The 576,716-nt window shown below is 40.8% G+C and overlaps 1 protein-coding gene across 7 annotated transcripts; it reads right to left on the reverse strand.

Moving 5' to 3' along the window:
* Nucleotides 1–9,605: 9,605 nt before the first annotated feature.
* dclk2a (doublecortin-like kinase 2a) lies at nt 9,606–353,564 on the reverse strand. 7 transcript variants are annotated; one of them, XM_073042910.1, is made up of 17 exons: nt 352,271–353,564; nt 297,175–297,506; nt 143,757–143,859; nt 134,669–134,773; nt 133,557–133,604; nt 118,118–118,212; nt 86,348–86,420; nt 78,034–78,142; nt 61,551–61,608; nt 60,485–60,604; nt 55,135–55,281; nt 38,581–38,714; nt 36,539–36,616; nt 34,963–35,059; nt 32,671–32,751; nt 29,109–29,222; nt 9,606–12,809 (listed from the first exon to the last, which is right to left on the reverse strand). In XM_073042910.1, the coding sequence occupies exons 1-17, from the start codon at nt 352,695–352,697 to the stop codon at nt 12,630–12,632; spliced, it is 2,301 nt and encodes a 766-aa protein (XP_072899011.1). In that variant the 5' UTR covers nt 352,698–353,564; the 3' UTR covers nt 9,606–12,629. The 7 variants fall into 7 exon arrangements, with proteins under 7 accessions (XP_072899011.1, XP_072899012.1, XP_072899013.1 ...); XM_073042912.1 differs by lacking the exon at nt 9,606–12,809 and adding an exon at nt 17,135–18,366; XM_073042913.1 differs by lacking the exon at nt 9,606–12,809 and adding an exon at nt 22,649–24,658.
* Between the last annotated feature and the right edge of the window lie 223,152 nt (nt 353,565–576,716).

Here is a 576,716-nt window from a genome sequence, read left to right on the forward strand (position 1 = left end):
GTGGAAGTTAGGTACAGGAAGGGGTCAATAACTCTACTGGATGCTTTTTATAGACACTCAATAGTAACAGGGACATCGAGGAGCAGATAGGGAGACAGATTCTGGAAAGGTGTAATAATAACAGGGTTGTTGTGGTGGGAGATTTTAACTTCCCAAATATTGACTGGCATGTCCCTAGAGCAAAGGGTTTAGACAGGGTAGAGTTTGTTAGGTGTGTTCAGGAAGGTTTCTTGACACAATATGTAGATAAGCCTACAAGAGAAGAGGATGTACTTGATCTGGTATTGGGAAATGAACCTGGTCAGGTGTCAGGTCTCTCAGTGGGAGAGCATTTTGGAGATAGTGATCATAATTCTATCTTCTTTACCATAGCTTGGAGAGGGATATGAACAGACAAGTTAGGAAAGCATTTAATTGGAGTAAGGGGAAATATGAGGCTATCAGGCAAGAACTTGGAGGCATAAATTGGGAATAGATGTTCACGGGAAATGTACGGAAGAAATGTGGCAAATGTCCAGGGGATATTTGCATGGAGTTCTGCACAGGTATATTCCAATGGTAGGGTACAGGAATCATGGTGTATAAAGGCTGTTGTAAATCTAGTCAAGAGGAAAAGAAGAGTTTACAAAAGGTTCAAATAAGTAGGTAATGATAGAAATCTAGAAGATTATAAGGCTAGAAGGAAGGAGCTTAAGAATGAAATTCGGAGAGCCAGAAGGGGCCATGAAAAGGCCCTGGTAGACAGGATTAAGGAAAACCCCAAGGCATTCTACAAGTATGTGCAGAGCAAGAGGATAAGAATTGAGAGAATAAGACCAATCAAGTGTGACAAGTGGAAAAGTGTGCATGGAACCGGAAGAGACAGCAGAGGTACTTAATGAGTACTTTGCTTCAGTATTCACTATGGAAAAGGAACTTGGCGATTGTAGGGATGACTTGCAGCAGATTGAAAAGCTTGACCATATAGATATTAAGGACGAGGATGTGATGGAGCTTTTGGAAAGCATCAAGTTGGATAAGTCACCGGGACTAGACAGGATGTACTCCAGACTACTGTAGGACGTGAGGGAGGAAATTCCTGAGCCTCTGGCAATGATCTTTGCATCATCAATGGGGACAGGAGAGGTTTGGAGGATTGGAGGGTTGTGGATGTTGTTCCCTTATTCAAGAAAGGGAATAGAGATAGCCCAGGAAATTATAGACCAGTGAGTCCTACCTCAGTGGTTGGTAAGCTGATGGAGAAAATCCTGAGAGGCAGGATTTATGAACATTTGGAGAGGTATAATATGATTAGCAATAGTCAGCATTGCTTTGTGAAAGGCAGGCCGTGCCTTAAGAGCCTGATTTTAATTTTTGAGGATGTAACTAAACACATTGATGATGGTAGAGCAGTAGATGTAGTGTATATGGATTTCAGCAAGGCATTTGATAAAGTACCCCATGCAAGGCTTATTGAGAAAGTAAGGAGGCATTGGATCCAAGGGGACATTGCTTTGTGGATCCAGAACTGGCTTGCCCACAAAAGGCAAATAGTGGTTGTGGACGGGACATATTCTGCATGGAGGTCAGTAACTAGTGGTGTGCCTCAGGGATCTGTTCTGGGACCCCTACTCTTTGTGATTTTTATAAATGACCTGGATGAAGAAGTGGAGGGATGGGTTAGTAAAATTGCTGATGACACAAAGGTTGGAGGTGTTATGAATAGTGTGGAGGGCTGTCAGAGGTTACAGCGGGACATTGATAGGATGCAAAACTGGGCTGAGAAGTGGCAGATGGTGTTCAACCCAGATAAGTGTGAGGTTGTTCATTTTAGTAGGTCTAATATGATGGCAGTATATAATATTAATGGTAAGACTCTTGGCAGTGTGGAAGATCAGAGGGATCTTGGGGTCTGAGTCCATAGGACACTCAAAGCTGCTGCACAGGTTGACTCTCTGGTTTAGAAAGCATATGGTACATTGGCCTTCAATCATGGGATTGAGTTTAGGAGCTGAGAGGTAATGTTGTAGCTATATAGGACCCTGGTCAGATCCTACTTGGAGTATTGTGCTCAGTTCTGGTTACCTTACTTCAGGAAGGATGTGGAAACCATAGAAAGGACGCAAAGGAGATTTACAAGGATGTTGCCTTGATTTGGGAGCATGTCCTATGAGAATAGGTTGAGTGAACTCGGCCTATTTTACTTGGAGCGACGGAGGATGAGAGATGACCTGATAGAGGTGTATAAGATGATGAGAAGCATTGATTGTGTGGATAGTAAGAGGCTTTTTCCCAGGGCTGAAATAGCTAACATGAGAGGGCACAGTTTTATGGTGCTTGGAAGTAGGCACAGAGGAGATGTCAGGACTAAGTTTTTTATGCAGAGAGTGGTGAGTGCATGGAATGGGCTGCTGGTGACAGTGGTGGTGGAAACAATAGGGTCTTTTAAGAGACTCCTGAACAGGTACATGGAATTCAGAAAAATAGAGGGCTTTTGGTAACCCTTGGTAATTTCTAAGATAAGGACATGTTCAGCAGCGCTTTGTGGGCAAAGGGCCTGTATTGTGCTGTAGGTTTTCTATATTTCTATGCATGTAAATCGCCCATTAGGATTCAGAATTGAAGACAAAGGGCAGTGGTCAAAGGAATCACTTAGCATGGTGATGATGGTACACTTGCCTTTATTAGTCAAGCCATTGAGTTCAAAAGCCAGAACGTTATGTTGCAACTTAAAACAACTCAAGTTAGCCTGCACCTTAAGTATTGCAAACACTTCTAGTTGCTCCATTATAGGAAGGATGTCAAGGCTTTGCAGAGGGTGTAGAAGAGATACTGCCTAGATTAGAGGGCATTTGCTATAACGAGAGTTTGGACAAACTTGTGTTGACTTCTCTGGAGCGGTGGATGCTGAGGGGAAATCTGTTAGAGGTTTATGTTTATGAGAGGCATAGGCAGATTAGACAGACAGTATCCTTTCCCTTGGGTTGAAATGTCTAATTCTTGAGGGCATGCATCTAAGGTGAATTGGAGTAATTTTACTGGGAGGGTAAGTTTCTTTATACACAGAGAGTGGTAGGTGCTTGGAATGTATTGCTTGTGGTGGTGGCAGATACATTAGGGACTTTTAAGATATGTTTAGGTAGGCAGGCAATGGGAGGAAAATAAAGGGATATGGGCATTGTGTAAGCATCAGATTACTTTAGTTGGCCATTTGATTACTAATTTAATTGGTTTGTCACAACATTGTGGGCCAGTTCCTGTGTTGTACTATTCTATGTTCTATGATTATTTGCCAAGTATGTGCAGTAGGTATGTTGCCGATACATTGCTTATTAGGAATTTGATTCAACTTTCAAATCTCATCAGGTATGTATGGAATTGACAGCTCAATAAAAGAGATCACTGCAGTTGATGAAGAACATTTTTTATTGTGTGAATTTCTATTACAAAACTAGCAACAGGATTGAAGAACTTAAGATGGGAACAAAAGACTGAGAAGGAGAAGGAAGTGCAAGCTTATTTCAGACATTGTTTAAGGAACCAGTTTCTTTTTTTAATGTTTTTCTACATTGCAGATGACAAGCTATCACAATTAGCTAAAATTTAACAATAAATTGCCAAGGATGGCTAGATTGAGATTTCATTCTCTACTGAAAGAATGCTTTGGTAAATATCCCAATTAATTTTTTAGCATGCCATTCATTGACAACAGCCTCTGCTCACTTGCACAACCGTGACCCCAAAACAGTCCAGCATCCTCCTTGCAGAAAAACCTTAATGCATGAGATGTCAGTCAGCATTCTCAGTAGTGAATGAGTTAAGCAGTAGACTTGCCAATGTTTGTGTAACATGCCAGATAGTTTATTCAAAACTGTAGAAGAAGAAGAACTAGGTTATAACTGCTTATTGTAAAGTCTGTAATGTAACATGGGATAAATGCTGAAAATCAGACTTGTAGCCAAAAAGAATGAAATCTTTTAGAAAACTAGTGCACTTTCTCTTCAGGCTTGACAGCTATAAATACCTTTTATAAATTACCCCAATAAATAAAACTCCAATTCTCGTATTCACATTCAGTGAGGCTGAACATGGATCCCAACAAATACTGATCACATTTCTCTGACATGCACATGATAAACATGTTCTGAAAGGCCTTTATTAGGAAGATGTTTGTACTGATTTGACTCCATCCAGGAACAGTGTTAGAATATTTCTGGAATCCCTTGAGTGTTTTGTCCAGTGCTGTATGTAACAGATCCATCCCACTTCACAGTTACAGAGAGCTTTTGTTTTTTTAAAAAATATAAATAGACAAATAAAACACACTTTGATTTACAATGTATAATAAACACTGCTAATTATGATTGGCATTTTAGTGAAGTTCACAGACTATTCATTGTTCTAAATGAGAATTTATCAACCTTTCTTGGCTGGGTAAGGGCCAATCTTCATACATCCATCAACCTAAAGGAATTCTGATCCACTGTATGGCATAACTCTATTACTTGTGCCAATGAATGGCTCATTTATGTAGAATTGTTAAAACAGTATGGTCGGTCCAATGCAAGTGCAGCAAGGCATTGTGCAAGGAGTGTACTGATAAAGCAAAACCTTCTGGCAATGAATCCTATGCAAGGACAATACACTAACACTTATCTTCTTGATATCCAGCATGTATTGATGTGTAACATTTCATGGTGATTTAATAACCCATTTAAAACATTCATTTATAACTTGTGATTTGCATGTTTAAAGCATGCGTCCCAGTTTTCTATTAACGTAACTCAGTGTTGTTTAGCAAGGTGAAGCACTTATTTTAATTGCTCTCCTTTGTTTTAATCAGGCCACAAATAGTTGCAGTGAGCAAACTCAAACCTAGGTCCATATCTGAGAGATCTACAGCTTTGTCTAGAACTCTTATGCTAGAATTTTTATTTGAATCTATTTTTAACATTCTGTATTTTTCCTATACAAAATACACCAAATCTCACTCACAAACGGCATTCAGTCACACTCAGATTTTTTTGGTGGTCTTTTCATTTTCAAAATAATTTTCAACAAGTAGGGACTTCTCACAAAACTCTCCATGCTCCAGGGTAAATTAACCACTGTTGGGAGCTTCAGCTAACTGCATTCATTGGCAAGTCTCTGAGAAAGATCTAACAATTCAGAAAGAAAAAATTTGGAGTTAAAGAAATTGAAAGGTCAGTTCTAAATGATATTTTTTAAAAATACTCTATTGTTTTACATTTGAGCAGAAACTCAGGGGAAAAAGGCACGTCGAGCAGGGTATAATTTGAGACACAATTAGCACTGGAACTGACAAGCTCAAATTTAAACTTTACTCCCTTGTATTTCTTTAGAAATGCTACAACTGGAAATAATAATTAGATTGGATTTATTGACTGATTGATAGTGAGCAAAACAGAGCAGTCAACATAACATTATGAGCAAAATAGATGGAGGTAGCTGTGGTAACGGGTGTCATCTACGACATTCCCTGTATAATGACCTAATGTTGAAAGTTTAATGATCTCACCAGGACAGCTAAACTACCAGCATGCAATAATACTGCATGAGTTGCACATATAAGAAGCCAGCGACAGTGTTGCAGCCATTTTCCTTTCATTATAAGTGACTGATATGTACAAAGAAATTGTATTAGGTGCCTACAGATTCTTCACGTTTCCTTTCTACATCTGCAAGTGAACTGTCAACCCATTGAGTGTTTAGTCTTCAAAAATCAAAGAGTAAATCTGCAGCATACTGAACAATGAGGTCATCATAGCAAAACCTAATCCTGTCTTCAACACAGAGTGTTGAGGAATTGTGCTTACAGATTTGAAAATGAGGAAACTCATTGCTGACAAAATCCATTGGTTTACACCATGGTATAAAATCAGTTTGAATATTTATTTTGATATTTTGTTTGCAATTAAGGCCTATTACACAGGCATATAAAAATGAACTATGGTCAGTGGATCAGGTTGAAAAATCCATCAGCATGCACAATACAAGCCAGAAAGTGGATAATACATACTTGTTGTGACTAATCATCTGATCTGGGTATATGATTATGTAGTTCATTGTTATTCTTGCATATTCTACTTGAACCCCCACCTCTTGCCCAGATGATATAGCAAAGGAGGGAAGCAGCAAGCTCCCAAACTCATCAAACTCCTACTTCAATTTGTATCCATTCTTCAATTTTCTCTTCCTAATCTCAGCCCAGACCTCTCTCAACTTGACACTTTCCACCACGTCTTCACAAAGAACTGAGCATCACGTGGGGAAACATACATTGAACTCACATTCCACCAGATTGAAATGTTGAGTTATAGGCTGAGAAACTGTAGCATCTGCAACAATACACTGCAAAGAGGTAGGAGGTCCATGTCAGTTTGTCCAAAGCCTCCAGTTACAAAAGTCCACCATGCGTGAACCCAAGGTCTTGCATCGTGTTCCTCCAGCAATATGCCACAATAGCCATGGATGTCAAGTCTAGTTGAATTTATTGTTTGGTGCACAAGTATGGTGAGGTACAGGTACAATGAAAATTTTGCTTGCATCAATATCACAGACATATATGTTCAGACAACATGCAGGGTGAGCATGAACTGGTGAGCTAAGGAGGGATACTAATTCAGTGATAAGGAGAAAACACTGGCATAGCTCAGGAAAACAAAATGGTATGGGAGCAAAGGGTGCATATGAAGTGACACCATGGACTCCCTGGCAAGGTGGCACTTCGATCAACAAAACACGAACCTTCACTGTTATTGTAAGGTGCACAACCACTCTTATGAGTTGAATCAAGCGATTCAAAATGTGTGGCACTTTTTTTGTCATTAGTGTAAGTGCTCAGCAGTCTCTGTGCATGTGACCTCATTTGAACAGAGGATACGGATTGAAAAGATGCTGCTAGCATTCAGTCTTAAAAAATCCACTCTCAGCATTCAGAAACATTATGCAGCATAACAGAATACAACTTAATTTTAACTGTGGACAACAGAGTTCACATTTATCGCATATTAATCCCCAAAAAAGGTGCAAAGGATCTCTCCCATTCCACTAAAATAATTCCTGCTTTCTTAAATAAAGTTTCCTTTAAAGCAATGCAGTTAAGAAAGAAGGCTTGGGAAAATGTTGACAAATAATCTTATTTAAATCTGCTATCTCCCAGCATAACAACCAGTAGTCCAAATTAAAATAGCTTGTATTGAAAAATATTCTGCTGTCCTTTACAAGGCAATGGGTCAGGCAGGGATGTGAATTGCAGCATCAGATATGTGTCATTATTCATATGTGAGCATAAAGTGTGAGTGTCAATTTGTTATGGAATGGCATTTTAGCTCATCATGTCCTCTTTCACTAAGTCTACATTCGCACTTGGAACAGTGATGATTGCTGGGAAATAAACATCAAGAACTTCAGGAGATTGTTTTCTTTCCTGACTAGAGGTGTGAAATGAATTGTTAGGCTTCCACTGCCATCTCTGCTCAGGCTAGGTCACAAGGAACGTTATCAGGACAATCATTGTGGTCCTCAAAGAACGATTCTGTTGCCTGGACTAGAGTGCATAGGCTTCCAATGCTTTGTTGTCAATCTTGACAAAACACACACATGAGCTATGCAGCAGCAGCCGGAGAGTGAGAGTGAGAGAGAGAGAGGGAGAGAGGGAATGAATGAAGAGGTGGAGAGGAGGAGAGCAAAAGAATGGTTAAGGCAGGCAGCAGTGGAATGAAGCCTTCTCTGGTGGTGCTGCCAGTTGTCTTGCTGCTCAATTTAAAGGCCCTTACTAATTCTAGAGAGGGGAAACCTCTCCAAAATCAGGTACTATGAGGATCATGCCAAACAAGTGCCAAATAATGACTAGTTCACCGCTGCAGGTAACTATTTACTGGATGGAATGCCATTTCTATCACTCACTTACCTATCACCAAATATTGATTAAAACTGCCCTGGCCCAGCCAATTAATTAATTGATGTGGCTGTAAAAAATATGGTCCTGGTTGCGTAGCACTTGTGTGGTCTCTCCCTTTACTACAAGGTGCAAGTTAAGGCTGAGGAGGGAGCTCTTATGCCTCTGTGAATGCAGATCCACAGAAGCTTTAACTCATTTAGCACAAATCAATGTGCCTCTTTACCACCCTGAACATTGGCTACAGTCCATCATTAGTGCAATGTCTGTACTACAATTTGAAGGCAACAGTTTGTCAAAGCTTCCTCAGCACCACGTGCAGACACTTTGGCCTTCACCATCTAGAAGACAAAGGCAGCAGTCATTTCAAGATCTTGGGGGGAGGGGGGTTAGCAAAGTAGAAGTCAAGATGTTTTCATTGGTGTGTAAGTTTCAAACAAGGGGAAATGACTACAAAATAAGTGGCTGATTGTTTAAAACTGAAATGCAGTGAAATTTCTTCTCTCACAGGGAAGTGAAACTCTAGAATTCTCTGCCTCTGAGAGGCCATTAGACAGTTTTAAGGTGAAGCCAGACACATATTTGAAAGATCAAGGAATTAAATGTTATAGAGGTCTGGCACAGAAGAGCAGTTCAAGCCATCATGGATCTTATTGAACGTTTGGACAGGTTTGATGGGTTGGGTGGCCTACTCCGGTTCCCACTTGTGTTCCTGAGTATCTGAGCGCAACATTGGAGGATAGATGGCATCCAATCTTGCAAATGTCCATCTCTGATCCTTGTGTTCACTTACGATGGTCTAGCGAAGAGTTCCTTCACCATAAGCAGTCACCCAGGACATTTAGCCCTCATGACTGTCAGTAGCAATCAAGAGTGATTAACACTCCTTGGCTGTCTAGCTATATCCATCACTACAGTCGCTGATTCAAGCCCAGAGCCTTCATCAGGAGCTGATAAATCAGTTAACTGATTAAGAGTCTTGGCTTGAAATGCTGACTGTTTCCAGGGACTTTGATACTGTGATGGCCCTCTAGTGATCAGACCTCCAGCAAACAGGACTACTGTTGTCTCAGCTATTAGTAATGGCAATATTCCTGGGGACTTACCCAGCATCCATGTTCCCACCAAAAAATGCTGACTCCATAGATGCTGCCCAACCTGCCCAGTTCCTCCATCTGCTTGTTCATGTTCTCCTGTGTTCATTTTATGTGTATTGTTCTGGATTTCAGCATCTGCAGAATCTCATGTTTAGAACATGAAAGAGGTAGCTGTTGCTGTTCCCACGCTACCAACCCTTGCTATTGTTTATTTTAATCTGAGTCTCCATTTGAGCTCAATCACAGAACAACAGATAAAACCACAGCAAACATGAAATTATGTAGCCACTCATGGATCAATGTTAAGTGTTCCCTTAATGTGTGTCTCCCACAGGTCTTTACTATTACTTCCATGCAATCCACCCAAGTGGCTATCTTCTCATTTGCAACAGAGGAAGGTCCAGATGACCATGAAGGACATTCACAAGCAGCTCTGTGGGGTAAGTTGGGCCAACTTTTGGCTATGCTGCCTTATAATGACTGAGAGTAGTTTGGGCCATTGCAGGGGCACTGCTGGTGCTGTTGTGGTGGGAACATGGATGCTGGGTAAGTCCCCAGGAATATTGCCATTACTAAGAGCTGAGACAACAGTAGTCCTGTTTGCTGGAGGTCTGACCACCAGAGGGCCATCACAGTATCAAAGTCCCTGGAAAAATCGATGGTGCAGTGGAGCAGCAAGTAATTCTGATTTCCTCACAGGTCCAGTGACTTGGATCTCTAGTTATGAGCAGGCAGAGTTAGTACATTGTTCCTGTGACTGCGTTAGTTTCCACTGGGGGCTCCATTTTCTTCCAAAGACAGGCTGACTGGTAGGTAAGATTGTGACTGTAAATCAGCTCCTGGCATAGGTGGGTGGTACGGCCACATGAGAGGTGGGAGGTTGCAGCTACAAAAACGTGCAAATCGGATTGATGGTATCGCTCAGAGAGCCAGCATTGACTTGGTGGGTTAAATGACCTCTTCCCGTGTCATAATGGAATATGAGACATATGGCACATTATAAACACAAAAGACTCTGCAGATCAATGCATAAAAAATGCTGGAGGAACAGGCAGTGCCTATGAAAAAGAATGGATGAAGTCCGAGCTTGCACAGTAGCAAACTGAACCTGGATGCCTACACCAGTGCTTGTGACTGTGACTGAGTCTGCTATTGCTGACTTAAAACTGGATTCCCATGTGCTCCAAATCGGGGTGTCAAGACACGCCCATATGCAGAAATGTATATTCTACATTTAACATGCCTTTTCACAAGTATCAAGAGCACCTGCTTATACTCTTGCTCCCAGATATTGTATGTGGCCATTAAGACAGCCTGACAATGCCCCATTTGTCTCCACGCACATTTTGGGGCTTCATCATAATTTTCACCCAACTTCTCTGAAGATGTGAGGCCTTGAGTTCTGATAAGCAGTATAAAAGCTACACTTCCCCACAAGTCCTTGAAACTTATCTACAGCCCTCTTGTGCTTGGTGAGATGAAGAGATTCCTGCTCTAAGCCGCCTGATAAATAGCATGGAGGACCAGATTCTGAGCTGCTGTTTGTGATGGTCAGGTTAAGGGGAAGGGTATCTAAAAGGAGAAAGGCACAATGCATACTTATGACAAGGAGAAAGCTCATTCAAACTATCTGAGGGTTACAAGGTTTCAAGAAGAAGCAGTATTACAGAAAGCACCCTGCCATCTTCTACCATCTTTGAAACACCATTGGCCACAAGCGCTTTAGAGTTTGAGGTTTCAGTTGACCACACCCTCTTCTCAATACGACATGGCCACAATAATGTCACTGTTAATGTACAGCTGCTCACCAACTTTCTCTGCTGGAGAAAATGTGTCAATGTGCATATAACCATGTGTCTCTTGTTACTGAACAGCGAAAGACAGTGAAGCAGCAGTCAAAAATAAAACCGTAACTCAGAAGAAATATGAATTTTCAAGCTATCAATTGAGGCACCTGGTTTTGACCTAATGCACAAAACATGGAAGTTCTCTGGACCTGAAGGTGCCTTGTGGTCTAAGTGGTTATAAGAGGTTTGACAGTGATACCTCTAGTCTAAAATGGTGAAATATTGGCACACTGCCCTTTGTACAAATTCAGCAGTGCCAGTGCAGAGATGCACTCCTCAAGAGTTAACTGAACTGATGCTGGACTTATAACTGTTGCTCCAAGTCAGCAGTAGGAGGGGTGTGTGATTGCTAGAGCTGTGGTAAACGTGGAGACTCTTACATGACTTTCAGGTTCGGAATCCTGGAGTCATGTGTGCGTACTGTACATTTATTGACACACAGATACCATCGATGAGTTTCCTGAACTTATCGCACTTGGGAGGTCAGTAAATACATTTAGTGGCTTGGGAACTCCTGCTTTTCATTCACCTCCTTCATAACCCTTTCACACCTTGACCCTGTGATCATCTCCCCTTCACACTTGAGACTCGTGCTTGAGTTCCCATGTGAACTGCATTAGAATAAAGTGAAGCAGGTTCCTTAAACTCAGGTCATTTGGTGTAGCAGATGATCATTGGGTGAGTTGAGGAGAACTGTTTCAATGGGTGAATGTTGGCCCTAATGAGATGAGATAGACCCATCATCACAAAGGTGTATACTGATTCCACCAAGGACCTAAGGTGGCCACATGATCATTTTTGCTGCTGTTTTATTCCCTTTCTTAAGAATTTGAAAGTTTTGTCATTGTTTTGTGACTCAATGTGATGATGGCTGTTTTGCAGCTCCTGGTTGTCATTTCTTTGGGAGAACTTTCACAACAAAAGCCAATTTGGCCAATCTAGTTTCTATAAGTTTTAGTCCAAAATGAACCAGACTGATTACGTTCTAACGTGGAATCAGGATTTCCTTTTCAATGTGAGATCATAGCCACATACATCTACAAGGTTTCACCTCCAATGAAGAATAGTAATTTAAAACAGCTCTGTGTTAATCTGCCTCTTTTAAAATTGGCTGGCTAATGAGTGACCCTGAAATTTGCTACGATCATCTCCTACCTAATTTTAGCAGGAAACCAATAAGAGCCCCAGGGGAAATAGAACCAGCACTGAGAAAAGCTCTATTTGCTGTTCTCCTGCTGAGGATTTGCAAGGAATCTGCTAAAGTTTTGGCAGGAGACTGGAATCAGTGTTACAGATAAAGCAACTCTGCCAAATCACACAAAGGGATGGTAATTATTTCCAACTACGGGATTCTCTCCATTATCCCATAAGAAAATAAAATAAAATTATTGAACAGCACAGTGTTTAAGCTCAGCCAAATTGAAGTATTACTTGCTGAGGACTTGAAAGGTGGAAGTATTGATTGACAAAATGGTATGGTAACACAACACCTAAACCGGAATCAAACCTCACTGACAGGCTCTCATATCAGTGCTCAATCTCGCTCCCACATTTGCTGCTGCGGAGTCCTGACTCCCTAGTGCAATTCACAGGTTACAGGAGAGTAGCAGAAAGCATCTTGACACAAAACCAACACTTTACAAGCAAGTTTGTTTAAAACTAACTCAATGTGGCTCTCTTTAAAACGTAGTTGCTTTAAAGAGGTTTTTTTTTAATACCATGCTTCTAGAAAGCACAATACATTTATCTTGTTGAGTGCATCTGTACCAGGCCTGCAGAGCATGCTCAGACAGGAGGTGCAGGGGCCACAACTGACTCAGTTGAATAAGGGGTTAAGGTCATGGATTCGGACACAGAAGGATCTTCAGCCGGAGAGGGTTGAGATGTTTGCACCATACCAACTCCTTCAATATCTCGCTGGGGCTTACCACTGAATATCTGACTTTCTTTATCGAGAGCTGTGTACTGGAAAATAAAAAGGGAAGAAAGAATGAGCAAATTATAAAAATATAGAATGGATCGATGTCCTTAAAATGTTGAATTGTTGGATCACATTAAAACATACGAAATAAAGGAAAGGAGAATATCAAAGGAACATCTTCTTTGTGAGCTCTCACGTTTCTCCAAACCATGAACAGTGTGCATCTGAAGGGCAATATGTCAAGTTCTATTTGATTTGTTGAAAATTATGGACCTAGTTCAATGCATAGATGATGTATATGTGAAGTACTAACAGGTTGTTTGATTAATGGAGCAGCAATTCAAAACGGTCTAGCTTCAGAGGTGTACATTATTTTAGCCATTCTTCAATAGCACTAAGATTTCTGGGCAAGCTTACACTGCAGTATTGTCACTCCCTGGATGCACAAAGCAGTAATGCTGCTTTGTGTGTGGAAAGTCTATGGTAAACTAATAGTACTGCATAGTGGAGACTGGCTGTAAAGCACATATCACTACTGGAATGTAAGGAAATAAAAGCAAAAGGAAGGAAAATAGATTACTCACCAATATGCACCAATCACGAATAAATTCCACCTATCTAATCTTGAGGTAAGGGAGGAGAATTGCAGGAATACAAATCCACTTACAATTTACACTTCTATCTGTTCTTTAAATGGTAGATAATATCTCAGCAGTTAACAAGATGTGAAAACAGCCAAGAGTGGAAATGATACTTTTGGTTTACATGATGTCCCTTCCTGCTCTGTCAGCACCACAGGGATACTCTCTAGAGCCATTACTTTCAATTCTCATCAGTTACAAGAGATATCAATTTGAGGACATATTTGCCACTGGGATGTAACATCCTCAATAATGATAACACAACTTGCCTTTCAATTGTGTTTTTGTGTACAGAAAATGGATATTGATCTGAATGGAAAAGTTGAATAGTTGTTAAGGTATGAGAAAAATATTTTCAGTAAACTTTTGTAAGCATCTATTTATCACATCACAAGATGGAAAAGAATTATACAGCACTTCATAAGATGAAGATGCCCCATACTAATAGATAACCCATTGGTTTAATATGTTATTTGAATGATAAATATTACTAGTCATCTGCCTGGAGGTAAGATAATTGAGACCCATGGAAAGTAGAGCAAAGTTTAATTTGCAAATTAAAAAGTCGACCCTCTTTTGGTCTCTCATATTCCACACACCATTTACATTAGTTGTAATCTGAGAATAAAAAGAGGCTTGTTTGGAATTTGAATGGAAGTTTAAATAACTAAAGCTCTGCAGAATTGTATGTATTTGTCCACCAAGTTCAGGGTTAAATTGTTATGGCAGGTATTCAGAGTTACTCACTAATTACCTAATAATTGAGGATGTCAATTGTAATTTTACAATACTAGTGGAAATTACTCACCAACATACACAATCAAAAATAAATACTGTCTTTACAATCGTGGTTTAGGGGAGGAGAAGCATTGGACCTCATATCCATTCTTACCAACTTACTTTTCTATCAGCATTTTACATGGTAAAAAATCTCAAGAGCACTTAAGAAGTCCATAAAATAGTTAAGAATGGGAAATATTCTTTAGGGAGCATAAACCATGTAATATCCCTCTGGCATTGCCAGTACCACATGGAGACTCCATTGTTTTTAAACACTTTATAAAGTAATGCTTCCAAAATTCTATATATTTTGACAGAAATTTAGTAACTTCCTCTTGATACACTAATGAAATGCTTTGGCATCCCAAGATTATTATTGGTGCCAATAAATTTATTTGACTTCTTAGACACTAGTTCCCAGGGATGTGATACAAATTCTCCAACAATATAGGAACCAAGGAACATGGTTGTGAGATTTCATACCACTGTTTTCAATGACATTACAGTGAAGACCTTATCAGGGCAATAACTGAAAATGGTCTGGATCAATACACTAGCTGAAAAGCAACTTTGCAATACAATAATCAGCTATACTTCATGTTTCTGCAATACTGTGATGTCTCTTTCCTCATCATAAAAACACCTACTTCATAAATTTAAATGGTTTTGATATCTCATTCATTTTATTATAATGTTATAGTATTTGAAATTGATAATAAATTGGCACAAACCAATGGGTTAAATAGTCAGGGATAGAGATTGTCAGGATTTTTATGGTTACTGAGTTGACTGTCAGGGTTCTGTGTTCAAAGGTGTGCTGAAACACAGGCATCAAATACAGAAAATGTACCATAGCAAAGTATGAGGTTTAAATATTCTAAGCTGAAAAGACAGAGAAAGCTGATTAGTTTCATGAACATGTGGTTGTTTCAACAGAAAACCCATTGCATGAAGCCAATAACCACTTGGAAGAACACAAGACTAGAAACTGGACCCATTGTCACCCATTTCCTAAGCTCAGATTGTGTTCAAGGGTGATTTAACCCTGGTGAGATCACAGTACTGGCCACTTGCAATTGAAATTGCACTTCTCTGAAAAGTGGACGTGGTGCTTCTTACGTAATTCCCCTGAATGTGTTCAACATCTTCCCAGAGACATCTGTGCATCTAGTTCATTCACAATAAAATCTGCACTTTCTGGTTGCTATTGGACCTCAGTGAAGGGGGTCTTCATTCTGACACTGACAACATGCATAGTGCATTTGCCAGTCCTAGGTAACGATGTTCAGTATCGTATATTTGAAACTTTGTCACTGGTTCTCCATTCATGATTGCAGCTTTTATATATTATGTACATCGGGAATACATCCTGTGATCTCCTTCTCATTGATCAGCCCACAGCATGCAGTGGCTTGGGGCAACACACAGCACAGGACTCAATCACAGCAGATAAGATGGGGGTGCTAGTGCTTACACATACAGGAAATTCTCCACACTCCACCCTCCACGTTCATGTTTACTTGAACTTCATGGCTGCCTCTAATACAGTTGTATTGCAGCTACCATGGGGAAGCTTCTCTCGAGGTCTGACACCCTTTCCAGTAAGAGAAAGATGTGGGAATTGGGTGGTTTTCATGTAGTTCATACTGGGAACTAAACACGAGCTCACAATATGCTGCAGGCAAACCACCACAGCAATATTTGGCCAATTTTGTGATTTTTTTTGCAGCATATTAATGTTTCATGAAGCACATTTACCACACCATAAAGGGTGAAATCCTGTTTCTTGGTATTCTCAAAAAACATCTTTTACATCATTCCTACTAGGAATAATACAAGGTGGTTTTATTCAATACTCTGCTTAGTTGAGCTAAGCATAGTGTTTGCAATACATAAAGGAAGGAAGGACTCAGTGAGGTTGATTCTGGTGCTCTGCAGATGTCAATGTCTTCCTTAAGCATAAAAGCTTAATCTAAAATCCAATGACTCATGCACAGCCAAAATAAAGTGATTATTTTTCATGGTCATTCTATGCATTGCTGTATTTGGAATTATTTTTGCCCCAGGGTAAGAAAAGATAAATTGCCATTGCATGATCATATATTGAAAGCCCCGTGAAAATTCTTTCTATCTCTGTCACACACAAAAAGTTGGAAGAACTCAAAAGGTCAGGCCTCATTCATGGAAATAAACAAACATTTGACATTTTGGGCCAAGACCCTAGACACTAGATTACAGCTTTTCATTTCAGTTGTGCTAATATTGTGCCAAAGGTATATATTTTTATACTGAATAGGCTTTCTTCCTTAGTTATGGGATTCTGAATTTAAGAACAAATTACATTTTCATAGTAGTGATATTATATGGACCATATCTTTGGAATTTGCCTTGTTAGGGGGTTATCAGATACTTCTTGAATGTTTACATTTAAAGACCTGACCTCATTATTTTGAGCTGATAAAAATGTTTTTTTATGACCTAGGAAACTCTGATTGAACCCTGCAGAACTGAAGGGTTAAAAGCATTGCAATGAATATCTTAATATGGATTGCCATAATATACTCTCAATCACCCAGTCCTGACACCCAGATTGGTTGATTCCTAAATAATGCACACCTCCTTGCACAATGTTGCTCTTTAGCATATCATCAAAAACAGAAATGCAGAAGAGTTCATCTGCTTTGTCAAAACAGTCACCAGCTATGTTTGGCTGGATTAAGGATCATGCAGAGCAGGTAGGAGTAATTCAAAACAATTCTTTTTCTCCTCTGTCTCGATTTTGAAATTGTTTTTAAGAGGAAGTAGCAGTGAAGAGTGCAGCAAAAATGTCAGCAGAGCTGATGCCCGTTAGTTCATGCCATTGCCTTGGACCAGTCAGAGAGGAGCAATGCAGGTGTGGGTCAGAGAAATGAGGGAACAAGCACAAGGATAGATAGCAACCAGTCACATTTCAGACACATCCATATTTATACAGCTAAAAGAAAACACACTACAAACGTGGCTGCAAAAGCATTTTCCAATCAGTTTGATGATCCCACTATGAATGTTTTAAAATTTACAACCTGCTGGGTACAGATTCCAATTTGGACACTTTGATCAAAATATAAAACGTTACTGTTCCATTGTAGATATCTGATATAGAGAGTTCTGACAACTCCTATATTTTGTAATGCTGACATGCCAATTGTTTGCATAGATGTGTCAAAGGATTATTTACATTTGCAGGCTCTTGTACATTGTTTAAAACATTTAAAGTGAAATAAGATGAAATAGCCCTTCTCCAAATCTCTGTCATAGGGCTGCATAACAGAACAATCATTGCAGCTCATATCTTATTGTAGCATGCAAAATACTTGGCTCCCAAGAACTGTGCTTGAATAGGGGTGGATAGAAGACTAGCTAATACTTTACTAGCTAATTCAGATATCTCTGTAATTAAAAAAAACACTTAGCTTATCCTGGAGAACCAAGCATTCACATGAACATAATACATAATGCAAAGCACTGTAATAATCAGGCTAAATGAATCATTTCTGAAAAAAAGAATACAGATTTAGTGGAAAGCAAAGAATTTTCAGCAAAGCTTTTGACATAGCATTTCTTCCAATTCAGCCTTGCTAACACCAGGTGGCACTCAAAGACCATTCTGCCTACTTAAAATAGTTTCAGGTTGTCTTCCTTTGTTGGAAGTTCTTGGTTCCTTCCATTATTTCTGGAGAATTATTAATTCCAGTGTTTATTTTAAAACCAATTCTTGTCCACGTGCAGCTGTTAATATATTTTGGCCTTTCAAATCAAGACTTCATGTGAGATTTATTGTGTGGTAGATTTTTCTGAAGTTCCTGTCAAATATTCAGAAATCCAGAAATTTTTGAGCCTCGAGTGAGTCTGAGGTGAACTTAATCCAGCATGAGCAACAGAAAAGAAAGGTATGTGCTCTCCCATATACGACACCATCAGCCTGAATCCACACCATGAAAAGTTCTGCCTTGTGAGCTGAGAAAGTTTAGAAAAGAGCTGTGAAGCATAAGGCGAGAGACCATGCAAATATGGACCCGCTGAAACTTAGTGAATGATCCCCCTGTTAGGGCACTGCGTTCTATACCATGATGCTGTTCCAGGTTTATCCAGTGTCTCAGTGTGAGGATTGGAGCTCACCCTCTCCCTCTTATACTTCAAACTGTCAAAGAAAATGAAGAATACAAAAAAAACACATCAAGTTCATTTTCATAAAGAAATGTTGGTTAGAACTCCAAACACATCTATGACTAAGTAATCTCCAGCCACTGAAGTGGAGAGTATGCTTTAAGTCCAGCGCTGTACAAAAATCTAAGTTCAGAGCAATTTAAGCTAAGCATAACTCTGCTGTGTAAGGATGATTCTACAGTATCCCAATCGCTGAATCATCCTTACACAACAGAGCTATACTTAGTTCAAGTTGTTAACCTGCCATAAACTCTAAGATGTTGCATTAACCACCTAGCGATGATAATCCAAGAAGCCATGGCCTGCCTTTTGTTTAGTTGGGTCACCTAATTAAGCTCATCCCTTTGCAAAGTGGTGTATCCTACTTCTAAGAAGGAAAACCTGATACTGTGATTACTTACATACTCTTCCTTCTGCAGCAGAAAATAGTATGGAGAAAAATGTTTTTGACTGTCCATGCATCAAGCAAGATGCAGAACTAGCTTTTATATTTTAGGGGAATCAAATGGGACAAATCTCAAGAACTTAAATTTTTATGTGTTTTCTCCACTCCTGATGGTCGAGATGTTTCCTAAGACAATGGCAATTTCTTGCTACTCAGTCAAATAATGTTCTAATTATTTGTACAAGGAGATATCCTAATTTACTACAGCTCTCTTTTATCACAAAGTACCACATCCCATGCCCACTCCCCATCCTCCCAACAACTCATTCCCTCTTGTCCCTCCTTGCTCAGGCATACATTACTTTTGTCTAGAATGTGTTCCAGTTTCACTATTAAATGGAGCCATATGCAACCCCCACCTGAAACTTCCTGAACAGAACCACTGGACCACCACACAGGGCAAATTCACAGGAAACATTAACTCCTGCAATCTCCTCAATTCTCTACTGTAACCTCCGTGGAAATTCTGACTCTCGGGGGCTTCTACCAAAATTAGGGGCTGAAATTAGAAAAACAACTTCCCCCGCACCTCCTCTCCTCTGTGAGATTTCCAGCTCAGGCACAGTTCCTGGCACCAAGCCCGCAATCAAGAAGGAAAACAATGAACGCCGGGGGTGGGGGGAAGATTTCCCTTAACATCTGCCTGCAGTCCTGACACTGACCACCTGATCAGTAGATATTCCTGGAGGGCTCCAGCAGTCAATGTAAGTGGAGATCTTGGTTAACTGTTGTCATCAGGGTACTGGACCACAGTGGAAAAATGGCCTCCACCAGCATCCCTCCCTCCATTACCACAGTCAGTAATATAACTGGAACACCCAGCTAGCTGCCGCTCTTCACGATGCAGGAGGTGTGGAGTAAGTAGAGTAGAAAGTGATGCAGTGAATAATATGTGCAGGCAAATCCTCACCCTGCCCTCCCAGTATAGAGAAACACAGGAGATGGGCAATTAGTGTCAGATCTGGCTTGAGTGGCAGCTAGGAAAGACAGGCTATGGGGGAAATAACACTTGTGTTTATAGTTCCTGGCAAAATCAAAGTGTATTTGGAAAGAATAGTGGAAAAATGACGTGACATGCATAAACTTCATCGCATGTCAAACTGGAATTGAAGAGGAAACCTAATGAAAAAAGCATGTAATATTAATCCTACATTGAAACAAACCATGAACTTAATTATATATTGCACCAATGCCTGGTTTCTGAAGCAAAAATAAATTGGAGCTCGGCTTACCGAACAATAACAATTGACAAATAACACTGATTTTGTGCAGTACAGTTGTTATCTATAATATCATTCAATGAGTCAACTCCATGGATAGCAGAAATTTGTTTCATAGCAATGGTTTGTAACAACAGTCCCCCTTCCCCATTTGCACTGTTCAAATCAGAATATTCAAAGATGATCCAAACTGCTTGTGGAGCTAGTGACTCTTAAATGGTGCAGTAATAGACAAACCTGCACGTGGCTTTAATGCTAAAAAAGTGGAATTTCATCTCTGATTCCTTCTTGTAATTATTATTCAGTGAAAGTTGCCATTAGTACTTACCTGTAAAAACTAACTGAGGACCGAATCAGCCTTGGATGTGATGGCTTTTGCTTTTGAGCAGTCTACATTATACACAGTGCAGGTGGGAACCATCACTATCACAATGCACAATAGACAGGCAAACATAAATAATTTTATCTGATATTACATCTTCTCCTTGCACTATAGTCTCTCTGTACTTCAGAAAATTTATATTTCAAGAAACAGAAAAGAAAGATTAGGTTTATTTGTTGCATTAACATTGAAACACAGCGAAAAATGCTCTATGCATCAAATCAAATCAGTGAAGATTATGCTGGGAAGTCTGCACAGTCGACACGCTTCCAGCACCAACACAGCAAGCCCACAATACACTGATTCTAAATGTACGTCTTTGGAATGGAGGGAACCGGAGCACCCACAGGAAACCCATGTTGTCACAGGGGGAATGTACAAACTCCTTAGACAAGCAGTGGGAATCAAACCCTGATCTTGCAGCTGGTACTGAAAAGCACTGCGCTTACCACTAAACTCCCATGCCACTATATAAGGGCCCTTATATGATTGTACGGCTGGTTGATTATAAAAAGCAAGAGCTGGAGCTGAATGGTGGGGTTTATTTTGATGAGATATTGGCTTCTTATATCATTTGGGACCTGGGAACAAACCTGATTCAAAGAGAAATGAAAGACACTTCATTGACAAGAACGAGAGTACACTAAAACCGTATAAATGCTATGCAAGAGCAGGCAAAAATCTTCTTGGTGTCAATTCAAAGTTCAACGTAAATTTATTATCTAAGTACATATATGTCACCACATACAACCCTGAAATTTGTTTTCTTGCGGGCATACTCAGTAAATCAAAGAAACTTTTGTCCTTTTTCTCAGCGGATGGTAATCAGCACAGGGCTAATAATAAGAAAGGAGGTGTAAATGGAGCAGCTATTGTTGGAGAGGGGATTTGTTAGAGTGGTCCGGCTTTGACTTAGAAGCTTAGGTGAGAACAGGCTTGGGTAAGCATAGGTGGAGGTTCGAAGTAAGAAAGTTTCTGGTAAGATTTCCTGTTAGTACATAGCTAGTGCACTGAGAATGGATCTGGAGGTAGTACAATGTTCCCTGTATGAGATGTGGGAAATTTGGGAGACCTCCAGTCTCCCTGATAACTACATCTGCACGAAGTACATCTTTAGCAACCATGTTTAGGAACTGAACCTGCAGCTTGATGATCTTCAGTTCATACTGTGGGGAAGGACAGGCAGACAAGCAGAGGGAGTGAGGTGGCTCTGTTGGTAAGAAATGAAATCAAGTCCTTAGATAAGGAAGTGATAGATGGGAGCTACAGGGAGGTAGTCACCCCTAAGTTGCAGGAGATAGCAGGTCCCTGGGTGACTGTCAGGAGAGGGAAGGGGGAAGAAGAACGGTGCAGTAATGATAGGGGATTCCATAATTAGATGAGCAGATAGCATGTGAAAGAGACACAGTGTGCATACATCTACTGATGCTTCTGGACACATCATCAGTGATGTTCCTGGAATCATCAGGTGTTTTGGGTCTTTCAACATCATGCACCCTCCTCCAGGTGACCCAGCCGGGGCTGATCAGACCCCAGCTTGTGTCCAGATGACTAGCTACACATGACTCCATGGCTCCCCTCTCTTGAGCCACAGCCACCTTGAGGCCACCTCTGCCGCATCGGTGGTACTGCGGATGGCTCTCCTCTTCCTCTCTCCCTCGATGCCAAATTGTTGTAGGCTCTGGCTAATGCTTTGCTAAGATGCTTTGCTGCCTCCCAGGATCAGGGAAGTCTCGAATCAGGCCCATGGCATTCTAAAGGGGGAAGGCGAACAGATGGAAGTCTGGGTATATATTGGTGCCAACGACATAGGTAGGAAAAAGGAGGAGGCTCTGAAGAGAGAATACAGGGAGTCAGGCAGAAAGCTGAAAAGCAGGACCTCCAGTGTAGTTAACTCTGGACTGCTGCCTATGCCACATGCCAGTGATATGGCAGATGAATGCATAGCTGAAGAATTGTTGCATTGACACACGCACAATGTTGGAGGAACTCAGCAGGCCAGGCAGCATCTATGGAAAAGAATAAGAAGTTGACGTTTCAGCCAAGACCCTTCTTCAGGATGGGAGAAAAAAGATGAGAAGTCAGAGTGCTAACTTCTCATTTTCTTTTTCCAGTCTTGATGAAGAGTCTCCACCCGAAACAATGACTGTTCACTCTTTTCCTTAGGTGCTGCCTGGCCTGCTGAGTTCCTTCAGCATTGTGTGGGAATAGTTGCATTGAACAAGGTTTCAGATTTCTGGATCATTGGGATCTCTTCTGGGGAAGATATGACTTGTACAAAAAGAGCAGATTACACATGAACCCAAAGGGGAACAATATCCTTGCAGGCAGGTTTGCGAGAGCTGTTGGCGAGGACTAAAACTAATTTAGCAGCAGGATGGGAACTTAAGTGATAGGGCTGAGGAGCAGGTAGTTGATTTACAAGTAGATGCAGTGTGTAATGAGACTGTGGGGAAGGACAGGCAGGCAAGCAGAGGGAGTGAGGTGGCTCTGTTGGTAAGAAATGAAATCAAATCCTTAGAAGGAAGCAGCATAGGATCAGGAGATGTAGAATCTTTGTGAGTAGAGTTAAAATTGCAAGGGTTAAAAGACTCTAATGGGAATTATATACAGGCCTCCAAATAGTAGCCAGGGATCTAGACTACAAATTAAGGAGAAGGATAATAAAGCAGCCATGATGGAATGGTGGAGCAGTCTCAATGGGCTGAATGGCCTAATCCTGTTCCTAGGCTTAATGCTCATATGATGTTATGGAATCAATGGAAGACCACACTCAACAGGATGGACAAACAACCAATGTGCAAAAGGCAGCAAACTGTGCACATACAAAAAATAAATAAATAAGCAACAAGTATAGAGAACATGAGATGAACAGTCCTTGAGAGTGAGTCCACAGGTTGTGGGAACAGTTCTGTGATGTGGTGAGTGAATTTATCACCTCTGGTTCAGGAGCATAATAGTTGAGGGGTAATAACTGTTCCTGAACATGGAGGTAGGGGTCCTGAGGCTTCTGTACCTTCTTCCTGATGGCAGCAGTGAGAAGAGAGCATGGTCTGGGCAGTGGGGGTCCTTGATGACGGATGCTGCTTTCATGTGACAATATACTGCAGATGGGCTCATGGGGAGGAAGAGGGCATTGGTGTTTCTATACCAGGCCATGATGCAAATAGTCAATATACTTTCCAGCACACATCTATATAAGTTTTTTCTAAGTTTTAGATGTCATGCTTACTCTTTGCAAACTTCTAAGGAAGTAGAGGTGCTGCTGTGCTTTCTTTGTAACTGTACTTACGTGTTGGGCCTAGGACAGGTCCTCTGAATGATAATACCGAGGAATTTAAAGTTGCTGCCCCTCTCCATCTCTGATCCCTTGATGAGGACTGGCTCATGGACTTCCGGGTTCCTTCTCCTGAAGTCCATAATCAGTTTCCTGGTCTTATTGACTTTGAGTGAGAGGTTGTTGTTGTGGCACCACTCAGCTGGATTTTCATTCTCCCTCCTATGTGCTGATTGGTCACCAGCTTTGATTCGCCCAGCAACAGCGGTGTCATCAGCAAACTTAAATGTGATATTGGAGCTGAGCTTAGACTCACAGTCATAAGTATAAAGAAAGCAAGTAGAGCAGGGGACTAAGTGCACAGCCTTGTGGGGCACCTGTATTGATGGAGATCATGGAGATGTTGCTGTCAATCCAAACTGACTGGGGTTTGCAAGTGAGGAAATCAAGGATCCAATTGCACAAGGAGGTATTGAGGCCAAGGTACTGAAGTGTATTGATTAGTTTTTAAGGGATGATAGTATTGAATGCCAGCTATAGTTGAAAAAGAGCATCCTGATGTATGTATTGTTGCTGCCTTGATGTTCCATTCAATTGATTCATCCAAACATTTTCAGACATTGACAAGCTTTTATGCAGATCTCTAGATCTAGTGATACATCTTGTCCTGACGAAGGGTCTCGGCCCGAAACGTCAACAGCGCTTCTCCCTATAGATGCTGCCTGGCCTGCTGTATTCCACCAGCATTTTGTGTGTGTTGTTGATACATCTTGTATAGTTTTGCTCTATAAGGTGGGGATATTTTAAAATTGGAGTGATTGTACCAGGCAGCACCTGAAGGTGGTATCATAAAGAGCAATGGAAAGTTCATGCGAATGGAAAAACCAACAGAAAGTTCATGCTGATGGAAAAACAAGCACAACACCACCTTCAAATAGTGACCTGAAGGATGAAAATGATATTAGTCATTTTTAAGACCTAATGGGTATGGTCATATTGAACCCTAATAATATTGTGATACAATCACAAAGCAGAACACTTACAGTCTTAAATACAGGACTAGATAAAATTATTGACAACAAGGATGGTGTAAAGAACATATACATATATAAAGCAACACACACCCAAAATGCTGGAGGGACACAGCAGGTCAGGCTGTGTCAGGATAGCATACATATATAAATACATACATATTTGTATATATGTTTGTATAGATATAGATATGTATACAAACCATTCAGTGAAGCAGTGAAGTGAACGAGGAGATGGTTATTTGTTAATGTGCAGTTTCATGGATCACAGGAAACACTTCCAGTGCAGTACAATGATTTGGCTTTAAGCACAGACTAAACTTTTAGAAGTTTATAATTACATTTTTAGGGCCAGTCCAGCACCCCCAGGTTTTTGACTTGCTACCTGAGTAAAGGTCATCAGTGGCATGTAGATTTGTAGTCCCTTGGTTAGGATCTAATGCTGTATCATTGAAGCAGATGGATTGCAGGAGGTTGTTTACTACCCGGCTGAAATCTGACCGGAGATGAATTGATACAGTGCTACTGCAGCAGAAAAGGCAATAAACCATATATCTCTCTGTATTTTCCCTTCATTTATCTTTATCTTTAATCTCAAATCCTTGCATCATCACCCTTTCTAGTTTCACAGTTCACATTTCAGGCAATGTTTTACAATTTTCTCTTATCCTGCTGCATCTAGAAAACAAAAAAAAAAGGATTTGTTGCTATTTCTTCATTTTTAAAATTGTGATTCATGGCATCCTTGAAAAAAGGACAATTTTAGGTAATGCTTCTAAGTGGCAATCCTTTATAACAGTATGTCAGAGTAAGCAGGTGTGCATTCTGTCTGATCACTACCGTAGCAAATAGCTAATGGATATCACCATGCTACGATTCCATTGCCTTCTTTTTTCAGAACAGTTCTCCTGATCTCCTGTCATATCTTTGGAACACCCACAGAAGAACATCTGTTTATGCCTTTTCTCTTGGGTTTATGGCAATTTCCTACTGATTTTATGAGGTAAGGGATTCAGGAAAACCTTGAATAGATTCTATCCCAGGATTTTATTCACAGAAAAAGATGTGTTATTTGTAAGTGACACTGTAAATATTGGAAGCATTATTTTTCTTCCCCCTCATTTAGATATGTTGATGAATTTCCAGCTTATTATGATATATTAATGCTGGGGGCTGGATGTGACTGCACCCAGTATCTTTTCTGCCGACAGTGTGTGTTTTCTCAGCTTCTTCAAACCTTCACCTACTCTTCACCTAACGATGAAGCACCAGAAAGGCATTCCTGTGACCCAATAGACAAGGCACAAAGTAGGAAATTCATTTTGCATTAAATTATCATTATCACTCATATTCACTGGTAGCTTTCACTTGCACTGTCTTCCTAAGCAATTTTTCAAACGACTTTTCCTCACCTATAAGAGGAAACCAAAGCCCGTCATCCATGGATTATTCTAGTAAATCTGTTCTGTACTCTCTCTCTATGACCTGCAAAACTTTCCTAAAGTGAGCAGATTAACTAGAAACTAGAGATAATTTTTGACGATATTTATGATAAGGCAGGATCTATGTAAAGTAAATAAAGAACATTATTGTGGGAAGGGTGAACCAAAACAAGCTGATGAAAAGTGATTGGAAAAAGAAGCAAAGGTAACTTGAAGAAAAACACGTTCTTGCAGAAAGTGGCCATTATCTGAAATTCACTGCCTGAAAGGCTGGTGATAACAAATATGGCTGTGGCTTTCAAAACATTTCATTAGCTATGTAAAGACAGGAGTAATTTGGGATGGAGCCAGGGAGTGAGATTACATGGCTTGCTCTTACAAACGAAATTATTCAGCTCAGAGAGCTCCTTGATTTTATGATCGTGATGCCACCTCCAAGCCTAGCTTTTAATGCCAATTCATTATTATCCTTGAGAAGATGGTTCTAAGTTCCCTAATTAAGACACTGAAGGCCTTCTGATGATAAATGGACAGTGACATATTCCCAAATTGAGCTGGTCTGAGGTACTTGCATGGACCTACTGCCCTTGTTCTATATGTAGAGATTGAGTATTTGGCACTCCAGAAGAAATATTGTCAACCTTCTTGCAGTGGATCAGAGATTTCATATTCAGGGTGGTGAACTGGGTGTCAATCAAGTGGTCTAACATGAACTGGGTAGTGCTAGATTCTTGACCAGGAAGCTCCAGGGTGCTCAGGAATATTCTTATACATTTACTTTATGCCTTCATGGAGGACTAACAGAGATCTGGTCTTCAAGTCTCAGAAAAGGCATGTCTGACATTATCCGTGTGTATGAGGAATTCCGAGAATCCACATCTGGCACCTCAGCTAAACTTATTCTAGCATTGCTTTACAATCGAGTTTTGCGCCGTGTTAAAGAGCTAACAGCAGAAACAACCCAATGGAGCAGAGACTACATGTGTGCTTATAAACAGGAGCGGCAAAGTGCTTTCCCTTGTTGCAGAACACTGTTCCCTTGTTTGCTCTGTCTTTCATTTGCAATGATTTCATTAGTAGGTTGATCAAAGCATTAAAACTAACCAGAGCAACTGTACTCAAGCACAGTAAATTTCCTAAAAATATTGATATGAGGCCAGTGTTCATTTTAGGCCATTGCCAAGGCAATCTTATAAAAAGACCCTGATGAGTTTGAACGTTTGTGTAAGTCAAGAACTACACTTAAGAATTGTACAGATTTGATTTGGAGTCTCCAATAATTTATGAAAATTGTTGGGCTCTGGGAACTCGAAGGCAGCTCTAGATCACTGTAGGTCAAAAAACCTGCTCTCCAGAGCTACATGCGTGTATCTGACATCACAGCTGTATGTGTGCTTTTGGAATCCTCAAGGTTTCAAAGCAGATGGACATATAAATATGTTCCATTTGAAATACAGCTGTTTGTGAGACTGCCAACAAACTAAGCCACATTGACACTAAGAACATAGAACAGTACAGCACAGGAAAAGGCCCTTTGTCCCACAAAGTGGTGCTTAAGTAATTATGCTAATGACCCCCAATCCCTTCTGCCTGCACATGCTCCATAATCCTCCATTTTCTCCACACTGATGAAAGCCTCCATTGTATTGATTTCCATCAGCATCTTAGACAGCGGATTCTAGTTACCCACCATTCTCTCTAATCCGGGCAGCATTCTGGTAAACCTCTTCTACACTCTCGCCTTAGTTCCCATGCCCTTCTTATATTGGGTGACTGGAATTGAATGTGGTACTCCACCTGCCATTTCTCTACTCATATCTATATTCTGCTGTATCCTTTGGCAACATTCTACAGCATCCACGATGCTTGCACTTCTAAGCAATGGCATTCCTTTCAAATACATTAAATAATCTCGGTTTGAAGAAGTACAATCCATTTGTAGAATACCTCCCACTCATCTGTAGCTCAAACTGCTCTGTGTAGGTAATCTGAAAGGAGCCTATTCCATCCTAACATACCTAAAGGAAAACATTAGGGATCAGATCAGCGCACCTCACTCTGTTCTACACGGTATCCATTTTCTGTTTACGTCAAGGTCTGAGCTGGAAGGCAATGAGAGAAAGAGAAAGGGAGTGATAGAAGAGAAGAAGGAGATAAAGGGATAGATAGTGAGTGGGGAAGAAGGAGGCGAGCAGAGGAGAGGGAGAAGCACGTACAAAAAAATTAATTACATAGAATTTACAGCACAAAACATGACGCTCAGCCCCATTTGTCTCTTCTGGTGTTAATAAGAGCTTTTTCACCTTAATTCATCTCAGCCTCTCGGTTCTTTGAGAAGACCAGGGCAGAAAAAGGAAGGGTAGCAATCAGAGAGAAGAAGGAAGGAGATGAGAATAGAAGAAACAGGATAGTTAAGCAGTAGAAAGGAAGGAACCAAGTAAGTAATAGCTAAGAAAGTCTACGGAGAAAAATAGACAAAAAATACAGGATTGATAAATTTCTTTTCCCAAAAGTAATTTGCTTCCTGTTTCTGTTTTCTGACTGGGCATCTTTTTCTACTGAAGGATAGTTGTTAGCTTATTCTTTTACCCAATGAGTCTTTCTGTATCTATCTAGATCAGGGATTCCCAGCCTTCTTTATGCCATGGACCTACACCACTGAACAAGGGGTCCGTGGACCCCAAATTGGGAACGCGTTCTAAAGGTAGTTATTGCATGAATGACTCAGTGCCTGTAGAGTTTGTTTCCCTCAGTAAATGACTTGTGCGAAATCCCAGGCATGTCCTGAAACTTAATGTCCTGGGATGTAAAATAATGGGAGTTTAAAACACTGGTTGATAGGAAAATACAATCAAACTGTTGAAATTCTAGTTGAAGATTTTCCTTTATGGAGATAGATCTTCATTTAGCTTAACTCACCATAATTACACTGACGCCTGCAGTAGTATTGCTCTGCTTTGTTGCTGGATTAAAGTGCTTTTTCAATTTGCCAGTTACTGCTATCTGCATGTCTTGCTCTTGTGCCATATCATCCTGCAGGAAAGAAGTATTTAACAGGTAAAATCTCCCAGCTGCTTCTGCTCTTACGACTGACCCCGGACTGTGGCAGTAAGTTTCTGTGCCCCGATAGAAGTCAGCACAATTTAGGTTAAATTTAACATTTGGTTTGCTGAATACAAAGCATCAACATCCACATGAATAGTGAATCTAATTCTAATGGATGCCATCTTAAACAAGCCCTACACTTCAGCCCTGGACTAGTCTTTATTACACAGATCTTCACAATAAAAGTAATATTATTAAAGTAATTACATCATAAACTTAGTTAATTTTTATTTTTGTAGAACATTTATTCATTTATTGTTTATATATTCAGACACAGTGCTGAATAGGCCCTTACATCCTGTTGAACCACACCACACAGCAAAGCTCTGATTTAATCCTAGTCTTAACATAGGACAATTTACAATGACCAATTAACCTACCAGCTGGTACATTTTTGGACTGTAGGAAGAAACTGGAGCACCTGGAGGAAACCCATGTGGTCACAGGGAGAACATACAAACTCCTTACAGTCAGCAGTAGGAATTGAACCCCGGTCGCTGGTACTGTAAAGCGTTGTGCTAACCATTACCCTGCTGTGCTAATGAGGATTAGCAGACTATTTTATAAAGTATCTCCTGCAATTTTCATCATTATTGAAATTAATGAAAAAGAATCACTGAATTAGGCCCCATTTGGTAAGATGGCGGCACATGTGAACACAGCAGCCTCTTGGGGGTCAACCAAAGGTGCATCTTTCTTTGTTAAATGTGTTTTATATGATCAAAAGACAATTCTACTCCAAGAACTTGGAGCACAGCAGAGCTACTCCGTCAGTGAGCTGCTCGTTGATAGGAGTAACTGGACTGATGTTGGCGAGTGAGCCGGCTGAGGCATTGAAGGGGCTGGGATGTTGGAGAAGGAGCTCGCTGTGGTGTCGAAGGGGCCAGCTGGGTTGTTGAAGAAGGAGCCAGCCGAGGTGTCGAAAGGCCCAGCCAAGATGTTGGTGAAGGAGGCGGTCGGGATATCGGAGGAGCCCGCTGGGTTGTCGGAGGAGCCGTTTCGATACAGAGAAGCTGACCTGGCTGCATACCATATTGCTGCCCACTACTTGGAAACATTGAAGTTGGTGCAGTGTAACCATGGGAGATTATCTTCACCTACAATCACAAGACTCTTTTGGACAGCGATAATGTAAGTTGCCACAGGCCCGTTACCCTTGTCTGGTGGCGGGACAGATGACATGGGAGCTGTGTAGCCTCGGTTTCAGTGAGGAACAGGCCTTAAGCCTTGGGCTTGCCTGCTGCTGCACACCAGGTGAGAGATGTGGAAGCACTACAGCGTGGCTGAGCTCGGCTGGGGTCTGATCTCATTCGGCAGTGCTGCCCTCCCATGTTCAAGCAGTGGAATAGCAGGCTGGATAGTGAGCAACTGCACACTGCCAGGAGACAGTACCATCAATTGCTGAACATCAGTGTCCAGGGTCTTGGACTATATATATAAGTTTTTTTTGAGTGATTTGCTCCTTTGCTCACTATTTTGAATGTTTTGCACCTTGGCCCCAGAGGAACACTGTCTTGTTCAGCTACATACGGTTGAATGATAATTAAACTTGATTTGATTTAAAATCATCTTTTCCAAGTTTGATCTCTATTGTTTAGTTCTGTAATTCCAAATAATATTTCTGACTATATTTACAATATACTTCTCATAGTTGCTTGGTTTCCAAACCGAAAAGCTCACTCATTGAGTTTATACCCAGACTGTCTCCAGTTTCACTTTAGTTATTTCATTCAGAAATCTGAAGTCACTCATTCTTGGGATTTACAAATACCTGCTCATTGTAGATCTGAAATAGTCTTCCCATTTACAAGGCCAGGACTTAAATAATATAAGGAACTATAAGATGAGGACTTGTTTAAAGCATGAATTTAGAAATTAGAATTCCCATAGCATATTTTTCTCCCGAGAAAAACATCTGTTCAGCACTAGTTTTAGCCATCTATCTCTTGATCAATTACATTAACAGGTCCGACCATCCCTTTAAATCCAAGCTTACCTCAATAATCAAATACAGCGGATTCCGGTTAATTAGGTCATCAGTTATTTGGTGGAGCTGCTTATTTGGGACAAAGCTTCAAGAACAAAAACTAATCACAAAAAAGATAGGATTCCCTTTGTTTATTTGGGATACTCTGCATTTTAATTGCAACAGAAGACTGTTGCCAAACAGTGTTTAACTAGCGTCACTCGTGTGCACTTGTGTGGCCATTAAACGCTGCACCATGCTTAGAGCAAACAGTTTTTAAATAGCATCAGTTGCGTGTGTTTGTGTTCAAATAACGTTGATTATTGTCACTGATAGTTGGTGAAAAATAAGTAGTAAGTCAATTCAGAAGTGTTTTGTTCACTGTCGTTTTAAGCTTTCAGGTTGCCAGAAATGTACAAGAGCCAAAATGAAACAATTTCGCTACTTCAACAAGTTAGTAATTATGAAGAATTTGAAGGTATCAACAATCATCTTGAATGTTGCAATGAAAGTGAAGATATAGAAGGTGCAATTGTTGAAAGCAATGTATGAAGGCAGTTTATTATCTGCACCAGGTGTCTGCACTGATTTTGTTCATTTTACTGTCAATCAAAAGAACATGACAGTATGAATTCTTCTGTTGGGAAATGTTATGAACTACAGTTTTATAGTACAGTACTGTAGTAGTTTTGTTAGCATTCTAATTTGTTCTGTATTTCATTTAAATACATAATTTGTTACTCAGTTAAATGGTAGTTTGTCACTTTTATACCTTTTACACTATTTCCATGCGACTTTGAATAATTGGGCCAAATTGGGATAAAATGTTTTGGTCCCAATGTATCCCAATTATCTGGAATCCACCATACTTCATTTTTATAAGAGTATGACAAATGAGTTTGGAGATTTCTGTATCTGTTTTCATCATTTATACTGAATTTGTCATCACATTTGTATGCTTCTAATCTTTTTGTAGATCTACACTGTTCACTTGTTCATAATGAATGGTTGTCTCTCAACATTCTGTATAAATGATAAATGATATCTACAGTATCTCTAGAGATTAACACATTTGAGCCCATTTAGTCTATACAGGATTTCCATCCTAGTTATAATTAAGTAATTTATTTTATTAGGAATTTCATAGCCCAAAGTAAGTGTGCTGCTCAAACCTTGTCTTTGCTACTACTCGGAGGAGGTGGGCACTGTGAACACCATTATGATCGATCCTTGGCTGCTCTGTTCTTTCCCAGTTTAGTATTTGAGTCTTGCAACAGTTTCACTATCTTACTTTAAACAGATACTTCGGCCAGGCAGAAAAGGGAACTTGCAATCCACTCGCTGCCACTGTTCATTTAGACTTTGCTCTGGTGAAGCCTATACATTTTGTTGTATTGTCTCAATACTCACAGCCACCCAGGGATGGGTCAGAACTTTCTCAGCTGTGTAGCGTGACTCAATATTCACTTGCAGCATTCGACTAATCAATTCCTGCAAAACAAAATCACAGCACTGAAGCCAGAAGCATTTACAGTTACAGACTCTTATTTACAATACAGATAGCTTAGTGTTACGTGGGTTCCATTTAACTACACCGACAACTGTATATTTTTAAGGGTAGCTGACAGGCTACAGAAACCATTGTTATTGAACTCAGAAACCAGCAGCATACATTTCAGAAGAACTCAGATTGAAAAGGGAAGATATGCACAGTGTAAGGTTTTCTTCATCTCTTATGAATGACTAGGAGATTGATGGTCATGTTATCTTCTGACTTGATCATTCAGTTTGAGTGTGGGAAAAGAGCAGCACAGTGTAGTCATTGCTCATATTCAACAATGCCTGAAGAAATGCAGTAAATGTCTTTTAACATTCATTTTAAATACTGTACCACACCTATTTTCTGTTACAACCTTTGGGTCAATGAGTTCTAAGTTCTTCTAACCCTTTGTGGAAGAAGTCTTCATTTGAATTTCTTTTTAATTACTAGTTTAATTATAAGACTATATTCCATATTCTGCTATGTTCACCATATACAAGAGTCATTCTAGTCAGACCGACTTCCCTCCACTATTCTCATCAGATTAAGTAAGTCTCAGAAGTGAGTTTGTTTCATAGTCCTGCAAGCAAAATATAATTTTTCAGTCTACACCCATCACATGCAAATATGTTTCCATCGGTTGATAAGACATGAGTGTATGCAACTACAACATGATTTAAACCATCATTCCTTTTGCTAGTTAAACTTGTCTGCCTGCTGCCCTTCATTTATTTTACAAGATGCCACAGATTGGGTCAGGATTTACTTTTGTGCATCACTAGCTAACAGCTGTTGAAGGAGCTAGTTGTTAGCTACCTACTTGAACCGTTATCGGATCGGGCAATTGGCGGTATTCCTAGTTGCCCGCTGCTGCTGACACCTGGGTGGTAATAGTTTTAGGTCTGGTAAATGCTTTCGGAATAGCCTAAAAGAATAAAATTTTACAGCTGGTACACACTTAAGGTGTGATGATGATGAAGGGAATACTCATTTAGGGTGATGAATGGGGTGCCATCCAAATGAATTGGATGGAGTAGCAATCAGAATCATAGCTTGTGCCTTTTACTTCTCATTTCTGGTTATCCAGTCTCTGACGTGATCCAGTTGCTACAGTATTTATTCGGCTGTTCTAGATGAGCCTCCAATCAATGGGACCCCAGGATTCTGATGGAATTGGAAACTGACCATCAAGTGTAGATGGATAGTTTTTTGGCAAAGGCTGTAAATTCCTTGCAGTTAGGTTGGGTGAATGTTAGTTGCTGTGCGTTAGACCACACATAAATAATACTCAGGTCTTGTTGCGTTATTATATCTCCAACTGGATCCAGTTTTGATGAAAGGTCAACCATTCTACCAGCATGAAAAGTATTACCAAGGGTTCTGGGGTGCCTTAACCCAGGTCTTTTGTACCTTTTTTTTAACATTTCTTCTGTTAAAATCTTGCAAATCTTCCCCCCCCCCCAAGCAAATTAGAATAGAATAGTTAACTATCTCAGATTCATGTAAATCTTATGTGATTAAAAAACTTACATGAAATATTCTTGGTCAACATTCTCATCCAAAATGAATGGGGAATGCCACTTCATATTTGAATGTTTGTATGAATCATTTCATCTCTGACAAATATCACATGCAGAGAGCAGATATCCAATAAAATATTTAAACATCAGTAGATGCTGTTGCTTGTTATTTTTGCATCAGGCTTTGAGATAAGTTACAAACATTGTAACTATCTTATGAACTGTGGTTTTGCCACAGAAAAGGAAACAACACACATGCTAAAAAATACGAGCAAATGCTGAGCAATTATTTAAAAATAAGCTATAATTGAAGGCCAGCTCTAGGTATTAAGCTATAATTGAAGGCCAGTTCTAGGTATGGTCGCTGCTTCTTTCAATGGATGCTGCCCCACCTGCTGAGTTCATCCAGCTTTTTTTAATGCCTTGATTTGACCACAGCATCTGCAGTGCACTTTGTGTTTACTAGGTATGGTCTTGCATTATATGGCTCATATTTACAATTTTCCACCCCTTATCCCAAAAGCTCATGTTGGAAGAAGGCTCGAAACATCGACTGTTCATTTCAATGAATCTGCCTGACTTGCCGAGTCCCTCCAGCATTTTGTGTGCTTTTCATTTGTTTATGAATTCTGCTTTACATACTTTAGCAGAGCCTGTGATATTGTCCCAGTAAGGGGATGGAAACTCCAGGCGGCCAACAAGAATCTGGTCAAACAGGTCCTCCTGCACATTGTTCTCACTGTTGGATCATAAAAATACAGTTAAGATAATAGACTTGGAGACAAGCTCAATCTAGTTCATTTGCAATTTCTGCAGTGGTCAAGGAAACAGTTTTTTCTATTCCTGAAAAAAAACAATAACCAAAAGAACACAGGAGTGAGACAAAGAAAGACATCATAAAGACTGCCATCTGAGTTGGTAATTGTCAAAAGTACTGAAAAGTACCTGTCTTTATTTCCCAATGACCATGATCAATTTTGCTAATGGAACAGCTCAACGCCAATTCACATTGACTCATATAGGAAGATGAACAGTAAGGCTATTAGTACTCTGATATTCTGGAATAAATTAGACTAACTTCCGGCGTCTACTCTGGAAGATGATGTCTGATTTGCCCTGCACCTCCAGAATCTTCGCTATGCTGTGCCTGGATCCCAATAAATGAAGATATGCAACTATAATTTTTGCCGTTGAGGTACAGTACTTCCTTAACATCTCAAAGAAAGTTGTGGTTTATCCATTAATGTATATAGAAATTATTGTTAATTTGCTAAGTCACAAAACTACCAACCTCTGGGCCTGAAAAAAATGACTATCATAAACATAGGGTTAAACATTGCTGGACTACAAAAGAAATAAATATTTACAAATTTTTATTTTAATCTTTTTTCTCTTTCACTTTTAACTAGTGTGATTGCAGCTTTTATCTCTCTTCATTTTGTTTATCATGACTTACTATGCATTGTATTAAATATTCTGGTTCAGGCTTCTTGGTTCAAATGGCTGCCTTGAAACTGGATTTCATAGTATTTTGCAGTGCTGACCATTTTCCCTTGTATGGCCATAGTGCCTAATAAGATCCCCTCAGATAGTGAAATTGGTCAAATTATATTGAAAGCAGCAACATATTGGTTTTTACCTAAAGTCAGATGGTAAAACAGGACTTTCAAAGCAAACGGTTTAGTACAGCTGTAAACACTTCACAGCACAGCTATGAAAGAAATGTGTCAGCCCTTAAAGCCCAGACACCATGCTAGTCAGACAGCAATAACAGACACAACAGCTGCTATAGAGGAGGGAGTGAGGCTGCAGCACAGAGGAATCTTTGCCTTTATCTTCAATTTGTCTTCAGCCTATCCTCTTCACCCCTCCCCTCTCTCTCCTCTCCCTCTATGTTTTTCCTCCCTACCCTTCCTCTCTCTTCTCTCTCTTTATCATTCTCTCTGCCTCCCCAGTTTAGTTGCTCTAACCTTTGCACAGGTACTTAGTGATCCTCAGCTGGGATTTGATGGCAATAGAGCAATGTGATTCCACTACCTCCTCTTGCTTCTTATTCTGCAACTTCTGCCTTTAATGATGGAACCTGTTAGAAATTGGGACGTCCACATCATCAGAAGCTATGCTTCACCTGCAGTTAATAATTTGCATGCCACCAACTGCAGCTACTAGGATTGGAAATAATTTTTGTTTTTACTGTCAGAGGTTTGAAACAGATTACCTGCGGAATGGGGGGAAGCCACACAGGAGGATGTATGTTATGACACCTGCTGCCCATATGTCAACCTTCAAGCCATACCTGTAAAGATATTGAGAACATAAAACACTTCATTAACAGGAAAACTCTTTCTTTCATTATTTATATTTGAACAATATAATAGCGTGCAATGGTAGCCAATGGTCTAGTAGGAAGGAAAGATCATCAGAGACAGTCTTTTTCACATTGACAGGAATAGATCCAGGGAATATTTATCATTGTAGAGATGTCATTTTCAAAAAGAATTACTGTAATTAAATGAAATTGAAATAGATTTTTGCTGTGCCTTGTCAAAAGATTCAGAACTATTTGAGGTGGAAACCAGCAAACATCTAACTCTCTTGCAAATATGACATTTCCACAGGACTTAACAACCCTAGTTCCCAAGACAGTATATCATTACATAAAATGTTTAATTAGTGAATGTAAATATACACAATAGAAATATTACTTACTAAGTATAGAAAATATAGAAAGAAATACACAAGAAAGAAATAGTCAAAACACAGATAGAAATCTGACCATTTAATGGATCATCCATTCATGGGAAGGGGTAGACAGATCACAGTTTGAAATATAAGCTTTGTGGATCATTGCTACAATGTGTTCAGATTTAAACTTTTAGTGAGAAACATCAGAATTGATGGGTTGAATATCAGCCCTCCATAATTTCATTTATTGAACATACTGACATCCAGAGGGTGTCATGTTTCTCCTTGATGTAGTTTACCACCTGACTCCTTAGTGTTTATTAGTCACACTGTAAGCAATAACATAATGAGATAAGCTTCTATTAGATTTCAACTCACTCACATTAAGGTTTTTCTAACAAGCCTCTTTTAGATTAATTTACCTACGCAAAGCAAATCTAAAGGAAAAAGACAGTTATATCATCCTTTAAAGATTTCAGGATGTCCGAAGTGTTTTGCAGTCAAATGCTTCTTGAGATACAATTGGAACAGTAATGTACAAAGTGAATGGCAATGGGTGAGTCATGGGTGAGTCTGGTCACCTCATTATAGGAAGGATGTGGAAGCTATGGAGAGGGTGCAGAGGAGATTTACCAGGATGTTGCCTGGTTTGGAGAACAAGTCATATGAAGCAAGGTTAGCAGGGCTGGGACTTTTCTCTTTGGAGCGTAGAAGAATGAGAGGGGACTTAATAGAGGTCTACAAGATTATGAGAGGCATAGATAGGGTGGATAGTCAGTACCTGTTTCCCAGGGCACCAATAGCAAACACCAGAGGGCATATGTACAAAATTAAGGGAGGGAAGTTAAGGGGAGACATCAGGGGTAAGTTTCTTACACAGAGGGTTGTGAGTGCCTGGAATGACTTGCCAGAGATGGTGGTGGAGACTAAAACATTAGGGGTATTTAAGAGCTTCTTGGACAGGCACATAGCTGAAAGAAAAATGGAGGGTTATGGGGTAGTGTGGGTTTAGTATTTTTTTAAGGATTATATGGGTCGGCACAACATGGAAGGCTGAAGGGCCTGTACTGTGCTGTAGTGTTCTATGGTTCTATGGTTTAAAAAACTGTTTCAATGAAGCTGGTCAAGAGTTAAATATTGTTTAGGACAGGAGGCCTCTGTCACTGTTAAAATTGTACTGGAGACCTGTGAGTGTCATCGGAGACAGGGAAGTCTCCTTTGGTCCTGAACTGCAGTACCAACCCAGATTTAGTGCTTGAGTTTAAATAACGGGAATTGAGTCACAAGTTATGACTCAGGGATGAGAGTGACTGGCACCCATAAAAGTACAAAGAACTGTGAATTGATATCTGTAATAAAAATCATCTTGGCGTTACATAAAGTTATAAGTGGCTTTAATGTGCTGAAATATTAATGCCACGTGCATTTTGGGAATCAGCACAAGTGGGCTAATCAGTCAAGAACCTTCTGCCTGAATAATCAATGAATCACTGAAAGTTGCTGGCCAATTTACAGCTACCTACCTTTAGCAGCAAAACAAGACATTCCAACCTTAGCTTCCTGATCACTACTTACCCACTCTCTGCAATGATCTCTGGAGCAACATACGTTGGTGTACCACAAACTGTGTACAGGGGTCCATCTACCACAGTTGCCAGACCAAAGTCACCCAATTTCAAGGACTTGGTTCCATCTGCATATTCACACACCTGTACAGAGAAAAAAGTAATGACTAGCAAGGTATCTGATTAGGTGAATTGGAGATTACTTGATTGGATACAAACATTGTTTCAAGATATAAGATACAGATTGATGATCCAAAGAATAAAATGCCTTTCAGGAACAATGAATCTGTCCACTTGCTGGATTTCTAGAATACACTCAATTCATTTGTGACTTATATCATGCCAAAATGAATTACCAAACTGATTATCCAGAATTTAAAAAAATACTTTCAGTGGCAGAAAATATACATAGCCGATCGCCACAATAGGTCTACAGCAGATACAATCTCAATGGCTCTCCATGCAACCTTGGATCACCTGGACAATGCAAATACCTATGTCAGGATGCTGTTCATTGACTATAACTGAGTATTCAACATTATCATTCCTATAATCCTGATCGAAAAATTACAGAACCTGGGCCTCTGTACCTCCCTCTGCAAGTGGATCCTCAACCTCCTAACTGGAAGACCACAATCTGCGTGGATTGGAAATAACATCTCCACCTCCTTGACAATCAACACTGGCACACCACAGGGATATGTGTTCAGCCCACTGCTTAACTCTCTATACACCCATGACTGTGAGGCTAGGCATAGCCCAAATGCCATCTATAAATTTGCTGATCATACAACCATTGCTGGCAGGATTTCAGATGGTGACAGAAGAGTATACAGGAGCGAGATATACCAGTAAGTTGAGTGGGGTCACAGCAACAACCTTGCACTCAACGTCAGGAAGACCAAAGAGCTGATTGTGGACTCAGAAAGGGTAAGACAACGGAACACAAATCAATCCTCATAGAGGGATCAGAAGTGGAGAGAGTGAGCAATTTTAAGTTCCTGGGTGTCAATATCCCCGAGGACCTAATTTGCACGCAACATATTAATGCAACTATAAAGAAGACTGTGGCTATATTTCATTAGGAATTTGAGGAAATTTGGTTTGTCAATTAAAACACTCAAAAACTTCTACAAATGTACCATGGAGAGCATTCTGACTGGCATGGCTGGGGTGGGGTGTGGTCATTACTGCACAGGATTGAAAGAAGTTGCAGAAACTTGTAAAATTAGTCAGCTCTATCATGGGCCTCTGTAGTATACAAGACATCTTCAGGAAGCGGTGCCTTATGAAGGTGGTGTCCATCATTAAGGATCCCCACAACCCAGGACATGCCCTCTTCACACTGTTACCATCGGGAAGGAGACACAGAAGCCTGAAGGCACACACTCAGTGATTCAGGAACAGTTTCTTCCCCTCTGATTTCTAAATGGACATTAAACCCATGAGCACTACTTCACTATTTTTTAATTGCAATTTTTTTCTGCACTGTTTATTTTAACTTAAGTACTTAATAGACATACAGTATATACTTAATGTAACTTATGTTTTTTTATTCTCTATATTTATTTACTGTGCATTTCATTGTACTGCTGCCATCAAGTTATGCTGCCGATATTAAACCTGATTCTGATGTTACTGAAATATTCAGAATGGTGCACACCTTCCATTTATTCACTGTAAAATGTAACCCATTGTCTGAAGTCCCCACCACAAGACTGTTTTCCACATTCCTGTTTCAAGGCTCCTCCCTAGTCACTGTCTGTAACTGTGACAAACTCTGCGTCCTTGCTGACCCTGAGCTAACATCCATACTACAAAGATGCAAAGGTGTGTGATGCTTTCAGTAAACCTGCAGGTGGAGCCACACCACACTTAGTCCAGAAAGGGCAGCTCAGTATGGCCTGGGATAGACTTCCTCTTCAGATCACAGGAAGTTATGGTCAGATCAATCAAAGTCATACCCGTATTCTTCTTTGACCACTGCTTCTTTTAAGCCTCTTATCACATACAGGAGGACCAGAAAGCAGGCAGGGGGATGTGGATTTGAATATCAGACAACCGACTCCAGAGGACACTGAGGAGCTGAAGAGGGATAACATCGGTAGCAGAACCGCGAAGCCCTTTTTTTGACTCACCAATTTATGGGTGGAAAGCAACCAAAGGGAAGATCATAAAGTTCTTTATCCTCAGAGATATTTAGAAAGCAAGACAGAGGCAGAGGGAATTTGGACTGTGCAACAATTTCTCCTCCAAGATCGTCTTCTGATCCAGGGTCCACCTTGTAGAGAAGGATGAACCCAATGTGCTCATGCTTCTTCTACCAAAAGATTGGCAGTGGAGTAGAAATGTCCAAACTACCTGTCAGAACGTCTTATCACCAGATCTCACCAATGAGCACCAAGGCCACACTTGGCTAGCTGTGGGAGGGGCCCTCATAGTCAGATCCTTTCAGTACAGATGACATATCATACCCAACATATGCTGTAGTGGAGAAGAGATGGTCACCCACTAATTTGCAGACTTGCTAAGAGAGCATGGAGAAGGATGCAAGGGTCCATGTCTTGGTCCATCCAGTGCTGCGTAAGAGAGGACTCTCTAATCTTAGGACTGTTCCTTAGGGACATGCACTGAGGCACACATCAAGTGCTGCTGGAAGTTCATCAACTCAGTGAAAGATGCCCAAAGCTTGTTCTCCCAGCACAATGAGATGTCTCTAAGGGAATACTGCAGATTGGCACAGTCCAAGCTACAGGAGTACGTGCCGAGGGATGCACTCAAACTTGGTTCTACCAAAGCTAAGTTTCTGTGGGCATGGACCACAGTCTAGGCTCCTTCCACTAGTGCACATGGAGGGGCAGAGTTGGGTCAGGAAGCCCCTCAAACAATGAAAAGGGGACTACATAAGTAGCATGATGCTATGTTTGTCTGCTTTTCTTTCAAAAAATTTTGCCCTACTAAATGTAATGACCGTGAATATAAATGTACTTTGGCACTGTTGCTTCCTTTGTATATATATTTTTCTGTGATTGAAGTTTATTTTTGAAATAAGAAACTTCGTATTGGTTGCAGACTGTAATGAAGTAAATAAGCAGGTTACACATTGTCTACAAAGGTTAACTGTGCATCACAACTTCGTGTTCATTTTTTGGATTGGTCCATTTCCAGCAATTTTCCTTACATTCACATATCCTGAACTAAAATTTATTCTGAACACACTGCAAATTCAGTTAATTAGTCGGGGGAGATGTTCACAGTGTTTATTGTGCTTACTGTTTTCTTCAGGGACTAGTTTTGCTATTAATTAACACTTGGCTTGTTTTTTTCAGATGTGTTTTAAACATGGCCAGGAGATCATGGTCAATTCCGCAGCAGGGGATCGTACAGTGGATTTAAGTTTATTGCACTCTCATGATGAACAGTTATTTTAATTTTTGGAGGAAGTTACACTACAAAACTCTACAAATTAGAGACATAAATACCTATTTTTGTTGCATCGTTGAACGTATATTTATTGCTTATCAATTAAATAATGAAGGGACTTTAAAATGATCAAAGTAAACACTTTTGAAGAATAAATCCAATTGTACTTTGCAACAGGAAGACATATACTCCTACATGGAATTCTCCACAACATCCTGTGAGTTTCTAATTTTTACACTTGAACTCCACACTCCTATTTTCAGTGATGAATTTTGGCAGGAATAAGTCTGTTTCATGCTGAGTGTGATATTTTGCAAAGGAATCTTATTCACAGGTGTTAACTCCTTACCCAACAACACTGGGAGAAGAACTGTAGCAGAAGGATGGCAGCATTTCAAAAGGCAGCTCACCCCCACCTCCTCTTTAGTAATAACAAGAAAGCAATGAATACGTACACAATGCTGGAAGAACTCAGCAGGTCAGGCAGCATCCGTGAGAAAAGAGTAGCCAACGTTTTGGGCCGAGACCCTTCATCAGGAATAGGGGGAAAGAGAGGACCGAAGCCCAGTAATAGAGATAGGGGAGGGGGTAGGGCCTAGAGGTGCCAGCTGGAAAACCAATCAGAGGAAAGATAAAGGGGGAGGGGGAGGGGATAAGCATGAAAGAACTGTAGAGATTCCCTATTCCCAGTTCCTCTGTCTCCGCCGCATCTGCTCCCAGGATGAGGCTTTCTGTTCCAGGACTTCTCAAATGTCCTCCTTCTTTCAGTATCGTGGTTTCCCTTCTGGCGTCATCAAAGATGCCCTCACCCGCATCTCCTCCACTTCCCGCACTTCAGCCCTCAACCCATCCTCCCGTCACCACAACAGGGACAGGGTTCCCCTTGTCCTCACCTACCACCCCACCAGCCTCCGGATCCAGCATATTATCCTCCGCAACTTCCGCCACCTTCAACAGGACCCCACCACCAAGCACATCTCTCCCTCCCTGCCCCTCTCAGCTTTTCACAGGGATCGTTCCCTCCACGACTACCTGGTCCACACATCCCTCCCCGCAGAACTCCCACCTGGCACTTATCCCTGCAAGCGCAAATGCTACACCTGTCCCCACACATCCCCCCTTACCACCATTCCGGGCCCCAGACAGTCCTTCCAGGTGAGGCAACACTTCACCTGCGAGTCTGCTGGAGTCGTCTATTGCATCCGGTGCTCCCGGTGCAGCCTCCTCTACATCGGCGAGACCTGACGCAGATTGGGGGACCGCTTCGTTGAGCACCTACGCTCCATCCATCACAATAGACAGGACCTCCCGGTTGCCACCCAGTTCAACTCTGCCTCTCATTCCCATCTAGATATATCCATACATGGCCTCCTCTACTGCCGTGATGAGGCCAAACTCAGGTTGGAGGAGCAACACCTCATATACCGTCTGGGTAGCCTCCAGCCTGGTGGTATGAACATTGAATTCTCCAATTTCTGGTAATTCCCTCCCCCATCCCAGGTCCCTCTCTGCCTCTCTCCCCTTTCAACTTTCTGCTCCTTTATCTCTACAGTTCTTTCATGCTTATCCCCTCCCCCTCCCCCCTTTATCTTTCCTCTGATTGGTTTTCCACCTGGCACCTCTAGGCTCTACCCCCTCCCCTATCTCTATTACTGGGCTTTGGCCCTCTCTTCCCCCCCCCATTCCTGATGAAGGGTCTCGGCCCGAAACATTGGCTACTCTTTTCTCACGGATGCTGCCTGACCTACTGAGTTCTTCCAGCGTTGTGTACGTATTCTTTGATCCACAGTATCTGCAGTTGTATTTTTGTGTTAAGAAAGCAATGAAAGTGGCCTTACCCAGATTACTCCCCCCCAAAAAAGTAAAAGAAGTAATAGTATGTCTCCAACGTTAACCCTCAATGTATGTCTGTCAGCATTTCATTTTATTATCTGTGCAAGCACAGTAGTTTTACTATTTGCATTTGGTGAATCTATGTATACAAGTTTCACATCTGGTGATAACCACAGATTTCAAGTCAAACTTCACAGGATCTTTAACTTCTGTGAGTGTTGAGAATAGAAACATAGAAACATAGAAAATAGGTGCAGGAGTAGGCCATTCGGCCCTTCGAGCCTGCACCTCCATTCAGTATGATCATGGCTGATCATCCAACTCAGAACCCTGTACCTGCTTTCTCTCCATACCCCCTGATTCCTTTAGCCAAAAGGGCCATATCTAACTTCCTCTTAAATATAGCCAATGAACCGGCCTCAACTGTTTCCTGTGGCAGAGAATTCCACAGATTCACCACTCTGTGTGTGTAGAAGTTTTTCCTCATCTCGGTCCTAAAAGGCTTCCCCTTTATCCTTAAACTGTGACCCCTCGTTCTGGACTTCCCCAACATCGGAAACAATCTTCCTGCATCTAGCCTGTCCAATCCCTTTAGAATTTTATACGTTTCAATAAAATCCTCCCTCGATCTTCTAAATTCCAGTGAGTATAAGCCTAGTCGATCCAGTCTTTCTTCATATGAAAGTCCTGCCATCCCAGAAATCAATCTGGTGAACCTTCTTTGTACTCCCTCTATGGCAAGAATGTCTTTCCTCAAATTAGGGGACCAAAACTGCACACAATACTCTAGGTGCGGTCTCACCAAGGCCTGTACAACTGCAGTAGAACCTCCCTGCTCCTGTACTCAAATCCTTTTGCTATGAATGCCAACATACCATTTGCCTTTTTCACCGCCTGTTGTACCTGCATGCCCACCTTCAATGACTGGTGTACAATGACACCCAGGTCTTGTTGCACCTCCCCTTTTCCTAATCGGCCACCGTTCAGATAATAATCTGTTTTCCTGTTCTTATAATCAACAAAAATGCAACAAGTAAGTCGTAATCCCTTAATGTGCAGTACGGTGGAGCAATTCCCAAATAATTTTTCAAAATCTGACACTATATCTGTATTCTCAAATAGTTAGTACTACGAATGAACGAACAGTGCTTCAGTTTCGTTTAAGCAATATGAACCAGCTATTCTTAACAATGAGCAATAAAACCCTGGCAGATAACAATTCAAAGATTATTTTAGCAGCTTTTCCCCAATGTACAGAACTGTGCAAATGCCTTAGGCATATATACATAGCTATGGTATCTCTTTTGCACAGTACTGTATTTGTCAATGTGGAGTAGACAGCCAGTTTGTAAATCTGGCGGAAACAAAGGATGTTAGGAATGGCAAGGGGTGTGGGACAGGTGACAGAGAAGGAAAGCCCGAGGTGGGGAGTGGTGTGGATGCAGACACACCAATCCCTAGGACACCAGACAAGGCCATTTGATTCCAGACAATTGGTTTATTGATCATCACAGAATGTTCTTCTAAGGCTTCCACTCTCTCCCCTCTCCCTTCCCCTTTTCCCAACCATGATTCCCCTCTCCCTACCCACTTCTCACTCTCAGTCCACAATAGAGACCCATATCAGAATCAGGTTTATCATCACTCACAAACATCCTGAAGTTCATTTTTTTTAAATTTCAGACTTTTGGATCATCGGGCTCTCTTCCAGGGAAGGTGCGACCTCTACAGAAGAGATGGTTTGCACCAAAACTGGAGGGGAACTAATATCCCAGTGGGAAGGTTTGCTAGTACTGCATGGGGGTTGGGGGGGGGGGTGGGAGGTGAGGTTAAACTAGAGCTCTACTGGGATGGGAACCAGAGTGTCAGAACAGACAGTAGAGTGGTTGTGGAGACAGATGTTGTTAAGACCTCAGACAAGGTCAGGAATCAAAACATTGAGCAAGATAGGTTTAATGTTCTGAGTTGCGCATATTTCAATACATGAAGTATTTATTGTAGGAAAGGTAGATGAGCTGAGGGCATGGATGAACACATGGAATTATGACATTGTAGCCATTAGTGAGACTTGGATGCAGGAGGGGCAGGACTGGCAGCTCAGTATTCCGGGGTTCTGTTGTTTTAGATGTGATAGAATGGGAAGAATTAAAGGGGAAAGGGTGGCATTACTTGTCAGGGAAAATGTCATGTCACTGCTCAGTCAGGACAGACTGGAGAGCTTGTCCAGTGAGGCTTTATGGGGAAATCTGTGGAATAAGAACGGTGTCCTGCTGAAGGGTCTCAACCTGAAACATTGACTGTAAGATAAGGAATGCCTAACATTCCATGTCCAGACGGCACTTCAGTAAATCTGATCACTTGGCTGTCTTTCTACCTGCATATCGGAAGAGATAAGGACAACAAAGAGGTGGTCATTGGAGGCAAAGGAATGGCTACGGGAGTGCTTTGAGTCAGTGGACTGGGCCAGGTTCAAAGACTCATCTAGGGACCTGAATGAATACACCGTGGTTATAATGGACTTTATTAAAACTGCTGTAGGTGAGTGTGGCCTCACAAAATCATTCAGAGTATTACCCAATCAGAAGCCCTGGATGAACCAAGAGATCTGAAATCTGCTGAGAGCCAAATCAGAGGCATTCAAGTCTGGTGACCAAAAAGGTTACAAGAGGTCCAGGTACGATCTCTAGAAAGCCATTTTACGGGCAAAGTGGCAATTCTGGATCAAACCTGAAACACCTTGACAGTTGTGGCAGGGCTTGAATACTATCACTTCTTATAAAGTTAAATTAGAAGACACAGGAAAAACTACTGATTCTCACATTTACCTAGACTATACCCTTTCCCACCCTGTTACTTGTAAAAATGCCAGCCCCTGGCAAGAAGCGTTGAAAGTTTCTTGTAACAGTTTCTTCCCCCAAGCCATCAGACTCCTCAATACCCAGAGCCTGGACTGACACCAACTTATTGCCCTCTACTGTGCCTATTGTCTTGTTTATTATTTATTGTAATGCCTGCACTGTTTTGTTCACTTTATGCAGTCCTGGGTAGTTTTTTTTTGTGTTGTTTTTACGTAGTTCAGTGTCGTTTTTGTACTGTTTCATGTAACACCATGGTCCTGAAAAAAGTTGTCTCGTTTTTACTGTGTACTGTACCAGCAGTTATGGTCGAAATTACAATAAAAAGTGACTTGACTTGAAAGTTAAAGCAAAAGATCTGTTTTTATTTTGAAATGGAAACACGTTAATTAATAAAACAGCAACTCCTATTTTGTGATCTTATGAAAAATAATATTATTTATATAGCGTGTTTTGGATTCATGTTGCCAAAATGTGACATATAGATGAATAAGTTGATATATCTTTTGGTTACCCTGGAGATAATAACATGGGCATGAGAAGGGAGGTATTGCAGATGATTTTTCTGGGTGTTACTGAATAGTTATGTAAAAAACCAGGTGAATTCAGTGCCACTCAACTGCATGAAGAAGAAAATGGTGTCAATAACTATGTCAAAAGGACATTAAGGGTTTTATAATTTTTATCATAACCAAATTACTAACATTGATCAGAGCTGGTTTGATAATGTGCTGAATGAGGGTGAGCATGGTGAAAATCAAATCAGGTGGTTTGGGAAGATGGTATATAACTTAGGGAGGCTATGACATTAAAGAATTCTGGAGACTGAGCCTTCACTAGTAATGTTCCCCAACTCTTTCTGCGCTACATCGATGATTATATGATGCCGTTTCCTGCACCAATGCTGAACTTGTCAATTTTATTAACTTTGCCTTCAACTTTCACCCTGCCCTCAAATCCCCCTGGTCCATCTCTGATACCCTTTCCCCTTTTCTTGAACTCTCTGTCTCCTTCCCTGGAGATATACTGTCTACTGATATCTTCAATAAACCTATTGACTCTCACAGCTATCTTGTTTTCATTCCAAAACATCTGAGATGTCATCCATCTTCAAAGAATGGGATTTCCCTCCTTTACCATTGATGCTGCCCTCACAGGTACCTCCTCCATCTCCCATCCTCACTCACCCCATCTTCCTCATGCGATAACAGAGACATAGTTCCCCTTTTCCTTATCTACCACTTCATGAACCTCCACATTCAGCAGATTATTCTCTATAATGTCTGCCACCTTGAATGGGATCCTACCAATAAGCACATCTTTCTCTCTCTCCCGCTATCTGCTTTCTGCAGGGATCGCCCTCTCCGTGACTCCCTTGTCCAATCATCCCTCGCCACTGATCTCCCTCCTGGCAATTACCCCTGAATATGGCACTTGCACTTGCCTCTTCACCTCCTTCTTCACCACAAAAAGTTCCTCAAGGTGAGCTGACACTTCATCTGTGAGTCTGTCATGGCTGTCTACTGTATCCGGTGCTTGCTCTATAGCCTCCTCTACATCGGTGCGATCTGACGCAGTAGAGAGGACTTCCTGGTTGTCACCCATTTTAATTCTACTTTGTATTCCTATTGTGACGTGTCAACCCTTGACCTCCAATGAGGCTACTCTCAGGTTGGAGGAGCATCATATTCCGTCCAGGTAGCCTTCAACCTGACAGCATGAACATCAATTTCTCTAGCTTCTGCTAATTTCTCCCTATTCTCCTTCTCTCTTTTTCCATTACCCATTCTGACTCACCTGTCGCCACTTCTCCCCTCCTCACCTGCCTATCACCTCCCTTTGGTTTCCCTCTTCTTTGCTTTTCTTCCATGACCCACTCTCCTCTCCTCTCAGATTCCTTCTTCCTCACCCCTTTACCTTTTCCACCTACCAGCTGCTCACTCCATTCTCCCTCCCCACCCATCCAACTGAAATGCCGGCTGGTTAAATCCTCTCCATTTATGCTGTATGACCCGCTGAGTTCCTCCAGCTCTTTGTGTGTGTTACTTTGGAGAATGAGGGAAGGTTGAAGATGGTGTGGTAATTTGCAAGGACAATATAATCAATAATGTTTCTTTAATATAGTAATAAGTTTTGCAATATTTGCTCTTAATACGGGGTTAATTGATTTATTAAATTAGTATTGCTTACTGGCTCTGATTTGGAGATAAATCTTTCAACCTTGACACAGCCAGTATTAAAATGTGAGCAGATTGTATCACTCAAAGATAAAGATAGCCAGAAGCTCAATTGTTCCTCTCTAAAAAGCTTAATCTCTCCTTTCTGAGTTTTCTATGTTTAAGATTAGCTCACTAAAATCCTTTCAAAACTATCAATTTGAATGTGGAAGCTATTTATCCTGTGTAATGTCTATGACAATTATATTACCCGTAAAATTTTGTTCTTCTGTGTACTCAATTAATTAAAACATTCCTACTTTATACATACATACCTCTTTAGCATATTCTGTTGACTTTACCCCTTCAATGTCTCCACGTAGTAATTATACTCAAGAAGCACAGTTTTGAAATTCTAGACAATTCACTTGAAATTATATTTTCTGTTTATTCTATATAATTTTCAAGCCACAGATAAAAATCTCAAAATGCATTGATTTCTAAAGTTCTCTTGTTTGTTGTATCTTGTCCCCATTCAATTTTGTCTTGCCACTGGTCTCATCTTTACAACCATCTATTTCTAATCTATGCAACAGCTAATCCGCACTCTATTCCACACCTCCCCCCACTCCAAAAATGATGACTTGGACATGGATAATTTCTGACAGACTCTAGTTTTATCCATCTGCAACACTGATCGCCATCTCGAATGATGAAGGTCACAGCAATGATCCTTGAGATTGTGATATCGAATTTGTTGCATAACCACCTTTGAAATATCAGTTTTCAATTCCCTACAATAATTGTTCTCAAATCTTCTCTAAAACCTTTCAGAACATTCTGTGCACTGCTCTACTAACAGATCCAAATCTGCATAAAGAATGTCCCTGAGTTCTTTTAGTCACAAACTCTAACAGAGAACTTGAACAGGTTTGACATGCAAGATCCTTTATCAAAGCCTTATATTAACTTGACCTGATGATACTCCATGTCTCTCGGTGTTACAGGAAAAGGCATTGTTTTGTTGCTGAAATACTGAAAGAAGAAGCTGAGATAAAGCTACACTCCACAGATGGAACAGCAACGCATTTTCAGTACCTTCTTTTCTGAGGCAGACCCCGTTAAGTTGAGTGAAAAGACATTGCAATGGTATGAACATTTATTCCGTAACTTTATCACAAGGACTGAAGCTACAGCAAGAGGCACATTGCAATCTTTTGGAGTCATGATTTGGAAGCAATTCCCTCAATTCCTATATTTATCCTAACGGAGAATGATAACAACCTAGAACTGTTCCATACAGAGAATGGCATACATTGCTTTAACTGGGATAAGCAGCTTATAGCTGATTCAGAACTGATAAATGAATGCTGAGTTTTGATGTCACTGGCAGCAATAATGGAGGTAGTTGCTATCTCCATTATAAAGGAAGGACTGAATTGGCCACATCAGCAGGACTCTCATAGGACACAAGTTGGACACTGTCAAACGAATCAGAATCAAAATCAGGCATCTGAAAGCATAGCTCCTGCCAAAGGAAAGGTGATTATTTTCTAGTGTGATTTTACATTTCTGCAGCTGCCTTGTAAATAATTATAGTACTGTGACTAAGTGAAAATCAATGGCTCCCATTATCAGTGCAGACATTAGTTTATTCTGCAGCTGGAACTGTTTGGGATTCTGGTCCTAGTGCTGATATTTTGGAAACCTCCATCTCTAATTTCATCTATTTTCACTGAAAACAAACCAGCCTACTCCCAACCCAACTACACTTCTTTCTGTATCGAAAAGAAGGTTCAATGTAGCACAAATTCAGTGCAGAACAAACTTCAAGTCATACAATGATATTTGTCCTAAAATTGACTGCTACTTGTGATTCAAGGCCTGGTAATAGCCAGCATTAATTACATCAAGGCTGTGAAATGGTAATTGGTTCCAAAAGCAGATACGGCTTTACTTGAATTGTGCCTATTAGGAAAAGCACACTTTACTTAAAACTAACATTGCTTCATTACATGAAATCCAAGCATGCCTCTGGAAACATGAGCAGTGCCTTTGACAATATTAATTGTGACCTACATTTTAAAACAGAAGGAGAATGGTAAATAGAATATACTTAAGAATATGATATGAAACAAGAAATGTCAGTGCCATTCAACTAAAAGACGCTGCCAAAATCCATTGCTTCACTGAAATTAGAAAGGCATTTACAGCATCTTTCTTGGCTTCATGTCGTCCCAAAGTAAACACTCAGAGGCCACTTCAGGTACACTTGTACACCTGCTCGTTAATGCAAATATCTAATCAGCCAATCATGTGGCAGCAACTCAGTGCATAAAAGCATGCAGACATGGTCAAGAGATACATCTGTTCAGACCAAACATCAGAATGAGGAAGAAATATGATCTAACTGACTTTGACTGTGGAATGATTGTTAGTGCCTGACAGAGTGGTTTGAGTACCTCTGAAACTGATGATCTCCTGGGATTTTCATGCACATAGGTCTCTAGAATTTACAGAGAATGGTGCGAAAATTACAAAAGAAAAATTCAGTAAGCAGTTCCATGGGCAAGATGAGAGAGGTCAAAAGAGGATGGCCAGATGGGCTCAAGCCGACAGGAAGGCAACAGTAACTCAAATGACCATATGCGTTACAACAGTGGTACGCAGAAGAACATCTCTAAATATACAAAGTGTTGAACCTTGAAGCAGATTGGCTACAGGAGCTGAAGACCATGAACATACACTCAGGGGCCACTCTACTAAGTACAGAAGGTACCTAATAAAGTGGCCACTAGGTGTCGTTTCTGCTGTAATGTAGGAAGTATGTCTGCCAAATTGTGCTTACCTAGATCCTACAAATTGAATTGAATTGACTTTATTTCTTACATCCTTCACATACATGAGGAGTAAAAATCTTAATCTCCTTCTAAATGTGCAATGTGCAATCATAGTAATTTATAATAAATAGAACAGTCAATGTAATGTAGAATACACTCAAATCAGCGTCAATTAATCAGTCTGATGGCCTGGTGGAAGAAGCTGTCCCGGAGCCCGTTGGTCCTGGCTTCTATGTTGCGGTACCGTTTCCCGGATGGTAGCAGCTGGAATGGATTGTGGTTGGGGTGACTCGGGTCCCCAATGATCTTACAGGCCCTTTTTACACACCTGTCTTTGTAAATGTCCTGAATCATGGGAAGTTCACAACTACAGATGCGCTGGGCTGTCCATGCCACTTTCTGTCGGATCGTGCGATTAAGGGAAGTACAGCTCCCAATCCAGGCAGTGATGCAGTCAGTCAGGATGCTCTCAATTGTGCCCCTGTAGAAAGTTTTTAGGATTTAGGGGCCCATAACAAACTTCCTCAACCGTCTGAGGTGAAAGAGGTGCTGTTGTGCCTTTTTCACCACACAGCTGCTGTGTACAGACCACGTGAGGTCCTCGGTGATATGGATGCCAAGGAACTTGAAGCTGTTTACCCTCTCAACCCCAGATCCATTGATGTTAATGGTGACTAGCCCGTCTCCATTCCTCCTGTAATCCACAACCAGCTCCTTTGTTTTTGCGACATTGAGGGAGAGGTTGTTTTCTTGACACCACTGTGTCAGAGAGATGACTTCTTCCCTGTAGGCCACCTCGTTGTTGTTTTAGATAAGGCCAATCAATATAATGTTGTCGGCAAATTTAATTAACAGATTAGAGCTGTGGGTGGTGACACAGTCATGGGTATACAGGAAGTAAAGGATGGGACTTAGTACACAGCTCTGAAGGGCTCCTGTATTGACAGTCAGAGGGCTGGAGATGAGGGAGCCCATGGTGATCTGACAGGAAGTCCAGGGTCCAGCTGCAAAAGGCAGGGCCAAAGCCGAGGTCTCTGAGCTTCTTGTCAAGCCTGATGGAACTATGATGTTGAATGCTGAACTGTAGTCCAAGAACAGCATTCTCACATAAGCATCCTTCTTCCCCAGATGCGTAAGGACAGTATGTAGAGCAGTGGTTATTGTGTTGTCTGTCGATCGGTTGTGTTGGTAGGCGAATTGTAGGGGGTTCAGTGTGGGTGGTAGCAAGCTGCAGATGTAGTCCTTGACCACCTTCTCAAAGCATTTGCTTATTATTGAGGTGAGTGTGACGGAATAAATTTGCTCTCCTAGCTCATACAAATTGCAATTTGTTAGTGACAAGGGAATCCATTTTGGTTTCATTGAGAGACTAGAAATAACGTTTTAGAAACAGCTTCTTCCCCTCCGCCATCAGATTTCTGAATGGACCATGAACCTATGAACACTACTCACTTTTTAACTCTCTTTAGGATTACTTAATGTATTTCTATGTTTCTCATTGTAACTTAGTATCTTTTGACGTATTGCATTGTAAACTGCCGCAAAACAACAGATTTCACAACATACACTATGTCAATGATAATAAACCTCATTCTGATACAGAAGAAATCTGTTCAGAGATTCAAAGAAACAAAGAATAGGTGAACTGTGACTCTCTACAAAAAGTGTAAATAATTCAGGGAAGTATACAAATCTTTGGGCTAAATTGCAAATGTCAGAAAATTGCATCATTCTGGTCACAGCAAATAGATAAAATAACTCGCAGCACAAAAGGAAACTGGCAGAGAAAGTGTTGCACAGAAACTAAACTAAATCTCCAAAAAAGTAGTTTAGGGTAGGACAAGTTCTGGAATCATTCAAGAGGGGAAATAGATGCCTTTATTATTCTTATGTGCTGGAAGATGACAAATGATTAATACAGTATAAAAAGAGGAAAGAATTAAGTTGATAGTTATTAACTGGTTACCATTAAAGGGAAAATGTTTGAATAGGTTATAATGGATATCATGATTGAATATTTAAAGAAACCATGTCTAATAGAGCCTATCTGATAAAGTGGCAAAGTTTTAGAAATAAATACATATTTTAAAAAACCTGCTTTATTGCACTGCCAGGAAATGTAAACTAATGGACAAGGATAATCCAGGGAAATAAGGTACTTGGTTTTTCAGAGACATTTGATCAAGTTCTTTAAGGAAGTATAATGTTGGTACATGACTTACAATAGTTAGAATGGGGGTTGAGTATTTGGCAGACTACAACACTTACTGCCTGAAGAGAAATGATTAGTGAAGTTGTATGTGCTTCAATGTGCATCCATTACTGCTTGTAGTAATTGTGAGTAATAAGGAGCAAAGCATTTGTAATGATATTATCAAATTTTCTGATGAAACAAAGCTCTGGGGGCAAGTACTGAGCACAACTATGACTGGTCCAAATCTCCTTGAAGATAGTCAATTATGTAGATGGATGGAGATGAGGCAGATTGATTTTAAAATTAACACATGTAGAATAATACACAAAGGAACAGTTAAGGAAGTAAAAGTGAATTTACATAATTTATTTCAGGTCCCAAATTACTTCATTGTCATATGAAAGACAAACAATGATTGAATCAGTGCAGTCTGAAAGACTCAGAGTTTGTGGATAAGTTGGGCCTTATAACTCCAGCTAGAAGACCTTTAGGCAAGGGCTCGCTTGAAATCTGCAATAAAATGCACAGGACCCAGAATCCTAAAGTATAAATAGATTTGACACATGATCTACCCCTTTGCACCACATTGAGCAGCCTCACCAGTCGACTTTAAAAGAATTACTTAAACAATTTTCAACTTATATTTTTGTGGGAAAGGAAGGAGAAGAATGGTAGTTGTATCCATCTCCATTGCCCAGCATCATGTTCCTTCTCAATCCTGCGCAGTCATCAGGCTATTAGCTTGGTGTTTAATGTGGTTCAGGGGAGACAGGATTCTGCTGACCACTTGCATTTGTGCAATAAATATTTAAATCATCTTCAGTGTTTGTATCTGCTGTGCTGAAACACCAATTTGATAGTGCTGTTCAGAAAACCGATTTTGATCTTGCTCACTTACCTTTTCATAAAAAGATTATAAGTTGCTAAATATATGTCAGTACAATATTTTAGTTATTATATCCAGTGAAATCTGGGACTATTCTAGAATTGAAGATGCCTTGAAAAACTAATAAAATAGAAGATTTTTGCATTAAAAGCTTATTTCACAATGTCACATTGACATTATCTGTTTTCTACAAAGCCTACGCTCACCCATTATTGCAGCTAATATCAGATTCACTCCACTCAGATTTTATTAACGTGGCATATCTCATACACTGCTTTAATTATAGATAAAAAGAGCACTGATACTTTGTATTCCTAAATCATACATTAATTACAGAAATAAAAATCATCTAGCATATATGTATTTAGCAAACATACCAGCAAGTTTTCTGGCTTGATGTCTCTGTGTACAATGTTGAGACTGTGGAGATATTTGAGAGCAGAAGCCAGGTTGTACATCATCGCACTGGCATCTCGCTCTGTGTACTTAGTTGATGATGTGATTGCATCAAACAGGTCTCCACCCTGTCAAGAAAGTTAAAAAAAAGATGATAAAAACAAGCTGACAAGAGCCATGTGGCACAACATGATCCTTTTAGGAGCACAAATATGAAGCCCTTGCAGTTCACTTCTGTAAGAATCACAGAATGATTACAGCAAGGAAGGAGGCTATTTGGCCTAGCCGAGTAAGTCCATTGAGACTGTATGTAATTGCAATCTGATTAACCCCACTCCCCAACATCTCCCCACATTCCTCCAAATGCTATGAAGATAACCTGCCAATCCCTTTGCTTTAGTACTTTCTTTAAAATATGCCCTCTGGATTGCCCCTTCACATCAAAATATAATAGTTTGCATTTCTTAGCCTTAAGCTTAATCTGCCACTTATCCATTCATTTCATCAACCTGTCTACATCTCCTTGAAGCCTATTATTATCCATTTGAAAACAAATTTTGATGTATGTTAAGAATGGTAGAGGTCTTAGCATCTATCTCTCTAGAATCAATTTCTACATTACTCTCTACTGCAAAATGCAACCTTTTACTATTACTCTCTTTTCTGCCATTTAGCCAATGTTTTATCTATGCTGCTACACCACCTTTTAGTTATGGCCCTTAAGTTTGATGACAAAATTATTACATGTCACTGCAATTCGAAACTCATAAACACCTAATCACTCTCACTGACCATCTGAACAATTTCACGAAAATCTCCGAGTTAGTTGGGTCGTATTTGCATTTAACAATTCTGTGCTGACTTTCCCGAATCAATTCTCACTTGTCCAAGCATCTGCTCATTTTGTTCCTGATTACTGTTTCCAGACCACTCTACTCGATTGGGTAAAAGTGAGTGGCTGCTATTTTCGGGGTTATTACTTAAACCCTTGTACGAACAAGAGTCTAACATTTGCAGTGATCCAGTCCTCAGGCACAAATAGATATTTGGAAGATCATACCAAGTCCTCTGCAATTTTACTTCTTTACTCTTACAATAATTTCCCATTGGGACTGGGAATAGTGCACAGGAAGTGGTAATGAAGTTTTAGTGCAAGAGGACTTGGTCTTGTCTCTGCACTAAACTATTGGAGTGGATTCTTAAGCACATGATATACGAGTGTTTGGGAAAGCATAGCATGATTAGAGATGGTCAACATGACCTTGTGAGGGAGAGGTTGTGCCTCACAAGCCTGATTGAATTTTTAAGGAAGAGACACAATCATTTGATGAAGATAGAGCAGTGAATGTGGTGTATATGGATTTTAGGGAGGTGTTTGAGAAGGTTTCACATGCTAGGCTCATTCAGAAAGTCAGGAGGCATGGGATCCAGGGAAATTTGGCTGTATAGGTTTAGAATTGGTTGCTCATAGAAGGCAGAGGGTGGTAGTGAATGTTGAGTATTCCACTTGGTTGGAGATAAGTGGTGCTCCACGGGGGATCTGTTCTGGGACACCTGCTCTTCGTGATTTTTATAAATGACTTGGATGAGGAAGTGGAAGGGAGAGGTAGTAAGTTCACAGATGACACGAAGATTACTGGTGTTGTGGACAGTGTAGAAGGTTGTTGTAGGTTACAACAGGACATTGATAAGATGCTGTCTGGCTTAGAGAGCATGTCTTATGACGATAGGTTGAGTGAGCTAGAGCTCTTTTCTTTGGAGTAAAGGAGGTTGAAAGGTGAACATGGAAATGGGTTAATAAAAAGCAGATGACGAGATGAGAGTGCAAGCTGGAGGCATTTCCCCAGGGCAAAATTGTTAATAAGAGGGGCAGAACTTTAAGGTGTTTGAAAAAAAAGTACACGGGAGATGTTAGAGGTAGATTTTTTACAGAGAGAGCGACAGGTGCATGGGACATGCTGGCAGAGGCTAATATGTTAGGGAAATTGAAGAGACTCTTAGATAGGATGAAAAAAATTGAAGAGTTATGTGGGAGGGAAGGGTTTGATTGATCTTATAGTAGGTTAAAAGGCCACCACAACATTGTGGGTTGAAGGACCTGTACTGTTTTATATTCTACAGTATTTCTAGTTGAGAGTGGGACTGCTGCTCCTAAGTAAAAAAAGGTAAAACTGGATATAGGCAGGTACAGAGACATCCTGATTGAGGTCAATGGAAATTAATGTCAGTCAGGATATATAACAATGAAAGATGGAGCCTGCCAGTTTTGCATTCTATTCCATAGCTAGTCTTATCCTCCAAGTCCTTCCCCTGATTCCCCTTGAACCAAGATGGGGCCAGCACCAGATGCATTAAGTGAATGCATCCCTTTGAATGCTAAAATAATAACACTCAATATGTTGAATATTTGTGGAAATAACAACCAAAAATACTCATTAGTCCCAGTTTTAAGCTTCCAAACATTTTAAGCTGTCACAGCCCTTCAATATAAGTAAGAATCAGGGTCCAGTATAGATCACAGATGAATCTAGGGAGATTAGATTTCAGCAATGGTGGTATTAACCTAAATTCAAATCAGAAATCTAACCTATACAATACAGTAAAAATTATTTGAACTTAGATTCAACCAATATTTTCCAATTTGTACACTTATTTTTGTATTATAGGGGAGAAACAATAGAGTGCGGCATTGGGAAATCTGGAACTGGTGTTTTTTTCAATACATCTCAATAGTTATACCTTGACTCTACACTTCCTATTCAATACACCCATTAAAATTACATTTCAAATATATTTTTCTTAATGGCCAATGAATTACACAAGACATAGTTTGTTCATCAATAGTAAAGTGATTAGAAAATGATTATTTTATTGAAAAGGTTGTTGTTCATTTTCATTACAATGTATCACCAGAATCATATCTCTCCATTTAGCTCTGGGCATTTTATAATAGAAATTGAGTTTAACAGTGAAAATATGAGCATATAATTGAACCTAAGTATTGGATCCTGAGGGTAATAGACTTAAACTACCAGGATGTATACTACTGCCATATTTATAATTTTTCTTAATAGACTCCTTTAATGAGATTGATGCAATTTTTATCAGTTAAGATAGACATGGTTACTAGGTGATATTTCCTCAGGTGCTGTTTAATTGTTTGATGTATTTATATTGTTACTGATGACTTTTGATTGATGGACACAATTACATTTCACCTTAACCCCCAAGAACCAGCCTTGAAGTTCAGAACAGCTTTCAGCATGGGTAATGCTATTAAAAAAAACTTTTTATAATTTAACAAGTAGATTTTGCTGCTTCAAATTTCAAAACTGAGGGGGTGGGGGAAGAGAGATGGAAACAAGATATATTTAATTCTCACAAGGTAACTCCTCAATGCTTTTCCTCATTAATACATGCACCATAGCAAAGAACATGGGGTTGGGTTAAAAAAGAGGAATTTTTTAACTCTTTCTATATTTGAGGAAGATATTTTGAAAGGATATCCATGCCTGATTTTCTTCACTGTGTTAAAACATTGGAACTCTGAGTCAGAACCAGACTCTCATAATTATAGAAAACAGTGAAAAGGGAATTCTGGATTTTCTATAATTCTCTTGGACAAAACATGTGATGGTTTCACTTAATCCTCACATACAAATGGAGAATTGTCTCAAAAGAAAAGTTTTGAATATTGTGCACATTCAGTTTAACTGGATAAAATGGAAACGAGTAGTTAAAGCTGTGTTGCAGGATATTTTATTACTGCAAATTAAATTATGAAAATAATTGCATTGAGTGCTTTGTCTCCTTTAAGATTTTGCAGATTGTAAAGAAAGGTGGCTATTGAGGAGCAGAAATCAGGCTGGAGAGGGAAGGCAATTTAATTGCACTACAACTTGTACCCAAAAGATGTTAAAGCTATTCCTGACCAAAAAGCATGTGCGTATTATTTAGATATACCCAGTGGTGACTTTATGCTGGCCTGAAATTCCTTGCACAGGTTTGAAATAACAAAAGTTCTGATAAGATGACTGTGCATTCAATTGCAGCGGTTTCTACAGGGTCCACCAAAGGTGTTATTGTCCTTTTAAAATGTATTTTTTTACAATTGCAAGACTCTCCTGGACATTAAGGACTTAAAGTACTGCAGGTGTATCCCATCAGTGAGTTGCTTATTGGCAGAGAAACTGAAGGAACTGGACTTGGTGCGGGTTGTGCTGCTGCCTACTTCAGAGAGGTGTTGGGTTGCGAAGGAGGTGCACAAGAACAACCGTGAGTGCAAATCCGATTCACTGATTTATTGATGGACAACAGGGGCAGAGCCATGTGGCCTCAGTCATAGGCTTTAAGTCGCTGTGTCGCCTGTTTACAGCTGTCCAGGAGAGGAGTCAAGAGTTGCTGCTTTCCACCAGAGGCGGTGGAGTTAGTGCTGCCTCGCCCACTCCCCACTGTTCACTTGGCAAAAGACAAGCCACATTGTATTCAACTGCAGATTTCTGCAACATTCATGGACTCAGGGCCTTGGAATATTTTTTTGTGCGACTGTATTTTACTGATATCTTATGTGTGTTTGTTACCTTATATGTGCTTTGTGCTGTGTGTGACTGTTGGTATTGTGTTTGCACCTTGGCCCCATAGCAACGCTGTTTCATTCGGCTGTATTCACGTGTGGTTGAATGACAATTCAAGTTGAACCATGAACTATGAATATAGAGGGTAAAGGCTCCTAATCCATTTAGATTATTCTATATCAAAAGCATTAAACACTACTAAAGATGTATATCATGTACTTTCAAGTGGAGTCATTTGGAGCAGTAGAGGTAAAACTTTGGAATGCTGGCAGGAATAAGGAAAAACAAGGAGCAAAGAGAAAGTTAGTCCTAAACTTCTGTAAAAAAATTCACACATCCCAGAACTTTCTCACTGATGTGCTACTATCAGCTAGTATAAAATGTCTGGTATTTTAAGATAGAAAAGAATTAAGGTGGGGAACCTTTGGCCTCAGTCTAGCACTTATATAAATGGTTCCGCATGGACTAGACAAGCCAAAGGGCCTGTTCTGTGCTGTACTTTTCTATGACTCATAACAACTTTTTATGCAGAAAAGAGACATCACTGACTTTTGTCCCAGTTTTTTTTATACCCTGCAGTTGCTTGGAACTCTAACTCTGCTGATCTAGTAAGGGCTGGCCTTCACAGATGCTCCTTCTTTAGGGAAGGGTTTGAAGTGTACCACTTTCACCAATTGCATGTATGAAATAGAAAGCTTGCCTTTACATGATCTGCTATAAAAGCTCTTAATGAAATTAGATCCATTCCTCAGTTTACCTTGACTAACTCCATTACCAAGTAGAGTTCTGTTGGAGTATCCATCTCTTCAATTAACATGATGATATTGGGATGTTTAACCTTCCGCAGCACTGCAACCTCGTTTTCAATTAAATGCTCCTAAAATAAGAGTGCAAATGGAATTTCAGCAACAGCAATAAAGAAACAAAATATACCAAGCTTCTTTTTGATAAAAGGCATCCAAATTCAACTCACACCGAGTAATCTATCTCATTTGGTCAGGCAGCATCTATAAGGAGAAGCACTGTCGACGTTTCGGGCCGAGACCCTTCGTCAGGACCGAGACATCGACAGTGCTTTTCCCTATAGATGCTGCCCGACCTGCTGTGTTCCACCAGTATTTTGTGTGTGTTGTTTGAATTTCCAGCATCTGCAGATTTCCTCATGTTTAATCTATCTCATTTATTCAGAATATTTGTGTGATCTTTTCATCTGAGTGCTTTGATGCCTGGCTTTACTTTACTGTAATATTTTCCCTTATAATTTGCCCACTAGCTCTGCTCTCTCTCGCAATCTAAGTTTTTTTTGATCTAATGATGACTGCATTTCAGCCCTTGTCTTAAGAAAACTTCGTCAACTTGACTTGTGTGCACATGGTCCTTTCCCAGCTTGTCCCTTCTTCTTTGACATCTTGCTCGCCATTGTCTACTGATCTCCCATTTGCAATAAGCTAACTGGTAGTCTGATTACACTCCACTCATTTCATTTCTTGTGAGGAATTTGATCAGTTCAGAGCAATACACACAAAAGTCTGGAGGAACTCGGCCTGCAATATCAACTGTTTATTCCCCTCCACAGTTGCTGCCTGACCTGCTGAGGTAATTTAGTGTGGGACATATCCAAAATTCCTCAATAACCAAAGGTGATTAAACAAAATTCCAAAACATGCATTGATCAAAAACCATGCACCTTTGTATATTGTGTTGTACCTGATGGTCCTGACTCTAAACTTTTTTCAGATCAAAATATCGTGAGTAACATCAATTGCACATTCCAAAATTTAGTCAGGTTTTACAGAACAACAGAGAACAGGAAATTTTCTTACCTTACCACTGCATTTGGCCTTATCAATTATTTTCAGTGCAAATTCCTTGCCACTCGACCTGAGTAAAAGACAGTTATTTAAGAATCTTTGTGGTATAAATATCATTTTCATTTTGAAATATTTTCCTCTTTCAAACTGGAACTTCTTCACTACCTGCAAGCTTTACTGTTATTACCATTCATCTGGCTCTTTTGAGTCCTGATCTGGTCCAACTACTGATTCATTGCAACTAAACGATGGGGTGGGGGGACTGTATAATTTTTCCAGAGGATTTTTACAGTATCATTTTTATAGAAGCTACTGGTCTCTGATTCCTTATCAAGTGAGGAATACTTCTTAGTTATGACAAAGGGCCTTCTTAAGATTAACAAATTTTGTGCAAGACCAAAACAGCTTTGTGAGACCTGAACTGATACTAACTGAAACATGCTACTGCATTTTACACATTTATCAGATTCAGACTGATAAACTGTGCCCCTTGTATAAGATAATACGGTGAATACTTCTAAAAATATGAAGTAGAAGGAGTATTATTTTATCATTTGGTGAACCAACCTTGCAGGATATAAATCTTTGTCTCGTGTTTCCCTTGAGTACAGCTTCACTGAAAAATCTGAGTCCCTGCACGTAGTGATGTAGGCAAGAATTCAAATTTGCTAGCTTTTGGAAAGATGTGCTAATGGGTTCTTAAGGTTATAAGGTGAACATGCCTGCTTCTGATTGATAGTAGATAGCAGGCTTGCATAAGGGGTACGCCTGCTTCTGATTGATAGCAGAGCTTTGGAAACAATAGTGCAGACAGCCAAAGGATATATGAACAGTGAGGATGGTTGACTTAGCCCACACTCCAAAAGCAGCGAAGCAATAATTCTCTAGATATCTACAAAATCAAACTTTCCTTGGAAATTAGAAAGATTATGGCTCCAGGACTCCTGCATAGATAGGAAAAACATTTATGACAAAATATGAATGTTATAGAATGAAATTCCAGGAACACATTGGGCAACTTTCAAAGAATATTGACAGCATTTTCTGAAGAAAACATCCAGTCAGTATAAATCATCAAATGTGTGATATTATAGGTAGACTGTAAGGAACATTACTTGATATTTTCTTTCAAAATCAAAATGCCATCAATTCTAATGGAAGGTTCAAGAAATGCCTATTAGGAATTTCGCTGTAGATGTTGTCAGAGTAGCAGAAAGTGAGGAAATTCCCTGGCTTAATTGAATATAAGTGAAAGAAAGGCCTTGTTGCTCAGTGACCACCTACCACAGCAGGACAAGCAGGACAAGCAGGAAGGCAGAAGGAGGGGTGGTCAGCCCATAAATGTGTTTCTTCAAACCATCCACTCTCAATGCCTTCCCTACACGCTGAGTTATATGTATGAAAGCCAAGAGATGAATGCCTCCCTCTCCTTGTCAGACAGGGGCCTGTGGTTATACTGTATTTGGGAATTTCCCTCCTCCCCAGCAAACCCATAGCTTTTCTCTGGCATAAATGGGCAAGTTTGGGGTAGATATCAATTCTGGTCCAAATTAAATCCCCAGCAGAATCAAAGTCATGTTTCTGTGGCTATTTTTAATAAATTTTACTTCTGTAAGTGTAAATTTAGTTAGCTTTTATTTTTGTAAACCAACAAACACTGCCCCTTTCCCTGGTTGTTATCTTAAGGTTTAAAAGCACACACATATCGGAAGCAAACTTTTGGAATCAAGTTAATCAACTTCATTTCCAGTGGAAAATTAATCAGATTACAAATCTGGACTACAGGAGGAATGGAGACAGGCTAACTGCCATCAATTGATCTGGGGTTGAGAGGGTGAACAGCTTTAAGTTCCTCGGCATAAACATCACCGAGGATCTCATGTGGTCTGTACATATCGGCTGTATGATGAAAAAGGCACAACAGTGCCTCTTTCACCTCAGACAGTTGAAGAGTTTGGTATGGCCCTCCAAATTCTAAGAACTTTCTATAAGGGCACGATTGAGAGCATCCTGACCGGCTGCATCACTGTTTGGTTTGGAACTGTACCTCCCCCAACTGTAGAACTCTGCAGAGAGTGGTGCGGACAACACAGCGCATCTGTAGATGTGAACTTCCCACTATTCAGGAGATTTACAAAGACAGGTATGTAAAAAGGGCCCGAAGGATCATTGGGGACCTGAGTCACCCCAAACATAAACTGTTCCAGCTGCTACCATCTGGGAAATGGTACCACAGCATAAAAGCCAGGACCAACAGGCTCTGGGACAGCTTCTTCCACCAGGCCATCAGACTTATTAATTCATGCTGACACTACTGTATTTCTATGTTATATTGACTATCCTGTTGTATATAGTATTTCTTATAAATTACTGTAATTGCACATTGCACATTTGAATGGAGATATAACGTAAAGGTTTTTACTCCTCATGGAACGATGTGAGTAATAAAGTCAATTCAAATCTGCACTGTTGACAGATTTCATCCCACCCGATTTTCAATTTGGGTGCCAGCAAACTACAGCAAAACTTTCACTAAATAAAAGTCAATTCGTGTAATGTACTTTGCCTACTACTCCTTTCACCCTTGCCCTTTATTCATTTAACATTCTTCCATTTCTCAGGTCACCCAAGTTTGCCGTTCAGAGCTGTCAAATGATGAAGTTTGAAGTGAAATCAGCCTTGACCAGGTTCAGTTGCCCCACTGTCATACCATTGCTGATCAGTTGGTTGTATTTTAAAATTGCTCTCTTTCTGTTGATACTAAGTCATATTTCGGCAAATGTTTCCCAAGAAGCAAAATCTCTGGAGGCATTGAATAACCCGGGGAGCTGAGAGAATACTTGTTCTATTTTGCAGGCGAAATGAAAAATAAAGCACTTGACCCAAACAATTTGTTTCCATCTCTGTGGACAAGCTGTGCAGCAGCAGATTGTCAATTCAAGTGCATGAGTTGTAATTCGCACCCATGATAAACTCTTGCTTATCTGGTAATGTGGTATAGGTTGGGGTGGGATTAATTAAGCATCTTTTCCAGAAGCAGAAAAGGCAAGACCATCTGCATGGCTTCCATTGATATAGTAAGCTCTCTCTTTCAATGTAGCTCTGTATATGAATAGAAACTACATCATGCAAATTACTGTTTCTATTGTCACCTAAGCAACTATTACTACAATATTGCAATAAAAACTAAATGCCTTTTTCCTCTCCAGATAAAATGAAGCAAACATAACTAATGGCAAGAATTGGAAACTATTTAACTGCCTGGTGTGTAAAGCAGTGGTCGCCAACCACTGGGCCACGGACTGGTACCGGGCCGCAAAGCATGTGCTACCGGGCTGCGAGGAAATGATATGATTTGGCGATACGAAACGATATGAGTCAGCTGCGCCTTTCCTCATTCCCTGTCACGCCCACTGTTGAACTTGAACGCACGCGAGGTCATCAGTCGGTCATTAACCTACAACTACTTGATGAGTGAAAAACAAACGTCACGAGAGTTTCTTTGGAAGAGGTGGTATGGGACGTAAAGGGCCTAACGATGATGATAACACAGAGACAGCTGAGGCCGAGGCTGCAAAGAAATAGAAGCTTCCTTCAACAGAAAATACGACCAGTCGTACATAAAATATGGCTTTAATGCGACCGGTGACTCCCACGCTCCAAGCCCCCTGTGTGTGATATGTGGAGACAAGCTGTCTAATGAGGCAATGAAGCCCTCAAAGCTGCTTCGGTACCTTGAGTCCAAGCACCCTGCACTTAAAGACAAACCCATTGAGTTTTTTGAGCAGAAAAAACGTGAGCAAGCCGGACAGAAGCAAGTGCTGAGAGCCACCACCTCCACAAATGCTGCTGCTCTGACAGCATCGTACTTAGTGGCTAGCCGTATTGCTAAGGCTAAGAAGCCTTTCACTGTTAGTGAAGAATTGATTCTGCCTGCTGCCAAGGACATGTGCACAGAATATGCACAGACAGGGGTGCAGCTATGACTGGACGGCTGTCTGGTTTCACTACCTGAGTCAAAAAGGTTGCTCCTGAATGCCAGTCTACACACTGTGTCATACACAGGGAAATGCTGGCTAGTTGAAAAATGTCACCTGATCTTAACAGCGTATTGAGTGACACTGTTGAAGTTATCAATTACATCAAAGCAAAAGCCCTTAACTCACGTCTGTTTGAACAGCTTTGTGAGGAAATGGATGCAGAGCACAAAGGCCTTCTCTTACACACTGAAGTCAGGTGGCTATCACAGGGGAGAGCCCTGGCCAGGGTTTTTGAGTTAAGAGAGCTGCTACAGAGATTTCTTTCAGGAAAAAAGTCACCACTGGCAGAACACTTCAGTGACGAGGAGTGGATAGCAAAACTCGCTTATCTGTGTGACATCGTCAACCTACTCAATGAACTCAATTTGTCACTTCAGGGGAGAATGCTAACTGTTTTCAAGTTGGCAGATAAAGGGGACGAGTGGACAGTGGCATATTTGACATGTTCCCAACATTAGCTGGGATTTTGGGAGAGACTGAAGCTGCACCGCCCTTCTCACAGCTGGTGCACGATCATCTATCTTTGCTGTCGACAGAATTCGAGTGTTACTTCCCAACCGCAAATGACCCAAGATGTGCAAAGGAATGGATCCATGACCCATTTGCGAATGTCCCCAGTGAATCATCCATGTCAGTGCGTGAAGAAGATCAGCTCCTTGAGCTTGCAAATGACAGTGGGCTGAAAAGTATGTTTGACATAACATCTTTGTTGGCATCACTATATTCATGCGAGGAAAATATGCGCTGTGTGTTTAATATTAAATTCGTTAGATAAACCCTTTTAGATACGAAATTGAGTGTATTAGCCACTTATAAGTGACTTATAGTTGACTTATCACTTATATTCTGGTCGTGATTAACAGGTCCCCACCCTCTGTTGGCTGGTCCACAAGAATATTGTCAATATTAAACCGGTCCGCGGTGCAAAAAAGGTTGGTGACCCCTGTGTTAAACAGATTGCTTGAAGTTTGGAGTTTTCATCTACTTCTCAGCTTTTGTCCTATTGTCTGTGTCCCATTAACAATTATATTCACTGATGTATGCAGCTCTTCCTGATCTACTGGACCACCCACATAAATATTGAGGCTACGGTAACAGCTGAACGAATGGGAATCTATGGTGAGCAACTTACCACTTTATACCCTGTGCGTTTAACACTATCTACAAGGAACTTGAATTGAGACTTGCAGTGTATTCAATATTTCAGTAATATTTGAGAAAAATATTGTAAATATGTTGTTTGATTAAGCATTCTTTGTCTGTTTACATAATTCATTATACGCTATCTGTAAAAATATGTGAATGGCATACGTCATCCCAGCACAACATATGTGGGAACCTCACAAAGAAAATGGACAAGTATCTTGGCTTCAGTGTTTTCTTTCAATTAGTTTCTAGAGTTACAAAACATAACAGTGGTGATGAGGAAGGTGTAAAACAAACCTGAGACAGCCACTTGTTGAAGCATAGCATACTTTTCTTTGGAAGGGGAGAGAGTCGTTCGAGTAAAAAAAGGCAGAAAACGGATGAAATTAATAAGCAACAGGTATGGCTACGGGTTCATAAATAGTGAATGCTGGCTGACAATAACAAGTTATAAAAAGCAGAAATGGCTGGTTATTTTGGAAAGGTAGATGTGTTTGAATGCACAACATGTAACATGTACAGTATATTGAATGAATTGAGCAGTATTTTGAAGCAAATGAAATAGCCAATGAAAAGTAAGTGGCAGTGTTGCTGAGTGCAATGGGTGAAAAAGCATATAGTTTGCTTAGAAGTTTAACTGCAACAACCAAACCAGCCGAAACGAACTTTGCTGATATCATGAACATATTGCAGGAAAACTTAGAACCGAAACCATTGCTGATTGCAGAATGTTTTAGGTTTAGTAAGTAGAATCAAAAGGGAGTCCATTTAAGCTTATGTGGTTGAACTGAAGAAAATGTCTGAGCAGGTTTTTTCCACTGAGATTGGATGAGACTATAATTAGAGATCATGGGTTAAGGGTAAAAGGTGAAAAGTTTAAGGGAACCATGATGGAAAAGTTCTTCATTCAGAGGGTCGTGAGAGTGTGGAATGAGCTGCTTGTGGTGCATGTGAGCTTGATTTCCATGTTTACGAGACATTTGGATAATTACATGGATGGTAGGAGTATGGAAGGCTCTGGTTCTGGTGCAGGTCAGTGGAAGTAGGCAGTTTAAATGGTTTGGCATGGACCAGATGGGACGAAAAGCCTGTTTCTTTGCAGTACTTTCTATGACTCTATTATATTGCGAGTTCAGTAATGGGGTTAAAGATGCACTGAGAGATCATTTAGGTTGTGTAATTTTACAAGAAAATTCAAAAATGGCTCCTGACTGAATCACAACTTAAATTTAAAAGAGCAGTTGAAATTGCTGTATCAATGGAATCAGCAGCCAGAGACGCAATTGAGTTGCAGTCAGGAATGTAAGTGAGTGTGAACAAAATTACAAAAGCTAAACAGAAACCTGCCTGGACAAACAAGTTGCATTACCATTGTGTCAGGGGCTCACATACACCAGACCAATCAGGTTCAAAGGTGAAACTTGCAGAAAATGCAGCAAAGTAGGACACACACAAAAAGTACGTCAGGCACACAAGAATAAGTGAACTGCACAGGGAATAGAAAAAGATAAAAGTCAACTTGCAGTCTCAAAAACAGCACCAATCTGCATACCGTTGATGAAAAATTTGATAATGATGAGAGTGACATAGACTGAGTAGCCTTGAGATTTAAAACGTGAAAACTAGCAACAGACAAGCAACATGGCTTAAATGAATACTGAACGTCAAATTAATTAAAGTGGAATTTGACACTGGTTCAGCTGTTTCTGTCACTCCACAAAATTAGTTTGAATGGTGCTTCAAAGATACTGAACTGAAGCCTGCTGATATCTAACTAAGAACTCATGCAACAGGCCACATTAGGCTTGTATGTGGTAAGAATGGGGGGGGGGCAGCATTGTGGGGTCATGACTGGTTGAGATAACTACAACTTGATTGGAGATCCATCCACCATTTGCATGTCACATTCCCTATAATAGAGTCAACTTAAAGTGAATTAAGAAAGATACTGGATGATATCACAGCTGCGTTCAGGGACGGCACTGGAGAACTCAAACATGGTGTCAGGCATAGTGATAAATAAAAATGTTACACCCAAGATTTATAAAACCTGTTCAGTTCTTCATCCTATTTGCTTTAAAGCAGCCTGTGAGTTAGATTGCATGGAGGCTGAAGGGATTCTTTCCAAGGTTGAGTGGGGCCCATGGGCAAAGCCAGTGGTCCCAGTAGCAAGAAGAATGCGTCTGTCAGAATCCGTGGTGATTTTAATGTCACCATTAACCCAGTACTGAAAGTAGATCTATACCCTCTGCCTAGGATAGAGGATTTCTTTGCAAATCATTCTGGAGGAAAACGCTTCAGCAAAGTGAACTTAGCTGAGGCCTACTTACAGATGAAGATGGAAGACGAGTCTGAAGTGCTTCTCACCATATACACTCACAATAGGCTTTATTGCTCTTACAGGCTTATCTTTGGAGTAGCATCTATACCTGTACTTTGGCGGACAGCTATGGACCAAGTGAAACAAGGCTGTCCAGGCACTCTGTGTTACCTGGATGACATCAATGTTACCACTGAGGATGACAAGAAACATCTCCAAAATCTTAAAACAGTGTTAAAAGATTAGAAGACTATGAGCTCAGATCATGGTGAGACAAGTGAGAATTCTTTAAGTCAAGCGTCATTTACTGTGGTCACACCATTCACACACAAGAATTAAACAAGTGTGTTAAGAAAATTCAAGCAGTGGGGGGCGGGGGTACTCCCATGCTGAAGGACATGTCACAATTGTGGTCCTTTTTAGAATGTGTCAATTATTATAACAGATTCCTATCAAATCTGGCTACTGTGTTCAACCTCTTGAACTCATTACCACAGATCTGGAAGAAATGGCAATGGACAAAGGAGTGTGAGGTGGCTTTCCAAAAGGCGAAGGAAATGGTGACTTCAAACATTATACTCACGCATTACTACCCACATCATCCAATGAAGCTTGCCTGTGACACCTCATCTTATGGTATAGGTGTACACTCCTATCACATTTTATGAATGATGGAAGTGAGCACCCCATAGCCTTTGTATCATGTTTCCTTACTGCTGCAGAGAAAAATTATGCAAAGATTGACAGACAGGCCTTGAGTCTGGCTTGGGGTGTAAAATGTTTCAACCAGTACTTCTATGGGAGAGAGTTTACCCTCATAACTGATCATCAACCACTGGTGTTCATTTTCAATCCACAGAAGGGTGTTCCACCAGCAGCAGCAGCAGCACAAATGCAGAGAAGGGCTCTGTTACTTGGTGGACACAATTACAAGATTGAATTCAAGAGGACAACTAACCATGGAAATGCTGATGGATTTTCCCATTTACCCTTGGAAAAGGAAATGCCTGAAAAATTTACAAAAGAAGACGTTTGTAGATATATTCTCCCTAATGCAAATCAAAAGTCTCCCTTTTGCAGCAGAGATGATCCAAAAGGAAACCAGAAAAGATGCTACACTATCTTGGTCTACGTGGCCACCCAAAATGGCTGGAATGTGCAGTAGAAATTCTAGTTCCCCCATTTTGACCAGCACCAGGACGAATTTGCCCTTGACAGGAGTTGCCTTATATGAGGATCGAAAGATGTTATACCATCCAAGCTGACAGCTGAAGTGTTGGAAGAGCTATGCCAGTCATCCAAGTGTTGGCTTGAAGTGTTTGTCTGGTGGCTTGGGATAGATCAGCAGATCGAGTGTGTGTATATATATATAGATAGCTGTGTGTGCCTTCAAGCTTCTGTACCTCCTTCCCTATCTTAACAGCATGAAGAGAGCCTGTCCTAGGTGGTGGGCATCCTTAATGATGGACGCTGCCTTCCTAAAGCACAGATCCTAGAAGATATCTTGGGTACTACCGAGGCTGGTACCCATGATGGAGCTGACTAACCTTACAAGTTTCTGCAACTTAATTTCAATCTTGTGCAGTAGTCTCCCCATGCCAGATGGTGATACAGCAGTCAGAATGCTCTCCATGGTACATTTGTGGAAGTTTTCTTGTGCTAGTTGACAAACCAAATCTCCTCAAACTCTTTGCCTACTCATAGCTGCATAAATATGTTGCGTTCAGGTTAGGTCCTCAGGAACTTGAAATTAACACCCAGGAACTTGAAATTGCTCACTCTCTCCACTTCTGATCCCTCTATGAGGATTGGCACAAATTTCTCGGTGGCAGTGGATGCAGCTACAAAGTGGCCAGAAGTTCCCAATAGCCTCCACTGCAGCCTCACACACTATTCATGTGTTGAGAAGCCTCTTCTCAAGGACTGGTGTTCCAGAACACGTAGTCAGTGACAATGGACCATTGTTCGTTGCAGAATAGTTTGTCATTTCTGAAAATGATTGGAATAAGACATATTACATCTGCACCATACCACCCAGCTACAAGTGGCTTGGTGGAAAGGTTTGTGCAGAGTCTAAAGAACGCACTGCCAGCAATGTCAGTAGAACACACTACACTGAATCAGAAGCTTGCTAATTTCCTCTTTGCACGTCACTCCACAAATACAATTCACTAGCTATGTGTTCCTGGGTCGTCCCTTGTGCTCACACTTGATCTCCTCAAACCCAAACTCAGAAGGAGTATGCAGGATAAACAGCTGAGACAAATTGAAGGCTCCTCAATCAAAGAGGTTTGATGTTTCATTCCTGAGCAAGCAGTTCTGGCAAGGGAGATTGTGTCTGATATCATCTGGAGGCAACACATTAATCAGCTGAGGGGAGCAGAGTCAATTATTAGAGAAGAAAAGGTGTCCAGAGCTGTTAGAATCACTTCCTACTGTTATGATACCAGCCCCCTCCTTTGTGAGAATCGCAAGAGCCTTAGTGAAGGGGGGGGGGTCAATGACCCAAGAGAGAGAGAGAGACGTGCTGAATACCGCGTTCCACCGGGATGCAGAATAAGGCGACCTTGACTATTGTCTCATGAAGACCACGTGTAAAGCCCTCGGGCAAAGTGGGCTGGTTGAGAGAGAGATTGACACCTGCGATCCCGTGAGGAAGTATAAAGGAGGGTCTGGGGGGGACGACCCCTCCAGACACACCAAGGAGATACGATAGCGATCCCGTCGTAGCGGGAAGCCATTTTGAAGGAAGCCACGTGCATTAGATTCCGAATCGGGAGTCTGTGGCTGGAATCACGGAAAATCGCTTCTAACTAACAACAGGAAAGCCTGCTCCCCTGATTCCACGACTTTGCTTCGTAAGGACCAGGGCAAGTGTTCCTTTTCTCACCAATCTCTCTCTCTCTCTCTCCAACACAGGAAACCCAGCGGTTCCCAAAAGGCTGAAGCCTGCAGACTTTTGAATGACTGTTATATTTCCATTGGACAATCGTTTAACCCCTAGACAATGATAGAGCTATTTCTTATTGATTATTACTATACCTGCGCTTTAGATTGAGTATTGATGACGTATGTTATCTGAATGTTTGTATTAACCTTACTTTTGTGCCCCTTTATAAATAAAAACGTTTAAAAATGGTACCATCAGACTTCAGCGGACCTCTCTATCTTTGCTGGTAAGTGATCCAGTTACGGGATACGTAACAACGTGGGAGCCTCGTCTCGAGATTTGAAACCAAATTGGGAGGGCAGTGAATTGGGTTTGTAAGTCAAAAAAAAAAATTTTTTAAAATTTGGATCTGGTACACGGGTAGCCAGACGGGAAAACAGCAAAGATGGACGTGGATGAATTTATGAAAAACCCGACTGTAGAGGCGCTAGAGGCGGCCACCAAATCAGACTTGTTAAATTTGGCGAAGGGATTGGACCTCGCAGAAGTGAGGTCGTCCATGAAAAAGCGGGAGGTGCATGGGGCCATAACTCGGTATTACATTGGGAAGAAAGTGTTCGAAGCTGAGGTCTTGGAAAATATCCCTGAAAAAGTACCAGCGAGTGGGATGGATCAGCTAGAGTTGGAGAAATTAAGGTTGGAACATGAATTTAAAATGAAGCAGCTGGAAGCGGCTGAGAGAGAGAAAGAACGGGAGCAGGACCAAGCTGAAAAGCAAAGACAGCATGAAATTCAGCTAAAAGAGTTAGAAGTAGCCGAGAACGAGAGGGAACGAGCCGAGAACGAGAGGGAATGAGCTGAGAACGAGAGAGAATGAGCCGAAAAGCAAAGAGAGTATGAGGAGAGACGAGAACAGAGGGAACATGACTTGGAGATGGAGAAGTTAAAGAAAGAGCGAAGAGATCTAGGGTTAGATCGAGAGGAGAGGTTTAATGTTAGTCGGGAGTTGAGGGTAGTACCTCCATTCGAAGAGTCGGATGTTGATAGTTATTTCTTGCTTTTTGAAAAGGTGGCAGTAAATCAAAAGTGGCCCAAAGAGCAGTGGGTGGCGTTGTTACAAAGTGTGTTAAAGGGGAAGGCACAACGAGCATATGCGGCCTTGGCTGTCGAGGAAGGGGAAGCGGAGAATTAGGCCAAAGTAAAGGAGGTCATTCTCCGGAGTTACGAGCTAGTACCGGAAGCGTATAGACAAAGGTTCAGAAATTTACGGAAAGGGTGGAATCAAACGTATACCGAGCTAGCTTATGAAAAGGGTGTGCTCTTGGACCGTTGGTGCACCACGGAACAGGTGGACGGGGATTATGGGCGTATCAGGGAGTTATTTCTGATTGAGGAATTAAAAGGGTGTGTTCCGGAGGAGATCCGGATGTATTTGAATGAGAAGGCGAATAAGTCCATCTCAGAAATTGCTAGGTTCGCAGATGAATATGCCCTAACTCACAGGATAAAGATTTCCTCGCCAAAAGGTTACCTGAGAGACCGTCGGAACGGTAGGGAAAGTCCGCCGGCTGAGGCAGAGGTCCCGCTGGGAGCTAGTGGTAAGGTTGTGGGGGAAAGGCCAGGCAGCCCGAGATCTCCGGGCTTGACCTGTTTTAATTGTGGAAAGGGAGGACATATTGCCTCTAGGTGCTTTGCTCTGAGAAAGGAGCCAGAAAAAGGAAGAGCAGCGGTCCCTATCGGGTGTGCCGTGGTAATCAGTAAATCGACGAGAGAGCCCCGGGTAGACAGAGTACGAGAAGGGTCAGAGACTTGGCTGTCACCCGGAACCGTGTCCGTGAAGGGGGGAGACCCACCCATTCCCGTCCGAATCTGGCGAGACACCGGGCGGAGCTGTCGTTGATCTGCCGTGAGATACTAGATTTCGGTCGGAGAAGGGGAATGGTCGCCGTGAAGGGGATAGGTACAAGAATAGAAATGGTGCCCCTACATCAGGTAATTATGGATTGTGAGCTGGTATCTGGACCAGTTGAAATAGGGGTGCCATCAGAATTCCCGAGAACTGACGCGGACGTCCTCCTCGGAAATGATTTAGCCAGGGGGCAAGTTTGGACAAGGGTGACACGGCTCAAACAGCCTGTGAGGATTGCAGCCCCGCCCCTCGCATCTCCAGTCTGTACCACAGGCGCGAGCATTCGCAGCCTGTCGAGAAAGGCAGCTGAGAAAGCGAGCAGTTTAAATCTGGCCAGTATTGATTTGGCCGAGACGGTCCTACCGACCCTGTACCATGAGGGTTCTGAGGGTGGTAAACCGAAGAGTAGTAAAGTGAAAGGGGTTAAGGGAGAGGAGCGAGATCTGCCCTTAGCGAAGAGAAAGGTCCTAGAGGTAGGAAATAAAGATGAGAGACAGAAAAAGCTGTTAAAAGGTCCAGAGTTGGACATGGATGATCTGTTGGGGGTGGCAGCCCTGTTTGAAGAAGTTGAGAGTTATCAAGGTGTTCCCGATAATGAGATGAAGGCAGTCCTAGATGAAAAGGATGCCATTACCTTGGAGAGGTCTGCTGGGTTGGCAGACGAGGTTGTTTCAGCCCACGGGGTTGAGTTTACTCCGGAAGGGAGTTGCCCAGAGAAGAACTGGGAGGATCAGGGGAATTTAGAATTTGTAAAGGGTACGGGTATTGAAAGCCTGGAAGAGGCAGATGTCCCGTTTGAGTGTGTCCAAGATGTGGATGCACGTGGTTCTGAACCTAGTAATGGAGCTCAGAAAAAGTCTGAGGTATTTGATTCAGTTGAAAAGGAATGCAGTCCCTGTGGGTCAGATGGACTGGGTTCAGTGAAGACAGGGTTAACCCTGGTAATTGGGGGAAGGGAGGGTTCCCAGGTCTTTGTACACGAAGGGGTGGTGAACCTTAAAGTGGAACTCGACCATGGGGGGATAAACATTATTATTGAAGGGAACGGGAAGTTTGTAGTTCCCAAATCGAATGAAGAAAATTTAAAGTTTAGATTGGTGTCAGAAGAAGCAACCAAGCTACAGAAACGAGGGCTTGGTAACACGGTGCCTGCGCATCGATTACAGGTTGATTTGGAATGTAAAGGTGCACCACCCGCTGTTGTTATTCATGAGAGCGCTGTGAAAAAGCCGAAATTTAAATGCGGCCTGAGGGAAAGGTTCGAACTGAAACCCATCAGCCTGCATGGTCCTGACAAAAGGGCTAGTCACCTGGGGAAAATTACAGAATTGGGTGGAAATGGTCTAAGTGGTGTTGATCAGATGACCCCGATGAACGAGACGGGCGGGAGTTCACCACGCCAAATTACTCAAGTTCCCCACAGGGGGACTCACCGAAAAAGAGGCGACGGTTAATGGGGATGACATTTTTAAACAGCAAAGCAGGTTGTATGGGGTTGCGCCAAAGCCTGTGAATAATAAAGACAGCCCCTTTGGAGACCTGCCGGTGAAGTGAAACGACCGAAACGATTAGTATTTGCATAAACTTTTGTAGATGCACCTAAGCTAAGATCACACCTCCTTAGTTTTGTTGCTGAAGAAAAAAAAATAAATAGGTGGTTATTGAATTGAAGTCTGATGCTACAAGATTTTTAGTACGGTACGCGATGTTAAGATATTAAAGAAAGGGACACTGTAATCGTTAACTGTTTAGATACTGACTTGAATGTATAACAGTAGTATTCTGTGAAAAGAAAAGCTTGTGTATTGTGGTAGATTCAAAAATCCTGTAAGACTCTATACCACTGTTTTTAACCGCTGGTAAAAAAACGTTTAAGAGGGGAGGTGTTATGATACCAGCCCCCTCCTTTGTGAGAATCGCAAGAGCCCTAGTGAAGGGGGGGGGTCAATGACCCTAGAGAGAGAGAGACGTGCTGAATAGACACAGGAAATGGGAGAGAGAGAGACGTGCTGAATACCGCGTTCCACCGGGATGCAGAATAAGGTGACCTTGACTATTGTCTCATGAAGACCACGTGTAAAGCCCTCGGGCAAAGTGGGCTGGTTGAGAGAGAGATTGACACCTGCGATCCTGTGAGGAAGTATAAAGGAGGGTCTGGGGGGGACGACCCCTTTAGATGCACCAAGGAGACACAATAGCGATCCCGTCGTAGCGGGAAGCCATTTTGAAGGAAGCCACGTGCGTTAGATTCCGAATCGGGAGTCTGTGGCTGGAATCACGGAAAATCGCTTTTAACTAACAACAGGAAAGCCTGCTCCCCTGATTCCACGGCTTTGCTTCGTAAGGACCCGGGCAAGTGTTCCTTTTCTCACCAATCTCTCTCTCTCTCCAACACGGGAAACTCAGCGGTTCCCAAAAGGCTGAAGCCTGCAGACTTTTGAATGACTGTTATATTTCCATCGGACAATCGTTTAACCCCTAGACAACGATAGAGCTTATTTCTTATTGATTATTACTATACCTGCGCTTTAGATTGAGTATTGACGACGCATGTTATCTGAATGTTTGTATTAACCTTACTTTTGTGCCCCTTTATAAATAAAAACGTTTAAAAATGGTACCATCAGACTTCAGCGGACCTCTCTATCTTTGCTGGTAAGTGATCCAGTTACGGGATACGTAACACTACAATCCCAGAGTCAACTCCTACAACCACCATGGAGGAGGCCCCTGAACCTGAGATTGTTTCACAGCCACAATTCTCACCTGCCAAACTTATCAGGAAAGATATTGTCACACAAGAGTAAGAAATCCTCCACAGCAATTAAATCTTTAGGCCTGAATGGGACAATTTAAAATTTACTATACTGTAGATGTCTATGTAGTAGTTGTATTATATAGTATACTGTCTTTATTGAGTTGGAATTTATAGCTAAGCGGGGTGTAGTGTATAGAATATTTCAATATTATTTGAGTAATAATGTAAATATATTGTTTGATTAAGCATTCTTTGTTTGTTTACATAATTTATTATGAATTACTTGTAAGAAATACGTGAATGGCATATGTCATTACACCACCATGTCACATCTGAACACCTCACTAAAAAATTTAAGTAGACAAGTATCCCAGCTACCGTGTTTTCCTTTCAATGAGTGACAAAACAACTTCAACGGAGTTACAAAACATAACAAGACCATCCACTTGGGTAAAAGAGTGCAGGTCCAACAACATTCAAGAATCTTGACACCATATAGGCCAGATCAATTCCTGGACATCTTCCATAATACAGGTCTAACATATGTTCCATTGACCATTAGGATACAGTAGCTGAAGTACATACTCCATAGAAAATGCACTGCAGTTACTCAACAAGGCTACTATGAAAGCAGTCTTCAAGTTCATAAACGTCCACCACCAAGAAAGACAGGAGCAGCAGGCATATGGAAACACAATCACCTGGGCTCTTCCCGAGCTGTACACTATCCTGCCTTGAGAATATGGCATGCCTTCATTATTGCTGGTTCTAAATCAGAACTGTGGAGAACATTCACCAGAAGGACTGCAGCAGTTCAAGGAAGTGGCTTACTATTACATTCTGAGGGACAGTTAGGGAGGGACAATAAATACTGGCCTTGCCAGTGAGGTTCACATCTGTAACATGAAAAAGTAAACAAAAAGCTAAAAAGAGCAAATGCTGCAAATCTGAAACACTGAAGATATCCAGAACATTCATACCCTCAAGCGCTCATTCTGATAAATGCTGGTGAGTTCCGATAAGGAATTATTGCCATAAAAATCTATCTTAAAGATGTTAGTTAAAGGATAAAGATTGAACTGGATGAGGCTTCTTTAATAAGTGCCTTGAGAATGCTTACCAGACGAGGTCTTAGTTTAAATAGTCTGAAAAAAAGGCATATTGACCATTTAATACACCATAGTTCCAGAATATCATGTATATATTTAAAGTCCTGAACTCATCATTATCCTAACAATGTGAGAATGCTACAACTAAACCCACCTAATACTATGTTAACCCCACCATTACAGATTAATGTATGTAGGCTAGATATTTTGTTATAAACAGAGATACAACAAAACCCCCAGTAGTGTTATGGAAATTTGCCCAGTGGCTGAATAATCCGAGGTGTTTCCAGCAGAGCTACAAGTATATTGGTAATAATACTTACCGCTCTACACATTCTTTAACAACTGCAAAGTTCCCATCTCCAATCACCTTCCCAACTTTATATTTGTCAAGTATAGTTGAAACTGGTAAGTATCTATTTCCATTCAGACCTGCAGAAAGAATAAAAAGAATCCTCAAACCTAACTGGTCCACACCACTTACTGTTCTGTTAGTAGTGACCCCAACCCTTCAGAAATGATCAATTTTCACATAGTACACCGACTTAGCAAACTTTAAAGTATTTGCTCTGCATGAGCTTTGAAGTATTGATATTTCATTGACTGATGTTTCTTGAAAATGACTATTATCTTTGGATATTTTCTATTATATGAGAATGTAATGAAGATTTCCAGATTCATTTCTTGGTTCCAAATATTAAATACTGAGTTGAATACATAGGACGTAGACTAGTCCAACACAGTACAAGCCCTTCGGCCCACAATGTTGTGCCAACCTTTTACCCATCTCAAAGATCAATCTAAACCTTCTCTTCCACATTGCCCTCCAGTTTTCTTTCAGCCATATGCCTATCTAATGGTCTCTTTAATGTATTTAATGTATCAGTGTCTACCAGCATCCCAGGCAGTGCACTTCACACTTTCCAGATTGAACTCCAGCTAACACTTATCAGCCCAACTCTGCATCATATTGATGTCCTGCTGTAACTTACCACAATGCTCCAGAGTATCCACGATACCATCAATCTTTGGGTTATCTGCAAACTTAATAACCCTCCCTTCCACTTCCTCATCCAAGTAATATATAAAAATCATCAAGAACAGGGGCTCCAAAACCACTCTCTGGGGAATGTCACTGGTCACCAACCTCCAGGCAGAATGCACTCTATCTACTACATGCTTTGTCTTCTATGGGTAAGCCATATCTGTATCCACACACCCAAGTCTCCTTGCATCCCATGTCTTCTGACTTTTTGAATGGGCTTTTCATGGGGAACCTTATCAAATGCCTTATTGAAAATCTATATACACTACATCCACTGCTCTATGTTCATCAATTAGTTTTGCCATTTCCTCAAAGAATTCAATTAGGCTCTCCTTAATCAGACTATGCTTCAACAAATGCTTGCAAATCCTGTCCATAAGAATCTTTTCCAATAGTTTGTCCACCACTGATGGAAGACTCATTGTTCTATAATTCCCAGGGTTTTCCCTATCATCTGCCTTGAACAAAGGAATAACATTTGCTGTTGTCCAATCAGAATCAGAATCTGGTTTAGTATCAGTGGCGTATGTTGTGAATTTCATTGTTTTGTGACAGCAGTACATTGCAATACATAATAAAAATACTATAAATTACAATAAGAAATGTTTTATATATACTGTATACAGTAGATTCTGGTTAATTAGGCCATCGGTTATTAGGGCAGACACTTTTTTTGGGACAACTCTTAAAGAACAAAAACTAATCGAGAAAATAGTCAGGATTCCCTTTGTTTATTTGGGACACTATGCCTCATAATTGGGACAGCAGACTACTGCCAAACAGTTTCTAACTAGAGTCAGTTGCGTGAACTTGTGTGAATGTTAGGCATCACAGCATGCTTAGAGTGAACGGTTTTTAAATAGAGTCAGTTGCATGTGTTTGTATTCAAAAAGCAGAGCCGGAGAGAAATGAGCAGTGATTCAACTTAGAATTGTTTTGCTCACTACAGTTTCAAGCATTCAGGCTCGGGGATGTGAGAAATGACCTGGAATGAGCATGAAATGATTTCACTACTTCGACAAATTAAGAATTATGAAGGATTTGAAGGTATTGATAACTATCTTGAATGTTACAATGAAAATGAAGATTTGGAGGACGCACTGTATGAAGGCTGTCCATTATCTGCATTATGTGTCTGCACTAATTTTGTTCATTTACAGTCGATCAAAAGAACAGGGCAGCATATTGGTTGTCTGTTGTATCTGATAATGACAGTGAGACCTGTGCAGGAGAGTTTTTACTGTGGAAAAGCCGTTGCACTAGGACGGTTCCACTCTCTTGACTTCGGAAGTCAGGGTCCAGTGGTACGAGTAGTCTTCACAAGCTGGGGTCTTCCTTGATTGCAGTGGATAACCAAGGTTACAACTATGCCTCATCATGCCTTTTGCTCTCCATAAATCAGTGCACCAATACTTTCTTGGCCTTTGGATCTCACTGTTGATCACATCCACGCAGTCTGCCAGAGCTGACTTTACATGCTAGGGCAGATTTGTCCCTATTTCACCAAGGTATGAGGCTGTCAGATACCCTCACCTGGTTTAGCCTACCAGTCGATGTGGCTGCTGTTGCATGCAAATAGTTACTTGGAACCACAGTTGAGAGCTGAGTGTCCGGTGGGACCAAAGGTGAGTGAGCTGCCCCAAAATGGACGTGACAAGCCCCTTCACCTGAGGTGCTCCCCTCCCTGGACACTCCATACATGGCAACATACATTGGATGAATTCCTCCATCAATAACTATTAGCAACTAGTAAACAGTTTTTTATAGTAGTGCAGTAGCATTGGTAGCATTCTAATTTGTTCTGTATTTCATTGAAATATATAATCTGTTATCAGTTAAACAGTAGTTTGGTTTTTTTTATATACCTTTTTAACTATTTCCATGAAACTTCGGCTAATTATGGCAGGCACTTTATTTGGCCAAAATGTATGGTCCTGATGTGCCGAGAAAACAGAATGTACTGTATATAAATTAAATTATGTAGTGCAAAAAAAAGTGAGGTAGTGTACATGGGTTTATTGTCCATTCAGAAATCTGATGGCAGTGGGGAAGAAGCTGTTCCAGATATATTCCAATCATCTGGTACTACTCCAGTGGCCAGTGAGGATACGAAGATCATCACCAAAGGTGCAACAATCTCTTCACTCATTTCTGTAGTAACCTTGGGTATCTCTCATCTGGTCCTGGGAACTTATCTATCCTAATGCTTTTCAAAAGTTCTAGCACATCCTCTCTTTTAATATTGACATGTTCCAGTCTATCAATGTTTTACAAGGTCCTTACATTTGTCAAAGTCTCTCTCGCTGGTGAATATTGTAGCAAAATATTAATTTAAGGACCTTCCATACCTCCACAAAGCACTTTTCCTCTTCTATCCCTGATCGGTCCTACCTCTCTCTGACCACCCTCATGCTCTTCACATTGTGTAGAAAGCCTTGGGGTTTTCTCCAATCCTACAAGGCAAGGCCTTCTAGATCTACTAAGTCAATTCTTAAGCTCCTCCAGGCTACCCTGTAACTCTCTAGAGATCTGTCTAATCTTTGCTTCTAAACTTTAAGTATGCTTCTTTCTTGGTCTCGACCAGATGGTCTATCTCTCTTGACAACCATGGTTTCTTCACCCTATGTTTTCCCTGTAGCAATGGGCAAACCTAACCAGAACACCATATAAGTGCTCCCTAAACAGCCCCCACATTTCTGTTGTGCATTTCCCTGGAGTATATTTGTTTCCAATTAATGCTCCCAAGTTCTTGCCTATGAGGATCATAATTAACCATGGCCTAAATAAATATCCACGTCCAAGGCTATGGTAAAGGTCAGGGAGTTTTGGTCACTGTCTCTGAAATGCTCACCCACCCAGAGATCTGACACCTGACTCGGTTCATTGCCTAGTAGAAGATCCAGTTCGGCCTTTCCTCTAGTTGGCTTGTCTAGATATTGTGTCAGGAATCCTTTCTGAACACACCTAACAAATTCTGCCCCATCTAAATCTTTTGCACTAAGGAGCTGCCAATCAATATTTGGAATATTGAAATCAACTATAACAACAATCCTAAAATGTTTTCACCTTTCCAAAATCCTTCTCCCGACTCGCTCCTCAGTGTATTTGTTGTTATGGGGGTGGGGAGAAGGTGAGTTCTAAAGAATATTCCAATTACAGAGATTGTTCACTTCTTGTCTCTGACTTTCACCCACACTCAGTGGACAATCCCTCCCCAATATCCTCCCTTTCTGCACCTGTGACACTATCCTTGACTAACAATGCCACTCACCACCTCTTTTACCTCCCTCTCTGTCCCTTTTGAAACATCTAAATCTAGAAATTCAAGCAGTCATTCCTGCCCTTGTGACAGCCAAGTCTCAGTATTGTAGCTGCAGTTTCATCACCCTTGTTCCTTATACTTCCTGCATTAACATAGACACATTTCCACCCATCCAACTGACTGCACTTTGCCCTAGCTACTGCCTATCCTTTCTCACACCTCACAATCTCTCTGTACGTTGCATTCACCTTTACTCTAACTGCCCCCACATCCTTTGACCTATAACTCTGGTTCCCATCCTCTGCCAAAACAAATGAAGTTAGAAGTAACATGTTTGTGCAAATTGACCTTGCAATTTAACCCTCTAATTCCCAGATATATTATTGTACATACCAAAAAACAGCAATATATCCTTGTTGCAATGTGCTGCCCAAAACTGAACGCAATCCTTCAGATGGGATCTGACTCCGACTTTATAGAAATGAAATGAAAAGTTTTCTCTTTGTCTCCCTTCAAAATTCAGTTAATCTTTTTATTTGTGTTTGTAGTTGACCACAAGCTTGAACTGATCTATGCATTTCCACATCAGATCCATTTGCTCCTCTGTCATTTCTAGTTTTGTGCATATAGAAAATCCTCTAACGTTCTTAGATCTATAATCTCATGCAAACCTACAGTAAACCCCATCTGTGAGTCACTCACTTAATTTATCTCTGTGCATTTTCTACTTCCCCCAAAGATTTACATGATTTATGTTCTCGAATGACTTAGTGTCATCTACAAGCTTGCAACACTACTCTTCACAATTATGATGAAAGGCTGTTGCCCCAGTAGCATCATTTTGCAAATTCTGCTAATTTGAAACCATAATTATCATTTACTTTCTCCTTCTTCCAGCTCCGAGCCACTTTCCAACTTGAATGAAAAGCATGCCTCCAATTCCATGCACTCTTGTTGTTTAAAAATGATTGAATGCCACCTGGGAAATCATGGAAGTAATATTGAAAGATACTCTCTCATCTACTGTATTAGTGACCTCCTCAACAAAATCAGCCATGTTGGATCTCTCTGATCAACTCATGTTCATAATCAATGACTCCAAATTATCTAACATGAGCTTAACACCCAATCTGCTTTCTACAGCAGGGATTTTCCAGAGTTATCCAGGTTCCAACAAATCACTGGTCCACCTAACCAGATTTTCTGCAGCGGCATGACTTGTCATTATCAATGTGGTCACTACGTACTTCTTTTCATCTAGTAACCAACATTTATTTGTTGTAGTGTGTCAAATGCTGCTGGCGCAAAGGAACAAGCCAGAACGAAGGCACTGTGACAGCAGGTTTATAGCACGTAGCATAGGGGTTAACACATTGCTTTACAGCACCAGCTGTAAGATTGGAGTTTGATTCCTGCTGCTGTCTGTAAGGAGTTTGTTACGTTCTCCCTGTGACCATGTGTGTTTCCTCAGGGTGCTCTAGTTTCCCCCATATTCTAAAGACGTACAGTTAGGATTAGGGTTGGTAAGTTGTGGGCATGGCATGCTGGCGCTGGAAACATGGCAACACTTGTGGGCTTCTCAGCACAATCCTCACTGTTTTGATGCGTTTCACTGCATATTTCAATATACATGTGACAAATAAAGCTAATCTTAAATGTGGGACGATAGCTTAGCAGTTAGCGTAATACTATTACAGCGCCAGTGATCACTGATTGGACTTCGGTTCCCACTGTTGTGTGTAAGGAGTTTGTATATTTGTGGTTAGGGTTAGTGAGCTTGTTGGCATCTACTATGTTGGCATCAGAAGTTTGTGGGCTACCCAGCACAATCCTCGTTGATTTGATTTAATGCAAATGACACATTTCACTGTATGCGGATGTTTGTGTGACAAATAAAGCTAACCTTTTCTTTTTTTAAAATTTGCATGATTGGTGTCTGTTGTTGCTCACCAGTTGGACATTATGGAATGGAGCAGTTCTTGATTCACTACTGTACATCTGTAAGTTAGCATGTCATCTGCAAAGCAATGTGCATGACACTCTAAACCCTGGAGATGGCTACAATATTCACTGTTCTAAATACTTAATATATACTTTGTCAACCACTGGCAAAACAGACTTTATATGGTCCTGAGTTGACGTTGTGGTTTAAACTGGAGGCAGATTTCAGTGAGAATGTCCTCAATTAAAGTGTAGCCAAGCAACTGATAGCTGTTCAACTCAATAGCTCTGCTCTCCCTCTTTCTTCCTCATCTCTCATCTGCTCACTCTCTTAGCCACACACATTGCACAGTAAAGCACCCATATTTAGCAGCAACTGGCTTGTGTGAAAAACTTGAAGTCAACAGAAGGTGCTGCAGCACAGAGCACACCATGTCAGTACGACATTAAGACTTAGGACTCTTATCTTTTTCAGCAGCCTCATGTGCGGCACCTTTTCAAAGGCCTTCTGAAAATTGAAGAAAACAACATCCATCTACTCTCCTTTGCCTATCCTGCCTGTTATTTTCTCAAAGGTTTCCACCAGATTTGTCAGGCAAGATTTCTCCTTAAGGAAACTATGCTGACTTTGGTCTATTTTATCATGTGCCTCTAAGTACGCTTAGACTTCATACTTAGCCACCAACTCCAACATCTTTCCAACCACTGGGGTCAGGCTAACTGGTCTATAATTTCTTTTCTTTTGCCTCTCTTCCTTCTTAAAGAGTGGAGTGACATTTGCAATTTTCCAGTCCTCCAGGACCATACCCGAATCTAGTAATTATTGGAAGGTCACTACTAATGCTTCCACAATCTCTTCAGATACCACTTTCAGGATCCAAGGGTGTAGTCCATCAGATCCAGGTGATTTATCTACTTTCAGATGTTTAGTTTTCCAAGCATTTTCTCCTTAGTAATAGCAACTACACTCACTTCTGCACCTTGACATTCTTGAATTTCCAGCATACGGCTATTGTCTTCCATAGTGAAGACTGAAGCAAAATGCACACTTATTAAGTTCATCCACCATTTCTTTGTCCCCCATTACTCCCTCTCCAGATCTCTGCAACTTGAAACAACCAAAGAAAACCAGAATAAAACAGGTAGGAGAAAGCCACAAACTTGTAATGCAGTAGTGATCTGTTTAATTAGTGCAGTTGGAATATATTTGCTGTTGGTTATCTGTGCAAGTCTTAAGCGAGGGAACTGACTGAAAATTTGTAAGCAATGAAGACAAATCAGCATTATATGATAGCTGATGTCAGGACCTTCTTACTTGTGGTGGATGTTCACTTTGTGCACATTGAATGACATTCACTGTAATTTCCCTGCTAATGTGCTCACGTTGTACAGATGTCATTTTGGAACTTGAAAGCTAATCATAGTGACAAAAAAAATGGAAACCTTTGATCCCAATTTGTCACCAATAAATTCCTGAAACTTGCATGGAGAAGTACAGACCTGAAATATTCTATCTTAAAAAATTGGAGAAAATTCTCAAACAATGAAACATTTTTAGGATTTTGGCATTTCCAGTAAGACTTAAATGGGACTACAGATACCCTTCTTGTAAGAAAAATAGAACCTAGTTGAAAGTAATTCAATGTATCAAAGCACCTTCCCCACATAATTTTGACGTCTAGTAAGAACAGTTTATAGCCTAGATTACGACTTGATATCAAATGCTAGCTTTTCTTTTGATGAAAATATATTAATAACTTTCCTTCACAAATGAGGCTTTTATTTCAGAAATAAAATGTTAATTTCAGACTTTTCGTTTATGAACCTCCATAAACACCAGTGCCCCATCCTGATAATATATAAAAATTGAATGAAACAACTTTCAGCATCCACATTATTAAGGTTAGAAATAAGTTAGCAAATATACCTTAAGACTTTGGTTAGCTTATATAAGAGCTAATGGTTGGCAAAATGTTATGGCCAAAAATAATTCAGCCGCACCACAGGCTTCATCTTATTTGTTCCATTGCTGGAGAACTTTCTGAAGTGTTTGGTAAAGTCAACAAAGCTTCAAGAAAGAAAATTAACTTGTGAAAAGAGATATGAAACTTGGCATTTTAAGCTTCCATCTGTTCCAAAGGATCACTTCTAATGGCATAATAGATTACCACATAGCTTTTCACATTAAAATATGGGATCTTTGATTTTGGGATACTAGATGCCATCTGTGCTAAAAGTGTCAAAGCTGAATATTCCAGGTTGGGTATCAAGTGGAGCAAATGCATAATAAAGCTCCTTCTACTTTTCCAGAGCAACAAGCATACCTTTTGAAGATGAGGATCTATTACACTAGTCAATACTTAGCATATACTAAACCTTGTGCACCTACCATCTGGACTGGTGCCATTGGTTTGTTGAGGTACTCCATTTACATTGGTGGATGGTCCTATTTGATGACTAGTCTGTAAAATATTAATTGATAATATTAGACAACTGCAGACTTCCCAACAGTAATATGGTAATGTTTTGAAAACTGCAAGGTTAATTGATCAAACTGATTATTTACAATTTTTCTCGGACTAGTGTGGAGTGCGGAGACAATTTAAATATCAATTTCAACATGGATGTAACATTTCCATTAGAAATAATGGCAGCGGAGGGAAGACATTAACAAAATATACTTATTTACAAAATCCCCCTAGGATTTGTCAATTGATGTTTTGAACTAAAATATAAAAGACAGAAACTGTACATAACATTACGTAACTACACTAATGTTTTCGTCTTATAACAAGTACGTGATCAGTATATCTTGGCAATAAAGTAGTCACTGTACCATCAAATTTGGTGCTATTATCTGAGTAGATGTCTAAAATTAGATTGCTTATGAAGAGCTCTGCAGATTTAAACATATTTTAGAAATCACTAGATAGTAAATACATAGATAATTACCCATATTTATCTGATATATATTCATGATGATTTTGGCTCACGTGTCTGTGCACCTTTAACACATGTACCACATGTGTAAACTGGCACACAAAAGGGAAATGAATAATCCCTAGTATCAACAGAGTATATTAAGGGAAAGAGCATTCAGCAAGATTGTTGATTTTCCAAATTATTAGTATGACTGTGATCTACACGTGAGTCTATAATCCACACAGGGAGGCTGCAAGAAATGGTAATATCCTCTATCTGTCTAGATAGTGACAATGCAGCAACTTTCTTAATTTTTTTTCATTGCCAGTACCAGAGAAAGTTTAAGACTTGAAGTCAAATATTCCTGATGCTGTAAGAAACAGCAATTGGAAGTGGTCTCTGCAGTGACAGTAGCCTCACTGGCAAGGGTCACTTTGAATGTTAACTCCAGTCTGAAATAAACTAAGAAGAAACAGTTGATCACATTATCTGGCATCTCTTGCTGGGATTTAAGGACAAAACTATGTTGCTCCCAAGTGTCTTAAGTCTCCAGCAGGAAACCCACAACTCCCTTTTGTCTATCTCAAAGATTGTGTACCCATTTGGATTTCTCTCCTTCCTATCCTCTTCTTTGGCTGGATCAACCAAGCTGAGTCTTCTTATTCAGAGGCCTCTGGCAAGGTATAACAAGGCTTCAGCAGTGACAATTCTCAGGACTTATCCTTGAGAGCTTTTGATAGGAGGAAAAACTAGGCTTGGAGCCTGGTCCTCAGTTCAAGCTGGAAATCTTACTTGAAATGTTTTTTAACAAGTGCAATAAGATTAAACATTAAATTAAAAAATGCTTATTTTCTTTAAAATAATAAAAGCAACAAAATAATTAAAGTTATGTTAAAACATCGAACAAGAGATCATTTAAAACATCAAAATAAAATAAATAAAAATAACTGGACCTTTTGTTCTATTTTATTAGGACACAGATTTCTATTCAAATGTATGGGGTGATTGGGCATATTCTGGAATTACGGTATATAGCAAACATTAACTTCAGCAACCAGTCTTTAGACCTGAGTGTGAATTGTAGATTAAATTTTAAATGCTTGCCTGGACAATAGTCTTCTGAAGCTGTGGACATCAGTTAATTGAAAAACCAGACAATGCTGATTAACATTCATTTTGGGTGTCTGGAGTGTGGATGCGAAGAAGGAGGTGTGAAAATTTTATGTAAAGGAACATTGTAGCTACATTGTAAATATAGAATTGTCCTTTGATCTTTAGCATATAAAATATAATGTGATATCGGGTTGAATGGGCTTCCTTCAGAGAGTGTCTCATTTTATTGAATAAAAGACTACTTTATATCACCTTCTGCATCTCTCTGATGACAATTTTCATGTTACAACATGGGCTCTCTGAAACAGCGCTTGATTTGGTTGTCCTCTACCTCCATCCCACCAGCCATATAGTTCTCCATAACTTCCGCCACCTCCAATGGGACCCACCACCAAGCACCTTTCCCTCTCCCCCCTTTCTGCTTTCCGCAAGGATCGCTCCCTACGTGACTCTCTTGTCCATTCGTCCCTCCCATCCCTTCCCACCGATTTCCTTCCCGGCACTTACCCTTGTAAGCGGAACAAGTGCCCTTACACTTGCTCCCCACCACCATTTAGGGCCCCAGACTGTCCTTCCAGGTGAGGCGACACTTCACCTGAGTCGGCTGGTGTGATATACTGCGTCCGGTGCTCCCGGTGTGGCCTTTTATATATTGGTGAGACCCGACGCAGACTGGGAGACCGTTTCGCTGAACACCTACGCTCAGTCTGCCAGAGAAATCAGGATCTCCCAGTGGCCATACATTTTAATTCCACGTCCCATTCCCATTCTGATATATCAATCCATGGCCTCCTCTACTGTCAAGATGAAGGTTGGAGCAACAACACCTTATATTCCGTCCGTGTAGCCTCCAACATGATGGCATGAACATTGATTGCAACTAACTTCCGTTAATGCCTCTCCTCCCCTTCTTACCCCATCCCTTATTTATTTACTTATTATTTCCCTCCTTTTTTTTCTCTCTCTGTCCCTCTCACAATCACTCCTTGCCTGCTCTCCATCTTCCTCTGGGGCTCCTCTCCCCCTTTCTTTCTCCCTAGGCCTCCCGTCCCATGATCCTCTCCCTTCTCCAGCTCTGTATCCCTTTTGCCAATCAACTTTCCAGCTCTTAGCTTCATCTCTCCCCCTCCTGTCTTCTCCTATTATTTTGGATCTCCCCCTCCCCCTCCCACTTTCAAATCTCTTACTATCGCTTCTTCCAGTTAGTCCTGACGAAGGGTCTCGGCCCGAAACGTCGACTGTACTTCTTCCTATAGATGCTGCCTGGTCTGCTGCATTCCACCAGTGTTTTGTGTGTGTTGCTTGATTTGGTTGGTTGGAGTATGAAAGTTGTGGCAGATTCCACAAGATTAGAGATGTAATCCAGTGATGCAGTGAAGTTGTGGATATGTCCCTAGGGAACACTAGCTAAAATCCATAACTCAACCCCATTTTTTTTTGTTCATTCATTTAGATAAAAGGATGCCTTTTCAACTTCCACGTGTGGGTAGGTGCAGATCAGCTGACCATTATATTTTCTATTCCTGATGTTTAGTTCCTATATGTTTTAATTAATTGATGGTCAGCAGTTACCCTGGTTTCAACAAACCAAATTGAATGCAGTGATCTGTCTCAAGGAACTCTGTTGTATCCTCGTTTGTTCGTGATGGGAACACAGGGGAATAAAATAAGCCCCATCTAGAAGAGACTGTTATGGATTTTGCTAGCTGTCAAAATCGTAAAACATTCTTCATTTTTCTAATGGTGAGAAACATTTAATAACAAAAAACAGAAATCATGTATTTTAAAAATCTGTATTAATTAATACAGATTTTTATACTCAAAGTCATTCCCTCCACCGAATTTAATGTGGAATTAAGATCTGCATGAGGTCCAGCTTTTGGACGAGTACATCGAGAGGAAAGGTTTATTTGTGTAGATTTGCCATAGCTTCCACCTCCTTTGCTGGAAATTTCAAAATTGCTAACAGTCCTCATCTCCTCACAACATTATTGTCATTAGGCTAATGCCTCTCTCCACACTTGTTGGCTAATTCATGCTCCGTTCTATTAACCTCCAGATATGATATATTTCTGAGTTGGTCACCATCAATAAATCTCAATTTTGATCAAATGAATACTTCTAAATTGTGAATGCTTTTCTAATTGCCACCAAGTACCAAGTTTAGATTTGTGTTTTGTATTCCTCTAACCGGAATCAGTTATTCAACAGACTACAAATCTTGGAGACTGATAATATGGAATTCGGAGCAAAAAAAAAGCTGTTGGAAGAACTCAACAGGTCAAGCAGCATCTGTGGAAGTAAGGTATGGTCTTTGTTTCGGTTCGAGGCTCAGCATCAGTACTGTATAAGTCTAACCCAATAACATTTTATTTTAAAACATTTAAAATAAAACAGCAACAACTTTAAAGTAATGAACTATTCAAAGAGACTTCAAAGATGATAAGTAAATAAATATGACACAGAAACACATATGAGAATATTAGATCACCCATCATTCAGATACAGATGTCCCTCGCTTTACATATGTTCGCTTTACGCCACTTCAGTTTTACAAAAGACCTACATTAATAACCTGTTTTCGCATTACTAAGAGGATTTTGGCTTTTACGACAATTTTTCCCATATAAATTAATGGTTCTTCGCTTTACGCCATTTTGGCTTAAGAAAGGTTTCATAGGAATGCTCTACCTTTGTAAAGGGGAGGACACCTGTAACTCCTTTGAGGTAGATAAGAGTGGTACAGACGTGGTGAGGTTTGAGGACAAAATTTCAGAGTTGATGGGCTAGATACAGCCACCATGATGCAGTGATTAAAAATGAGTAAGTAAGAAGCTAAAATTGAAAGGATCCCAAAGGCCTTGGGGGTTGTATGGGACTGAAGGATATTACAAAGGCAATGGAGGGACGTAGAGAAGGATAAGAATTTCAGAATATAGTATTGCTAGACTGATAGTGTAGGTTGTAAACCAGGGCTTGATTGGAGAATAGGACAGTGGGAGTTAGGATATAACAGTGATAAATGAGCTCAGGCTCATGGAAAGCATTGGAATAATTAACATCTAGAAGTAACAAAGGCATGGGATGAAGCTTCAGGAGCAGATCAGCTGAGGCAGAGGCCAAGGCAAGTAATATTACCGAAGTGGAAGAAGATGGTCTTGATGATGGATTGGAAACCTGTATAAAAAGTAGAACAAATAAAGACGCAAGCTTTGAACTTCAAATGCAGGCTCAACTTCATTCTACCAACATTTACTCTTTTGGTGCCATGTTTACCAATTCTGGCCCTGTCATTTTCATATGGACATTCTAGCTTAGGTTATGTAAATTACCCATTTATTAAACTCTAATTTACAAATCAGATCAATCCAAATTATATGTTATCACGATTTTGTGCACGGTCAGTCATCTGATGATGTTCCATTCTCTATACCCACAGAATGTGTATTCATTCCTCTCATCTTATTATATTTAACCTCCCATTATCTGCCAGCGTGTTCAAAGACTCTCACACCCTGGATATTCTCTTTTCCTCCTTTTTTTGGGCAGAATTTTTTTTAAGAAAAGCTTGAAAATATGTCCCAACAGGCTTAAGGACAGCTTCTACTCCACTGTTACAAAGCTCTTGAAAATACCTCTTGTATGTTAAAACTCTCGGTCTAACTTGTCATGACCCTTGCTCTTATTATCAAAGTCAAAACTCAAAGTCAAACTAGATTTATTATCAGAATATACTACCTTTAGATTACTTTTGTCAAGGCATTTAGAGGAAAATAGAGAAATACAATAGAATTTATTAAAAACGATACATAAACAAAGACAAACAGCCAAAATGCAAAAGAAGACAAATAAAAATAAAAAGATAATACTGCAAACATGAATTGCAGGGTCCTTGAAAGTGAGTCTATAGGTTGTGAAATCAGTTCAGAATTGAGGTGGGTGAAGTTATCCACACTGATGGTTGTAGGGTAATATCTGTTTGTGAACCTGTACCTCCCAAGGCTCCAGTGCCTGATGGTAGCAATGAGAAGACAGCATGGCCTGAATGGTGGGGCTCCTTGATGATGGAGGCTGCATTCTTGCAACAGTGCTCAATGGTGGGAAGAGCTGTTCCTGTGATGCACTGTGCTGTATCTACCATTTTCTGTAGACTTTTCCATTTCTGGGCATTGGTGTTTCCGTACCAGGCTGTGATGCAACCAGTCACGATACTCTCCACTGTGCATCTATAGAAGCTTGTCAAAGTTTTACCTGTTATGCCAAATCTACACAAACTTCTAAGAATATAGAGGCACTGCTGTGCCTTCTTTGTAATGGCACTTACATGCTGGGCCTAGGATAGATTCTCTGTAATGAAAATGCCAAGGAATTTTAAGTTACTGACCCTCTGCACCTTATCGTTCACCTGCATTGGACTTTCTCTGTAACTCACATTACATTCTGCATTCTGTTACTCCTTTTCCCTTGTAGTAAAGTACTTTTGTTTTGAAATTATCTGCATGCAAAACAAAGTTTCTTTACTGTATCTCAGTACAAGTGACAATAATGCATGTATCAATTCCAATTCCAGATATATTTTAGTTTGCCACTGTTTCTGTTTCCCTCATATAGAGATTATTCCATACCTCCTCTTCCCACTACAATCTTTTCTGAATATCCTGTAATAAATTTAATTCAACTTCATTTTCTGAGATAAACCATTTTACACTAATCAAGTTTTCATAGAGCAGCAACCCCATATTTGAACCAATAAAAACCGGGTAGATCCTCCAGATCTGCCCTGGCTTAATACATAATTGGCTCTCCATCCAATTCATCTGTGATTTTTCCCTGAACTAACTCAAATGCACAAACACAAAGATACCGTGTAGCAACATCAGTACATTACACGTTCAGTTATTAGGTGTCAGAATAGAATCAAAATCAGGTTTAGTATCACAGGCATATGTCGTGAAATTTGTTGTCTTTGCATCAGTAGTACAATGTAATACATAATACTAGAAAAAACATGAATTACATTAAGTATATATACATTAAATAGTTAAATCAAATTAGTAGTACAAAAATCAAAATAAAAAAGTAGTGAAGTGGTGTCCATGGGTTCAATGTCCATTCAGAAATCGGATGGCAGAGGGGAAGAAGCTGATCCTGAATTGTTGAGTGTATACCCCTTGAGGCTTCTGTACCTGCTTCCTGATGATAGCAATGAGAAAAAGGTATGACCTTGAAAGGAGAGGAACTTACCAATGTACCCACACATTAATCTTGGCAGAGCATTGCTTTCATGGTTCTAAGTCAATTTGGGGGAGGTTTGAAAGCAGCTTGAATAAAGGAGATGAAGGGCATCTTGTCCTATTTACCCGGGGAGGGAAGTGCATTGCATTTAAAAAAAATTGTATACAGGAATGCTCTGAGGTAATGGAAATAGAATATTATAAATGTAAGTTGCTTCTTCAATATTTATTAGAATGGTTGATAGTGGTCCATTGTAAAAAGGTGCCACACATCTCGAGGTGAATTAATCAGGTATAAGATGGTCTGAATGTAGCCTTTGCTAAACCAGCCTTTCTCAGGCAGGGCATACAGATCACCATTAATGAACCTCAATGCACTTTGTTCAGGGAAGGGGTTCACAAAATCAATCAGGATTTTCTTGTGTTTGCTTTTAGGTGATACTGTTGGGGGTCTGTATTTGTGTATGTGTTGTATCAAGAACAGACTCAACCAATAAACTATGAATTGTTGAACAGCTTGCTGTCACATAAATCTACAATGGCTGCTAAGGCGGCTTCACTTAATTTGACTGTGACTTTGTTGTAGCACATAGGGTCAGGAAAGGGAATTGAAAAGTAGATTTTTGATAGATTATGGGCACAGATGCAATATTATTTCACAGAAGGAATTCTGGTGGAAGTATGCTTGTCTGAAGTAAAATGCTAATCTTCCTGTAAAATCAGCTCTGCTGTCTCCCTACATACTGCCAATTGATTTTTCTAGGCATTTGATCTCAGGCTTGACTTTACACTCAATGGGTCTTTTCTTATCAGATTTGGTACCAGTCATCTAGCTGATTAATGACTGGGCTGTGGAGGCAACCCACCCTCTCACTTTCCAACGCAAGTTGTAAACCAGACTGAAAATTAACCCACCTTTTGTGTTCTTCTCTCAACTTGAAAGGATTCCCCTGCGACTGGAACTGGGATTTTTCCTAGTCTCTCCACTTTTTTCCCCCCACATCCCAAAAACCTTAGACATCAGCTGCACTGGGTCCTGTAAAGAAGTGCATGTGGCTGCCAAGAGAACTGGGGTGCTAATGGGCATGTGTGAGAGTATAGGTTGTGAAGAAATAAGGGGGGAATAAGATTGCATCGAGATCAGAACTCGCTCAACAGGCTGAATTGCCTCCTAGGTTGTACGAAAGTGTGATATTAACCATTTTCTTTGGCAATCAATGATGCTATTGAGGATGTAATTTTATTGAAAGCAATTATTTCTACCTGTATTGGAAAGTGATTTATCTATGATAAATCTGTGATAATTCCAAAAATATAATTCACTAACAGTATATTCTGTAACAATGAAGGTATAAATACCATTGTTTGTTTCTATATATACTGATTCACTATTGTCACAGATTTATGTAACAAGTTCACACGCAGTCTGTTCCCTTGTATCTTTTCTCAGTGATATAGGTGAATTGTCACCGATCTTGAATGAGCACTGAGAATCCACTGTCCCTTGTAGATTCAATAGTGTTTTGTTATTACTGCTAAAGGTAATAGTATATGGAATGCCCATGAAAATTACTGACAGCTCTAACATCATTATACAGATCTCTCTGTAAAAAAAAAACAGCATTAATCTCTATCTGGATTCATCCTAGAATTCTCTGTTTGTCCTGTGACCAGCAGACTGCTGTGATTTTTATATATGTAAATGGCACCATGAAGAAAAAAGTAACAATAAGCATTCCTACACACAAGCTCAAATCTGAATGCTTATAGGAAAACATTAAACACTAATACTCAGGCTTCCCTAATGCATATGGGAGCAGTTTAATCCTAGTTAAGGTTAAAAAGTAATTTTCATTTCCTCAGTTGTCTTGCTGACTAGTGCACATCATCTCAATATTTTATTGATGCCATTGGTCTATAAATCTCACCACTAATTTACTTTCTCCTTGCCCCACTATGATGATTTGTCTATTGTACTATCTGTGACCAATTATCTCATGAGGGAGAAGTGTTTTGTTAGTGAACTGAGCCCATCTGCCTTTAGCTTGCAAGATCTACACATCTACTTTACTTAAAAAGGCTTGAAAGTGTCAAATGTTTATAAGTTTTAGAGGCCTAACATTTAATTCCATTGTCCATACTCCCTCTGTTCACCCCCTGCCCAAGTTGTATGCAGTAGGGCATTTTGTAAGTCTGTGGTATGTGCCTGGGATCGTTATGACCATATGATAGGATATGGGAGCAGAATTAGGTCATTCAGCCCATCTCTAGACATGATTACTGGGAAACCCTAGGCAGTCTGTCTGCTAGCAATCCATCCCAGAAAATATGGTGTTTGAATTTCATATTTTATTTAACCACAAGATGAAAACTTAAGGATGTATACAAGTATTATAGGCCAACTATTCTAAACAGGTAGATAGTATATATAGGTATATTATGAGGTTCAGGAATGGGGCCTGGCTGCAGCATATCCATTAGTAGTCTTGATTCTAGGTTCAAAATTCAAGTTACTGGGGTGTGGCATCAGATTTTGCTCTACTATTGTTCCTTAATAAACCATAAAAGCTGGTTTGTTAAACATGAAAATTTAAACATGATCTTAGCAAAGTTGAGATGTGTTCATACTGGAGTAAACATTGCTCTCACCATATTCCGACTCCTTCCAAATATGTGCTCGGTCTACAACGGGCACCAAGATATTTTTGGAGTTTTATGCTACCATGCATCAATTAAGACCTTCCAGAATTTCGAGTCTAATGCTTCTTTAATGCAAAACAGCTCATGACCTTCATCATTTACTTTGAACACTTAATTCTACTCGAAAAAATGATATTGTCTGGACATCTTTATGTCATAGGCTCCCTTTTCTGGTTCTGGACACTGACAAATGAGCAGACACTGTACAAGTAAATTAAATAACTTCGCAATTCCCATCTTGACACTGATGGAGATATTTATTCAGTCTGCATTTTAAAATTACAGTTCACCCAGAGGTTGAAATTGCAGCAGTAAAAATAAATTGTAGCACGTGGTTTGTATTTTAACCTGAACCACCAAATTTGTCAAAACGAAGGTATGCCAAAACTTTTGTTTACTGTTTTTATTTAAAGCCAGGATCACAGCTAATGTGATTATGTGATTGGTGTTATGTGAATCGTGGAGCGGAGGACAAGCAAGGGACATATGATTCAGAACTGAGCCACATCATTTATCCTGCTGGATCTTGACAGCATTCCTACAGTAAAATCAACAGGATTAGATTCTAATCCAAGGACGCTATTAATACCAGCGACAGCATCAAAAGAGTGGCATTTAGCCGATCATGTCTATGCCTAGTAAAGCAATCCAAACTTAATCCCATGAGCTTGCTCTCTTCCCACAGCTCTGTATGATCCACTGCTTCAAATGTTTATCTAATTTTCCTTAAAAGCATAAAATAGTCTCATCCTTCAGTCTTATAACAAAACATGCCATAGTCCACTAATCCTCTATGTAAAGAAATTTCTCTTAACATCTTTCCTCAGTGACAAGCTTAAATTAATGACCCCTTGTCAATGACTCACAACTAAAGGGAATACTTGGACCTTACTCACTCTATCAAAACCCTTCATCGGTTTAAAAGCCTGTGCTAAATCTTCTCTGTGGAAACTGCCACTATAGCCTTGAATTTCTTTAGGAATGGTCCCAATTGCTTGAGTAACTTCATGACAAAATGAAAGAAACCTGGAGAAAACATGAAATAGATTAAGCATGACTGCTTATCTAGCTTACATAGTTTCCTGTGGATTCCATCGACCCATTACAAACATGCAGTCGCACAGGTAGTCACAGCCAGTAACTTAAGTCTTTCTATTACAATTATAACTATTCAACCAAGAGTTAATTCTACCCAAATTTCATTTTGGTGCATCTTAATTAGGGAAAGATCTTGCAGTTTTCTTGAACTCTTTATTATCTTAATCCATTATAGTACTCTATAGCTGGTGATGAGTAGTCACAATTGTGACTGGGATTTTTTTCAACATTACGTTCCTCAAACCTTTATCGATTCATTTTGCCTCAGTATAATTCCATTCTTAAGTAGCAGTAATGTGCTGGCTCAACATACATTGACTTAAAATGGTTGTTAGTTTGAAGGACTTCTGCATATAGTCTTGGCTAGCAGCGGTCTAATACTGAAGTAATACTACTGCACTACACAGATAGATTACATAAACCAGGGCTGAATGTTTCTGTTAATAAGGTCAAATGGTAATTTGATACAAGATTTCAACATTTTACGGAGAGCAGACAGGGTAAATAGAATGAATCTATACTCAGTGGCCACTTTATTAAGTACACCCCATTAATGCAAATATCTAATCAGCCAATCACATGGCAGCAACTCAATGCATAAAAGCATGCCGACATGGTCAAGAGGTTCAGTTGTTTTTCAGAACAAACATCAGAATGGGGAAGAAATGAATCTGAGTGACTTTGACCATGGAAAGATTGTTGGTGCCAGATGGGTTGGTTTGAGTATCTCAAAAATTGCCGACTTCCTGGGATTTTCATGCACAACAATCTCTAAAGTTCACAAAGAATGGTGCGAGAAACAAAAAAAAAATTCATTGAGTGGCAGTTCAGTGGGCGAAAATGCGTTGTTAATGAGAGGTCAATGGGGAGTAGCCAGACTGGTTCAAGCTGACAGGAAGGTGACAGTAACTCAAAAAGCTGTGCATTACAGCAGTGGTGTGCAGCAGAGCATTTCTAAATGCACAGGATGTCGAACCTTGAAGTGGATGGGCTACAGCAGCAGAAGATGACACTAGGTTCCACTCCTGTACCTAATAAAGTGGCCACTGAATGTACTTCCACCAGCTGGGGAATGGAGGATTACAAGAGAAAGTCACTAACATAGAATCAGAAATTTCAGAAGTTAAAAACCTTTGTGCATATAAAAGATAGCAGAAGCTTGGGGCATTCTTTAGCATAATTATTGATATCCAAACCGATGTTAATTTTAAACTGAGATTGACTAATTTCATTAACCAAAGCTCTTAAGAGATTTGCATAAAAGTTAACTACACAATTTGATTGCCGATCTCACTGATTGGTTTTAGGGGTTCAAGCATTTAACTATATCACCCTTCTTAAACAAGAGAAAATCCGCAGGTGCTGGAGATCCGAACAACACACACAAAATGCTGGAGGAACTCAGCAGGGCAGGCAGTAGCAATGGAAAGAAGTACAGTCCACGTTTCAGGCCGAAACCCTTCAGCAGGATCCTATATCATCCTTCTTCCCATGTTCATTGTGGCATTCTGTAATATCCTAACCGTTAACAACTACTGTAACAAATAAATCAATAAATAAATAAATAAAATCTGAAGGGTTTCTACACTTATATTAATAGCAAAAGGATAGTGAGGGATAAAATTGGTCCCTTAGAGAATCAGAGTGGACAGCTATGTGTGGAGCGGAAAGAGATGGGGGAGATTTTGAACAATTTCTTTTCTTCGGTATTCACTAAAGAGAAGGATATTGAATTGTGTAAGGTAAGGGAAACAAGCTGGGAAGTTATGGAAACTATGATGACTAAAGAGGAGGAAGTACTGGCACTTTTAAGGAATATAAAAGTGGATAAATCTCCGGGTACTGACAGGATATTCCCTAGGACCTTGAGGGAAGTTGTAGTAGGAATAGCAGGGGCTCTGACAGAAATATTTCAAATGTCATTACAAATGGGGATGGTGCCGGAGGATTGGCGTATTGCTCAGGTGGTTCCATTGTTTAAAAAGAGTTCTAAGAGTAAACCTAGCAATTATAGGCCTGTCAGTTTGACGTCAGTGGTGGGTAAATTAATGGAAAGTATTCTTAGAGATGGTATATATAATTATCTGGATAGACAGGGTCTGATTAGGAATAGTCAGCATGGATTTGTGCGTGGAAGGTCATGTTTGACAAATCTTATTGAATTTTTTGAAGAGGTTATGGGGAAAGTTGACAAGGGTAAGGCAGTGGATGTTGTCTATATGGGCTTCAGTAAGGCTTTTGACAAGGTTCCGCACGGAAGGTTAGTTAGGAAGGTTCAATCATTAGGTATTAATATTGAAGTAGTAAAATGGATTCAACAGTGGCTAGATGGGAGATGCCAGAGAGTAGTGGTGGAAAACTGTTTGTCAGGTTGGAGGCCGGTGATTAGTGGTGTGCCTCAGGGATCTGTATTGGGTCCAATGTTGTTTGTCATATACATTAATGATCTGGATGATGGGGTGATAAATTGGATTAGTAAGTATGCAGATGATACTAAGGTAGGTGGCGTTGTGGATAATGAAGTAGGTTTTCAAAGCTTGCAGAGAGATTTAGGCCAGTTAGAAGAGTGGGCTGAACGATGGCAGATGGAGTTTAATGCTGATAAATGTGAGGTGCTACATTTTGGTAGGAATAATCCAAACAGGACATACATCATAAATGGTAGGACGTTGAAGAATGCAGTAGAACAGAGTGATCTAGGAATAATGGTGCATAGTCCCCTAAAGGTGGAATCTCATGTGGAAAGGGTGGTGAAGAAAGCTTTTGGTATGCTGGCCTTTATAAATCAGAGCATTGAGTATAGAAGTTGGGATGTAATGTTAAAATTGTACAAGGCAGTGGTAAGGCCGAATTTGGAGTATTGTGTACAGTTCTGGTCACTGAATTATAGGAAAGATATCAACAAAATAGAGAGTGTACAGAGGAGATTTACCAGAATGTTACCTGGGTTTCAGCACCTAAGTTAGAGGGAAAGGCTGAACAAGTTAGGTCTTTATTCTTTGGAGTGTAGAAGGTTGAGGGGGGACTTGATAGAGGTATTTAAAATAATGAGGGGGATAGATAGAGTTGACATGGATAGGCTTTTTCCATTGAGAGTAGGGGAGATTCAAACAAGAGGACATGATTTGAGAGTTAGGGGGCAAAAGTTTAAGGGTAGCACGAGGGGGAGTTTCTTTACTTAGAGTGGCAGCTGTGTGGAATGAGCTTCCAGTAGAAGTGGCAGAGGCAGGTTCAGTATTGTCATTTAAAGTAAAATTGGATAGGTATATGGACAGGAAAGGAATGGAGGGTTATGGGCTGAGTGCGGGTCAGTGGGACTAGGTGAGTGTAAGCGTTGTCACGGACTAGAAGGGCCGAGATGGCCTGTTTCCGTGCTGTAATTGTTATATGGTTACATGGTTACTGTAATGCCCTGGTTAAGATTTTACAGCTAATGTTGTTGGGTAGTTCATTTAATGAAATGAGAGAGAAAGAGACAGAGGGGAACTTAAACTGGTAAATTCAAGGCTTGTGCCATTGGGTTGCAGACTACCAAGGTGGAAGATGAAGTACTGTTGTGCTAGTTTGTATATTCTAGCAATGCAAGAGGCAAATGCCAAGGAATGGGACGGCTTACATCCTGGAGCTCCAGATGGCTATTACAGACGAAGTACAGGTCCTCAGGAAAAGTGGAGTCTGTAAGTGCCTACTAGCCTGTGCATGGTCACACTGATGTAGAGGAGGCCATTTTAATAGTATCCAACAAAATAGGTGAGGTTGTGTAGATGCCAGTGAACCTCTCCTGATCTTCCCAGGTCCTTTCACACACCCACTTCCTTCCAGATCCCAGCCCCAACCCGCCATCACCTATTCTCTTTCCCCTCCTCCACCTATCACCCAAATACTCTATACCCTCCCCACTCACTGTCCCCATCCACATACCATCCTTCCCTTGTTTGTAGGTGTTTTATGTAGGTTTCCTATATCTGTCTCTCTACAATCTTCATTTTTTTGCTATGTTATAGTATGGTTTCCATTCACAAAAGAAATCCACTATTTTTGATAGCCATCATATTGCTCTCCACTAGTAAATACAAATTGCCTTACAATACCACCAGATACTTGCAATGAAGTTGGGTGGGGGGGGGGGGGGAGGGTGGTAGTAGTGGCTGCAGATATGAATTGCATGGGTGGTAATGCAAGTTGTCCAGGGTCATCATATGCCTCAGCAGGCAACACTCACTTGGTGCTCAGATGAAGGATCTTCGATCTAAAGTGTTTAGTCTGTTTCAGTTTCTACCGATACAGTCACATCTCTACAGCGCTTCCAGCATTTATTATTTTTGTTTTAGGTTTTTTATTTTTGGTCTCCACTAATTCAATGCTTTGCTTGCAAAGCAATGAAAGAGCATCTGTAAAATTGCGTACCACAATCTGCATGTCTATGTGATTTAACGCTTTACTCTTTTGTAAACGAATGGGGAGGTGGCCTTCAGTAACAGAATTGGAAACAGCTTAATTAACGGATAGACAGTAACATTTTAATGATCTTAATACCAAAAGTGAGAAGTGACTGTTCATAAAGAATGTGGAGGAGGGGGTGATGGGAACATGAGAAATAGAAGTTGTCGAGATGGACTTATTAAAGCAACACACACACAAAACGCTGGAGGAACTCAGCTGGCCAGAATACATCTATGGAAAAGAGTAGACAGTCTATTTTTCGGGCTGAAAGCCTTCATCAGGACTGGAAGGAAGAGGGAATGAGTCAGACTAAGATGGAGGGAGGTCCTGATGAAAGGTCTTGGCCAAAACGTCGACTGTTTACCCTTTTCCGTAGATGCTGCCTGACCTGCTGAGATCCTCCAGCACTTAGTGTGTGTTGCTTTGGCCTTCCAGCATCTGCAGATTTTCTCTTTTTTGGGAACTTATTAAAAATGTTGGTCAGGGTTCTAGATAATATTTTTATAAGTGCAATTTGCACATAATAGATTCCATTGATTGGCATTTAATTTGCCTAAGAAACCCCTCCTATGCACGGTCAGAAAAAAATCAGCAGCTCTAAAATGACTACACATGAATATAATTTCGTAAAGTACCACCAGATAACAAAGAACAGGATGTCATATTCCTTTCCCCCAGAGCAATATGTGTGTGAAGCAATCTGTACTGTAGTAACCCAAGGCTTAGGTATCGACAAAAATTGTTTAATATGTCTTTATGGATAGAATGTGGAAAAGGAAAACAGTTTAGATGGTGATGATCCAGCACGGTAAACCATGACAATCTATAACTTGTATTCAATAGGCTACAATAATAATTATGTATTCAGGGGCACAGTCTCAATTGCATTTGGGAAGAATACAAGGACACAAAAACAAAATGAACACAACATTGTCTTGAGAATTGGAATGGGCTGAGTTCAATCCATGACAGAGTAGATCATATATAATACTGGAAATAAATTAGGTGGATAAAGAGCTGTTTTCTTTTTATCATCTGCATAACAATTACTACAGTGAAAAATACTCAAAAACTAAAACCTGAGCAGAAAAGCTGAAAGGGGATAAACGTAAGAATAAAAATTAAATTAAAACCTAGGCCAATGCAGTCGGCAGCTACTGCGAGAAGAAAACAATTACATTGGAGAAATAGAGAAAATGATGTGATAACAAATTTGTGCTATTTTTAAGTTCAAATGAGAAATACAACTTTGTTATTAAGGCACATTGTGTATATGAAACAGAAATCAGTGCAATTCCTAATTTGTTACTGGAAGCACTCAGAATGAAGGATCACTTAATGTAATTATTTTTTGAAAGCACAAGGAAAATCTTTGCAGGAATGAATAAACAAGTGTTTTAATGTCTGACCAAATATATCTTAGGATACATGCTTACTGCAAGTGCTTTGTGCTGGGCTACTGCAGTACTTGTTTGAAGATCAGTTCGTCCTTTGTTGCTAACTCCCCACAGCTATCATACCCCTGTATTTGAAGCTCCGTCATATTCACATATTTTTTCAACTCTCTTGGAAAATCAACAGCGTTGAGAATGCGTTTAAAAAGCTATTCTGCACCCTGAGGATGCACTGAAAATATCAATCTCTTAGGTAGCTCATTATATCTAAAAACTCCAGTAATCTCAGTCCCAGAGATTTAAAAGGCAGGAGCTCCCAGCAAGTGAGGCTGTCACCAGACTAACAGTGATCAGTACTCAGTCCAAAGACTGTATAACGACTTGGATTCTTTGGAGTTGCATATCATGTATTAAAGACTAAAAATAAAATGAGCAAGACAATCCTTTAAGCAATGATATTTTAGTCCAAGCCAGAATTTGTGGCTTTTTAGGCAGATTACCAAGGGTTTAGGAGCTGGAGAGGGGTAGAAGCTGCTAGATTCAACAAGGTAGATGTGCAGTCGGAGGATCAGGATTGATTTTTTTTTTTTTTTTTTTTTAAAGCTATTATTAATGCTTTTTGAGTTAGTGATTTAGATGCATATCATATTATTACTGAGTTAAGTATTGTATGTAATGAGTTTTTGCTACAACAAGTGTATGGGACATTGGAAAAAATGTTGAATTTCCCCATGGGGATGAATAAAGTATCTATCTATCTATCTAATCCTTGTCCAGCTAACAAATCCTGTGTCCCAGTCAGCCCAACCCCAAACCCCTGCTATTTTCAGCCCTTTATCTTCTAATTATTTATCTGACTTTTCCCACATTGTACACTTTGGAACACCCTTTCTTTAACTACCAACAAAATTCTCCTCTGCAATATTCGCATTCTCAGTCTGACACGCCCAGCACAGCTTAAATTGTTTCACAGTACACTTGCTCTCTGTTCAACATATGTTCAGTCTGTGCAAGTTGAAGAGGGGATGTCAGCTGCAGTGCTAAACTTCAAAGCATTCTGACTGGCTGCATCAGCATCATCTAGTAAGGAAGGGCCAGTACACAGGATAGCAAAAAGCTGCAGAAAGTGTAAATGCAGCTAGCACCATCATGGGTACTAGCCTCCCCAGAGTTGAGGACATCCTCTAAAGGGGACCTCCTTCACCAAGGATAGGCCCCTATCTCATTGATACCATCAAGGACAAGGTACAGGAACCCAAAGACACACACTCAATGTTTCAGGAATAGCTTATTCCCCTCCGCCATCAGATTTCTGAAAGGACAATGAACCCATGAACACTATTTTTTCCCTCTCTTTTTGCACCATTTACTTAATTTTATATACACACACACATACATACATACACAGATTAGAAATACTTATACTTATTGTAATTTATAGTTTATTTTATTATTATATATTGCATTGTACTGCTGCTGCAAAACAACAAATTTCACCACATATACCAGTGATATTAAACCCGATTCTGATTCTGAAAATGACAGCCTTTGTGCAAAATCTGCAATGTACAGTGACTGTTAAGACCAGCTTGCATAGTTCTGGCATTCCGACCAATTCAAATGTCCTGCATGATTTCTTCTTCAAGTGTGTCTATATGTGTTAATACTAGGTAGGGTTCCAAAGCTGCCTGTGGTGCCTACAAACAGAGAGAAAAAGTCCAATTTCTCATGACATATGCTGGTTAACTTTCAAAGCTAAATAAGGATTGCACCAAGAACCATTATCTTTGCTTCACAAAAATCTTAATTATTTCTGGTTTCTAGCATTTGTTAATTTCTATTACCACTTTGTCATTGTGATCTGCTCAGATTCAAATGAGCCAAAGCACAAACATTTCCAGCAAAATTGACAATGCATTCCCCTTGGAGATGTCAATTCAAGCTCTTTACCATTCTTAAACTGAATTGAGTGGGAGGGAATGGGGTAGTTTAATCTAATTGAAATTGGGCAGCCCACAAGTTACAATAAAAACCTCCGTATTAAGAGGTTGATTAATGGTGCTTGGGGTCACTCTCCTTGTCCATGTGGATTTTTCTTTTTTGCTTCCAGACTTCCCTCCCATAATTTTAATCTTTTTCATTCTGTCTGATCCTTTCAGTCAGCGTATTTCTTAGTCTAAGAGAGGAAAACTTAAACCTGAGATTGACTAAATGATGATTAAACCCAGCTGAAACACAAAACCTTGCAGGTTAACTTTAACTACATCAATCATAAATAAGCATGAGCATCAACTTCTGTGCCTGACCTTACTCAACCCATGTCCTTTTACTCTTCAATCATTCATTGTCTGTGTCATGAATTCATACATTCCCTTTTCACAATGCTGAGAAACAAACTCGTTTGAAAGCAGATACTGTTGCCACTAAACAGGCACTCATATGAACAAAGCCAAATATAGGGACTTTGTGAACAGTTCTAAATTGGACAACATCATTTTAGTCATCCATTCAGCTGTGCTTACTATATTTTAAGAAACAAATATTTTCTAAAGGGCAGAAGACAAAGGTAATTATTAAGTGCACATTCTTCCTTCACTTTCAGTTCCAAAACTAGACACTCTGATGATTTTTTTTTACTCTTAAAAGACAATACAGGAGGTGTTTAATTAGAAGTGTTAAGGCTGTTTGATTCAGTACATGTCTAGGTGATTATTTTTCTCATATTTAATTGAAAATGTCAGTTTTCCTGTTATCTTAAATTAGATGTGATAATTAATCCCAGTTGTGCGGTGACACCTTAGTGATGCTGCTGCCACAGTCATCTTACACGCCGCATCAGTATAGAAATAACAGGATAAATATTTAAATCCAAATAATATAATACAACATTTACTTTATCACACGGCTTTGGATTACAATCCACAAAGGCAACAGCAATAAAAACAACTTGCATTTATAAGACTCCTTCAAGGTAGTAAAAAAAATTCAAGATGGTTTATATAAATATAATCCGAAAAAAAAGTGTAGCGTCGCGTGAAATTTTATTAAATAACTAAAGGCTGAGAGAAAGAAGTAGTTTCTCAACTGCAACTCAAGAGGAAGATAGATGAGGAGATGATGAGGGGAATAGCTCTAGAGCTAAAGGCAAAGTGACTCAAAGCGTAGATGCAAATAGTGAACAGGAAGAAAACTGCAATTCACAACAGGCTAGATTTGGAAGAGTGAAGAGATCTTGGAGGATGGTAGGGAGATGGAGATGGAGCAAGGTTGAACGATAAGCGGGGCAAGGCTGCGAAGGGACTAAGCAACAGGAATGAGAATTTTAAAGATTAATTCTTAAACTGGGAATGAATGTGGATTATGATCAAGAAGATTGTGGCCAAGTTTGTTTGCAATATGAAGATGGGTGGAAGGGCAGGTACTGTTGATAAAGCAGAGAGTCTGCAGATGATCCTAGACAAGGAATGGTGAAAGTGGTAGATGGAATATAGTATACGGCAGTGTATGGTCATGTTTTTCTGTTGTTGGCAACGTATGGAGATGTTTTACAAGCAGCTTACAAAACTACTAGATACTCTACAATAAACATGAGAAAGTCTAGAGATGCTGGAAATCCAAAGCAACACACCACACAAAATGCTGGAGGAACTCAGCAGGTCAGGCAACAACTATGGAAATTAATTAACAGTGTTACGAATGTGCCACAACTCTGAGGGGCCGAAGGGTACAAAGTAGCCCCCTCCTTTTTGAGAATTGCAAGATTGCTATTAATTCAGGTCTGGGACCCAGGAAATGAGAGAGAGACATCCAGAATACACAAGGCTTGGAATGTGTCCTGGCCTCAGCCAGGCGGAACCACGGATAACGGCCATTGTCTCTTGGAGACGGAATTGTGTATTGAGTACTGTACTATTCATTGAAGCCCTCAAGGGACGACCAGAGTGGGCTGGTTGAGGGATTGCATCATCCCAACCTGACTGACATCTGAGACCCCGTGAGTAAGGATAAAAGACGGTCTGGGGAACAACCCCTTCAGACGCACCAGGAGAAACGCTAGAAATCCCGTGACAGCGTTTAATAGCGACAGCCAGTGGGGCTCGCGTGCGTCCTTTTCCCTCGCCTGGGAATTGGCGGGCTCGCCACGGAAGAACGGCTTTGGCTAAAGAAGAGGCCACACCAACGGAACTCTCGAAGGTTCGAAATCATTAAAAGGAAAAGCTGGCAAGTTTCTAAAAATCTCTCTCTTGACTCCAACCAAAGGCTGCAGCCTGAATGAACTGAGTGACTTTTATATTTCCATCGGACAATACATTATCCCCTAGACAACGATAGAGCTATTTCTTATTGATTATTATAATACCCGCACTTTTAGATTTAGTATTGACGACGTATATTATCTGTATGTTTGCATTGATATTATTTTTGTGTATTTTTACTAATAAATACTGTTAAAAATAGTACCATCAGACTTCAACGGACCTCTCTATCTTTGCTGGTAAGTGACCCAGTTACGGGGTTCGTAACAACAGTTACTGTTTTTCAGGTTTCAGCTCAAAACATTGAGTCTTTATTCATCTCCATAGATGCTGTCTGACCTGCTGAGTTCCTCCAGTATTTTGTGTGGCGTGTTGTTTTACATACACTACTGGATATACTTCTTCAGAACTACGATCACTGTAATCCTAGACTGTAATTTCCCTTTAGGAAATGTACTTTTGAACCATCAAAAAGACCGAACGATTTTGCAAGCTCCTCCAGGATTCAATGCAAATTGACTCTTGAGAATGCGGCCACTAGAGGGACGGCCTTTGCTTGGGGCCCGAGAGTGGGAAACTCAGCTCCATTACTTTTTGCTGATGAAAGAGTCGAGCCAGATTAAAGCATTTGAGGTCCAAGAGCAGACAGTGAACTGACATTCAGCATTGTCTGCCTGTGTTTGACCCGTCTCCCTCTCTTCATGCTACCACCATCAGATGGGAGGTGCAGGATCCCACACAGCCAGGGTTGCAAGCATTTGTTGCCCTTTTATGTGCTGGCATTGGGGAGGATACAGAGGAAGTTAATAAGGCTGATTCTGTGAATGAATGGGTTAATGTATGAGGAGTCTTTGATGGCACTGGACCTATACTCACTGCAGTTTAGAAAAATGAGGGGAATCTCATTGAAACCTATTGAATATTGAAAAGCCTAGACGGAGTGGATGCGAAGAGGATGTGGGTAAATCTAGGACCAGAGGGCACAGCCTCAGAATAGAGAGATGCCCCTTTAGAACAGAGATGATGAGGAATTTCTTTAGCCAGAGGGTGGTAAACCTGTGGAATTCTTTGCCACAGATGGCTGTGGAGGCCAAGTCATTGGCTCTATCTAAAGCAGAAGTTTATAAGCTCTTGATTAGTAAGGGCGTCAAAGGTCATGAGGAGAAGGCAGGAAAATAGGATTAAGAGGATAATGAAGCATCCCTGATGGAATGGTGGAGCAGACTCGAAGGGCTGAATGGCCTAATTATGCTCCTAGGTCTTATAGTCTAAGATAATAGCTTAATAAAACTGATGCAAATTAGAATGCAGGCAGAATACATTAAAGGAGGTTGAGCAGAAACTGTCCCTCTGAAAAATAGGAGAAGATCTATATCACTGGGGCAGTGCAGCCCTTTTTTAAGATACTGCCAGGAATTTCAGCAAAGACTAATCTATTTTGAACACATTTTATAAGATTAATGTCCTTTATAATGAGGTGACTGAACGGCACTCAAAATAAGATACCATGCGTCTTCATCGCTTGTGATCTACACACAATAATGATGACTTCAACTCCTTTTTCCTGTGCAAAATGCAGGTACAGAGTGAGCACCAGTGCAACAGATTTAGTAGGTTTATTTGATGAATACAATTTCATGCTGTGTAAATTGAATAAGACATTGTTCAGGACCGCTCTTTGTGTCTTAACCTTTCGTTGATTAGAAAGTACAGTATATATAGTACAAATAAAAAAGGTTTATTAACTAGAAACCAACAAAGTCAATTTGTAGTTCCTACATCTTAAATAATTCTTAGACAAACTATTCAGGGTCAATATTTATTGCAAAGGCATTCTTCATGTCCAGTGTCATCAGTGGGGAACAAACACCAGTTTAACATAATCTGAGTCTGGAAAACATTGTGTGTTTCCCACTGACAGGAAGAAGATCCAGGATTAGTAGGGACCATATAAGATATCTTTTCACTCTCTTTGACCTGTAACAGCAGGGGTGCTTCTCTAAACCCAGTAGGAAATATTTCTGCCACTGTGTGACATGAAGATTTGTAGACAGAAAAACAGATAGAAAGAGAAAGGATTTCATGCCATTCTGTTCATCCTAACCACAAATAACCTAATAAAACAAAAAGCCAGCAGCCTTGAGAGGATTTCAGTCAAACACCAAGCCTAAATCTTCCAAATCAGCAATGTACTGATGGGCAATGGATAAATGTTTGGACTGGGTTATACAGTTAGTTCAAGTTCTTCTAATTGTCATTTAACTATACATAAATACAGCCAAATGAAACTAACTACACTTACACAATGTGATTAAAAATAGTGTAATTTTATCTTCATGGAATCACTCGGCTCGTAAGCAAGTCCCTCAGTCCACTGAGTTTGTGCTGCTCATTTCGCACCCATTTTACTAATGCCATTTTATTCGCTCCACATTGCCATCAGCTCCGCTCAGACTCTACCACTCTCCCACACTCTAGGGACAATTTCCAACAACTGTTTAAATACCAACCCGCACGTCTTTGACATGCGGATGTAAACCAGAGCACACAGGGGAGATTGCACAGACACGGGGAGAATGTATGGACTCTACACAGACAGGTCCCCAGCTCAGGATTGAACCTGCGCCACTAGAGTTGTGAGGAATCAGAACAGTTGTGCCACATGTGAACTTTAAAATATTCTTTTCTAATGTCAAGTTTTATGTACTAGGAATTAAGTTTGAAGCAGATTTTTATAATGCTGAGATTTGCTGTGTAATTTTAGTACAAGTTGTGGCGATCTACACTCGGCAGCAATAAGAATTATACATCCTGAGGCCCACTGGGTAAAATGGTACAGAAGATACTGGAGATACTCAGCAGATCAGGCCGAATCTGTGGGAGGAGAAACACAGGCAGCGTTTCAGGTCATCAGACTAAAGCAGGAGCAGTGAGACATTGACTCTGGTATGGTCAATACATCTTTACCCTGTAAAGCTAAACATGGTCGTCAGGTGAATGAGTAAATGGGATGGAGTAGAAAGTGAGAACATGGATAAAAGTCTGTAGGAGCTGTGAAATGCTGAGCGTGGTGACATGCCTGCAAGGTCAGGCTGGGCTTGTCCTACACTCCCCGAGAGAAAAAAACAAATAAAATGACCCGATATCACAGATGGCAACTGATAAAGATGGAGAAAGTATGTTGCTTTAAGTTGTAGACTTCAATATTATCACAGCATTTAATCAAAATTACACTGGACAACATTTTTTTCCTAAAGTGTTGCTTCCTTACTTTTTCTTTGTTTATGATAGACAGCCTGAAGCTGAACACAAATTTAATTTCAGACTACTTGCATCACGTAGGAATTTGGAGAAACAAGAAACTAACTTTTATTGAAAATAATGCATTTAATTGCATAACGGTGCTGACGGTTTGCAACAGTTCAACTATTTTGTTAATGACCATCATTTGTACTCGGTGTCTGAGGCTTTACACTTAAGTGTCCAACAATAATCAGCCAGCATTGATGGATTCCAGTTGCCCTGATACTGTTTCTCCATTACTGCAATGTCCTGCTGAAACTTTTCACCATGCTCATCACTGACAGTGCCAAGATTAGCAGGGAAGAAGTCTAAATGGGAATGCAGAAAATGAATCTTTAGTGACATGTGGCACGTAATGGTTTTGTATGCTTGAAGCATGTTGTCAACCCGCTGCACGTAGCTTGGTGCTCTGTAATTGCCAAGAAAATTTTCAACAACATCCTTGAATACATTCCATGTGATTTTCTCTGGTCCCACAAGAAGTTCTTTGAATTGCCTGTCATTGATGATCTGTTTGATTTGACTTCCGTAATCTTGCCTTCAGTTATTCCAACTTGAACTACGAATTGAAATAACAAATATAGGTGATTTCAAACAATGGTGCATAAAGGGAAATTTCATGGTGATCTTCATGATCAGCAGCCCAATATCCATAATATACACCCAAAAGTATACAGGAAGCAAAATCTTTTGTTGTCCAAAGGAGGATGAGAGGTGACCTGACAGAGGTGTACAAGATAACAAGAGGCATTGATAATGTGGATAGTCAGAGGCTTTCCCCCAGGGCTGAAATGGTTGCCACAAGAGGGCATAGTTTTAAGGTGCTTGGAAGTAGGTACAGAGTCAGGGGTATGTTTTTTTATGCAGAGAGTGGTGACTGAGTGGAATGGGCTGCCAGTGGCGGTGGTGGAGGTGGAAACGATAGGGTCTTTTAAGGGACTCCTGGGTGGCTACATGGAGCTTAGAAAAATAGAGGGCTATGGGTAAAACCTAGGTGGTTCTAAGGTAGGGGCAGGTTTGACACAGCTTTGTGTGCTGAGGGGCCTGTATTTTGCTGTAGGTTTTCTATGTTTCTGTGATTTGAGAACCCAATATTTTAAACTTCATATTTTTATTTTTCATAACATAAACGACTGAAAACACAGAAATCCACATTAAAGAAATAAAAAAAAATCAGCAGCTATTTAAATAAAGCAGATGCAAAAACAAAAGAAATGGGGGTTCAAAATGAAATGATACTAAATGCAAAAAGACTAAATTATTTAAGATATTTCTTCCACAAGTGCAATGAATTTTGGAATGGACTTCCTATGTGCACAATTGATATGAATTTGAGTATCGCTTATAAAATAAAATGAATGAAGTTCTAATAAAGCCATCGCTAATTCCTCAAGTCAGTTTTTAATAAAAAGAGATTTCACTAATTTCAACTAATATAATTCAAAAAGGCTATGTCAAAAAAGGCAAAAAACATGAATTATTCCCTAATTGAACGAACTGCCTTTAAACTAAGACTGTATGAAGTGACCAGCTACAGACCAGTCATATAAGAACACTATAAACTGAAAAGATAGATGGATATTCTAAATTTTTGCATAATTGTGGTAAGGTAGTTGAAATTTGGTAGCATTTGACTGTTAAGGACATTAAATTAATTCATTGTGAGGAGAACAATACTTAGTATAAAAAAAACCTCATCACACAGGTGATAAAAAAATCTCATTATTGCAGATAATCATAATAAATTACACCACTTTATTCAATATATCATTGCTAATCATCTCACTTGAGCTCTGATTGGATTGTAAGAATACCACACATTGTCATCCTTATGCTACAAAGTGGAAGTGATATTTACAACATAATTCCTTCTATTCTTTTGACACACGAGAGTTGTTATATCAGAGCAGTTATTGGAAGATGCTGCAAACACCAGAATCCAAATAAAATATTCTGCTATCACAATGTAAAGACTGAGACAAAGGAACAGCACATTGTTGAATGTCTCTACTAATAAATGCTCTTCACTATAATTGCATGTTTCCAGTTTCCCATGCTTTCATTTTCTAGCTTTATCTTTCAAATTCTATTGTTTTCAGCCAGATGGGTGCTACTTCTGGAAGGAAGACCATACACTTTAATAAGTAAAACAAACACGAGAAAATCTGCAGATGCTGGAAAGCCAAGCAACACAAAAAATGCTGGAGGAACTCAGCAGGCCAGGCAGCATCTATGGACGTTTCGGGCCAAGACCCTTCATCAGGACTGGAAAAAAAGATGAGAAGTCAGAACAAGAGGTAGGGGGAAGGGAGGAAGAAGTACAAGGTGGTAGGTGATAAGTGAAACTAGGAGGGGGATGGGTGAAATAAAGAGCTGGGAAGTTGACTGGTGAAAGAGATGAAGGGCTGGAGAAGGGGGAATCTGTTAGGAGAGGGCAGAAGACCACGGAAGAAAGGGAAAGGGGAGAACTACCAGAGGGAAGTGATGGGCAGGTAAGCTAAGAGAGGGAAACAGGAATGGGAATGGTGAAGGGGGGGGGGGGGGTGCAATTACTGAAACTTCGAGAAATTGATGTTTATGCCATCAGGTTGGAGGCTACCCAGACGGAATAAAAGTGGAACAAGTGCCACACCTGCCCCTACACCTTCTCCCTCACTACCATTCATGGCCCCAAACAGGCCTTCCAGGTGAGATGACACTTTGCCTGTGAGTCTATTGGGGTCATCCACTGCATCCGGTGCTCCCAGTGTGGCCTCCTGTATACAAACGAGACCCAACGTGGATTAGGAGACCACTTTGCCAGCACCAGCGTCCACTAGAAAAAAATGGGATCTCCCCGATTTCAATTCTACTTCCCAGTCCTATTCTGACATGTCAGTCCTTGGCCTCCTCTACTGTCGCAATGAGGACACACTCAGGTTGGAGGAGCAACACCTTATATTCCGTCTGGGTTGCGTCCAACCAGATGGCATGAACGTTGATTTCTCTAACTTCCAGTAATTGCCCTCCCCCCTTTACCATTTCCCTCTCTCACCTTACCAGCCCATTGCATCCCTCAGGTGCTCCGCCTTCCCTTTCTTCCGTGGTCTTCTGCCTTCTCATATCAGATTCCCCCTTCTCCAGTCCTTTATCTCTTTCACCAATCAACTTCCCAGCTCTTTACTTCATCCTTCCCCCTTTCCTGATTTCATCTATCACCTACCACCTTGTACTTCTTCCTCCCCTCCTCCCATCTTCTTGTTCTGACTTTCCATCTTCTTTCCAGTTCTGAAGAAGGGTCTCGGCACAAAACTGAACCGTTTATTCATTTCCACAGATGCAGTTGACCAGCTGAGTTTCTCCAAATTTTGTCCATGTCACTATAATAAGTAGCTCTAAGTTGAGTAATTTAGTACCTTCTGAATAACAGTAGCATTTGATACCTTTGTTGTCATTTTCAACGCAAGAAACTTTTAAACATTGGGTAATTTGCATTTTGAGACTAACAAATTTGTAACATTCAATGCTGGTAAAAAAAAAGTCTAGATTGGATCACACAGCTATAATCTAAAAGGGTCACATACTGCTTCTGAAGATGGTTTTACTGGATTTCCAGAAGAAGTAACACAAGGTGATAAATCTCAAAGCTGCAGTCATTCATCAGTATTTATTATATAGGACTTCCGGATAAGCAATTCCATTTCCTGGTGAATGGAAATGCCAGAGAATTGTTTTGCTTGTTGGTTAGTTTATAAGCTTGCCAGCCTTTGATGTTCTGCGTATCCAAATGAAGTGGGTGAAATTTCATATGCTTGTGAATACAGGGAAAGAAAATCCTGCACTAATTTCTCTATTTTTAAGGCAACTCCATAACTATAAGGTAAATTAAGACCTCCTAACCTATCCTCTTCTTAGCAACACGTACAACGTGCTGGAGGAACTCAGCAGGTCGGGCAGCATCCGTGGAAACAAGCAGTCAACAAGGGTGTCGGCCCGAAACGCTGACTGCTCGTTTTCACGGATGCTGACCCACCTGCTGAGTTCCTCCAACGTGTTGCAAGTGTTGCTTTGATCCCAGCATCTGCAGAGTACTTTGTATTTACTGTCCTCTTCTTAGATAGTCCTCCCCATCATTGTGGAGGGTTGCCACAAGAAAGCAGTATCCACCATCAAAGACTCTCACCATCCAGGCCATAACCTCTTCTTGCTACTGTCAGTAGGAGATACAGAAGCCTTAGGACCCACACCACCTGATTCAGGAAAGTTACTATCCTACAGCTAACAGGCTCCTGAACCAGTGTGAATAACTTCATTCACCACTACTCTGAACTGATTCTCCAACCTACAGACTCACTTTCAAGGTCTCTTTAAAACTCATGTTCTCTTTTTTATTTTTATTTGCAGTTTGTCTTCTTTTGCACATCGGTTGTTTGACAGTCTTTGCCTGTTTATTTATAATTTTCGATAAAATTCCATTGTATTTCTTTTTCCTTGTAAATGCCTGCAATAAACTGAATCTCAGGGTAGAAAATTAATGTGGAGTGTATCGATACATGCAATTTAGTTGAATCACAGACTGATTTGCTTGGACACATGATATAAGCTCTCTACAGCACATTCTTAACAAATAGTGAGTAAACAATATCTTTTTTGTTTGGAAAAACTGGGACAAATTAGATAAGGCTTCAAGGTGGGGCATTAGAAACAATATGTAATTCTAATTTCTCACATAACTTTCCACTGCTTTGTCAGAAAAACAAAAGCATGCCATTACAGAGAGAGTATGAAAGTCATCCTGTCTCACTTTTATGAATCAGCTGCTGCCAATCTGCTTCATTGCACAATGGTAGACAGGTGAACAGGACACCAGCATGGCAGATAATTCCAAGAAATATACTAATTTAATCAGGTATACACTTCTTTTTTCTATTAATTTTCAGCAGGAAGACTCAAACTTTCTAATTTGATGCTCAGAATATTTCAGATTAGAAATTATTTAGCATAGTAAAGTATTTTTGTACCATTCAAAGGAAATTGATTGTATGGCTATTCATCGATTTTTATGGCAGATCAAGCTGACATGTTTGTTCTTACAGGTGAGAGAACATATGCAATGGTATAAAATGGTGTTCAGCACACACTCAGACATTACCTGCCTTGGCCTTGTCAGGTTTCACAATGTTTCTGAGGGGTACATCAACATAATGTAAGAAGGTATCCGGGACACCTGCATACTATCATGCAGCATGAAGCCTTGTAGGTAAGCCTCCTTAATGATGTTTGTAGCCCTTGCATATACTTGCCGCTCTCCTCTTTGTAGCAGGTCTCATTTGGAGCTTCTAATGACATGACCCCAAGTCCCAACAGAGGACTGCAACTTCACCACCTTCTCCCCCACCAGTGCCCGTGCCCTACGCATGAGGTCCTGATCACTCCGGGGCTGTGGCTCTTACTCTCCCTCACCCCAGCCCTGTGTTCCCCTTTACACAGTGGGCTCACCCAGAGGCTTACCCGAGTGCTCCCACTTGCAGAGGATACATTTGGGATTCATTATTTCATATCCCTACTTCAGCCTCATGCTGCATCTCAACAGAATATTGAAATGGATGCCCATATTAAAAATATACACTGATCCATTGTGCAACATTGTCTTAAAATATCTTTTGAGGCAAGGAATAGTATCTGTTCTTCTGTGTTCTTATAGTCAGTCTACTCATGTCATTCTATCAGTTATGAATACAAAAAGGAAGGTAATTTATAAGGAGGTTTTAAAGACGTCTAGATCTTCTTAACCAGCTTTCAGCCAATAAAGTTGTTTTTTAGTTGTAATTGTTGTGTTTGTTAATGAGGGAGAGTGCAGAGCACACACCAGCACAACAGCATACATGCTATCCGACTGAACTTTGACAACACTGCTTGTACAGTATGTGAACTTCTCCCATGTTAATCCTAACTGAATGGCATAGGATTAACCCATTAACAGCCACAACAATAATCAAGACATAGGAGCTAATTTTCACACTGTGAGCTCCCAATGTGTTCAGATCAGATAATTCGATTGAGTACTGTTGATTAAGCAGGATAGCAAGAGTAACTTCCTTGTGCTTCCTTAAACAATGCACCTGAGAAAGCAATCTCACTCAAATGAATGTTACCATTAGAGCCAGGGCTGACATATATTTAAACATTTTTCTTGTTTTGCATATTTTATAATATCCTGTAGTACAGAATCCTTGGTCTTTCTTGCAAAAGACTTAAGCAAGAGTTGTGAATAGAAACTGTTGTGGAGATCTGCATGTTAACAGAATCCCCTGGAAAATTCATTTGTTTACTTGCAGGCAAAACAAATGGATTCTGTTCCCTGGCTAGAATTTCCTTTCTTTATTTTAACCAGACATTAAAACTGGAAATCTGTAAGTGAAGAACATTATTTACACTGGATCAACACTGGATTCCCATGGCTTCCCACTCTATCACCCAGTTATGAGCAGCCCTTTTTAACCCTCTATAAGTGCTTATTTTCCCTTTTCCAAGCTGATTATTTTGTTGTTGCTGCTGAACAATTTCAACCCCAATAGTTCGTTAAATGTGAAATTACAATTTCCTTCCAAAATCAAAATGGGTTAAGTCTAATGGTGAAGAAGCAATTTGGCAAAAATAGTTCAGGGGTCAAGTGTTTGATGCATGGATGTGAAGGATGCATAGACAACAGAAATCTAGAGAATGTCCTGATACTGAAAGAGTTAAATCTCCAGATGTATATTGATAAAGTGCCTCACTCATTCCTATATATAAAATATTACCAATTCTTGTCTCACTTAGCTCTCTTGCTTAAAAAATTTGACTTCTTCTAAATTGCTTCTTCATTCTAAATCGGAATTTCAATCAGCATCACTCGACAACACCAACTGCAAAGCTCTTTTCTTTTGTTCATTTTCCAAAAAGGTTTCATGAAATATAATCATTGTGTTTTTGGCTATACTTAATGATCCAAAACAGAACACAATTAAATGATCAACACACAAAATGCTAGAGGAACAAAGCAGGCCAGGCAGCATCTATGGAAAACATAGATGCTGAAACATCGACTGTACTTTTTTCCATAGACACTGCCTAGCCTGCTGAGATCCTCCAGCATTTTGTATGTGTTGCTTGGATTTCCAGCATCTATAGACATCCTCTTGCTCAGAATTTAATGATGATGGAAGAGACCAGAGTCACTGGGGAAAAAGCTTTTCATGACATCTTCTAATACCAGTGGGTGACAAGGCATTTCTTGCAGGATGCAAAGCAACTTTTGAAAGTCTGGGTAATAGTTCTGTACTTGGAGAATATTAGATCATGGTCCCCATAACTTCTAGTCTCAAAAATGCTAATGGTGTGAACTATAAAACAAGACTACAATTTAAGGGAAAGCTACTGAAAACCATGTCCAGATGCACAATCACCTTAAAGTCCAGGAATGGAAAACAATTCTTGGAGGACTGGGAGTGCAAAAATACATTAACATGTGGCAAACCATGCAGCTCCTGAAGAACAGAGGAAAACACTGAATGCATGTTCTCAGCTAGAGAGTTGCATTCTATGCAGGTAGTCACTGTTCGAATCTAAATGTGCTTCATCTGCCACTCTCATTGGATTTTTTTTAAACAGGCACCACAGAGAATTTCAGAAAATGCCAGTTCTTTAATGTACAGATTAATAGATTTTATTTTACCTTGTGAGCTCTTAAGCTGCCAGGACTGGTCGGTGAAGAGCTAGATGATTTAGTGGATTTGGGTGTTGACAGCTGACTGCTTGGTGTTCCATTCACTGTGTATTTAAAAATAAAAATTTAAATAATATGAAAATTTGAACACAAGGTACCAGAACATAATCTGCATGATGAAAAGCCAATATATTTTTGAAATATGGCAGATTTGATATTGCTAAATAATGCAGTAAAACAAGATAAATTTCTTTTCTCTAGGAAATAGAATATATTTACATTTGCCAACCTAATCTTTAAATTTTATACTGAGTTACAACAAAGATTTATTTGAATTTCTATATTCTTTGCATACTGCTATTTGTTTTGATCAAATAAAGGGTGGAATTGATCTTCTGTGTGGCATAAATAGGCTCCTTGGAATTGAAAGTCTATTTCACATTGGACCTAATTATCTTTTATACTAAACTAACAGAAGAAGGAGGTATGGAGTAAATAAGTTATTGATTGCTGCTAGCTCATCTTGCACTACTGGAAAAGACTATTGACTTTTTAGATCATATTCCTTGTGAATCATTTCATCTACATAAGGCAATTACCTCTGTCTGTCCATATGCTATGAAGTTGTCATTTTTAACATTATTACTCCCCCCCCCCCCCATTTCCTCAGTCTTTAAGTTACAAGAACTGACTTTGATGGTATGCCTGGGTAAGGTGGATAAAAGCAAATAATGTGCCTTGCCTTTCTAGCTTATTCAAATCCTAAAACACTCCCTTCTGAAAACTGAGCATAATTTTCTGAAATCTATAATTCCATTGAAGTTTACAACCACTGATAATGCACATCAAGAATTTTACGATGCTCTCTCCATAACTTCTTCGTTGAATCTCATGGCCAGAAACGTTCAGGAGCTGGTGCCCAAGATTCCTTTATGCAGTCATGACTGGCCCAATGGTCTATATGAATGGTGCATTTTGTAAAATGGTTTGTCTTCCAGCTCAACTGAATTCCTTAGTTTTCTGTGCCTAGCAATTTAATTCTTGTTTTCCTGTCTGTACTCTCCTTTTTATTGGGGCACTCTGACATACAATTAGTCCTTAGTTTTGTCCTTGAGCAAAGCCAATAAAAATCTATTATTGTACTATTTCACACGGTACAAAGACACTGTTGAAAAATCACAAATGGACCCTACACATATTCCATTGGGCATGTCTCCAAAAACTCCACCTTGTTTCTAAAGATGTACCATGGAGAGCATTCTGACCAGTTGCATCACCGCCCGGTATGGAGGCTTCAGTGCACAGGATCAAAGGACTCAGCCAGCTCCATCAGGGGCACCACCCTTTCCAATTTAGGGGACATCTTCAAAAGAAGGTTCCCAAGAAGGTGGCATCCATCAGTAAAGACCCTCAACACCTGGGACATGCCCTTTTCTCATGGCAACCATTGAGGAGGGAAGTCCAGGAGTCTGAGGCCCACATTCAACATTTTAGGAACAAGTTCTTCCTGTCCACCATTAGATTTTGGAATGCTTCATGAACCCATTAACCCTACCTCACTATTTCTCTTTTGTACTATTTATTTTTTGTATTTTTTTAAATTCGTGATTTTCTGGTCTTGCACTATACTGCTACCACAAGACAATAAATTTCACGACGTGAATCAGTGATGATAAACATGATTCTGATTCCTGTGAATTGGATGTACACCACTGCAACTCAACAATGCCTAAAATTATTGCACTAGTCTTGTATTGGAAATATCAAACATAAGTGAGCAGAGTCTGCCACTCATTTCTGCTCTTACAAATGTATCAAACTGAAGTAGAATGTCTTTGATTTAAGATATAGTTTAAAATAGAACATTAAAAAGAACTACATAAGCAATTGATAACAGACATGGAAAATTATATTGTAACCACTGCTGAACGCACTGCACTCAGTTTTAACTCTCATTGTTCAGCTTAATTTAGTTACCACATAAAGTGACAACCTGACTTTCATTTTCTTCATGATTCATGAAAGCTACAAAGTTTGGTCAATCCTGTAGATTTATATTGTTAAATTGTTTTCAATCACATCAATTTCCTATAACATCAATGACTTTCATTATTGAATGAAATTTATTCCACGTTGTTGATTAATGGCAGCAAATGTTGCACAGGTCAGGTTTATATGTATCTGATAATTCTCAAAACATTTAAACTAGTTTTGCAGGGAGATAGGAACTCGAACACCAGATCAGAAAGTGGAAGGATGGAGAGGAAGGTAGAAGTCCGGGCCTGTAAAAACAGGCAGGAGCAAAGTTATAGGATGGATAGTTTGACGTGTGTGTATTTTAATGCTAGTATTCTGGGTAAAGGTGATGAACTTGGAGTATGGATCAGTACATGGAACAATTCCAAAGACTTGGTTGAGAGAGGGAGAGGAAAGGGTGCTTAATGTCCCGAGGCAGGGGGTGGGGGTTCGCACTACTAACCAGGGACAATTATCACACACAACTACACTCAAAGGGGACATGATAGATGGCTCATCCACTGTCTATACAGGTAGAGCTCAAGAGTAGGAAAGGTGCAATCACTCTGATGGGGTTGTACTACAGACCCCCCAATCGCCACTGGGACATTGAGGAACAGATAGGCAGGCAGATTAGGAAAAGGTGTAAAAACAATAGAGCTATTGTCATCGAGAACTTCAACTTCACTAATATAAACAGGGTCCTTCTGAATGCAAGAGGTTTTGATGGGGCAGAATTTGTTAGATGCATCCAGGAATGAGGAAGAATTAATTGGGAACAGCTGTTTTTAAGCAAGTCCACATCGGATATATAGAGGGTGTTTAAAGACCAACTGTACAGAGTACAGGACAGGTACAATATGTTCCAGTGAAAAAGAAGGCAAGAGAACCTTGGATGTTGAGGGAGGTGATGAATTTAGTGAGGAAGAAAAAGAAGAAGTATGTAAACCTTAAGAAGCGAGATTCAGAGCCATTGAGGATTATAAAGAAGCCAGAAAAGAACTCAAGTGAATTAAGAAAGCCAGTGGGGCCACGAAAAGTTCCTGGCAAGTAGGATTAAAGAGAATCTCAAGGTATTTTATGTGCATATCAAGAGAAAGACAACATCAAGGGAGAGGTTCAAACCACTCAATCATAAATGACGGAACATTAGCATGGATGCGAAAGATGTGGTGAGGTTCTCAATGAGTACTTTACATCAGTATTTCCCAAGGAGAAGGACATGGAGGATGGGGAGATCTGTGCTAAGTGTTGATATACAAGGGCAAAGGAAGAGATAGTGTTGGTTCTCTTAAAGACTATTAAGGTGGATAAGTCCCCGGGGCTGATGGGATCTACCCCAGCTTATTGAGCGAGGCAAGAGAAGAGATTGACTGGTCCTTGATCAATATCTTTCTGTAGCCACAGGCAAAGCCCCGGTGGACTGGCGAGTAGCTAATGTTGCTCCATTATTCAAGAAGGGAACAAGGGATAATTCTGGAAACCATACACTGGTGAGTTTCACATCACTGGAGAGGATTCTAAGGAATAGAATTTATGAACATGCCTCATTTATTCTCACAAATCAATGAATCTGTTGTAAAAAAAAGATCACTCCCTACTTGTACACAGTTCTTTCCTTTTGCTTGTTTTTTCTTTCCACTCTTTTCTATAAGTGTATACCTCCGATAAATACTTTGTGGAGATTTGTGATATATATGATTATATGATATATATGTACAATGTCTGAAATACGTCTTATAGAAATGTTTGTTTGATGATGAACTTCAATTAAAAAAAAGAATTTATGAACATTTGGAAAACCATGTCCTAATTAGGGAGAGCCAGCCTGGCTTTGTGTGAGGCAAGTCATAGCTTATTAACTTGATTTTAATGAATGGCCAAGGGTGATTGATGAAGGTAGAACTGTGAATGTTGTCTACATGGATTTTGGTAAGGCATTTGACGAGGTCTCTCATGGGAGGCTCATCCAGAAGATTAAGTTTCATGGGATCCATGGTGAATTGGCTGTTTGGATTCAGAACTGGTCTGTCCATAGAGGACAGAGGGTGGTGGTTGAAAGGGCTTATTCCAGCTGGAGGTCTGTCACTAGCAGTGGTCCTCAGGGATTTGTACTGGGACATCACTGTCTAAGATATATATAAATGACCTGGATGAAAATGTAGATGGGTAGGTTAGTAAGTTTGCAGATAATACAAAGACTGGTGGTGATGTGAATAGCTTAGAAGATTGACAAATGATATAACGGGATATAGCTCAGTTGCAGATACGGGTGGAGAATGGGAGATGGAGTTTAACCCGACCAAATGTGAAGTGTTGCACCTTGATAGGTCAAATGCAAAGAGACAGTACACTGTTAAGGGCAAGGTTCTTGACAGTGTTGATAAGCCGGGGTATCTTGGGGTCCAAGTTCATAGCTCCCTGAAAACGGCTACACAGGTTGAGAGGGTGTTTAAGAGGTTACTTGGCTTGCTTGCCTTTATTAGTTGAGTCACTGAGTTCAAAGGTCAGGATGTTATGTTGCTGTTTTATAAAACTTCAGTTAGGTCTCATTTGGAGCATTGCACTCTGTTCTGGAGGCTTTGGAGGGGATGGGGAAGAGGTTTACCAGAATGCTGCCTGGATTAGTGAAAAAGTACTAAAATGAGAGCTTGTACAAAATTGTTTTTTTATTCTGTGGAGCGGTGGAGGCCGAGGGAAAATCTGATAGAGGTTTATAACATTAAGAGAGACGTACATTGAGTAGACAGGCAGTAATTTTTTCCAAGGGTTGAAATGTGAGGGACAAGTTATTTTACACAGTTAGTCTAAGAGCCTGGAATGTGCCTCCTGGGGTGGTGATCGACACAGAAATATTCAAGACTTTTAAAAGACATTTATTTAGGTAGGCATATAATGGAAGGATATGGACTGTGTATGCAGAAGTGATTCACTTAGTTAGGCATTTGATTACAAATTAAATCAGTTCAGCATAACATTGTGAGCCAAAGCGCCTGTTCCTGTGCTGTACTATATGTTCTATGTTCATTCTCTAAAGAATGCTTTAGATATATCACAGAGACATGTTATACTCTCTTTTAAGCCACTTTCTATGCTTCCACATTCTGTTTTTTGTGCCTGTACCACATGCATTGGATAGAATGAAACATTTGATTTCTCTGACTAAGTTGCTGTGACTTTCTCTCTGTTTCAGACGGCTAATACAAGTTATTTGCAGTTTGACCTGTGATAAGTTTAGCATGTTTGAGAGGAACAGGTCATTAATATACATAACATGGTAACATGTTGAGTTTTACTTCCAAAATTTGGTTCATTGAACTCAATGCAGCATGATGATGAGATACACCCTAGGGACATATCATCTGTGATATAACCTGGGGTCATTGGGTTTTTTGGGTCTTTCAACATCAGACACATCAGTTCCTCCATCATCTCCGAGGGACCCTACTACTAAACTTATCTTTACCTCCCCAGCCTCTCCACTTCCTGCAGGGATCACCCCCTCTGCAATTCCCTTGTTCATTCATCCCTCCCCACTAATCTCCCTACCGGCACTTTTCCCTACAAGCAGCCTAAATGCTACAACCTCTCCATACACCTCTTCTGTCACTTCCATTCATGGCCCCAAACAGTCCTTCCAGGTGAGGCAACATTTCACATGCACATCTGCTAGGGCTGTCTAATGTGTCCAGTGCTCCTTATGCAGCCTCCTCTACATTGGTGAGATCTTCCGTTAGCTGGGAGACCATTTTGTTGAGCTCCTCCATAACATCCGCCAGAAACGGGCCTTCCCAGTGGCCAAACATTTTAATTCTGATTCCCACTCCCATTCCAACCTGTCAATCCAGGGCCTCCTCTTGTGCCAAGCTGAGGCCACCCTCAGGGTGGAGGAGCAACACCTTATATTCCATCTGGGTACCTGATGGCATGAATATCGATTTCTCCTTCTGGTGTACAAAAGCTCTCTCCCCCACCCCTTCGACCTTATACCGCTTCTCACTTGCCTATAACTTCTCCCGGGTCCTCACCTCTGTCCTTTTCTCCTATTGTCCACTCTGCTCTCATATCAGTTTCTTTCTTCTCCAACCCTTGACCTTTCCACCCACTAGGCTTCACCTATCACCTTCCACCTAGCCTCTTTCCCCTCCCTCACCTTTTAAATTAGGCAATCTTGCCCCTTCCCTCTCAGTCCTGAAGAAGGGTCTCGGCCCAAAACATCGATTGTTTACTCTTTTCCATAGGTGTTGCCTGACCTGCTGAGTTCCTCCAGCATTTTGTTAATGTTGCATCAGATACTCTCGCCAGGTGACTCAGCCAGGGTTGATCAAGCCCTGGCTGGCTTGTGTCTTAGAAGCATTGCTGCATGGGTCACACCTCTTGGTCCATAGCCATCTTAACATAATGTGCAAGATTCTGCAGGTATGGCATGAGTGAATAAGGACAAATTTCTACCAATTATTTTTTTAAATCTATATTGGTTTCCATGCTCATGCCTTAATCAGTCATAGGCAAACTGGGAGAGGCAAATTGCTAAAATTAATCAACAATTCCATTATCCACATGCCATGTGGTTGCCAAAATGAGATAAACCTTTCTCTTCATCTTGAAAAATTTATGAATCAATGCAAATGAAACAAACGGACAGGTTTTTCAGAGTAGTTTTAGACCTCCCACTTTTTAAATTGTCCCTTTAAAAGTCTGGAGCCCTAACCTTCATGCTGGCTCCTGAAGCAAACCCTCCATTGAAACTGCTGGACCATCATCCATAATTAACACAGCTCTTACCTACCGATGCTGATTTCTTCCACCTTACTGCTCCACTCTGTCTACACTCAGCAAGATTTAGGAAGGGGAAGCTGGGAGAAAACACACCAGTCCTAACTGAGGGGAGAGTGGTGGAAAGGTTTGGAGCAGCTTCAAGTCAATATTGGTCAACATATCGGATGATCTACCCTGGGTCCATCAAACTGATGCAACCATGAAGAAGGCAAGCCAGTGTCTCTACTTTGTCAGGAGTTTGATGCGGTTGTTATGCCACCAAAGACTCTAGCAAGTTTCTATGGATCTACAGTGGAGAACATTCAGACTGACTGCATGGCAGCCTGGTATGTCGTGTCCAATGTGTAGACTCAGTCAGCTCCATAATAAGCACGATGCTCTCCACAATCAAGGACATCTTCAAGAAGGTGGCATCAATAACTGAGGAACCTCACCATCTGGGATGTGCCCTTTTCTCACTACGACCATCAGGGGGATGGTACAGGAGCCCGAAGACGTATACTCAACGATTCTGAAACAGCTGCTTCCTCTTCACCATCAGATTTCTGAATGTCAATAAAGTGATGCCTGGCACAGGAGTGACTGTACTCTGACAGGAAATGATAAAATAGAGGTGCTGGGCTGGGTTAGTGGGTGGAGGTGATCAACCTTACTGCTTGGGGAAAGTTTTTTATTCCTTTGTTTTTGAACCATTTATTTGTTTTGTAATTTAGAGTAACTTCGTATCTTTGCACTGTACTGCTGCTGCAAAACAACAAATTTCACATCATATAATAGTGTTAATTAATCAGATTCTGATTCAAACTGCCTATCCTAATGTATTCCACCCCCAACCCTGCCCTCCACATTCTGAATTGCTAGTTCTTGATTGCCCCTGCACAAGCTGCCTCTCATGTGATTCATTCACAAAATGGAAATGCCATTCCTCAATAGAATTATAGGTTTTTATAAAAGATGATTAATCTGATCTTCCAGTTCACTATCTTGGTAGTGAAGGTAAAAATCTACCAAAATGTGTCTATCCTATGAAATACAAAGCAAGCAGAGGAAAATTATGGATATTTACATCAGAAACAGATACTTGGATTGTGATCAGAGACTGCTGTTCTGTGTCTCTTAAACTACCTGTATGTGGTTAATAGATTACTCACTAACGACTCCAATCAGGGTAGATAAGTGGCTGGGCCCAAGGGAATATTGAACAACACAGGGACCTGTGAGCATAAGTCCATAGATACCTAAAGGTGGTAGCACAGATACTGTAAATAAAGTGGCGAAAAATGCTTACAGGTGACTGGGATGCATTAGTCAGGATGTAGAATGGATGAGCACGGAGGTCATAGTGCAATTTTAGAAATACATCTGAGTATTGTCTGCATTTCTGATTGTCACACCGTAGGAAGGTGATGATTGCAGTGAAGATGGGTACCAGGATGCTGCTTCAGTTGGAATGTTTTGGACTTGAGGAGAGATGGGAGAGGCTGGGTTTATTTACCCTGGAGCAAATAAGGTCAAGGGGAGACCTGACAGAGTGTAAAAATTTATGAACTGCGTAGATTGAGTAGACAGTGAAGAATGTTTCTTGATAACGGAGACATTTGATGCGAGAGGGCATAGGCTTAAGAGGATGAGAGATTTGAATTAAATTGACTTTATTACTTACATCCTTCATATACACGAAGAGTAAAAATCTTTACGTCACGTCTCCGTCTAAACGTGCAATATACAATTTATAATAAATAGTATGTACAACAGGATAGTCAATATAACATAGAAATACAGTTGCGTCAGCATGAATTAAGCAGTCTGATGGCCTGGTGGAAGCTGTCCTAGAGCCTGTTGGTCCTGGCTTTTAAGCTGTTGTACCGTTTCTGGATGGTAGCAGCTGGAACAGTTTGTGGTTGGGTGACTCAGGTCCCCAATGATCCTCCGGGCCCTTTTTACACACCTGTCTTTGTAAATGTCCTGAGTAGTGGGAAGTTCACATCTACAGATGTGCTGGGCTGTCCGCACCACTCTCTGCAGAGTCCTGTGAATGAGGGATTTACAGTTCCCATACCAGGCAGTGATGCAGCCAGTCAGGATGCTCTCAATTGTGCCCCTATAGAAAATTCTTAGGATCTGAAGAAAAACAAAGTCACCCAGATGATACTTTCAGTCTGGAATACACTGGCCTGAGAAGATGGTAGAGGAAGATATTCCCATTTTTGAGAAGTATCTTGGTGAGTACTTGAATCACCAAGGCTACATACTGCATGTTGGTAAATGGGACTAGTATACTTGATGGTTGCCATGGATACGGTGGGGTGAAGGGCCTGCTTCGGTGGTCTATGACTTTGACTTTGTCTCATTCTATAGACTGAAGAGATATCAGATAATCTAAACCTAGGACATAAGGAAAGAGATATGAGGTGACTTGACAGAGGTGTGTAAGATGATAAGAGGCATAGATTGAGTGCCTTTTTCCAAGGTGGAAATGGCTAATACAAAAGGGCACAATTTTAAGGTGACTGTTAGAATAAATAGGGGGGGGGGGGTTTACACACTGCCAGAGGTGGTGATTTAAGCAATATATTAGGGACATTTAAGAGATGCTTAGATAGGCACATGAATGGAAGAAAAATGGTGCACTATGTGGGAATAAAATGTTAGATGGACATTGAAGTAGGTTAAAAGGTTGGCTAAAGGGCTTGTACTATGCTGTATGCACTATGTTCTATATTCTCGGGAACTTTGCAGGGAGATAACATGAAATGAATAGAACACTTAACAGCAAATAATTATAAGACAAATTACCCCATTAAATTTTCTATAAAATTAGTTTTTGTTCTCAGAGCTCAAGGAGTCAGTAGCTTGATACTAATTCAAATAGACAAGTTGCAGATTCAGAGCTGGCTTTGTTAATTCTAACTGCTATAGTTAGTTATCTGTTCATATATGTTGTCACATCCTCCCCCCCCCCCACAATACCAGCTGAATAGCCATCCCTTAGCACCCCAAAGCACAAGCCTGACTGGGCCTAAGCCCACCAGCCATTGTAAACCCCACCTTGGAAAAGACCAATAAATGGCATGGTTTTGGTCTCAAAAGTGTGAACTGGACCTCAGGTTCTGCTGATGTTTTTACCATCAGGCCATTAACTGAATTGGTGATTGGTGTCCAACTACTGGCTCCATCTGGTGCACCTTCAGGAGCTTCTGAGCATTATTTTCCCATTTCAATTTCAATCTGGTCCATTATATGAAGAGTTTGTGCCATCTGACTTTAGGACTAGCACTGAGCAGACTGATGACCAGAGAGCTCTGAAGGACTCTGACAGAGGAAAAGCATGGAATATAAATCATTCAGCAGAAAGTAAAATAAAAATAGGGGAATACATATACCACTGCGTGAAAATTAATTATTAAAACATGAAACAGGCAAGGCATCAAATGTTACAGTCATCATGTAGGCAACTAGGGTTAAATATGCAATCTTTAACTTTTGAACTACTCAGAATCTAATCTAATAAAATAAACTTTTCACAACCAGATATTGTGCAACAGAAATTATGACTTAGAATGTCATGAACAGTCAGCAACTTCTCGTTGATCTGTGAACAGCAAATACTACGTAACTCGTTCATATGCATGACAAATGAGAAATTTCCATGTTGACTTACGTGCAAAAGATTTGACAGTAACTTCCAGATCATAAGACATAAGAGCAGAATTAGGCCATTTGGATGTCCAGACATACATCCATGTTTATTTTATTATTATGAAAATGTAAAGTAATTGGTGAGATTACATGGAGTAATGTTTGCAGTTCTGGCCACTCAGCTTGAGGAAAGATGTCCTTAAAATAGGAGGGCAGAAATGATTCACAGTGATGTTACTAGGACTGGAGAGCTGGAATTATAAGGAGATACTGGATAGGCTGGTGTTTGTTTGTTCCCCTGGAGTGTAGGAGGCTAAGTGGTGACCTTATGCAAAACTATGAAGAGTTTAGATAAGGTGAGTGGTCGCTATTTCCCCAGGGGAGTCTAAACTAGCAGGCATAGGTTTAATGTGAGAATAGGAACTGCAAAAGACCTGAAGGGCAAATTCTTTGCACATAATGTGGCAGCTATATAGAACGAGCTGCTGGAGAAAGTGGTAGAGGTACTGGTACAGTTACATTTAGACAGGTATTTTAATCTAACAAGTTATTTAATGTCACCATCCTGAATTAAACCTCTAGCTATGATATCTTTGGCCTCATTTATTTAAAAACCCCTCCCACCTGTTCTGGCTCTAATCACAGATTGTCCGTTTGGTCCTGCACGGGCTCTGATTTTTCCTGGTTACCCACTTGTTCTTAATGTTCTTATAAACTGGTTTGGGATTTTCCTTAATCTTATCTGTCAGTGATACTTCATGGCCCCTGTTAGCCCTCCTAATTTCCCTTTAACCAATTCCTACACTCTTTATACCCCTGAGGGCTCTCCCCTATTTTCAGTGCTCTAAGCCTACCACATGTTTCCCCTTCTCTCTCTTCATCAAACCTTTGATATCCCTGGAATCCCTGAATTCTCTCCCTAACAGCATTGTAGGTATTCCCACAAGAGCTTAAAGAAGGTAGCTCACCATCCTCTCAAGGGCATTTAAGGATGGGCAATTAAATGTTGGTTCCGCCTAAGAAGCCTGCATCCTTTAAGTAAGCTATAAATGGGAGGGCTCTAGGCACTTCTGAGGAACAAAGGCATCTTGCTGAAGAAATCCAAAGATACCTAAGGTTGGTGGCACAATTAGATAGGGTAGTGAAGATGGCAAATCGGATGTTTTCCTTCATTATCCGGGATATAAAATATCAGTGTCAGGAAATCTTGGTACAACTTTATAGAGCACAGTTTATGTAACAACTCTTAACTGCCACCCCCCCCCCCCACTCTGCTGATGCAGGAATACGTGCTGAACGTTCACAACAATTCCTGTTTACTTTACATTTCCAGCCTCTGCAGTATTTAACTGTTCATCCTGTAACTCCCACATGACATTTATGTTTTTGGTGCAAATCTGCACCTTAAGTACCTATATGACTCACGATTCAAATTTTCACACCACACATTTGTCCAATTTTGATAGCTCTGACTCTTGGCCAGTTATAACGAGTGGAAGCTGAATTCTTCGTTTGTAAAGGCGTGAATTTTCTAATTCCGTTATATGTGACAACTCTTGACATAATGCTTTAGTGCTCCTAAAGTAGATTTCACAACAATGAGTCATCACTGCCTTAAACATATTTAATGTTATTATTCAACACCTATTTCACTTGAACAAAATGGTTGTCGCTGCTTCAGATATTTTCATACACTTCCTCTCCTATAGTATCTAGATATTTATTCCATTGGTTTGTCCAGTGGGTTTATTTTGTTAACTACTATATAGTCAGTCCCAAAATGGACTCAAGCTCACTACCTACCTTGTTACGATCTTGCACCTTATTGTCTACCTGCACTGCACTTTCTCTGTAACTGTTATACTTTATTCTGCTATTGTGTTACCTTGTAATACTTTAATGCACTGTATAATGAATAGATCTGTATGAACAGCATGCAAGACATGCATTTTTTACTGTAGCTCAGTACATTTGACAATAGTAGTTAATTCCATTTGCATTGCACCATTGAGTTGGTGCAGCCACAGATTAGTGAAGGATGGCTAAACTAGCTGCATGTGAGATGTGCACCGGACTTGAGAGGACAGAGAAAGCAACACAATGGAGTTGTCGTTGATTGCTCTTTTTTACTGCATTGGAAGAATGTTTTGACATATTTTGCAATTGTTGTTTAATCCCCTTCTGCTAGAAGCCTTTAACTACAGACAGCTAGTTAATCATTACTTTTGTGCTGCCTGGAACCAGCATTCAAACTCGCCTCGTTATTAGGCAAGTTTAACTTCTTCTCTTACAGACTACTAGATGATGCATCTTATGGCACAAGAGGCAAGGAAAGTCGAGTAGAATCTATTGCAAATTGCCTGGAGTGCACCCCCAACCAGTTATGGCAGTTACAAGTACATTCCTATCTGAGGTGCTTCACTGCTCCACTAAAAGAGGAATCAAGTAAAAATATAAATGTGTACAAAGGATTCAGATCAGTAGATATAGATAAAATAGTGCTAATAAAGCTCAATTTGCAACTAGTCAGCAAACTTTATTGGATATCAATGGCTTACCATAACTTCCATTATAATGTAATACTGAACTATTAAAATTTATGTAAAAAGTCCAACTTATTCAATATAGATCAGTCCACCCATGTAAAATTAGCTTTCTCAAATTAAGTATATTAAAATGAGATTTAAATGAAAAGATATTCTATGAAAGCAGACATGACTATCAATGAATTAGTTATTCATAAAGCAGTTATAAAGCATTCTGCTCGACTCCATTCAAATCTGCAATGGAGATTCAATCCCTTCACTGACTGCCTTGAGATATATGGAACTTTGTACTAGATAAAATGATGGCTGTTGAATACGTCCACTCATTTATAGACAGGTGAGTTCAACTTGGAGTGGAATGATGCTGATTTTACATCATTATTACCGATCACAAAGCATGGCAGCACAGGTTGTTGTAGAATGTGGCCAATTGCTGGTCTATGAGATTGATGGATAATGTTCTGGACAATTTGTCCCTCTCTTTAAGCTTGTCTAGAAACAACTATTCTGTTACATCAGCACCCTGTGGCACTGATAAAAACCATGCTTTATGAGACACCTTTTGGGAATTTGTCAAATTGAGTTAATTGGTATGAGATGCCCAAAATTCAACCAAATCAGAAGCAAAGAAATTGAGTGGATACAAATCACAGCATGCCATCTTTTTACTGATGTGGAAAATCCAGCCATTTTATATCCTAAAAAAGTTCAATTTTATGCTTCAACATATTCTCCCACTGATGATTACTCATTTCCTTCCGGTACAACAATTTGGGCTATATACATCATCAATGCCGTCAGTCATAATAAAACTACCAGAATATATGCTTTTTCTACATAGTTTCCTCTATTTCTTTATTTCCCACAGAACTGAAACATTCTGCACTTAAGAAATCTGACTGACAACATGCATGAAATTTAAGGGCTGATTCAATGATTGAACATCCCACAGCGCTGCAGCATAGCCAAGGACTGTCCTAGAAAAACACAGTATGTGTCCCATAAATCTAAAGCTACAGGCTCTGTGCTTGTTTTACCAAGGAACATTCCTTGCAAGGACAACTTCCTGCTGGAAGTACCAGAACAGTTGTTACAAACCTGGCCTCTGAAAAAGTGCAGCCAAAAATTATCTTTCTGTGTTTCATTTTTTTTTCTGCTTCTACTTCATTCATAATATCTCTACAGGTCATCATTGTATCATACATTCGAGTTATGAAGATTTTTATATTCAGAGATTCCATTGACATTGCTTGCTGATTAGATCATAACCTTAAAAATGCTGTGTGTGTGTGTGTGTGTGTGTGTGTGTTGTGGACATTGGTTTTAAAGGTTGCTAAATAATTGTTAATTTTTAATTACATGTAATTAAATGTAGTGGCAAAGATACAATTCCTCGCCCCATTCCAAATTTTGCTATATTGCACCTTACAGAGATCATTCGACACAGATCTGTTCAATTGCTGATGGTGAGCTATGCACCAGACATGCCACCGCTTCTCCTGATGTCCTCTTGCTGGAGGTTCTCCGACAAGGGCTCTAATTGGTTACTTCGAGGCAGAGAACAAAGAATCAGAGGACCCTATCTGATGAACATGGGAGATTGTCCTCTGAGAAGGACAACAGTGGTTTCTATAATGCTGTTACTCAGTATTCAAGGATATATTTGTAAATGTCTTCTAAATAAAAATGTGGGTAGGATAGTACTTATTTTGCTAGCGTTGATCTGAAATAATTAATTGGTTGCCTATTATACATTACACCTGAGGTTTCTTTCTGAACCAAAACAAAAATTTAAAGAGCTGAATAATAAGTCTCAAATTCACATCAGCTATTTTATACTACAATGTAGAATTGAAATCACCCATTAGTTCCTCCAGACTATGAAATAGATTTTGTGTTCTAAGAAAGGAAATTGGTTTTGTATATGAAAAATCTGAGGCAAAGTAAACACTAAAGTATCACAACATTATAAAAGCTTTAAGCTTTTACAAGACAAAATAAAAATTAGAGAACAATTAAGTTTGTAAAATTTGCTGCTATTGATTTTATTATAGCACTGCTTAGCTGAACTGGATGAAAATGCAATGCTGTGAGAAGACACATAAGTAGAATGTGATAGAGTGTCTTATTTTTTAACTTCAGTGGAGTCTGAAACACCAATAAGTTTGTTGTGGGTTTTTCTTTTACAATGAAGTAAAATTAATTTCACTCCAAACATGTTTCCAGTATTAAAAGTTTACACACTTATTTTTGTTAATTATGCCGTAAGAGGATGAAACCAGTTAAGTCCAGATGATCATATCACTGCCCTCAATACCATGTGAGAGATACTTGTCAACTCAAAGTTATGATTTAGTTATTAAGAAAGTGAAATTCAAGCCCTTTGTGAAAATGATCTTCATTCACATAATCGTACTTGGTGGATCAAAGTAAGCGTGAGATGGGATTGTATGAAAAGAGGGGCTCACCTGGGGATTTGACTGGAGAATATGCAGTGTGGTAACCTCCTCTTTTAACTGTACTCATTCAGTTAACACACAAGCGGAAGGAGAAAACATTAAGGAGAGATGTTACCACACAATCATAAATAGAACACAGCATCAAATTCAAAACACAAGAAGGGTGTTCAGAAGACAGAGGAACCAAGGCAATAATGTACAACATTTGGTTGAGTAACAGAGACTACTAGAAGAAGATGAAGACATAGATCACAAATATACAATCACAGACAATGCATAGTCCACTCATTTGTAGGCTTAAGGGACAAAATGTTCTGTAATAGCCGAGGCATTTGTTAAAATATTTAAAATACAATGAATAAATAATGTCGGCAGACCAAATGTGTGAACATAAAGCTCTGTATTCTATTCAAAGATTTTGCAGGAATTAACTTTGAAAATATATTTGTTCAGGAACATGAATATGCTTAAACATGTGTCTTTTCTATCACTCAATATTAAAGAATATATTTGTAGCTGTCTTCTATATAAAACTGTGGGTAGGGTAATACTGACTTTGACTGATAGTGTTGATATAAAATGTTGAATTTGTGCCTATTATAAACACTTCTCTAGGTTCCTTTGAACCAAAATAAAAATTTAAAGAGATGTATAAAGGGTTTCATATTCAACTTTGGATATTTTATACCACAATACAAAATTAAAATGACCCACTAATTCCTCCGGTATACGAGTAGGATTTTATTTTCCCAGAAAGCAACTGATTGTATTTGAGAAATATGAAGCAAATTAAACCTTAACATAGTGCAAGAACTGTAAAGCTTTAAGGTTTTACAAGATAAATAAAAACTAAACAAAATTAATTCTGTAAAAGTTGGATCATTCTTTGTTTAGGAAACAATATGCATAAAATATTCTAAAATCTCCCATGGGCAGGGGATGACATATGAAGGAGTCACTCAAAAATAAAACTGAGACACGTTGGGGCAACATCCTTTTCTGCACAGATAGGCATGTTCTTTGACCACCAACAAAGTCACATACAGCTTCACTATATAAGTCCTTCACTCTTCCTGATGTTACTATTTTATTGATTTCATTGTTATTTGATGAATATGTACCTGATGCAGGAGATCTGCTTCGACGAGACAACCCAGGACTTTTTGATCCGGAATGTCGTGAAGTACTACCAGAACGTGAGTAGGACGATTTCATCACACGACACTCTGGAAGACAAGGATCCCAGTTAATCCACTCTCAGCCTTTTAGATAGTAACAAGTGAATACTCTTAGCATATTTACTTGCTGCTGATAAAGGATATTTGCTACATTATGATGCAGTCGCATATCTGTCATTTCTTCGTGAGTGTTGTCCCATTAATATGTACACAATAGTGCATTTGAAGACAGCATTAAAGATTTCTACCACACCTTACATGAGAAGGGATCATTTCAATTATCATGAAATGAACTCTTTGCAACTTACTATCTTTTGTTTCCAATTGCACCAAATGCTATAAATCTACTACACCTTCACAGCAATGCCATTACTCAAAACTTGAATGCCTAGCAATGCATTGCACACGTGGTTGGCTTTGTTCCATTTAGCAATAGTGCCAATTTAGGTTTTCCTAAACAAGTGAGGTTTGTGAGAATTCTCCAACATCACCTTCTGCACAAAGAAAAGAGCAAGAAGATGCATGAGACCGACTTAAACTCAACACAACTCATGACACCACTGCACTGCAATCAGAGAAAGTGATTAGCTCCAAGAGGTACACTCACTATTGCAGCCAGACAACTGCAATGCACACTATGGTTACCATGGGCTACTACGGAAGTTGGGGGAAGAGGAGGGGGAAGGGGGGCAGAGAGAGAGGGAGAGGGAGAGGGAGAGGGAGAGAGGGAGGGAGAGAGAGAGAGAGAGAGAGAGAGAGAGAGAGAGAGAGAGAGAGAGAGAAAGGGGAGGGAGACAGGGAGAGAGAGGGGGTAAGAGAGGGGTAGGAGGGAGAGGGAGAGAGGGGGTAGGGGGAGGGGGAGGGAGAGAAAGACCTAATGTACAGAAATGGGATGTTGTGTGATCATTATTGAGTTTCATGCTTTATTCCACAAGGGAATTTCCATGTACAAGAGTCAGGAGATCCTCAAGGACCACCACCAGAAGAAGCTTGCTGCCAGAAATTCCACCCTCACTGGAACTGCAGACCAATGTGTTTTGCTCTCCCATATAGGCACGTTTCTAGATACATATTCAGCCAGACACACATACACAAAGGCAAAACCTGTTAGTTATCCCCCACCTCAAAATCCCCGACCCTATTCTTGTCCTTAATCCAACTCTTGTTATTTTACCAACAATCCACCGCCACATTCCCCCTCCTCACCCCACCGACTCCATATGCCTATGCATTCTCAATGTCTTTGCAGCATATGAGGAGTGGATCTTTGTTTCCCCCTTGGAATAGGAGAAGATTGAGCAGGAGGAGAATGGGAAGAGACACAGGAGATGAAGAAAAAGGTCAAAGAGGAGGGAGAGATGAAGAAAGATGATGGTGATGATGAAGAACAGTAGAGGACACTCTCATCCACAAAACAAATCTACAATCGGGGACTTGCGAAGGTTGGCACTTAGATGGACCATTAAAAATGATGTAAGAGAACTCCAAAAACTCTGCATAGACAGACTCTTGGCCTATCGGTTTGTCAAATCATCTTATAACAAGACCGCACTTTGTAGACCAAATGAAGCTACTTAAACTGGAACACCTCAAAATAGTTTAAGAGTTCTTATGCAGCTTGCCAGTAAATGTGGTCTTAAACAAAAATCTGCAATGTACACCCAAGATGCAAAACTGAGAAACTAACCATCAATGCTTGCATTTAATTGTATTAATCATATATAATTGTGTTTGTTTATCTTTCTTAAGGCCAGGAAACAATTTTAAATGTGAACCCTTAATGATTCCTGTGCACTGAAATTTCACATCACATTTATTTTAAGATCAAATACTGTTTAAGAATAGGAAAATTATCTTGCAAGCTTATTATCAGGAATACTCCACTTTTAAATGCAATATTCATGGCGGTTTTCAATAAAAATATTGATAAATTATTATGATGAAGGTATTCTAAGATTTTGTCCCACAGACAAAGGGGGTGCTGTTGTATTGTGGTAGGCTGATCCCAATCTTGCTGAGGCCAGGCAGGAACTTTCAGACACCTCCTCTTACTTATCCCTTGAAAAGGACCCCAGTATGGACAATGAGAAAATTGTCTCCAACACCATCACTAACCTCATCTCTGGACTCATGCCTGCATAGCTCAACTCCATTCTATCCCACTTGGTTCAGTTCCTTCCCACCTACATCTGCCACACTTCACATGCCTTCGATCTCCTCAACAAGTTCCAGTTGTCTGGACCTGACCACTTCACCATAGATGTTCAGTACACTTACATCTGCCATGAAGAAAGCCCTAAACGTCTCCGGTTCTTTCTCAAAAAAAAAGCCAACCAGTTTCCCCTCCACCACCACCCTCCTCCATCTGGTAGAACTAGTCCCCTCTTCAAAAATATCTCCTTCAGCAACTCCCAATTTCTCCAAAATAAAGGGCAGCCATGGGCACCTGCATGGGCCCCAGCTATGCCTGCCTTTTTGTTGGCTATGTAGAACGGTCCATGTTCCAAGCCTTCCCTGGTAATGTTTCCCAACTCGTCCAGTACTATGATGATTGTACTGGTGCTGCTTCATGCACTCATAATAAGCTCATCGACTTTGCCTCCCACTTCCACACTGCCCTTAAATTCACTTGGTTCTTTTCTGACACCTCTCTCCCCTTTCTCAATCTCTCTATCTCCATTTCTGGAGACAAACTGTCTACTGACATCTTTTATAAACCCACTGATTCCCATGGCTACCTTGACTATACCTCTTCCCGCCTTGTCTCCTGTAAAAATTCCCTTTTCTCGGTTCCTTTGGCTCTGCCACATCTGTTCCCAGGATGAGGCTGTTCTTTCCACATGTCACAGATGGCCACCTGCTTCAAAGAATGGTGTTTCCCTTCCTCCACCATTGACCCTGCCTTCACCTGCAACTCCTATTTCCCGGACATCCGAGCTTACCCCATTTTCCTGCTTCCTTAACAGAGGAGGAGTTTGTTTCCTCACCTACCACGCCCTGAGTCTCCACATCCAACACATTATTCTCTGCAAGTTGCACCACCCTCAATGAGATCCTCTCACCCAAAACATTATTTCCTCCGCCCCACCCCCACTCTCCGCTTTCTGCAGGGATCGCTCCCTCTGTGATTCCCTTGTCCGTTCATTCCTTCCCACTAATCTCCCTCCTGGCATGTATCCCTGCAAGTGTCAGAAATGCTACCTCTGCCCATTTGCCTCCTCCCTCACCTCCATTCAGGGGCCCAAAACAGTCCTTCCAGGTGAGGCAACATTTCACCTGCAAATTGTTGGGGTCATCTGTTGTAACCAGTGCTCCAGATGCGGCCTCCTCTGAATTGGTGTGACCTGACATAAACTGTGGGACCGTGTTGTTGAGCACCTCTGCTCCATCCACCAAAAGTGGAATTTCTGGGTAGCTAACGATTGTAATTCCTTTCTCCATTCCCATTCCAAAACGTCGGTCCATGGCCCCTTCTTTTGCCATAATGAGGCTATTTTCAGGATGGAGGAGAAACACCTCATATTCCACAGAGGGAGCCTCCAACCTGATTTCTCTTTCCAGTAATTTTTTTCCCTCACCATTCTCTCTTCTTCTATTCCCCACTCTGGCCTCTTACCACTTCTCCTCACCTATCTATCAGCTCCTCCTGATGCCCCTCCTTCTTCCCTTTCTCCTACAGCCTTTTCTCCTCTCCTATCACAACTCATTCATCTCCAGCCTCTTACATTTCACACTCACCTGACTTCACCTATCAACTTCTAGTGCTCCTTCGCCCCTCGCCCCACCTTTTTGGTCTGATGTCTTCCCCCTTCCTTTCCAGTCCTGATGAAGGGTCTTGGCCCGAAACATCGACTGTTTTTAAGCATTTCCATAGATGCTGTCTGACCTGCTGAGTTCCTCCAACATTTTGTGTATGTTGCCACTCTACAGCTTGTTGCAGCTATAGAGTACATTTCATTACTCCAAATTGCTCCTTGATCTACAAATGTTCAACTTATAATTTTTTATTACAATACCATTGATATTTTGAGAATGTGGCTTCAATTTGTATTTTTAAAAATATAATTAATAGTGTCCCTCTCCATCCATTATAATATAGCGTACCAAAACATTCAAAGCCACTGGCCATCCTTATTAATTTTCCTTTGACAAAACATTTACTAAGAATTTATTAATTGAGGAACAATAGTATAGTCAATGAAATACTTCTGAAGTACAGCCCCATTCTGGTCTCACTGTCCTACGCTGATACAAACTAGAGGATCAACACCTCACCTTCCACCTGGGCTCATTGCAGCCTTGCCAACCTAATATCAAATACTCTAATCTTAGTTTATGTGGTCTTTCTTCCTCTCCAGATTTCTGTCAGCCATCTTCTTTCCTTTTTCTGTCTGTGTATAGTCTGGCCTGCTAGGTATGCCCAGCAGGCCAAAACCACATCAGAAAAATATTACACAGTCATAGTAACTTAACATGATCCCACATACTAAGTTTTCATTCTTTTGGAGAGATTCTCTTTGCTCTACACACATTTCACTGTTACCTAGATTATGATATATCTCTCTTTCTCAGATCTGATGGAGTGTCCCTCATTTGAAATGTTTTTCTTTCCACAGAGGCTGCTGGATCTACTTAGTTGTCCAGCATTTTCCATTTTCTGTCATGTTGGCCCAGTCTTTCTTATTCTACTCACATAAATCTAGATTTCCAGGCAGGTTTCACCACCGTACCACTAACAACTTGTTACAGACCACAAAGCTTAATATGTAGGTAACTATCACGTATAATCCATTTTGATGTCCTGTCACAGACATTTCCTTCATTCTAATCCCCACAACCACCTTTTCTCCTACTGAAACTTGAAACATCTCTCCCTTTCTCAGTTTTGACAAAGGGTCACAGACCAGAAATGTTGACTGTTTCCTTTAGCGCAGATGTTAACTGATCTCTTGGGGGTTTTCCAGTATTTCAGATTTTGAACATCTGCAGTATTTTCTTAGAGTTATAAAACATTACAGCACAGAAACAAGTCTTTTGGCCCATCTAGTCTGTGACAAACTACTAATCTGCCTAGTCCAATCGATGTACACCTGGACCATAGCCCTCCATATCCCTCCCCTGTTTGCATTTACCCTAATATAACACTCATAATTTTGTACACCTCTATCAAATCTCCCCTCATTCTTCTATGCTCTGTTGAATAAAGTCCTAACTTCTTCAACCTTTCTCTATATCTCAGGCCCTCAAGTCCTTGTAATTATTTTCTGCACTCTTTCAACCTTATTGATATCTTTCCAGTAGGCAGGTGACCAGGACTGCACACAATACACCAAATTAGGCCTTGCCAACTTATTATACAACTTCAACATAACATCCCAACTACTGTACTCAGTACATTGATTTTTGAAAGCCAATGTGCCAAATGCTTTCTTTATGACCCAATCTACCTGTGATGCTACTTTCAAAGAATTATGTATCTGTATTCCCAGATCCCTCTGATGCTACACTCCTCAGTGCCCTGCCGCTCACCATGGTTAGTCCTCCCAAAGTGCAACACTTGTCTGCATTAAATTCGGTTTGCCATTTTCCAGCTCAAATGCACTTTTGAAAAGCCCTTCCATTTGGAGTACATGAAAAACTTCAGGCAATGTGTGAAAACTGTGTTCTCACCAACAGCCAGGTATACTGGCTGCCGGATGAAATTTTTTCAGGACTCCAGGAAGAACTTAAAATACTTAATATAGTGCCATAGAACTTCCTTTATTAGCCTGATGTGACTTCACCTCAATGTCTGCTCCAAATATCTACTTTTCTGATAATCTAGCTTTCCCTTGCTGGTGCTAGCCTAGATTTTGTGCTTAAGTCTCCAGAGAAAGGGTTTAAACTACAAGTTTCTACCTAGAGGCTGGAATACTATCAATTTAGAAATAAGTTGACTATTTGAATATAGGGAACATTAATGAGATTCACAAGATTTAATAAAAACAGAGAGAATATTAAATATATTATTAGACTGTTACGCCTGTGCCCCAACTCTGAGGGGCCGAAGGGTACAAAGTAGCCCCCTCCTTTTTGAGAATCGCAAGATCGCTATTAATTCAGGTCAGGAGACCCAGGAAATGAGAGAGAGACGTTTGGAATGTGTCCTGGCCTCCGCGATACAAAGCCACGGATAATGGCCATTGTCTCTTGGAGACGGAATTGTGTATTGAGTACTGTACTATTCATTGAAGCCCTCAGGGAATGATCAGAGGGGGCTGGTTGAGGGATTGCATCATCCCAACCTGACTGACATCTGAGACCCCGTGAGTAAGGATAAAAGAGGGTCTGGGGAACAACCCCTTTAGACGCACCAGGAGAAACGCTAGAAATCCCGTGACAGCGTTTAATAGCGACAGCCAGTGGGGCCCGCGTGCATCCTTTCCCGTTGCCTGGGATTGGCGGGACTGACCACGGAAGAACGGCTTAACTAAAAAGGAAAAGGACACCCACGACATTTCGAAGGATCGACAACATAAAAAAGGAAACTCTGGCAAGTTCCAAAATCTCTCTCTCTTGACTCCAACCAAAGGCTGCAGCCTGAATGAACTAAAGGGACTTTTATATTTCCATCGGACAATACATTATCCCCTAGACAACGATAGAGCTATTTCTTATTGATTATTATTATACCTGCGCTTTTAGATTTAGTATTGATGACGTATATTATCTGTATGTTTGCATTGATATTATTTTTGTGTATTTTTATCAATAAATACTGTGAAAAATAGTACCATCAGACTTCAACGGACCTCTCTATCTTTGCTGGTAAGTGACCCAGTTACGGGGTACGTAACAAGACCAACAAAGAGAACATTGATTATAATTTATTAAATCCTACTACTTTGCATCTGACATCACAATGAATTTGACTCAGGTCTCTATCCATCATGTGGCATTGTAAAAGTTGCCATTATAAAGCCAGTCAAGGTATTTCTGCGGAATGGTTCAGAAATTTTCAATTCTAGCTGCATAATTTGAAATTTTTCCCGTCAGAAGACAAGTACATTTATTTATGCCGCAAATAGAAAAAAATTCTCATTTTCGTCGACATGAAATGCCGAACCCAAGGAACAGAAGGTCAGATGTTTCATTCTGTTTGTACGTGACATTCAATGCATCAAAACTCCAGACATTCATTTGCAAATGAAATAGGAACCAAGCAGATGACTAACATATGCATCTCTTTGCAGAAACTTTATGAAACAAAAGATACTACAGTGAACAGATTTTAAAAGTCTTAGCAGCCTTGAACAAATTACAAAAGTAAACACTAAAGCCCAAATGTTAAACATTGTCCCTCACATAATTTTACAGCTTTCCTGACAAGTTCTTAACTGCTGTCATTTTGGATCAATCCATCCCAATGTAAAAAAAACAGCTGCTGCAGGTGTCCCATCAATATTAAAACAGCAGATCCCAATGAGGGTATTCAGATTCTAATGTAGATTTAACTGCCAATTTATCAGCAGTAGAAACTAGCGATGGAACCTCCAGTTAAAGGTGATTGTGGTCGAGAGGTCCTGGTAATTTTAAACATTTTCTTTCTGGGGCCTGGAAGGAAACCTCGCCTTTCCTCTCCATTTAATCACCCTTCTTGTCCAGACTTAGCAGTTCTCAACCAAGCTAACCCACAGATCACGAACAAGAGAAAATCTGCAGATGTTGAAATCCGAGCAACAGACACAAAATGCTGGAGGAACTCAGCGGGACAGGCAGCATCTATGGAAAAAAGTACAGTCGAGGTTTCAGGGCGAAATCCTTCGGCAGGATCGAAACATTGATTGTATCTTTTTCCATAGATGTTGCATGTCGTGCTGAGCTCCTCCCGCATTTTGTGTGTGTAGCCCTCAGATCACCAGCAGTCATCTTCTGCCGCCACAAATACTGTTCTCCTTGCTTTTCCTAGTGGATCTGAACAGCAGTCCACTCGGAAGATGACAGTGAGGCTTGGGAGCAAAATTATTGTTATCATGATTGAACAGGCATTGTTAATGCACCACAAGGAAATCTGCAGATGCTGGAAATTCAAACACACACAAAATACTGGTGGAACACAGCAGGCCAGACAGCATCTATAGGAGAAGCATTGTCCACGTTTTGGGCCAAGACCCTTCGTCAGGACTAACTGAAAGGAGAGATACTAAGAGATTTGAAAGTAGTGGGGGGAGGGGGAAATGCGAAAGGTCTCGGCCCGAAACGTCAACAGTGCTTCTCCTATAGATGCTGCCTGGCCTGCTGTGTTCCACCAGCATTTTGTGTGTGTTGTTAATGCACCAGCTGGTTAGGACTGTTCTTTTTAAGGAAAAGATACTTTAACCCTGATCAAGATTCTCATCTGCTTTTTTTTTAAAGCTTCAAATGAAGAAATCATCCTTCCATTTCATTTGGCAATCTTCTTCTGCATCTCCCTGAAAGGTCATCATCCTTTTGAGTCATAGTAGAAAGACATTCAATTTCTGAGGCATCACAGGCAAGATTAAACTCAGCACATACATTAAATTATAGATATCTACAGGCCACTGGATAAATGTTAAAGGAGGTGATTTCTGGTCAGTTTATCATTTCCTATCAAACAACAGAAAACAACATGCTGGCATTTGAGAAATATGTAGCTCAGCACGAAGTGGGGACTTGAAACCGAATTATTTCGTAATAACAGATAGATGCTCTGTATTTCTAATCTGATAAACAATTGGAAATTGAACCAACCTGACACACGTAATGAGGTTTATTTGAATACACTGCAAATTAAATATTTGATGTTAAATAAAGGCAGCTTCCTCAGAAATCAAACAGTAATTTAAAAAATAATAATTCATTTATCTCAGCATAATTTATAACAAAATGATCAATGTCATTACTGATAAAAAGATGATTGATGACTCATTCAAAGTAGATCAGTGGAAAATCTCCTTGAATTTTTAGCATTCCCCTGGAGGTAAATGATATTCAGTCTGAATCCTAAACAGAAAGAGTCACGGTATCTTACCACTACTATCCAGCAAAAAGTCATCCTGGGCGTATCGATACTTTTCTGGACCACATGCAACAAAGACATCATCGTCTCCAAAAAAATCCTGCAGGCAAATGATCTGAAAAAGGAAATATTAGATAGTTGGAATAATGCACCTGCAAAATAAGAGTCTAGCTCTATACTCTATCATTGATACAGCACTTTAAGGTACATAACACAGCAAATCATTATCTATTTATTTACTTACTTACTGCTGAGATATAGCGCGGAATAGACACTTCCACCCATTCAAGCCACGCCACCCAGCAATCTCTGATTTAATCCCAGCCTAATCACGGGATAATTTACAATGAACAATTAATCTCCAAACTGGGGCGTCTTCAGATGGTGGGAGGAAACCGGAGCACGTGAAGGAAATGGGGAGAACGTACAAACTCCTTACAGGCAGCAGCGGGAATTGAACTTGGGTCAGCAATACTGTAAAGCACTGTGCTAACCACTACTGCGCTGCCCCAGCTATCCAACAAATGATTTGACTGCTTCATTGTGACTTTACGTAATTCTTCAGTAGGATGAAAAATGCAATTTGAAGGATTAATGGCAAAATTCATCTCAATCCAAGGTGACAATAATCTCCCACTTCAAGCTTATTTGCTATTGTTAGAATCAAGAAGTGATGCTCTTTTGTATTAATGGAATTTTTATATGGTAAAGGTGATACAGGTGAAGATCAGGAAGATTAACCAATGATGTGATTTCAAGAGTTGAGTTTGCAAAACAAACAAATGAAGGTGAAGTGACGGAGTAAGGTGGACAAGGATTGTCCTCATGTTAGAGGGCCCTGACACCAATAGGTCTCTAGACAGAATGTGTGGAACAAAATGGCACTAACTAACTTCATAGTGATTCATTTGAAGGCATATTTATTACATAACTGTGAAATAGCAATAAAAATATACAACACTTTACAGTTAACATCTTTCTATCTAAATCATCAAATGCATGTAGTCAAATGAGTGCAATTACAAATTTTAAATAAATAGTGGTGACCATACTGTAATTAAAATATTAAACTCTGGCTCTAAACCATCTTTGCTTTTTTCCAGTTTTAAAGTAAGTAATCCAGTAATGTATTATGTGATTTCCACTACGCTGGAAAATCCACGTGCTGATTCGGTAATCTCCATTCAGATGGCAAGTACTGCATGACCCTCAGCTTAGCTGCCTGTCCTTTTAACTCCCCATTTTGTTCCCATTCTGACCTTCCTTTCTCTTGCTTCTTATACTGTTCCAACTAAACTGAATGGAAGCTTGAGAAACAGCATTTCATCTTCTGACTAGACACAATGCAGTCATCTGAACTCAACAATAAATTCAACATTTTGTTAATCAATTCCAACCTTTTAACTCATGTTTCCATCGAGCTTTTTCTCTTCCCAACTGGTAACTTCAAATTTTTCTGCCTCCTCGTACTTAAACCACTTCAGAAAGTAATTTTGTTATTTGCCAGATTTTAATATCCTCTTTCAGCTGGCAATATTATTTTATATTCTCTTTTTCTCTTCCCTCTTTCTCTGAAATTTGTTTTATTTCCCATTTAAGATGAAAGGTCAAGAACTGGAAATGCTATTTCTTCCTCCATAGGTGCTTCCTCTCCAGCTTTTTTTTTACAGATTTGTGGCATTTACAGCATTTTGCTTTTGGGTAATAATGCTTATTTGTAATTATTAAACAGAAGTATCACTGGAAAGTTGCCAGTGGGAGAATGTGATATAAAACTGGGCGATTGTGACATTATCAACAATAAATGCCACTACAAAAAGATTATTGTTTAGAAAGGGGAACAAGTTAAACTCTATTCTTTAAAACAAGTACTTGGATATGGTCAAAAAATAAGACATACAAACGTTTGTAGATTATCAACCAAATTAATTGCTTTTAGATGAACCCTACAATCTTCTGGAAATGATGCATATATAACTTGGCACAAGATTCAAGAAGAAATCCACTAAATTGAACACTAATGAATATTATTGTCAGAAAGAGGGTACAGCACTCCATATTGAAGATGGCATTGTTCTCTACACAATTGCTCTAACACACACACAGATGGAAACAGTATTTTTCCTTTTTGCTCGCAGTTATTCAAACACTGACACATAAACCATCAGACTGAGTGTTAATTGTATTTTATTCACACTACACAGTTGAATGGAAACATAAAATCTATTACCATTCTCATATCAAACATGAACTGTAATGGGCAATGGAAGTCCATGAGCATGTCATTGACTTACAATCCCCATTTGAAGTTGCTGCCTCAAAACCAGGAGTGTCTTTGTCAAGAAAATAAAACCTCATAGTCAGAAGAGAGCATGTTTGAGCACTATCAAGAGCTGATAGTGAATCTGCCATGGATGACAATTGTGGATACTTCACCAAATCACTGTTGAAACAAGTGCACCTACATTTTGTATGTCTCACTATTAGGAAGGGGTGCAGGCAGCTCCACTTCCATTGCCTTTTTATCTGATTGCATGTCAGTGAAATGCGGTGACAAACTCTGCATCCAACATATTCTTAGCAAGTCAGTCATACCTACTCCATCACTTGCTGCAGTGATTTCAAGTAAGTAATGCTGCTTTAAGAGTTACCACATGGTAATAAAACAAATACCACTTTGTAGATGACTCCATTCCGAGTGAGTACATTTGAGAATGACTCCTCCATAAGCCCGGAAGAAATTAAGAGTGGGTCCGTTGCACTGGCTATCTCAGTATGCATTTCTTGATTGACATAAAGCCTAGTCCAGGGAGTAGGAAGGGTTCATATATAGTACAGGTAACCAGTGTAGGTTGCAGGTAGAATTAAGAACACAGTAGAGAAGTCCTCCTGATCTGCTACATTTATAATAAATACTTTCTACATTTTAAATTAAACTGCCTATGATGGAACTAACACAATGCTGAAGATTTTTCTCGACCACTGGGTTAGTAAATTTGCTAATGACACAAAGGTTGGAGGTGTTCTGGAAAGTGTGGAAGGCTGTCAGAGGTTACAGTGGGACATTGATAGGATGCAAAAGTGGGCTGAGAAGTGGCAGATGGAGTTCAACCCAGATAAGTGTGAGATGGTTCATGTTGGTAGGTCAAATATGATGGCAGAATATAGCATTAATGGTAAGACTCTTGGCAGTGTGGAGGATCAGAGGGATCTTGAGGTCCAAGTCCATAGGACACTCTAGGCTGCTGCGCAGATTGACTCTGTGGTTAAGAAAGCATATGGTGCATTGGCCTTCATCAATCGTGGGATTGAGTTTAGGAGCCGAGAAGTAATGTTGCAGCTATATAGGACCCTGGTCAGACCCCACTTGGAGTACTGTGCTCAGTTCTGGTCGCCTCACCACAGGAAGGATGTGGAAACCATAGAGAGGGTGCAGAGGAGATTCACAAGGATGTTGTCTGGATTGGGGAACATGCCTTATGAGAACAGGTTGAGCGAACTTGGCCTTTTCTCCTTGGAGCGACGGAGGATGAGGGGTGACCTGATAGAGGTATATAAGATGATGAGAGGCATTGATCGTGTGGATAGTCAGAGGCTTTTTCCCAGGGCTGAAATGGCTAGTATGAGAGGGCATAGTTTTAAGGTGCTTGGAAGTAGGTACAGAGAAGATGTCAGGGATATGTTTTTTATGCAGAGTGGTGAGTGAGTGGAATGGGCTGCCAGCGACGGTGGTGGAGGTGGATACGACAGGGTCTTTTAAGAGACTCCTGGATATGTACATGGAGCTTAGAAAAATAGAGGGCTATGGGTAACGCTAGGTAATTTCTCAGGTAAGGACATGTTCGGCACAGCTTTGTGGGCCAAAAGGCCCGTATTATGTTGTAGGTTTTCTATGTTTCTATGTTTCTCTGCCAATAAATGCCCTTAGGTTTGGCCTGGACACTAGTATAGACAATGAAGGTATTAATAGAACCTGCGGCCATCTCAGTTGATGGTGCCGTTGTTAACAGGGCTTCAGGTTATTATATCATGCCTCCTCTCATTAATGCTCACACCAAGGCTACTCAGACCTTGAGCTCCAACATCTTCTCTGCCTTAGGCTGCCTGGAAAAAGGTGAACAGATAGGAACTCTTGAGTCCTACATGGATCCTCTAGAAAATGCTTTTCTGCAGGTCAGTAGAGACACACCTACAGTTAAATCAGGAGGAGTCAACTAATGGGAACAGAACCCTCTCAGGTTGACACCATGTCAAGAATCACACTGAATTCATAAACAATCCCCACTCTGGTGTCAGTTGAACATTTCCCAAGGAGCTCCCAATAATGAATTTTGGCCTTTTCTTCGGATTTGTGGCCCACGGCTTTATGTCTAATTCTTTTCAAAAGTATGGTTATATTTGTAGTTTGCCTTTCGAGGACCTTTACAGATTCCAGAGAGGTCACAACTGATGAATTCACTTTCTTTGCAGCTACTTCCTTTATGACCCAGTCTATGAATCATCAGGGCCAGGAAGCCTGTCAGTCTTTAGCCCCCATAGATGGCCAAGTATTTATTTTCCAGAGACATTGTTATAGGTTCTGTGCCTTTGGTCCTGTCCTTTTGGCATGCTTCCTTTATTTACTGGTATAGCAGCATCCATAGGTACCCAAAGCAGTGACATATGAGCATACTACAAAACATTGTCTTTGAGAGAAGCAACAACAATCGTTTAGAAAAAAACTGACAAGTCACAGGCATACAAAGACCATCAGATCCATTCAGTCCATCCTATACAACCGTACAGGTCCTCTCCAGGTTATGAATACCTGACTTACGGACAGCCCATCCGTTAGAATGAACACTTTGGAGACCAGCGGGATACACGGTGATGGATTTGCTGGTCGCTGTGGGCATTATCTAATGGGTCAGAGCTGGGCATTTCTGTGAGCCTTCTCCCCCAGAGTTGCAAGAATTGGGGACTGGGTCCAGCTGAGCTGAGCTAGTAATGCTGAGAAGACTCACTCGCTTACTCACTGAGTTGGCGAAGCTGCCTACTGATCACTCCTCTCATCCTGTTTGCACCATCACAACTGTTTCTGCATTCCTCTTCCATACATTGGTTTTGTTCATTTCCAATTTATGAACAGTTCAGGTTATAAACAGTTCTCAGGAATGGAACACTGTCCTGACTTGGGGATTGCAGATCAACCTTTTGGCAATACCAGATCATAAGGATAATGAGAAGGGCACAACATCCAAGGAAAAATAAATGCCGATACCACACTATTACTGTTATACTTCCCATTAGTACCGCAGTAATGATTGACAATTTGTTTCCATATTCCCATAACAAAGTTCAAAAGTCGAGGTAAATTTATTATCAAAATGCATATATGTCACCATACACAACCCCGACATTCATTTTCAGAATGAACATAGTTAGAGACAATATTCATGATGCCTGTCCTTTCAAATTGGTATTGTCACCCTGGATCTTCCCAATAATTCATCAACACAGACATGTCCTGAAATCCCTAGCTCTTTGCAGAACAGGCATGTGCAGCACATAATTAGTGGTAATAATTAATTCAAAGGAGCAAATAATTTTAATTGATGGCATCAGTAAGTCAGCTAGAAAATGCATTATTTTCCTGGTTTGTATATTGAAGTGTCTGTACAGTATTTGAATGGCTGAATTAAAATGTAATAACATTTTACTAGAATGTTACCTGGGTTTCAGCACCTAAGTTACAGGGAAAGGTTGAACAAGTTAGGTCTTTATTCCTTGGAGCGTAGAAGTTTAAGGGGGGACTTGATAGAGGTATTTAAAATTATGAGGGGGATAGATAGAGTTGACGTGGATAGGCTTTTTCCATTGAGAGTAGGGGAGATTCAAGCAAGAGGACATGAGTTGAGAGTTGGGGGCAGAAGTTTAAGGGTAACACGAGGGGGAATTTCTTTACTCAGAGAGTGGTAGCTGTGTGGAATGAGCTTCCAGTAGAAGTGGTAGAGGCAGGTTTGGTATTGTCATTTAAAGCAAAATTGGATAGGTAAATGGACAGGAAAGGAATGGAGGTTATGGGCTGAGTGCAGGCCAGTGGGACTAGGTGTGAGTAAGCGTTCGGCACGGACTAGAAGGGCCGAGATGGTCTGTTTCCGTGCTGTAATTGTTATATGGTTTATATGGTTTAAGAAGGTGTAGATAATGAAAATGTAAATAGGTATATATATGTGTGAAAAGTATCCCTGTGCATTTCTCAAATTTTGTGCAAAATAAACAAAAGTGTTCAAAAGAATCACCAAAATGTAACGACAATGAAGTCTGTTTGGCCCATCGTGTCCTTGCCATTTAAGAGTTACCGAGCCTAATTCTATTTTCCAGAACCTGGCCCACAGCCTTGCATATTGTGGAGCTTGAAGTAAATCATCCAAATATTGTTTGTACATGATGAGGTCTGATGCTTGAGTGCACTGAAGGCAACATCATCCAGAGAAGCATGGCTACCATTGCAGAATTCCTGTGCAGCATGTATATGGATTCCTGTTAGAGCTATAAGCAGTAAAAGCTAAATTTATCACTGAGTCGCCAGCATTTGACTTGTATTGATGGGTCAGATTCTGGTGGCACAGGAGAACACTGCAGAATGAAGGGGGCTCCTGTCCGTGATCGTGCACCAGATGGATAATGAGAAAATGAAATCTCTTTCACTTCATTAAAATGGCCAAGATAACGAGTTGAAGAGAAAGCAATGAGCCTGAGTGAATGGCACTGTGCTCCACAGGAAAACCTGCAATCTGTGCAAATTTTAATTTGCATTTCACTGCCTGTCTCTGGTGGGAGGGAGTGACTCTGAACCGTTTCTCTTTGTGTGGAGCACCTCAATGGCATCTCTTATTACATCAGCGTACTGCAGACTGGATGGTTGAAGTCAAATATCTAGAGGCAGCCTGGAAGGAACCAGACCTGTAAAATCCTCTGCTGTGTTCTGCAGGAGTGGCTTCATTTGTAGAGGGAATTTAGACACAATCTCCTGTGTAAAACAATTAAGTTGCTGGTCTTTGCTGAAAATGGTGTTAAAGAATGGCTCCCTAAGGACTCTTGGCAAACTCGGTCTCCTGTTAAGAGCTTTTCTCTCCCTCCTCCTCCCTTCCTTCTCTAGCAGCTGGTCCTGCTGTGTTTGACCTTCCTTCATTCTTTCATTTCCCAGAGGAAGCCCTACCAATCACTTAGAAGAAATATCCTCTGGCATAGTCTTCCATAACAAAAAAATTCAGCACCACACAGACCATAAAATTAACTCACAGAAACAAACAATCCAGCAAACTAACTACAAGGTGTCACAATCTGTTTTAATGACAAGGATGGCAGCTCCTATATTTTTATTAATACTGATTTAGCTGTGATAGGTTATGCTGGGGTGTTGGCTGAAGCATATGAAGCTGTAATATGGAAGCATTGCACACTGATTTGCATGATGATCTGCCGGATATGCAAGCTGATCTTGCCACTTTCTATCAAACGTGTATCTGTGTATTTTCTTTTGGACCTCATTTTTGAGAGTTAGTCACCAATTAGCTCAAATAAAATGTATGCTTCAGAAGACAGTTTAACCTTGACCATCTCTGGGGCACTAGTCCAGCACTACATTCAGTAAACCATTACCTATCTTGAGGCTAGTCACTGGAAAATATGTACTTCTATTTTTGAAGAAAATAATGGCAGGTGAAACACTTGTCAGACAAAAAAACATGCACTTCATTTTTTTTAGTGTAACACTCCAAGTCTACATTATATACTTAGGCAGAGACCTATTCATAAATTGTTGATTTTCTTAACTGCAGACATAGAATTGTGCTATGTTGAGCTGGATCAACACTACTTGCCACTGGATATACCAGTTACGGTAAATTTCTGCTGATTATTTGAGAAGCAGAGATATTCAGATGCAGAACTTCATCAGAACACAACTGAGACATTGCTGCTATCACCAGAGGCTGCTACTGGCAGAAATTGGGCAAGATTTCATAGAAGAATATTAATGAGAGTACACCCAAAATATTGTGATTGCTTTATTCCAAGAATTAGAAATGGAGAATATAACTGGATACACCGAACAGTAATTTGCACAAAATTTCTTTCAATTTCCCACTGTGATTTGGGGAGGTCACAACCACCGGCATTAATCTGTAAGATCCAGGCCAACAAAACTAAACAAAAGGGCACTGGCTAGGAATATGATCATTATAGCTATGTATAGGTTACCTGAGTTGCAGTAAACATTGATACAAAATAGTGAACCACAGAAAGCAAGAGAGGAAGAAAAGGGATATAATAACTAAAGTATGTTGCCATAAATATCATTTAAAATTAGTTACAGTTGTACATTTCTTTAAAGATAGAGTTTCCACATGTAAAGCTGGTATTCATTCCTGGGCTGTCATTTACGGCAGGGACTGATTCATATTTTTTACTCCTTTGTTCCATGGCTTCATAGATTCCTCCAGTTCCCTGCTATGTTTATTGAAAACGATCCAGTTATCTGTTTCTTTGAAGCAGATATATTAATTTTGAGATATAGTCTTTAATATCTGTAACGGCCATGCATCTGTTCTCTATTCGCACTGTATTCTGTGTGTATGATGTTTATTTTGATAACTAGTCACATAGGTGGCGGCATGGTAAAAGCAAAGGGAATAAGTTACATATTCGTGCTTTGTTCTAGGCAGTTTGCTTCGGTTCTGGGGGCCACCGGGCGTCACAACTTTTGTTTAGGCTTAATTTCACTTAGTTATGCTTAACTCCATCGCTTTAAGATTGTTTGTTTCATTAGTTGCTAAAGGATCAAATACAGTTCTTTGACTTTTTGGAACATTACTATTGAATTGATCATACAAGGATAACAACCCCCATATTAGGTTGCCAGCAGCAGCATTGGCTTGTTAGAATAGCCGCTACAATATTGATTGGAATAAACAATTCTATCATTCGTTTTCCAAAACAAAAAAAATGGGTTGAAATGCGATGAAAAATTAGGTATCAAAGTAGCAAACATAATTATTAATGTGCCAACTGGCCAGCAACTTGTGGCAAATAAAGACAATAAATTCACACATTTTGGTCTGGAAATTGCCAAAAGCTGCTTGCACTTGCAGTCCCTGATGCCTAGTTGCTAGGCAAGGTCTCATCTAGATGAGGTTTCCAGCACACACTTCGCAAAGAAGCTGATGCAACCAGACTAACAGACACTGAGCAGCACAAGGTCTCACTGGTTCCTAATTCTGCCAAAATGCTTTGACAGGTAGTTCCACATGTCTCAAGCTTTCAAAGCAACAACACACCCATAACAAACCTAAACATTCAAGAACTATTTAGACCATAAGGTACAGGATAGGAATTGGGCCATTTGGTCTGTATAGTCTGCTCCACCATCCAATCTTGGCAGATCTTTTTCAACACACAAAATGCTGGAGGAACTCAGCAGATCAGGCAGCATCTATGGAAATGAATAACAATCAGCATTTCGAGCCAAGACCCTTCTTCAGAACAGGAAAGGAAGGGGGAAGAGACCAGAATAAAATGGTTGGAGGAGGGGAAGGAGGTTAGCTAGAAGATGATAGGTGAAGCTAGGAAGGAAAGGTAAAGGGCTAGAAAGAAAGGAGTATGATAGGAGAGGAGAGTGGAGAAAGGGAAAGGGAACGCACGAGGAGATGATAGGCAGGTGAGAAGAAGTAAGGGGCCAGAGTGGGAAATAGAGTAAGAGAGAAGGGGGAGGGAATTTTTTTTTAACAGGAAGGGGAAATCAATATTCATACCATGAGGTTGGAGGCTACCCAGACTCACTGTGGCACAAGAGGAGGCCATGGCCTGACACTTTGGAACAGGAATGGGAATGGGAATTAAAATGGTTGGCCACTGGGAAGTTTTGCTTCTTATAGGTGGAGCAGAGGGGCTCGATGAAGCAGTCCCCCAACTTACAATGGGTCTCAACGATGTAGAGGAGGCTGCACTGGGAGCACTGGACACAATAGATGACCCCAGCAGACTCACAGGTGAAGTGTTGTCTCACATGGAAGGACAGTCTGGGGTCCTGAATGGAGGTGAGGGAGGAGGTGAATGGGCAGGAGTAGCACTTTGGCTATTTGTAGAGACACATGCCAGGAGGGACAAATGGACAAGGGAATTACAAAGGGAGCAATCCCTGCGGACTGCAGGGGGAAGGGGAAAGGTAGAGGTATGTTTAGTGGTAGGATCACTATGGAGATGGTGGAAGTTGCAAACGATGATACGTTGGATGCTGAGGCTCAGGGGGTGGTAGGTGAGGACAAGGGGAACTCTATCACTGTTAAGGTGGTGGGAAGATGGGCTGAGTGGATACATTCTGGAAATGGAGGAGATGAGGGCAAGGACAGCATCAATAGTGGAGGAAAGTAAAACCACCTATCTTTACTCCCTCACCCCCCTTCCATCCTTCTGAACTCCATTATTTACAGCCCGGAGAAACCAAATTCTCCTGATATTAAACCTTTCAAACCTGGGATCAATCTTGTGAACCTCCTCTGGATCCTCTCTAGGGCCAGGACTTCTTTCCTTACATATGGGTACCAAAATTGCTCAGAATATTTAATGTACTCTTAAACACAATATTTAAATTTAAAAGGCAATCAATTTAAACCACAAAAATAAAATAATTCATTTAATGAAATCCATTAATTTGAAATTATAAACTACATGCACCAGTAATGCATTTATCCCTCTTCTACATTCTGCACTATTGAAATGAATGATGCCACAACTCTGCAGAAGGTTTAAATTGGTGCAGGTGCTGTGGTCAGATTTTCCGGTGTAAATACTGGGGAACTAAATAGCTTGTGATCCATCACTGAATCCTTGAGTAGTCCAATGGTGGAATGCAGTCGTGTGGATGTAATAACTCTTTACACAGCTATGGAGGCAAAATCCAGCAGCAGAGTGTGGAACAACTAGTGGCGTTTCTGACCAGTAATTGATCTGTTTCACAGTCCTTGTGATCTTTCTTTGTCAATTCCATAATTTCAATGCATTATTTGTTCCATTGTTCATCGAGATCCCAGTTGCTCTGCTGCACAGTAACATTATTACTTCGCACTTCCAGTAATATTTTCTCGGAGAAAAACCAACAAACCAACCTTCTGCACTGACAAATTCAGACACCTTAGTGTTTTATTTTAGCAATTTCATGACCTTTCTATGTGTCTGCATTCTTTAAGGTGAGGATAGTTTACCATTGTTGAACATTTTTTTCCTCATTCGCTCTAATTTGCATTCATGGCACTGGTCTGTCAGGAGCCTGCAGCAACTAATTTCGTTTCCATATCATTAACAAAGAGCTACAATCTATTCTTTGTGTGAGTGTGACAGAACCCTACTCTGATTGGCTAATAAAACCCCAGCCTATCATTGAGCCAGAGGCCAATAAAAATGTTATAGCAGCTAGACACAATTTGCACAAAAGAGGGAACCTGCTTCCTTGCAGTTACAAGTGATAAAATTGACTAATATAACAATTCTGGCTGTAATCACCCCTATAAAACAACATTGCAGGCCTGTATTTTATAATAATCATTTCCAGACCGGAGATAACAGAAGCTTTCATTTTGATCCATTACTGACCTCTGCTGCAGGGATAAAACAGCAACTCAGCTGTTGCAGTCATACATTCTTTTTTCCCATCCAGCTGGACTGGAGTACCAGCCCTAGAGAAAGGCATAAAATGGTATTCTGTTGCACACACAAACACAAGAGATTCTGCAGATGCTGGAAAATCCAGAGCACCACACACAAAATGCTGGAGGAACTCAGGAGGTCAGGCAGCATCTATGGAAATTAATAAACAGTCGATGCTTCAGACAAAGACCCTCCTTCAGCACTGGAAAGGAAGGGGGAAGATAACTTCTACCTAGTCCTCCTCCTCCCCAACCACTTTATTGTGGTATCTTTACCCTTCCTTTCCAGTCATGAAGAAGGGTCTTGGCCCAAAACATCAACTGTTTATTCATTTCCACAGATGCTGCCTGACATGCTGGGTTCCACCAATACTTTGTGCATATTGCTCTGCTGCACACAGACGTCTTTGTAACCAGAAGTTTTATTCTATTAGTCACAAAAACATAACTACTTAACTGATGTAAATCACTTTTACACTATTTCAGCAAGAAGTCACAAGAGCTAAAGTTGGAGCCAGAGGGCAACTTCTCCCAGCTCATCAGTGAAACAGTTAAGCTCTTCCTATTCTAATATCTCTAGTTTCCTTTTCAGGGTTGCTGGGGTCCTAACAGGATCTATGATCTACAGCAGCACTCAAAAACTGTGGTTCTGCACAACAACATGCCATTCTTGGAGCCTGCCAATCGGCCGCATTTCAGCATGTCCCGGTTTGGCCTGAAGTTGGGCGTCTTCGGGGCCTGTGCAGCCCTGTGGACACAAACTCTCACCGGTGTCACGTAATGAAACGTCGCGGGAGCTGGAACAATGAAGACAGCGATTGAGGCTGTCGGAGGGCTCTGCACTCGGTAATCGATTTGCCACTTTTTGAGTCGGGGAACTCGAAATAAAAAGCAATGCTTCAAACTGATTGTAACATCGAAATAGTGACTGTTATCTCCCCTGTCACTGTCAAAGGAGCGAAATATCTCTCCCTTGTTAGTGAGAGAGGGAGCCTGTGGGATGTCGAAATATTGGAGTGAACAGTTAGTTTTTGATGGACTCTAGACCAGGATCTCCCTTTTGGGGCTTTGCCTTTGCTTGCATGGTGGGTGGTTGGAATGCTGTTTATTCTAGAATAAATGGGAGGGGTTGATGCTGCTTGTGTGTGTGGGGAGGGGCTTTGGGGGTTCTTATGTTTTTTCTGTCATTCATTCTTTGGGGGGTTTTTTTCTTCTGTTTCAAGGATGTCTGTGGAGAGTAAGTATTTCAGGTTATATATTGTATACATTCTCTGATATTAAACAAAACTATTGAACTGTTGAAGAACGTGGATAATATAGTTGACAGTACAACCTTGATTTAGACAATGGCAATGTGTCTCCCAAATTTTACTTCTAAACCTTTACATTAGCACACAAAGTTTACATGACTCTCACTGTTTTCAGTGTCTAAAAGTCCTCCCTAGCTCACATAATCAGTATCATTGGACCATTGCTTATGTATAGAACCACACATTGCTTGTTTATCTCAGGATAGTTAATGAGAAGTAGCAGGGACATCCCAATGTGTGAAAAGTGCTTAGTTGACAAGTGCTTGAAAGAAAAGGTGTGTGCTTCCACAAGTAACTGATTTAAAGGTATTTTCTGAAGTAAGTTCAGCATGTTGGAAAGTGGGGGAGAAAGGTATATTTCATGTTGCTAAGGTCTGGATGTTAATTAAACTTCATGGCCCGGAGCTTCACCAAAGCTATGGTTGGATTTATTCAATATGACTCATCTGCATTTGACCAAACCACTGCAGATAAAATCGCAACATTTAGAGTGCCAATTACGTTTAGCATAAATCAATGTTCTTACATATTCAGGAGTGGTTTAAAAAATATTGCGCTAGAAGCAGTTTTCCACACAAAATTGACTCATGTCCAGATTGAATTAATTACCATGGCTGGTTCCTGCTAATTGCAGTCCTTTGTAGGCTTTTAAGGAAGCTCTTAAAATTAAGCTGGTTCTTTTGGGTGAAAAGGCAGCAATAGTGATATTTTAAAATATTTTTTCTTACAACATTAAGAAACTAACTATTGTGTACCATGTTATTGCCAATATGTTTATAAAGTCATATTCAGTTATTTAAAAATCTGCTTATTCAATAATGGTAAGCTAAATTGATTTAATGCTTTTTTTATTGTTATAAATCTATACTAGTAAATATTGCTCTGTTTCATGCCAAAATTTAAAATTGGCAGTATGAAAATATGTCATAGTGAGAACAATGGCCAAATTGTTAGCATTATGAACATCATTATGCTCACGATTCACAGATGAAAACAAAATCCCAAAATCACTGGCAAGACCGTGGCTGCACCCTGGCAATTTTGCTGAGAAACTTAAAGCAAGACGCACAAAATGCTGGAGGACCTCAGCAGGCCAGGCAGCATCTATGGCAAAGAGTGAACAGCAAACATTTCGGGCCAAGACCCTTCGAGGGTCCTGATGAAGGGTTTCCGCCGGAAATATTGACAGGTTACTCTTTTCCACAGATGCTGCCTGGCCTGCTGAGTTCCTCCACCATTTTGTGTGTGTTGCTTTGGATTTCCAGCATCTGCAGACTTTCTCGATGCTGAGAAACTTGCCTGGTGGAAATGAAGTAAGAACTGTTAGCCCATTCACTTGAATAGAGAAGACAAGCTGTGGGACAGAAGAGTAAGTACTCAATTAATTAAGAATGTTTTAATATTTGAATATGCATTTCGCATTTTGAACACTTGAATATGTATTTCAATAGGCTTTGAATGAGTTATAGGAATGTTCTGAAGCAATTAATGTTAACACCTGTATGGCATAACAATCCCACCAAAAAAAATCTTGCAAATCTTTTGTGGACAGGCCCTGCTGTGGTCTTATGTCAAGTAAGGTCCTATCACTTCACAGGCTGTTTCTAAGCTGTATCCATACTTAGTTACCAGGAAAATGACATCAGGACTTGATACTGGCATGATGTGCCAATGTCAAATGTGTAAGTTCTTTGTGGCTGGTAGCAATTTCTGACTCAATGACTCTCAAAACTACTGTAGTTCTACATGCAGTCGGGTCAACAAAATATTACACTGAACATAAGAAATAGGAGCAGGAGTAGCCATCTGGCCCATCGAGCCTGCCCTGCCATTCCATAAGATCATGGTTGATCTGTCCGTAAACTCAGCTCCATCTACCTGCCTTTTCCCCATAACCCTTAATTCCTTACTATGTAAAAACCTATCTAACTGTATCTTAAATATATTTAGTGAAGAAGCCTCAACTGCTTCCCTGGGCAGAGAATTCCACAGATTCACCACTTTCTCGGAAAAACTGTTTCTCCTTATCTCTGTCCTAAATCTTCTCCCCTGAATCTTGAGGCAATGTCCCCTAGGTCTAGTCTCACCTACCAATGGAAACAACTTTTCTACTTCTATCTTATCTATCCCTTTCAAAATTTTGTGTGTTTCTATAAGATTCCTTCTCATTCTTCTGAACTCTAGAGAGTATAGTCCCAGGCGACTCAATCTCTCCTCATAGGTTAACCCCTTCATCTCTGGAATCAACCTGGTGAACCTCTTCTGCACTGCTTCCAAAGCCAGTATATCCTTCCTCAAGTACGGAGACCAGAACTGCACACAGTACTCCAGGTGCAGCCTCACCAGTACCCTGTATAGTTGCAGCATGACCTCCTTCCTCTTGAATTCAATCCCTCTAGCAATGAAGGCCAACATTCCGTTTGCCTTCTTAATAACCTGTTGTACCTGCAAGCCAACTTTCACTATTTCAATATTTCACTATTACAATAATTGAGTGTTTAGAAGTTCTTTATTGCAGAAAAAGAGCTGAGAGTCATCCAGAGTTATGAAAATGCTTCATGAATGTAAGTCTTCCTATCTCAAAGTTGAGGATAATTTGTTTCCACTTCAGTTCTATGGCTGATAAAACCAATTTGGGATTTACAAACTTTGTTTCAGGAAGGATAGGAGGGATTTGACAGGGATTTATGTATAGGTTATAAGGTAATGCTTTCTCCTGGTGTTTTTGCTGGTCTTTGGAGTGCTCCAAAGAGAGTCAAAATCCTTGGTGCTGCACTATGTGTTCTCACCCTGCCACTCTCCTTTATACTGAGCAGTCATGGGCAGGATTTTCATGAGTTGGTGAGGATTACATTCTTTCAATGGGATTTGGAGAGTGTCCTAGAATCACTTCTTTCCCTTTTACAATGATGAAGCTCAGAGCAGCATACATGCTTTGGGGTCTAGTGTCAGACATGTGAATGATGAGCCCACCTAGAGTATCTGTTCTTTATGCTGGGGATGTTGGTTCAGGAGAGGATACTGACCCTGGTTCAGGAGAGGGAGCTGATGTTGGTTCACATAACTTACCAGTGATTTATTTTTAAGGTGACATTGTTGGCATACCTTCTCAATAGTCTGATGTGCCTGCTATAAGTAGTCCATGGCTCTGAAACATGCAGGTGGCAGAACATCTATCCGCCTGATATGGTGGAGCTGATGCAACAGCCGAGTGAACAAGTTACAGTGTAATGTATTTTCTGATTGGGGCCTACAGCCTTCTTGTCTCTTACACCAAAATGACCATTGGTACTGCAGAAGGTAACTAGGTCTACAGTCACATCTACAATAAAGTCAGCATAACTAAATTCTTGACGTTAGCATTGCTTCAAAGTATAGTCAATCATTTGTTGCAGCAAGACAGAGATGCACCTAGAAATTTATTTTCATTGTGCTGAAAATAATAGTCGAGTGCAGTTGGAAGTAGGTTTATTTCAGAGTTAGTAAAATTTGCAGCCAATTAAGTAGGTTGCTAATGGTACTGAGGAAATTCATCCCCTAATTTTCTGTTGGGATCTTTATTAGTGTTGGAAACCTGACATGAAACTCAGAGTTATTAGATGGCTGAAAGTGGGCATTGCATATGATTTTCAACTTCACCTATCTAAAATAAACAATTACTCTTATTTCCGTACAGAACAATCGGCTTTCACAAATGTGGTTTCCCTGAAACCTTACCATACTAAATTCCCATTGTTCATGAGAATGAGGGTCACAGACTTCCGATGCATAATTTTTAAAAAGCTTGGCTACTACTAAGGCTAGGGGCAATGATGCTAAGACTACAATGACACAGAGCTACCAACCCTTCCATTGATATAACAACTTTTATTAAGGTTTAGCTGATTTGTTTCAGCTTGTCCGAACCAATCCATATTCATGACCCTTGCTATTCTCAATCTTGACTCTGACCACATACCAACTATTGATACTTCACTCCTTGCCATCACAAACCTTCAAATGCAACCTGTCTACAGGCAAACAAGATTCACCAGCCACCACAGCGGAGGCCTCTGGAAGAACATATTATGTTTACTGACATTTCCATCTGGCTGAAACTATTTAGTGCAATATTAGGCTTTGTATGGGAGCAGCAGAGTAGTGTGGTTGAGTCCAGACATGAATGGTAGATTCAGCAGAAGATGAGCTGAAGAAGAGGTGGAGAAATTTTCAGAAGGACACAGCATTAGTAATTCAGATCAAGGTCAGGTTATCTTTAGAACTGCAGATAAAACTCCCCGATTTCAATCTCATTTCCATGCACAAAGAAAGGTGCACCGTCCAGAGATATTCACCACAAAAAAAATGGATCTTTCTGTAGATGACTTTTAAGCTTATTGACGGTATTAAATTGAATATAGAAGTCTCTAAAGCCTGGATTTTTCTGACATGTGCCCACAAACATCAATTGTCATCAATATTTGCCCCACACCTTGTTGGGACTGTGATTGAAGTCGCCAGAAAGACACTGAAGTCAATGATATTGACGTCTTTATTCATCATAACAAGCAGGTGTGCTTCAGGAAATACTCATAGTAGAGTCTCACAAAGCCAAAAGTACATCACATTTTTAAACCCTTAAGATCAAAGGTAATAGAAGGTGATTCAATGCAATTTCTATAGTTACAATGACATTGTTTACTTCAACATTTTGGGTTGGCAATGCTTCCTTTGAACATATCAACAGTGGGAGACACCTCTGAATGTTCAAATGCTCCTGCTGGGACAAACTAATTGACACAGAATGTCTAAAAGCTTCTGAAGATGGAAATCCCAGACACTCAAAATGAATGCTGTCAGGGCTGTCTCTGAGGGCAGAAATGTCCTAAGTACACAAAAACAAAACTATTGATTGCCTAGACCTGTGACCATGTTTGATCTGCTAAGTGATAACATCAGTCTGGTCTGTCAGCTTGAACTGAAGTCACAATGATGCAAATAACTTAGCCATGTTGTTTGCTTTGAAGCAGGCCAATTAACACAACTCCACTGTCTTAATGTTTGGCTGATGCATCTGCAAACCATGGTCACCATTTTGTAAACCATATCTCTTAGTCTGTGGGCAGCCTATGATCCAGAGACAGCGAAAAGACATGTTGTTAACTTCAATTTACTACTTGCTAAGAACTGAAGTCTGCTTCTTGTTTGAATTAATATCTGCTATATTCACATAACTCCTGAATAATCCCTAATATATCTGAACCTTCCTTGTCTCTATCCAGACAACATATCTTGCTGTCCCAAAGTCTCTTAGAATGTTTTTATAAGATTCTGGCAGTGAATTGAATGATACAGTAAAGAAGTACTGTCTTCAAAATTCCCATCACAAGTTTGACAGCCAGTAAAATTTCACCTTTCTTTTTGCCAGTTGTCATAGCTATTTAACTTTCAAATGCACCTGAATGCCTTCTCTTCTCCCAACCTCCAACAGCCTCCATCCTGCGCAGAATTTTGTTTGTGAAGAAGTGCAACATCTGGTCAGTAGCATCAGTGAGCCTTCTGCCCCAGGCAGTAATGCAATTTACAAAGCAGGTGTAGACTACCACATAAAATTCATTTAGTCTGTCCTTTAAGGCACATTAGAATTTCAAGTTGTATTTTTTCTCGTGGTTTATAGCTACCATTGGTTAGGGGAACAGACATGAGATTTTGTGGACAAGAACAGGACTCTCAGTTGGTATGTTGTCTCCCAGGTGACAAGGTCAGAGACTTCACAGAACAGTATTCCTTAGGGGGAGGATGAGCTGCCAAAAGTTACAGTGTACATTGACAAGGCTAGGAAAAAGCATGAAGTCCTGAAGAATGAATACAGGGAACTAGAATGAAAACGGAAGCTAAAATGCAGAACCTCAAGAGCAGTGACCTATGGACTGTTGCCTATGCCATGTGTCAGTGACGGTAAGAGTATGATGAAAATAAGAGGTGAATGCATGGCAGAAGAGTTGGTGCATGGGGCAGGTTTTCAGATTTGAGAAACCAATGTCCTTGCAAATACGTGAAGAACAGAAGGATGACTAGAGTGACGGTAGGATCAATCAGGGATTAAAAAATATGGAAATGTGCCTGGAGGTAGGGGAGGTCCTTAGTAATGAGTACTTTGTTTCAGTATTCACCAGTGAGAGGGAGCTTGATGAATGTGAGGTTAGTGTAAAACAGGCTCATGTTCAGTAACGTGTCACTTGGCCCCTCCTGTTGGTGCTGCTCTCCAGTGTTCGCTCGATGGAAGAAAAGCTGAACTGCACGATATGAGGAACTGCTGCGGGCTGTTCTTGCAGAATCGTGGCTCAGGACAACATACATGCATCATCAATCTACAGACCATGACACTCAGGAACTTGGGCTATATTAATACTTCTTTTTGTAACTGTATGTTTTTCTCATATCATAATTATATGTGCTAATTGTGCTGGTGCTCCGTATGCTGTTGCTTCTATGCTTTGCACCTCGGCCCCAAAGGAATGCACATCATAGAATTACAATTAAACTTGAACATTAAGAAAGAGTTTGTCCTGGGATAAATTAGGATGGGTAAGTTCCCGGGGCTGGAGGGGATATACTCCAAGTTACTATGAGAAGTGAGGGAAGAGATTTCTGGGGCTTTGCCAGTGATCTTTGCATCCTCCCTGGCCCATGAATAGTACCAGAGGATTAGAGGATGGCAAATGTTATTCTGTTGTTCAAGAAAGGTAACAGAGATAATCCTGAGAATTGTAGACCAATACGACTTGTATCAGCGGTGGGTAAACTAATGGAGAGGATTCTTAGGGACACGATTTATAAGTGTAACGGGGGGTTTCTTTTTTTTTGTTACTGTGTATGTAATCAAAATGGCGTCTTTGTTTTGTTAAAAGTAGGAATGCTGGCGCCTGTGTTAATAGTAGGAATGCTAGCGTCTTTGTTATGATAAGTGCTGGAAACTTGTATGGGACTGTAAACTGATTGTTGGCGGGGATTTTGGGGAGTCGGGGCGATGGAGTGAGAGAGAGAGGACGGGATGCTGGAAGCTGGGCGACGGTCCCCGGCCCAAGGTTTCGGTGATGAGAGGAGACGGAGACAGAGGAGTGTGGAGCGACTGGTCGACCACCGTGGGGGTCCCAGGAGGCGGGTCGAGGAGTCGAGGGGATCGAATGCCAAAATACTTCAGTAATTGAGCTCCAACGATTGTGCACGAAGTGGTTTGGACTTTGATAAGTTTGGCGCCTTGTCTTTTTTTTCTCTTATTCATATATACTGTATCATTAGTAATTGCTTAGTTATAGTAATCTTTATAAATTGTACTCATTTAATCGCATAAGGTGTACTGTCTGTTTTTTGGGGACATCACACAGCATCCACACCAGCTGATTACCCAGTTTGGCGGGGCCGAAGGCTGCTCCCCCTAGACGAGAACGAGTTTGAGCGATGCCTGAGGTGACCCAGGGGTTACATAAGCACTTAAAGAAGCATAGTCTTATTAGAGATAGTCAGCATGGCTTTGAGAAAGGCAGGCTATGCCTCATGGGCCTGAATGAGTTTTTCAAGGAAGTGACAAAGCAAATTGATGGAAGTGGAGCTGTAGGTGGGGAGTGTATAGCCTCTAGGAAGCTGTTTCACAAAGTTCCCCATAATAGGCTTATCTAAAGTTCAAACTTGAGCTGTGATAGACCTATCCAAAAGCCATGGGGTGTGGGATCCATGGAAACTTGGCTGTGTGGATTTGGAATTTGCTTGCTCACAGGCAGAGGTGGCATTAGAGGAATGTATTCAGCATGAAGATGGTGTTCTGCCAAGATCTAATTGGAAACCGCTGCACTTTGTGATTTTTATAAATAACTTTTATGAGGAAGTGGAAGGGTGGGTTGGTAAGTTTGCAAATGACATGATGATTGGCGATGTAATGGATAGTTTACTGTGATATAACAGAATGCAGAGCTGCTTGGAGGAACAGCAGGTGGAGTTCAATCCCGAAAATTGTGAAGTAATAGGCTTTGGAAGACCAAACTTGAACGTGTTAGCCTTCGAAAGTCAACCGATTGAGTTAAAGAGCCATTAGGTAATGATAGATAGATAGATAGATAGATACTTTATTCATCCCCATGGGGAAATTCAACTTTTTTCCAATGTCCCATACACTTGTTGTAGCAAAACTAATTACATACAATACTTAACTCAGTAAAAATATGATATGCATCTAAATCGCTATCTCAAAAAGCATTAATAATAGCTTTTAAAAAGTTCTTAAGTCCTGGCGGTAGAATTGTAAAGCCTAATGGCATTGGGGAGTATTGACCTCTTCATCCTTTCTGAGGAGCATTGCATCGATAGTAACCTGTCGCTGAAACTGCTTCTCTGTCTCTGGATGGTGCTATGTAGAGGATGTTCAGAGTTATCCATAATTGACCGTAGCCTACTCAGCGCCCTTCGCTCAGCTACCGATGCTAAACTCTTGGAAAATTACATTTAGTTTTGGTCACCTCATTATAGGAAGGATGTGGAAGCCTTAGAGAGAGTGCAGAGGAGATATATCAGGATGCTGTCTGGATTAGAGAACCTGTCTTACGAAGAAAGATTGAGTGAGTTAGACCTTTTACCTTTGGAGCAAAGGAAGATGAGATGATTCGATGGGGGTGTGTAAGATTATGAGAGGTAGAGATAGAGTGAAGAGTCAGAATCTTTCTCCTGGGGCAGCAATGGCTAATACCAGAGGACATCCATTTAAGGTGAGTAGAGGAAGGTTCGGGGGAAATGTCAAAGGAAGCCTTTTTTTCCCCCACACAGAGGGGTAGATGTCTAGAACTGCCAGGCATGGTAGTAGGCATTGTACACCAGTCATTGAAGGTGGGCATGCAGGTACCTATTTTCTATGTTTCTAGAGGCTAATACAATAGGAACAGAGATTTAGATATGCACATGGATACAAGAAAAATGGGTAGTTATGGGCTGTGAAAAATTGAAGAGTTAGACTGATCTATATAGTTTAGCACAGCATCATGGGCTGAAGGGCCTGTACTAAACTTTACTAGTCTATGTTCTATGACACACTCGAATAACATGTCAATTTGATTATCCTTTTCCTGTATGATAACTACCAACTATCTCTGATACTAAACATGACATTTTTGTTGCACACAGATGTTCTAATTATTTTCAGAGATGAATAAACTTCCTTTTTCCTCTTCTTTCTTATTTCCCTCTTTCAATTAAAGTAATTTTTCTCATTTTATTTCTGAACCATTTATATTGAATTTAAACATTCCATGTGATGCCATCTGAATCGGATTCTACACTACACACTAGTAGTTCTCCGATCTGATCCATTACTGTGATGTATAACCAGTTGACGTTTACGTGGGTTACAGACCCATGGTCGATGGCAGGGGACCTATATTTGCAGTGAATTCCAAAACAAAATGTCCTACAGATTTTGTGGACAAATCTTCATGTAACAAAATGCTGCCATCATTCATTCACTGCAGTGCAAATTCCATCCTCTAAAATGGCTGTGGTAAATTGCATTCTAAAATATTGTACTGGGAAAGATTCTATACCACACTGATCAACAGGGAATCTCATGTGAACAGTGTCAATGTTTACTGACAGTACCTGTTGCACCTCTAGGTGGCACTGTTGTACGGGTTATCAGCATCACATGACATTAGCTGAAATTGCAAAGTCAAGTTTATGTACTGCCAACCAAATTCCTTTGTTAAACTTGGTGACCACATTGCTGCATGTGATTGAAAAAGATTTTCTGCACATATTGTATATGTAGCTTTTCTCTACCCACTATGTTCTCCTCTGGAGAAATTGCCCTGCTTTTATTAGGAGATGTTACTGCGGTTTCTGCCTCCACTGCACCTTAATATACATTATCCTTTGAGTAAATTGACTTCATTTGCAGTGGAATTGACTACTGTGAGTCTCACATCCAGCTCTGTCAGGAAACACTGAAAAAAGCGAAGTAGATGTGCTACCATGCAATTGGCCACTCTGGATCATCCTAATGTGCTTCAGTCAAATTAACCCTTTGCCTGTATGGTATAGATCCATTTCTATTACAGGTTTCCTGAAGCCCTATTCAAGAAATCCATACTTCCTTAAGGCTCTTTTAGCCTATGTCTGCCGGGATAAGAGCTAAAAACACACCCATTTACTCTCTCGGATTGCCCTGCTGATATTGTTTTAGCCAATACCCCCAAAGCTTGTGCCCCCTCATGCCATCTGCCAAAAATTTAGAGCCTTTATTTTGGTGTCCGCAGGCAGTTCATCTCTCTGAGCAACACGTACAAACAAGCTGGAGGAACTCAGCAGGTCGGGCAGCATCCGTTGAAACGAGCAGTCAACGTTTCGGTCCAAGACCCTTCGTCAGGACTGAGTTTCATCTCTCTGAGCTCTGGCTAAACCTTTTCGTGTTGCCCCCTATCATTGCGAACTTCATTTCCAACTATTTGCTCTCTCCTGGTCAACTGCACTAAAATCCAGGCGCAGGTTCTCTCCAGCTGGTCAGATTTTTCAGGCCTGATAACATGATGCTGGACTGTAAGCACACCCACCCATTTTCAGGGAACAACATTTCTAAATCACCTGGCTTAAAGGGTGTTTCCGGTTGCATGTCTGGGGGCCATAATACATGAATATGAAATAAAACTGCTTAATAATCTCTAAAGGTGGATTCATTAAGTGACATTCATTCAGCATTAAGTGACAAACAATAGGTTTCACTTGAATACCATCAAAGCTGCTGTAGTACTTACTGGTCATCTTAGGCCGTCCCACGAGGTCGTGCATGACTTGCTTTCTTTCATGTTTTGTGAGTTCTGAGGGAAATTAACTGCCCTGTGTAGAATTGCCAGATGGTGCCACAGGTGAGACAGGTTTTGTTTAAAGGGAGGCTGAGTAGGTTTCTTGGGCTGTTATACCCCCCTCCATCTCTGCCCCCCACGGTTTTTGCACAACTTCTATTTGGTCCCTCAGAGACACCTGAAGTGATGAGCTTGTTCCCATGTGCTCTTTCCTCATTTGAAACAGTCAAGACATTTCTACATTCTTTTCAAGAAGACTTTACTAACATCCCTGAAAGCTTCTCTTTAGCTGACTGGAGATCTCTTGCTGTGACAGAATTTGCAGTATTCCTTCAGGGAGTCTGCAGTCACACATGTGCGCTCTGTGACATATTGAAAGTGGCTGAGCATGAGTGCTGACGATGCTGGCCCAGAGGCAAATTGTTTCAGCTTTCCGGTAAAATGTGTCACAACTTCCATTCCCCATTTTACCTCTTGTCTTCACTTACCACCACTTCCCTCTAGTGCCCCTCATCCTCCCATGCTCCTCTCCTATCAGATTCCTTCTTTTTCAGCCTTCTACCATTTCCACCTATCACCTCCCAGCGTCTCATTTCATCCCCCTCCCCACCCACCCACCCACCTTCCCCCTCAGCCGGCTTCACCTATCGCCTGCCGGCTTGAACTGCTTCCCCTCCTCCCACCACCTTATTCTGGCTTCTTTCCCCTTCCATTCCAGTCCTGATGAAGGGTCTCAGCCCATTGACTTCATTCCCCTCCACAGATGCTGCCTGACCTGCAGAATTACTCCAGCACTTTGTGCTTATTGCATTGATTCACCTCCTCTGGAGGGTTTTACATGACAATGATGGGATTACTTACCTGCTCACCTTAGCATGCCATGGAATTGCTTGTACCTGCCGAATTGAGTTGCTGAGACTTCAGTTCAATGTCACATCATAAAGGTCCTTCTCCGTTAGCGCAGCACTGGTAAGGAGTACCAGCCAGTGCTTTTGTACTCATGGTAGTGGGAAGGTAGGAGAACCAAACACAATTTTCAGAGGCAGCAGTTCTAACAAGTACCGTAAGTCATAACTGGCTTTAAAACAAACAAGGTTAAGGGTGAGCTACACTCCCTGCATCAAATCTCTCATATTCACTGCCTGGATCACTTACGAAATGTCAAGATGAACACTTGTGTCAATGAGGCATAGTAGCTTATGGACTAAGTGTGGGATGATGGAATTAATAGGGAAGGGAGCCCACTGGTCAGTTGGTCTGAATGGCCTGTATTTCTGCTGTATGATTCAATGGTTTTAAGATGGCACCACAAATCCTAACAGCAGAAGGAAAATTGTTTACAAATATCATTTAAATGTCAAAATTGTAGTAAGGACAAGGTTGATCACCTTCTTGATTAACAATCTATACAATATAGTGTTGACAATTTCAGCTGTGATAATCCCTCATGTAGATTCTGCTTATTATGGCTTACATACGTAATGAAGTTCACAATAAACATAAATGCTATTTCACACTAACAAAATAACTTCATTCAAGGAATAAAAGACTTTCCAAGAAAACAGTGACAAATAACAATAAGCTGCTATGAAAGGCTCAGAGCTGGAGCTATGACCATGAGCTTCAGTGGTTCAATAAGGCAGCTCTCTATGACCTTCTCAGGGTCAGTTAGAGATGGGCCATTGATGCTGATCTTGTCAGCAAAGTTCAGATCCTGAAAATGGAAAAGAAAGATGGTAACATGGTAAAGAAACCAATCACCACCTCGTCCTAGGTCTTCTAACACCCCCGACTCGATCATCCTCTCCACCATATGTCCACTCTTCCTAAAACTAACAGAAGGATTCTCCTGATATTGCTATGAAGTATCATTTATAGCTTTCTTCCTGACTAGAACTTCCTTAAATAGTTGACAGTAAATTCATGAAATGGCCTGCTCCATCCTTCAGCAATCAATAATATCTTCTTAATTTAACAAACATCTTTTCTAAATAATTGTTTTGTTGGGGGAAGGGTGTCAGCAAATTACGTTGAAATCAGAGAGAGCTAATCCATAATCTAAAATGGAATCTGACATGTAGAACCAGTTATCCAAAGTGATTATGTCTACATGAAGTTCAGATTTTACTGAATATCTACTGTATGTTGGAACAATGATAATTAGCGATGGACATGGACTTAAGAATTGGTCCACAGTTGTGACGGTATTCTGAAAGCATATCATTAATAATGGTATGTGAAGCTAATCTAAATCTTTAGGTTAATTCAAACATCTGTCAAAATGCACCACAATTTTGTATATGCATGATATCATCTTCACACAAATGATATTTAGTTTTGTTCTTTTTCCTCCTCAAGAGTAAACCTTAAGAGGCATTCCAATCCGTGAACAAGTTGTCTCATTTACTGCAGTGATACCACAGGCAAAATATTCTTTCCTGTGGTGATCTCTGTTTGAAACTTTGAGGCATGTCAAATAATGAACTAGCTGCCTTGTTGATGAAACTAGGCTAAATCTCAAAGTCTTAGTTGAAAAACTGACGTTTGGAACTGGATGATAGCCAATTCAGTGCCAACGTCAATCCTGCCATGACATTGAATCCTAGGTAATAAAAATATGAAGCCGTAAAACCTATTTCTAAATAAAAACTGACTGAAAAGCTATAGCAGTTCAAATAGATTTTAAAATGCTGTATGTTATAAAGAAAATAGGAAAATAAAGAACAGAAGAGTGTGATGCACATTTAACTTGGTGCCACTGCTTCAGTGAGAAGTAGCAGACTAGTTCCGTACTGTTTACTTACACAATTGCTAGATGGAGTCAGAATTTACCCAGAGTAAAGGAATTGGCAAACCAGATAAGGAGATAGGAATTGTGAATATTAAACTGATTGAGAGGTAGGTAATAAAGAGCATCATGCAGGAAGTGACTAGGTGGAAAAATGAAGATTAAAAACAGCAATGCTGGAGCTTAGGTTTGAGGGAGCAGCACAAATGCAAAATCTGGTGTGACTAAAATAGAGAATAACAATGTTGGAAAAGCTCAGAACTCAGACACCATGCATGGAGGGCAAAATTCAGACCACATTCCAGTTCAATAATCACAGCAAAATACTAAGCATCTCTGCTTAACTAGAAGAATACTAGTTAACCAAGTCTTTACACATAGTAAATATCATCATTAACTAGTTGTGCCTGGAAACAGGATCATATAATGCTGTGCTTTTAAGCACTTAACAACTAAATTTTGAAGTTTTGGTAAGAATACCCCAAAACAATGGTTGATCAGCAAGAACAATAAGCACCCAGTGCAAGGTAGACATTCTACAAGTAGGATGCCCAATGGGGATGAATAGCTTGTATTTAATGTTATCAGGTAAAACTGGGTCATCCCTTCTCATTCCTTTAAAGCAGGGGTGTCAAACTCAAATACACAGTGGGCCAAAATTTAAAAATCGGTACAAGTCGAGGGCCGGACTGGTTCAGCGTTTATTGCAAAACTTAATGAAATGAATTTATTACACATATTAACCTGGAACTAACAAAGCTTAGGTTATTGCCTACAAAAACAACATTGACCATTAAATAAATAACAAATCAGTTGCATTTATTTCTTATGGCTTTATCTGCAGCTTTTCCGGAGTAATTTCTAATGAAAACATTTTTCCACAGGCCAGCACTCTGTGATTCACACTAGTCTAAGCCAGATACTTGGCATCTCATCTTGGATGCAAGTTCATCAATGTTTGGAGTCAGGCTCTGAGCTGAGGAAATCCTCAGAATTGAGTGAAGGTGTTCATCAGAAAGACGACTCCTGTGTGATGTTTTGTTTATCTTCATCAAAGAGAACAGTTGTTCACACAGGTATGTGCTGCCAAACATAGAGAGCATTTGAGCAGCTTGGGTACGCAGCTGGGGCATTGTGTCGGGAATGAAACGTAGAAACTGTGCAGCGCCCACCGAGTCATACTTTGCCTTGAGTGTGTCACTACATTGGAGTTCAATCAGCTCCATTTGTATGTTGGTTGGTGCGCTTTCCACGTCAGCTGCAAATGGATTACTGAGCAGTTCAAACCTGCTTTTTTGGGCTTCAAAGTCAGCAAATCGCCGTGTGAAGTCGGCACCAAGTATGCTAAGTGACACTTTGCACGTGGGAACACTGCGGTAGAAACCTGCTCTTTCATAGTTTGGCAACACGGAAAATGGCTCAAGTTTTCTTGCTGCATCTGCGTCTCCCACAGGTGCAGCTTGGTTTTAAAAGCCCTCACTGCAGCGTACATGTCTGTGATCACACGACCCCGCCCCTGAAGCTGCAGGTTGAGCGCATTGAGATGGCTCGTGATGTCACACAGAAACGCCATTTCACAAAGCAACTTTTTATCCCGGAGCACTGTTGTGTCTTTCCCTTTGCTTTCCATGAACTGACAGATCTCCTCACGCAACTCGAAACATCTTTTCAGCACTTTTCCTTGGCTTAACCATGGCACCTCTGTGTGATAGGGCAAATCATTATATTCTGAACCCAACTCCTCCAGAAACGACTTGAACTCGCGGTGGTGCATGCAATATACCAGCTCTAATAGAAACATTTATTCATTAACGATATTCAGGAAATAAACCAGGGAAACCGAATAAACACTAAAAACCCTGAAAACCTGGTACCTGAATAAACTCAGCATTAGCCATATCATACGCCATAGGCGCTTCGATTACTGGGGCCAGTTTTAATAGTAATTAGATATTATCTCGTGGGCCAAAGATAATTCCACCACGGGCCGGATTTGGCCCGCGGGCCTTGAGGTTGACATATATGCTTTAAAGGGTTACTTACTCTGTTGACACTCACTTCTGTGCTACATTTAAGGAGGCTGACTGATAATTGCCATGCTGTAGCAAGATGATATTGAAACTTTGGGTGCAGTGCCCTGCTATGTTGCCACTTACCACTTGTTTCCTATGGGTTCTTCTGTGTACGCCCATCCATCCAGGCAAGGATGCCCAGCAGCCACAGGACGGAGGGGAACCAGAGCTTATTTTCACAGATGTAACTGTCAGGAGTTTCAGGGTAGTTTGTGCTTTCAACATTTCTATCACCAACTCTTCTAAGTGTCACGTAACTGGAGGGTAAGATTAACTAACCCAGTCCAAGTTTGTTCTCAGATGGCATCTCTGCTCTTGCAGTTACGTCAGTTTTCATCCAGATTGTAGCAATCTGCTCCTGCAGTTTCCATGTGTTGCAATGATGTACCAGGCATGGTCCAGCTGTGACTGTGCATGATATGTTCTTTCATCTGCGTTACTTGTTGAGAAAGAGTAAGGCACTACTGAGTCAGCAACCTTTAGCAAATACAGCTAAGCAGGGCTGAGCCAATGAAGAGTTTAAGAGGACAGCAGAATAAATGGTTGTCAAAGAGGGAATAAGGTGTGTCTCTTGGCCTGACGCAGTGACAATTTATTCCCTTTTGTAGATGCTGTCTGACCTGCTAAGTTCCTCCAGCAACTTGTGTGTTGCATAGGTGAAATCTAGATCTTACAGTTGGTTGTGTTTGAAGTCAGCATAAAGATAGTATGGTCCAAAATCTCAAGAGTACTACCCTTAACTTAAATTGGAATGCCTTGGAATTTCTTGTGAGATTATTCCCAGTTCCAGGCAGAATCATCTCAATAGCCATCTCCAGCCATTTACAGTTCATTTTCTGTGAACCATCCTTAACTTCAGCTCATTTACCAAGAAGTTTACCTAAATACCATTTAAATGAGTTTGAGTCTTGGCTAGAGATAGGGGTGGGGGTAAACCTCCTCCCTCTTTTAAAGTGAGCATATATCTGCACTTAGTGACAAGCACTCTTTAAAGAGTGGCGTCTGGTGCCAATTAACTGAGGAATGGATCAGGAGTTGCATGACTTGCGGCCACTAATGTTTGGGGCAGGAACATAAACAACCTAAAGAAAGCATTGTATATTTTAAACAATCTGGACATTTTCACAAGGATCTTTGTGATCAAGAGCTGTTCCTGAGATGTACTGGCAAGAGCAGACTTAAGTTAATGACTTGCATTACTACTTAGAAAAGATACAATCTCTAGTTTCTTTAGTTTCTTGGCATATTATTCCAGAATATTAGTTTAAATTAATTTATTAACTCATGCTTCATGCTTTTGTTTGACAAAAGAATATAGCTGAATGAAATGTTGGAGCACCGTGGTGCAACTAGGAAACTGCAAGGTCATGGGAACTTGCAAGTCAACTTGTGAGCTTAGCATACTGCTAGTATTTGTGAAGGAAATTATTACTCAATACATTTCAAATTTATCTCTACCTGGCCTTCCAACATTTAATTTCACAAGTGCCAGGTTCTTCTAGGACTTAACACTTACTTTGATAAAGTGCATTACACTACCTCTGCAAATCTACCCAAAACACTTAGTGCCCTGCTTACTGATGTCTAAATTTTAGAACTTCTCTCATTACATTCCCTTCTGAACAAAACACTCGTTTCTTAAACACTTTTTTCAACCTATTATCACATTCTCTTTCTCATAATGACTGCAGCTCAATTTTTTCCATGAGTTAGAGTTGTATGTTCAATTCCCACCTAATGGATTTGGGCATAAGATCCAAAGAAAATCTCCACCTCAGTACTGACTGAGTGCTTCAATGTTGGAGGTGCCAACTTTTGGATCAGACATTAAATGACAATCCTATCCCTTCAATTCACTGAGAGTAAACAATCTCATTATTTCAAAGAAAAAAAGCACTTTCTCCTCACATTTGTGGTATCTACAGTGTCTTGCAGAAGTATTCAGCCCCCAACCATTTATTCACATAAATTATTACAACAACCAGGGTTTTGATCAATTTAACTGAAACTTTTTATATGTGAATCACATGCTCCTTTTTTCACAGTAGAGCCTAAAAAACAGGGAAATTATGAAGTATAAAAAGCTAAAAAATTCAATAACTGAGATGTCAGCAGTTTAAAAACATACATCCCCTTTGCCTAGTACTAATTTGAACCACCTCTCGTAACTATTACCACCTGTAGTCTTTTTGGATAAGTCTCTATTAGCTTTGCACAATGTGATGGAGCAAGACTTGCCCATTCCTCCTTGTAAAATTGCTCAAGTTCAAGTTAGTTAGGCAGAGGCAATGGACAGCAAACTTGAGGTCTTACTAGAGATGTTCAATCAAGTTAAGATCAGGACTCTGGCTGGGCTACTCAAGAACATCAATTTTATTCATTTGAAACTACTCCATGGTTGAACTGGCAGTGAGCTTTGATCATTGTTCCTCTGAAAGTCAAACTTCCTCCCTAGTTTAAGCTTTCTGGCAGAGGGTAACAGTTTTTGTTTTTTATCCAGGATCTCTCTATTTAGCAGCAACCATCTTCCCATCAATACTGACTAGACTCCTAGTCCCTGCTGCTGAAAAGCATCCCATAGCATGATGTTACCTCCACCATAATTTACAGTAGGGATAGTGTTATCTGGCTGATGCGCAATATTTGATTTATGCCACATATACCCTTTTGCCACTAAAAAAAAAGCATACTCTTGCCCGTAAAGACTTCATAAAGTATCACATAGAAGGTACTGTAAAGATGTGGAAGAAGGTCTTGTGGGTGGATGAGACTAAAGTAGAACCTTTTGGCCTCAATACTAAGTGGTACGTGTGGTGGCGTACTGTCTCTAATCAGCATGCGTCTTTCTTATAATTCTTTTTTTTTGACTCAGTATAGGCCTATGCTGTAATATTTCTGTACAGTCTCTAGGAGCTCTTTGCAGTCACTTTTGTGCTTGGCTCAGAACAGTTTTCTTCAATCATTTCTACCTACATCCAGCATAGTGGAGTTGTTCTCGTCTGGTTCCACATCTATCTCTCAGATTGCATCTAGAGTCTAAAGTATCCTCAGAAATGACTTCTTTTCTGCATATGATTACCTCCCACTGCTGCCGCCTACCTTCTGCTATATTTGCAGTATCATAGCGATATCATCTGCTGAGATCCAGCCAACTCACAAGTATGTATACACTGACGACATAAAACACTACCTTCTCTATCACGTCTCTTGACATGTGCTTGTGCTACAATTATGTTCAAGTTGAATTCTGAATTAACATTTTCATTTCCACTTCGATCCTGCTTGGTTTTCTAAAAGGATTACCTTAACAAGTAAAGCAAGGGACTTATTAACTATGCCCCAGCATTTTTATCCCTCTTTTTAAAATACAGGTGATTCTGTCATTATTACACTGCTGGTTATGGTCCCTTTTGTACACAATTTGGCTGCCTCATATGTACAAGAATAAGGCAGCCAAATGTGCACAAAAGATATTTTGTTGGTAGCTTGTCGGCTGCAAAGTATATTGATAGAACTTTACAGCAACAAGTTCGACACTGTTTTAAGACATATCTTTCCTCTTTATAAGGTCCCCTTTCAAAATCTTTATTTGCCCCTTTTTTTTTAATAATTAAAGTCCGAGTCTTTCAAGGCTTTTTCTCTTGAGAAAATATACTGACATCAGAGAATGATCTTAATGTCATTGGTTGCACTTCAGCTTTCTTGTCTCATCCTTTGGTACCAGGAACAATGACTGCCCTAATCAGGTACCAGACATTTTCAGCATCATGTCCCTAGTTCTGCTTTACTGATTTAATTATACAGTTTGATACTTTGACTTCTGAGCTGAGTGTGCTTTGCAGTGCCAAGCTACTAATTCTACCAGGTCTTTCTGAGCCTGTCCTCCAGCAATTTATCAACTAAATATATGGAATACAGGTACGTGAAGCAGAGGAAATTATGTGGAAGAGAACAAGAATGAAGCAACATTTTTGTACTTCATTAGCAATGATAATTCCTGTCAAGAAGTGGAGATGGAGGCTTATAACCATTCAGACCGTTAACATGTAGAATTAGCCCCTGCATCCTACACAATGAGATTGGCACTTCAAATGCAACATCAAGCAGGATGAGGCCACATCTCCCCAGAAGGAGAACTGCCAAAATTCCAAAGAAGCTCAGGGCTAGGATCTTCTTTTGAATTTTTGATTAGGGAAAGGTATACGCAAAGGAACAAACTAACTGGGAAAGAGTTAGAAGATAATACAATTACTGAAATGAATTTTAATAAAGAAGTAGACAATTTAAATGTTGGCCCAGACTGGAGGCAAGAGCCGATTTTGCTCACTCTCCACAATGTTTGGTCCTCTCTCTAGGGCACTGAGCCTTTTGCTGTTCCGTCTTTGGGTCAATTTAAATGCTGGCCCAGAGAGACTGAAAAGACAGGGTGTCAGTCGGCACAAGGGCCAATTTCACTCGCTCCCCAGGATGGTCATCTCCACGGCGCTGAGGCTATGAAGGCTGCCTTGGCCACTGTGCTCCCTGCCCCCTAGAGAACCGATAAGCAAAGCTTTGGGCCTGCTCTGGGCTGCTCCACGATTCGGATCTGAGACTCATTTTTGGTTCGGAATGCTTTTGTTCACTTCAAACGTTTGCATGATTTGTATTTTTTCCTTCTGCTTGTGCATTGAGTGTTGGTCCTTTATTTTCATTTTTATTTAAATTGGATTCTTTTGGGTTTCTTGCTTTGTGGCTACCTGTGAGCAAGCAAATCTCAAGGTTGTATAATTTATAGATTCTTTGATAATAAATGTACTTGAATTGAACAAGTGGATGTAAGTTCTTTTCAGATTTTACTGGATGTTTTTAACCTTTTTAATGTTTCTTAGGTTCTTTGACACCTATGTGTGTGTATGTGTTCATAATTGGAGACATTGGCCAACTCAGTCCCACTCTATAACCCCTTACACTTCTCCAACTATTTCCCAGGCTTTAAGTTACTTTTTTAAACCTGGCTTTTGTTCTTTCTTTTCCAATTAAAATTTGGTCTTACCTTTGGTCTTTCTAAAGCCCAGCAACTCACACCCCTCCCCTCTGCAACCCCCATCCCTTTGGAATAATTTTTAAGGTCCCATCTAAACATTAGCTAATGTCAGTTCTCTGTCATGAAGAACTCTGAAGTGCCACCAGTTGCAGAGACTCTCTGACTTGCACTCAGTTCCTCTTCCTGTCTGGTGATATTGCTGTGACAGAAGCTTTCATTCCAATGTTTGATTTATGAAACTTGGCACTGCTGAATGCAATAACTATTGCTAGCAATAGAAACCATGGTACCAGACACAAGGCAAGGTTTGTTCTGCTTTAAGATGTAAGCCTGGGAACTTTATCAGAACATATGGTCCAATGAATACTGAGAAGTGATCCGACTTTCTAATCAGTTGACCAAATCAAAGCATAAAGAAGACATTGCAATGAATACCGCTGTAATAAGGAAGGACAACAGTAATGTTTGTGTTGTCAAGGGAGAGGCCTCAGTGTGTGCAAGGATAGGATGTGTGTGCCATCCACAGTAATAGAGAAAAAGACAGAATGCTATTGAATTCCTGATAGCTGCAGTAGATAGAGAGAGGCTCTTACAGAAATCAGCTCTTGAGGAAAATTTTGCATTAATATTTATAGGTAGCAATGATTGATATGTTTGTATATATTTTTGGAATTTTAATATAATGGGAAAAGTAATTTATAATCCCTTACATTAGAGATTCTCCTGAAAATTAGGAGCTATTTTCAATGCCAGCAAGGCCTGCTGGATAGCGATTCAGAGGCAATGAACGACAGAACACATACTAGGTGCAGAAACTCAGAGGATCTGAAGCAGGATGCTGTGCAGCTACAAGTCACTTGCTCTGCTGTTGTGCGTGACTGCCATAGGTGAGCAACAACAATGACACAGTCAAATAAATCATTTCATTTACAGGAAGATTTAGTAAATTATATGATTTTGCATTTGTCGTGCAAAATTTCCTGTGATGGCAAGCATTGGACATTAAGGCATGGGCGTCATTTCATTCAGAATTAGGACCATCTCATGATTCATCTAAATTAATGCAAGATTCTGTAAAAGTAGCTGACTAATGCTTTCTTCACAATATGTATTATATAGACTTTTTCCATCTTGTATCTTAAATCTCTCATGTACAATTATGACTTAATCACAGATTAGTTTAATCTTGTGTCTTAAAGCTTCCATGTAATTGTGGGTTAATCACAGTTTTTTTATTTAGAGGTACAGCACTGAACAGGCCCTTCTACCCAGCAACTCACCGATTTAACACCAGCCGAATCACAGGACAATCTGCAGTGACCACTTAACCTACCAAGCAGTACGTCTCTGGACTGTGGGAGGAAACTGCAGCATCCAGAGGAAAACCACATGGTTATGGGGAGAATGTACAAACTCCTTACAAACGGCACTGGAATTAAGCACCGAACTCTGATGTGCCGCCCCGAGCTGTAATAGCGCATGCTAACTGCCACGTGACTGTGGAGCCCCAAATACAATCATGATTCAGCCAGTTTAATTTAATCATGCCAAAACGTTGTTAATGAAGAGAAGCAAATGGGTTGCAGTGCGCATTGGTCATTAGAATTGTGACCTGGGTTTAAGAAGAAACAGGCTAAAAAGATTTGGAGTAGCGATCACATATCAGTTGCAAGAGGCCAAGAGTTGGAGCACAAAGCAGCCATAAAGCTGACATTAAACTTCCAATATTGTTAGAAAATACAATGGATGCTTACCGTTGGGCATGCTGAACATGACAAAAAACCATACAACATAAGAGCAGAATTAAGACATTCAGCCCATTGAGTCTGCTCCACCATTTCATCATGGCTGATCCCAGATCCCACTCAACCCCATACACCTGCCTTCTCACCATATCCTTTGATGCCCTGACCAATCAGGAAACTATCCACTTTTACTTTAAATATACCCACGGACTTAGCCTCTGGAGCTGTCTGTGGCAGAGCATTTCACAGATTCACTACTCTCTCCATACCTGCATTCTTAAAGGTTGCCCTCTATTTCTGGATACCCCACCACAGAAACATCCTCTCCACATCCACCTTATCTAGTCCTTTCCACATTCAGTAGGTTTCAATGAAATCTTCTCACATTATTCTAAATTCCAGTGAGTACAGGCCCAAAGCTGCCAAATGCTCCTCATTTGTTAACCCTTTAATTCCCAGAATCATCCTCGTGAACCACCTCTGGACTCTCTCTAATGACAACACATGCTTTCTGAGATTTGGGTCCAAAACTGTTGACAATACTCCAAATGTGGCCTGACTAGTGTCTTATAAAGCCTCAGCATAATCAGGCATATTTCAAAATCTCTTTACTCTGCTCCAACAGAGAAAGCCTTAGTCCTCTTCCCAATCTTAGTACTGATTAACAGAACTATTACAATTACAAAGATCCAGACATCAACTGCAATATAAAACAGAAGAGGCCTTCACATACTACTGATTGCATCCACAGACATTCTCATATTTCCAGTGTATCTGCTGAAAACCAAAGCCAAACAGCCTCTTACATAAGCACAAGACTTTCTGGGAATCCAGAGTGGCACACACAAAATGCCAGAGGAACACAGCAAGTCAGGCAGCATCTATGGAGAAGAATAAACAGTTGACGATTTGGACTGAGATTGTTCATGATGAAGCATTTTGTGAGCACCCTTGTTTGGGGTGTTTGCTGATACGACTGTGTCAACCAGCAAAATGGGCATACACTGGAATTAAAGTAAAGCAAAATAGCAAATTTCATGAACTTTCTCCGCGTTATTGTAGCATGTCTCCTACAAACTCTCATACGCACACCCTTTCCTCTGAATAAAAACAGAAATGTTGAAAAGAAAACATGTCAGGCATCTGTGGAAAAAGGTACTAAGTTAATTGTTACATATTCATGTATATTTTGACCTAATGGGTTGCTGTCGAGCTTCCCTGTGTGTTATGTACTGAACGTAATGTGAGAGGGCATTCTGGGTAGATGACTTATAAGAAAAATAAACAGCTGCACGATTGTCCCCATCTCTCCGTCTCTCATGTGTGTTATTCACAGCCTCCCAGCCCCACAAACATAGCAATCAGTGATGAGATGATGTCCCCATATGGTATTTATTGATTTGTTCCCTTCAGCAAGTATAGTCCACGTGCAACCCTGGCAGTGTACCGTTGTGTAATGTGGGTGAGTGAAAAGCAAATGGCCGCAGGAAGCGCAGTGAGTGAAGAATCCGGGGGAGAGAATGCGAATGAGATGGTTAAATAAAACAAATAAGAGAGGCAGAGAGATGGATAAGATGAGTGAACTTCTCTGGAAAGTGATTATATTTGAAAATAACGACAATGTTTGGAAGTATGGGACTATATGATGAAATAACAGAGCGATGGAGTTCATATACTGAAAGACTTGAATATTTTGCACTGACAAATCAAATTTCAGATGATATTTGTGTTCCAACTTTTCTGATTGCAATGGTGTAAAAGCATTTAATTTATTATGCAGACTAGTGCAACTTGCTAAGCCTGGCGATAGTTAACATTTTAAAGGGCCACTTTTCACCTACTTTGACTATTTCTGAGAGGTTTAGATTTCATACAAGGAATCAAGAGGAAGGTGAGTCTATTTCACAGTTTGTGGCAGTGCTGAAGCAACTAACGGAACAGAGTGATTTAGGGCAGTCGCTGAATGACACGTTACATGATAGACTCGCATATGGTCTACGTAGCGAGGCAATTCAGAAATGTTTGTTTACAGAAGACAGACTAACATTACAGAAGCATTTGAGATTAGTGCATCTATGGAGAAGGCAGCTAAAGAAGCATAGTGATTAAGTAACATTCCCAAGTTTATAAAGTCTTTAAGAATAAGACAGCTATTGGCAATCATTGTGGCCATTGAGGCAAACCTGGGCATTCAGCAAAAGAATGCTGGTATAAGGATTTAGATTGCTGAACCTGTGGCAAAAAAGGGACATACTGAACATGTCTGCAAAAGTAAAAAGACACTGTCAATCAAAAACATGGTATTAAAGAAAAATTATTTTTGAAAAAACAGAAAAAAAATGAACAATTTGGAGCATACAGACGACAGACAGAGTGACTCTCACTCTGTGGTTGAAGAAGGTTTGCATGTTTTATCTGTTTCTGGACATAAAGGCAGCTATTGTGTGACTCTGGGGCTGGATGGGGCCACATTGAGGATGCAGGTGGACACGGGTGCTGCAGTATCACTGGTATCAGAGATGGTTTACAAGGAAAAATTCCAGCATCTCAGCCCAGAAGGGCTAAGGTTGACTTTAAAGGCTTCCATTGGTGAGGTTGTTACAGTGAGGGGAGTGGTACATGTTACAGCAGAGATTAATGAACAGGGAACAAGACTTCCACTGTACATTCCCAAAAGTAATTATCCAGAACTTCTGGGCTACTCATGGTTGGAGCAGCTCAAACTCAACCAGCATGAAGTGCGATTGATTGGTGGGAGCACTTGTCTACAGGAGGTATTGAAGGAACATGCAGAAGTGTTCAACAAAGAACTGTCAGTATGAAAGGAATCACTATTAAGCCCAACACAACACCCAAATGGCTGAAGGTAAGACCTATTCCATATACCCTCATGTCAAAGGAAGAGGCCAAATTGGAAAGACTGGTCCAGAGTAAGGTATTGGGGCCAGTTTATAAGTAAATGGGCAACTCCAACGGTTCCTGTCCTAAAAAGGGATGGGTCTTTAAGGCTTTGTGAAACTTCAAAAGGTTGATAGATTCTTGATTCTTCAGTACATGAAGGGATACGGGGAGAAGGCAAGAGATCGGGGCTCAGAGGGAAATTGGATCAGCCATGATTGAATGGCGGAGAAGACTTGATGGGCCAAATGGCCTAATTCTGCTCCTGTATCTTATGGTCTTATGGTAACCATTAATCTGATTCTTACAGCTGAATAATACCCTCTTCCCCTCATTGATGACATTTTTTTGCCGGAGGACAGACATTTAGCAAGATTGATTGACTTGTGTTAAGTGTACTTGCAGATGCACATGGAGCCAGAGTCACAGGAACTGTTGACCACAATGACTCACAAAGGAACGTTCAGGTACCAAAGACTTCCATTTTGCATCACCTCATTTCCTGCACCTCCTCAGTCAGCAATGGACCAGATCCTGAGCAGGTTGACAGGGGTGCGATGCTATTTGGATGACTTATTCATTACAGGGAAAAATAAGAGTGAGACAAAAAACATACAAAACTTGCATACTACACTACAAAGATTCAAGGAATATGGGCTAAGGATTGGAAAGGACAAGTGTGAGTTCTTTCAACATTCAATTGAATATTTGGGCCTTGTCATCAACAATTCAGGGCTTCACAATGCATCATCAAAGGTGAAGGCAATGGTGGACGCTCCATCACTAGACAATATAAGTCAATTAAGATCTTTCTTAGGACTACTAACATACTACACAAAGTTTGTTCCTAATATGCTGAAACCACTTCCTGAGCTTTTAAATAAATCAACACACTGACAGTGGACTGATTGCTGTGAAGAGGCTCTTAATCTGAGTCACAATCTGAAGCAATTGCTGACCAGCGTGTCATTGCCCATACTGTTGGCCTACAATGCCTCACCCTATGATGTGGAGGCAGTTATCTCATACATGCCATTGGATGAAGAGCATCCAATCACTTTTGCATGAAGGACATTAAGGGAGGCAGAAAGCCACAATGCCCAGATTGAGTGGGAAGCACTCACAATTGTCTTTGGTCAACAATTTATACTAGTGATAGCTGATTGTGGCTTGACATTAAATTTTGGTCCATAAGCAGACATTCCTTCCCTGACTGCCAGTCAAATACAATGTTGCACTCTTACTATCTGCACATCAGTACAATATAAAGCTCAGGAGGTCCAAGCACCTGATAGACTATCCAGATTTCTGTTAGCTGTTACAGCTCCAGAGCCATCCCCAAAAGAGATCTTTAACTTTAAGCAAGTATCCTGGGTTCTGCTAACTGCAGTGTAAGTCCAGAAGCACCCTGTTCTGACTCTGTTCTGTCTGAAGTGGTGGATGTGGTAACTCATGAATGGAAAGGACAGCTAACCATAGAACTGAAATCTTACCAGACTCGATGGAAGGAGCTTGCAATCCATGCAGGATGTTTACAATGGGAATACCATGTTGTCGTTCCTCCACCATGAAGAAAGCAAGTGCTTGCTGAGCTACATACAGGACACTGTGGCATAGTGCACATGAAATAAATCACACACAGCTACTTCTGGTGACCATGATTAGATGTAACCATTGAAGAGAAGGCCAAAGCATGTTTATATTGTCAGTGAATGAGAAGTGTTCCTCACCTTTCTGCCTTGCATCATGGGAATGGCCTGAAGAACCACGGCAGAGGACTTGAACAGATTTTGCAGAAGGCCATATGTTCTTGGTCATAGTGGGCACGCATAGCAAATGGCGTGAAGTTGCCATAATGAAGAGCACTGCATCTGAAAAATGCATTTTGGAGCTACGTTCCATCTTTAGCCATTGTGGACTTCCTCAAGAGCTTCTAAGTGACAATGGTCCACAATCCTTGTCAAGGCATTTATGGAAGCAAACAGTATTCAGCATATCAAGTCAGCACCATATCATCCAGCCATTATTGGCCTTGATGAATGATTGATACAAACAATGAAACAAGTTCTCAAGACTTCAGTGGTAAGTAGGTCCCACAGCCAGCATCTTAGCACTTTCTTGCTGACTTACTGCAATGTATGCTCATGCCACGTCCAAAATGGCACCAGGTACTGCACTGATGAAAAGACAACTTTCCACCTGGCTTGACCTGTTTAGACCCCCAAACACATAGCAGATTCTGCTAAATGAACATAAAACCCTAGCAGAGATACATGCCAACGCACAGTACAGAGGTTTCACAGCAGGAGAGTAAGTGCCCGGAACTACATCTCTGGAACAAAGTGGATACCTGAAATGGTGATGGCACAAACTGGTCCTGTGCCATACACAGTGAAAACTAGTAACCACAACATTTGGGGAAGGCATGTTGATCAGCTGTTGTCCACTTTTGAGGCGACTGAAAACCAACATTAACTGACCAAAGCAGATCCAGTTAAAGAAATTGGACAGGGTTCTGAGACAATGACTGCAGAAATCCCATTAAGATGAAATGACACAGCCGGTGCCCCCACATCACATGTGCTTTCTGAGAATTCCCCTCCTGACAATGCAGTACCCAAGCCAATAATGACACAGCCAATACATCACCAAGAGATAAAATGACTTTGGCATCATCCCCAGGAAGAGGAAACATCCAGACAGATTGAACCTCTAGTTTAATGACTAACCCTAAGCATATGAGGCAGAAGAATCCCCAGGGTTATGTCTAGGAATACAGGCAGTCTACTCTCTTTCCCCAGTTAAGAAAAAAAAGTTTTTTTGTTGTTGGTTGAACTTGATGATCACTCCATTGAATTTTAATAGTTCAGCAAACACAAGAAAATCTGCAGATGCTTTGCTGGAAATCTAAGCAACACACATAAAATGCTGGAGGAACTCAGCAGGCCAGGCAGCATCCATGGAAAAGAGTACACAATTATCGTTCCGGGCTGAGACCCTTCATCAGAACTGGTGAAGGGTCTCGGCCTGAAAGTCGACTGTTTACTCTTTTCTGTGTACATGCCTGGCCTGCTGAGTTGCTCCAGCATTTTGTGGGTGTTGCTTAATAGTTCAGCAGCTAGTCTGTGTAAAAGAAGGGGGGAGAAACCTTTAAATTAAGAGGGTTGGGATATGTTATGTATTCCTGTATACTTTGACCCTTATGGGTTGCTGTTGAGCTTTCCTGTGTGTTACACTCTGAGTGTAATGTGAGAAGGTATTCTGGATAGATGACTTACAAGTAAAATAAACAGCTGCACTTTTGTTCCTCACCTCTCCCGTCTCTCATGTGTGTTATTCACGGCCACCTGGCTTCCCTGTACCACAAACATGACACTAATGACCTTGCACCCTGTTTCTACATTCCTTTGTTTGTACCCTCACTCTCTAATTTCCCTCATCTCATGGCTCTTGTTCCTTTTTTTTAAACTTCTGTCTGCAGCTCCATTTACCCAACAACCTGAGGACCTCTTCAACTTACCCCTAAGACATTAGACCTCATGCTATTGCTTCACCTCCCCCTCCTCCATCCCCCTTACCTCTATAAATTAAAATAGTTCTGACAAAGAATCTTCAACCATTCACTGTTTCCCTTTCTACAGTTGCTACCAGATCTACTGAGGCTTTCAGCATTTTCTGTTTTTATTTCAGTTTTCCAGCATCTGCTGTCATTTGATTTTTGTTTCCTCTCAATAATGGATCTCTAGAGTTGTATGTTAATTTCCTTCGTTCTGTTCCTGTTGCCATTTTCTGATACATATCACACACTGACTTAATGACATTCTACACCCTCTGCAAGTCCTATATTATAATTAGCTGCCAGAAAGGTATCAGTTGATCCAATTTCCCAATAGAGAAGGAATGTCCACTAGCCAATATCCCTCCATGATGTTTTGGTTAAGTCTTGCAACTCACTATGATATGTTATGTGTGTCAGTCAATAATTTAATGCTGCCAAAAGAAAATAAAACACTCAGGAATCATCAGGTACAAAGACTCTAATTTTTTTTTTCCAAATTTCACTATTAGACTTCCTGTTCAGGAAACTGCTCCTACATGACACTATGTAAGATTCCATGATAGCTGTAGCCTAGAATTGTAAACTTGAGTACCCCTCTATTACTCATCATCTTAGTTAATGTTAATTGAAGATAATTAGTTTTTGTTCCATTATCCCTTGTTAGGAAATCAATAATTCAAATATTTTTGTTCTCATTTCCTTGTGATCAGAGCAAAAATCCTGATCTCTTTTAGCAACATACCAAGTGGAAGGTTAGCCAAATGTTTTATCCCTTTTTTCATTCTTTTTGTTCTGATCAGCTGCAGATGAAGCTATTTGTCAAACCACACTGCAGACATAAGTGGCTATAAATCACAAACCAGACTTAAAGAATTTGAAATAAATCTGGATTTCATTTCTTGTGAATGCCTTAATTTCCCAAAGTTCCAATTCAAGGTGTCAAAGCTGTCAGCATTCACAATAATGAAGGAGTCATTATTATGGAATTGCTCACTTTTATCACTGGCTCTTGGTGGAATTTTAAATGCAACCATTTTTGTATGCATTACGGCCTAGGAAGTCTTTGGCACCTGGTTAGATGCATGTAATGTTGGGTATGCGGCAGACAAACACATTTTTCTGTTCAAGAGTCTGCCAATGGAAAAATTCTGTTGCACACAAGGCCCAAGGCAATGTGTACAACTAGAACAGACCTGCACGATTTATATATCAAAGGCCATAATCACAGAGTGAGTGGAGGTTCATTAACATTAGTGTCTGTTAGAGGATGAAGGCACAGTTCCAGTTGGGAGGGGCTATTGTTAGACCATCAGTGTAGGTGATAAGTCCAAGATTGGGTCTTGACAAGCGGTCTGAGCAGAACTGTCATGAGAGGCAGCTCCTATCTGAAACTGGTTTGCAGTGCTGTACTCTAAGAGTCCTACTCAGACAGCCTCTTTTATGTTCTGACCAAACAGACCTCAGTCTGCTGTGAAGATCAACTTCTTTGAGTGGTTTGCACAGTCTGCTGGTCATTATGCATTACGGTAGTTTAAGGTCCTGGGAATGCTACTGTGGACATTGGGATGCCTCTGTCTCATAGACTATCAATATAGTGAGGGTTCAGAAGGAAATGAATGCAATCTAAGATCAATGTAATAAATCCAAATCTTGGCTTGTGATCTGTTCCCAAACAATCCTTTTTGCACATAAAAACTGTGACTACGTGATAGAAATTCTAGGCCTATATGTTCATTTCCTTTGGACGATTTCTAATTAAGCAGATGTAATATGATATTGAGGTGGGTTTGCTCTGGACAGATATGATTGTAGAAACCGTACAATAACCACCACGTCAGTCCTGAGCTCACTGATGGAAAATTCAATAGTGTGACTGAACAGGCACCAAACATTCATAAAAATGTTGGGTTGCATCTCTGGGACAAATAGAGGGCGAGGGGGAGATAAGGGAATTCAGTGGGACAGTCAGGTACTACAGATAGATTCAGTTAGTTGTAGAAAAAGAAGACCAGCAATCTGAAGTGTACTGAGGGCTGGGGCTGGTTTAGCAACCAGGTAACAGATTACCAGAGAGGAACAGGTCAAGGTTTTAGGAGGCAGAAGGCAAATGAATGGGGTGGTGGAAGAGGGTTGTGGTGGAGAGAACTGATCCTCTATCATGACTGTTTGTGCTTCCATGAAACGATGGCTCTGTGGATTGGTGGGCAGAGATTTAAGATCTGGTTTAAACTAGGAGTCTCTGGGAATCAACATAGAAGTACAAGATCAGTAACTGGAATTAAGCAAGACCTGGATTGACCAAGGAGTCTGGGTGAACTTGGTGAGTAAGGTCAAATGATAAAATTTCAGTGTGTGCCTGGTTTAGCGCCGTGATATAAAGATTTAGTTCCTTTGACAGTGTCTAAGGATGTCTACTCCCTGGGCAACACTGTCTAATTTCCCCAGCAACATTCCAGAATGAGCGTTAACTGTGGAATGACATAATTTGTTCCATGCTTGACATGAAAATCTAGAAGTGCCTAGTTGAGATTCTGGAGTGATGCCAAATGACCTGAAATGGTCATTACTGCATTTCACTCCAAGCTATGTATAATAAACATTATCAAGCCATCTAACTTCAAAGCCACAGTATTAGTGACAATGTGTCGACAGTGTTAAGTCTCACCATGGATGCTATTTCTGTCAAAATCTTGAACTTAATTTTAAAAAGCATGGTTATAATTCTGTGGGAGAGAGCAAGCAATGGAAAATACTTTGAGGTTTAAAGTGCCACTTCCCCCAGCATTATTCTCTTAAGGATCTAGACTACAGCAAAGCAAAATCAGAAGACACTCACCTCCTGAAAATAATGGATTTATCCTGTTTGAAATCTAGATGGTCATGGGTGCAAGCTTTGTTGCTAATTTGACATAGCACACCAGCCATTAAACAAGTGAAAGAGATTTATCTTACAATATTTATTACAAATTTTGCGACCCAACTATCATCCTGTTATAGCAAACCATATAAGGCTTCTTAAAAAATTCTGTGAGAATGATGATACAGAACTGCGATGGCTCACCGTAAATCTTTGCGGTTTAAAACATGGCTCTGTTTAAATGAAAGAAAATGTTTACTTACTTCCAGCTGCACAGGAGAGGATAAGCAGACAGTGTGAGCATTATTTGTTTTACATGTGGTATATCATATTGTCATGTAACCTAAATTATTTGCTGTTTATGACAATCATTTATGGGGCTCTAAACCCAAAATGGATTCAACCATGAGTGAGTTTTCAATGAAATGCAAAAACAAAGTAGCTTATGCCATTTTTAGCTGGTGGTGTTTCTTTCTCACAAAAGATTTAGATCTGAAGGCCATTTGGCCTATTATAATTTGCTCACTGTGAAAATCTGTCACTTTGTAATTTAATGTATCTGATTGTTTCCTGAATGCTCCCAATGGTATGCTTCAACTAGTCTACCACAACATGGAAAATCACTGGACAGAGAACTTTGCAGTCTTCATGTTACTTTTTAATATCTTTTACCTTGCATTCCTTGGTCTAACTTCATCATTTATTTTAAAGTGGTTTTCTAGATTAATATTTTGCTAAAATGCACAACATTTTCTTCATAAAATATTTCTTAGGAACCTTAGACCTCAGGCATCTGATGCAATGTAAAGTTGGAAACTTTGGATCAAATTTGATTATGCACAGTGTATCAGGATCTTCCTTTGAATGAATGAGCAGAACGGAAAGTTGTTATGTAACCAATTAAAATTAAAATTAGCCTGTTAAAATTAAAATATACTATAGGTCAGCCACAATTCTTCTCATCAATGCCAACTACTGAAAGATTTTATTAGTGTCATTCCATTCCAGGATGATCCTTAACCTGGTTTTTCATCACTCTTTTTACTAATTCATGACCCCATATGTAATCCAGTGAGACCTTTCCACCTCTTCACTATCCGTTTTCAGTGGGCCATTTTGTCACTTGTACCATGTTTATTAAACCATTTAGAAACATACTCATCTGGGCTTTACTGATCTTTATTCTTCTAAGGGAAGTCAGAAGCACTGTTAAGTTTCTTCCCCTTAATTTATCTCTAAGAGATAAAAGAAGAATTTAAAGAAAAACAATAAACTCTGTGATTGCTGGCCTTCAATTTCTACTACACCAGGTTATTTGTGAATTCTAAATAAAGGTGAGCTCTCCATATTATGGATTCCTTTCATGACTAATGTCATGGAATACATTTATCATTTCTGAGTCTTGATTGCTTATGAATTCTAAAATCAGTTGTGGTTAAATAAAATTAAATTAAGATATTTTTTCTTTCTTTTTAACAACTTTGTAGATACTTTTAAGCTTTTTGACCTTGTGGCCTGAAACATTCCTCTGGAATCACACTTTGTTCTTGGCGTATCAGGGATTTCTATTCAAAGTAGTCTTCTGTAATTATCCCATCACTCAAAAACATAATTTATTTCTTAGTAATTGTTGTTTTTAAAAAGAAACCCCTGCTGCTACAAAAATGGCAGTCTTCAATAGATCTATGTATCATGCAGAGCAACACACACAAAATGCTGGAGGAACTCTAATGAAATACAATGTTGGAAAGTGTACAGTCGTGCACTTTGGTGGAAGAAATAAACGGGCAGACTATTATTTAGATGGGGAGAGAATTCAAAATGCAGAGATGAAAAGGGAATTGGGAGTCCTTGTGCAGGATACCTTAAAGGTTAACCTCCAGGTTCAGTCAGTTGTGAAGAAGGCGAATGCAATGTTGGCATTCATTTCTAGAGGTATAGAATACAAGAGCAGGGATGTGATGTTGAGGCTATATAAGGCACTCAAGAGACCACACTTGGAGTATATGTGCAGCTTTGGGCTCCATACTTTAGAAAGGATATACTGACATTTGAGAGGGTTCAGAAGAGATTCACGAGAATGATTCCAGGAATGAAAGGGTTACCGTATGAGGAACGTCTGGCAGCTCCTGGGCTGTATTCCCTGGAGTTCAGGAGAATGAGGCGGGACCTCAGAGAAACATTCAGAATGTTAAAAGGCCTGAACAGATTAGATATGGCAAAGTTATTTCCATGGTAGGGGATTCTAAGACAAGAGGGCACTACTTCAGGATTGAAGGGCGTTATTTTGAACAGAGATGTGGAGAAATTACTTCAGTCAGAGGGTGATGAATCTGTGGAATTTGTTGCCATGAGTGGCTGTGGAGGCCAAGTCATTGGGTGTATTTAAGGCAGAGATAGATAGGTTCTTGAATAGCCATGGCATCAAGTTTCAGGCCAAAACCCTTCGGGTTCCTCCAGCATTTTGCATGTTGCTCGGACTTCCAGCATCTGCAAATGTTCTCTTGAAGTGCATGATCTGCATCATGCAGATGCAGCTTTATGGATTTATCATTGAAAGTCCAACAACCACATGCAAACCCTGGAAACCAAATAGCTTGATTTTCATTTATTCACCAGAGGGCACTGATAACTACAATAAGATTACAGGCACAAACAAGAGAAAATCCGCAGATGCTGGAAATCCAAACAACATACACAAAATTCTGGAGAAACTCAGAAGGCCAGGCAGCATCTATGGAAAAACATACAGTTGACATTTCGGCCAAGACTGCATCCTCCCGCCACCCTACCAGGGACGGGGTTCCTCTTGTCATCTCCTATCACCCCACGAGCCTCCACATTCAGCTAATAATTCTCCAGAACTTCTGCCATTTCCAATGGAATCCTACCATCAAGCACATCTTTGCTCCCCCCCACCCCGCTTTCGCTCCCTACGCGACTCCCTTGTCCGTTTGTCCCTCTCCACTGATCTCCCTTCTGGCTCTTATTCTTGAAAGCAGAACAAGTGCTACACCTGCCCCTGTATCTCCTCCCTCGCTACCATTCAGGGCCCCAAACGGTCCTTCCAGCTGAGGTGACACTTCACCAGTGAGTCTGTTGGGGTCATATACTGTGTCCAGTGGTCCTGGCATGGTCTCCTGTATATCAGTGACACCTGACATAGACTGGGAAACCACTTCGCTGAGCACCTACGTGGGATCTCCCAGTGGCCAGCCATTTTAATTCCATTTCCCATTCCCATCCCAATATGTCTAAACGTGACCTCCTCCACTGTCGTGATGACATCACACTCAGGTTGGAGGAACACCTTATATTCTATATGGGTAGCCTCCAAGTTGATGGCATGAACATCAATTTCTCAAACCTCTGGTAATGCCCCACCCCCTTCACCATTTCCAATCCTCTTTTCCCTCTCTCACCCTATCTCCTTGCCTGCCCATCGCCTCTCTCTGGTGCTCCTCCCCCCCCCCATTCCTTCCATGGCCTTCTGTCTTCTCCTATCATACTCCCCCTTCTCCAACCCTGCATCTCTTTCACCAATCAACTTCCCAGCCGTTTACTTCATCCTTCCCTCTCCCAGTTTCACTTATCACTGTGCATTTTTCTCTCTCCCTTCCCCCACCTTTTAAATCTACTCCTCATCCTTTTTTCCTCAAGTCCTATCGAAGGGTCTTCACCCGAAATGGCTCAACTGGACTCTTTTCCATAGGTACTGCCTGGCCTGCTGAGTTCCTCCACATTTTGTGTGTGTTGCAGAAGATTACAGGCCCTAGGGATCCCAGTACCAAAGGATTTCACCCCATTCACGCCTTCATATGGATGGAAGTGTATATAAAATAATGAAACTTAAGATAGTCCAGCATTGACAAAAAAAACTTCAGAAATTCAATCTATTTTGTAATTTTCTTGCCTGTTCAGGGCAAAGCAGCTCAGCACTAGAGAGGTTAATTGCTTTGCTCATCACATGAGAACTGTAGATCATTCTCAACATTGAAGTCATTGCTTTTGATGTAGGTATCTCCATAAGAACTTTTCTCACTATTCGGGATGGTTTTTATTATTTTCCATGAATAGGTCCGGTAAACCCACTTATATCCTTGATTACGGATTATTTAACCTGCACTATGGGTTGAAAGGAATGATGGGTGCTGGATTCTTGTCAGATTCTTGACATTCTGACCTTGCTAAATGCTTCTCTATTCCAGAGCACCAAACAAAAGAATGTACTTGATTTTTGATATAACTGGGTGTATTTCATGCAAGAGCTTCAGAATAACTTCTCTTCCTACTAAACAAGTTTCAATCTCCAAAGAACCACATAATTCTGAGTGCTTGACTCCTATGTAATATGCAACAATATATCATAATCATATTTCTTTTTCCTATTCATCTGTATGTGTTTCTACACAATGAGAAGATAGGTCAATGTTTCGTGGTAGCAAGCTGTTGAGTTATCAAGTTTAAGTTCAATTGTCATTCGACCATTCATGAATAGTCATGAATACAGCAAATTAAATACTGTAACTCTGGGGCCAAAGTGCAAAACACAGTAACCAAGGTGTGTAGAGCAGGTATAATACACCAAGCACATATACGATAGCAGTAAAACACGCAAAAAAAAATCCAAGTCCCTGAATCCATGAACATTGCAGCAGTCTGTGATCGAACACAATACAGCTTCTCTTCTGCTGAGCAATTGCTAGGGGGCAGCACCGGTTCCAGCATGGACACCATGCCACACCGCCTCCAGTACATTAATGAAATGCCTGATCCCTGGGCAGCTGCAAACAGGCAACATTGCTGTTGGTCAATACACCGATGAACTGGTTTGCAGCATTCCAGACCACCAATATTTAACAGGATCTTGTGATCACAAAAAAGGTGACTAAGACAAAAATCGCTCGTGATTAGACTGCACCCCTCGTTTATGCTCTGACGTCTCTCCGTTGCAGGCTACATCATGGTCTACACCAAGTCCAACTCCTTCAGTTTCTCTGCCAATCAACAACTTGCTGATGAGGTAGCTCTGCAGCACTGTAAGTTCTTAATGTCTAGCAGTGTCTTGTGATAGTAAATAAGTGTTTCAAAAAGAGAATAGCATCTTTGGTTGCCCCTGTAGAGGCTGCTGCATTCAAGTGCATTGCCATCTTACTGGAAGATGATCAAAGCGTCGCCTGTGTTTCCAGCACTGACACAATTTCACACATCCTACATAGGGGAGCACTAAATGGCAGTCCACTCATTCTGATTGAACTCTGCACTTTCAACTCAATCAAGTTGGTTGGGCTAATAATATCCAACATTGCCTTGACCTCATCTTCAAAGGACTAGTTTTTTCTGGTTTACATCTGAGCCAGCAAAGATCTGTTTATTTTTCTGTTTTTATTAACGTCCTCGTGCTACATTGAATTGACTTTATTTCTTACATCCTTCACATACATGGAGGAGTAAAGAATCTTTATGTTACGTCTCCGTCTACATGTGCAATGTGCATTCATAATAATTTATAATAAATAGAACAGTCAATGTAACATAGAAATTCACTCAAATCAGTGTTAATCGGTCTGATGGCCTGGTGGAAGAAACTGTCCCAGTGCCTGTTGGTCCTGGTTTTATGCTGCTGTACTGTTTCCCAAATAGTAGCAGCTGGAATAGACCATGGTTGGGGTGACTCGGGTCCCCAATGAACCTTTGGGCCCTTTTTTCAGAACTGTCTTTGTAAATGTCCTGAATCATGGGAAGTTCACAATTACAGATGTGCTGGGCTATCCGCACCATTCTCTGCAGAATCCTGCGATTAAAGGAGGTACAGATCCCATACCAGGCAGTGCTCCTGTAGAAAGCTCTAAGGGTTTGGGGGCCCATACCAAACTCCCTCAACTGTCTGAGGTGAAAGAGGCGCTGTTGTGCCTTTTTCACCACACAGCTGGTGTGTACAGACCACATGCGGTCCTCGGTGAGGTGGATGCCGAGGAACTTAAAGATGTTTACCCTCTCAATCCCAGATCCATTGATGTCAATTGGGGTTAGCCCATCTCCATTCCTCCTATAATCCACAACCAGCTCCTTTGTTTTTGCAACATTGAGGGAGAGGTTGTTTTCTTGACACCACTGTGTCAGAGAGATGACTTCTTGCCTGTAGGCCACTTTGTTATTGTTTGAGATTAGGTCAATAGACAATAGACAGTAGGTGCAGGAGTAGGTCATTCGGCCCTTCTAGCCAGCACCGCCATTCACTGTGATCTGATCATACACAATCAGTACCCCGGTCCTGCCCTCTCCCCATATCCCTTGACCCCACTATCTATAAGAGCTCTATCTAACTCTGTCTTGAATGCATCCAGAGACTTGGCCTCCACTGCCTTCTGGGGCAGAGCATTCCACATATCCACCACTCTCTGGGTGAAAAAGTTTTTCCGTATCTCTGTTCTAAATGGCCTACCCCTTATTCTTAAATTGTGGCCTCTAGTTCAGGACTCACCCATCAGCGAGAATATGCTTCCTGCCTCCAGCGTGTCCAATCCCTTAATAATCTTATATGTTTCAATCAGATCCCCTCTCATCCTTCTAAATTCCAGTGTATACAAGCCCAGTCACTCCAATCTTTCAACATATGACAGTCCCGCCATTCCAGGAATTAACCTTGTGAACCTACGTTGCACTCCCTCAATAGCAAGAATGTCCTTCCTCAAATTTGGAGACCAAAACTGCACACAATACTCCAGGTGGGGTCTCACCAGGGCCCTGTACAGGTCAATCAATGTAGTGTCGTTGATAAATTTAATTAGCAGATTAGAGCTGTGGGTGGTGACACAGTCATGAAAGGAGTGGAGTTAGTACACAGCCCTGAGGAGCTTCTGTGTTGAGAGTCAGAAGGGTAGAGGTGAGGGATCCCACTCTTACCACCTGCCAGTGATCAGACAGGAAGTCCAGGATCCAGCTGCACAAGGCAGGGTCAAGGCCGAGGTCTCTGAGCTTCTTGTCGAGCCGGGATGGAATTATACTGTTGAGTGCTGAACTGTGGTCCAAGAACAGCATTCTCACATAAGCATCATGCTCCTAATAATGGATAAGCAACTTATGACACTTGCAGACATTGTGTTTTATAGGATTGCTTTTATATTTACATCTATTGTGATTATTTTTGTTTCTTTATTGTGTTCTTTATGCTTGTTTGCTTTTTGTTAGTACATACTGCTTCGCTTCCAGAGTAACAATCATTTCATTCTTCTTTCTAATTGTGAACTGAAGAACATCAATAAACAATCTTAAATCTTAAAGAAAGTCAGGCAAATTTCTGAATTACTTAAAGCTTCTGGTTAATGTTGCCTAATTTTCCGCTCACATCACTACACTACCCATTAGAGCAACATTTTATTCACAGTCTCTTGCCTTCAATGTGTACTGATTTACTGAAAAGCTCACTTTTTGCTGGTCACATACATCCTTCTTTATTTACAAAAACTGTCTACAAGAAATACAATTGGCACACGTCTCCCTCAACATTCATTGTGCCATAAAACCACAACATTCGGTTTTCAGTACATTAATGACACACATTTCTTCTTTAAACAATGCTGCATGAAGCATTTAGTCACATGACCAATGATACAAGCTAAAAGCCCAAAGCAAAACTAAGTTAAGATGGCATTAGCTATCAATAATAGCTAAAACTCTAAGAACATATCATTTCTGTTTTTCTCAATCATAAAATTATTAACTAGCCTTTTGACTGAATGGAGACAATCTGTATAATCAATCGGTCACCATCTTCTTCACCTAGTCCATGTGCCCAATAGCCTCCAATCTCTTTAAAATAGACTCCACACTACTTCATAAAATTTTAATGTTTCTAATCATTCATTATTTGTTTTCTTTTATTTTTTAAAGTAACTATTTCAAAGTTTTTGTTTATTTCATATAATAATGTTAAAATGTCTCAATTATCATTTTGTGAAGGGCCAGTGAGGAAGACCCAGCAACTCCTGAATGGGTAGACAGAAATGAAGAAACACCACAGCAGTTCCAGCAGGATTCAACCCATTAAACCCCTACCATATCTACAGAGCAAAGAAGCAACACATTTATCAATGCAAACACGAGGAAATCTGCAGATGCTGGAAATTCAAGCAACACACGCAAAATGCTGGTGAAACGCAGCAGGCCAGGCAGCATCTACAGGGAGAAGCGCTGTCGACGTTTCAGGCCGAGACCCTTCGTCAGGACATTTATCAATGTACTGCACCTCAATAATTAATCAAGGCCACCAAACAGTAAAACATATCATGTTAAAAGTACGTGTTCTCAGAGGTTAATATTACAAGTCCTTGTAGCTGGCGGTGCACATAGCCACAGAAAATGAAGAAGTACAACGATTATGAATCTGTATTGCTTTCTGATATCAGTGAACATATTTTAAATGAATTAATATCGTATGAACCCCTGAAGCATTTAGTTATTTATATATTCAACAGTAATTAAAACTGACAGATGGAACTCCATTTCCTTGAAGGCCATGCAAATTTCATCATCTTGGCCAGATTGTTCTATTGGCCTCCACAGGCCTATATCAGACCAGTTGATCTTTTAGACACATAGACATTAGGGCACCTTGCTAATAATTTTACAAGCACAGTCAAATTCTAAATAAATTCTAACGCATCAAAATACCCTGGGGATAATTGATAGAAAAGCTGTATGAAATTTATCATGCACCATAGTAATATTTTTGTGAACACTTTATCATTTCTGGTGTTTTTAACATATAGTTTACTTTTTTATCTAAACGATTTCCTCAGTCATAGTATTATTGTGTTTTCCATTTACTTGCTGAGCAATCAAGTAGCTTGAGGGTGAATACAATGCACTTTTATGATGTTTGTACAAGTCAGGCTAACCTAAAAAGACAAGATAAGTGTTCCAAAAAAGCATTGCTTTAAAATTTAGTTTAATCCTCATAAATTGTGTAACAAACTTGCCAAATGTAAGCCTTTAAGTCAAGGAACTGAATAGGATCAACAAATATCAACTCCTGACAACTTTAAATGGAGCATGCTAATACTAAGCTAGTCTTAAATGTCAAAACTGAAATATGTCAATAAGTTGTCTAATTCTACCGAGTTTAGAATTTAAAGTCATCAGAAGTTGAAAAAAAAATCGCACTCCAAATCCCGAAGTACAAGATTTTTGCATTTTAAATGACTGAGCATTAAAGCATACACATTAACTGCAAATCTGCAGTAATTTTACACCCCAGAATCACTGCAGCAATCTCAACTTCTTCTGTCATCAGTTTATGCCTGAAAGCAATCCAGTCCCACTTGTTAACTTATAAAGGGCTATTTACAAGAAAATATAACACTAATCCTGACTGATCTTGGCACTTCTGATTTATAATGGCTGCTAACATTTTGCAGTGCAGCATTAGGAGAAAGTCATCAAACTTTCAAGGCACACTCTCCTTGGCAAACAGGTTACAACAAAATACTGTACATCACGACTGTCATAGGAGGTAAAGAAAGTGTAATGAGTGCATGGAGTGGGCATAAATGTTTTATGAAAAGTACATTGAAAAACTGATGAATTAGATGCCATAAGGAAGAACTCAGGAGCAATGGAAAATACTACACTAAAAGCATGATCTCTACAGCACTGGAAATTTCGCTCTTTAATGCTCTTATACACATTCCTTCCTCCCACTCCAGTGACTCCCACAGACCCACCCTCCCCATGCAAGCACATTGATCAAACTTGTTGCAGTGCATTTAATATTTCAGTAATATTTGAGCAATATTGTAAATATATTGCTCACTTAATCATTCTTTGTTGTTTACATAATTCATTACGGGTTATATGCAAAAGTACATGAATGGCATACGTCATTATGCCACCATGTCTTATGCACGCACTACGCTAATAGTAAAACTAAGAGTAGACCTGTATCAGCAACTCTCGTATTTTTTTCTTTTGATTAGTTTTTGGAGATACAATACATAGCACCTATAAATGCTTAATAATAAACTTCCATATTTCATAATCTCCAGTGAGGCAGAAATCACTAAGAGGGTGGCAACTTGGATAGGAGACAAGTTTCTGCCAGGGAGAGCTCTTAAAAACACTGGAGTAATGGGTCTTCCTCTTTGGCAAAGGGATTGCTGTGGCACCCATCATCTGAGATCCACAGTAGATTTATTTTTAATTACTGTTTTCTACTTTGAGAGAGTTTGAATGCTTTCTCACTCTTTGAGAGGAGTTTGAGAGAGGTGTATGAACAATTTCTAGTAAGACTGGAACTGCCATTGAAATGCCATGCTGTGTCTCTGTGGATCACCCCTCGCCCCCCAATACCATGTAAATGTAGAATTCATCAGGTTGTGCTTTCTATCTTCTGGTGACGACAACAGATGACGGTAATTTTCTGTACCATTTTGTAATTGGAAGGCCATGCTTTGCACGATGCTTGATATCATTAGGTGCCGATTTGAGGATCTGTACCCTAGACAAATCAATGTGCTGGATTTGCATGGAGAAATCAGAAGCAGTGGTTTGGATCCCAACCCAAGTGTCCTTTCCAACTTCATGACTAGCACAATTTCACCCATGTGTGATCAATCACTAATGTGATTTAGTCCAGTTACACAGACTTTGAATAATCTTGGAGTGAAAAAGACAGGATTACCCAATCTAAATTCTAGGCAAAAAAAAACTTCTGACTGTAATTTATAAAATTAGAATTTTTAACTCTGCCATGGTACATTAAGGATTGAAAATCAAATTTACTCCATGGGAGAATGTCCCAGTTCATTCTGTTTTATTTTATTGCCAAACTTATTTTCTGAATGCAAGTACTTGCGGAGTATGAGAGTCATTACATTTAGATAGCTGTAGTCTTTACAAAATGTCAACTAGGTTGCTAATTAGAAAACTACTTTCTAAAATGTATCCTTTAAATTCTACATGGTCCTGGTCACCATCTTGAAGATATTAGTCTGTCTTTTTAAAATCAGGGCAATTATTTGGAACGTTTGGGAAAAAAACTCGTCTGGCCTGCAAATTGAGTTAATCTAACTACTCAAGGAGAATTAGTTAAGGTAGGTAATCTCTGTTGTTGGGAGAAATAAGAGCCACTAAAAAAGAAAACTAACTACTACAAAGTTCAACAGAATTTCTAGATGGCTAATTATTTGAAATTATATGGAGCAGTCAGTTAAGCTCAAGCTCCCTGTTAAAATCTGTTGCATTACTGCTACTACTTCCTTATTTTATTACTGTTTGATAGATCTGTTTGGTAGATAGTAAACAAAAAAGAATGCAGTGCAATGTTATTCAGCCAATTTCAGAAGCAAAAGGAGAACACAGGAACCAAATGGTTGCTTAAATAACCTGAAAAGTACTTTCTGTTCAACACCCAGATATTGTTTAACATCACTGAATACAAGCTCTACCCAATTGATCAGGATAAGCTACAGGGTTTTTAAGGAACCAGGAAGCTGCCGTTCTCTTGTTGCAAAAATCTGATCGACAGAGTTCAAAATATACAGAGTAAGACCAACTAAGTCAACTGCAAACTTAAGTGTAGTTAGGGACAGTTGATTGAATAAGAGTAAAAAAAGATCAACATGACAAAATAACTTCATGAGGAGCATACAAGACAACAACAAAATAGTCGGACTTGACCATCTAGCCCACCAAGCCTGCTGTGCTATTCATTAGAATCATGGCTCGTTGGCCCCAGAAAACAACCTATCTTTTGTGCCAATTCCCCAATACCCTAATTCCAGATCTACTGAAAAATGATCTACCTTTTCTTTAAAAGTCTCCAGTGATCTAGCCTCTGCAAAAATTCCTACTCATCTCAATTTTAAATGAATGTTCCCTTAACTTCTAACAAAATTCTCTCATTTGTGACTTCCTCACAAGTGGAAACATCTCAACATTTATCCTGCCATGGCCCATTAGGATCTTATTTCTTTCAATCAGCTCTCAATTTTCTAAACTTCAAGCAATAGAGATCCAATTTATTTAGCCGTTTGAGATGGACCAACCACTCAAACCAGGAATTAGCTGTCTAAATCTCTCCAAGTGCAACAGGACTCATGAGTTAGGAAAACCATACCAAAGCACCAGGGGCAAACCTTTCAGTTTCATGAGCCAATTCCAATATTTCAGTTGATCACAGCATGATTTCATTTACGTCAACATAACATGACTTAAACAGAGGCTATTTGACCCAACAGATCTACGCTAACTCTCTTTATAATTAAAACAATCTCATACTTCAACTTATTTTAAGTTTAATTATCATTCAACCATACATGAATACAGCCAAACAAAATAGCATTCATCTGGGGCCAAGCTGCAAAACACAGCACCAACAGTCAAACACAGCACAAGACACATAAAGGATAGCAAGTAAACATACAGTCACACAATAAAATATATATAACCCAAGCCCCTGCGAGATATGCCCTGTAAATTGATGGAGCATGGGTGTAATCAGCAGTTCCCAGCAGCCTGCAGACAAACGTACGTACACATGCAAGCATGCAATCCAGCTTGTCATTCCATCAGTCAAACACTAGAGGGCAGAACTGATGGAAGGAGCCAGGCCCAAACCCAGCATGGATGCCATGCTACACTTCCTCTGGCATGTCCTCTCCTGGGCTGCTGCAACAGGTAATCATACAGCCTGAGGCCTAGTCCTCAATACAACAAGGCCATGCAGCTCCCCTCCTGACTGTCTTTCCAATAAACAAAGCAAACAGACTAGCAGAATTTTGCATTATCAATGCCCAACAGCATCTTATGATTGTAAGAGAAATATCCAAGACTATCACTTGCATTTAGACTGCACATCACTTTCACGAACTGACGCCGATGCACTCCTGTTGCAGGCAGTAACACAGTCCGCACCAAGGTTCTTCCATCAACAAGCAGCTCACTGATGGGGTAGACCTGCAGTACCTTAAGTTCTTAATGTCCAGTATCATCCTACGATCATAAAGAGGATGTTTAAAAAGGTGAAAACACATTTGGTTGGACCCCGAGAAGCTGCTGCGTCTGAATGTGCTGCCTTCTCACTGCAAGATTTTACCCCCAAAACTAGTCATAGCGGCTGATTGCTGCAACATGTGCTACCCTGGCTTGACAATTTCAATTCACAGAAAGAATTCCAAACTACTACTAACCTTTGGGTTAATAACAAATTTCCAGTTTCGACCCCACATGGTTGAAATTTTATTTTAAGATCATACTCCAATTTATTGAATTCCGTAAGTTTAGAAGAACTCAAAGCAGATTTGCACAAACTATGCTTATAACTCACCTATTTTAACCCCATGTATCACTCTAATTTTTGATTTACTCCTTCCATTGCCAAAATATCCTCCAATTCTGGACAACTGGCTCGCTTTTGCAATCCAAACCATTTAAACTGAATGATGCCAACCCCTTTTCATTCTTTGGTATACTGAAATATTTGTTATTCCACTGCTAACAACCTCTCAACAATAATAAAATAGTCAACCTCTCTGTCCTGCCTCTGAAGTGAATGACTTCTAGTTTAAAGCCCCAAGGCATACCATTACATTTAATTGGATGTTATTGGCTCTTTTCTCATAGATAATTCTTTACCTCCACTGCTTATCTGGAAAACATTTGAAATGTTGCAAGAAAAAAAACACAGCCAAAACATCTAGTAGAGCCATTTTGAAAAATCCCCCACCAAAAAAAAAGCTCAGTTTAATAAATTTGGTAATAAGGGTTGAATTTACACACAATGCTTGAGTTATTTGTTGTAAAGATCAGGGTATTCTACAAAACGAAGATAGGAAGAATAAAAAATTATGGAGTGGAAAGTGAGTTAGGTCTATCTTTAGGACTAAATTGTGCTTAAATCTCAGCAATATAAATTGGGTATGCCTTAGTACTTGACATACTGTACTTCCTCAGACACATGAATTTTGTGATGTGTTTCACAGCAAAGCTGGGTGGCAGGATATAGGGTAGCAAATGACAGCAAGAGAGTGCTGTATAATTTAATATTTCAGTAATATTAAATATATATAGTTTGATTAACCATTCTTGTTTATTTAAACCATACATTCTGAGTTATATGTATAAATACGTGAATTGCATACTCCATCACACATGATACGTGTGTGTGGGTCACTAAACATAAACACAAAGTTGGACTCACATTTTGGACTCCCAAGTCTTCCTTTGAATTAGTTTAATGTTTTGAAATTACAAAACATAACAGTGACGGGCACTTTCTATGGTGCATCTTGGTCTGGCAAAATAATTTTTAGATTCTTAGTCCTTCCAATATGGGTTTTGGGGGCCAACTTTCTGAAGATACTGACGTTTCTTGAATGGAACAGGCCAAACATCTGGTCTGCTAATCAGTCATGAATTTAATGGATGAATCTATAATTATGGAGCCTAATCTAGATTTTGCCAGGTGCATCTGAAAAAGGCCAAACCATTTCAGAGCTCAAACATATTAGTAAAATAGGGACAGCAATTTTACAATTAATACCTTTACAATTGTAAAAGAAAATGTATAAAACAAAGAGGTTTTTATTGATCTAAAGAGGGGAAATTAAGAGTTTTTCAGCAGATTTAAAAAATGATAAAAAGTGTAGAAAAGCTCTTTTCATTGTTCTCTTGTCAATGATTTTAGAAGTGAACACAGGCTGTGATTGTCATAGGAAAAAAATCGTGATTATTGTCTCTTTGGTCATGCTTTTTCTGTGCAGGATTATTGGTACAATCAGTTGGCTGATTATTGATTAGAAAAATTACCAATAAAGACAAACCAGACTAAACACAGATTACTTTGATTGTGAAGAAGGAGAATGCAATGTTGGCATTCATTTCTAGAGGTATAGAATATAAGAGCAGGGATGTGATGTTGAGGCTCTATTAGGCACTCGTGAGACCATACTAGGGAGTGTTTTGTGCAGTTTTGGGCTCCTTATTTTAGAAAGGATATACTGACAATGGAGAAGGTTCAGAGAAGATTCATAAGAATGAATCCAGGAATGAAAGGGTTACCATATGAGGAACATCTGGCAGCTCTTGGGCTGTATTCCCTGGAGTTCAGGAGAATGAGGGGGGGAATCTCACAGAAACTTTCTGAATGTTAAAAGGCCTGAACAGATTAGATGTGGCAAAGTTAGTTCCCATGGTAGGGGAGTCTAGGACAAGAGGGCACGACTTCAGGATTGAAGGGCATTATTTAGAACAGAGATGTGGAGAAATTACTTTAGTCAGAGGGTGGTAAATCTGTGGAATTTGTTGCCACGAGTGGCTGTGGAGGCCAAGTCACTGGGTGTATTTAAGGCAGAAATAGATAGGTTCTTGATGAGCCAGGGCATCAAAAGGTATGTGGAGAAGGCAGGGGAGTGGGGATGACTGGAAGAACTAAATCAGCCCATGATTAAATGGTGGAGCAGACTCGATGGGCCAAATGGCCTACTTCTGCTCCTATATCTTATGGTCTAAACATATATGGTCAATAATTTAGCAGAGATAAGGGGATTTGAGTAATTATTCACAAGACTGTAAGTCATCAGGAAGGGTGAGACAAGACCAGATGCAAAAAAAAAAGACCAAAGTATCAGGAGGTGCTGAACTGGGTAGAGATAACGAAGTCACTTGATATCTCAAATGACAGTGACATTTGAGATAGCTGGAGACAGTACAATCAAATTGATTCTATGAGACACCATGACATTGATTAAGGGATAAAACTAGGTACTTAAAAATACAGGCTAAAGGAAGAGAACAGACTGACAACAACATCATCTCTATCTGATTGTCTTCTCAGACCAATAGTTGCGAGCAGTTGCAACCCTTACATGTACAATTTTGTATTTAATGCTCTCTTGATCTTTTACAAAAACTACTGGCTGTTGCTCATTTTATCCTAACCAAGAACTATTCCAGCTTTACAAGGTGTGTTCACTGATGTATTATATTCCATGCAGACGGAGTGGCATAGTAGGCTGTGATAGGATATGCAAGGTGAAGACAGTAGGCTGTTGCTGGAGCTAGAAGATCAAAGGATCTGGTGCTGGTGGACCATAAATAATAGCCTGGACAACGAGGAACTGGAGGAGGAAAGTAGCAACCAGGCAAGACCTCATTTCGGTCTGTAGCATCTCAGTAATTCCAAAACCAAACATTTTCATCACACTTAACAGAAACACCACCACATGTATGGTTCACATACTAGCTACACAGTTTTTACTCCTTAATGTGCTTATTCAAGCTTTCCATCTTGCCTCCTGCTTACAACTTATAACTAAGTACAGATCATTTGTCATTGACGTTCTTGCATCTATTTTTTTCTTTTCCAATCCATGCATAAAGGAAGGTGCCTAGAGAAAAGGCATTGTAAAGCAAATGTTTCATTTCATCATGTGACCCACCTCACAATTCTCCGCAGTCCTTTCCATGGAGGTGGCCATGATAACTATTGTAACAATGGAACAAATGAAGGTTAATTATGTGATGCCAATCAAGTCTGCAGTGGAATCATGCACAGTCTGTGCCAGAATAACAAGCAGTTGTAGCATAAGTTCATAACAATCTTATCTGCTGCAGTGAGGCTGTAATATTTAAGATGAAAGAATCATGCAATATCTAGCTGCCTTCAAGGTTTATTATGACATTACCTAACTTTCAGGTCGATGTGCAGCAATCTCAGCAGCTGCCACATTAGTACAACTTATCTGTGCATAATTGAGAATGTGTTTTGACAGTTCTAGTATCCTAGAAATACTTGATAAAATGCCAGGTTAAAAATTGCAAATGCAATACCATAGCATCTTTCCTAATACCCTTACCCCTTTCCTTTATCATATTGGTTTGTGGGTTTAATGTCCTAGCCCTATATCATAAGGTCCTCTGTGTGTAACTACTACCAGGCTCTCTTTCACTGAAGGGATGTCCTTTGTGAGCCCTGATAAACTCTTCAGAATAAAAGCAGCCTAGGGTTACTGGGTATGGGGATTTTCACACTAGGCAACCTTTTAAGGGGGACACGATAGGCAATGGAACTTAGCCAACCTGAAACATGATGCATGGGCATTCCTATCTTTGCTCTTCTTCCTATGTTATTTCAATATGTCTGTGGTCATGATAAACAGAAGGGTAGGTAGAAGAAGAAAGCTCTTAACTCCGAGCAGAGTCATCGGGACGCTGTCATGACGATGGTGTTTTTTTAGCAGGCTTTCTTGTTTTTACGAGGCTGAGTTGCTAGCTCGACACTCAACCCAGCACGGATGGAAAGCATGCAAGGAATCCGGCTGGATTCGAACGCAGGAGACTTCGCTCCAAACTCCGGTGCTGATGCCACTACGCCACCAGGGTAGGTAGAAGGGACGCGGAAATGTTTTGTTTCCTGCAGAAGCGATAATAGTCCCTCCTGTAATTACCCTGTCTCTTCATGAAGGAGAACAGTCTGTCCTTTGCAGTATCCTTCCATTCTAGTTTCTTTTAACTGTGATCTTGGTGAACCCTCACATCCCTTCCTTCTGCCTCCTTCTCTGAAGTTAAAAGAACTTCTTCCTGTTGCGTTTGTCATTTATGAGGTCTTTATGTCCCTTTCTTTGAATTTGGAACTTCTCCTCTTCCCTCTAGATTATTTCGTTTCCTCCATGATAGTTTATGGTGTGACACTGCTGCTCGACTGCCATGGAGAGTGTGCCCCTAAGGAGTGACACCTTTCGGTGACCGCTGCACAGAGCGGTGGGCAGCTGCGCTCATTTAGTTTGGTGCCTTCAGGGACTCCACACGTCCTGACTTATCTGTGCGTTCTCTGGGTGTAACCTATCTTAACGTCATTTCAATCACTACTAATTGCAGCTCTGTTGAGATTTTTGTTAACAGAGAGGAGGCAAATATTTCTCTCTCTCAGAGGATTGCGAGTTTGAGCATTTCTGAGGCAAGGATAGACAGATAAACAGAACAATCACTGGTAAGAAAGGGTATGGGGGGCACAAATGTGGAGACAAGGCTACTATCAGCCATGATCTTATTAAGTGGCAAACAGAATTAAGGCCTGAGTGACAGGCTCCTGCTCTAGATCATTATGCTTGGTTTCTCTAACACAGTGAAAAGCAGTGCAATGAAATTGTTAAACAAAAATTCTTTAACTTTTATTGTGAAAGGTTGGGGATGGAATTGCTTTGGTTCACTTCAGTCAAACATCCAGCACCTGCACAGTCTCAACAGCTTTCCTCTGTGCAATAACTTCTGTGATTCCAAAGTTGAAGACAGGTTGAAAATATTTTGCCTTAATGTCAAGAGATAGACAGTCACAAAGCTGTTACATAGTTCAATGAATTCCTTGGCAGATGAGCTGTTAGCCTCTTGTTCGATGGGAATGGAGCACAGAGAGGCTAATAAGCAGTAACAGCAAAGACTTCCCTGGATAAGAGGAGTTAATTGTATCTGTAAGGCTGAGGAAACTATCACCAAAGGAGAAAATATTTTCCACATACTGAGAGCATCAAAGTACCTTGCTATCTGTGGTGGGAGACGGCTGAGGTAGAAAACAACCGGCGAACTCAGTGAAGATACCAATGTCCTGACTGCTAATGACTCTGGCATCTTGAAGCTCCACATTTTGCCATACAGCTAAGTCAACCTACCTTGTGAGCGAGAGGGAACACATGGCTGCTAGGACTGCAGTTGACAAATCTGGTGTAGTCCATCTCAGTAAATGGGAAAGCTGCAGACAAAAACTGTGGGATCAGCCTAGTGCTGACAGCAACAAGATATGGCAAACAAGATCCAAGAGTTTGCCTTGATCTCCTGGACGAGCAAGGCAAAACTGATATTTTTGGCTCACAAGATGTGCTGAGAAAGATATCTACTAGCCGCTTCACCTCCCTTTCAATGAAGTTTTCAATAAAATTTCAAGTCAGTATGCAAATAGAAGTATACAACCTCAGATTAAATGTTAGTTTCCTTTTAATTCCTCCATTGCCAGTCTATTTGGTAAAGTAGAAAATGCTGGTATGCCTGAGGGACATGGATGGGGTGCCTTCAATCCCCTTACCTTTTTATTTGATTATCCTTCCTGTCATAGTTTGTGGGATTATCCTCCTGAATACAGATGATTAGACAGGGAAATTAAGATTCTCAAAGTAAAAGTACTACCGTGGATAATTAATAACCAAGAATCATTGGTTCTTGTTTTGTTCCATGTTATATGAACAAAAAGGGACTCCTAACTGTAAAGGACACTTTGGAGAGATAAGCGTAGGCCCACAGAATTTATCAAAGATAAAACCTTTTACATTGATGCTAACAGCCTGGACTTACATGGCAAGATAACAATGAAGAACTGGATGCTGATGGACATCCAATTGCAGGAGAAATAGACTAGGTGGGGCTAATCAGGAACTGGAATGTCTCCACAGCAATGGACAAATAGGATAGAGATCAGGAGGTATGAATATCAGCACTGCTGTAGTCAGAGCTGAAAGACCATTTGGGGAATTTCCTTACATTGCAATTGAGTTGCAGATTTGCAAGCAAAATAGATTGTCATTTGAAAGTGGAATAGTGCCTTATAATCATGATATGAATATTGTTAATTACCACACAGCCTGATTAAAATTATTTTATTAAGGGATCCTAGTCATCTGTCTAGTAAATTGCAAAGCCAGACTTTGTTAAGATACAGAGGGGAAGGGAAAACCATTCCACAGGGAGGAGGAATGATATCAAGGTGTACAGAGTTTCTTTGCTTGCTAAAATAAAACTCAACAAGCTGCAATCAAGAGATGAAGCTTAACGTGTAGAAAATAACTACATTACGAAAGGCCCATCAGTGAAGAACTGCAATGTTCTAGATCAAAAAACATTCTTCTCAACATCTGATATTGAAACTGGATGTGCCATCAGTTTTAAAAGCATCTTATCTGCTCTGTTAAATTTAATGAATCTGATGTGAATTTTAAATTAAAGCCAGCACAAAACTAGGATCCTTTTATTTGAAGTAGTGTTTGTTGAAGATCTCCTAGAGTTTAGGGATATATATATTAATGGGACGGATTGTACTGCTCTGTCTGGTGGTAGCAGAAAATGGAGAGTGGGCAGATCATGAGGTCGATTTGTATTATCATCATCATCATCATCATCATGTGCCGTGTCATATGATGTGGCTGATCATAGTCTATGACCAGGCTTGTTCTTGGCCATTTTTTCTACAGAAGTGATTTGCCTGGACAGTGCCTTTACTTTTATCAATACTTTTCAGAAATTGTCTGTCTGCCGTCAGAGATGAGATGTGCACCAGCTGCTCATACCACCATCCACCACCTGCTCACATGGCTTCATGGAACCCTAACTGGGGAGCCAAGCAGGTGCACAACCTTGCTGAAGGGTGACCTGCAGGCTAGTGGAGGGAAGGAGCGCCTTACGCCTCCTTTAGTAGAGATGTACAGTACCTCCACTCCTGTACCCAATTTGTGTACCACACTTATTGATATCCCACTACAATCTGAGTATGGCATGCACCGGGCAAAGTCTTAACTTAACCCTCGAATACCTGAACATAAATTCAGCAACAAAATCAGCCACCACATGAATCTCAGCTACATTATTAGAGTCATACAGGTACTTCAGCTCACCATGCCCATGCTATATTGGTACCTATAGATACTAATCCCATTTATCGATATTTTAAAGAAATCATCCACTTCTGATCTTGTATTGTCCTCTGATTACTTTTATCGCTATGAAACTATAAATGTTTGCTACTTTTTTGTGGTTATCTAAAGTTGCACATGGAGTGTAGATGCAAGAAATATCATAATCACTTCAGTGCTTCTGCACAAGGGCCATTGCCTCAATGTTTTGTAAGTATTAAAGGGTTCAGAGAATAATCAGAGGGCAAACAGTTGAAGAAGAAAGGTGCAGAGGAGAGACAGGAACTATACCCGCTTAGGGTATAGGTTTTCTTTCTAAACGTTAGGAAGATTCAGCGATTAATTACCTACGGTTCAGGTAGACTTTTCTCCCTGAAGTCTATCTCACGCTGCACTGACAATCATAACTTCAAAGCAGGGAAAGGGCCAACTTGTCAGCAACTATCAACAGGATCATGGCAATGAACTTTAACACATCTGGTTCTGTGCAGGCTGGTGTTGGAAATACTTACTACATCCTACAATTTTCCATTTCTGTTGCACAAGGAAAGTTACTAAGGCTCTCTTTTCATGTAAAACTATTTATATATCATTCCCTCTTGTTAAACTCTAATAAATGGAAGGTATATATAGTTTTGATGGGTTGTCGGTTTTCCATTTGGAAAGTTGGATTGACTGAACATACAGAGTAGTTGCTCTGGCATTACACAGGACCCCATCAGAATTCCACTCCATCTCCTTCAAATGCCAACCACTATTTCACTAAACCTTGCATTTTGCCTTCCTCTCTCATTGTGCATTGCTGTGTCTTTTTGGCATCAGCACAAAAATAACAAATTTTAATCCAAAGTAATTAACTTATACACTTCTCTTTATAAATATCAACTAATGTATTCCCTTGGTGTCTGTCTTCTGTGTGACTTTGCCTTTTGGAATTTTTTCTGCTACCCCAGCAGTTGTAATATGAACACAGATGGTCTCAATGATCACCTGCAGCAGGTCTGGAGTGAAAAGACATCAGATTGCTTCATTCTCAACCTATGTGACAGCAGTTTGGGTTGGCTAGCTGACAGGAAACAGCACAGGTACTGGCTGAGTGACAGGATGGAAGGACAAATACTGTCATCCTGCAGGTTTTTGCTCTGTATGGCCGCTTGCAATTCTATGGGCAGCATCTCAACAGTTTTAGTAAACTGTTGGAATTTGGATCACTGGACGACTGTGGCAGTTTGCAAACCCTACTGCAATCTTCAACCTACAGTGGTGGTGCAGTAGGGCGAGTTGACTCCGTTGTTGAGGGGCTGCTGCTCTGGTGCAATGCAAGTTCCACCTATCAGGCACTGCATTAAGGTTGGGTCCACCTATATTATTGCAGTGGGACAATATTTCCATATTGGATACGAAAGAATCCAAGCTCTGACATTCCTTGTGCTCTTTCACAATATACACACGTTATTTCCCAATATGTACCACACATTTCATTATTCTAGTCCCATCCGGATTTGTTTGTAATATGACCTCGTCTGAGTCCCTTACTCCAGAACTCTTCCCCCAGTGAGAAGTTCTGCCCTACTTTGTTCCTTATACTGACTGTGGCACACTCATACCCACTGTTTCACCTCACGCAGATCCTGCCTCTTGTGCCATTCTTTTAAGGTGCTACAATTATCAGAGGTGATGTATAAGTGTGAGAAACCTAGATATACGTTTGCAACTTGCAGCAGTAATTGGTGTGGAGGATGTGGTGAAGCATGTGAATGTTAGCAATAAATCCAAGACAATATTGTTGCAGGTGAGGCCTGGAGTGATCAAACCACTCTAAGAGAATGGTCAAATATACTGGTGCGGTTGGAGATGTCTGACATCTGCAGATGAATTCACTGATCTTGATCACTCATAAACTTATTACGTGAATGCATCCAGGTTCTGAGACTCTGACTCCATACAGCCCTGTGATCTCACTATATCTGAGTGTATACTTGGAGGGGCTGCCACATCTTTCCGACTTACTATCTCCTCCAAAAGAACTCCAGTGTAGAATCAGCTTTATAGTTAACAGGGTCAAGTTGTTTCACATTTCCTTATGATTTAGGTGACCACTCATCCCATGAAGTTTATGCTAGCTCTCAGAATGACGACATGGGGATTCAGAATTAAACTTGGAGCATTGGAGCAGTAAGGCATCTGCAGCACCACTGCTTAACCATGCTTTGCAATCATCTTGTTGGATCTAGGTAGTAAGTTACTAACTTCCACGGGCATTTAGGGCAGCAACAAAGGTCCTCCATCTCAGTCTGTGCCCCAAGTATGGTTCAGGGTCCTCCTTTCTTCCTTTACGGTATGGCACCAAGTTTTCATTGGTCTCCCACGTTTCCTCTGCCCTTCGGGGGTCCAGTGAAGTGCTGTCTTGATAATGGAGTTGGCCTCTCTTCTCATCATGTGCCCAATCCATCTTCAATATTTCCACATGATGATTGTGGCTATGTCTACTTAGTGACACTGAAGGAGCACGGTAGGAGATCTTCCTTGGTCAGAAAATACCGAGGATCTTCTGGAGGCTCATTGGCAACATCACTCTCTGTCATGTGTTGGCTTTGAGTGGAATACAGTTATTTCTGCATTGCGCTCCCAAGGGCCTTCATCAGAACCAACTTTACTAACTTGTCCCTTTAAATAAATTCAGGAGCTTAAGCTGACGACCTTTCAGTATCAGTTCACATGTCTGACTGGCAGATCTGTGAAAGTGAGAATATTATTCACACTCAGAGAAGTAACGGAGAATGCAAACAAGACACTAAATCACAGGCTGTGAGCCTGTTTGCCAAATGGAGGTATATCTGTTAATGAATTTTCATAGTCTTGGCAAAATGTTATTAAAAAAGCAATAATTTTAATGTTACTTTATATTTTTACCATCTGGTGCACAGCATGTACACTTCATGCCTCCACGTTAAATCAGTGTTTTTTGGCAGCTGTCTTGACAATGGTGGTTTCCTACAACAAAGTGGAATGTCTGAGAGGCTTGTCCAGACACATACCAGATATTAACCCTCGCCATCTTACAGACTTGCATAACACCCTGGATTTAGCTGACATTTATAGACAGCTCCAGAACTGTTTTAGATTTACGAACATTAGCATTTGCATAACTATTTCCATAAAAACATTGCTATCCAAACCTCCAACAGCCTCTTAATTGAATCACTGATGACAAAATTTCCCTGCAACCAGAAGCATTTGAGAAGAAAATAGTTAAAACAGATTAGTAGTCAATTGAAGTCTCAGAATGTACAAGTCCATTAAATATTTGCTGGTTGCTAATGTGCCATTCAATTAATAGGATACCCTATGACCGTGGAATATTGTTACTTGGAAACTGAAATTAATCCGTGTTGATAGCTCTAAATGAGGGAAGGTTTAGCACTAAAGCTCAAGTGATTCACTGACATAAGTTGCAAATTTGCCAGAAGCTGTTCCAATAGCTTCTATATTAAAATAAAACCTGAGAGGACTCATTCAATCTGATACATTCCCTTCTGATCAATCCAAAACAAGCGCATGACACAACACAGTCACACAACAGCAAAACATATTATGACTCGTAGGGAGCATAGAAAGACAATGCTGGAGAGGGAGGATCTCCCAGATTTATCTTGCAAGCCACCAGCTTGCTAGTGGGAGGTCCACCTTGAAGGAGGTTGGTGTTTTAGAGGCATTCTAGAGCCGCCATTCAAATGGCACACCAAAAGCTGTCCAACGTTGCTAGATGAAAATCCTAGGATGATGGACCGATGCAGGAAGAAATTTCATGATCTCATCAGATACTGCCACGTGAGCTCCTGAATCATCTTATTTAAATGATTTATTTAAATTATTTGTTTGTTCCTTTATATGAACACACATGTAAATTCACATGCATGTGCAGACATCCACATACGCACACTTGACCATGCACGCACACAAACTACTATTTCACCCAGACTCCTCACACACCACACATTCTCTGACACCATGCCACTATTGACCCCTAAAACGATCCACATTAACTCAAGCTGCCAAAGAGATAAGAATTAAACATATAATCCATGTCTTCCAACTCCTTCTATTATTCGGTGGAGATGGAAACTTCGCCAAATTCAGCACGTGATCACCATGGAGGAGACCATCCTGAGACAAAGGGCAGAGGTCACCAAGCAATAAACCACATGTACTTTTGCTCCTATCCATATTTTGCAGAGTATTCTCAAGAAGAAACATTGATACCAATTTCAACTGTGATCAGTTGTACATAGTCTCATTATCACTGTGTCCCTGCATAACTAAACAGTACTTCCCCTGCACCTTACAAATTCACTTTCCTTTTTTTGCCTTTGCATGGTACCAGAAGACACCATGTGTTCCCTCTCCAAATAAGAGTGGATCTGCAGGGGATACTTGTCTGAGGGAAGGAACAGGAGGCACATAGGAGGAAAAAAAAAGGTGGAAAAAAGCAAAACTAGGGGAAGGGTAGGAAATGGAGAAACTAGAGGAGACAGGGGAGAGGATGATGAAATTTTTGGTGGATGATCACACTGAATCATTGTAGCTGCCCGCACCATAGCACTGGTTTAGAGACAGGCATTGTGTGATATGAAGAGATTTGGTTAGAGATTTGTACTAGGGAGATGAACCAGGCACCAGCAGTCTTCACTGTGGCAGCAGCCCAAGATAATATGGTTCACAACATTAATGCTCTCCCTCATAAGGGTACCAGTTAACCCTGGGCCCATTCCCTTTCAAATACTAAGCTTACTTTAGCCTCTCTGTCAGCAATCACAGTGTTTTTTTCCCTCCACAATACAAGATACTCTGCAGATGTTGGAAATCTTGAGCAACACACCGAAATGCTGAAGGAACTCAGTGGGCCAGACAGCTGCTATAGAGGGAAATGAACAGTCAACATTTTGGGCCAAGTGCATTCATCAGGACTCCTGAGCATCCAAAAAAATATGGTGGTCATCTCTTTTCTTCAAATGACTATGTGCTGCAGCCACATCTAGGAAAAGAGCTTCTCTTCGGTATCAAAGGCATCTCTATGTCTTCTAACAGCCAGAGTGCCCACAGAGGGGCCACAATGAGCTGCATAACTTGCTTCCATTGATAAAATATGATGTGCAGACCACATCCTCAAATGAGCTTCATGCAAATTAAATACATAATAAATAAGTAGTCAAAAATATACTTCATTAACCAACAAGAAGATAAAACACTATTTCCACTTAATTTTCTTGAAGCTGTATCCAAGTGCAAACAATCCGGCAAAGGAATTGTCGAAGAGCCAGAACTTGGTTAAAGGGAGATTCTTAGCTGTATTCATAAAAGTATAATCAAACTAGGACTCCTGCTTATTTGATGAATTAACTACAAAACTGGGAAGGGAATCAGATGGACAGAATAACTGTTAAACTGAGACGTGGATTAGTTAATGGAATGGGTTGTAAAACAATGTGCTCAGATTAAAAGCCACAAAATAAAAACACCCCAAGCTTAGGTGTGGAAAGCTCCTCTTGATTCTCACTTACTATCGCCCCTTATCTAGGATGTCTTCCACGTTGAATAATACTTGGAAGAAACACTAAAACACTAATAAAAGAAACACCAAAAGTAGGACACTGAAGGCGCTCTGGATAGGATACTTCAGTAATCACCACCAAGTCTGGGTTGGTAGCACTGTAAATGGCAACTACATAACTGCAGTCACACTAAATGGGATAGACTTAAAATTGGAGTGCTAGGTCAAACAGGCAACAAGGACCATCAGTGGCGGAAGCATACAGCATTACAATCTGTAGCCTCATTATCATATATATTCCACACTCTACTTTTAGAACCAAGCCAAAGGATCAAGCCTGGTCCAACGAAGGGTGCAGAAGGGCAAACCTGGAGCAGCACTAAGTTCAACATTGATCAATGAGATCACCGATCGAGGTTTTATTCCCACCACTGTCTGTAAGTAGCTTGTATGTTCTCCCCGTGACCGCGTGGGTTTCCTCCAGGTGCTCCGGTTTTCTTCCACATTCCAAAGACATATGGTCAGGATTAAGGTTAGTGAGTTGTGGGCATGCTATGTTGCTGCTTGGAAGTGTGGCAAAACTTGAGGGCTGCCCCAGCACAATCCTCAGACTGTGTTGGTCACCGACACAAAGCCATTCATTTCATCGTACATTTCATTATTTCAATGTACATGTGACAAATAAAGCTAATCTTTAAAAGAAAAATGAGATGCCAATCGGATGAACTTCCACTGCAGACTGCATGTGTACTAATTATGTAGTACACAGCATTAAGCAATCCAACAATCAATAGATCAGATCTGATCAAATATCCATCTCATCTATTCATGAACACTAATGAACAATTGAATAGCTGTTGGAAGGGAGGTTGAGGGTCCAAGGACAACATCATCCTCAGCAACAGTATGTTGGTGCTAAAGGCAGTGCTGAAGCATTTGGAATCAAATTCAGGTAGACACGTCAACCAGATGTTTTATCTTGACTTCCTTCCTATCTTCTCCATCATCAGCAAAGCTAATCTTCAGCTAATTTGATTCACACTGTGTTATTTTAATAAAGTGCTGGGAGCAGTGGAAACAGCACACACCATGGGATCAACCAACATCCCAGTTCCACTACAGAACATCTGCTTTCTATGGCCTTTGAGGGACATAAAGGAAGCCATGGAGAAGCATAATAAAGACTAAAGGAGACATTGAAATGGCATTGGTAAACAGCTTTAAAGAGAAATCCAAGATATATATATATTTTTTTTTTTGTCCATTAACAAGAGGACAACCAGGAAGAAGGTGGAACCACTGAAGGATAAAGGAGGGAATTTATCCTTGAAGCCAGAGAAAATGGGTGAAGTACTAAATGGGCATTTTACACCAACATTCACCAGTAAGAAGAACATGGAGAGTAGCAAGATCAGAAAAGGATATACTAATATTCTAGGGCATGTTAGCAGCAAGAAGGTGGTGGTGTTAAGGCTCTCGAAGAACATTATGACTGACATCCCAAGGACCCAATAAGATCTATCCCAGGTTATTGAGAAAGGTAAGAGAGGGTATTGCTGTGGCCTTGACAAAGATTGCTGTGTTCCCATAGGCCAAAGGCAAGGCCTTAGAGGACTGAACAGTAGCAATATTGTTTCTCTGTTTACAAAGGGCAATAGAGATAAGCTAAGAAATTATTAGCCAGTGAACCTTACATTAGTGGTAAGATAATTATTGGAGAAGATTCTTAGGGAAAGGATCTACTCACAGCTGGAAGAGTATAGATATCAGGGACAGTCACATGAAAAACAGTAGCTGAAACATCAAACCCCAAACCCCCTCACAGAAAAACAACAATAGCATTAAACCCCCAACCCACTCTCTCATACACTAAAACTAACAGATTGGCTATACATAAAACGTACTATATAAACTATTACACAAAACTATGTATAAACTACAGTCCAAATAATCAGATAAATCTTAGAATTTTGAAAACATCCTCCTGTCAGAATCAAAAAAGTCCTTCCATGAAGAGCGACTGCCGCACCGCCAACCTATGGGCTTTCGAAAGCCAACCTGCAGCCTTCTGAACCTTACCATTCGGCTACCAACCCGTTGGCCCGTGGCCTCCTCTGCATTCGCTTCTATGCTTCAATCTTCCTCAACACCAAAATGGAGCCAATCATTCACCACAAGGCAGCTCTTAGTCCTCTCCAGGGACAGCAGTGTGCTAGATCAATCGATCAACCTCCAAACCGCACGTCACTGGCTCCAAAAGTTTTCAAAACACAATCAAGACCAAAAGAACAAGCAAAAGGCATAGAGAAAGTGAAATTATCTGGAAGATGTTGCCTGAGGAATCGTTGTTTGCTGGCACCAACTGATTAGTCAGCTGGTAAGGAGGTCTGCAGGTTGAAGATGATGAGGAATATTGCCAAAGGATTCAGCAGGATAAACACCAGTTGAGAATGTGGTCAGAGTTATGGCAAATGGAGTTTAATTTAGAGAAGTGTGAAGTATTGCACTTTGTAACTGCAAGAGGAAGATATACAGTAAATGGCTTAGGTGCATCAATATACAAATGGATCTCGGAATGCAACTCTACAGCTCTCTGAAACTGGCAGCGTTAGAACATACGGTGGCAAAGAAGGTATATGGCATACTTGCCTTTACTGGTTGGAGTGGTGAGCATAACAGTAAGTCATGGTCTAGATTAGGCCACACTTGGGATATAGAGTGCAATTTTGGTCACCTCGTTACAGGAAGGATGTGGAGGCTTTGCAGAGAGTGTAGAAGAGGTTCACCAAAATGTTGCCTCAACTAGAGAGCATCAACTACTGAAGTGAAGTTTGAGAAGATTGGATTTTTTTTTTCCCTGGAGCATCAGAGGGTGAAGGACAATTTGATAAAGTATATAAAATTATGAGAGGAAGAGATACAGCAGACAGAGTATTTTTGTCCTTGGGCAGAAATCACAAATACTAGAGGACATAGCTTTAAAGTATCAGGGGAACATTATAATGAGATTAGGAGTTGTCACCTGATTAGGACATCCACACTCAACCTATCTTTCCACCGCCTTAACAAGGATAGAGTTCCTCTTGTCCTCACCTACCACTCCATGAGCCTCCTCATCCAACACATCATTCTCTGCAACTTCTGCCATCTTCAATGGAATCCTACCACCAAACTCACCTTTACCTTCACCACCCCTCCCCCTCTGTTTTCCACTTCTTTTGTCCATTCATCTCTTCCCACTAATCTCCCTCCTGGCACATACCCCTGCAAGCAACAGAAATGCTACACCTGCAATTCACCTCCTCCCTTACCTCCGCTCAGAGCTCCAAACTGTCCTTCCAGGTAAGGCAACTCTTCACCTGCAAATCTGTTGGAGCTGTCTATTGTATCTGGGGCTCCCAATGTGGCCTCCTCTATGCTGGTGAGACCTAATGTAAACTGGGGGACTGTTTTGTCAAGCACCTCCATTTCATCCACAAAAAAATGGTATTTTCCAGTGGTCAAAAATTTTAATTCCTATCCCCATTCCTGTTCTGATATGTCAGTCCATGGCCTCCTCTTCTGCCATGATGATGCCACTCTCAGGTGAAGGAGCAACACCTTATATTCTATCTAGGTAACCTCCAACCTGATGGCATGAACATCAACTTCTCCTTATGGTACATTTTTTTTCTTTCCCCCTCCTCCCCCCTTCCAAACATTGCAAGGTCCCAAACTTCAATCAACCCTTTGGCTCCATGACCTGCTGAGTTCATTTGGTTTTTACTTCAGATTCAAGCATTTGCTTTCTCTTGTGTCTCAAGGCAGCAATTAACTGAGTGTGACATCAAGAAACCCTGGTAAAACTGAAGTCAATGATTATCAAGGGGAAACACTCCAACATTTGGAGTCATACCTCACACAAAATAAGACAGTTGTAATTGTCTGAGATCAATCATCGCAGTTCCAAGACATCACCACAGGAATTCCTCAGGGCAGCTTCTGAGGCTCAGTTACCTCCAGCTGATTCATCAACTGACTTATTTTGTGTTGTCAAGGCAAAAGTGGGATAGTTCACTTACTGTAGAATATTCATTTCTATTAACAATTCCTTAGCAAATAATCTATGCCTACAGGCAGCACAACCAAGACAATATTTGGGCATGGACTGGTAAATGGCAAGTAACATTAGTGCTTCAAAAGCCAGGTAGTGACCATCTCCAACAAAGGAGAGTCTAATCACCCACTCTTGATAATTTATTGATTCACCTCTTGTCATCATAAAGACTTTCCAGTTTCTACAACAGAAAGCTGGAGTTCTTACTATTTGTCTGGATGAGTGCAGCTTCCATCATTCTCAAGATGCTCGACACTACCTAGTACAAAGAAGTTCACTTTATTGACATGGCAACCATTAATCTAAGATTTGAATCTATCCACCGGCACTATTTGTCTGTTAGTTACAAAATGCACTGTTGTTAGTGACCTAGCTACTCCAACAGTATCTCTTAAGCCTATGATCACCCCCATTGAGAAGGACCAGGACAGCATTTACAAGGGACCATCATCTGCCCATCCTCCCATCCACTAATTCACATCCTTCTAACTTAGAGTTGTAATTCCTTCCTACATAACAACATTGTGGGTGTACCTACACTAGAACAATAATACTGAATCTCTGTGAGTTTGTGATGCATATTTAATGTCTATGATACCTTCTTCCCTAAACATAAATTTATTTGAGACTTGAACACACTATGGGAACATCTGATTGTCCTTAGCCATTTGCTCTCAAATCTTTTTCTTTTCCCTAACAATTCCCAGTCAGTTTCTAAGTCACATAATGATTGTAGTATTTTCAGTTACCCTTCCTTTTCATCTTAATAAAGCAAGTCATAGTTTGAAGTGCACTGCAGTCAGTCCACATTGAGCATGCATTATAGAACCTAATTAAAATAAATGAGCAAGTGGAGTTGATAATTTGTCCTATGGGAGGTCTGTTCAATCAGTATTTGTGCTAAATCCTATCCTTTTAATGGGCAATTGAACTAGAAGGCTTCAAGTGTCTGTTTAAACATACAGACTGGGGAAAAAAACAAGTGCTGTTCAATGGTTACACCACCTCAGCCACTTCAACCTCATTCTCTCCACTTATTTCACACCTGTCCCAGCCTTGCCATCAAACTCACATACAAAGACCGTGCATTTGTGGTCTGCCTGGCAGGGGCAAGATTGCTGTTCTGGGCACCATCTCGTATCTACTACTAGACAACAATCCTACTAATCAACACCAGACCACTATATCGCAAACTATCTAAAACCTCATCATACCAGATATCTTTACCAGACAGAGACCCAACACTACACTGCCCACTTTTGTTTCTTACCCGTGATTCACAAACAGGATTGTCCTGGTAAGCCCACTGGCTTAACCTGCATTTACTCAACAGAACCCTTCTCCCCATAACTTGAAACCTTATTTTCACTGTGCAAATCCTGCCCACCTACATTCAGGAAATCTCACATGTTCTCCACTATTTTGAGAAATTCCAATTACGTGGCTCCCACCACCTCTTCTACACCATGACCATCTAGTTTTTATACACCTTCATTCCCCATCTGGAATTGTCTTGGGGCTCTCTGCTTCTTTCTGGATCAAAGGTCCCATCTGCTCCCCTCAATAACACTCTCATCTGCAGGCAGAACTTGTTCATACCCTGAAAAACTTCTCTTTAGATTCCTCACATTTCCGACAAACCGAAGATGAAACCGTGGGCCCTAATTAACCTAAATTTTTGTTGGCTTCTGAATGATCCTTGCTCCAAACCTAACCTGGCACTACTCTTCACACACAAAATGTAGGAGGCCAAGCAGCATCTATGGAAATTAGACCAGTCAACATTTCGGGCCAAGTCTTCCACTCTTTCTTCAGTACAGCGACAACTGAATTGAAACAAAGAAAGAAACATAAAAAACCTACAGCGCAATACAGGCCCTTCGATCCACAAAGTTGTGCCGAACATGACCTCATCTTAGAAATTACCTAGGGTTACCCATTGCCTTCTATTTTTCTGAGCTCCATGTACCTCACCTGGAGTCTCTTAAAAGACCCTATCGTATCCGCCTCCACCACCGTCATCGGCAGTCCATTCCACACACTCACCATTCTCTGCATTAAAAACTTATCCAATATCTCCTCTGTACCTACTTCAAAGCACCTTAAAACCATGCCCTCTTGTTCTAGCCATTTCAGCCCTGGGAAAAAGCCTCTGACTATCCACACGATCAATGCCTATCATCATCTTATACACCTCTATCAGGTCACCCCTCACCCCCGGTCGCTCACTGCATCGATGCTACTTTCTGCACTCATGTGGACCTAGTACACTTTTTCATCTTCAATACTAATTTCCCTCAATTCACTTTTTCCGATGCTCCTCTCCCTTTTGTGGATCACTAGATATCAATCCCAGGGTTTGATCCACACAGTTCTCCATGAATCTGATGGCTACCTTGTCTACATCTCCTCCCATCTGGTCTACTGTAAAGACACTACCCTTTTCTCTCAGTTTTTCTGCCTTCACCACATCTGTTCTCAAAATGAGGCCTTCTACTCCAGGATATGTTCTTTTCCAGGAAATTTCGCTTCTGCTCTACTATCGTTGATGGAACCTTCTCTCATGTTTCGTCCTTTTCCTGCAGAGGTCCTCCCTAGGTTACAAACTCCTGATTCATGTACAGCCAGTATAAACAAATAGGCATTTGGACGACCAGCCACATGGATTTGTTAGCTGCTGTAGAGCTGTGGGAACTGTTTCATGCCACATTTCTTACCTGTGAACTGTCTAGGAATGGAAACTAGCTGTAACCTGATGAAAATCTATACTTCTGATCTCATCACATCTCCCCAGACTAAACAGAGGTAGAGTTCTTGAGGGAATCACCTTTTCCCCTACTAGACCTTGCATATCATCTTTCACTCATTTCCACCATCTGCAACATGATCCCACCGCCAGTCACATTTTCACCTCCCCAACCCTTTCTGCAGAGATCACTTTCGCTGTGACTTCATCACAACCCACCCACCCCTCCCATTTCCTGGCACTTCCACCTGAAACACTGGAAAATATCACACTTGAGCCTATAAATCTTCTTTTCACCACCATCTAGGGAGCTAAACAGCCTTTCTAGGTCAAGCAAAATTCATGAGCACCACTTCTAACCTCTGAACGTGGTGACCTTGATGTGGCCTCCTCTATTTCGGCAATACAAAGTATAGTCTAGGCGACCATTTTACGGAGAACCTGCTCTCTATTTGCAGTGATCATCTTCAGCTCCCATATGCACATCATTTCAACTCCACTTCCCATTCTCACACTGATCTACTTATCCTCAGCCTTCTCCACTGTCAGGTTGAAGCTCATTACAAACCACAGGAACAACACCCCATTCCTTTCTCGTTGCTTTTAATCTATGCAAGTTATCTCACCCACTTTTAATACACCCTAGAAAACTACACCCCACCCAATCATCAATTAACTGGTTTAATTCCCTGCCCTCACCTGGTTCCATCTGTCAATCACCCACATACTTAACCTCCTTGGTCTCCCAATATCTCTCCCAGCTGGTTCTACTTATTACTTATCAGACTCCAGCATGTGAAGCCTCTTGTGCCTCCACTTATCACCCATCAATCTTTGTCTCCACCTTCACCTGGCTCCATCTGTCCCTCCTTCTGTCTTGCTCCATATCTGTTTCTTCCTATCACGGGCTGCTTTTTCCGAGCTCCATCCCTCCCATTCTCCAACCTGGCTCCATCTATCATCCCTCTTCTGAACTGAGTCCGCCACCTGCTGCCTTATTGGCTCTCTCTTCACCCCCCCCCCCCCCAACAACTCTTTACGCTAACTATTCATTGACTCCGCTCTCAGTCCTGAAGCAAAGTCAGAAATATTGACCACGTCTCTGCCTTGACAAACACTGAGTTCCTCCAGCAATTTGTTTTCTTTTGCTCAATGGCAATAAGACCTGTTGAACACTCAGTGCAAAGCAAAAAATGAATGATCAGCCCCTGTTCCAGTCTCAAGCTGGTTTTCTTTTTGAAATCAAGAGAAAGTGATATTAAATGAGTTGGAAAACAGCTGGACGATTGGACATCTCACATGTAATACCTAATTATATCTCTTATCTTTTCTTTCTCAGAAGACACCAATGCTACTTACTGCATAAAGGGAGAAATACAAGATATCAAGAATAGCAAATGGTATTGAAAACTGTCCTTGCAGTCATTTTTATACATGGCTATTTAACCTTGCTCTCTAACTAGTGTGATGCTGAAATAAAAGAAAGACTGCAGACAGGGGACAAAACTTACCAAGGCAATAGCTACCACTTCTGTGAAATGCAGGGATGATTCTCGAAGCTAAAACATAAAATCATGTGAAGTAAAAGCAGAAATTAATGAGAACTCAAGGGCATTATGAGCCAGGAGATGAACAACACTGATGTAATGCGTGGTTTTCTTTTACAACAAATTGCCTACTTTCCTTTCAGTCCCTATTCATCCTTTTTAATAGACCTCACAGACATGCAGCAGGACAATTATTCAGGGTAAAAAGAAACAGTAGAATCTGATGCACCATGCTTAGGCGAGACCGCAGACGTTACATAGTGCTTCTACTTCTACACCATTCAAATTTATATCTGCTACTAGTAAAGTGAAACGAGGCATCCCCATGGTCTGATGCAGTGGATGAACGCTGGTGTTACTTTATCAAACCCAGCAAGCAGCCGTGGGCTTACATGAAATGCTCTTTCCCAATTTTGAGGGATTTATAACACAACAGGGCTGCAGACTGTCAACTATTTATTTTACTTATTTTTCACAGGATGCAGACATATCAGGCTAGCTCAACATTTACTGCTCTAATCACCTGCACAGCTTCCCAGGACATTTTCGAGGACAGTTAAGAGTCAACAGCACTGCTGTGATTCTGGGGTCATATGTAGGCCAGAATGGAGAAATACAGTATTATTTGCTGCTGAATGTTACTGCACCCAAACTACTTGCCACACAAGAAGAAGAAGAAGAAGAAGAAGAAGAAGAACTATGATAAAGTACCTAGCATGTCAGGTTGTATCACAGATAGATGGTGCTTACTTATCAGTATGCTATACGTCCAGATTTGCAGAAATAATTGGTGAAGTTTGAGGTTCCTCTTATGATAAAGAAGATAATGCTTGGTGTACAATTTTTTAGTGTGTGAAATGAGTCTATGAAAGGGGCTAAAAATTAGCAGCCAGTGTGCTCCAACTGGCCTGGCTCTCCAATGTATCAGCAACCTCTTCAGAGCTCTGGGAATTTCAATCTGGCAATGCTGATGTGTAATTCTTTTCTCTGGTTCCAGATTGTAAAGTAAAAGGATGGAAAACTTCTATAAATACCCTTTGCATCCAAAGAAGGCGGCATCCATCCATCATTAAGAGCCCTCACCATCCAGAGATGCTCCCTTCTCACTACTACCATCAAGATGGAGCTTCAGGACCCTGAAGGGAAAACTTCTTTCCCTCTGCCATCAGATTTATGAATGGACAATGAACACTACCTTGCTGTTTAGCTCCCTTGTTCCACTATATATTTATTTTTAATATATATTCTTGTTGTACTTTATAGTGATTTTTATGTATTGGTCTGCTCTACTGCCACAGAACATACATCAGTGATAATAAACATGATTCTGATTCTGATGCTGTCAGTAGTTGCATGGACAACGAATGATAATGTGTAGCACAGAGCTGACACATACAGTGACCGTAAGCATCGCAATGGCCGGGATGGCTAAGTGTTACAATGTCCATCTGTAAGACCAATGCCAAAACTGTTAAGGAGCACAAATTTCTGGCTACTACCAAAAACCATCTCCATTTCAACAGTCTTTAACTATAGGTTAAGGGAGTTCATGTTGGTTAATATAATCTGGAAATTCATATTTCTCCTTTTGTGTATTTAATATTTCAGTAGTATTTGAACTAAGTGCATGCCTTACTAAAGTAAAAATAAAACATGCACAGGTTATCCCCGTAGTTCCTGTGTTTTATTTTTGATTAATTTTTTAGAGATACAAAACATAACAGAGGCGATGAAGAAGTTTAAAAATGAACCTGACGTGACTACCTACCTGTAGAAGCGCAGCATGCTTTCTTTGCAAATGGAGAGAAGAGGTCGAGTAAAAAAAAAGAGAGCACTTTTTTTTTACTACAGAAGGAGGAGACAGAGATGGCAGAGTTTAAAGAAAAGGCAGAAAATGGATGAAGTTCATGGGTTCATAAACAGTGAGTACCAGGTGACAATGATCATAAATTTTAAAAAAGAGCATAAATGGCTGGCTACATCAGAAAGATAGAAGTGTTTGATTGCACAACAGATAACAGGATCATATATACTGAGCAAATTAAGCAGTATTTTGAAGCAAATGAAACAGGCAATGAAATGCAAGTGCCAGTTTTGTTGAGTGCAATAGGTGGAAAGGCAGACAATTTGCCTAGAAGTTCAACTGCTCCAATCAAACCAGCTGAAATGAGCTTTTCTAATAAGGTGCAAGTAATGCAGAAACATTTACAACTGAAACAATTATTGACTGCAGAGTGCTTTAGGTTTCATAAGCAAATCAAAAGGAAGGGGAGACCATTTCAGCTTATGTGGCTGAATTGAAGAAATTGTCTGAGCATTCTCAGATCACTGATGGTCCCAATGATGCACTGAGAGATCATTTAGTTTGTGAAACCTTACAGCAAAATCATTCAAAAATGGCTCCTAACTGAAGTACAACTCACATTTAACAGAGCAGTTGAAATCACTGTATCAATGGAAACTGCAGCTAGAGATACAATTGAGTCAGAAATGAAAGTCAGCATAAACAAAAGTGCAATGTCAAAACAGAAATCTGCCTGGTGGAACAAACTGTGTTACCAGTTGTGGCAGGGTCTTACATAAACCAGGCCAATGCAGGTTTAAATGTGAAACTTACAAAAAATGCAACGAAGTATGACATATACAAAGAGCATGTTGGGAAGACAAAAGTAGATGGACTGCACAGGGAATAGAAGATGATTTAAAAGCCAAGTTGCAGTTTCAAAAAGAGCCCAATCTGCACACTGTGGATGAAAGACCTGATAATGATGAGAGTGATACAGGACTAGGTAGCAAATTTACAATGTGAAAACTGATTGGAGACAAGCAATATAGCTTGCTCAAGAAGTGAATGACAAATTAACTAAAATAGAATTGGACCCTGGCTCAGGTGTTTCAGTCATGCTGCAAAATGAGTTTGAATGGTAAATCTGTAGAAATTTGAGTGTTTTAGGTGACAAACGAAATCTCCTCAGATTCCCAATGAAATATATGCGCTATTCTGCCTCCTTTATAGCTGCATGTTGGGACCAGGTTAGGTCCTGAGTTCTTGACACCCAGGAACTTGAAATTGCTCACTTTCTCCATGTCTGATCCCACTTATGAGGATTGGTTTCTATTCCCTTTGTCTTACCCTTTCTGAAGTCTACAATCAGCTCTTTCATCTTACTGATATTGAGTGCAAGGTTGTTGCTATGACTCCACTCAACTAGTTGGCATTTCTCACTCCTGTACGCCCTCTCATCTCCATCTGAGATTCTGCCAACAATGGTTGTTTCATCAGCAAATTTATAGATGGCATTTGAACTATACCTAGCCACACAGTCACGGGTATAGAGAGAGTAGAGCAGTGGGTTGAGCACATGTCTCTGCGGTGCACCAGTGTTCATCATCAGCGAGGTGGAGATAGTATTACCAATCCACACAGACTGTGGTCTTCCAATTAGGAAGTCGAGGATCCAGTTACAGAGGGAGTTACAGAGGCCCAGGTTCTGTAGCTTTCTGATCAGGAGTATGGGAATGATGCTGTTAAATGCTGAAACGAACAGCATCCTGACATGGGTGTTTGTATTGTCCAGGTGATCTAAGGTCATGTGAAGAGCCACTGAGGTTGCATGTGCTGCAGGCCTATTGTGGCAATAGGCAAATTGCAGTGGGTCCAGGTCCTTTCTAAGGCAGAATTGATTTTAGCCATGACCAACCTCCCAAAGCATTTCAGCCCTGCAGCTGTGAGTCAACAGGACGATAGTAATTAAGGCAGCTCACACTGTTCATCTCATGCACTTGCCTTTTTGAAGCAGGTGGGAACTTCTGATTGTAGCAGTGAGAGGTTGAAAATGACCTTGAATACACCCACCCGCCGGTTAGCACAGTTTTCAGAGCCTTACCAGGTACTCCATCACAGCCTCAGCCTTGTGAGGGTTCACCCGCCTGAAAGACAAACTGACATCGGCCTCTGAGACAGAGATCATAGGGTCACCAGGTGCAGCAGGGATCTTCACAGCTGTAGTTATATTCGCCCTTTCAAAGCGAGCATAAAAGGCATTGAACTCACCAGGTAGTGAAGCATCACTGCCATTCATGCTATTGGGTTTCACTTTGTAGGAAGTAATGTCCTGGAAACCCTGCCAGCGTTGACGTGCATCTGATGTTGCCTCCAACCTTGCTCGGAATTGTTTCTTTGCTCTTGAAATAGACCTCCACAAATCATTTTTCTTTATGGACCTGGGCTGCCAGACTTAAATGGCACAGATCTAGCCCTCAGCAGATGACAAGCCTCCTGGTTCATCCACGGCTTTTGGTTTGGGAACGTATAGCAAGTTTTCGTAGGCACCAACTCATCCACAGAGGTTTTAATGAAGTCGGTAACAACTGTGGCATACTCATCCAGATTTGAAGATGAATCCTTGAATTTTAAGATACCCAAATGAGAACCTATACTGGAGAAAAGTAACTCCTGTGGGAATAACATCTGTAACAATGAAATACAACAACCAACAAACCACATTGGGCTTGTATGTGGTAAAAAGAGGAGGGCTAGCATTGTGGGACCTTAAGTGGCCAAAACAACTACAATTTGATTGGAGATCCATCCACCATTTGCATGCTCCATCCCCTGAAAGAAGGTCAACTGAAAGTGAATTAAGAAAGGTAGTGGATGATGCCACAGTAGTATACAAGTGTGAGACAAAGTTTTGCAAACCCTGATTGGTTCATTATACCATCCATGATAAAGTAGCCAGTGAGCTAGTCACATGGAAGCTGAAGGAAATCTTTTCAAGTTTGAGTGGAGCTTATGGGCAACAACAGTGGTCTTAGTAGCCAAGAAGGATGGGCTTGACAGGGTCAGTGGTGCTTTTAAGGCCATGATAAAACCAGTACCGAAAATCGATCGATACCCTTTGCCCAGTCCAGAGGATACCTTTGCAAACCTTTCTGAAGAAAAACACTTTTGCAAAGTAGACTTAACTGAGGCCTACCTATAGATAGATGGAAGAAGAGTACAAAGTGGATCTCACCATAAACACTCAGAAAGGGCTTTATTGTCATAATAGGTTCATTTTGTTGGGGTAGCATCTGTACTTGCACTCTGACAGAAAGCTATGGACCAGGTTCTGCAAGGCTGCCCAGGCACTCAGTGTTACCTGGGTGACACCAATGTTACCAGTGAGGATGACAAGGAACATTGCCGGAATCTCTAGACAGTCTTAAAAAGATTAGAAGATCATAGGCTCAGCGCACGATGCAACAAGTGTGAAATCTTTAATACAAGCATCACTTACTGCGGTCACACCATTGATGCAGAAGATTTACACAAGCGTATTGAGAAAATTCAAGCGGGGTGGATGCCCCAAGGTCAAAGGATATGTCACAGCTGCAGTCCTTTTTAGGATTGGTCAATTACTACAACAGGTTCTTGCAAACCTGGCTACTGTTCTCCACCCCTTGAACTCATTACTGAAGATCAGGACAAAATGACAATGGATAAATCAGTGTGAGGTGGCTTTCCAAAAGACAAAGGAAATGGTGACGTCAGGCACCATACTCACATATCATGATAAGTGCACTCCTTACTGATGTAAAAATGAAACCTGCACCAGTTATCCCTGGGCTCTTGTGTTGTTCTTTTGATTACCATTTGGAGTTACAAAACATAACATCTCCTTCAGGTTTTTATTCACTATACCACTGCTTCATTTTTCTTTGGTTCTGTTTGCTACTGCAATGGAATAAGCTTTTGAGTATAATGCCATTTACACAAGTATATGTATGCATTGATGCAATAAAAATGTATTTGCAGCAGCATCACAAGCACGTATACTTACAGGTATCTGGCACCAGATAAGCATCATTCACAAGAAAATCATGAAAGAACACAACAAAAACAAAACAAAATCCTGTCCATTTTAGTGCTAAGTGATCATTTACTGCCAAATTCTAGTGATTAGGGTTGTAGCAATTGGCTTCAGAACTAAATGGTTGAAGGGACATAGTTGTTTTTGAATTTAACAGTGTGGAACTTCAGGTTTCTGTACCTCCTATGCGAAGGCAGCTGTGAGAAGCTGGCATGGCCCAGATGGTGGGCATCTTTGATATTAGGTATTGCCTTCTTCAGGTAGAAACTACAGAGGGTGGGGAGGGATGCAGCCATGACGTTTTTAGCTGAGCCCACGATTCTCTACAGCTTCTTACATTCCTGCACATTCAAACTACCTTATCAGTCAGGATATTTGTAGAAGTTTGTTAAAGGTGTTCAAGTGCAAATCAAACATAAGGAAGTAAAAACACTGGATGCCTTGCTTGTGATTGCATCTACGTGCTGGGCCCAGGACAGGTCATCCAGTATTTCTCATTGTTACCAACAGGAAGGAGGTACAGAAGCCCGAAGGCACAGTCAGCGAGTCAGGAACATCTTCTTCTCCTCTACCATACGATTCCTAAATGGCCATCAAACCCATGAACACTTCCTCACTTTTAAAAAAAATTCTGTTTTTGCACTCTTTTTAATCTATTCAGTATACATACTTACTGTAATCGATTTACTTTTTTTCTATCATGTATTGCATTGTACAGCTGCTGCTAAACTAACAAATGTCACGACACCTGCCAATGATAATAAACCTGATTCTGATATTTTAGTGTGCCGGAATCTACTGAGTCTCTTCATCACCTGTCTCCCTGTGTAGACTAGTGTACTATATGGTTCATCCTCCTTCTCATTCCAAAAGTCAAAAGTAACTCTAGTTTTATTGATATTGATTAAGAAGTTGTTTTTGGATCCCATTCAACCAAGCATCCTATCTCACTCCTGCATGCTGTCATCAATCATCACCACCAATAAGATCAGTTTTATTGAGTTCGTATCCAAAAAATCGAACTTCATCCCTTTCAATTTATTTAAGTGACTATTGAAATAATTTCTGAGGAATTGTACCTCAAAAACACTGATGGATGTGAAGAAAACATTTAACTTCACACACCAATGCTAGGGGAACTCAGCAAGCCAGGCAGCATCTATGGAAAAGAGTAAACAGTCAACATTTCAGGGTGAGACCCTTCATGCCCAAAACATCAACTGTTTACCCTTTTCTATAGATGCTGCCTGGCTGACTGAGTTCCTCCAGAATTTTGTTTGTGTTGCTTGGATTTCCAGCATCTGCAGATTTTCTCTTTACATTTTGGATTTTGGACAAGTTATATTGAATGCCTGCCCAGTCCTGAGAGCAGGGAGCAGCAGAATAGGTAACAGATAAAGGTGTTGACAGCACCCAAACAACAAGGATAGATTTTTCTTTTGTTAAAACAACATTTCTTTCAACGTCTCTGCTCAGTACCTGTGGGCCACCACCTTTACATCCCACAATTCCTCTCCCTCCCACACACAGACATATAACAGGGAGAGTGCATATGCATACTAAATATTTACATAGTCCAAATGAACAGGACTCACCAATCTCCCATCCTTTTTGTGTACATATTTTAAAAAATTAAAGACAATTCAAATGTCTATTTGGATATGGGAATTAGCTCTAAACCTTGAAGTTATTACAATTCTTAAGGTACCAAATGCCTTCACTAAGTGCCTCTAACAACACAAGAGCTGGGGCTCCCTGCTTTGTGAGACAGTCAGCAAGTTGTTCTTTTGTAGTTGACCAGAGCACATGATGAATTTTCTGTGCTTGGACAAGTTCTTTGATGCTGCTTATCTCTAGACAAAGCTCTTTCTCTGTAACCGGCTTGGTGGTTTTGACGGCATCAACCAAAGAGTAGATGTCTGACACAAGTTATTTGTTGACTGTCCTTCTTTTGATCACTATGGAGAAGCTTAGAGTGTGGTCATAAAAACAGCATTATCAACACCTTCAGACATTGCAAGGGTTTCTCCGGCCAGCGTACTCCGTACGACCGTTCAGATCCTTTTTGATCAGCAATAGAGAGGTGAAAATCTTTCCTCTTCTCTTATCAGCACAATGAAATGCCCCCTTGAGTTCCTCTATCAGTAAGATTTCCAAGTGAGGCATCACCGAAGACAACAAGCCTCAGTGAGCTATCTTATCAAGCTGTTGAAACTTCAAGACTACTTTTTCAGACTGAATTCTGCGCACTATCTTGTTTGCCTCATGTAAAGTTTGTACTGCGGCAGTTTTTGTGCTGGAAGCCAAGTTGCAGGCATCAAACATGATGTCAGGTCTGTTGTCTTGCCACCCATAGAATCTGACCTATCTTTGGCCTTGGTTGCTCAGATTCAGCTTCACTAAGGGGTGCATCCCATTGTGTTGTATGTGAGGATTCCAAGCGGATTGTCTGAAGATTCCTGATGTAGCTTTCTTGGTCCAGTTGTACAGCAAGGATGTTTATTCCTACAGAGCAGTATCTGTCATCCTCCCGTCCAACCTGAAAGCCTGACTTTAGCTGACTTCCCCTCCCCCACCCCTTGATCTTTCCTCTTGATTGGTTTTTCACCTGGCACCTACCTTCTCCTTCCCACCCTCTTCCCACCTTCTTTATAGGGCCCCTGCTCCCTCCTTCTTCAGTCCTGACGAAGGGTCTTGGCCCGAAACATTGACTGCTCGTTTCCACGGATGCTGCCCGACCTGCTGAGTTCCTCCAGCGGGTTTGTACATGTTGATTTAGCTGAGGGATATCTGTTGTGGCAAGGTTTTGTCCACCTCCCCACATTAAGTTATCTACATGACAGACAAGTATTACAAGCACATGATATCCTGAATCTTGCCAGTAAAAAGCAGTGGATCCACTTGAAAATATTGTTTCACCTGATTTCAACATTATTTCGTTGACATTTCTACACCAGCAGAGTGATGCATTTGCTAGACCATATGCACACTTTTTGAGTTTCCACAGTGTTCCTTCACTTCTGGCTTCAGGTGGGGATTTAATGTAAATGTCACATGACAGCTCCATTCCCTGTAAGAATGCGGATTTTATGTCCACGATATGCCAATGCTTCTAGCATATCACTGAGAGGAGTGGGCAGAGAGACTCTGATGCACATGTTGGCAAATATTTTCGGGGTTCTTCTATGTTTGGTTCCTCTAAACCTCTAGCCACCAGATGTGATTTTGGTATAATTCCTGCCGGGATGTTTCAGGGTGCACACTCATCTTGTAGACACTGTATTTTGGCCAATGTCTCTAGCTTCCTCAAACACTCCACTATTTCTCCAACTTCTGATTTCATCCTGTTTTCCAGATCCAACTGACGCTTCTTGATTGTATACATAATTGTTTTGTATACATGTGTGTACAGTCAGATACACAATCAGATCAATGTACAGTCAGGTGTGCAATCAGATCAATGTGTACTGATAAATCTGATGGCCTGGTGTAAGAAGCTGTCCTGGAGCCTGTTGGTCCTGGCCTTAATGCTGTGGTACTGTTTGCCACTCAGTAGCAGCTGTAACAGTTTATGGTTGCGGAGGCCGGTGTCTCTGATATTCCTCTGGGCCCTTTTTACGCACCTGCTGTTATAAATGTCCCGAATAGAGGAAAGTTCACATCCACAGATGCGATGGGCTGTCCGCACCACTCTCTGAAGTGCCCTGCAATTGATGGTTCTGTTACTAGGCGATGACACAGCCAGTCAGGATGCTCTTGATAGTGCCCCTGTAGGAAGTCCTAAGCATTTGGGGACTCATGCCAAACTCCTTCAGCCGTCTGAGGTGAAAGAGGTGCCATTGTGCTTTTTCACCACACAGCTGTCAGACCAGGTAAAATCCTCGGTGATATGTACTTGAAAGTCTCACCCTCTCAGCTACAGTCCCACTGATGTTGTAAGGGCTAGCCTGTCTCTGTTCCTCCTGTATTCTGTGATCAACTCCTTTGTTTTTTCAACATTGAGGGAAAGGCTGTTTTCTCGGCAGCTCTGCATCAGGGTGTTGACATATCCGTAGGCTATCTCATCACTGTTGCAAATAAGGCTTATCAGTGTCGTGTCATCTGCAAAGTAAGTGATTACCGTAGATTCTGGATTTTAAGCCGCTACTTTTTTCCCACATTTTGAACAGCTTTGAACTTTGCGGCCAATAATCCGAAGCGGCTAATGCATGATTTTTTTCATGCCGCCTCGTAAACATTTTGCCTCATAACAGTAGACCAATAAAATTGATGAGTAGTTCACAGAGGTCCAATGAAATTGTACGATAAATCAAGCGCACTTTCACAATTAAATTATTGTAAATCAGTCATTTGTACTCACCCTCATCAACATGGAAAACACTCGAAGCATTGTGCTGCCTACTTAGTTTAAACTATATTTGTTTTCTGTACTACATCGCGGGATGCTATGACGTCACACCCGGTTTCGCGGTGTCTTGTGGGAAAATGCCGGTTTGCGATGAAACGGGACGGAGGGAGGGAGCGCATTACGCGAGCGGCTTTGGATCTGAGCGAACTCTGCTTTTAAGTTAAAGGTATCAATAACTTTTCCTGGTAGGCTGCAATATATATATTTTTTTACCAGTCGTTAGGAGATATTGGAATGTTGTTCAGTAAAGAAGTATACGCAACGTATATTTAAAAGTAGCCGCTTACGGGCACGGTTCGAAAAAAAGCATTTGCAATATGTATTTGTTTTTGTTACCATATGGATTTAATTAAAAGTTAAAAAAATCCTCACGTGTAATATCTTTCTGTGTAAATATCTCATATTACAACGTGGGACACCTGCGGCCGAAAATCCGGTGCGGCCTAAAATCCGGTGCGGCCTAAAATCCGATGCGGCCTTTACAATTAAAAAATTGATTTTATTTCTAAAATTAGAGCCAGCGGCTTTTAATCAGGTGCGCTCCGTAGTCCGGAATCTACGGTACTTGGCAAACAATGTGATATGGCACTCTTCTACATCTTCAGATTTGTTATTTTCTTCAGTTAGTTTAAGTTGTTCAGTTCTGTGCAGACAGTTTCTTGCCCAGTGGTAAATACTTCGACATACCAAACATTTTGATCTCCTACCATACTTAATTTATTGGATTTGTGCCAGGTAATGGTACCCTTGTCTGGTCCCTCTAGGATCTATGCTTGCTATACTCTTGTTTCTGCTCAGTGAAGTATGACATTTCCTGACTCAAACTAATTCTGACTGTTGTCTTAGCGACCTTTTCTCCAAAAATCTTCTTCAGTGCTGATTTCATAGGTGCAAATATAAGTTCTGTGCATGCAGTTAATGCTAACTGTCTGTCCTTTATGTCTAGACACACAGTATCCAACAATTTAGAAGCCTACACAGCATCAGGAAGTTCCATTTTGTATTTATGTATGCGACCGTACTTTTGTTCAAAATCAATAATATAATCAGCCATTTTTTTAGAATTGTCTCTGTAAATTTTGTCAAAGTCTGAATATGCCTCATACATCTGATCTTTTTCTTCCTCTAAAAAAACAGTCAAGGGTATATATTACTGTCATCTTTGTTCAAGTCTTCCCCGGAAATTCCCATAATCGTCTCTCTTGCTCTTCCCGAAAGTGACAACGCAACAGCTAAGGCTTGTTTCATCTTCTCCAGTTCCATAACATAATTCATATTCCAATTTCATTCTTCCAGCTTTTTTAAGGCTGGCAGAATCCTATGATTGGAAGCCATCCTCTGCTACACACTGGTTACACCCAAACAACAAGGGCACGTTCTTCTTTTGTTTAAACAACTTTATGCATTAATGGATTAATTTAAAATGTTTAATCAGCAGTGTTTATCTGCATATTGTAACCCTCACTTTCAATGCCCATGGTGGACATACTTGAGACTAAGATCATTCTGTAACTATGAATGTAAGCCTTCAAGATACTCTTGCTTCTGGAAATATTCTATCCATCCCATTTTGGTCAGAATCAGTTCTCCTATCCGCAGACAGGTGAGGGTTCATTGAGAGTTGGCACTGCTCAGACCCTGGTATTAGGAATTGTGTCTCATACTCAGAGCTGGCCATACCAGGGAAGCTGGTGTAAGCAGCCTTCAGGTCGAGAATTAGCTCAGGGAAGATGCTCAGGTAAGTAAAATAAAAAGTGATTTTCCTTGTGCGCTAGGCATTTTTGTCCCATATGCTCTAGTCTCACAATGGTGAGATATAAAATCACCCACACTGAGTTGCAAAGATCAACTCCTGACTTCTCGTTTGGTGGTGCCAAAATCAGAGCTGATGCATTGTGGTGTCAGGCATATTGACATGGTGTGTTCTTCCTCAGCCATCTCCTTCTCCTGCTTGTTCTCCCCTTCCATCTACCTTTGTGCTTGCACTGGAGGTTGTGGTACAGAGCTAGTCTGCAATTACAAGTGACTCGGTTCATGATCAGTTTCAGGAAATTATGAGCATAGGCGCAAAATAGTCAATACTGCAAAGAAAAGAGGAATGAACAGGATCCACAAGACATGTACTTACTTTGGAAATTAATAGCTCCCTCTGATGTGCCCTTCACAGGCCCTTTTGACTCTGAGACCGGCTTGCTTTCTGTCTGCTAAGCAAAACCTGTGATTCCTCACAACTTTGGCCTGAAAGGCACAGCAGTGGAAGTTTTTAATTGTTCAACAGTTGTATGCTTGCAGGATTGCACCTACAGGTGGCATGCATCTGAATGTGGTTCCTACATGATTGAGTATGTGCATGGGTCATCTGAGTGAGGATGTTCATAACAGCCGAAGGCAAGGTGTCAGAGAAGTAGATATGTCAAACAGCTCTTGTCTTGACCTAGTTTGAGAGGTCACAGTGCCTTTGCAATAATTCTTCAGACTGTGCTGAGCTTCAATCCTGCTGGATCAGGCTGCCACTTCCTGTCAGCTTGAAGTCCTCCTCGTTCTCTCGACACTTAGTACTTCTCTTCTGCCGCAGAGTTTATCCACCGGGGTTTTGATGGCCATCTGTGAGAAGAGAACAGGCTCCTCCCTTCTTCTCCCTCTCTGTCCGTCAAAGCAGATGTAACCTTTCTTAAAATGGAAGCTTTTTCTGGTGAACGTGCTCCAGAACTGTTGCACTAGGATCACGATCTAAGAACTCAGAACAAATGCACACAGATGGAGTGACATGAAATAATTGCTCAGCAGATGTTTTAACCATTTAAAAGCAGAGCAAAGAACTAATGAATTTGTAGGCAGACCTCTCTTCTGCTTAGATTCTAGGCACGCTGGCATTTACATTTATTTAAAGAATCCAACGAAGAATAGGTTTAATTTTAAAATTAAAAAATAGTCCAGACCTTTTCATGCTTTGTTTAGTTGCCCCATTATTCACCTTAAAAAAGCAAAATCCTAAGGATACAAGATATATGAAATAAAACAGAAGATCACTTCTGATGTGTGGTAAAAAGTCTGACGCATTAAATTCATGTTTTTTCCCCACAGATGCTGTATAACCTGCTTTCATGGTTTTTTTTGCTTTATTCTATCATATATCATGTCTGCACAGGACTAAAAATTTTAAGTTCATTGAAAGCGGTGAGTAGAATAAAATATTCATCTCCATTTGAATTAAGTGTGGGAAGACCTCCACACAAAAAAAACAAAATCTTTCTCGAGCATCTTTTTAGTCACGACGGGTTAAGAACAAATACACTCCATAATGCAAGTTGCCTTCAGTACTAGAGAATCTACAGCTTAACACAAGGCCCAATTATATGCAGCATAGCAACCATATCTGATGTGTAGTAGATCTGCACACCAGCAGCTTCAGATGGGAATCAAAATCTGAACAAACTTTAACCACACAAACCAAGCACAGTGAGCACATGCAGCACTCAGTTTTCCTTGCTATGCATTTTATTTCATTTTAAGGCATGATGAGCATTTATAGAACATAGAACAGTACAGCACAGGATAGGCCCTTCGGCCCACAATGTTGTGGCGACCCTTAAACCCTGCCTCCCATATAACACCCACCTTAAATTCCTCCATATATCCTGTCTAGTAGTCTCTTGTATTGAGCAGTGGTGCCCTGGGGAAGAGGCGCAGGTTGTCCACTCTGTCTATTCCTCTTAATATCTTGTACACCTCTATCATGTCTCCTCTCATCCTCCTTCTCTCCAAAGAGTATAGCCCTAGCTCCCTTAATCTCTGATCATAATGCATACTCTCTAAACCAGGCAGCATCCTGGTAAATCTCCTCTGTACCCTTTCCAATGCTTCCACATCCTTTCTATAGCAAGGCGACCAGAACTGGACACTGTATTCCAAGTGTGGCCTAACCAGAGTTTTATAGAGCTGCATCATTACGTCGCAACTCTTAAACTCTATCCCTCAACTTATGAAAGCTAACACCCCATAATGTTTCTTAACTACTCTATCTACCTGTGAGGCAACTTTCAGGGATCTGTGGACATGCACCCCCAGATCCCTCTGCTCCTCCACACTACCAAGTATCCTGCCATTTACCTTGTACTCTGTCTTGGAGTTTGTCCTTCCAAAGTGTACCATCTCACCCTTCTTTGGGCTGAACTCCATCTGCCACTTCTCAGCCCATTTCTGCATCCTATTAATGTCTCTCTGCAATCTTAGACAATCCTCTACACTGTCCACAACACCACCAACCTTTGTGTTGTCTGCAAACATGCCAACCCACCCTTCTAACCCCACATCCATCCAGGTCATTAATAAAAATCGCAAAAAGCAGAGGTCCCAGAACCAATCCTTGTGGGACACCACTAGCCACAACCCTCCAATCCGCAAGTACTCCCTCCACCACAACCCTCTGCTTTCTGCAGGCAAGCCAATTCTGAATCCACCTGGCCAAACTTCCTTGGATTCCATGCCTTCTGACTTTCTGAATCCGAAATCCACAGGGTTTTATGGTTGCTTGGAAGACCATAATATAAATATGATCCAGAATACTGATATACATTTCATTTGTCCAATGATAGTAAACAGTCACATCTACAGCAACGCACACAAGATGTTGGAGGAACTTAGCAGGTCAGGTAGCATCTATGGAAAAAATTAAACAGTTGATATTTCAGGGTGAGACCCTTCCTCAGGGCTGCAAAGGAAGGAGGAAAAATGCCTGAATAAAAAGGTGGGAGAAGGGGAAAGAGACTAGCTGGAAGGTGATACCTGAAGCCAGGTGTGTGGGAAAGGTAAAAGCTGGAAAAGAAAGAATCTGATAGGAGAGTAGAGTGGACAATAGGCAAAAGGGAAGGAGCAGGGGGCCTGGGGAAGTAACAGGCAGGTGAGAAGAATTGAAAAGGAATTTGCATGTTCTCCCCATGACTGTGTGGGTTTTCTCTGAGTGCTCGGTTTCCTCACACAGTATAAAGACGTACTGGTTGGTAGGTTAATTGGTCATTGAAAATTGTCACATAATTAGGTTCAGATTAAATTGGGGGATTGCTGGCTGGCTCAGCTCAAAGGGCCGAAAAGGCCTATTCCGTGCTGTATCTCAATAAAAATAAAATAAATAAAATGTCTTCACTGGAAGAAGAAATTGATATTCATGCCATTAGGTTGGAAGGTAGCCAGAGGGAATAAAAGGTATTGCTCCTCCACCCTGAGGGGAGCCTCACAAGTGGAGGCCCTGGATCGACATCTCAGAATGGGAATGGGAATTGGAATTCAATGTTTGGCCAGTGGGAAGTCAAGCTTGTGGCAGATGGTGTGAAGGTCACTTCAAAGGCTTTTTAAGTCAGTAATGCCAGTTCACCTCAACAATGGAGAAAAATACTTGGGTCTTTAACTGAAATGAGGAATGCTAAGGATTGAATCTCGTTTAAGTCTCACTCCCACATTCTGCAACAAAAATGTAGTAAAATAAATACCATGCCAGATCAGATAGGTCACTTTCATGCTCCTTATGTGCTTCTTTTCATTTTGTTGAACTCCACCAATATTAAAATGCTGTAAAAGTTAACAATTCATATTGATTGTGTAAGTTTGTTGATGCTTTCACATCTTCTTCAGTTGTTTCTCATCAAAGTTAAGACCGAGTCTGTTGGCATATGCACACATGCGATGAAAAACTTAAAGCGCATCATAGGTATATAATATTATATAAACAGCATTCTTGAGAAAAATATAAATCACACATACTTTTTACCAGAAAGAACACAATTAGAACAAACAAAAACAACTCATCTTGGTGCAAAGTGATCAAAGTGGTCATAGTGTTGCTAAATTGTATTGATTACGTAGTTTATGCTAGTTGGTTTAAAAGTCAAATGGTTGGAAGGAAGTAGCTAGTGGTGTGGGACTTCGGGCTTCTGCACCTCCTGCATGAGGGTAGCTGCAAGAAGATGACATGGCCCAGATGGTGAGGATCTTCGATGACAGATGTTGCTTTCTTGTGGAAATGCTTCTTGTAGGTGCTACTGATGGTGAGAAGGGACGTTTGCATCACGTGCTTGTCTGCTCTATTCATTTCACTTCCTTATGTTCCTGTACATTCCTATTGGTATTACCAAACCATGATGTAACCAGTTAGAATATTTTTCAATGGGACATCTGTGGGAGTTTGTTAAGAATATTCAGTGACAAGCAATCCACTTAAAGTAAAGTAGCACCCTATATTGAAACTAGTCATCAAAGCTGGGTGATGATTTTGAACCACAGTTAAACTTATAATTCCTTTAAAATAAAATGAATGCACCATAAAATATGTTGTTTTTTTGTCAAGGTCAGTGTGTTCACACTACAGAATAAAAACCTTCACTTTTACATTTGCAGAAGTCAGGGAAAGACATTGGTTTTGAGAGGCTTTGAAAGTGGGAAGTCAAATCATAAACTGCAGACACATCAAAATATGGAAAATCACTTGTCTAACTTTCCTTGGAGTCTGCAAGATACCTTGTCACATACTAAAGTTTGGGTAAGATTTAAAGAATAGATCTTCTCTCCTAGAGTCCCAGAAATAAACCTCTCCGAACAGCAGGACATTTTATTAAGAAATCACTCCAGCATTTACATTTAGATCCCTAAGAGGAGGAACTGAAATGAATTTAGGATTGATTTGACCAAGTGCTCTCAGGGAATGTATCAGGTACACTTGTGTAACTGCATACAGGTTATAGACTGATGAGACTGGAAGTTACCGTTCATTATGTTAAAATAAAAAAAAGTAAATCTACACTATTGCTTGGTTCAAAGATAAATTGACTTAATATTTCTAAAATGAAACATATAAAGTGAAATTTTTTTAAAAACTGGACACTTGTTGAGAAACACAATAATACCACTCAGTAATAACAATTAATTTTCAGATAGCCTTGAGGAAAACAAAGAGTTCAACCATAGTGTGAAATTCTAAAATGCATTATTAAGACATATAGTATTTGCATAACTAAAATCGATGTCATTCCTCCTTACCAACAACACTGTCTGCCAAACTTCATACCTTTCATCAGAAAAAAGGCCCTGCATTTACAAACAGTTGCATATAAAGATAATTTACAAAGATATTTTGTGATACCATAGCTGCAAAGCATCATGTGCCAATAATATCAAGAAGAAAATGGCAAATAAACTTTCTCTACCTCTCATTTTACTTTGATTTTCCAGTATGATCAAATCAGAACCAGAATCAGATTTATTATCACCGGCACATGTCACGAAGTTTGTAAACTTAGCAGCAGAACTTCAATGCAACACATGATAATATCAAAAGAAAAAAAAGTAAATAAATTACAGTAAGTATATGAAATAAATTTTAAAATAGTGCAAAAACAGAAGTTATATATATATATATTTTAAAGTGAAGTAGAGTTCAAGGGTTCAATGTCTGTCCATTTTGGAATCTTATGGCAGAGAGGAAGAAGCTGTTCCTGAATCACTGAGTGTGTGCCTTCAGGCTTCTGTATCTCTTTCCCAATGGTAACAATGAAAAGAGGGCATGTCCTGGGTGATGGGGATCCTTAATAATGGATGCTGTCTTTCTGAGGCGCCACTACTTGAAGATATCTTGGATACTACAGAGGTTAGTACCCAAGATGGAGCTGATTAATTTTACAACCCTCTGTAGTTTCTTTCAATCCTGTGCAGTAGCACCACCCCTCCCCATACCACACAGAAATTCAGCCTGTCAGAATGCTCTCCATGGTATATCTATAGAAATTTTCGAGAATGTTAGATGACAAATCAAATCTCTTCAAACTCCTATGAAATATAGCCGCTGTCTTGCTTTCTTTATAGCTGCATTGATATGTTGGGACTAGGTTAAATCCTCAGAGATAACCCAGGAACTTGAAATTGTTCACTCTCTCCACTTCTGATCCCTCTATGAGGATTGGTTTGTGTACCCTCGTCTTACCCTTTCTGAAGTCCACAATCAGCTCTTTGGTCTTGCTGACCTTGAGTGAAAGGTTGTTGCGGTGACTCCACTCAACTAGCTGGCTTATCTCACTTCCTATATGCCCTCTCATCTCCATCAGAGATACTGCCAACAATGGTTGTATCATCAGCAAATTTATAGTTGGTATTTGAGCTACAACTAGTCACACAGTCACGGATATAGAGAGACTAGAGCTGTGGGTTAAGCACATATTCCTGAGCTGCACCAAAGTTGATAGTCTGCAAGGAGGAGATATCACCACTAATTCACACATATTGTAGTCTTCCAGTTAGGAAGTCAAGGATCCAACTGCAGAGGAAGATACAGAGACCCAGGTTCTGCAGTTCATCAATCAGTACTGTGGGAATGATGGTGTTAAACGCTGAGCTATAGTCAATGAAGAGCATCCTGACACTGGTGTTTGTATTGTCCATGTGATTTATGGCAGTGTGAACAGCCATTGAGTTGCATCTGCCATAGATCCATTGTGGTGATAGGCAAATTGCTGTGGGTCCAGGTCCTTGCTGAGGCAGGAGTTCATTTGGACTATGACCAACCTCCCAAAGTATTTCATCACCGTAGATGTGAGTGCTATAGGACGATAGTATTTAAGGCAGCTCACAGTACTCTCCTTAGGCACTAGGGTAATTGTTGCCTTTTTGAAGCAAGTGGGAACTTCCGACCATAGCAGTGGGAGGTTGAAAATGTCCTGGAATATTCCTGCCAGTTGGTTGGCACGTTTTCAGAGCCTTACCAGGTACTCCGTCAGAGCCTTACCAGGTACTCCGTCAGAGCCTGCTGCCTTGTGAGGGTTCCCCCTCCTTAAAGACAGCCTAACATCGGCCTCTGAGACAGAGGTTACAGGGTCACTGGGTGCAGCAGGGATCTTCCCAGCTGTCGTTATGTTCTCCCTTTCAAAGCGGGCAGAGACTGTAATTCCTGAGTAAATAGTAAAGGGCTTATTCTTTCCTCTTCAGTCAAAACAATGCCAATTATAATTTTTAAAAAGCAAAAGCAAAGTCTCTGGTCAGATTTGGGTGTTTGCTCTAGAATGCTTTTAAAAAAATCCTCTTCCTTTATACCATCTTTACTGCAAATAAAAGTCTGATAATACACAAGGTATATGAGTTTTTCTAGTCATACACCACACATCACTAATGACTGGCAGCATTGCCCTAACCACTAAATTCTTATGATACCTGACAATCCCTTGTTCCTTCACTATTAAGGAAACAAATCAACAGCTTTCTATATGTTGCTAAAGGCTCAACATTGAATCTTGCTACAAAGGTATAGAAGCAACAAATGTGTCACAACAGCCAAGAAACACACTGTGATGACTGCGTTTATAGCAAAGGACGTTGACTGTAGTGGTTAAATGAAAACTACAGCCCAACAGAGCAATGTCATCACCATCAGATCAAAAACAAGTTTAACAGAACATTTTCTCCCTTTTGTGCTTTGTAAAATAAATGCATCAGCATGACCTGAATATTTTGAGTACAATAGAATGCAGCTGTATCAAAACTGTATAGATGTCTTAAATTTAAGAGATACTTCTGCGCACTGCACCAACAAAATTCATGCTGATATGACATTAACCATTATGTGCACAATTCTAAGTGTATTAACCCTAGTCATTATTAATAATTGGTGTAAGACTTCCACATCTTTTATGCTGTTGTTTCGGGCACTCAGCTCTCCCAAAGAATGTCATCTGTCCAGTGAGCAGTGCCCAAAATTTGCCTGTGGTGACATTTTCCACCACATTAATCTGAACAGGTTTTATTTACAGCAGCAGAATCAGCATTTATTTCTGCACTTTTATAGGATTAGATTAATCTCTTCCTTAATTATGGGCAGAGAGCTACACACTCCGCCCTACAATCCTGAGATCCCAGTCGTCACACTCTTAGGTACATTCATCAGATTCCTCCTCGAAGAAAAGTGGCCATAAATGCCAAAGAAATCTTGGACAGACTGAACTGGATCAAAGATTAGCAGATCAACAAAAAAAAACACAGAATGCAATTTAATAAACAAGGTGATAAGGACTGAAGGAATTTTCCAAGGGAATGTTAACAAAAGCTTGAGTGCTCCTTATGAATATCTACACTTCTAGGAGTCTTGCAATAACCACATGTTGCAAGTGGGTGTTGAAAGTAGGTACTCTCACTACCTTTAAGAAGTACTCAAATAAGTATTTGTATTGTCAATGCATAGAAGGCTAAAGGCCAACTTCTAGTGAATGTTGTCGGTACTTTGAGGTACTTGATGGTTGCCATGGAAATGGTGGACCAGTTTCTGTATGAAATGGCTCTATGAGTCAATGAATCACTTGAGCAGGATCATGCATCCTTCATGAAAAGGTTTGAAGTTAAAAGGGTAGATTTTTCTTCTTTATTTTAACTTCTTTTTATTGAATTGATTTCTAATACTTCTAAGACATGTCTAATTTGAGTTTATTTGAATTCTTTTAAACGCCTCCGAGCATCAGAGACAGTTTAAAATAACTCAATGACTTCGACAGCAGAGGCCATCAGGGTATGTAGGGATGGGCTCAGGATCCAATTCAGCAGAGAGACCTCCAGATTAATCTGGCCAGCAAGGCCACAATTAGTAATACAGCATGGGAAATGTGTGATCACAATCCCATCCTTGATAACTATTGTGACAAAATCCCATTTTAAGTTAATTTTAACAATTAATATACCCTAATTCATAATGAACAAACTTCCTTCTGCACTGCTCTCTATAAGTTTTATTTTGGTTGACTGGAAAATTATTTAATTGACTTTTCCTACATTTCATGATTTTAACTGAAACCTTCACAGTAGCTTCCTCCGCAAAATAAAGAAATAAAATGAACTCTTTGTCTGGTCAGGCTCCTACTTTTGATAATTGCAAGTAGAAGTGAACACTGCAAACTCAGCTTGGTTTTTTTTACCCAAATAATTACGAGCTCCCTGTGTTTTAATGGAAAATCTCAACAACAATCAAGCTAGACAGTTTAATTCTAATGCAAAATGGAGAAGAGTGCTGGCTGAGCAAGTTTGACAATGACAAACAGCCTCAGAGACGTACTTCTCTGGATCAGTGATCCAATTTGGTTTGAAGTAAGGAATGTCTGAGAGATAAGAGCAAACTAGTCAAGTCAATTTATTTTCTGCGTTGTGCCTAAACATCTTCCCAGGAGTATACTTGATTCATATGCTTACTTATGTATACTTACTCCAATCACACGCTTTCATAAAAAAAAACAGGTAGACCTGAGAATAGGTCTGTCTTCTCATAGTGATAATTTTGAACCTAATACTTGCCTAAACTATTTGACTCTCAGTCAGCAATGATATACTTCACACATTGAGAATGCATATTGAAAGATTATAACCATTTCAGGTAAACATCATGCTTAATTATGCCCCTTGGACTCCTCTGCATGTGGAAAATGTCTAGCCTACCTCCCCCTAAATACACATTACTCAAACATTCAAAATTCCATCCTTCCGTTGATAAATCTTCTCTATATGTCAAAATAATCCTGGAGATGAAGAACAGCACCAGAATCCTACCTGCAAACCTTCTTTCAGTTTCTCTCACTCAAACCATAAGACCATGAGACATAAGAGCAGAATTAGGCCATTCAACTCATCAAGTCTGCTCCATCATTCTATCATGGCTGATTTATTATCCCCCTCAACCCCATCTCCTGCCTCCTCCCCATAAACTTTGATGCCCTGACTAATCAAGAACCTTTCAACGTCTGCCCAATAACTTGGCCTCCACAACTGTCTGTGGCAATGAATTCCATAGAATTACCACCCTCCTCATAATGTATAATTGCTCCTCCTTATTGTTTTAAAAGGTTGTCCCTCTATTCCAAGGATATGCCCTCTAGTCCTAGACTCCCCCAGTACAAGAAATATCTTTCTCTCTATGTACGCCTTTTAATTTTCCATTGATTTCAACGAGGTCCCCCTCATTCTTCCTGAACTCCAAGGGAGTACAGGCTCAGAGCCATCAAACTCTTCTATATATTAACCATTTCATTCCCAAATTATTCTCATGAACCTCCTCCAATGCCCGCACATCTTTACTTAGATAAGGGGCTCAAAACTGCTCACAATTCTCCAAGTGCGGTCTGGCCAATGCCTTATAATGCCTTAGCATTATATCCTTGCTTTTGTATTCTTGCCCTCTCAAAATGAGTGCTAACATCACATAACCTTCTCTACCACCAACTCAAATTGCAAGTTAATCTTTAGGGAACTCTACACAAAGACTCCCAATTCCCTTTGCACCTCTGAATTCAGAATTTTCTCCCCATTTAAAAATGGTCAACGCCTTTATTTCTTCAACCAAAGTGCATGACCATACACTTCCCAAAACTATATTCCATCTGTTATGTTTTGTAACTCCAAAACAAAAAAAAATAATTGCAAGAAAGAGATGGGAGCCCGGGAGAATGGGTCTTAGATTCATTTTTTTTACTTTAAGCAAGGCATGTACATATAACATGGCGAGGTAATAATGTGTGCCTTCTATGCACTTTTACATATAACCCACAATGCATTATGAAGCAACAAATAATGCTTTATCAAACAATATTTTTACAATATTACTCAAATATTACTAGATATATACACATACACACACACACATATATACACATACATACACAGTGTACTACTATATAGAGATCTACAGTATAGTAAATTGGAAAGCCACCTCAAACTCCTTTGTCCATTGCCATTTCTTCATGATCTGCTGGAATGAGTTTAAGGGGTGGAGCAGAGTAGCCAGGTTTGGCAGCATCTTGCTTGGGAATAAAAGGGGCCTTTTCAGTTTGGCTGCTGGTGACTAGTGGTGTTCTTCAGCGGTCAGTATTGGGAACACAACACTTCTCACATTGTTTGTCAATGATTTAGATAATGGATTTGATGGCTTTTTAGCAAAGTTTGCGGATGGTAAAAAAAATAGGTGGAGGGGTAGGTAGTGCTGAGGAAGCAATGCGATTGTAGTAGGAGTTAGACAAATTGGAGAATGGGCAAAAATGTGGCAAATGGAATACATGTTGGAAAATGTAGATAATGCATTTCGGTAAAAGGAACAGTGCAGACTATTATCTAAATGTTCAAACATCAGAAGTGCAGAGGAACTTAGGAGTCCTCGTGCAAGACTTCCAGAAGGTTTATTTACAGGGTGAGTCTGTGGTAAAGAAAGCAAACACAATGTTGGCATTTACTTCAAGGGGAATAGACGATAAAAGCAAGGAGATAATGCTGAGGCTTTCTAAGACATTAGTCAGTTTGCACTTAGAGTATTGTCAACAGTTTTGGGCCCCATCTCTCAGAAAGGATGTGGTCATTGGCAAGAGTCCAGAGGAGGTTCACAAGCATATCAGTATGAGAATGCCAATTGGACTCAAATATAACCAGGATAACCAGGAGTGACTTTTTAAATGAATGTTAATAAGGATGATAACATTCAATGATGTAAGCATTCTCTGTTACATAATTATATAGACTTAACCAATTCAAATATTTGAAATGTATAAATGATATCCAGGTTATTTCAGAAACTCTGTGTGAAGGCTGGTTAAAAAGGTCGAGGAGGTAGGTGTGGAGAGAAGAAGTCAGTCATTTAAATAGATGCAATGAAGGAGAAGGTCTTGCTGAATGAGTAGGAGCTAGAAAGCTAGGAAAAAAATTCAAATATAGGAGCCCTCAAGGGTAATGATCTGTGGATTATTCCTGGTACCATGTACTGGTGAGTCCAGGAATAGAAAGATAGGTCAGATGAATGTTTGGCTAGGAAGCTGGTGCAGGGGGAAGGGATTCAGGCTGTTAGATCATTGGAATCTTTTCTGGGGTACAGGCAATCTGTACAACAGTGACGGGTTGCACTTGAACCAAAGGGGGACCAACATCCTAGCTGGGAAATTTGCTTTTGCCATAAGGGATGGTTTTGAGTAGATTGGCTTCAGGGTGAGACTTGAGAGAGTGAGGAGATGAGGGTATGTGCTGTAACCAAAGAGTGTAAGCCTAGCAATCAGATAGCCATGTTTACATTAAAGGGTATTTAAGAACTGCTGCTTTAAATTGCATCTTTTTCAATGCGGAAGCTTAACAGGTAAGGCAGGCAGAGAAACTGTGTGGATTACCTCTGTGATACTGTGGCCATAACAGATATATGGCTGAGTGAAAGACAACACTGATAACTTAATGCTCTGGAATACTGATGCTTTAGGTGTGACAGACGAACAGAACAGAGTGAAAGGGGCATTGCCTTTTGATAAGAGAGGAAATACGAGCAGTGCTTAGAGAAGATATTCAGGGATCATCTAGTGAGGTTATTTGAGTAGAACTTAGAAATAAGAAGAGAATGCTCACCTTAGTAGGACTATATTATAGACCACCCACACCCCCAATAGTCAGCTGGAACTTGACCAGCAGAAGTATCAAGAAATTGCATGTAATTGTAAGAATTGTAAGCAGTGCTAGTGGAAGATGTTAATTCTCCCACTATTGACTAGGCTATGGAGAGTGGAAACGGTCTGGAAGGAACAGAATTTGTGCAATGCATCCAAGACAGTTTCATCCAACAACATATAGAGGAGCATGTCCAGAAAGGAGCAATACTAGACCTCCTCTTAGGAAACGAGATTGGCCAAGTAACTGAAGTGGCAATTGATGATCACTTTGGGTCCTGTGACCACAATTCTATTTGTTATGGAAAAGGGTAGAATAGATCCATAGGCTAAAGTTCTAATCTAGAGCAGGGCTGACTTTGAAAACATTAACCAGGATCTAGCTGGGCTCAATTGGATGAGGTAAAGGAACGGCTGGTAAGTGGGAGGGTTTTAAGAGGGACGTCAGGAATCCAATGGCAGTGTGTTCCTATTAGGGTAGGGGCAAGCATATCAAATTTAGGGAACTCTGGCTCACAAAAAAATATTGAGGCTCCAGTGAGGATCAAGAAGGAAGCATACATCACATTTAGGTAGCTGGGTACAAATGAATCCCTCAAAGAATATATCAGGAACACATGAGATGGATTTGGCAGGCAGGGTTAAAGATATCCCAACAACAACACACACAAAATGCTGGTGGAACACAGCAGGCCAGGCAGCATCTACAGGGAGAACCACTGTCGACATATCGGGCCGAGACCCTTCGTCAGGACTAACCAAAAGGAAAGATAGTAAGAGATTTGAAAGTAGTGGGGGGAGGGGGAAATGCGGAATGATGGGAGAAGACCAGAGGGGGAGGGATGAAGCTAAGAGCTGGAAAGGTGATTGGCGAAAGTGATACAGAGCTGGAGAAGGGAAAGGATCATGGGACGGGAGGCCTCAGGAGAAAGAAAGGGGGGGGGAGCACCAGAGGGAGATGGAAAACAGGCAAACAACTAAATATGTCAGGGATGGGGTAAGAAGGGGAGGAGGGGCATTAACAGAAGTTAGAGAAGTCAATGTTCATGCCATCAGGTTGGAGGCTACCCAGCCGGTATATAAGGTGTTGTTCCTCCAACCTGAGTTTGGATTCATTTTGACAATAGAGGAGGCCATGGATAGATATATCAGAATGGGAATGGGACGTGGAATTAAAATGTGTGGCCACTGGGAGATCCTGCTTTTTCTGGTGGACCGAGCGTAGGTGTTCAGCGAGACGGTCTCCCAGTCTGCGTCGGGTCTCACCAATATATAAAAGGCCACACCGGAAGCACCGGACGCAGTATACCACACCAGCCGACTCACAGGTGAAGTGTTGCCTCACCTGGAAGGACTGTCTGGGGCCCTGAATGGTGGTGAGGAGGAAGTGTAAGGGCAGGTGTAGCACTTATTCCATTTACAAGGATAAGTGCCAGGAGGGAGGTCGGTGGGAAGGGATGGGGGGGGGGGGGAACGAGTGGACAAGGGAGTCGCATAGGGAGTGTTATTAGTGATGAACAGACCTGATGGACAATGGGGTACAGAGTTAACCATCCCCCCCCCGCGAACCACGAACTATTACTGTTGCTATGCTGACCATGAGAAAGAGAGACGAAAAACAGGCAAGAACATCTGCGACAGATAAGAGAGAGAGGGAGATTGCTGATTAACTGTATTGTGACTCCTTTTGAATTATTTACTGTTTCGCTGCAAGGACAATAGTTTGCTCATTAACATTCCTCAGTGGACTGTAGCAGTGGCATGATTTGATGGACACAGTCATTCAGAATTGATGGATAGCTGAGACCCCGTTAGTAGGGATAAAAGACAGGTCTGGAGAGCCACACTCCAGGCACGCCAGTGGACACTGATTGAGGGTTGGAACCCACAAGAAAGGTGGGGGCTTCGGAGACCAAACCAGGAGATCGGTCAGTAAAACTCACAGTGTTATAGCAGGGCCGGTGGGGACTTGTGTGTGTGTCCACTCATGCCCGAGTGACGAGTCCACCACAGAAGAACGGTCTAGCAGACTGACGGAGGAGTCATAGCTGAATGACCACCACAACAACGGTGCAATGGACTCAAAAGGCAACAGGAAGGTTTGCTGACTGCAACTGCTTAATCTCTCGCTCTCTCTCTCTCTCCAACGATTACAACTCAACAAGCATAACTACCTCAGCACTCATGAACTGAACTGAACTTTATATTCTATGACAATTCATTTACCCCTAGACATCGATAGAGCTTGTTTATTATTGCTTATTATTATTATTCCTACACTTTTAGGTTTATTACTGCTACCTTGTGTTATATGTATATTTGCATTATTGATATGGTTTTGCTTATTTTTATTAATAAACACCTTTAAATATAGTACCACCAGACTTCAAAGGATTCTTCTCTCTCTGCTGGTCAGACACCCAGTTACGGGGTACGTAACAGGAGCGATCCCTGCGGAAAGCAGAAAGGGGGGGAGGGAAAGATGTGCTTGGTAGTGGGATCCCGTTGGAGGTGGCGGAAGTTACGGAGAGTTATACGTTGGACCTGGAGGCTGGTGGGGTGGTAGGTAAGGACAAGGGGAACCCTATCCCGAGTGGGGTGGCGGTTGGATGGGGTGAGGGCAGATGTGCGGGAAATGGGAGAGATGCGTTTGAGAGCAGAGTTGATGGTGGACGAAGGGAAGCCCCTTTGTTTAAAAAAGGAAGACATCTCCTTCGTCCTGGAATGAAAAGCCTCATCCTGAGAGCAGATGCAGTGGAGACGGAGGAATTGTGAGAAGGGGATAGCCTTTTTGCAAGAGACAGGGTGGGAAGAGGAATAGTCCAGGTAGCTGTGAGAGTCATAAAGATATCCCAACAGGTTGTTCAGTTATACTAACAAGAGGGTGACTACGGAGAGATTAGCTCCTCGTAAAGATGTGTGGAGCCAAAAGAGGTGGCAAACATTTTTAATGTCTATTTTTCTGTGGTATTTACTATGGAGAATATCGTGAATGCCAAGGGAATGAGTACCGAGGTCTTGGATCATAGGTAAATTATGAGGAAGTAGGCATTTGCAGTATTAAAGTGGGCATATATCTCCAGGGCCAAACCAAGTGCACCCCTGAACCTTATAGAAAGCCAGGGAATAAATCGCGGAGGCCTTTGTAGAGATAATTGCATGGTTATTAGATGTTGGTCAAGTTCCGGAAAACTGGAGGGTGGATAATGTTGTTTCATTTCTTAAGAAGTGTAACAAGACAGATCAGGAAATTACAGGTTGGTGAGCCTGACTTCAGTTGTAGGGAAGTTACTGAGGGAAATCTGAGGGACGAGATCTACCATCTATTTGACAGCCAAGGAATAGTCAGCACTTTGGTGATCATCTCCAATGAAAATTCTGGTTTTTTGAAGAGGTAATTATGGTGAAAGATGAAGGTAGGGCATGGACTTCAGTAAAGTCTTTGACAAGGTCCCACCTGGCAGGCTGATCTAGAAGGTTATGTCACAAAGGATTCAGGGGAGTTGCATATTTGGAGTTGGCTCAATAATAGGAAGCAGAAGGTGATAGTTGAAGATCAATCCTCCAACTGGAGGCCTTTGACAAGTGGGGTGCTCCAAGGGTCAATGTTGAGACCCCTATTATCGATTATTTATGTAAATGATTTGGATGTATAAGTGCATGGCATAGTTAGCAAGTTTGTTGATGATACTACGTAAGAGGGTCATGTTGATAGTGAAGCAGGCGATAATGAATCTCAGTGATCTTGACCAGTTAGAGAAAGAATGGGAAATGGATTCCAACCTAAGATACTGTAAATGTGAGGTGATGCACTTGAACAGTTACACAAAGGTAAGTCTTGTTCAGTGAATAGCAGGGCACTAATGAGAGTTGTGGAACAGAAGAACCTGGCAGTACACACATAATTCATTGAAAGTAGATGTGCAAGTAGACAAGTTGGTGAAGGTGTTTAGCATGCTGGCCTTCATCAGTCAGGGCATCACGTTCAGGAGTTCAGACATTTTGTGGCAGGTGTACAAGTGCTTGGACGGGCCACACTTTAAAATGTTGTGTACAGTTTTGGTCACCCTGTTATAGGGAAGACATTGTCAAGCTGGAGTGGTGCAGAAGAGATTTATCAGGATGCTGCCTGGACTAGAAAGCCTGAGGTATAGAGAGAGGTTGGCCACACTGAATCTTTATTCCCAGAAGCACAGAAGAATGAAGGGTGACCTTATATAAGTTTATAAATTCATGAGGGGTATGGATAAGGTGGATGGTCACACTCTTTTTCCCCAGAGCTGGGAAATCTAAAACCGGAGGGCACAGATACAAGACCCGAGAGGAGTGATCTAAGGAGAGGAAACCTGGTGCGGTACTTTACACAGAGACCTTGGAATGAGCTGCCAGAGGAATTGAGGGGGGTACTGTGGCAACATTTACAAGACAGTTGGATAGTACATGGAGGGCAGGGGCTTGGAGGGTTATGGGCTGAATGAGGGCAACTGGGACTAGCAGAGATTATGTGGTTGTCAGCATTGATCAGTTAGACTGATGGGACTGACTCTATGCTGCATTACTCTATGACTCCAATACTGCGTGAAATTCCTCAGAATTTTATCAGAACGAATCAGAAAAGGATCCATTCAAGAAAATTATCTCTTACAGTCCTTCATCTGTGAAGGCGGTCCAACACATCAAAAAGGAAATAGTTTATTTCAAAATATATTCAGGTTTTCAGCTTTGTTTAACATTGGAAACTTGTTAGTACAAACTAAGATTGCACCAACAAGAACTCTGAATGTCCAGTTAGTTTGTCTGAAGAATAAATGCTAGCCAAGACCAAAAGGCAAAAAAGTAGCTTGCGCATGCTTCTAATGAATAAAGCAAGCAGGGGCTATGGTTTACTGTTTTATCTCAAGAAGTGACACCCCGATGAGCACTTCATCAATACAGCACCACATTAACATACCAAATACAAAAACTGAAAATAGCAGAAGCTCTCAATAGACTGGGCAACGTCTTTGGCGAGGGAGAAACTGAGAACCTTTCATGAGGACTCAGGAAAGTAGAAATAAATAATGTTTTAAATTAATAAAATGTGGAGAGGACAAGCAAAGGATCACCCAAAAGGAAGGTCAGTGGCATGGCAAAAGCCTGGAGAGGTTACATAACAAAAGTGAGGATTGAAAGTACATTGCTGTGTGCAGCTATTGACCTCAAGGTCTATTGTGTTGCACTGTACTGCTTTCACAATCCTGTAATAATGTGGGCTCCTTCCTTGGCAGAAACCTTGGATTTCTGCCCTGCCATTAACCACAAACTCTGTCACTACCATTCCAATCATGTTCTTCAGCAAGATAATATGCATTTGCAGATTCATTTTCCTCATTCCATCAACATATGTGAAGCTACTGGTGTTGGTCCTGCATCCACTTATTTTACAAGAAGTGTGAAATGCTTAAATGAGTCATGCACCATCTTTAAACAGCATGCATGTCATGGTTGACTAGCTGACAGTGGGTGTAGGAATACTGCTGAGTGTGTGGTGACGCATATGGTAGGAGGCCTGAGTGAAAGAAATTATTCTTAGTTGCATTATGTGCACTGAGAAGGTTGTGAACCCTAATATTTGAATTTATAATTGCTGACTTTGAATATTCACATGAGGTTAAATCATAAGTCCACTGTATCCTGTATCATGTAGGCTCAGCCTTTGCCAGAAGTAGTGGGTAAACCTGGGAGTGTTCTTGTTTTCTGCAGTGCATTAGGTCCTTGCAGCTAGTTAACGAGGGAGAAAATGTATTCAGCAATAGAGGAGAAAAAAGAGTTGGACTTATTATTGTTACCAACTTGCAGAGCAGGCTTGATGAACTGAATGGCCATTTGTTTCCTTGGTACTGTGAGGAGCTGACAGTAAATCTATTTACAGGGTGATAATGACTTCTTTTGCAGGTATAGAGCAGGGATGATTTAATGTTATATTGTATTATCATTTACTCGAAACAGCTGCAAATGTTACAATAGAAAACATATGGTTCTTTAAGACTCACATGGATTGTCAGTGCTTGATGTTTTAAGCCCAGACAGATGAAGATGATTGCAGAGTTTTTTGACTGCTTCATTTAGTCTGACAAGTTGGAGTAGCATTTACTTCATCTGTACATCCAGGTCTGTGAAAAGTTAGCCCCATGGGAAGGTGAGAAGATATAAAATACAGATTACTTAGTCTGTCTGACATACAGAAACTGGAAGTGTCACTCATGTTCTGATTTAGTGTTGTACTTCTCCAATTGAATACCAGATGCATTATTATGAATGCAGAACTGAAAGTTAACGCATATATTGAGTTTAATGGCTTGGCAAGTACTTAAGTACTGACATGGCACCACGAAACTGGTGTTTTAAGACAGAATCTACGCTCATGAACTGGAGGCAACTGCTATAAGGAGAAACACTTGAAAAGTCTAGAATGAAAACAATGGTGGAAAAGAACAAATAAAGTAGATTTGTGAAAGGTAGATTTGTGTTATCTTATATCCAGCTTAGACAAATCCATTTCTTTTTACATTAGCAGCCGAGTCAGCATTCTGGTGAAAGGGTTAGAGAAGGACACCTGCTGAGTTGTCAGCTGGAGATTAGAGCGAATTATGTCCTAAAAGGTTGGCAGAAGCTCGTGCGCTATATACTGAACCCTAAGCAGTCACATAAATTCATAAAATTTTACAAATTGGATTTATCTATCCTGTAAATTATAGAATATGATGAGTTTCAGCTGGATCTGCAATATCATTTAATTGATATTATTCTGTTGGATATAAATATATTACAAACGTAATCTGTTTTTTGGAATGTCTGTCATTGTCCGGACATAGCACTTAAGAGTGCACTTGAAAAATAACTGTATCATAATTGAGCAGTCTTTTAAAGATAGATAAAGAAAAAGAAGTCCAATCCTTTCCTGGTTAAGCAGGAATAAACCTGACCTCAGCTCAAACACCATCCAAAATAGAGATTGACTACCAGAATTAAGATTCTTTTAACTTCAGGACCGATATAGATTAAATAGCATCAAGATTTTCTTGCTGCATACACCAAATCTCAGAGTGCAATGTAATGAAAGGTCAATTAGCAATGTTTTTAGATGTGGATGAATAATTTCCAATTAAATATAAAAGCTTTGTCAGTAATACAAATATCTTAATACAGTACAATTTAAAAGGGAATTCCAGTCTCTGCTAAAAATAACAACATAACTAACCTCATTGGTGCCTGTGAATGGCAGTTACATAGAAAATTGCATAAGAACCTCTGATGAAAGGAGCATATTTACATGCTTCAATATTATAAAGTGCAATATAAATGCAACCAGCTAAAGCACTATCCCAGGATTCTTCTTTTTCACAGTAGATTTAAATGTATTGTTCAATAATGGAACTATGCATGATCGCCTGAATTTTGGAGAGAAGTGCCATTGTTTCTCCTTGTAAGTGCCAGTTCACTTGGGATTTCTGTGCATGAGGGTAAGGACGTGGAAACCATGAACTTGCTGAGAGCTGTTCATAAAGCGGTCCAAAACAGAAATCTGCTGGGGCATCTGCCTGAACAAATACAGAGGGCTGGATTTAGTGAAGGAATAGCTTGGAATAAGAACAGCCAAGAGGAATTATGCTGTCTTAGCTAACTGACATTTTCTCAATTGTTTGACGTTTGTTAAACATTTTTAAATTGTTAATTAGTTTGAGTTTTTGAACGTTATGAGCAGGGATAGCTAGTCAAGGGAATTTGACTTTCAGGTTTTGCCAGTGTTTTAACAAGTTTTATTCTCTCGTTTACCAGATCCAACCCTTTCTGCCGGACTTTTCATTGGTGAGCATCATGACAGCTTCATCCAGAAAGATAGATGGGGATTTGGCATCGATACCAATGGCACAGAAGGCTGGAACTTTGGCCCACTATCACTATACGGCAGACAAGCAAAGAGATAGATTTTATATTAATATAATCATTAACAGCCAAACCTGCAAAGCTCATAACCTTCAACATCTTTGAAGTGTGATTTTTGTTCTCAGTTAATGTCTCTCACATATGGCACAGAGACAGCTGAGCCACATTAAGATTCTTACAGAATCATACTTTCTACATTAATTATTCTCACTTCACAGCAAATCCAGACTGGATTGTCAGACTTTTAATGTCACTGAAATCCCAGTTCAGCAGCTACCTGAGTGAGATTCTGGTTCTAGGATTCAGAGTCTCAAAATGAACAGAAATAAGAAATTGATTCCTGCACCCAGAAGGTAGTAGATCACCAGAATTCTCTACCTAAGAGGATCTTGGAGAGTCAGTTGTAAGTATATTCAAGAAAGAGACTGAAAGGTTTTTAAGTATTAAGGTAACCAAGGCATTTGCAGTTACTGCAGCAAGGTAGAAAAGGCAGGACATATTGACTAGTGATGTTGGATTAAGATGGTGCTACTGAAATCGGGCGACATCTTACTGGTGGTTTAAAAGGCAAGAAATATGGCTAAATACTTCATTAATAACACTTTTTCTGTGGTAAACTATCACTGCAAGCAATAAAGAGGTGAACAAAGGCGAGGTGAGGTTGGAGATGTGAATTGAATTGAATTGATTTTATTACTTACATCCTTCTACACATGAGGAGTAAAAAATCTTTACGTTACGTCTCCGTCTAAATGTGCAATGTGAAATTCATAGTAATTTATAATAAATAGTATGTACAACAGGTTAGTCAATATAACATAGAAATACAGTTGTGTCAGCATGAAGTAAGCAGTCAGATGGCCTGCTGGAAAAAGCTGTCCTGGAGGTGGTCGGTCCTGGTTTTTATGCTGCAGTGTCGTTTCCCGGATGGTTGCAGCTGGATCAGTTTGTGGTTGGGATGACTCAGGTCCCCAATGATCCTTTGGGCCCTTTTTACACACCTGACTTTGTAAATGTCCTGAATAGTGGCTGTGATGCAAAGTCGAGGAGGAGTGTTCAGAGTGATGTCGAGGCATGGATGAGATGGAGCTGGAGCAAGCTAATCAGAGAGGAGTCAGTGTGGGCGAGTTTCAGAGCCCGTCCACCTATACTGGAAGCGAGGCTTTCCAATGACCGATGGCGTTTCACCTCTTTCCAATCACTTTATTACTTCCACCTTATTTTCAATCGTGATCGTGATTGTTTTCGTGAACAGAAACACCGCGGATTCACAGCTGCACCACCGGGTCCTAATGTCCACCGCACTGAGACATGTTAGATAAAGTCCGGGGTTCTGCTGGGTCCTAAAGACCACCTGAACCAGGTTAAATAAGGGACTTGAGCATCTGTGTTTTTTGGTATCCGCGGGGGGTCTCGGAACCAATCCCCCGCGGATAAGGAGGGCCAACTGTATTGTAAACTCAGGGATTCATTCTGTAACTCTGTCTCTGACAGCTGCTCCAGCCTTTATAATTCCACACTAGTGCTGCGAGATCACAGAATCACCACTAAACAATAAACTAAGGATTAACTTAAAAATTTACTAACTCAACTGAAAGAAAAGAAGGAATCTGGTTTTATTTTTTACATCAATAAAGCAACAGGCAGAACTCCTGAAAAGGAGATTTGAATCAAGCAATGAGTAGAACATATTGGATCAAGTTTTGAAACACATTGTAATATACATTATGTGTTGAAAATCTTTTTCTGACTTCTCCGACCTCTGGCTCTCACTAGGCCTTCACTAATGGGCCCAGAAGTTCAGGCGTATACATTTCTGAGGCACAATGTGAATTCCTTGTGGTTGAATTGTGAAGGTATAAGAAGGAAGATGGAGGTTCTGGAAACATACACAACATACTGGAGGAGCTTCATCAGAGGTCTCTGCCAGAAACATCAACCGTTTTTTCCCCTCCATAGATGCCACCTGACTTGCTGAGTCCTCTAGCATAGTGTGCATGTTGCTCAAGATTTCCAGCATCTGCAGAATCTCTTGTGTTTATGACAGTTGAGATGGAGGCCAGCGCCTCTAGAAACAGATGGAGATCAGATGATCTGGCCATTGTGGTTCAGTCAGATCTGCACTAATCTGCAGTTTCTAATATAAATGCACTTCTAGTAAAAATCACATTTGATGTCATTTAAAGGAACCTGGCTATCATCTGGTATTAGTCTAGTTGAGGAAAGAAACTAACTATAAGAATGTCACACCATGCCATTAGCAAATTGGTTCAGTTAAGTGCTACACATCTGTTTTGCTTTTCAAAGAGGGAATGCCTTTTAAATTAAAAAAAGGTTTAATACTACGTGCACCCTACCTTACACAATGGAATTATGTGCTCCTTCTTTACTGCTTGAGCTGTTTGCTGCCACTTCATTACAGACATGCAGAATATAGTTCTGAGCCATTATTTCTGATATTGATGGCTTCATCTGGCCTTAGATGTTAAATCACATTATACTATTCATAAAAGTACAGGAAACCTTATCCGGGAACAGGGCAATGTTCATCAACTCAAATACCATCCCTAAAATCAAAGAAACTTGTGTGTAAGCTGCCTACTGCATCTCCCTACATTAACAATGAAAGCATTTCAAAGATAAAGAACTGTTCCTGAAATGAGCTGTGCAAACTGAGTTTGCAATGGATGTTTCCCTGCATTCAGATACATGCTTGATCACTGACTTTTTATAAAATAGAAGCACACTGTTCCCATTTGTCTGCCTGGGAAAGAGCGATCTTGTTCTGTCAAAGTGTCATTTATCCTTTTAAATAACAAGAAAATTCAGATCCTCATTATTTTCTGTAGCGAGGGAAATTAATTCTCAGTAGAAATATTAAAAACTATGCATTTCCAGAAGAAAAAATAAAACAAATTATGCGTACTGGGCAGAATTAACAATATGCAAAGAGTTTAGTGGAGAGTTACTATGCACTGATGCAAATGAATAGCGTGAATGTGACCACAGCCACACTGGAATAAATTTACATGAGCAATGTCAATGCACAAAGACAGACCAGCAGCAGTGACCTCCCCTTTCAGCCCTGCTTATTGTCCTTGACGAGCAGTACTGTAATTACATAACGTATGTAGTATCAGAGTTTTTCTGGTATATAATGTACATTGATTGCTCAAGCATGTTCTTTTCGCTAAAAAAATGTGAAACCTGAGGTACACATAACTAAAACCACATGAAGAAAGGCAATTTTACAAGGAGGTAGAGTAATATGTTTGTTTCACTTTCCCATGAGAATATTCCTTTTGAAATGAGCAGTAATACCCAGCCTAATGGGTGGTAATTGTTCTCAGATAGTAAACTGCACCAATTTTTCTTGTTACAACAGGGCTAGACACATCAAGCCCAATTCAGACCCAGCAAGAATAATGCTTCTCATCAAGTTCATGTGCAATGAAATGCTTGAGGGTTTTTAATGTTCTAACATTTGCCCGAGACTTCAAAATAGCATGAGCAGAATAAAATCAATTATATAGTTGGCTTCACTAGTATTTGCTGTGCAATATCAAATGAGAGTTCAAATCTCCAAATGAAACATTCATTCTAACAGAAAGGGGAACATAAGAACATAAGAAATAGGAGCAGGAGTAGGCCATCTGGCCCATCGAGCCTGCCCTGCCATTCCATAAGAACATGGCTGATCTGTCCGTAAACTCAGCTCCGTCTACCTGCCTTTTTCCCATAACCCTTAATTCCCTGACTATGTAAAAACCTATCTAACTGTTTCTTAAATATATTTAGTGAAGAAGCCTGCTTCCCTGGGCAGAGAATTCCACTGATTCACCACTCTCTGGGAAAAACAGTTTCTGCTCATCTCTGTCCTAAATCTTCTCCCCTGAATCTTGAGGCAATGTCCTCTAGTTCTAGTCTCACCTACCAATGGAAACGACTTTTCTACTTCTATCTTATCTATCCCTTTCAAAACTTTGTGTGTTTCTGTAACCCCCTGGGAAGCCTCAGGCTTGCTCAGCTCGCTTCCGTCTGGGGGGGGAGTAGCCCCCGGTCCCGCCAAACTGGGTAATCAGCTTGTGTGGATGCTGTGTGATGGCCCCAACACGCCAAATAACAGACAGTACACCATATGTGATTAAATGAGTTCACTTTATAGATCTTACTGGAACTATGTACTTAATAGAGATACAATATAAAAGGAAAAGTAAAAGGCGCCAAACTTATCCAACCACTTCGCGCACAACCGTTGGAGCTCAATTAACGAAGTCTTCTGGCCACCATTTGATCCCCTCCAACCTCCTTGACTCGTAGCTCAGGACCTCCCGAAGTGATCAACCAAGCACCCCCTGCACGCCTGTCTTCATCTCCTCTCCTCGCCAAAAACCCTGGCCTCGGACCCCCGCTCGGGGTCCGTTCCGTCGCCCAGCTTACAGCATCGCATCCTCTCTCTTTCACCACCTCGCACTGACTCCCCAAAAGCCTGCCAACAATAGCTTACAGACCCAGAAGAGAGAATAATATCTATCCCAATTGGTTAACAAATGAATACAATTCTCGTTATCAGTAATTTTAACCCAAACAAGCCGCGAGAGAACGTCCTCCCTCTCCAGTTATCATAACAAAGAAGCATTCTTACTTTTAACAAAACAAAGAAGCAATTTTGATTAATATACGCAGTAACATAAAGAAGAAACCCCTTACACTCTCCCCCCACCAACAAAAGTCATGTCCTCATGACTGCTAAATAACTCGCCAACCCTTCCTGCAAAAACAAAAGCCCAATCCAGGTACAAACAGTAACACTGCTCCCCAAACAGTAGACCTCACGCCCTGTTCCTCAGGTGCTACATAGGTCAACTTATCTGGGAGTTTCCTAACCTTCCGAGACCTCCATACCCCCTCACCTAAACCCTTCAGGCTCGGATACAACTGGGGATATCTCGGGTCTACTTGCCAACTCCTCTCTCAACCTCTCACTCGTGCCCTCACTGCAACTCGGAGCCCCCTGTCCCGTGTCCAGGGCCCTGCTTCTTTTCCTTCAGGGTCCTGCAGTAACTCAGGCTGCCCACAGCTAGACCTCCCCACTACACCTGACTCAGTGGGAGAAGGGCCAAAGGTCTCTTCCTCAATCAAGGGGAAGTTAGAAAAAGGCAGCATGCACCACACATCCAGCACCTTATCCTTCAAATCCGTATTTGTCCTCATTTCCGCGATCGGCAGCTGCTGTTTGATTTTCTCCAAACTGAAACACTTGGCCTGGACTGCTCCTGCAGCCTCTTCAGCCTCCTGCAATCGAGACATCAGCTTTTCCTCTGCCTCCTCCAACTCTCGCCACAGTCTCAGCAGTTCTGACTCATGCTTCATGTTCATCTCCATTTGGGACGCAGTTACTCCACCAGCTTCTTGCACCCTGACCTGAAAAGCAGCAGTTAAAGATAGGTCAGCCTCCAGTTTAGTGTTCACTGAACTTATCTCCAGCTTTTCCTTCCTAATGACTTCTTCCAGGTCAACTTCCAGATTTTCCACTTCATTAATTCTTTGCCGCCTGAGCTCCAGCACTCGCCTCGCATCATAGTCCCCCAAGGCAAATCCAAACCGTAGACAATCATCTGCATAAGCCAAAACTCCAAACACCTCCACATCCCCCATGGTCTTCCACATGCCCCGTGGGAAGGTTGCAAGGGCTCCGGATATGCCCTGTGGCATCTTTTCAGACCGGAAGAATCCTAGGGGACCTATAACGGCCGTCTTCTCCTTGTTGGCCTCACTCATTGGGATCTGGCAATATCTACTCCTCAGATCCAGCACCTTAAACCACTTCGCACCACTCAGACAGGCCATCGCCTCTTCGGCCTTCAGGACCGTATTCTGGTCGATGACAGTGTGCCTCTTCAGAGTCCTATACTCCACACGCACGCTGCCTAAGTCTTCCACAGCTGCAGGGGCCAGTCGCCACGACCTCTCTCTCACCGAGGTGTCTTCAGCGGTCAACTCCCCAGAAGAGAGAATAACATCTATCCCAATTGGTTAACAAATGAATACAATTCTCATCATCAGTAATTTTAACCCAAACAAGCTGCGAGAGAAAGCACTCCCTCTCCAGTTATCATAACAAAGAAGCATTCTTACTTTTAACAAAACAAAGAAGCCATTTTGATTAACATACGCAGTAACATAAAGAAGAAACCCCTTACATTTCTATAAGATCTCCTCTCAGTCTTCTGAATTCCAGCGAGTATAGTCCCAGGCGACTCAATCTCTCCTCATAGGTTAACCCCTTCATCCCTGGAATCAACCTGGTGAACCTCCTCTGCACTGCCTCCAAAGCCAGTATATCCTTCCTCAAGTATGAAGACCAGAACTGCACACAGTACTCCAGGTGCGGCCTCACCTGTATAGTTGCAGCATGACCTTCCTGCTCTTGAATTCAAACCCTCTAGCAATGAAGGCCAACATTCCGTTCGCCTTCTTAATAATCTGTTGTACCTGCAAGCCAACATTTTGCGATTCATGCACAAGCACTCCCAAGTCCCTCAGCACAACAGCCTGCTGCAATCTTTCACCATTTAAATAATAATCTGCTCTTCTATTATTCCTTCCAAAGTGCATGATCTCGCATTTACCAACGTTGTATTCCATCTGCCAGACCTTGGCCCACTCACTTAACCTACCTGTATCCCTCTGCAGACTCTCCACATACTCTGTACAATTTGCTTTTCCACTCAGTTTAGTGTCATCAGCAAATTTTGCTACACTACACTCAGTCCCTCTTCCAAATCATCAATGTAAATGGTAAACAGCTGCTGGCCCATCACCGACCCCAACAGCACCCCACACACCACTGACTGCCAACTGCAGAGACACCCATTTATACCAACTCTCTGCCTTCTATCAGTTAACCAATCCACTATTCATGCCAATACACTTCCTCGGACTCCATGCATCCGTACCTTATTTATGTCTCTTGCGCGGCACCTTATCAAACGCCTTCTGGAAATCCAAGTATACGACATCCACCGGTTCCCCCCCGATCCACTACATTCATTATGTCCTCAAAGAACTCCAGTAAGTTTGTCAAACAGGGCCTGCCCTTTCTGAATCCATGCTGCGTCTGTCCAATGGAACCACTCCTTTCTAAATGCTTCGCTATTTCTTCCTTAATGACATCTTCAAGCATTTTCCTGAATACAGATGTTAAGCTAACTGGCCTATAGTTGCCTGTCTTTTGCCTACGTCCTTTTTTAAAAAGTGGCGTGACATTTGCTGTCTTCCAATCTGCCAGGACCTGCCCAGTCTAGAGAGTTTTGATAAATGATTACCAACGTGCCTACTATAACCTCCGCAACTTCCTTTAGCACCCTGGGATGCATCCCATCAGGACCAAGGGACTTATTTGCCTTCAGGCCCTCCAGTTTACTCATCACTATCTCTTTAGTGATAGTGATTTTATCGAGGTCCTCACCTCCCATTTCATCCATAACATTCTTCTTTGGCATATTAGACTTGCCCTCCACCATGAAGATCGACACAAAACAGTCATTCAATGCCTCAGCCATTTCCTTATCACCCAATATCAATTTCCCCTTCTCTTCTTCCAAGGAACCTACACTGACTTTAGCTACCCTCTTCCGCTTTATATACAGTTGGCTCTCCTTATCTGCAGGGGATTGGTTCCAGGACCCTCCATGGATACCAAAAAACGTGGATGCTCAAGTCCCTTATATAAAATGGCGTAGTATTTGCATATAACCTATGCACATCCTCCCGTATACTTTAAATGATCTCTAGATTACTTATAGTACCTAATACAATGCAAATGCTATGCAAATAATTGTAAATAGTTGTTATACTGTATTGTTTAGGGAATAATGACAAGAAAAAAAAGTCTGTACATGTTCAGTACAGACGCAACCATCGTAGCTCTTCTGGGAACGTTGATGTCACCTCAGCATCAGCCAATCCCGATTCTCCCGTGATCTTTAAGTTCTTGAGGCTGTAGCGCTTTACATAGCTAGCCAGCTATCCCTTACTAGCCTTAAACTCCTTCCTCTCATTCACAACACAAGTAACGAACGAATGAGACGTGAGGCAAACAGTGCTCAACTTCTGGGTTTTCACTATCCGTGGTTGGTTGAATTCACACATGCAGAACCCGTGGATAAGGAGGGCCGACTGTATTTATAAAAACTTTTGCTATCTGTTTTTATATTTTGTGCTAATTTACTTTCATACTCTATCTCCCCTTTCCTAATTTCTTGTTTAGTTGTTCTCTGTTGCTTTTTAAAGTTTTCCCAATCCTCCAGTCTCCCACTACTCTTTGCGACTTCGTACACATGAGCTTTTAATTTGATACTGTCTTTTATTTCTTTAGTTATCCAAGGCTGGCTCTCCCCACACTTACTGTCCTTACTTTTGACTGGAATATAATTTTGTTGAGCATTGTGAAAAATCTCTTTGAAAGTATTCCACTGTTCCTCAACTGTCCTACCAAATAGCCAGCGCTCCCAATCCACATTAGCCAACTCCTCCCTCATCCCATTGTAGTCTCCCTTGTTCAAGCATAACACACTAGTTTTAGATCTAACTATTTCATCCTCCATCTGAATGCAAAATTCAATCATACCATGATCACTCTTTCCAAGAGGATCCCTGACTCCAAGATCGTTCACCTTACCTGTCACATTGCACAGGACTAGATCTAAGATAGTATTTTCCCTTGTAGGTTCACTAACATGCTACTCAGGAAAGCCATCACGGATGCATTCTATGAAGTCCTCCTCAAGACATCCTTGACCAACCTGATCCATCCAATCTATGTGGAAGTTAAAATCCCCATGACAAATGCCGTTCCGTTCTTACAAGCTTCAGTTATTTCTTGGTTAATCGCCTCTGCCACTGCAATATTTTTAATTACTGTAGATTCCGGACTACAGAGCGCACCTGATTTTAAGCCGCTGGCTCTAATTTTAGAAATAAAATCATTTTTTTAATTGTAAAGGCCGCACCGGATTTTAGGCCGCACCGGATTTTCGGCCGCAGGTGTCCCACGTTGTAATATGAGATATTTACACAGAAAGATATTACACGTGAGGATTTTTTTAACTTTTAATTAAATCCATATGGTAACAAAAACAAATACATATTGCAAATGCTTTTTTTCGAACCGTGCCCGTACGCGGCTACTTTTAAATATACGTTGCGTATACTTCTTTACTGAACAACATTCCAATATCTCCTAACGACTGGTAAAAAAATATATATATTGCAGCCTACCAGGAAAAGTTATTGATTGCCTTTAACTTAAAAGCAGAGTTCGCTCAGATCCAAAGCCGCTCGCGTAATGCGCTCCCCCCCTCCGTCCCGTTTCATCGCAAACGGCATTTAAAAGCAGAGTTCGCTCAGATCCAAAGCCGCTCGCGTAATGCGCTCCCTCCCTCCGTCCCGTTTCATCGCAAACCGGCATTTTCCCACAAGACACCGCGAAACCGGGTGTGACGTCATAGCATCCCGCGATGTAGTACAGAAAACAAATATAGTTTAAACTAACTAGGCAGCACAATGCTTCGAGTGTTTTCCATGTTGATGAGGGTGAGTACAAATGACTGATTTACAATAATTTAATTGTGAAAGTGCGCTTGATTTATCGTACAATTTCATTGGACCTCTGTGAACTACTCATCAATTTTATTGGTCTACTGTTACGAGGCAAAATGTTTACGAGGCGGCATGAAAAAAATCATGCATTAGCCGCTTCGGATTATTGGCCGCAAAGTTCAAAGCTGTTCAAAATGTGGGAAAAAAGTAGCGGCTTAAAATCCGGAATCTACGGTAGGTGGCCTATAGACAACACCCACCAGTGATTTTTTTCCCTTTCCTATTCTTAAAGTATCTTGCCATTTTAAAGAGTGGCATACATTGGAGTCACATTGCCATACTGTATAGAACAGCCTTGTGCTCAATGAAAATCCATTGTTACATTAAAGCAGGAGTTCCCAACCCCGCAAGGTCCATGAATCCCAGGATAGGAACCCCTGCACTAAAGGAATTATGATGAAACAAATGGACGAAACTGGAAATCAATTAAAAAAAACACACCTTTATCCAAATTAGATAAAACAACGTTTATTTGCCGTGGAAGAAGCAACATTATAAACAATGCATGTTGGTCACAGAAAGGATATAATTGATAAAGCTATTCTTTTAAACATTGAGAAATGTGTTCAGAGATATGGTGGAGATTGAAGAGCGAATTGGTAGCTGATTAACAGTGAATCATCAACTTTTCATTTTCAATCGAGGTAACGTATACAGTAGCACTAAGCTGACATAGAAAGCAATCTCAGGAGACAATAGGAAGCAAAATCCATGATGTAATCTCTAAAATAATATAGAATTCAATGTCATCAAAAGTGTGAAAATATCATCCCTTCATTTTTTGTTTCACTTTGTAGCATGTAAGCTGATAAATAATATCCAACTTATGTCAGGTGATTGCTGAGTGGCGTGGCTCAAAGCCCTATTCTGTGCTGAATCTCAATAAATAAATAAATACATATATGAACAATTGTTCAATGGATTTCTACTGGCCTCAACTAGATACTATAAAATTATGAAAACAAGTCCTGTATTTCTGATGTTTGCATTATAACCTAAAGTAGCATTGTCTGATACATTAATTGTGAGCTGCATGTGGCCAATTAAGAGTTGAGATGCATCTAATTACATTTTTGTACACTGAATCAAAGATGGGCCTATGACCTCTACAGACACATTGTATTTGCATGGTGTATATGTGTGTGCATAACTTTTTGTGCATCTGTTGCTAAAGGTGTAAGGCGAAAATCAGATAATATATTACTTCTCAGGCATTGTGTAGTCTTTATCATCTGACCAGCACCATGGAAACATCAGCAATACTGCACGCTGAGGTTCATACTCGGCTCAGCCAATTCAAATAAATATTCCTGACCAAGAACAAGACAGTAAATCCAACAGAGCTCATTGTTGAAAGGGCAAACAGGATTCAGTCAGTATACTGGATGGACAGAAAGAGAAGGTATGGGCCAGTTGACTGAAAGCAATCATCCTACAATTAAGAACATCCTGACTGGCTGCATCACTGCCTGGTGTGGGAACTGTATTTCCCTCAATCGCAGTCCAGCAAACCTGTGGATGTGAACGTCCCACTATTCAGGACACTTAAAGAGACAGTTCCATAAAAAGGGCCCGAAGGACCAAGTCACCCCAGCCACAAACTGTTCCAGCTGCTACCATCTAGGAAACAGTATTGCAGCATAAAAGCCAGGACCAACAGGCTTCTTCCACCAGACCATCAGACTTATTAATTCACGCTGATACAATTGTATTTCTATGCTATATTGACTATACCGTTGTACATACTGTTTATTACAAATTACTATAAATTGCACATTGCACATTTAAACGGAGACATAATGTAAAGATTTTTACTCCTCATGTATATGAAGGATGCAAGAAATGAAGTCAATTCAGTTCAATTCCTCAACAATCATTCTGAAGCAAAGTAAGGTTAGCAAGTGCAGGACCAAAATCTGTGTCAAGATAAACTGACTCTGATAAATTTGTCATAAATTGATTTTAAAAAACCAAAAATGGTAGAGTTTGCACTGAATGATGGTAAATATTAACATGTAAACAAGCTGAATATAGTTGTCCGTGGTGTTCAAAGTGCTTTCCATTTAAATACGTGCATGTAGCTACAACAATGTTGACAATGTCATATTTTTAGCCTGTCAAATTTCTATAGACCTATTAAACAATATCCAATTTATTCAAATGGAAAAGACCTGATTAATATCTACACCATTCTCATGATTATGAGGTTGAAAATACATCAATACTGTACCTAAATTCGAATTCAGTATATACTTTGGCCTGATGAAATATAGGAAGCTTAAAGAACTAACTGGAAGAGAATAATGTGGTGTGAAAGAGGAAATACTAAAATCCCATTCCACCAGGTGTGCTGATGATACTGAACTGGGAGCAATAGTGATGCCTGTTCAAATGGTACACAGGAAAATTCAAGAAGGCAGTTCCTGGGAAGATAACAAGCAATTTAAATTTAAAGCAGGCAATTGCAATGGATTGCACAGGATGAGAAAGAAAACAACTTGCATTCTCCATCCTGAACTGTTCAAAGGAATGGCAATCATGGAATGGAATGAACAAATCATGGAGCAGTTCCAATTTACTAAACTCCTTGTGCCTAAACACATTTTCACAAGAATTTTATTTAATTACCTTGAATCAACAATGAAACATAAGGAAAAACGTTGTCAGATTACCAAAGAGTTATTCATATAAACCAGCAAAGAATTTGCCCTACCCTCAAAAATGAGGAATCCATTGACAATCTTCCAGTCAGCGTCCTCTTAATCCAAAAGTTCCTCTGCTGCAACGCTGAACCCTGCCAAGAGTTTGGTGTCCCAGAAGAATATCTGACACTTGTATCAACAAATGGTCTCTGCTACTGGCAATCCAGACAGTGCAAATCAGTTCTGACAAACCCGGATTGCAAGAAATGCCAAAGGCACATCTGTCTTTGTTCACTGTTTAATTGTTCACCATTATTAACACTCAAGTGTGGCAAGTCTAAAGAGTTCTGAATTAATACACTAGCAGTGAGATTACTTACCTCTGTCCACAATACAATGCCATAGCTGCATATTGTACGTGAAGCCCCCTGCAGTAGTTTCACCAAGTTGGCACCTCACATTTAAGAGGAGCTATTATGATTTTTTTCCACATGTGCTTTCACATTTTGAATTATACTTTTTCATTCTCTGGGGCTGAATGTAATGATAATATGGTGCAGATAATGTGCTCTTGTGTGGAAAATTGCATGTGTTCTTTGTTCATTAAAAAAAGTAGGGCAAATTATATTCTGTTAACTATTCCCACATCAGGCAACTCTCAACAGGAAAATGAAGAAAGATGTTGATGAGAACCCTATCAGATAGTACTCAATTACCAACAACTTGCTCACTATTTTCTATTTGGAATCAGCTGAGAACACTTGGCAATAGACACTTACTCCAACTTCTTACTGGCTTCATTCACATCCAGCACAAAGGCCTCCGTGGTTACTGGCAGCAGCTTATCTCATGTCCGCAGAGATTATTTAGTGCACTTTAGCTGCTTCATCAAAGACTCCGTCCAACACAGGGTCTGGGATGAGGATAGTTGCTAAAAACTGGAAAGTTCAATGACATCTGCAACATGTCCGATAATGAGGCAAACTCTGGGTGTGTACCAAGATCTGGATCTTCTAAGTGGGGAATTCAGTATGAGAATTATGAGCCAGATGTTCCTAGAATCAAACGAGATGGATGGAGTTTTTGAGACTGAGCACAGCTGGAAGCTGGACTGCAAATGTAGTAAATTACATTCCTTTCTATTTTTTTTTGTTTTTCTCTTTGCATTCAGACTGGAACTGATTCTGAATATCTGGCCTCAACAAGAGAAGAGATGTGGCATTCCCTCTTGGAATCATAAAGGAAAAATAGCAGGAGAGGACAAAGGGGAGTCAGTTTTTAAGAACAATGTATGCCTGAAAATGTCAGCCACCACCCAAGCTACACAATATAAAGGTGGCATGTGTTGTAAGAACACTTAATGAAAAGATGTACATCTCAAATTATGTTTCAGGAGTTACAGAAACAAATGAATGAAGATCTACAACCACAGTTAATTACCTACAGGACTCTGCCTGTAGAAGTCATTACAGAACTTGTCCTTTTTGTGGTAATTCAAACTTATTACAAAATGATCTTTGGGGTGTTTGCTATGTTGCCTTTGGCATGCAATCACTATGTGACTGACACACTATTCTGTAGAAAGAAGGAATTCATAGAAGCACAGGTATTGGAGCAGGAGTCAACTATTCAATCACCCCTCAACATAATTATGACCGATCCTCGACTTCTGTAGCCTGTTCCTTCTTCCCGTATGCATTAATTCCTTTAGAAACACATCCAGCTCTTCCCTGAAAATCTTTAATGACTGTACTCCCCTGCTTTTGGTGGTAGAGTTCATCGCGCTCTGGGTGAAGAAAGAACTTTTGAATACAGTTCAAAATGGCATTATGCACATCATGAAGCTGAGACTCTGGTGTTCATTCTTCAACCACTGGAAATATCCAGTATCTAATCTGTCTAAACATGTTAGAATTTTATAGGCTTATTTGAGATCTCCTTTCATTCTTCTAAGTGCCAGTAAATATAGGCCAAAATCAAACTAATATCTCCTTGTCAGTCAGTGCTGATATCCTAGGAATCAGTCTTCAATGTACTGCCCCGAAGAATATCCTTTCTAAAACTGTACATGAAGCTCTTGATAAGCTCTCACCAAGCCATTCCTGCTCCTAAACTCCAAGCCTCTTTACAATTAAACATTTTAACTGCCTGCTGTACCTGAACACTTGTTTTCAGCAATTGGCATACAAGGAAACCTGAATCTTACTGCAGCTTCCTGTTTTTTCCCAATTCATTCATTTTGGTATTATGGCAAGTTGTCCAACCAGAATTAATAACTTGTCAGCTAACTCAAAGCCCAGAAGCAATAGATAGAACTTGGAGGAGGAAAATTCCAGTTGCCAAAAGTATAAATTAACTTTGCTTTCAGAGGATCCCTGGATAAAATTTGCTGAAAATTCCACAAAGAATTTATTCTTCAGAATTTGATTTGCACAAAATTCTTCAAAAAAATATGACTCCCCCCTACACCCACCTTCTTCAGGTAAAGACCAGGAGTGAAAACGCTAAACAGCAAAGCACTGAATTAAACAGCAGCACAAAAGCAGGAATGGCTCTCTTGGGATAAGGAACACACTAAGAGGTGAGGAAACCTGCTGTGCTGTGCTGCCTTACAGTGACGTCATAATGACTGCGCATCACTTTTCCCAGTCTTTCTCAATTCTGTCAAAACATAAGTGACTTGAAACATTAACTTCATTTCCCTCTTCATTTGTCTGCTGCTGCAACGTTGAACAGACTTCTTTCATTATACAGAATTCATACTAGAAGACGTTCAGTGTATTTGAAAATGCACTGAACTCATAACTAAGATCCATTCAGGTCCAAAGTATTAATGGGTAGAGTTGTAGATTGGATTAAATTCGGCACAATTTGCCTTGTAGAACTGTGGTGCTCCTGTTTCTGTTTCTTACTGAGCATGTAACAATCTAAAACTAACCCTCACTCAAATATCTGATAGTAGTGTGTTTCAGATGAATCAGAATCAGGTTTATTATCACAGGCATGTGACGTGAAATTTGTTAACTTAGCAGCAGCAGTTCAATGCAATACATAATCTAGCAGAGAAAAAAAAACAATAATAAATAAGTAAATCAATTATGTATATTGAATAGATTAAAAACGTGGAAAAACAGAAATACTGTATACTAAAAAAAAGTGAGGTAGTGTCCAATAATTCAACGTCCATTTAGGAATCAAATGGCAGAGGGGAAGAAACTGTTCCTGAATCGCTGAGTGTGTGCCTTCAGGCTTCTGTAGCTCCTACCTGATGGTAACAGTGAGAAAAGGGCATGCCCTGGGTGCTGGAGGTCCTTAATAATATACACTGCCTTTCTGAGATACTGCTCCCTAAAGATGTCCTGGGTACTCTGTAGACTAGAACCCAAAATGGAGCTGACTAGATTTACAACCTTCTGCAGCTTCTTTCGGTTCTGTGCAGTAGCCCCTTCATACCAGACAATGATGTAGCCTGTCAGAATGTTCTTCATGGTACAACTATAGAAGTTTTTGAGTGTATTTGTTGACATGTCAAATCTCTTCAAACTCCTAATAAAGAATAGCCACTGTCTTGCCTTCTTTATAACTATGTCACTTTGTTAGGACCAGGTTAGATCCTCAGAGAACTTGACACCCAGGAACTTGAAGCTGCTCACTCTCTCCACTTCTGATCCTCCTGCGAGGATTGGTATGTGTTCCTTCGTCTTCCCCTTCCTGAAATCCACAATGAGACTTCAGGTAATGAGAGAAAAGCTATTCTTTTACTGCAGGGTAAGAATACATACACTTAAAACCTACAGCTGGCTCATTCAGGAGTGGGATCAGGAGGCATTCTTTCCTCACAGAAGGTACTGGAGGTCTTCCATACTCCACCAAAACAATGTTGATTCTGTGATAAGTAAATATGAATAAATGTGAAGAATTACAATTGAGAGTGATTGTTCTCCTTTAGGCAAAATTTGAGAAAAAAGCAGCAGCTTAGATGTAGAGTTGACCTACTCTCATTCTAATTATCCCATGGTAAAGTTCAACTTCACTGTTACGTCTTTCCCACCTAACAGCCATCAAATATGTTCAAGATGTTTGTAATGACTATTAGATATGAGGGAATCGAACATTAAGTAAATGAATTAAACATTGTACCTTAAGTGCAAACCTAAATCTGTTTTTTTCATCCAATGAAAAAAGAAACCGCAAAAATATTTTAAAATTTTTGCTATCATTGAAATAACATTAAGTAATTTATGCGTTAAATGGATCTTTCCTCAAACATTATTGCTAAATAATAGTCAGATAATTTGAGATAAAAATACTATGAGTAGTTTAGTTTTCTACTTTTTATGGTAGACCATAGACATATGGAAGCCACTGGTGATTAATCTCAGCAATCCTCCGAAAGAATTTAGTTGTGCGCAACATAAAGGTTAACCACAGAGCGATGCAAAGAACTGGAACTTGATGGAAAGCCCAAGTCAGATGAAGTGCAGTATAAAAACTTGTTGAAAGCACAGAAAGAGACCAACCATGCAGTGGTTCATTTGGGCAGAGTACCAGAGACACTACGTTGAATGTCTGATTTACCCTGAGAAAGAAATTCCTTTTCTAACAATTTATAGATTCCAATTAGAAATTAATTAATAGAGTAAATTAAAATAGTACATATTAATATAAACTAAAATAACACAAAATTCACAGAGAAAATAATGTTGATTTATAATGGCAAAGATCTGAACTAGAGAAATTGGATTGCTTTTTTTTAAAAGGTCTACCAGGCCATGAATTTTGATTAAATAGCTGCGTGACTTGCACATACTAAAACAACTGATGGTGCTTTCTGATGCACATCTTGCACACAGGCCAAAGATGTGCAAGGATGATATTATTTATCATAAGATAAACACTTGATGGCTCTCCTGTCAAATTTGTTCACATATAAGCAATCAAGAGACATAATGAGCCTTCATAGGAAGTTGGGTCTGAACAGCAAGAAAAAAAAACATCTGCAGTGTTTCAATTGGTCAGCAATTACTTGAAAACTTGACAAGACTCAGCTGGAAATGAGCTAGTTTTGGAGTTTCCAAAGCTTGTTGAAGGTAAAGGTTTCTAACTCTTTATCAGCAAAATAGGTGCTTCAGTCATGGTAGCTGAGCCCTTGACAGTTTTAGAAGAGAAGCCAAAAGCAAAGCCTCATTCGTACAGCAAGCAGAAGAAAAAAATACAGGAGGGGTTGGGCTGACCCTGAAGGCTCTTTGGGAAGCAATGCTCTCAGCATGAGCAGTCAGAAGCCAATTTTTGTTTTTAATCTAAGTCCTGTAATCTTCCACAAGCCACAGCCAGAGAGATATGTCATGACTGCCCATTCTGCAGGAGTATACACTCAGTAGCCACTAATAGGTACATCTGTACACCCACTCGTCAATGCAAATATCTAATCAGCCAATCATGTGGCAGTAACTGAATGCATAAAAGCATGCAGACATGGTTAAGAGATTCAGTTCTGCTCCAACAGGAGGCAGTGATCACTATCCAGTTTCACATTCAGTGGGTGAAAGAGTTTAAGTAAGATCAGGTGGTGGAATCCCAAAGTGGGTGTTTGGAAAAACAGATTGGGTTAAGTTCCAGAAATTAAGTGAAGAAGCATTGACAAGGATTGACATTTCTGGAAATATAGATTAATTAAACAGTCAGGTGACTTCAGCAATTATTATGGCAGCAGAAGGATTTATACCCGGGAGACAAAATAGGGTGAATAGAAAACTGGTTCCATGGTGGACAGAGGAATGTTGTCAGGCTGTAAAAAAACACAAATAGAGCATTCAGATTAGTTAAAAGAACCCACGATATGCAGCATTTGATTCAATATAAGAAGGCACAGGCAGTGGTGAGAAGAACTATACATCAAGCTAAAAGAGCAAGTTCGAGGAGCTTTTGCAACAAACTAGGAAGAACAACGCCTGTGGGAGAGGTATGGGGAATGATTAAGAGGATGGGAGGAGATAGAAGGGAATGGGAATATCCAGTAATGATATCTGAGGAAGAAACAGCAGTCTCCAGCAGGGATAAGGCTGAGATCATGGCCAAGTCATTCATAAAGATACACAGTTCAGAAAATTTGTCAGAAGAAGGGAGAAAGAGAAGGGAAAGAACAATGAGTCAATACCCAGTTGTGTTAAACAGGAAGGAAGAAACTGATATAATTGATTAATCATTTATACTGGCAGAGATGGTGAGAGCAATGAAGAGATTGAGACCAGCCTCCCCAGGGAAAGATCTGATATGCTATGGTAGGCTAAAAAATCTAGGAGAAGGAGCGCTCTTAAAGTTGCTGCATCTTTACAACAGAGTGTGGGAGGAGGGAAGATTACCAAGTGCATGGAAAGAAGCAGTAGTAATTCCAATAAGGAAACCTGGCAAGGATCCATCAAAACCTATTAGCTACAGGCCAATAGCATTAACATCAAATATATGCAAGATAATAGAAAGGATGATAACAGAAAGGTTATCATATGAGCTTCAGAAGAGGGGAATGCTGGCAAGTTATCAGAGTGGTTTTAGGAAGGGAAGGAATTCCATGGACTCAGTGATAAGGTTAGAGACAGAAATAAGAAAGGCCCAGGCAAATAAAGAGTCAGTAGTTGCAGTGTTTTTTGACATAGAAAAAGCCTATGACATGATGTGGAAGGAAGGATTGTTAATTAAACTGCACAAGATGGGGATTGGTGGGAGAGTTTTTAATTGGATAAAAGATTTTTTGGTTGGTAGGAAAATTCAAGTTCGGATTGGGTCAGAGTTATCAAATCAGCATATAGTGGGAAATGGCACACCTCAAGGTAGTGTGATTAGCCCGTTACTCTTCATCATTATGATCAATGATGTCTTCACAATGGTACCAGTGGATATAGATAGGTCACTGTTTGTGAATGATAGGGCCTTGTGGAAAAGAGGTAGGAACATGGAGCATATAATCAGGAAGCTACAAGGAGCAACTGAAGTGGTGGAGTGGGGTTATGATTAGGGATGTAGATTTTCAGTAGAAAAAACTCAAACTGTATGTTTCACCAGGAAAAGAACTGAGGTAGGGAAGAAGTTAAGGATGTATGGGATAGAATTAGAAAGGGTTGGATCATTTAAATTTCTGGGAGTTATATTTGATTCACGGTTAACATGGGCAGACCATATCAGGAAAGTTGAGGAGAAATGGAAAAAAGTAATAAATGTGATGAGATGTTTGACTGGTAGGGAATAGGGAGTAAGTTGTTCAGCGTTGGAAGAGAATGTATGTGGCTTTAGTAAGATCTGTGTTGGACTATGGAAGTGTGGCATATGGATCAGCAGCTAGGTCTCTTATAAGGAAACTGGATGTGTTTCAGGCTCAGGCTTTAAGAATGTGCAGTGGGGCTTTTAAAACATCATCAATATCAGCCCTACAGGTAGAATTGGGAGTACTGCCTTTGGAGCTAAGAAGGAAGCAATTGATGGCAAACTACTGGGCTAATTTTCAGGGGCACAATGATTCTCACCCTGCAAAAGGAGTGTTGCAGGAGTTCTGGGAGAATGGGAAGTTTCAGAGGGATAACATTAGTCAGGTAGGGAATGATATTGCTAAAGAATGTGGAGTGTTTGATCTAAGGATAAGTCCTTCAGTAGTTCATCCAGTTGTAGCTCCATAGAAAATTGTATGGCCTGACATAGCCTGGCATTTGTTAGAGGTAAAAAGGAAAGGAAAATATACAACTGATTTGGTAAGTGCATTTAACTATCATGTGATGGAAAAGTATAGTGGTTATACTCAGATTTATACGGATGGTGTTAAGGAACCTGAAACAGGAGTGACAGGGTTTGGGGTGGCTATACCACAAAAGCAATTGGAATCAGCAGAAGAACATCTAATAAGTTAGGGGTGTATACAGTATAGATGTTGGCAGTGTTGGTTGTGTTGCGATGGGTGGAGAAAACTAGACAAGTCAAAGTGTTGATATGCTCAGATTCATCTTCAGTTCTAGCAAGTTTAAGGTCTTTTCACTCAAACAGCTGGCAAGACGTACATTATGAAGTCCTTCAGTCAGTCACAAGGGTTGCAAATCAGAGGTCAGGTAAAATTTCTATGGGATCCAGCTCATGTAGGGGTGAAGGGGAATGAGAGGGTGGATGAGTTGGCAAAGAGGGCATTAAGGAAAGAAAAATATAGAAATGCACATTAGTATCAGCAAAATAAAGGCTAAGTGTATAATCTGGGAAAGAATTATCCAAATGTGGCAAGAAAGATGGGACAGAGAGGGGAAAGGGAGGCATTTATATCAAATTCAAAAGAGTGTTACAGGTTCTAGGGTAGGCAGTGAATACAGAAGAGAGGAAACTGTGTGGACTAGGTTAAGGCTGGGGCACTGTGCACTAAACAAAACATTGAAAATGATAGGGAAACATCAGACAGGATTATGTGAGGAATGTCAGGAAGAGGAGTCAGTAGAACATGTAGTTCTGAGTTGCAGGAAGAATGGGATACAAAGAGAGATGATGAGAATTAACCTAAGGGAATTGGGAGTGCAAGAATTCACATTAAAAGGGTTACTGGGCATGGGTGAGATTGATTTAGAATGTAAGTCCATCAGCTGATCTGCACTCTGGAGCAGAAGGTGGTGGTAATGCGAGAAGAAGGAGAAGAAGTAGTTGTTATTCAGACCAAACATCAGAAGGGAGAAGAATCGTGGCGTTGACCTTGCAATGATTGTTGGTGCCAGACCAGGTGGTTTGAGTTTCTCAGAAACCGCTGATCCCCTGGGATTTTCACACACATGAGTCTCTGGAGTTTCAAGGGAGTGGTATGCTAAAACAAAACAAACATCCAGTGAGCAACAGTTCTATGGGCAAAAACACCTTATTCATGAGAGAGGTCAGAGGAGAATGGCCAGGCCAATTGAAGCTGACAGCAAGACGTCAGTAACTCAAATAACCATGCATTACAGCAGTGGTGTGCAGAAGAACATCACTAAATGCACAACATATTGAAACTTGAAGCAGCTGGGCTACAGCAGCAGAAGACCACGAGCATACACATAGCGGCACCTTACTAGGTACAGGAGGCCACTGAGTATAAGTCAATACCAATCTGAACTACTTGGCTTCTTAATTATTCCAGTGTGGCCCAAGCTGAGGATCCACAGAGTGTCAAAGGTAATTGTTCAGCACTACATACTCTGTAATCAAGGAAAATCATTCATTTCCCATTTTTGTAGAAAGCATAAGCCTGCACAAATATGTACAGAAGTGTACAGATAAGGCTCAAAGGGTGTTAAGCCACATCCCCATGGCACTTGCAATACTCAATTCACATTAATTATTTGGATAAAGGAACAGTATATTCTGTATCCAACTTTTTTGCTGTTTCAAAGGTGAATGGGAGAGTAGGCTCTGAGAAAACGCTGAGTCTGCAAAAGGTAGACAAGTTAAAAGGATAGGAAATAAGTGAGCAGACAAGAAGATGGAATATAATGTCTAAAGCTGGGAGGTTCTGTATTTAGAATGCAGAGAAAATATATCTTACTTTTTAAAAAATCATTATGTTGGGGCACAGAGTTAATGTGCTAGTTCATTTGCAGATTCAGAAAACAGTAAGTAACACAAATATGTCCAATAATTGGTGTGCACTTACTTTGGTTCACTAAAACATTGTTATGTTTATTGCTAACATCAGACTGGGACCCCATGACAGTGATAAATATCCTGTCAGAAGAGGCACTTAAGAATTAACAACATTATTGGATTCTCTTTCTTAAAAGATATTATTGAGTCAGATGGGGTAATGCAATAATCAGTAGTTTTATGCTCACTATTAGATATTGACAACTAAATAAAGCCAGTTTCAGTACTTGAATCACTGGAACTTATACTTCCCTACTGCTGGGGGAGTTTCAAATTTACAGTACAGTACCTTTAATATTCCAAGCCTTGGAATAACAATCCAGGAAGCTAAGAACAGTGCTACTATACACAGATGTGTCGATCTGATGCATTGGATCACCCATGAGGAGGCATGAATGAGCAGCAAAATGACATAATCCTGATCTTTTACATTCTGCATTCTTCATGTAAACCAGAGGTCTTTAGTCAACATGTAAGGATATCATTCCTCAAACATATTTTAATGATTAATGTTATCCATCCAGGAAGATTTAAATTTTTTTGTTGTCCTGAGGTATTTTGTTAGGCCCACTGAATTTTAGTAACTTTGTCAGTCAGATAGATCATAGAGATAAAGGGTAGCCAACTAGCCACGGCTCCTGATTCCAGTTCAGACTTCTTAAAGTGTTGTGGAGTAGAATCACAACCTATTTTTCAGCTATTCATCTCTAATGAGCCTAAATTTAATACATAGTAAGTTATCAAGCTCATAGGAAAGAAATAACTGAATATAAAGGAGGAAATCTGTTGAAACTGGAATTTCATCTCCTCTTATTAAAAAAATCATCCATGACATAACCATCCTTGAAGGATTTCCTGCTCCCTATGCTCTGTAAGATATGTATTTTAGAACAGGACTACTAAGTTGAAGTTGTTGTGCATTTAATATTTAAGTAATATTTGAGAAGTCTTGTAAATTTGTTAAGCATTCCTGTTAATTTAAATAATTATTTGTGGGTTATAAGAAAAAACGTGATTTGCGTACATCATCATGCCACCACGTGATATGGGCACACCTTGCTTAAACTCGAAGTTAAGACTCAAATTTTCAGACTCCCATGTCTTCCTTTGAATTGGTTTAATGTTTTGAAGTTACAAAACATAATGGTAACAAGGCATTTTTAAAAGCAACCCTAGATGGCTACCAATCTGTCAAGTGCAGCAAAATGTTCAAACTAAAACAATGCAGCGAAAAATGGCGAGTAAAATACGGAACCAAGCAAGTTCGGAAGGTCAAATTAAAAGCAGCGCAGCATATATTCTTCAGCAGGGAAGACATGATCAAGTTTTTTTTTAAGTCAGAAAAATGGAAGAATTCACTAGTTCATAAAGAGTGAGTACTGGATGATAATCAGAAATAAAAGTTGAAATCGCTAGCTACATTGGAAAGATTGACGAACTTGATTGCATAATGGGTAATTGGCTCATGTATAGTGAGCTATTTGATCAGTATTATGAAGCAAATGAAATAGCAAAATTGGCATTCACTTCCATTGGCTAAGTTCATTGGGTTTAAAGGCATATGGTTCGCTTTGAAGTTTGACTGCTCCAACCAAAATAACAGAAATAAGATTTGCTGATATTGTCAAAGTAGTTCAGGAATACTTAGAACCAAAGCCATTGTTGATTGCAGAACACTTTAGGTTTCATAAGTGGAATCAATAGGAGACCATTTTAGCAAATGTGGCTGAATTGAAGAGATTGTCTGAGGATTGTCAGTTCAGTAATAGGCTTGATGATACACTAAAAGATCATTTAGTTTGTCGACTCTTACAAGAAGGCATTCAAAAACAGCTCCTAACTGAAGCACAACTTGCATTCAAAAGAGTAGTTGAAATTACTGTTTCAATGGACACTGTAGATAGACAAAGACACAATTGAGTTGCAGTCGGGAATGAAACTGAGCGTAAACACAAAAAAATCTGCAGATGCTGGAAATCGAAGTAACATACACAAAATGCTGAAGCAACTCAGCAGGCCAGGCAACTCTATGAGAAAAGGTGAACAGTCAATGAAGGGTCAGGGTCCAAAACGTCAACTGTTCACTCTTTTCCCTAAATGCTGCCTGGCCTGCCTAGTTCCTCCAACATTTTGTATGAAGGTGAGCGTGACCAAAATTGTGGATTCTACACAGAAACTAGCTGGTCAAATAGTGCTACCATTGTGGCAGGGGCTCACATGCACCAAACAAATGCAGGCTTAAAGGTAAAACTTGCAGAAAATGTAACAAAGTAGGTCACATACAAAGAGCATGTCAGGCAGATAAATAAATGGACTGCACAGAAAAGAGAAAAAGACAAATTGCAGTTTCAAGCAGAGCACTAATCTGCATGCTGTAGATGAAAAGTCTGATAATGATGAGAATGACACAGGTTTGGGTAGCCTTGAGATTTAGAGTGTGAAAATTAACAACAGACAATCAATATGGCTTACCCCAGAAGTGAACGGCAAATTAATTTAAATGGAATTGGACACTGGCTCAGCTATTTCAGTCATCCCACAAAGTGAGTTTGAACAGCATATCAAACATACCAAACTGAAGCTGCAAATATCCGACTAAGAACTTATACTGGAGAAAAGATAACTCCTGTGGGAATGACATTCATAACTGTGGAATACAATAACCAACAAGCCACATTGAGCTAGTATACGGTAAAAACAGAAAGATCGGCATTGTGGAGGCTGAGATAACTACAACTTGATTGGAGATCCATCCACCATTTGCACACCACATCCCCTGCAATGAAGCCACATGAAACCAAATTAAGAAAGGTACTGGATGATGCCACAAAGATCTCCATGCTGAACAACGTGAACCATTGCCCAACAGAGAACAAACAACTGTTGATGCCAAACTCTGTGCCTCTGGTTGGAAAGCATATTGGACCAAGGAAGGACTATGTAGGTCAGAGGAAGTCTGAAAGTAATGAAAGCAGTGGTCCGACTACAACAGCTTTTGTAGATAACTTACCTGAGGAAACTTCCGATAATTTCTGGCAAAATATGATTTTGTTTTAAGTTGGAAGAGAGTTCAAGGAGCTTCAAGAGAGTTGCAAGCACTCAGATTCTGTGAGTATAAAGAACCAGAATTTACTCTGTGTGCATTAAGGCTATTGCAAGGAGTTCAAGTGAGAGACAAAAGGCTACTTGTAGAAGTAGATGCAAAGACCAAAGCCCAGCTGGATGAATGGAAGATCAAAAAGAAAGGACTCAATGGAGATACGAAAACAGTGGATTTATCAGATGATATTGTGAATGAGGAAACCAAGAGGAGAGACCAGATCACAAAGGGAGCAATAGAAGGATTAATAAGAGAATGCTCCTGTAAACCAAAGACACAAACTAGAAGAAGAAAAAGGAAGAAAAAAGGTGGCTATCACTGTCAGGATTACTTCCTGCAGTTTCAGTGTCAACTCCTATAACCAGTATAGAGGAGGCCCAAGAACCTGAGATTGTTTTCACAGCCACAAGTTTCAGTGTGATCCCCCTTGTCAAAGACTTTATCTCACAAGAGTAAGAAAGCCTCCACACCAATTAGGCATGAATGAGATAATTTAAAAATTACTCTGCTGTGGATGACTGTATATAGTAGTTGCATTATATCACATACTGTGTATGTAGTTGTGATACCTTCTATATTGAGTTGGAATTTATAGCTAAGTAGGAAGGAGTGTTGTGTATTTAGTATTTCAGTAATATTTGAGTAATTTTGTAAATATGCTGTTGATCAATCATTCTTGTTCATTTAAATAATTACAGGTTATTTTTTAAATATGTGAATTGCATACATCATCATGCCACCATGTGTTATGGGTGTGCCCTGCTTAATGTAAACTCTGTTAGACCTGCTTTTCAGACTCCCGTGTCTTCCTTTGAAATAGTTTAATATTTTGAATTTACAAAACATAACACTGAACATTCATAAATGCACACCACTCAAGTCCTACCTTTCAATTCTTAAGAAAATTTCTTAAGAATTAAAAATGTAATGCAATTTTTTTGCATGTTGTCTCAAAGAAAATTTATTCTAGCTCCCAGAGCCAGAATGAGTTCAGTGAAGAGCACGCATACCTCATTGACGAATGATCGCAGTTGCTTTAAACATAAGTATCTTCTCAAATCACCAGCCTTCTACCAATGCAAAAAGAACAAACAGTTTCAAACAGATGATTTTGCTGGCAAAAGACTGCCCCCCTAGAAATTGAATCACACAGAGGGCATTTTTAGTCATTATTGACAAAATTTCAAGTTTACTCGACGTGCGTGCTATCAGAGATCAAGTGTGCCATTAACTACGCTTATTATTTGTTTCTTACATATTCCCGTCTCTCCCAACATAATTAGGAAACTACAATGGAACAGTCTTGCTGGAATCTTGGAAGATATTGGGCTTGTTTTTTTTTCTGTAATTGTACTATTAAGAACATTCTGTGATTGCCAGAAGAACTGACTAGACATTTTCAAAGCTGACTGCCAGCGGTTCAGATATTTCTTCATGTCCACGCAGTGAATTAAAGGTAACAAATATTGCTTTCTCCAGTAGTTAGTTGCTGAGATAATCACGCAATGGGCACTTTAGTGATGATATTACTAGAAACACTTCATTTATGAGATACACTATTATGCTTGTGGCCAGCTACCCAGAAAGGGGTGGGAACCCTGGGTTAGGAGAAAAAGTTCTGCACATCAGTGAAGGGCCCATGCTGAGAAAGTAGCCTGGGACACAGTTCCATCTGGACCTCCCTAATGCACCAGGAATTCATAAACTGGGCTATTGCAATGCTATCAACAATGAAAAATACGACAATCAGAAGGAAGACACCCCTCAACTCCTCCCAAGTCATAATCTTGTGCCTGAACTCTTCCACTCTGGAGATCAAAGTTACTTTGACTTCTAATCTCCTAGTCAAAGGAATTTTCCAAGTAGGTGCTTGCAGATTCCTCCAGGTTTCCCAAGTTACTGCCTCATTGTTATATCAGAAAAGTCACCTAGATACTTACTTCAATATAGGGATATCAGTAGTTTGGATGAAGTTCCACCGGGAACCCTGCAAGTTCAGTTGTTATCACTTTTCTTCCTGGTATGAACAACCCAAAGACTGTTTTAAAATGCATTTTGACCATTTTCTTGATTCCTTTTGCAAGGGGTCTAACTGGTGATCAGTGTTGTTAATGCCCCCCAACTCTTTCTGCAACACACTGATGACTGCATTGGTGCTGTTTCATACACCCATGCTGAGCTCGTCAATTTCATCAACTTTACATCCGACTTCCACCCAGCACTTAAATTCACTTTGTCCATTTCTAACATCTCTGTCCTCTTTCTTGATCTCTCTCTGTCTCTACTTCTGGAGACAAACTGTCCACCGATATTTTTTATAAACTTACGATAGTCATGGCTATCTTAACTATATCTCTTCCTATGCTGTCTCTTGTAAAAATGCCATTCCCTTTTCTCAGTTCGTTCATCTCCACCACATCTTTTCCCAGGATGAGGCTTTCCTTCCCTGAACATTAGATACATCCTCCTTCTTCAAACAATGGGATTTCCCTTCCTCCTCCATTGAGGCTGCAGTTGCCCACACCTCCTCATCGACTGTTTATTTCTCTCCATAGATGGTGCCTGAGCTGCTGAGATCCTCCAGCATTTTGAGTGTGTTGCTCTGGAACACATAAAGAAACAGGCCCCTGGGCCCCCCACCCCATGTCTATGCCAGCCATCAAGTACACATCTATACTCAGGTCATTTACTAGTGCCATCTTAAAAAAGTGCCCGCCTTCACCAACCAACCAGCCAGTGCATTCCAGATTTCAAACTCTATGTGAAAAAGTTCTTCCTTGAAACTCCTCTCAGCTTCTTAACCCTTAACTTAAGCCTATGACATTAATTTTATGTACCTTTACTATGCGGAAGTTTCTTACTATCAACCCTGTTTATGCCCTTCGTAATTCCACTTCCTTAACTGGGTCTCCCAGTCTCCTCCACTCCAAAGAAAATAAACCCATCCTATACAGTCTCTCAACATGACTAAAATGCTCCATCCTAGGCATCTTCCTGGTGAAACTACTTTGCAATCACTGCCTTCCTGCAGTGTGGTGACGAGAACAGCACACCCCAACTGTGACCTTGTTAATGTTTTATACATTTGTACTTAACCCCAACACTATGCCCTATACAATAAAGATAGATATTCCATATGCCTTCTTCATCACCCTAACTATCTGTGGTACCACCTTCAGGGATCCTTGGATTTCTATACTGAAGTGCCACTGTTCCTCAATACTTCCCAGGGCCTCACCATTGATTGGATATACCCTACTCCAGTAGTTAATAACTCATCAGAGGTGATTGATAAGTTTGTGGCCTGAGGTAGAAGGAGATGAGTTATTAACTTCAAACTTTCTGCATAATCACTCCAAGAGTTGACCTGCAAGTGCATGTAACGAGAGCTGTATAACTCATCTCCTACCTTAGGCCATGAACTTATCAATCACCCATCTGTGGACACTTTCTGGAAGTCCAAGATTCATATGCTCCCCAACCACTGGACTAAGTGTGTAAATGTAGGAGGACTATATTGAAAAATAAATGCGCTAGGTTTTCTAAAATTGACTCCTTCTACCTCAGGCCACAAACTTATCAATCACCCCTCATACAGTCATAAAGCTTTTGGCGCATTGGCTTTCATAAATCAGGGCATTGAGTTGGGATGTTCTGCTGAACTTGTATAAGATGTTGCTAAGGCCAAATTTAGAGTAATGTGTGCAGTGCTGGTCACCTACCTCCAGAAAAAAATAGCAATAAGCTTGAAAGAGTGCACAAAAAATTTACATGGAATTAAAGACCTGAGTTACAAGGATAGATTGAATGGTTTCTGACTTTATTCTCTGGAGTGTAGGTGTATGATGGGAGACTTTACTGCAGTATATGAAATGATGAGGGGTCTAGATAGAGTGAATGCTTGCAAGCCTCAGGCTGGATGAGACTAGAACTGGAGGTCACAGGTGGTGAAAGATGATATACTTAAGGGCAATCTGAGGGAGAACTACTTCACTCAGAGGGTGCTTCAAGTGTGGAATGAGCTGCCAACGGAAGTATTAGATGTGGGTTCAATTATAACATATAGACCATAAGACAAAGTAGCAGAACTAGGGCATTCAGTCCATTAAAACTACTGCACTATTCCATCATGGCTGATTAGTTAACCCTCTCAACCTTATTCTCCTGTCTTCTCCCCATAACTTTGATGCCCTTAGTAATCAAGAACCTATCAACCTCCTCTTTAAATATAGCCAATGTCTTAGCCTGAACAGCCATCTGTGGCAATGACCTCCGCAAATTCACCATTCTTTGGCTAAAGAAATTCCTCCTCATCTCTGATCTAAAGTGACATCTTTCTATTCTGAGGCTGTACCCTCTGGTCTCAGACTCCCCCACGATGGGAAACATCCTTTTCACATCCTCTCAATCCTGGACTTTCAATATTTGATAGGTTTCAGTGAGATCCTCCCACATTCTTCTAACCTCCAGCAATTACAGACCCAGACCCATCACAAGTCCCTCAACTGTTAACTCTTTCATTCCCAGGATCATTCTTATTAAACTCCTCTGGACCCTCTCCAATGCCTGCCATCCTTTCTTCGATAAGGGTCCCAAAACTGCTGACAATACTCCAAGTGCAGTCTGACCAATACATCATGAAGCCTCAGCATTACAGCCATGCTTTTATATTCTAGTCCTCTCAAAATGAGTGTGAACATTACATTTGTCTTCCATAGCATCAGCTCAACCTACAAGTTAAGCTTCAGGGAATCCTGGATGAGAATTCCCAAGTTCCTTTTCACCCAATTTCTGAAATTTCTCCCCGTTTATAAATCAGTCTACGCTTTTATTCCTTCTACGAAAGGCCGTGGCCATACAGTTCCCCACACTATATTACATCTGCCACTTCTTTGCCCATTCTTCTAAACTTGTCCAAGTATTTCTGCAGATTCCCTGCTTCCTCAACAGTACCTGCCCTCCTCCTATCTTTGCACAGACTAAATATTTTCTGTGCTTTGGAGCTCTAAGACTCAATGATCTCATTGTTATCAAGATTAAATTACACCTACTATTCATCTGCCCTTCTTACCAAATGGCCAATAATATCTTGTAATCCAGGACTCTCTTCACTCTCAACAAAAATTTATGTCATCTGCAAACTTACTAATCATCTCTCCAAACTGTATATTTATTTCCCTGATGTGGACACCACTAGCATAATCAGAAGCAGAATCAGGTTTGCTGGTGATATTAAACCTGATTTTGATTCTGATTATTAATGTTAAATATTATATATAAAAATATAGTTAAATAAGTAGTGCAAAAAAAAGTAGTGAGGTAGTGTTCACAGGTTAAATGTCCATTCAGAATTCGAATGGCAGAGGGGAAGAAGCTGTTCCTGAATCACTGAGTATATGCCTTCAGGCTCGTATACCTCCTTCCTGATGGTAGCAATGACCTGGGTGATGGGGGTCCTTAATGATGAATGCACCTTTTTGAGGCATCGCTCCCTGAAAATGTCCTGGATACTACAGAGGCTAGTGGCCATGACAGAGCTAACTAAGTTTACAACTTTCTGCAGCTTATTTCATAATATTTATTATATTAACCACCTGGACTTTAATATTCAAACCATTAATTTATATAACAAAGAGTAAGAGTCCCAGCATCACTCCCTGTGGTACCCCACTGGTCAATGGTTTCCAATCTCAAGGAAATCATTCACCCTCGCTCTCTGCATCTTCTCACAAAGTCAATCATGAATTCAATGTCATTATTTCCTGTAACCCATTCACTCCAAGCTTTTAGGCCAGCACCCCATTTGTCAAATGCCTTACTGAGGTCCATTATGAACACATCAATAGCACTTTTTTTACCTCTAGTAAAAAATTTGATCAATCAGTTTCAGGATCTCCCCTGACAAAAGCACATTAGCTTTGACTACTTGCCGCATTTCCAAATGGATAATTAAACATGACTCAAATAACTTCATGTTACTGGGGTTAGATTCTCAGGTACGTAAATGCAATAAACAGATTACTGACACAGAGATTCTATTCCTCAAGGTGCTGGACATTTAATCTAAATCATCAATTTATCTCATAGCATTCCAGCACAACAGCTCATGTAAAACTAATAAACACAGTATTACAATAAGAACAAAAGAAGAAGCTACATAACAAGGAAATAAAGTCTGAATTTAACCCATCTGCCTGCAGATAAAAGGCAATTTTTTTGTTAAAATTATTGCAATATGATTTTATTTGCATTCTTGACATACTGCAGATTAAATGTTAGGAAACTAGTCGTACAGAGGTTGTCCATCACTGCCAGACTACGGCTTAACTGAACTGTGAAAGTCTCAGCATGATTATGTGAAGGAGTAATGATGTAGTTTTCATTTTAAATCGCAGGAGGTCAGCACTGTGCAAAATATCCAAGTTAAACCTACGATGAGGCACTAACATGTCAACATGATTCCTCAAAGGCCAGACTGCACAAAAGCTCCACTCCAGACCCCACATCAAATCCCGGAGACATTCCAAATCTGCCCATTCTCTGCCCCTTGGTATCTACGCAATATACTGTAAAGGGCCATGTCCTCATGTCCCTAAGAAATCTGCTTCCTGATTGCTGGGCTCAAACATCATCTTCACCACTTAACATTTCAGTCAGCTGAGGTTCAGGAATTAAAATTGGGAGACATTCCACCTACAATCCCTAGCCATCACTTGCATCAACAACTCTTGCCATCAAATATACAACATACAGTAAATTTGCTCTAATATGAGAGCTGGGGTGAGGAATCTGATTAACATTGAATTTAAGTTACATTGGTTTCCCAACAGCAGATTGTATTTATTTAACACCTTTAACATAGTAAACATCCAAAATACTTCACATGAATATCACCAAAATTTGCCCTGGGTACAAAAGAAATTAGAAAGTGATTTTAAAAGTGTTTTAAAGGAAGAGAAATGGTGGTTGGGAGATCTAAAATTTGTGTCCTAGGTAGTCAGTGATCTAAAGTGGAATGATTAAAATCAGGATATTCAGGAGGCTTCAGTCAAATGAATGGAGATATTTCTGAGGTTTCTAAGGCTGGAAGAGGTTCCAAAGATGAGGAGCGGTAAGACTATAAGAAAGACTGTAAGAAACTGCAGTGTTGTGAACACAGATCAGTGCATCACAAAAAGCAGCTTCCACTTTACTGGCTCTGATTACACTTGGGAAAACAGCCAATATAATTAAAGACCACTCCCATCTCAGTCATTCTTTCTTCTTCACCTTCCTTTAGGCAGAAGATACAAAAGCTTGAAGCAGTACTGTTGTTAGAAGACTCTTAAATGAGCCTCTTGTTCAATAAAGATGAGCTCTTGGTTCCTCAAGTCCTGCATTCTATTGTTGCCTTTTTCTTTGTAGCACCTTGATGTACTTGTGTTTTGGAGTGATTTGTAGAGCTGGCATGCAAAGCCAAGTTTATCACTATATCTTGATATATCTTTCTTTTTTCTTCTTTTTTTTATATAGGGATATGTTAGGGGGAGGGGTTAAGGGGAGAGGGGAAGGGTTGATAATTTTTTTCTTTCTGTAACCTATTTGAAAATTCAATTAAAAAAACTATATCTTGATATATGTGACAATAACACTAGAAAACACAGATTTTGCTCCCTGAATACTTTTGAGTGTATCTTATGGATTTTAGGCTGCTGATCATGAAAATCACCAAGAAGTTTCTCTATCGTGCACCAATCACCTATAACTGTTATTTCAATTCATAATTCAAGTCAATTAAAATGCTGCCCACGAGGTAAGATGAAAGGTTTCCTATCCTCTCCAGGCATGCCTCAGTAAGCTTGGGTTACAAGCATGACCCACAACATGGTGTCTTTTTATTGAGTCTCCAGTACAGCCTGGAAACTGTGTTATTACACAACAGCAATGTCCACCCTTCAATACCAATCGGCTATACAGTGCACATGAAAGAAAACTACCAACATTGGAAGTTTTGATGAAACACAGAATACAGCAACTACAAATGGAACATCTGTGGTGATCTGAAAGCAGTAATACTGCTGCTAGGAATGCAGCTCAGATAGACCAAGTACTGTCGTTTCATTTGTGAATGGGACAACTATGCTAAAGAAACTCGTTACATTAAAAAGGATTGGCCACTCTGTAACCAGTTGGTTCCAGAGCAGAAAAGTGTGGCGCATAAGCTCCTTGTAGACCCAACAAAGATACTTTTGCCTCCTCTTCATATAAAACTGGGCCTTACGAAAAGTTTTGTGGAAATGAGGAACAAGGAAGGTGAACGATTTCTATATTTGAGACAGGTGTTTCCCAGAATAACTAATGGCAAGATTAAGGAAGTCAAATCAAACAGGTCATCAATGACAGGCAATTTGAATAACTTCTCGTGGGAATGGAGAAAATTGCATGGAAGACATTCAAAGATGTTGCTGAAAATTTTCTCAGTAACTACAGAGCACCAAACTATGTTGATTGTCAACATGCTTCAAGCATACAAAACCATGAATTGCAACATGTCATTGAAGATTCACTTTCTGCATTCCCATTTAGACTTCTTCCCATCTCAGACACTGAGTACAATCGAAAATCATCAACAAAACATTTTCAGCTTAGTTGAACTGTTGCAAAGTGTCAGCATCATTATGAAATAAAATGCATTATATTCAATAAAAGTTAATTTCTTGTTTCTCCAAATTCCTCCGTGATACAAGTAGTATGAAATTATATTTGTGTGGAGCTTCAAGCAGTTTATCATAACCATAAATTCCTGAGGATGCTACACCTCACAAAAAATTGTTGCCCAGTGCAATGAACCAATTACCAAATAACCATTGAGGGATTTCAAAACATGAGTAAGAGTATTAGAATTTTAATTTGAATTAACTTTATTTTTTTCTTTTTCTGGGTACAGGATTCTGGGGAGTGTAAAACATATTATATTCCATTTGCACATGTGATGGTGAATGACTTTATACATAATGGTTTAGTACAGGGGTTCCCAACCTTTTTTATGCCCTTAACCGACAGGTCTGTGGACCCCAGGCTGGAAACCCCTGGTTTAGCAGGATATGTGAAGGCTCAGACACACTATCATTATATTATTTTTTATGATACTAAGTAACCACTAGACATTATCAAAACACTTCACTAAACTTTCTAACTCCAATTCAAAATAAAGTATGACAGGCAATTTAAGATCCACACTAAAATATAAATACACTCAGCAGCCATTTTATAACATATACCTGTACACCTGCCTGTATGCAAATATCTAATCAGCCAATCACATGGCAGCAACTTAATGCACAAAAGCATGCAAATATAGTCAAGAGATTTAGTTGTTATTCAGACCAAGTATCAGAATGGGGATGAAATGTGATCTAAGTGACTGACCATGGAGTGATTGTTGGTGCCAAATGGGGTATTTTGACTATCTTAGAAACTGCTGATCTCCTGGGATTTTCATGGAGAACAGTTTATAGAGAATGATGCAAAAAACAAAAAAAAAATCCAGTGAGCAGCAGTTCTGTAGGTGTTCATAAGATAGGTTAAAGGAGAATGGCCAGACTGGGTTCAAGCTGACAGGAAGATGACAGTAACTCAAATAACTATGTGTTACAATAATGGTGTGCAGAAGAGCATCACTGGGTGCACAACACGTCAAACATTGAAGTGGATGGGCTACAGCAGCAGAAGACCATGAACATACACTCAGTAGCCAATTTATTAGCTACAGGAGGTCCTAATAAAGTGGCCAATGAGTGTATAAAGTAACAAATAGGATACACTGCTTCTACTAAACCTTAACATCAGTAAAATCCCCTGATTTTAAGGGATTTAACGAGGCACAGTTAAATGAGTCATTTGCATCAATGATATGCTAGGGCAGCCCACAAGTGTCACCTCAGCATGCCCGGCAACTTACTAATGCCAACCTGTATTTCCCTGGAACGCGAGAATAAACTGGAACTCCCAGAGGAAGCCCAAGTGGTCAAGACGTGAACATACAAACTCTTTACACAGAGTGGAGTGGTATAATTGAACCCCAATCCTGGTGCTGTAATGTGGTAGATGAAGTGGGCTATGCTACTGGAACCAGAAGGCTGTTCCAGCATAGGTTGTTGGCCAAGAAAAGCATAAGTGCTTCTCTTAAACTTTCATGCCGTTTCACTTCCCCAAACCCACACCAACCAAATCAGAACAGTACCCCCATTACTTACTTTATTGTCCCCAAACAATTGATTCTAGAGCATACAATCATCACAGTGATATTTGATTCTGCGCTTCGCACTCCCTGGAGTACAAATCAATAGTAAATATAATAAAAATTTAAATTATAAATCATAATTTAAAAAATAGAAAAGGGAAAGTAAGGTAGTGCAAGTCAGGTCCGGATATTTGGAAGGTACGGCCCAGATCCGGGTCAGGATCCATTCAGCAGTCCTATCACAGATGGAAAGAAGCTGTTCCCAAATCTGGCCATACGAGTCTTCAAGCTCCTGAACCTTCTCCCAAAGGGAAGAGGGACAAAAAGTGTGTTGGCTGGGTGGGTCGTGTCCTTGATTATCCTGGCAGCACTGCTCCGACAGCGTGCGGTGTAAAGTGAGTCCAAGGACAGCAGATTGGTTTGTGTGATGTGCTGGGCTGCGTTCACGATCTTCTGCAGCTTCTTCCGGTCTTGGACAGGACAACTTCCATACCAGGTTGTGATGCACCCTAGAAGAACACATTCTACAGTGCATCTATAAAAATCAGAGAGGGTTTTAGGGGACAGGCCAAATTTCTTCAGCTTTCTCAGGAAGTAAAGTAGCATGCCATAAGATCTCTCTCACATACACACACACCAATCCCCAACCTCTTTAAATGCAGAGTCTGGACTCAGCAGATTTTCAAACAAGAGTTGCCAGACTTCCCAACTGGCAGACTGCTAACTTCTCCGTCTGTCCAGTTGCCTGGAAGGCACCAGAATACAAAAAATATTTCCCAACCTGTTATCTTTAGCAAGACATGTTCTTACTTGTCCAGGATTTCTAAGTGACCATAACCCTGCTCCCTCCACATTTCTTTTTTAAATCAGAGTCAAGAACCTAGCAATAGATTCATCCATTTAACCATACATGTTTGCTTTATGACATACATTTCACAACTTAATAACTTCCTAAACATTGACTCATAAAATTTAATATAGGCAATATTTCCAAGTATTATCTACATTTTGTACATGTGTGAGTCAAAAACTGGTATTTGATTTGCCTATGTTAAGACCGGCAAATTCTAACTGGTCTTGATATAAGCAATATAGAGTTTTAAATACAATACTACAAATTCACTGGAGACCTTGGTAGTCAAGCTGAGTCAACTTACTTTTGCCAAGAGGAAATTCTGTTTGACCAATTTATTGGAGTTCTCTGAAGAAGGAACATGATGTAGATAAAGGAAAACCCTTGGTTGTAGCACACTTAGAATTTATATTAATAAGCTTACAGACCAAAGGTTATTTCAGAAAATAAAAATCCATAATGCAGGAAGTAACATTTTGCATGAATGGCAGACCCTCGCACCTACTCTTCAGTTAACAAGGGCAGTTCCATTTTTTTGTTTTTCAACCACTGGGCAGTCCTAACATCCTGCAGTTGTTCTCTCTTCACAGAAGCTGCTTGAGCTTTTGAGCTTTCTGTACATTCTCCTTTTCTTCAAATTTCCAGCAACTGCCATGGTCTGTGTTCTGCTGTTTCAGCAGATTTTTCTCCCTGCTCTGTCCTCCCTCTACTTACACATCTTCCAGGCCAACTAGGGGCCTCAAACAAATTTTCAAACCCTCTTATAGGGGGTGCCAATGAAAAATTATCCACCTTTTGTTAGTCACCCTGTCACAGACATTCTCTTTGTTCTTTCCATCCCTTCATTCCTTCAAGTTTAACACTATTCAAATTCTAAAGAAATGTCATCAGCCTGAAATACTAACTTGGTTTCTCTCTTCACATTTGCTGCCTGACCTCCTTTGTATTTTCAGCAATCGTGTTTCCATTTTAGATTTTGAGTAGCTGAGGTGTTTTGCTTTTTGATTTAGGCCCGCAGTTTAGATTAGACTAGGTCAGACAAGATGTGGTTGCAGGACCACCTCAGCTTCCACAGTCTATTTGACATTCATGCCCAGAAATTTTAATGAACAGTGCAATCTCTTTATGCACAATGAAACAAATCTTTACTTAAAATCACAATGCATTTCTGGAATTTCTATCCTGGTTCTCCATACACAAGATATACTGATGTAATGACACTACTGAACCTATCACCACCATCCAGTCGTCCTAAAGCAGCCCCAATAATTGAAGACAGAGGAGGTCAGAAGGGTAATCATGCTCTTTCACTGTGATTCTGACCTTCCGCGGGGTATTCACATAAATCCTAACCCTAACCAGTGCATAACTGCAGATGTTTTGTGAGCCCTTAGACCAAACTGGCTATCACTATCCTAACAATAACGCCTCCACTCATGTTTGATGTCCTGATGAATTTGTGGCCCTAGTATGAGAAACAAGCAGCAGGTATATTTCTCTGTTAAGTATATTGCTCCTGTCAACGTACTGTTTCACATGATACTCCATAAAACCCTGTACAGTTGTATGGACTAATGGAAAATGTATGTTGCTACATAGCCACATTGACCTATCATGAGCAACTGAACTGCAGGCTTAACACCTCAAATCTGGCAAATGCTCATTCCTCATCTTTCCAGTTTCTAAATATATCACAAAATGTAATAATATTATAAAGTACTTTCCAAGGATACAAATTAAATGCTTCCTTCTATTCTTCAGACAGAATGGATTTTATAAAGCACTGATGAGGCCTCTCTTGGAGTACTGAGAGCTGTTTTGGGCCCCTTATCTTAGAAAGGATGTGCTGAAACTGGAGAGAGTTCAAAGGAGGTTCATGAAAACAACTCCAGGATTGAATGGCCTGTCATATGAAGAACATTTGATGTCTCTGGGCCTACAGTCACTAGGATTCAGAAGAATAAGAAGTGATCTCATTGAAATCTCTCAAAGGAGAGATTTTGATAGAGTGGATGTGGAGAGGATATTTTCTACGACACGAGAGTCTAAGCCAAAGGACATGGCCTCAGAATAGAGTGTTGTCCTTTAGAACAGAGATAAGGAGGAAATTCTTTAGAGAGAGTGGTAAAGCTGTGGATTCTTTGCCTGTGAAGGCAGCTGTGGAAGTCAAGTCTTTATGTATATTTAAGGCAGAGATTGATAGATTCTTGATTGGTCAGGGCATGAAGGGATACAGGAAGAAGGCAGGAGATTGGAGCTGAGAGGAAAACTGGATCAGCTGTGATAAAATGGCGGAGCAGGCTCAATGGGCCAAATGGCCTAATTCTGTTCCTATATCTTATGGTCTTATATTGATCTGATCTCCCTGTCCGGGACTGCATTCAGTAGTCCTCACAATACCTGTACGGACCTGGGCTGGATATGCTTCTGGTCTCCAAACTCTAGAGTTTAGTGGTCAGGTCCACATGACAACTGCATTTCAAGCTACTGCACGTGAAGCTCCAACCATGCTAGGATGTGGTTGATGTAGGTACATTAGCAGCTTTTAAAACACAGTCAGACAGGTACACAGATAAGAAAGGTTTAGCACAGGCAACTGGGACTAGCTTCGATGAGCATCGTTGGTCAGCATGAACTAGCTGGGCCGAAGGGTCTGTTTGCATAATGTATGAATCTATAACCCTTCAATATATGTGGCAACCAAAGCTACTAACAGGTTTTTGCCACCTGTGAAGGCTATCAATTTAAACGTGTATAAAATGTCTTCATCTTACTACCATCCAACTGAAGCAGCAACTCATTTGCACTTCTTCCAAACTTGTAAACTGTATTCAGTGTTCAGGATATGCTCTTTCCTACACTGGAGAAACTACATACAGATTTAGTAACTGCTTTGGAGTATCAGTACGGTACACAGGGGTGACTTCAACCCCCTGTTGTTTTCCATCCAATTCCCACTCTCACCTGTCTTTTGTCTCCAGTATTATCATAACAAGTCCCAATGTTTGCTTCAGGAAAAGTACTTCATCCTATGTTCAGCAAGCTGCAGCCTCTTGGACTCAACGTTAAATGCTGTTCCTTCAGGTAACTCCCTGTATCAAAACGGCCTGCTTCTGCCAAAAGCCATCTTTTTATGATATTGGTTCAGTTTCTCTCTCTTTTAACACAGTCTAAGCTATTGCAATTTGTCAGCAATATACACTCATGCTTTTCACTCTCTTTCAGAGTGTTTTTTTTTCCATTTTTCCCTCTCTAACTGCCTCATTAACCCATCTACCAGATGATGTTACCGAGTCTCTGGCCAACCCTATCCAATTCCCTCCCCCACCTACCAACTCTGCTAGCTAAAACTAATTTGCTTTCTCTTTTTTCCAGTTCTGGTGAAGGTATTTTGATCTGAAATGACACATCAGTTTCTTTTTTCACAAATGCTGGTTGGCTTATTTAATGGTCCTGTATTTTCTCATCGAGTGATAGTGTCAGAGACCTAGTGCACAGGAACAGTTAATTTGGCCCATTGAGTCCACAATGACCATCAACCACTTATTGTGTGTAACATTATATAATTATAGAATTTTATAAACATCACTGATAGCTGGAGATTCATGGCCCATTAAAACTGAACTGATTAATTAAAAACAAAAAAAGTAATGGTTATAAAATGAATTAAGACTAAACTAAAAGGAAAATAATTACTAAGTAATTATGTCATCTATTCCAATGTCTAGCAACCCCCCAATGAAATTAATAAGTCCTGAACTCCTGATCAAGACTGTTGGCAAAGGGAGAAATCCAGCTCCTGAACCCTGAGGCCATTGGTATCAGATCATGCTGGTTCTGAACTGATGTTGCCTGGATTGGGGAGCATGCCTTATGGGAATAGGTTGAGTGAACTCGGCCTTTTCTCCTTGGAGCGAAGGAGGATGAGAGGTGACCTGATAGAGGTGTACAAGATGATGAGAGGCATTGATCAGGTGGATAGTCAGAGGCTTTTTCCCAGGGCTTTAATGGTTACCACAAGAGGACACGGGTTTAAGGTGCTGGGGAGCAGGTACAGGGGAGATGTCAGGGATAAGTTTTTTTACTCAGAGAGTGGTGAGTGCGTGGAATGGGCTGCCAGCAACGGTGGTGGAGGCGGATATGATAGGGTCTTATAAGAGACTTTTGGATAGGTACATGGAGCTTAAAAAACTAGAGGGCCATGGGTAAGCCTAGTAATTTCTAAGGTAGGGACATGTATGGCACAAATTTGTGGGCCGAAGGGCCTGTATTGTGCTGTAGGTTTTCTATGTTTCTATGATCCAAACAGTTGGTTTAGCCACACTGGGATCAAATAGACTTGAGAAGTTTCCCAACATTTTAAAAGGAGAATCTTCTCTTAGAGCCTCTGAAAAGTCAGAGCAGCTTTGGTCACTGCAACATAACATTTCTAAGAAAAAAAAGCTACTTGTACAGTCGGTGTTTCAATACAGGAAAGTGTAGTTGACCTTCCACATACTGCAACTCAAAAGAAATGTCCCATATTTGTGCAGTTCATGCAATTCACAGAATATGACTAAATATCATGTGATCCCGCATTATCAACGGCCATTTGATCAGATGTCACATGACTAGATCTCCAGGAAAATGTCTAACCTATATTCACACCCCTACAGACACTGCAACAACATAAAGCTCTGAAACCAAAAATCACAGTTTAAAAAAAAAATCAGTTTGTTGTTTAATCCACAATTCTACATTAACTTCAATTCAAAGAAACTCTCAAGAGCTGAGCTCATGCTGTAAATTCACCTTTTATATGGAATGTTTATCACAGAAATTTAAGCGTGGGGCCTGCTGTGTATTTAATATTACAGTAATATTTGAGTAACATTATAAATATATTGTTCAATTAAGCATTCTTTGTTGTTTACATAACGCATTGCAGGTTATATGTAAATACCGTACACCATCACACTGACATGCCATACTTGCACGCCTTGCTTAAAGTAAAAATGAACTACGACACGTTCTCCTGGGTTCCCATCTTTTTCTTGCAATTAGTTTTATATTTTGGCGTTACAAAACAAAGCAGGGCCGAATTAAAAGAATGGCAATATTCCAATCTAGAAAATTTGTACGCCTGCTTTTGTGTAAACATTGCCTCTGTGTATAGACATACCTCATGAATGTCTGATTTTCTGACCTTCACAGACATCTTAGTAGTGGGAAGGTCCTTACTGCATCATCAAAATTATCACAAAATGCAAGCCATGTACTAGTCAAGTTTCGACCTTATTCTCTATGATAAAGATTATATAAACAAGATCTTTGATCAGAGGTGGCATTGTTTCCTACCTGCTTTCCATCAAGTGTGTAGAGCCTTCTGACTGCACCAGAGTCTAACTTTATAGCATCTGTGATGTCATTTAAAACTTGGTCAAATGAATGTGCTGTCTTCTTGTTTAGAAGTATCCTTACTGCTTTGCGAGGTTTTACACCACTGCGGATAACCGTCACCAGTTTAGGCCTGATAAAATCCTTGGTCTCTTTTCCTTCCCCTCTTGTTGTTAGTGAAGACAGAGAGCGGGACGTTCCAGTCTTGATGTTAACAGACCAATTTGGATTGACATTTTTGGAGTAGTCAACTTTACGGAATGGCTCATTGGATGCACAGACATAGCTTTCACCTGTTTAAAATAAGAAAACATTTTACTCACAGCTTTAGTTTAATTAGAGCTGTATTTTATTTTTTATTTTTAAAGTATCCATTCATTGTGAGACGAGGCATTCAGCACAACTGATAAAATATAGATTATGATGTTTTCAATTCAAAGAAATGTAGGTGTACTTATACTAATACAATCTTCTACATTCTAAGCTATAAAACACTTATACTCTTATAATCAAGAAATGTTGTCTATAGGCCACAAATAACAATGATGAAAATACATTATAATGGGTTGTTTTCAAAGAATCCTGACAGCACATTCAGCTCATCATGTCCATGCTAACTCTCTACCAGAACAACACTCTAGTTCCACCCCATGACCCTTACTCCATTTCCTTGCTTTTATTTTTCTTCACCAAATATTTATCCAATCCCTCCCCCCAAAGAACCTGTCTCCTCCACACTGGCCGGCAGTGCATCCCAGAAACCAACAAACACAGCATAGAAAGAACTCTCTCCATGTAACACTTAATTCTTTTCCACCTTATTTTATACCTGTGAAGTCTAATTGTTAATCAATCCACATTGACCATGCTTCCACTGGGCAATTCTTTCCAACCCCTCATTGTTTAATGTATTATAAGTTTCTCCTCAGCCTCTCTCTCTCTCGAGAGTCCTTGGCTCCCCAATCTAACCTTGCACTTTTGTCTCTCATCCACGAACCATTCCCATTCCAGACCTTCTCTAATGCCTTTAGATCCTTCCAATAATATGGTGATTAGAAATGAATGTAATACTCTGGTTGAGGTAAGATCAGTGTTTTATATATAAAAAATATATCCATGTATTTGAACTCGCTCTATTGATAAAGCCCAGAATTGTAAATAATCCTAATTAGCCTCAGACTTTACTTGAATAATTCAGACATTAACTATTGAAACTCTAAGGGCTGTAGTCAATCTCTCCCTGGACTTGGTGCGTTTTTTCTAAATAGACAATTTGAGTTTAATGTTTCCCTGCGGACTTTTAGATTTTACTTGTGTAATCTATCTTACTTTTGTATAACTTTATCTATAGAGAACTACAATTGACTTTAACTTGTTTTGGAGGTTTGGAGTTTTTATTGAAGGCCTCCCTGTTGGTTGATTTATAGTTTAAGTTTTGCTTTTTTTTCCGTAAATGGTTGATAAGTACTCTCTTTAAATTTATAATTTCCCCCTTTTCCCCCTTCCTTTTTTCTTTTCTTTTAATCTTTTATAATTTTTTGCGGGTAGGTTAGTTTTAGTTCTCTTCTGATTTTTTTGTATTAAGTTTTATACTTCTGTTGAAGTTGTTCTTATTTGTAATTCTGTTTTCTGGTGCATAAATTAGTTATTATTTGCTATATTATCTATACGGAACTTTTGTTAATGATACGGAACTGGAAGTCATATTTGGGTTAATTTTTTTGGTAGAGCTAGCTGCTTTTTTAGGTAGCCGTCTAGTTTTGGGTTGCGAGGATAGGGTGGGTTCTCCAGTTCCAACACTACTCACTGTTTCTTTTGTTATTCAGGACATGTCTCTGTTTTGATTCTACGGATCTATGTTTACATTTTTGCTCCCAGACTGTTACTGTACTGCTTGATTTTTTTATATGCCTGCTACCTTCTATGCACTAACAATTGATAATGGTTAATACACTTAAATTTGTGAGCTGGAATGTAAAGGGATTGAATCATCCTGTTAAAAGAAGGAAGGTCTTCTTGCATATTAAACAACTCAAAGCTGACATTGCTTTCCTTCAAGAAACTCATATTCGTAGTTTTGATCATTCTCGGCTTTTGTCAAAGTGGGCGGGTCAGCATTTTCATTCATCCTTTGCCGCCAAAGCTAGGGGGGGGTCTCCATCCTTATTAATTCAAATATTCCTTTTGAACTCCATAATATCTGATACAAATGGCCGTTTTATTATTGTTTCTGGTAAATTATATAATACTAAAGTTGTACTAGCAAACCTGTATGCTCCCAATTTTGATGATGTTAATTTTTTTGAACGTTTTTTCTCCTCACTACCAGATTTAAACTCATACTCTCTTATACTGGGTGGCGATTTTAATTGTTGGTTAGATCCTAATTTGGATCGATCGTCCTCTGTTACTAGATTACCTACTAAATCTTCCTTAGCTATTCACTCTTTTCTCTCTAATTATGGTATCTCTGATATATGGCGTTTCCTTCATCCTACTGAGAGAGATTATTCTTTTTTTTCACATGTTCACCATACCTTTACTAGAATTGACTACTTCTTACTTGATAATCAACTTATTCCATTTGTCTATTCTTGTGATTATCAAAGTGTACTGATTTCTGACCATGCCTCAATCACTTTGTCTTTAAACTTTCCTGGTCTCCCTCAGAGGAACAAACACTGGCGTTTTGACTCGACTTTATTATCGGATGATGATTTTCTAAAATTTATCAAGGATCAGATAACCTTTTATTTTAACACCAATACGTCATCTGAAATGTCATCCCAGATTGTCTGGGATGCCATGAAAGCATATTTGAGGGGTCAAATAATCTCCTATACAGCAAATCTTAATAGAAAGTCCTGTGCAGATCGATTAGACCTCATTAATCAGATTAAAGAATTAGATCAACTGTATGCTCAAACTAAGAATCCTGAATTATACAAGAAGCGTGTAGAACTTCAAACTAAATTTAATCTTCTGTCTACTCAACCTGTTGAACGCCAACTTCTTGAAAGTAAGAGTCGCTTTTATATCCATGGTGACAAATCTGGTAAATTTCTAGCTAATCAGCTGAGGCGTTCCAAAGCTAAACATATTACATATTACAAGGCGAATGGAGACTTTACATCGGATCACTTAGAAATCAATGACACATTTAAAAAATGTTATTCTCTACTTTATTCCTCTGAATCTCTGAATGAGAATATCTCTGTCGATCATTTTTTTAAATAATCTGAACATTCCTTCGCTTTCATTTGATTTTAAAGCCAAACTTAATGCGCCTATATCATCAGAAGAAATATCTTTTGCAATTTCTGCATTGTCTTCAGGGAAATCTCCTGGACCTGATGGGTTCCCCGTAGAATTTTATAAATCATTCTCTTCACTTCTTTCTCCTCAGTTATTCTCAGTATAATCTGACTCGTTTAATTACGGTAAATTGCCACCCTCTTTTAATGAGGCATCTATTATTCTTTTATTAAAAAAGGGTAAAGACCCAACAGAGTGTTCCTCGTATAGGCCGATTTCTTTGCTTAATGTTGATGTTAAAATCTTGGCCAAAGTTCTGGCTTATAGATTAGAAACTGTTATTCCCTCTATTATTTCTGATGATCAAACTGGTTTTATTAAAAACCATCTCCCTTTTTTTAATATTCGGCGTTTATTTAACATTTTATATTCACCTTCAACTGGGATTCCTGAATGTGTTATTTCCCTCGATGTGGAGAAAGCATTTGATCGTATAGAGTGGAACTACCTTTTTGCAGTTTTAGAAAAATTTGACCTCGGTCAAAGTTTTATCTCTTGGATCAAATTGCTGTATCTGTGTCCTACTGCCTCTGTTTTGACTAATTTTCAGAAATCTCAGTTATTTAACCTCAAACGTGGCACTCGTCAGGGATGCCCTTTAAGTCCCTTTCTCTTTGATTTGGCTATAGAACCTTTGGCGATAGCATTTCGAAACTGTCCTGAACTGACCGGGATTTGGAGGGGGGGTGTTGAGCATAAAGTTTCTCTTTATGCTGATGACTTATTACTTTTTCTTTCAAATCCGTCTACATCCTTACCTCCAATGTTTTCACTTCTTGATCAGTTTAGCCAGTTTTCTGGCTATAAACTTAATTTACATAAGAGTGAACTTTTCCCAATTAATAAAGAAGCACAAGAATTAACATTTCGTAATCTCCCTTTTAAAGTAGTTCATAATCAATTTACTTATCTTGGGATTACAGTCACAAGGAAGTTTAAAGATCTTTTTCGTGAAAATTTTGCCAATCTTTCATATGCTACAAAACAGAGTCTGGTACAATGGTCACCTCTATCTATGTCTTTGGTAGGTCGTATTAATGTTGTTAAAATGTATGTTCTCCCTAAATTTTTATATTTATTTCAATCAATCCCAATTTTTATTCCTAAATCTTTTTTTGATTCCTTAGACTCTATCATTTTGTCATATCTGTGGAAGAATAAGCGTTCTAGAATTAATAAAGTCTATCTCCAAAAATCTAAAAAAGAGGGTGGCATGGCTTTACCTAACTTTCGTTTATATTATTGGGCAGCCAATATACGTTGTGCTACCTTTTGGTCTTTTTTCCATGGCCAACCCGAGTGCCCTAATTGGGTGGCAATGGAGTTGAGTTCCACTAAAGATTTATCTATTTCTGCACTTCTTGGCTCTGTACTCCCTAGTAGCTTGTCCAGATTAATTGTTAACCCTCTTGTTAGACACACTTTGCGTATATGGGCTCAGTTTAGGAAATTTTATGGTTTCTATGGTTTTTCCTTTTCTAGCCCTATCTTACATAATCACCTTTTTTTACCTACTACGTATGATTCAGCATTCCATGATTGGTATAGGAAGGGCATTAGACATTTTGAAGATCTTTTTATTGATAATCGCTTCACATCCTTTCAACAGCTCTCTGCTAAGTTCAATCTGCCCAATGCTCATTTTTTTAGATATCTCCAAATTAGACACTTTATTAATCCTTTAATTCCTAACTTCCCTGAAATGCCTGAGAAAAATGTTATGGATTTATTTCTTTCTATTAATCCACTGGGTAAAGGTTTAATATCATTTATTCGTGATAAATTAGCACTCTTACGACGTGCCCCTGCGGATAAAATTAGAATGGCTTGGGAGCATGATTTAAATATCTCCTTATCTGATGAGACTCGGGACTCGATTCTCAAATCGGTTAATTCAATCTCTCTTTGTGCTCGCCATTGCCTTTTACAGTTTAAGATTGTTCATAGAGCCCATATGTCTAAATCTAAACTATCTCGTTTTTACCCTAGTATTAGTCCTCTTTGTGATAAATGCAAAAGGGGCGAGGCCTCTCTTATTCATATGTACTGGTTCTGTCCTAGCTTGGAGAAATTTTGGAAAGATGTCTTCATAACTTTATCATATATTCTGAATCACCACCTAGAACCTAACCCTTTAATTGCTCTGTTTGGTTTTTTGGGTGAGACAGATTTACGTTTGAGTCCGACTAAGTGTAGAATATTATCTTTTGCTTCTCTCCTGGCTAGACATTTAATCCTCCTTAGATGGAGAGATGTTGCCCCGCCCACGCATGCTCAATGGCTTAATGATATTATGTCCTGCTTAGACCTTGAAAAAATTCATTATTCAGTTCTTAATTCGGATATAAAGTTCCATAAGGTCTGGGGACCTTTTATTGAGTACTTTCATAACCTTCCTCTTAACTAAGGTTTTTTTTCCGGTCCCTTGCTTTCAGCTCCTTTTTTTTTGGTAGTAGGCATTAATACCTTCTGTTTTTAAGTGTACTTACAGTTTTGGGGGTTTGAATGTCCTGATTTATATTCTCTATATTGTGTTGTGGTTGGTCTGGAGCTCTTTTTTGTTGCGGGGTTTGGGGAGGATACTAATTTTACATGTCTTCAATTTGGGTGCTTTCTCAACTATCTTTTTTTGTATTATATTATTATTGTATGTTTATTTTTGCACTGTATTAAGGTTCTTCATTTTGATTTGGGTTTTTTTTATCTGTAGCGATGTAGAAAATGCATAAAAAAACTAATTAAAAATGTTTTAAAAAGTAATCCTAATTAGCTTGGTTTTGCCACTTTAATGATCTGTGCACAGATAAGCATCAGTCCCTCTGTTTCTGCATACTCTTAGATCAGTAGCCTAAATCTTACGCCTTTCCTCATACTTCTGATGCGAAATGGTTCATTTCACACTTTGCTGCATTAAACTTAACTTGCCATATGTTTGGTCATTCCACCAGTCTGTTCATATCCTGCTGTAATCTTTCATTATCCTTTTCACAGTTCACAATAATGGTAAGTTATGTAAGGTGCAAATTTATAAACTGTGGGTTGCAACTACTGAATATAGGTCATTAATATACTTTGAAAATACAAATGACCTGAACACTAATTCCTCCAGTCTGGAAAATAACATTTACCATAACCCTGACTGCTACTTTCATATTCATGCTATCAATGCCCCCATTATGCCAAATGGTTCAACTTTGCTGATATGTCTGCTGTGTGTCACCGTATCACATGCCTCTGAAAACCCATGTACGCCACACTGCTTTACCCCATCAACCCCATCTGAAAACTCAGAAAAAAATTAAATTGATTGTATACGAATTTTCTTCAACAGATGTTGACTTCCCTTACTTTACAGAATGCAGTAATCGTTTTCTTCACCAAGTCCTAAGTTTTCTGTCACGTAATAATATTACTACATTTATAACTTAAACAGTGTGGCCAAACTGTTGACGGTATTTGCAGCAATGTTTACTTGGGAATCTCTGAAAATAAGAATTGATGCATAAACATACACAGCATTAGTTACATTAATTCAGTATGTAATAGCAAAAAGTAGGTTTTAAGTTAATACAAATCACGAATGATAAATTCACGAGTAATTCCCTCTGCGTTGTTTTCTAGGATTGTGATTTATATTTTTTCAAGTTCTAAAATAACTGTTTCATATGACACTACATATTTATCAAGCAGAAATACTCAGGAGACTCTGAAGCTGATGCACCACAAAAGCTGACAATTCAAGTATAGTCTTACGATCTGAATACAAGTGATTAGGTGTGCGTAATTTAATCATGCAACGTAAATAATATTTTGCCCCGTTTGCCAAAGATAAAAATAATTTCCGTGTCATTGACATTCACTTTCCCTGTCATATACCATCCCCTTCAGTTGTTATTCATGCACCACTCAAGCCCCAATCACTGGCTTCCACTGAAGCCAGCTGCTCAGTACAGCAAGCACCCTGTCTGCTCAGTACCACCATTTTCACAGTAGCAGGAATTGCAATGGTTAGGACAACTTGCAGGAAATCTTGTTTGGTTGAGATTTCCTACATCCTGTACGTGGCAACTGTAGTCTTCATCTGGTTTTTAACAAAGGCACCTTGCATTTTTGACTGTTTATTCTGGATGTAATCACATGAAAACAATTTATTTTCATCTAATGCTCATTTATATAATTTTAAAACTGCTTATCTTTCTGATCACCATTTTCCAGTGAAACTATCCTCAGGGTGCTCAATATTCCTGATGAATTAATTGGATCAGAATTTAACTGCTGCAACTGACAGAAAGTGGAGAGAGGGGTCAATTTTAAAAATAAATTTGGTTATCTACAGTACAGTGACCCTGCTCCTTTCCCAGTGTTACTGCACTCCTCATGTCAGTAGGGTCAGTGCAAGAAGGAAGCAGGATTAAGGTTTAAAGATAGAGGTGTCAAAAGAATTAGATCTGAAATATCAACCCGAGGTCTTTGTTAAAGTTGGTGAGGTGGCAGGACAGAGCAGATCTCAGAGACAAAAGAGCAAAGCACTGGTGACTGAGGAATAGCTATTGGACTGCTTTGGGTTGGTGGACTGGGCCACATTCAGGAGTTCTACAGAGCACCTGAATGAATATGCCACAGTTGTCATGGACTTTATAAAGACACTCGTGGAAGAGGAACGTCCATGTAGACAACATCCACCACTTTTCCTTCATCAACATTCTTGGTAACCTCCTTGAAAAGCTCCAACAGATTGATTAGGCATATCTACCATGCACAAAGTCATGTTGACTATCCAAAATCAGGGTCTGTCTATTCAAATGTTACATATCCTGTCCCTTAGAAAACCTTCCAATAACTTACCCATGACCAACATCAGCCTTAATAGCCTATAATTTTCCAACTTATTTTTTATGGCCTTTTTGACCAATTGAGCAAATTTAAATATACTCCAGTCCTCTGGCACTCATCTGTGGCCAAGGACATTTTAAACATCTCTGCCAAGGCCCTTGCAAATTCTATGAGCATTGCACAAGGTCCTCAGGGACATCTTGTCAGACCCTGGGGATTTATCCATCCTAACAGGACAGCCAGAGCCTCCTCTTCTGTAATTCAGATTCAGTCCATGACCCCACTAATCTCTTGCCTCAGTTCTATAGTCTCTGTATGTCTTCTGAGTAAATACAGATGCAAAATAATCATTTAAGATTTCCACCAGCTCTTTCAGTTCCTTGCACAGATGACCACACTGATCTACAATTGTGTCCCTTGTATCCTTGAGCTCTTAATATACCCTAAGAAACGCTAGGGGTTCTCATTCACCTTGTCTGCCAGAACAACTTCAAGTCCTCTTTCAGCCCTGCTGGTTTTTCTTAAGTGTCTTTCTGCATTTCTTGTATTCCTTAAAAGCTTCATTTGATCCAAACTGCCTATATCTGATATGTGCCACCTTTTTCTTTACCAGGTCTTGATATCCCTTGATAAACAAGACTCCATAAATCTGATAGCCTTGCCTTTTATACTAACAGGAACACACATATTCTATACTCTCAATATTTCAGTTTTGAAAGCCTCCTTCTTACCAAGCATCCCTTTGCTGGATTATAACCTATTCCTATCCACGCCTGTCCTTCTGATACCATCAAAATTGGCCTTACTCCACTTTAGAATCTCAACCCAAGAACCAGTTCTATCCAATTCCATAAGTATCGTGAAACTTGTGGCAATATGATCATTAGATGCTAAGTATTCCTCTACACACATATCTATCACCTGCCCTGTCTCATTCCCTAAGAGGAGATCCAGTATTGTACTCTCTCGAATTGGTACTTCTACATATTGATTAAGGAAACTCTCTTGAACACACTTAACAAACTCTATTCCAATCAATCATTTTACAGTATGGGAGTCCCAGTCAGTATGTGGAAAGTAAAAATCACCTACTATCACAACCCTATATTTCTTGCAACTATCCGCTATCTCACTACAAATTTGTTCCCCTAAATCCTGCTTTTTGGAGGTCTATAATTAACCCATTACCATTGTCATCCTTTGTTTTTAAATTATCAGCAATATGCCCAATTTGATTCCATCTGTAGACTGAGCTGAGGGCTATTGCTCCATCTATATGAATTAACATGGAGGAGAAGGCAACTCCACAGAGTATGTATGCACAAACAAATCACAAAACACACCAGTACATATCAGTATCAGTCCCTACAGATAATCCATGCTTGCAGCTTCCAGGAATTTTCTCATGATTGACAAGACCAGTCAGACAAAGCACATCGAAATATTGCTGTGTGTAAAGCCTCTAATTCAATGGTGGCAAAATCCTAGCATCATTAATAGCCAGGAGCCATTACTAGAAATAGCTTCATAACCAAAATCTGTTAAGGATGTCCCTTTTCACTGAAAATTCAGTAAATGTCCTCAAGGTCAGTTGCAATAAATAGACTTTTGTTACTTAACATTATCTGACCCATGACTGCAACGTCACTCTGAAGAGATTTATTTATATAGAATGGATAAGTAATTGTAAAATCTGGAATTTAAGTGGATTTCCTTGGAAGACTTTGAAGGGATTTACACCAAAGAGCTATTCACTGGTCTGACTTACATACAGTTGATTGCAACATCAGGTGGTATTAAATTCTGTCACCCACATTGCATTTGACATCAGACATCCCTACAAATGCACTATCAGACTAAATTCTCACCCAGTCTCTAGCCCAGTCCGTAAGACCTCTTCCCTTCCACATTCCCAATCTCCCTCCTTTCCAAAAGGTATCAGGCTTCAGGTTTTCCCTCTCCTCTCAACTGCTTGAACAACAGGGGTAGCTTTTAATTACTTGGCCCGCCCAGCTCTGTTGACCTCCAGGATTTAGTAAACTGTATAACTCTCAACATTACTGAGACACAGATGGACTCCTGAAAACAACTTTTGAAGGTTAAACAGCTTGTTCAGAAATCTGAGTATTTTATATGAAAACCAAGAGGAGCTGCTCTGTCTTCCATGCTCTTGAAAATATATTGAGAACGTAAGTCATTAATATGATTCTTCTAGCCACTTGCAGTAAAATTAAATTTGAAATTAGATTTTCTTTGATGCCAAATAGTTGGATTTTAATTGCTAATGGAAGGAGAAATAACTAATGATTGCTTATACTATATTTAGTGCAGTTTTAAACTGGAAGTAGGTATTCAATGTGCAGTGTTGAGCCTGTGACTGATGGAAGAGTGGTGTGGTGCTGTTAATTGAAGGAATGGCATCACAGATTCCAGCCATATCATATCTCCATTTCTTATTTGTGCATTCTTTTTCAAAGAGAATACTTAAAAATAACCTTGGAGTGGAAGATAAATGTAAACCTTACTGAATTCTCTTTAATTTATTTCACTTAATATTTGCTAAATCAGCTCACCAGTCTGGGACTTGCCTTTTTTTCAACAGATTAGTACTACTGGTACCAATTGGAACTATTGGCAATAGTCAACATGGTTTAGTCCATTAGTTCAATGGTCAGCTCCTTTGATGAATGTTGACCGCGTGTGAATGGATCATGTAACAAAATTGCTGTCTGTAGATGACCACTGCCATCCCTCCAGCCACTTTTTGGTTTACCCAGCTGGCACAGATGCAATGGGGGCCACTGACTGATAAGAGAACAGGCGTCGTGGTTGTTGCAATGATTAATCAACTATGGTCACAAACCAGCTCAAATGGAATCCCTCAGTTCCAGTACATGACATAATTTACAGGCTCCGCTCACAGAATATCTGTGCAACAGCCCATGCTCCATGGGGAAGTGTGCTATTTTAGCAAAGCGATGTGCTCTGCCTGCTGGGTTGTGCAGGTGAGCATGAAATGGAAACTGACCATCTGCAACCTCTCAGCTTGCAAATATAGTTAAGAAAACTGATTTACAAAAATTTTTAATTCCAGCCCAGAAAGAGCAGGGTAAATTAAAAAAACATAGTCTTGGTCATCTTGGCTGTAAATGCCAATGGCCTTAGTCCACTCTGAAGTCATGGTGATAGGAGGAGCTAGATTACATGAGGAAGGCTCCAGATATACCTCAAATTATTACTCACTGATCTGTCATTCTATCACGGAACACTCTAGATAGATCTGATCTCCAGCTGAGAGGCCTTCTCTGACTTCTCATCTTGTTCTCTACATGGTGCATGCTCATACTCCAGTCAGCAATCACCTTGAAACCAGCAAAATGCCATGACACAACACTTCTTCTTGATGCCTTCAAATGGAACCAACTCAAGAAAGCATTGTATCATAGTAGTAGAAAGAAGAAGATAGATGATATGTCTCTTTGTATAGTAAACATGAGGAAATCTGCAGTGTTTCTCCTTATAGATGCTGCCTGGCCTGCTGTGTTCCACCAGCATTTTGTGTGCGTTGTCTCTTTGTATACTGCTGGGCGGGATATTCTTTCAGGACCTTACAGCAGTAGTTGGGTCTCAGACAGTGTGACTGACTCCAAGCCACAGGGGGAAATGAGGTGATAGGAGGCTCAATAGTGAAGGAAAGAGAAAGGAGATTCTGTAGCCGCAGAATAGATTCCAGGATGGTGTGTTACCCTCCAGGTGCCAAGGTCAAGGATCTCTCAGAAAGGTGGCTGAAAATTCTCAGGGAGTGCAGCAAACAGTCAGAGGGTGTTGTACACATTGGTGGAAATGACATAGGCAGAACAAGGGATGAGGTCCTGCAGGATGAGTATAGCTAGAAAGGTAAGAAATTAAAATAGAGGACCTCAAAGGTAGTGATCACTGGATTACTCCCAATGCCATGTGCTAATGAGTCCAGCAATAGAAAGTCAAGGTAGATGAACGCTTGGCTGAGGAGCTGTGCAGGAGACAGGGATTCAGGTTCATGAACCTCTGGGATCTCTTCTATTGTAGAGGCAACCTGTACATTTGAAGCAGAGGGATCAATATTCTTGTGGGGAAGTTTGCTTTTGCCACCAGGGATAGTTTAGACAAAATTGGTAGAAGGATGGGATTCAAGAGAGTGAGGTCAGTGAAGAGACGGGGTACATACAGCAACCATGGCATGTAAGCCCAGCAATCAGATTGCCACGTTTACAATAAAACACCAAATAGGACCACTGATCTAAATTGCATCAATTCCAATGCATAGAGTTTAACAGATAAGAAGAACAAACTGAGTGTGTGGATTGCCTCTGGAGACTAGGGTATTTTGGCCATTACAGATACATGCTGAGAGAAGGACAGGGTTGGCAGCTCAGTGTTCTGGGACCAGAGGAGTAATGCACACAACATGCTGAAGGAATTCAGCAGGTCAGGCTGAAGAGGAATACACAGTTGAGATCCTTCATCTGAACTCTTCATCGCCAGCTGAAATGTCAACTGTTTACTACTCTCTGTAGATGCTACCTGGCATCCTGAGTTCTTCCAGCATTTTGTGTGTGTTATTCAAGATGTCCAACAGGATCTCGTGTCCAGGAGTGGAGGAAGGGTGTTGCCTTTTTGATAAAGGAGGACAACATCAGTGTTTGGGGAGGATATTCTTAGGGAAGGCCTATATTACAGACCAACCCCCACCCCACCAAACAACAGATAGCAGGAACTGGAGCAGAAATTGCATGTAGCTGTGAAAACAGCAGTAGGAGACTTCATTTTTTCCAGTATTGACTGGGCTACCCAGAGTGCAAAGGGCCTGGATGGAGCAGAATTTGGGAATCGCATCCAAAATGGTTTTATCACACAATATATAGAAGAACATATACAGGAAGGAGCAATATTGGACCTCCTCTTAAGGACTGAGGTGAGCCAAGTAACTGAAGTTGCACTGGGGAGCACTTTAGGTCCAGTGACCACAATTCCATTACTTTTTAAATATTTATGGAAAAAGACAGAACAAGTCCAGAGTTTACACTCTTGAACTAGAGCAGGGCCAATTTTGAGGGCTTTAGGCAGGATCTAGCTGGGGTCAAAGGAATACTTAGCAAGTGGCAGGCTTTGAAAAGGGTCATATCAAGAGTTCAGGGGCAGCATGTTCTTGTAAGGGATAGGGTGAAGAGTAGACATACCAGGTTCAGGGAACCTGGCTGACGAAAGAAAGAGGCTCTGGTCAGGAAAAAGCATACATATTTCTTTTAGACAATTAGATATAAATGAATCCATTGACGAATATAAGAATTTTAAGAGCAGGCTTAAGAGGGAAATCAGGAAAGCAAAATGAAGCCATGAACTGGCTTTAGCAGGCAGGGTTAAAGATAATTGCAAGATGTCTTTCAGTTACAATAACAGTAAAAGGGAGACTAGGAAAAGCCTAGGTCCTCTTAAAGACCACTATGCCTACCTATATGTGGAGTCACAGGAGATGGCTGAGATTTTTGAGTCTATTTTCCCCTCAATGTTTACTAAGGAGTATATCATGGATGCCAAAATAATAAGGTAATAAGTAGTGAGGTCTTGAATCATATACACATTATGAGGAAGTGGGTGTTTGCACCCAGGCCTGAACAAGAGCATCCACCAGACCTTATGGGAGGCCCAGAAAGAAATCATCGAGGCCCTTGAAGAAATATTTGTTTCATTAGCTGCTGGCGGTTTTCTAGAAGAGTGAAGGGTGGCTAATGTTGTTGCATTGTTCAAAAAGGATAGCAAGGTCAGGCCAGGAAACTACAGGGCAGTGACCCTGACTTCAGTTGTAGGGAAGTTACTGGAAGGAATTCTGAAGGACAAGATCTGCCATGACTTGCATAGTCAAGCCCTGATCAGGAATAGTCAGCATTGTGTGGGAGGTCATGACTGACACATCTTTTTGAGTTTTTTTGAAGAGGTAACTGAGATAAAGATTCAAAGATTCAAATCATATTTACTCTCCAAGTATGTATAAATTATACACCTTCAAATTTGTCTGTCTGCTTACAGGCAGCCACAAAGCAAGAAACCCGACTAACTCAATTAAAGAAAAGACCAAAAACCAAAGTCCAAGAAACCAGAGAAAGAGAGAGAAAGAAAAACACACACTGTGCAAACAACAGATGCAAGTCAACAGCATTCCAAACCAGAGTCCCCATCCTGGAGCAGTAAGGGAAGGCCCAAGCCTCAGTCCCATTTCATCACGCTAGTGAGGCAAAAATGCACAGCAGCAGGATCAGATCATTGTAGCCTGCTTCACTAATTCAGCATCATTACAATGGCAAATGGCTTTCAAAGATAAGTATGAAGGGATACATTTTGGACATTTAAGCTAAGGTAGGCCCTATATAGTGATTGGCAGGGCACCGGCAAGTGTCGTGGAAGAGAGCAAGCTGGCAGTACAAGTGCACAGTTTGCTGAAAGCAGCCACACAAGTAGGCAGGGTGGAGAAGAAGGGGTTTAGCATGCTGGCCTTAGGACATCCAACTTGAGAGTAGGGGCATGATGTTGCAGGTACACGTCATTGGTGAGGTTGCACTTGGGAGTATTGCATACAGTTTTGGTTACTATTTTATAGAAAAGATATTTTCAAGCTGGAGAGGGGCAGAAGAGATCTGTAATCCCTTCAGATAGGTTCCTTCCAGCTGCTGAATGTGCATTTAGACATGAACTTATCATTTCAACTGATAAACCAGAACAGGTGCAGCATTTGAATAAACTATAATCCTACCGACTGCCCGTATGCCTCATCTTTATGGAAACCATCTTCACAAAAAGCTAGTTTGGAGAGCCAAAGATACAGAAAATACCAGCCTCTACCTTGTGATTCTTGTCACTCCCAAAAAGCATTTAGGTAGGAATCAATAACCCTACATACATATTTAGGAAGGTGAATCATCAACATATATCACTTTGAAAGTCTATTTTCATATAATGCAAGAAAATCTAAACTTCTGTGTTAATCTAAGACAAAAATAAGGAATGAAAGAAAAAGTTAATATGTGAAATTGAGATGTGGCTGTTGAAGAAAAATACTTCCTACATATCTAGAATTTTGATGAAGAATGGTTTATATCTCTGATAAGTACTGACCAAATTGAATATTGATAACATTGAAAAAAGAAAATTTGCAACAAATAAAGTTGAAAGCTGGAGTCAAGGAAAGGACTGGTCCTGAGCAAAAAAAAATTATTTTAATTTAGAGATACAGCACAGTAATAGGCTCTTTTGGCCCAATGAGCCCGCACCACCCATTGTACCAAAGGTGACAAATCAACCTACTAACCTGTACATCTTTGGAAAATGGGAGGAATTCAGAGCACCCGAATGAAAACCACATGGTCGTGGGGGATTTGTACAAACTCCTTAAAGAAAACAGCCGGAATTGAACCCGAGTCCGATGCTGTAATAGCATTATGCTAACTACTACACTACCATGCCACCACAAATAAAGACCATAAGACCATTAGGATATTGGAACAGAATTAGGCCATTTGGCCCATCAAATCTTCTCCACCATTTCATCATGGCTGATCCATTTCCCTCTCAGCCCCAATCTCCTGTCTTCTCCCCGTATCTCTTCATGCCCTGACCAATCAAGAATCTATCAACCTCTACCTAAGTATACACAATGACTTGGCCTCCACAGCTGCCTGTGTTAATGAATTACACAGATTCACTACTCTCTGGCTAATGAAATTCTTCCTCATTTCTGTTCTAAATGGACGTCCCTCTATTCTGAGGCTGTGTCTTCAGGTCTTAGTATGTTAGGCCCCACCACAGGACGCATCCTCCCCAAATCCATTCTATCAAGGCCTTTCAACATTTGATTGGTTTCAATGAGAACCCCCTCATTCTTCTGAATTCCAGTGACTACAGCCCAGAGCCATCATTCACTCCTCATACGCAAGCCTTTCAATCCCAGAATCATTTTCGTAAGCCTCTTTTGAACCCTCTCCAATAACAGCTCATCTTTTCTTAGATAAGGGGCCCAAAACTGCTCAAAATACTCCAAGTGAGGCCTCACCAATACCTTATAAAGCCTCAGCATTACATCCTTGCTTTTATACTCTAGTCTTCTCAAAATGAATGCTAACATCGCATTTGTCTTCCTCACCAGCAACTCAACCTGCAAATTAACCATTAGGGAATCCTGCACAAGGACTCCCAAGTCCCTTTACACCTCAGATTTTTGAATTTTCTCTCCATTTAGAAAATAGTCTACACTTTTATTCCTTCTACCAAAGTGCACGACCATACACTTCCCAACACTGTATTCGATCTACCACTCCTTTCCCTATTCTTCTAATCTGTCTAAATCCTTAGGTAGCCTCCCTGCTTGCTCAACACTACCTGCCCCTCCACCTACCTTCATATCATCTGCAAACTTGGCCACAAAGCCATCAATTCTGTCATCCAGATCACTGACATATAAAAAGAAGTGCTCCCAACACAGACCCCTGTGGAACACCACTAGTCACATGGGGCTGAACTTAACAAAAGATCTCTGCAGCTGCAGAACCTCTGGGGGAGAAAAACAGAATAAACAATGTTTATCCCACCAATCATTTAAAGCAAGCTTCTGCAACATAATGGATTAAGTTTTTTTCAGGCACAGAGGAACATTAATCGTATTTATCTATCTTCTAATTGCAAATTAAGAGCAATATATTGGAAAGCCTCAAAAGAAGCCACCTGCACACCCTTTTAGATCATAAATACTGTATACCAATGGGGACTGGTGAAGGAAAGATTAGCTGAAAGTGAAGTCAAGTGTTACATTTCCACCTGTCCTACATGGAACTTAAAAATTAATGCAGCTAATTTCCATTGGATGTTGCAACTTGCGGTTTGGGAATAAGAACATAGTTAATATCCACTTAATGATAAGCAAGCTTCTGTTCACAAAATTCAATGAGTACCTAAACTAATTTAAATCGTGTCATTGAAACGCTCATCTTGACAAATAGAGTTCATATTTTTCAAAATGTTCCAACAATTGAACCTACAAACTGGTTAGTATTCCTGTAAAATTAAATTAACTAATACTTAACTGGCAGCAGCTGGATGAAGCTTTGCTGATAAATATAACCTTCTTCAGCCTGAGGACTTCAGCTCTGTTCAATATCACTAACTGTAAATGTCAATGCTCCAGTGTCAAAGCAACAGTAACAGCAAGCATATGCTAGATTATAAGGACGCTACAAGCTGCAAAACGCAATACAATACATTTACTTTCAAGACATGGAGAGCCCGCCAGCATGTTGCCCAAGTGATGTTAAGAACCTACCACATTCATATTCCTTTTATTTACTTCAACACCCTGACACAGTGGTGTCAAGAAAACAACCTCTCCCTAATATCACAGAATCAAAAAAGCTGGTTCTGGACTAGAGGAATGGAGACAGGCTAATCCCTATTGGCATCAATAGATCTGAGGTTGAGAGGGTGAACAGCTTTAAGTTCCTCGGCATACACGTCACCGAGGATCTCACGTGGTCTGTACATACTGGCAGTGTGGTGAAAAAAGCACAACAGCGCCTCTTTCACCTCAGACAGTTCAAGAAGTTTGGCATGAGTCCCCAAATCCTAAAGATTTTCTACAAGGGCACAATTGAGAGCATCCTGACTGGCTGCATCACTGCCTGGTATGTGAACTGTACTTCCCTCAATCACAGGACTCTGCAGTGAGTGGTGTAGATAGCCCAGCACATCTGTAGATGTGAGCTTCCCACTATTCAGGACATTTACAAAGGCAGGTGTCTAAAAGAGGCCCAAAGAATCATTGGGGACCCGAGACACCCCAACCACAAACTGTTCCAGCTGCTACCATCTGGGAAACGGTACCGCAGCATTAAAGCCAGGACCAACCAGCTCCAGGACAGCTTCTTCCACCAGGCCATCAGACTGATGAATTTAAACAAATACAATTGTATTTCTTTGCTATATTGACTGTCCTGTTGTACATACTATTTAATTCAAATTACTCTAAATTGCACATTGCACGATCAGATGGAGACATAATGTAAAGATTTTCACTCCTCATGTACAGTGGCATGCAAAAGTTTGGGCACCAGTGCTCCTTAATTACACTAAGAAGCAAAATGAAACAAAATATGATTCTTTTTAGATGTAGTTGCAAAGTACCAACTTTTATTTAAAGAACTGATAATTTCATACTCACTGTTTTAGAATCAGAATCAGAATCAGGTTTAATATCACTAGCATATATGTTGTGAGATTTGTTAACTTTGCAGCAGCGGTACAATGCAATATATGATAAATATAAGAAAAAAACACAATTACAGTATTTTATATATATATATATATTTTAAAGTTTAAGTCCCCATTCCAGGATGAAACACAGTTCATGTTGTCCTTCAATGTAATACAGAGGAAATGCTACATTTTTTTGATGTCTGCAGTTTAAAGAGATGCTAAACTTTGTGCCTGTTTAGGTAGACTTAAAAAATACAGAGGAAATTCACACCACTTTAAGAAGAGGAAGTTCTCTTTGTATTCTAACCATCAGTCATTTTTCAACCAAGGAAGACAAGTTTCTTATTATTAAGGAACCTGGTGTTTATGTCACCATACTTCATCACCCTGACACAGTGGTGTCAAAAAAACAACCTCTCCCTCAATGTCGCAAAATCAAAGGAGCTGGTTGTGGACTACAGCAGGGGTCATCAACCTTTTTTGCACCACAGACCAGTTTAATATTGACAATATTCTTGCGGACCTCGCGTGCGTTCAAGTTCAACAGTGGGCATGACAGGGAAGGAGGAAAAGTGCAGCTGACTCATTTCGTTTCATACCGCCAAATCATATTGTTTCCTTGTGGCCCGGTAGCACATGCTTTGCGGCCCGGTGGTTGGGGACCACTGGACTAGATGAGGAATGGAGACAGGACCTTTGACTCAACAAGTCCATACCAACCAAGATTCCCATCAAAGCTTATCCCATTTGCCATATCCCTCTTAACATTTCCTATCCATGTACCCATCTAAGTACAATTTAAATGTTGTTAATGTACTTGCCTCAACCACTTCCTCTGACAGCTCATTCCATACACTGGCCATTCTCTGGGTGAATAGCTCCCTCTCTGGTCCCTGCTAAATCTCACCCCTCTCACCTCTCTAGGTTTGGATTCCCCTACCCTGCGGGGAAAAAAACGTGCAAATTCACAATATTTATGCCCCTTTAAATTTTACACACTCCTCACTCTTCTATACTTCAACGAGAAGAGTCCCAACCCACTCAACCTCTGTCGATAACTCAGTCCATCAAATCCCAACAACATCCTCATAAATCTCTTCTGCACAACCTTAATCACTATAGTTTAGCAACACTACATCCACTTTGATGACTTTGCATTAAAAAGGACTTCCTCGTTACAACTGTGTTCCTTCCCGTGAAAAGTGAAATGAGTTTATGTTTTCATTATGAGTGCTACTTATATGATGCTATGGACTGTGATGCTGCTGCAAGCAAGTTCTTCATTGCGCTTGCGTGCACGCAAACTTGTACACGTGACAATAAATTCAATTCTGACTTTGAAATGGCCCATGTCAGCACACCAGCATTCAGTTATGGGCCAACAAGTGGCAGAAAAATTTATGTTACAGAAGTGCGGAGCAATGACAGTCTCCAACAAGTGAGAATCTAACCACTCACTCTTGACAATCAATGGCAATATCAACAGTGGGTCTCACATTATCAGTGTCCTGGGAGGTCATCATTACACAGAAATTCAAGTGAACTGGTCAAAGAAATACCCCAAAACATCTAGAGCAAACCACAGTCTTGATATCCTGCAGCAAATGACTTACCTCTGATGCCTTAAGACCTCCAAGGTACAAATCAGGAATGTAATGGAATACTCTCCACTTAGCTGGATGAGTGCAGCATCAATATCTCTCAACACCATCCAGGACAACATAGGCTGCTTGACAGGCACCCCAAAAATGACGCTAAACATTTATTTCCTATGCAATGGATGCATGAAGCCACAGAGTATCAAATTAATCAAATGCACTCTAATTGATCATTTGGTCTCTCTGCAGTAACTCACCAAACACTACCAGAAAGGACAAAGGTATCAGGTACAGGGGAACAGAACATGTAGGCTCCCCTCCAAGTCTTACAACTTCCTTCCCCAGAAGTATATCACCCAGTATGAAATCCCAGACCTCACAACTCTGGAACAGTGAGGATTCCTTCAACAGACAGACTGCAGTGATTCAAAAAGGAAATATATGCTGGTTTTATGAGTGATGCCCAGCCCCCCAAAGTGAATTAAAGCTGGTTACAGGCTTAAATACCATTACAAATTTCCAGTGCGTAATTTATGACAATCCATAAGACATAGGAGAATTAGGCCATTCAGCCCATTGAGCCTGTCCGCCATTCCATCATGATCCCACTTAACTCCATACACCTGCCTTCTCACCATATCCTTCGTCGCCCTAACTTATCAGGAAAATATCAACTTCCACCTTAAATACACCTATGGACTTGGCCTCCACCACAGTTTGTGGTAGAGCATTCTCGACTCTCTGGCTAAAAAAAAGTCCTCTTCATCTCTGTTCTAAAAGGCCACCCCTCAATTATGAGGCTGTACCCTCTAGTTCTGGATACTTCCACCACAGGAAACATCCTCTCCACATCCACCCTATCTAGTCCTTCCAACATTCTGTAGGTTTCAATGCGATCCCCATGCATTCTTCTAAATTCCACTGAGTATAGACCCAAAAATACCAAACACTCCTCAAATGTTAACTCCTTCATTCCAGGAATCAAAGAGAGTCTGCAGATGCCAGAAATCATCAAGTTGGGAAATGCCATGGCAAGGTGTTCAATTCCAATATTATTAATTGCTGTTTATGTCATCTAGTTATATGTAAATTAGCTCCTGTGAAGGCATTTAAAATAACTGTACAAATGCTTCAGAAGAATTTCACTGCCTTCCAGGCATTTTTGAATGTCATGAGATTGGGAAAGCTGCTACAAAACTCTTACTCAAAGCAATGCCTCAAAAAGCAGAAGCTCATGGAATTTTTATGGGTCCTTTACAAATTCTGTAACAATGAGGACTAAAGAATAGAGGCTATCAACCCCAGCCATCCTTTAATCATTTGTTTACAGTTCTAGTTTTGTATATAGAATACAAGCAAATATCACAATTAGTCAAATACTTTTAAAGATATAATTTTTAAAATGTCACACTTGCCAATTCATTGGGCTTTAAAACATTACAACATCATCTCAGGCAACTTTTTCAAGGTTCAGCATTACCTGTCAATGAAATACATTTTATCTTAGGTACTGCGTCTACACACTGAAACGTAATTGAACTCAATAGCTGATACTCTCAATGCAGATTTCACAAAAGCAGAAACTTTTCATAATTTTGCATTATATGATATTGCAACATAAGTATGAAACTCACATTGGTAGAGATATTGTCTGATTCAATAGGTCCTTTCTGGGCATCAAAATGGTGTCCAGAGAGAGGAGTGCTCCTGCCACAGTGGAGATATTGCCATGAACAATACTAACATTTGCCTGAGACATTTGCCTAGGTCATATCTTCAATCAATGTGCAACAATGACCTGTCACCAATATAGCCAATTTTGGAGTTCAAAGGTCCAGCAAATATCCTCTCTTAATGTCTCAGTGGAATAGACATTCAGTAATTAAGTAATTACAGATGAGAAATGTTTGCTACTTATTAGAGATGTTTCGAATTGTAAACGTTTATGGCAGGAGCTAATAGATATACTCTAACTTCAGATTCCTGCAGAGGCTAGTCACTCCCAGAGCAGATAAGCAGGCAAACCTCTCAAGTAGGACACAGTACGATGAACAAGCAGAAGGCAGGCATAGCAGAAAAGCTGTTGGAAGATGGAGGGGACGGAGGGGACGGAGAAGAAAAATGAGGAAGAGGCTATTTCTGCCTGTAATGCTTGTGCAGCAATTCTCCTGTCTGATGCTCTGCCAGAGACAACACGTGTGATGTCTGCTTGTCAATAAACATGTCATACTTATTGGAATCTGCTAAATGCTGCATCCACAACAGCAGCCTCAGAGCAAAACCAGAATTGCATTGGCCATTGGGATTCTTGTATGGTACGATGGCTGACACAATACAATCTTGGATAGGTGATGGGGGGAGGGGTTCTGTCTCTACATGGCCTGAAGATGGATACTCTTTATTCAAAGAGTGCTCGCCACGTTTTAATTCTCCCTTGTGGGTGCTTAGCAGAGGAAGAATGAGTAGTCAGCAGTAAGAGGATTATAAGCACTTTAAGATTGACTGAAAGCACATCACTTGGCGGGGACCTCATGTCAAGTATACCCTTAGCCAGTAACCACAAATCAATAGATTGATGACCAGTATCTGGCTACAATTATGATGCTTTCATCCTGCGGCAGATGCCGATTCTGACTTCGTGCGAGCAAAAGGCTTTCTACTGAATGAAGTGAGCTATTGACAACATGCTGATAATTCTAAGCCACAGCTCACACACTAATAGGTAGCACCAGTGAAACACACACCTTGTTGCCACACAAAATATGATAAAGCATGACCTACTGAAATATTTTGTTCTAGGAAAGTTAACTTATAAAGGCAACAGTATTAGTGATCAATTAAATGCATATTGCATAGTTTTGCCATCAAGTGAGCACAGCACTTGTCATCAGCTAGAGTACAAGTGGGTGAGAAGCAAAATATATTAAGGAGGATAAAACAGAGGAGGAGGGTAAAGAGATAAAGACAAACTGGACAGTCCCTTTCCGTCTGGCCACGAAATGACAACACTAGTTTCCCACTCACACAAAGCCTCCTCCTGTCCTTGGCTGCTATACAAAAATTACAGAATAAACATTTAAAACATTCAATGAACATTCGTAACTAAATTTATAAAAATATTATGGCGTTTAACATTGGTAGCTGAGCGAAGGGCGCTGAGTAGGCTACGGTCAATTATGGATAACTCTGAACATCCTCTACATAGCACCATCCAGAGACAGAGAAGCAGTTTCAGCGACAGGTTACTATCGATACAATGCTCCTCAGACAGGATGAAGAGGTCAATACTCCCCAATACCATTAGGCTTTACAATTCTACCGCCAGGACTTAAGAACTTTTTAAAAGCTATTATTAATGCTTTTTGAGATAGTGATTTAGATGCATATCATATTTTTTACTGAGTTAAGTATTGTATGTAATTAGTTTTGCTACAACAAGTGTATGGGACATTGGAAAAAAAGTTGAATTTCCCCATGGGGATGAATAAAGTATCTATCTATCTATCTATCTATCTATTCCACAGAACAATTAATATTTGCATAGCGCCATACATTCTGTCTGTCTGTCTGTCTCAGTGTTCCAATAGAGTGCTACCTCAGTAGTTCAATCCTCAATGATGGAACACATCTAATTTCATAGTTTTGGAGGTCAATTTTAAGCAAATCTGGGCTCAAAAGCCTCAACAAGGGCAGGATGGTCTGGCCAAATTGACAGACAGAAAAAAGCCAGGGCAACTACTAGGTGTGGGAGAAAGGAAGAGTTCCTAAAGGATTTATGCTCCATAGCTCAACTGTCATTTGCCTGGAGTTACAATCCATGAATCCTAAAAATCACATTGCAGTCCATAGCCTTGATACTAGTGATCTAAGGTTCCATGTTAACAATCTCACCTAAATGAAAATAAGCTTCCCCTATAGAATTCAGGCAGTGAGAGAGTTTCAGCCTGAAACATCGACTCTTTATTTCCTTCCATAGAGCTGCCTGACCTGCTGAGTTCCTCCAGCATTTTGTGTGTGCTGCTCAGGACTTCCAGCATGTGCAGAACCCTCTTGTGTTCAGGACAATAGTTTGTCTATCCATATTGACAATGAACTCACACTTCCTGACTTTCACAATGTACCAAACATATTAGCATGCATGCCTTTCAGTATGTTTATGTACTTAGCTCCATGACAGTCCCTATGTGAGTCGCCACAGCAAAAATTATGTACAACTTACTCTACTGTGACTTGACACCCACGTTACCCTTTCTTCCTTTCTTGTCAGTAAGCTATACATAATCACAACTGTTTCATTCATTTCTCAGGATGCAGCCAGTGGCCACAATTTACTGTCCACTTCCCAGTGCCCTTGACAAGCTGTACTCATGTACGGCACAGCAGACTCTTGCTCCTGATCCTATTACTAATACTCTTACCCAATCAGCTCAAGAGTCATATGGACCCAGCTGAACCTAGACGAAGCATCAGTAAACAAGTTATTGATAAACATCTCATAATTGAACTGCTGATGGCCGCTTCTATCAATTCAAATGGTAAATAGTTCATCATAAACACGAGAAAATCTGCAGACGCTGTAAATCCAAAGCAAATTCACAAAATGCAGCAGGTCAGGAAGCATCTATAGAAATGAATAAACAATTGATGTTTCGGACCAAGACCCTTCTTCAGGGCTTGACATGAAGGGGGGAGATGCCAGAATAAAAAGGTGGGGGGGAGGGGAACGAGGCTAGCAGAAAGTGATAGTGAAACAAAGTGGGTGGGAAAGGTAAAGGTCTGGAGAAGGAATTTGATAAGAGAGGAGAATGTGAATAGTTAAATTGCTTTTGTCCTGTTTTATTCACAGGAGATGTCTGAGCAATTTTCAGTGACCAGCATAGTTAAAATTGTATCTAACTCTGGTGTACAAGTCTTAAACTCTTGGGCTAGTATGTTTCAGCTTTTGCTGTATCCTGTGCAGTCAGCCACTTCTCAATGTCATGTAATATGAACTGTAAAAAATGAAGATTGGCTTTAGCTCAAAATGAAGATGAGAAGGATCATCAACTGGGCACTTTGGAATGAAGACAGCAGCAGAAGTTTCAGTATCTTTACATTCTCTGCCATTATTGTAAATAGAATATGTTTGAAGTCTCCTGTCAGCTGTTCATAACTAGTTCATCACTGACTTGCTAATTATAGGATTGCTTAAATTTTTCAACTGCATGTTGCTTTTGGTTTTACCATGCATTAAGTTCAATGTTGCAGCTTCATCAGGTTGGTACTGCAGTTTCTGGTATGCCTGATGCTGGTTCTGGCATCGCACTTTCCACTCCTCAATAAACCCTTGGCACTGGGTACTTGGTACTTGGTATTGAGAGTACTCAGAGCAAGGGATATGCCAAGGTATGAGACTGCAGATTGTGATGAAATACAATGCAGTTCCTATTGAAGACCCAAAGTAGCCCAGGAATACCCTCTTTTGAGCAGCCAGATCTGTACTGAATCCATCTCATTTTGTAAGAAGTAAGTGCTATATATCACTGAAATGGGTATCCTCAACATAAAGATGGAAACTGATTCGTGCAGTGGTCACTATCAATATTGTCGTAAGTTCATGCACCTGAAATAAGTAAAATGTTGAGGTTGAGGTCCTGTATTTTATCTCTCATGTTAGTTCCCTCACCATACAGAAGAGAACCAGTCTAGCAGTTACGATCCAACTACCCTGATCATGGGCCGTTTTCCCTGGTGGACAGTGAAAACCTCACTCCAAGTAGGTTCTATGCTTTGACAAACAAGATAAATCTGCAGATGCTGGAAATCCAAGCAACACACACAAAATGCTGGAGGAACTCAGCAGGCCAGGCAGCAGCAATGGAAAAGAGAAAACAGTCAATATTTCAGGCTGAGAACCTTCTGATGACTGGCTCTGGGTGAGCACGTAGTGATAGAGTCAAAGGGCAGCAGAGATCACAGAGGGAGAGCAGTGAGAGAGGGTTTCACTGAATACCCCTCAAAGGGAAGATTTAAACTGGAAGAGACTTTGCAGTGTAGTCATTCTACCACAAACAAGAGAAAATCTGCAGATGCTGGAAATCCAAGCAACACACACAAAATGCTGGAGGAACTCAGCAGGTCAGATAGCATCTATGAAAAAGAGTAAACAGTCGACATTTCGGATTGAGACCCTTCATCGGAACTGTGCTTTTGCTACTCATGATGCTTCTTCTAAGTGCTGTATTGATTAGAATAGTATTGATTTGTTATTGATCAATGATGTCAATCATTTAACATACACCAAATGACATCCTGCATGTGTTCAGAGACTACTAACCATATTGAGCCATAGAGCTGTAGACTACAAGAACAAGTTCCTCAACCCACTGGTCCATACCAACCATCAAGCATGCAGCTGCACGAATTCCACAGTCATCCCATTTTATTCCCCATTCTCATTGACCTCTCCAGATTTTCCCCACTCACCAATATATAAAGAGCAATTTTCAGTGGCTTATTAATTTACTGACCTGTACATCATTGCAAGTGGGAGGAAGCCAGAACAACCAGAGTAACTCAGTCACAAGAGGAATGTCCAAACAACACTGTTTGTCAGTGAACAATTGAATCTATCAGGTAGTAACTCCACTAGCTGCACATAGTGCTGTTCATCTGTAGCTCATACAGGTAAAGTACTTGGCTTGAATAAACAGAAATGCAGTGCTTTCACAAAAAAATACTCTACAATATCTGGGTATCAAGTTTTAGATTGTGCCATATGCAAGAGAATTTGCAGTCAATACATTCCCTCAGTTTAGACAAATATTCTGGAAGGTTATTAAGATAAAGAAGTACTGGGTGATAGGTTAATTGGTCATTGCAAATTGTCCCGTGGTATGCTAGGGTTAAATCAGGGACTGCTAGCCAGTGCAACTCGAAGGGCCAGAAGGGCCTATTCTGCACTGCATATCAATCAATCAATAAATAAATTTACTTAATCGTGCTCTTATTGTAACTTTATTTCAAAAGTGAAAATTAAGAACTGTGAGTAATTAACATTATGATCATTCAAAAGCTGCTATTGCAGTCAAATATTTTCAGTGAAGTGTCTTTTTTAATTCAATTCCACTGTTCGCTACATGCTTGTATGATTAAAGACAAGCAACATCAAGGGGATTAAATTCAACAACCCATGGAAATAGATAAGGAATACAATATGTGCTAATCACACAGCAGTTTAGTGCAATGCAGGCAGTATTTCCACCTCATGCGGTCTATAAATAGACAGCAGAATAGAAGTAGAGTTGAACAGCATGAACTGCATTGCATTAAACTGCTTTGTGGTTATCACTTATGGTATTCCTTACCCATTTATTTATTTATTCTATTTATAGTAATTGCTGCGTTCTATCAGTGCTATCTGGTGCTCATTGGCTAATCGCTTTAGCAGAGGGCCTTTTACCATAAGTGACCTGCTAATGTTTTTCATTCACTTAAGAGACAGAGGCATCAGCGACAAGGCTAGCATTTGTTGCCCATTCCCAAATCGTGTCTGTGTTTAAGGCTTCTCTTAGAGGGGATGTATTTGTGCGATAAGGTCCCTTCTACAAGAAAAGCTGGTGTGGGAAACAAAGAAGGACAATGTATTGCTGCAGAGAGGTGGGTTTACTGACCTCAGATGCGGCTTTGAAGGGGAGATGTTTATAATCCACAGGAAACCAGGAAGACTTAGATCTGTGAATGTTATCCCAAGGATGCAGTACTTTAAGACGTTCAGTGATTTGATATAAATATAAAACGTCAGTGGATGAGTCTTCAAATGCCATATTCTATCAATTATATTACACGATACAAAAGAGATTGCAGATGCTGGAATTTGGAACAGGAAACAGAACTTTGGAAGAACTCAGCCAGTCAAGCAGTAGAAGGCAAAAGGTAGAAATCAAGACACTGCATTAGGACATATGAGGAGAATCTGCAATCTATCCAGAAAGGTCATCTCAAGCTTCCAACTCCCCATGTCACTTTAATTCTCATTCTCACTCCCACACCATCCTGTCGGTCCTTGCCCTTCTCTGGAGAGGCGAAACGTAAACTGGAAGAATTACATCTCGTAATCTACAACCCGATAAGTATGATCACTTAAGTTTCCATTTTAAGCTAACCCACACCAGCGTCTCATTCCACATACCATTTAGTTTTTCTAGTTTTCCTCTCCCATTATTTTCCATCTTTTCTCCTTACCTGTATCCATCCATCCATCCCTTAACCCTTCCTATCTAGTTACAGCTAACATAGTGATAGGTCAGAGGATAGTGCAGTTGGTGTACAGGTAGATGCACCATGTAGAGAGTCTGTGAGGAAAGATACGCAGTTGTTAGGACAAAATTACAGTCATTGTGATGGGTTGAAGTGTGTTCTTTCAGTGCATGGAGTATCAGGAACAACTGTGGTGAACTTACAGCATTGCTCAGTACGTGGAACTACAATGTTATGGCTTGTACAGAGTCTTGGATGTCACAAAGGCAGGAATAGCTGCTGGATGCTACAGGTTTTAGATGTTTCAAAAGGAACCGGGAGGGATGGGAAAGAGGCGGGGAAGTAGCATTGCTAATGAGGGGTAGTATCGCAGCTGCAGAAAGGGAGGACATTGTGGAGGGATTGCCTATTGAGCCAGTGTGGGTGGAAGTCAAAAAGAGGAAGGAAGAAATCACTCTATTGGGAGTGTTCTGTAGACCACCCTGCCATAGCAACAAAGACTCTGGGGAGCAGACAGAGGCAGATTTTGGAAAGGTGCAAAAATAACAGGGTTGTTGTCATTGTGGGACTTCAACTTCCCTAATATTAACTGGCACATCCTTAGTGAATTACCATTACCATTATACTTTAAAAGGTTTAGATGGGGTAGAATTTGTTTGGTGTATTCCTGACTCAGTATGTAGACAGACCAACTACTGAAGAGGCCCTTCTGGATTCAGTGCCAGGCAATGAGCCAGGTCAGGTTTCAGATCTTTCAGAGGGAGAACATTTCAGAGACAGTGACCACAACTCCTTGACCTTTATTATGGCCTTGGAGAAGGATAGGAGCAGACCTATTAACTTGTGGGAGAAGAAATTATAATGGTATTCGGCAGGAACCGGGGAGCATAAATTGGGAACAGATGCACTCAGGGAAATGCACAACAAAGACATGGAGGTTGTTTAGGGAACACTTGCATGGGGTTCAGGATAGGCTTGTTCCATTGAGGCAGGAAAAACACGATAGTTTGATGGTAGCAACAGAAACACTGGGGAACAGATTAGAGGCAGATTTTAGAAAGGTGTAAAAATTACAGGGTTGTTTTCATTGTGGGACTTCAACTTCCCTAATATTGATTGGCACATCTAGTCAAGAGGATGAAAAAAGCTTACTTAAGGTTTAGGAAACAAGGATCAAACAGTGCTCTAGAGAGTTACCTTTACCAGGTACCAGGAAAGAACAGAAGAATAGCTTAGGAGAGCAATGAGGCGGCATGAGAAGGCCTTGGCAAATAGGTTAATGGAAAACCCCAAGAGACATTCTATATGTATGTGAAAAACAGGAGGATAGAGTAAGGGTAGAACTAATCAGGGATAGTGGAAGAAATATATGCCTAGAGTTGGAGGGGGTAGTGAAGGTCCATAATGAATGCCTTGCTTCAGTATTCACCAGTGAGAAAGACCATGACATTAATGAGGACAGTGTAGCGGTGTGCTACACGCAGTGCTGAAATAACGACACGGAGTCAGTAAACTGCAGTTAAATAAGATTTTATTCGAACTTCACAGCCTCGCTTTAAAGCCTCCCTGATCCCGCCCTCCCCGGGCGCGAATGCTGTAGAGGGCACGTATTCACAGTCCTGTCCCGCATGCGGATGCTGTAGGGGGCACGTATTCACAGTCCTGCGCAGGCTTTTCCCTTTGTTGGTGAAGCAGACCTGGCGCCCTTTTGGGACTGGCCTTTATGCCGGCGCGCTGGCTATTTGTGAGCCAGTTCGAGTGCGCTAGGAAGTGGGTCGCCACATAACCCCCCCCCCCCAGAACCGGCGATACACCCCCCAATGTCCACAGTCTGGGCCGGACCCTGTTTAGGAGGTCGGCCTCTGCGCCACGGTGCCGGGAACTCGACCGGTTGCGCCACGTCCACATGGGCCGGTTTGAGTCGGTCCACCGTGAAAACCTCCTCTCTCCCCCCAACGTCCAGCACGAACGTGGACCCGTTGTTCCTGAGCACCGTGAACGGCCCCTCGTAGGGCCGTTGCAGCGGTGGCCGATGCCCGCCCCTTCATACAAACACAAACACAGTTCTGCAGGTCTTTGGGTACGTAGGTCGGGTTCTGCCCATGCTGTGAAGTGGGTATGGGGGCCAGGTTGCCGAGCCTCTCGCGTAGTCTGCCCAGAACTGCTGCGGGTTCTTCCTCGTGCCCCCTTGGGGCTGGTATGAACTCCCCGGGGACGACCAGGGGTGCGCCGTACACCAACTCGGCCGACGAGGTGTGCAGATCGTCTTTGGGTGCCGTGCGGATGCCGAGCAGGACCCAGGGAAGCTCGTCCACCCAGTTAGGTCCTCTCAGGCGGGCCATGAGAGCCGACTTTAGGTGACGGTGGAAACGCTCCACCAGGACGTTCGACTGTGGGTGGTAGACAGTTGTGTGGTGCAGCTGTGTCCCCAAAAGGCTGGCCATAGCTGACCACAGGCTGGAGGTGAACTGGGCGCCTCTGTCGGAGGTAATGTGGGCCGGTACACCAAAGCGGGACACCCAGATGGTGATCAGTGCCCGGGCGCAAGATTCGGAGGTGGTGTCGGTGAGCGGGACCGCCTCTGGCCATCTTGTGAACCGGTCCACGATAGTCAGGAGGTGCCGCGCTCCTCGCGACACTGGCAGGGGGCCCACGATATCCACATGAATGTGGTCGAAATGCCGGTGGGTGGGGTGGAACTGCTGCGGCAGAGCTTTGGTGTGCCGCTGCACCTTGGCTGTTTGGCAGTGCATGCACGTTTTGGCCCATTCACTGACCTGCTTGTGGAGTCCGTGCCAAACGAACCTGTTGGAGACCATCCGGACGGTTGTCCTGATGGAGGGGTGCGCTAAGTTATGAATGGAGTTGAAAACACGGCGCCGCCAGTTTGCTGGGACGACGGGACGGGGTTGGCCGGTGGTGACGTCACAGAGTAGGGTCCTCTCACCTGAGCCAACGGGGAGGTCCTGGAGCTGCAAACCGGAGACTGCGGTTCTGTAACTAGGGATCTCCTCATCTGCCTGTTGCGCCTCTGCCAGCACCTCAAAGTCTACCCCTTGGGAAAGGGCATGAATGTTAGGGTGAGAGAGCGCATCCGTCACAACATTGTCCTTACTCGAGACGTGCCGGACATCCGTCGTGTATTCAGAGATGTAGGACAGATGGCGCTGCTGGCGGGACGACCAGGGATCGGACACCTTCATGAACGTAAAGGTAAGCGGCTTGTGGTCCGTGAACGCGGTGAAGGGCCTACCTTCTAAGAAGTACCTGAAATGCCAGATTGCCAGGTATAGCACCAACAGTTCCCAGTCGAAAGCACTGTATTTGAGCTCGGGTGGCTGCAGGTGTTTGCTGAAAAACACCAGGGGTTGCCAGCGGCCCGCGATGAGTTGCTCCAGTACCCCACCGACTGCTGTGTTAGATGCGTCCACTGTGAGGGCGGTAGGGACATCCGTTCTGGGGTGCACTAGCATCGCGGCGTTTGCCAAGGCTTCTTTCGTTGTAATGAAAGCGGCGGCGGACTCCTCATCCCAGGTAATGTCCTTGCCCTTACCCGACATCAGGGCGAACAGGGGGCGCATGATTCGGGCAGCTGAAGGGAGGAAGCGGTGGTAGAAATTTACCATACCCACGAATTCCTGAAGGCCTTTGATTGTGGTGGGTCGGGGAAAATGGCGGACTGCGTCTACCTTAGCGGGCAGAGGGGTTGCCCCGTCTTTAGTAATCCTGTGGCCCAGGAAGTCGATGGTGTCGAGCCCGAACTGGCATTTGGCCAGGTTGATTGTTAGACCGTATTCACTCAGTTGGGCGTAGAGTTGACGGAGGTGGGACTGATGCTCCTGACGACTGCTGCGGGCTATGAGGATATCGTCCAAATAGATGAATGCGAAGTCCAGGTCGCGTCCCACTGCGTCCATTAACCGCTGGAATGTCTGTGCGGCATTCTTCAGGCCGAACGGTATGCGGAGGAACTTGAAAAGGCTGAAAGGGGTGATGAGAGCCGTTTTGGGGACGCCGTTCGGATGCATCGGGATTTGATGGTATCCTCGGACGAGGTCTACCTTGGAGAAGATCCATGCGCCGTGCAGGTTTGCTGCAAAGTCCTGAATGTACGGCACAGGGTAGCGGTCCGGTGTTGTAGCCTCGTTCAGCCTGCGGTAGACACCGCATGATCTCCAACCCCCTGTTGCTTTGGGCACCATGTGCAGGGGGGAGGCCCATGGGCTGTCGGACCGCCGTATGATCCCCAATTCCTCCATCCTCTTGAACTCCTCCTTCGCCAGTTGGAGCTTGTCCGGGGGAAGCCTTCGAGCACGGGAGTGTAGGGGTGGTCCTTGTGTCGGGATGTGGTGCTGTACTCCGTGTCGGGGCATGGCTGCCGCGAACTGCGGTGCCAGAACCGATGGGAAATCCGCCAGGACCCTGGTGAAGTCGTTGTCGGACAGCGTGATGGAGTCGAGGTGAGGGGCTGGCAACTGGGCTGCACCCAGGGAGAACGTCTGAAAGATCTTGGCGTAGACCAGTTTCTGCCTCAGCAGGTCGACCAGCAGGCTGTGAGACCGCAAAAAATCCGCACCCAGAAGTGGTTGGGCTAAGGCGGCCAGTGTGAAGTCCCACGTGAAGCGGCTGGAGCCGAACTGTAGCTGCACCGTACGGGTGCCGTAGGTCCTCACTGTGCTGCCATTCACGGCCCTCAGGGTGGGACCCGGTGCCCTGTTGCGGGTGTCATAACTCATCAGAGGTAAGACGCTGATCTCGGCACCGGTGTCGACCAAAAGACAGCAACCCGACCTCTTGTCCCACACGTACAGGAGGCTATCCCGATGGCCAGCCGCCGTAGCCATCAGCGGCGGCTGGCCCTGGCGTTTCCCGGGAACTTGCAGGGTGGGCGACAGCGGTGGGCTTCTGCGCCCCACCGCTGGTAGTAGAAGCACCATTGTTTGTTGGTCTCCTCACCCCTGCCTCTGGGGTTAGTGGGCTCTGTGGCCGGGCCAGGTCTGGTTTGCTGCTGGGAGCGTGGCCGGGTGATCTATGCGATGGATGCCCCACTCTCCTTCTTGGCTTTCCACAGCAAGTCCACCCGGGCTGCCACCTTCCGGGGGTCGCTGAAATCCGCGTCGGACAGCAACAGGCGTATGTCCTCGGGCAGCTGCTCCAGGAATGCCTGCTCAAACATGAGACAGGGCTTGTGTCCTCTGGCCAGAGACAACATCTCATTCATTAAAGCTGATGGAGGTCTGTCCCCCAAACCATCCAGGTGCAGTAAGCGGGCAGCCTGCTCACACCGTGAGAGTCCGAAAGTCCTTATGAGCAGGGCTTTGAATTCCGTGTATTGGCCGTCCGCTGGGGGAGACTGTATGAACTCCTCAACCTGGGCCGCTGTTTCCTGGTCGAGGGAGCTCACCACGTAGTAGTAACGTGTGTCCTCCGAGGTTATCTGCCGAACGTGGAATTGGGCTTCTGCTTGCTGGAACCATAGGTGAGGTCGCAGCGTCCAGAAGCTTGGCAGTTTTAACGAAACTGCATGAACAGATGCAGCATCGTTCATTTCCGGTCCAAATATCGTTTGGGCCGTCGGGGTCACCAATTGTAGCGGTATGCTACACGCAGCGCTGAAATAACGACACGGAGTCGGTAAACTGCAGTTTAAAAAGATTTTATTCGAACTTTGCGGCCTCGCTTTAAAGCCTTCCTGATCCCGCCCTCCCCGGGCGCGGATGCTGTAGAGGGCACGTATTCACAGTCCTGTCCCGCATGCGGATGCTGTAGGGGGCACGTATTCACAGTCCCGCACGGGCTTTTCCCTTTGTTGGTGAAGCAGACCTGGCGCCCTTTTGGGACTGGCCTTTATGCCGGCGCACTGGCTATTTGTGAGCCGGTTCGAGTGCGCTAGGAAGTGGGTCACCACAACAGCACAAAGCAGGCTGATATGCTTGAACATGTAGATGTTAAGAAAGAGGATGTGCTGCAACTTTTGAAAAACATTAGGATATATAAGTCCCCAAGGCCAGATGGGATATATACCAAGTTACTACAGGAAGCAAGAGAAGAGAATGCTGTGCCTTTGTCGAAGATTATTGCATCCTCATTGGCCATAGGAGCGGTATCAGATGATTGGAGGGTGGGAAAAGTTATTCCTTTGTTCAAGAAATGGAGTAGGGATAACCCTGGGAATTATAGGCCAGCCAGTGAGCCTTACTTCAGTGACTGGCAAATTATTGGAAAGGATTTTTAGAGACAGGGTTCACAAGTATTTGGAGTATCGTAATCTAGTTAGGGATAGCCAGCACGGCTTTGTGAGGGTCAAACCATTCTCATGAGCCTGAGTGAATTCTTTTGAAGGTGTGACAAAGCATATTGATGATGGCATAGCAGTGTATGTTGTGTATATGGAATCTAGTCAAGTGTTTCATAAGGTTCCCTATGGTAGGCTCACTCAGAAAGTGAAGAGGCTTTTCAGAGAAGCTTGGCTGTGCAGATATAGAATTGAAAGCATAGAAAGCAGAGGGTGGTAGTAGATGAAGATTATTGTGCCTGGAGATCAGAGACCAGTGATATTCTACAGCGATCTGCTCTGGGACCTCAGGTCTTTGTAATTTTTATAAATGAGGAAGTGGAAGGGTGAGCTAGTAAGTTTGCAGGTGATGCAAAGGTTGGTGGAGTTGTGGACAGGGTGAAGTGCTGTTACAGCTTGCAATCAGAAATTGACAAGATACAAAGCTGGGCTGAGAAGTGGCAGATGGGGTTCCAACAAGGAAAAGTGTGATGTGATTCATTCTGGAAGGTCAAATTCAAAGGCTGAATACAGGGTTAATGGCAGGATTCGTGACATTGTGGAGAAACAGAGATCTTGGGTCAACTCTATAGATCCTCAAAGTTGCTGCACATATTGATAGGGTTGTTAAGAAGGGATATGTCATGTTGGCCTTCATTAGTAATGGGATTGAGTTCAGAGCTGTGAGGTAATGTTGCAGCTCTATAAAACCCTGGTTAGACCACATATGGAATATTGTATTCAGTTCTGATCGCCTCTTTATAGGAAGGGTGTGGAAGCTTTTGAGAGGGTTCTGAGAAGGTTTATCAGGATGCTTCTTGGATTTGAGAGCATGTCTTAAAAGATAGGTTGAGCAAGCTGGGGCTTTTCTCTTTGGAGCGAAGGAAGATAGGAGGTGACTGTATAAAGGTGTATAAGATAATTAAAAGGCATGAATGGAGTAGATAACCAGAGACTTTTATCGATGGTAGAAATGGATAATACGAGGGGGAATAACTTTAAAGTGATTGGAGGGAAGTGTAGGGGAGATGTTAGAGGTAAACTCTTTACACAGAGAGTGGTGGGTGCATGCCAGGGGTGGGAGTGGAGGCAGATACATTAGGAACATTTAAGAAACTCTTAGTTAGGCACATGGATAATAGAAAAAATTTGGATTACATAGGGGAAAAGGTTTAGATTGATGCTGAGCAGGTTAAAAAAAGTTCAGTACAACATTGTATGCTGAAGGGCTTATACTGTGCTGTAATGTTCTAACCCATCAGCCTCTATCTCAACACCCCACTAGTACTGCCATACACTGGCAATCCTTCTCTTCCCTCTCAGCCCTGATGCAGAGTGTGAACCCAAAATGTCAACTTATACCTTTTGATGCTGATTGACTCAATGAGTTCTTCCACATTCTGCTTTTTATTCCAGCTACATTACACACTTAATTCACTGCTGAACTTATCACATCCGTACCATATATCCACCAACAAACTTCTGTTTAATTACACCAGTGAATAATATTCAAACATTTAGCACTTGCACGCCTCACAGCCATGTTTCACAACATTTATACACAACTAGCTAATGAATGATGATGATGAATCACAGCAGTAAATGACAACCACTCTTTATTTAACAGGACAATGTTGCACACAGTTAAATGCAGTGGATGCTAACCAGTGGACAACCTTGTGTAAACGGTGCAGCCAAATGGATGGTCATCTCAGCAAATGTACCCACTGAAGATTCCTGGTTCTCTTCCTCAACCCACATGTTCTACACTTGCAATGCAAAGATACTCTAAGGATGCATCTCTTCTGGCTAAAGTGTTCAAAGACATTTTCAGTCTCTCACTGTTGCAGTCGGAGGTTCCCACCCGATTCAAAAGTGCAACTGGACAATAGTTGTTAGATGATAAGACACAGGAGCAGAATTAGGCCATTCAGTCCATCGAGTCTGCTCCACCATTCCATCATGGCAGATCCCGAATTCCACTGAACCCCATACACCTACCTGCCTTCTCGCCATATCCTTTGATGCTCTGACCGATAAGGAAACTATCAATTGCTGCCTTAAATATACCCACAGACTTTCACCGCAATCTGTGGCGGAGCATTCCACAGATCCACTACGTTCTGGCTAAAAAATTCCTTCTTACCTCTGTTCTAAAAGGTCACCCCTCAATATCGAGACTGTGCCCTCGAGTTCTGGATACCCCAACACAAGAAACATCCTCTCCACATTCACTCTATCTAGTCCTTTCAACATTCAGTAGGTTGATATGAGACCTCCTGCATTCTTCCAAATTCCAATGAGTACAGGCCCAAAGATGCCAAACGCTCCTCAAATGTTAGCTCCTTCAGTCTAGGAATCATTCTCGTGTACCTCCTCTGGACTCTCTCCAATGATGATGCATCTTATCTCAGATATGGGGTCCAAAACTGTGGACAATACTTCAAGTGTGGCCTGACTATTGTCTTATAAACCCTCAGCATTATCTCCTTGCTTTTATATTCTATTCCCCTTGAAATAAATGACAACATTGCAGTTATCTTCTTTACCACAGACTCAACCCATAAATTAACCTTCTGGGAGTCTTGAACAAGGACTCCTAAGTACCTCTGCATCTCTGATGTTTGAACCTTCTCCCCACTTAGATAATAGTCCACACTATTGTTTCTTTTACCAAAATGCATTATCATACATTTCCCAACACTTTATTCTATCTGCCACTGTTTTGCCCATTCATCCAATTTGTCCAAGTCCTGCTGTAATGGCATTGTTTCCTCAGCACTACCTACCCTCCACCTATCTTCCCATCATCCACAAACTATGCCACAAAGCCATCAATTCCATTATGCAAATCACTGACAAACAATGTGAGAAGTAGCGGTCCCAATACTGACCCCTGAGGAACACCACCAGTCACTGGCAGTCATCCAGAAAAGGCCCCTTTTATTGCCACTCCTCTATCCATGCCAGCATCTTTCCTGTAACACCACAGGATTTCGTCTTGCTAAGCAGCCTCGTGTGTGGCACCTTATCAAATGCCTTTTGAAAATCCAAGTAAATAACATCCACTGCCTCTCCTTTGTCCACTCTGCTTGTTACTTTCTCAAAGAACTCTAACAGTTTAAGGTCATGTTGCAACTCTACAAATCTCTGGTGAGACCGCACTTAGAGTATTGTGTTCAGTTCTGGTCACCTCATTATAGGAAGGATGTGGAAGCTATGGAGAGGGTGCAGAGGAGATTTAGAAGGATGTTGCTTGGATTGGAAAACAAGTCTTATGAGGCAAGGTTAGCAGAGCTGGAACTTTTCTCTTTGGAGCATAGAAGGATGAGAGGGGTCTTGATAGAGGTCTACAAGATTATGAGAGGCATAGATAGGGTGGATAGTCAGTACCTGTTTCCCAGGGCATGAATAACAAACACCAGAGGGCATATGTACAAAGTTAAAGGACAGAAGTTTAGGGGAGACATCAGGGATAAGTTTTTTTTACACAGAGGATTGTTGGTGCCTAGAATGACTTGCCAGGGATGGTGGTGGAGGCTAAAACATTAGGGGTATTTAAGAACCTCTTGGACAGGCACATGGATGAAAGAAAAATAGAGGGTTACGGGGTAGTGTGGGTTTAGTACTTTTTATACAGAATATATGGGTTGGCACAACTTTGTGGGCTGAAGGGCCTGTATTGTGCTGTAGGTTTTCTATGTTTCTATGAAACCATACTGACTCCCAAGAGGAGCTGGTTAAGCTATCTCAACGACTATCACGCTGTTGCACTCACACCTATTGTGCTGAAGTACCTTGAGAAGTTGATCAGGACTAGAATTAACTCCTGCCTAGATAAGGGATCTAGATCTGCTGCAGTTTGCATACATTAGGTCTAAAGCATATGTAATCTCACCGGCTCGCTATTTGGCCTTGGACCACATAGGCAACAATTCTTACTTCAAGCTGCTATTTATTGTATACATATTGTATACAGCTCAGCATTCTACATTTATCAACCCCTCAGTACTAATCAACATCTTCAAATCCTGGGCATCTGAACCTCCCTCTGTAACTGCATCGCTCCTTCCCTGATTCCCTTGTCTTTTCGTCCCTCCCCACTAATCTCCCTCCTGGCACTTATCCCTGCAAGTGGCCAAAGTGCTACACCCACCCATTCACCTCCTCCCTCACCTCCATTCAGGGCCCCACACAGTCCTTCCAGGTGAGGCAACACTTCACCTGTGAATCTGCTGAGGTCATCTATTGTATCCGGTGCTCCCGATGAGGCCTCTTCTGCATTGGTGAGCCCCGTTGTAAATTGAGGGACTGCTTAGTCAAGCACCTACGCTCCATCCACCAACAGTGGAACTTCCTGGTTGGTCAACATTTTAATTCCAAATCCCATTCCTGTTCCGCTCCATGGCCTCCTCTTGAGTCATGATGAGGCCACCCTTAGAGTGGAAGAGCAGCACCTTATATGTCATCTGGGTGGCCACCAACCTGATGGCATGAATATCAATTTCTCCTTCCAGTAAAGCAAATTTTCCATCCCCCCTCCCCTCTTCTTTTCCCCACTCTGGCCATTAACCTCTTTTCACCTGCCTATCACCTCACCCTGGTGCCCCTCCACTATGGTCCACTCTCCTCTCCTATCAGATTCCTTCTTTTACCTTTCTGACCCACCTGACTTCACATTTTACCTTCTAACCATCCTTCTTCCCCTCCCCCACATTTTTATTCTGGCATCTTCCCTCTTCCTTTCTAGTCCCGAAGAAGGGCCTCGGCCTGAAACGTTGACTGTTTGTTCATTTCCATAGACGCTGCCTGACCTGTGAGTCCCTCCAGCATTTCCTGTCCATTGCTTTGGATTTTCAGCATCTGCAGAATCTCTTAAGTTTGAGAAGATTTGGTATGTCACCGAAGACTCTAGCAAATTTCTACAAATTTCATGCATAAAAATGTAGATACTCTGTACATGTTAGTGAGAAAACTTTTAAGGTGGTAGTGGTGGACCGGTAACCCAGAGGACTGGATGGATAATCCATTGTTCTAATTTTCCTCTGGAGAGTAATCTTACTGGTTGCATCACAGTCTGGTATGGAGAAGCCACTGCATAGGATTGGAAAAAGATGCAGTGGATTGTAAACTAAGCCAGTTCTATCATGGGAACTCACCTCCCAAGCATCAATGACATCTTAAAAAACTGATGCCTTGAAAAGACGGCATCTATCATTAAGGAACCCACACCCAAGACATACCTTCTTCTCATTACTACCATCAGGGAGGAGCTACAGGAGCCTGAAGACACCCACTCAACGTCAATTCAAACGGAACAGTTTCTTCCACTCTGCCATCAGATTTCTGAATAGTCATAAACTCTTGAACACCACTGTATTATCAATATATCTGGTCACAGCAGTTAATTTTTGGAAGTGGAAGGTCCTTACAATGCACATGTGTCAGGATGTGAAGAACCAACTGAATGAGTCCCTGTCTGTTCCTCCCCCATTAAACATGCACCATTAATCCACACATGACATTTGAAAGGAGTTGAGTTTTTGCAACTATTCATTTCTATCGTTTAAACATTTTCCTGCGGCTCTTGAGGAAATACGGTCTACCTCAGGAATGTCTGCTGCAGTTCTACACTGCAGTCATTGAGTCTGTCCTGTGCACCTCCATCATTGTGTGGTTTGGAGCCGCCACCAAGCAGGATAGAACCAGACTACAGCGCACAGTGAAGACTGCCGAGCGCATCATTGGAGCCTCCCTGCCCTCTATTGTGGACCTGTACTCTTCCAGGTTGAAGAAGAGGGCGGGGAACATCATAAAGGACTCCTCCCATCCTGCGCACGGACTGTTTGATCTGCTTCCGTCTGGTAGGCGCTTCAGATCCCTCCAGACTAAGACTAATAGGCACTGGAGAAGTTTTTTCCCTACTGCGGTCACTTTGCTGAACAGTTAACTGCCGGTTAACTGTCGGCTAACTATTACTTGGATTGCACTACCTGTATATATAATCTATATTTTCATTTATATTTATCATTATTATTGTTATGAGCAGAGAGACAACATCTGCCGGAAGTAAATTCCTTGTATGTGCACAGGTACTTGGCGATTAAAGTCTGATTCTGATTCTGATTCTGATTAGAAAATTAGAACAATGGATTATCTATCCAGTTCTCTGGGTTACTGGTCCACCACTACTACCTGAAAAGTTTTCTCACTAACATGTACACAGTATGTACATTTTTATATGTGAACCTCTGTATATAATGGAATAATCAGTGAAATAAGACAATAGGAATTTTGTGAAGCCAAATGACCGACAAAAATGAAACAATTTATATAACACAACAGCATGTCCTTGTGTCCTGTACATAGCTTAGTAACAAAACAACATAAAATGCTGAGGAGCTCAGCAGGTCAGGCAGCATCCGTGGAAATGAACAGTCGACGTTTTGGGCCGAGACCCTTCTTCAGAGCTGGAGGGGTAGGGAGAAGATGCCAGAATAAAAAAGTGGTTGGAGGGGAAGGAGGGCAGCTAGAAGGTGATAGGTGAAGCAAGGTGGTTGGGAAAAGTAAAGGGCTGGAGAGGAAGAACAAAATAATCCTGAAAGTCTGAAAGCTGGTTTTAGTACAATGATATGCACTTACACTCTTAGTTTTTCTGAAACACTCTTAACAGGCCCTGAGTTTTTTTACTCAGAGAGCGGTTGGTGCGTGGAATGCATTGCCTGAGTCAGTGGTAGAGGCAAATACACTAGCGAAATTTAAGAGACTACTAGACAGGTATATGGAGGAATTTAAGGTGGGGGGTTATATAGGAGGCAGGGTTTAAGGGTCGGCCTAACATTGTGGACCGAAGGGCCTGTACTGTGCTGTACTTATTCTATGTTCTATTTTATGTTCTATAGTCCAAACTGGTCTAATTTCAATTATTCCCATTGAAGATTGATGACATTTATTTTCAGATCTATTTTTGAGGGACTAAGTATTTGGGTACATGTAACATTTGGTCTTCATGAACCAAAAAGAAATTGAATACTTTTGCATCAATTTCTGCAAAAACCAACTATAATTTAAACCAGTTTGACAAATATATTCGAGAGAAAGAACCAAGTTTAGTGAGTTAACAAGTAAATATGCTAACTACTATTACATAGGCTGCTTACAATGATCGAGGAATTTTTTTTAGATGCTTTTAGTGAAACAGGAGAAGTTTTCCTTATTTAAGCATTTTTGACTGAAGACAAAACTTAATTTTTTTTCACTGTGACAACATCAGACACTGTTTACTTCCTGGGAAACTGCACATTCATCTTTTAAACACATTTTTAAAACAATAACATATAATTGAGGCTACAATAATGACTCATAATGCTGCTGGGAAAAATATCTTCATCCCTCAGATATGAAATGATTTCACTTGTTCTACCTTTTTGATTCAGGTTCCTGTTCAACTTACAAGTAGTTTTACCATGAACTTTAAAATTCAAAAGTTCGAAGTAAATTTATTATCAAAGTATATATATGTGAACATATACAACCCTGAGAATCAATTTCTTGCAGGCATTCACAGTAAATACAAGAAACACAATAGAATCAATGAAAGACTGTCTCAATAGGATGGATAAGCAATCCATGCGCAAAATGCACCCAACTATGCAAATACAATGTTTTTAAAAAAATATTATAATAAGTAAGCAATAAATATTGAGAACGAGTGCTGAAGAGTCCTTGAATGAGTACATACCTTGTGGGAACAGTTCAGTCATGGGACAAGTGAAGTTGAGTGAACTTTGGTTCAAGATGGCTCATCAAAGTTTTAGATGACATACCAAATCTTTGCAAGCTTCTGAAAAAGTAGAGGGGCTGCCGTGCTTTCTTCATAATGGGATTTCTATGTTGGACCCAGTACAGATCCTCTAAAATGATAACACCGAGGAATTTAAAGTCACTCACCCTCTCCACCTCTGATCCCCTGATGAAGACTGGCTCATGGATCTCCAGTTTCCTCTTGCTAAAGTCAATAATCAGCTTCTTGGTCTTGCTAACATGGAGTGAGAGGTTATTGTTGTGCTACCACTCAGACAGGTTTTCAATCTCTCTTCTATATGCTGATTCATCACCACCTTTGATTTGGCCTATGACATTGGTGTCTTCAGCAAATTTAAATATGGCATTAGAGCTGTGCTCCAATGTCATAAGTACAAAGCAAATAGAGCAGGGGGCTGGGCACACAGCCTTGCATTGCACTGTGCTAATGGAGATTGCAGAGATGTTGCCAAACCAAACTGACTAGCATCTGCAAGTGAGGATATCTAGGATCCAGTTACACAAGGTGGTATTGAGCCCAAGGTCTTGAAGCTTATTGATTAGTTTTGAGGGGATGATAGTATTGAATACCAACCTGTAGTCAATGAAGAGCATCCTGATGTTCCAGGTTTGAATGAAGAGCCAGTGAAATGGCATCTGAGTTGCACGCATCCTCACTTTCTAGACGTTGCAGGGTTGAGTGAAGAGCCAGTGAAATGGCACCAGCTGTTTTCCTGTTGTGACGGTAGGCAGACTGCAGTGGATCCAAGTTGCTTCTTAGGCAGAAATTGATATGTTCCATCACCAACTTTTCACAGCACTTCATCACAGTGCATGTAAGTGCAACGGGACAAAAAGCACTGAGACAGGTTACCACGTTCTTCTTAGGCATGAATCATAGTACAGTAGTGGTCAAGTGTATTGGGACCCTGGTGTTGCAGGTGATATGCTGATGACAATTGGGAAGTGATTTCTTCAAGCAAGCCTGACTGAAATAGCCAACAATTATTTGAAAGATGTCAGGATAGCTGTTTCCTGTTTGCAGATACATTTGAGTGCCTGCTTAACACTGGCCTTTGGTGATATGTAAAATGCAGTCAGGGTCACAAAGTAAGTGGAAGAGTCAGCACCTAATCATTAGATGTTTCAGGTCGGGGGAATGAGAATGTGACAAAACCACTGCATCTAAGCATCTAACCACAAATAATTTATCATGAAACGCAGAACCCCCACATTTTGCCTTCTCCAAACCAGCTGTCCAGTCCATCCTATGCATCGAAAAGTCTTCAGGTCTTTCCAATGTATCTGGAATGAACCATGTCTCTGTGAAACAGAGAATGCAGCAATTCTTCATTTCATTCTGACACAGCCATTTTACTCTTAGGTCCTCAACACTGTTCTCCAGTGACTGTGTATTTGCTAACAAGATGCTGGTTGGAGGAAGTTCCATGGCTCTTTGTTTTAGCCTGGCTTGGAGTTCTCCCCTCCTCTCTCTCTTTCAGCCTTGACGATGCACTTCTGTTTGCATAAAGCAAGCCTGAAAGTTAAGTCCACCAAGTCATTCGAAAGATTGTGAAATTGCTAGCTCATTAAGACAGTTCAAAAATGTTACTTGAAGGGAAATTACAGGCTGCAGATTGCAGTGAGAGTAGTTCAGAAGACGTACATTTACAAGTTTTATAAGCTGCCTGCAATACGTTGCGGTGATTCACCAGTGACACAAGTTATAAGGATAATCACTAACAGTTGTTAGCTTTGATTTAGAAATTCTGTTCTTTTCCTATAGTCGGATAAATGTTGATTGCTCCAGAGTTCAAGACAAAAATAATCCATGCATTTTATATTAGATTCAAAAGAAACTTTGTTTATTCTGAAGCACTTCAACACTGAAGTCAAGTCAACTTATTTAGAGGCACAGCATGAAATTGGCCCTTCTGGCCCTTCAAACCGCGACACCAGCAACTCCAATTTAACCCTAGCCAAATTACTGAACAATTTACAATGACCAATTAACCTATTAACCAGTACGATTTTAGACTGTGGGAGGAAACCTGAGCACCTGGAGGAAACTTACACATTCTACAGGGAGGACATACAAACTCCTTACAGAGGACACTGGGACTGAACTCCAAACTCTGACGTCCCAAGTTGTAATAGCATCGTGCTAACTGCTATGCTACCGTGACAACCCCAATATGTACATTACGCATAGGAACACAACTACTTAAAGAGAACCACGTACATTAAATGTAATTTGTGTATAAATTTTTTGGTGTGCATGTTCTTATTGATAATATAATTATATAGAGAGTAATTAATTATTTATATAATACTTTTTTAATATATATATTTTAATATTTACAGGGAGTAGTGGACTCTACCCAATACATCACAGGTATACCCCTCTCCACAATTTGCAGTATCGACAGGATGCACTGCTTCAAGAAGCAAAATCCACATTCAAGTATTTCTGCTATCTGGCTATACCATCTTTCTGCAGCTACCAAGAGGCAGGAAGTACAGAAACCTTAAGTCCCACACCACCAGATTCAAGATAAGACCAGCTACTTTCCTACAAACATTTGCTTCTTGAACCAACTAGCACAACCCTAATCACAGCAGTTTTATAACTCTGTGACCACTTTGATCATTTTGCACTAAATAGACATTTTAGTTCAAATTGTGCTCTTTTGAAAAGAATGTCGTTAATCCGTTTAATTTATATTCTTCATGTGGATGCTTATACGTTGCTATGCACCAGTGATGTTGCTGCAAGTTTTTCATTGCACCTGTGCATGCATCCACTTGTGCATGATGATAAACTTGACTTTGACTTTAACTTGATCCAAGTCAGATTTCACTTCATCCCATCGTGTATTTTAAAACCCAAATGCATGGAAATAAATGGTAATAAATTCATGACTGCCGGCACAACAACCTGAATAACGGTGCACGTAGCAAATGGGACAAAAAGAAATACACTGGTAGGTCCTTCCAGTTTAACGAATGTTCTTTCTAAATATGCCTTAAAACCTACTGGCAGCCACAGATAAATTTAAAGAAAAACACCAGAACTCTTCAACAGAATAGACAATCCTTGCAGTGTATAAAAGGGTGCTAGAACAGAGAAAAGATTGGAACTTTTCTTCAAGGCCTGAACGCAAATTCTATACTGTCTAAATTCTAAAGGTTAATCAATTTATTCTCTACTGAAATACTGACAACCCTGCTTTGTATCGCTGTCATTATGCTTTTGAATACTAGGGCCTGATTGTAGTATTTAAAACAATTGAGCTATTTCATTTTAGTCACAGAAACTCAGCATTCCAGGTTTCATTATTGAAAGGGAGGAAATGTGACATCAGCACTGTGCCCAGCAATGCAGATTCATTTCCTCCCCAGTACTGACTATGAACTTGTTTGAGGCAGGAAATGTCCGGATCAGCAAGTTCTTAATGAAAAGTACATTCTATGTTTTGAGAAGAAATGTAGATAAAATAATTAACTCAATGAGCTTTAAATTTTGTTTGCATTGCTAAAACATCTTTAACCCAAGGAAATATATTGTCAATTTTCCAACTTGTTGCAAAGACATGGCTAAAAACTGCATGGGAATTAGACTAAAAGGAACAGTTTAAAAGCAAAACAAAACTGCAGATATTGGAAATCTGAAATAAAAACAGAAAGTAATGTAACATCATAGCAGAGAAAACAAGTTAACAGTACTAAGTCCATGATCTTACATCATAAGTGTTTTAAAAAGTTTTTAGTAGTACAGAGACTGGAGATAGACAGAAAGATTTAGAGGTTCACTTTTCCCTCAAGAGTGGGATCAAGATAGCTGATGGCTCTCAAAAAATTGTGGGCGGAACAGTGCACAGAGGCTAGAATCAGTAGAATGTAGCATTCAGAAAGCACTGGAGAATGTAGGACAAGTTATTGTTGGGGCCATTCTCTTTAATAAATAGTAACAATCTGGACAAGCATATATGGAGCATGACTTCAACATTTGCAGAAACTGCTGATGAAGTGGACTGTAACATATTTCAGGAGGACAGATAGAAACTTTTAATGGAAACATAACAGAGGATGTTTTACAGAAAATATTGTGTAATAGTGCGTTTTGGTAGAAAGAATAGGAATTAGATGATAAAACTAAATGGTGTAATTTTTTAAAGGGGTGCAGAATCTGTGAAAGAGCCGGGGATAGGAGGATAACTTGAGAAGCCATACAGGATCCTTTCCTTTATGAATATGCAGGATTGAATTTTAACAACCCACCTCACTAGGAAAGAGTTGCTCATCACAGACTGCAGTACTTTAATATGCTACCATATATTTGTTCAGCATATGGTAACAGCTAGCTTCCCAACCAATCAAAGCTAGACGGGTATGATGATAGACAAGTGACTCAATTTAAAATTCTCACTTTAAAATCACAATTCAAGCATTTATACTTCATGGTCACAGAAGTTTGCTGTATCACAAAGGAGAACAAAATGGACAGCGGGCGCATGCAGATTTCTCAGAGATTCAGTGACTCGTTACTTGACGGCATTCTGGGGCTGATTCATTGGACAGCTACTTTATTGTAGACCTAAAGACCTGGAAAGATCTAGCCAGCAGAAGCCTTCAACAGCATTACAATCAACTGCTGCCTCATTTGGTGCTGCAAGCCCTTTAATGATATAATCAACTTATGAAAAGTGAGCACACTGCTCTAATCATCTACAAATTAATGCCTTGTATATAAGTCACCTGGCAGGACTCTCTTTTTCTATTTATTCACCTTCAATCCAGTCACCAGTGACACTTATCCTCTTTCTCAGAGAAAATGTTGCTTACATTCTGCTGAACACTTTCCCTCATTGCAGCATCTGCAATCTCTGTGCCTAAATTCCATTATTCATTAGTTTCTTCTTCTCCTCTTTATGAGAGAAGTCAGCAGAAGTAGAGAAGATGATTCTCCAGCCGCCTATCAACTCATATCCACAGAGGACGTATCATTGAAGATAACCAACAAGGCGTCAGAGGTGGTGGGCACAACTACACGGTGATAGAACTACTTCATTGACACTTACTGCTTGAAACACAATCATTTAGTCTTGAGGTCAACAATGATTTGTAAGTGATCAGGAGTACAATAACAGTCTTAATGGTTCACACCCATCGTTTATCTACTAGGGCAGGGCTTCCCAACCTTATTTATGGCATGGAGCCTTAGCATTAACTGAGGGGTCAGTGGAACACAGGTTGGGAACCCCTGAACTAGAAAAACTTCACATCTCCTACAAGCCACTCACAAGGAGAAAATCCTCTTCAGAGGTGAAGGTCCTGCAGCAGAGGGCTCAAATACATACATTGGTGAAGAAAACAGGCCAAGTTTTCACCTGGTGATTTACTCATCACTTTAGCAAGTGCAGATGGTAAAGGCAAGGACAGCAATGTAAAGTCTGCATTGGTGATTACAAAATGCTGCAAGCTCTGTTCAGCTGGATAAAGATCATGCACCCAGTTATCAGTACGGGATAGGAAACATCGGTCAGCAACAAAGAATTTGTAAGGAGCTCCCCCACTTTGGATCTCACACTATGAAATCCATCATTGAAAGGATGAGAGATATCCCAACTTTGGAAAGGGGGGGGGGGGTGTGATACATGAGATGAACAACAGTGACAGAGATGTCCCAAGTATTTTGTCATCTCCTGACAGCAGTCTGCCCCTCACTTGCTACCAAAGACACAGTCTATGACAAGGCCTTCACAAGCTCTAAAACTAAAAACACATCAACAAGAGTTTCTCACCCAACAGAAAATCCAGTCCAGATAAAGGGTCTCAACCCAAATTGTCGACTGTCCATTTTGCTTCACAGATGCTGCCTAACACACTGAGTTCTCCAACAGCTTGTTTTCCTTTGCACTAAAGTTTAACATCTGTGGTCCGTTGTGTTCAGTTATCAGAAATTTGTTCACCCTGATCTAACACAACACTTGTATAGTTCATGTTTTAAGGAAGAGGAAGAATAGCTGGTTGAAACTGCAGAAGGATATACATGTGGGTGTGTTCTGTACCATTGAATTATTCGGTTTCAGTTCTTTGGGCTGACATTTGTTGACACAATTGCCTACTCTCCAACTTTTGTGGTAAATGTGGAATGGGGAGATCAAACAATGATGCTATCAAGGTGAGTTGACAAGGCACTTGAGGTTACACATGGGACATAAAAAAAAAGGATTCCCATGTTGTCAGATGGGTGCATTTCTGGAGGCTAAATGAATATCAGAACGGTTAGGTCATTCCAGATAGTTAATGCTACAAAATGCTCTGGAAAGCGCTTGATATCTTGACTATTCTTAGGATACTGGTAGATGCATATCGACCAAGATACAGGAAATGCACTTTAATTATGGCAGTAATTTACTCTGTGGCATTCCTTACAGATACATTTTTTTTGTATTAGTGGTCTGGGTTTGTTGGTGAGGTTCCTCACTGAGGTTATCAGCCATACTTTCATGGTGCCCTTTGTCTCCAGCAGCTAGTCTTCAAGATATGAAGACATTGTGGAGAGCTACATGGGAATCTTCAGCTCGTCTGGAGAATTATCTACCTGTGGTTACATACAATCATAATTTTAATATACTGGAAACCATTCCAACTAATGTGCACTCCTGAGTGATCTGGAAATATATGCCTTGAAAATTATGCTCTAATCCCGTGGAAGCCCGTCAGAACTGCAAATTTGAACGTATGTGCATTCTGGCTGGTGATATTACGGACAAAGTTGATGTAATTGCTACTAGTTGTGAGAAAGGTATTTATTATCAGCTTGATACCAAAGTGGCCAACTGCTATAAGTCTCTGGCACAACCCTGAATGAACTTTTAGGCCTAGTCAAAGGGCAGTAGTCATGTTCATAGCTACTGTTCCGGAGCGTGTTTACCAAATCCAGTGGGCAGCCAGTCATCGAAGAATCTCTTCAAGTACTGTTCCGACATATCAGGACTGGCCCTCCAATATCAGATTCAATGTGTGTGGCCTCTGGTGAGATGGACTATTCTAATTACCCCTTCCCTCCTGATTAAAAGCCTTGTTTTGCTGCTCTCAAGTCTATGGCCTTGTCCAACTTGGGCCTTCTCTGATTCTAAAGAATCAGTGCAGACTAGCTCTCTTGGTGATGTAGCAATGAAGAGTTGTAAACTGAAATGTAGGCAGGACCACAGCATGGGGTCTCTCACCTGGATGGGGTCAGTGATGCTGTGAGGATTACATTCCTGGACTTCTCTAGTGCCTTTAACACCATCCAGCCCAAGATCTTAAGGCACAAACTAACGGAGACGGGAGTAGACACTCACATGGTGGATTGGATAGTGGACTACTTGACAGATAGACCTCAGTATGTGCGGTTGGGAGACTGTAGGTCTGACACGGTGGTCAGCAGCACAGGAGCGCCGCAGGGGACCGTGCTCTCTCCGGTCCTGTTCACGCTGTACACATCAGACTTCCAATATAACTCGGAGTCCTGCCATGTGCAGAAGTTCGCTGATGACACGGCCATAGTGGGGTGTGTCAGGAATGGACAGGAGGAAGAGTATAGGAAACTGATACAGGACTTTGTGATATGGTGCAACTCAAACTACCTGCGTCTCAATATCACCAAGACCAAGGAGATGGTGGTGGACTTTAGGAGATCTAGGCCTCATATGGAACCAATGATAATTAATGGAGAATGTGTGGAGCAGGTTAAGACCTACAAGTATCTGGGAGTACAGTTAGACGAGAAGCTAGACTGGACTGCCAACACAGATGCCTTGTGCAGGAAGGCACAGAGTCGACTGTACTTCCTTAGAAGGTTGGCGTCATTTAATGTTTGTAGTGAGATGCTGAAGATGTTCTATAGGTCAGTTGTGGAGAGCGCCCTCTTCTTTGTGGTGGCGTGTTGGGGAGGCAGCATTAAGAAGAGGGACGCCTCACGTCTTAATAAGCTGGTAAGGAAGGTGGGCTCTGTCGTGGGCAAAGTACTGGAGAGTATAACATCGGTAGCAGAGCGAAGGGCGCTGAGTAGGCTACGGTCAATTATGGAAAACCCTGAACATCCTCTACATAGCACCATCCAGAGACAGAGAAGCAGTTTCAGCGACAGGTTGCTATCGATGCAATGCTCCTCAGACAGGATGAAGAGATCAATACTCCCCAATGCCATTCGGCTTTACAATTCAACCGCCAGGAGTAAGATATGTTAAAGTGCCGGGGTTAGGACTCAATGTATTTAAGTAAACTACTTAAGAACTTTTTGAAAGCTATTATTAATGCTTTTTGAGAGGGTGATTTTAGATGCATATCATATTTTTACCTGAGTTAAGTATTGTATGTAATTAGTTTTGCTACAATAAGTGTATGGGACATTGGAAAAAATGTTGAATTTCCCCATGGGGATGAATAAAGTATCTATCTATCTATCTATCTATCTGGAAGATAATCAACAACATTCACAAACTCAGTACAAAAGCTACAAAAGCTTTATTAAAGGTTTCTCGGGCATGTCTTTCACAGAATTACTATCACAGCTGAATACCTATCATCAAATCTACTTTGTAACGGCAGAGCCCGCACCCAATGTCATCCTGTCCTTACCTTGGTTGAACTCTAAAACTGCTATTAAGATTGCTCTTAACATATTCTGATTTACACATGCCTTTCTCAAAGGGGTCTCTCAACTACTCTGGCATGTCCACGTTCAGGTGGGTAAACATCAGGATGTTGCTGATGAAACTATTTATCCACTTCCAAATTTACCCATAAAGAGGCACAGTGGCACAGCTCATAGATACAGAGAACCCAGTTCAGTTCTGACCATGTGTGTGCTCTGCATGGAGTTTGCACTTTCTCCTTTGAGCTCATGCATTTCTTCCACATAAGACAACTAAAGATGCATGGGTTAGTAGGTGAATTGTCCACTGTAAGTCATCTGCATTGTGTGAGTGAATGGCAGTATCAGAGAGCAGTTGACATAATGCAGGGAGAACAGATGTAATGTAGGATTAGCTTCTCTGTCAAAGATGCAGGTAGAGGAATATGGCCACTCCTGGGCACTTTGTTTTAGAGAGGATGCAGAGGAGGGATATTGGAATGACACTTACACAATAAGAGAAACCTAGAACAATAGACAGTTAAGGAGAATTTAATGGGGAACTTGGATGGCTTTGATAAAAGGAGACATTATACAATAAGATCGTGTAACTTATAGCCAGAGGGCACCGGTTCAACATCATTGGCCAAAGAATCAGGGGTAACATCTTCTTTAATGCAGGGAAATACTATTATTTGTAAAGGGTGATAGAAATAGTACTTATGAAAGCTTTCTGATAAACTGACTAGTTGTCCAAGGAGGATAAAGATTTTTAATAAGAAAAACAGAATGCCAATGTGGGTAATTGATGGATTATAAAAATTTGTTTATGCTTTAATTTTTTTGAAATAATACTTTTTGAATATGCATGTTCCTGTAAATAATACCAGGTTAAAGTTTTTACAACGTTTGATCCAAGATTCAAGTTTATATGTCGTGTGCACTTTGAAGAAACAACACAACCAAGGAAATGCTGGTAGCAGTTAGCAAGCGTCGCCACACATTCCGGTGCCAACATAGCATGCCCACAATGCTTGGCAGAACGACGCAGAACATAACAAGCAACAAAACAAAAACAGCAAAAACAAGCCCCTCCTTCCCTCCCATCCAGACACATACACAGTCTTTAATCCCAGGACAGGCTTCCAGCGGACAAGGACTTGGGCCTACAGACACTGGACTTTGACCTCCCTAATGGATACACAGAGATTTGCAGACTTGGCTTCAGCCAGTAGATCTCAATTTCCATATTTCCAACTCAATCCTTGGCATTGATCCCAGGACATACTGATCACCCAACACTAAGCCTCGAACTCCGGCCTTGCTGAAGACAGGACCCTGAACATGAGGCCTTGAACTCCAATCTCACTGATTCAGGAACATAGGAGGTACCTCCAGCTCCAATGGAAGTCCGACTCTGGAACCCACTGCAACCACTGACCTGGCCCTTGTCCAATCTCTACTGGTCTGACATCCAACAACCCAACCACAGGTGCCCAAATTCTTTGTCAGTGGTCTTTGAACACAGAACAAAGATTTGGATTCCAGTGTCATGCCTAATTCCATCACATCCCTGTCCCCAACCCTAACCAGACCCCTAACTTCCCCCTCTGTCCCTAAAAACATCCTCATAATAATTAAAAAAGCAACTAAATCTGAGCTGCAGCTCTGTGGAGGTTGCAGCTCAATACCATCTTGGAACCAAATACTCTGATCTCAGAGTATTTCTTTAAAACGGGTGAATGTGAAAATACAATTGTATAGATATTCTCAATTCAACGAACCTTTATTTTGAATATCATGTGCACCTCCTGGGTTCTTTACCCTTGTTTCCACGTATTCTGATTTTTGAGTCATTTTTTATGGAAAAATATACTAAAATTTATTAAATATATTACAGTAACACCATTGTGATACAGCTATATATATCTCCTACAGCTATATAGGTGAAACTTCAAAAAAATCTAGAAATTGTAGATCCTCAGATATTTGCCATGGTCTAACTTCAGTCTTCAATGGAACACAGCATCCACTGTTTGGTATTACACATTAGGCCTCTTCTTTGTATTTGCAAGCAGACTAACACTGTTAGTCTATTGTCTGAAGCAAAAGCTTTCCCCAATATGGTTGGTGGTGCACAGCAAGTCGACCACACATTATCCACTACGTTGCATAAACATTCCTATTGTCATTAAACAACACATCCTTTGACTCTCATCAGCAAGCCCATGAATGACCAACTAGCTTGCAGTCTTGGATGAATAAAGAGCACAGACTAAATCTGTGGGATTTTCAACAATATTTTTAAGGTCAGCTTCTCCCTTCTTACAGATGCAAAAGAGTTACTAAGTGAAATTAACTTAAAAATCATCTAAAATAGTTCCATAATGAACACCAGAAAGAATATTACACTATGAGGCAATATGGGATATTTTGTTATATTAGTAGAATTGTATTTCTAATAAATGTTTCTTCTGGTCTGAGAGTCACTGCATTAACACTGTCATCAGAAACCATTCTATAGTCTTGGAGATCCTAAGCTAAGATATTTTCCAAGTTGATGGCAGTAAAATGAGACTCAGTCCACTAATTAAAAAAGTAACAATTTACAATTCACAATTAAGCTAAGAACGCATTTCAAAGTTACTTACTTTGCCTTGTCACTTCTAAATTATTAACTCCAGGATTATCCATGTCATTGTATTTCAAGGGAAATCTGATTCAAAGATTTTCATCTTGCTGATTAACATTATTATAAAGTCAAAGGAATCAGTGAATCAATAAAGGCTCTTCATAAAAAGCTTATTTTTGAATTTATCATAAATAGTCTTAGCTTTTAAAGTTAGTCCCTTTAAAAAGTGAGGGAGTGAAAAGTATGGTATTTATACGAAAGTTATATGAATGTAAGAGTAATGAAGCCCTATTACAATTATACAAGTTCTTTGTGAACTCTAAATATACTGTGCAGTTTTTTATCTCCTAAGGAAAAACATGCCATACTGGGAGTGCTACTGACTCCCAGTCTGAGGGATTTGCCTAAGTGAGACTAATTACACAAGGGCTATTTTGCATGACATAAGAAAGAAACAGTTATCTCATTGAAACACAAGACTGAAGGGGCTCGACAGGATAAATCATGGGATGAAGTTTCCCCAGCATTGGAGTCCTAGAGAAGGGTACAAGAAAATCCTTGATGGAATTATTCAAGAACTTTGTGAGTCAGGAATTCTCTACTGCAGACAGCTTTGGGCGCTTAGTCATTGGGTATATATAAAATGCTGAGTCAGGTAGATTTTTCAATGCTACAAATGTCAAAGTGTTTAAGGGCAATGAAGGCAGGTACAACTGAAGTGGAATATCAGCCATGCTTTTACTGAATGTCAGAATGGGCTGCCAGGGGATAATTTACTAGTCCGACTCCTGTCCATCATCTTACCTTCTTCTCAGATTTTTGATCTTCCCACATCTTTTAGACTTTAAATATCATAAATAGTATTACGGCACCATGGAAGGAACCCTTTCTGATTGCTAAATTAAAGGAATTTGAGAAATAATATGCCAGTATATCAAGCCAAACTGGTGTTATGGAAACATAAGATTAAAATATATAAAACACAGTTCCAAAAAATGAAGATGATACTAGAAGAGATTATCAGAACAGGTTATTCCAAAATTAGTATCCAAATCTCCCATCTGAAAACTCCCCCTTGTCTTTGCATTAATAGCAATCACATACAAAATATTTCTAGAGAAACCTAGCAGGTCAGGCAGCATCCATGGAGTGAACTGAACAATCAACGTATGGGCTGAGATCCTTCATCAGGACTCTCCCTCCATAGATGCTGCCTGACCTGCTGAGTTCCTCCAGCATTTTGTGTGCGTTGCACCAGAGCTCCAGCATTTACAATCTCTCATTTGTCTTCAATGAAACCAGCCTACTTTTGTAAAAATACACTTTCTTTATTGGAAATGGTCTATCCACTTGTATTGTGCTGTAGTCTTTGTATGACTTCTCTTGGAGGGCAATGCTGTTCAAAATCAGATTTCTGACTTAGCCTTCCATTCACCTGAAGGCATTGTTTCTTTCTCACTTACCTTCCAGCAATTCATCCAGGCTGGTGATCTTCTTGCTTCCATCAATACTGTAGATGGATCTGACTCCTTGGGGCAGGTTGACATTATCTGAGAGAGACTTAGTCAGTTCCACCAGCAAAGCATCCAAGGACCTAAACCTGTCCTGAGAGACAGCATACACAAGCCCCTTAAAATAGCGGTCTCCATTCCTGTAAAAGCGGACTTTTTTGGCTTTTTTCTCCTGGCTGAGTGCTTGCAGAGTGCGGGTCCTGTATAAGCTGCAGTGAGCACTGTGAGCAGGGCTTGGTAAACCATTTCCACGCGAGTTTGCCCCTCCTCCGCCGCTGCCACCTCCACCTCCTCCACCGCCACTTCCACGCCGAGATGATCGGTGACCCCGGCTTCTCTCTTCAAAGTGCTCCAACTCAATATTCCGATCATGTGACATAATTAGTAGTGAAATGAAAAGATAAAACAATAATACTTCCTTTTTAAAAAAAGTTATTACTGCCAAGCTGCTGATAACCCAGTCCCCCTTTTTGACTGACAGCTCTGACTGAGCTAAAACACCACCTTCCCCCAAATCGAATGCTCTCTATTGTGGCTTAAAATTTCAAATAATATGAATAATTGTTATTGCTTCTCATAAGAAAAATACAGAGCAATGCCAGGAAGGCGCCTTTATCACCAGAGACAATATGCTGGGCTCCTCACGCTGTGGATCCAGGATGAAGGACCTCTCTTCACGTCCTACATCACTGCTGATGGCCTTGGTGATGTCCAAGAATGAAGAGGGAAGTGAAAGATCCGAGGCGATTCCCGTTGTGCCCGCAGCCCCAACCTCGGCCTCCTCCTAAACGCGGGGACTGGTGTGGGAGTGGGAGCCGGCGGGATGCTGTGGTCCACGGCCAGCTGCAGCAGCGAGCGAGCGAGCGGGGCAGGAAGGCGGTCGGATGCAGCTCCGAGCTGGCTTGACAACTGGAACGGAAGCAGCGGCAAACGCAGTGCTGGCGGGGGCTCTCCGTGTCCCACGGATCGGGGTGGGAGGGGGGTGGATGAGGGGCGTGGGGGGAGAAGGTGGCTGATGTGTCTCTAGATGCAGGAAGAAAGAGATCCCGGGCAGAGGCGTTGGACGTAGCGCGAGTGTAAAGAAACCATCCTTGCTTTTGGCAGTCTTCCCAACGTAGCACCGCCGGTGTCGCAACCGCAGCAGCGAAAGCAGGGACGTGGGACGTGGGCTGAGCCGCAGTGTGCCGAGCAACTCTGCGGCTCCGGCTCCGGCTCCGGCTCCGCGCGTCCCCGACCCCGCGCCCGCGCGCACACGCCCCGCACAAAAGCTCCCTCCAGGTCTTAGTGCCGCAGGGGTTAGTTTGCTAACAGTCTCCCAAATCAGTGGGAAATAACTTCTCTCAAATGGGTATCCTTGGTCACTGATTTATAAATTCATATATTTTCAATGGCTCGGAGCCTATAATCGCGTATTATAATTCCTCGTTATAGTAGAGAAAAAAAAGTCCTGAATAATACTTAACTATTTTAATTCAGTTTATTTAGTGATACTAAAAGATGAAATTGTTTTCGTTTTAAAGATATCCATTTCTATCTATTTTAAATTTTATTAATTTAATTTTAATCTATTTGATGAGATTTACGTGATGTCACAGCACTATCAGTGCAATATCATGACAAAAATACCATTACTATTTTGTATACGAAGTGCTCAAAGCATTGGTGAGGATCCCTACCACCCATCCCACAATTTCTTTGACCCACTACCGACAGGAAGGAGGTACAGGAGCATCGGGACTTGGACTGCCATTCTGGGTAGAGGCTTCTTTCCCCCAGTCTGTGAGACCCTGCCACCACCAAGATCTCGTCACTAGGACTGCGAGCTGTTTACTGTTTACCTATGCTGCGCACTTCACACGCATTTTGAACTATATTTGATTTATTTACGAATTTGTGGTAATATTTTGCTTTATGTTCTGTATGTTTATGTATTGTGGGTGCATCGTGGTTGGGAGAAACGTTGTTTAGTTTGGTTGAATATACTGTATGTATAATCAGATGACAATAAACTGGAACTTGACTGATTTAGTTCTTTTAAAAAGCATTGTTTTAGTTCTAAAACAACAATAGTTTAGGCAGACTCTCCTGGAATTTAGATTTTGTATAAACACAGTAGTTATCAAAATCCTTAAAGCATAAATTAATACAAAATTTTATGAAAAATATAAGGAAATAAAAGTTGGGAAATTGAGAAGAAAAGTAAGAGAAGGACTTAAAAATGTAGAACAAAAATGCATTCAATAAATACCTCAGATAAAGGATAATTATAAAAAGCAATTTCAACTATTATGAGGATCGGAATGGTGGATTAGTTGATTAGTCACCACAGAATCCACGGAAACAAATGTCAAAGCAAATCTTCGACATTTCCAAGGGACTGCCTGTGAAGAACTTGGATACATTTAAGGGGAACTAAACAAACACAAGCTGGAACAAAGGGAATAAAATCTTGTTGAGATAAGATTAGATGTAACAGAATGGGAGGAGGTTTGCAGGAAGCGTAATCTTTAGTTTAGTCTAGTTGGACATTTTTGTGCTGTACACCATGTAGCTTTGTAAATATGGGATTGGACTGTTTTTATCAGTATAAAGAAAATTCACAATATGATGAAGGGATGGTTTGATGTCTAATTTGTGATGTCTAAGTGGAGGAGAGATGTAACAAAGGACCCCTTTTGCACTGCAACTGTTATTGTAAGATTACCAAGTGGGCAGTGGAAAAGATTCAAGAATTCTCTCAAATCATTCTTGAGAGAGCATAACATCTCACCGTAATTCCCAGATGTTGTGTTGCAGCCCCCTCCCCACCATAGCAGCACAAGGGACATCATAGAGAGGATGCAGAATATTCTACTGGGAAAGGGAGTAAGATGGAAATTGTGCCATATGTGGGTACCAACAATAGGGTTGCTAATGGTCAGACTCTCAGGGATTGAAAGATGGGTTATAAAGAAGCACTTCAAAGGGAGTAATTTTGAATTACTCACAGAACCACATGCCAGTGAGTGCAGAAATAGAAAAATAAAGACAATGAATGGGCAGCTTGAGGTACAGCACCAAAGGAAGGTTTTTAGATGCTTGGCACATCAATATCAAACAAGAGACAGGAAGAATCTGGCCAAAAGTGACAGGACGTATCTCAACAGGACTGAGATCAATATCCTCTGTAGAGGTTATTATAGACTGAAATTTATGCAGAATCAGAATCAGGTTTATTATCACCAGCATGTGTCATGAAATTTGTTAACTTAGCAGCAGCAGTTCAATGCAATACATAATATAGAAGAAAAAAGTAAAATAAATAAGTAAATCAATTACAGTATATATTGAATAGATTAAAAATTATGCAAAAACTGAAATAATATATATTAAAACAGTGAGGTAGTGTTCAAGGGTTCAATGTCCGTTTAGCAATCAGATGGCAGAGAGGAAGAAGCTGTTTCTGAATCACTGAGTGTGTGCCTTCAGTCTTCTGTACCTCCTTCCTGATGGTAACAGTGAGAAAAGGGCATGTCCTGGGTGTTGGCTGTCCTAAATAATGGACACTGCCTTTCTGAGACACCGCTTCTTGAAGATGCCATCTCACTGCCATCTCATGTGCTTAGCATTGGCACTGTATGTAGGTAGAACTAGATTGTATATTTCATTTTCTTTGCCGAAGCTCAGCCACAGTTTTAGGGGTACAAACCCATGCCCTACAGCTACAAAATATTTTCCACCTTTATATGGTAGAGGATCACCTTCTTCTTCTATTTCCTTCTGTTCATTGTGTTGGCATTTTGCAATATTACCAGACTTATATTGAACAGTTGTACTGTTATAAAGTGACCTGTTTTACTGCATTGAGCAAGAACATTAATCTAAGCAAGATGGGGTAAATTGCAAGTATATGATTTGATTCAGGTAGGAGAAATGAGAAAAGGGAGAACTGGGGTAAAAGGTGGAGGAAGGAGGAAGCAATGATAAGAATGGGTTATGTAGGGCATGGTTTATTAAGTAAAAATGTCATGATCATATTCATCAATGTCATGATATTCTTTTGAAAAACTGTCAAAAAAGGAGATAGCAGCATTGGAGCCTGCCTATTTAATAATAATAAGGCCAATACCACTCTATAAGTGGGCCAATATGATTAGACATACCATATACCTGTACACAGATGCATAAATTGAAACAGATCACTTTTTATCCCATGAAATGGAATATGTTCCTTAAGGACTGACTTATTGTTTTTTTTTAAGCGAGATTGTTTCCGGTTCCATATTAAAAGAGCAGCAGTATCATCCCCTCATATCTAATCACTGAGTTCCAAGACCTAGGCCTCAATACATCCCTGTCAGGCATATGGTGATATATATGTACTTTGATAGTAAATTTACTTTGAACTTTGAATTTATTTTTGGATATTTTCCCTTCAGAACAGAGTGGGATGTCAGCTTCAATGATTCCGAATCATTATATGACATTTTAACAAAGTGGCATGAAACTGACTCACAGTAGATCTGTACTGAAATGTACTGAGGAAGAATGCTAAATCTCCTGAAATGTGTTGAGCACATTGATAAACAAAATGTTCCACTGCAATTGATGTCCACTTAACCAATGCACTTTGCAGTGAACTCTTTATTAATTTTGAAACCTGTAACCAATTAATAAGAAAGTTATGTCTTCTAAGTTCTGCTGTGCTACTGGATCTTTACCATAGAAGCTGCAATATCAGCCTATGATATTGTGTTGCAATTTCTATGTAATCCTATGCAATGTCCCAGGTGTTGCTTTTTGACATCAACTAATATAATTATCTTTGGAACTTGCAATGTGTCCAATAGTTTGCATTTTATTGTGTTCACTAAACCTCAACACCAAGGGTGGAGTCCTAACACCACGATCGATAAATACATGAAGTCCAGTTTCCACTTTTATACAGTAAGGAATCATTTTAATGTGTTATTTCCTTCTGCTATTTACTTTTGATTTTTTAACTGCAGGCTAAATTTATTCATTTTTGGTAGATTTCGCTTAAAAAATGGAAATTCAGATCTCAAATGAATCAGCATCACACCACCTTGTTGAAATGCCATGCAACTATCAGAGCCACTCTAAAACAAGGCTTTCCACCAGCATCAAATAAAAGCAAGAAAATGTTGTGATGTTCATTTTTATCAGGCAGCATCTATGGAAAAAGAGTAAATGTTTCAGTTCAATAACCTTCCATCAACAATTCGCCTTTCAGGTGAAATTTAAAGATGTTTGCACTACTTGGAGTTCCTCCATAAGACATAGGAGCAGAATTGGGTCATTCAATCCATTGAGTCTTCTCTACCATTCCATCATGGCTGATTTATTATCTCTTTCAACCCCATTCTCCTGCCTTGCCCCCGTAACCGTCAACACCTTGACCAATCAAGAACCTATCAACCTCTGCTTTGAATAAACCCAGTGACTTGGTCTCTGCAGCTGAATGTGGCAATGAATCCCACAGATTCACCATCCTCTGGCTAATTCCTCTTCATCTCTGTCAGAATAGACATCCCTCTATTCTGAGGCTGTGCCTTCTGGCCCTAGACAAGAACAGGGGATATCCACTATAAGAAATACCCTTTATCCTTCATATTCTGGGTAGCATATTTCTGCTAACTCATTACAGCCAGTGATAGACGACTCTTATGCAGGCAAGGACAGAATGACAACCTGAATGAATTCCCCAGACAATACATGATAAACATATTCTATTTTGTATGTGGATAACTAGAAACAGATTTTGTAAAGGTAAATTGAGGGATCGAGACCTAGGGAACAGGCTGTAGGTGATTACCAAAAGACTTAAAAGTAATCTTTACATAGTAATTTGTTAAGGTCAGGAATGCAAAGCCATGGTCAAAATGGAATCAAATTCAATTATAGCAATCAAAAGAGAGTTGGATAAGTATGTGAATGAAACGAATTTGCAGGGCCATGGGAAGAGTGAGAGTGATGAGACAAGCTGAAAGGTCTCCTTCTGTGCTGTGACCATTCTGTAACACTGTGTACCTGTAATCAAGATTTAAAGATTAACTCTATTTGTTACATATGTTTTGTTACTTAGATTTGAGGACTTCCAGTCAAGATGTTGCCTGCGTACAATGTTCCTTCAGTCGACATCTTCTGGATAGATCATGAAACCATATATTTCACTTCTTTTACATCTTTTATGTTTTTTTTTTGTCTTGGGTGTGATTCTGGAACTGTAAGAGCCGGTGATTTGCTCATTTAAAAAATCTTTTTTATTGATTATTATTGAAGATCAACAAAAAATATGTTAAGGTAATCAAATCAATATATCATTATGTACAATGAAGAATTAAATTAGCAAATAACTGATTAACAAAGCTAAGCAATATATCAATAATAATAAGAAAAAATAAAGTATTAAGAATATTTTTTGAAAGAAAGGAAAAAAGGAACCCCTACTAACTAAGAGAGAAAAAAACCCTACTAAATAAAAAAAACTGGGAAAAAACCCATTGGGAGCACAACCCCGGAGCTATACATCATACAAGCTTCCATAGAAGGAACGGTTTGGAGATCATTTGAGCCTCAGTGACCCAAATTCAATCCCGACATCCAGTCAGGTCCAGGTACACTTTGCACATTCCCTGGGTTTCCTCTAGGTGCTCTAGTTGCCTCTCACATGCTAAAATGTGTGTGTTGTCCTATTCATTGGCTACTGTCTGTTACCCCTAGTATGTAGGTAGCTGGTAGAATATGGGGTAGATGATTAGAATATGGGAAAATTGAAATGAGATTAAGTATAGATGTGTAATAATCTCATTAATATGTGTGTTTGATAATCAGCACAGACTCAGTGTACTTTTTGTATACTGTGTGACTCCAAGTTCAAAACTGGTACAAAGCTCTTGCTTTGCTGGACACCAACAATTCCACCTTTCCATATGCTTCTGAGACACAGGCCACCTGCAATAGGAGAGATACAATCAATGTTGGCTCCACACATTCCTCAAAATCTTCTGGCAGAACAAATAAACCAATGTCAGCAACCTCTCCTAGGCCAATATCCCTCTTAACGAGCCCCTCATTACATCCAGTTGCTTCTGACAAATGGACTACATCAATAGGAAATGCCCAGCTCCATCACTGTAAGGGTTAACAGGAGAAGGGACAAAGTGCTTCAGAGATGCTATCAAGCTGGTTTAAAATAAGCATAACATCCATACTGACTTGTGGGAATCACTGGTACAATTGCTCAAAATGAAGATAGGAACTTCCAAGATGATACTGCCATCAGATTCCTAAATGGACATTGAACCCTTCGACACTACCTCTCTTTTTGAAATATATATATTATTTCTGTTTTTTGCATGATTTTTAATCTATTCAATATACATATAATTTATTTATTATTAATATTTTAATTTATTCTTCTTCTTCTATGTTATGTATTGCATTGAACTGCTGTTGCTAAGTTAACAGAGTTCATGTCACATGCCGGTGATAATAAGCCTGATTCTGATTCTGAGATTCTCAAGTATTTTTCATTGAGACCTCACAGATACCCATTGTAAAGCTGAGTTTCCCACTTCCTACATTATACAGGCAAGTACCACGTTGAGCACCTCCTGCCTCACAAGTGGCAAAGTCTGTAAGTCCTATATCAGCCTCATGCACTACTTCAGATCCTTTATCACATAACTGTGGGGAAAGCAAGTCATCCTTGATCTCGATGGACCAGGTAAGAAAAAGAGAAAAAGAAGATAAGTTGCTCATTGTTGAAAGCAGCTAAATATGGTATTTGCTACAATGGTTATCAGGGCAGATCTTCCGTCCAACGCAGATTGTCCTGCATTGAGGTGACTCCAAACCAATACTTCCACCACAGACTGAGGTTGCTGCTGTGCTGTTCTGCTGATGCCTCAGAGAAATCCGAGAGGACAACGTGACCTTTCATAAGCTTCTTCGCTCCCAGGGTGAGAAATTGGCCAGGTGAGTCTTTCTTTGTGGGGTTAAATCTAACAGAAGCACATTAGTCCTAGGGAAATAAATGGATGACATTGACTGCCAGAGAGAAGGTGTGTAGTTGGTTTTGTTTGTTTTCATTTTTTAGGCCAGGTTTATTGTTTCTAGTTGATATTTAGTGTGTTTTCTTAGTGTTGATGTTGCTCTTTGAGTCCACGGGGCTGACTGAGCTCAGTCAACCAAGGGTATATTTCTACAAACAGATGTCAGTTTGGTTTCAGGGCAGTGGAAGATCTCCTCCAATGGAACCAAAATAACAATTGACGGATACTAGTTTTCTTTAGAATGACCTTTACAAGCTGCTCATTTATTTTGAGAGAACAATTACAAATTTAGACAGTAAAGAGGATTCCATTTGTTACACTTGGGGTTAGCATCAGAGTTTTGCTGCCTGTCTTCTTTCGTATGCACCTGTCCGCCATACAGCTGATGTCAAAGATCTTTATCTCATTAAGATCTCTAGTGCAGCATACAAGAGATCGTCATAAATCTTGATATTCACTTCATGGCACCACATAACATTCCAAAGTTCTTGTGGTCTGCTGCATTATTTCAGTTATCAACATGACTTTCATAGCATTCATGCTGCACACATCATTTGCTATATTATTAGCAGGCAGCCTTTGGTAATGGTTTGAAACCAGTGAAACGTCGTATGCAGACATATGACTGTTCCTTGCATTAACCTGCATAATTTTCTTCTTCTGACCCAAACTAGCTGCATTTGAAGGCCAGGAGATATATTTCTTTTATATTGCTTGATGAAATTAGCACACAGTGTCAACAACTGATCACATGAGAAAGCTTGAACTTCTGCAAACTGTATGCTCATCTGCCCCGGAGCCTCTGGCAAGAGAGAATGAAATTAGCTCGTTCTTTGAATCAGTAATGAATGCAAAACTAGGAGTTGGTGCAATCTGTTTGAAGTTTTTTAGACTTAGGTTTTTTAAGGGTGCTGAATTTGGACTTTCAGAAAACTTTCTAAAGGATGCACCTTAAAAGATTATTAAATAAAATTGGACTGCAGACATTTGGTGTAACAAGCTGAGTGAACTGAGAATTAACTAATGGACAGAAAACAATGGGAATAGATGTATCTCTTCAGATCTGTGACCAGCAGGCTGCTGCAGGGATCAGTGCTGCTCACCCACACCCCCTCCCCCCAGTTGTTTAGAGCCTGTATGAATGATTTGGATGATGGGATCAAGTGTAATTTACTGGTTATCTGATAACAGGAAGTTAGAGGAAGTTAGAGAAAGCTGCAGAGAGAATTCATGGAGGAAAGATGGGCATTTTGAATGGACAATGATGAAGTAGATGGAGCATAATGCAGGAAAATTATGAGGTCATCTACTTTGGAAAAAAAGAAATAGAAAGGAGAAATATCTCTAAATAATGACAGAATGGCTTATGTTTGTATTCAGAGGTATGTGGATGTACTTGTACATGAATAATTGAAAAATAACATGGAAGCTTAGCTTGCAATTAGAAAGGAAATGGAACATACATTCTTATTGTAAGAGGATTTACGTATAAGAGTAAACATTTCTTGCTCCGTTTATTTAGGCCTCAAGGTGAGGTCACACTTGGAACATTGTGAACTCTATACATAATGAAAGGAACACTTGCATTAGAGGCAATCCAGCAGTTCAACAAATTGATCTCTGGGTTTGTGGACTTGTCAAATGAGGAGAGGTTAAGAAGGCTAAGTCTGTACTCTCTTGAGTTTAAAAGAATGAAAAAGGTCTCAATGAGATATATAAAATTCTTAAAGGGATTTGATAGGGTAGAAGCAGAGATATATTTCCCATAGCTAAGATGTCTGAAGCAATGGTCAATGTTACAAAATAAAGGACACTTAGAGCCAAGATAAGGAGAGATTTCTTCACCAAGAAGGCTGTGGAGGTTCAGTCACTAAGTATATTAAAGACAGACAATGACAGATTTTCTGATAACATGGGAAATACAATTTAAAGGTTATTGCAGCAAAGAAGCACTCAGTTAAAAAATAAACCCTACTCCTCTTCTCATTTCCTATGCTCTTATGAGCAGACAACTATTTTTCATTTGCCATACCTTCGAAGCTTCTTGAAGAACTTGTAAAATTTTGCTTTTTGATGCATTATATTTTCTTACATCTGAAGTTCACATCATAAATAAGATTTCATGTTGTATCATTTGAAAACAGGATATTCATGTAAACAGCTCCATTTGTTTATTTCAAAGCTATTTCCTTCCCCAAGAATCTCCAACCTAACAGTTTACAGGTTTTATCAGTTTTATCTCTTTAATACAGCTAAATGATGCCTTAGCTCTCTTTTCTGTCATGTATTTCTCTGCATATGTGCTTTCTATAGCAAAAGACAAAAATATACATGTTTTTCAAGATACTTCAAAGCCATTTTGTTAAGTTTGGAAAACCTTTTGAAATGATTGATCACTATTTCTGCATAATTTTCAATAATAATAGTCAAAATAAATGTTAGAACTAAATAAGTGGAATTCTGAGAAGAGAGGGGAATCAGGAATGGCCAATAACAACAAAGTAAACATATCAATGGGTTATTTTAGAATTAGGCAGACTACAAGGCATATTGGATGAACTAAGTAGTAATGTTTTAAAGCTGACATACAATAGGTTAAATTTTCTGTATCAGTAATTTAAAACAAAAAGTCAACACACAGCTGCAATTATCAATTTAGCACTGAATTTAGGGAACTATGTGATACTTGGTTGCTAAGTTTATTTGACGATAAATAATGCAACAGCCTCCGCATAACAGAACAATGTGAAAGAAAATGACAAAGATTTTTTAACTGATAGGATTTCCGGTATCCAGAACACAATTCCATTTCTTGAAGAATGGAAGCCTAGGAAGAGCCTCCCTAATTGCTGAATGCCATTGATACAAGCAGTGAAACTGGCAGAAATAGAAAGACATATTCAGGACTGTAGATGGAATAAAATTCAACTCTCAGACTAGGAAAGCAACTGGGGAAGAATTAAAGCAAATGAAGGAATTTGCATGTACTGTGAAGAATGTACCTCAGCTGTTTTGCCTGGAATGTGCAGAGGAGCAGCTGATATTATAGGATCAGCACAGGTTCTGTAAAGGAAAAGCAGAAGATTTTGACTTCAAGAAATGTATTTCAAATGAACTGTTATCTTTTAATAGAACACGATAACTAAGAGATAGCTGTGCAATGCACTAACATATGCAGATTTATGCACAAAAATTGCTTGTGCCATCATACAACTATTGGATTATATTGCTAACATCTACCGTATATTGTTTTCATCTATGGACCTTCTGAATGTCAGGAATCTAGTACAGTATAATGAATAATTACTTATCCGTATTATCATATGATATAGTTTCTGGCCTTCTATCAATGCTTTTGGGACAATTTTTAATGTCATTCCTGTGCATACATTTATAACAGAAACATTCAAAACAAAATCTCGCATTTGTCTACCACATTTAACATTATAAAATCACCTTCTAAGGCAAAATCTAGTGGATCACTTTGATATAATTTACCATGAAAAAAAGTCACTATTTAAATACAGATTGTTGTTGATTTTAATCTTGCTTCAATCTGAGTTGGCCTAAGAAGTACTGTAAGTTAACTGGTTCACTCCCACTGCCATCACCAGTCTTAGCTGTGGCCAAACATCTTACATTGAACCTATTATAAATAGAGATTGCATTATAGAGTTGTACAGCATAGAAACAATCCCCTTAGCTCACCCCATCTATGCTAAGCTTCATTCCTGTTTATACTAATCTTATTTAGAACATACTCGTAGAACATAGAAAAGTGCAGCATTGGACAGGGCATTTAGCCCACAATGTTGTGCAGATCTTGATGCCAATTTATACTTAATAGTCTCCTCCAGTATGTTAACCGAATGGTAGGCTAATTGGTCATTGTAAATTGTACCATGATTAGGCTAGGATTCAATTGGGGAATTACTAGGCAGCATGGCTCAAAGGGCCGGAAAGGCCTGTATCTCAATAAATACATAAATAAGTAAATAACCCATATGCCTCCAATTCCTTCATATTCATGTTTCTATTTAAAAGTCTCTTAAACTCCACCAACCTGTTTGCTTCCATTCCTACCCTGTAATCTATTCCAGGCACCTACAACTGTCTGTGTAAAAACCTCCCCCCTCTAGTCTTAAAAACATGTCCTCTAGAGATCTGACATTTCTACCCTGAGAAGAGATTCTGACTGTTTACCCTATCTGTGTCTCTCATAATTCTAAAATCCTCTATCAGGTCTTCCCTTGTCCAATCCTTCCTTACAGCAATACCACCTAATCCAGGTAGCATCCTGGTAAATCTCTTCTGCATCATCTCCACTGACTTCACATCGTTTCTATAACATGGCAATTAGGATTTCATGCGATAAACCAAGTGTAGGCTGATTGAAATTTTATATAACTACAGCATGGCTTCCTTAACCTTATACTCAACACTTACCAATGAAGCAAGCATTCCATACACCTTCCTTACCACTTTATCACTTGGGTAGCCACCATCAGTGAGCTATGGATCTGGACCCAAAATCCCTCCATGGTATTAACAGGCCTGCCATTAACCCTGTCCTTCCTACTTTCATTTGATCTTCCAAAGTGCAACAGCTCACACTTGCCCAGATTAAATTCCATCTGCCACTTCCTGCCCATATTAGTAACGGATCTATATCCTGCTATTTTCTTTGACAGTCCTTTACACTGGTCACAACTCCACCTATATTGGTGTTATCCATGATCATGATAATCCACACAACTATATTTTCATCCAAATCATTTATATACCGTAGGCCTAGAAGTCCCAGCACTTGTGTTTGCAAAACACCCCTTGTCATGCACTAGTCTTCCGCAACTGTTCTCTGTCTTCTATAGGGAGGTCAGTTCTGAGTCCAAAGTTACAATTCACCCTGGATCCCATGCATCTTTATCTTCTGAATCAACTTATCAGGAGGGACTGTATCAAGTGCTTTACTAAAGTCCATGTTGATAATATTCACTGTCTTACTCTCATCAATCTCCGTGGTCACCTATTCAAAAAACTCAATCAAGTTTGTAAAGTATGACCTGCTCTGCACAAAACCATGATGACTGCCTCTAGGCAGGCCACACCTTTCCATATCTATCCTTTCGGACTCTCCCCAATAGCTTTCCTACTACTAACATGAGACTCACTAGCCTAAAATTAACTGGATTATTCCTATTTCCTTTCTTGAACAGAAGGACATTTTCTACTCTCCAGTCCACTAGCACCTCATCTGTTGCTAGTGAGGACACAAAGATCTTTGTCAAACCCCCAGCAATCCCCTTACTCACTTCATTCAATATTCCGAGGTACTGTATATACCATCAAGTCCTGGGTACTTATTTGGTCTAAACATAGCATTACAGATGTATAAGCCAATACTTTTCTAAATGCAGTACACTGGAATTTCCACTAGTGCTAATACATCTGAACAGAATCCTTGTAGTATTGTACAGTGAGATGAATGATAGGCTGTTTTATTGCAAGTGTAGATTATATCAATAAATTCTACAGATGCTGGAAATCCAAAGCAACATGCACAAAACGCTGGAGGAACTCAGCAGGTCAGGCAGCATCTATGGAAATAAACAGTCTATGTTTCAGGACCCATCTTCAGGACAGGACAGGAAGGGGGAAGATGCCAGAATAAAAAGGTGGGGGGAAAGGGAAGAAGTATAGTTATACGGTGATAGGTGAATCAGGGCCACCAGGGGGAGGGGTTAAGAGTTAAGGGGCCACAGTGGGGAATAGAAAAAGAGATTAAGGGGAGGGAAACTTTTTTTTACCGCAATTTAAAATCAATGTTCATGCCATCAGGTTGGAGGCCACCCAGACAGAATATGAGGTGCTGCTTCTCCACCCTGAGGTGGCCTCATTGAGGCACTAGAGGAGGCCATGGACCGACATGTTGTAATGGGAATGGGAACCAAAATTAAAATGTTGGGCTACCTGGAAGTTCTGCTTTTGGAGGATGGAGTGGAGGTGCTCAATGAAGCAATCCCCCAATTTATGACAGGTGCCAAAAACGTAGAGGAGGCTGCATCAGGAGAACCAGACACTATAGACTATCCCAGCAGGTTTGCAGGTGAAGTGTTGTCTCATCTGGATGGACTGTTTGGGACCCTGAATAGAGGCGAGGGAGGGGGAGAATGGGCAGGTGTAGCACTTTGGCCACTTGCAGGGATAACTGCTGGGACAGAGATTAGTGGGGAAGGATGAATGGACAAGGCAGTGATCCCTGCGGAAAGCGGAAAGTGGGGGGAGGGAGGTAAAGACATGTTTAGTGGTAAGATCTCTTTGGAGATGGCAGAAGTTGTAGAGGAAGATGTGTGGGATGCAGAGGCTCATGAGGTGGTAGGTAAGTTCAAGGGGAACTCTATCACTATTAAGTTGGCAGGAAGATGGGGTGAATGTGAATGTCAAGGAAATGGAGAAATTGCAGGTGAAGGCAGCATCAATGGTGGAGAAAGGGAAATTCTGCTCTTTGAAGAGGAGGACATCCTAGGAACAGATGCAGCAGAGATGAAGGAACTGAGAAAAAGGAATAGCACTTTAAACAGGAGACAGGTTGGGAAGAGGTATAGTTAAGATAGCAATGGGAATCAGTAGGTTTATAAAAGATGACGGTTGACTGCTTGTCTCCAGAGATAGAGAGATCAAGAAAAGGGAGGGAGGTATCAGAAATGAAACAAGTGAATTTAAGGAAAGGGTGGAAGTTGGAGGCAAAGTTGATGAAATTGATGAGCTCAGCATGGGTGCATGAAGTAGCACCAATGCAGTTCCCAATGCAGCAGAGGGTGATTTGGGAAGCATTACTGGGGAAGGATTGGAACATGGACTGTTCTACATAGTAAACGAAAAGGCAGGCATAGCTGGGGCCCGTGCGGGAGCCCACAGCTACCCCTAAGTCCAGAGAAGGCATGAGGAGCCGAAGGAGAAACTGTTAAGGGTGAGGACCATTTCTGCTAGATGGAAAGGGTGGTGGTGCAGGGGAACTGGTTGGTTCTTTCATTGAGAAAGAAGTGGAGAGCTTTAAGGCCTTCTTGATAGGGGATAGAGGTGTATAGGGACTGGACATCCATGGAGATTATATCGTGTTGTTTATAACATTGATTCTCACTGGAGGTCAAATTCCACATTTATCAACTGATACTGTTTCTCTGGAGCCTCCATAAAGATGTGCCAGTTCTAGAGAGTGAACATTTTAAGAATTTCCCCTCTTCATTGAGTGAGATTCAGATAGTTTGACAGCAGAAAGATCGAAGATTAGGACACAATTTATCGCAAAGAGAAAAGAATCTCTGAAAATGCTAAGAGGGAAGTGAAGTAGGTGGCAGCAGACTTGTGTGATGCATAGACATAGGCATAGTCTTACAGCTAAGTGCCATGTTTCAGTATGGTAATTACTATACAAATAGAGTTATAGAATCATAGATTTAGATATAGATTATATAGATTAATATAGATTAATCATAGATTCTATAACAGCACAGAAACAGGCCTTTCAGCTTATCTAGAGCATGTGAACCATCTTAACAATGCCTCTGTTTTCCCTCCTTTGAGTGCTCTGGGTTTAGCTTAAGTTTTCTATTATTTTAAAAAACGTTTTGATGCTTTTGCATATCTCACTTGTTACCTGAATTATTCAGAAACTGGTAGTGTTTGCCAGCTTCATTCATTCTGGCTTGTTTGGTTCCACGATTAGCAAGCTATCAAAGTACTTTTTTCACCTGCATTGTGGACATGATTTGTTTTGGTCCTACACTTACTAAGTAACTGACATTCCAAAGTGTCAGCTTCACCTGTGAAGGGTCCATTTGGTCTCCACAGCAACTTAAAAACAGAAGTAGTCGGTGTAGGCCTTCTGCTTCCATAAGCTTGCTTTGTCTTTCAATAAAATGCTTTATCTGACCTTGGTCTCAAATCCTCTTTTCTGTTTGACTTTCATAAACATTGACTCCATTGAGATTAACTTTTTATCTCAAACAAGAGGAAATCTGCAGGTGCTGGAAATCCAAAGCAATGCACACAAAATGCTGAAGGAACTCGGTAGGCTAGGCAGCATCTATGGAAAAATATCAACATTTCGGACCAAGACCCTTTGGCAGGACTGGAGTCCCACCAGCATTTTGTGTGTGTGCTCTAGTTTTTTATCTGTTCTGAGTATCTTCAGCAATTCATTTGCCACAGTTTTCTGGGTGGAGAATTCCAAAGATTCACAATCCTTTGAGAAAAGAAAAGTCCTCCTTATCTCTGCCTTAAATGGTTAAACCATTTGATTCATTGTTAATTATATCATGCCAAGTAGATAAAACTTCATATGGAAACCAGCATTGAGGGAAGACAGCTCATTCTGGCATAATCTGTGAAGAATTTAATAACTTGTTTTTATGATATTGGTTAAGGATAACTTTTGCTTAGGGTATCAGGAAAAAGAATCTTCAATTTTCTTTGACGTAGCGCTGTTGAGCTGTATGTCTTCATGAGGAGGGAGACAGTGCAAGAACTTCAATTTAATCCCAACTGGAAGAATCATAGAGTTATGTGGCATAGAAAAGGCCCTTCATCCCAACTCATCCATGCCTACCAAGATGTCTGTCTGAGCTAGTTGCTCATTAAACATTGTAATTACACCTGCTCCCTCAGCTTCCTCAGGCAGTTTGTACCATATAGACTCTGCACTGTATGTGAAAAAGTTGCCCTCTCATCCCTTTTAAATATTTTCACTCTTACTTTAACTCTGTGTCCTCTGGTTTTAGACTCCCCTACCTGAGGAACATAATGATGACAAGGCACATAATGACAATGATGACCTTAGGAAAACAGTTGTGACCGTCCAACTCATTTATGCCCTCCAGCCCAGTAAATACCCACATGAATCTTTTCTGCACCCTTTCCAGCTTAATGACCTCCCTCCTGTTGTGACTGTGATAAAAGTCACCGGAAAGGCTCTGACCCTGGTGATATAGAGTCTTTATTCAGTGCAACAGCCTGGCATCATTCTGGAGACATTCTCGGTCGAGGCTCACAAACCCAAAGGTATATCTCAGTTTTATACCCTTAAGATCAAAGGTAACAGTAGCTGCTTCAATACAATTTCAATAGTTACAATGACATTATTTACTTCAATACTTTGGGTCGATAAATGGTTTCTTTAAGATACCTAGTGGAAGCACATAGAAATTATTCAGACGCCTCTGAAGGTCCAAACTCCTGTGGGAGAAACCAATTTACACAAATATCCTAAAATCTTTTGACGAGAGAGCAAGACATCCAAAAGTAATGCTGTCAAGGCTGTCTCTGAGTACATAAATATAAGTACACAAAATACTGCTGATTGTCTATATCTTTGACCCTGCTTGATATACTAAGTGACAACATCTGTCTGGTTTGCCACTCAAGTCACAATGCTGCAGATAACGTAGCCATGTTGCCTGGTATGATGCAAGTCAATCAATACAATGCCATTGTTTTAACACTTGGCTCTTGCATATGCTACCTCTCAGTCTGTGGGACAGCCTGTGCTTTTAACTTCAATCTTCTGCTTGCAATTTACAAAGAAAATTGGAGGTTTTACCCTCCTCTTGGCCACTTGGATAGAAAGCTGTCCCAGGAAGTCTAGACTTTAAAGAGTATTTGATTAAGTAGGGCAAGGAAAATGCGATTCACTTTGGATCCCTTCCCCGATTACGGTACTAAACTATGTGTACCTACATCTACTCTATCTAACATCCCTAATTGGCTATCTACAAGACTGTGCAGAGATGGCAATGAAACGTTCCAGAAATATGGTCACATCCTCTTCACCCCTTCAATTGCTGATAGCTAAAACTATCAGTAATGACTGTCAGGAGTCACTCTGTGGGCAGGGTCACAGCAAGGGAACTTTGCTTCAGGTTCACAGATAACAGTTCCCATTCCAAGCCATTTTAGAAGATTATCAGAATGATCTTTACAACCTATCTCCCAGTGCGGCCTTTTATATACTGGTGAGATCCGACGCAGACTGGGAGACCGTTTCGCTGAACTCCTACACTCTGTCCGCCAGAGAAAGCAGGATCTCCCAGTGGCCTCACATTTTAATTCCACGTCCCATTCCCATTCTGATATGTCTATCCATGGCCTCCTCTACTGTCAAGATGAAGCCACACTCAGGTTGGAGGAACAACACCTTTTATTCCATCTAGGTAGCCTCCAAACTGATGGCATGAACATTGCTTTCTCTAACTTCTGTTAATGCCTCTCATCCCCTTCTTACCCCATCCCTTATTTATTTATTCCCCCCTCCTTTTTTCTCTCTCTGCCCCTCTCACAATCACTCCTTGCCTGCTCTCCATCTCCCTCTGGTGCTCCCCTCCCCTTTTCTTTCTCCCTAGGCCTCCCGTCCCATGATCCTTTCCCTTTTTCAGCTCTGTATCCCTTTTGCCAATCACCTTTCCAGCTCTTAGCTTCACCCCTTCCCCTCTGGACTTCTCCTATCATTTCACATTTCCCCCTCCCCCTCCCCCTCCTACTTTCAAATTTCTTACTATCTTTTCTTTCAGTTAGTCCTGACGAAGGGTCTCAACCCAAAACGTCAACTGTGTTTCTTCCCTATAGATGCTGCTTGGCCTACTGTGTTCCACCAGCATTTTGTGTGTGTTGCTTGACAACCTGTCTTTTTGATCTATCTCTATTTGAATAGCTGTTAATACCTTGCCCTGGTGGTACAGTCTCCAGGACTGTCCTTTTGATTGCTGGCCCAGCTACTGAAAGGGCCCAGCTTGTTTGTGTTCACTCCCCATTCAGCTGTGGTGGCTGTCTTGTGACACCTTGTGCAATTCCTTCTCTCTTTTTCAGTCTGCCTTGCAATCGAAGTTGTGGGACTTGATATCTCTGCCTTACCTTAGATTCCTTCCCAACTATTTTCCCAAATATTTTTCTATTCTGATCTATGCAACTAATCATCTACCTCCAAGAAACAGCCTTCATTACAAAGTATAGTTACCATTATACTTTATTCAAAATTTGCTGACACGCTCTCTCATTTGCATTTCCATTCTCTTTCATCTGTGGGTTTATTTCCATCAGGTGTGGTCAGATGTGACACAGAAGGCCGGTGTTCATTCTTGGATTCTTCGTAATGCTGTTGTTAATGGGTGGATTGATCCCTTGTTCTGTCTGCCAGGGTGACAAGAATGCAAGTCATATGGCTTAACTTGAGTCCACTGGCTACGTCACCGGGTCTAAACACAAACACAGGTGTCATTTGGCCGAAGCACCAGCTGTGGTCCTATCCACCTGGGAGCAAAACCTGTCTTTTCAAGCAGCTCCCTTACTATAACATGGTCACTGTGCTGTGGGAGAACTATCTTCTCTCTGTCTGGCTCTCTCTAATCAGCAATATGTTGCTGCTGTTTTGACTGTCCCTCATTATGCTAATCTGGTTTTAATGCTCCTTCACACTTCCATATATTCTCACTAAATTGGCTCCAGTAGTTTCTTCCTCCAGTCTTTCAGTTTCTGTCATCTCATGTTCTTTTTGCCCTGTGACCTGCACCCTCTTTACTTTTCTGTCCCTTACTCTCTCATTTCTGGTGTGTCCTTACTTTAATTGCTGCTACCTCTGCAGGCAGCTGCACTTCTTCCAACAGCTCTTCACTGACCTTGAGACTTCCTGACATGATTCATGATCATTGTCCTGCCTCCTACCCCTGCTTGGGGCTGCTCTATCTCTGTAAGCCATGTTGTCCCCTTTGGAGATCACACATCTTTGCGGTCCCTGTCCTGTCCATATTTTTTCTCCCTTTAGAAGATTGAGGGGGGATCTTATTGAAACGTATAAAATTCTAAAGGGATTGGACAGGCTAGATGCAGGAAGATTGTTTCTGATGTTGGGGAAGTCCAGAACGAGGGGTCACAGTTTAAGGATAAAGGGGAAGCCTTTTAGGACCGAGATGAGGAAAAACTTCTTCACACAGAGAGTGGTGAATCTGTGGAATTCTCTGCCACAGGAAACAGTTGAGGCCGGTTCATTAGCTACATTTAAGAGGAAGTTAGATATGGCCCTTGTGGCTAAAGGGATCGGGGGTATGGAGAGAAAGCAGGTACAGGGTTCTGAGTTGGATGATCAGCCATGATCATACTGAATGGCGGTGCAGGCTCGAAGGGCTGAATGGCCTACTCCTGCACCTATTTTCTATGTTTCTATGTTTCCTGAATCTACAATTGCACCTGCCTCGTTCAGTGTGTCTATCCCCAGGACAATCCCCTCATTGTTCGGACACTTCCAAAGATCCACAGGAAGCTGCACTCTGTCAATCCTCACTCCTCTCTGCTCTCATTGTTGCCCCTCCTGCACTGGTAATGTAAACCGCCTTTCCAATCATGGGCAAAATTGGGTCATTTGTCGATACTGATGCCACTGTATCCACTAACATATCACATTGTTGGCCCCCTTGTGTATATTTGTGGGTGTGAGCATTACTGGCAATGGAGGCTGCCAGCGGCCATTTGTCTGTCCTGGACGCTGGCTTCACTAGCTCCGTTATCTGGTCAGCAGTCAGATTGGACAGAGGGAGTGCTGCTGTGGTTTCTGCCCATTGTAATGTGTGACTCTCACACCTTCCTCCTTTTATAGGACACTGTCACCACTGAGAGGCCACAGTTATAATCCTTTACCCTGGCACTTCCTTGCCAGATGCTCTGGTTGCTGACACACAAAGCAAGTTCTCTGCATCTTCACGGCAGCTACATCCACTACAGCCACTTTATGACTTCTCTTTCCTGTCCTCTGGTCTATCTCCCTGGCCCATGATACTATTGTGACGGTAGGTTGACCCCACTGCTATCGCCAAATCTGAAACTTCCTCATGGGCTGAGCTCAGACCATCCAGGGAATCACTCCCTGGATAGTCCAACCCTGAATACTCCTTATATGCTTGATATTTATGCTCTGTGTAATCTATGGCAGGTTCATCAGCTCTCTGAACCACTGATATTATCACTCTCCAGTTACTCTCATCTCCCCTCAGGTCACTGCCGCACTTCTCAATTAAAGCAGCGATATCTCTCCTTGTCACTGGCATTCCCGCTAATTACTCATGTACCATCCACACTCTCTGGGCCCTACCATCCCACATATTCCTTAAGCATTTTGCTTTTACCAACAATTGTATCTCTCTGGTGCATCCAGAGAACTTCAATCATTTCTTCACACTTGCGCCAGAATACTGAGTTCCCACGAGCAGCTTTAAGTGAGGGCAGCTCTGACAAAATGCTCTGCTTCCCCCCAGGGGTGAAAGGTCTGTGAATGGTGGTAGTCAGGGAAAAGAGCTGGCTGGGGTTGTCAGGATTTTCAAGCTGACATTGTCTGATTGGAATAGGTGCCTTCCTAACAGATATATCTGGATATAACCTTTCCCTCAGATATCTCCAAACCAATTTCCACACTAAGCAAAATAGAAAGGATGGATAAAAATTAAACAGTACATACTTAAAACCACAGAGTATGTACTCTGCAATCTTCCACTTACGTGCTGTTGAGTTCATGCTGCCTGTTGTATTCTCTCCCGTATGCAAACCTGTTACCCCAAAGTTTCAAACATATTCTTAAAACACAGAAACACGCTCACAAACAAGTGTACTACTATACGGTTCCCTGAACGAGTACACACACATTGCTCTGGCATTGCAAACAGTCAGTAACTACATTTCACAACTGGAAGCTCTGTTTCACTAAGCTATGCAAAGCAGTCTTATTGCTGGTCCCTTACACAAACACACTTGCACTACATCTTTATATCAACTAGTTCAGCTCTCTGCCATGTCCTTGATATTTTGTGAGCCTGTGGTCATTGACCTGAACAGATCTAAGTGTGGGTGCTATTCTTAAAATAAATACTCACCCCCTTAGACTGCTGAGATCACTGGCCACACTGTGGGTCCCAAACATATCCCGAACAAAGAACAATACAGCACAGTACAGGCCATTTGGCCCACAATGTTGTGCTGACCCTTAAACCCTGCCTCCCATATAACCCTCCACCTTAAATTCCTCCATATATCTGTCTAGTAGTCTCTTAAATTTCACTAGTGTATCTGCCTCCACCACTGACTTAGGCAGTGCATTCCACGCACCAACCACTCTCTGAGTAAACAACCGTCCTCTAATATCCCCCTTGAACTTCCCTCCCTTACCTTAAAGCCATGTCCTCTTGTACTGAGCAGTGGTGCCCTGGGGAAGAGGCACTGGCTGTCCACTCTATCTATTCCTCTTAACATCTTGTATACCTCTATCATGTCTCCTCTCATCTTCCTTCTAAAGCCCTAGCTCCCTTAATCTCTGATCATAATGCATACTCTCTAAACCAGGCAGCATCCTGGTAAATCTCCTCTGTACCCTTTCCAATGCTTCCACATCCTTCCTATAGTGAGGCAACCAGACGGGCCCCCAAATGTTGTGACTATGATCGAGGTCACAGGAGAGATTGGTGATGTAGAGTCTTTATTCTTACAACAAGCAATCATCATTCTGGAGACATTCTCAGTAGAGGCTCACAAACCCATCACATTTTATACCCTTAAAATGAAAGGAAACTGTAGGTGATTCAAGACAGTTTCAATGACATTGTTTACTTCAATACTTTGGGTTAACAAGTGGTTCCTTTGAGATACATAGTGAAAGCACATTGCAATTGATAAGATATATTTGAAGGTCCAAACACCTGTGGGAGAAACAATTTCTAAAACCTTTTGACGACAGAGAACCAGACACCCAAAATTAATGTTGACAGGACTGTCTCTGAGTACATAAATACAGTAAGTGTACTAAAACTATTGATTGCCTATACCTGTGACAATGTTTGATATGCTTGTTTACAGTACAATAAAAACTGAAACTTGGTTCTTGTTTGAATTAATGTCTGCTATATTCATATAACTTGAGAGTACTCCCTAACACCTTCTACAGCTGGGCCACCAGAACTGAGCACAATACACAGATGACTTGCACCAATGCAACATGATGTCCTGCACAGCTCCTGTACTCAGAGCTCTTTCTGATGAAGGCAAGCTTGCCAAAAACCACCTCCACCACTCTGTTGACCTGCATCATCACCTTCAGGCAATTTGTACCCTTAAACCTCTCTGTTTTACAGCAGTCCCCATGGACCTTCCACTTACTGGGCAAGTCCTGCCCTGGTTTAACTTACCAAAGTGTACTTGTCAAATTAAATTTCATTGTCTGCTCCTTTGCCATCTTCTCTGACAACCTTCTTCACTGCCCACTACGCCACCAACTTATCATCCACAAACTTACTATAAATGTTAACAATGTTGTCACACGGACCTTCAATGTTGTAGATGATGAACGATCCATAAGAACATAAGACCATAAGATATAGAAGCAGAATTAGGCCATTTGGCCCATCGAGTCAGCTCTGCCATTTCATCATGGCTGATCCAATTTTCCTCTCAGCCTCAATCTCCTGCCTTCTCCCCGCATCCCATCATGCCCTGACCAATCAAGAATCTGTAAACTTCTGCCTTAAATATACACAAAGACATGGCCTTCATAGATGCCTATGGCAAAGAATTCTACAGATTCACCACTCTCTGGCTAAAGAAATTCCTCCTCATCTCTGATCTAAAAGGATGCCCCTCTATTCTGAGGTCCACTGGTCTTATACTCTCCCACCACAGGAAACATCCTTTGAATATCTACTCTATCAAGGCCTTTCACCATTCTATAGATTTCAATGAGATCACCCCACATCCTTCTGAATTCCAGTGAATACAGGCCCAGAGCAATCAAACGGTCTTCATATGACAGCCATTCAATCCTGGAATCATTTTTGTGAACTTCCTTTGAACCCTCTCAGGTTTTAGCACATCCTTTCTAAGATAAGGGTCCTAAAACTGCTCACAATACTTCAAATGAGGCCTCATCAATGCTTTATAATGTTTCAACATTACATCCTTGCTTTTATATTCTAATCCTCTTGAAATTAATGCTAACATTATATTTGCCTTTCTGACCACAGAAGTCAATTTGCAAATTAACCCTTAGGAAATCCTGCTCAAGGACTCATAAATCCCTTTGCATGTCAGTTTTAATTTTCTCTCCATTTAGAAAATAATCAGCCCTTTCATTTCCTCTACCAAAGTGCATGACCATAAACTTCCCAACACTCTATTCCATTTGCCCATTCTCTGAATCTGTCCTTCTGTAGCCTCTCTACTTCCTCAACACTACTTGCCCCTTCACCTATCTTCATGTTGTCTGCAAACATTGCAACAAAGCCATCAACTAAATCGTTGACATATAATGTAAAAAGAATTGGTCTCAACATAGACCCCTGTGGATCACCACTAGTTACTAGCAGCTACTCAGCAAAGGCTCCCTTTATTCTCACTCTTTGCCTCCTGCCAACCAGCCCCTGCTTTATTCATGTTAGAATCTTTCCTGTAATACCATGGGCTCACCAATTGTTAAGGAGCCTCATGTGTGGCACCTTGTCAAAGGCCTTCAGATAATCCAAGTACACAACATCAACCGATTCTCTTTTGTCTATCCTGGCTTGTTACTCCCAGCACCATTCCATGTAGCATACAACTGATTACAGACACCCATTGTGAATAGCAACCCTCCACCACCAACCTCTGAGTCCTTCCAGCAAACCAGTTTTATATCAAATTGGCTAGCTTATTCTGGATCTAGTGTGATCTAATTTTCCAGACTAAGCTACCAAAACTTGGACAGGTACATGGATGAGAGGTGTATGGAGGGATATGGGCCAGGTGCAGGTCAGTGGGACTAGGCAGAAAAATGGTTCGGCACAGCCAAGAAGGGCCAAAAGGCCTGTTTCTGTGCTGTAATGTTCTATGGTTCTATGTCAAAGGCCTTGCTAAAGTCCATGAAGATAATGTCTACTGCTCTGCCCTCACCAGGTCTCTTGATCAGCTCTTCAAAAACTCAATCAAATTTGTGAGACATGATTTCCAATGTACAGGGACATGCTGACTTTCCCCTATAAGCCCTTGTCTTTTAATTGTTTGTAGATCCTCTTGCTCAGAATCTCTTAGAAACATAGAAAATAGGTGCAGGAGTAGGCCATTCGGCCCTTCGAGCCTGCACCACCATTCAGTATGATCATGGCTGATCATCCAACTTAAAACCCTATACCTGCTTTCTCTTTCTCTTTCTCTTTTAGTAACTTTCCCAGTGCTGATGTTGGGCTCACCAGCCTGAGATCCCTGGCTTATCCTTCAGGCACTTCCAAAACCATAGCATTCAAGTAGCACTGCTCAGAAGTATAATATTTCAAAGATTCCAAATGATTGATTATCAAAAAATGTATAAATGATACAACCTTGTGACTTGTTTGCTTACAGGTAGCCACAAAGCAAGATACCTGAAACAACTCAATTAAAGAAAAAACATAAAAAGACTGAGAAAAGAAAATGAAAGAGAAAGGGGAAAAAAAACCACAAAGCAAACAACAACGTTCAGAACCAAACTGAGTCCTCAGATCCGAACCCTGGAGCAGCCAGTGTAGGCCCAAAGCCTCGCTTATCAGATCATCATATTAGTGGGCATGCAGCACTGCAGCTGGGGCAGTCATCATAGTCTTATTGCCAATGGAAAGAGCAGTGACCACTGCAGGCAGTAAGCAAAATTGGCTCTCACCTCGTATCCCAACACCCTGTCTTTTCAGTCTATCGGGGCCAGTGTTTAAATTGACCAAACAATGGACCAGCGAAAGACTCCGCTGCCCTGGAGATAGGAGTGAAAATCGCGGACAGTGAGCAAAATCGGCTCTCCCCCCCCCCCGATCTGCGCCAGTGCCGAAAATTGTCTAAGTACCTCGCACTAGCACCCGGCTACTGCGAAAGGCTCTGGGCCTGGACCATGCTGGCCAGCGACTCAGGGCCCATATCTTGCTGCCGAGCCCAAACCGCAGTCAAGCTCTTCAAATTAGCTCGGCACCCAGAGTGATCTGACCTTGCACCCGGGTCAGTTGTGCAGGCATCGAATCTCTTTTGCCCCGACTCTTCCTCTCTAAATGGCTGTCTCGATTCTCTAACACACCATCTTGGCTCATCCACTGAACTCAGCTCACCATCACTTGTTCCCTCACTGTTTGCGGTGATAATTTAACATTATTTACTTCAGTAAAGATGTTCTTAGTGATATTTTTAGTTGAATTTCCTTTTTTCAAACTACCAGTGAGCTGTTGTACCCGTTTGGTAGCTCCAACATGGAAAAAGGGAGAGGTTGCAAACCTTGCTGGAAGGTATGACCTAGGCTGACACTTCAGTGTTGTACTGGGAGACGGCCATTTCGGATAATATAAAATTTGCCTGGCACTCATAAAAAGGCATTCATTTTTCCCAGCATCCATTCCTCATTAAATAATTTCTCATTTATGGTTTGCAGAGCTTGCAAAACAAATTCTGTAATTTCCTAAAACAAAACGTGATGGCAGAACTTCAAAACATAATTCAGTGCAGGGAATTATGGGCTTGTTTGTTGAATGGTAGAAGGTTGTTCAAAGTTGATTCTACTTTTTTTTGTGCTTAGGATCTGTAATGATACTAGTTTAATAGCGATTCTTCTGAAATTGCCATGTTATTTATAGTAAAATACATTGCTGTGGAGTCTTTCTGGATCAATACATTGGTCAAAGGATATTTGCGCAGTCTGAGTCAAACACAGAATGATCTTTGTACAAACTCAGGAGACTTCAGTGTATGACAATGTTTAGATAACAGGAAGAAGGATGACTAAAACAGAGAGATCCCAGAGAATTGGTGGTTGTCTATCTTATCCTACAACGATGGGAAACCTGTGTGGGAGAGTTTTTAAAGTGGAAAAGCCATTGCACTGGGGCAGTTCCACTCTCTTGAACTCGGAAATCTGGGTCCAGTGGACAAACATCATAAACTAGGGTCTTCCTTGGTTGTAGTGAATGACCATGATGTCTTCTGTGCCTTGTCATACACTTCGCTCTCCATGGAGTGTTGCAGTACAGCCTTCCTGGCTGTTGGATCCCACTGTAGATCTCATCTGCCCAATCTGCTGGAGCTGACTTCGCATAATAGGATAGGCATGTCATCAGGGTATGAGGCCAGCAGATACCCTCACCTGGTTTAGCCTGCCTGTTGTGGCCGCTATTGCATGCAACAGCTACTTGGAGCCATGGGTGAGAGTTGAGTGTCCAGTGGGGACCAAAGGTAAGTGAGCTGCCCTGGAACGGACACAGCAAGCCCCTCCACCAGAGGTGCTACCTCTCCCCGGAAACACCATGCACCTCTAAAAGAATTCCCAGAGAATTAACCATAAATTAAAAGCAGGACACAGGAGGTAAAATTATTAATTTTGTAGCTGAAGAAAAAGGTCATCAAAGTTTGCAATGCAAAACTGTCTATATACAGTACACGGATGTGACTTGAATTTACTTACTCCTGAAGTTCATTATCTTAATCTTTCAGGATGGTTTTTGATATATCAAGGGGTCAGAATATGGCAAGGAGATGTTATTTGTTTCAGATTGCCTGGAATTATTAGTTTTCTGACTGAACAGAAAAAAATATTATATAACCATATAACAATTACAGCACAGAAACAGGCTATCTCGGCCCTTCTAGTCCATGCCGAACACTTACTCTCACCTAGTCCCACTGGCCCGTACACAGCCCATAACCCTCCATTCCTTTCCTGTCCATATACCTATCCAAATTTACTTTAAATGACAATACCGAACCTGCCTCTACCACTTCTACTGGAAGCTCGTTCCACACAGCTACCACTCTCTGAGTAAAGAAATTCCCTCTCGTGTTACCCTGAAACTTTTGTCCCCTAACTCTCAACTCATGTCCTCTTGTTTGAATCTCCCCTACTCTCAATGGAAAAAGCCTAACCATGTCAACTCTATCTATCCCCCTCAAAATTTTAAATACCTCTATCAAGTCCCCCCTCAACCTTCTACGCTCCAAAGAATAAAGACCTAACTTGTTCAATCTTTCCCTGTAACTTAGGTGCTGAAACCCAGGTAACATTCTAGTAAATCTTCTCTGTACTCTCTCTATTTTGTTGACATCTTTCCTATAATTCGGTGACCAGAACTGTACACAATACTCCAATTTCGGTCTTACCAATACCTTGTACAATTTTTACATTACATCCCAACTCCTATACTCAATGCTCTGATTTATAAAGACCAGCGTACCAAAAGCTTTCTTCACCACCCTATCCACATGAGATTCCACCTTCAGGGAACTATACATCATTATTCCTAGATCACTCTGTTCTACTGCATTCTTCAATGCCCTACCATTTACCATGTATGTCCTATTTGGATTATTCCTACCAAAATGTAGCACCTCTCACTTATCAGCATTAAACTCCATTATGACACAGTTATAGAACAGTGAAGCAATGTACAGTATGTACTGGCAAATCATGATGTATTATGAAGAGCTTTCCTTCTCTTGAGGGGATATGGGCAACACAGGTAAGGCCACAGTTGCTAGCTGTTCAGTAGAATTGATACCTTACTTTTGACGATAGCAAGAAACAATCTTAATTCGTTCATCCATTACAACTGTATATACCGTACTTCCCTGACTTCTGCATCTAACTATTCCAAAAATGATTTGAGTGTTTTTACCTCCATTGCTTTTCAAGATATCACTCCAATACCTGCAAAGTGCATATCGCATGTGTGAATTAAAAATAAATGACGCTTTGTTGGATTTCTATATTTAAATACAATTCTATATAATTCTTTATGTTCATATTTGAGACCTCACGTTCAAGACTGTAAGCATTAAAGTCTCTCCAGTCTTTCCTAATTTTTCAAACATCTGACACTGGGGATTAATCGTGTAACGTTTCTCTTCAATGTCTCTAGCATTTGAAAGTGTTCCTTGTTTGTAGATTCTGGACTATATTCTATTCTTCTGCCTTACCAAGTATGGAAACATCTGCAATGTCAATCTTGTTTCTTTATCCAAATCATTAATGTAAATTAGAAATAAGGCTGAACAATGCTAGCGACATGGAGCATGCTACATGGTATTTTCTCTATGCTCAGTATTAAACAATACCTATTGCTTTCTGTCTTTCAAACATACACTTAAAATTGTGGTTTAATTAGTATCTTCTATTCGGACTGCAATAGTATCACAGTTTGAAAATTGAGATTGTTACACACTTTCCTCTCCATTCTCAACCTTGTCCACCACCAGGGTGAGGTCCAATACAAATTAGGGTGATGAACATGGGGGGGATGTGAAGAAAACCAGAGATGGGGATTACTTGAAAAGGGAAATTTGATTTTATACCATTTGATTGTATACTACTCAGGCAGAATAAGAAGTGCTGTTCCTTCACTTGGCCTTCATAGCTCTTGAAAGACCAATTGTCTTAGCCGGGAATGTAAATTGACTCCATTGCTGTAAGTCCCCACTGCCTAAATTATTGAAATAAATGTACTTCATTACCTTTACAAATATTTTGTTTTTTTTGTAATCTTGAATGTTTTGGAATGGAAGGCAACTTCTTGAGGATCGCATTTTAACGAGAGACAGAGTGGGAGAGGTGTAGACAGGAGATGATCGTGGAGATCGCATTTTAACGAGAGACAGAGTGGGAAGAGGTGTAGACAGGAGGTGATCGTGGAGATTGCATTTTAACTAGAGACAGAGTGGGAGAGGTGTAATCAGGAGGTGATCGTGGAGATCACATTTTAACGAGAGACAGAGTGGGAGAGGTGTAGTCAGGAGGTGATCGTGGAGATCGCATTTTAACGAGAGACAGAGTGGGAGAGGTGTAGTCAGGAGGTGATCGTGGAGATCGCATTTTAACGAGAGACAGAGTGGGAAGAGGTGTAGACAGGAGGTGATCGTGGAGATTGCATTTTAACTAGAGACAGAGTGGGAGAGGTGTAGTCAGGAGGTGATCATGGAGATCGCATTTTAACGAGAGACAGAGTGGGAAGAGGTGTAGTCAGGAGGTGATCGTGGAGATCGCATTTTAACGAGAGACAGAGTGGGAGAGGTGTAGACAGGAGGTGATCGTGGAGATCGCATTTTAACGAGAGACAGAGTGGGAGAGGTGTAGTCAGGAGGTGATCGTGGAGATCGCATTTTAACGAGAGACAGAGTGGGAGAGGTGTAGTCAGGAGGTGATCGTGGAGATCGCATTTTAACGAGAGACAGAGTGGGAGAGGTGTAGTCAGGAGGTGATCGTGGAGATCGCATTTTAACGAGAGACAGAGTGGGAGAGGTGTAGTCAGGAGGTGATCGTGGAGATCGCATTTTAACGAGAGACAGAGTGGGAGAGGTGTAGTCAGGAGGTGATCGTGGAGATCGCATTTTAACGAGAGAGAGTGGGAGAGGTGTAGTCAGGAGGTGATCGTGGAGATCGCATTTTAACGAGAGACAGAGTGGGAGAGGTGTAGACAGGAGGTGATCGTGGAGATCGCATTTTAACGAGAGACAGAGTGGGAGAGGTGTAGTCAGGAGGTGATCGTGGAGATCGCATTTTAACGAGAGACAGAGTGGGAAGAGGTGTAGTCAGGAGGTGATCGTGGAGATCGCATTTTAACGAGAGACAGAGTGGGAGAGGTGTAGTCAGGAGGTGATCGTGGAGATTGCATTTTAACGAGAGACAGAGTGGGAAGAGGTGTAGTCAGGAGGTGATCGTGGAGATTGCATTTTAACGAGAGACAGAGTGGGAAGAGGTGTAGACAGGAGGTGATCATGGAGATTGCATTTTAACGAGAGACAGAGTGGGAAGAGGTGTAGACAGGAGGTGATCGTGGAAGGCAGAGGAATGGCTACAGAATTGCTTTATATTGATGGACTGGGCCACGTTCAAGGATTCATCAGAGGATCTGAATGAAAACACTACGGTCACTACAGACATTACAAAACACAGTGTGTCCCCACAAAATCATTCAGAGTCTTCCTCAACCAGTAGGTCTGGATGAACCATGAGATCCACAATATGGCGAGGGGCGGACCGATGGCATTCAGGTCCAGTGACCAAGGTCTGTTTGTGGGAAGAGGTCTCCAACTCTGAGTTATTATTATTTCTTTTTAAAAAATGTCTGTATTTGCACAGTTTGTTGTCTCTTGCACTTGGTTGTTTGTCCGTCCTGTTGGGGGTGGTCTTTCATTGCTTTGTGTGTTCCTTGTACTTATTGTGTATGCCCACAAGAATATGATTCTCCAGAGATGGAGGCAGAGAGATGAAGAAAGGAGAGAGAGGTGTCGGGGTTGGCCAAGTAACTTGGATGGCAGGGTGGTAGTTGGAGCTACTCCTCGCAGAATACCCATTCACTATTAAACCCTAGCACCAACATGTTGATATTGCCGGTCCTTTCCTAATCAACAGTGATGATCAGATTGAGTTAACAGCGGGGATTTAACAATAATAGAACACAGAGAGCTGAATGTCCTCATCCATGTTCCTGTTTCACTGGATGATAATGCTCCCTGGTACTTTGCAATGCAATTCTAAATAATAACTATAAAAGAAAGGCCGCTGACAACAGGGAATGTTTTTGAAATTTATGTGATTATCATGCTCAAAGTGGTAACAGCTAATGGTTACAGAGTCATAGAAAGCTACAGCACAGACACAGGCCCTTTGGCCCATCTAGTCCATGCTGAACCATTTAAACTGTCTGGTCCCATTAACCTGCACCCAGACCACAGTCGTCCATCTCTCCCATCCATGTACCAATCCAAACTTCTCTTTAAATGTTGAAATTGAAGTGGCATCCATCACTTGTGCTGGCAGCTCGTTACTTTCCTAGATTTTCCAAGATTTTACTTTTGTCATTTGCCTTTATTGAACTACTGCCCTACGACTTACAGTCCTCCTCTATCCTGCGAACTTCAGCACCACTTCCCCACTCACTTTATTCACTAGCTGACAACTCTTCTTCTTGATCAAAGTTCAAAGTACATTTATTATCAAAGTGGTTACTTTAAGAGGTACACCTGATTAATGCAAATAACTAATCAGCCCATTATGTGGTAGCAACTGAATGCATACAAGTATGCAGACATGATTAAGAGGTTGAGTTGTTGTTCAGACCAAACATCAGAATGAGGAAGACATGTGATCTAAGTGGCTTTGAACAGGATGGCAACTGTAGCTCAGATAACCATGTGTTACAACAGTGTGTGTGGAAGAGCATCTTGAATGCATAACTCTTATAATCTTAAAGCAGTTGGACTACAGCAGCAAAAGACCACAATCATACACTTAGTAGCCACATTATTAAGTAGTTCTAGACCTCATAATGTGGCCACTGAGCATATATCACCATATACTACACTGAAATGTATTTTTTACAGGCATTCACAGAAGGAAGAAATGCAATAGAATCAATGAGAAGCTACACACAAAGACTGATAAGTAACTACTGTGCCAAAGAAGACAAATACAAAAAATATAAATAATTATAATAAATAATAGTGAGAACATGAGCTGCTGAGTCCTCAGTAAGTCCATAGGTGGTGTTTAGTGATCACTTCAGTGTCATGATGAGTGAAATTATTCATGATGGCTAAGGATGCTGATTAAAAAGTAACTATTCCTGAATCTGGTGCTATGGGAACTAAGGCTCCTCCTCGATGGTATCAGCAACTAGAGAGTATGGCCTAGATGGTGGGGGTCCTTGTTGATGTATGGTGCTCAGAAATGAAAAGGGTGACCAGTTTCAATTTTCTGGGTGCCAATATCTCTGAAGACCTATCCTGAACCTAGACGTTGATGCAATTACAAAGACGGCATGACAGCAACCATATTTCATTCGGAGTTTGAGGAGAATTGGTATGTCAGCACAGACACTTGCATATTTCTACAGATTCACTGTGGAGAGTGTTCTAACTGGCTGCACGCCTGTCTGGTTTGGAGGAGCCACTGCACAGGATCGAAAAAAGCTGCAGAAAATTGTAAACTCAGCCAGCTCCGTTATAGACATTAACCTACCCAGCATCCAGGACACCTTCAAAAGATGATGCCTCAAAAAGCTGGCATCCATCTTTAAGGGCCACCATTTCTGAGGACATGCCCTATTCTCACTCCTACCATCAAGGAGGAGGTGCAAGACACAGACTCAATGCTTCAGGAACAGCTTCTGCCCCGTTGCCATCAGATTTCTGAATGGACAATGAACCCATGTACACAATTCCTTAGTATTTTCCCTCTTTTTGCACCATCTATTTAATTTATTTTCATATACATTATATGAGGACAGTTTGAGATAGTCTACATGGACTTCAGTAAGGCCTTTGACCAAGTCCCTTATGGAGTTTTATCCAAACGGTTAGAAGATCTAAAGGAACTTGGCACATTGGAACAAAATGGTGACAAGGGATGGAGGTGATGATAGAGGTTTTGTCAGGAAAGCCTGTGACCAGACATGTATTGCAGTGACTAGTGCTGCTACCCTCACTGTTTGCTGTATACATTAACAACTTGGGTATAAATGAAGGAGGTATGATAAGTAAGTTTGCACTGATTGAGATTGAAAGTTGGAGGTGCTGCTGATACACTTAAATTAAAGATATTATACTAATGAGCTGTTATAATTGTCAGATATAATTTAATCTGAGTCTATTCGTGGCAGCAGTCCACTTTACAGTACAATCAAAGCAACTTTAGAAAAACTCAAAGGAAGGAAGAGATTAGGCCAAGAAAGACTCTAAAGGTTAAATTGTGACATGAAGGAACAAACCAATAATTGACCATCAACAAACCACAATAGAGTGAATGCTCATTATGTAGTAACCTCATTTAACTACCGGTAAGTTTCAATGGGAATGTGGTGAAATGAATCTCTGAGTGAACATTCTTATTTGTATATACACTGTCTGCATTTCATTTTAACCGTATTTTAAGTGCTATTAGAATGTTTGAAGTCTTTATACCCATAACTTCTCTAAATTAACAGAATTTTGTTAAGGTTAGTAATAATTATCCCAGTTGACTGCTATTAACTAATTTAGCCATACAATTAAAATTATGTGTCCAAAAGCATTTCTACAACAACTGTCAAGATTCCACCTTGACGATTATCTTTGATCCAAGAGATCAAAGCCCTCTCACCTATTTTCAACTAAGGAAGCTAGCTCTCTGGGTCCTTTTCTTCTCGGCTACCATCCCGTTCAAACCGGGCTTCACAAAGAACAATCTCTTTTTAAGGGAAGGACTAGAAAAAGAATCCGCTCTGCTAGGGAGTATCCTATGGTAGAGTGAAAATTAGCTGAGAGGAAACAATGAAATCCAATGGCTTACTGAATGATTGCATACATATTCAAAACTATTGATTGAATGCTTCATTCACTGCTTGGACAGAGCAGTCACTTTAAATTGCTGGCTCAATGATGGAGCACTCACTAAGTCACCATTATATCCTTCAGCGGCAGCTACATTTCAACAGTAAATCTACATCCTTTGGCAAACGCAGACTCTGGCGTACCTAAAATTTCCACTTGACTACCCCAGTCATTCAGTCTGCACACCAGTCTGTCCCTCAATGCTTTGTCTAGAAATATTGAAAAATTACAATGCTTCGCTAGATACCACAAATACAGTGATTGCTTCCTCTGGCATTTGATTGTTCAGATCCAGAAATGTAGTGGCATAGTTCCTAAGAAGATGTTGGATTGCATTGTGGGAGAGAGATTTCAAAAGAAGCGAGAGGGGGCAGTTAGGACATTCTGTACACCACAGTTCCCAAGGAGATATTGGAGTGTGCAAAATTAGGCACTTGGCAACGGCCAATAAAATGACGCTAGTTTTAAGTGGAGCGGCCATTGTGTGAGTGGAGAGTTCAAGGTAGATTATTTCATTTAATATTTCTTTCTTTTTAATTGCACAGTTAGAATAGCGGGGGGGGGGTGGTGAGGGGATAGGCAGCAAATGCAAAGTACTGCTGTGGCTGTAGTCCTCAACAACAGGTATACAGCTTTGGATAATGTTGGGGGAAGGTGGGGTGGAGTGATCTAGCAGTCTGGCTCTGTGACTCAAAAGGGAAGGGGGAAAAGAGGCAAGCTGTAGTGATAAGGGATTCATTGGTTAGGAGGTTCTGTGGATAAGAAGGAGGTTCTCGGATGGTACGTTGCGTCCCAGTTGCCAGGGGCAGCCAGAGGTCATAGTCCCTGTCAGTGCCAATGACATCTGTAGGAAGGGTGATGAGGTTCTGCAACGTGAGTTTAGTGAGTTATGTGCTAAGTAAAAAGGAGAGGATCTCCAGGGTTATGATCTCAGGATTACTACCCATGCCACTTGTTGGTAAGTCCAGAAATAGGAAAATCATACTGTTTAACACATGTATCTAGTGATCATAATGCCATTAGTTTCAAGATAATTACGGAAAATGATAGATCTGTTCCTTGGCTGAGATTCTAAATTGGAGAGAGGCCAATTTTGATGTTATTGGAAAGGATCAAGCATGTGTCAATTAGGGCAGGTTGTTTTCTGGCAAAGGTGTACTTGTTAAATGATAAGTTTTTAAAAGTGAAATTTTGAGAGTACAGAGTTTGTATGTTGCTGTTAGAATAAAAGGCAAGGATAGCAGTTTAAAAAAAAACATTAGTTTTGACAGATATTGAGGCCCACATTCAGAAAAACAAGGAAGTGCATAGCAGGTGTAGGCAAGTAGGAACAAAGTTCGAAGTTCAAAAGTTCAATAAAATTTATTATCAGAATACATACATACCTCCACATACAATCCTGAGATTCTTTTTCTGTAGGCATACTTAGCAAATCTATAGAATGGTAACTGTAAATAGGATCTGTAAATTATAAACATCAGAAACTGTAAACAAATTGTGCAAATGCAGATAGTAATTAAACAGCAATAAATAACAAGCATGAATTAATAAGATGGAAGAGTCTTTAAATGAGTGTGGTTATCCTCTTTTGTTTAAAAGTATGATAGCTGAGTGTTAGTAACTGTTCTTGAACCTGGTGGTGCGAGTCCTGAGGCTGTTGTACCTTCTGCCTGATGGCACCAGTGAGAAAAGAGCATGTTCCTGGGTGGTGAGGATCTTTGATGATGGATGCTGCTTTTCTACATCAATGTTTCATGTAGATGTGCTCAATGGTTGGGAGAGTTTTACCTGTGATGTACGGGTGTGAATTCACTATCTTTTGTAGGATTTCCCACTCAAAGGCATTGATGTTCCCACATTAGGCCATAATGCAGCCAGTCAGCACACTTTCCACCATAAATTTATAGAAGTTTGCCAAGGTTTTGATGACATGCCAGATCTCTGCAGACTCCTGAGGAAGTAGAGGCGCTGTTGTGTTTTTTTCACAATTACATTTTCCAGGACAGGCCCTCTGAGATAGTGACAGCCAGGTATTTAAAGTTACTGACCTTCTCCGTTTTTGATCCTCTGTTGATCGCTGGCTCATGGACCTCTGGTTTCTCTCTCCTGAAGTCTACCATCATGGAATTAGCAAGGCTTTTGACATGTGAGGTTGGTCAAGACATTCAAGCTACAGCTCTCCAGGAACCTGGTCAGCCCCCACTTGGAGAACTGTGCTCAGTTCTGGTCACCTCACTAAAGGAAAGATGTGGAAGCTATAGAAAGCATGCAGAGGAGATTTACAAGGATATTGCATGGATTAGGGAGCCTGCCTTATGAGAATAGATTGAGTGAACTCAGCCTTTTCTCCTTGGAGCAGTGAAAGATGAGAAGTGATCTGATAGAGGTGTATAAGATGATGAGAGGCATTGATCATGTGGATAGTCAGGGCTGAAATAGCTAACACGAGAAGGCACAGTTTTAAAGTGCTTGGAAGTAGGTACAGAGGAGATGTCAGGGGTAAGTTTTTTAAGCAGAGAGTGGTGAGTGCGTAGAATGGGCTGCTGACGATGGTGGTGGAGGCAGATATGATAGGGTCTTTTAAGAGACTCCTGGATAGGTACATGGAGGTTAGAAAAATAGAGGGCTATGGGTAACCTTAGGTAATTTCTAAGTAAGTACATGTTCAGCACAGCTTTGTGGGCCAAAGGACCTGTATTGCACTGTAGATTTTCTATGTTTCTATGAGGTAGTAAATTCAATTAGCTTCACAGGAGAAGCCAGAGTGTGGTGGTATATGGTTGCATCTCTGACTGGAGGCTTGTGACTAGTGGTGTGCCAAAGGGATTAGTGCTGGGTTCATTGTTGTTAGTCATCTATATCAATGATCTAGGTCATATATGTCAAACTCAAGGCCCGCGGTGGAATTATCTTTGGCCCGTGAGATAATATCTAATTACTATTAAAGCTGGCCCCAGTAATCGAAGCGCCTATGGCGTATGATATGGCTAATGTTGAGTTTATTCAGGTACCAGGTTTTCAGGGTTTTTAGTGTTTATTCGGCAGTCTTGCTCGGCAGTCTTCTTCATAAGAAACGGAATTTGTAAAGTGAAACACTTTGTAGTTATAGCAGAGACTGAGACACATGAGAGCAGGCTGAAAAAACGGAGGCAACGAAAGCTGCGTTCGCACGCGTCCGACTGATCCGGCCCGCATGAAGCTGCATTTTGCTCAATCCGGCCCGTGACCTAAAATGAGTTTGACACCCCTGATCTAGGTGATAAACAGAATCAATAAATTTGCGGATGATACCAGGTTTCGGGGTGAGGAAGACTATCAAATCTTGAAGCAGGATCTAGACCAACTGGAAAAATGGGGTGAATAATGGTAAATAGAATTTAATGCAGCCAAGTGTGAGATATTACACTTTGGGAAAACAAATCAGGGTAGGACTTACACAGTGAGTGGTAGGGCACTGAAGAGTGTGGAAGAGCAGAGGGATCTGGGAATACAGATCTATAATTCCTTAAAAGTGGTGTCACAGGTAAAATGTGGGTTGTAAAGGAAGATAGGGTTGTACAGAAAGTTTTCGGCACATTGGCCTTCGTAAATCAAAGCATTGAATTCTGATGAAGTGCCTTGGCCCAAAACATTGATCATTTCCATAGATACTACCTGATCTGCTCAGTTCCTCCGGCATTTTGTATGTGTTGATCCGGGATTTCCAGCATCTGTAGAATTTTGTGTTTTATTGAGTACAAGAGTTGGGATACTATGTTAAATTTGTGAAGTTTAATTAGGGAAGGGCAAATTATGAGGCTATAAGGCTAGAACTTGTGGGTGTGAATTGGGATGATGTTTTTGCAGGGAAATGTACTATGGATATGTGGTTAACGTTTAGGGATCTCTTGCAGGATGTTAGGGATAAATCTGTCCCAGTGAGGAAGATAAAGAATGGTAGGATGAAGCAACTATGGGTGACAAGTGAGGTGGAAAATCTAGTCAGGTGGAAGAAGGCAGCATACATGAAGTTTAGGAAGCAAAGATCAGATGGATCTATTGAGGAATATAGGGTAGCAAGAAAGGAGCTTAAGAAGGGGCTGAGGAGAGCAAGAAGGGGGTATGAGAAGGCCTTGGCGAGTAGGGTAAAGGAAAACCCCAAGGCATTCTTCAATTATGTGAAGAACAGAAGGATGACAGGAATGAGGGTAGGACCGATTAGAGATAAAAGTGGGAAGATGTGCCTGGAGGCTGTGGAAGTGAGCGAAGTCCTCAATGAATACTTCTCTTCAGTATTCACCACTGAGAGGGAACTTGATGATGGTGAGGACAATATGAGTGAGGTTGATGTTCTGGAGCATGTTGATACTAAGAGAGAAGAGGTGTTGGAGTTGTTAAAATGCATTAGGATGTGTAAGTCCCCGGGGCCTGACGGAATATTCCCCAGGCTGCTCCACGAGGCGAGGGAAAAGATTGCTGAGCCTATGGCTAGGATCTTTATGTCCTTGTTGTCCACGGGAATGGTACCAGAGGATTGGAGGGAGACGAATGTTGTCCCCTTGTTCAAAAAAGTTAGTAGGGATAGTCCTGGTAATTATAGACCAGTGAGCCTTACGTCTGTGGTGGGAAAACTGTTGGAAAAGATTTTTAGAGATAGAATCTATGGGCATTTAGAGAATCATGATCTGATCAGGGACAGTCAGCATGGCTTTGTGAAGGGCAGATCGTGTCTAACAAGCCTGATGGAATTCTTTGAGGAAGTGACCAGGCATATAGATGAGGGTAGTGCAGTGGATGTGATCTACATGGATTTTAGTAAGGCATTTGATAAGGTTCCACACGGTACGCTTATTCAGAAAGTCTGAAGGCATGGGATCCAGGGAAGTTTGGCCAGGTAGATTCAGGATCGGCTTGCCTGCAGAAAGCAGAAGGTTGTGGTGGAGGGAGTACATTTGGATTGGAGGGTTGCAGATGAAGTTCAACCCGGAGAAGTGTGAGGTGGTACACCTTGGAAGGACAAACTCCAAGGCAGAGTACAAAGTAAATGACAGGATACTTGGTAGTGTGGAGGAGCAGAGGTATCTGGGGGTACATGTCCACAGATCCCTGAAAGTTGCCTCACAGGTAGATAGGGTAGTTATGAAAGCTTATAGGGTGTTAGCTTTCATAAGTTGAGGGATAGAGTTTAAGAGATGCGATGTAATGATGCAGCTCTATAAAACTCTGGTTAGGCCACACTTGGAGTACTGTGTCCAGTTCTGGTCACCTCACTATAGGAAGGATGTGGAAGCATTGGAAAGGGTACAGAGGAGATTTACCAGGATGCTGCCTGGTTTAGAGAGTACGGATTATGATCAGAGATTAAAGGAGCTAGGGCTTTACTCTTTGTAGAGAAGGAGGATGAGAGGAGACATGATAGAGGTGTACAGGATATTAAGAGGAATAGACAGAGTGGACAGCCAGCGCCTCTTCCCCAGGACACCACTGCTCAATACAAGAAGACATGGCTTTCAGGTAAGGGGTGGGAAGTTCAAGGGGGATATTAGAGGAAGGTTTTTTACTCAGAGAGTGATTTGTGCGTGGAATGCAACTGCCTGAGTCAGTGGTGGAGGCAGATACACTAGTGAAGTTTAAGAGACTACTAGACAGGTATATGGAGGAATTTAAGGTGCGGGTTATATGGGAGGCAGGGTTTGAGGGTCGGCACAACATTGTGAACCAAAGAGCCTGTAATGTGCTGTACTATTCTGTGTTCTATGTTCTATGTTCTATTAAGATACTTGTGAGGCCTAATTTGGAGTATTGTCTGCAATTTTGGTCACCTACCTACAGAAAAGTTGTCAATAAGATTGAAAGAGTGCAGAGAAAATTTACAAGGATGTTGCCTGGGCTTGTGGACCTGAGTTATAGGGAATGGTTGGATAGGTTAGGACTTTATTCCCTAGAGCATAGAGGAATAAGGGGAAGTCTAATAGAGGCATACAAAATTATGAGGTTATATAGAAAGGGTAAATGTAGGCAGACTTTTCCCCCTGAGGTTGGATGAGACTATAACTAGAGGGCAAGGGATAAGGGTGAAAGGTGAAATGTTTAAGGGAGATGAGGGGGAACTTCTTCACTCAGAGGGCAGTAACAGCATGGACAAGCTGCCAGCAGAAATGATGGATGTGGTTTCAATTTCAGTACTTAAGAGAACTTTGGATAGGTACATGGCTGGGAGGGTAATGGAGGCCAAAATGGACTAGGCAGATGACTGGTTCTGCATGGACAAGATGGGTCAAAGGGTCTGTTTCTGTGTTTTAGTGTTCAATAAATCTATGACTTTACAAATTAGGATCAGGAGTTAGCCATATGTTATTTGTCACATACATTAATGATCTGGATGATGGGGTGGTAAATTGGATTAGTAAGTATGCAGATGATACTAAGGTAGGTGGCATTGTGGATAATGAAGTAGGTTTTCAAAGTTTGCGGAGAAATTTAGGCCAGTTAGAAGAGTGGGCTGAGCGATGGCAGATGGAGTTTAATGCTGATAAGTGAGAGGTGCTACATTTTGGTAGTAATAATCCAAATAGGACATACATGGTAAATGGTAGGGCATTGAAGAATGCAGTAGAACAGAGTGATCTAGGAATAATGGTGCATAGTTCACTGAAAGTGGAATCTCATGTGGATAGGGTGGTGAAGAAAGCTTTTGGTATGTTGGCCTTTATAAATCAGAGCATTGAGTATAGGAGATGGGATGTAATGTTAAAATTGTACAAAGCATTGGTAAGGCCGAATTTGGAGTATTGTGTACAGTTCTGGTCACTGAATTATAGGAAAGATGTCAACAAAATAGAGAGAGTACAGAGAAGATTTACTAGAATGTTACCTGGGTTTCAGCACCTAAGTTACAGGGAAAGATTGAATAAGTTAGGTCTTTATTCTTTGGAGCATAGCAGGTTGAGGGGGGACTTGATAGAGGTATTTGAAATTATGAGGGGGATAGATAGAGTTGACATGGATAGGCTTTTTCCATTGAGAGTAGGGGAGATTCAAACAAGAGGACATGAGTTGAGACTTAGGGGGCAAAAGTTTAAGGGTAACATGAGGGGGAATTTCTTTAGTCAGAGAGTGGTAGCTGTGTGGAATGAGCTTCCAGTAGAAGTGGTAGAGGCAGGTTCGGTATTATTATTTAAAGCAAAATTGGATAGGTATATGGACAGGAAAGGAATGGAGGGTTATGGGCTGAGTGCGGGTCGGTGGGATTAGGTGAGAGTAAGAGTTCGGCATGGACTAGAAGGGCCGAGATGGCCTGTTTCTGTGCTGTAATTGTTATATGGTTATATGGCCTTATGCTGTCTTTTCTGTATTGAAGACTGCCTCTCCTGAAATATGTAGTGGGTTAGTCTCCATTTCCTTCTATTGTATAGAATTCCACAGTTTCACCACCCTCTGAGAGAAAAAAGTTCTCCTCATCTTAGCCCTAAAGACTTTACCCGTATCCTTAGTCAAAGATTCCTGGTTCTTTACACAACACATTCCTACCCCCACCCCCCAACACCCCTCTCCTGCTCCACAGCTCATGGAAATATCATTTCTGACCTAAAGCTTCGGTGTCCAGCCAGAACTTCATACACTTCAATGATGATCTGTCTTTCTTTTAAACTATCGAGTACAAAGGCTTTGTTGATGACCTCTCCTCATATGACAATCCTGTGATTTCTAGATATCAGTCTGGTAAACCTTAGCTGCACTCCCTCAAGGCCAAACGTATTTTGTCTTCCATAATGTGAGGTGATTTCAATCATCTTGTGTCAAAATGAGTGTTCAGTATCTTAAATATATCTCAGAAAACAGGAGTATAAGAGCAACAACAAATTAGATAGTGTTGTATTAGTGTCCAGACTATTCCACCACAGCAAGGCTTTCTTCTGTTTGGAGACCTCTACATTGTGCTCTTTGAAATTTTTGCCCATAGCCTTTTCAATATTGTTGGTATCAAAAAACAACTTCAAACTTTCAGGTAAATGCTAAAACATTTCTAGAGTTCTATCACATTTCCCTTTTATTACAGTTGTAGTGCATAGCATTCTTGTAGTCATTCTTTGGTGTACTGTGCAACTTATCCCTAGAGCTTAGCATAAACACATGATTATCCCAAGTCAATACTTAACTTCCTCTGACATGTACATACAACATTGCAAAGTTTAACCATGTAGCACAGTGCCTTAAGAGAAAAGTATTCTTCTGAACTTAAAGCAAAGTATATCTTTATATTAATATACAATGATTTTAGTTAACTGGGCCATTGGTTAATCAGAGCAGTGCTTATTGGTATAACTCTTAAAGAATGGAAGTTAATTGAGAAAATATCCAGGAATTCCTTCATTTATTTGGGACGCTTTGCTGTTTAACTGGGACAGGAATCTGTTGCAAATAGTTTCTAACTAGCATCAACTGCATACACTTGTGTGGCTGTTAGACTCTACACCATGCATAGAATGGACAGTTATAAAATAGTATCAGTTGCATGTGTTTGTGTTCAAAAAGCAGTGACTTTTGTCATTGATACTTGGTGAGAAATAAGTATCAAGATAATTTGGAATTGTTTTGCTCACTATGGGTTCAAGTATTCAGGCTTGGAGATGCCAGAAATGGCCAGGAGTGAAAAATAAAACTATTTAGTTACTTCAACAAGTTAGAAACTATGAAGAATTTGAAGGTATCAATAATCATCATGAATATTATAATAAAAATGAAAATTTGGAGAATGCAAACATCGAAAGCATTGTATGAAGGCATTCTTTTATCTGCACTAGGTTGTCTGCGCTTATTTTGTTAATTTACCGTCAATCAAAAGAACATGGCAGTGCACACTGGATGAATTCCTCCGCTGATAACTATTACACTCTTTTTATAGTACTGCAGTAGTATTGGCACTGTTCTAATTTGCTCTGTGTTTCAGTTAAAAACATAATTTGTTACTTAGTTAAATGGTAGTTTGTATTTTTTATACCCTTTTAAATACTTCCATGAAACTTCAGCTAAGCAGCAGCCTAATTGTGCCAAAATGTACTGGTCCTGGAATGTTCCAATTATCTGGAATCCACTGTATATGTATCACAGCTGTCATGAGAAATGCAGTGTGACAACTTCAACAGTTTCTGTTGATAATTATTTCATCCCAACCATCAGATTGGATTATTTTCTTATTATGTGTTATTTTATAAAAGGTGAACACTAGAAGAACTGTAAATGCTATAACAATACAAGACTTTAATTTATAAGTAGTTCAGATTCTTGTGCATACTTGTGATAGAGACAATACTTTAGGCATTTTTGCTTTGTTTTTAATACAGCACTCATGTTTTCTGCAAAGAAAAATTTTAAATTGACAAATTCAGTTAATTTTATCAACTAGTCATGTACTCATAGAGCTAATCAAGGGAAGTAGAAACTATTAGAAAATTTCTATCTCTGATAACAAAATGGATTTAACTATTTTTATCTCCACATTATCTTATGCCAGTTACAAACCTTATGTGCCTGAATTATTGTTCACTAATAATCCCCTATATATTACATTTAAATTTTAATCTTCCATGGAGTGTAGATACAAACACAGTCATTCTCAGCTATGTACAATGTCTTGATGTTGCATTGCCTATAGCACTTTTTTTTGTTTTCAGATTTGACATTTCTTTATGCTTCTGTTTGTTGTTTCCCTCCTTGGCATTAATAGATAATTTGATGTAGCATGGTCCTGTTTCTAGTTTGATTGATTGCTTTTTGACACTGCTTGCTTGCAGGATAACTGTTCCTCAGCTATTCCCTTCCTAATTGACCATGGAACTCTTCATGTGCTTCATCTTCTCTCTAACATTTCACCCTTTGTACTATCTCCTCATTCCCCTCATTCTTCTGACTAACACCCTCTACTTTCCCCTACTTTTTCACTGACTCAGTTCTTGACTCCCCATTTGGATGGTTTGCAGGTCAAAAGGATGCCTTGTTCCACCTTCCATTCCCATTTCCCTTTCCATTTATTTCTTCAAAGGGACCTTGGTTGTTTTCAGAGTTCAGAGTTATGTTGTCTTAACAGGAGAAATCATAGTAGAAAAACTCTTATTTTTCTACCTCTTTGTTGGGAGGTGAGTGGGAAGAAATTCAATTCTCCGATGGAAAGTTAGTGGCACATGATCTGCTAGCACCTATTCTACACGCCTCCCAAGTAGATTAGTACTCCTTTTATCATTATCTATTTGTCATATGTTAACAATTAAATATGCTGCATATATCTTGGTAAACAAATCAGAAGTTACCTTTACTTAATGTGAATCAGCCACAGGTGAGGTACAGTTCTGCTTGTGCTTGCTTATTTGCGTACCTAATTGTGAGCAGGAAAACACCATGGGAGGAATAATTGGTCAAAGTGGCTTGGCGCCACTTTGAAAATCTGTATGCAATTATACCACATCGCTGTTCATCCGTCAGGTTAGAGGAAACCCTGGTGAAGGTACTTAATTCTTAATGGACATCTGATTCAATGATTTATAAGAAACAGTCAGTTTGCAAGTCTCTAGAGCGGTTTCCCCTTCAGTCTTTGCCCATTTAAAAGCAGAAGTTTAAATCTGAGAGAATACTTGAATCAAAAACCATTCATGAATCTCAATGGCGTTTGAAAAGAGAAAACCAATTTAAGTCCTCTGGGACCCTCTTTCCACCATACTGTATCTAAAAACATGAAGTATCTTGTTTCTGAATTCTCTTTTGAACCCGTGGCCTCTTGTAAGTATTCTTTCAATCTCCCTATTGTCCTTTTCCTGAATAGCTTCATCTGTATTCAATAGAGTTTAGAAACACAGTATTTTCTTTTCATTGTTACCGTTTTATACGAATGAAAAAAATACAATGAGCTTCACAAGCATCCAAGAACTTATTTGTCATTTCATTTTCTATTTTTCATTTTTGCTTTTACTCACCATGGCATGCTTCTATATCTTAACAACTCAATTTCCATCTTCTTGCAATTTATCTTTTGCTCTTTGTCAGTTATTTTCCCACCCTTGATATATTCAGAGGCATTCTCCTGTCATAACCATCTTACCTTACTGATCAGGTCAGGGAGCATTACTATGGATAGAGATAAAGAGTTAACATTTTAGGTTGATAATTCATCATTAGAATATTCCAGCACTTTCTATTCTTAATTTACATTACCTGCATCTGCATTTGAAAAATATATTTAATAACATTATTGGCCCTCTCCTATTCCTCTGACATCTATTTAATTGCTTTCTGACTTGATTACCTTGTACTGACAAAAACCTTACTCAGTCTTAAAAGTTCATTTGCTTTCTTGAAGGTTAATTACCTCAGCACGATTTTTCCGCTCAGTATATCTGCATCTGTTAATGTCTTCAATATCCAGATACCTATCAATCACTGCAGACCCAAGAGACTACACATGCTGTATTCTGGAGCAAGAAACACACTGCTGGAGGAACTTAACTGATCAGACAGCATCTGTGGAGGCAAATGGATAGTCAATGTTTCAGGACTGATGCTGTGTCTATCAACTCTCTCTTCGACTTCGCAGTTAATTCCTGATCTCCTAGACTCCTCCTTTGTTTTTTGATTTATCAATCTGTTTTCAGCCCTCTGGAGTAGGGAATTTAAAAAAATTCACTCCATTTGAATGGAAAAAAAATCTTCCTTATTCCTGTCCTTTAAGACCATGGCTTGTCTTTTTGAGATTAGTTATTTGGGGCAAATAACCTAATGATAAAACAAATTGACAGTTTTACTGTTATGTTTTCCATCTGGAATATTTGCTCTGTTTTATTCCCTCTATAGGCACTAACTGACCTGCTGAGTATTTCCAACAGTCTCCCCTTGGAGGGTAAAATTCAGCAAAAGGTAAAACCTGTGTCTCAACGCTTTGTTCTCTGACTCTCTCTCTTCCCCACCTTCTCTCTGCTTTTCCCTATCTATCTCCCTCCATCTCTCCAGCACATACAAAAATTCCATTCCTTACACTTAACTTTAGGACTCAGAATATCAAAGCCTGGGCAGTGACAGATTCCAACTTGACCTCAGTGTCTAGCTTGGAAACACCTTAACATTCAGAGTGTGATACTATGGGCAAGAAATGGCCAGCCCCAATGACAAGGGGGTGGGTACACTTCTCTTTTGGGGGGTGAGGGGAAGAGCATTACAGAATGCCCTTTTATAAGACGAGCTTTGTAGTCAAGATCAAATTAGTATAATGTGTCAGTATCTTTGCCATTGGATAATATATGTCTCTTACTCTCTCGAACATTCAATAGACAAACAGAATATTACAGTCTTCAGTGCATGCTCCCCAACTAGAGGTTACAGATGTGGGCAAGCTGGTGTGATGGATGTTCACTTTCCAGGGTGCGAGGAGCTTATTGCTAACCTCAGCTTTTTAGCACAGCAATTTGACCTTTCCAAGGGGTCAGACAACACACACAAAATGCTGCTGGAACACAGCAGGCCAGGCAGCATCTATAAGGAGAAGCACTGTCAACGTTTCAGGCCAAGACCCTTCGTCAGGACTAACTGAAAGGAAAGATAGTAAGAGATTTGAAAGTAGTGGGGGGAGGGGGAACTGCAAAATGATAGGAGAAGACCGGAGGGGGTGGGATGAAGCTAAGAGCTGGAAAGGTGATTGGTGAAAGTGATACAGAGCTGGAGAAGAGAAAGGATCATGGGACGGGAGGCCTCAGGAGAAAGAAAGTGGGGGGGGGGGGGAACACCAGAGGGAGATGGAGAACAGGCAAACAACTAAATATGTCAGGGATGGGGTAAGAAGGGGAGGAGGGGCATTAACGGAAGTTAGAGAAGTCAATGTTCATGCCATCAGGTTGGAGGCTACCCAGCCGGTATATAAGGTGTTGTTCCTCCAACCTGAGTTTGGATTCATTTTGACAGTAGAGGAGGCCATGGATAGACATATCAGAATGGGAATGGGACATGGAATTAAAATGTCTGGCCACTGGGAGATCCTGCTTTCTCTGGTGGACCAAGCGTAGGTGTTCAGCGAAACGGTCTCCCAGTCTGCATCAGGTCTCACCAATATATAAAAGGCCACACCGGGAGCACCGGACGCAGTATACCACACCAGCCGACTCACAGGTGAAGTGTCGCCTCACCTGGAAGGACTGTCTGGGGCCCTGAATGGTGGTGAGGGAGGAAGTGTAAGGGCAGGTGTAGCACTTGTTCCGCTGACAAGGATAAGTGCCAGGAGAGAGATCGGTGGGAAGGGAGGGGGGGGACGAGTGGACAAGGGAGTCGCATAGGGAGCAATCCCTGCGGAAAGCAGAAAGGGGGGGGAGGGAAAGATGTTCTTGGTAGTGGGATCCCGTTGGAGGTGGCGGAAGTTACGGAGAATTATACGTTGGACCTGGAGGCTGTTGGGGTGGTAGGTAAGGACAAGGGGAACCCTATCCCAAGTGGGGTGGCGGTTGGATGGGGTGAGGGCAGATGTGCGGGAAATGGGAGAGATGCATTTGAGAGCAGAGTTGATGGTGGAAGAAGGGAAGCCCCTTTGTTTAAAAAAGGGTCAAAGTTGTTTTTGACAAAGTTAAACTTTTAATTTAATACTTCCTTGCTCAGCCTCTTGTTGTAAACAAGTAAACAGCGAGGTCTTGTTGGCCCGTGTTTAATCAATGTAAAATGATGGGGTTGTGTGAATTAGCCTGCATTGAACTAGACAGCACTGGCTGAGTTATATGCACCACTGTGACAGAATTCAAGAAAACTCTACATTAACAATACCATACATTAATTTTCTCCATCACCAGTGCATAATGGTTTTCAGTAAGTACCATCTACAAAACGCTCCACTGTTATTTTGATAACACCACCCAAACCCAGCACCTGTAACACTTAGAAAGGCAGGGGAGGAGACACAAGAAAACACTGTCATCTGTAGATTCTCCACCAGCTCACACAGCATTTTGACTTGCAACTGTATTATTGCTGGCCCTTTGTTGTCATTAGGTCAAAAACTAGTAGTTCCCCAATACTGTGGGAGCACCTTCACCAAAGGAGTGGCAGTGGTTCAAAAAGGCAACTCACAAGGATATTTTCTTGAAGTAAATTATGGATGGGCAATAAATGATGGCCTTGCCAGTGATGCCCAGGTGAACTTTTTGAAGTTATGGATTACCTATAGCAGGCATATCAAAGCACTGGAGAGATAGTACCAATGCCATGCCAGCAGAATCCTCAATCCATTAGCAGATTGAACCAATGTCAGTGTCTTCTCCCCAGCACTGAAGGCTGAATCACATATAGTCAATTCCAATAAGCAAGTACGTCATTTGCACGACCGATGCCAGATTCCTGAAATAGACACAGTGTTCTGAGCTCTGCTAGGCAAGCAATTAGCAATTACCCAGGTGGACATGGGAGCTGATTCAGGAATATGCTTAAAAGTTTCTTGGAAAATTTTTATATCCCCTAACTTAGCTCTGAAGAATAAGCAGTAAGGCAGACACTGAGAACCATTTGCCAGAAGCTCACAGAAGCCCATTGTAAATCATGGAATAAGTGCACAACTTCACAATCTTTCCACTCAATGATTACTTTTTGTCCTACCTGTGGCAGAGTCCCCACACCCTACACTAGGCCCATCTGCCATCTCAGATGATACACTTAATGAAATGGCCACTGAATGTGCATCCATGGTCTTCTGCTGCTGTAACCCAGGTTCAATGTGTTGTGCATTGAGAGATGCTCTTCTGCACACCACTATCTGGAAAAACAACTGAATAATGGACAAATTCTTTTAGATTTTGCAGATGTTGGTGAGCCATTTATGCTTTATTTACGCCTACCACTGTCTGATAATGCAAAGGGAAAAGTCTCAGATGAAGTCTTTGGCATCCCACATCAAGTTTCTGCATCGTGAATTGGTTCTCCACAAGCAAATCCTATCACATAGATGGTTTAAAACAAGTCCCGGCCACAGAACTCCTAGAAGAAAACAAATGATTTAAGGCATGCACACTTACTTAGCAGACTGGCAAAACTGTCAAAATAGTTTGCTTGTGAATGTCTTTGACATTTAAATACATTCAAAAACATTAATAAACTGTTAAAAATTGAAAACAATTATGACAATTGGGAGAAACACTTAGAATGCTTAACATTCAAATGAATGAATTACACAAATCTAGAAATTTTGACACATGCCTTAATTTCTTACTGTACTTTTTCACTGAAGCAGAACTCCTCGAGCCAGATTATTCAGACAGTTTTCTCATCATGAGTGCTAGGAAAATGCTACAACCATCTGCTTTGCGTGTCCAAAAAAATGAAATATCAGAACAGCGCAATCTTAAACTCATGATACGTGAAGAAGTACAATCAGTAGTTAGGTGGTAATTTCAGAACTTTAGCTGTTGCTAACTCTGTCTTCAGGGCTGGTCTGAGTATACTTCTGAAGAGAATCTTTAATCAATGTGTATTTAAATAAATGAATTTTCACATTCAATGCACACAGACTTGACGATTTCAGCAATGGAAGGATATTCTTTTTTATGAGGGGTGATTGATAAGTTTGTGGCCTAAGGTAGAAGGAGTCAATTTTAGAAAACCTAGCTCATTTATTTTTCAAGATAGTCCCCGCCTACATTTACACACTTAGTCCAGCGGTCGTGGAGCATACGGATCTTGGACCTCCAGAAAGGGTCCACAGCCGGGGTGATTGATAAGTTTGTGGCCTAAGGTAGACGGGGATGAGTTATACGGCTCTCGTTACATGCACACAAAGTTCAATTCTTTGAGTGATTATGCAGAAAGTTTTAAGTTAATAACTCATCGGGGTGATTGATAAGTTTGTGGCCTAAGGTAGAAGGAGATGGGTTATTAACTTCAAACTTTCTGCACAATCACTCAAAGAGTTGAACTGCAAGTGCATGTAACGAGAGCTGTATAACTCATCTTCTACCTTAGGTCACAAACTTTTCAATCACCCCTGCTGTGGACACTTTCTGGAAGTCCAAGATCCGTACGCTCCACAACTGCTGGACTAAGTGTATAAATGTAGGAGGGGACTATGTTGAAAAATAAATGAGCTAGGTTTTCTAAAATTGACTCCTTCTACCTTAGGCCACGAACTTATCAATCACCCCACGTATTCTAGCATTGAATTTACTAATCTCATAGATAATGTGTCATAGGATTAATTATGCCAATTTAACTTCTCAATTTTCAGAAATTTGATTTCTACTGTATGTTAAACAACTGATGGAAAATGATAAAACTTATCGATTTTATCTACCGTAGATGTCGGATTATAAGCCGCTACTTTTTTCCCACATTTTGAACAGCTTTGAACACTGCGGTCTTTACTACGGTGCGGCTAATGCATGATTTTTTTTCATGCCGCCAAATACATTTTGCCTCGTAACAGTAGACCAATAAAATTGATGAGTAGCTCACAGAGGTCCAATGAAATTGTACGATAAATCAAGCGCACTTTCACAATTATATTATTGTAAATCAGTCATTTGTACTCACCCTCATCAACATGGAAAACATTCGAAGAAAAGCATTGTGCTGCCTTTATGGCAGTTATTTAGTTTATAATATTTTCGCTTAGTAATTCATTTGTTAGTATTTTCTAGTTAAATTTAGAAGTACTACATCCCGGGATACTATGACGTCACATCCGGTTTCGCCGCGTCTTGTGGGAAATACCGGTTTGCGATAAACGGGAAGGTGGGGGCATTAGACCCGAGCGAGAACGCTGCTTTTAAGTTAAAGGCGATCAATAACTTTTCCTGGTAGGCTGCAGTATATATTTTTTTACCAGTCGTTAGGAGATATTGGAATGTATATGCAACGTAATTTGTGTGTTACCGATACGTATGTATATTTAAAAGTAGCCGTGTTACAGGCACGGTTCGAAAAAAAGCATTTGCAATATGTATTTGTTTATGTTACCATATGGATTTAATTAAAAGTTAAAAAATCCTCATGTGTAATATCTTTCTGTGTAAATATCTCATATTACAACGTGGGACACCTGCGGCCTAAAATCCGGTGCGGCTTGTACAAGTACAAAATTGATTTTCTTTCTAAAATTAGAGCCAGCGGCTTTTAATCAGGTGAGCTCTGTAGTGCGAAATCTACGGTACTTATTTTACCAATTTCTTCCCCTTCCTTCATTTACCCATGGGTAACCCTATTAAACACAATGATGTACACCTTCTCTATTATCATCAGCAAATGGGCTCTTTCCCTCTGCGAGTCTTGATGATTAGCGCTCGATACCTTTTCACCTTCTGGATTATTCCAGACGAGTTCAGTCTGATCGGGTTCATGCGTGCGCACAGACAGTAAGGGCAACTGGCTGCAGATTGCCAGCAGAGACCTTTGGCTTAATTTCTCCTCCCAATGTGAAGCTGCGGCATTCTCATTCAACTCCAGTGTTGACCTGATTGAGATTTCTACCCCAAAGGTAGGAATTCAGCATCATCGGCATCTATTTACCAAACAAAAGGGGCATTTGGTTGTTCTGTTGTCAGAATTTGGGGGCTGGAAGCTGCCACAGGGGACCCTCAGCAAGATGCAGAGGACAGGCAAAGTAAAAGGCACCAGTAGTTGGTTAAATTAAACAAGACTCTGTACAAACAGTTTTAATCGTATCTGATTTTATTAGCCTGTTGGTTTGTGCAGCTAAATAATCGTAGTGCCCTTCTAAAACTTATAAACCATATTTTGTTGAGAATGCAAATAAGGGAGGAGATGTAATATTCAGCATAAAGGTGTCTCAGGTGAAAGTTTTTTTACCCTAGTGCTTGGACTGAAATATGCATGAAATGTTTGACTTCAACCATATGTTAGGCTTTGTGAATATTTAACTATTTGGAGTGCTGTTAGGGTTTTTTTCTGAGCCTTCACAGATTTAATGAATGTGAGTGTCAAGTTCAAGTTTATTATCATAGGCGTATATATGTAGGGTATCAACACCCATGTGCAGTAGCACAGCAGATTACAAACATGACAAACGTAAAACTAAATCAGGATAAATTATATATTTGAGAAAATAAACATAACCACACTATGTTAGTGCATGTTGAGAGAGAGAAGTAATATAGTCTGAGGTAGTGTTCGAGTCTTTCACAAACAAGAGAAAATCTGCAGATGCTGGAAATCAAAATAATACACCCAAAATGCAGCAGGAACTCAGCAGGCCAGGCAGCATCTATGGAAAAGAGTAAACATTTGATGTTTTGGGCCGAGACCCTTCTTCAGGGCTGGAAAAAAGAGATGAGAAGGCAGAGTAAGAAGGTGGTTGTGGGGTGGAGGAAGTACAAGGTAGTAGGAGATAGGTGAGACTGGGAGAGGGGGAGGGATGAAATAAAGAGCTGGGAAATTGATTGGTGAAAGAGGTAAAGGGCGGGAGAAGGGAGAAATCTGATAGGAGAGGACACAAGGCCATGGAAGAAAGGAAAGGGGGAGGAACACCAGAGGGAGGTGGTGGGCAGATAAGAGATAAGGTGAACGAGGGAAATGAGTTTTTCAGGTCAGTTCAAGAACCTGATGGCAGTGGGGAAGAAGTTGCTGTTGGACCTTGAGGTGAGGGTCTTCAGTCTCCTGTATCTCCTGCCTGATGGCAGCATTGAAAAGAGGGCATAGCCTGGATAGTGGGTGTCCGATATGATGGAGGTCACCTTGCTGAGACCTCCTCTTCTAGACATCCTCAATGGTGAGGAGTGTTGGAATGGTGATGAACTTGGCCAAGTCCAGTGCGTCCTGTAGCCCTTTGTGTTCCTGTGCATTGAAGTTTCCGTACCAGGCTGCGATGCAAGCAGCAGGTGAATTTGTAGATGGCATCAGAGCTGTACTTATCCTAGGTATAGCGAGAAGAGTGGGGCTAAGCACACAGCTGTGAGATGACGCCTTTGTTGATGGTCAGTGAGAAGAAGATAGGCATCTGCACGGATTGCGGTCGATATATTGTGTTGAACCACAATATTTCAAATCTACGGCTTACCCAAAGACAAATATTTGGATGAAAAAGATAAATCAAATAAAGACTTCAACATCATTTACAAAATTAAAAAATATATAATGGCAGAAATATAGAACTGGACCATATGTTTCTAATAAGAGAAAGGACAGATTCTTTGTTGGAACCAACCTAAATCTCTCCAAGTAATGTAAATCTTCGGATGGTGATAAATGGGCTTTGCATTCGCTGTATTTTCTATTTTGGTTCAGCTCTGCGGAGTTGGTTGGCTTTGTTTAAAAATAGCACACAGTTCATCAGCACCACAGGCAGGCACATTGTGGTAATGCAGGTTGTGGGAGTAAGTTCACAGAAGGTTGAATTCCCAAAATTACAAAAAGGCAAAATATAATGTTTATAATACATTCAAATTCCATAGCAAACCTTTCACTAAATTAAGGATATTGCAAAATGGCAAACTGGTCACACAGGAACTTAAAAAAATTACTTGTCCAATACAGGAGGAACAGTAGCCCATTGAGTCTCTGCCAGCTGACAAAACAATTCCACTCATTTACAAATTTTCTGGTAAATTATTCTACTCACATTCCCATCCTCGCCTCACAACCCCCCCCCCCCCCCCCATTCCTCCCCTCAGCAGATTCTACTGGTTACCTGCACACTGGGGGCAATTTAACCCACCAAAACACAAGACTTTGGGAAAAGGGTACCCAAATGAAACCCTTTCAGTCACAGTGAGAAGATGACAGACAACACTACTTACCAGAACTGAACCAGCGCACTGGAGCTGCAAGTCAGCTGTTCCACCAGCTACACCATCCAATATTCCAAGTGCCAGCAAACTGAATGCAAAGATGAAATGAAAATACCCTACAATGGGTAGCAAAGTGGCACAGCAAGTATAACTGTGGCTTCACAGCCCCAGTAACCCGGGTTCAATCCCAACCTCTGGTGCTGGCTGCGTGGAGATTACATGTTCTTCCTGTGACTCTGTGGTGTCCTTTTGCATTCCAAAGACGTGTGAATTGGTCAGTCACTGAGCATCGTAAGTTGGTCTTCATGTGTAGGCGAGAGGTCAGATCTATTTTGGGGTTAGTAATAGGAACACGGAGAGTATAAAGAAAGGAGTTGATGTAAATAGATGTCTCATGGTCAACGTGGGCTTGTTAGGTCGAAGGGACTATCCCTGTGTTATACAGCTTCATGGCCCTAGTGTACACTAACAAGAAGTTCAAATTCACTTAAAAGCTGTAAAAAGAAATCCGCACCGGTATTACCAATGTTACTGGTAGATATTTCTGGTCTTGTAAGGGGTTTGATAGATAAATGACCCAATCCACAATGATGAGAATGGTCACGAACATAAACATGTTGTTATTCCAGGAGTCGCATGCAATCCACAGACTAATCTGTTCTAGGTCTCATTATGGCTGAGGCTCTTAAAGTACCAGTTCTCAACTGCAGCTGTCTCTGAGAGTTGACTTGGCACGGACGTGTGAAGATAAGACAATTTAGACACTCTGTTTCTACGCTGATGACTAAGATGGCAAAAGTGGATAATTATTAAGTGCCCGGGACTGCTCCCTCACTCACTCACTTCTTGCACCTGATGCATTAACATCTTCAGTAATGTGTTTAGGTTGGTTTTGGGTCACTCTCTGGTTTTATTCTTAATACTGATTTCATTAGTGCTTTGATGTAGCTGACTGAAATGTTAAACTATTTCAGAGGGAGGTTAAGTTTCAATCACATTGTGTATGTCTGGAATCCTAAACAGGCCAGGCTTCTAAAGGAGGGAGATTTCCTTTCCTTAAGGCCATTTATGAAATCAGATTAGTTTTCCCTCCACTCAGACATGTGTCTCACTATTAAATGCCTCAAATGCAATAAAGCTGATTGGGAGATAGATCATTGTGCTGAAAATCAAACATGCTTGCCTGCTACTTGCTCTTCTTTCCAAGCTAGGATTTTACAACAGTCACTGCTCACCCAAGTGCGCATTGTGCAGTCCCATCCTATTCATCCACTTGCAAAGATAAATTGGCGGCCTGCTCGCCACAACGGTGTGACCTTGCAGCAGAATTATCAGAACTTCTGCTGTGGTATGTTGATGAATGGAAAGGAGGGGTAGGGGCAGGGGCGGGATGGCAGACTTCTACTGATATGAACCATGACCACGGCCACCAGAAGCCGTATTATGAATGGGTTTACAGTTATACTGAAAAGCTCTCTCCAAAGCACAGTGTGGGTTTGGTGCTAGAACTCTCCATGTTCCGTGACACAGAATTCAGACTTCCTGGCTGCTCTGGCAAATCATCAGGAATTTCACTGAGCACATCACTCAACCTTCTTCTGTTGGCAGATCAAAGTGCTCCATCAGAGTGCCCGGCATCGGGAGCAGCCTGCAAAACCTCTCCTCCTGATGAGTTGGCGCTTGTTATCCCTCCCTTTGCCCGCGCTGCAGACCACACATATGGAAATCATGAGCCTTGATTTCATAATCACTAATGATTAAAGCAACATTATCTGAAATTGTGGAAAAGTTTCTATAATGAGATCCAGCTGAAAGTGGAGAGTAATTCATTGTGAGTGTTCTTTAGATCTTTTGAGTTCTTTTACTGCATAATTAATCCAACATTATCGATTATTATTTTTCAGGTCCTTTACGGTTTGTATTAAGTTCTACATATTTTTCATTACAAATCCAGCTCATAATCACTACTCAAAATACACTTGTCTAAACATTTTAATGAATGGTGCAAATTGAATAGTTCCCCCAGGAATATTCGGTTGTTGGGAAGCTGGAACAGTTACAGAATTCAAATACGCAATTTTAAGGTATCATGGCTCCCCCTGCAGTTTATATGAACTATTGCTTCTTTATAGCTGTCCGAGCTCCTGGCCTTCATGTGTAACTTAGCTACTAAGCCCGGCGGAACCGTTTCTACTCACAGGAGAAGGAGCAAAAGCGGGTTACTGGTGCCTTAAAACCAGTTCCTTCGGACAGACGGGTCTCGTCAGCTGTGGTTGGCAGCTCATCTAAGAGAAGGAAAACTCTGATCTCAGACCTCCACTGCCTTGCGGTGATACCCACTCATGGGGAAGGCTTCAGGAGTAAAGAAGAAGAAGAAGAAAGCCCTTAACTCCGAGCAGAGTAATCAGGACGCTGTCACGATGGTGTTTTTTTAGCAGGCTTTCTTGTTTTTACGAGGCTGAGTTGCTAGCTCGACACTCAACCCAGCACGGATGGAAAGCGTACAAGGGAGCCGGCTGGATTCGAACTCGGGAGCCTTCGCTTGGAAGTCCGGCGCTGATGCCACTACACCACCAGCCAGCCAATTTGGGAGTAAACCCCGAGGAAAAATCTGGAGCTGGAGTCCCTAAGGCAGTCCTACATTGAGTTCAATGTTGACCGGCAACTCCTTTGACACTGCTGGTACCAAACTGTATCAGTTTCTGCTGTTCCTCTGGGTTCATCAGTTGCATGAAGAGGGAGAGCTTGCTCTCCATATTGTACTGCCCAGGCTTGCGAACCTAGACACCAGGATGCAATATCCATGGTTGACTCTGACTGCCGTAGGCCTTGGTCTCAGAGACCTGTGCCTTATGCATGTTCTTGTCAGTTGTTGAGAGCCTTGCAAACCTTTCAGCATTTCTGAAAAGTGTGCTGGGACAGTTTTGCCAGAACCTTCACAAATTCACACCACCATTGGAGGAAGATTGGAGCATAGAATGACCTTGGATAGCAAAGTGTCCTGCTGCTTACGGTTGAAATGGAGACTGAAGTACTTTTTCATTTGTATGGTGTAATAATTAGTTTGTAGGTATATCTGCAACTCTACCCTTACTCTGTTCTTGCCACAAAGTTCTACTTCCACTTCTAAATTGATATCCGTAGGCACGTTTAATTTCAAAGCAACATTTATTTGCTTTCAATTTTCACATTTACCCTGCTGCATTCAGATAACATCAGCTGTCTACCTCACACCTGAGGGGGGAGAGACTCGCACCGAGCCATTCCAGAACCAGAACCTCAAGATCCACCCAACTCATTCAGACCTCCAGTACTCAATCTTCTCCTATACTGTTCTTCACTCTCTTTTATCCTTCCTTTTCTTGCTGGCCTTCCCTGAAACTCTCTCCTTCAATATCCAGGTCGCAAATTGTATTTATAGTCCTACAATCTCCTCCAGCTCTGCATCCTGAATTCCCGGAAGACGGTCCATTACTGATTCTTCCTTCCATTGCTCTTCAGAGCTTTAAACCGATATATCTGAACACAGAATGCCACTTCATTTCAAAACAAAATGGGCTGCTCCCCGCCCCTGCCCTACCCTCTACAGTTCCATACATACCTGTCTAGTTATAAGCAAAGAATCATCAGCAAAGGCCTCATGTCCTTATTTCTAAAATCCCTCATTAACTTAGCTTTAGACCTCTTATTTAACGCCTACATGCTGCCTCTAAAAACACGTTAGGTCCAACAAGTGTACTGATGATATTGTATCACTCTTTGGCCTGAACTCTCCAATTTCCCTGATTGGGCACCTTGCTTCCCCAATCTGCAGCACTGGATGAAAGAAAGCTCCTTGGCCAAACATTGGGAAGACTATTATCATTACTTACATCAAACTCCATTCTCTAGCTATTGACTTCATTCTATTTGCGACCGCCGCCCAGGGATAAATCAGATTGCTCACAATTTTGGCATCCCACTTGTCCTTGGGATTAGCTTCAATATATCCACTTGATCTTTGCAGACATTGATACCTTATAAAATCCCAGTTCAGCCTTTGCCAAAATTCTCACCGTTGCTATTTCTTACCTCTGCTGATCTTGTTGGCTCTCATGCCCCATCCTCCAGATGTTTATGTTTGTACAAAGTCTGCTGCTTATATCCTGGCATGCACTGGCCTGGAAACACTGTATAGCTCGAGACAGCTGGGAGGCATATTAAGCAAAGTGCTATGTTAGGACCAAGAGTGATTGAGTGAGAGAGAGCCAGGAGTTGGATTCAGGTCTGATTGGAAGTGGGGTGGGAGAGGGCAATGTGCAGCGTGCAAAACCTTCTCAGGTTTGCGGGGAGTAGCTTAGTGAAGGTCCCAAGGGCAGGGGTTAGACAGGGTTGAAAGTCTGCTTACTGCAGAGGGGTGTGGTGGTGATCGAGTCATTTGGGGACCCCGGAGACAAGCCTTAGGAGGGTCAGAAGTCGAGGAGAAGTTGAGGAGAAGCACAGTTAATCAAGGCCTAGCATTCCAGAGAGGTCACATATTGGGAGTTTGGTGGGGGGAGGGGAATGTAGGGTGATCACAGCTGGTGGTGTCAGCTGATTGTCATGAGCTGGGGGTAGGGGAAGAACTGAATATTGGGGAGAGGATGGGATGAATGGAAGATAAATTGGACTGCAATCTGTTCCAGAAGACCCTCTTTAAACCCCTTTGTTTAAGAGGCAACTTCATTAATAACTAGGGGAGTGACCATGATGAGTGAACTTTGATCAATTTTCTCAGTGTTCACTAAGGGGAATGGCTTCATCTTGTCTGAATTTCATTGGTACAAGACCAGAAGTGGTTTGTTAAATCAAGAGTGGCTACATCTTACCCTAAAATGGTCGCAATTCCATTCTACTTTAAGGTTTTTATTCACCTAACAGTCACCATGTTTGCCATGTCATTGAATTTCCATTCTACCAAGCCGTGATTTGAGAAATCCCATCATTGCTTTTAAATCACTCCAAGGGCTTGCCTAAAACCTCACAACACCTTTCCCTGGGATCTCTGTCTTCATTAAGTCTGGCCTGTTTCACACAGTAATTTTAACTGTTATGCCTTCAGCAGTTTAAATGCTAATCCATTCCCTAATTTATCCCCAATGCATTTACTTAAAGCCTGCCTCCTCATCTTCAAATTTCAGCTGTAGCCTTAAGAATCTTGAGTAATGGTTGGATAGGTTCCTAGAATTTCAGTAAATGACCTCCCACCTGCAACCAGTCCGGCAGAGTTTTCCCATCTCCAGAATGGTATGGGTGATAAACAAAAGCATTCAAAGAAATTAGAAGCTATAATCACTGATATGCAGGTGTGCTCAGGGGATTAATATTCAATTTCTACAAACTTCAGAATAGTCCCAACTGGGGATATTTTGCTTTGTTATGTTACTGCACGTCACTGTAATTGCATCCTTCCCATAATAACTTTGTTTCCCGTCAAGTTCAGGAAGTTCTCTGACTGTTCCCCCTAACCTGGAGATGTTTGTATGATTCACAGCTGCAAGTAGTTAGTTAAAATAGCCAAAAAATAAAGAGCACATGTTTCTAAGCTCTGAAATCTTTTCCTGTTACTTTTATTACAAACGTTACAGTAATGTTAACCATATTTATTGAGATATTAGGAATATTACGTTGATTTACTTTCTGTTTGCTCTCGTTTTAATGTGGTATCAGATGTATACACATTATACGAAACGTACTGTTTATTAGTCTATGAACCTTAATGACTGGGGGTCACTGCAGGCTTTCAGAGGGAACGAGGTGGCTGCGGCTCTAGGCTGACAAAGCCTTCGCTCGCACTCGGCGGAGCTTGGGTCCCGGGCGCGGTGAGACGGTGCCCCCTAACGGCAGAACCAGTTGACTACAGCGGCTCCGCGTCCCGGCTGCTAGGCATCGGCTGTGAGCGCACACAAGGCGGCTGGAACGCCCGCCGACCTTCGCGCAGTCCGGGCCGGCGGCACCGCTCGGGTTGTGTGTGGTAATATTGTTAACCACTTGGGTACCAAGTTACTGACTGAGTACACTCGTCTGAACTTCAGGTAACCTCTACAACGCACGTCTGAACGCTAAAGCCAAACCTATAACCGACAAAATCCGAGCACCCCAGTCACTATCTTAAAGTAAAATATTTTGTCTCCCCCACCACACCTAAACGTATATACACAACGGAAGACAAATATCAAGCGCAAACAAAAGCTAGAAATACCCAGGAGTCGGGCTGTATCTGTGGAGAAAGTCATGGGGTGGACAGTTTTTATATTTCTGACATTAAGTCAGGCTGGGAGAAATTAGAGGCATAGCATTTTATCAAAGCATTTCCCATGCAGTGAAAAGGGAGGAAGTAACATTAGGAAAATACTGGGAAGGCCTCCTTCGCGTTGCAGGATAACCGGGAAATCGCCCTTACAGGATTCAGAAATCACTACCTAAAAGTTTGAGATATAGAATAAAATTCTCTCACACGTTATGTGTGAATGTGGGTGGGGGGGGGGTAGTAAATAGGTGTTTTTTCAACTTGCGTTTCTTGACACTTGCGCTGATAACTCGGCTTCGCATGAAAGAAAATCGCGGCATTACTTGCAACACGGCCCCTCCCCAGCGTGTGTGTGTGGCCGGGGGGGTCGCTGTATACACAAATTACGTTAAAGGAAGCCAGCGGGGGTACAGGCAGTGCCCAGGTTGGGTTCTCGTTCTGAGTACTGTTCGTAAATTGGAAATGAACAAGAGCAATGTAGAAACATCTGTGATGGGAGAGCAACCAGGCGCGGGAGGAATGGCTGCTAGAGTTAGCTCAGCGTTCCAAGTTTCCCTCAGTTTAATCAAGCCCCCGATTATTGTGGACTTGGAGGATGGTGGAGGGGGAGAAGGCAGAAAATGCACTTGGAATTGTCTCGTTCCCACCGGCAGAATCCTGCAGCATCCATCCCACTGGTTTCCCAAGTGCTCGTTCGAGTTATCTACAGTCTGGGTGTCCATTTGGGTGTTTATAACCGGAGGAAGATCTGCTATCGGATGCAACAATTCTTCCTAAGACGTTTAACAGCGGCTGGCTGCCCGACTTAAAGGTCCATTACTGGACTGGAGTGTGGTGTAGAGAATTGGCTGGGGTGGGGGTGGGGGGGGGGGAGGGTGACCCTTACTACTTTTTTTTTCAAATGAAAGCTAAATTACCCCCAGAAGATGGTAAGAAATGAAAGATAATATTGTGCATTAAATTAAAGTCACCCCCATAACTTAAAGTTTTTAAATGGAAACTATCAACCCCCAGTGAAGCCTGCATTTTGACTTCTTTCAACCTTATGTGCTTCACACTGTAATAATATGTTCAACTATTTCATAATGATGGCAAAACTGCACAACCCAGAATAATGTCTTCCAACAAGGTGTGAGGGATGATTAAGCATAGAATGCCAACTCTGTTGTTTCTCCCCCCTCTCCTCCCATAAACCCAACAGTTTTATGTATTCTACAAGTGTCTCCCCTATGCCCATTATCCCATAAGATGCTACAATTTGCTTGTTTCTTGTTGATATAAAAATAAATTTCAAGTTTTTAAAATTTTAATTTAAAATCTTTAAATTTTACCCTGCTTGTTAAAGATATGGAATGGTATTACAAAGTATTGGACTACCTTTTACCAGACTTTAAACAAATCATAGACACAAAAGGAAAATTAAGAAAATGCAATATATTAATGCCCTATCTGGTATAGGATTGAGCCACAAGGACATGAAAGTGCAAAGCAAAAATATTGATGGAGTTGTCTTGACCAGTCCTAGTCTGGAATGTGCTGAGTCTGAGGCCAAGGGATGACATTCTGTAATGCTGTGTTACAAAAACGGCCATGCTGCAGGGGTTAAGCAGTCCAAGAAACTGAACAGACACTTCTGAGTGTCCATTAGATATCTGGCACAGTGGAAATGTGTCAGAAACATCATCGGGCTTGTCCTACTTGTTTGCAGTTGGAATTGGGTCACTTCTTATGCTTTAGAAGCTTTGGACACAGAAGCATGTTTTCACTGTACTTCATTCACAACAGCTGTACTATTTAAAGAGCTACTTGACCATTTATAGCTTACAGATTACAGCAAAGAACTTGGAGATTGAGCAGGAACTTGCAGGGCTACTGCCAGTTGCCTGTAGACTTTGGCTGGGATGCAAAGCAAGTTCACCAGTTCTGTCCTAATCATGATTGCTGCTGTGATCAGCTCTGGCAGTGTATCTAAAGATTTTTTAAACAGTGTAAGTGGAGATTTGTGATTTTCTATTGGCAGAGCACCATCTGTGTCTGGGCTACACTGCATGTAGAGGTGTAGATTACAGTCTTGGCCAGAAACCTCAACTGTTCATTTCCCTCCATAGATGCTGCCTGACCTGCTCAGATCCTCCAGCATTTTGGGCGAGGGTAGCCGACTTGTTCTGCAACACCCTGCATGCTTTGTACATCAGTTTTAAAGAAGTAATGATTCTATAGGGAAGATGAGGTTGTGTGAGCACACATGAGATGATTGAGGTCCAAGAAATGAAGGACCCACTCATGTGATATTTAAGATTTCTTTTGAGATTTCAGAGATCTACATGAATCATGGATGCTTCTTCTCTCTGAATCCATGACTGCTCATGCCAGAAAATCTCCAATGGTCCTTGCATTGGGATCTTCGGATAACTGTTATTCCCAGGGAGTATGTGTTGTCTACCATATTTCAATCACTTTGCCATGTAGAGGATTTGATGTTAGGAGCTAGGATCCATTCCTGACTTTGGATTCCTCTCCTATCCTCAGAAAATACATTATCTTCATATCCATGGAACCATCAGGAGCCAAGTGTAGAACCACCATCATAGTGATTGAGATAAAATTCTGCGACTTTCTTTCTCTTGGGAATGATAAGAGGCATTGATCATGTGGATAGTTGGAAGCTTTTTCCCAGGGCTGAAATGGCTAGCACGAGAGGGCATAGTTTTAAGGTGCTTGGAAGTAGGTACAGAGGAGATGTCAGGGGTAAGTTTTTTTATGCAGAGAGTGGTGAGTGTGTGGAATGGGCTGCATGTGACGGTGGTGAAGGCGGATACAATAGGGGTCTTTTAAGAGACTCCTGGATATGTACATGGAGCTTAGAAAAATAGAAGGCTATAGGTAACCCTAGGTAATTTCTAAGGTAAGGACATGTTTGGCACAGCTCTGTGGGCCAAAGGGCCTGTATTGTGCAGAAGGTTTTCTATGTTTCTAGAACCTTCCAGAGAGGATTGTATACTCTGTAGCAGTTCATAGCTTTCTATCAGGGAGGCTTAGCCTTTGCCTGAGGTCTTCCAGCATTGGTGGAAGGCAGACAAAATCCCGTCAGAGTAGGTGGGAGGAGGAGGTAGTTAACAGATGTTAACAAAGGGAGACCATTTCCAGATATATGTACACCCTCCAGATAGAGTGTACTCTGCCAGTGAGGTGATCAGGGAAATAACAGTCCCTTTCACACAACAGTAAAGCTCTGTGACTTTGGGTCATACTAGACTGGCAGATCTTTTGGACTATTACTACTATTAGTATACCAACACATTTGTAACACATCCTTTTAGTACATTTTCCAGTGAACCAGTTTTACAGTACTTGGCGTTGGTATTCAATGGTCCTTGTGAAGCCCTCGGATGCTAGTGAAGTACACCTTAGTTTGCAAGTCATATGTAACCTAACCTCTGCAGTCAAAGCTGCAACCAGATGGCATTAAGTTGATCATTTAAGGCAAACACGTTATTCCACATGACAGAGTATTTTGCAGGGAACATGGCTGTTCCCTAGACTAGGGACTAGGCTATGAAGGCCTTTCTTCCTTATCATGAAAAGTGCATTTTGATGTAATAGCCAATTAGTCATAATTATTCTCACTTTGAGAGGCAACGTGGATATGGTTCCATTGTCATTACTTGTGCTCAAAAGGAATTTTCTATTGGGAATTCTAATGAAATCTTTAACTACATCAACTAGTTTCATTGGGGATCACAAGAAAACCTCAGAATCTGTAACTGGACGACTGCCCACTCACTTAGCCAATTCAGTGCTGGTCAAGACAGGAAGGATTTAAGTCTATAACATTCTTAATTAATGATACATTCTGCAGCTGTTATTCGGTGCTGTTTGGCCAGCTATAGGAATTGAATCCAGATGATTCTCTTATTGAAGGCACCAGAAAAGAAGAAGGCATTGTGCTAACATTTGACCAGTGCAAGCTAGTATTTGTCAATTGACAAGTAGCCAAATTTTTGATCTCTGCTATAATAAAGAATGAAGCTAAGACTGCAAGGCACTTGCGTTCTTGGGTATCTATAGGAGTCAACCTTAATGCAGATAGTCTCTGGAACTTGGCTTTGACCTTCTTATTATATGTAAAGGTCCAGAGACATTGCAAGGCTGGTAGTTCCATTACTTCAACTCCCAGATGGTGGATCACTAACCAAAAATTCACTGCATCATGCAGGATTCTATTTCTCTGAAGCCTTCCTTCTAATTCCATTTCATTGAAAATGTCGCACTAAAATGCTATTGATAATTTTAATTAAAATCTCAGGCCACTAAGGCTAAATAAGTAACATCAATTAATCACTCTTGTATCTTCTATTAGTGAAAGCTTCTAACTTTGCTTGCTCCCCTCCCATTTGTACGTTGTACCCTCCTTATGGCTTCAGCCAGATGGATAAAAGGACTCTCTGTTTCAGTGGTAGGAAAGCACAGATGGCTCTGATTGATGTTGTTGATCTGCTCTATACCTGGAAGGCCCAGTAAACAGTTGCAGCAGCTTGGGATGGCTTGCTGTCAAGCTAATTGTTGGAGGGTGTTAATATGCTGAGAGAGAACTTTTTAAAAAAAGAATTCCATTGACAATTCTCCTGGAAAGCACGTAGCAGCTCTGAATCTGCATAACCTGGATTACACTGTGCCATTACTGCAACTGGACCTCCCAAATCATCAGGTCAACTTCTACTAAGTAGTTCCTCTTCCCAAAGTTCTGGTTTGCATCTTTTTGTTTCTGAAACTCATTAATCTGTTCCCACTTGCCAGCAAGCAAAGATCTCATCTGAGTGGTGTAGAAATCCACTGGGACTCTGGAACCCTGATCAAGGCTCTATGGAAATTGAAACTCTCTCCATCAGCAACTGGATCAGTCAGTATTGTCTGCGGTTGAGATACGCCCCACATCCTGATGGGATTTGCACATAGTTCTGCAGAAGGTCATATGAAAGGGTAGAGAGAAATCTACCAATTCTGCTTTACACCTCTCACAGATTCGCAGGCAGGCTGGAAAATGCACAGGTTACACAGAAGTTACTTGATTTAATTATATCTGTTGGTCCATTTGCAGCCAGTCTCAGTAATGGACTTTCTAAGGTTCATGTGAGCAAAGGGTTCAACCTTCATATTGTTCTCATAATAAATTGTTTTGTCTATAGAATCATTGTTTCCCATTGTCAAATGTGTGTTTGTTCAAGTATTAACTGTCAGAATACACCTACAAAATTATTGTGATTGCTAAAAGGCCATCTCCTACGACCTTGATAAATTCAAACAACATTTGTAAGAGTGTTTTGTTCTTTGACATCATGATTGGATAGAAGAATGGTGATACAGCTGGTGTTCAGTGGAGCTGACCAATGTTTTACATGGTGCCTCTGACTTTTTAGATGACTCAGACTCTCACAGTATTGAAATAGGCCATTCAGCCCATCTCATTCATGGGAACTGTTGTCCAGCAAGCTAGTCCCATCTAACTCCATAGCCTCTCAACCATTTCTATAAATGTACAGTAATTACTTAAATGGAACTTGCTTCCTGATTTTGAAAAACTGTTCTTAGCAAAGTTGAAATCAAGTCTTACACTGTTGAGTTTTTTTTTTATTGGTTGCCTTTGAGCAAATTTAGAAAGAATGCAATCACTGTCCTTTACATAGTGAATCAATGGTGATATCAAACCAACCACATGGATATTATTGAGTAACTAGTGTCCCAATGCACCTCGAAAAAAATTGTGCTCTTTTGGCGGAGAAGGACAATATGATGATTTTGGTATGAAGGTTGTCTTGGATGGCAGCAAAGTGCTGGTGGGTGCTTCCTGTAAAGGAACCAAGGATGTTTGAACTGCTGCTCACATCAGTGGAATGTGTGACAATTTGTAGAGAAATATGCTGGTGATTAGGGTGAGGAGTTCATAAAGAATCTGATACTAGTTTTGGTAATATTCTTATTTTCACAAAAGTGAAGAGTATTTGTAGCATTCTATGTCTCCCTCTTGTGGACATTTGGTAAATTAAACATACCCACATTTAATAACTGCCAAACCTTTGTGAGACTGAAGTGTATTATTGTTAAATATCGCTCCCCGAGAAACTGTCGTCAGTTAGAACCATCTCTCTTGAAGAAATTTTACAGTTCAAATCTAGTCTTTTTAGGGTATACACACACACGATCTCTTTTGGGTGCAGTGTCACAATGTGACTAGCCATGGAACCTTACCACTTAAAGACTAATCTTCTTTATCCTGCTCTATGCAACTTACTCCAAGCCTGAAACTCAGAGTGCCCCTTTTTTGCATGTGATCAGACATAGCCGATAGCTCATTTCTGTTTTAAGAGAGGATTAAGTACAGGAGCAACAATAGAGCAGATTCCAGTTAATTGGGACACATCGGGCCAGAACATTTTAGCTCAATTAAGCAGCTGCCCCAATTAGCTGAAGTTTCATGGAAATAGTTTTAAAAAAGATATAAAAAGACAAAGTATCCTTTAACTCAGTAATAAATTATTTAAATGAAATCCAGAACAAATTAAAACACTACCAATACTACCACATTACCATAAAATTGTGTATTAGTTACTAATAGTTAGATGGAGGAATTCTTACAGTGTACATGGCTGTGTTCTTTTGATTGACTGTAAATGAACAAACTCAGCACTGATACCTGCTGGTCATTATGGACTGCCTTCAAATGATTGCATCCTCCAAATTTTCATTGTAACATTCGTGATGATTGTCAATACCTTCAAATTCTTCATAATGCCTAACTTGAAGTAGATTAATAGTTTCATTTTCACTGCTGGCTTTTTCTGGCATCTTTAAGCCTGAATGCTTGAAACTGCAGCGAGCAAAACAGTTCTGAATTGTCTTACTGCTTATTGCTCGTCATCAGTAACAAAAATCACTTCTTTTTGAACAAAAGCACACAATTATTTAAAAACTGTTTGCTGTAAGTACAGTGAAGTGTAACAGCCGCACATGTGCACATGGCTGATGCTAGTTAGAAACTGTTCAGCAGTAGTCTCCTGTCCCAATTAAACAGCCCCAAACAAATTAAGTGAACTCCGGCTATTTTCTTGATTAATTTTTGTTCTTTGAGAATTGTCCCAAATAAGTGCCTGTCCCGATTAACCGATGGCCCAATTAACCAGAATCTCCTTTATTTACTGCATTTAATTGGGCCACTATGAAAATGCACTTAGAGTACTGCATCCATTTTTGTTTCTTTACCTTGTCTAATAGGAGTGTATGGAGGGAGGACAGCAAAGGTTCACAAGATGAGATTAAAAAGACTTACCCTCTCTAAAGTCCAGAAGATAGGAAATCTCACTGAAATTTCTAAAATTCTTGCTGTCTTGACAAGCAATGCAGGGAGGTGATTTCTTTGGTCAAGAACCAGCATCACAGTCTCAAATTAAGCAGTAGGCATTCAGCATTGAGAGAGGAGATATTATTTCAGCCAGTGGTTGGTGAATCTTTGGAATTGTGTAGACCAGTCATCAAGTTAATCAAAATCAGAGATTGATAACTTTCTGGATATTAAGAGAACCAAAAATAGTGTCAGAAAATAGTTGATCTAGAAGATCATCAATGACCTTATGAATGGTGGAGCAGATTCTGTCATACAGGGGTGTTGAATCAGGACCCAAATGCAGGACACAGACACTGTAGTGCTAGGAACAGGGCAGGATGAGGGACTGGGAACAAGGAGTCTGGGGTGGACTCCAAGCCTAAGACTGGGCAAGGACCCAGAACCTGGGTCTTGCCTTGGGCTTGGACCCCCAAGCCCAGGCAAAGACATGACAAGGCTTGGCTAGAGACTTGGGGTCTTGAGGCTTGGCTGGAGCTTCAAGGTAGACTAGGAACTGTACATAAACATAGAGCCAGGACCTCCTTTGACAAGCTGGGACTCATCTTTCACAAGACACTAATATGAGACTAGACAGAACATAGACAGAGCCAGGACTCAATTTTCACTCCACACCAAGGTGGGGCAGGACTGTCCATCAGGCAATAGCAGAACAGCCCAACTTACCCCACAGAGGTGAGGACAAGACAAGAGAGATCATCCCACAGGGCAATGGCAGAACAGCCCAACTTACCCCACAGAGGTGAGGACAAGACAAGAGAGATCATCCCACAGGGCAATGGCAGAACAGCCCAACTTACCCCACAGAGGTGAGGACAAGACAAGAGAGATCATCCCACAGGGCAATGGCAGAACAGCCCAACTTACCCCACAGGGCAAGGACAGGAAGAGACAAACACCAAACAGTTCCATTTCTGCATTGGGGCTGCTCCAAGTAGCCATTAGGGCCAGCAACCTTGGTTGGCTACAGAAACAACCAGATCCCTACCTAGCTTGGACTGGCTGACAGCCACCCAGCTGGCCCAGGAAATGGCCAAATCCATACCACAATGACAGCTCCAACTACTGACAGCAAGGCTCCAAGAAGCAATGGTTCTCTAATGTAGCCTAAAATGGCAAGTGGCCATGCTAGCCTTCCACCAGCCATTTGCTCCATGAAAGCTTGACAAGAAGAAGACAACGACAACACCCCACCACCACCACACTCAATCCCAGGGCCACTTATATTCCCAGCCAACAAGATGAGCATCAGGTGTTTATGGTTTAGTCCAACCGAAACAAGGGTCAGCCGGAGGACCCGGAGTCCGGAACCCGGACCGGACCACGACAGATTCAAAGGGGTGAATACCTACTTCTGCTCCTATTTCTTATGGTTTTCTGTTCTGAACCTGTGGGAAGGCACCTGCCATCTATTGTAGCCATGAAGTATCTTCCCTTCTATGCTTTTAACAGTTCATGTTTCTAACAAAAACTAGTCAGTTTAAGCTGAGGGTAAAAAGAAACAGCACTGGATGAACTCAGCAGGTCAAGTGGATTGTAGAGGCAAAATGTGTAAGTCACTGTTTTGATTTGATTTAATGCACTTGACATGCAGAAATTAAAAGATGCAACTGAAGTGAAAAATTAGGATTCTAAATGGTACTTTGACTTTTATTGCAAGAGGCTTGGTGTGTTAAAGTGAACAAGTAATGATGAGATTGTGCAAGGATATAGCAATTTGTATTTTGGGTAGGGTGTATGTCAGGCATCAATATATTGAAGTACCGTGCGCAACCTAGATCGCCATACTGGGGAAAGAAAGTGTGAGGATTGCAATGTAGATTCACTAGATTAATTTCAGAGTTAAGAGACATGCTCAACAAAGAAAGTCTGAGTAAAATTGTTCTGTTCTTGAAAGATGGTCTCTGTGAAAAGTAAATGGTTTTTATCTGGGATTGATAAAAGTTGAGAGACTCTTTCTTCTGGTTGGTGTATTTTTTAATGAGGGATTTCATGGAGTATGGGTCTCAGGATAAAGGGCTGGTTATTTAGAAGTGGAAAGATTCCCCTACACAGAAAGCTGTAAAGGTTTTGAATTCCTACCTCAGAGGGATCTGTACATCTAAGGCTAAGATTGGGATATTTTTGGATAGTAAGGGGGCCAGAGAAAAGGGAATAAATGGATAGTGGATGAAGCCCAAAATCATCTATGAATTATCAGTATAGACAGTGCTATAAGGTGGGGTGGGGGGTTTGATTATCCTACTGCAGTTAATCTTATATATTTGTGGCAGCACTAATTGTTTCTATTTGTGTGTGGCAATTACTAAATGCCTGTAATAAATCACATGTTGCACACATTTCCATTAAGTTAGCTGAAAACAAATATGTTTTTTTGTGTGGGGTGAATTTTTAAAATAGAAGGCATAGAGTCAATTTGAAGGCTTTCCCTTTAAATCTTTTCATGAAAAGGAAACCTGACAATTAATAGCATTTACATTTAAATTGTCAAAATTATGAGCAGTGAACTTTGGCAATTCTTAGTGAGGAATGGAATAGATTTTGAAATTGTGTCAAATGTGAACCATTGTTCTGAGCTGAAGCCTGTTGGCAGGAACTCTTCTGAGCTGATGCAGATGCCCAAATAAAGAGTGTATCAAGTACAATATCAGAAAAGGTTGGGCATGAACAAGTTTTACCAATATTGTTAGCTGTTTATAGAGTAGAATTAAGCAGAAAAGTAGCCTTGTAATTTGATTCATTTAATTCTTCTGTCTTAAGGTTTAAAGGCACTATTTCAAATCTACAATTGCAAGGAAAATATAGTTAGAAGTAATTATGTTTACCAGAATTTTTTTTTGCCATAGTTAAAATGATGTTGGAAACATTTTAAAAGGTACCTTTGAAACAGTATCAGATAACTTGCATTGTTGTACCAAAAACCCATTGATAATCACACATTACAAATGTTGACATTCTTCAATAGATCATCTATTTACAATTTAAAACTGGCCAAGCAGATTAGAAATAAGTAAGTGCAAAGTGACAATGAGTGAAAACACCCTCCTGGAGTCTCTCCACTCTGCATCTCATGCAGCAAAGATGCCTGGCATTTGAATGCTGGTTGGGTTCCTACTCTAGCATGGGACTTTTATTCTTCTGCTGTGGGTGCTGCACAATGAGGACTGATTTCTTGAAAGCCAGAAGCTGCAAAGGATATTGCTTCTCTTATTCCAAAATGACTGCTTCCCTCCCCTCAGAGGCAGAGGTTCCAGCAAAGATCTTAAGACCACCTTTGCAGACTATCTCTACTTCCCACCCCCATTCCTCCCCCCAACCTGCATGACCGTGTAATCCTACAGGAATGAAGGGAAGGGAGAGTTATTCAATTGGATGGGGTGTTACTTCATTTGGACTGGGGATAGTGTCCTGGGGTAATGGAGACATGCTCAGCATTTCACTTCATTAATAGAGTGGCGTGGGTGGGTGTGTGCAGGTTGTGTTTTTGAGGTCGTTCTTGTGAGGATAGCTTTAGCTTTAAAGGAATGCTCAGGGTCATAGAGAAAAATCTAATTTGGTTATGATAAGCAAAGCTTTACAGGCAAAGTCAGAAAGTATCCCAGTGAGTGAAGTCAATTCAAAAAAGAACATTAAAAAGTTGAAATTAATGACATTGTATCTGAATGCACAAACCCTTCAGGGCAAAATGGATGAACTAATAACAGAAGCGGAAATCAATGAATTTTATATATTAGTTGCTACAGGGACTTTGCCAGCTGGTGAGTAAGGCTGGAAAGTATATGTTCCTGAGGACATGGGATTGAGAAAGGAAGATACAGTGGGGAATGAGGTGGGGTAGGAGAGTTGATTATTGGGAAAGGCAGTGGGCAGTAGTTATGAAAATGGAAGATGACTTATGGCCATCAGTGAGGAATAATACTAGCCCCATAGATCTGGAATTTGTATCAATAAATTAGGAGATAACAAGCAATGCTAAAAACACTGGTGGGAGTAATTTACATCTCTCAAGTAACTGCAAACAATCAGAGAGCAAATGATGAAATAAGAAAAGCTTGTAGCAATGTTAACACAACAAAGCAGGGCATTTTAATTTTCATAGTGACCAGAGAAATCAAGCAGCAAAGCTGCTTCGAAGGCTGAGTTCCCAGAGTACATTTGGGGCAATTTTCTCGAGTAGTACACAACAGAAATAATCATAAAGTATTATTTACATCTTATGTGTAAGAGGCACAATTAATTGTTATTCTCAGGGTAAGGGGTCCTGCAGGCAAACATGATCATAAAATGAAAGCCTTTTTATATAGTTCAAGATGGAAACAATTCTATTAGAAATTAGAACCTGGAACTTAAAGCCAATTTTGTAGGGTCATAGGCTCAAGTAGATTGGGAAAGCAGAAAAGTTTGTCCATGGACTACCAATGTCAGGCATTTTAAGAAATATTACTAAATTCTCAAGGAATATAAATTGCATGGAGAAATAACATTCTACAAAAATAAATCATATAATGTTGCAAAATTAAATAATAAACCATAGGAGTGGGAGAGCATTAGGAAAAGTAATGCATAACTGAAGATTGAAATGTGGAAATTGAATTATTTTAGTGAAGCTTCTTACAGCTAAATGAAAAGACATAACAAATTAATGTGTGGGTCCTTTAAAGGCTGAGGCAGATCAAACATTTTGTATCTACACTGCAGAGGACACAATAAATGTAGAAATAAAGAAGAGGCAATGAAAAAGTGGACAGTGAAAAGTAAGGTAATTATTGTCACTAAAGAGAAATTTCTGACAGGCAGCGTGACATTCTCCAGAGAAAGCATGCCAAATGAAAGGAATTCTGAGTCTGGTTTCATTGGAAATAAACAAAACTCACAAAACAACCTGATATATTTGATAACAATTTGGCAATATGCCTCAATCTGAGAAGTAGGAGAAAGTAAATAATGCAAGTTATTTCTGTAACAACAGAAAATCTGCAGATGCTGGAAATCCAAGCAACACACACAAATGCTGGATGAGCTCAGCTGGCCAGGCAGCATCTACAGAAAAAAGTACTGTACAGCTGACATTTTGGGCTGAGACTCTTTGGCAGGACAGAAACGTCGACTGTGCTTTTTTTCCGTAGATATTGCCTGGCCTGCTGAGTTCCTCCGGCATTTTGTGTATGTTGCTTGAAGTTATTTCTGTATGTAAGTTGAGCATATTGATCATTAAGTACTCGCTGTTCAATTCTACTTGAAATTTCTAGAAGTGAGAAAATGATCCATAATTCAGCACTTAACAGTAGTTTTGTATAATAAATATAGAGATAAAAGTAAATGATCTTGTTAAATAGATTGAAGGGTTATTTCTGTATTTCAGCATGAACAGGAAAATGAATGCAACAAAATTTAAAATAAACGCTCTACTAAGATCTCAGGTAAGAAATGAGTACTTGGTTAGTATACATAAAGTGTGGAATATTTTTATTACCTTACAGAATCATAAATATATAGAACAGCACTGCACAAATGATGATAAATTCGCTAGTTCACACTCTCTCAAGTTTTTCCTGTATTCCGGAAGTTTTTGTTCTTCTGCCAGGTATTTATATCATTTGTTATTGAAAGTAGCTACTGAATCCACTGTCCTTTTGGGAGGTGCGTTCCGAATCTCAACTGTTCACTGAATAGATTTTTCTTTCATTCTCCTTCAGTTCCTTCTGTTTATAGACCTGCAGCTATTAGAAGCAACCTATACTTCATCTAAATCACTTAGTTTAAGAACTTTCATAAGCTTCCAAGTGAATTTTGTTTTCTTGAAGGAGGACACTTCATAACATTTCCAACAATTGAAAATAAAAAAATAGATAGATAGATAGATAGATAGATACTTTATTCATCCCCATGGGGAAATTCAACTTTTTTCCAATATCCCATACACTTGTTGTAGCAAAACTAATTACATACAATACTTAACTCAGTAAAAAATATGATATGCATCTAAATCACTATCTCAAAAAGCATTAATAATAGCTTTTAAAAAGTTCTTAAGTCCTGGCGGTAGAATTGTAAAGCCTAATGGCATTGGGGAGTATTGACCTCTTCATCCTGTCTGAGGAGCATTGCATCGATAGTAACCTGTCGCTGAAACTGCTTCTCTGTCTCTGGATGGTGCTATGTAGAGGATGTTCAGAGTTATCCATAATTGACCGTAGCCTACTCAGCGCCCTTCGCTCAGCTACCGATGTTAAACTCTCCAGTACTTTGCCCACGACAGAGCCCGCCTTCCTTACCAGCCTATTAAGACGTGAGGCGTCCCTCTTCTTAATGCTTCCTCCCCAACACGCCACCACAAAGAAGAGGGCGCTCTCCACAACTGACCTATAGAACATCTTCAGCATCTCACTACAGACATTGAATGACGCCAACCTTCTTAGGAAGTACAGTCGACTCTGTGCCTTCCTGCACAAGGCATCTGTGTTGGCAGTCCAGTCTAGCTTCTCGTCTAACTGTACTCCCAGATACTTGTAGGTCTTAACCTGCTCCACACATTCTCCATTAATGATCACTGGCTCCATATGAGGCCTAGATCTCCTAAAGTCCACCACCATCTCCTTGGTCTTGGTGATATTGAGACGCAGGTAGTTTGAGTTGCACCATATTACAAAGTCCTGTATCAGTTTCCTATACTCCTCCTCCTGTCCATTCCTGACACACCCCACTATGGCCGTGTCATCAGCGAACTTTTGCACATGGCAGGACTCCGAGTTATATTGGAAGTCTGATGTGTACAGGGTGAACAGGACCGGAGAGAGTACGGTTCCCTGCGGCGCCCCTGTGCTGCTTACCACCGTGTCAGACCTACAGTCTCCCAACCGCACATACTGAGGTCTATCTGTCAAGTAGTCCACTATCCAATCCACCATGTGAGAGTCTACTCCCATCTCCGTTAGTTTGTGCCTTAAGATCTTGGGCTGGATGGTGTTAAAGGCACTAGAGAAGTCAAGGAATGTAATCCTCACAGCACAACTGACCCCATCTAGGTGAGAGAGTGATTTGTGCAGCAAATACGTGATAGCATCCTCCACTCCCACCTTCTCCTTATACGCAAACTGAAGAGGATCCTGGGCGTGCCTGGTTTGTGGCCTCAGATTCTGTATTATCAGCCGCTCCATGGTCTTCATCACGTGCGACGTCAAGGCAACAGGTCTGAAGTCATTCAACTCCTTTGGTTGTGGTTTCTTCGGTACCGGGACAATACAGGATGTTTTCCACTGTCTGGGTACTCTTTTCTGCTCCAGGCTCATGTTGAAGATGCGCTGTAGTGGTTCTCCCAGCTCAGTCGCACAGGCCCTCAGTAATCGTGGGGAAACTCCATCCGGTCCAGCCGCCTTGCTGGTACATGTATGTATGAAATAAAAACAGAAAATGATAGAAATACTCAGCAGGTCAGGCAGCATTTGTGAAAAGAGAAACATTTCAGCTCAATGACTTTTCGTCAGACGTATTGCACCTTGTGAAGACCATTGTAGAGAATACCTTCTGTTCCTGCTGCAAAGCCTTCATATTCTTCCTAGTATACACCCAGTGGCCACTTTATGAGGTACATTTGTATACCTGCTCGTTAATGCAAATATCTATTCAGCCAATCATGTGGCAGCAACTCAGTGCATACAAGCATGCAGACATGGTCAAGACATTCAGTCGTTGTTCAGACCAAATGTCAGAATGGGAGAGAAATGTGATCTAAGTGACTTTGACTGAGGAGTGATTGCTAGTGCTACACAGGGTGCTTTGAGTAGCTCAGAAGTTGTTGATCTCCTGGGATTTTCATGGACAACAGAGTTTTTGGAGAATGGAGCGAACAAAAACAATTCAGTGAGCAGCAGCTCTGCAGGTGAAAAAGCCTTTGTAGTAAGAGAGATCAGAGGAGAATGGCCAGACTGGTTCAAGCTGACATGAAGACGATGGTAAATCAAAAACCATGCATTACAATAGTGGTGCGCAGAAGAGCATCTCTGAACACACAACACACTCAACCTTGAAGTGGATGGGCCACAGCAGTAGAACCACACCAGGTTCCACTCCAGTACCAATAAAGTGGCCACTGAGTTTAATTTGAACTCAATAACATTTTTCAGTTTGGCTCAATGTTTTATTTTAGCGTAATTTTCAGGCTTTTTCTGCTCTGTGTTTTAAATCCAAAATGCCAGGATCCCCACCTGTTGTACTAAAACCTTGGTATCTTCAAAGGATTTTGCACAAATACCCTTAGTTCTTTTACATACATATGTTGTTTCCTCTCCTTTTTCTTCTACCATCAAATATTGCCACTTGTTTCTGTGCTGTATTAAATCTGTCCACGTCTCCCTGAATTCTGTGACTTTCTTCACTGTTAACACTGCAAGTAAGTTTTGTGTCATATTTAAAATCTCCAAGTTCTTAGTGTGTAGGAGAAACGGCAGCACTAGTGATTTAAAACCCAGATGTACATGCTAGTATACCTTCCAGTTTTTTAAAATCTCTTACCCAGTTTTGTATCCTTGTCACTTTTTCTTTTATTTCAATAACTTTGTTCTATGGACTTCAGCCACGCCTATAATCTAACAGACTGCTGGGGGACATCAGTGGTCAGGCAGCTGTGCTTTGCATCCAGATTGAGAGTGTAAAGGAAAGATAGCCAGCACACAGAGGTGAGGGGGAGCGGTGAAGCAGGACTGGCAGGTGATAGGTGGATCCAGCTGAGGAGAAGTTAACAGAATCAGATGGAGCCAGGTTGAGGAGTGAGGGGTGGAGATCAGCAAGGAAAGTGATGAGTGGTACTGGAAAAGGGAGGAATGCTGAGTAAAAGGGGAACAGTAGATGAAGGGGTGGGAAGGAGAGAGGATAGGGGATAGTGAAGGAAAAACAGAGATGACAGTATATTATGCTTATTTATTCATAAGGGGACTGATTGGTGTAGTGTGTGGGTGATGTGAATCCTGGTGGTGGAAGGAAAGAAACTGAGAAACAAGGGGCTGGGGGTGTGGTGGTGTGGGAAAGAAGGCGAAGGGCAAGAAAGCAAGAAGGCCAGGGTGGATCGAGAGGGGGAGAGGAACAGAATAGTGTGGGTAACCTGAAATTGGGTTGAGTAATACCCAGGAAGAATATGAGGTGCTATTCCCCTAGTTTGTGATTGGCTTCACCCTGGCAGTGGAAGAGGACAAGTACAGACTGGTTGGTGTGGGAATAGGGAGAGGAGATGACCTGGCTTGCAAACGCCAGCTCTAGGGGCCCAGTGCAAATAGAACATACAGTATGTGCTCAGCAAAGAGGTTGCCCAGTCTGAACTTTGTCTCACTGATGTAGAGGAGGTCTCACTGAAAGCGCCGAATGCAGAAGACATGTTTGTTGGAGGTACGTGAGATTCACGTATCCTTTTTTCCTCTTCTGAGCAATATATGTCATCAAATGTTAATGCAGATTACTGAATTTGGATAGAAACTTGCTCATATCTATCTGGAGGTTCCAACGGGAACTACTGGCTAACTGCAGTGAATGCATCAGCATGTCTAGAGTGACTACAACACGCAGGCCAGGAGTAATATGGCCAGAAACATTACTGCAGGTGCAGGGGAATGGACACCAGGAAACATGCACTGAGTACAATGTGCCTGACCCATTGAGTGGAGTTTCATCCCTGAGTTAGTGATCGCAGGCTCCACTCAGTTCCATTGTGAGAATCAATTTACGAGCAACAGAACGAGCAATGTGGCATACATACTAGGATAAACACCCACGCTGTCTGACATCTTCAAAATTCTTGAAAACTCAGATACTCAGATGCAAAGTGCTCAAGTTAGAAACTAAAAAGCTTCCTGTGAATACATTTTAAGGTTGCTGTGCTGCGGAACTATATTGAAATGGTGCAGCGCTCTTCAAATTAAAACAGCGTGGGTCTATCTGTTACACATTCCCTCACTTCTAAAGCCACATAATGAATCTGCATTGTGTTTGTAGCTCTGTGAAGCAGAAACTGCAAAAACATGAAATTGTACACTGGTAACAGCACCGAAAGAGGCTCTTTGGACCTTCAACTTAATGCAAGTTCTCTGTAAAAAAAAACATGTAACTAGTCCCATATCCCTTCCCCTTCTCCTGAATCCTGTATTTTATTTTGCTTTTCATGTTCTAATCCAATTCCATTTTAAAAGCCATGAATGAATCTACTTCCCTGACTCTGTCAAGAAATCTATTCCTTCCAGATGTTAATGACTTGTTGTGTAAAAGTGTTTCCCTCAAGTTGCTTTTGTTCTTTTGTCACTCAACCTAAACCTCTGACTTCTGACAACACCTTTTGCCAATGGGAACATATTCTCGCCATCTCTTCTGCATTACACATTTAAAGTGCTGCCAGTTGACATGTGCTATCACATCTCCTCTTGGCCTTCTTTATTTAAGGAGAACAATTCCGTTTTTTTCAGACTTCCTCTGCAATGTAAATTCCTTTAGATTATATTGTTCCCTCTTTGTTCTTCCTACCAAAATGTATCTCTTTTCACTTTTCTGTTTCCTTGAAGTTTATCACCATCCTTCTCATTGTTTACTTCACTGTTCTCTGTTCTTTCAGCTTTTTTGTAAACAGCAAATTTTGAAGTTGCCCCAGTACTTCCAACTCCAAGATATTAATATATTATCTGCAAAGTTACACCGTAGCATACTGGCTTATTTTTTCAAGTTTTGTTTTTTGATGAAACCCTCGATTGAAAAACACGTCAACTAAAGGATCTACAAACATCACACTGAATGAGAATGTGAGCCCTCTTTTATCACAGATTGTTCAGTAGGAAGTAAATGAGTGTACTGATGCTCATGAATTATTTAACTTGACTCACGTCATATGAGCTGTTCTTTAAATGATGAAGAATTTGAAGCAGGGAATACGTTCAGTGTATGGAATTAGGTTATTATGGAGACCATATTTCAATTCTGTTTTGCTCAAGTTTCAGGTTTCCAATTTTCTTTATGTAATTGGCCTTTTAAAATGATTTAGGTTTCTTATAATTTTATGACTTCTGCCTTTAAATCTATTCACAGGAAGAACTATTCCTTTAAAATTGTAAGTGGGGGGAAAGGTTAATAGAGAAGAGTTTAATTAAAGCCATACTTAGCAAAATACAGAATGAAGTATTCAGTAAAATAAACTTAACTCCAATTAATTCAATGAAACTTCACCTAAAGAAGTATTCAGCGAGTAAACTGTATTTCCTAGCCTAAATTGACAACAAGTTTACGCATGCTGTTGTAATTTTAATTGTCTGTACAGTAGCATTGGCAGCTCATAATTAATGATTGGCAGAATAATACACTGTGACTTTGGCAACACATTTGGCAACCAGCAGTTATGGTTGAAATGACAATAAAAGCGACTTGACTAGACATTTGCCATTGTGAATGGGATAATCACCTACCCCTGTATTTCCCTAACAGTGAATGTACTTAAGGCTGTTGCACACTGAATTAACATTAGTTATCCTAGAGGCAGCTACTTAGGGCAACTATGAGTCTTTTGGAATAGGTGGTAAAATGTTGTCACCTCATTTTTTAGAGAGTGAAGGAAAAACAGAGATGACAGTATATTATGCTTATTTACTCATAAGTGAAGGAACAGTAAATTATAAGCCACAGTTCTGACTCTATAGCATGTTTTATAGGATGGTTGCACAATATGTATGAATCTATCTGTTGCTCAAGCTGGAATGTTACGTATCTCTCGTATGTTCACTTTCATTGGCTTATTCACATTTGTAAAGGTTGGTTCTATCTTTTTCCATTTCTGTATGTCAAATGTCTGTATCATAGAATCAGATTCACACAGTGAGGAAGTGGTCACCATGTCCATGCTGACTGTTTTGCCCTTGTACACTGATCTAATATTAGGTCTGCACCCTTCTAGTCTGTTCATTTAGATGACCAAATGCCCCTCAATTATAGTGCATGTATATACTTGTGCATATGAAAGTAAATGAGTTTTTCTTTGATTCCTCCCATACCTCACCTATGGTTAATGATAATTCAGAATTCTCTCTCTGAGACACAGCAGCCTCTTTCCTTGCATCTCATAATGTCCTGGGATAAATCTCATTGGCCAGCAGGATTTACTCACTTTCATACATTTTAAGGTATCTAACACCTCCATCTTCTTCATACGGACAAGCTTTGTACTTTCATCATGCCCGTCCCTGAACTCACTTTCTTCCTCATCTTTCTTCTTGGTGAATAAAGTCAAGATATTTATTTAGGACCTTGCCCTCACCCCTGGCTGCACATATAGAGTAATGCTTTGGTCCTAAGGGGAACGATTCTCTCCCTGGCTACCTCTTTGATCCTAATATGGCCGAGTTTGTCATCAAACTGTTGGTTATAATCGATGCTTGTATCTGACTGGAAGCCAGAGGAGAGTTTATTTGCTCAGGGTAGTTCCCCTTGAAGAGGAAGTATGTCGATTTAAGGGTGTGTTCTAAAAAGTCAATGGTACGCTTATCAAACCTTGACTACAGGAGGACCAAGCTGTCCTTAATTGTAACTCTCGTGAACAGGAATACAACATCAAAACTGACATGAAAATTTCTTATTTTTTGCTGGTGCAGATCTTGTTGCAATCTTGTTGTTATATATGGAACAGCTTCCCTTTAGTTCTGAAGGTTTGCTCCACTCTCCATTGTTTTGGAGATGTGCTGCAATATTGTAGCAAGAAAGATTCAAAAAAAATGCTGGAGCAGTGACACTGCCTTGGTCAGAGCCAATCTTTACCGAGTATGGTTCTATTGTAAACTCATTATGATCAATATCATAGCCTGCATGCTGTTGTGGATAGAACATAAGAAAGATACAGATCTCTTTGGGTAGCTGACTTTGGAGCATGGTCTTCCACAGTCCCTCCTTTTAGATGGGATAAAATGTTCTGATGGGGTTTGGAAAAGACAACATATAGAGGCAGATGCTCCTTCAACTTTTCTTTTGCTGTTGACCATTTTGTCATCTATGTTCATGATCTGGATGATACTGTGGTCAACTGGATCAGCGAATTTGCGGATGACTCCCAAGATTGGGGCTGTAGTTGACCACAAATAAGACTATCAAAGCTTACAGTGGGATCTGGACCAGCTGGAAGAATAGGCTGCAAAATGGCAGATGGAATTTAATGCAGACACGTGTGAGATGTTCCACTTGGAAGGACAAGCCAGGGTAGAACTTTTGCAGCGAGTGGTAGGGCACTGAGGAGTATGGTGGAACAGAGGTATCTGGGACGCTATATTGAAGTTGTACAAGACATTGGCCAGGTCTAATTTGGAGTATTGTTGCAGTTCTGGTCACCTATCCACAGGAAAGATATCAAAGTAATTGAGAGTGCAGAGAAAATTTACAGCTATGTTGCCAGAACTTGAGGACCTGAGTTATGGAAAAAGGTTAAATGTTAGGACTATTTCATAGGCTGCATGGGAATGAGGGGAGATTTGATTGAACTATAAAAAATTATGAGTGGTATAGATAAGGTAAATGCAAGCAGGCTTTTTCCACTAAGATTGGGTGAGACTGGAAGTTAAGGTCATGGGTTAAGGGTGAAAAATGAAAAATGCGAATATGATGGGAAACTTCTTCACTCAAAGAGTTGTGAGAGTGTGGAACGAGCTGCCAGCAGTTGTGCCTGATGCAGATTTGATTTCAAAATTTAAGCAAAGTTTGGATAGAGACTTGGATGGGAGGGCTATGGAGGGCACTGGTCTGAGTGCATTTTGACGGGACTAGGCAGATTAATAGTTTGGCGTGGATTAGATGGGTTTAAGGGCCTGGTTCTGTGCTGTAGTGTTCCATGATTCTATGATCATGTCCACTGTGCCTTTGCCATTTGGAGAACAGCCGTTGAGGAGGGCTGTCCGATGTCTCAGAACCACCTCTCAAAAAGGGAGACACTGGTGATAAAATTCACCACTGCATTCATGGGTCATTTGAGGGAAAGCAGACTTGAAGGTAAAGAACTCAGAGCAGAAATAAAACTCATAGTCTATCAGGTACTGTGATTCTTGCCCACACCACCAACACATTCACTTGAAAATCTTCAAAATTCACTGGAAGAACAAGGAAAACCAATTATCAGTGTGCTGTCCTAGGCCAACATCTCCAGCACTGAGGTTGTGCCTTCAGCAGACAAGGCCCCATTTCTGGAATTCTCTATAATTCTTCTGCTGGCTTCCTCCCTTTCAAATAATTATTTTGAGAATTCATTTACAGGATAAAGAATTTGCAGGCAAAGTCAGCTTTTAATGCCTGTCCCTAATTTCTGTGGATGTAAGTGGCTTATCAGGCAATTTCATTCTGCAGTTAAGAGACAAGCACATTGTTCCCAGTCTGGTGAACTGATGCCAGATTTCCATGTCTAAACTACTTCAATGAACCAGAAGATTTATTTCTAATGCCATTCAGTTAATGCCATTTTTAAATGCAAATGTATTCATTAGGTAAACTTAAGTTGTCCAGCTTTTGTGGAACTTTCATCGGGAACATCGAACAGAATGGCACTGTACAGGCCATTCAGCCCACAATGTGGTGCTGACCTATATGAACCTTCCCTCCTACATAACCCATAACCCTCCATTTCTCTTCCATCCATGTGTCGATCTGAGTCTCTTAAATGCCCCAATTGTATCATCCTCTCCCACCACCCCAGCAGTGCAGTCTGGGCACCCGGCGGTCTCTCTGTAAAATAACCAGACCGAAATCTCCCCTAAACTCTCCTCCACTCACTTTAACTGATCTCTCCAGCTGTTTGGCTCAGCTCCTGAAACATAACTATACTGTACTTAGTAAAGTAACCTCCTGGGGTTAATAAAAGCTTTTAACCCTTGGTACTGGTTTTGTCTGATAAACTTCTGGTAAAGGTCCTTGGACATCTAGCTTTGCTAGATGGGTGCCTTGCACACAGAAGTCATTGTTGGTTTTGAATCTCCCATCATTTACTCAAGTCCTAATGAACCAATTCCATATATAACGTCACTCCTAGAAAAGCCCAGAAACGAATATCATATAGTTAATGAGTCATTTCCTGACTTCCCTAAGCTTTTGCATCCCCTGGTAGGCTTAAGTGAATACTCCCTACATCTGTAGATGAGTGCAGCTCCACCAGCAGTTACAAATGACACAATTCTCAAGACTGCGTCCCCAGCACCCGATTCTACTCTCTACATTCGTCACTATGTAGTCAGATTCTGCTTTAACTCCATCTGTAAGTCTGCAGACAACTCCACCATAGTGGTCTGCATCTCAGATAATGATGTTGTAGTGAAGGAGCTGGAGTGTGTAGTGACATAGTTAATTGACGAGATTCTTACTCTCAATGTCAGCAAAACAAAGAGCTGGTCTTTGACTTCAGGAGGGCAGTGCACAGGCTGCTGTTACATCAATAACGGTGACATTAAGAGGATTGAAAGCTTCAAGTTCTGAGCAGCGCACATCACCAAAAGCCTGCTATAGTCCAACCGCGTGGATGCCATGGCCAAGAAAGCTCACCGGTGCCTCTGCTTATTCAGGAGGCTAAAGAAGTCTGGCGTGTCCCCTTTCACTTTCAGTAATTTCACCATTATTAAGCAAGCTATCCGTGGCTTGGTGTGGCAGAAGTCAGCCTATAACCACAAGAAACTGCAGAGCGCTGTGGACACAGCTCAGTACCTGACAGAAACCAGCCTCTCTTCCATGATTCTGTATGCACTTTCCTTTGCCTTAGTAATGTAGACAACAAATTGAAGACTCTCCCACCTCAGATGTTCTCTCTCCTTCCCCTGGGATCAGGCCTGGCTCGAGGATAGCTCCTATCCTATTGAATGGGACTCTAGTACAATGAGATGAGCTTATTGTTATAGCCTTGCACCTTATTGTCTGCTTGCACTGCCCTATCTCTAAGTGTAACATTTTATTCTGCATTCTGTTATTGTTTTATCTTGGACTACCTCCATACACTGTTGTAATGAAATGATCCATATATATAGTAAGCAAAACAGTTTTTCACTGTGTCTCAGAACACGTGACAGTAATAAAACAATTTATCTATCTAATTAAATTGCTATTTTACAATCCAAGGTAAAGCAGTTTGCTTTATCGGCATCCCCTCCACCACACTAAATATTCACACCTTTCAGGACTTGGACGCTGTGACTACAGTTTGTGTCATGCATATAGTACACTCACTTAAGGCTTCTTCAAAACTTGTCCCAAGTGACTTCTACTATCAATAAAATCAAGGCAGCAACAGCTGAGATCCATCACCTGTAAGTTCCTTCCAGGTTACACATCATTCAGGTTCAGAAATATACCTCCATTTCTTTATTGACACTGTGTCAAACTCATGGAACATCCTAAACAACACCACCTTTGACTAAAAAACTATAACAGATAATTGTTACCTACTTAAGGACCATGAGGCACAGGTCTTAATCAAAGCCTTTATCTCATAGATGAATAAAGTGGGAAAAGAAGATTTTGCATCCATAACTACAATCTTGAAAGTCCGTGGAAGAACTTACTGATACAATTTTCCATTAATTCTTCTGTGAAGTTTCTAGAGGCATCTTAATATATTAAAGATTTTGTACACATGCAGAGATATTGCTGTTTCTGCTAAAACATCAAATGCTGGTGCTCCCCAGGTTACGAATGACCTGGAAATCCAACTTCATGCGAATTCCTCCCATACACTTTAAAGCATTTTTAAGTCAGTAAAAATAATATAAAATATTTCATGATACTCATTAATGATTGGGTACAATATATATTCAATGATTTAAATATGTATGAAAATTATTGAATGAAAGGAAAGAATTATTACAGGTGCATGTAGAGCAATATGATATGGGTATGTGGAAAACACATTTCTGTCACAGACGATGCTAGGAAAAGATCCCTTAAATAACCTGAGGATTGACTGTAATTCCATTCAGTATGATGTTCTGGCAGATGTCATTCTACTAAAATAAGCACTTCCATTTTATGGAATTCAGTGAAATATTGTCAGCTTCATTGCTGAATTATTTTATAATAGACTTTTAAACACGCTTCAATGGTGCTAAAGTTATGAAACATCCTGAAGGAAGAATGGTACTCTTTATATTTTATCATAAGCCTTAGTTCATCCAATCAAACTCTTAGAAAACAATAAGCATAGAACAAATAAAATTCAATATTAAAACAAATCTGCTTAATGCACAACAATAATGTATAAATGAAAAAATTCAATGATCATTTTTCAATTATGTAAAAGATCTAGAATGTCAAATAAATAGCCGGATAATGAAACTTAAATTGGTTTGCGAAGTATAGGATTGGTTTTCTGCACAGTCTTCTGACCTATTAACATAAAGTAATGAATAATTGTTGATTTTTGTACTTTAAATGCAGCCTGTAGTGTGATCGGGAGAAATCAGCTATTTCTATTTCAGTGTTTGCAGTGAAAAATGATGACATGTGCTATGTCTCATTTGCATAGCTTGCACTAGTTTGTCAAAAATGTCCAGTCAATAACAAGTTAAAACTTGCTAAAAACATAAAAACTTGAGAAAAAATTACCTTTAGAAAAGTTTAGTGTCCAGTTCAAACTCATAGGTGGTTTTATGAATTCTGTATTTTATTTAGCCTATCCTGGAAAGCACTCTGATTTTGATAGCAACACTTCCTTGTTATCTACCTGGCATTGTACTTCCTGACATCATAGAAATGAACACTTCAGTTCCATAAATCAACTAATTAAAAACTAGGGCAGATCTGCTTAAAAGGTGCAGATGGGTCAGTACAGCAGAACTGCTACTACATCTACTGCCTCATGACTCCACTGTCTCAAGTTTGACCCCTGACCTTGCATGTTATCTGCATGGAGTTTGTGCATTCTCCTTGCAACTGTGTGGTTTCCTCTGGGGATTCTCATTTCCTTCCATATCCCAAACATACGAGGGGTGATTGATAAGTTCATGGCTTAAGGTAGAAGGAGTCAATTTTAGAAAACCTAGCACATTTATTTTTCAACATTGTCCCCTCTTGCATTTACGCACTTAGTCTAGCGGTCGTGGAGCATATGGATCTTGGACCTCCAGAAAGGGTCCACAGCCGGGGTGATTGATAAGTTCGTGGCCTAAGGTAGAAGGGGATGAGTTATACAGCTCTCGTTACATGCACACGTTCAACTCTTTGAGTGATTATGCAGAAAGTTTGAAGTTAATAACATCAGGGTGATTGATGTTCGTGGCCTAAGGTAGAAGGAGATGAGTTATTAACTTCAAACTTTCAGCATAATCACTCAAAGAGTTGAACTGCATGTGCATGTGACGAGAGCTGTATAACTCATTTTCTTCTACCTTAGGCCACAAACATATCAATCACCCATCTGTGAACACTTTCTGGAGGTCCAAGATCCGTATGCTCCACGACCACTGGACTAAGTGTGTAAATGTAGGAGGAGACTATGTTGAAAAATAAATGTGCTAGGTTTTCTAAAATTGACTCCTTCTGCCTTAGGTCACAAACTTATCAATCACCTCTTGTATGTTAATTGTTAGATTGCATAGGCATTGTAAATTGCTTCTATGTGTATGTGTTGGTGTGGGGAGGGGGGATTGGTGGGAATATATGGATAATCAAATGGACTTAGTGTAAACGGGTGCCACTGGTTTTGTTTCCATGCTATGAGTCTTTACACTTGGATCTACTGGCTTTGGAGATCTTGACCACGTGGAAACCTCGAACTCTGAACACCAGGCCGAAGTGGAGCCTTTTCTCCAGGTCATGCCCTAGACAGCTGCTCAGCCTCAGTGGAATCCTTAAGGAGTTTCTTGGGTCGGCACTACCTCCCTCAGTTTGCCAGCTCTTGGGCTGGGAAACCAGCCCTCCATACTTACTACAAGTTAAGCTGGCATGAGTACAACAGCCCAACTGAACTGAAAGGGAAGAGTATTCTGCCGGAGGGAAAAATCTGCTAACGTTAAGTTAGTTTAACCATTCATTGTTCTGAGCGTTTTAGTCCGTCACAATCTGCATCTCGTCTTTCTAATCATGAGCATTGAAAACAATATGTCTGAGCTACTAACCACTTGTATTTTCATGTTCCACCTTCCTCCTGTTCTGATCTCACTGTTGTTGGCTGTAGTAATGAGCAGAACCTTAATCTTTCAATTAGTCATTTTGTAGACTTTGTGCCTAAAGAGAGCCTTCTGGATTTCATTTAGAGTTTCTGATAATTTATACATATTGTCAGACCTTGGGAACTGTTGTATGTATATTGGGTTACTTTATTAATAAGACACAGTGGAAAAACTTACGTAACTGCTGCTTTCCCCCACCCTTGCCACTCCCAAGGCAGTTTGTATGGCAGAGAAATGCCTATGGCATGTAATGGATCAGAATCAGCAAATTACACAACTTCCTAGATGTACTGCAAACCTTGAGTTCAAAAATTTTGTTTCAAAATCACAGCTCTCTTTTCTTTGTTTGGGCAACTGCTGTTGCTATTTTATGTACCTTTTAGTTTTGTTTTTAGTTGCTCTTTTTCATGCCTTGTGGCACATTGAGTGGCATTTAATGCTGTTTCCTTAGCATTTGTCTGTTTTTTTTATGAGGCTGATTTGCTAGCACAACACTCAACCCAGCATAGATAGAAAGCATGCAAGGAGCAGGCCAGATTCGAACCTGGGACCACTCGCCTCGAAGTCCAGTGCTGATGTCACTGGCCGGCTAAATCTGTATCTCTAGACTCGTCTCTAATTTCTTTCCTGGTCTTATAGCCATTATGTAATTTTTTTTTTACACTTTATCGTTCTGAGGAAATAAATGAAACATACTTTATTTTTCTCTTCATGGATGGTCTCTGATCTACTCAGTATTTTCTGTCTAAGGTAAAATGTTAGGTAATTTTACTTTTTCCCTCTATGTAACCTATTAGATTATTAGGTTTCCTAATGAACAATGATGCACAAAATGCTGAAGCATTTATGCTATAGGGTGTTCATAATAAATGTATGAAGATCATGTCCCCATCTTAGATTCTTATGAGTAGTATACTTATGATGCGTGAGCTGACATATAAACATACATTTTCTGTGAACATCAGAATTTTGCAGCAGTGGTATGTCATTTTGGTTTATCAGGCCTGTTCTGGCATTTAATAAGATCAAGTGGATCTGACTGGAATCTCAATTCTGTGTTTTCATTTATTTTTAGTAGAATTAATCTCTTTGATTCTCTGGTATCCACCTACCACTGCCTCAAAAATACTCAAAGGCTTTGCCTTCACCATCTTTTGAGGAAGAGAGTTTAAAAGATTCGTGAAACACCGAGGGGGAATTCTTGTTTTGTCTAATCTCTCTTTTTTAAAAGAGTGGCATGTTACACTTAAAGCTATATCTTTGATTGAATCAGTGAACATGAAGAATTCCAACACAATATTTGATCATAGTCTTATAATATAATAATGTAATTAGAAATGGATTATGTTATTTGATAATTAACTATATCTTTCAGATGATGAAATCACTGGAATTTCAGAAGCTTGTTACCAAAGTAGATTGCTTTTTCTATGATCATAAATTGTATGAATTGATGAAGAAAAAGCACAGCAGGTAAAATTATTTAATATATTACCTTTTTCTTGCCTCTCCAAATAAATTTCCTTTAATTGTAGAATACTTTTAATATCAAGATCACGTGTAGGATTTTAAAATAATAATTAGATAATAATTGGACTTCTGATGATGCTATTCGAATATAACCTGAACCTGCACCATTCAAACATTCATTTGTGTACGCCTTTCCGTCCTTCCAAATTGAAGCAAGTAGCAATCTTGATTAGAGGAGTTTGCACCTTAGAAACGGATTACAATCATTTCCATACCTAGGTACTTTTCTAGGCTACAGGCTGTAGCTTTCACTTGGTGCACATGCTAATCCTTGAAATCTAGAGTTCACACACATTTGTACTGTTCTGCAAAAGATCTGATATCTGGACTATTCTCACCAAACAGAATAATTGAAACCTCCCATGATGTTTCATTGTTGAATTTGCGAGATAGGTGGATAATTACCAATTTAGATTTCCCAGCTCCAGCGAGTGGTTTTATATTCACAAATGAGCATTCTTAAGTTAACCTGCCTATAACAACTTTGTTTTAAAAAAATTTTTCCTATGGTTTGTACACTCAATTTATAGTGAAATGTGTATTTCAACCCTCATGAAGTTGTATGTAAACCAGTACTATTATTGTTTTGTAAGTAATGTTGATAATGTATCCTCCCATTCAATATAATATTGGACTTGAAGTATGTCAAAAATAATCGTACAGAGAACAGTCATATTTGAATGAAAATAATCCCTGCTGCACCAGCCAATGTGAAAGGAAATAAATGACAAATTAACAAATAATCCTCTATAAATGTAGCCTTATAACTCATGTAACCCTTTCTGAATTTTTACTGCTACCAATTTATAAAATAACAGATGCATTGTGTAATCTTATGAATAACAGATGACTGGTGACATTGAAATTCAGCAATGACTACAAAAGTACATTATCTTAATTAAATTTGAAACAAGAACATAGATATGTACACAGAAGTACATTGTTCACAATAAAGAAATTTCCTCCCAGAAGAGCAATTGTAATTGGTGGAAGTACTTAATAAAATAAAACTTTTTGAGGACAGCAATGTTATTTTTTCTCTTCTACTCAACACCATTCCTGCACCCCAAACCAAACTCCTCTAATGGAGGAAGGAGATGTTTATAATTCATCCTAAATTAATTTACTTGCTCTTGCAATTTTGTTTTAGGAGGTGTGATATTCATAGTTCTGATTCTTAAGATTGTTTTAATAATCTGAAGGAAATCTGCTCTCATTCCTGAACTATTTCCTTGTGATAATCTGTCCATTGCAGCCAAAACATGGTGAATCATGTTTTTGAGTATCAAACTCCATGGGCTTTGATGGTTTTGCTATATATTTCCCATTTCTCATTGTCAGTGCTAAAGGATGTTGGCCCCCACATACAGTGGGCATAATGCAATGTCTGTACCTGAGTAAGTGTCATTGAATGGGAGCTATGAGGACTTGAGGATAAGTTGGCCAGTATGGGAAGACAAGTGACAACAGAAAATGTGATAACAGTGAGTTGACCAGGCAACGCCTGGGGGGGGGGGGGGGGGGGGGGTAGAGAGAGAGAGTCATAATTAACATTTTAGGCCAATGGTCTTTTGTCATACATCTCTTCTGAAGGCTAATCAGCCTGAAACAAAGACAACAAGACCACAGGAGTAGAACTAGCCATTCAGCCCATTGAGTCTGCTCCGCCATATGATCATGGCTGATTCACTATTTCTCTCAACCCCAGTCTCTTTCCTTCTCCCCACAACCTTTGACACCTTTACTAATCAAGAACCTATCAACATTTGCTTTAAAAATACCCAATGACCTGGGTCCTCAGCTTAGTGGCAATGAATTCCACAGATTGCCACTCTTTGGCTAAAGAAATTCCCCCATCACTGTTCTAAAGGGACATCCTTATATTCTGTGGTTGTGCTGTCTGGTCTTAGAATCTCTCTCTATTGGAAATATTCTGTCTTTGTCCACTCTATCTAGGCCTTTCAATATTCGATAGGTTTCAATGAGATTCCCCTCCATTCGTAAATAGGTTCTTAATTCTACATCTCTGCCTACAGATGCTGCCTGACTGTTGATAATTTGTTTTAGATTTCCATTATCAGTAGGGAACCACTGATTTATCTGTTTAGTTCTTCCATTCACCATTAACAGTATTCCTAATCCATAAGATTGCCAGAAAAAACCCCTCTACATCTCTGGATCAGCTACAAGTACAAAGTGTTCACTCATTTCTCAACGTCTGCACAAACACCACTTACATTGTTCTGTTTATCTCGGTTTCTATTGTAAAACGGATTTTCTCTTTGTGCTCTCCACTTTCCTCTTCTCTGCAACTTAAAAAAATGTATATTTTCTAATTTTTTTCCTTCATCAGGTAAAAGGTCAGCAATTTGAAACACTATTTCTGTTTTCTCCCTCCCAAGATAGAGGCTGACCTGCTCAGTATTTTCAGTGTTTCATTACAGTAGTGGTAGTGTTTTTACGCACACCAGTGGTATTGGAGTAGTTAGCTCACAGTAGCTGTTTTAAGGCAATTCTAATCTGGTGCCCGCTTTGCAGTTGGTATCATGTCCATCCAGATAATAATCTGTGTTAATTATACATTAGAAACCAGTATCTGACACCAAGGCCACACTAAAAACTGCAGGATTTAAAGAGTCCATAGGTTATGAATAGATTACTGGGGGTGGAGTTCTTTGCGTAGAGGTATAAACTATTTCCATTTTTTAAAGAGTTGGGCATTGCTGCCAAAGAAGCATTGTGCCACACCCCTGCAAGGCCTTTGGTGTCAGGAAGTGAGCAACGTAGTTTATCCAGTCTCTGACTTGCTCTTATAGCCATAATATTATGCTGTTGGTCTAGTTGGTGCAGATTGATTTCAATTTCACTGGGGCTCTTTGAGTAGTTAATTACTTAATTTGTCAAGTGTTGTCTTGATGTCACTTTTCTTGTCACTTTTCACAGTTATGGAATTCATGTATTTGGACCAAGGCTGTGGTAAGGTCTGGAGCAGAGTGTCCCTGGCAAAACTTGAACTGGGTATCATCAGTAAGCACATCGTTGGTTAGGAAATGCTGCTGGATAGCACTGTGACTTAAACTGCTCATCATTTTACTGATGATGAGGAATGATGTATGTGACTGGATTTGTTCTGATTTTATCTGAACCACTTTCCATATTGTCATTCAGTTGCCAGCAACTTTTACAGAGGCAGCTTGGCTTGAGACACAGCTCGCCCTGAATGACATACAAGCGGGGATTTTCTTCTTCCATCGCCTTTGCTGCATCTACTCCTTTTTGCTGTTCAAAAAGGTGGGGATCTTGGGGGAGGGGGAATGATATGGATTACCTGCTTGCAATTCTGGTTGAGGGTGTGGTTGCAAAGGCTTCTGCTTTGTCTTTCAGACTCATGAGTTTGAACCTACCGTGTTTGCTGCAGGGATATTCTTAGAACCTCTTCTCCTTAATAATTGTTTAATTGCTTTCAATCATTCACAATTAGATCCAGCAGGATTGTGGAGCTTTGATTGGATTCCTTGTTGTTTTTGCTGCTTTGGACAGAGGCTGTCTCGTTGCTGAATCTTCACCAGGCTTTTGAGGTATGCCTGATGCCACCCTGGCCTAACCTACTGTACTCTTTATCAAAATCAGCATTGCCCCCCACACCTGGCTTCACAATAATGGTGGAATGAGGAATATGTCAAGCTATGACATTTTAGGTCATTATAGGTGGCGTACACTGTTGCTGGTAATGGCCCATCACATTTCATGCAGGGAAGTGTAAAGCTGATTGGTAGGAAGAATAAGAGGAGGAAGTATAAAATAATTGAAATAAGTCTGAAGTATATGGAGAATAAAAGAAATGTTGTTGTGGGCAACTTAAGAAGTTTATTAAAAGATTGTCTGAGGACCTTGCTTTTTTACAGAAGAAAAAAAAATTCTGCTAACACTTTATAAACATTAAGATAAAGAATTATTTACACTTCTGGCTCTTTTACTTCAGAAGGACACTAAAGTCCTGGTAAAAATCTGGAACAAATTGATTTGAATATGACCAGGATGAACCACTTCACTTTGTGTAGATATACTGGGAAGGAATGATTCCATTTTGGAGCAGAGAACATGGAGATTATTTTTGGAGATTTGCTCAAGATCATGGATGGTCATTAGAGAGAATAGGAGCATACCTTAATTTTAGCAGCAATTAGTTGAGAATGAAATGCACTCACTGAACGACTAGAAGAAAATTCAAGAGCTGTACTTAAATGAATTGGTTATATATGTAGGAAGGCAAAATCTACAGAGTTACTGAGAAAGACCAGGAGAATGGTAATAACAATTCGTGTTAAGGAAATGATACAGGTATAATGAGCCATCTTGACTGTTGTATCCCTTTGTAAAACAATTAATTAGACTTCAACAGTTTAACTAAATAGGTGAAGTGATGTGATAAAAGACATTGTGACGATTAAGATTTTGAAAATTAGCTGGAATTTCATAGAGAAGTTCATTCTCAGTGATCTCCACAGCATGGTGGTAGGGACATATTAATGCAATTGTAGATAAGACATCCATAGAATAATTTTCAATGCATTTATCTTTTTTAAGATGATTGATTTGGTCAAGTCTCATAACAGTAACATACATTACCAGAGGAGGGTGCTCTTGACTCAGGAAATGAATGAAAATGGAACTAAACCTGTGACATTGCCAGTGTAGGAGGTGATAATTTCAATGGGTGAAACATGGGAACTTTGAACTTCTTAAAAATTCTTACACATTATCAGGATGGATTTATAGCCTATCTCCATGTACTGCACCCTGAGAAGCTGTAGGCAGTCCTTCTTACAACTAGGAGGCTATTTAAGAAGAAAATTAAGCACATAGAAGATGCTAAAAATAGACAGCAGCTTAGGCAGCATCTGTGGAGTGGAACTGAGTGAATGCTTCAAGATATTTTGATGTTTAATCAAATATAGAGACAGTGAAAGAGAGAGAGGCATAATGAAAGGAAACTCTGTAATAGGGTGGAAATGAAAAGAAATTTAAAGGATAAACCGGCTAGTGATGCAAGAGTAGAGTGGCCAGTGTACAAAAGATTGTTCTTGGAATATTAAATCTCTGGAGGAAGCGCTTTCCTTACAGGAGAGGTGAACGGGACTAGAAGAATTATTATCGATGGGATAAAAATGGGATCAAAGTTCTGATCTGAAAACGTTGATTAATAATGAATTCAAAAGAGGTAGTGTTTCCTGACCCTCCTTTCAGCTTAAATGAAATCACTGTAGGTATCTAAGGATAAAAAAAACAATGGAAATGTGGCGAAGGATTAAATAGCTAAACAATGCTCATGATTGCAAATGGAAGTGTGGAATGCAAATCGCATGACTGTTTACCCAAACAGTTCAATTCAGTCAGCCACCAATTGCCAATCCTTTCAGTTCTTGGTATGATCTTTATACCTAAGCCTGAACATGTAAGTAATTTCTTGCTATCTTGTTAGTTCCTCCGAACCAGCATCTTATAACAAGATGTACCCAACGCCATTCAGCTTGCATCACACGACTCCACAACTAAAATATGTTATCAGAGCACATTTATGAAATTCATCTCCTGCAAAAAAGTTATTAATCTTTATACATGAATAAACTTACTATCATTGCGCCTGAGACAGATAGAGTACTCAAGATAGCGTGAGTAGTATAAAGTATTAATTTTCAGAATCTGATTATTAGTAACACATCATTTATTTCTCATTCCCGATTGCCCTTGAGTTGTTGGTGTTGAACCATCTTTTAGAACTTCTGCAGTCCTTTTGGTGAAAGAATTTCAACAGTGCTATAGGGTGTTCCAGGATTTACACTCAGCAATACTAAGTGACTGGTGAAATATTTGTAGGGTGGTGTGCAACTTTGAAGAGAAACTGTAGACATTAATGCTCCTATATGCTTGCTGCAATTGTCCCTCTTAGAGGTAGAAGTTTGTGAGGTGCCTTTGGAGTAGCTTAGGTAACCCACAAGACATTGATGGTAGGTACTCCATCTATGCTCATCGTAAGAGTGACTTCAAGAGTGCTAAAGGTATTTAATATCCAGCTTAAGTGGTTAGACTTTCTCTTGTTGGGGATAGTTATTGCAGTGGAAATATTACTTATCAGTCTGTATGGTTTTTATCTTGTTGCATGCAGGCATAGTGATCTTTATTTGTTGAGGAGCTGTGAATGTAACTGAACATCACTAAGCATCCCTACTTCTATCTAGCCTTATGATGCAAGTAAGGCCATTGATAAAGCAGCTGAATAAGATTCTAGACACTCCTGAAATGAAGCCCTGGGATGGGGCTAATAGACTTCCAACAACTATTCCTTTGTTTTATATATAACTCTCTTTGAAGTCCATTAGCTTTGTTTTTAACTGGGCATCTTGACAATGTATTTGGTTAAATACTGTCTTGAGATTAAATTCAGTCACTTTCAGCTCACCCATGATATTCATATCATATATCCATGTTTCCTTTAAGGTTGTTTTGATGTCTGATGTCCAGTGTTCTTGGCAGAATCTGATCACAAACAAGAGTAAATCTGCAGATGCTGGAAATCAGAGCGACACGCACAAACTGCTGGAGGAACTCAGCAGGCCAGGCAGCAACCATGGAAAAAAGTACAGTCGACGTTTTGGGCCAAGAACCTTTGGAAGGACTGGAGAAAAAAAGATGAGGAATAGATTTAAAAGGAGGGGGAGGGCAGAGAGAAATACAAGGTGATAGGTGAAACCAGGAGGGGGAGCGATGAAGTAAAGAGCTGGGAAGTTGATTGGTGAAAGAGATACAGGGCTGGAGAAGGGGAGTCTGACAGGAGAGAACAGAGGGCATGGAAGAAAGAGAAGGGGCGAGGAGCACCAGAGAGAGGTGATGGGCAGGCAGGGAGATAAGGTTAGAGAGGGAAAAGGAGATGGGTATTGGTGAAGGAGAGGGTGGGGGGCCATTACCGGAAGTTCGAGAAATTGATGTTCATGCCATCAAGTTGGAAGCTACCCAGACGGAATATAAAGTGTTGTTCCTCCAACCTGAGTGTGGCTTCATCATGACAGTAGAGGAGGCCATGTATAGATATATCAGAATGGGAATGGGAAGTGAAATTAAAATGGGTGGCCACTGGGAGATCCTGCTTCTTCTAGCGGATGGAATGTAGGTATTCAGCAAAATGCTCTCCCAATCTATGTTGGGTTTCACCGATATACAGGACGCCACACTGGGAACATCGGACACAGTATATGACCCCAACAGATTCACAGGTGAGGTGTCGTTTCACCTGGAAGGACTGTTTGGGGCCCTAATGGTAGTGAGGGAGGAGGTTTAGGGGCAGGTTCCACTTGCAAGGATAAATGCCAGGAGGGAGATCAGTGGGAAGGGATGAATGGATGATGAACGAATGGGGGAGGAGGGAAAAATGTGCTTGGTGGTGGGAATCCATTGGAGATGGTGGAGGTTCCGGAGAATTATGTGCTGGATGCAGAGGCTGGTGGGGTGGTAGGTGAGGACAAGAGGAACCCTATCTCTGGTAGCTGGCGGGAGGATGGGGTAAGAGTAGATGCATGTGAAATGGACGAAATGGGGTTGAAGGCAGCATTAATGGTGGAGGAAGGGAAGCCCCTTTCTTTGAAAAAGGACTTCTCCTTCGTTCTAAAATGAAAGGCCTCGTCATGAGAGCAGATGAGGCAGAGACAGAGGAATTGAAAGAAGGGGATGGTGATTTTACAAGTAACAGGGTGGGAAGAGATATTGTCCAGGTAGCTGTGAGATTCTGTGGTTCATAGTAGATATCAGTAGATAATCTGGCTCCAGAGATAGAGGTAGAGATAGTGAGATCAAGGAAGGGGAGGAAGGTGTTGGAAATGGACCAGGTAAACTTTAGGGCAGGATAGAAGTTGGAGGCAAGGTGGATGAAGTTGACAAGCTTGGCATGAGTGCAGGAAGCAGCACCAATACAGTTGTCGATATAGCATAGGAAAAGTGGGGGTCGGACACCAGTGTAGGCTTGGAACATAAACTGTTACATGTAGCCCATAAAAAGGCAGGCATAGCTGGGGCCCATGCAGGTGCCCATGTCTGGACCTTTTGTTTGAAGGATATGGGAGGACCCAAAGGAGAAAATATTAAGAGTGAGGACAAGTTCTGCTAGATGGAGGAGAGTGGTGGAGGGGAACTCATAGGGTCTGGTGTCCAGAAAGGAATGGAGAGCTTTGAAGCCTTCTTGGTGGGGGATGGAGGTGTATAGGGATTGTAAGTGCCAGGAATGTAGGTAGGAAGGGACTGAAATTGGCGGGGGGGGGGGGGGGGGATAAGGCAGAGTTGAGGTATGCAGCTATCAGTTAGGTTGGGCAGGAACAAGCAGAAACAATGGATCTACCTGGACAGGCAGGTTTGTGGATCTTGGGTAGGAGGTGTAGAAATGGGAGGTGCAGAGTGAGGGAATTATGAGGTTGGTGGCAGTGAATGGGAGATCCCCAGAGATAATAAGGTAAGTGAAGGAATGGGAGACAATGGCCTGGTGTTCCTTAGTTCCACTTTCCATTCCCATTCCAATATGTCAATCCATGGCCTCCTCTACTGTCACGATGAGGCCACACTTAGGCTGGAGGAACAACATTTATATTCCATCTGGGTAGCCTAAACCTGATGACATGAACATTGATTTCTTGAACTTCCAGTAATGGTCCCCCTTACCCTTTCCTTCATTATTTCCTATCCCTCTTTCCCTCTCTCATCTTGCCTGTTCATCACTTCCCTTTGGTGCTCCTCCCCCCTTTTCTTTCTTCCATGGCCTTCCGTTCTCTTCTATCAGATTTCCCGCTTCTCCAGCCCTGTATCTCTTTCATCAATTAACTTACCAGCTCTTTACTTCATCCCTTCCCCTCCCGGTTTCACCTGTCACCTTGTGTTTCTCTCTCCATTCTCCCACCTTTTAAATATACTCCTCATCACTTTTTCTTCAGTCCTGCTGAAGGGTCTCAGCCCAAAACATCGACTGTACTTTTTTCCATAGACGCCGTCTGGCCTGCTGAGTTCCTCCAGCATTTTGTGTGTGTTGCTTGGCAGAAACTAAATCAGGCGTTAGGTTGTTGATGAGCATGTGCTACTGAATAATACCGTGGATAATAGCTTACATCACATTGCAAATGAATAATAGTTACTCTTATTTGGTCAATATAAATGATTGTTCAGCTGTTGGGAACTATATCTTTAGATTGAATGCAAATGTCAAAACCACCTTGGTAGGAATTAATGTACTCACAGTCCATTTCCCCAGATGAATTATTAGTCAATTAACTTAACTCTATACCATCATACTTCTTATTAGTTGGATAAGTTTCATTTACCTTTGTGAAACTGTTACTTAAATGATTTTAATGATGCTTCCATTTGTTCCTTCTTAGGAATGTAATTACTGTCGATCACAAGTTTGACTTTTATAGCATTTTATTGGAACTGCTCTATGAAGTGCACAGGTGAGACTTTATTTAGCTACACTAATAAGTGATGAGCACTCAATGAGAATTATTAGAAAAAGAAAGCCTAATTTGATGTCTTCATGAATAAGTGCCCAAGATATGGGTGTTATGAATCATCATCATAAGTGAAATTTGATTGGATGTTTCAAAATACAGAGAACTAGCAAAAGAGAAAATTTACTAATTAAAATTCATAATTTAATTTTGATGTATAAGTACTCTAGGACAATTATAGTGTAAATTGTATGTTTAACTTTATTGAGCTTAATTTTCCTTGTCAAAAACAAGCATTGTTTTGTGATATCATTTTTATGAACTGAAGTACAAGCACTAGAGGTGAAATCTCATTGGATGTAAGTACTTTGAGTGAAATGGGCCTTTTGGGAGTAAATTCATAAATAGTGAGAAAATAGCACCCTAGAAATATGATCGAATATTTACTTATTGCAGAGTGCTGTGATGAAAATCAACTTTTCCTGGAATGATAAGCAGTTCGGGTACTTCCAAGTTCAGTCAGACACTCATTGTGATCGGCATGGACCATGATGACATGATGTTGAATTTCTGTTGCTAGAAATGCACTTATTAATGTCATTCCTCATTTTTCTGGCACTGCAGAATAAAATCATGCTTCTCTTAAGCATGTCTCTTGCTGACCCACATACAAACCGGCAGTCTATTTTTGCAAGTATCTTAGGCAGTCATTTAGAAATTTTGCAATCTGTAGCAGAACATTCTCAAGGCTACTTGCTCATACACAAACCCATTCCTAATCAATTATGAGACATCTGGTGTGATCCACTGACAACTTGGAACTTGAATGCTCTTACCTTGGGCACACAAGTGATCATTCCACTGATTTTGTTGGAAAAATTGAATCTGGAGAATAGGCATGGGCAGGGATCTGGAGAAGGAAGTTTTACAGGTTCATTACAGGAAAGCCAGGAGACATTAGTTAATTTCTCTGCTTTTCAATGACAATTAATGTGTCATATTTGCCAAAGTTCAACCCATAGTGGATGATGACTCATGATCATGTATATTTCATGCTCTGCTTTAGAATGCTGAACTGTTCCTGAATCAAAAGCGTATCTACTCCCTTAATGGTTTACCATGGCAGGATTTCGCTAATAGTCAATGCTAATATTCTAGAAAGTTACGTTACTCTTTTCTTCTAAGGCTTTCATAGGTGCCTTACTCTTCATTGATAGATGAATATTGGGAGATATTGACTATCAGTTTCTTAATTATCTTCTAATTTACGTGTGCTCTCTAGTTTCTGCAGCTGAATAAAGAATAAATGGAAGAAAGTGAAATGGAGAGTAGTGTCTAGATGTATTTTCAATAACTGTCTAATAGACCACCAATTCTTGTCATACACAGCACATTGTTTCAAAAGCAAAATACTGGGTATGCTGGAAATCAAAAAATAAAAAAAATATACAGTTGGCCCACCTTATCCACGGGGATTGGTTCTGGGACCCCCAGTGGATACCAAAAAACGCGGATGCTCAAGTCGGTGGACTTTAGGACCCGGCAGAGCACCAGAGCTTATTTAACCTGTCTCAGTGCGGTGGACTTTAGGACCTGGCGGAGCTTAGGACCCGCTGCCCACAGTGTTTCTGTTCCGGAAAACAATAACGATTGAAAATAAAGTGGAAATAATAAAGTGAAACGCCATCGGTCATTGGAAAAGTGTTAGGCTACAGTCGGGATAAAGTGAGAATAATGGAGCATGTGAAGGCCCTGCCCCGTTGAAAGCTACAATGATTACTAAGCAATGCAGTGGTTTAATTATTGAAATACATATGTTTCTTAACTGTTTTATATGTATAGAAAGGCAAAATATATACTATATATTAAGACAAATGTTTGACTAACTGACGCTAAATAATACCAGATGTACCTGTTCCAACTTAGAGAACCGGTTTTCTTCTCGATCCTGATCCACGGTAACCTATGCACATCCTCCTGTATACTTTAAAATCACCTCTAGATTACTTATAATACCTTAATGCAATGTAAATGCTATGTAAATAGTTGTTATAGTGTATTGTTTAGGGAATAATGACAAGAAAAAAAAAGTCTGTACATGCTCAAAGAACAAGTGCTGGAGAGAGAACTTCCGGGTTTTCCTGATCCAATGGTTGGTTAAATCTGCGCATAGCAGAACCCACAGATAAGGAGGGCTGACTGTAAATTGTAACGAATGCTTAGTAGCCAGGCAGCTTCAGAAGAGAGAGAGCGAGGGAGGGAGATGGAGTGTAGAGAAAAATGAGGAGGAGAGAGGAGAGAGAGAGATGAGAGACGAGGAGGGAGAGAGAGAGAGAGAGAGAGAGGAGAGAGGAGAGAAGAGAGGAGAGGAGAGAGAGAGAGAGGAGAGAGAGAGAGAGCGGAGAGAGAGAGGAGAGAGAGAGAGAGAGATGATGGGAGAGAGAGAGAGAGAGAGAGAGAGAGAGAGAAGAGAGAGAGAGAGAGGAGAGAGAGAGAGAGAGAGAGAGAGAGAGAGAGAGAGAGAGAGAGAGAGAGAATGAATGAGAATTTGCTTTTCAGATTCAGGATCTTTTTCCATTTAACCAGGCAAAGCTGGACAAAAGTTTATAGTGTAGAGAAAGGGAAGTAAGGACGCTGAAGAAGTTCTCTAATAGGATGAAAGTCAGAATGAATAAATTGATCTTGTGCAAACTCCAGCCCAATATACTTGCAGGTGCTGGGAAGCTAAAGCAAAAATAGACTTTGCAAAAATGTTCAGCATGTCAGGCAGTGTCTCTTGCCTGGAGAGAAAATTGGAAAATATGTTTAGTGTGAATCATTTACCAGAACTGCCTACTCTGTTTTTAATCTATTTATTTGTGGTCTGATTAGTCTATGAAACAATTCAAACATTAACACATTTCTGTATTTTTTGCTTTGCTGATGAAGATAAGTATAATTTCTTTTGAGCTATCTTTCCTCCCTGTTAGTTACCTTCTGAGATCTGTGGATACTCATTCAGACATGCTTCTGTTTCTCTGTACTGTACTCAGTATTCTGTAATTGACTGTGTATTTGCTTATCTTGGTTGCTTTTTCCTAAATGCCTCACTTCATTCTTTTCTAGATTAAATTTAACTCTTCTGTGACCACCTAAGCAGTCCATTGATGTTTATTTGAATCCTATAGCTTCCAATTTTAATATCATCTATGAAGTTCTTAATGCACTCCTTGAATTTGTCCAGATCATTGTCATATATGACCAAAAAGCAAGCTGACTAACAGGGTCCCCGCAGATCCCTACTTCTTGCAGCCTTTCAGTCACTTAAAATCTCATAAAACTTAAATCTCAATGGGAGAAAGGAAATCAATATTTCATTTCTCCCGCTGAACTAACTTTGAAGTTTCTCTTAGAACCTGGAGCATGTTTATCTAGATCTGTCAATTTATGCACTTTAATGCTAGTCCTTTTGAAATGTCCTCCCTTGTTAATGTTTATTATTTCCAATGTTCACGTATTTCCTCCTTGTTATCAATGTCTGTATTATTTTGGCATTCAAAGATAACAGAAAGAAGGCAATCACATAGCATTGTGCCACCACAATCAGTATTCTGTTTTGTTCTCACATCATTTGATTTTATATTTCCTTTTATTTATTTTGAAGCTATTATTACTCTTACCTTGATTTTTTTCTGCCATTGTTCTTATTGCATTTCCTTTGTTCTTCCCAAAGTTCCTCTCTAATTTTGCCCTTACATACCAGCACCTTAAGTTTTCATATTTTACCTTATCTTTTCTGTATGGTCCTTAATATTGGAGAAGGTCAATATGGAAGATCTCCCTTCCTAATGGGAACACATTTAATCTGAATCCTGATTATCTCCTTCTTGAATGTATCACATATCATTGAAACTAATTTGCCTTCATAAAGCTGTTTCTGGCCCACTTCTGCTCATCATTTTTCCAGAAAAATGGCTTTGTCCTTTCTTACTCTTGTTCCATCCCATTGGGCCCTCTCATCCCTTCTCTTCTCCAGACCTATCTCTGGTTCCCCTCCTCCTTCCCTTTCTTCCATGGTCCACTGTGCTCTCTTATTTTAGATTCCTTCTTTGGCCCTTTACCTCTTCCACCTATACCCTCTAACTTCTTACTTTACCTTCCTCCTCTAGTTTCACCCCATCACCTGCTAGCTTGTACTTCCCCTGTCCCAATCTTCTTATTCTGGCTTCTGCACCCTTCCTTTCCAGTCCTGATGAAGGGTCTTGGTCTAAAATGTCAGCTGTTTATTCCCTTCCAAAGATGTTGCCTAACCTGCCGAGTTCCTTCAGCATTTTGTGTACGTATGTTGCTGAATGTTTCCACTATCTTCAGAACACCTTGTGTTTATAGTATTTATGTCTCTGGTCTATCTGAGTTTCTGATTGTTGGTGACCCTAAGGTATTGATGGCAGGAATGTGATGTTATTATTGACAGTGAAAAATAAAGGAGTTAGATTCTCTTGCGTTAGAGGAGGTCTTTGCCTGATACTTTTGTGATCTGAATGCTACCTGTTACTTACCAGCCCATGCCTGAATGCCTATTAAGTCTGACTGCATTGTAGTTGGGACCAATTTATTTGCCAATGGAATTGAATGTTATATGAACATTGGCAAAGATCTCCAATTCTATAAAGTTCTTAATGAAGCAGCTGAAGATAAAGAGCTACAATGTTGTATTCGGTTTGTGATGATTATTTGTCAACAAACATAATGGTCTTATCTGCCTTTTGAGTGAAGTAGAACTGTAGTGTTTGGAATATTGTCCCTCGTTGACAACAGTTTTCCAGACAAATGTGTTCTTGATGTGAAAAGTAGTCACTTTCATCTCAGGAGTTCATTTCTTTGGACCATATTTGAGCAAGGGCTCTGAGGAAGTTCAGAGTGGAGAGGTGCTTGTGAAACATGAACTGGACATCACTGAGCGGGTTATTGGTGAGTAAATGCTACAGATAGCAATATTGGAAATATATTTAATCACTTATCTGGTGATTGAAAGTAGACTAGTAGTTAGCAAAAGTAGACTTACCATTTTTTGTGAACTTGATTGTTGCCACAGCCTGGATATGGATGTGGCAAGTTCTGGGACATGGTTTTTCACAAGGAGTTAGATTCCTTTTTGTTAGCGGAGTCTTTGCCTGATACTCATGTGAATGGGAATGTCCCTCCTGTTAACTATTAAATTGCCACAGCCATTAACAACAAAGTGGCAAATGGACTGATCTGTCAGTTGAGGGAGGACTGTGAACAGGAGCTGGGTGAACTGGTGAGATGAAACAACTAAACTGTAGAAAACAGAGTGTTGGATCAAAACTACAGAGTGTGCTTTATTCTGATGTAACAGCAACTAGGGGAGAAAAGGTGTTATTTATGTCATACGGACAATTGAGTGGGCATAGGTCATAATTTTTCCCTATGTTCACATCATTCATAAATACACCACAATTACATTAGTCTTTTTAATTATCTTTGGCACATGGTTCTTGCATCTCTCTGCTTCTTTGCCATGTCTAGTTTCTCAAAATATAGAAGATTCCCTGATCTATTTTGGGTCCAAGATAATGACTTTATTTCTTTTGAGATTATTTTGCACATTAATTTAACCTATTGCTGCCACTTTGTAACTTCTTCACCCATCTGCCATCTGTATTCTTGGTGCTGCAGCTAGTATGCTAATCAGCAGCTCTGCACAATGTATGGCTCTAAATTTCTTAACAATTCACCCATGATGTTTGTGAAAATCTGACACCCCAAAGCAGATTTTTGGCAGAATATTACTCAATGAAACAAATCTAAAATGTTATTTTGCCTTCAGTTTCATGCCTTTCCTTTTTGTTAAAGGCTGTCTGTTCAGAACACACTGAATGATTTTTGGAAGACCACAAACTGCACGGCAAAAAACATTTATAGACAATATGTTAATTGAACTACAACTTCAGATACCTCCTCAAAAATAATAATTTGGTTTGTTAAACATAAATTATCCATTGGAAATACAGTATATGCTGTCTCTTCAAGTAAGTTACCCCTTTCCTTCACTCCCCCCCCCCACCCACCCACCTTCTTTTTTGGATCATTTGGGAAATGGAAGGATTGATTGATAAGAAATTCAGGGAGGTAGTTACACCTAAAGTGCAGGACGTAGGCAATTTGGTGACCATCAGAAGAGTGATAGGGGATAGGCAGCTAGTGCAGGGTATCCCTATGACTATTCCCCTCAATAGCAAAGAGATTGTTTTGGATATAGACTCACATGCCTGATACTGATTTTGGCTCTGTGACTCAGAAGGGAAGAGGGAGCAGAGGCGAGCAGTGGTGATAGGGGATTCATTGGTTATTCCTAAATCTTGGTATTTTCTTGTGCTTGATTTGACCTCATCTTTCCTCACTATCCTCATGAAGTTTTTCATATAGATGCAACATAAGGGGATTAATTGTATGTCTCTTGAAATGGTTACAAAAATTATGATGCACAGTTAATGCATAACTTCATTCTGATGAAATGGGACTACTATCTTATGCTGTCTGCTCAATTACATTATTGCTGCCTCAAAGCAGGTCCTATCTTTTGCATGACTGGTACTACCTAATTTTGGCTTTCACTATTTAAATACAGGACTGCTTAAATCTATCCTCAACTACTACTCAATTTGGTGATCTTAAGTGTGTGGTGAATTGTGCAACAAGTGCTGGCAGATATGCTCTACCCACCTCTACACATCATAAGCTTCAGATGCCACTAAGTTCAGCAAATCCCCCAGCCCATCACAGATTTATTGACAATCACTATTAATCAGGGATGTAATTAACATTTGATTAAAAACAGTGAAAACTCTCAGTAAGCCTGGCATCATGTGTAAAGTGCAAAAGTTAATTAAATATTTTAGTTCTGGATCTCCTAGTTATTACCAGCATTTTTAATTGCTCAATTTCTAATTTCCGGTATCTGTTGTTTCCTGCTTTTACATCCTAGCTAACATTACTGCTCCATGGCATACATAGCACCATGGTCATCACAAATCTACATCTCTCAGCTTGTATGTACTTCCATCCTGACCAATACAGCAACTTAATGCAAGCACAATAATTAATGCTTGGCCCCTTTCTTGAAGATAAGGGATGGGCAGCCAACAGGTGGGGATTGGCGTAGCTGCATTACTTTAAACTGATGAAGGTGGGTATTGTTTGGAATAGCAGCAATGGTGTGGTGACCACTCAAGGTGACCACATCATAATATCCAATCCTCTTTCTCAGAACACTTGTCCTCTGAATCCGTAATCTCTTCTTTGTTATAAAGTGCATATGGTTTGCAGGTATACCTTTACTTCCACTTCCCCATACCATAATCCTTTCATTGTGCCTTTCTCTTTCTAGCCATTAATTTTAATTAGATCAGATAACTGAAGATCAAGAGGAGAATGAAGACAAAGTTATTCACTTTATCACTTGTCATCGGTTGAAATATTGATATCACGCATAATTTGGAGATTAACTATGAGTGGGTTTTCACGTGATGGACACTGATCACTATACGTTGAGCAGGAAGATTGCTGCCAGCTGCCTAGTGATCTGGTGCAGAGGTCTCAGATGAAAGCCTATATAAAAATCAAGTAGCATGCAGGAGTGCAGAGCAAAATATCCTTCTTTTCCACCAGAGAGTTGGTGGTGTGCAAGTACAGCTTCTGAAGGGCGTTATTGCACCTGACACCTTCAGAATGTCTTGCTGTTGGCTAATTTCTGTCATGTAAGCTCAATTTTTCCAACTTGCCTATTAGAACTGTTACCAGCAGTTGAGGCAGCAATGTGTAGCATATCCACTGTTCTTTCTCAGGATGTTACCTCTTGCAGTCCCACTACTGCTATTGCCATGCTGTTCCTGTAGTTTTGCTATTAGTCAGCCAGCTGATACAGCTGAACTTCATGTTGTCAAGCTGATGCAGTCTCCTCGGCCATTTCCACTCTTTGGTATTGAAAGTCAGCAACCGGCCTGTAGTCGTGCTGCAGCCACTTTGTATGAACACAAGTCAGATGATTTAAATGGAGGTGGCACAGAGTGGAAGCAGCATGACCACTAATAGTATTCCAGGCATGATGCACTTTATATGCTCTCAACCAGCTGAACAGATGGGTAGAAGAGCCCTCTTTAGTGGCAATATATTTCTGATGTGCAGTCAGTAGTGCCCTGAACATAAGGAAATTGCTAGGCTAGCATGCTTGCCTTGCTTGCTGCTGACCGGGCAGAAGGAATGAAATGTATTCACTTTGATTACAATATGTCAGTCTTCTCTGTGCGAGATAATGTTTAATAAATTTGAGATTTTGCAGATGCTTCTGTTATGTTTTGTGATTCCAAAACATAAAACTAATCAAAAGAAAAACACAGGGAGACTGGGGATTATGTGTGTACTTCTTGGTTTTGCTTTTTCCTTCAGTGAGGCACTCATATACATGACATGGTGGCGTAATGACGTATGCCAATCACGTAGTTTTGCACATAATCCAAAATGAATAATGTAAACAAACAAAGAATGCTTAATCAAACAGTATATTTAAAATGTTACTGAAATGGCACAGCATAGAAAAAAATAAATTGTCTCATTCAGGCCTAAAGATTTAATCACTGTCTCAGGTCCTGGGGCCTCCTCTCTGGTGGGTGTAGGAGTTGACTCTGGGAATGCAGGAGGTGGTTCTGACAGTTCTGGCCACCTTTCTTCTCCAACAGTTGACCTTAATCTTTCCACATTCTTTAATGTTTCTAAGTACCCACTTTTAATAATCTCTGTAGTCCCTCGCCAGCACTGCTTATCTAAGACTGAACCATTGCTCCTCTTTCTTTAAGGAACCCTCAGTTTGTTTCAGCTGTTTGTCCTGCAAACTTTCTCTGAGGTTGGGTTTAAGGAGATCCAAATGTAAGTGCAAGGAGTGACCCAGGCACAGCACAGCTGGTGAGTTGTTGGTTGTGGAGTGTGCTGGATTGTCATATGCAAAGAAGAAATTGGCGAGCTTCTGACTCAGTGTCAGAGTAGTGTGTTCTGCTGACATTGCTGGCGGTGCGTTCTTTAGACTCTGGATAAACCTTTCCACCAAGCCATTTGTAGCTGTGTGGTACGGTGCAGATGTAATGCCTCATTCCATTTATTTTCAGGAATGACTGAAACTGTTCTGCAACAAACTGTGGTCCATTGTCACTTACTAAGTGTTCTGGAACATCAGTCCTTGAAGAGAGCTTTCTCAACATATCAACACTGTGCGAGTCTGCTGTGGAGACTGTGGGGAACACTTCTGGCACTTTCTAGCTACATCCACTACTACCAGGAAACCTGTGTCCATGAATGGTCTGGCAAAATCCACATGAATCCTCTACCAGGGCAATGCAGGCCATTTCTAGCGATGGAGAGGTGGTACTCTTGGCATCTTCTGGATGTGCTGGCATCCAAAACAGTTTTATGGCAAATTGTTCAATCTGCTGATCTACCCCAGGCCACCAGACAAAACTTTGAGCTCATGCTTTAATTATGACCATGCCTAGATGACTAGTATGTAACTCACCCAGCACTTCAGCCCTCAGCTTGGATGGTACAACAACTCTCAATCTCCACATAAGGCAGCTCCTGCCAAGGGCAAGTTCATTCCTGTGCTGGTAAAAATGGGGGAAATGGGGTTTCTGTTGCACGTTCCAGACATTTTGGGTAACCATGTAGACCTGAGATAGTGTGCAGTCTTTTCTGGTTTCCCTTTGGATCATCTCTGTCGTAATGCAGAGACTTTGATTTGCATGAGGGAGAATACATCAAGAGGAGTGTCCTCTTTTGTACGTTTCTCAAGTATTTCCTTTCCAAGGGTAAACGAGTTAACCCATCAGCATTTCCAGTTGTCCTCTTGAGTTTGATCTTGTAATTGTGTCCTCCAAGAAACAAAGCAGATCTCTGCGTTCACACTGCTGCTGTTACTAAAATACACGTCTGTGGACTGAAAATGGATTCTAGTGTTTAATGGTTGGTAATGAAGATAAGCAGTCTCCCATACAAGTACTGGTTGAAATGTTTTACACCCCAAACAATACCCCAGGCCTCTCTGTCAACCTATGCGTAATTTTTCTCTGCAGCAGTAAGGGAATGTGATTTTAAGGCTATGGGGTGTTCACAACCGTCACTCATAACGTGTGACATGACTGCACTTATATCATAAGTTGAGGTGTCACTGGCAAGTTTCTCTGGACAATTTGGATCATAATGTGTGAATAAAGTGTCTGATGTCACCATTTCCTCTACCTTTTTGAAGGCTATCTCACTCTGCTTTGTCTGTTGTCATTTCTTCTCTATCTGTAGTAGTCAGTTCAAGGAGTGGAGCACAATAGCCCAGTTTGGCAGGAACCTGTTATACTAATTGACAAATTCTAAAATGGACACAACTCTGACATGTCCTTTGGCCTTGGGGCATCCGACATTGCTTGAATTTTCTCAGCACACTCGTGCAATCAGTATGCGTCAATGGTGTGACCACGATAAAAGATGCTTGGTTTCAAGGATTAATACTTCTTGTGTTGTGCTCTGAGCCCATAATCTGCTAATCTTTTTAACAGTGTCTTGAGATTTTGGAGATGTTCCTTTTCATTTTTACCAGTAACAATGATATTATCCAAGTAATACTAAGTGCCTGGGTAGCCTTGCAGTACCTGGTCCATCGTTTTCTGCCAGAGTGCGGGTACAGGTGCTACTACAAAAATAAGCCTATTATATGAGTGTTTATGGTGAGAAACACTTTGGACTCTTCTTCCATCTCCATCTGTAGGTAGGCCTCAGCTAAGTCCACTTTGCTGAAGTATTCCCCCCCCCCCCCCCCCCCCCCCAGAATAGTTTGCAAAGATATCCTCTTTCCTGGGCAGAGGATATTAATATATTTACAGTATTAGATTGATAGTGACCTTAACATCACCGCAGATCCTGACAGACTCATTCCTCTTGCCTACTGGGATCACTGGGATGCCATTGCTCAAAGGTTGCACTCAACCTTGGTAAGAGATCCTTCAGCCTGCACGTGATCTAGCTCACTGGCTACCTTATCATGGATGGCATCAGGAACTGGATGGGTTTTGTAAAACTTGGCTGTTGCACTTTCATTTAACACTATTTTACCCTTGATATGTTTGAGTTTTCCAATGCCATCCTTGAACACTGCTGTGGCATTAACCAGTGTCTTTCTTAATTCACTTTCAATTGACTCTATTATCGAGAATGTGGCATGTGAATGTTGAATGGATCCCCAATCAAGTTGGAGTTGTTTCAGCCACTCACGTCCCCACGATGCTGGCCCCTGTTTTTACCACATACAAGCCCAATGTGGCCTGTTGGTTGTTGGTATTTCACTGTTACAAACACAGGATTTATCTTTTCTCCTGCATAAGTTCTTAGATGGATACCTGCAGGCTTCAGTACAGTATCTTTAAATGCTGTTCAAGTTGTTGAGTTTTGCGGGATAACTGAAATGCCGACCCAGTATACAATTCTATTTTAATTAATTTGCTGTTAACCTCTAGTATGAGTCATATGCTTGTCTCTTTATTAGTTTTCACATTTTAAACTTCAAGGCTACCCAGTCCTGTGTCACTCTCATCATTATCAGATATTTCATCAACAGCAGATTAGTACCTTTCTTGAAACTGCATCTTGATATTTTATCTTCCCTGTGTAGTACATTTATGTTTCTAAACCTGACCTGCTGTTTGTATATGCCCTACTTTGTTGCATTCTCTGCAAGTTTTGACTTTAAACCTGCATTTATCTGATCTATGTGAACCCCTGCCACAACGTAACACAGTTTGTACAACCAGGCTGGTTTCTGTTTTAACTGCAATTTTGTTCATGCATTCTTTCATTCCTGACTACAATTCAATTGTGTCTCTGTCAGCTGCTTCTATTGATACAGTGATTTCAACTGCTCTTTTAAATGTAAGTTGTGCTTCAGTTTGAATGATATCCTGTAAGATTCCACAAACTAAACCATCTCTCAGTGCATCACTGTAATGACAATCCTCAGACAACTTCTTTGATTCAGCCATGTACCCTGAAATAAACTCCACTTCATTTTGATTCTACTTATGAAACCAAAAGCATTTTGGTTCTAAATGTTCTTGCATTATTTTCACAATATCATCAATGCTCATTTCAGCTGGTTTGGTTGGAGAGGTTAAACTTCCAAGCAAACTGTATGCTTTTCCACCCATTCCACTCAATAACTGTCATATGCTTTTACTGACTTTTTGTTGGCTTCAAAATACTGCTCTATTTGCTCAGTGTGCAATATCCAGTTATCTATTTTGCAAAATCAAATACTTCTATCTTTCTGATGTAGCCAGCCATTATTGCATTTTTTATTGATGACTATTATCACTGGTACTCCCTGTTTATGAACCTGAGAATTTGTCCACTTCCTGCCTTTTTTTAAATTGACCATCTCATTGTGCTTTTACTTTAACTCGAACATCTCATTGTGCTTCAACAAGTATATAGTCATCTTGGGTTTGTTTAAAGCATCCTCATCACCACTGTTACGTTTTGTAAGGTGAAGTGGTGTGATGATGTATGCCTTTCACATACTTTTATATATAGCCCGTAATTAATTATGTAAGCCAACAAAGAATGCTTAACCAAACATTATAATTATGGTATTACTCATATATTACTGAAATATTAAATACACTGCAGTTTCTAGCTCTGGTTTTGAAGTTCAGTCAATAGAAGTACTTGGTTAGAGTGACAGCCACTGAAAATATAGTCCTCAGTTTTTTGTAAAGTTATAATTGTCTGAGCAGCACGTTATAGGTTTTAACAAGGACACCCTTAGTGGATCAGAGATTCACTATGAAGAACACTTCATGATGTTCCCTCTCCTCAACATTGTTCTAGTTCAGTTCCACAGAACTGTTTTGATTATTTTCTAACCACATTAGAATGTAGGGAAATGTCTACTTATGCACTCTGTTGTCACTGTTCCATTGTTGCTATGACACCATCTCGATGATACATAACTGATGTACATAGAAATTGTATATTCAAAAATCTGTAACTCTTAAAGAAGTCCAGTGGTTTGCATTGCATGTTCATCTTACATTTCCAGCATTCTCTTACTGTTTTCCCCTGTCATTATCAATGTTAATAATGCTTGGCCGCATCACTAATGAGATGTAAAAGAGACCTGACCATAAGTTAATTGGGGTTCTTATTACTGATGTTAGACGTGGCCATAACACCTATCGCCCACCAATTCATACAACATAAGCAAGTAAACTCCTCTCTTTCCTTAATGTATACATGGTTCTGTCACTCCAATGTTTGCTTTTGTTTCTTGTAGGAACCTAGAGATGCCAGGTCTCTCCGCTACAGCAGACTCAGCAATGTGATTCCACTATTTTCTAATTTAACGTGACACACATCTTAACATAATTTTCTTTTAGGCTAAGTATTTGCCTTATACTTGTATGGAGTGCTTTGAGTTATTTTTCTGCATTAAGTGTCTGTTTAATGCACGGTGCGTATTTGTTGTAATGCCTGATTGTTGCAATTAGTTTACGGGATGTTTAGTGCCAAAGCAAAGCTGCAGTTGTCCATGTATGCAGAAGCTGGGTCTGTAAATTGGAGCTGCAAATATTGACAAGATGGACTACATGTCAGAGTACTCTTATTAAAAAGAGAAAACAATTCAGATAAATAGATGTTGTTACAGACAAATCAATATTTATTATCATGCAAATCCCTTTATCTTTTGGGGTGGTCAATCATTTATTTTGTATAAATTAAATTGTAGCCTGGAAACCAAATTCAAAGTTGAAGATTTACACTTACCAAGCAGCCACTTTATTGTATAATCTACCGAGATAATAAGATTGGTTACTCCCTAGAGCATTAGCATTGGATTCCCGTTGCTGAGACTGAACCTTTAACCACGTGATCCTGCCCAAAGAGTTCAGTTGTTCTTTGTTAAGAGCCAAATTTCAGATATTGCCCATGACTCTCACTGTTCCACTTAAAGTCTTGCATTACAGGCAGTAACGTGAGACTACCTTCATTGTTTACTGATTGAAGATGAGGATCTGTAATTCACTGCTGATTAATGGCATGGTGAAAATACTTAAGTAGTACAGAACAGGGCCTTTCAGACCAACATGTCTGTGCTGACTGTACAGAATCTATCTCTATTAATGTCAGATTTCTTCTCATGTCCCCATCAAAGCACCTGCCTTGATTTCCTGTCATTTGCCAGCAATAGGAATAATTTACAATACTTGATTAATCAACAGACTAGCATGGCCTTGATATGTATGGGGAAATCAGAGCACCAATGGGAAACCCACATTGTCACAGGGAGAATATGCAAACTCCACACAGACAATATCCAAGGTTGGGACAGAACCTAATTCTTTGCAGCTATGAGGTAGTGATCCACCTACCTAGGATAGCCCAACATCAATGAAAGTTCTTTGTCACCCATAGCTGGCCTATGAGCGCAGAACAGAAACCTAAATATTGGATGTTCCTTGTCACTTGTCCACATCGGCGGCCTTCGAGCACAGAGCAGCAGCCTTGACACTGGAAGTTCTTTGTCATCTGCCCACATTGCTGTCTTTGAACGTGGAGTGGAAGCCTAGACTCCTGATGTCCTTTGTCGCATGTCCATGTTGCTGATCTCAAGTGCAGAGGGTGGAGCAGAGGTCTAGACTCCAGTGTCCTTCGTTATCTGACCACATTGCTGACCTTTGAATGTTCAGCATGGAACAGAGGGCTAGACTTGGCCTGACCTTTAAATCTCCAGCACCCCTGTACCTAAACCCTAATGTGATCCTAACTCCTCCACATCCTCATCTCTAAACCCAGCCTGACCCCTAACTCTCCTTTCTATCCCCAAGGCCATCCCTATGAATCTCAAGAACAAGTAAATCCGAGAGACAACCTCGATGGAGTCTGTAGCTCAGCGCAATCTTGACCTGTGCCGAGTTCAATGTCAAGTCAAATTTGTTCCAGGATTTCTGATGTTATGCAAAGAAAACATTCTCTCATATGTCCTTTCATTAGTAAAGCTACATACATTTATGACTATATAATTATTTTATAATTTGTTTTTATTTGAGCTGCAATTAATAGTTCAAACTCTTTCCCTTTAAGCAGATTGCTATCACACTACCACCCCCCCACGCTTACTTGTCCTTCTATACTTCTAAGCTTGTGCATATTGGACACATATCCTTTATTATTGTTGGATCAAATTTCTGGATCTTGCTACCTAAGAGTAGTGTGGACGTATCCTCATCTACTGCAACCTCAGCAGTTCATGTGGTAGCTCACCACACCCACCTTCATAAGGACACTTGAAAATGGACAATGAATGTTAGTCTTACCAGTAGTATCCACATTCAGTTATGAAAAAAAAAATAGCAGCACTTATTGTTGACTTCATTCTTTATGAGTAGCTGATGTTTCATTGGAGGAGTTCTTTGGAACCAGTGACCATAACTCTGTTGGTTTCAAGATAGTTATGGAAAAAAAAAGGACTGGTCCTCAATTCACATCCTAAATTGCAAGAAGGCTAATTTTGATGGTGCCACACAGGAACTCACAGAAGTTGATTGGAAGTCTGTTTAAATGCAAAGGAATGCCAGGCAAGTGGAAGAGTTTCAAAAGTGAGATAGGAAAAGTTCAAAAGAGTATGTTCCTGTTGGAGTAAAGGGCAAAGCTGATAAGATTGGGGAACTTTGACTGATGATAAGAGTTTTGTCCAGAAAAAGAAGGAAGCAAATGCCAGATGTGGGTAGCTGGGATCAGATGAAACCCTTGAGAAAACTAAGTGTGTAGGGATAAATTTAAGAAGGAAGTTAAGAGAACAAACAGAGACCATGATTTATCTTTGGCATATAAGGTAAAAGAAAATTCTAAAAGATTCTGTAACTTTTTTAAGAGCAGAAGAATACCTAGGGTAGAATTGTTGTGATCTTTCTGTGGAATAAGTAAGATTCTATTGAATACTTCTCATCTGAATTTACTGAGGAGAATGACATGGAAGCTAGTGAATTCAGGGGAAGGACCAGTAACATCCTGGAACATATCAACATAACTAAGGAGGAGGGTTAGGAGGTCTGTAAATGCCTAACAGTAGATAGGTTCTCAGGACCTGGCCAAATGTTTCCTAGGATGTTTTGGGAAGCACTAGAGGAGATTGTTGAGGCCTTGACAAAGAATTTTCTGTTTTTATTAGCCACAGATGGTTACTGGAAGACTGAAGGATAGAAAATGTCATGCCTTTATTTAAGAAGGACAGCAGGGATAAGCCAGAGAGCTACTGGCTGGCAAGTAGTACATAAGTAGTGGAAAAGTTATCAGACAGGATTCTGAAGGATAGGATTTACTTGCATTTGGAAAATCAAGGACTCATTGGGGGTAGCCAGCATTGCTTTGTGCGTGGGAAATCATGTCTCCTGAATTAAATTGAGTTTTTTGAAAAGTTAACCAGGACTATTGACGTAAGTGTGGCAGACGTTGCCTACATGGACATTAGCCTTTGACAAGGTCCCACATGGCAGACTTTCACAAAATGTTAGAACCAGAATGTTAGCCATTAAAGTAACTAATCATGCCAATCTTGCGTGATAGGAGGCAGAGGATGGGCATGATTGGTTACTTTGAAGGCTGAGACCAGTGTTGCCTTGCAGGGATTGATGTTGGATTCTTTGTATTTGATCATTGCGTATGTGTTGAACATTTCTGAGTTACTTCATTGAGAGGACAATGGCAGATTATTTTTATGATACTATTGATTTTTGTAAATAAAAAATGCTTGGTTTACAAATGACAAATGACCAAAGGGAACAAATGCAATATAGTGCATTTTTAAGATAGTTTCAAACATGAGAAAATTTGCAGACGCTGGAACTCCAAAGCAACACACACACAACATGCCAGAGGAAGTCAGCAGGCCAGGCAGCATCTTTGGAAAAGAGTAAACAGTTGACATTTTGGGCCAATGAAGGGTCTTGCCCAAACTGTCAACTGTTTACTCTTCCACAGATGCCGCCTGGCCTGCTGAATTCCTCCAGCATTTTGTGTGTGTTGCTTAAGATAATTACCCCTGGTATAAATGTAACACTGGCGAATTCATTGTAGACAAATTCAGTTTTCAACAAGTTTTTAGCTGATACAATTTATTACTGACCAGCTAGTAAATTACTTTCTGCTTTGTATTCTTCTTCAGTTACTTTTAATTTGGCATTTTTGCATGAATTCTTTGAGAATAGACACCAGATCTAAAAGGAAGCAGAATTGTTTGGTTCTGATTATGGCATATTCTTTTGTCTGTTAACTGACAACAGTGATGTTACAGCTTTCAACAAACTGATGTCTTTTTTTTTGAACAAGAAGCAGCTGATGCAAGTGGTCTATGGCAACTCCATTCCTCATGAGGCTAAAGTTTTCCATTATTTATTCTCTGTAATTGGCTGTGTATTGCTCAAAATCAGAAGGAATTTCTATGATGTCTTCAAATCTGGAAGAAACAAGATCAAGAAGAGCACAAAGTTGGACTAACTGGACAGCTATTAAGAGCCTTCATTGGTATGATAAACTAACTTGCCTCCATTTATGCTGTTCACCAAACTGCTTTTTCCCGCAGTGCTAAACAGTAAATTGGAGGCTTGTATTTAAATTTCACAGTGCTTAAGTGAGACATAGGTTAATAACAGTCTTGGATTTTAAAATTTTGAATAATATATGTACAATGTCTGAAATACATCTTATGGAAATGTTTGTTTGATGATGAACTTCAATAAAAAATTAATTACAATTTTTTTTTGAATAAATCTGCTTTGTTCATGATTGTGGTGCTAACCTAGTGAAAACAGATCTCAAACAAACTTTAATGATCTAACATGACACAGTTACAATAAATTTTAGGATATACCATGGCACTCACAATTAATAGATTGTGATCTGTTTTCACCAGTCAATCTTGAACAGAGCTTTGAAGAAGATTTATTCAAAGTTCTAAAGTCTGAAACTGTTATCAACATATGTCTGACTTAAGCAGTGTGAAATTCAAATTGGTGATCATCATTATGGTCTTGTTCAAAGATTCTGTGAACATTTTATTACTTGTAAAGGTAATAACCATGGGAAAATGTTTCCTAAAGACCCAATGCTGCATAAGCATTCAACATGGAATGTAAGAGCTACATTTACACATCTGCTTTGTTGGATGAGGGAGCATAAAGATTAAAATTCTTTCTGGATCCTAAAAAAATGTATTAATTTGCAGAAGCAGCCTTGTTCATTGGTGAACATCAATATTAAGCTATAATACTGTGAAATTGAGTTACATTGATAAATAAGAGCTGCACAATTCAAATATCAATGTAACTGAAGATAAATTGCAAAAACCCAACTAATATCAGGATTGTTCATAAAATCTGGTTGATAGTCATGATTTGTGCCACTGAATAGTTTGGTGCTTAGGACCCATGTGGAGTGATATCATTTGTCATGAAGCATTATGAGAACATTGCATAGAGCATTATGAGATCAATCTCGGTCATATTTTTCTACTTCAGTAAATCAGCAACAACTCATAGGGAAGTATTTTATCATAGTGCTGCATTCAGTACATCTGTGTAATTTAAAGGATCACTAATGCCATTGATACTCAATTCTGTAGTAAACTACAGAATACCTTGGAAGCTGCTTAGTTATTCAGGAGATACCAGCTATTTGCACCAGTAATGTCAGGTAATGTATGCTGTAACTTTGCACTTTTTCTCATCATGGGTGCATATATGGAGCTTCAGGACAGGCTTTGGAGACAGGATGAATATACCCAGGAGATACATGAGACTGCAGATGCTGTAATCTGGAGCAAAAATAAACAACTGGAAGAACTCAGTGGGTCAGGTAGCATCTGTGGAGGCAGAAGGATGGTTGACATTTCAGTTAAGAGCCTGTATCAGGTCCTGATGCAGGGTTTTGACCCAAAACATCAAGTGGACCCCTGTTTCCATGGATAAATCTAGATATCTGAAGGAAGGATGGGGAAGCTAGCTCATCATCTGCAGAACCTGTTCCAATGAAAATACTCCTAGAGCCATACTCTTACTTTCTTATATTTTGAAGAATGTTTCTGAAGGCTATGGTTTTATAAGGCACTGAGAAGAAAAGCAGTGACCTTTTGCAAACAGGACTATAAGGGTATATAGAATTATAGAAATATAGAAAAACTACAGCACAATACAGGCCCTTTGGACCACAATGCTGTGCTGAACATGTACTTACTTTAGAAATTACCTAGGGTTACTAAAATCCCTGTATTTTTCTAAGTTCCATGTACCTATCCAGGAGTCTCTTAAAAGACCCTATCGTATCCACCTCCACCACTGTCGCCAGCAGCCCATTCCACGCACTCACCACTCTGTGTAAAAAAAAAAAAAACTTACCCCTGACATCCCCTCTGTACCTACTTACAAGCACCTTAAAACTATGCCCTCTCATGTTAGCCATTGCAGCCCAGGGAAAAAACCTCTGACTATCCACACAATTGATGCCTCTCATCATCTTATACACCTTTATCAGGTCACCTCTCATCCTCCTTCGCTCCAAGGAGAATAGGCCAAGTTCATTCAACCTATTCTCGTAAGCCATGCTCTCCAATCCAGGCAACATCCTTGTAAATCTCCTCTGCACCCTTTCTACGGTTTCCACATCCTTCCTGTAGTGAGGTGATCAGAACTGAGCACAGTACTCCAAGTGGGGTCTGACCAGGGTCCTGTAAAGCTGTAACATTATCTCTCAGCTTTTGAATTCAAACCACGGTTGATGAAGTCCAATGCACCATAAACCTTAACCACAGAGTCAACCTGATTAGCAGCTTTGAGAGTCCTATGGACTTGGACCCCAAGATCCCTCTGATCCTCCACACTGCCAAGAGTCTTACCATTAATACTATATTCTGCCATCATATTTGACCTACCAAAATGAACCACCTCACACTTATCTGCCACTTCTCAGCCCAGTTTTGCATCCTATCAATGTCCCGCTGTAACCTCTGACAGCTCTCCACACTATCCACGACACCCCCAACCTTTGTGTCATCAGCAAATTTACTAACGCAACCCTCCACTTCCTCATCCAGGTCATTTATAAAAATCACGAAGAGTAGGGGGTCCCAGAACAGATCACTGAGGCACTCCACTGGTCACTGACCTCCATGCAGAATATGACCCATCTACAACCACTCTTTGCCTTCTGTGGGCAAGCCAGTTCTGGATCCACAAAGCAATGTCCCCTTGGATCCCATGCCCCCTTACTTTCTCAATAAGCCTTGCATGGGGTACTGTATCCGGAGATACTGGCCACGTGACAGATGCACTGCCACCTGGCTGGTCGGAGGACACACCACACGCCAATCAACATTTGGTCCCTCCCAACTAATCAATGCACACCTAAATTATTGGTCACCTTAATTGGATTATCTCGCCCAGCTCCATGCTTTAAAAGGTGAGACATGTGCCTGGCTCGCTCTCTCTTACAGACCACCTCATTGAAGGTAAGTGCATTGATTTATGTTTGGGAAGGTCTATCATTTGTCCTGGTAAGGGAGCCACAGCTATCCAAGGTCAAGGGGGATAGCTGTCGTAGTGCTTTTCCCTTGTTCTTTGTATGTGTAACTGTACTCTGTCCCCACACCGCTTTCTGTGTATTGTAGTTGCTTGTGTTGACCCAACTTCCCCTTGTAAATGAATTCCTTATTATTAAAACTGTGTGTGTCCAGGCCTCTACTATTGAGACTCAAAGAACCAGTTATTTTCCATCACAACAGGTACCTTTTCAAATGCCTTCTTGAAATCCATATACACTACATCTACTGCTCTTTCTTCATCAAGTGTTTAGTCACATCCTCAAAATGATCTTTTCTTGGACAGCTCATCTTGTAGAAGTGAACATGACTGTTCAGCTTGTAGAAGTTAATATGACTTTGCTTCCAAATAAGTATAGATCTGTGCCACATTTCTCAGTTTGCTATTCTCATCAGTGTTACTTTTGCCTGTTACTTATTCACCTTTATACCCTTGCTATCAATGTCCCTCTATTTTGCTGATAATTCTGATGATATGACACCTTAGCAAAAGCAGTCCACAAATCCATGTAAACCACACTCACTGCATTACTCTCATCAGGTGCAAGTCCCCATTTTTGCCCTTAATGGGTCATACTTCTTCAAGTCCTCGCCTTTTATTATTTATTAGACTGGAGAACACTAGAAGCTAATCTTATTTGCTTTCTTTGCCTCTCTTATAGCAAATGTGTATTTACCTTCTGATTCTTTTGTCTTCTACCTGCTGCTTATTGTTTTCCCCAGCCAGACACTTGCCAAAAGCAGTGTTTTCCTTCTTCATCTTCCTCTATAATTGTTTCACCATCTAGGAAGTACCGTATCTGTTTGCTCTTCTTGCCACTTCGTTGGAACTATCTCTAAGCCATTTCGTTTCTTTTTAAAAGAGACCCTATTTTCTGCTAAGTTTTGTTTGTGTACTTTTGGCTCCAATTTCATCCTCAGTAAAGTTGTCCTTCTTCTAATTAAAGATCCAATGAGTATTATCTTCTGGATCCTCGAGCAAGATTTAGATCCCTTGATATATTCATTCCCTAGAACCAGATCTAGTCTAGCAATGCTTCCTCCATTTTTGGACCAGAATTATACTTGATCATTTTATTTTGGAAACTCTTCATTCTTTCTGCCCTTAACACTATTACTATCCCAGTTTACAACAGGGTTGTAATTGCTTTATCCATCATCAAAATCCAGGAAACAGCAGAGGTTCCCCTGATCTCATTGCTAATCTGCCTAGTACTATCCATCTATCCTCGCTGACACTCAAAGCTGTAGTGTCTCATTGTAGTGTAACCCAAACTTGCAGTTATATGTATTGATAATATTTTCCAGAAATCTTTTTTAGCTATGAGTCCTAATGCATAAAACTTAATTGAGTGGCTTCTTTTTTTTACCTTCCACCATTAGCAGCTAATCAAGAACATCACAGACAGTTGTGCCTTAGCTCAGGATTGTATAGAAGAGTAAATTATTGAACCTGTGCCAACATGAAAAAACAGTGTCAATTTTGCCTGATCCTTCCTCACACATGAAACTGCCATGGTTGAACAAAACTAAGAACAAAAGCTTTGCCAGCTCGGACTCCAGTGAATATTAGAACATTCAAGCTATTCAGCCATGGCAAGGCACAGACATGAGTGTCAGGAATGATTGTGTGGGTTTACACACACCTGCTGATTTGAGACGAAGATGCTTCCTTTGCCTTTCTCCTTGGAATGCAACAAGATCGGGAGAATGAGAAGAGAGCATTGTGAACAGGACAATCAGCTGGGAAAAGGAAGAGAAAGTGGAATAGGAGAAGATCCCACTCAGCCACATCCACCAGAGTCTACAGAAAGCAACATTCCCCCGCCCATCTTAGCAGACAGCAATGCGCAAGCTGATTCTGTTTTGTAAAGGAGATCCTGGCAACAATTTTGCAGATGCCACAATCAGAACCAGCAGTAAAAAGCAGGCCCAGAACTTGTTATTCTTTTATATCTTTCTGGCTCTCTCTCCGGGCTAGAGCAGCGATGTCTGCAAATTTTTTTACAGTATAGAGTGTTAGCATTCAGATGATCACAGGTTCTCTCAAGTGCAAGAAAGCACAATTCACCTAATTCTTTCTTGGCAAAGATGAGCAAACAGCTTAAGCACAGAATCATGAGGATTGCAAGCTTCCTGACAGGGCATTTACATTACAGTATTATACACCAGGCACAAATTTAAAGATATACTGCAACCATAAAGACTTTCGCTTGCTGTATAGCTTGCTCATATGGAACCATACTTACTCAGTCATACCTGTCCAATATCCTGGGAGTGATTATAATTCAGTAAGATGTCTGGCATATTCTGACTTGACAGGTGTTGGTTAATCAAACACACTGTGTAGCCTCAATGTTAGCCTGGTATTCCCTCAGTACTATCCCAGTGCTGGCCTTAACAAGTGTTGCCCAAATGTTAACCCTACTACAGAATCTTTCTGAAGTGACCCCAGCTACTCCAGTCAAGTGCTATTTATCTTTAAAGTATCACAATAAATACCACTTGAGGAAGCCTACTGAATTTCATCTCTCTGAGAAACAGGTCATGAAGATCTACCATGTGGTCACTAACTAATCTAATCAAAATGACTTCAAGTCTGTCATTTACAGATTTGATTTTGTCATACATTAATCTAGTCCTTAGTAACTTGTTATGTTTTTAATAATGAGTAATTATTAAAGAATCTCTGTTACTTTGTACATAAAAATGTTGGCTCGAATATTTTCATTTGGCAATCAAAAAAACAGCAAAAGAAAAGTGTTTGTGTTTTAGTCCAAGGATGTGGTCTATTACTTGGGCATGGCCGGAGTCCAGTACATTGTTTTCTGTAATCTTCATTCTTCACCCACCGTGCTTTCGGCTGCATCTACATTCTCTTTTGCTGTATTGTGGACTGAATTGCATAGGGTGCAATCTGAAAGTGATAGCAAGTCTTTGGTGTGCTTTGTTAAGATGTAGTAAAGCTCTTGCCGAGAACGTAGATCTTCATGACCTGTTTCTCAGAGAGATGAAATTCAGTAGGCTTCCTCAAGTGGTATTTATTGTGATACTTTAAAGATAAATAGCACTTGACTGGAGTAGCTGGGGTCACTTCAGAAAGCTGCTGTAGTAGGGTTAACATTTGGGCAACACTTGTTAAGGCCAGCACTGGGATAGTACTGAGGGAATACCAGGCTAACATTGAGGCTACACAGTGTGTTTGATTAACCAACACCTGTCAAGTCAGAATATGCCAGACATCTTACTGAATTATAATCACTCCCAGGATATTGGACAGGTATGACTGAGTAAGTATGGTTCCATATGAGCAAGCTATTCAGCAAGCGAAAGTCTTTATGGTTGCAGTATATCTTTAAATTTGTGCCTGGTGTATAATACTGTAATGTAAATGCCCTGTCAGGAAGCTTGCAATCCTCATGATTCTGTGCTTAAGCTGTTTGCTCATCTTTGCCAAGAAAGAATTAGGTGAATTGTGCTTTCTTGCACTTGAGAGAACCTGTGATCATCTGAATGCTAACACTCTATACTGTAAAAAATTTGCAGACATCGCTGCTCTAGCCTGGAGAGAGAGCCAGAAAGATATAAAAGAATAACAAGTTCTGGGCCTGCTTTTTACTGCTGGTTCTGATTGTGGCATCTGCAAAATTGTTGCCAGGATCTCCTTTACAAAACAGAATCAGCTTGCGCATTGCTGTCTGCTAAGATGGACGGGGGAATGTTGCTTTCTGTAGACTCTGGTGGATGTGGCTGAGTGGGATCTTCTCCTATTCCACTTTCTCTTCCTTTTCCCAGCTGATTGTCCTGTACACAATGCTCAGATTTATCAGCAGTATAGGGGGACATTGATAGCATGGGTATAAAGGTAAATAAGTAACAGGCAGTAGAAAACAAGTAGTCTTGTTCCCCAGACATCAGTGCACAGACCAGTACTTTTATTTGATTGATTATGACCTGGACTTGGGGGTGCAGGCCACAAATTCTAAATTAGAAGATTACACAAAGCTAAGTAGTAATTGTTAGGGAGTATTCTACAGTTATGTGAATATTGCATATGTGAATATTAATTCAAACAAGAAACAGCTTCAGTCCTTATTGTAAATAGGTTCAAGAAGCTTGCAATTAACCTTGAGTTTTTAAAAAAAATTGCAAGCAGTAAATTGAAGTTAAAAGCACAGGCTGTTCCACAAACTAAGGGATTTCATATGCAGGAGTCAAATGTTAAGACAGTGGGTTGTGTTAATTGGCTTGCATTAAACCAGGCAACGTTGTTACGTTATTAGTACCATTATGACTTGAGTGACAGAGCAGAGGATGTTGTCACTTAGTATATCAAACTGGGTCACAGATATAGACAATCAGTAGTTTTTTTTTGTATTTATCATAGTTGTGAACTCAGAGAGAGCCCTGAGAACATTAATTTTGGGTATCTTGCTCTCTGTTGTCAAAAAATTTTAGAATATTTGTGTTACTTAGTTTTTCCCAAAGGCATTTGGGCCATCTTGATTGTCTGAACAATCACAATGTACTTCTACTAAGTATCATAAAGGACCATTTATCAACCCAAAGTATTGAAGTAGACAATGTCATTGTAAGTATTGAAAGTGTATTGAATCAGCTGTTACCTTTGATATTAAGGGTATAAAAATGTGATGTACCTTTGGATTTGTGAGTGTGTGGAGATGCAGCATGTCATCTAAAACTTTAAGAAACCCTTATAGATGTACAGTGGAGAGTATCCTAATGGGTTGCATCACAGCTTGGCATGGAATACCAATGCCCAGAAATAGAAAAGTGTACAGAAAGTGGTGATATGGCCCATTCTATCACAGGCAAAGCTCTCCCCAGCATTGAGCTTATTTACAAGGAGCACTGCCACAAAAAAGCAGCATTCATCATTAAAACCTCCGCCATAGAGAATAAACTCTCTTCTCACTATTACTCTCAGGCAGGAGGTACAAGAGTCTTAGGTGCCACAGCACCAGGTTCAGGAACAGTTATTGCCATACAATCATCAGGCTTCTGACCCAGTGTAGATAACTTCACTCACCTCAACTCTGAACTCATTCCACAACCTACTGACACACATTCAAGGACTGTATAACTCAGGTTTTCAGTTTTATTATTTTTATTAGCACAATTTGTCTTCTTTTGCACATTGTTTTTGTCTGTTTATGTATAGTTTTTCATAAATTCTGTTGTATTTCTTTCCCTGTATATGCCTGCAAGAAAATGAATCTAAAGGTAGTTTCTGTGCTGTAATGTTCCATGGTTCTATGGTTCTAAAGGTTTTACTTTGATAATAAATTTTCTTTGACTTTTGACTATGAACACAGAGATCAATTTTGAAGTTAGGATACAAGCATCAGAGGTGTGTCATATTTGCAATTCTGTTTAAAGTTGCAACAATTGAATAATATGGTATATGGTGACTGGACATTTGAAAGTAATGTTATGAGTGATGGACAGGCCTGATGGACAATGGGGTGCAGAGTTAACCATTTCCCCCCCTCCTGAGAACTACGAACTATTGCTGTTGCTATGCTGCTACTGAAAAAGAGATAAAGCCCAGGCAAGAACATCTGCTACAGATAAGAGGGGGAGAGAGATTGTTGATTTACTGTATTTTGACTCTTCCTGGATTATTTACCTTCCACTACAAGGACTTTACTTTGCTCGTTAACATTCCTCAGGAGATAGCAGGAGTGGCCTGATTTGATGGACACGGTCATTCAGAGTTGATGGATAGCTGAGACCCTGTGAGTGGGGATAAAAGACAGGTCTGGAGAGACACCCTTCAGACACACCAGTGGACACTGACTGAGAGTTGGGAACCCACAGAAAGGTGGGGGCTTCGGAGACCGAACCAGGAGATCGGTCAGTAAAACTCAGTGTTACAGCAGGGCTGGTGGGGACTTGTGTGTGTGTCCACTCATGCCAGAGTGACGAGTCCACTACAGAAGAACGGTCTGGCTGAAGGACGGAGTGGTCTTAACTGAATGGCCACAACGACACGACGGATTAAGAAAGCCACAAAAGGTTTGCCTGCCGCAGCTGTAGCTGTTACCTCTTGCTCTCTCTCTCTCTCCAACGATTTCAATACAACAACCATAACCACCTCAGTATTTATGAACTGAACTCTATACTTTCCTATGACAATTCATTTACCCCTAGACATCGATAGAGCTTGTTTATTATTGATTATTATTATTCCTACACTTTTAGGTTTATTACTGCTAACTTGTTTTATATGTATATTTGCGTTTTTGATGTTGTATTGTGTAGTTTACTAATAAACACCTTTAGTTTGGTACCACCAGACTCCAATGGATTCTTCTTTCTCTGCTGGTCAGACACCCAGTTACGGGGGACGTGACAGTAAAATAAAGGCTACTTGAAAGCATGGTGAAGAACTTTGGAAACTGAGTTGAAAAAACTAGTGCAAAGCTGGGGAACTGTTGAAAACTTTGAAGAAATACACAGTGATGTAGAGTTTCATTGCTTCCCTAAATGCTAGAGGCATATTAGGTGGTAAATAAGTCCTTCAACAACACCTTTCTCTAACTTACTGACTACAAGGTTTGGTAACAGCAAACATTATCTAAGTTCAACTACGATTCTGTAATTCATAAGCCCAAATACACAAACTCTTCTCTGCTATGCAGTGGAATATAGAAACATAGAAAACCTACAGCACAATACAGGCCCTTTGGCCTACAAAGCTGTGCTGAACATGTCCTTACCTTAGAAATTGCCTAGGGTTACCCATAGCCCTCTGTTTTTCTAAGCTCCATTTACCTATCCAGGAGTCTCTTAAAAGATCCTATCATATCCACCTCCACCACCGTCACCGGCAGTCCATTCCACGCACTCACCACTCTCTGCGTTTAAAAAAAAAACAAAAAAAAAAACAATTTACCCCTGACATCCCCTCTGTACCTACTTCCAAGCACCTTAAAACTGTGCCCTCTCATGCTAGCCATTTCAACCCTGGGAAAAAGCCTCTGACTATCCACACGATCAATGCCTCTCATCATCTTATACACCTCTATCAAGTCACTTCTCATCCTCCTTTGCTCCAAGGAGAAAAGTTCACTCGACCTATTCTCATAAGGCATGCTCCCCAATCCAGGCAACATCCTTGTAAATCTCCTCTGTACCCTTTCTATGGCTTCCACATCCTTCCTGTAGTGAGGCGACCAGAACTGAGCACAGTACTCCAAGTGTGGTCTGACCAGGGTCCTATACAGCTGCAACATTACCTCTTGGCTCCTAAACTCAGTTCCATGATTGATGAAGGCCAATGACCATATGCTTTCTTAACCACATTTTGCATCATATCAACGTCCCGCTGTAACCTCTGACAGCCCTCTACACTATCCACAACACCCCCCAACCTTTGTGTCATCAGTAAATTTATTAATCCATTCCTCCACGCCCTCATTCAGGTCATTTACAAAAATCACGAAGAGTAAGGGTCCCAGAACAAATCCCTGAGGCACTTCACTGGTCACTGACCTCCATGCATCTACAAACACTCTTTGCCTTCTGTGGGCAAGCCAGTTCTGGATCCACAAAGTAATATCCCCTTGGATCCCATGCCTCCTTACTTTTTCAATAACCCTTGCATTGGGTAACTTATCAAGTGCCTTGCTGAAATCCATATACACGACATATACTGCTCTACCTCCATCAATGTGTTTAGCCACTTCCTCAAAAAATTCAATCAGGTTAGTAAGGCACGAGCTGCTTTTGACAAAGCCATGCTGACTATTCCTAATCATATTATGCCTCTCCAAATGTTCATAAATCCTGCTTCTCAGGATCTTCTCCATCATCTTACCAACCAATGAAGTAAGACTCACTCCTCTATAATTTCCTGGGCTATCTCTACTCCCTTTCTTGAATAGGGGAACAACATCTGCAACCCTCCAATCCTCTGGTACATCTCCTGTCCCCATTGATGATGCAAAGATCATTGCCAGAGGCTCAGCAATCTCCTCCCTCACCTCCCACAGTAGCCTGGGGTACATTTCATCTGGTCCCCATGACTTATCCAATTTGATGCTTTCCAAAAGCTCCAGCACATCCTCTTTTTAATACCTTCATGCTGAAGCTTTTCAGTCTGCTGCAAGTCATCCCTACAGTCGTGAAGATCCTTTTCTGTAGTGAATACTGAAGCACAGTATTCATTACCTTTGCTATCTCCTCTGGTTCCATAACACTTCTCCACTGTCACACTTGATTAGTCCTATTCTCTCACATCTTATCCTCTTGCTCTTCACATACTTGTAGAATGCTTGGGGCTTTCCTTAATCCTGTCCTCCAAGGTCTTCTCATGGCCCCTTCTGGCTCTCCTAATTTCATTCTTAAACTCCTTTCTGCTAGCCTTATAATCTTCTAGATCTCTATCATTACCCAGTTTTTTGAACCTTTCATAAGCTTTTCTTCTTGACTAGACTTGCAACAGCCTTTGTACACCACGGTTCCTGTAGCCTACCATCCTTTCCCTGTCTCATTGGAATGTACCTATGAAGAACTCCACACAAATGTACCCTGAACACTTGCCACATTTCTTCTGTACATTTCCCTATGAACATCTATTACCAATTTATGCTTCCAAGTTCCTGCCTGATAGCCTCATATTTCCCTTTACTCCAATTAACTGCTTTCCTAACTTGTCTCTTCCTATCACTCTCCAATGCTATGGTAAAGGAGATAGAATTGTTATCGCTATCTCCAAAGTGCTCTCTCACTGAGAGATCTGACACCTGACCAGGTTCATGATTTCATCCTTTTCTGCAGCCATTAACACTATCTCTGATCAACAGTGCCATGCCCCCACCTCTTTTTCCTCCCTCCCTGTCCTTTCTGAAACATCTAAAGCCTGGCACTCAAAGTCACCATTCCTGCCCCTGAGCTATCCAAGTCACTGTAATGGCGACAACATCATAGCTCCAAGTACTGATCCACGCTCTAAGCTCATCTGCTTTGTTCATAATACTCCTTGCATTAAAATAAACACATCTCAAACCATTGGTCTGAGGGTGTCCCTTCTCTATCACCTGCCTATCCTCCCTCTCACACTAAAATTGTACATGTCTGTACATTAAAGCCAATGCACTGAATCAATAATATTTGTGGATGTTAAGCAAAATGGCTTTAGCTGCACCATTAAACAGCAAGGTATGTTTTCAGACTGATAGCATCAAATAAATATTGAACACATCAAATTATTGTCATGATCAGTTTTAAGTGCCTTTTCTTTGAGGTGTTCAATATACTTCTGCCTTTCCTAATCTGGTTATGAGTGTGACATGGCCTATACATCTGTGAGTGCACTTTGGATGTTGTATTGGGAATATGTTGGATGCTGTAACACTTGAAATATGAGCTGCCTAATTTTGTAATCAAAAGTTGCTATACTTAATTAATTGATCAATCTATTTCAATTATATGAACATTTGTATCTCCTGTCAGGATCGCCAGAATTCCCAAGTGAATAAATTACCCTTTTGACACATGCTGAAGAATTCAGAAAATGATTTCATGAACCAGCAATTGTTTACAAACCTTAGAGTCATAATTAGAACATTGAGTAAAAAGTAATCAGTTAATTGATAACAGGGCAGTTCAATTATGCCACAGTAATTCACCAATAATTTGCTTTTTACAGTTGAAATCACTGTTTGAGATTTATATAATTGGGATTCATTCGGAATTAGTCTCCTTAGAGAGATGACCACCACTCTTATGAATATGTTCAAGCTTATGTGCCTGTAGTTAATCTTGTTTCCAGAATTTTTATATTCCTTTGTCCCATAGAGTAAATATGGCATAGGAAGAGCATTTTACCTACTCTGATGGTGTATTTCCTTCAGCATACTTTGTTCTAAGATAAACTCACCGTCTGTGTCAATAGCGATGTCAAGGTTCACTGACTTAGATCTCAAGAAAATTGTGCATGTCTGTACATTAAAACCAATGTACTGAATCAATAATAAGAGATGGAATCACTCTTCTTGCCATCATCTGTGGAGAGTAAGTTTCAGGTCAATAGTCTTTTGTAAACTAGAAGAAAAACTTAGATCTCTAACAGGTCAAATATGATGGTAGACTCTCATTAATGGTAAGACTCGCTTGGCAGTGTGGTGGATCAGAGGGATCTTGGGGTCCGAGTCCATAGTTCACTCAAAGCTGCTGTGCAGCTTGACTCTGTTAGCACCACGGGCTGGCAGAGCAAATCCTTGATGTTATTTCCCTCTAGTCCAGCTCCTTCGTATCTCTTGCAAATGTCCATCAGCATTCCTTTGTTTGCCACCTAGCTAAACAGGGTAATTTGCAATAGTCAATTAACTTACCAACACATTTCTGAGATATGGAATAAAATAAGAGCATGCAACAGAAACTTTTACTCTTTTGAGGGTAACATGCAAACCGCATACAGATTTTGTGGTCGGGGAGAATCCGTAGCTGAGTGCTATTTGCACTACCTGTTGCACCATCATGTAGCCAATGAGCTGCTTGAGTTCATGGTGAACTTTACAGGGACAATATAGATGGCTGAGGATGGACAAGTCAAAGTGAGCACATGTTAGGGATTTATATCGCCTGCCAATAAATGCATGATATCTGTCTTGTGGACTATAGTCAGTTACCTACCGGTAATTGTGTGGAAGTTACCAAATTCTGAATTACAAAGGCAGTATGTTATATTTGAAGAAGTCCAATCACTTGAATCTACTTCAAAGAGTGTTTTGGCTCTGGCCAGTGGGAAAATAGGAAAACATTAACAGACTCATTATTTGTTTCCCTGGCAGACATGGAACTGTGGTAAGGAAAGGAGTGCCGGTGTTGCTTGACACTGAGTGGAGAAAAGTGAGGGAAAGAAGGTAGTGTCACGCTGACGAAGTGAGAAACAGCAGAGTCTGATCCATTGAATTAGAAACTGGTGAAGTTCAAGTCAAGGCCAGGTGAAAAGAGGAGTGAAAGGAATGCGAAAGCTGGAATGAATGTTGGGAAGGTTCTGGTCAATTATAATTGAGGATCACATTTGGTTGAGGAAAAGGGAATTTATACTGGAAGCAATGGTGTGGAAGATGGCATTGACACTATTATTACGACAGTAAGACGATTTAGGCAGTACCTCTTTTTTGTTCTGGAGAGCATGTGTCTCAGAAAGGCAGTGTCCATTATTAAGGACTTCCAGCACCCAGGGCATGCCCTTTTCTCACTGTTACCATCAGGTAGGAGGTACAGAAGCCTGAAGGCACACTCAGCGATTCAGGAACAGCTTCTTCTCCTCTACCATCTGATTCCTAAATGGACATTGAACCCTTGAACACTACTTTTTTAATATATTTCTTTTTGCATGATTTTAATCTATACAATACATGTATACTGTAATTGATTGATTGATTTATTATTATTATTTCATTTTGGTTTTTATCTCTGCTAGATTATGTATTGGATTGAACTGCTGCTGCTAAGTTAACAAATTTCATGTCACATGCCAGTGATGATAAACCTGATACTGATTCTGAAAACTGCAACAATAATTATTATCAGCTGTTTGTAGTGAGAGTTAGTCTGAAATACATCTGATGGCTACTCACATAAATACAGAAATCTAGATTTTCTGGAAAATTCTTTGTTACTTTCATTTTAACTGCAATCCTGAAGTCATGTGAGAGCTTTATTTTCCACAGTTTAGAATTATTGCAGCTGAAAAATAACTCTAATAGAGGTATATAAATTTCAGATAAATTGCACTTTCTAAATTAATCAATTTATGGACATAAGTAGAAGCTGGAATGGGCTTTGTGCTCTGCCATACAAAAAGATAGTTATAGATCTTTTACCTCAGTCCCTCTTTACTGCACTAATTACCCATTCCTCAATTTCCATAGTATTATCCAAACATTTAGAGCTCTCTGTCTTAAATACATTCAGTATTGTCAAAGGTCAGGGTGAAGGAATTGCTTCCTCTACTGTCCTGAATGGCAAAACATTTATTTTGAGACTGTGGCCCCTGGCTATGGATAATTCAGCCAGGGGAAACTGCAACTCTCCACCCTGTCAAGTGTGGTAAGAATTTTGTACACTTCCGTTAGATCTCATCTCATTTTTCTAAACTCAACAGTACAGGCCCAGTCTGCTGAATCTATTCATATGACCAATGTGTCAAAGCAGAAATTAAACTGATAATCACTTCACTGCACTCTGTCTATATCTGTCTGTAGGTAATGAAGCTGCACCTGTACAGTATTGCATATACTGTCTCACCATGAATTTATATAATTGGAGCAAGATACCTCAAATCTTCTACTCACCAATTGCAATAAGGACCAATAAAAAAATTGCCTTCCTAATTGTTTGCAATGCCTGTATATTAATGCTCAAAGATCAAAGTTCAACCTAAATTTATTATCAAAGTATGTATATGTTATCATATACTATCTTGAGATTCAACCTCTTGTACGTATTTATAGGAGAAAAAGAAACACAATAGAATTTTATGAAGAATTATACACAAATAAAGACTGATAAATACCGAGGTGCAAAAGAAGACACACTGCAAATCAAAATAAAACTGAGAATATGAGTTGTAAAGTCTGCAGTTCATAGAATCAGTTCAGAGTAGTGGTGAATGAAGTGATCCACACTGGTTCAGGAACCTGTTAGTTGTAGAGTAAGGACTGTTTCTGAACACAGTGGTGTGGGACCTAAGGCTCCTGTACCTCCTGTCCCATATTAGTAGTGAGAAAAGGCCAGGCCTGGATGGTGGAGTCTTTGATAACGGATGCTGATTCCATGTGGGCAGTTTCCATGTACGTGTACTCAATGATGAGGAGGGCTTTGCCTATGATAGACTGGGATATACCTATCACTGGGCAATGGTGTTTCCACACCAGACCGTGATGCAACCAGTTGGGATTGATTCTATAGAAGTTTGCTTCTAATTCATGCAAAAGGATGCCCAGGTAATACCTTCAAATTTCCAACTTCTTAAAAACTGTATCTTTCCATTTCACTTTTTTAAAAAACTTTCTGCCATGTTCTTTCCCATTTACTGAACCTGAAACATAAGGTGTTCTCTTCAGAGCTCGCACTGCCACCTGGATTTGTAGCATTAAATATGGATATATTAAAAGAGATCCCTTCATTCAAATCATTGATTTACATTGTGAACAGCTGTAGTTGCAACACCAATTCATGCAATGTCCCACAAATCACATTCTCCCAGTTCCACTTGCCATTTGAGGTCAATTCATTATTTCTTAATCCCTGTGAGCAGATTACCCTCAGCTCCATGTACTCTAATTTTGTTAAATCATTTTTCAATTATTTTTCAAGTATTCAGTTGTCACTTTTTCAATAATGCAGTAAACGCTGGTCTTTCGTACTTTGTTTTCTCCCTTGCCTTTTAGTTAAATAAGTAATAATGAAGAACACACTTACAGGTCCTCCCCAGGTTATGAGTAATTGACTTTTGTACAGCACTGCAACTGGGACTAGCAGGGAAGATGTTGGGATTGGCATGGACTAGTTGGGCTGAAGGCTTTTTTTCCATGCTGCATGTCTCTCTATATATAGAAACGAGCAGGGAACTGTCAGAATGGATCTGCTGACTGTTGTTTGGCTACAACTATCTTCTGCCATGTAGGAACATGATTTGCAGTAACGCTTTGCAGAGAAATCTTGTTTCAAATGTCATTTTTATTCAAATGTACAGATTATTTTAAAACATTTTCTATGCTTCTCTAATTGAAACTGTATGCTTTAATATATTCAATTATTTCCATTTCTAATATTGTTTCAATTGTTATTTTATTAGACATTTTAAATTTTATAATTTATAATTTATATTTATGATTTAATAGTAAGGTTCTTACTTAATTATTTTAATTTCTCATGAATACCTATGAATGTCAGAAGCTTTCAGTCATTTGACAGCATGAAGCCTGTGGGAATGGCTCAGCTGTCAAAATCATTCTGGGGTGACATTTACATTTTTATAGGAAGACCTTGTACATGCTTATCAAAAATCAGCTTCTGGACTACTTGATGAACCATGGTTCTGTTCACAGAATGGTGAGTGTAGGGGGTTTGCTTTGCATCAGGGCAAGCTGGACACGAGCGTGGCAGGACCAAATCCACTCTGTGGGCCAAAAGTAGTATACAATGTATCCTAGAGTCCAACAAAATGCTTGTTCATTTGCTCTCTCTGCAATCACGGGAAGGTTTTTCTCATGATCATGATCTACATAAACAAAATCCCTGGTAACTAAATATAATTTACTGGGCTTAGCGCATGTAAATTATGACATTCATCATGTGACTGCTTGTTCATAACAATGTTTGATGGCACACAAAACAGGAAAGTTATCTAAGTAAAGCATAAACATTTAAAATGGTTGATTATTCTAATGTGGGCTTATATTATCCGTTGGTATGAGCAGCAATGTTTGTTGCACTGGACAGCTGTTTCCTCAGAAGAAACTTCTTAACTTAGAACGATTAACAGTATTTTCCTACAAGCCGTCCAGATTACTGATATTACCCTTTAATTTGCTGGAGCCAAAATTGTTTGTTAATTCTTGAGATACAGCAAATTTATTGAAGTAGTGGATCACCAGATGGACACGAGGAACTCTTTTTTTTGCAAAGGGCGTGTGTTCTATTTGTAATGCTATTTACTATATAAGACTTGCTTAAAACAAAATACGGTTATTTACTTTATTTGTTTTGCTTCTGTCAGTCATTATTTCTTCCTAAAACATTTCCTCAATTTCCATGTAGTTTACATGTTGGCTTCTCCCCTTCCCATCATGGAGCTGTAGTTTTTGCTGAAGCCTGTGTTGATATAATGCTGTTTCTGCTTAGCTTTGTTTGTATGGCTACGACCATTTCTACAATCATTCTCCCAGAGTTCATACATGACTGACCAGTAAGCATCCAAGTTTATCATAAAAATAATTAAATTAAGTGTATGATGTGATGCACCATCAATAACTCTGAGATGTGAGTTAAGGTAGGCTCTTATTGGCTGGAAGAAAGAACAAGCAGCAAGTGACCACCACACAACATCCTGGAGACTGAGGAAGGGTCTGTGGCTCCAATTGCCTTTATACCGGGGTCTGTGGGAGGAGCCACAGGAGCAGTCAGCAGGGGGCGTGTCCAGACAGGTATATGTAGTTCACCACATTCACCCCCCCCCCTTTGTTTTAAAAGAGAGTCCCCATGGGGTGAAGTTTCTTACAAGTATATTTACAGGTTAAGTCTATCGGGTGGTCGAATCTGTCGCTGCGATCTACGTAGCACCGGCTGTGATTGCACAGGTGCAGGTGGTGATTGCACCGGAGACGGTGGTTGTGCTGGTTCCGGCCTGACTGGAGGTGTCAGCCCACTAGGCGTCAGTAATCCCTCATGCGTGTGCGAGGCACCCGGTATGGGAGTGTCATGAGGAGTCTGTGTAGGGCTTGGTGTGCGTGGTGTCACCTCGGGTACAGGGTTCATAGTTACCGTGGAGTGTTCGGGGTAATGGTCTGCTGCTCCTGCGGGCGCCAGGTCACGGACGGAGACCGTGTCCTCCCGCCCATCAGGTAAGACCACGTAGGCATACTGGGGGTTCGCATGTAGTAGGTGAACCCTCTCGACCAGCGGGGAGTATTTATTGCTCCGCGCATGTTTCCGGAGCAGCACTGGCCCTGGGGATGTCAGCCAAGCCGGTAGGGTGGTCCCAGTGGCAGACTTCCTGGGAAAAGAGAATAGGCGCTCGTGAGGGTTGGCATTGGTGGACGTACATAACAGAGAGCGGATAGAGTGGAGTGCCTCGGGGAGGACCTCCTGCCATCGAGAGACCGGCAACCCCTTTGACTTAAGGGCTAAAAATGTGGCCTTCCACACTGTGGCATTCTCCCTCTCCACCTGTCCATTTCCCCGGGGATTATGGCTCGTGGTCCGACTAGTAGCAATGCCCCTAGCCAGCAGGTACTGGCGCAGCTCGTCACTCATAAAGGAGGACCCTCTATCACTGTGGACATAGCAGGGATATCCGAACAGAGTGAAGAGCTGGCGCAGGGCTTTTATGACGGACGTGGCAGTGGTGTCGGGGCAGGGGATAGCAAAGGGGAACCGTGAGTACTCGTCGATAATGTTGAGAAAGTAGACATTGCGGTCGGTGGAGGGAAGGGGGCCCTTAAAGTCAACACTCAGTCGCTCAAAGGGGCGGGTGGCCTTGATAAGTTGCGCCTTGTCAGGACGGTAGAAGTGCGGTTTGCACTCAGTGCAGACTTGGCAGTCCCTGGTCATCGTCCTGATGTTCTCAAGGGAGTAAGGCAGGTTCTGGGCTTTCACAAAATGGTAAAATTGGGTGACCCCCGGGTGGCAAAGATCTGCATGGAGGGCGTATAGCTGGTCGAGCTGCGCGCTGGCACATGTTCCCCGGGTTAGGGCATCAGGGGGCTCATTGAGCCTTCCAGGCCGGTACAGGATATCATAGTTGTAGGTGGAGAGTTCCATTCTCCACCGCAAAATTTTATCATTTTTGATTTTGCCCCGCTGTTGGTTGCTGAACATGAACGCAACTGAGCGCTGGTCAGTCAGCAAGGTGAACCTTTTGCCGGCGAGATAGTGCCTCCAGTGCCTAATAGCTTCCACTATGGCCTGGGCTTCTTTCTCTACCGCGGAGTGCCGAATTTCAGGGCCTTGAAGGGTATGAGAAAAGAATGCTACTGGCCTGCCTACCTGATTGAGGGTAGCAGCCAGCGCGAAATCGGAGGTGTCACTCTCTACTTGGAAGGGAATGGTCTCGACCACCGCATGCATCGTTGCTTTGGCAATGTCCCCTTTAATGCGGCTGAAGGCCGCGCGGGCCTCGGCAGAGAGGGGAAATGTGGTAGACTTGACCAGGGGGCGGGCCTTGTCTGCGTAATGAGGGACCCATTGGGCGTAATAGGAAAAGAAGCCCAGGCACCGTCTGAGGGCTTTGAGGGTGGTGGGAAGAGGGAGTTCTAACAGGGGGTGCATACGGTCGGGATCAGGGCCAATGACCCCGTTCTCCACGACATACCCAAGGATAGCGAGTTGGGTGGTTCCGAACACACACTTGTCCCTGTTATAAGTAAGGTTCAGGGCTTTGGCCACTTGGAAAAATCGTTGGAGGTTGGTGTTGTGATCCGGCCAGTCATGACCACATGGTGATGTTATCCAGGTAGGGAAATGTGGCCTTCAGTTGGCACTGGTCCACCATCCGGTCCATTTCCCTCTGGAAGACAGAGACACCATTTGTGACACCGAAGGGGACGCGCAGGAAGTGATAGAGCCTGCCGCCCGCCTCGAAGGCAGTGTAGGGGCGGTCCTCCGGGCGGATGGGGAGCTGATGGTAAGCGGATTTCAGGTCTATGGTCGAGTACACCTTGTACTGAGCTATCTGGTTGACCATATCCGCCATGCGGGGTAGGGGGTATGCGTCAAGCTGTGTGAACCTATTGATGGTTTGACTATAGTCCACGACTATCCTATTTTTCTGCCTGGTCCGAACAACAACCACCTGGGCCCTCCAAGGACTTGGCTCAATGATCCCCTCCCTGAGCAGCCGCTGCACCTCTGACTGAATGAAGGCCCTGTCCCCCACGCTGTACCTCCTGCTTTTAGTTGCCACAGGTTTACAGTCGGGGGTCAGGTTGGTGAACAGCGGTGGGGGAGGGATCTTGAGGGTGGAGAGGCTGCAAGTGGTGTCAGTAGCGCGGCTGTTGGCATGGTGCTGGGTGGGATGTGTTGGTGTGTGTGCGTGGTCAGTAGCGGGGTATATGACGAAGTCCCACAAAACTGAGGGTTCCTGACAGTGAGTGGTGGGAGGGGCCCGTCATATGCCATAGTCACACTTTCGAGATGGCTCTGGAAGTCCAGCCCCAATAGCACAGGCACGCACAGTTGAGGCATGACCAGTAGCGCAAAGTCCCGATATTCTGTGCCCTGCACCCCCAATGTCGCTACACAGCCCCCCCCTGGATGTATGTGGAATGCAACCCAGAAGCCATGGTGACTCTCTGGCTTACCGGCCGTGTCACGAGTCCGCAGCGTTGCACCGTGTCCGGGTGAATAAAACTCTCAGTGCTGCCCATGTCAAACAGACATCTAGTCCTGTGCCCCTCCACCAGGGGCAAGCCTTGCAAGCTGGTGTGGGGCGTTTTGGTCGCGGGTTACGGAGGCCAGAGTTGAACCGCCGTCTTGGTGCCCGGTAAACACCCGTGGGTTGGAGGCGGGGCGAGGTGGCGCCGACAAAGATGGCCGTCCCATGTCTTGCACGAGGCGGGCAGGCAAGATGGCGGTGACCAAGATGGTCGCCCCCATGCCTCGCACGAGGCGCTGCTTGACCCCGCTCCTGGTTCAGACTTACAGACCTTGGCGAAATGGCCCTTCTTTCTGCAGTTGGAGCAGGTCACTTCTCGGGCTGGGCAGCATTTTCGGAGGTGCTTTTCGAGTCCGCAGAAGTAACACTGCGCGGACTTGCGACTGGCAGCAGCTGTGGACGGTTTCGGGGAGTTCGTGGACTCGTGACTGGCAACAGCCGATGTCGATTCGCTCGCGGGTGGTGGGGTCTGCGGTGTCCACGGGACCGGCGGGGGATCGCACGGCTGGACAGCGTCAGCATTGTACAGAGCAGCCTCCAGCGTGTCGGCCGTCTCGATCGTCGAGCGTAAGGTAAGGTCGGCGTTTTCCAGCAGCCGCTGGCGCACATACACTGACCTGATCCCCGTAACGAAGGCGTCTCGTACCAGCAGCTCCTAATGTTGTTTTGCCGTCAGTCCCTTGCAGTCGCAGGCCCGCACGAGTGTCTGTAGGGCTCGGAGAAACTCAGCGCTCGACTCGCCGGTTCGCTGCCGCCGCGTCGCTAAGTGATGTCTTGCATAGACGGTGTTCACCGGCCGCAGGTATTGTCTTTTGAGGGCGTCCAGTGCCCCTTGGTAGGTTGGCAGGTCCCTGATAAGGGAGTAAACTTTCGGGGTGACCCTCGAAAGGAGGATTCTGTGCATAATAGCGGGCTCAGTCATGGGAATCTGTTCCTAGTATGATTGGAAGCATGCAAGCCAGAGTTCAAAGGCAAGAGCTGCTTCTGAGTCTTGAGGATCAATGTCCAATTTTTCCGGACGTAAAATGCTTTCCATGTTTTAAAACTTCCAGCCAATAAAATTGATGCACCATCAGTAACTCTGAGACGAGGGTTAAGGTAGGCTTTTATTGGCTGGAAGAAAGCACAAGCAGCAAGTGACCATCACACGACATCCTGGAGACTGAGGAAGAGTCTGTGGCTCCAACCGCCTTTATACCGGGGTCTGTGGGAGGAGCCACAGGAGCAGTCAGCCGGGGAGGGGCGGGGTGTGTCCAGACAGGTATATGTAGTTCACCACATGATGTTAACTGATTAACATAGCACTCTTTTTCAATGTAATCCTTTTAAAACTCTGAATTGTTGTTAAAGGATTCAAGGCAATTTAAACAATGGGCTTGAGAATAATGTGACCTCTTGGTTTTAGACTTCTTAGCTGTGGAAACCATCCCCTGCATTTACCCTGTCGAACTCTGTATATATTTTTATAAGCTTTAGTGAAGTCATCTCTCATTCTTCTATTGATTAGCAGAGTCTGAGTGGCCAACTCCTTTTCTTATTTTTTTGTGTTCAAGCAAAGGATTCCAGTGAAGATGTAGCCCACTCATTTGCTTCTCTTAAGACAATCCCATTATCCATGAACCATGCTGGTGAATGCTCATGATACTCCCTCTGTAGCAACAATAGCCTTCCTTTCACAAAGGAGAACAAAATGCATATAATCCTCCAGGTCTTCTCCTACTATGTTTTGGTTTAAGTGTAATAAGACATCTGTACTCTTGTACTCATCTCATAATAAAGGTGAAGATATCATTGGCCTTTCTAACTGATCATTTCACCTACAAATGAGCATTCAGAAGCATTGATGTTCAAAGGAACCTGGATGTCCTAGATCTCGTGTACTAGGAAATTCAGGTTCCTTTAAACATCATCATTTCTGAATCCCTCTATGTAAAAATCTTCTATATTCCTGACCTTTCATTGGTCTTTCCTGATCTTCTTTTGTTGCATTTGCTAAGTTTTGTTTCCTGCCCTTACATAAGAAATATACTTCCTTGATAATGGGATTGAGTCTGAGAGTCCTTTCTCTATAGTTAGTGAACCAACTGCAGATGAATGGGTTAGGTAAGAATATCACTTGACTAGAACTCTGCACAGGAGAGAAAAATATCCATTGTCACTCCACCCTTGCCCTACCCTTTCTCATCCAGGTGTCTAAATGGCAAACATTATAATCGTTGAGGCAATTATTCATATTTCAGAGAGAGCAAGTAACTTTGAAGGTAGCAGGGTAGTTACTGCCATGAAACTACTGAATGAATTTTGAGTTTGGTCTGGAGACTGTAACAACAAGTACCTATGAGATGGGGTTGAGTTTGACAGACTCTCAGCTGGTGTTTTGTGGCAAACTATTGACTGGCTGCATTGCATGAAACAGCACATCTTACATGTCTAGAACTTGCACTCATACTTGGTTAAATGTGGAATTGCCAGATGAGGTTGAGGTCGTGTGCAACTATATCTGATTTTGTGCTCTACTACTGAACTTAACAATGATTCCAAATGTAAAGCCCTTGCCCATGAGCTTTATATTACAAAAGACTGGAGGAGAAACAATGTCCCTATTCAAATGGGTGGGGGGGGGGGAAGTCTACACAGATACATTAAGAAATACTTCAAAGTCTATGACAGTGAGAATCTTGGTGTATCAGGTGGCTTTTCCACATTAAGATGCCCAAAGCCAGATACCAGCTGGAATCCACACTACTTCCCCAAGTAGCTCTTAGGTATGGAAAACCATATTGTTTGCTTTCTGCATTTGGCCCGAGGTCATCTGATGTCAACTATGAATCTGTCTGTCTAGTAATATATGGAGGAATAACAAAAAATTATTAAGCTCTTTATAGGTTCAGCTTGATATATATAGTGAACATATGTAGATTGCAAAACTATTGACATATAGAACACTAAAGATATTTGAATGCATCATCAAAGCCGGGAAAATGGAGGTCCTGCTGAGTTAAAGCAGGAGAAGAGTGGAGGAAGGATATATCTTGGGAGCAGAGTTTGTGAGAAAGAAGTCAAAATCATGAATAGTTTCCTTGGGTTTATGAATCGTGGTTATCCTTTTGAATCTCAAACACTATTGGATCCATTAACCATTGCCTCTTTTTAGCTGTTGTGTTTCCCAAATCTTAGAAAAATTGCCATCATTAAGTTCAGATGGATACTCTGATATGAAGTATGCAACCTCATTAACATTTTATCATTATTGTTGAGACTCTCTTGCAAGATGCTAAGGCACAGTTGTAGTTGTTGGGTGGAATTTCCCACCCAAGGAAATAAATTTGAGAGCTATCTATATGTGATTATTGACACTGGTGATTGCACATGACAGAGAATCTTAAACGACTTAGATGAATCGTTTTTCCCCAAACCTTTACTTTAGTGGTGTTACAGCTTTCATTTATGGTGTTGTTGTTTCCTAGTTTTAATCAATCATTTTCTCCTGCAGGAATGATTCCAGTGAACAAGCCAGATTATTTGAAAGGGTGCTGGAATGGTATCGAGTTAATCAGGTTAAATTGGAATTTATAGTAAGTGACTTTGGAATGATACATATCTCTCATGTAATCTGAATGAGAAAGTCTGCTATTTCTCTTTGATATTGTGAATTGTGTAGTTCAAAACTGCTTCATCAGAGAGCCTCATCATTAGAACCTTTTGAAAATATAGAGCCTAACATGAACTGTGACAAATAATCGTTACTTCCTTTCTCATTCGATGAAATACTAACTTAAAAATTAATTGCACAGTGCTTATTGAGATATTTATGATTTTATGAAATCATAAAATATAAGATGTTTTATTTGAAAATAGACCATCCATCCATTAATTGTCTGCTAGTCTGAATACACTGAAATTTGTTCAAGCTGGTCACACTTGGTTTATTTAAATAAATCTCATGTGTTAAGATGGCACTGGGTTAAAATCAGTGAACTAGAAGTACCCTGATCTCAAGCTGTCACTTCCCTGTTTGCTTTTCAATCCAAGTTAAATTGGGATATGTCTTTTTCTTAAATTGTGGATTTGAGAACAACTTGCCTGGAAAGCTCAACAGTAATTAAAATATTTACACACCTTTGCTAATTTAGTTTAAGTTGAACTTGCTGTCAGTATCATGGTTTCCTCTATATAGACCATAAGGTATAGGAGCAGAATTAGGCCATTTGGCCCAAGGAGTCTGCTCTGCCATTTCATCATGGCTGATCCAATTTTCCTCTTAGCCCCAGTCTCCTGTCTTCTCCCCGTATCCCTTCATTCCCTGACCAATGAAGAATCTATCAACCTCTGCCTTATGTATACATAAAGACTTGCCCTTCACAGCTGCCTGTGGTAAAGAATTCCACAGTTTCACCACTCACTGGCTAAGGAAAAATACTCCTCATCTCTGTTCAAAAAGAATGTCCCTCTATTCTGAGGCTGTTACCTTTGGTCTTTGATTCCCCTACCACAGGAAATGTCCTCTCCACATCCACTCTATAAAGGCCTTTCACTGTTTGACAGGTTTCAATGAGATCACCCCTCATTCTTCTGAATTCTAATGAATACAGACCCAGAGCTATCAGACACTCTTCATATGACAAACCTTTCAATCCTGGACTCATTTTTGTGAACTTCGTTTGAACTCTCTTCAGTTTCAGTACATCCTCTCTAAGATAAGGGGCCAAAAGCTGCTCAGAATACTCCTCACCAGTGCTTTATAAAGTCTCAACATTACATGTTTGCTTTTGTATTCTAGTCCTCTTGAAATAAATGCTGCTATTGCATTTGCTTTTCTTACTATGTACTATCGCGAACTGCAAATTAACCTTTAGGGAATCCTACACAAAGACTCCCAAGTATCTTTGCACCTCAGTTATTTGTATTTTCTCTCCATTTAGAAAACAGTTAACCCTTTCATTTCCTCAACCAAAGTGCATGGTCATACACTTCCAGACCCTGTATTCCATCTGTCATTTCTTTGCCCATTCTCCTAATCTGTAGCCTCTCTACTTCCTCAAGGCTACCTGCCCCTCCACCTCTCTTCAAGTCATCTGCAAACTTTGCAACAAAGCCATCAATTCCATCATCCAAATCATTGACATATAACTTAAAAAGAATCGGTCTCAACACAGACCCCTGTGAAACACCACTAGTCACTGGCAACCAACCAGAAAAAGCTCCCTTTATTCCTACTCTTTGCCTCCTGCCAATCAGCCACTGCTTTAAATATGCTAGAATTGTTCCTGTAATACCATGGGCACATAGCTTCTGTGGCACCTTGTCAAGGGCTTTCTGAAAATCCAAAAGACAACATCACCTGATTCTCCTTTGTCTATCCTATGGTAGGCATCAGCTGTAACTAAAATAATGAAAAAAATGAATGCAGTTTATTTTAAAATTAATGTATTTTTAGTTCAGTGATGAAATAATTCAATACAATTGTACAGTAGATTCCGATTAATTGGACTGTAGGTTAATCAAGCCAGCCACTTATTTGGGACTACTCTGAAAGAACAAAGGCTAATTGAGAAAATAGCTGGGATTCCATTGATTTATTTAGGATACGATGCTGTTTAATTGCGACAGGAGACTGTTGCGGAACACTTTCTAACTAGCTCTAGTGGCATGCAATTGTATGGCTGCTAAACACTACATAGTGCTTAGAGTGAGCAGTTTTTAAATAGCATCAGTTGTGATGTTTGTGTTCAAAAACCACTGATTTTTGTCACCGATAGTTGGTGAGAAATAGGTAGTACCACAATCAGAACTGTTTTGCTCACTGCAGTTTCAAACAGTAAGGCTTGGTGATGCCAGAGACAGCTGAGAATGAAAATGAAATGATTTCACTACTTCAACAAGTTAGGAACTACAAAGAATTTGACAGTATCAACAATCATTTTGAATGTTACAATAAGAATGAAGATTTGGAGGATGCAGTTGTCAAAAGCATTGTATGTCAGCAGTCCATTATTTGCACTAAGTGTCTGTGGTAATTTTCTTAATTTACAGTCAATCAAAAGAACACGGCAGTGTACATGTGATGAATTCCTCCATCGATAACTATTAGGAACTAATACAGAGTTTTATAGTACTGTAGTAGTATTGGTGGTGTTCTAAATTGTTCTGTATTTCATTTAAATACAAAATATGTTACTCAGTTAAATGGTAGTTAGCTTTTTTTAATACCTTTGTAACTATTTTCATGACACTTTGACTAATTGGGCAACTACAATTATGCCAAAATGTGCAGTCCCAATGTATCCCAATTAATCGGAATCCACTGTATTTTTAAAGGAATGAAACTTGACAATAAAATTATAAGCTCTGAATTTCTGGCAAAAATAATGCAGAGACTAGCATTGTTTGCTGTTGTTTATGGAAAAAAATGAGAAACATCTGGGTTCACATGCTGAGTTAAATGTAGATATGAAAACAATCTATTGAATAGTTCAGTTCCTTCAAGCATTTTGCTTCATTGATATATTGCCAGAGGGAAATTCACACACAAGCACAAATACAATGAAATTGCAGTATTTTTTCACTCATTGCCGCTTAATAGTTCAGGAAAAATGATGTTCTTATTCATGTAGTCTAGGTAAGGTCTTAACTATGTTAATTTTCAATTTCTGTCTTGAAAACACCTAAGCAATGAAAATTTACTTTCAATTATATAGAGCTACATTCCTTCAAATCCTGTTTATGGTGAAAGATTTTTAAAAAGTCTGCTTTATGCATTGTTTTCTGCAGTGGTGAAGAATACCAAAAACTGTATATTCACTGCATTATCTCAAAATCTGAGCAAACATTTTATCAGTATATAATGGTTTGGATCTCACAATCTGCTATTGCTGCTAAAGCATATTGCTATCCTATAATTAGATTCTCCATGTCTGGATAGGTACCTTTGCTGGATAAAAGCACCTTACTGCCAATGTCACTCAAGCATGTAGTCACAAATCTGCTCTGCACATTTAGATGAACCCTTCCCTTCAAACACACTATCCACACTGCTGAACCTTGCTATCAAACATTTACAATGCTTCTCAATGTCTTTCATTTGGAGACATTTATGGAGTTTAAGAATAATCAAAAGCATTAAGTAAATTAAAAATTTAGTACTTAAATTAAAAAAATGGGAAGTCACTCTATCACTGCATCAATAAAAATCTCCATTTGATGATTGGGCTTGTAAATCCTGCAATGTTAAAGAAATTACTTAGGCGGATGTGCTGTAAATAAATTCTAGAAAGCCTCTGCTCTGCTGGTGATTTTCACGAGGATTGCAGCTCAGAGATTGCTAATGGAGCTTAGCCAATGAGTTTGAGACTCCACCACTTGCATGGGTCTCAAACTTAGTATTGTTTATGGTGGATAAATGTGTGTGTGGCTTTACAAATGAAAACCAAATGTTGAAAGTATGTCACCAAGTTTAAAGTTCTTATTTTAATTATCACCCTGCTTGCTTATTCTTTGTACACTTTCTTCCTGTGCCAGTACATGTGGTCAGTTGGATCTAATAATAGTGAGACCTTGTTTGATTCCACTCTCCTGTTGTGCTTAATTTTTCCATCATGATCATTTTATGTAATAGCAGATGCAAGACTAAAGGTCAAATTTAATAAAATAGAAATTGCAAGACAGCAGATCAAATTTAGAGCAAGAGGTACAGTAACACTGTTAGCCTGTAAAGTTTCATGGTTTTGGCCTTTGTTCATTCTAATGTAATGCCATTGCAAATTTTCATTGTTCGACGTAATAGCACAATCCTTTCATGAGCAAAATGCTGCTTCTGCTTGCCTGCTGGTCTGAGTTACTCACTGGCAGTTATATAGCACGTATGCAGGGCAGGTTTTACTAGGTATTCCAGCTTTCCCAAGTGTACGATGCTAGCATTTATGGAATGATTTGTAGACATTCAAGTCTGTCCAAAGTTCAAAATAAATTTTTATCTAAGTACATATATATCACCATATACAACCCTGAGATTCATTTTCTTGCAGGCATGCACAGAACATACTGTATATTCTTGACTATAAGCCGACCCAGAGTATAAGCTGATTGATGGACCATCAATAACTTTCAGAGACAGGAAGTGAACGATAGGCTTTTATTAGCAGCAAAAAGGGAACAGGACATCTCGGAGACTGAGGGAGGAGCAGTGCCCCAATCGCCTTTATACAGGGGTCTGTGGGAGGAGCCACAGGAGCAGTCAGCAGAGGGGTGTGTCCAGACAGATATACATAGTTTACCACACGGACCCCCCATTTTCAAGGTTAAAAAAGTGACTTTTTCATGTTACCTTTGCATAAGCCGACCCCTTTTGAAGAGGTTTTTGATTTAACCAGAAAAGATACAAGATCTCACATGCCGGTACTCAGCTTTGCCAGATCCGGACCCTGGAAATTTTGTGAACCAGTACCTGCTAAGAAAACAGGCCTACAGGTTGTAGAGCGTTATAGGCGAATTCTTAATAAATAAATCAGGGAGAGAAATTTTGTATTAGGTTTCCAATGGAAAATAATCCTCTGAAATGTAACCCCCGTGAAACCATTTAGCGCCCATCGTAATCTCGTTAAAATATAACACAGCGTGGCAGGATCAGTACGTGTACTCAGTATTGAGTTTGTGACCACCATGTACTAAAGATTATAACAAATGTGATATGATGCTGGCTTCAAGCTGAAGGTTGTTGATTTTCCTAAAGGAATGAATAATTCTGCAGTTGCTAAGAAGTTTATAGTGTAAACAAGAGAGAGTGAGAGAGTGGAGAAAGGCAGAGGACACGCTGAGGGAAATGCCAAAGACGAAATGTGTAAACCGCAGGAAAACATGCCAGTGGTCAGAACTGGAAGAAAGAGTTTTAGAGTTGGGTGAATCACCAGCAATCGTCCGGATACATTGTTACCAGAGAAATGATTCGAGTTCAAGCGTTGAAATGGGACGAAAAACACCATGAGGCCTGTGAAAATTTCAAAGCTATGCGAAGTTGGTGCACCCAGTTTATGAATAGACGTGATCTTGTGTTGAGACAAAAAAAAAGATTGCTCAGAAAATTCCCGTGGGGTGTTGTTTACGTTCAAGAACACTGCTGGACGGACAAAGCGGGTTGCTTGAAGTGGGTTAAAGAGGTGTGGTGTCGACGTCCCAAAGGTGTCAAGAAGGAAAAGTTGCTTCTTGTCTGGGACATGTTCAAAGCGCACTTGTCAGGTGAGACAAAAGCAGCACTGAAAGCTGAAAATACGGACATTGCAGTCATCCCCAGTGGTTTGACGTCCGTGCTCCAGCCACTAGATGTGAGTTTAAGCAAACCAAAGAATTCATGCGTCCACAGTGGAACCAATTTGACTCAAAAACAGCCAATAAATACGACCTGTCTTCCGTGTATTTGTTTTTCCAAAGTTGGCACCCTCTGTATAAGCTGACCCCCTAATTTTAGGACCAACATTTAGGGCCAAATTCTCGGCTTATACACCAGAATTTACAGTAAGATAAATTCAACAGAATCAATGAAAGGTTGCCTCCCCCCAACAGTACAGACAGACATTCAATGTGCAAAAAGCAACAAACTTTGCAAATACAAAGAGGTAAAAAAGTGAGTAAGTATGGAGATCATGAGATGAAGGGTCCTTGAAAGTGAGTTCACAGGTTGTGGGAACAGTTCAGTGATGGAGTGAGTGAAGTTATCCCCTGTGGTTCAAGAGCCTAATGGCTGAGGAGAAATAACTGCGCAGCTGGAGATGCACAGTGATACAGTAATATTTGGAATAAACAAACATTTTATGGGTGGTGCCAATATAATGTATCTGGCACAAATAAGATCCATTGAAGAACGCTGCCCACAGTAACCAAAATGGAAACTGCAAGTTATAGATAAATTTAACACTCTTTGTCACTTGAAAACACAGCATTTTATTGAGAAGACCACAAGACCATAAGACATAGGACAGAATCAGGCCAATGTGAGAAACAATGACCTAATCCTAACCACTTAGATTTGCTAATGGAAAGTCCTTAATTGACCCGGTTTGGCCTTTGTGAACAAACAGTAAAACCACAGACTTAAGAGATTTTATATAAAGACTGCACCAAAAATAGAAGCTTGGTAACTGCCTGAGCAACAGACTTAGGCAGTTTCACAATATGTTGAGTGTCGCTGCGCTGACGTCCCTCCAACCAATGAGTTTGAGACCCTACTAAACTTTCAATGAAGATAAATTCTCCCCAATTCTTCTCTAATCCTATACCTGTTACTTCATGCTATTTGTTTATTAACATGTTTACAGTAATAGATAAAAATGAAAAAAAAAATGCAGAAGCTCAAAATCAGTTAAAAAAAAAAAGGAATTAAACCTCTAAATTTGCAGCTTCACAGATGCTGGAGTTCTTGAGCAACAGATGCAAAATGCTGGTGAAACTCAGTAAGTCAGGCAACATCTTTGGAGAATAAAAGTTGATGTTTTGGGATGAGATCCTTTATCAGGACTGGGGACGAAGGGGACAGAAGCCTGAATAAGAAGGTTGTGGTAAGTGAAGGAGAACATGCTGACAGATGATAGGTGATACTAGGTGAGGGGGAAGGTGGGAGGGGTTAAGCAAGCAGCTGAGAGGAGGCAGTTAGAAGAGATAAGGGCTGAAGAAGAAGGAATCTAAGATAGAGTAGTGGATCATGGAAGAAAGGAAAGGAGGAGGGAAACCAGAGGGAGGTGATGGGCAGGTGAGAAGAGACAGGGTGAGAAGGGAACCAGTATAGGGACTGGAGCGGAAGTTAGAAAAATCAATATTTATGCTATCATGTTGGAGGCTACCCAGACAGAACATGAAGTGTTTTTCCTCTGTCTTGAGTTCGGCCTCATCGTAGTAGTAGAGGAAGTCACAAACATACAAGCAAAAATAGGAACGGGATGTCAAATTGAAATGGACAGCCACTGAGAGATCCTGCCATTTTTGCAGTGAAGGTGCTTAAAAAAATGTGTGTCTGATCTGTGTCAGATCTTACGGATATAGCGGAAGCCTAACAGGAGCACTGAATACAATAGATGACCCCGACAGACTCGCAGGTGAAGTGCTACCTCAAGTGGAAGTGAGGTTGGGGGCCTTGAATAGAAGTAAGGGAGGAGGCGTAGGGCCATGCTTATGGGGATAAATGCCAGAAGGGAGATCAGTGGGGTGGACGAATGGACAAGGGAACCAGATAGAGAGCAATGCCAATGGAAAGAAAGGGGGAGGGGAAATGTGCATAGTATAGGATCCACTATTGAAATTGATATGTTGAGTGGTCATGGTAGCTGCTATTACACCAAAAATTGTCACCAATTAGAAATCTGTGATCTAGTATTGTCAGACTGCTATCCAAATCTATTCTATGCCAATCTTAGAAATCCCTCCACAGTTTTACTTGACTTTCAATTTCTCTTCCTTCACCACTTGTTGTTCTTGTGAGTTTCGTGACACAAATTAAGATTGGTATTTTCAGCATTCCCTTATCTGACAATCATCCCCGATGTGGCACAAGCTTTGACATCCCGAACATCCAGGAATTTCCTATCAATGCAAGTACATACCTCAGCATTTACATTCTAAAGATTAAAATTCAGAGTAAATTTAAATTTATTATGAAAGTATGTACTGTATATATTGCCATATACTACCCTGAGATTCATTGTCTAGCAGGCATTCACAGTAGATACAAAGAAATACAATATAATTAATGAGAAACTACACACAAAGACCATTAAAAGACAATATGCAAAAGAAGGCAAAACTGTACAAATACAAAAAAACCAAATAATAATCAGAATGGAACCAGAGGTGGCGAAGCAGTAGCACCGGAGCCAGGAGCGGCCAACAGCAGCACCATCATGCACAGGACGAGAGGACAGCACCAGCCTCTGGCCACGGGAGGCAGAGTTTGGAGAACTTGTCGGGTGGTGAGCCGCTCAGCCATGTAGACTCAGAGGACCGGAGAGGAGCCAGGCCTCGGTTTTGGGTCTGCGGGACAGTTTAGGATCTGGGGCAAAGACATAAAATCAGTCACGGCCACCTTTCCCCCCACCCTGTCCTCTCCTGTTAGGAACATCTAAAATTAAAACCTGGCTGTAAGTTTAAAAAGCAATACCCCTTCGCTTTAGAAATGGAGAGATGTCTACAGAACAGAGTGATATGTCCACTGTCTAGGGATGACTGGGGCAAGCTTGGAGTTAGGGCAGAGCTCATAAGCAAACCGCTAGTGATGCACCGCTGAATAGGCAGCAGGTACCAGGAAGCCCAGAAAATATACTTACAGCACTCAAAGTAGCTTACCAACACCCCAGGGGTTCCCCAGGGGTTTCTCAGGGGAGTAGTCCACTTACAACTGAGACCACTCAAGCAGTTAAAAGAAGAAAGACACACATGAAATCGTTATTAGAAGTAAACACATTCATAATGCATGTATTCTACCCTGTAATGGACCTTGACATTGATATGACAGGATACAGGGACAATCTTCATCAACAGTTTATAGCAGAATATCCCTCCATGCAAGTAAATGCACAGTGAATAGCAGATCAACATAGTGTGATAGTAAAAAATAACTTAATCCCTATAGATATGTTAAACCAAATAGGACATGAAATTGCACAAGAACTAGAAAGAAACCAACCTAAAGACCCTGTCAATACTACGCAAGAAAATAATGAAAATGCAACCTACCAAAGCACTGATGAAAAAATGATATCAGTTCAATGATATTTGAACTGCTTCACAATCAGATGTTAACAGCAGCAACACAGATCCAGGGCCTGCGCATACTGCTGTTGACGAAGCTGAGCTTACAGACAAAATTATCCTAATATTTAACACCACTACTAACAGAATATATGGGCTTTGATCCAACAAAAACACCTGACATACCAAAACACAAAATGATATCAAATTTTGCAAAAATGGTTAATACTTGCAATGATATTATATTATCACAACATTTAGGAAAACTTGAAACATTTGAAGAACTACACACAATAACATACTGTGCAGCATTAATGGCAGTGCAATGCAATGGCTCCTAAGTAAAGAAACTCATTAACAGAAACTCAAAACTGAGTAATAAAATGGAAATGCTAAAATGGCAGAAGAAATTAAAAAACAAAATTGAAACCTTAACAGCAGAAATAGCCTGCCTACTGGAGTATAAAAAGGACAACCCAAGCAAGAAAGTTAAGAAAAAAGCTAAGGAAATACCAAGGAAATATAAGGTCCATGCAAGATTCAAAAGCATTGTAGAGTTTACAGATACATTAAATCAAAAGCAGGGCACATACAAAGTGAAACTAAATTGATACATGAAATGCACCAGACAAAGAGAACAGAATTATCAGTTCAGAAACAATGAAAAAGGTTTATATAGGACATTGAAACTAAATTTGATGCACCAAATGTCTCCAACCCTAGCTCAGAGATAATGAACTTTTGGTTGAACATCATGTCAAACAGGATGATACAAGATTAAGAAACAAGCTGGATTCGGGAGGAAAAAGAAGGCACACACATGATAGAAGGAATGCAAATACCTGAAGTTACAATGGACATGCTGAAAGTGGTTATAAAAATACCTAAAACTGGAAAAGTATTGGCTGGGATAATATTCATAATTATTGGTATAAAATTTTCTTACCTTCACCTGTACCTATTAATGCAAATCAACAATTTTCTTAAAAACCCTGAAAAAGTGACTGAATTTTTGACTGAAGGTAAAACATATCTTTTAACTAAAGGAGAAATCACAGAAGATCCACCAAAATATCATCCTATTACTTGTTTTCAAACTATATATAAAACTGTAACATCATGCATCTTCCAACTAATCACCACTCACTCAGTTAACCGGAATATACTTGCAGAAGCGCAGAGAAGATGCTGTAAAGTATGAAAGGATGTAGAGAGCAACTGATAATAGATTCCATAGTTCTAAATCAAGCCCAGTGGAAAAGCAGAAATCTTTCATGTTGTTATATTGAATACCAAAAGGCATTTAACTCTGTCCCACTCTCATGGTTAATAGAAATTCTTAATATATATAAACTACACTCAATACGTGTGAAATTCCTGCAGCATCTGATGAAGCATTGGCGTACTGTAATCACCCTATCTATTAACAACCACTGTTACTAAAATAAACCGAGGCATTTTCCAAGGCAACTCTCTAAGTCCTCTATGGTTCTGCTAGCTTTAAACCCACTCTCAAATTTACTGAATCAGATGAAAATTTGGTATCAAATCAGAAATAATGAAATGAGCTATACTTTAACACATGGATGATTTGAAATTATATGTTATATGAACATAAGCTTTGGTCTGGATAATTGCAGAACATTAATCATAAAGAAAGGTGCAATAGAGCTAATAGAATGCAAAACAGCAGTGGGATACAATACAACTGATGGATGAATATGAAACATGTGGCTATCTGGGATATCAACAAGGAAAGATAATAGATCATAGTGCAATAAAGGAAAAAATTATGACAGAATTTACTTCGAGGCTTTTGATAATCTGCCAAACAGAGCTCAAAAATGAAAATGTAACAAAGGCAATAAATACTTTTGCTATACCTATATTAACATATTCTTTTGGCATAATATCCTGGTCTAAAACCGATATGGAAAATTTTCAAAGGAAAATTCGGCGGTAACAGGACGAGGCGAGGAAGTTGTTGATTGCAAAAGGAAGTAGTATGTGTATGAGGCCGGTTTTCTGTGGTTGGTGTTAGATGTGGGAGGTCCTAGAGTCTCCCAATGTCCCAGACGGCCACATCTGCACCCGGTGCATTGAGATGCAACTCTTAAGGGACCATGTGAGGGAACTGGAGATGCAGCTCGATGACCTTCGTCTGATCAGGGAGAGTGAGGAGGTGATAGAGAGGAGTTACAGCCAGGTGGTCACTCCGGGGCCACGGGGGACAGAGGAATGGGTCACAGTCAGGAGAGGGAAGGGGAAGAGCCAGGTACTAGAGAGTACCCCTGTGGTTGTGATGCACTATCCAAAAGACTGGAAGTAGAGTAAATACTGAAAGGCTTTTATTAACAGTAAAATGGACCACATTCATGCTAGATAACTGCCTTGGACTGTGGGAGGAGCAGTGACACAATCGCCTTTATCCAGGGGTCTGTGGGAGGAGCCACAGCAGCAGTCAGCAGAGGGGCGTGTCCAGACAGATATACATGGTTTACCACAGGCTGTACCCCTTGACAATTAGTACTCCTGTTTGAGTACTGTTGGGGTGGGGGGACAGCCTACCTGGGGGAAATGACAGAGGACGTGCCTCTGGTACAGAGTCTGGCCCTGTGGCTCAGAAGGGTAGGGAGAGGAAGAGGAAGGCAGTAGTGATAGGGGACTCTCTAGTCAGCGGTTCAGACAGGCGATTCTGTAGACGCAGGAAAGAAACTTGGATGGTAGTTTGTCTCCCAGGTGCCAGGGTCCGGGATGTTTCTGATCGCGTCCAAGATATCCTGCGGTGGGAGGGAGAACAGCCAGGGGTCGTGTTACATATTGGTACCAATGACATAGGTAGGAAAAGGGAAGAGGTCCTGAAAGAAGACTACAGGGAGTTAGGAAGGAAGTTAAAAAGCAGGACCTCAAAGGTAGTAATCTCGGAAGTACTGCCTGTGCCACGTGACAGTGAGAATAGGAATAGAATGAGGTGGAGGATAAATGTGTGGCTGAGGGAATGGAACAGGGGGCAGGGATTCAGATTTCTGGATCATTGGGACCTCTTTTGGGGTGAGTGTGACCTGTACAAAAGGGACAGGTTGCACTTGAATCCCAGGGGGTCCAATATCCTGGCGGGCAGGTTTGATAGAGCTGTTGGGGAGGGTTTAAACTAGTTTGGCAGGGGGGTGGGAATCAGAATGTGAGTGCAGGGATTAAGGTAGAAGGACAAGGGCATGATAAGAGTTCTGAGTTGATGAGGAAGGACAGACAGAGGACAAAACATAATTGTAGCCAGTTAAAGGGGTTGAAATGTGTCTATTTCAATGCTAAGAGTATTAGGAACAAGAAGTATGAACTTAGAGCATGGATTAGTACGTGGAACTACGATGTTGTGGCCGTTACTGAAACTTGGTTGGAGGAAGGGCAGGATTGGATGATGCAGGTCCCGGAGTTCAGGTATTTTAAAAGGAATAGGATAGGAGGTAGAAAAGGGGGGGGGGAGTGGCATTGCTGGTCAGGGATAATATCACGGCTATAGAAAGGGAGGATGCTGCAGAGGAAGTGTCCACTGGGTGGAAGTCAGAAATAGGAAGGGATCAATCACTGTGCTGGGAGTAGTCTGTCGGCCCCCAAATAGCCCTCAGGACACCGAGGAGCAGATAAGCAGGCAGATTTTAGAATGGTGCACAAAATACAGGGTAGTAGTTATGGGTGATTTCAACTTCCCTCATATTGACTGGCACCTCCTGAGTGCAAGGGGAATAGATGGGGCTGAATTTATCAGGTGTGTTCAAGAAGGATTCCTGACACAGTATGTGGACTGGCCGATGAGAGGAGAGGCTATACTGGATCTAGTTCTGGGTAATGAACCTGGTCAGGAGACAGACCTCTTGGTGGGGGAGCATTTTGGTGACAGTGACCACAACTCCCTTAGCTTCAGCATAGCTATGGAAAGGGATAAAATCAGATGAAATGGTAAAGTGCTTAACTGGGTGATGCACCATCAATAACTCACTCTGAGACGTAGGAAGCGAGGTATCGGCTTTTATTGACTGGAAGAATGAACAACACTACATCCTGGGGAATGAGGCTGGGCAACAGGCCTCAGTCGCCTTTATACAGGGGTCTGTGGGAGGAGCCACAGGAGCAGTCCAGACAGGTATATGTAGTTCACCACACTGGGGAAGGGCTAACTTTGAAGGGATGAGGCAGGAACTAGCGAGAGTAAATTTGAAACATATGTTCAAAGGGCAAAGCACAGAAGTAATGTGGGAGTAGTTTAGGGACCACTTGAACTGGATTCAGGATAGATTTGTCCCACTGAGGCAAGGAAAAAGTGACAGGAAAAGGAAACCGTGGCTGACAAAACACGTGAGGCAACTCGTCAAGAGGAAAAAGGAAGCATAGGTTAGATATAAGAAGCAGGAAGTGGAAGGGCCTCATGAGAAATATAGGTAGCCAGGAAGGAACTAAAGAAAGGACTTAGGAGAACTTGAGGGGGGCATGAGAAGGCCTTAGCATGTAGGATTAAGGAGAACCTCAAGGCGTTCTATGCATATGTGGATGAAGGATGATGAGAATGAAGGTGGGATCGCTAAAGGATAAAGAGGGCAACATGTGCTTGGAGGCGGAGGAGGTTGGGGAGGTCCTAAATGAATACTTTGCTTCAGTATTCACAAGTGAAAAAGATCTTGATCAGGGTGAGGTTGAAATAGAGCAGGCCTGTGTGCTGGACAGTGTGGAGTTTACGGAAGAAGAAGTGCTGGATCTATTTAAAAACATCAAGATTGATAAATCCCCAGGGCCGGATATGATACACCCCAGGTTGTTGTGGGAATTCAGAGAAGAGATCGCTGGAGCATTAACCATGATCTTTGAATCCCCTTTGGCTACAGGGGAAGTGTCAGAGGACTGGAAAATGGCAAATGTAGTTCCCTTGTTTATAAAAGATAATAGGGAGAAACCTGGGAACTATAGACTGGTTAGTCTTATGTCGGTGGTCTGCAAACTACTGGAAAGGATTCTTAAGGATAGGATCTACGAGAATTTGGAGAAGTACAGTCTACTCATGGATAGTCAACATGGCTTTGTGAAGGGAAAATCGTGCCTCATGAGCCTGACTGAGTTTTTTGAAGAGGTAACAAAGGAAATTGATGATGGTCGGGCAGTGGATGTGGTCTACATGGACTTTAGCAAGGCATTTGACAAGGTCCCTCACGAAAGACTCATCCAGAAAGTCATGAGGCATAGGATGTGTAACTTTGGCTGTTTGGATAAAAAATTGGCTTAAAGGAAGAAAGCAGAGAGTAGTTGTTGAAGGAAAGTATTCTGCCTGGAGGTCGGTGACTAGTGGAGTGCCACAGGGATCTGTCCTGGGACCCCTCCTATTTGTGATTTTTATAAATGACCTGGATGTAGAGGCGGAAGGATGGGTGAGTAACTTTGCGGATGACACGAAGATTGGAGGAGTTGTGGATGGAGCTGCAGGTTGTTGAAGGTGACAAGAGGATATATACAGGCTGCAGAGTTGGGCAGAAAAATGGCAGATGGAGTTCAATCCGGACAAATGTGAGGTGATGCATTTTGGAAGGACAAACCAGAAGACTGAGGACAGGATTAATGATCAGTTACTTAAGAGTGTGGATGAACAAAGGGACCTTGGGGTTCAAATCCATACATCCCTTAAGGTCGCTGCACAGGTTGATAGGGTAGTTAAGAAGGCCAATGGGATGCTAGGGTTCATTAACAGGGGGATTGAGTTCAAGAGTAGAGAGGTCATGTTGCAACTCTACAGATCTCTGTTGAGACCGCACTTAGAGAATTGTGTTCAATTCTGGTCACCTCATTATAGGAAGGATGTGGAAGCTATGGAGAGGGTGCAGAAGAGATTTACCAGGATGTTGCCTGGTTTGGAGAACAAGTCATATGAAGCAAGGTTAGCAGAGCTGGGACTTTTCTCTTTGGAGTGTAGAAGAATGAGAGGGGACTTGATAGAGGTCTATAAGACTATGAGAGGCATAGATAGGGTGGATAGTCAGTACCTGTTTCCCAAGGCACCAATAGCAAACACCAGAGGGCATATGTACAAAATTAAGGGAGGGAAGTTTAGGGGAGACATCAGGGTTAAGTTTTTTACACAGAGGGTTGTGAGTGCCTGGAATGACTTACCAGGGATGGTGGTGGAGGCTAAAACATTAGGGGTATTTAAGAGCCTCTTGGACAAGCACATGGATGAAAGAAAAATAGAAAATTGCAAATGTTACTCCACTATTTGAGGTGGGAGGCAGCAGAAAGGAAACTATAGACCTGTTAGCCCAGTGGTTCCCAACCTTTTCTATGCCCCACATCCCTAGGAAATGTCTGATTAATGTTTGCACCCTCTACAACAGTAATATCACATTTGAAGATGAAGAAGTCTAATTTCTAATTTTTGAACCACAAATTGAACCACATTCAATACTGCGGGTGAACAAATTGAACTTAAAAAAAAAACAAGCTTTTAACTCAGTGCATAAAATGCAAATATAAATTGAGCAATTAGATTCTAGTTTATTCAGAAAAAATTATAAACAGTAAAATCAATCCCAATTGTGAACATAAAATTCAATGACTTCTTTGCTCCAGCTTCTCATTCATGATTTTGTTAAAACGTGGAACTTCCTTGCTGACTGCGATCCAAAGGTCTGCCTGTGGATTCAGGTGATTCCTAGATTTTGTCTTGATTGACAAAAGAGAACTGAATCCAGATTCACACAAGTATGTTGTTGCAAATGGAATGAGGACACGGAGTGCTTTTCCACCAAGTCTTGGGAACATATCCAGTGCTGCACACCAAAACTCCTCCAAAGTCTTGCTTTCAAATTGCATTTCAAAAGCTCGATTTGTCCGCAAATCAGTAAGATCTTCCTTCAGCTCCTCATCATCTGACATTTTCTCCAAATTATAGGAATATGGATTCATGATCCATTCTTCTGAAATCTTCAGGTGTCCAGCAGCAAAATATCCATCAAACAATTCTGACAGCATTTCCAAATGAGCCACAATTTCTTCACGCACAGTAGGAGTTATGGATCCAACATCATCAACCATCTCTTCTTGTGAAGGAAAATTTGAGAGACTGCCCCTTCCCATCCTTCGACGCCAAAGATGTAACTTTTCTTTGAAGGCATTCAACTTTTCACAAGCCTTCAATATGTTTATCCCTTTTCCTTGAAGAGAAACACTCACGTCATTCATACAAGTGAAAATGTCAGCTAAGTAAGCCAGCATTTGGACGATTTCCTGTGATTCCATTGACCCAACCAGATCACATTCATGTTCCTCCAGAAAAACTTTGATTTCTTCCCGCAGTTCAAAGAAGCAGGTTAAAGCTTGTCCTTGTGACAACCAACAGACTTCTGTGTGGAAAAGCAAAACTGAATGCTCACTTCCCAGATCCTCACAAAATGATTTGAAGATGCAATGGTTCAAAGCACGTCCCTGATCCAGTTGATGATCTTCACACAAGTATCAAGGACTTTCTTCAAATTTGGAGGCAATGTTTTTGATGCCAAAGCATGCCGATGAAGAAAACAATGGGTAACTTGCAAGTCTGGAATCTCCTTTTTCATCAATGCAGAAAAGCCAGATTTATTTCCAAGCATTGCAGGTGCCCCGTCAGTGCACACAGAACCAATGACTTTGATATCTAAATCATGTTTGGCAAAGAAGTCTTTCACCAGCTGCATCACATCCTTTGCAATTGTGTTTGTTTTCAGATCTTTACAAAACAGGAAATCTTCCTTCACAGCACCATCATTGACATACCTCACTAATGTGATGAGTTGACTACAACTGGAGACATCAGTTGACTCATCCAACTGATTAGAGATTTTAAGAGGACTAGCTCTGACATGTGAGATGACTTGGTCCAAAATATCTTCACTTAAATCACTGATTCGGTTGTGAATGACATTATTTGATAGGGGCACCTGTTCAAATTTTTTTCTTGGTTCTTTGCCCAGGATAATTGTTGCCATTTCCAGTGCACATGGCTTGATGAGATCTTCCGCAATTGTATGGTTCTTCTTGGATTTGGCCACTTTATATGCCACTTGGTATGAAGCAAGAAGTAGTAGTTTTTCAACAGGAATGAAACCTAATTTTGGAAGAGTTCCGTGTGAATCAAAACAAGCTCTTTTGATTTTCAATGACCCAACATCATGTCCTTCAACATCAGCTCCACCATGCTTGTTCTTGAAGTGCTCTTGAAGCTTGGATGGCTTCAGATTTGAGTTGGAAAACACAACGCTACAAAGAATGCACTGGGGTTTTTGCAAGCCATCATTTCCTGTTGTGCAAGTGAAACCAAAGCACACATAGTCATCATTCCATTTCCTTCTTTTTGACATGATGAAGGGTTAATGAAGGGAAAAGTATGAGCTAATATGAGAAAAACTATCTGACTAAGTCAGGGATGACCGCTTTACTCAACCAGACACTCCTATAGCAAAGTATCACGAGAAATATGCTTTCGAATATTATATTACGACAATAATTGCGGTACACCAAGATAAATCATCAGGTGGAAATGCTACGAGGATGCGACGCGATTTAGTAGGCTTCGCTCTACTGAATTTACACACCTATTTCCGATGATCACCAGAGATATGAACTCCCATCACACGATTCAAAGTCCTTGGTGCTAACCATGATACCTCCTCAACTAACGCAATTCAAAATTATCAACGATTCAAGAAAAAAACCTTTTAAGAGAAAAAAAAACCTTTGAAATTCAAAAACTTCTTTAATGCATTGAGACAAATGCGAATGAATGACTTCAGCTGCTTTTTATCAAAATGCGGCTTTTTAAAATTTTATAATTGAATAATTTTCCTACTGCGGGTTTGGTTTTAATGCAAAGTCGTTACTCAATGGTTGATTCAGGACGTATAAAGATTTTGGCATTATGAGATGATTCTTAACTCTGAGATGTAACCTTCTAGCTAATATTGACGAGACTCCTCAACTCTGAGGTGTAACTCCCAGGTAACACTGATGAGAATCCTCAATGTTGACTTGGGCAGTGGGAGACTGGAGTGAGTTTACGTCTCTCTCGACTCGGGCAGCGGGAGACTGGAGTGTGCTTGGGACAAACGTTACTACCACTTCTCAAGGCACACTGGCAGCTAGCTGAGTGATGACTCGTGACTCATCACTCAAGGACATAAGCCACTCTTTGCTGAAATCCCATCTCGCACCCCCTGGGGGTGCAGGCACCCCAGGTTGGGAACCCCTGTGTTAGCCTGACATCAGTGGTTGGGAAGTTGTTGGAATCAATGGTTAGGGATGAGATTATGGAGTACCTGGAAGCACATGACAAGATGGGCCAAAGCCAGCGTGGTTTCCTGAAAGGAAGATCCTGCCTGACAAACCTACTGCAATTCTTTGAGGAAATTCCAAGCAGGGTAGACAAAAGAGATGCAGTAGACATGGTATACTTGGATTTTCAGAAGGTCGTTGACAAGGTGCCGCACATGAGGCTGCTTAGCAAGATAAGAGCCCATGGAATAACAGGGAAGTTACTAGCATGGGTGGAGCATTGGCTGGTTGGCAGAAAACAGAGCGTGGGAATAAAGGGATCCAATTCTGGCTAGATGCCGGTTACCAGTGGAGTTCCACAGGGGTCGGTGTTGGGACCGCTGCTTTTTACAATGTATGTCAATGATTTGGATTATGGTACTAATGGATTTGTGGCTACATTTGCCGATGATACAAAGATAGGTGGAGGAGTGGGTAGTGTTAAGGAAACAGAGAGCCTGCAGAGAGACTTAGATAGTTTAGGGGAATGGGCAAAGAAGTGGCAAATGAAATACAATGTGAGAAAGTGTATGGTCATGCCCTTTGGTGGAAGAAATAAACGGCAGACTATCATTTAGATGGGGAGAGAATTCAAAATGCAGAGATGCACAGTGACTTGGGAGTCCTTGTGGAAAATACCCTACAGGCTAACCTCCAGGTTGAGTTGGTGGTGAATAGGGCGAATGCAATGTTGTCATTCATTTCCAGAGGTATAGAACATAAGAGCAGGGATGTGATGTTGAGACTCTATAAGGCACTCGTGAGACCACACTTGGAGTATTGTGTGCAGTTTTGGGCTCCTTATTTTAGAAAGGATATACTGACATTTGAGAGGGTTCAGAAAAGATTCACGAGAATGATTCCAGGAATGAAAGGGTTACCGTATGAGAAACGTTTAGCAGCTCTTGGGCTGTATTCCCTGGAGTTCAGGAGAATGGGGCGGGGGGAGGGGGGTATCTCATAAAATCATTCAGAATGTTAAAAGGCCTGAACAGATTAGATATGGCAAAGTTATTTCCCATGGTAGGGGAGTCCAGGACAAGAGGGCATGATTTCAGGATTGAAGGATGCCCTTTTAGAACTGAGGTGCAGAGGAATTACTTTAGTCAGAGGATGGTAAATGTGTGGAATTTGTTGCCATGAGTGGCTGTGGAGGCCAAGTCACTGGGTATATTTAAGGCAGAGATAGATTGGTTCTTGATTAGCCAGGCTATCAAAGGGTATGGGGTGAAAGCAGGGGAGTGGGGATGACTGGAAGAATTGGATCAGCCCATGATTGAATGGCGGGGTAGACTCAATGGGCTGATATATCTCTACTCCTATATCTTATGGGCTTATAACTTAGAGAAGTAAATAAGTAAGAAACACCAGAATTATGTTGAATTAAAAGAGTAAGTTGAAAGACTTTGGAACAAGAACAGGGTATACATTGGCCCAGTAGTAATATCTAAAACTGGTGTCATCCCAAAGGCACTATACAATAGCATTACGCAATTAGGGCTGGCTATACAGTAATATCTATGTAACTCTTCAGAAAGCTACAATGCTAAACACCACTAGAATAGTCCAAAAGTTCCTAGCAATTGACAAATGAGTGTGCTTGGCTATGCCCATACCTCAGGTTTTACCAGCTTGAGATAACAAAAAATAAATAACAAATAAATACATAATACCAAGAGCATGAGTTGTAGTGTCCTTGAAAGTGAGTCCATAGATTGTGGAACCAGTTCATTGGTGAGGCGAGTGAAGTTATCCACACTGGTTCTGTAGCCTGATAACTGAAGGGTAATATCTGTCCCTGAATCTGGCGGTGTGGGAGTTAAGGCTCTGGTATTTTTTAGGAATCTTCCTGATATTCCATTTGCTGTGTCCAACACTAGTCATCAAAAGTATAGTATATTGCTATTGGACACCCTTGTTCATGTTTACTTTGAATGGTATCGCTGAAGACCTGTACCTGGGTATATTTATATCTTGCATCAGGTGTGTGATTACTCACGTTTGTCATATTCCATAGAATGAAAAAGATTGATTGGAAGAATTAGGGTTGTGTGGCGACCCACTTTCTGTGCAGGCGAACCAGCTCACAAATAGCCAGCGCGCTGGGGGAGACTTTGGTAATGCACCTCTGACGTCATTTCCGCCCGGAGAGGGCGGGCGCTAGGGATTAAATGCCAGCGCCACGAAGTTTGAATAAACTAGTCTCCAAATGACTTACCGACTGCGTGACGTCTCTAGCTCTGTATGTAGTACATCGCTACATTGGTGACCCCGATGGTACAAACGGGATTTGGACCAAAGATGACCGACTCTTCATCTGTTCACACAGTTTTGCTAAAACTGCCAACTTTCTGGACGCTGCGACCACGCGTGTGGTTTAGCCAAGCAGAAGCCCAGTTCCAGATTCGGCAGATATCTTCTGATTCCACGCGTTACTACCATGTAGTGAGCGCCCTTGACCAGGAGATGGCCGCCCAGGTTGCGGATTTCATACAGTCGCCCCCGGAAGAAGGCAAATATGAAGCATTCAAAGCACTGTTCATTGAGACCTTTGGCCTCTCACGGCATGAGTGAGGTGCCCGCCTGCTTCACCTGGACGGTTTGGGCGGCCGTCAGCATTAATGAACGAGATGCTGGCCCTGGCTGACGGACACAAGCCCTGCCTCATGTTCGAGCAAGCGTTCCTAGAGCGACTGCCTGAGGACATACATCTGCTGCTGGCCGACGCAGATTTCAGCGACCCCCGGAAGGTGGCGGCCCGGGCAGACATGCTGTGGAAAGCCAAGAGGGAGAGCGTGGCATCCGTCGGTCAGATTACCAGGCCACGCGCCCAACAGTGGACCAGACCAGGACCGGCAGGGGGGCGCACACAACACAGAGGCAGGAGTGAGGAGGACAGTGAACAGTGGTGTTTCTACTACCAGCGGTGGGGCACAAAAGCCTGCCGTTGTTGCCCGCCCTACAAGGGCCAGGGCCAGTTGCCGCTAATGACTATGGCGGTTGGCCACCAGGACAGCCTCTTGTGCATCTGGGACAAACAGTTGGGACGTTGCTTCTTGGTCGACACCGGAGCGGAAATCAGCGTCTTGCCCCCGACGGGGTACGACACCCGCAACAGGAAGCCGGGACCCACTCTGAGGGCCGCAAACGGCAGCACGATACGGACCTACGGCACCCACACAGTGCAGCTGCAGTTTGGCGCCAGCCGGTTCACGTGGGACTTCACACTTGCTGCCGTGGCCCAACCACTCCTGGGGGCGGACTTCTTGCAAGCTCACAGCCTGCTGGTCGACTTGCAAGGGAAAAGACTGGTACATGCCGAGACTTTCCAGACGTTCTCCCTGGGTGAAGCCAAGTTGCCGGCCCCACACCTGGACTCCATCACGCTGTCAGACAACGAATTCACCAGAATCCTGGTGGACTTTCCATTGATTCTGGCACCATAGTTCACGGCAGCCATGCCCATACATGGGGTTCAGCGCCACATCCCGACCAAGGGACCACCCCTCCATGCCTGCGCACGAAGGCTCCCCCCGGAAAAGCTCCGCCTGGCAAAGGAGGAGTTCAAGAGGATGGAGGAATTGGGGATCGTACGGAGGTCTGACAGCCCATGGGCCTCCCCCCTGCACATGGTGCCCAAAGCAGCTGGGGGTTGGAGACCATGCGGCGACTACCGCAGACTGAACGAGGCTACAACTCCAGACCGCTACCCCTTGCCGCACATACAGGACTTTGCAGCAAACCTGCATGGGGCAAGAATATTTTCCAAAGTAGACCTTGTCCGGGGATACCATCAACCCGGTGCACCCTGAAGACATCCCCAAAACAGCACTCATCACCCCGTTCGGCCTGTTCGAGTTCCTCCGAATGCCTTTTGGCCTGAAGAATGCCGCAGAGACGTTCCAGCGGCTAATGGATGCGGTGGGACGCGACCTGGACTTTGCGTTCATCTATTTGGACAACATCCTTATAGCCAGCAGTAGTCGCCAGGAGCATCTGTCCCACCTCCGCCAGCTCTACTCCCGCCTGAGTGATTTCGGCCTCACGATCAACCCGGCCAAATGCCAGTTCGGTCTCGATACCATCGACTTCCTGGGCCACAGGATTACCAAAGACAGGGTAACACCTCTGCCCGCCAAGGTAGACACGATCCGCCACTTTGCCCGGCCCAACACGGTCAAAGGCCTGCAGGAGTTCGTTGGTATGGTGAACTTCTACCACCGTTTCCTCCCCTCAGCAGCCCGTATCATGCGCCCTTTGTACACCCTGATGTCGGGTAAAGGCAAGGACATTACTTGGGACGAGGAGGCCGCGGCCGCTTTCGTTAAAGCCAAGGAAGCCTTGGCAGATGCCACGATGCTGGTGCACCCCAGAACGGACGTTCTGACCGCACTCACGGTGGACGCATCCGACACAGCAGTCGGTGGGGTGCTGGAGCAGCTCATCGAGGGGTGCTGGCAACCCTTGGCGTTCTTCAGCAAGCACCTACGGCCACCCGAACTCAGGTACAGTGCTTTCGACCGGGAGCTGTTGGCACTGTATCTGGCAATCCGGCATTTCAGGTACTTCTTAGAAGGCAGGCCATTCACTGCATTCACGGACCACAAACCGTTGACCTTCGCGTTCACGAAGGTGTCCGATCCCTGGTCGGCTCGCCAGCAGCGACATCTGTCCTACATCTCCGAGTACACAACGGACATCCAGCATGTCTCGGGAAAGGACAACGTCGTGGCGGACACACTCTCCAGACCAGCTGTCCAGGCCCTGTCCCTGGGGTGGACTATGCAGGACTGGCGGAGGCGCAGCAGGCAGATGACGAGATGCCCAGCTACAGGACCGCAGTCTCGGGTTTGCAGCTGCAGGACTTTCTCATAGGCCCAGGCGAGAGGACCCTCCTGTGCGACGTGGCTACCGGCCAACCTCGCCCCATCGTCCCGGTAGTCTGGAGGCGGCGAGTTTTCAACTCCATACACGGTTTGCCGCACCCATCTATCAGGACAACTGTCCGGCTGGTCTCCAGCAAGTTTGCGTGGCACAGACTTCGCAAGCAGGTCAGCGAATGGGCCAGAACGTGCGTGCAGTGCCAAACAGCCAAGGTGCAGCGGCACACTAAAGCCCTGCCGCAGCAATTCTAACCCACCCACCGGAGGTTCGACCACATTCATGTGGATATCGTGGGCCCCCTACCAGTGTCCCGAGGAGCACGGTACCTCCTAACTATGGTAGACTGGTTCACGAGGTGGCCAGAGGCGGTCCTGCTCACCGACACATCTGCCGATTCCTGCGCCCGAGCACTGATCGCAACCTGGGTAGCACGTTTTGGGGTACCGGCCCACATTACCTCTGACAGAGGCGCCCAGTTCACCACCAGCCTGTGGCCAGCCTGTTGGGAATGCAGCTGCACCACACTACTGCCTACCACCCACAGTCGAACGGACTAGTGGAACGCTTCCACCGTCACCTGAAGTCGGCTCTCATGGCCCGCCAGGAAGACCTAACTGGGTGGACGAGCTTCCCTGGGTCCTGCTTGGAATTCACACAGTGCCCAAAGAGGATCTACACGCCTCATCGGCCGAGTTGGTGTACGGCGCACCCCCGACTGTCCTGGGAGAGTTCATATCGGCCCCAAGGGGGCAAGAGGAAGAACCTGCAGCAGTCCTGGACAGGCTACGCGAAAGGCTCGGCAACCTGGCCCCCATACCGACTTCACAGCACGGACAGACCCCGACCCATGTACCCAAAGACCTGCAGAACTGTAAGTTTGTGTTTGTACGAAGGGGCGGACACTGGGCACCGCTACAGCGGCCGTACGAGGGGCCATTCAAGGTGATCAACAACAACGGGTCCACGTACGTTCTGGACATTGGGGGGAGAGAGGAGGTTTTCACAGTGGACTGACTCAAACCAGCCCATGTGGACTTGGCGCAGCCGGTCGAGGTTCAGGGACCGCGGCGCAGAGGCAGACCTCCCAAACAGAGGCTGATCCAGACTGTGGACATTGGGGGGTGTATCGCCGGTCCTGGGGGGGGGGGGGTTATGTGGTGACCCACTTTCTGTGCAGGTGAACCGGCTCACAAATAACCAGCGCGCAGGGGGAGACTTTGGTAATGCACCTCTGACGTCATTTCCGCCCGGAGAGGGCGGGCGCTAGGGATTAAATGCCAGTGCCGTGAAGTTTGAATAAACTAGTCTCAAAACGACTTACCGACTGCGTGTTGTTGTCTCTAGCTCTGTATGTAGTACATCGCTACAGTTGTAGGATTAGATTTAGAGTGAATAGGCTTATTTTGTTCTGTAAACTACAATGGTTCTAACTCCAATATGATATGTGATTAGGTTAATTGTGTTATTATTAATAGTAGTTTATTTCAGTCAACAAAATATCGATGAAGGAGAAACTGAATTTAGTTTTTTCAGAGATCTTGAAGTGCTTTTTTTCTGTGATCTTTCATGACCTTGTGCCTTCTTGAAGGACAGTTTGGCCAATGAAAAATGTTTGAAGTACCCGTTTAAACTTTCTAGTCCAGCATTCTTGGGACCTACCTGGTGCCAGTCCACAGGAAATGCTGGATCATATATATTGCTTCAAAAATCCTCTTGTCAGTTTCCAAATCAAAGCAAACCTCTTAAGTGACCAACTGCTGTGAAATGGTAGCAATTTAAGTTCTCTGCATAAATTTTCAGTTTGCTTATTTATTTTCACCTAAATTCTGTAAGAATTAATTTTATTCTGTATCTCAAATTATTTGATAATAATTTGTGAAATCTGTAAAATAAAGCTTGAAACAGAAAACATTGAATAAATTTACTCATAAGCCATTCCTGTGTAGCTTTGGCTTTACACTTGGGGTCATTGTCTTGCTGGAAAACACATCTACCTACCCTAAGGTTGTTAGGTACCGTAACCTACCAAATAAGGTTGCTTTAAGTGAGATCGTGCTTCATTTGAAAAGGCTGGAAGTTAATAAATCTCCAGGGCCAGACAACATATATCCAATGGTAGGTAAAGAGATCTGTGATTATATATAGAACTCCCTAACATATATTTTTCAAAAGTTATTGAAGATTGGCGAAATCCCTAAGGACTGGAAATGGACTAACTTTGTCCCAGCATATAAGAAGGATAACCACACTGACCCTGGTAACTACAGACCAGTAAGCTTAATGTGTATCGCAGGTAAAATAATAGAAACAATAATAAAAAATGAATTGGAAAAGCAGCTAAGAAAAACAGGCATGTTAGCAGAAAGCCAGCATGGGTTCAGAAAGGGGAAATCATATTTTACTAATATGCTGGAGTTCTATGAAGAGGCAATTAAAATTTATAATTACAATAGAGCAGTTAATATTTGGACTTACAGAAGAATTTTGACAATGTGCCCCATGAGACGTTAATAATCACATTACAGGAGGTAGGGATTCAGGGTAAGGAGTGTGAATGGGTGCAGAATTTGCTCAAAAACAGAAATCAATGTGTTATGGTGAGAGTATCATTTTCACACCTAGAAGATGTTAAAAGTGGGGCTCCGCAGGGATTGTTTTAGGAGCCACTGCTGATTTTAATTTACATTCGTGATCTGGATAAATACCTTACAAATAAACTAGTAAAGTTTGCCAATGATACAAAATTAAGGCGACAGGCTGATAATATACAAGCAGCAGAATCAATGCAATTAGATCGAAACAAAATCCTGATGTGGGCAGATAAATAGTAGATGAAATTTAATGTAAGTAAATGTAAAGTATTGCATATAGGAAGTAGAAATATTAGATATAAATATACAATGGGGGGTCTTGAGGTAGAAAATGCACTGTATGAGAAGGATTTGGGCATCATGATAGACTAATCGCTATCAACATCTAGACGATGCACAGAAGTGATTAGGAAGGCTAATAGAATGTTGGGCTGTATAATGCTCTCAGTCAAGCTTAAGTCAAGAGGTGTTCACATTAAGCTGTGTAATGCGCTTGTGAGACCACTCTTGAATACTGTGTACAATTTTGGTCTCCATACTGTGTGAGGGATGTGAAGGCACTGGAGGGAGTCCAGAGAAGGGTGACTAGACTCATTCCAGGTCTGCAGGGTATGAGCTATGAAGAAAGATTGAAAGAATTAAATCTTTTTAGTCTAAGTAGATGTAGAATGAGAGGAGACGTGATAGAATTGTTCAAAATCAACAAGGGTATGTGTGAAATGGATGCCAGCTGCTACATCAAAACCAGGTGGAGACAGGTTAGAGGGAGACTTCAGACTAACATCAGCAAGCAATTCTTTATACAGCAAGTTGTGGACACATGGAACAATCTACCTAGTTGTGTAGTTGATAGTAGTACCTCAGAGGCTTTCAAATCTAAGCTCGATAGTTAGTTCAACACACTATGTGAATGGGAATTTTGTTGGGCTGAATGGCCTGCTCTTGTGAAAAACTTTCTAATGTTCTAAGTATCTCAAGGCATTGGCAAAATATTCCCATCAATGCTGTCTCTGAAAAATACTAAAAATCATCTATCCTTTTTCTTTCACAAATGTTGCCTGACCCATTGAGTTCTTGCAAAATCTTGTTTTCTTAGTTCAAATACATCCAGGAGTGGTTGTTTAGCAGTTAATCTGGATTGAGGAAGGAGAAAGAGGAGTATGTGTGTCAGAATGTATTAAAAATGATTTTACAAAGAGAAAGGATAGATAAGCTGAATAATTTTATCTCAGTTTAAATTTAGGACACAGTAGGAACACATGCATGGGTGCCACAGTAGCATAGCGATTAGCATGACCCGAAGGTTGGATTACAACTCCAGTGGCATTCTGTAAGGAGTCTCTAAATGCCCTCTCCATAGAATACATGGGTTTTCTCCGGGTCCCCCAGATGTACTGGGTAGGTTAGATGGTCATTGTAAATTGTCTCGTGATGATGTTAGGGTTAACCTGGTTTGTCAAGGGTTGCTGAACTGGTGTGGCTCAAAGATCCTAGTCAGTGCTGTATCGCTAAATAAATACATAAATAAATAAACAAAGAAGGAACTGTTATGGTTTTGTGAAACTCTAAACAGCTTTTTCTGATGAGCAGATTTATAGGCAATTGTCAAAATCGTTTGCAATACTAGTAGCCTTCAAATGCACTCTGAAATGGAGAAACGTAAAGATAAAGGAGATCAGTTTCTGGTACGTGTGCAGAAAATATTTGCATTGATTGTGTCTCCTGTCCATCAATGCTGAAATGGTTCTGAGATACCATGTAATGCAAGTGGAGTAAATTACACAAACATAAACAGGAGGGATTCTGAAGCTGCTGGAGATTTTGAGCAGCACAAAAAAGTGCTGGTGGAATTTAGCAAGTCAAGCAGTATCTATGGAAGGGAATAAACAGACTATTTTGGGCTGAGACCTTTCATCAGGACTCAAGTGGAAGGGGGCAGAGGTCAGAGTAAGAACGTGGGGGAGAGGAAGGAATATTAGCTGGCAGATGATTGGTGAAACCAGGTGAGGGAGAAGGTGGGAAGATAGGGAAGGGAAATGAAGTAATAAGCTGGGAGGTGATAAATGGAAGAGGTCAAGGGTTGAAGAATAAGGAATCTGATAAAAACAAAAGACACAGGTACATAATTAGGTCATTCAGCCCATCGAGTCTGCTCTATCATTCCGTCATGGCTGATTAATGATCCCTCTCAACCCTATTCTCCTGCCTTCTCCCCATAGCCTTTGACCCCCTGACTTACCAGGAAACTATCAACCTGCACCTTAAATACACTCAATGACTTGGACTCCACAGCTGTCCATGACAATTAATTCCACAGATTCACCACCCTCTGGCTAAAGAAATGTTTTCCCATCTCTGTTCTAAATGGATGTCCCTCTGTTCTGAGGTTGAACCTCTGCTGGACATGCTCTTTGTATATGTCCTGCTTTGTTGCATTTTCTGCAAGTTTTGCCTTTAAACCTGCTTTGGCCTGGTGTATGTGAGCCCCAGCCACACTGTAACTTTGTTTGGCCAGGCCTGTTTCTGTTTATGTGGCAATTTTCTTCACACTCACTTTCATTCCTGACTGCAACTCCATTGCACCTCTGCCTGCTGTTTCCATTGATGCCATTATTTCAACTGCTCTTTTAAATGCAAGTTGTGCTTCAGATAGAAGCCATTTTAAAATACTTTTTTGTGAGATTTCACAAACTATATGATCTCTCAGTACATCATAAAGCCCATCACTGAATTCACAATGCTCAGACAACTTCTTCAATTCAGCTGTGTATGCTGAAATGAACTCCCCTTTCTTTTGATTCTGAAATGAAATGAAATGTAATATTTTTTTTCATTGCATAGTACAATTTGTCATGCACCAATACAGGGAAAATGAGTTTGCAGCTCTTGTACTCAATGCTTATGAAACCTGAACCGTTCTGCAATTAACAATAGGTTCAGTTCTAAGTGTTCCTGCATTACTTTTACTATATCAGCAAAGCTCATTTTGGCTAGTTTGGTTGGAGAAGTTAAACTTAGTAGTAAACTGTTTGTCTTTAAATCCAATGCACTCAGCAAAAGCAGTACTTGCTTCTCAACTGGCTATATCATTTGCTTCAAAATACTGCTCAATCTGTTCAGTAAATCCAGTTATCTCTTGTGCAATTGAATGCATCTATCTTTCTGGTGTAGCCAGCCATTTTTGCTTTGTTTTTACTTATGAGTATTATCACCCGGTACTCATTGTTTATGAACCCTTGAATTTGTCTGTTTTTGCCCTTTTTAAAAACTCAAGTGTTTCAAAGGTTCAAAGGTCCAATTTAATGTCAGAGAAACATATGTAATATACATCCTGAAATGCTTTTTATCTATCTATCCCCTTCTAAAGAGAGTTGTGCTACACTGCTTTTTTTTTAAAAAAAGCAAACATCTTGCTGTGCTCCAACAAGTAGATAGTCTCCCTGGGTTTGTTTAAAACTTCCTTGCCTCTACTGTTATGTGTTGTAACTCCAAAATATAAAAATACTAATTAAAAGAAGAAGACGGGAGCCCAGGAGAATGGGTCTTAGTTACATTTTTATTTTAAACAAGGCACACATGTACCATATGGTAGCATCAAGATGTATGCAATTCGCCTATTTTTACATGTAACACTTAATGAATTATTTAAATAAACAAGAATGCTTAATAAACAATATATTTACAATATTATTGTACTGATAAATACACAACAGGAACCATGCTGCCTTTGGCCTACTTTATCATGTTCCTCCAAGTACCCTGAAACCTTATCCTTAATAATGGATGCCAATATCTTCCCAACCACTGAAGTCAAGCCTTTTGACCTATAATTCCCTTTCTTCTGCCTCCCTCCCTTCTTAAAGAGTGGAGTGACATTTGCAATTCTCCAGTCCTCTGGAACCATTTCAAAACCTAGTGATTCTTGAAAGATACTACTGATGTCTCCGTAGTCTCTTCAGCTACCTCTTTCAGAACCCTGGGGTGTAGTCCATATGGTCCAGGTTACTTATCTTTCTTCAGACTTTTCAGGTCCTCAAGTACCTTCTCCTTAGTGTTTGCACTTAAATTCCCCTCTGCCCCGGCACTGGAATTTCTGGTATACTGCAAGTGTCTTCCACAGTGAAGACTGACGCAACATACTTATTAAGTTCATCCACCATTTCGTTGTCCCCCGTTACTACCTCTCCAGCACCATTTACCAGTATATGCTAACTGCTCCATCCTCAGTCATATTTCTTTTGTTCCCACCCTCCTCCCAACTTCATTTAAACCCTCTCCAAGAGCTCTAGTAAATGTGTCAACAAAGAGAGGATAGTGGACCATGGAAGGAAGGGAAGGGTGTGGGGCACCAGAGGTGATAGGCAGATTAGGAGAAGAAAAGGGGTGAGAGGGGAACCAGAATGGGAATAGAAAAAAAAAAATGGGATGTGGGAGAATTTGCTGGAAGCTAGAGAAATTGATGATCATGCCATCGGGATGGAGGCTAATCAGAGGAAGTATGAGGAGTTGCTCCTCCAACCTGAGTGTGGCCTCATTATGAGAGGAAATATCAGAATAGGAATGAGAAGTTGAATTGAAATGAATAACCACTGGGAAATTTTGTCGTCTCTGGTGGAAGGAACAAAGGTGCTTGATGAAGTGATCCCCCAGTCTACATCGGGTCTCACAGGCGAAGTGGCAGCTCCCCTGGAAGGACTATTTGGAGCCCCGAATGGTGGTGAGTAGTAGGGGCAGTAGGGGCAGCTGCAGAATTTGTCCCATTTGCAGAGATAAGTGCTAGAAAGGAAATTTGGAAAGATGTACTTCGTGGTAGGAGCTTGTTGCATATTTCAGAAGTTAGGAAGCCTGATGTGCAGGATATGGAAGTTAGTGGCAAGGTAACTAAGGACAAAGGGAACTCTATCCCTATTATGGTGATGGCAGGATAGGGTGAGGGCAGGTGTGCGGGAAATGGACGAGATGCAGGTGAGGACAGCATCGATGCTGATGGAAGGAAATCCTTGTTTTTTTTTTAAATGGCAGACATCTTAGATGTCCTATAATGGAAAGTTTCACCCTGAGAACAAATGCGGCAGTGATGGAGGAACTGAGGAAAGGGAATAAGATTCTTACAAGCAACAGGGTGTGAAGAGGTACGATCAAGATAGCTGTGAGTGCCAGTAGGTTTATAAAATATATCAGTAGTCTGTCTCCAGAGATAGAGACAGAGAGATGAAGAAAGGGGAGAGAGGTGTCAGAGATGGACCAAGTGAATTTGAGGGCAGGGTGGAAGTTAGAAGCAAAGCTGATGAAAGTAACGAACTCACCATGGATGCAGGAGGCAGCACCAATGCAGTTGTCATTCAGCATAGAAAGAGTTGGGGAGCATTACCAGTGTGGGCTTGGTACATTGACTGTTCTACATAGCCAATGAAAAGGCAGGCCTAGCTGGGCCCATGTGAGTGCCTACGGCTACACCTTGCATTTGGAGAAAGTCGGAGGAGTCAAAATAGAAATTGTTGAGGGTGCTAATCCGTTCTGTCAGATGGAGGAGGGTGGTTGTGGATGGGACCTGGTTAAGTCTGTTGTCCAGAAAGAACCAGAGTGTTTTAAGGCCATCAAAGCTGAATGTAAATTTATTATGAAAGTACTTATATGTCATCATATTCTACCCTGAGATTAATTTTCTTACAGGCATTCACAGTAGAACAAAGACATACTATAGAATCAATGAAGCACTAAACACAAATACTGTCAAAAAACCAATGTGCAAAAGAAGGCAACTGTACAAATAAAAAAAGAAACAAATAAGAATAAACAGGTACATAAATAATACTGAGGACGTGAGTGGTGGAGTCCTTGAAAGTTAGTCCTTAGAACTAATCAGTTCAGTGTCGAGGTGAGTGAAATTATCCACGCTGGTTCAGGAGCTTGATGGTTGAAGGGTAATAACTGTTCCTGGACCTGGCGAGGTGAAACCTAAGGCTCCTGGACCTCCTTCCTGATGGAAGCAGTGAGAAGTAAACATGGCCTGGATGGTTCCTTTTTGATGGATGCTGCTTTATTGTGGTAGTGCTCCTTGTTTCATCATGGGGGTTGAAGTGCATAGGGACTGGATGGCCAGAATGAAAATGAGGTGATCAGGGCTAGGGAACTTAAAGTGATTGAAGTGATCAAGAGCTTGCAAGTTGTTACAGCTGTAGGTTGGATAGGACTGAACCATGAGATACAAAATGGAGTTGAGCTTTGCAGATCAGAGTTCAGAGGGGCAGGAGAAGGAAGAAACAATGGGCCTACCAGGACAGTCAGGTTTTTTTGGATCTTCAGTAGGAGGTAGAAAGTAGGAATGGGCAGTATGGGGCTCGGGAACTATGAGGTTGGTGGCAGCAGCAGAGATGATGAGGTCGGTAATGGTATAGGAGATAATGGCCTGATGGTCCTTGTTGGAATCCTGTTCAAGGGGTAACTACCTTGTCAAAGTAGAGGCCAGACTACAACAGCTTTCATTTCCCTTTTCTATGGCTTTGATGGTGAAGTTGGGATTTATACATAGAGAGGGGAAGGCAGTGCACTCAGGGTTTAAATAGGAGAACAGAGTGCTGAAATCAATATAATATAATGTACTAACATTTATAGAGCACTTTTCATACAGACAATGTAGCTCAAAGTGCTTTACAATGCTTTGAAGCTAGAGATGAAAAGATCCAGAGCGGGATGCCCAAGAAGAGAAGGAGGGTTAAAACTGTAGAAGTGGTCATTAGTGGAAGGCGGAGAATCCTTGGCAAAGAAGTAGATTTGGAGACAGAACCAGCAGATGAAGAGCTTGGGGTCATGGGAGGCACAGGACTCATTGAGGTGTGGGAACAGGGGAACAAGGGTAAGGCATTTGCTGAGGACAGAACATACTCACTTGGAGAGGGAAAGATCAGAGTAAATGGTTGAGGACACAGCAAGGATTAGAGCTGGGGTTAGGGGAGGGTAGAAAGTTGGATGGGTCAGAGGAGAGGGGAATGTTGGCACATTCAGGAAAAGAGAGGTGGGAGAAAGATAAAGGTCTGAAGAATGAAGGGTAACAAGGGGTAAAGGGTAGCCTGAGAGACTGGGAATGGTGTGGAGTAGCAGGGAAAGAAGAGGACAATAGTTTCCAGTGGTAGTCTCAGCTTGGAGGTGGAAGTGGCCAAGACTGGAGCTGGAGCCAGAGCTGGAGTTGGACCTGGAGCTGGAACCCGGGCTGGAACCAGAACTGGAGTTGGAGCTGGAACCTGAGCTGGAACCAGAACTGGAGCTGGAGCTGGAACTGGAGTTGAAGCTGGAGTTGGACCTGGAGCTGGAGTTGGAGCTGGAACCCGAGCTGGAACCAGAACTGGAGTTGGAGCTGGAACCCGAGCTGGAACCAGAACTGGAGTTGGAGCTGGAACCTGAGCTGGAACCAGAACTGGAGCTGGAGCTGGAACTGGAGTTGAAGCTGGAGATGGAGCTGGAGTTGGAGCTGTAAGTGTGCAGGGCTGAGGTCATAACTGGAGCTGAAGGCAGTAGGATCTGCATTCAGGTGGGGGCTGAGGCCAAGATCAGAACAGGAGCTACAGGTGCCGGGATCCATAACCTGGTGAGGGCCCAGGCCGAGGTCTGAACTGGAGGATGCAGGGGCTACAGTCTGGAGGCAGGTGATCTTGCTATCCTTCCTGAAAGTGAGGAAGGAGATGGTGTGGATCTGGCGGAGGATGAGGTGCCAGAGTGGTCCATTGCAGACAGTGGAGAGTGAGGCCTGGAGCTGTGGCAGAAAAAGAAACAGTGCAGGTACCTGGGATCCTCACTGGCTCCAAACTGAGAGGCTGGAAGCCATGTGGCACAAGGTTGCAATGGAGACAAGTTCAATGGAGACTAGGATATGTGGCCGTGGTAGTGAGTCTGGATGAGCACATGCTTGAAGTGTTGAAGAGCAGCTGAGGTCACAGAGCAGCAACAGTGAGAGAGAGTCTCATTGAACTCCCGTTGAAAAGATTTAACCTTCTTCCTTGTAGGCACATTCACAGTGGAGCAGCAAATTAAAAACATATGAGATTCTGCAGATGCTGGATATAGTGAACATCACAACGTATTGCAGGAACCCAGCAAGCCAGGCAGCATCTATGGAGGAGAATAAATGGCTGATGTTTCAGATGAAACCTTTCATTGAGACTGAAAAGGAAAGGAGTAGAAGCCCAAATAAGAAGGTGGAGGAGGGGAAGGAGTTCAAACTGGAAGCTGATTGGTGAACCTAGGTGAAGTGGAGATGGGTGGTCGGGGAGCATTGATGAAGCAAGAAAGTTGGAGGTACTGGATGGAAGAGATAAAGGGCTTGAACAAGAGTAAATTTCACCAGGATATCGACAGTAATCACAACATAATTAAAAATAACAAAGATAAAAATGCTCAATGGAAGAATAACTAATTTTAATGATTTAAGAGGAGCTCGGCATAGTAAGATTTTTAAAGGCTTTTACTGTATAAAAAATATCAATAAAGGAAGAAATTCAGGGAAGAGGTAATTCAGATAGAAAGTGGAAGGTATGAAACTGGATTACCAAGGTGATAAATGGTTAAATAAAATTGAAAAAATAAGGCTTATGAAAAATGTCAGGAACAAAATTCAACTAATATCCAGGAAGAGTATGGAATGTTTAGGAAGGTTTGGAACTGTTTAATAGAAGAGGTGAAAAAGATTTTGAGTAAAGATTAATAGAGTTAAATTGAACACCAACTGTAAAGTGAAAGAAGATAGCCAAGAAAAATAATGGGTCTATTAGCGGCAAAAGAAATTCATCCTTTGCCAGTAGAAGATGTATTAAAGTTAACGTTAATATTTTGTAAAAGAAGCAGGTGATGGGAAGGTTATACTAAAAGGCGATAATATTTGAACAGGTTAGTAATAGAAAAAACACATTTCTCTATATTTTGATGTATGCATAGTAAATAAGTTTGAATATTGAAATGTTGGCCAAGGTAAAGTATGTCTCAGGTGGCCAAGAATAAGCAAAAATAGAAAAAGCAAGGGTTATTAGTTATTCATTGGATAAAATGGTTTTGCCAGAGGAGCACAGATTTGCTTACATTCCAAAATTGTTTAAGAAAGGGGAATGGGATTAACCTAGAAGCCACAGGCCAGTCAACCAAACATCAGTGATTGGGGATCACTATTAAGGACTGTGCAAGTTAATTTGAAAAGGCATGAGTTATTTAAGGAAAGTAGCATGAATATGAAAAGATATCTGATTAAGGTCCTTGGTGGAAAGCATTGATTGGGGAGGTGCAGAATAAATATATTGATGTATATCAGAATTCAACAAATGGACCTGACACAAAGCTTAAGATGGAATCTAATGAAATTAATGGGAAAAAGGTGGTTTGAATACAGAACTGACTCAATGACAGGAAGAATGATGGTGCAAAGCTGATCAGCTGTTTTGTAGTTATATCCTCCAAGGATCAATTCAAGCTCAGTTTATTAACCTTCTTCTAATTATCTAGATACAGTTCTGTGTTTCCGATATTCGGAAAAAACATACAATCCATCTGATATGCTATCAATCTGTTTACCTAAGGAAGTCTTTGTTTGAGTGTACATGGAAATTTGATTCTAAAGCCTGGCTCAGCAAGGAGTTCAAGATATCAGTGTCCTGGTGAAGAACTGGAAGGAGTTGGAACTGGTGCACTATATGAGTATAAAATTTATTACACAACTCTTCCCTATCTCAGTAGTAATAATAGAATGACATGAAGGTGGTGGAGTTTGTGGATAGTGTAGAAGGTTGTTGTAGGTTACAATGGGAGATTGACAGGACACTGAGAAATGACAGGTGGAGTCCTACTCAGAAAAGTGTGAAGTGATTCACTGTGGAAAGTTGATTTTGAAGGTAAAATGAAGGGTTAATGGTAGAATACTAGGCAGAGTTATGGCAGAGAGGTCTTGGGATCCTTGTCCATTGATTCCACAGAGTTGATAGGGTTGTTAAAAAGGTGTATGGTGTGTTGGGTTTCGTTAGTTACAAGGTAAAATTGCAGCTCTATAAAATCCTTGTTAGAGCACACTTGGGGTATTGAGTTCAGTTCTGGTCGCCTCATTGTAGGAAGGATGTGGAAGCTTTGGAGAGGGTGCAGAGAAGGTTTACCAAGATGCTGCTTGTAATGGAGACCATGTCAGAATCAGAATCAGAATCAGGTTTATTATCACTGACATACAGTATGTTGTGAAATTTGCTATTTTGCAGCAGGAGTTCAGTGTAATACATAAAATATACTATAAATTATAATAAGAAATACGAGGGGTGATTGATCTGTTCATGGCCTAAGGTAGAAGGAGATGAGTTATTAACTTCAAACTTTCTGCATAATCACTCAAAGAGTTGACCTGCATGTGCATGTAATGAGAGCTGTATAACTCATCTCCTTCTACCTGAGGCCATGCACTTATCAATCACCCCAAATGTGTGTGTGTGTGTGTGTGTGTGTGTGTGTGTGTGTGTGTGTGTGTGTATATATAAAAATTCATAGTATATTTTATTTATTGCACCGAACTTCTGTCATGCAAAAGTCTTAGCCACATATATATTGCTAGGGTGCCTAGACTCTTGCACAGTACTGTAGTAATTTTACGTATTGCACTGTATTGCTACTGCAAAAAAAAATTTTCAAGTGATGATAAATCTGATTCTGATATGGGTCTCTGTTGTGAACTGAGAGTGGGAAGGGAGCAGGGAGGGGTGAATCTTGGTTGGGAAAAGGGGAAGGAGTGGGAAGCATCAGAGAGACATTCTGTAATGATGAATAAACCAATTGTTTGGAATCAAGTGACCTTGCCGGCTGTCTGCACCACCCTCTGCCCCAACACTCCTTCTCTGCCACTTGAGTCACACCCCTCCCATGGCACTCCACCCTTGCTATTTCCAACATCCTTTGCTCCTGCCAGATTTACAAACTCACTCTCCGCTCCACATTGACAAACACAATACTGTGCAAAAAGGGAGAGCAGAAGTAGTGATGACCATGTCTTACAAGGATGGCTAGAGTGATGGGTAGGCAGGCTTTTCTCTTTGGAACAAGTGAGGGTGAAAGGTGACTTGATTGAGGTGTACAAGATGATAAGAGGCATAGATCGAGTGGGTAGCCAGAGACTTTTTCCTAGGGCAGAAATATCTAATACAAGAGGACATAATTTTAAGGTGATTGGAGGAAGGTATAGAAGAATGTTAGAGTTAATCTCTTTAAACAGAGACTGGTGGGTGCCTGGAACATGCTGCTAGGGGCAGTGGTGGAAGCAGATACACTAGAGACACTTAAGAAACTCCTAGATAGGCACATAGTCATGGCAACATTCTGAGGGCTATGTCCAATACTTTTAAATATACCTCTTTTGAATGACTCTCATTGCAATCTGTGGTATGTAATTTTCCTTTAAGCAATGTCATTTTAAATAGACTTAATGAACTACAGATGTCACGATCTTCTGAAGGATTTGGCGAACTTAACTCTCAAATATGTAGGTATGACACATTTAAGTGGACTAAGGTACATCACCATGCCCAGAAACAAGGCAGGAAGAGAGGACTCCAAGTCAGGCTGAAATGCAGAGGGATGCGGCCTCTACCCAGCATCTTGTTAGCAAATGTGCAGTCGCAGGAGAACACAAGTGAGGACCTGAGGGCAAGATTACTGTATTGAGGGGAAACATTGTTCTGTTCTGTGTTTTACCGAGACATGGCTTGTTCAGGCAGAAAGCTTCTTGATGCACATTCAAGAAACAGCCCATCCCGATGTATTTCAAATCATAGTCGGGGCCTACATGAAAATGTCCAATTACCATCAGCATATAACTTGTAGCGCCAGAGGTCCTAACACAGTAGGCCATTGCTACACTAAGATAAGGAATGCCTATCGTTCTATGCCCAGACTGCACTTCGGGAAGTCTGATCACTTGGTTGTCCTTCACGACATCTATAACTTTGACTAACTTCTATAGATGTGTGGTGGAGACTATATTGATGCCCTTGAATGGAAACTCCTACAAAAAGTAGTGAGTACGGCCCACTCATCCTGGGCAAAACCACCATTGAGCACATCTACATGGAGCGTTGTTGCAGGAAAGCAGCATTCATCATCAGGAACCTCTACCCCCCAGACCATGCTTTCTTTTCGCTGCTGCCATCAGGAAGAAGGTACAGGACCCTCAGTACTCACACCACCAGGTTCTGAAACGTTATCCCTCACCCATCAGACTCCTGAGCCAGAAAGTGTTACTTCTCTTAACTTCACTTGCCCGAGTCACTGAACTGTCCCACAACCTATGGCCTCACTTTCAAGAACTCTTCATCTCATGTTCTCAATATTTATTGCTTATTTATTATTATTATTATTATTTTTCTTTCTTTTTGTATTTGAACAGTTTGTTGTCTTTTGTACACTGGCTGTCCATCCTATTAGTGCAGTCTTTCATTGATTCTATTATGATTATTGGATTTATTGAGTACTGTATATGCAGAAGAAAATGAATCCCAGGGTTGCACAGTATATGGTGACATATATGTAATTTGATACTAAACTTACTTTGAACTTTGATGTTTGGATGATAGGCAAATGGAGCACTACGTAGGAGGGAAGGGTTAGATTGATCCTAGAGTATGTGAAATCTTCGCACAACGCCATGGGCCGAAGGGCCTGTATTGTCCTATAATATTCTATCTTCCATGTTCTAAATGACAGCCCTGGTATCATAGTTGAGATCACTGTGTTTTTGAATGGGAAACCATTGTCTGAGGCCTTCAGTTATCTTCCTGCAATGATTTAGTACTTGTCCTTTCAATGCCAAGAAATCTGGAATGTTCCTAATGTGCAATGGGTAGTCAGCAGATGCTCATTGCTTTCTGGCACATGGATAGCAGGTATGAGTTCAAATTGCCAGAAAATTATATCTGGTGAGACCAGTGTGCCTTTTTGTTTTTAAAGTGCACAGACTCTGTTACTGGTCTGAATTTTATTTCAACATCCAGTTATCTATATTTCTTGATTAATTTCAACTAAACTGTTTGTAATACTTTTGACGAGAATTTCTGTTATATCTTTCCTGACCCTGCTAGAGATCCCAAATTCAGCAAGGTGGCATGGTTTCATTTTCCATGACTGCTTATTCAAAAGCCATCTCAAAGCCATTTCAGTTGTTATAAAATCAAGTTTTGTTATTGTGAAGTGTGTTACTGATTATCGAAATCTTTTGGTTATTCTATGTTTTAAAATGTTTGTGTTTTGTAAAGAGTGTGTGAGGTTATAGTGTAAAGTGAATATGTGAAATATTTGTTGGAAGATTTGTGAAGCAAACATAAATTGAGATTCTCTGCCAGAACTAGTGCAAAGAGCAGATCATTTTTGGCATAATTGTAGCCTGCTGCATAGTTCTGTAATCAGTAGTGATGATGGAAATGTTTCAAGCAACTAAACAATCCACATTTTATCTTGCTTGGTCTTTTCAGCTTGCAAACAGGGGGAGCAGTAGTTATACAAATATGCAATCTGCAGAGTGTAAATTAATACAATCTTTGAGTGTGACAGATCAAAAATTCACCATGGTACATCCAAAAATGTAGCAAATTGGTGGTAAGTTGTCACAGAAAGTTAGTGCAATGGGGCTCTGTACTGCTCAGCAGTGTACTCCTAATTTATAGTCACTGTTTTAAAGAGTTTTCACGTACCACTGTGCAGCTAGCAAAGATGCAGAATAACAACTGAGGTGGATTATTTTAGTGAAAGCAAAAGGGGGCACTAAGTTGCTGGTGAATTAATAAGACACCATTGTTTAGGTGCTTGGTTTTAATTTGCAATTTTGCAGCTAATTACGGATTACATGATTAGTAATAATTATAACAATAATAATAGTTTCACTACACCCATATTAACATTATTTGTCATAATATCTTGGTATGAAATTGATCTGGAAAATTTAGAAAGAAAAATAAGAAACAAAAGGGCATATTTTAGAAAACATTGTATATACTGTACACTCAAATGCACTTAGATTAACAATACCTAGAACAGAAGGGGGAAGAGGAATAACAGCCATAAAAAAATTACATAACATTCAGAAAAAACTGCTAAGAATATATTTTCATCAATGAAAACAGAATTCATCACTCCACATGAGCATATGCAATTCTGATAAGAAGTACACACCACTAAACATAAATGAAAGCTCAACCCAGAAAAATGAAGAAAGGTTAACCAATGGAAGCCATCCCCATGATCCGAGCAGACTAGATATTGACAAGGAAGCATTGAATGCCTGGCTCAGAGATGGAGACCTCTTCCTAGAAACAGAGAGGTTCCTTGTGGCATACAAGACCAGGTGGTTAACACACAACAATTAAAAATACGTAACAAAAGAACAACAAATTCAAGACGATAAATGCAGAAAATACCAAGAGAAACCAGAAACAATCCAATACATTATAGGATCCTCTAGAAGTTTAACTCAATCTGATTACTTACACTTGCACAATCAAGTAGCAAACCTCATTCACCAAAATTTTGTTTTAAAATACAAACTCTTTAAAAAGACACCATACCTAACTACAAATACAACCCTGATCCAGTTTAGAGTTATAGTCTTACAAATTATATTAGAACCGATCTATTATTACAGATAGGTATTGAATTCCACAGCTTAGAAGCGTAGTTCAAAAAGCTGACCTACAGATCTTTTGAGGTAGATAAATGTGTTTGGGAGCTATAGAGTGGTGACATGATCACTTTATACTCAAGAGGTAGTTTCTACAATTTCTCTGGAACAGCATACATAGACTTTTCCCTTGCAACTCCACTGAATGTGTGGTGTACATTTGCTATTTCACTGTGACACATATTAGCATATATCAGGATCCTATAAGCACCACTGGAGATCCTTGGGTAGAAGATGCTGTTGAAGAGGTATGTTCTCTTCCAAAGAAGAAGAGAACAACCTGGACCATCTAATGACATAGACAAGGGATGGGATTGCAAGGAAGTCTCAACCATCTTCCCTTCAGGTGTACGTCAGTGGTTAAAAATGTGCCAATTTGATATGAATGCTTTATGCAAGATTTCATCACCTAAACACATTTCACATTTCATGTAAAATATGCACCATTTAACTAAACATTGGCACTCATGGAACCATAAAGGTGTTCCATACTTCACAAGCATTACTCACAACCTCCAATGCTTCATACTGATTTATCAACAAGTGAAGCACCAGTTACTTAGAAGTATTCCAGCATGACTCGGCCTGTTGTAAGCCATTGCTGGGTCCTTTAGGCTTACAGGTGCTTGAGGGCACCCTACAAGAATATCTTTAATTCGCTCCACTGAATCCTTGGCATTAGCATTACACAGAAACACCCGATCATCAAGACTGTGTGCAAAATCAACTACTTCTTCTTCTGCCTTCCCCTAATGTTTTTATTTACTTGCCTTTGCATGCACTATTGATTGTTTAATACACATTTAGTTTGGAATATTTTACAGTGCCTTTCATTTCCTTTTGTGGGAAGAGGATTCTGAGATGGTCAGTGAGGGTCAGGTGCTGAGCTCTTGGTGAATGGAAAGTTGTGGATGCCGTTACATACAAGTTCATTTTGGAAAGTCAGACAGTTTGTGTTGCCTTCCTCCTTCCCCTTAATCCTCTTCTTTTTCTTTCCTTCTCTTGCTTCTCAGTTGAATGTTTCATAGCTGGTGGCAAGGGTTGTGCTCTCAAAGTAGAAATATGATGTAGCATATTGTAAGCCATCACATTAAAAAAAATTAATCTTGACATCTGTATGCTGCTGCCAGATTTATTGCTAATCACTAATTGACCTATAGAAGCTGGCAATGAGCTACTTTTTAAAAAGCTGAAATTCTTCTGATGAACATACTCCCGCAGAATTGTTGGTAAAGAATTCTAGGACTTTCAGAACTTAGAATCCTAGCCACCATCGAGGAATAGCGCCATATAATAACAATGCACACTTGTATTGCTGCACACTCCAGCATCTTTCACATCACTTCTAACGCCAAAAGCATCACATCAATTGTCAGTGTTTTGTTCTATCCCATTTTGTCCAGCTGCATGTCTTCCATTTTATGCAAGCTATGCATGTATACGCATAGGTAAAGATTGCATCCTGGGATCATCTATCATATTACTGGATAGCTTTAATGCTCACTGACCATATTTTCATTTGCCTCAACATCCAGCTGACACTGTGGAATGCCACAAAGACTTTTCCCTAAGTGTCTGGTGTTGATCTGAATGGTTACATTCCACTTGGAGGCTGAAGGAGGGAAGTCTTTTTAACTTCCAGTACAGGGAAGTTTTAATGCAGAATGCCTGTAACGAAGTGCACTTTTATTGGAAAATATAGAGTCTAAGTGAAAAACCAACTGACGGACTTTAGCATAATGAGATGTGGTTGCCTTTCTTGAAACATGATAAATTACCTATCTCGACAGTGTGAAAGGCAAGCTATTAAATGTTAAGTATGTCCTGCTAGGAGCTTCATGTGCTTTTGTCCATGTTACCATAAGAGCTTTGACAATGTGATTCTTTACTGCTTTAAGCACCCTCTCCGATTGACCCAGTTGCACTGCAAGGGAAATGGATCCACCTATGTTTGCAGTGGCAAATTGATATAGATGTCTTGAACACAGTAAAAACCTTTCAACACATGTGAGACCACTCAGTGTAGGTTTTTGCATTTTCAAAAAACATAGAAAAACAGAACTCTAGTACATATATAGAAACTTACAGAAGAAATAACCAAAAACTACTCTGTACTCCAAAATAACATTGTTGGAGTCAGGTCAATAATTGCATAATTTTTCTGCTCATTGTCCTTTTGGATCTTCATGAACATGTCTCTCAGTGTTAGTTGCCCAGCAAACTTAAAGGAGACAGAAACCTTAAAGGAGAACATTCACCAATCCTCATTGAGTGGTTAGAGGCAGAAAGAAAAAACAGCTTAAAGTTCCTGGGTGTCACCATCTCAGGGGATCTAATCTGGACCCAACACATTGATGCAATCGTGAAGAAGGTACATTTACAGTTCTACTTGATTAGGAATTTGAGGTGATTTGGTATGTCACCAAAGACTTGCAAATTTCTACAGATGCACAGTGGAGTGTTCTCTGACTGGTGATATTACAGTCAATGCACAGGATTACAAAAGGTGGTGGAGAGTTGTAGACAGCCAGTTCCATCACGGGCATGACCCTCCCACCACCGAGGACATCTTCAAGGAACGATGCCCCAAGAAGGCAACATCCTTCATTAAAGACCATCGCCACCTGAAGCAGCAGGAAGGTGGTCCAGGAGCTTGAAGACCTATAGTTGATGTTTTGAGAACAGTTTCTTCCCCTCCATCATAGAACAGCTCACAAACCTATGAACATTATCTCATTATTTGTCTTTTGCACTATTTATTTTAGTAATGTAGTAATTTTTATGCCTTGCTCTATATATTGCTGCTGCAAAATAACAAATTTAATGACTTGTGTCAGTGATAGTTTACATGATCCTGATGCTGAAAGCACTTGTCATTTGAATCTCTTAAGAAATTCTTAGTGCTTACAAGTTATGCGTATCTATTTACTTCTTCATGCCTATTTCTGTTTGGTCTCCAGTGCAGTACTAAAACACTCACTCACAGTTGGTAACTTCTCAGAATAAATGTTGATAATTGTTTGTGTAGTCTTGCTTGCTGGAGAGTCCTCAGTAGTCTTCTGACATGAATCAAATGTCTTCTTCAAGTGCAGTGTAGCTCGTTCATCTGAATTAGTGAGCATACAAAGTTAGGCATGGATTTAAGCTGTGATTACAATCCTTACCAATGATTATTTTAGTCAAATGAACCAGCAGTGCTCAGCAGCAAAATGTTAAGCAGGCTCTTTTAGCACTGAGAGCAGATTTAATTGGTAACCAGTGATAAATTATGGTTGGCTAAGCTGAAGTCTGTCTCAAAAGAGTAAGCAGATACTGCAGCCCAAGATCCCTTGACCCTTGGGAAATCCTTTAGCATAAAACCCCCTACCTTGGCAGTAGGAAAAACAGTCTGTTAGACATTTTTTGGGGAAAGAGGAGGTTAAAATGAGCCCTGCCTATTTATTTCCTAGCCAGAGGAAAGGGAAATCCAAAGAAAACAGAAAAATACAGAGCCATAATTTAGACCACAAAGTAGGGGAAACATTCATCTTAGCTTATGATGAAATTTCATATATAGCATAAATGAAATGGCAATCTAAGATTGCTACCAATTTTAGAAAAGGCAGAATATGAATCCACTGCTCTATCTAAACCCGATGACCTTGATAATGAGTGACAATCCAGAAAATAGCTTGTAAAGAAGAGGCCAACGGATATTTCCCGTTTGACTTTTAGGGGATCCCTGCTGTCCGTTACACTGCTGGTATTTAGGCAGGCAGTGAAGGTCCTTCCTATTGGGCAGTGCTCAGGGCTTCCTTCACTGTGTCACTAGCCTGTTTTTCGCTACTGTCGGTCATACAGTTTTCAGGTAGGGACTCAGGAATCCTGTTGTGCTCAGATATAGAAGGATTCTTCTTTGCTACTTCCGTAACAGTTTTGTTTTACCAGTTGGGGTTGTTAGCCCTGAGCTGAAAACCACCGAACCTGGAGGATCCTTGGGGCACTCTTAGTCTGGCCTCTACCATTTGACCTGTTTGACATGGGTGATCCTGCCAAGAGTCAAAGCATAAAGCCCTGACTCCAGCCAACATAGCTCTCTGAGTCATTGAGGCATGCAAGCCTCCAAATCCTGCAAGGTTGTAGGGAATAAGTAACATGTTATTACAATTTTGTTAGAATAATAAGAAGAATTTAATTATTATTTATTACTAATGAAGTCAAATTCTAACAGATTGCTGTTACCAAGAATATAAATCCAAGAAACCATGAATGTGTTAAATTCAGATACTTGGCAAAATACAATTAATTGCAAACACTTATGGTTTGAAAATTGTCTTGGCTGTAATGCTATCATTGGCTTGGTTCTGTTCAGACTGTGTCAGTTGTAGCTCAATGCTGTACTCTTGGCTCTGTCTCAGATGGAATACTCTGCCTGAAGGGCTGTGAATGCTCAGTCACTGAGTATAATCAAGGTTGAAAGTAATTGAATTTTGCACACCAAGGGAATCAGAAGATGTGGGGATTGGATGAAAATGTGACCTTGAAGTGCAAGGTTAGCTGTGGTCTTTCTAAAATGCAGTGCAATTCTACCTACTTTCTGATTTAAGGTGAAATTTCAGATTTCATTGAATTGCTGTTGGGGCCACAACTGTGCATCACATTTAGAAAATTCTAAGAAGGTGGTCAAAGGAGCCTTGTATCAGAATTTCCTGCGTGTGCAATGTAAATGGAAATATCAGAGTATAAAGTGGTATTAATAAATTAAATGACTATTAGAGGATTTCAATATAGATTTATCTATTTTGACCTAATGGAGATAGATTATCATTCTTTTTAAAAGATAAAAACTTCGAAGCAGAGGAGATTGCTGTACATTGGCAATTAAATGTTATGAACAGATACAGGAACTGATGGAAAGTTGGCTATATTCAGAGGATTGGAACATGAGCAGCTGGAAGTTATGTTGTTGCTGTGTAAATCCTGCTTAGTCCACATTTGGAGCATTGTGAGCTGTTCTCGATTTCTCAGATATGTTAATATTAAAGGAAAAGGAGTGCCATGCAGTTACCTGAATGATATGTGAACTCCATTAAATAAATTACTCCATGGTATTTTGGAACTGGGTTGTATTTCCTTAAATTCAGAAGTCTGAGGACTGGCGTAACTGAAGTTTTCAAGGTATTAAAGGGGGATTGATAGACATTTTAGAGGAAAAAAAACCAAACTATTTCTTCTGAACAGAGTGTGTGAAACTAGGGGGTCATAGACAAAATGCCAAGATTTTCAGAAGTAAAGTTACAAAATGCTTGCATAAGCAAAGGAAATAGGACAAAGTTCTGATTAAATCAAGGATTAGTCATAATTTCACTAAATGGCCAAATTGGCTTTAACGGATAAATGGAAAAACGAATTCTCTCTTATCTCTTGTTGTTTTTGTACTTCATTCTATAGGTTAAGTGAAATAATCTAGAATGAATATTCAGTTCCATTAGTGAATGAGTGTTACACAGTTAGAGGTACTATTTCATGAATTGAAACACTAAACTAATACTCTGGCTTGTAAACTGAATGTAAGGATTTGCATGGCAGACTTTAAAAGAAGAACATGGAAGCCCCAACTAGTACTTATTTCTCAGTCAACATATCTAAAACTAATTATCTGTGTGTCTTATCATATTTTTGTGGGAGCTGGCTATGAGTTGCTGGTTGTGCTTCTGATATTTCGATAGGAACTAAGAATTCTTTAATTGCCTCAAATGTACCATCCTGAGTTGCGAAAGGTGCCATAATTTATGTCTCTTTTTGAGGTAGCTTACCATGCAGACTTATTTTGCTGTAAGCTGTTGTATTATAAATATTGATTTATGTCTTGGACCATGACAACATTAAAGGCGTGATTGAAGTTGTACAATAGGTAGGTGACTTGATTAGAATGAATAGTGCATTCCTTACATGTCTGAAAGACCATGATGGACAACCATGATCTCATTAGAGATTTGGGACTAACAGTTTAAATTTTGCATTATCCATACAATTTACTTTTAACCCAGCAGACTTCATCTGTGATATTTTTCTTAAGAATTAAAGCAGCACTTTTTTTTAAAAAGTGAGAGAACAACATTCCTGAAATAGTGTATATTCTAATCCTGTGGAAAAAAAAGTTGTTAATACAATTGTAACACAGGAAGTGAGAGTATGAAGGTCATGAGTCTTCTGCTGTTTTTTTTTAACTCTTTGTTGGTTTCATTTTGTAATCAGTGGCAGCAGTGGTGCTTGCTGCTGATTTTGAAGACAGCTACCTGCAAAGGTCTAATTATCTCCGTGACCTGGATTTGTCCTTCCCTACAGTTACCTTCATTCCAGTATAAGCCAAAGGGGTTCAAGAGCACATTGTCTCTGGGAAATTCCAGAGCATGTTTGGAAATATTCTCAGGTTCTCATTGTTGACTGCACGTAAATGCTTCAAGGAGGGTGAAGGATGTATTGATTGCCAGAGCAAGTAATTAGTTAAAGTTCACTTGGATGAAGATAGCTAGAATGCATTGGCACTCCAGATATGTATCTTGAGCTGCCTTCCCATTGAGTTATGCCTATTTTGTCATGTGCCTCCAAGTGCCCTGAAATCTCATCCTTAATAATGGATTTCATCCAGCATCTTCCCAGCCAGTGAAGTCAGGTTAATTGGCCTATAATTTCCCATCTTTTTGCTGCCCTACTTTCTGAAACAGTGGAGTATCATTTACAATTTTTCAGTCTTCCAGAACCATTCCAGATTCTTGTAATATCACTGCAATTGCTTCCACTATCTCTTCAGCCACCTCTTTCAGAACCCCTGGGTGTAGACCATCTGGTCCAGGGGACTTATCTACCTTCATCCTTTCAGCTTCCCAAGCACCTTCTCCTTAGTAATAGCAACTGCACTCCTGTGCCCCGACACTCTCAAATTTCTGGCATACTGCTGGTGTCTTCCACAGTGAAGACTGACGCAAAATATTTATTAACATTGTCTGCCATTTCTTTCTTTCCCCATTTCTACCTCTCCAGTGTAATTTTCCAGTGGTCTGATATTCACTCTCACCTCTCATTTACACTTTGTATATCTGAAAAAAAAACTTTTGATAACCCTCTTTTATATTGTTTCCTGTGGTGGGAGAATAAGAGAGGACACGGCCTCAGAATAGAGGGGCATCCTTTTAGAACAGAGATGAGGAATTTCTTTAGCCAGATGATGGTGAATCTGTGGAATTCTTTGCTACAGGCTTTTTGTATATTTAAAGCAGAAGTTGATAGATTCTTGATGAAAAAATACAGGGAGAAGGCAGGAGACTGGGGCTGAGAGGAATATTGGATCAACCATGATGAAATGGCAGAGCAGACTTAATGGCCTAATTCTGCTTCTATATCTTATGGTCTTATGGTCTTTAGAATACTTATCCTTCTTTGGGATGTATCTATTCTGATTCTTCGCATTGTTCTCCCAGAACTTCAGCCAATGCTGTTCTGCCATAATTCCTGCTAGTGTTCCCTTCCAGTCAACTTTGTCTAGTTCCTCTATCATCGCTCTGTAGTTCTCTGTACTCCACTGTAATAATGACACATCTGATTTTAAATCTATTTCATTACTCAACACCCAATCCAGAATTGCCTGTCCCCTAGTGGGGATTGTACTGTTGAATATTGAGCAGCATATTGATGTGTGCAATTTCATTGTCCAGGTGGGTTGTCCAGGTATTTTGTCAATTATAGTACATGCTTTTGCTTGTAGCAATCAAGCTCTGCCACAGTTGTCAAGTGTCCTACTGTGATTCCAGTTTAGTCCAGAATTGCCACATCACATGTGAAATGGCTTTCCGGAGGTCATATCTGGACCTCTTATACTTTCCTAGATCACCAGTCCCAAATGGGAGTGATCTAGCTCTCAGTAGGTTGAGGATCTCTTGGCTCATCTAGAGGTTCTGGTCTGGGAACACTCCAAGTGATATTGTGAGTATGCACTCATCCATGAGTGTATATGTAACGTCCATAACAACTGGCATATGCATTCAGGTCCTCTGATGAGTCCTTGAACATGGCTCAGTCCACCAATCTGAAGCAATCCCATAGTTGCTCTTCAGCCTCTCATGTACACCTCTCTGTTGTCCTTATCGTTGGTACCTTGCTCTTTAACCTCTGCCGATATACAAATAGGAGGAGGGCAGTCAGATATTTCCCAAAGTGAGGTTGAGGGATGGTAGTGTGGCAGTGATCAAGTGTGTTGGATCCTCTGATCTTGTGCTGATGGTAGTTGGGCAGGGACTTCTTTAAGCTAGCTTGATTGAAGTCCCTGGCAAGGATGTGAAAGGTGTTAGTGTAGTATGAATCTGGTTCGTTACTCAATACATGAGTATTTGCAGGAATGGGTATTGGTTGTTAACCTATCCATTGAGGTGGTGATAAAGAAGCCAAAAAAAACAAGTCAGATATAGATTTTGTGAAAATGAGAGCAGGGTGGGAACTCCTAGTGAAGGTCATGAAGTATTTTAAGAAGGTCTGTGGGCTTAGAACATAGAACTGTACAGTACAGGCCCTTCAGCCCACAATGTTATGCTGCCCTTATAATCTGTTGTAAGATTAATCTAACTTTCCCCTCCTATATGGCCCTTCATTTTTATATCATACATGTGTCTATCTTAGAGTTTCTTAAATGTCCCTTACGCATCTGCCTCTGCCACTATCCTGGGAGCATGTTCAATACACCCACCACTCTCTGCATAAAAACCTGCCTCTGATATCCCCTTATACATTCCTCCAGTCACCTTAAAATTATGTCCCCCATATTAGGCACTTCTGCTCTGGGAATGTTAATGGCTATTAGCTCGGTCTATGCCTCTTATCATCTTGTACACCTCTACCAAGTCGCCTCTCATTCTCTTTCGCTCCAGAGAGAAAAGCCCCTGCTTACTCAGTCTATCTTCATAAGACCCACTCTCTCATTCAGGCAGCACCCTGGCAAATCTCCTCTGCACCCTCGCTAAAGCTTCCATTTCCTCTCTATAATGAGGCAACCAGAACTGAATACAGTATTCCAAGTTTGGTCTAACCAGGTTAAATAGAAATGCAACATTCTCTTGAGGCTCTGGAGCTCATTCCCCTGACTAATGAAGGCCAGCACAATGTACCTGTTCTTAACAATGCTGTCAACTTGTGAGAAAGCTTTGAGGGATCTATGGACATGGACCCCAAGATCCCTCTGTTCCTCCACACTGCTAAGAATCCTGATATTAACCCTGTATTCAGCCTTAAAATTTGACCTTCTAAAGTGAATCACTTCATATTTTTCTGGATTGAGCTCTATCTGCCACTTCGTAAACCAGTTCTGCATCCTGTCAATGTCCTGTTGCAAAGAGTTGATATGGATGTGAGGGGAGGTGAGGACCTCGATACAATAACTATCACTAAAGAGGTAGTGCTGAGTAAACTTGTGGCTCTAAATATAGACAAGTCCCCTGGTCCTGATGGAATGCATTGTCTGGACTCCTTACTTGAAGATTATACTGGCTTTGGAGGCGGTGCAGAGGAGGTTCACCAGGTTGATTCCAGAGATCAGGGGTTAGACTATGAGGAGAGATTGAGTCGCCTGCGACTCTACTCACTGGAATTCAGAAGACTGAGAGGAGATTTTATAGAAACATATAAAATTATGAAAGGGGTAGATAAGATAGAGGCAGAAAAGTTGTTTCCACTGGTAGGTGAGACTAGAACTAGGGGACATAGCCTCAAGATTCAAGGGAGTAAATTTAGGAAGGAGATGAGGAGGAACTGTTTCTTCCCAGAGAGTGGTGAATCTGTGGAAATCTCTGCCCAATGAAGCAGTGGAGGCTACCTCGGTAAATATTTTTAAGACAAGGTTGGATAGATGTTTGCATAGTGGGGGTAATGGGGAAAAGGCAGGTAGGTGGAGATGAGTCCATGGTCAGATCAGCCATGATTTATTGAATGGCAGAACAGGCTTGATGGGCCAGATGGCCTACTCCTGCTCCTATCTCTTATGTTTTTATGTTTTTCTACACTACCCACAACTCCAGTAAACTTTGTGTCATCAGCAAACTTACTAACCTACCCTTCCACTCCCTCGTCCAACTCATTTATAAAAATCACAAACAGCCAAGGTCCCAGAACAGATCGCTGTAGAATACCACTGGTCACCAATCACAGGAAGAAAATACTCCATTTTCAACTCCCTCTGCCTTGTATGGGCAAGCCAATTCTGAACCTACACAGCCAAGTTTCCCTGGATCAAATGCCTCTTGACTTTCTGAATGAGACTACCATGGGGAATCTTATCAAATACCTTACTAAAGTCCATGTACAGCACATCCACTACTCTCCATTCCACAGTGTGCTTTGTCACATCCTTAAATAATTCCATCAGCCTTGTGAGGCATGATGTATTCCTCAGTCTTGTGCGGGTACATCTGAGGCTTGTTTGCTCGCTTTTCCAGTTCTAAACTTTTAAAGTTTTGATTAAGGATCATTGACCTGAAATACTAAAACTTGTTCTTTCTCTGCAGATACAACCTGACCTGCTGAGTATTCTTGGCGTTTATTGTTCTGTTATAGATTTCCACCATCTGCAGTCTTTTTTTGTGTTCAATTAGTAATGAAACTGATGTCAGTGACTCAAATTCAGTGAAATCCCCTGCAAGGCTCAAACCACAGGATAAATTGAACAGGCTGAGTCTAAGCTGTCATCATAAATCAGTGGAATAATTATAATTATTTTTATTTTTCACACAACAAAATGTAACTTCCAAGTTCTCAGCAGAAGCTCAGTATTGCAGAGGAATTCCCAGAGAAATGGTGTTAATGCCCTTTCTTTTCTATTTGCCTTCCTGCTTGAGAAAAAGTTTGGCTTCTGCTTGATGCTTTTCTTAAGAAATAATCAATAAGAGATTATATACAGAAAAAAACATCATTGTTAAGTCGAGGGATAGAGTTTAAGAGTCGCGATGTAATGATACAGCTGTATAAAACTCTACTTAGGCCAGTAGGCCAGTCAATATACTCTCCGCCACACATCTATAGTAGTTTGTCAAAGTTTTAGATATCATGCCAGATCTTTGCAAACTTCTAAGAAAGTAGAGGTGCTGCCTTGTTTTCTTTGTAATGGCACTTATGTGCTGGGCCCAGGACAGATCCTCTGAAATGATAACACTAAGGGATTTAAAGTTGCTGATCCTCTCCACCTCTGATCCCCCAACGAAGACTGGCTCATGGACCTCTGGTTTTCTCCTTTCTAAGTCAGCTCCGGGTCTACTGACATTGAGTGAGCGGTTGTTGTTGTGACACTGCTCAGCCAGATTTTCAGTCCCCCCTCCTATATCCTGATCCGTCACCTTCTTTGATTCAGCCAACAGCAGTGGTGTTGACAACAAATTTAAATATGGCATTGGAGCTGTGCTTAGCTTCACGTCATAAGTATCAAGTGAGTAGAGCGGGGGGCTAAGCACACAGCCTTGTGGTACTCCTGTGCTGATGGAGCAGATGTTTTAGCCAATCCAAACTGACTGGGGTCTGCAAGTGAGGAAATCGAGGATGCAATTGTACAAGGAGATATTGAGGCAAAGGTCTTGAAGCTCGTTGATTAGTTTTGAGGGGTTGATAATATTGCATTGCTGAGCTGTAGTCAACAAAGAGCGCTCTGATGTATGCACCCTTGCGGTCCAGATGGTCCAGTGTTGAGTGAAGAGCCAATGAAATGGCATCTGCTGTAGATCTGTTGTGATGGTGGGCAAATTGGAACGGTTCCAAGTCGCTTCTCAGGCAAGAGTTGACTTGTTTCGTCACCAACCTCTCAAAGCATAATGGATGTAAATGGTACTGGATGATGGTCATTGAGGCAGATTTCCATGTTCTTAGGGACTGGTATAATTGAAGCCTGCTTGGAGCATAATAGTACCTCAGACTGCTGAAGCGAGTTGTTAAAGATATTGGTGAACACTCCAGGCTGTTGATCAGCACAGGTCTTTAGTATTCAGCCAGGTACCGCATGAAGGCCAGATACTATCCATGGTTTCACCATCCTTAAAGATGCTCTCACATCGGTCACAGAGACCGAAATCACACGTTCATTGGGAACTGTGGGAGTTTGTGAAGGTGCTTCCATGTTCCGATGGTCAAAGGGAGCATTAAGGCATTGAACTATTGAACTCATCTGGGAGAGAAAGCTTGTTGTCCCCTGTGTGGCTTTGTTTCACTTTGTACGAAGTGATAACATTCAAGCCCTGCGACAGCTGTCGAGCATCCATCGGTGATTCAAGTTTGGTCCAGAATTGTCACTCTTTCTGGAGATCGCATTTTGACCTCTTGTCACCAGACCTGAATTCTACTGATCTACTTATTGAAAATATGATTTGTAAAACTAATGCTTTGTCCTATAAAACCTCCAAAAATAGCAAGTGTACTGTAAATGATATGCCAATGGATGGCAGAGAAAATCGGAGATGTGGGGCAATGGGCAATGAGCATTTGGTCAGTTTGAAGAGTGTATGAAGAGGTAGGCTTGTGAGGTAGGCTGCTGCACCAGACTTGCATACGATAACGGACTACTTCAATGGGCAGCACATGGGCACAGCTAATAGAGTAGCTGAGTCACAGCACCAGAGACCCGGTTCAATCCTATACCGGTACCATCAGTGTGGAGCTTCTACATTCTCCCTGTAGTTGTGTATGTCTCCTCCATGGGCTCCAGTTTCCTCCCACATCCAGAAACGTGTGGGTCAGTCGGTTAATTTGTCAATGTAAATTGTCCAATCTGTATGAGTGTATGAGTGAGACAATATGAAAACTGTCTCTATGTATTAAATTAAAAACCCAGGTGCAATGGAGACATGAATCTTGTTAAAATTTCATTGATTAATCTGCCTCTTGACCCCTCCCCCCATTCTCTGTCTTTTAAAACGAAGTGGACAGTTTGGAGTTAGGTTTGTGATTTTAAAATATTTGTCCTCTGAGCTGCTTCCAACTCACATAATCTTGGAATTTAAAACACATCCCTTTTGCTTCAACATGCAAAAAGAAGCAGATAAGGTCTTCCGACCCATGTAGACCTGCATTTCCCTTACCAAGTCCTCAAATTTATCCAGCTTTCTAATGGAAGTCAGAACCTGATTTAGCAGCCACATGAAGAGAAAATAAAATGGAAAAATAATGTTATGCCAATGTTAATATTGGGGAAAATATATGGGTTCTGATCTTCCATTTAAGTTTTTCCAAATTTCCAGCATAATATTTGCACTCTGATGCAAGACCCAGAGAAATGGTGTGAATGTTATCTTAAGACAAGTCAAAGCAGAAGTTCAAGAGAACTCAGAAATTCAAGACCACTTTTGCACATCCATTTTATAAGAAGTAAGTGGTTGGACATATTCTCTATTTACAGTTTCCTTAACTACAGCTCTGTTCTCAACCCTTGAATGAGTGGAAGCATCAAGAAGAGGCCAAGCCATTTCCACCAGGCCATCACCGATGAACCATGGCAATGCGTTGCAGGCAGTTTACAAAACTTCTAAACTCTCACTGCAGTCTGTAGCCTGTAATTTGCCTTTAAGCAATATGCTTTTGAACAGTCTTAATCAATTAGCAACTTCAAAACCTTCTAAAGGACTTGGAGGATTTAACTCTCAAGCGTTCTGGTACTTTTAAGCAGATGCAGGTATATTGCCTTGGCTGGAAGAGAGGACTGCAAGCCAGACTGAAATGCAGAAGGATGGAACTTCTTCTACCCAGCGTCTTGTTAGCAAATATACAGCTGTTGGAGAACAAGATTGAGGACCTAAGGGCAAGATCGCTGTTTCGGAGGGAAATGAGGATTTGTTGTGTTCTGTGCTTCACAGAGACATGGCTAGATACGTTGGTAAAACCAGAAGGTTTCTTTATGTACGGGATGGAGCAGATTAGACAATAGGTGCAGGAGTAGGTCATTTGGCCCTTCGAGCCAGCACCGCCATTCACTGCGATCATGGCTGATCATCCACAATCAGTACCCCGTTCCTGCCTTCACCCCATATCCCTTGACTCCGCTATCTTTAAGAGCTCTATCTAACTCTTTCTTGAAAGTATCCAGAGAGTTGGCCTCCACTGCCTTCTGAGGCAGAGCATTCCACAGATCCACAACTCTCTGGGTGAAAAAGTTTTTCCTCAACTCCATTCTAAATGGCCTACCCCTTATTCTTAAACTGTGGCCTGTGGTTCTGGACTCCCCCAACATCAGGAACATGTTTCCTGCCTCTAGCGTGTTCAATCTCTTAATAATCTTATATGTTTCAATCAGATCCCCTCTCAACCTTCTAAATTCCAGTGAATACAAGCCCAGTTGCTCTAATCTTCCAACATATGACAGTCCCACCATCCCGGGAATTAACCTCGTGAACCTACGCTGCACTCCCTCAATAGCAAGAATGTCCTTCCTCAGATTTGGAGACCAAAACTGAACACAATACTCCAGGTGTGGTCTCACCAGGGCCCTGTACAACTGCAGAAGGACCTCTTTGCTCCTATACTCAACTCCCCTTGTTATGAAGGTCAACATGCCATTGGCTTTCTTCACTGCCTGCTGTACCTGCATGCTTACTTTCAGTGACTGATGAACAAATTGAACAGATTTTATTCAGAGAAGGCAGAATTGGAGGTCTGTGTTTCATGATAAACTCTGTGATGCTCAGACACAGTGTTTTTGTCACACTTTTGTTCCCTGACCTGGAACATCTAATGATTAAGTATTGTACTGACAATTCTACTTACCAAGACAGCTCTCCTCTGTGACCCTGGCCACAGTTCATAGTACATACACCAAAAGCCAACATTAATCAGGCACTTGAGATATTGAGTGCTGCAATTAACAAACAAGAAACAGCCCTTCCCAACACATTTCAAATTGTGGTCAGGGACATAAATCAGGCTCGCTTGAAGTAATCTCTGCCCAGTTATCATCAGCATATAATCTGCAGGACCAGGGTCCCAACAGTCAACCACTGCTGTACTGTAAGGAATACCTACCATTCTATGCATAAAACACATTTTGGGTAATCTGATCATTTGGCTGTCCTTCTCCAATCTGTATACAGGCAGAGTCTAAAGAGCAAGTTTCCCGAGATAAGGACAACAAATAGGTGGTCAGAGGAGCAGAGGAGGGGCTACAGGATTGCTTTGAGTTGGTGTACAGGTCTGGGTTCAAAAACACATCAGAGGGTCTGAATAACTACAGCACAATTGTCACAAACTTTATAAAAGTTAGTTGTAGACAAGTGGGTCCCCACAAAATCATTCAGACTCCTTTCCAGCTAGATGCCCTGGATGAACCATGAGATCCACAGTCTGCCAAGGGCCAGATCAGAGGCAATCAAGTCTGGTGACCAAGTAACATACAAGATGATCAGGTACCATCTCCAGAAAGCTATCTCACGTGCGAAGTGGCAATTCTGGACCAAACTGGAAGATGGAGAAATTGATCTTCATAACATCAAGTTGGAGGCTTCCTTAAATCAATATGAGGTTTTGCTCCTACAACATTGTGGCAGAAGAGAAGCATGTTGGAATGGGATTCGGGATAGGAATTAAAATGGTTGGCCACCAGGAAATCCTGCTTTTTGAAGATGGAACGAATGTGCTTGACAAAACAGTCACCTAAATTAGGGGAGGCCTCATTGGGAGCTCCAGATTCAGTGTACAGACCCAAAAAGCAAAATTTACTGGTGGTAAACCATTTTTTTATTCCTATCTCCATTCCCATTTTGACATATTGGTCCTTGGCCTCCTCTTTTGCCATGATGAGGCCACTTTCAGGCTAGAGGAGCAACACCTCATATTCTGTCCAGTAAGCCTTAACTTGATTTCTCTAGCTTCCATTTAATTTTTACCCCTCCCCTTCTCTCTACTTCATTTCCCCACTTTGGCCTCTTACTTCTTCTCCTCGCCTACCAATCACCTCCTCCTAGTGACCCTCTTCTATCCCTTTCTCCCATGGTCCACTCTTCTGTCCTATCGTATTTCTTCTTCTCTAGCCCTTTACCTTTTCCACCTATCACCTCCCAGCTTCTTATTTCATCCCCCTTCCCTTCCCACCTGGCTTTGGCTATCACCTTCTAGCTTGTCCTTCTTTCTCTCATCCCACCTTCTTTTTCTGGCATCTTCCCCCTTTCCAGTTCTGATGAAGGATTTGGGCCTGAAACATTGACTGTTTATTCACTTGCAGATGGAGTGAATGTGCTGCCTGACCTGCTGAATTCCTCCAGCATTTTGTGTGTGTTGCTCTGGATTTCCAGCATCTGCAGAGTCTCTTATGTTTATCTTTCAGGGGCTTCTTTCAAATTTTGTAACTATTCCCATCGGGACATGACAAGTCTTCCATCTGTTCACATTCTAATGTGGCAAGGTTTGAAAACAAAATTATGAATTTTATAATTTCTTTAGCTGTCAATCCACCTAAAATGCTATGTTGATCTTAGCAATTTTTTATATTTGAGGAATTAAGGAGTTACACCATCAACCTGATTCATGACATATTGTGAAAGCCAGTGTGGCACTCGTTAACTGAAAGATTCGAGCTGGGGCTGATTTGTTGGAGGACCATTTTGGTCCTTAGTTGTAGTTTCAATTGAATTTGTTGCTTTATTTGTGAGTTTTGCTTTATCTGTTTGCTCGTGGCAAACTCTTCAACTGCCTGATCAATGTTCTTATTTTTGAACTTACCTGTATGTAGGAATTCAGTAAAGTGAATGCTCATTATTGTAAATATAGCCACGAGCAGTGTGGATAGGCAAATGGATTTCATTTTTGCTTCCAGAAACATTCTACTAAAAGTTTATATATATCGAAAATATAATCTCATGTCCTTTCCAAGGATGGTGAAATGTGTTGTGACATAATGATGTGTATAGTTGGGAAGAGGGGTGATAGCAATTGGAGGGTTGTTTGTGGAAAAGGTGTTAGAGTTTGGCGCTGATACAAGGAACATTGTAAGGAAGTTTTAAAAGCAGGGCAGAAAAGGATAACTTAGGTGATTCATTGAATGTGAGTATTTTTAGTGCACTGGAAGGAGTAAGGGGCAAGAAAGAAACCACAAGGGGAGGATTGAGAGATGCAAGGAAAAGTAGTTAGAGGGAAAATGAGATAAAAATGTAAGGGGTTGAATGTGAGGAAGATAATGGTAAATTGACACTTCTTATGATGTGGGAAGCTTGTGGAACCTGACAAAGTGTGAATATAATTACTTGAGTAATTAGTGCAAGCAGTGACACATATGGCATATGTAGCAAATGAGGAAAGAAAGTCAAGCTTCTAGGTGGGTTGAATATTGGGCTAGTTCTTTAATAAGTAGACTTGTCTCAGCAGTAGGCCAATTGTCTGGAAGGCTGAAAATGTGTACCATGACCAACTTCCTGAAGCACTTCATGATGGATATCACGGCAATAGTCATTGATGCATGTGATTTCATTTTTATCCTCTGGATTCACCATTGTTGATGGATCACCATCCAATAGTAAAATACTGTCATATCTTGCTGCAATGAAAATGGATAATGTGTTTCCTTTAATTGTCTGCATATAAACAAACTGAGTAGCATTTGATCTAAGTAAATGTCCAATCTCTGAAGTGAATACATTTTGAAAGCCTATTAGATCAATGAGATGTGAAAAGATCTTTGAGGACTGATGTTCTCTTAACCCTTTGCTGACTTATGAGTGCCTTTAAATGTTTTCTGTGTGGCTGTTGCATGCTGCTGGATGTCAACCTACTTTTGATGGAGAGACATCTTAGCTCTTAAATGAATTCCCATGCTAACCTCAAGTCAAGGAACAGGTAACATCTGATCCCTGCATTCTACCAGGTATTACCAAACTCTGGGATAACTGGATGTAGGGCTAAGAGGAATGTATCCTGTGGTTGGAGAAAACTGGCAACATCCTGAAAAAGGACTGCACCGTCACTCCCCAATACCATGGAACTCTCAAGAACAGGCTACACAACGTGTTAAGGATATCCTTCAGTTCAGGTGTATATCTGACATCACAGCTTCTAAGTCCATATCAAAGGCAACATATCTAGCATTCATTCTGAAGGCAGAGTATTTGAGACAGAGGCTGAGGGATTAGACATTTCAATTTGAGACTTCTACAGAGTCATGGTACCATCTGCACCCATGAGCAGCATAGCAATCCATTCTTTCCAGTGTCTCCTCATTGTTGTACTTCATCTCCCTTGCACAAGTATCTCCTTCCTTGTGTGCATTTCATCCACCAAAGCTTCTATGCAAATATTGTTAAAGGAGTTTACAGAACGGGCATACTTGTACCTCTTTCCTTCCTCTCAGTAATTCATGGTAGCCATAGATCTGTTGCCATAATAATTTACTAAGATGTAGAGGGTCCTTTTTGGCACTGGAGCCCAGATGTATTTGTTGCATGGCAACTTGGTGAAATTCACGAGGAACCTAAGGGATTAGCACAGCTTTCTTTAAAGAACAGATTCTTGTGCTGTTGACATTGGATCATGACCATAAAATGCTGAGATTAATTGGCAGATAACAGCATAGCACTTAATCTCTAGACAATATACAATTTAGTGAAAATATTGTTCCATCAACTTCAGGATTGTCTCCCATAGCTTTCTAGTTTAGTGCTTCCAGTGCTGTTCACATCTAGGATATCAAGGGTACCAGAAATTAAGATCAAAATTCTGTGCTTAAGTTCAGAACACTAAATGTGTGCAGCTACAAGAGAGCATTGTGGTTTGATATTGTATTATTTTTGCTGAATATACAGTAAATTGCCACTAACATTGGGTTCACCTTTTGTAAGACGAATGTGAGCACTTGGGTGTTTCAAGTATGTGTTCACTTTTATAGGTCTTCCATTGCAATAGACTTTTGGCCATTTTCCTCTAAATTCTGCATTCCTGTAGCTCATTCAACAGGTGTTTTCTGGGAATATGAGTGTCTTGTTTCAAAATGTGAGGTCTGCAGTGAAGAAGATTATCCCCACTGGTGCAATGTCCTCATTTGTCTGAGACTAACACAGTGTAGTGATTTTGACCTTTTATCAATAAAAGTATTTTAAAAGTATATTTGTTTAGATGGTAATAAACAGCTTATGCTATATTAATAACTGATCAACAATATTTTATACTCACTTGCCTTGTGACTACCACTACTGACACCAATTGCTGTCCTTGCTCAGAAGCCTACCATTGTATTTCATTGAGAGTGGGGAATGAGCTGAGCAGCACGTGGTACTGATGGCCAGGAAGTTAGAGCTTCTTTGTTCCATCTCACACCCTGCTGGAGGAGGTGTGGCTCCTGTACTTGGATCAGTGCAACCCCAGGAGCATGTCACACCATTCTGTGAACAATCCCTCATGGGCAAGAGTGCTGCTGACTTGTGTGTTGAGTGCGTGGGGCAGCAGTTGGAAAAGACAATTTCCATAATACTGTAGTTTAGTTGGGACCTTAATCACATTGCAATTTGGACCCATGTTCTGACAAGGAGAAGAAGTGTTAATTCTTCTTCAGTCATTTTTATGTTGCTGGCTGGCCTGCTTCTTCGGTTGACAGCCTCAAGTGTAAGGCCCCAAACTACACCTGTCACATTGTTTCATTTGAGGATATTAGGAGATTGCTAGTCTGCAAGAATGACATTGAGTTAATGGTTTGTTTGCCATTTTAATTCACTATCCCACTCCCAATTTAGTTCTCTGTGTCTGTGCCTTTCTGCGATGTTACAAGGTCCAAAGTAAACTTGACAAACAACATCACAGTTTACATCCAGACATGTTGCAGCCTGCAGGACTCAATACTGTACTGAATTCTCTAATTTCAGATAACTCACTCTTCTGTTTGCATTGGGATTGGTCATTCCTTTACCCCTTTTATCCTTTGCCTATTACTATACTCTCTTTATCTGTTCCTGTACCACGTGTTCAGGACAGAGGCACAATGTTTGAGAGGAAGAGAGAAGGACAGTCAGCTCATCAGGAAGTGAGTGGGGGCATTAATTTAATGGGTGTAATCTAATTGTGATCTTAATACTGTTGCAATTAGGACCCATGCTCTCCTATTTCAGACTAGCAAGGAAAAGTGTTAATAACTCCTCTTCAAAGGTCAGCAGCAATTTTTGCAAGTTGCTATTTGGCCCAGTTCTCCATTTGGCCACCTCGAAGTGTAAGGTCTGAGCTTTCCCTGCCTTTTTTCCCCTCATCCCTCCAAATAAGCCTGGAACAGTCCTTGATCAAGGCTTATCTGGGACCACTCTCCCAACTCTTTCCATCTCAGCATATTCCTATAGGCATAGATATACGTCACCCAGAATTTACACCGTTAGCAACATGTTATACAGACATAGTAGCTCCATTGAACATTCAGTGGCTAAACATTTCCCCGATTCCATCCATTGCCCTCCCCCATATTATCTGCTCTTTAGACTACTTGGAAATTTGGAGTATTGTGTACAGTTCTGGTCACCGAATTATAGGAAAGATGTCAACAAAATAGAGAGAGTACAGAGAAGATTTACTAGAATGCTATCTGGGTTTCAGCACCTAAGTTACAGAGAAAGGTTGAACAAGTTAGGTCTTTATTCTTTGGAGCGTAGAAGGTTGAGGGGGGGACTTGATAGAGGTATTTAAAATTATGAGGGGTTTAGGTAGAGTTGATGTGGATAGGCTTTTTCCATTGAGAGTAGGAAAGATTCAAACAAGAGGACGTGAGTTGAGAGTTAGGGGGCAAAAGTTTAGGTGTAACACGAGGGGGAGCTTCTTTACTCAGAGAGTGGTAGCTGTGTGGAACAAGCTTCCAGTAGAAGTGGTAGAGGCAGGTTCGATATTGTCATTTAAAGTAAAATTGGATAGGTATATGGGCAGGAAAGGTATGGAGGGTTATGGGCTGAGTGCAGGTCGGTGGGACTAGGTGAGAGTAAGCGTTCAGCATGGCCTAGAAGAGGCGAGATGGCCTGTAATTGTTATATGGTTATATACTTTGCTCTCTCTCATTCTCAGTTCTGTTGACAGGTCTTTGACCTGAAAGGTAAGCTGGCTTCTCTATCTGCAGATGCTGCTTGACTGAGCAAATTCTTCCAGTATTTCTATTTTTGTAAGGCGTTGCTCTCTGCAGAAAACTCATAAAAGTGAAAGAGAGAGTCCAACTCTTTCTTGGCTTGTCTTGTTTGTACTTGTTAAGGACATGCACATTCCTAATGTTTATAGACATAGAAAAGCTGGAGCTTGCATACTTTCATTTATATTCAAGGCTGCAGCAGACTGAAAGATGAATTTGGCTCTGAGAACAAACTGTGGTGTGGATCAAATTCCTTATTTGCAGGCACACAGAATAAATAGTCAACATTTATAAAAGATGTTAAACAGCTGAATGAAGCGTGGAACATGTAACAATGTCAAACTTGCATACTTTAGCACAATATGCCACAAGGTGAATATTTTGTTACTGAATTTTGCTTTATTGGCTTTGAATTTATATTTTCCTAATTCAAACAAAAAAAGTCCATTAACCTGTTTTATTTGTCTCTTAACAGAAGAGTGCGTCAGCTAGGAGTGCTTTTGTAGCTCAGTTGCCAGAATGTAGAAGCACAATGCAAGTTAATCAACAAAAGGGGGAAGAATCTCCAAAGGTGAGTTACACATTTGAAGAATAATGAAGGAGCAGTTGCACTTCCAAACCGTTTCAGGTAAACAGAAAATCAAATTTGTTGGATGTAAGTACAAAAAGTGCTGGAAAAGCTCATTAATCTGCCAGTATCCCCAACCTGGCTGCTTAGGAAGGGCAAGGGTGGAGCCATCGGCTTTTTCAGTGCTTTTCCCATCATAATGGGGATTGTTATAAGTGCTTCCATGGTATTTGAAATATAGTGGTGGGCTAGATATCCAACAATGATGAAATACAGAAATGAGATAGCCTAGTGGCATAGTGTGTTTAGTAAAAAACTTCTTCCTCACTGTCAGCAAAACAAAATAGCTGGTCATAGAGTTCAGGAGCTGACACAAGGCATGCAGCCCTGTCTAAGGACCCCAATGGTTGAGGGCTTCAAGTTCCAATGTGCAAATTTCAGCAGTGATTTGTCCTGGTCCAGCCACGTAGATACCGTGGCTAAGAAAGCAAACCAGCGCTTCTACTTCCTCAGAAGGCTAAGGAAATTTGGTATTTCCTGATGACTCATGACCTTCAATAGATGTACCATAGAAAGCATTCTATTGAGATGGATCAGAGCTTGGTACGACAATCTCTCTGCATAAGGACTTATAGAAAGTTGTGAACTTAACCCAATCCAGCATGGAAACTAGCCTCCCTCCAATGAGTTCGTCTACACTTTCTACTTATTCAAAAAAGTTTCTGAACTATTTAAAAAATCTTTGAATTGTTATTAAGATATAGATCTAGGCTATTATTATAAAACACTATATGGTGAAGTACTCTTTTTTTCCTCTTGTTTTTTCTTACCAACCAGCTTTGTTTTGGTAGGGGGTGTAGATTTTTTTAATAATATAATTAAACATACTATTGTATTTCATCATTCAATTTATTTTATTTGATGGATCATCAATATGGGATACTGTGATTATATCAGTGTGATTTATATATAGTGTATTTTGTGCTATCTTATTTTGATTTATAATAAATATCCTTATGAATTCTGTATTTGTGTATATGAAACTTAATAAAAATATTGGAAAAGAAGAAAAAAGTAACTAAAATAATCAAGGACTCCTCCCATGCTGATCATTTTCACTTTGGCATCACCATGAAGTACTTATGTAGAGGATGATTTGTCTGGACGCCATGCAAGGAAAAGCTTTTCATGGCACTTTGGTACACCCGGCAAAAATAAACAAATTGCCATTACCAAATAGTGTGTACGCTATCTTGGGAAAAGGCACTGGAGCATTCGGGCTCTCATGACCAGACTATGTAGCAGTTTCTTCCCCCAAGCTATCAGACTCCTCAATATCCAGAACCTGGACTGACACCACCTTACTGCCCTCTACTGTGCCTATTGTCTTGTTTATTATTTATTGTAATGCCTGCACTGTTTTGTGCACTTTATGCAGTCGTGGGTAGGTCTGTAGTCCAGTGTAGTTTTTTTTTCTGTGTTGTTTTCACGTAGTTCAGTGTAGTTTTTGTACTGTTTCATGTAGCACCATGGTCCTGGAAAACGTTGTCTCATTTTTACTGTGTACTGTACCAGCAGTTATGGTTGAAATGACAATAAAAAGTGACTTGACTTGGATATTTATCGTATCTTCCACCTTGAATACTGATGCTATCGTCCATTTTCTTGTTTCCTGTTATAAATTCCACATGTCCCACGCTTATCTGAGCTATGTTCATCTTTTTATATATCCATGGATACTGTTTTAATACAACTTGCTAATTTACTTTTATGATCAATTTTCCCTCCATTTACCTTGTTTGTCTCTGTGAACAAATTCCCAGTCTCCTGGTTTATCCCTAACTTTTGCCACTTTATATAATCTAGTTTTTGACTTGATCTTTTTTCTTGAATTACTTTGTTAACCACAGATAGTTCATCTTTTTCATATTTGCAACTTTTTTGATTCGGATAAATTTCTGCTGAAAATACCTGCTTAAATACTGCCCATTACTCTGCCTGTTCTCCATCTCCCTCTGGTGCTCCCCTCCCCTTTCTTTCTCCCTAGGCCTCCCATCCCATGATCCTTTCCCTTCTCTATCTCTGTATCCCTTTTGCCAATAACTTTTCCGGCTCTCAGCTTCACCCCACCCCCTCCGGTCTTCTATCATCTCGCTTTTTCCCCTCCCCCTCCTACTTTCAAATCTCTTACTATCTTTCAGTTAGTCCTGACGAAGGGTCTTGGCCCGAAACGTCGACAGCGCTTCTCCCTATAGATGCTGCCTGGCCTGCTGTGTTCCACCAGTGTTTTTTGTGTGTGTCACCTTTTCCTTAACCTTCTTTTCCAGCTCACTCCAAAAGTCCCTTTCTCTATACCTTTAGAATAAATCTTATTTCAGCTGAAGAAACTGATTTTGAAGTTTAATTCTAGCTCTGAAGCTGTATCTGGAATTTTACCATTTGTGATTTATGATGACCAAATCTAAAATACCCAATTCCAAGGCAGTCTTTACAATATATTGCACTAAGAAATATTGTTGATATATCTTACGATTTCCTCTTCCATGGTATCCTTGCCAGTTTGATTAATCCAATTAATATGTTAATTAAATCACTCATTATAATTGGAGTTGTCTTCTTATATGCTGTTGATATTTTCCCATTTATGCTTTGTCCTGTAGTGAGGAAAGATCTTGGGGTCTTTAGACAACTCCTTACTTATTTCCACCCAAACCAACAACATACCACAATTTATACCATTCCTTATCACTGCTGTGATGCCTTATTTTAACAGTGCTACCTCACATTCTTTTCCTCATTTTCAGTCAGAGCATGTTGCAGCCTTCCTTCATTAGTCCACCAATTTAGGCTTCTCATCTTACCATCGAGGCAACCCTGGCCTCACCCTATCAGAGATAGTTCCTTTGTCCTATTCATTCTTTCCTCATGGACCATGCATTTTAAAGCTAAATTGTTTCCTCTTTCCCAATTATGACGAAGGTTCTTGACCTGAAGTATTGACCTTGTATTTCCCAGATGCTGGCTGACTTCCTGAGTATTTCAAGAATTTTGTTTTTGTATTTCAAATTTCTATCATCTCTGGTCAGTTTGACAAGTATGAAAACACCAGAGGAGCAATAATGGGAGTGTTTAATTACCATAATATAAAAATTACTGGGATGCCATCAGTGTAACCTTTATAGAGGGCACCAAGTCCCTAAACCACATTCAGAATGTTTTGCTAGTCCATATGTTGAACACCCAACAAGAAGGGTGAGAGGGCAGTGAGTAAATTTTGATTTAGTTTTGGAAAAGAAGTTGAGCCAGTGGAAAGAGAATCAGTGGGATGATTTGTGATCGTAATCATAATTCTGTTAGATTATATCATGATGGAAAAGGAGGTAGCAACAAGTATTTTAAGTTGGGGTAAGGTAAATTTTACTGGATTGGAAAATGATTTTGCAAAAGCTGCTTGAAGGTAAGCTGGCTGTCAGGTATTCAGGGTGAATATGTTGTATTAAGGAGAAAGAATTAAGTTGCCAGATGCAGAGCCCCTGGGTGGCAAAGTGACAGGGAAAAATCGGAAGCTTATGTCAGACACTGAGCGCTTAATAGTGCAGAAAGCTAGAGTGAACTTTGCTTTCTAGAAGACTATGAGAAGTGCAAGAGTGAACTTAAAAGGAACATTAGGAAAACAAAGAGACAGCATGAAAATGTATTGTCAAATAAAATAAAATGATGCTTTTGAAGCACATAAAGAGCAAGGGGATAGTTAAGGAAATAGTAGGGTCTGTTGTAGATGAAACAGGTAACCTGTTTGTGGAAGCAAAGGATGTGAGCAAGGTTTTTAATGAATACAGCCAAATTTTTAGTCAGGGAGGAAGTGTGTGAAATTCTGAGTGGGAGAAACATAACAAGAGTTGGAAGTATACTTGGAAGTTGATAAGTCACCAGGCTGGAATTAAATATATTCCTCACTGTTAGAAAAAATAAGGGTTGCAATGCGAAGGTTTAGACCATAATTTTTCAGTGGTCCTTTGCTAAGAATGGCGCAAGAGAACTGCTGAAGTTGTATTATAGTCAGACACATGAACAGGTTGGAAATGGGGGTGGGGTGATATGGACCATGTGCAGGCTTATGGAATGAGTTAGACTGGATCATGGTCAGCATAGTCATGGTCGGCTGAAGGGCCTGTTCCTGTGCTGTACTGTTTTTCTGAGTTCAATGTTACATAGAACAGTACAGCACAGAAATACATCTCCAAAGGAAACAAATAAAGAGATAAGTACCAGACCAGTTAGTTTCATTTCAGAGGTGGGCAATTTTTGGGAATCAGTTTTGAGGAATTCAAGAGCTGTATTAAAAAAGGACATGGTATTCAAGATACTTCAGCTCAGGTTTGTTAAGGAAAGGCTATGCCTGATTAACTAGATTGAGTTTCTTGATGAGGTAACAAGAAAAGTTTCTGAGAGCAGAATCTTTGATGTAGTTTGAATATATTTTATAAGGCATCTTAAATGGCAGCTGGTCCAAGGAAAAGTGGCAAATTAGATCCCAAATTAATTCATATCAGGGAGCTAAGGGTATTTGTTGGCAGGTGGTTTTGTGATGATTAGGATTTGACAGACTTTGGTGATCAATTCCTGTAGTATGAATTATTAATTTAGATTTAAATGCAGGAGTCATTACAAAAACATTTATGGTGATAGACAATAGATAATTTGCAGTTTTCTAGTTGACAGTGATGGAGATAGCTTTAATCTTTGTCATTAAATGAGAAGTTAGGAAGTCTGGGTCTTGTACTCTCTAACTTTCATAGAGAGTGGTGGGTGTGTGGAATGCACTGCTGGCGACGGTGGTGGAAGCGGATACTATAGGGTCTTTTAAGAGCCTCAGATAGGTACATGGAGCTTAGAAAAATAGAGGGCTATACACTAAGGAAGTTCTAGGCAGTTTCTAGAGTAGGTTACATGGTTGGCACAGCATTGTGGGCCAAGGGCCTGTAATATGCTGTAGATTTATATGTTTTATGTTCTAATGAGAGGTTTTAGCATTGCATGGCACAGATATGGTCACTTCAGTCCAGTACTTCCTTGCTAAGCTTTTTGCCCTTTTACACTAATTCCATTTGTCCTTATTAGGAAGATATCCTTATATGTCTGTCTAAATGCTTCTTAAGTATAGTCTGACATAGGTGTCTTTACTATCCAGGTGCTCCAAAGATGAGTGTAGGCCAGGAGGATGGTATTCATTGTAGACACGTTTCACTCTTTGCAGTGTGTTGAGGTTATCTGGAAGGCTGTAGTTAATGCCTGCTATGATCATCCCCTTGAAGCACTTCACGATGTTAGATGTCAGAGCTACTGGGTGGTAGCCATTTATTATACATGTTATCTTGTTTTCCTTAAGCACTGGGATGATAGTGGTCTTCTTAAAGCTGATAGGATCCACAGAGTGAAGCAGGAAGAAGTTAAAGATCTCTGCAAATAATCCTGTCAGCTGATCTGCACAGGGTCTAAGGACAGGGCCAGAGACATCTTTGGGGAGAGATGTTTTCCACAGGTTCACTCTCCAGATCTTGTGTCAGCAGTGGTGACTCAGGATTCAGAGGTGGGGAGGGGGAATGTTGACATACCCATTCCCCTGTGTTCAAAGCGTATGTAGGATATGTTAGCTCATCGGGAAGGGGTATGCTTTTGCTGGTGATGCTGCCCAACTTTGTTTTGTACTTTGTTATAGCATGTAAGCCTTGCCTCAACTCACAGCTGGTCCAGACTTGATTTTGAACTGGTACAGTCTCCTAGCAACTCTAGCTTTATGGAGGTTGTATATCAATTTTTTGTGAAGGTCAGGGTCACCTGATTTGAATACTTCAAATCCAGACTTCAGTAGGAAGTAGATCTCCTGATTCTTCCATGGTTACCAGTTGGGAACACTTAGATTGTCTTTTTTGGGACACAGTCATCAATACACTTGCTGATAAAATCTATGGTGGTAGTTACATACTTAACTAGGCTGGCACATAGGTCTTTAAACCTGGACCAGCCTACTGACTCAAAGCAATTACTCATAAGTTTCCTCAGACCAGTATTGTATGACCTTCTATACCAGATCTTTCCATTTTTACCTCTGTTTGAATGCAGGGAGTCAGAGCACAGCCTGGTGGTGTGATTTACCCAGGTGAGGACATGTGAAGAGATGGCTCAGCAGCCATCTTTGATGGTTGTATACCAATGGTTGAGAGATTTTGGGCTGTCGGTGGGACAGAGATCATGTGGATAGTATTTTGCTAACATAATGTTAAAGCTGGCCTGGTTGAGCTCACTGGCAATGTGAAAAAGGCCATTGACCACAGAGTGTAATATTATGACATTATCTGTAGTTTTTGAGTACCTTCCCTGTGGTTAACAAAGATACACAAATCTCCGCCACAGCCCCCGCATCTTCACCTTAAGGTGAGACTGTAACTAGAGGTCATATGTCATGTGTTTGAAAGCTGAAATGTCTAAGGGCAGCATGAGAAGGAACTTCTTCACTCAGAGGGTAGTAAGTGTAGAACAAACCCAGCAGAAGTGGTGGATGTGGGTTCGATTTCAACATTAAAGAAAAATTTGGAGAAGCATGTGTAGGCTATGGTCTGGGACTAAGCAGAATAATAGTTAGCATTGTCTAGATGGGCCAAATGGCCTGTTTCTGTGCTGTAGCATTCTATGACTCTATGACTTTACTTCCCATAACATCCTGGGCTAGTTCTCATCTTGCCATGAGGATTTATCCACTCGTATGTATTCCAAGGCATACAGTATAACATCTCCACCTTATAAACAGCTACATGTTCCAGGTAATCTGTGTTTCCATGTGTCAACTCTCAATCCTTCATGTCCTTATCTTCAATGCAAACTCCCTTGCATTCCCTTTTGGTTCTTGTCTATAGCCCCTCACTCCACACATTCTGTATATAACCCCAAAGAGGACTCTTTCTTTCTTACCTACCATCTTGCATCCAAAGTACTTACAGTGTGATTTAGGAATCTGCTTTATCTTTCCTGCCAAGGATATATCACAACCTTTTTTTGTCATCATAATTTCCTTTTTTTAACTACTCCCCTGCACCCTCATGCTTGATTATAGTTACCTATGCCTGTTATATGCTTCCTTCATTTCCATAATCATACCAAAGGTCCCTCATCTTACCATCTTTTCCTTTTACCTTACTATAACAAGCTGCCCCTGAACGCTTTAAAGTAATCTCATGTTGGCTGAATCTACAACCATCTGTACCCGCTTACGATCCTGTGCATTGGAGCCTTCGTACTAGGCAGTGATGTAATAGGCAGAAAACTCTCCACCACACAGGATCATTGGTGACATACCAAATCTATTCAAACTACCAACAAAGTAGAGCCACTGGTGTGATGATTCAGAAACAGCTTCTTTCTTCTGCCATCAGATCTCTGAATAGTCCATGAATCCATGAGCACTACCTTATTATTCCTTTGTGCAGTTTATTTATTTTGTAATTTATAGCAATTTTATCTATTTGCTCTGTATTACTGCAAAGCAGCAAAAACATTTATTATCATGTCATATAAGACGTGACAATAAATCTGATTCTGAATCTGATCTTCTCCAAATCTATATTCACCAGGTCATCTGAAATCTGTCTTCCTTGATGTTAAAACCTTAACTTGAGGACCAATCCTATCTCTTTTCAAAACTATCTTGAAAGATACAGACTCATGCCACTGTTCCACAATTTTCACTTAACCAACACTTCAACCTCCCATCTAGTTTCATTTCCTAAGCTGAAGCCAAGTATAGATCTTTCTTTGGTATATTTAGATAATGTCTCAAAATCTTAGAAGAACTTAGCAAACTTCACCTTACAAAGAACAGAGAGTTAGTGTAGGAAGGTGACACTCAGGCAAAGTTAAGCCACAATCATATTGAATGTTGGAGCAAGCATGAGTGGCTGAATGGCATGATTCTTCCTTGAAATGCTTGGGATGGCCTGTTTGGGTAAAAGGGAGGCCAATGGAATTCAACTTCGAGAAGAGTGGATAATTTATATGGAGAGAGAACAAAGTAAGTGAGATTTCTGAGACATGAAGGAATCAAGGTTCTTTGTATGTTCATAAATTTTTAAAGGATGCAAGACTTGTGAATAAGCTATTTAAAAAGCACACAGATGGTTTAGATAGATAGATAGATAGATACTTTATTCATCCCCATGGGGAAATTCAACTTTTTTCCAATGTCCCATACACTTGTTGTAGCAAAACTAATAACATACAATACTTAACTCAGTAAAAAAATATGATATGCATCTAAATCACTATCTCAAAAAGCATTAATAATAGCTTTTAAAAAGTTCTTAAGTCCTGGCGGTTGAATTGTAAAGCCTAATGGCATTGGGGAGTATTGACCTCTTCATCCTGTCTGAGGAGCATTGCATCGATAGTAACCTGTCGCTGAAACTGCTTCTCTGTCTCTGGATGGTGCTATGTAGAGGATGTTCAGAGTTTTCCATAATTGACCGTAGCCTACTCAGCGCCCTTCGCTCAGCTACCGATGTTAAACTCTCCAGTACTTTGCCCACGACAGAGCCCGCCTTCCTTACCAGCTTATTAAGACGTGAGGCGTCCCTCTTCTTAATGCTTCCTCCCCAACATGCCACCACAAAGAAGAGGGCGCTCTCCACAACTGACCTATAGAACATCTTCAGCATCTCACTACAGACATTGAATGACGCCAACCGTCTAAGGAAGTACAGTCGACTCTGTGCCTTCCTACACAAGGCATCTGTGTTGGCAGTCCAGTCTAGCTTCTCGTCTGCTTACTAGTCAAGGCTTAGAATATAAAAGCATGTAGGCTAAGATAGTATTTATACAATTCCAATTAGACCACATCAGTGATTTCAGTGAAGAATGTTAAGAGGAGATTTAAAGGATGTTGATGGGATTGGAAAAATTTTGGTTCTGTGAATAGTCCAGAGGCAGGAGCTGTTTTGGAAGCTTAAGGTAGACTTAATTGAAATATATAAAAATACAATGAGTCTAGATAGAACAAGCAGGAAGGACTTGTTTCCCCTAGCAGAGGGTTGAATAACATCCAGACATACAGATTTAAACTACTCGGTAGAAGGATTAGAGTGGAAATTAAAAAAAATATACTGTATATTTTCTTCTAGAGGGTGGTAGGTCTGGAATTCACTGGCTGAAAGGGTGGTGGAGTCAGAAAGCCTCATCACATTTAAAAGGAGGTACTTGCAGGTGCACGTGAGAAGCCATGATCTTCATGGCTAGAGTTCTAGGCATGAAAGTGGGATTAGGTTGATTTTCTCTTTCTCAACTCAAGAAGCTATGATGACCTTTTAGTGTATCATAATTTTCTATAGTTGTGTGGATGACACACAATTGTTTATCTTGCTTGATCCTAATGATGATAACACCCTATCTTCTCTGATTTCTGATTTGACTGCAATACACAAATGGATGAGCAATAATTTCTTAAAACTAAATGAATATACAGCTGAAATACTTCAGGTTGGTCCCAAAGCCGAAAGAGGTAAACTTCTTGATAAACTTGAGAACTTAGCTCCCCTTGGAAAATCAGAAATAACAAGCCTTGATTTGAATTTGACTTTTAAATTCCACATAACTAAGGTGACCAGAGCAGCATTTCTGCACTTATTAAATATTACAAAGGTATGTCTGTTTCTGTTATATAATGATGCTGAAAAACTAGTATCTTTATATTGAACATTCTAGATTACTGCAATGCACCTTTACTGCTTTCCTAATCAATCTATTGACGACTTCAGCTCATCCAGAATGTTGCTATTGGACTTTTAACTAAAGCCAAGATGAGGGAGCATAGCTACTATTGCCCTAGCTACTCTGCATTGGCTTCTTGTATGTTTCAGAATTGATTTTGAAGTTCCCTTTCTTGATTTTAAGGCTGTCAATGGTCTGGGACTGGAGTTCATCATGGAATTGCCTTTGTTTTATAATCCTGTTTAAGCTTTCGTGTCTTCTTCCACCAGTGTCTTAAATTTAAACAGTCTCCCTCAAATGATAATTAGCAGGTCAGCTTTTTTTAAAAACTATGCTCCTAAACTGTGGAACTCAATACCTCAAACTATAAGGAATGCAGACTCAGTTGACACTTAAACACCAGCTCAAAACCTGTTTATGTAACCTTGCTTTTAGCTAACACCTTTTTGTCTTTTATTTTCCATGTTTGCACTTTGAAAAGTGCTCTATAAGTAAGTAATTATTATTATTCCATTGACTCAATGGTTCTCAGATAAAGGACAAATGGTATTTGAATCAGGAAAACTGTAAATTCAAAATTTTTGCTTCTTTTTTCCCTTTGTAACTGTCTATTCTTACTTTGTGAAATCTGCTTCCTTTCAAGGCCACTTTTCCATATCATAGTTCTTGTATCTGTGTTGATTCAATGCCATATGAATCACATTCAGCTCTGTTCTCCCCTTGATCTGCGTCAAATATTTTCTACATGTGACATTCGCTGTCTCAGCTACTGAACGTGGAAAGGGCATGGTTTAACAAAATCCCTGCATATAGGGATTCATCTCTTTTTCACTAAATCTGTCTTAAGTTGATCTTGGCATTAATTCTCCGATGAGATAAATGCTGACAAGTTTATTTTTGCAGGAGGTAGAGGATGTTGCAGCATTATCTATAAGTAACCTGTGGTGTCTACCGTGCCTAAATAGTCCAGTCTAAGAGTTGCATAATCTAGGGTAGTGGTTCCAAGTCTATGAGTCATGGGTGGATAGTTTAGGAACTACAATTTTTTTGCAGGCTCTCTCCTCTGCAACTTGCTGAAGCTTTTCCTGATAGAAGTTTTGGTGCCCTGCTGAAGACATTGATGCCATCTTGTTCTGCTATTCACCAGGTTTCCATTGACCAGGATCATTTTCAAATGTCTTTGTATTTTGCCTGCAGCTTTATATTAAAGCTGGCGACATCTTGATATTACTTTTCTTTTTTTTTACCTCTTTCATATGTCCCTGGGTATGCAAACATTATCCAATCTGTTTAAGTACCTTAATCAGCAAATTCTTTCTGATCACTTGATAAATTTGCCTTGAGAGTCGTGATCGTGGAAATTCTTCTGTCTTACCATCTGATGTTTGTATGAGGTGAATGCAGTACAGATGAAAACAATTTTAATTTTGCTTTTGGAGTTCATAAGATGTCATATGCATTCCTGTCATACATGAAAGTGTTAACTATGCAAGAGTACTTTGGTCTTTGTGGTGAGTTTGAAGTTGTACCATGCTCCTTTAGTATGCCAAAGACAGAAGCAACTTTTCAGATGCAACCGCTGAATGCTTCATCCAATGGAAGGTTGTTGGTGGCAGTTGAACTTCTGAATTAGTTTGAACTGCTTTATATTAAGGGTGAGTAAGAGATTTTGTGAAACTCACTGCCCATTACAACAATTATCTTTATAGTGTTGTTGAGAACAGATACCTGATATGCTGTTTAAAAAGTAATTCATTATGTTCTTGTTCTGTATTTTTACTCCAGATTATAAGGCGAGTCAATATGTCAGAGAAACAATTTTTTTTATTTTAACCCACAAAAATGAATGAAGTAAAGAAAAGTGAGGTAGAGTCATAGTGTAATAAAACATGGAACCAAGCCCTTTGGCACGAATCACCAATTTCAGCAATTTTGTTGCTGGAAAAAGACTATGCATGTTAACCCTATCTATGTCTCTCATGATTTTATATACTTCTATATGGTCAACTGTTGGTCTCTTACATTTCAAGAAATAAAGTTGTAGCCTGCCCGACATCCTTCTGTAACTCAGAGCCGCAGATTCTGGCAACAGCCTTGTAAGTCTTGTCTGCACTTTGAAATTTGCTTTCTATAACAGGGCAATCAAAGCTATACACAATACTCCAAGTGTGGTATCACGGACACTTAGTATGACTGCATCATAACATCCCAGCTCCTATACTCGGTGCCCTGAATGATGAAAGCCAGCATGTCAAATACTTGCTTTACTGCGCTGCCTACCAGTGACATTGCTTTTAATGAACTTGTACCGTCCCTGTGTTCCACACCATTCCACAGGATTCAACCCTTCACCATACAAGTACTACCCTTTTTTGACTTCCCAAAATGCAGCAATTCACACTTATCCAAGTTGAAAGCCATTTGCCAATCTTGGGTCCACTTACAGCTGATCAAGATTCTCTTGTAATTTTTGATAACCTTCTTCACCATCTACAATACCACTTATTTCAGAATCATCCACAAATTTATTAACTATGCCTGGTACATTCATGTCCAAGTTATTTATATAAATAACAAATCGTAAAGGTCCTAGCACCATTTCCTGTGGCACATCATTAGTTAACAGTATCCAATCTGAGAAACAACCTTTGCTACCTCTCTCTGCTAGATATTATTAAGCTAATTATAAATACAATAGATATCTCTCCATGGACCTGAATGGGCCAATTCTGCTCCTATGTTTTATTGTCTTATGGTATCTCAACAGTCTCTCATTGGTCTCTGGCAGTATTTTGGTAAATCCATGTCGTATCTTATCTCTAACATATTCTCTTACATAATGCTTTAAAATTATAACCTAAAAAAGGATTTGCACAAAATAAGATTGGCTGGTTGTATGAGATTTCAAATATTGCAATCTTTTTTTATTTGAAAACAATCTTTCAATCTATGCCATTGCATTTTGAAAGTTGTCTCACCAATAAAAATGCTAACAATCTCTAAACCATGCCTATAATCATTTAATCTGTCCCGTTGGTTACATTTTAAAAAGCTTCTGTCAATTTTAAAATGGTGAGGGTGATTTGTATGGTAATGACAACAGTCTATTTGTCAGTAATATGCTAGAATGGGTTTAATTAAGCTTATAAATTAATCAAATTTCAAAGTTTGTTTGGTAATCAATATGAATTAGTTACAGCAATATATATTTGTAAGTAATTAGGTGAAAGTAGAACATATTTATTGAACAGTAATACCTTTAAACTGCTATTTATTAAATCATTGATGTTCCTAGTAAATTATTATAGTGTGAAATTCTTTAGTGTGTGAACAGGCTAGTTAAGACAGCTTTCTGCTGATGAACAAAGAGCATTTTGTTCTCAGGCCTTTTGTTGCAAAATGTTTTAAGAAAAGAGGCTTTAGGTATTGTGTGTTCTTCACTATTTTCTGAGCCATTCCAAAATCAAGGAAGTCTTGCTTCCAATCTGGTTTTGAGGATTATGAAGTGATCAACAAGGCTGTCAGGGGAACTGTAGTGTCTTCTATAGAGGGGTCAGATAGTGGCTGATGGGTGAATGGGTAGTTTGTGATGTGGTCTGCTTCTTCCACTTCCTTCACAGAGCCTTTGTTATATGCCTGATGCATAGACTCAGCAATACCAACCTGAATGCTTCTTCCTCAGTTTGAGTGGTCATGGGTCACAGATTGCATTTCTTCAAGGAGGCTTTAAGCAGATCCTTGAATTTTTTTCTTCTTTTCACTTGGCAACCTCAAGGCAGAATTAAAATCAGGTGACCCTTGTTCATTTTTTCCCCACTGCAAGATGTTTTGTTTGGATGCTCCGCCATTCTGAAGTGTGGGAAACAAAGCAAGTATGACACAGTTATGACTGATGTATTGAAGGTAGAACACATTCTCAAGGTGTTTCCATTAAGAATAGAAAATTGAAGGTAGAATAAAGTTATAAAGTTATGGATTGTTGTGGTGAGCTGATGGGAGAGGTGGGAAGAAGGGATCATGAGTTGAGCTAAAAAACCATTTCAGACTCAATGCCACAGCCCAAGGGTTTCAACAGACACTGGAAACTTTTAAAGGTAGAGGAGGTGGGGTATGATTTATGATTAACTCACCCAGGCGCATAGACATGGCAGTTTTGTCTCAATCCTGCTCATCCAACCTGGAACATCTAGCAGTCAAATGTCATCCATTTTATCGGGAATCATTTTTGTAAACCTCCTTTGAACCCTCTCCAGTGTTCAGCATATCTTTTCTAAGATAAGGGGCCCAAAATTGCTCATAATACTCCAAGTGAGGCCTTAGCAGTGCTTAAGTCTCAATATTATATCCTTGTTTTTATATTCCTGTCATTTTGAAATGAATGCTAACATTGCATTTGCCTTCTTCACCACAGACTCAACCTGCAAATTAACCTTTAGGGAATTCTGCACAAGGAATCCCAAGTCCCTTTGCATGTCAGTTTTTTGTATTTTCTCTCCATTTAGAAAATAGTCAACCCTTTCATTTCTTCTGACAAAGTGCATGACCATACGCTTCCTGACACTGTATTCCATCTGCCATTTCTTTGCCCATTCTCCTAATCTGTCTAAATCCTTCTCTAGCCCCTCTGCTTTCTCAAAATTACCTGTCCCTCCACCTATCTTGATATCGTCTTTAAACTATTCAACAAAGCCATCAATTCTGTCATCAAATCATTGACATATAACGTAAAAAGAATCGGTCCCAACACAGATCCCTGTGGAACACCACTAGTCACCGGCAGCCAACCAGAAAAGGCTCCCTTTATTCCCATGCTTTGCCTCCTGCTAATCATCCCCTGCTTTATCCATGCTAGAATCTTTCCTGTAATACCATGGGCTCATAGCTTGTTAAGCAGCCTCATGTGTGGCACCTTGTCAAAGGCCTTCTGAAAATCCAAGTACAGGTACACATCATCAACTGATTCTCCTTTGTCTATTCCGCTTGTTATTTCTTCAAAGAATTCCAACAGATTCGTCTGGCAAGATTTTCCCTTGAGCAAACCTTGCTGACTGTGATCCATTTCATCATGTGCCTCCAATTACCCTGAAACCTCATCCTTCATAATCAACTCCAACTGAATGATTGAGGTCAGACTAACTGGCCTATAGTTTCATTTCTTCTACCTCTCTCCCTTCTCGAAGAGTAGCGTGGCATTTGCAATTTTCCAGTCTTCGGGAACCATTCCAGAATCTAGTCATTCTTGAAAGGTCATTACTAATGCCTAATCTCTTCAACCATCTCAGGACCCTGGGATGTACACCATCTGGTTCAGGTGACTTTATCTACTTGCAGACCTTTCAGTTTCTAGTTATGGTAACTTCACACACTTCATGACCCCTGACATCTAGAACTCCCACCTTACTACTAGTGTCTTCCACAGTGAAGACTGATACAAAATACTTACTCAGTTCATCAGCCATTTACAGGTCCCCCATTACAACCTCTCCAGCATCGTATTCCAACAGTTTGATATCCACTCTCGTCTCTCTGTTACACTTTATGTATATGATGAAATTTTCAGTATCCTCTTTAATATTATTGGCTGGCTTACTTTAGTATTCCATCTTTACCCTCTTAGTGACTTTTTAGTTGCCTTCTGTTGATTTTTAAAAGCTTCTCAATCCTCTAACTTCTAATTTTTGCTCTATTATATGCCCTCTTGATGTTGGCTTTGACTTCTCTTGTTAGGCACAGTTGTGTCATCTTTCCTTTACTATACCTCTTCCTCTTTGGGATGTATATATCCTGAGCCTTCCAAATGGCTTCCAGAAATTCCAGCCATTGCTGTTCTGTCATCATCCCCGCCAATGTTCTTTTCCAATCAATTCTGGCCAACTCCTCTCTCAGGCCTCTGTAATTCCCTTTCCCTTTACTCCATTCTAAGTTTGATACATCAGACCCTAACTTCCCCTCAAATTTCATGGTGAATTCAATCATACTATGATCACTTACCCCTAAGGGTTCCTTTCCTTAAGCTCTTTAATCAATTCTGGTTCATTGCACAGTACCCAGTCCAGAATAGCTGATCTTCTAGTGGGCTCAACCATGAGCTGCACTAAAAAGCCATCTCATAGGCACTCTAGTAATTCCCCCTCCCAGAATACAGCACCAACCTGATTTTGCCAATCTACCTGCATATTGACATATTGAAGACCCCATGACTGTTGTAACATTGACATTTTGACATGTATTTTCTATCTCCCATGGTAATTTGTCGACCTTATCCTTACTAGTGTTTGGGGGTCTGTATACAACTCCCATCAGGATCTTTTTACCCTTGCAGTTCCTTAGCTCCATACACAATTCCGACCCTGTGACACCACTTTCTAATGATTTGATTTGATATTTTACTAACAGAGCAACACTGCTCCCTCTGCCTTCCTGCCTCTCCTTGGGCATTAAGCTTCCAGCTATAATCTTCTTTCAGCCATGATTCAGTGATGCCCACAATCTGCAGCTGTGCTGCAAGTTCACCTACCTTATTTCATATTCAGTGCACATTCAAATATAGCACTTACGATCTTGTATTTACCCTTTGATTTTGTCTGGCTTTTACGTTGCAACTCATCCTGTTGACTGCAATTTTTCCCTATCAACAGACTCTCCTCACTACACATTGCCTCTGTTGGTAAACCAGCGACCTCATCTTCAGTACTATTACCTCCCTTTCCTATGAAATATACACAGTTCGGGACATTGGTCACACCACGTTCAATCTTTTGATCCCTAACTTTGTCTGAGGTCTTACCAACATCTGCCTCCACAACCTCTCCACTGACTGTTCTGGCACTCTGGTTCCCATCCCCCTGCAACTCTAGTTTAAACCCCACTGTACAGCATTGACAAACGTTCCCACTGGGATATTAGTCCCCTTCCAGCTCAGGTGCAAACCATCTCTTCTGTGCAGGTCTCATCTTCCCTGAAAGAGAGCCCAATGATCCAAAAATCTTACACCCTCATTCCTACACCAACTCCTTAGCCATGCATTAAAGTATATTATCTTCCTAGTTCTGTCCTTACGAGCATGTGGCATGCATAGCAATCCTGAGATCACAACCCTGGGTGTCCTGTCCTTTAACTTAGCACCTAACTCCCTGAACTCCCTTTGCAGAACCTCATCACTTGTCCTACCCACATCATTGGTACCTTCATGGACCACGACTTCTGGCTGTTTGCCTTCCCACTTAAGAATGCTGAGGGCTTGATCTGAGATATCCCAGACCCTGGCACCTGGGAGGTAACATACCATCCGGGAATCTTGTTCTCAACCACAAAACCTCCTGTCCGTTCCGCTAACTAATGAATCCCCTATCACCACAGCATACCTCTTTTCCCTCTTCCCTTTTGAGTCACAGGGGCAGACTCAGTGCCAGAGACCCAACCATTGTGACTTTCCTCTGTTAGGTCACCCCCCCCCCCCGACAGTATCCAGAGTAATATACCCGCTGTTGAGGGGGATGGCATTAGGGTTAGGGTACTCTGCACTGGCTCTTTAACCCTTTTCCTTTTCCAGGCTGTCACCCAGTTTCCTGTGTCCTGCACCTTGGGTGTAACTACCTCTCTATATGTCCTATCTATCACCCCTTCCACCTGATCTGGAGTTCATCCAGTACCTGCTCCAACTCATTAATGCAGTTTGTTAGAAGCTGCTGCTGGATGCACCTCTCACAGCTGTAGTCACCAGGGACACTGGAGGTCTCCCTGCCTTCGCCCATCCTGCAAGAGGAGCATTCAATTGTCCTGCCTGGCATCTCTGCTATCCTAGCTGAGCAGGTATAAAGAAAGGAAGGGGAAAAAAACATTCCAATTGAAGTTAGAGACGGCATCAGATGCACGTCAGCTCTGTCAGGGTTTGCAGGCCATTACTTCCTACAAGGCAAAACCTAACATCATGAATGGCTGTAATGCTTCACTCTCTGATGAGCCTTTTATGCACACTTTGAAATGGAGAATAAAATTACACCTGTGCAAATCCCTGCAGCATCTGGTGAGCCTGTGATCTCCCTCTCAGAGGCCAACATCAGAACATCTGTTGAGAGGGTGAACCCTCACAAGGTGTCAGGTCCTGATGATATACCTGGTAGGGCACTGAAAACCAGTGCCAACCAACTGGTGAAAGTGTTCAAGGACATCTTCAAGCTCCCACTGCTGCAGTCAGAAGTTCCCATCTGCTTCAAAACAGAGAGTCATACTAGTGCCCAAGAACAGCATTTGCGTATACTGTGATGAAGAGATTTGAGAAGTTGGTCATGGCCAGAATAAACTCCTGCCTAATCATGGACCTGGATCTATTGCAATTTGCCTATTGCCATGATAGATCTACAGTAGATGCAAACTCGCTGGCTCTCCACTTGGCCTCAGACTCCCTGGACAACAACAATATCTATGGCAGGCTGCTGTTTATTGATTGTAGCTCAGTGTTCAACACCATCATACCTTCAGTACTGATCAACAGGCTCCAAAATCTGAGCCTTTGTTCTTCATTCTGCAACTGGATTCTTGACTTCCTCATTGGGAGACCGTAGTGGGTGCACCTCCCCCTCAACACTAGCTCACCTCAAGTATTTGTGCTTGGCCCACTGCTATACTCACCCACAATTGGGTGGCTAGGCACAGCTCAAGCACCAATTATAAGTTCTCCAATGGCAGAACTTCAGAAGGTGATGAGGAGGTGTTTAGGAGTGAGATACATCAGCAGGTTGAGTGGTGTTACAACAACTATTTAGCATTTATCATCATTAAGACAAAGGAATTGATTGTGGACTTCAGGAAGGGGAAGTTGAGGGAACACACACCAGTCCTCATTGAGGGATCAGCAGTGGGAACAGTGAGCAGTTTCAAGTTCCTGGCTGTCAACATCTCTGAAGATCTATGCTGGGCCCGACATATCGATGCAATTACAAAGGGGACACAACAGCGGCTGTCGTTGTCTTTTCATGACCATTACCGATCTTGGTGAATTTTTCTACAGAAGTTGTTTGCTATTGCTTTCTTCAGCCATTATCAATACTCTTCTGAGATTAGTGGTCACATAATCTGGACTTGTTATATGCACCAGCTGCTCCTACGACCATCCATCACCTGCTCATCTGATCCTTACTGGAGGGGGAATAAGCAGTGGCTACACCTTGTCCAAGAGTAACCTACAGGCTAGTGGAGGGAAGGAGTGCCTTACACCTCCTTTGGTAGAGATGTATCTCCACCCTTCCACCTGCAGTATTAATAGAGTTTTGAAAAATCCAGTAAAATGAATACTGCTTATAAAGAAACAAAGTAATGCCACAAATTATGTATTTCATTTGTAGAGATCTTATGCACATTTTCAGACTCATCAACATTCCCTGTTCTGTTAGAAGGTGGTACCTCCAATGGAGCATATTCTCAAGTAACCGTTTACTGCTCCAGATTTGTACTGATTTGTTTATTTAACGTGTTTTCATTGCCTTGTTTCCATAACTGACAGTGAGCTTCATGCAGGATAGATGCCAAAATCTGACCCTGGTTGTTTTCAGCCTATCACTGTGTGGTAGAAAAAGCAAGTACTTTTCTATCAATATTTCAGCTAAAAATTCAGCTAAGTTAACATTAGAAAACATTTCTTTCACAGTTTACATGTGTAAGGGGCAGAGCTGAATGATTCCTTCATCATGAGAACTTATCTCAGTTCATTCATTTATACATTTGAATGTTACTGCTGATTGTGGCATTGAGGCACTTCGGTAAATATGAAGCGGATGGTGCTGAGGGGAAATACTCCTATGGTTCGATTCATAACCTGCACAAAGGATGATATTGGTTATTGGAGATTGATTGTATCAGCCCCAGGATGTTATTACAGGAGTTCCTCAGATCAGTGTTCTAGATCCAGTCATCTTCCACAGCTACATCAGATCTGTGCCTTGCTTCATAAGATCAGAAATGGGATTGACATTCACAAGTGTGGTGTGTGACTCGCTTCCTTACACCTAAAGGGATTTCCACTGTCTTCAGGGTGTATGTCTGGAGGATGATGGAGCACTCTGCTCTTACCTGGATGGGTGCAACATCACAATTCTCAAGAAGCTATTCATCATCCAGGATGAAGCAAACAGGTTCGTGGTGCCCTGTCAACCACCCTAATCACTCCCCTGTACATAGTATCATTTACAGAATGAACTATAGTTACTTCCTTCGCTACTCCTCCTCCACCTCCAAAACCATGACCTCTATCATCAAGAAGGACGAGGACAGAAGATGAGGCAGCATGATAATGTAGCCTGTAAGGAATTTGTATGTTCTCCCTGTGGCTGTGTGGGTATGCTCCTGGTATGCCAGTTTGGGGCGGCATGGTAGCGTAGTGGTTGGCACAATGCTTTATAGCACTGATGGCTCAGGATCAATTCCTGCTGCTGCCTGTAAGGAGAGTTTACGTTCTCCTCGTGGCTGCGTGGGGTTCCTCCAGTTTCTGTTTCCTCCCACAGTTCAAGTTGGTTGGTAGGTTAATTGGTCATTATAAATTATCCTGTGATTAGGCTAGGGTTAAATTGCGGGTTGCTGAGCGGTGTGACTTGAAGGGCCGGTAAGGCCTATTCCACACTGCATCTCAGTCAATCAAAATAACTGGGAACACGATCATGCAGAGTTTCACTTGGAAGTTGGACACCGTCGGGACTTGGACGTGCATTGCTAGCCCACTGTTGTTGTGGATTTATGTCCTGGACGCCCATTCCAGCAAACTTTCACTAGAAGGACTGCAGCTGTTCAGGAAGACTGCTCACTGGGCAGTTTGGAGCAGGCAGTAAGTGCTGACCTTGTCAGCAACGTTCGGAACCCAACATAAATAAAACAAAAGTTCCAAAGGGAGAACCTGCGCATGCTGGAAATCCAAGCAACACACATAAAATGCCGGAGGAACTCAGCAGGTCAGACAATGTCCTGGCCTGCTGATTTCCTCCAGCATCTTGTGTTTGTTGCTAAAACAAAAGTTACAGTCTTTTACAAGGAAAATGGATCAACAGCTTCACCTTCTATATTCTTTTTGCTGTTTAAACTTCATAAATGAACAATTTAATCCTGGAAATACTACCTATTACTAGAGAGATGAGAATTTGCAATGGATATTCAAACTGCAAATAAAACTTTGTTTTGTCATAAAGCTTGTTTTTAAAGCCTGATAAGAGGGTGAGGTTTTGGGTTCAAGTTGCTGAAACAGTTGCTGGATAATAAATCTGACAAACTTGTTGATTCCCAAACTTACCCTGAGTAAGAAAGGAAACAGCTGGGAACTCCCTGCCATGGAAGAAGTGGGTCAGTAATTTAGAATAATTTGGCAGTCCTAAAGAGCTGCTGTGCGTGCAGTTTTGAGAGTTACTCAGGCAAATTATGCTGCTTTGCCAGGTAGTAGGTTTGAGCACCCTCCTTGAATAAGACCTACTCCCTGTCAGGCCTGTGGGCGTTAAAGTGACTATAATCCTCTGTTTGTGATCATTCCAAGGCTCTGCCAGAGTCATCTGTGTAATTTCTTAGTCAGCTACATAGAAATGAAACAGTCAGATGCCTCTTGGGAGGACAGCCTTGAATATCAGCTTCATGTGAGAGAATTAATGATGATTTGATATACATGTTGATATAAAATAGCTGGAAACTAATCACTAACTCCCTGTCCCTATAACTTATCCTGCCCCCTAACCACCCTCTCTGTCTCCAAAACAGTCCTTACATAATTTAAAAACAAACATTGACAGACGCCGGAGGTAGGCACCATCTTGACTGGAAGAGGAGGAACTACATGGAGTGATTGGAATATAGTAATAATGGTAAGGACTGTAAGGTTTAGTTATGCTCTTACAGATGGAATCCAGTTGGAAACCTCACTAAGTACCACAACTCTAATCGAAAGCAGCACAATAGCCTGCCATGCTTTGTCCAGCCCACTTTTTAGAGTCAGTGTATGGTCATTTTTTTCAAAATCTACCCTGTATTTTAAAGCTTGTGGGCTTCACTGG

This window comes from Hemitrygon akajei, chromosome 4, assembly GCF_048418815.1.
Source record: "Hemitrygon akajei chromosome 4, sHemAka1.3, whole genome shotgun sequence".
Taxonomy (NCBI): domain Eukaryota; kingdom Metazoa; phylum Chordata; class Chondrichthyes; order Myliobatiformes; family Dasyatidae; genus Hemitrygon; species Hemitrygon akajei.

What these genes read in the sequence shown, in the direction of transcription:
- dclk2a (XM_073042910.1), bottom strand. Translation starts at nt 352,697, where the DNA reads ATGTCACATGATCGGAATATTGAGTTGGAGCACTTTGAAGAGAGAAGC. An exon ending in CCTGGATGAATTGCTGGAAG is followed by an intron (nt 297,507 to 352,270) that starts GTAAGTGAGAAA and finishes TATTTTAAACAG; the next exon opens with GTGAAAGCTATGTCTGTGCA. An exon ending in ACACACTTGATGGAAAGCAG is followed by an intron (nt 143,860 to 297,174) that starts GTAGGAAACAAT and finishes TTCCTTTTTCAG; the next exon opens with ATCATTTGCCTGCAGGATTT.